The following is a 576,716-nucleotide window of genomic DNA, read 5'->3' on the forward strand; positions in this document are numbered from 1 at the left end:
AACCCACCTTTGAAGCACCTCAGGTCTAGAGGATGAACTTCCCACACTAACCACCCCCACCTTGTTTTAGAGAAATTCACTACATGAGAACAAGTAACTACAGTGCACAACTATGTTTAATTTCTCACATGAAACTCTGCCCTTTCTTGCTATAATTAGCCATACTGTTTTAGTGGAAAGCCTCTCACAGCTTGCGTAAGAATCTGAGAGCATTCCTAAAGAACAGTCACATTGCTCAATTCCCATTCAAGCTCTTATCTTTGAGCCACTGAGAAGTTGCTTTGAATTAATAGTTTGCTCTTAATACATTTATGGGGAATGCATTTTGCTGCCTACAACTCATTCATACCCTGAAATCACAGAATGACAATTACTTTTAGGGGTGGAAAGCTGTAAGGCAGGAAAAGAGAAGTTACACTCTCAGACCACACACATACACGCACAAACACTGCACATACACAAGAGAATTAAATGAGCAAAATACAGTCTCTGGAGAATAAACTATGGCAAACTAAAGCTGCCAGAAGGCATCTATAAACATTGCCACTGGTCTTCCATCTACAGGTGTATCCCAGAGGTGCTCTCCCACCCATAATCCTCATTACCAGAGCTACACTCTCACCATTGGCCTGGGCCTCCCTGGTGGCGCAAGGGGTTAAGCACAACACTAAGAAGCTGGTGGTGCAAGGGGTTAAGACGCAACCTATGAAGCTCACCACATCTACTATAGCACAAGCTCGATCCCTGGCCAGGGAGGTGACCCACATGGCTCAGCAGACCTCTCCTGACTCACCCACTGCTCCCCTCAGCAGTGTATTTCAGTTAATCTGCCTGTTCTGCTCCCCACTCTGTCTCTGGTGAATCCTCTCACTCCCTGTACCTCTGGCCTGTACCCTAGTTCTTGCATGCAAAAAATATATAAATCTTTAAAAAAAAATCTCTCTATTGGCTTCTAGGAAAAAGTAATCACTTAAGTTCCTTTCTGAAAGTGCTGACTGCCTCTCTCTCTCTCTCTCTCTCTCTCTCTCTCTCTCTAATTTTGCCGAATGCCCATTTGGTGCCAATAACTAGAGATTTCCTGGAACTTCAAAGCAACAAATCTGGAAGATGGAAGTGAAGAAGGAATACCCAAAAGGTTAAGAGCAAAATTTGAAGCACCTCCTGGGAAATAGGGACAGCCAAATGCTAAGGAAATTTGACTAGGGCAGAAGGTGAAATGACCTGAGGGGGGTGAATAATTATATCAGCAATTAAATTAAGTGAGGTACTGGCCTTGGGCTTCCCCTGCACTGAGATCAAGTGAGTAACAAATCATGCAGAAGCTATGAAAGAAATTCAGTTTGGCTCCTCCTGGTACTTATAGCATTTGCACTGGTGGGTGGTCTGGGGGGAGTTCAGTTGTTTCTGTGGTATTGGAGCCACACACTGTTCCTACTATGTTGGTAGCTTTGAGAGTTGGGAAGATATGGGTTCAGATTCTGCCTCTGCCACGGCATTGACTTTGAGCAAGTCCTCCTAGTCATTCATTCATCCATGAAATATTTATTGAGCATCTACTATGTGTCAAACATTCTCCCAAGTATACTGGGGATATAGCAAAAGGCAGAAGTGCTTATCTTTATGAAGAGTTTATCAAATTCATTGAGCTTCAGCTTCTTCTCAGTAAATATGGGGATATTATACTTTAGAGGTAGTATGAAATGAAGGATATAAATTACCTGGTACCTGGTTAGTGCTCAATAAATGGTACCTTTCATAGAGCAAACTTTTCCATGACCACCAACTAGAGTATAAACTCTAAATGAGGTACTATCTATATAGTTCTCTATACCACAAAACCCTATATATAGTAGGTGCTCAATAAATATTTCTCAAATCAATGAATGAGTACTCAATTAACAGTAACCATTATTATGGTAACTGATAATCATTATTCTCCCCCACACCACTGCGATTCTATTGCCTAAAAGGCACACAGCACACAGCATTAAAGACTTTCTGTAAGGGAAGTAAGGTGCGTTACGTAGTACATCTTCAGACATTTTCATATGAAAATAAATATTATTGAGCATAAGCAACCCAGTTCAAAGAATCTATTGGTACAGAGACCTACATGGACAGCTGATATAGATGCCTGCCTACTGCTTTTCCAAGCACAAAGTAAGGACAGGTTGGCCAGGCTTCCTTCATGTTATTCAGAAAACACAGTAAAAGTAAGTTAAGTTAAATAAAGCTTAGTAGCTCTGCTAAAAGATGATGTATCAGTAAGAATAAGCCTCTTGTTTAAAGTGCTGCACAAATCAACAATCACAAAATCTCAATGGCTTAAATCAGAGGTTTATTGCTCAATCACAAAATTTGCCAGTTGACCAGAAATGTTGCTCACTTAGCGACTCAGGAACCCAGGTATGGAAGCTCCATCTCGACATGTGCTTCTGTGATCATCACAGTAGAAGAGAGCCCTGTTTGGTACCACACTGGAAATTCAATATTCTAGCACAGAAGTGACACAAATCACTTTAGACCTACACCTAGAAAGAGAGAGAGCATGGCTAATTCTGCCATGAACAATTTCTACCATAGATACTAAGATATTCTGTGGAATAACAAAGGGATTTGTGAAAGAGGATGCTCCAGTACAACATCTGGACAGCTCTAAGGTATATAAGATCCTAACCTGGGAAGATGTGTAGAGATAATATTAGAGCAATGGCCTCAACATAAAGACATCTCAGACAACACAACAAGTTCTGTACTCTGAACTTTCAGAAAACTCTGCTGTTTTCTCAAAATACGTTAAGCGTTCCAGATAAGCTTTTATTTAGGAAACAAAAAAAAGCTCCTACAGCTGAAAAAAAAAATTGAAAATCACCAATGTAAACTAAATTCTTTATTTTACAGACTAAAAAAGTAGAGAAGGGAAAAAAAGGGGCAGCTCAGAAAGTTAGTGACCCCACCCAACCCCAAGAAAGCTCTGGAATGTTGAGCAGATGGAGAAATAAGTTCATGACAGTATTTGTTGTACAGTTGCACCACCCTCTGGCTTTACCCTTCATCTATGCTCCCTGTAACTGGCACAAAGGAGCCAGATCTAGAACAAAATCATGTCATATAAGTCACCCAGGGCTCAATAAATACTATGGACCATAAGTAGAAGTTCCTACCCTTTTGCACTAAACAAGGATTCACATCCCATTACAGTTCTCTACATTACTCATTCCTTACATCCTAGCAAACGTGAAACGATTAGTAGAAGTTAATACTAATCTTCAGGAGACTTTCATTTTATTCTTAGAAGATTACAGGTTAACAGTCAACTATGATTTGGGTTCACTCAACTCCATTCTCTTCTCATGCTCCAGCTCTGCTATATGCCTAGTTTTCCCTCCACCTTCATTAACACTAAAACAGTGGGTGTCTCATCCTTAAGCCTCAAAGGCCTCCCAACCTCCAGTCTCTTTTTCTAATTATCTTATACTCACACAGCCCCTGAAATAAAAATTCAAATTTTTCAAACTGGAATCCATTTGCCTCCTCAATCTTACCCCAAGCTACTTTTCCAGCATTCTCTCTACTATAGTACGGCCCGATCAAAAGCAGGACAATGGACTGGAAAGTCAAAATGACATAGTCCATAATCTGAGTTTCTATGTGTTTACCTATAAAGTATGAGAGCATCTACTTAGAGAAGCTCTTAAAAAGTTATTTATCAGTAAAGATTATGTTTGACTACAGAGAACAAATAGTGGCTTAAGAGTGAGAAGGTTATTTGTTATATGTAATAACAAGTACAGGGGAAGGCAGTCTAGGCTGGTACTATGGCTCAACAATGTCATCAAGACCAAGATCCTTCCAGACTCCAGCTTTGCCATTTTTAATACAGGGGTTTTTTTTCATTTATTTATTTTATATATGTGTGTGTGTATTTATACATATATATTTTAACATCAGTCTTCCTTTTTGTACAATGCATGCTTTCCCCTCTCAGGTACTGCCCATAAAATTCCCACCACCAATTTACCGGTGCACCATCACCATAGCGCCTAATACAAGGTTTTATTTTTAGTGTTATAGTTGATTGCTGCCTCTCCAGACATTGTACTCAAGTTTCCAGCAGCAAGAAGCAGAAAGGGGCCACACAGTATTGCAGTATACTAGTCATGTGTGTTCTCCTCAAGCTTTCAGGAAATCCCCATTCAACAAAATCCACACATATCATTAGATAAAAGTCCTGAGTCTCATTACCATCCAGGTTGCAAGAGAGTCTGGGAAAGTGAGAACAATATATTCCCATCCCAAACAAAACTGAGGTTCCTTTAGTTGGAGAGCTGAATATGCATAGGCAATCAGCAATGTCTATCATAATATTAAAATAGATATTTTATGTAAATAAAAGAAAATAAATAAAAATAGATAAAAGCACATAGTTGCCTGCTCAATAAAAATTAAGCTGTAAATATTACTGCTATTATCACAGTTTTCATTTTGTAATGACAAAATGATACTCACCTACCTTACCCTCTGGCCAAATGGAATAACTCATATCTATATGTGCTCCTCACATTTCTACTCTATCCCACTGCTCTATCTGTATCTTTCAAACTATCCAGGAAAATGCCATCCAAGAAGTCTCTCCTGAGACCCACTCTTAATAAGTTCTACGGTGGCAGGACCCACATCAAACAACAACACAAAAATCTCTGATGTGCAATCTACTGAGCATAGTACCTTGGTCTGGTAAATAGGGCCTTCATAATTTGAGTAATTCATGCACATTTTCATACCTGATACTTTAGAATCAAACATGGTATAGTTCTGAAATGCTAAAGTTAAATACTAGACTTTTGTATTTAAATAGTTAAATGCTGGCCTCCCAGGTGGCACAAGGGGTTGTGTCTCTGCATTCTGAAGCTATCAGCAGCCACTGCAGCACAAGTTCAATCCCTGGCCAGGGAGCTGACACACATGGCACAGCAGACCTCTCCTGTTTTGCCTGCTGCTCCCCTCAGCAGTGTATTTCAGTAGAGCTGCCTGTTCTGCTCCCCACTTTGTCTCTGGTGATTCTCTCACACCCCAACCCCCGCACCTCTGGCCTACACCCCAGCTCTTACATGCATAAATAAATAAATTTTTAAATAAATAAATAGTTAAATACTATGACATTTCATATCATAAAGACGGGGAGGGAGTGAAGGAATAAGGACTGCATTCTCCAAGAATGAGAAAAAATATATTAAATTATTTAGGCTCACCACACTATTTACACACTGCAAGAGTTCAGATTACAGCTCTTCAAATAGTCCCTCCCCTACTTTGGGCCAGTCTACTACTACCCATGGGTGGGCTTCTCCGTGTGACTTATTATGTCCAAAAAGACTGTTAACAGAAGTAACATCTGCCTGGGTAATTCGGCTTGGCTCTTGGCTCCAATGATCTTCCATGAGAAGAACATGCCCAGTCAGGATGGGCCCAGAAAACAAGTGGAACAGACCAGAAGCCAACCCACAGCCTAAAAGAGTCAGTCCATGAAGCCCAGCCCATGTCATCCAAATCACATTCAACCTGGAGACCTGTGAGTGGACGAAGAAACACCTTCCTGTTTCTGGAAACAACAAATATTGGTGAGGATGTGGAGAAAAAGGAGCTCTCCTCCACAGCTGGTGGGAATGCAAACTGGTCCAACCACTATGGAGAGCTGTGTGGAGTTCCCTCAAACTGCTAAAAATGGGGCTTCCATATGACCCAGCAATTTCATACCTAGGAATCTACCCAAAGGACACAAAAGCATTAATTCAAAAAGATACCTGCACCCCTATGTTTACTGCAGCACTATTTATAATAGGTAAGCTATGGAAACAACCCAAATGCCCAAAAGTTGATGACTGGATCAAGAAGATGTTGTATATATAGTCAATGGGATATTACACAGCAATCAAAAAAGATAAACTCATGCCATTCACAGCAACATGGATGGAGCTGGAAGTGATTATGCTCAGTGAAATAAACCAGAGAGAAAAAGGAAAATATTGGATGGTTTCACTCATAGGAGGAATAGAGGGGAAACAAATAAGGGATCAGGAAAACAAAATAATTAAAATAAATTAAAAAACAAAATTAAGAGGCAACTATAAATCAGAGAACTTCTAATGGGGAGGAGGAGGAAGAGGGGTCAAAACAGGAAAGGGAAGAGCACAGGGACTATGGTGATGGAGCAAGGGTGAATTGGTGGTGGGAATTTTATGGCAATTCCACCTGAGAGGAGAAAGCATATAGTGTACAAAAATGAATAATGATATAAAAAATACATATAAGAAAGAAAAGAAAAGAAATACCTTACTGTTTTGGTAAACTATGACCATTGAGATTTTAATTTTGTGACTTTTCCAATTTAATATAACAATAGGGCCATAATATTTTAGTAGGAGAATTTTAAATTTGATTTGCTTAATCACTGTTGGAAAAGAGTCACATTGTAAGGGAAAGAGAAAGTAAAATCCAAATGCCTTAGCAAAAACAAACAAAAAGATCCAATGGAATGATGTTACCAACCTGTATTCAACTAAGACCTATACGAAAATTTAACTGGACATTTTAGGTATGAGGAAACAAGAAAGAGTATGGATTTTGTTTTGTTTTACCTTCTTTTAAGTCATCATCATTAAGTTTAGATCAAATTTCCATTGGGCCAAAACTAATCTACTGAAAATATATAATATAGTCACAAGATTTGCCTATTGGTAGAAGCAAAAGTCTTCAAAAGGCAAGACAACTGTACATTGCAAAGACCACCAACATCATAGTGGATTCTAAACAGAATAGGCCCTATATATGCCGGGAGAGCCCAAACTTTAGCCCACACACATGAAGACCATACAACCAGTTTGAATTCAAGGCCATGGCCAAGGTCACGGGCTCTGGGTCAGATCAACCTGGACTCAAATTGTTACTCTCACAATAAGCTGTAGCAAAATACTTAATTCCTTTTAACTTTCTCATCTATAATTTGGGGATAATAATATTCTCATCCATAACCTACTGCATAAGGACTCTGCAAGGCTTAAAAAAGACAATAAAAAGTGTAAGCATATGCAATAATAACATATTAATAATAATAATAATAATAATAACAAAAGTAACAGCAATAGTAATAATACTACCTTGACAAACCTGGCTTCTAAATTAAGGCCATCTAATCATTGCACTCTGGCTTACAATCTATTCATGAAATGCTGAATTCACTGCTTTATATTCACATCCAGGTACGGGATCATAAGGTAACAACTCTCTGGACCAATTAGTAAATTTCTAATGAATTCAGGGAAAAAGGGCATTGAAAAATACACCTTTCACCAGTATAGAATCGAGAAGGACTTAGTCCTTCTTCCCACAATCCACCTACCCATGAAAGTCTTTCTGGTGAAAGCCACGCTCTGTCACCATCCAGGCACCACCCTCCTCAAACTGTACAAGGCTTTTATTAAAACACAGAAGCAGACTGACAAGATGGCTCAGCTTCCAAGCAAACTCACCTTAAAAGCAAACTGTTTTACCCTTCAGAAAGGCTCTCCCTTGACCTCACTGCCACCTCCAAATTGGTATGCCACATAAGAGAAAAAGACAGCCCCTCACTTCCAGAAGTTAGCTATATTGTCAAAACTAAAAGAATCCACTCATGCTTTAAAAAAAAAAAAAGTTTGTCTGCTTCAAAAATATCTTATAAATCCATCCAACAGAGCCAAGCAAGAAGTAGTGCATACTGAGAACCAATGTGACTTTACAAAACCTAAAGTGACTATAGGAGACAGTGCCACACCCATTTCCAAATAGCTCACAGCAAATGGTGTCTCTTAGAGGAGCTTGAAATTCTAGAGGAATAGATGGACAATTCTAAAACACAGCACCCTTCTAAACCCTGCCATTTCATTCTTCACACCGATTCATTTCATTTTCAAGTATACAGTCTCAGCATCCCCAAATACTACAACTAATAAGAGGAGGCGGGGAACACAGATCATGCATACTTGCTTCTAGGACCATTTTGAAGAGTTTTCTTTCCACTTGTCTGTCTCTCACAGCTGGAGCCTCATACCTGGTGGAAACCAATGGTTAAGGAAAACCACTGATTTAAAAAGCCAACCAGGAAACTAACCATGGCAAGTGGGAACTGCCCTCCTCTCGCGTGCATTGATTGGCTCTTGGGGTTCCACCGGTCTCCGTTCTGCCCACATAAGTGGCAGGTATGGCTGTCAATCACAGAGGGAACTGACAATTCACCGCTCCGGGAGTAAATTGCTTTTCATCCAGCAAAGGCAGGTAGCCGCCTAAAATCGATCCGCTCGTAACCGAGCGGACCCTCCCTCTTTGACAAGGAGAACAGAGACCCTTAAGTACAAAATAAATAAGGCAGGGCCTACCCGAGAGTTTACGAGCGCTGTTTCATTATCCCGCACCAAAGGCGCCCTTAATCTTCACTGTCCTAAGATGATCTTGCAAAGGCTCAGACAGTAATTTAAAAAAAAAAAAGAAAGAAAGAAAGAAAGAAAGAAAAATTAGGTACCACCCTCTAAGTATCCGTTTTCTTGTATAATTCAGAGATAAGGAGAGGGAGGGAAGCATTGTCGTTCAGTTTAATGTCACATCGTATTCATTTCATTTTCAGACACCACCACCCACCACCCCTCCCCAATAAATCCGGCTTCGTTTTTCCTGACACGGATTTTTTAAAAAACACTCCCCCTCGGAGCCCACCGAGGCGGCCAGGCATCCCACCCCCTGGGCTCGGGCTCCACCTTTCTCCACTTTGTTCTTGCTGGGGTTCCCCCAGACCCCGGCCCCCACGAACACCCCACCCCTCGAGGGAAGAGAGGGCAAGCCAGGCGAAAGAGGGGCCCTGGGGGGGATGAGAGGCGAGGGCAGTGAGGGTGGCTGCCGGGCAGGGACTGCGGGAGGTGGCCGGGGCCGCCGGAGAGAGCCGTGCACTTGTTCAAATCCGGGGGTTTCTACATCCAGGCAAATCCGCCCTTAGGCCGCCCCATCCTATACCCCGCCCCAGAGAGCCCCCGCGGAGGCGGATGGTGCACCCCTCGGCTCCCCCCGATAACGCATTGCAGCTCCCCACGAGCTAGGGGGACCCGGCACGAGGGGTGCCGAGACGCAGCACCCCGAGGGAGCCGGCGGCGCGTCTCACCTTTCCGATGCTCGCCCGGGGCCGTCCCACATGGATTTTTACAACCTCACGTCGCCTTGGCCCCGGGCAGCCGGGAAGAGCCGGAGCGGGAGCCCGAACGAGCAGAAGCGGGAGGAGGAGGAGCGGGCTGGGGAGGAGGGCGAGGAGGAGGGAGGGCAGCGCTCGCAGGGCCGGGGCCGGGCGCCGGGCCGGGCGGGGCTGGCGGCCGAGGGGGCGGCACCCGCCGCAGTCCGAGACGCGCGCTCGCGAGGCGCCGCCAGAGCTGCGCTCCCCGGGCCCCCCGCCCCGCCACTCGGCGGGCGCGCTCTCTCCACGGCCCTGACTCACATTCCCAGCATTCCCGAGGAGCCGCTGGGGGGGTCTGGGCCGGGGCCCCCCCACAGGCGCCTCCGCGGGGGGCAGCAGAGAGCGCCCAGCCCCGGCAGGGTGAGGAAGGCGGGGGGTCTCCAAAGCGCCTCCTCCCTGGAGGCCGCCGGGTTAAGCGCCCCGTTGTCATCTCCCGTAGCCGACGCCCCTACCCGGGTACCCCGCCTGCAGAAGCTGCCAGGCACTCCCGGGACCAGTCAGGTGGCTTCCGGGACAGTGGAGGGCATGCAACTATCTGTCAAGTTGAGCCCTGGAGTTGGGGTCAAGGTTCCCGTACCTTGACACCTTCCAGTAGCTTAATCTTCTTCAGGAGGATGAAGGGATGTCTTAAGGTTTTTGCTTTCTTGTTCATCCAAGGAAAGGAGAGAAGGGAGGTAGAGAAAACAATCATCATCATCATCATCATCATCATCATCATCACCATTATCACCATCATTCATTGACTGCCCCTCCTCTGGGCCCTTGCATGCCTCATCCCATTCAAGGTAGAAAGACGGTTTCTGAGTTCGTAGATACACCTCAGGGTGATGTGCAAAGGAATTTAGGCAAGTTCTTCTTTGGAAAACGCTTCTACCCAGCAAGTCTTGAAACCCCAGTTGCTCCTTTTTTATATTAGGGAGGGTACCTGGAAATGTCATGGGCATCTCCACATTTGGTGGCTCACTGAGTAGTCAGTTTGCAGGATAGAGTGGTGATTTTTTTTTTTTTCCTGGCCTGATGAGTTGGCTTCCAGACTCCTCCTGCTGGGAAGCTCAGACAAAAAAAAAAAAAAAAGCAAATCCAGTATGGTATGTCTGGGTGAGCAAAGTATGGAATCAGCACAGAGGCTAGATGACTCCTCCTTCCCTCCCTTGATGGGAATTCAAATATTATACGAAGGAGTGGACTCTGAAAGGGAAGGATGTCTTACTGTTCCAGTCCAAACACTGTTCTTAAGCCTTTCTTTTACACCTCTGTCTTGTATTTAAGGATTTTCAGACACGTGACGCCGGAGGCCTCTTTGCCCTCATCCTTTTCTTTCGTTCACTCACCAAGAAATCAGACTCATTCTGTTAACCTGGATATTCTAGGTACTGAAGCAAGCAACACTTGTGTAGTTTCCTATGCACACCCTTGACAGCATCCACTGAAAAGCCCTGTTTTCTATAAGAAACCCTTGTTGAGAGTCTTTTGAGAATTCTAAAATCCCATATCTTTTGAAATGTGACCAACATGTACTAAGTGCCACCTATGTGCAGCACTTACTGTTTCTCAACTACTCTCACAAAGACTCTTTAAGATGTTTACTATCTTCCAGCCAACTCAAGTAACATGCCCAGCTAACAAAGTGTTTAAATCTATGTCTACATTTCTCTATTCTTGGCCACCCATCTTCTTTTCCTTTGACCCATGAGTTTTTAGCAGAAATCCTTGGACTTCATGGGGACAATTTCTTGTTTCAATGCCTATGTACATTTACCTCCAGAGATAGAGTTTCAGCAGACTTCTTTCACATTGGATCCTTGACCCAGAAAAAGTTAAGAATAATCACTTTAAATAGAAAGCAACTTATAAGAACAAGTTGTAAGAAAGTTTTAGGGATCTTAAGAAAGTCATCTTTGCCTCCTCTGGGACTTAATCTTTCTAATCTGAGAAATTAAAAAGCAGAGCTAAAGGATCTAAGGATTTCCTCCAGAGCTAAAATTCTCTAACTTTATGTTTAAATATACATTATAGGATGGGGGGTGGAATGTGGATACAGAACCCAAAGTGCTTAGATATACACTACGGGATCGCACCCCGAGGACAGAAAATACAAAACATGGAATAGTTTATAAAACATGTTATGTGACTCCAGGTTTTTTTGTTTTGTTTTGTTTTGCTTTGCTTTGTTACCTTTTCACATCTTTTTCCATTGTGGTTACCTCTTTTCCAGCATGTCAGAGCACACTTTCATGGCAGATATTTTTCCTCATACATTCACTCATTTATTCATTCAGCAAATACTGAGCACCTACTCTTTACTAGTTCTTCTGGATTCAGAGCCCCTACCCTCAAGGACTATACAGCGTCTAAGGGAGACAGATAAGATAACAGGCAATTGCAATACAGCTTATAAAAGGATAAAGCTTTATGAAACCAGCCACACGAGACTGGATCTTTAGTGAACAGCTGCCCTTGGGTGGGGCCTCATAGGCTGTCTCCCCAGTATTTTATTTTATTATTTTTTTAAAAGATATATTTTATTTATTTGTGCATACAGGAACTGGAGTAGAGGCCTTAGGTACAAGGGTGGGGGGGTGAGAGGATTCACCAGAGACAGAGTGGGGAGCAGAACAGGCAGATCCACTGAAATACACTGCTGAGGGGAGCAGCGGATAAGACAGGAGAGGTCTGCTACATCGTATGGGTTAGCTCCCTGGCCTGGGAGCGAACTCATGCCACATTGGCCAGTGACAGCGATGAGACATTAACCCCTGTGCCACCAGGGAGGCCCATCTCCCCAGGATTTTAAATTGAGCCATGAGAATGAGTCAGCTAGCTGTACTGAATAATGAGCTTCTGGACCACGGCAGCCCAAGTCAGATCTACAGCACCCAAAACCATAAAGCAGAAGTCATCAGGAAATGAGGTGTAAGACCTACCAAGGGTCCTAGTCTGCATAGAGGACAATAGACAGTCATGTAGACAAACTAGGATTCCTGAAGGCCTGAAAGACTTAATATTTGTTTACTTTATATCTCCAATGTTGGCAACCCAAACTTGATTTGTCCCAGTCAGAACTGTGGATTTCATGTACCTAACATCTTCTGTCCCAAAGTTTCCTATAAAATTAATTACATCACCATTTATTCCAGTTGCTCCAGTCTAAAATTACAACGATCTCTGATCCCTCTCTTTTCTTTATACCACACATGTACCCCAATCAGCTAGTTCCATCAGCTTTACCCAGTGCCATATCAGAGCCCAGAGCAATAGGAAAACTATTCATACATACATGCATGTGTGTCAAATAGAAAGATTCATAAAAGAAAAATCTACAATGAAAAAATAACTATATGTAAAGCCCCAAGGTGCCAAATCAGTTCTCTCACCATTAATGACCACATAAACCTGCTCAGTAAGTAGATATCAGGGCCAAGTGGTCCTGGAACTGAAAACTGGCTGGAAATGACTGTTCTTGTTTCACAATGATACAAAGGTATAAAATTCTCTCTCTCTCATATACTCTCTCACACACATACACACACACACTTTTTTCATTATGATTTCTTGCATTCATTTCAAATCCAATGATAACAAAGAACAAATACTCATATAGTCCATGCTATGTGCCAGACTCTGTTCCAAGCAGTTTAAGTGCATTGCCTCACTTATTCCTGACTGTCGCCCTTTAGATACCATTATTGTGTCTATTTTACAGACTAAGACACTAAGGCACAAAGCAGTAAAGTAACTTAACAAGATCACACAGAAAGTGTCAGGCCTGAGAGTCAAACCCAGACAGTCTGGCTCCAGAATTAACAAGGTAAAATCAACTGGCCTTAGTGAATGGTTGGATATAATACATGGGAGGAGAGACAAGAATACTCCCACGAGTCTGGTTTGAGCAGCTGGATGGATAACATGCCATCCACTAAGACTGGAAATGAAGTTAGAAGTGGGAGGTAGAGGAGTGTGGAAATTTTAGGAATAATTTATGGGCCTTGTTTGGGGGAGTTTGAATTTAGCCATCCAGAAGGTATCACAGTGTGCTTTGTGGTCAGAGCAGAGATACATGATGAAGAGTGAGAGCATACAGGAAACATCGCCTTTGGTGATTCACCTTGAGTATGACTGAGTAGCTCAATAACAGTCAAAAGCCACAGAAGAATCTAGCTAGATGAGAAATCCCTAAACAACTAACAATTACCTGTCCTTTTTAGGCATGAGGTTATTTGTATACATCTCCTAGGAGGGTAGATTTTAGTTTAAGAGAAATATCATTGCACTGTCATTAAAGAAAAAAGGCCCATGGATGGACACTAGACTTTTGATAGGGAACATAATTAGTATATACATGTGAGACTATAAATACATATACCTGAAACTAAAAAAAAAAAAAAAAAAAAAAAAAAAAAAAACATGAAACAAAACAAATGAACAAAACAAACTTACAGATTATGAGAACAAAATTGTGATCACCAGAGGGGGCAAGGGGTGGAAGGGAGGTAAATCGGGTAAAGGGGTCAACTATACAGTGGTGGGTAGAAACTAGACTTTTGGTGGGGATAATAAACAGGATAAACAGACCTCAAATTATAATACTGTGCCTGAAACCTATATAATGTTATAAATTAATGTTACCTCAATGAAACAAAATTTTCTTACTGGCATGATTACCTACTAACAATTGACTTCAAATGGAATAAGATGTTTGTAAATATGAAAAACCTTTATTAATTCACCATTGACTGTTAATCTGTAACCTTGAGGAATGCAAGTCTTTCAGAGCTTGCAAAAATGTTTATTAAATGTTCATAAAAGGTAAAAATTACTTTAACTTCTTCATCGCCCTGGTTTCCATTAACTTTTCATTTCCATGATTCTGGACACTCATCAAGTCTGGTCTCCTTGCTGTCATTGGGTTTCATGAGGGGGCCCTGAGTCCTTCTGATAGAGACATACCTTTTCCCCCAACCTCAGCTAGCTTGAGTGAGTTTATCTCCCTGGCAGCCTCAAGTACTTTATGAATTGGAAAATCAGATTCATTACTCTTAGACAAAGTCCTTCACTCCAGTCCACTAGAAGCCAATGACTGAATCTGGCCCAGTGACCAGATTCACCAAAGAAAACAAACCCAGGAAAACATCCTAAGTAGTTATTATTACAGTCATTGGGGATCCCTCACCCATGCTTCTAGAAGGATGTGGCAGATGGCCATGCTGAGTCCTGAGTCTGGGCTATGTCTATTTCTTTATGATTATTTCCATGAACTGCTGCCCATCCCATAGGCTTCCTCTTCATACCACATTGCCTGACTTGGCTATTTAAAGATAGTTCATTAGCACATTTTAAATTATGCTAAAAGCTGTAAAATTGAAAAGACTTTTTAACATGCTCATTTTTCAAGAACAACTTCAAGGTGGAAAAGCCCCTTGGAAGTCCCCAAGGATAGATATAACCAAAGACATAGATTTTTAAACCTTCAAAATATTGGTTCATTTCCATGGAAAATGATACGGCAATTCCTTAAAAAACTAAAAATGGAAATGCCATATGATCCAGTAATACCACGCCTCTATATTTATCTGAAGAATATGAACACACTCATTCCAATAGATACAGGCACACCTATGTTCACACAGCATTATTCACAATAGCCAAGACATGGAATCAAGCTAAATGCCCACAGACAGATGACTAGATAAAGAATTTGTGGCACACTGGGACCTCCCTGCTGGCGTAGAGGTTAAATTCTCCTCGCTATCAAAGTTATCACCAGCTACTGTGGCTTGAGTTCAATCCCAGCCAGGGAGCTGATCCATGTGGCACAACAGACATCTCCTGACTCACCCGCTGCTCCCCTCAGCAGTGTATTTCAGTCAGTCTGCCTGTTCTGCTCCCCACTCAATCTCTGGGGAATCCTCTCACCCTCCACACCTCTGGCCTACACCCCAGTTCTTGCATACATAAATAAATAAAATCTTTTTTAAAAAATGATTTTGTGGTACATATACTCAATGGAGCACAACTATTATTTTAAAAGATGAGCTCTTACCTTTTGGGACAACATGGATGAAACTGGAGGTAATTATACTAAACAAAATAAGGCAGAAAGAGAAAGACAATGACTAGATGGTCTCACTCACATGAGGATTATAAATAACCAAAGCAAACACACTGACAAATCACAGCAAAAATAACCCTCAGTCTCAGTGAAAAATATCATAGTTACAGAAGGGGAAGCGGAGGCAATGGAGGTGGGAGGAATGGGTAGAGAGGATCAGTCCAGTCTGGCACTGGAACTTTGATGGTAGGCAAGTAAAGCACATACACATACCAAGGTTTGAAGCTGTAACCCTGAAATTATATAGTTTTGTAAATGAGTGGTAAACTGACAACTTGATTTTTAAAATGCTGCAGGCTCACATATTCTTATTAAACTCATACAAACCCTAGTTCCTATAGACTTGTGGGTTTTTTTTTTTTGTTGTTGTTGTTGTTTTGCTACAAAAGCAGTTATATATTCAACTATGACTATTTTCCATAGAAAAAGCTAAAGGCCTTATGGAGAGATAAGCTATTCTAGAAACCCATGAAATGTTCTTACCTTGAATCCTATCCGTATTTCAACTCAGGCAGATGCTGAAAGGAACCAGCAAAAAAATTAAGCAAGTTAATAATGGAACCTATTACATGAGAGAAAGATGCTAAAATTAGGAGGGTGTTGAAATATGAAAGAAGCTTTAAGTATCAATAACACAGCAGAGCCAAAATTTTCCTCTATAGGGGCAAAAGTTCAGTTTTTAATGGTTGTGTGTGTCTTCAGAGAAGTTATTCAGAGACTCAGATTTTTTAATCCATAAAGTGGGAGTGGTTTATAGTTCCTTCTTAACATGGTTGTCATCATGATAAAAAGAAAATCATGCAGGTAGAGTCCTTAAATTACTAAAAATGCCACCATAATGCTGATTGAGTTAAGGAAAGGAATAAAATTTACATATAACATTATCGAGAGTTTTAAATAAATCTGTGAAATTCCATGCTAAATGCCCAGGACTCAGATGAGACACTAGTCAAATTTAAGGAGACACCAAAATCTCAGTAACCCAGTAAATATAATATCTTTGAGAAAACAAATCAACAAACAATTTTGCATGGGCTGGGCACTTATTTTTGTAAATAAAGTTTTATTGGAACTTCTGAGGAACAAAGAATTAAAGAAGAGCTGGAGCTTCAATGACAGGGATTTTACACCCTGGGTTTCCAAATAAGAGTTTCTTAGACTAGGATTGTTAACTATATTTCACCTATTTAACTATCTTTAGCCTATTTCCTGAGGCAGGCATTCCTGTTGAGAATGCCTTCCTTCATCTATTATCTTTACAGCTGGGAGTTTCTCTGAGCAGGGGAAAAATACCCATTCAAATGGTGGGTTCTTGTGAGAGAAAGGGTACCAAGTCAAATATGAACTAACTTATCCAACTTAACCAGGAACCCAAGCACTACAAAATACTTGCTTCAGGCTACATTTTTGAAAAGTCACCAAGATAAATGTCTGAATAAACACTCAGAGAATGCAACAAATATGAACCATTTTTAAAGTAATAGGAGAATTGTTGATATAATTTAAGAGTGGAATCTGCAGTTGCACTGCAAAGACAGAAGTCATGGGCTTATTAATAAGACTGCCTTGGCACAGGGGTGAATGTTAGAAAGAGGTAGAAAGGGGAATAAACCCAGAAAACAGAAGAGGTGCTGGTGTTCCTCCTAAGCATTAAATAGATACCCCACACCTACAAAAGTAGCTCAAATTACTGAATGTTCTAGCACCAACTAATTCTTATAGACAGTACAAAGCATCATAACTTATGTTGCCAAAAATTCATCCATTTCTTGAAACAGGCTTTGGATCAGCTTTTGAGAAACAGACTTTTTCCCAAACAAAAGGCTTAACCATACAATTAAATGAAAGGGAACTAATTTGCTTGCAGGAGAATAATGAAGGAAAACAAGTTATTTTAAATGATAAAAATAAGTACCAAGTTGGCAATGGCTTTGGAATGATTGCTCCCGGGTTTGATTAATGAGATACATTATCAACTGAACAAATTGCTTACTGGTTTAGGACTTTTTTTTTTAAACTTAACCTTTTAATAACAAATCTTTTTAAAAGTTTTAACTTACAAAAGTAAGAGGAGATGGTGGCACAAGAAAACCCAGATTCTGCCCACCCCCCACAAGAGTAAAAATGTAACCTCAGAGGCTACCAACTACTTTTAACACCGCAGTGTTTGTTGGATGTATATTTTAACAAAAATTAGTCAGGACTTTCGTCTTTCAGTATCCCTTATCTCCTCTTTCTAGATTCAAACTGTACTTCTGGTTTTAAAAGTTATCACTCTCATAACAGGAATCTAGAAAACCTAAATAAGGGACCAGGAAAAAGAATAACTATAAGAAAGAAAAAAATCAAAATCAACAAACGATGAACCAAAGACACACTTGGGGGGGGGGTGGGAGGAGGGATTGTGGTCAAAATCAGGGGGTTGCAATTGTATGGGGAATATAAAAATAAAAAAATAAATTAAAATTAAAAAAAAAAAACAGATTAGAAGTGGGAAAGACAAAAAAAAAAAAAAAAAAAAGTTGTCACATCCCAGGCCACAGTGATTGCTCCAAGGGCTAGACACGTAACCACAGCCAGTCCAATCAGAATCCTTGCCTATGATTTTCCGCCAGGTGCTCTGCTCTCCAAAGGACTCTAAGGATATAATATCAGAGTTGGTGATCCATAGGTCAATTCTCATGGCAAAAAAAAATATAAATATCGGGCCTCCCTGGTGGTGCAAGGAGTTCAGTATCAGCACTAACAAGCTATCGCCAGCCACTGCAGCACAATTTCCATCCCCAGGCGGCCAGGGAGCAAATCCACATGGTGCAGCAGACCTCTCCTGTCTTGTCCGCTGCTCCCCTCAGCAATGTATTTCAGTCAGTCTGCCTGTTCTGTTCCCTGCTCTACCTCTGGTGAATCCTTTCACCACCCCGCTGCACCTCTGGCCTACCCCCAGCTCTTGTATGCATAAATAAATAAAATAAATCTTAAAAAAAAAAAAACTACAAATACCAAGAAGCAGAGACAAGAGGCATGGAGAGAACATTCAGATCCTTGATTTCACTGCTGAGAACCCTGAAGTTCACATCATTCCCAATGCTTTTGGGCAACATTGTCTTCAATTCTCTGAGATACCACATCCTTCTACTTTTTATGACAGCTAGATCCAGATCCATAGTATATTATGTTTACTATGGATATTCCCTGTGGTTGTCTGCCATTTGAAATCAACAGAGTCCTAATATATATATATATACTCTTTGGCAATTTGATTTTGTCCAGCTAAAATTGTGTATATCATGGATAATTTCCACATCTGTGCACATTTCTCTCTTCTTATTCAATAACTGAATAATGGTCCATTGTATGAATGAATATTTCTGACCTTTCTCTAGAGCCAGGAACCCAAGAAGCTTTTAAAAGTGATAAACACAGAAAATTATATCCAGATTAAACGCTGCAGTCACCTCCAGAGTAATGATGATTACTATGTAAATGAGAGATCAGCAATGATAAAGTTTAAGTAGCACTTATTCCCCAACCACCCCTCTAGTACTCATCAGTGTTCCCTTATGGAGAGTGATTTACAGCATTTATTATCATCTCTGTCAGATGACTAAAAACTATGCCTTGTATATCCCAATTTCTCCACCACAACTAGAAGTAAACTTCAGCTCATCCTTCCACTCCAAGGGTCCTCAAACCTCTGTTAGAGGAATGTTTCGAATGAAATTGAAAAGAGGCTACATTTGCATTGGTTGTTGAGACCAACCTGGAGCCATAACTACAATTACTATCAAATTTGACTCTTTCTGAAGATCCAATGCCTACTGCTCCCACCATAGTAATTTCTAAGACACATAGCTACTATCCTCAGCAGCTAAATGTGGGCTTTGTGGGCATACATTTCCAGGTGTGTGGTCTTGGGCAACTTACCTAGGTCTCCTGTACCTGTTTCCTCAACAACAAAAAAAAGGAGGAGTGTGATTAATAATACTATCTTCATAGATGATTTGACAGACTGAAGTAATAAAGTACATAGAAAGTTCCCATGATTGTTCTAGGCCCATAATACATGCTCAATTAATGGCAGCTGGCAACCTCTTCATGATATACAGTAAATTAAGTTGTCAGGCTGGATGCTGTGTCTACTTTCCAAGTTTCTCAACTGCCAGTGTGACTTTCAAAAACTCTTCTTTCTAAGGTTTCAGAATACACATAAAATGTTGGGTGTTCGCCAAGAAACATTTGGAAGCAAAACAGGCCTAAAAATAAGAAAGAGATGCATGACTTTTTAAATGTTGAGTTTCTCTTTAAGAGAAAAATTATACTGTGAGTAAAGATCAAAATTCATTCTTTCTTTGACCTTGTTCAAAAATGAAGCTTACTGGAGCATGATGCATGTCAGATGTTAGTTAGAATGGCATATGCCCTTCTCAGGACATTAGAACATACGCTGTGTGTCTCGGTTTTTTTCCTAGCAGGTGTTTCAGGGATAGAAAGAGGGAAAGGGTTTTATATTTGACTACAATAACCAAAGCTCTCAATCTCTTCCTGGATTATACAAACAGATACAAAGAGGACAATTTCTAGAGTCTTACGGCAAATAAATTGCATAATGGATTCAAGGCTTCAGGAATTCAGACTAATATTCATAGAAAATACACAGTGGGAATACTACAACCTGATTTGAGGTCCAATTTAATACCTTCCAAAAGAGGTTCCTTCTTGACCTTTCCACTGCTGAACATCCAACCATCCTCTCCCATTCTACCTAGTTAACTTCTACTTAGCCTTCAGCCTCAACTCAGATGGCATTTCCTCCAGAAACTCCCCTGGGTCCTCTACGACATCCTCATACTTTTGAGTCTCATTGCCCCCTACACTTCTTCGTTCTTATCATAATGATAATGGAATAGTTGTTTAGATCATGAATTCCATGGTGTCCACTCACCTATATGCTCTGGTTCCATCAGGTGTAGTCCACTTCCATTATGTTGACCCCAGTGTCAGGTCCAGTGTAGTGATCTAATAAATGTTTGCTGAATATTTGGAAAAGAAAATTCTGTTTTTCAGTTTATGAATTTTGACTGCAAGCTTTAGAAATTCAAAGAGTAGCTAATTTGCTATGAAGCTTTCCTTATAAAGGTCAGGAAAATGCCTTCATTTCATGTAACTAAAAAAAGACTTCACTATTTGATGTCATATCATCTATGTTCTAAAAAAAATTAATTGGTTATCAGTTTCAGTAAAGAAAGTGATAATTATAACAATTTGCACTAATTGAATGTGTAAATGGCATGAACCAAAAGGAACTGAAAGAGACTAAGATAAGAGGGGCTTGGAAGCCATGTCTTACCTCCCAGCATAGGTGTAGTTGAAAGTGAGGCTTTCAGGAAAAACCTGTCAAAGTGCCAGAGGATCTCTGATGCTGCTGCTCACCTTCTGGAATCACCTGCAGTATTGGGTGTTAGCACAATATCTGAACTAGCACAAATCTGAATTAGCACAAATTCTGAAACAGCTTCCCTATCCCAGGGTCAACGCTGCATGGAGCCTGTCTGTGAGGGAGTTCTCATTATACCACTAGGGAATCCATTCACCAGCAAATGGTCCAAAAGGTTAAGCAGTTTCTTTCTCTATTAAGACCAAAGTATGTCTGGTTCTAATTCTAAATGATCAAAACCAGAATTAATGAATGTATGAATAATTGTTATTTCCCAATTCTGAAACCAACATGCAGGTTACTGCTCTATTTTAAAATATAATAAACCTCTACAATGTATCCTTCTGTGTGTGAGTTGTGAGCAAACGTGTAGGTGCGAGAGTGTGTGTATATGTGTAAATGTAATGATATTTGTGTAATATAATGTAAATGTAATGTGTGTAAATGTAATGATATTTTGCCATTTCAATGTAAATGGTAAGGATTTTTTAAGACTCTTGAGGGTTATTCCAATTTAGTTACTTTTATTTTACTATTTGTTAATTCTAAAAGCCATTAAAAATCAAAACAAACTTAATTACAGACTAAACCCATAGATCTACCTTATTTCTAACATAAGAGAAGATGAAGAGTCAAATGTTTTGTCTACTTTGCCAAAGCCCAAAACCTTTCTTCTTTGGGCAAGGAAATACTCACACCATAAGGAGTAATTTTTTAATTGCTTCTAATTAAAACAAATGCCCAATGTGTCTTAGGTCTCCAAGAACATGACTAACACTTGCCTCACCTTGCAATGACTACAGATGAAGTGTGGGTGAGGGTGTGAAAATGGTGTGTATCGCCTCAACACCACCTCCTTGTCTAACCTTACATTTGGAATTAGGCATCCACTAATATCTGTGGGTCCAAAGGCTCTTTCCAACAAGTGTGTGAGAATAGTAGAGAAGTTAAGTATTGAGTAATTCTTGAAACAGGTTTTGAGGTCAAGTAGCTTAGTAATAATTAGGAGACTATGACTCTGGAGACCAAAAGATCCCTGAGTTCCACCCAGGCTCCACCTCTGAGTCAGCCAGGTGACCCTGGGCAGCTTACTTAACTACTCAGCAGAATGGCAAGAACACCTGGTATGACTACTATAAGGATTCCATGAACTAATTCATAGAAAGCTCTTGGTACAGTGCCAGGCATAAAGTAAATACTCAAAAGTGTTAGCTACACAGATATCCAGGATCACCTCCAAAGACAGATTTAGTCATCAACAGGGAAGCAATGAGAACCCCTAGTTCAGTTCTGATATAAACACTGACCAAGAATAAGAGAGGGACATCTGCTATTAGTGATTGCACTCCAGTGACAAGTCAAATATGTATTCAGAAGGAAGAATGAGTTTTACCTAAGGAACTTCAGGATTTGCATGATGGTTTAGGCATTTGACGGGACAAACTGAGAAGGAGAGAATGCGGGTACCAGTCTTGGGCAAAAACTGAGATGGGTGAGGACAACTGGGTGTCTGTCTCAGAACCAGTGCTGGTCTCCACATAGTGCCCTGGAAATCAGGTCTGAGTTCTATGCAGAGGGAGCCTCTTAGCTAGAAGTGATGGAGCCACTTCCATTCTGGAAGGGTCTGTGACACCAGGCAGCAGGAGGAGAGCTGATTAGAGGAGAAGGGAAAACACAATTATAATGATAACAGCAGCTACCCTTAATATAGATTTCTTGCATGAAGCACTTTATATACATATATACAAAAATAATAATATCTCTTGAGTGTTTACTACCTATTAGGCACTAGTTTAGGAGTTTTTACAGGCTCAATTTCATTTATCCTCAAAGCCAATTTTAGAGACAGCTATCATTCCAGCCATACCAAAAGAGAAAAAGAGAAACTGACAAAGGTGAGGTGACTTCCCCACATTCCTGCAGACAGTGAGGTCAGCTTCTAACTGGGTCCTGTGCCTCACAAGTCCAAGTTCATGACTAACCACTAGACCACTGAGTCTCCCACCATCTGATACATCTAGGAGAGTTTCAGAATGCCCATCCCAGGCTTCAAATATGCAACTGCCTTTTCAGAAGGTGCTGCCCATATAGCCGCAGGAAATAAATTTGTAGCAACCTCCTTGGAGTGGACTGTGGTTGGGTGTTCCAAGTTTAATTTCAACAGCAATACCCAAGTGTTCTGGCCATTCAATCCACTTTGTCTGAGGAAAGATACCTGGCAGTATGTCAAAGCAAGTGCTGCAACACACTTCAAGGCAGGGGGTGGGGAGCAGATGTAGTCTCGGTTGGGAATGAAGGTGAAAGAACACATTTCTTCCATGAAAGGAAGGACTTCTACAACAAAATGACAAATGAACCTCAGCTTTAGGCAGTGGATATTTTCCCCAAGTTATCAACAATAATTATGTGGGGCCTCCCCGGTGGCGCAGCGGTTGAGCGCTGGGTTGCGAAGCTGCCCGCGGCCTCTGCGGCCCCGGTTCGATCCCCGGCTGCTCCCCGGCCACCAGAGGAGGGTCCCACATGGCGCGCAGACCTCTCCTGCCGCCCGCTGCTCCCCTCAGCAGTGTACTTCGGTCCTTCTGCCTGTTCTGCTCCCCGCTCTGGCTCTGGTGAATTCTCTCACCCTCCCGCGCTTCTGACTGTACCCAGTGCATGTATAAACAAACAAACAAACAAACAAACAAATAAATAAATAAATAAAAACATGCCTCTATTAAAAAAAAAACAATAATTGTGATATATTTTATATGCTGTTGAGTATCTATATGAATCTTCCTAGTCTTGATTGATTTGATTTAAGAAAGTACATAATTAAAAGTAGCCATATGCACAGCACCTTTGCCTCAAGGGGCTGAAGCACTGTCAGGTCGTAAGAAAACCAGAGGGGCAACACTGTTTCTGGCTTTGCCTCTGCCTTTAAGACTTGCCTTTTGACTACAGGTGCTTGGATGGTGGGTGTGATGACATACATCTGACCAGGTGTGAATCTATTCCCCCTAAATCATATACAGTGTTGTAAATCAATGATATTTCAACAAAGGGGGAAAATATGAAGGAAAAAAAACTAAGAAAAAAATTTACCTTTTAACCATAGGTTAAAATTTACCTTTTAATCATAGTTAAGTAATAGTACCATAGGGAGTTCATTAAAGGAAGCCAAAGCAGGATGACTGACCCTTTCACATTGCTGTCCATAGGGAAAGACCCAAGCGTAAACAAAGAGGCTTTCTTTCTTCTGTCAAAGGGTTTCATCTCCATCCGAGGCTGCACCCTCTTGCATTACAAATCCTTTGTGGCATTTATAAACCCACTGGAAGTTGCCATTAATGACTGCTGGTAGCACATTTTACCTTTCCATTTGTCTGATTCATCATTCTCCTAACAACCTTTTGAAGAACAGAGTGTTGATTTTATCTCTACTTGCAAAATAAGGAAACTGAGGCATACAGCATGCCTAGATTTATTCAGACAGGACGAGAATTATCACCTTTGACCTGTCTAATAAATCCATGCAACCATGCTTGTACAGAGGTTGAGTTACCACTCCTATCTTGAACGCTCTTTGAAAGCAGGTGTGATAGGGCCTTAAAAACGTGAGTGTATGTGAAAGCAGCAGAGCAGGGGGCAGAGAAAGCTAAACATGGGAGGACTCATGAGCTGAACTTGAAGGACTCCTCTAATAACAGAAGGACCAGCCACCACTCATTGAACACTTGCTGTGCACCAGGCACTGGGCCAAAAGCTTGACATATATCATTTCCTCTTTTAGCACTCACCACAGTCCTGGGAGGTGGGATGTGGTATTTCCCATTTGCAAGATCCCACAAAGTAACTGTTCCCAAATCTGGGCATTTCTCAAATCTGAGCCATTACTGCTCATCAAAACACCATGCTGCCTCCTATAATTAATAGATTGGGGGAAGGAAAGATATTTCTTTAAAGCAATTCAATGATTTGATACATAACTGCATTACCTTAACATTTTGTGTGCCAAAAAGAAAGACAAAGGTTTTTAAGAGACATTTAAATTGTTTCTAAACTTCCCATTGCTGCATATAATTTGGCTATATATACCTGTGATTAAGTGAAGTGATCAAGCTGTCTGGCTGGCTAGAAGCAGGAGAGGCTTCCTATGGCTAGGTATCCTCATCTGTCAAAAGGAGATGACATTATACCACCTTATAGTGTTGTGAGAAGTCATGATGTAATGTGGAAAGTATTTAGCAGAGCTCTGGTTATATAGTGAGTACTCAATAAAAGATGGCTGCTATTACAATCACATCATAATGTAATGATATTACTAACAATAGAAGAGATCTAAGTGTAATATGCTTATTCTGATTTCAGATTATAAATTTTAATTTTCTTCTTTGCTAATAACCATTCCTCATTGATGGCTGTTTTGATGGTTTTTTTTTTTTGGAAGCTAAAATATATGACTTTCTTTGATGGGGAGAATAGAATGCCAAAACTGTACCAAGAATGAGGTAAAAAGGTGTGATTTATTGGCTCTTTTTAATTGCAAAACCAGCACTGCAGATGCAACAGATCAGAGTCATTGCAGGAGACTCCAGGTTTCCTTCATTTAAGATAATTACATTATAACATCCACCAACTGGCATCCAAGTGTGTATGGGGAGGACTTTTCTTGTTGAGGTGAGGAATAGCAGAATTAGCAGGACCAAGAGCAGCCCCAGTATCTGAGCACCTTCTGCTAAGAAACAGCAGACGCTCCCATTGATTACCTCCCTGTCAAAACTTTTGGAAATGTCCCGAATCTCCAGGACTTAACAGCTACTCTTCAAGAAGCCAAACAGAAAACTCCACTTGCCCAGAACATCAGTGTTTGGTCAAAGTTAAGTTGTATGTAGCCACATCTCTTGTACAAATTTGAAACGTTATTTTCACACCCACTATCTTCAAGATCATTTTGTTACATTAGTGTTTCAATGAATATACTTTGGGAAAATCATTCTCAAACATTTGCATTGATCAGGATCACCTGCAGAGCTTGATAAGGCTCAGATTTCTCAGCCAGGCTCCCAGAGTTTTTATCTAATAGACCTAGGGTGGAGTCTAAGAATCTGTATTTCTAACAAGTTTCTAGGAGATGCAGATGCTGCTGATCCAGGCACCTTCTTTTGAGAACCAATACTTTTTTGATATGTTCAATTAGAGTCTCTTTGCTGGTTTTGCTTGTTTTGTTTTGCTAACTTCCATATTGTTTCAGTAGTAACCCTGGGCTATCAAAATGCCTAACAAAGAACAGTAGATCTGAGACAAACAATGCAGGCATTTGTTCAACCAGTATTTACTGAGCACAACTGGGGAGACACTAAGCTAAGTAGTTGAAATAAGTGGAAAAATACTGGCCTATCCATCATCTTCTCACAATATAGTGGAGAACAAGTAAACCTGATTACTAATTGTGTGATGAAGAACTATGAAGGAAAAGCAGAGCAAGAATGGAGATTAGCATGGATACTTAGTTTAGATTGATGGAATATGGCCACAAAATCATTGTAGCTCTTCCCAAAATGGGGTACAGTCTATTTCCTGCCCTTCGAATCTGGGCTGCCCCTGTGACCCACTTTTAGCAATAGATTGAGACAGAAGTGGTATTATGCATGTTCCAGAACCAAGGCATCAAGTGACCTTCCACTTCCATTTTCACCCTTTTGGGACCCTGAAACCACCACGATATGAAAAAGCCACAATGAAAAACCATGTAAAGAAAGGGAGATTTGCCCTCTCAACTAAACACAGCCCTGAGTCAGCCTGCCAGCTGACTATGAGTAAGGCCAGGTAAGACCAGTAGAATCATTCAGCAAATCCACACAATCATGAGAAATGATAAATACTGGTTGTTTTAAGCCACTGTCTAACAGTGCTTTATATGAAGCAACGGAAGTTTCTGAGGATCATGTAAGAGCTCTGTGAGAAAGTTCATGTTGGCTAAAGAATGGGTAGGAGTTGGAAGGCAAAGTCATCTGCACTCACCTTTATACCAGTGGGAGAGAGAATTCCAGTTTAAGAAATGGTCAAGTCCTAGGCTCAAGTGGGCAGCTTTCAGGTTCTCAAATAGCCAAAGGGAGGTCCCTGAAGGAGGGTAGTTTGAACAGGTAGTAGATGCTAAGATAAGCCATCCTGATAATCCCTGCCCCAAGCCCAGCATCCCTTCAAGACTGAAGCACTAGATCTCCTTGGTTTTTGCTTGCTAGGGTGATTAACAGTGCTCAGCAGCTCCCTTTCTGGAAATTCATTTTTAAAAGAGTCCTGCCTAGCCTAAGGTCATGGCCATCTGCGGAGGGTGGGAGGAGGGTGAGGCAGCTTGTATCACATCTACTTGTGAATATGGAAGGGGACAGGTGCTGGTATAAAGGCCAGGTCTCTGGCCCCATCAATTCAGATCAACTTCAGAATTTCCCATGGGATTGGTCAAGGCCGTTGTTGTGACTATATCACAGTTCAACTTCTCCATTTGCCCAGTCCTGGTTTCGCCACACCCTCTCTGTATTAATCCATGCATTCCCCAGTAAACTCCTATGTGCAAATCTCTACCTCAGTCTGTATCCTGGGGAACCCAGAGCAGGTGGGAAGGACATGTTGGGGGACTATTTTGGTAGCACAAATGAAAGAAACTAGGTGGGATCTGCATAGTGATTTGGGAACAGATATAACAGATAAATTTGGAGACTAGGAAGAAGAGCCTGGAGAATATGTGGTTATTTGAAATATTAGAAAACTAAAAGTAAGACAGGATCACTAATAATGTTGTGGCAAGTCAAATTGGAGCCTGAGGCAAAAGGAAAAATTCTGATCCTGTCTTACTTAAAATGTTGGTATTTTGTTCATCATGTTTTTTTGTTTTTTTGGTGGTACCCTCGCCGGCAGCCGGGGAACAAACCGGCGCTGCAGAGGCTGCGGGCAGCCTCGCAGCCCAGCACTCAACCGCTGCGCCACCAGGGGAGGCCCTGTTCATCATGTATTTTTTTGTATTAAATTTTATTTTTAAAAATATTATTTATCGTTGTTGCTGAGTGTTTTTGGTACCCCATCCCCTTAACTTCTAACCAAAGGCCCATACCTTACTCACCTCCCATTAGTCTCAGCCCTAAAAAAGTTTACTGTTTTAGACACTGAGGTTTGGAATGATTTGTTACTTAGAAACAGTTGCCAAACATACTAGTTATTGGTTCTTAGAAATATACTTAATCCAAGTAGTAGTTTCTTAATCTGTGGGGATTTAGTAGGGTGATGTCATATTTTACAGTTATTTTGAAAGTTAAATATTTCCAGCCAAGCCATTAGCATAGTGGCTGTCACATACTATTTCAACGTATGCACAATTATCATCAACAGAATGCTGAGAGTTAGATATCGATTTTGAGACCCCGAATATTGTTCATTTTTTTCAGATTACTAATAAGAACTTCGTGTTGTTTCCTAAATAAGTTTTCCACTTTTCTCTATCCATTTTTTTTAATAGGCATACATCTAGAAGTTAAATATAAAGGGGAATGTCTAGTTGCATAAGAACAGTTGGTGATGCTTGCTAATCCAATGGGAAGATACCAGGAGGTATGATCTTAATTATGATTAGCATTTATGGAGGACTCATTAAGTGTTAGGGTGCTGGGACAAGCATGTCACATACAATATGTCATTGAATCCTCCAGGCCACCTATAGAGCATGTCCCATTCCTCCAATTTGTTTCCCATTTTACAGATAAGGAAACTGATAGAGGCAAAGAGAAGGTAAGTTTTTTCCCCAACAGGACAGCTAGAAGGCACTTGTCTCTAGCATCTGTGTGCTCAAAGGCGCCACAGCTTGTCTACAATTTGCAAGCGTAGGTATTTACCTCAATTCCAGATGCTCCCTTAATTGGGCAAATCACCTTTCCATTGCTCTCAGCAAAATCACACCAGTGCTCACCCAAAAATAATATAGGTGTTTGTCACTTAGGAGTTAATCCTTTCCAAAATGCCTCTATTCATAATGTGAATTGTGGGCTGGTGGTGAGTCAGCATATTGAGTCTTACTGGTATCCCCACTTCGGCATGAATAACAGTATGTGCTGAGTAAGAGGTCTGGAGTTGCTTTCATTGCCTCCCTGTGGCTTTTGACTGGAGAATTGGCTCACTCCACTGCTGTGGCCTGATATGCCAGCACAGACAGAAGCCTTCTAGAGTTGCAGGACTCTAATCTTTCAGTACCTTAAGGTCTCTTTTGTCCTTGAACTACAAATATTGACTTTTCACTTTAATGCATGTTACCTCAAGAAATTCAAGGCCAAAGAAAAAATTTCACAAGTCTACCTCTGTAAGAATTAGAAGTGAGAGGGAACTGGAAGAGATTGTGAGGGCCATATTTGTTCCCAGGAGTCCACACTGCCTGGGCCTTACTGAGCAACTCCTGAGCACAGCTGGAAGATGTTAGATCATCTTATCAACTTATCTCGGAGGGCCTCAACATATTTAGAAACATCTGGATTTTTTACTTAAAAAAAAAATCAGGGCCTCCCTGGTGGTGCAGGGATTAAAGACAGTGCATTCAAGCTATCACCAGCTACTGCAACACGAGTTTGATCCCCTGAAGCCAGGGTCCCCATCCCCAGAGGCCAGGGAGCAACACACATGGCACAACAGACCTCTCCTGCCTCGCCCACTGCTCCCCTCAGCAGTGTATTACAGTCAGTCTGCCTGTTCTGTTCCCCACTCTGTCTCTGGTGAATCTTCTCACACCCCCTGGCTTACACCCAAGTTCTTGTATGCATAAATAAATGAATCTTGAAAAAAATAATAATAAATAAAAAATAAAAATAAAAAAGTTTGAAAAATTGATGTTTGATATTCAGAAGGTATATTACACATTTTTATTTTTCATATTTACTAAAATATTACATATTTTGGGAAAAGTGATCATTGTTTTGGTGGAGGTTATTAAGTATTTGCTAAGCCTGTATTAGATTGCTAAGCACCTACCATTTGTGTTCTAAGTTTCAAGAAGTTTAAAATCAGATCCAACTGAAAATGGATGCACCTCTAAAGAAAGTATAAATATCCTAAGTCAAAAGAACAAAACCCTTGACCTTCTGGGTTGCAGAAATCCTAGAAAGTGATAGAAGCTTATGTACTACAGCCTCTGTATAAAAGAAGAAAAAGGAATTACTTATTAATGCACACTGAGGATCAATTTAGCTTCATCAGTTCATTCCACATTGCCAAGAGTGTTTATCTAGCACTCTTCCTGAAAGGTCTCTGCCAGCTGGAGAATTCTCTGACCTAATATTCACAAAATCTTATACTTGGATGGGCTTTTTGAGGTCACTTCATCAAATACTTCCCTTGTGCAGAACTTCCTCCCTGACATTCCTGGCAGATGGTTCACAAATGCAAGCACTACTGTAGCACTATTTCCTTTAGCAAGTTTCTCTGACCTCAGTCTGAATCCTCTGCCACCCCCACCAAGACTCTGTAGTAATTATGCATCACAAATGCTATCATTATTAAGATCATAATAATCATTACACCTTACCAAGCACCTTCTGAACACCAGACACTACAGTATCCAAAATTACTTAATACAATAACCCTACATTATAGGTGTGATCATCCCCACATTTCAGATAGAAAGTGGGATAAATTCGCTCTTCAGTAATTGATCTAACATCGCAAAGTAACAAGCAGACATGTCAAGTTGCCCTCACACTCCTACTTCCCTCTCCATACACAACACTGCCTCTTATGCAACAGTTCACATGTCACGTTAGAATTACTCTCTTAGGGCCTCCCTGGTGGCACAAGGGGTTAAGCACCGCACTATGAAGCAATCCGCAGCCTCTGCAGCACAAGTTCGATCCCTGGCTGGCCAGGGAGCAACACACTTGGCGAAGCAGACCTCTCTGTCTCGCCCGCTGCTCCCCTCAGCAGTGTATTTCAGTCAGTCTGCCTGTTTCATTCCCCACTCTGTCTCTGGTGAATCCTCTCACCCCCCGCATCTCTGGCCTGTACCCCAGCTCTTGTATGCATAAATAAATAAAATCTTTAAAAGAAATTACTCTCTGGTACCTTGGATTTACAAAGTGAGATATTTTCTCTCCTTTTGAAGTAAATTTCTTGAAGATCAATATGGTGTCACTTTGTTTTCAACTCTAGTCCCAACCACTGTGCCCAGCACACAGTAGGGTCTCAATAAGAATTACTTGTTGGGTAGCCACTTTCCTGTACCTCTGTTTCCCCTAAACCCTCAAATCCTGATTCTTGATCTCTTCTTTTGTCCCTCTTGAATCACACGAATGGGCAATAATAATCAGGAATGCATAGTATTGATGAGGTTTAAATTCGTCATCAAGTGATACTGATGAGAACTCAGATTTTTAAAAAGTTCTGCAGAAAGGTGTCATTAAGTGGCTATGTGTATTTAGAACTCTTTTTGCTTTTTACATTTGTTGGTAGAAATTCATTCAGTCAGAACTGTGAAATAATAGATTTCTGTTGTTAGAATTATCCAGTCTTTGGTGCTTTATTGTAACAGCCTTTAGCCTTCTACTTAGCCTGCCTCTTACTTAGGCAGTTTACACTGTCCTATTCTCTGTCTTTTTTTTTTAATATTTATTTATTTTTGCATACAAGATCCAGGGTCTAGGCCAGAGGTACAGGGGGGTGAGAGGATTCACCAGAGACAGAGTGGGGAGCAGAACGGAGCAGCAGACAAGACAGGAGAGATCTGCTGCGCCATGTGGGTCACCTCCCTGGCCAGGGATGGAACTCATGCTGCAGTAGCTGCAGATTGCTTCATATTGCTGACGCTTAACCCCTTGGACCACCAGAGAGGCCCCTTTTATGTCTTTATATCAATTCTATTTAATTTTCTCTTGTTCACATATTGTTTCATCAATACATGCCTTATCCTCAAACACACATTATTAACACATGGGGGCAAAAATCAGGTTATGCAAGCCTCTTTTATTCTAAAATGCCCCGAAGGAAGGTGTAGACCCCTGGCATTCAATAAATCCAAATTCCTTAAATTGAGCTACCCCACTCTTGGAATCTTGGATAAATTAATCCTCAGTTTTTACATCTGTAAAAGGGAAATAAATTCTAGCTAGTAAATAGAATTTATTTGATATTGCAATAAGGATTAAGATAAACCTGATGCATAGCAAGGGCTTCATTAAAAAATATCATTTTTATTTTGTTCTAAAAATATGTCTGAGAAAAAGAAAATTATCTCACCCAGAAGGCACAGATTCACTGCAGATTCAGTTCTCCAGTGAGTGAGGAATTATATGACATGAGCCAGGCAGAATTTTACTAATTGGAAGAGATAAACAAAATAGAACCCAGGTTCTCTTTCTCTCCACTGGCACTCCAGAATGAAGTGCTTTTAGCCTAAAAAATGTTGTGTATTTCCATTCGTTGTTATGTTTCAATTTAAATAACAATGTGGTGTGATGAAATCATCAACTACAATGTTTTATTTACTGAACAAATAAATGTTAGAATGAAGAAATGTTAAAAGGTAGACTTACCAGTCCATGAATGTGAAGCTACTAGTTTTTTGATTTAACTTCTCAAAAAAAATCCTCATGTCCAAAATATGATTTTGAACAGATTGTACAGAAAGGCTATTTAACTATATTAATAACTTATTAAAAAACACCTAATTACCCAAGTGTGGATGGGAGTATAATATGCTACATGATGTCAATCTCTGGTGATTCATTCCCTCCATCTCATTGACACAACTCAGAGGGAGTATCTGTGATCATACAATTTGCAAACAATGAAAAATCTGGTGCCTTAGGTCATTTTTGTGAAGAATCTGTTACAATGTTCATCTCTAATATAGCATCTTTACAAAGAATCCTTTTCTATGGCTGTTTCAGAAATCTTCCTATGCTAAGCAGACTTCCAATTCCCCAAGGTTTCACTGCCTCTTCCAAGATCAAAAATTTAATTAATATTGAACTGGGCATAAAGAAATTTTAAAATGACTAAGGAGTTAGCACAGACCCAAGCCATGTTGCCTCAGATGCCTTGATTCGGTAAAGCAGGACCTGAAACCTCATAGGCTAGGCCTTGGTAAGTAGTTTCATATACCCTTACTTGTCTGTTACCAAAACTCTTGTGGAATGGATATATTAATTGATTTATTGAGCTGCCAAGAGAATTTTGTGAACTTCTTAGTGTCTGCATTGTCACTTTTGCACCAAAATTTAACTTATTTCCTACCGATAACATTTAGGTTGTTTTCAACTTTTCACCATAACAAGCAATGGTATAATGTCTGCATGAATACAACGTAAAGATACTACATGCTTATTAACATTTCTCTAGATAAATTTCTGGTAAATTTATAAATTTCTAGATAAATTTCTAGCCAAAAGGAATACTCATTGAAATTCTGAAATTTTTGATATCATTGAAATTGTGTTAGGTTCTGTAAAACTATTCCCTTCCTCTGAAGGGATACAATAATTTTGACTCTCAGAGACAGTATTCATCCATGCTTATTTCCTCAGTCCTTCATCAACTTTGAGCACTGTGGACAGTTTTCATTTTTACAAAGTTCTTATTTCTACACTTGCATTTACAATCACTTATAAAACAGTAAAATTAAGGACATGACTATTCTTCACAAACTATGATAAAGGAAGTTAATGTTTGGGTTCTTTAAGTTAATTCAAATCAATAGATCTTTAATAAAAAAACTTATCTTCTTTTGTTAGTCCATATTCTCTTTCAATTATTTGAGAACTTGGTAGGGATTCCTGGTCACTGTTGCTAGATGAAGCTTCCATCTCAAGTTTCTGGACTTCCAATCACATCAGGATTCCTGATGAAAAAATGCCATCTCTTTTCTTGTATGAGGGGCATATTGAAATACTTACCTACCTTCATCTGACAAGATAAAGTTGATTCATTCTGGGAAGATAGAAAGGACTAAAGAAATCAGTGAAGTCCTGTACTTAATTTTAACTCCCAACACTAACTGATTCCTAGCCACAGAGCTTGGCTAGGAAGTTCCATGAGGTCTTCCTGGTCCCCCAGTGTCATACCAGGGAAGTAAACAGCCTACACGCTTCAGCACCTGGACAGCTCTCACAACACCTCTAGAGGGAGATCATGGTAAGGAGTTTGTTGAGACCTCTAGTGGTAGCTGTAGTTGTTGCACAACTGGTTTTTTAGTTACCGGAGTAATATGAAAATATTGTGATAAAAAGACAAACATCTTAAGAATTAAACATCTTAAGAATTTACAGTTTTCAATAGCCATTGTCAGTTTTATTCCTCTCCTCAGAGGTAAACATTAATAATACACAATACACACATGTTTATTTACCATTATCTTATTTTGTGAATGGATTCATTTTAGACATACTTGTTTTTATTTTCAGCTAATAGAATTTCTAGGAGATTTTATTTTAATCTCAGCACATATAAATCCTCATATTCCAGAAGACAGATGGAAGGGTGGTTGAAAATGTGTATGCTGGTTCGATCCCCTGCCACTGAGTGAGGGTCCCACATGGCGGCCACTGGGTGAGGGTCCCACATGGCGTGCTGCCCACTGCTCCCCTCAGCAGTGTACTTCGTCAGTCTGCCTGCTCTGCTCTCTACTCTGACTCTGGTGAATTCTCTCGCCCTCCCACGCTTCTGACTGTACCCAGTGCTTGTATAAATAAATAAATAAATAAATCTTTAAAAAAAAAAGCTAAGCATAGCAACTGGTTTACAACTATGTGGGAACAGGAAACAGTCCTGAATTTCTGGTCCTTTCCTCCCCTCTTCCAATGAAAACAAACCCTATACCCATAACCCACCTCTTCTACTTACCCACATTTATCTTGAGATTTTCCCACATCTGTCTTACCCTGGCTTCAGAATAATAATTTTGCCAATGGGGCTTAATACCTTATGCTTCATAGCCCAGTCCCCCAGTTTCTCACAAGAACAGGGTCCTGGGCTGTGCATTCCATGGGCACACTAATGTTGACTGGCTAGAATGTGGTTGCGGTCCCAATTAAATATCACTGGGATTGCTATGCAACATGCCCCGTGGCTACTTGTATTTACTCTATTCAGTGACACTGGAACATGAAAGAGGAGGCATTCAAATACATATTCCAAGGGTGTAAATTTCTGAACAAAAAATGGGTTCTTCAATAGGACCTTGGTCTTTAGCCAAAGGAAAGCTATTATACTGGTGCAGTTTATTAGATGCAGGAGTCCTGCTTTTAGGTATAGGCCTTAAGGCATCCAAGGCTTTATAGAACCTATTTTTCTCTAATGTTTCTTGTTCTGGGTTTCGGTTGTGCCAATTAGGATGTGTTTCGCTGCAAGTAAGAGGCAACCAAACTTCAACCAGCTTAAAAAAAAAAAAAAACTGCACACGCTCATTAAACAAGCCTGGAGGTGCCTACACCAGGGTGATTTATTTGGGAGGGGGTAGTTAAAAGACATTATCAATTATCCAGTTTCTATCTTTGTGCTTTTCTGTCCTCAGCAAGGCAGGGTGTCCCCTCAAGTTAGCTTCTCTCACAATCTCAAGCAGCCATGGTTCTAGGCATCACTACAGATATGACACTATCTTGCAAAAATATAAACCAAGCAGGGCCTCCCTGGTGGCACAAAGGGTTAAGACACAACCTATGAAGCTGTCTGCAGCCACTGTGACATGAGTTCGATCTCCGCTAGGTAGCTGCCCACATGGCACAGCAGACCTCTCCTGTCTGGCCCACTGCTCCCCTCAGCAGTGTGTTTCAGTCAGTCTGCCTGTTCTGTTCCCCACCCTGTCTCTGGTGAATCCTCTCACCCCTTACACCTCTGGCCTGTACCCCAGATCTTGTGTGCATAGATGAAAATAAATCTTAAAATATATATATATATATATATATGTATATCAAGTAGGGGACTTTGCCTTAAGGTGTGACTCACCATCTAAGAAAACCTAGAAACTCTCTAGAAACTTTTCACTTCTGATTGGCAAGAATTCAGTCAGATGTGCGTGTCTAAGTCCATAATTAACAAGACAATGGGCTTCTTACCAATGGCATAGGGATGGATAGAGCCCTTCCCCACAGGGAAGGTGGACACTTGAGCCAGGCTGGGATTCTGTGAGAGAGGAGAAAGTGGGTGAAGATCATGGGAAGTTAAGCACAATATTAGTTAGAACTGCCATAATGAAATACCACAGACAGGTGTTTAAATAACAGGAATTAATTTTCTCACAGTTCAGCTGTATCTGTTTCTTCTGAGGTCTCTCTCTTTTGCCATCTGTAGATAGTCATCTGCCTCCCATGCCTTCACGAAGTCTTCCTCTGTATATGTCTGTGTCCAAATATTCTCTTCCTGTAGGGAAGCCAGTGACACTGGATTAGCACCCACTCTAATGGTCTCATTTATAGCTTTAATTATAGCTTTAAAGACTTTATCTTCAAAAACAATCATATTCTGAGATATTGGGAATTAGGACTTCACCAAATGAATTTTGGCTGGGGCACAATTCAGCCTATAACAGTACCATCAGTGATTGCTATCGGTTATTTGTAGAGTTTACAGAAAACCAAAAGGACATCTACATTTCTGTATATCCTGGCAATCCTTTTATACATCAAACACAAAGATATTTTACGGACTTAACAAAGATGTTTTCCCTTCCCAAAAAGACATTTTATTGTGCCTACTATTTTGCAGTCTGTTGTTTGGCCTTTTTTTTTTTTTTTTTTTGGTCTTATCATATCTTGACTATCTTTCCCTGTCTATTCAATTTTATTTTTTTTTTAGAGGCACGTATTTTATTTATTTATTTATTTTGTTTATTTATTTGTTTGTTTGTTTATACATGCACTGGGTACAGTCAGAAGCGCGGGAGGGTGAGAGAATTCACCAGAGCCAAAGCGGGGAGCAGAGCAGGCAGAAGGACCGAAGTACACCACTGAGGGGAGCAGCAGGCGGCAGGAGAGGTCTGCGCGCCATGTGGGACCCTCCTCTGGTGGCCGGGGAGCAGCCAGGGATCAAACTGGTGCTGCAGAGGCTGCGGGCAGCTTCGCAACCCAGCGCTCAACCGCTGCGCCACCAGGGAGGCCCTCTATTCAATTTTAACAAATGTCTTATACCATATGGATTAACTATGCTTTGCTTATCTAATCTTGAGTTTTTGGGGTATGTAACAATTTCCAGTTTTTATTCTTTTTTTTTTATTCTAAACAATGCTGCAATAAATCTTTTTAACTAGGTCATCTGACATCACTACTATTTTTCTTTAAGATGAATTCCTAGAAGTGGAATTTCTCAGTTAATAGCCCCTAAGATGCTGAATCAGGAAACCCTGACCTTACCTTTTCATGTCATCACAGGTTAATTTCAACATGGAATGATGAGAGCCAACCCAGAGAAAGCAAAACAGCCCCCAGCAAACCACACCTCTGCTTTTCTGGATTCTTTTAGCACCCAAAGGATGAATTAACTGTCCCATCAATTATTTCACTCCATGTTTTGCTTTATAATCAACTTGAAGAGGGCCTCCCTGGTATCCTAAGGGTTAAGTCCCAGCTCCACCACTGAGAGGGCCCACCCACCAAATATCCTGCGTTCCATCCCCAGCCAGGGAACTGACCCACATGGCGCAGCAGACCTCTCCTATCTCGTCCACTACTCCCTTCAGCAGTATATTTCAGTAGATCCGCCTATACTATTCCCCCTTCTGTCTCTGGTGAATCCTCTCACCCCAGCACCTCTGGCCACACCCAGTTCTTGTATACATAAATAAACAAAGAATAATCTTTTTAAAAATGTATAAAGGTCTTAAGAATCTCCACCTACTGCACTGAAGTATAACTGAACAGTTGCAGAGAACGTGCCTTTTTATCAGACCACTTTATCATCATGCCTTTGCAAATTTGTTTCTAAGTCTAAAAAGAAAATTAAATACACACACTGCCTATGAAAAGCTCTTCAGGCCCAGGATATAATGTGAGCAGCAGAGCATCACAAAGTACATAGAGCAGAGCAAGGGGTAATATAAGTCCCTGCCTCTGTCTCTGGGGTTCTCTGTACAAGTTTTCTCATGTGTCTCTGTCAACCCCATCAAAAGTACTCATCTGAGACAACAACAAAAAATGATTCTTGATGAAGAGACTCTTTGGTAGGTTCATTCTGCATTCCCACCAGGCTTATTTCCAAGCATTAGAAATGACCATGGGGCCTCCCTGGTAGCACAAGATGCAGTCTGTGAAGCTGTCTGCAGCCTCTGTAGCATGAGTTGATCCCTGGCTGGCCAGGGAGCAACCCACATGGTGCAGCAGACCTCTCCTGTCTCACCCGCTGCTCCCCTCAGCAGTGTATTTCTGTTCCCCACTCTGTCTCTAGTTAATCCTCTCACCCTCCGTCCTTCTTAGAGTAATTTTTCTAATGGTACTTTTATCTCCAGAATCAATCCTTCATTTCAGCCCTACCAACAGCGCAACAACTGATAGCATACATTTATTTTGAAAATAATGAAATTTATAGCCTAATGCTTCTGAAACTTGTTTGAAAGAAATGTAAGGTAGAAGAAGCACATAATGTGATAAAGGTGGTAAGTGTATGGTAGCAATGTAGTAATAGTTATTCACAATAGATAGTAGAATTCTACTATCAGACATTTATTTACAAAGGATCAATCACTGATAAGGCAGATAAGTTTAACACATCATCCCCTTTTCTAAAGAAGGTTATTTTCTGTCTGGATGGCTAAGACAACCACATAGAAAACATTTCAAAAGTCAATAGTGTTACAGGGCAACCCCGATATAAAACGGGTTCCCTGACTGTGGGAAATGAAGAAATGAGTAACTCAGGGAGAAAGAGAGGGAGATAAATTCGTGAATGTGTCCTACCAGTTCTGCTAAGCTGGAACCCCAATAGCACGCTTAGAGCCAGCGAAAAACCAAGAGACCCCCAAGACCCACATGTCTGGTTGTATACAAAACCTGGCTGCTTAATGCCACTCTCAGTTCCCAGTGATCCTCTCTTCGGTGGTGATGACATTATGAGATTTTTAGTTCTTGGTGTCTTGGATGTCTTTGGTCTGGAGTGGGGGTGGAGTCCATAAAACCTATTTGTGTAGTTTGTTCAGGACATCCTTTCCCCCTAACAATAATAGTCTGTATATTCAGGTACCAAATGGGTTATACAAAATGTAATTTAATCTTTTCTTTTTTTTTAAGATTTATTTATGCATACAAGAGCTGGGGTGTAGGGCAGAGGTGCGGGGGATGAGAGGATTCACCAGAGACAGAGTGGGGAACAGAACAGGCAGACTGACTGAAATACACTGCTGAGGGGAGCAGTGGGCAAAATAGGAAAGGTCTGTTGCACCATGTGGGTCAGCTCCCTGGCTGGGGATCGAACTCATGCTGCAGTGGCTGCTGATAGCTTCATAGTGCTGACTTAACCCCTTATGCCACAAGGGAGGCCTCACAAAATGTAATTGAATCTTTTCAACTACCTTGTAAGGTAGGGATTGTTATCTGTTATACTAATGAAGAGATAAGGCAAAGAGACACTAAACTATTCACCCAAGTTATCCAATTTGTTTGTGGAACCACCAGGGATACCCATATTCACCTAATTCTGAATCCCATGCACTGAGCAATCAGACCTCAATGCCTCCAAAGAAGAACACAGGTAGAGGCCAAAGTATCAAGGAAATGTTAATGAAGAAATAAGACTTGATTCTGACCTTCAAGGGCAAACAGGAGTTGGATGGGCTGAAAGTAACAGATAAGAACCTTTAGATGCAGGAAAGCGCAAGCAAAAGGTCAAGTGAGAGGCCAGGGTAACAGGGACGTAGGTCTGACTGCTGCAAAGTGAAAAGCAAGTAGGAAGTGAGGGGAGATTATGACAGATCTTGAAATAAGGTGTGGGCTGTGGGAGCGGGGAGGGAACGGAATGTTTAAATGTGTTGTGTCTGCTTGAGGAAAGTTATCTGAGCTTGGGCACGATATGAAACACTAAGTTAGGACAGAAACACTAAGTTCTCAACCAGAATATTTTTCCCTCCAGGGGACATGGGACAATATCTGGAGACATTTTTCTTATCACTCCTGGGCATGGTGCTCCTGGCATCTAGTGGGTAAACCTCATACAATGCAAAGGACAGTCCTCATAACAAAGATTTATCCAGGGCCTCCCTGGTGGCGCAGGGATTAAAGACAACGCTATCAAGCTACTGCCAGCCACTGCAGCATGAGTTTGATCCCCTGGCCCGCCAGGGCGCAACCCACATGGCACAGCAGACCTCTCCTCACTTGCCTGCTGCTCCCCTCAGCAGTGTATTTCAGTAGATCTGCCTGTTCTGTTCCCCACTCTCTCTGGTGAATCCTCTCACTTCACGCACCTCTAGCTTAAAATAAATAAAGCTTTAAAAAAATATTGATCCAGCCCAAAACAGCAGAAGTGACAAAACTGAGAAACCTTGGTTTAGGAAGATAGTCTAGCAGTGATGTCAAGATGAACCAGAAGAGGATGGAAGCAAAGAGTCCAGGGAAGATGTTCATTCAGGGAGAGGGAGTCTAGACTAGTCTCAGGGAATGAGACTAGAGACTAGGGGGGGATACATGGTAAATGACAAACCTTGCAAATAATTTTTTTAAAAAAGAAAGATACAATTTGCAATTCCTCTTGTAGGAAACGTTCTACAAAATGTGGGAAAAGTAAGCTTGATTTTTAAAAATTTTTTCTTTTAGATCATCTAAGGGCACTTTATTTTATGATCCAAGAAGTTACAAATGATCACAACTTCAAGAAAATCACCACCTTGAGGGTGTGGGACACAGAGCTATAACTATAACAGCAACATTTTCTTTCTTTTTTGAAGAAAAGTCTGAAGCAAATTGGGCAAAATGTTAACATCTGTTAAATTTGGATGGTGGGTGTTTGAGTGTCTGTTATATTATTTTCTGTACTTTATGTATAGTTGAAAATTTTCATGAGTAACAAAAACCAGGGTGGAAAAAGAAAGAAAAAAAGGAAATCTGAGTGTTAGTTGATAGCTTTCATCAGAATTTTTATTAATGTTTACAATATTTGTAATTACAGAAGGTATATGTAAATATGTGGCTCATTATTTTTAAAAAATTGCCCAATAATATCCAAAACATTTAAATTCTTTTATTCTTCTTTAATCTTTTTTTTCTTTTCCTTAGTTAATAACTGCTAAATGTTAATGGATATAAATGCAGATCTTTTCTATGTATTTTTAGAAAGAAAAGGAGGGAGGAACAGAAAGGAAGGAAGAGGGATCTGTGGAATCTAGATCCAATTCTCTAAATCTATCCTCTCAATTTATATCATGTGGGTCCACTCATCTAACATACTTTTTTTATAAACACATCTTAGAGCTGCCTTTCCACATCAATACATAAATATCTGCTTTTTTCTTTTTACCTGTCTACAATATTTCACAGTATGAATTTATTATAATTTGTTTACTGAGATTGCTGTATATTTAGACTGATTCCATTTCTTTGCCATTTCAAATAATACTAAAATACGTAACTTTATGTTCTGTCTTTTAGATCTTTATGTATCCAAATGCATTTTTTTTCAAGACTGCTTTTATTTTTTGAGCTTGGCTGGGATTTTTTTTTTAATGGGCAAATAATAAACATTTTGCCTGCTGTCCAACTTTCTCCCCCTGTAGATCACAGGCCAATATTTAGAATACTTTCCTACAGTCAAGTAAATATGAATAAACACCTCTTTATAGACATACCAATTTGGTAATGATCATTTTCTATCTGAATTTTCATTTTCAAAATTCTAAAGGGAGCTAAAACACAGCTACATCCAATAAACTATGTTTGCAGAGTTTCCTCGTTAAGACTCCTCTGGAGATAAGTCAAAGACTAAGGTGGATTTAAAAAGCATCTTCCACCTAAAGAGATCTGTTTTTAAGAGGAACAAAATCACAGGAGTCATGTGAAAGAGTGCCAAAATCACCATCTTCCCCTGAACCCAGTTTGTCTATTTTCTGAGTTATGCATCTGTTCTGAATATTTTCTTCTGATCTGTGAACTCTACTATGGCAGTCAAGGAGGTGGTAAAATTGATTTGAAATAGGCAGTTCAAGCATCAGTGGCAGCTTGAATAAAATGAGTGGCTTCAGTTTCACCCCTAATCTAACTCCAGATTACCCACTTATTAGGGTTGTGGGATAAAAAGCACATCAATGATTGCATGTGAGATACGCTGCTTTGTTTAAATATTTGTTAAGTCATCATTAGCTGACACATTCATTGATCTTTTAGAATAGACATTCCCAAAAGCATGCTTGAAATAAATCTGCTAACACACTAGTTTAAAGGATCATAATCAAGGAATCTATCACATGTGATAGCCTTCCCTAAAGGGTTCAAGGTTGGCCTCAGAATCCTTCTCAACGTGACACCCCACTCAAATTAAAAGTGATAATAAAATTCTTTTGCCACCACTGACACAGGAAAACTTCTTTAAGCTTACTAGATGCAGAAAACCTTCTTAATTGATAGAATGTTTGAAATGCCAAAAATTATCTAAAAATAATAACTTCCCAGCACACACATTTGTAATTTAAATCATTTTGGGTAAATCAAACTATAACTCACAATCAAGAAGAATTTGCAATTAAATCAGAGTACTGGTTAATTAGGCATTGATGTTTACTTTCAATGTAATCTTAGAACCACCTAATATTAAGGTCCCTAGACACCCCAATTCCTTGTCTTTTATTAGGTCTTAGGTCTTTCGTTCATCAATTGCAATTCCAAATCAACCAATCAAAAGATCTAAAAAATCATCTGATTAGGCATTCAGAAGGATTAAATTTTCTCTTGCTCATGGAACCTTTTATTTATATTCATTCAAGTAACAAGTAAGTGTGCCAATTCTACCAGGCAGGGCTGAGTGGTGGGGATGCAAGACCAGGGCAGAGGGCATCTCTATCCTCCTGAAACTCTGCTCCCCTGGACAGCAGCCCCACCTGCTGGGCAGTTCCGACAGGGACAAAGAGAAAAGGAGGCCCACAAACCTCCAGCCTTACTTATTGTAGATGCTCCTCTAAATAGCTCCAAAAGCCTCCTGATACCTCTATTTGGACCAAGGGAGCCAACCGGTTATGACTCAACAACAAAAAAATACATTTAACAGTCAACCTTACATGTCACAAGAAAAAAATTCTAAGCATAAATGTAGTCTTTAAATTACTGGGATTTTCTACTAAGTCAAAATAACACAAGAATGTGATTTCCACTAGAGTGCAAGCTCTACCCAGCCAATGATTGACCCCAGCCCCAACATCCCACACAGCGCCTGGCACAGGTAAATAATTAAGGAATGAATAAATGGATGAACAGACAACTGATTGGGAGACCAGGAAATTATAATCACTAGATTCTACTTTCTATATTTATCACTTCCGGTTTATCTTTGCATCTGATTTAAAATTGTAATACTCCAGTGCTTTCTCTAACACACTATGTGCATAACCAGTTCTCTGGTCAAAACTGGGCTTAGGTGAGTTCCTTCCTAACATAGTCTAGGTCTCTAACCTGGAAAACAAAACAAAAACAAAACCTCGCTATAGCTTTGAAGTGTGCCATAACCCTCAGAATTAGTGTTAACATATTCATTTTACATTTCAGTATCTTTATTTTTTAAATTTACTTTTGTTTATTTATGCATACAAGAGCTGGGGTGTAGGTCAGAGGTGTCAGGGGTGAGAGGATTCACCAGAGACAGACTGGGGAGCAGAACAGGTGGAGCTACTGAAATACATCACCACTCAGAATTGGCACACTTACTTGTTACTAGAATGAATATACATGAAAGGTTCCATGAGCAAGAAAAATCAGATGATTTTTTAGATCTTTTGATTGGTTAATTTGGAATTGCAATTGATATACCAAAGACCTAAAGGGAGCAGAGGGTGAGACAGGAGAGGTCTACTGGGTCTTGTGGCTTAGCTCCCTGGCCGGGGCTTGAACTCAGGCTGCAGTGACTGGAAATAGCTTGATAACTCTGAGACTTAAACCCCTGCACCACTAGGAATGCCCCCTAGTTTTACATTTCAGGCCTACAATAGTAAGAGATTAAGTTTATAACAGGTACTCTAATCTACAAGAATGCAACAGAACAGGATATCTTTTTTTTCCCAAAGATTATTTATACATACAAGAGATGGGGTATAGGCCAGAGGTGCAGGGGGTGAGAGGATTCACCAGAGGCAGAGTGGGTAGCAGAATAGGAAGATTGACTGAAATACACTGCTGAGGGGAGTGGCAGCGGGCGAGACAGGAGAGGTCTGCTGTGCCATGTGGGTAGCTCCCTGGCCAGCTGGGGAATTCTTGCTGCAGTGGCTGGTGACAGCTTGACTGTGTCTTTAACACCTGTGCCACCAGGGAGGCCCCAAAACAGGATATCTTGACCAAACCCTGAGATCTAAGCTAAGAGGCAGGTGGATTCCAACCATCCTTTTCCCATCACAGTGGTCTTCAGATTAAAAGGTTACTGAAACAGAGATTGCATTTGAACACAAGAAAGTCTCTGGCGATCACACTGAGAGCAATTTCAAAGAAACAGTTGAGGATAGACACCAGACTAGTTGAATGTCCATCCAACAGAAAAATAGTAAAAGCAATTCAAGAGTTAAAAGGGTATTTTGTGGAGTCAGGTGACACTTCTAAGTTTCCTTCCAACATTGAGATTGTGTGATTCCGGGTGAACTCCAAAAAATCTCTGAGATTCCCTCAAGCCTTAATCTGCTGTTGGCTGACCACTTTGTTTATATTTAAAACCAACCATGTCTGTGTTTGCCCTACTCAAGTCACATGAAATCAAAATCCAAGAAATTACCAATTGCTATGTGGTCTGGACCCAATGCATGATGAAAACTAAAATATGGTTTTCTTTATGTCATCGTATAACCAACAGTTAGGCTATAAAATTCACCAGACTGTAAAAACTGTTGTGGTTAAGAGAGCGGCTGAATTCATAAGTGAATCTGAAGGTGTCAGGTGTAAGGTTGGTCTGAGGAGAAAGGAGTGGTATTGAAGCCCTGCTGGAAGCATTTGTGATTCATCCACCAAAATGGTCAACAAGCACATGAAAAAATGTTCATCACCATTTATTATCAGTGAGATGCAAATCAAAACGACAACAAGGGGCATCCCCTGGTGGCGCAAGCAGTTGAGCACAGCACTGTGAAGCTGTCTGCAGCCTCTGCAGCGCCAGTTCCATCCCGGCCAACTGGCGAGGGTCCCACATGGCACAGTAGACCTCTCTCGTCATGCCCGCTGCTCCCTTCAACAGTGTATTTCGTCAGTCTGCCTGCTCTGTCTCTGGTGAATCCTCTCACCCTCCCACGATTCTGGCCTGTACCCGGGTTCTTGTATAAGTAAATAAATAAAGCTTAAAAAAAAAAACCAACACAACAAAGATACCACCTCACATCCATGATAATGACCCATATCCAAAAAGACCAGAAACAACAAGTGTTAGTGAAAGTACGGAGAGAATGGAAACCTCTTACACTGTTGGTAGGAATTTCAGCAGGTCTGGTCACTGTGGAAAACAGTACAGTGGTATTACAAATTGTTAAGAATCTGGGCCTCCCTGGTGGAGCAGCGGGTTGAGTGACGCACTGTGAGGCTGTCTGTAGCCTCTGCAATGAGGGTTCGATTCCGGACAGCTGGCAAGAATCCTACATGGCGCAGCAGACCTCTCCTGTCTCGTCCACTGCTCCCCTCAGCAGTGTCTTTGGTGTGTCTGCTGTTCTGCTCCCCGCTCTGACTCTGGTGAATTCTGTCACCCTCCCACATCTCTGACTATACCCCAGTTCTTGTATAAATAAATAAATCTTTTAAAAAATGCTAAGAATCCAAAAAACACAAATTTGAAAATATATATATACACCCATATGTTCATTCCAGCAGTATTTATTTACAATAGCCAAGTCATGTGCTAAATGCCCAACAATAGATGAGTGGATCAAGATGCAGTACATGCAATGGAATGCTACTCAGCCATGAAAAAAGATGAAATCTTGATATTGTGACAACATGGATGGAACAAAAGGAAATTATGCTAAGCAAAATAAATCAGAAGAAACAAATACCAAAAGATTTCACTTACATGTAGAATATAAAGAATACAAAGGAACAAACAAAACTAAACCAAAACATATCCTAGAGGGCCTCCCTGGTGGTGCAAGGGGTTAAGACGCAATTATGAAGATATTCACAGCCACTGCAGCACAAGTTCGATCCCCAGCCAGGGAGCTATCCACATGGCGCAGCGGACCTCTCCTGACTTGCCCACCCGCTGCTCCCATCAGCAGTGTATTTCAGCCTGTTCTGCTCCCCACTCTGTCTCTGGTGAATCCTCTCACCCCCCACACCTCTGACCTGTACCCCTGTTCTTGTATACATAAATAAATAAATCTAAAAAAAAACCCATATCTTAGAAATCTGACTACAAAATTGAGGGGTGGGGGTGGTGGCAGGATGCATATGTAGGATATCAGGAACAAAGAGGGAGGGGAGCCCAGCGGACTATAGTGGAGGACTGTGGGTGCCATAGTGGTAGATGTGGTGTGATGTGGTAACATACACCTGAAGAGGTATTAATCTATAGCCCTAAATCATATGCATTGTTGTAAACCAACATTATCTCAATTGAAAAATCAACTTAAAAAGCAGTGATGTAAATTGAAATAAAAAATTAGTAAGCCAAGGGTCTCCCTAACGGCACAGGAGTTAAAGTCTCAGCGCTATCAAGCTATCACCTGCCCCTGCAACATGTTTTCAATCCCTGGCTAGGGAGCTAACCCACATGGCACACAGCAGACCTCTCATGTCTTGTTCACCTCTCCCCTCAGTATATTTCAGTAGATCCGCCTGTTCTGCTCCCCATTCCATCACTGGTGAAATCTCTCACCCCCACCCCAACCTCTGGCCTACACCCCAGTTCTAGTGTGCATAAATAAATAAAAATAAATCTTAAAAAATTGAGTAGACCAAGATCAGTACCTCCCACCTTATTTTGTTTCTATAAATTTTGCAAAAGCCCAATGAAGGTATTTAAAGATTTTATTTTTATTTCTGCATAGAAGAATTGGAGTGTGGGCCAGAGGTGCAGGGGTGAGAGGACCCACTGGAGAGAGACAGAGTGGGGAGCAGAGAAAATGTATCTATTGAAATACAATGCTGAGGGGAGCAGTGGGCAAGACAGGAGAGGTGTGCTGTTCCAGGTGTGCTGTTCTCAGGTGATAGCACTGAGACAACCATAGGCCACCAGGGAGGACCCCAATTATGGTATTTAATAAGTGGCAACATTCTAAATAACTTACCTCACCTCTGACATGGTTACACTACCATCTGTCTTATGACTTTCAGATAAACCCAAATTAAAAACTGCATCTCAGGCCAGCTATTTAAAAATAAAAATATCTAACACTACTAACCCTGTTTTTATAAGTTTCTTGCCTACCCCAAGGAGGTTAATTTGCCTTAGACAGGATGAACTCAGGAGTTCAGAAGAACAAAACATAAAATACCTTGAGTTAAAATATTTTGTTTGTGAATTTCTCTATAGATGGGTCACTAGAACTAAGAGCTCTAGATACTGGAATCTCCATGAGTTCCCAGGGTTACTCCCTCCCCCAAGGATTGCTTCTTAGCAGCCTCTAACAAATTTGCCCTAGTCTGATTTAGTAGCAAGAATAATCTCTAGAAGGTGGTAAACAGGAAAGACAGGAAGGGACTAGAGGAAAAAAAAAATCAAAGCCAATCAAATGTCAGTATTTATTAAAGAACCAAAAAAACAATGAATGCTCTACCTGATCCACATCCTCTCCCAAATCTGTCCCTTCGCTTGGCCTGGAAACAAGGATGGTAGAAATGAAATTGTAGAATGTTTAGATGGGAGAAATACTACACAGGGAGAATTAACAAGATGTGAGAAAACACATATTAGAGATGCCTGAGGGAGACTAACTTTAATTAAAGGCTACAGATGTTGGCTGAAAATCCCAGGTTGCCACTCACTGGCTCCTGACAAGCTACACAATAGCGCTGAGCCTCAGTTTACTTACCTACAGAACAGAGGTCATAACAAGTGACCTTATGGTAGAATTGTTAAGAAGATACATAGAATGAACTAAGCCCAGTGCCTGGTGGACAGCCAATGTCCAAATAAAGTTTCTTGATATCACTTTTATGATTCCAAAATCAAATCAAGCAATTATGAGATCCTACTGACAGACTCCGTGATAAAGGGAGAACTGTGGGAGTGTAACTAAGGTAAATAGTGAAATTGGTCTCAGACCCTGAAGAGCACAAAAGAAAAACAACTTACCTGAACTTTTCTCTCTGAGGTTGGTACCTAGAGACCAAGTAAAAGCAAACAATCTTGAGCTGAACCCCAAGGTCAGTTGGGAAGTGAGAATGCAAAGAATGGAAGGGGCTACCTAGTGGAAGAGGAGTGCATCAACAGAAACTCATAATTCCAGTCATTCTTCATGCATAAAGCGCTCCATGACTAGCCAATAAACTTCAGTCATATTTTGTGTCCATATGTCTTTGCCCCTTACCCACTGTTCAACTTCTTTTGATCTTTGGCACCTGTCTCCAAAATGCTGGAGACATTAAAATTCCAAATAATGTAACTCGAGGATATAAACAATTAGGGTTACAATCCTGTGCCAACAACTACTTTGTCATACTAAGGAAGCTCCCTTCTATTCCTAGTTTTCATCATGAAAGAGTGTTGGTTCTTGACAAGGGTGCCAAGTCCATTTTGTGGGGAAAGAAATGTCTCTTTAAATAATGATGCCAGGCCTCCCTGGTGGTACAAGGGCTTAAGACACAACCTAAGAAGCTATCCACAGCCGTTGCAGCATGAGTTCAATCCCCAGCCAGGGAGCTACCCACATGGCACAGCAGACCTCTCCTGTCTCACCTGCTGTTCCCCTCAGCAGTGTATTTCAGTCAATCTGCCTGTTCTACTACCCATTTGTCTCTGGTGAATCCTCTCACCCCACACACCTCTGGCCTGTACCCCACTTCTTTTTTTTTTTAAAGATTTATTTATTTCTTTATTTCTTTATTCATTTATTTATTTATTTATACAAGCACTGGGTACAGTCAGAAGTGCAGGAGGGTGAGAGGATTCACCAGAGCCAGAGTGGGGAACAGAACAGGCAGACTGACGAAATACACTGCTGAGGGGAGCAGTGGGCACAGCAGTAGAGGTCTTTCGCACCATGTGGGACCCTCGCTGGTGGCTGGGGATCGAACCAGTGCTTCAGAGGCTGTGGGTAGCTTCACAGCCCAGCGCTCAACCACTGCACTATCAGGGGAGGCCCTGTACCCCAGTTCTTGTATGCATAAATAATTAAATCTTTGAAAAAAAGTAAAGAATGAGTCATACTGACATATAGAAACAATAAATAAATAATGGTGCCAGGACAACTGTCTTTCCACATGCAAAACAGTGCAATTGGAGCTCTACATTACTCCATATACAAAACTAACTCAAATTGGATTAGTCACTTAAATGCGAGGGCTACACCCACAAATTTCTTAGAAGAAACATGGGAATAAAGCATCACAACCTTGAATTTAGCAATAGATTCTTTGGTATGACAATGAAAGCACAAAGAAGAAAAAAGAAAAACAGATAATTTGAATGTCATCAAAATTAAAAACTTTCGTTCATGAAAGGACAATATTTAAAAAGTGAAAAGACAATTATAGAAAAAATATTGGCAAATCGTATATCTCACAAGGGTTTAATATCCAGACTAAAAGGTAATCTTGCAAGCTCAAAAACAGTGGGACAACCAATTTTAAATTGGACAAAGGATTTGAATAAACATTTTTCCTAAGAAGACATCCAAGTGACCACTGAGCATATGAAAAGATATTCAACATCATCAGTCATTAGAGAAATGCAAATTAAAATCACAATGAGATGCATCTTCATACCCACTAGGATGCTATAACTTCTTTTAAAAGGAAAGTAGCAAGCCTTGGTTGAAGAGGAAATGGAGAAACTGGAATATTAATATATTGCTGGTGGAAATGTAAAAGGGTACTGCTGTTGTGAAAACAATGTGGCGGTTCCTCAAAAAGTTAAATATGGAATTACTATATGATACAGCAATTCCACTCCCAGATATATAAACAAAAGAATTAAAAACAGGGGCCTCCCCAGTGGCACAGCAGGTTGAGCGCAGTGCTGTGAAGCTGTCCGCAGCCTCTGCAGCATCGGTTCAATTCCTGGTCGGCCAGGGAGAACCCCACATGGCAAGGCAGGCCTCTCCTGTCTCACCCACTGCTCCCCTCAGCAGTGCTTTCGGTCCGTCTGACTGTTCTGCTCCCCACTCTGTCTCTGGTGAATCCTCTCACCCTCCCGCGACTCTGGCCTGTAACCCAGCTCTTGTATAAATAAAAAAATAAATCTTTAAAAAAAAAGAATTAAAAACAATTCTTCAACATTGTACAAATACATGTAAACATATGCTCATACAAACAAAGTTTGTGGGCCTCCCTGGTGATGCAAGGGGTTAAGACACAACCTATGAAGCTATCTGCAGCCACTGCAGCATAAGTTTGATCCCCAGCCAGGGAGCTACACACATGGTGCAGCAGACCTCTCCTGACTCACCCACTGCTCCCCTCAGCAGTGTATTTAAGTCAATCTGCCTGTTCTGCTCCCCACTCTGTCTCTGGTGAATCCTCTCACCCCTTATAATTCAGGCCTGAATCCCAGACCTTATATGCATAAATAAATAAATCTTAAAAAAAAAAATATTTGCAATAGTCAATAAGTGAAACAGTGCCTTGATAGCAAGCTATACTAAGTTTATAAAGTGATGTAAAACTCATTCTCCCTTCTTTTTGTTCTCTGTAAGAGTTTGTATACAAACCCATCAATAAATGAATGAATAAACCAAAAGTGGTATTTACTTACAATGGAATATTACTCAGTCATAAAAAGGGAATAAAGTACTGAAACAGGCTAAAACAAGGATGAACCTTCAAAAGGTTATGCTAGGACCTCCCTGGTGGCGCAAGGGGTTAAGCACAGCACTGTGAAGCTATCCACAGCCTTTGCAGCATGAGTTCAATCCCCAGCTGGCCAGGGAGCTACCCACATGGTACAGCAGACCTCTCCTGTCTTGCTCGATGCATCCCTCAGCAGTGTATTTCTGTTCCCCACTCTGTGTCTGGTTAATCCTCTCACCTCCCCCCATCCCATACCCCTGGCCTGTACTCCAGTTCTTGTATGCATAAACAAATAATTTTTTTAAAAAGTTATACTAGGTGAAAGAAGCAGACATAAAAGGACAAATGTTTGATTCCATTTATATGAAATATCCAGAATTGATCAATCCTTAGAGACAGAACACATCTGACTTTGGCAAAGAACTTGAGGACAATGGCAGTGTGGAGAAATTCCTTAATGTTTAAAGGGTTTCACTAAGGAATGATAGAAATGTCTTGTAACAAGGCAGAGGTGGTGGTTGCACATCATTGTGAATGTAATTAGTGCTGCTGAATTGTTTGCTTCAAACTGGTTAATTTTATTTTATGTGGATTTCACCTCAATAAATTTTATGTTTTAAAAGATAGCACCTAAGGGCCTCCCCTGGTGATGCAGGTGGTTATGCGCAGCACTGTGAAGCTGTCCGCAGCCTCTGCAGCGCTGGTTTGATTGTGGCCAGCCGGCCGGCAGGCGAGGGTCCCACATAGCACGGCAGACCTCTCCTGTCACACCCACTGCTCCCCTCAGCAGTGTATTTTGTCAGTCTGCCTGTTCTGTTCCCCACTCTGTCTCTGGTGAATCCTCTCACCCTCCCGCACATCTGGCCTGTACCCTGGTTCTTGTATAAATAAATAAATGAATCTTTTTAAAAAAAAAAAAAAACCTAAAATAAATTTTCCTGTGAACTTGTTGTGTTTTTTTTTAAAGCCACTTTATTAAACATTTATTTGACTACAAAAATTAATTCCAAATTAAATAATTCTTTCTGGAGAAAAGCCCAGAAAAATAATATAGAGCTGTTTATAACTCATTGTTAACTTGCAAATGCTGCTGAATCCTTGCCATGCTTTTGCATAATGTAGTTCAGTGAAGTGTTTGGTAATGAGCAGTTCATTTGGAGCCATTTTTCCAAAATAGAGGATATTATTCAGGAAATGATTCTTTGAGTATTTATAGTTATATGCCAATCTTTGTTTTTTAGCTTATGAGAAGAGTCCTTTTTGAAAGTCCCAATTTGTGACTTGAGAAACCAAAGGTGCCTAAGGACACTTCTCAATGAAGACTGATCCTGCTCCCTCCTCAGATTCACTATATTTAGGTCAATGTACTAGTTTGCTAGTGTTGCCATAACACAATACCACATACTGGGGGACTTAAACTATAGACATTCCTTTTCTCACAGTTCTGGAAGCTAGAAGACAAAAATCAAGGTGTCAGAGGTTTAATTTCCCCTGAAGCCTCCCTCCTTGGCTGTCAATGGTGTCTTCTCATTGTGTCCTCACATGGCCTTCTTCCTGTGCATGCACACCCCCTGGTGACTCAGTGTGTGTCCAAATTCCATCTTCTTAGAAGGACTCCAGTCACTTTGGATTAGGGCACACCCTAGCAGCCATATTCTAACTTATTCATCTCTGTAAAGAACTCATCTCCAAATAAAGGCACATTCTGAGTACAGGAGGCTAGGTCTTCAACACAGGAAAATGGGAGAAACACAGTTCACCCATAACAGCTGAAGTTTAAACCGACCTGAAAGATTACAAAAGTTTCAATTAGTCATGTAATATTAAATATTAAACTCAGTCTCACTATTGATAAAAGTTTCAAATAGTCATGTAATAATAAATATTAAACCCAATCTCACCATTGACAAAGACAGGCAGTTTCATAATGTTGTTCTCATTTAGCTTCTATAGCCAAGAGAAAAAAATAATTTCAAATAGCATAAAGATATATTTGCTTTCCAAAGGTCTAATTTTTCTTTTCCTAGGCAAGGCTTAGTTATCAATGAAGTAATCCTAATCAGGTTCTCAGTAATTTTAATGTCCTCTTTAAGTACATGATGCATTGCAGAATTAACTAGATCGAATATTAGAAAACCCAGAGATTTATTCCCAATGTGAAATAAGTGACTGCTCTGAACCTGCTTCCAACATTTATAAATGGGAATGAGATTCATCTTGTCTGTACGCTGGACAGTATTGGAAAGGCTTAGAATCATAATATAATAGCTTTCCATGAAATGCAACATTAATACAAAGAAAAGTTATTAATAATGCCATCCAGCACAAAAATGGAGTGTGATGCATTAGGTAAGAAAAATGTGGTAGATAACTTGCCAGTAATGGTGTCCTTTCCTTTTCCAGCTTATATTTCAAGAATTTTTGAATGTACTTAGAGAAAGTAATGTGCATGAGTTTATGAGTTTATGCATGAGTTATGTATATATATATATACACACACACATATATATGCCATTAAGGATGGTGCTCTTTCTAATAACATCCCAAAAAGAATCTGGAGGTGGCTTAAGATGGGAAGAAACTCAGATTCTAATTTTGTTTCTCCTGTGTATGCATTTTGGGGTGCATAAATTTGTTTGGACTCAATCAGCACTCCTTTTGTGAAGGAAATGTGTGAAATGAACAGGATTTGAGAAGTGGGCCAGTGTCTATGGCAACACAACATTCTAAGGAAAGGCAGTGCGCACCCATCGGTGCTATAGGATGGTAATAGAGAACAGCTAGATCTGTATCCGGAGAAAGGTAGCAATCAGCTTCAATTTGTCTTCAGTAAATAAGGCTTCTCTTTCTTCAATGGAAGTTCAAAGCTTTTCATTTTTGTCTTTCCTATCTACATAAACGCTCACCAAGGAAACATTAGACTTAGAGAAGATTCTTAAAATTCGTAATTGCTTTCTCTTTTCTCTCACGTTAGTTGCATGTTTGTTGAATGCTGTAGGAAGGCTGAGTTGTTAACTTTAATTGTTGCAATCCTGACTTATTTTTCATCTTTTCAAATGTCAGTACCCGTATGTCTCTATTTCAACACCTAACTTTGAAAGTAACAGGTAAGATAAAAATACATATATCAAAATTGTTAGTGAATAAATAATACCAATTATATACAAACTCTTACAGAGAACAAAAAGAAAGGAGAATGAGTCCTACATCACTTTATAAACTTAATATAACTTGCTATCAAGGCAAAATAAGGACTGTATCAGAAAAGTCCAGGCCAATTACATTCATGCACAGCAAAGCAAGAATCCTAAACAAAATATTGGTAAACTACATAGATCTGAGGCACAGAGCAAGGGAGTAGGGAGAGAGGGGTTAGAACAGGGGAGAGAAGAGCACAAGAGACTATAGAGATGGATCACAGGTGCTGTGGTAGTGGGAGAATTACAAGGACTTCACCTGATGAGAGAAATCAAATACTGTCCAAAAATGAGCAACAATGTAAGAAAATAAATTAATTAATTTAATTTTTAAAATATTGGTAAACTAAATTATATAGTATACAATATAACTGATTTGGGTTTATCAAAAAAATGTCAGATTGGTCTAACACTTAAAAAATGTGTTAGTGAATTTAATGATATTTATATGTTAGATAGGAAAATATATTATCAATCCAACAAGTTCAGAAAAGTATTTTATATAATTTAACATGAACAACAAAAATTCTCATCAACCTCAGATTGTAAGTGAGCTTACTGTACTTGCAAAAGGATAACTGCAAAATATCTAGCGCAAACATCCTTCATAATGATGGAATCTTGAATATTCTTATTAAAAACAGGAACAAGATAGCCTACCCACTATCACCACTTCTATCTATCATTATGCCAGAAATCCTAGAATAAGGATTTCTTATTCTAATGGTTGGATAAGAAAAAACAAGGTATTTTACATGAAAATGATATAATTATTTATGTAGATAAGCCAAAAGAATCTACAAATTACTGAAATTTAGTTATTAGATGACTTAAAAAATTGATATACATATCTGAGTAACAAATATTTATGTTTATTTTTAAAAGCATTATTTACAGAAACAAAAAGATTCCATTTGCAAAGTCCAAAGCTATGAGCTATGTTAAAATATATCTAGCAAAAGCATTTAAGACTTCCATAAAGAAGATTGCTGAATTTTTTAAATGCATATTTAAAAAAATCAAAGAGTTACATCCTGTTCACAGATAGAAAGTCTCTGTATCATAACTGTAGATTCAATACAATTGCAATCATGAAATTTTATAAGCCAATTTTACAATATTTATAGATGAGAAAATACTTTCTCAGATGAAAATCAAAGTGGGAAGACATAGTGAAAATCAAGATTGATTTTAAAGTTTATATCATTAAAACAAATATGGGATAAACAAGTATACTTTTGGAGAGGGAGGGGAATACCAAATAGACCTATATACATGGAAACTTTATGTGCAACAAAAGTGGGACTACAGGGCCTCTAGGGGTTAAGCTCAGTACTACCGCTGTGAAGACCCACCCCTGTTAAATTAAACAAGGCACATATTTACATATATTACTACATTATGATTACTACATTTCTGTTAACAAATATACCATAAAGAAAATGGAAAAGTAGAGGTGATAAACTGAAAGCAGATGCATGTAATGTATGTACAAAACAGACAATTAGTATTCAGAAGATATACAAGAATACGTCAGCAGGCAGATCTCCTGGCCACCTGTGACAATGCAGGCATCTCTTTTAGCAAACCTGTGCCTTTCAGGGGCAGCTTGTATCTGTGCAAGTATCCTTTAATATTCTTTCCCTTTTTATAATAAAACTGTCCTTTTGGATATAAAAAAGAAAAGAACATGTCAGTAAAAGACAACCCACTATAAAGATGAACAAACAGGGAAAAATACACTATCTAATATAAAAGGAGCAAAATATAAATGACTATTTATACATAGCATCAACTATCCAAATAATTAATATTTTAAAAGATGAAAAATCTCGTTCATAACCCAGAAAATGCAATTAAAGTCAATATGACATCATTACATGGTTTCTAGATTGGCAAAAATTGACACCTCTGAAATACCAAATGTTGGTGAGGATTTGGAAGAGCAGAAAGCTTGCACAATGCTGGTGGGGATTATAAACAGTTTGGGCCTCTCTTGGAGCAAAAATATATTATTGAGCAAATGAATATAATAAAGATTCCAGCAGAACTTCCAGCCCAAGTGCAATGAACACTCCAACGTAGGCATAATCAACAAGTTTGCTTGCTTACAGCTCCTTCCCTTTCAAGATTCATGGCCAGGGCCTCAGCAATCTTATCTACGAGGTCGGGCAGCTGGCCAAGCTGGTCTTTCTCTCCAAGGCCATCCCCGAATGCCTGCATCTTTCCCCCCTTGCCTTGCCCCACTTGTCTGGGAACTTTCTATCAAATGGTTGTGCCCACTGAAAAACGATGTTATCAATGTAACAGATATGGACACAGTTGTGTATAAAAGGAACTCTCAGTCTTTAAACAGGTGCTCAGACCTTATGGAGCTACCCAGGTCTGGGACCTCATGCATGAGTAGTAAAGCTTTTCCTGACCTCACCATTCCTGAAGCACCGCTAGTTCTTCCTCTGCCTGGGTAAAAAGTAGAATTTATTTCTACAGCACTCTGAAATAGAGGGTGAATTTACCCTGACCAGAAACAGGCCTGAAATTACACATAGCAGCATTGTTTATGAGAGAAAAAACAAAAACTAGCACAGAAAAAACAAAAACTAGAAAATCAGGAAATCAGTCGAATTGCACATTAATCAGTAGATTTTTTTTGGATGTGACATATTCAAATAAGTACTAGAGAACAGTGAAAGAGCAGGTGGACTAAATGTCATTTGTTTTTAAAATCAACAAGTTTGACAGATTTGTCTTATCAACAGCAAACATTTTATAGTCTAGTCATTTATACTTAATTACTCTTTCAGTTTATGGTTTTGCAAAAGAAAACCAAATATAATTTTTGATGGGAATGTATAAGGGTGGCAGTGTGTTCTAAAACCGGATGGTTTTCAAATGGTTTTCCCCCAATACTCTGAATTTAAAAAAAGACACAATATGATGTTGAAACTTTGTTCTAATATTCAAGATATTTATGTATACCACCTATTATGTGAAATAGATATTTGAACAAGAGAAACACTTCTAACGAACAATTACAAAATTCAATCTAGGGCCTCCCTGGTGGCGCAAGGGTAAGACACAACCAATTACGAGCTAGGCACAGCAACTGCAGCATGAGTTCAATCCCCAGCCAGGGAGCAACCCACATGACACAGCAGACCTCTCCTGTCTCGCCTGCTGCTCTCCTCAGCAGTGTGTTTCAGTCAATCCGTCTGTTCTGTTCCCCACTCTATCTCTGGTGAATCCTGTCACCCACACCATAACTCTGGCCTGTACCCCAGTTCCTGTATGTATTAAATAAATAAATCTTTAAAAAAAATTCAATCTAGGTTTTTATGACTATTTTACTTTACAGCTAATAATATATTACTAGAATTTTTAAAGCTTAAGCAAAATAATTATGTCTGTGATAAACATTTAATGCTATTTAGTAGACTAGTTTTAAGGTGTCATATTTAATTAATGATTACACACAGATATGAAAACAGCTATCGTTGCTCTTGCAGTTTATGCAAATTTCATATAATTATTCTCTCCAGATAATGCTCCCTTGAAAATAAACTTACTTAAACTTACTTTAAATTATGTTTTTCCTTATTGTGATTATCTAACATGATCCTCATTATCATACCATGAAAAGCTACAATTTGATCAAATTTAACTTCATTTTTACTGCAAAATTTATATTCAACCTTCAGATATTGTGGTTCAGTCTCTCCAGAGGGTGAGATAGATGACCTTTTCTCAGTTGGTCCAGAGTAAACCTCTTGTACCTTAGAATGGGAACTAGTGGTCAATCAAGGCCCTGTGAGTCTACTGCCATTGCTTAAAGAAGATAGAGAGTTTTGTCAGCCGGCAGACTGAGCAGCACCCCAGAGCCCCTAAACCTGCTCTGGGTTTTTCCATCTGCCACATGAAGATAAAACCTGCTCTTGGTGCATAAGACCTTCAATAGAAAATAACTTTAATACAATTAGTGTGCAATCGAGAGAAGAAAAAGAATATCTTTAAAATAGTTTGTCCATGAAATACCCAAAGTTACCCATCCCCTCATGGGTAAATGCCCAGCCAAACAGGGTTGGCCCAAAACAGGGCTAATGGGGCCCAAAACCTTGCCACAAGCCTAAGTCACCTTCTATGGGGCATAAAAGGGCAGGCATTCTGGAAGGAAAAGAACAAAGTCAAAATATAAATCAAGATAAAAGATGCCATTGTTAGCGTCCCCACAGGTCTCTCACCTATGTGTCTTTCAGGTGTTTCTTTCCATGTCCCCCAAGTCCCTGGTACAAGTCCAAAGCCAAGAATCAAATGTGGCATCTGCTTCACACATCTCTCCTCCAAGTCTTCTCTTACTCTTCTTTTTCCCAGCTTTCTCTCACAAGTCCTTCCTAGCATCCTCTAGCCACTCAGCTCCACCCTTCCTTCAGTGGGGCTTGGAACCTGAAACCTCCCCTTTCTATGAGGATTATACTGTTACAGCTTGGGGTTCAGATAAGTGAGGGTCCTGGAGTAGAGGACAAGCTTCTGTTCTGCCTAAACCCTTGGTCCTTCTCTAATTCTAATTGAAGAAACAATCATTGCTCCTCCTTTTATGACCTAGGATAATGTAGCTTGGGGGCCTCACCCAGTTTTAGGTTTACAAGAAAACATGTTCTAAGAATCTTATTTTTTTCTTTTAGAGAAACATGAGGTCACCCCCTCATTGTCATGTGAAATGTCCCCCCTTCTCTCCTTGATGCCCTAGATCCCAAAACGCAGGATAAATATTTCTGGCCCACTCCATTATTCTTTAGAGATTACAGCCATGTAAATTATCCACAGTTATGTAATTGATTGTTTTTCCTTTGTTTCTCATCTTATGCTGTTTTGATTACCTATCAGCAGAAATTCAAAAAGAATAAAATTGTAATCTTTTGTATCCTCAGAAAAATAGGCAACTTTCTTAGCCCATTTTTATATTTTTTTCATTAATTGAAGTATATTGATTATCACAAATAGGATATCACATTTGTCAGATGCAGGTTAGTTCACATTTGCCAGATGCAGCTAGAAAAATCTCATTTTAAGGATGAACCTCTATTAAGCTATAACCTAGGCCCCACAGAATCTTTCTGACTCTACAACTGCAGAATCTTTGCACATTCCGTTTGCACTCTTTACCAAGCTCTTCATTCATGCCTCAAATCTCAGCTCTGGCATCTCTTCCTGTAGGAAATCTTTCCCCAAGCCCCCAGTCAGATCAGACTCCATTGTCATACAATCTCCTGGAGGCATACAGTTCCTTCAGAGCATTTCTATTGCTTGGGGTCAAATTGAAGGTTAAACTAATAGAGGGAGTGGGAGGGGAGCAGTGTCAGTATCTACTTTTGCTTTGTATTGACTTTTCTTCATTCACATAAAGTATTCATTAAAGAAGAAGAAAAACCAACACACTGGAGTATTTTCCTGGAGCCATCCCTCCTCAGGAGGAATGAATGAAAAGGCCCAAGGCAAATGCTTGTCCAACTGCTCCTCTGGTGCATCTTTAGCATAGCTTCTCCAAATCCTCTTTCTTTTCCACAGACAGACTGTGATGTGTGGTTCCTTTTACATCCCAAGAATCTTAAAATTCAAACAGCTTTTTAAGCCCCATATCCTTAATATCTAAACCTCCAGCCCCCAAAATTCCCTCATTTTTAATTACCCCTACCCCTATCTCCCCTCCAGTTCCTCAGATAGAAAGCTCCTTTGCTAACCAGGTAATAATCCCCAGGGAAAGGGGAGATTCCAGGTTCCCTGCCCCACCCTAAGGAAGGGTAGAGCTGAGCAGGGAGGGAAAGCTAGAGAAGACCAGGATAAGGAAGGCGATCTAGAAGACCTGGAGGAGGCACGACATGTAAGAGAAGCAGCTCTTGATTCTTGGCCTTGGACTTGTACCAGGAACTTGGGAGACATTTGAAATAGATGTGGGTGAGAGACTGTTGGGGAGGCTGACTATGGCAGCCTTTATCTTGATTTTGATTTTACCCTTTTCCTTCGAGACTTGCCTGACTCTTTCTGCCCCTTTGTTATGGGTCCCCACCAGAAGTTTCCTTAGACATGTGGCAAGCTTTTGGGCCTTAGCGGTCTTGCTCTGGGCCAACCTGTTTAGCTGGGCATTTACCCATAGGGGATAGATAACTTTAGGTGCTTGATTTGCTAACTATATTCTCTCTTTCAAATTTTTATTGCATACTAATTGTATTATTTTCTCTTGAAGGTCTTATATACTAGAGTATGTTTTGTCTTTTTGCAGCAAATGGCAGAACCCATTTAGATCAGGCAGGTTTAGGGGTCCTGAGATCCCCTCACTCTCCCCTCTAACAGATCCTCATCAAAGCAACCTGGCAACCACACCCCCCGTCTGTCTCTCATGGTCACATCCTCTGGGTAGTCATGGCTAGCACCCATGGAGCCAGACACTGGTCATACCAACCTTTCCCTCTTTGAAATCTATGATGGTGTCTTAACTTCCACAAAGCTTTCTACACCTGTCCTCCCTCCCTCCCCACTCCTGTAACCATACTTTCACAATAAATTCCTCTTAGTATCAACCCTTTAAATGTTGGATTTCTCAGAGTTCTATTATTGAGCACCACATAATCAATTAGCTCAAAACTCCATTTTCCCGCCTTCCATAAACATCTTTCCATCTTCATGTCTTGCTCTTGTTAATGGCAGCATATTGTTACAGGGCAACCCCAATGTGTTTTGGGTTAGCTTGACTGTGGGTCCTCACCCATGCGTTTAAAAGGGACTTATAATGAGACTCAACCACAGTATACACAAAAAGGGTAATAAAGGGTTTATTTACAAAAAGGGGAAAGGAAGAAATTAGCTCAGGGAGAAAGGGAGATAAATTGGTGAATGTGTCTTACCAGTTCTGTTCATCTGAATCTGTTACAGGGCAGGGAGAGGGACAGCCCAGACCCCACAAACCTGCCTGCTCTAAATGGGTTCTGCCATCCGCCGCATCAACACAAAACAAATGAGACTTTAATGGGAAGGAACTTTAATACAATTAGGAAACAATACAGGAAAGGCAAAGAATATAGTTTCTAAATCAAGCACCCAAAGTTACCCGTCCCCTCGTGGGTAAAAGTCCACCCAAACGGGATTGGCCCAGAACAAGACCCCAAAGCCTGTCACAAGTCTAAAGCATCTTCCAGTGGGGACCTACAGAAAAGGATCAGAAACCACCAGACAAGTCTGGAGGGAAAAGAGCAAAATGAAAATCAAGACAAAAACCGCCATTGTCACCTCCCCACAGGTCTCTCTCCCACATCTGTGTCAACCAGTCCATGACCAAAAGGCAAGCACAGTTTTCTTCACGCGTCTTTGGCCCCATGTGCCTCCTCCAGGTCTCCTTCTGGCTCCATTATGCTTCCTTCTTCAGTCTCCTCTGCAGCTTCTTCTCTCCCTGCTCAGCTCCACTCCCTTGGGTGGGGCAGAAAACCTGGAACCTCCCCCTTTCCTGGGGACCACCCTGTTACAGAACCCCAATAGCATGTTGAAAGCCAGAGAAAAACCAAGGGCCCCCAAGACCCACGTGTCTGGTTATATACCAAACCTGGCTGCTTAACTCTACCCCCAGTTCCCAGCAATCCTCCCTTTGGAGGTGATGACATTATGGGGTTTGTTGTCCTTGGTGTCTTGGATCTCTTTGGTCTAGATTGGGGGTTGGGTCCATAAAACACATTTGTGAAGTTTGTTCGGGACATCCTTACCCCCAACAATGTGACCAATCTCCCTCTCCTTTTTGCCCCGTCCTCTCATCGAGCAGTCAGAAAATCCTCATAGTGTTTTTTATCTTTATAAGTTCACTTTGGGTCTGTTTTATATCTTCCATGTCTCTACTTAGCTTTTTAAATGTATGCAATACAGTTATAATAACTGTTTTCATGTCCTGCTTTGTTAATTCCAACATCTGTGTGAGTTCCCAGCCAGCCTCGATTTTATTCTTATTAATGTGGACCATGTTTTCCTGCTTCTTTGTATTCATGAGACCCTTTTACTGGATGCCAGACATTGTAAACTTTACCTTATTGAGTACTGAGTATTTTTGTATTCCTATAAATTTTTGTGAATTTTGTTTTGGGATGCAGTTAAGTAACTTGGAAACAATTTGATCCCTTCAGATGTAGCTTTTATGATTTTTGGGGCAGGCCTGGAACAGTGTTCAATGTATGAATAATTACTCCCCAAAACTGAAGCTAAAATATTCGTGATTAATATGTACAATGCCAGGCATTATTGGTTTTCCATTCTGGTGAGAATAGGTATTGCTCCCAACCCTTCATGAATGTCAGATACTGTTCTCTATCTTTAGAATGGTTCTTCCCCTCGCTGCACTTACCTGCTGCCCAGCATTCTGCTGAATCCTGGAGGGGGAGTCTTTGCCAATCTCCAGGCTCTCCCACTATTTGGTCTCTCCTCTCTGGTGCTCTGTTCTCTGAAAATAGCTGATTCCACTGATTTACACTCACACTTCTTCCATCAGGGATACCACTGGTCCTGGACAGGAATTCACTCCCACCCCCACACCCCTGCATTGCACTTTGGAAACTCTCCAAGGGCTCCTGTAGGCTAGGGCCATTGATCAATTTTAAGTTTCAGTGATTAGTATTTTGAAAATCAGTGTTCCACATAAATATCTCACTTATTGCTGCTTTTGTTGCTTCAGGTAAGTGGGTAATCCAGGTCTGTTCCTTCAGTTGACCACAAGAAGTAGTTTTGAAATAGAATCTTAAGAGATCATCCTGTTTTAAGCTTTTGTTATCCATTCTTTCACCAGAGTATTATTTTTTTCTAAAATATTTTCTCCTTCAAAAATTTTTATGACATCCCCATTATTTATAGAAAACAGTTTGAGTTGCTTAGCATGGCATATTCTGTGCTGTCATTGATCAAGCCTTCCCCACCCCTCTGCCTTCATGCCCTGACACCCCTACATGTATTTTAGGCTCTAGCCATTTCAAGACATTTATCATCATCACCCTTTCAAATCCACTAATCAGCACATAACATAGGCTATTTCTTTGACTTTGCACACACTGTTTCTTCTGCCTGGAATATTCTTTTTTTAAAAAAAAAAAGATTTATTCATTCATAGAAGAACTGGGGTACAGGTCAGATGCGCGGGAGGGTGAAAGGATTCACCAGAGACAGCAGGGAACAGAACAGGCAGACTGATGACATACATTGCTGAGGGGAGCAGCAGGCAAGACAGGAGAGGTCTGCTTGCCATGTTGCTCCAAGGCCGGCGGGGATCGAACAGGCACTGCAGAGGCTGCAGACAGCTTCACAGTGCTGCGCTCAACCACCTGCGCCACCAGGGAGGCCCATGGAACTTGCTTATGTGTGTGCTTCCACTAATAGACAGTAGCCCCCATGAGAGTAAAGAATGTATTTTCTTCATTTTTAAATGTCCAGTCCTAAATTCATCCAACCAATAAATATTTCCTGAGCATTTTGCCATGCCGCAGGCTCTGTTCTAAGTACTAAAGAAACAATATTGAACAAGGCAGAGTCCTTGACCTTATAAGCTTAGTAGGGGGTTGAAGAGGTGGTTAATACACATACAAGTACAACATACTTACAAAACAGAAGAAGAGACCACAGTTTGGAGGCTGTTACAGTGGTTCAGGGAGTAGGGGTGATATTAACTTGGAATAGGGTGAGGAATGAGAAAGGGGAGAGAACAGGATCCCCTTGAGACAATTTTGAGGTAAACAGAGTTTGTATATGGATTTCTTTTCTTTTCTTTTTTTTTAAGATTTATTTATTTATTTATACAAGCACTGGGTACAGTCAGAAGAGCGGGAGGGTGAGAGAATTCACCAGAGCCAGAGCGGGGAGCAGAACAGGATGACTGACGAAGTACACTGCTGAGGGGAGCAGCGGGTAGCAGAAGTCTGCGCGCCATGTGGGACCCTCGCCTGGCGGCCAGGGATCAAACCCACACTGCAGAGGCTGCGGGCAGCTTCGTAACTCAGCGCTCAACCGCTGCACCACTGGGGAGGCCCTGTATATGGATTTCTTGAGGGTGGGAAACGAAAAGGGGAAATTAATTATGACTTTTACATGATAGGTGCCTAATAAATTCATGTATGGATAAACTCTTTGACAACTGAAAACTAGTTTTGAAAAGATGAATCTGTGGGTTTGATTGGCATGTAAGTGGTCAATTTCACCACAAACATTTGCTTAGTACTGTACTGACTAGAACCATTGAATATTACCATAGAATAATAATATTAAGCTAAATGGGTAAAGAAGGCCAAAAGGTACAAACTGCCAGCTATAAATTGAACCAGTCCTAGGGGTGACTGAAAGTACACCATGGTGACTATTATCAATAATACTATATTGTACATTTGAAAGTTGCTAAAGAAAGTAAAATTTATTTTACTTTTTAAAAATTTATTTTTAATTCAGGTGATATTTGGATATCCCCATCAGATATCCCCATTAGGATACCCCCATCAGTCACTAGAACACCCATCACAATCACCCATAGTCCATTACATAAACAGAGTAGATCTTAAAAGTTCTCATCACAACAAAATATATCATAGCTGTGTGTGGTGATGGATGTTAACTAGATTATTTCATGATGCATACAAATAATGAATCATTGTGCTATGCACTTGAAACTAATATAATGTCATGTAAACTAAATCTCAATAAAAATATTGTTAGAAGAATAACACTTGAGGTTGACACCAGAGTCAGAATAATTTAGGTTTACCCATATTCACTGTCCAATGTTACTCAAATTATGTAATTCCTCTATGCCTCAGTTTCAGTATCTCTAATATGGAGATAATACTAGTAACAACAGTTCAGCTCTTTTAACAATAAATTGAGTTAATGCTCTAAAATTACTTAGTAGTAGGCTTAATATATATTAAGACGTCAGATATGGGAGCTTATTGGACCTCCCTGGTGGCTGGGAGCTAACCCACATGGTGCAGCAGACCTCTCCTGTCTTGCCAGCTGCTCCCCTCAGCAGCAGTCAATCTACCTGTTCTGCTCCCCACTCTGTCTCTGGTGAATCCTCTCTCTCACACACACACCTTTCACACCTCTGGCCTATACCCCAGCTCTTGTACTTATAAATAAATAAAAATAAAATCTTTTAAAAAAAAACTGAGTTAAAAAAATGGGAGTTTATTTCAGTATACCTCTAGGAAATAATCAATCAATTGGTTGTTTTGTGTTTGAGAAGAGTATCGTGATTAAAATATTTGTTCATCAGGGGCCTCCCCGGTGGCGCAGCGGTTGAGCGCTGGGTTGCGAAGCTGCCCGCAGCCTCTGTGGCACTGGTTCGATCCCCAGCTGCTCCCCGGCCACTGGAGGAGGGTCCCACATGGCGCGCGGACCTCTCCTGCCACCCGCTGCTCCCCTCAGCAGTGTATTTCGGTCCTTCTGCCTGCTCTGCTCCCCGCTCTGGCTCTGGTGAATTCTCTCACCCTCCCGCGCTTCTGACTGTACCCAGTGCATGTATAAACAAACAAACAAACAAATAAATAAATAAAATACATGCCTCTTTAAAAAAAAAATATTTGTTCATCAATCATAGCAGGAATTTAGAAAACCTAAATAAGGGACCAGGAAAAAGACTAATTATAATAAAGTAAAAATCAAAATCAACAAAGCTATAAACCAGAGACACACTACAGGGGGGGCAGAGTGAGGGAAGAAGGGAGTAGGATCAAAATAAGGGGGGGTGCAATTGTATGGGGAATATAACCAAGATGAAAATGCATACATTGTGCAAAAATGAAAAATGATGTAAAAGCTATATATAATAAAATTAAATATAAAATATAAATATTAAATATAAATATATAAAATAAAATTTTAAAAATACATTAAATGAAATAAATATACTAAATGAAAAGCAAAAAAAATTTGTTCATATCTGGTTAATCCCTGTAGAAATAAAGTTTGATAATTCTTCCTGTGACATATTGTGTGATCCAGAAAAATTAATAGATTGTTCAAAAATATATATGTTCAAAGAGTATAAAATAAATATAATATCAAATTATCACAAAAATCTCAACAGAGATTGTACAAATATCAACAGAAAAATGTACAGTGATTTAATACTTTCTAATATGGCCTATTTTCAAATATTTCTAACATTGGGGGGGGACAGCCCATCTGGCAAATCTTCTCCCAGAAGCAAGAAGTTCTCAGTTCTCTTGAGCCTTTCCCAGGGAAAGGTGGGTGGACCAGAAAAGAAGATGGCTATGTCCCCAGCAGGGAAGGAGTAAACAAGGTCTGTCATTAATTTCTTGGAAATTAGAGTGGATGAACACTGGTGAGCAAAGGGAGAGAAAATGAGAAGAAGAAAAATAACCCAAAGTCTAATGAAGAGCTGCATATTGAAAACATCACTGAAAGACTGGAAAGGAAAAATGGCAGGTGTTTCTGCACATTCTGTCGAAATGGAGACACTAGGGAGCTGGCGGGAGAGAGAAAGAGAACATATACCAGTGATGTCATTTAGAGTGGAATCTGGCAATGCTCAAGAACAGGCATCTGTTTATCACTGGGTCATATTGTGAACATATTATCACAACAACCCTAGATGCCAAGTTTCTGTTACCATCTATTTTATGGAAAAAAAAAAAAAAAAAACAACTGAGACTCAGGGGCCTCCCTGGTGGTGCAAGGGCTTAAGATGCAGCGCTATGAAGCTATCTGCAGCCACTGTAGCATGAGTTCGATCCCCAGCCAGGGAGGTGACCCACATGGTGCAGCAGACTTCTCCTGTCTTGCCCGCTGCTCCCCTCGGCAGTGTATTTCAGTCAATCTGCCTGTTCTGCTCCTCACTCTGTCTCTGGTGAATCATCTCACCGCCTGCACCTCTGGCCTGTACCCCAATTCTTATATGCATAAATAAATAAATCTTAAAAAAAAAAAACAGACTCAGAGAGGCTGAGTAACTTCCCATAATCACACAATTAGCTAAGCAGCAAAGTAGGGATTCGAATCCAGGTTTAATCAGCACTTGTGCTCACCTCCACCTTGCTGTCCAGCCCCTTGAGCTAAGGGTAAAAAGTAGTAGATTCCAAAGAATCTGGGAAACTGGGGTAAAAAAGCAAAGAAAATGTACTGACAAAGTCTCATATCTTCAGTTCTTACATTAAACCAATTTAAGTCTCTTCACGTATGATTCTTTTGCTAAGTCTCACAAAAATTGTAATCTAGCACACTAACAGATGAAATTATTAAGTAATTTTATATAAAGAGGTTAATTACCAAAGCCAAATTTGAAGTACCAGTTCAGACAAGCATTCAAATCTTTTTTTTTTTTAAATATTTATTTATTTATACAAGCACTGGGTACAGTCAGAAGCACAGGAGGGTGAGAGAATTCACCAGAGCCAGAGTGGGGAACAGAACAGGCAGACTGACAAAATGCACTGCTGAGGGGACCAGCGGGCATGTCAGGAGAGGTCTGTCACGCCATATGGGACTCTCGCGGTGGCCAGGGATCGAACCGCCACTGCAGAGGCTGTGGGCAGCTTCGCAGCCCAGCGCTCAACCACTGTGCCACCAGGGGAGGCCCATGCATTCAAATCTTATGAGTATGAGGGTTTTCAGTATCTCTTTGGAGGTGATGATTCCTATTTCTGCTGAAGAATTACTTTTTACTTTATTAACAAAGTATTTTTATAATGAGTTTAATAGAATTAGAAAAATGTCTCTAAATCCCCAGGAAGAACTTTCCACAAGTTTTCTTTTCTTAGGTTAACCATTTAAAGCAACAATTTTCAGCTAAAATAAGTTTCATCTGTGAACATGTCCCTACCTTATTTGTGTATAGGAAATGGACCTATACTGCCATCTGCTGTGTCAGGATTAGGTGAAAAATCACCCACATCACCACTTCACCCTTGAAGAACAAAAACTACACACAGACTTTGAAAAGACTTTGCTTTGTGGGAAATGAATACAAGAGAAAATATATACTTGCACTTATAATTTTTTAAAAGATTTATTTTTATTTATGCATACTAGAACTGGGGTATAGGCCAGAGGTGCAGGGGTGGGAGGGTGAAAGGATTCACCAGAGACTGAGTGGGGAGCAGAACAGGCAAATCTATTGAAATACACTGCCGAGGGGAGCAGCAGGCCAGGCAGGAGAGGTCTGCTGCACCATGTGGATTATCTTCGGGCGGGGAATTGAACTCATGCTGCAGTGGCTGGGGATAGCTTGATAGCGCTTACTTAACCCCTGCACCATCAGGCTGTCCCAGAATTATGTTTTAAATTGTGTTGGAAGCAAGTGAGAGGAGGAAGTAGTGTGTGTGTGTGTGTGTGTGTGTGTGTGTGTGTGTGTGGTGTATTTGATGTGACATAAAAAAAATAATATAGCAAAACCTGCATGACTACCACCTGCATCATAAACATTATCAATGACAGTGACACTCCCTTTTTGCCTCCCTGGTCCCATTTTCTACCACTCCTACACCCACCCCAAGGAAATCACTCTCCAATGCCATGTTTGTCACTGGAAAAGCTTTTAAAAGGCAAGTGCATAACACATGATTGGTAAATGTGTTTCCCTTTAAATTCCATGTGCTCCATCAAGGTTTACCCCTGAAGCTATCCACAGCCACTGCAGCAAGAGTTCAATCCTGGCCAGGGAGGTGACCCACATGGCGCAGCAGATCTCTCCTGCTTCACCCACTGCTCCCCTCAGCTGGTATTTCAGTCAGTCTGCCTGTTCTGTTCCCCACTCTCTCTGGTGAATCCTCTCACCTCCATACCTCTGGCCTGCACCCCAGTCCTGTTTGCATAAATAAATAAATCTTTAAAAAAAAAAAAAGAAAGGTGAGAGATAGAAGCAAGTGTGCCTACCTTGAGGGAAAGATCAGTTTAGGGGGCTTGGAGTTTACTTAAGAATAGTGGTGACAGGTGACATAAGATCAGGTTGGGCTTCTGAGCCTGTTTAGTCCTTTGAACTTAGTAGCTGGGGTAACAGAGTTTTTATGTTACTGAGAGACTTTAAGAAGCCTCTCCTGGTGGCGCAGGGGGTTGAGCACAGCACTGTGAAGTTGTCTGCAGCCTCTGCAGTGCCTGTTTGATCTCCACCAGCTGACCGGCGAGGGTCCCACATGGCGCACAGAACTCTCCTGACGTGCCCGCTTCTCCCCTCAGCAGTGTACTTGGTCAGTCTGCCTGATCTGTTCCCCGCTCTGGCTCTGGTGAATTTTCTCACCCTCTCGTGCTTCTGACTGTACCTAGTGCTTGAATAAATAAATAAATAAATCTTAAAAAAAAAAAAAGAAAGAAAGAAAGAAAAAGAAGCACAGAGACTTAAGCAGACTCGCATTTTAGAAACTATTCTGGCTATAAATAGAGGCAGGTTAGGAAGCTGCTGGAACATCTAGGGAGAGATGAGAGTGGCCCTTACTAGAGTAGAGGCAATGGGCATGAAGAGAAATTGAAGGTAATTTAGAATTATCTACTTACCAGCTGAGAGGGAGCTCAGACAACTCATCTAATATTTTGTACAGAGTCTGAGGTTACAGAGGGTTAATTGACTTACTCCCTTTCTGCTCTACTTTGCCTTCTTCCTTTGTTCTTTTGTAGTATCTTAAGACATTTTTCAGAATAGCCCAATTAAGACCTTTATCCCTTCACACCTGAACAATTTATTTAATTGAATTTTGCCTTTCTGCAATATATTAGTCCTTTGGTTTGTATCATCTGCTTCTGAAGACAGAGAAGGCTGCTAATTAACTTGCTCTGTAGTGTGCACCACGAATTACACAGCTGGCAGTCATGTGTATAAGGAAAAAAAGTGAGACCTAATGAATGGAGGATGTAAAAAGGCTTTTATGCAGTTATGCGTTTCTGAAAATCTTTTTGAATAGTTTTGAGCAAAGTTGCAGAAGTCAGCAAACTGCAGGACTAAAATGCAACATTCCAAGGCAGGATTTTTAATATTTTTGTATAATCTAAAAGTGAATCTGCTGAAGTCCTCCTAGAAAGAAAAAGCACTCCTAGACATCAACGATCAGAGTTCTTAGGCAATGACTGTGTAAAGGGGCTCTAGATAGTTCTGATAGCAGGCATCACAGTTTCACAGCTCTGAAGCCACTGGTTTGCACTGTTAATCAGTTGCCCTGGGCAACTGCAGATGTTTTAGATCCATAATTTTTTTTTTATTTTTTAAAGATTTATTTATTTATGCATACAGGAACTGGGATACAGGCCAGAGCTGTGGAGGGTGAAAGGACCCACCAGAGACAGAATGAGGAAATAGAAAAGGCAGACTGACCAAAACACACTGCTGAGGGGAGCAGCAATCGAGTCAGGAGAGGTCAGCTGCACCATGTGGGTAGCTCCCTGGCCAGGGATTGAACTCGTGCTGCAGTGGCTGTGGCTAGCTTCCTAAGTTGCATCTTAACCCCTTGCCCCATAAAAATATTTTAATATAAACTCAGTATTGGGCCTCCCTGGTGGTGCAGGAGTTTAAGTCTCAGCACTATGAAGCTATCGCCAGCCACTGCAGCATGAGTTCAATTCCCAGCTGGCCAGGGAGCAACCGACATGGCCCAGCAGACCTCTCCTGTCTTACCTGATCCTCCCCTCAGCAGTGTAATTCAGTAGATCTGCCTGTTCTGCTTCCCTCTCTATGTCTCATGAATCCTCTCACCACCACCACCACCCCACCTCTGGCTTAATACCCCAGTTTTTGTATGCATAAATAAAAATAAATCTTTAAAAATATATGTATAAATTAAATCCTAAATGGTGCACTGCCACACCTGTCCTAAATGCTCCCAAACAGATGAATGGATCAAGAAGATGTGGTATATATACACAATGGAACACAGCAGCAAAATGGATAAACTCATGTCATTTGCAGCAACATGGATGGAGCTGGAAGTGACATATTTTGCTTAGTAAAATATGTCAGAAGGAAAAAGAAAAATATTGGATGGTGTAGGGATAGAAAGGCATAGAGCAGGTTCTCCATGAACCTATGCAGACGGTAAAGGAGCTCTCGGTGGCTTTTTCAGGCTTTTAAATTGAGTTTACCAGGTACACAGAAGGCAGGGATGCTGGGGGGTCAGGAGGCTGGCAGGCCTCCTAGCCCCCTGCAAGTCTTCACTGTTTCTGGGCTCACTGGCGTTCTTGCGTGATTCATGTTCCACTCTTCTGTTTGTTCTCCTTCTGGGGTTCCCATGACAACAACCTTATAGGCCCAGTTCCATCCAGCCCAGGTGAACCTACCTATGTATGTCCACACCCTACTCCAGGTGCCCACCATCAGGTATGCGTTCAGGACCGCAGGGATCCATCATCAACGCTAACGGTGGGAGGGCAGAAAAGCCTGACAATCATTTACTCATTTAAGTGGAATATAAGGAAACCAAACAAAAGGTCAAAAAAAGGACAAAATTTGAAGACAAACCATAGATCTAAAGCATATCACAGTGGAGGGGGAGGGTGAAAACAGGGGAGGGAAAAGCCAAATGGACTAAGGTGATGATTCAAGAATGCTGTGGTAGTGGGAAAATTATGGGGACTACCCCTGAGGGGAGAAATAAAGTATTGTACAAATACGCACAACGATGTAAGAAAAAGGCTGAGGAAAAATCCAGATATACCCGAGTTCTACTCAGCCTGGAAACTCTCTTGTCAATTAATCTCTTTAAAATCAAAATACGGGCCTCCCTGGTGGCGCAAGGGGTTAAGCACCGCCCTATGAAGCAATCCACAGCCTCTGCAGCAGGAGTTCGATCCCCGGCCTGCCAGGGAGCAACCCACATGGAGCAGCAGACCTCTCCTGTCTCGCCCCCCTCAGCAGTGTATTTCAGTCAGTCTGCCTGTTCTGTTCCCCACTCTGTCTCTGGTGAGTCCTCTCACCCCCTGCATCTCTGGCCTGTACCCCAGCTCTTATATGCATAAATAAATAAATCTTTAAAAAAAAATACAATTCATGAAGCACCAAATTTAACAACAAAGCATCTTTCCACAGTAACTGCCCCAGCCCAACTTCTTTTGTACTGAAAGTTCCATTCCAAACAAAAGTAGACGTAGACAAAATGTTAATTTTCCAAAACGTTTATGCTCTTTTCTTCCTATTTTTGCCACACCACTTGCACTGAGGCACTGCGCTGAGGGATCCCTACGAACTCGGGAACTCCCTTACTACACAGACGGTCTCGGTCGCCCAGAGGTCAGATTAAAACCCTGAGCCAGCCGCGGCCGTAGCCCCGCCCCCACGGGGGGGGGGCGCACCCGCCGTCACGCCGAGCCGGGATTGGTCTACGCTTCCAGCTCGCCCGGATCACTCTGTCCAATCAGCGTAGCGCTTGTTGAGTGGCGCAGGCAACCGACGTACACAAGGGGCTTGCGGGGCTTGAGCCGGCTGTGGAGGGAGTGAGAGGTCGGGCCATGAACTTGGGGTGAGTTGGGGCGAGAAAGGTGGGCGTCAGTATTGAGGGAGTGGCTGGGTTAGCTCTTGGTGGAGAACTTTCCCTGCCTGGTCCGCCTGGAGCGGCCATGGCCGACTCCCTGAGGTGGAGAAGGGCACGGGGCCTGGGTCGGCCTTTGCTGCCCCTCAGCCCCGGCTGTTCCCGTCAGTGCCGCGCATTGCGGCTGCCGGCGGCTTGCTCTGCGCCGCCCCCTTTATCTCTCTGTGGGAGCGAAGGAGAGGAGGGAAGCTGTGAGGACGGATGGAGGGAGCAAGCTTAGAGACTTCACGGGGAGAAATTGTGGCCCAGACCTTGGTTCTCTGCCACCCTGCCTTTGGCGTCTCTGCAAGACGCGAGGAAGCCGGTTTCTCAGGGAATCCAGCGTTTAATTGGGCCTCAGTGGTTGAGTGAAAAGGACTGGTGCACCTTCATCCCCGGGAAGTTTAATGTTTTAAGATGAAAAGTCACCGCCGAACTCAGCCCATTGCACATCGTTTAGCAAATAAATTTGGTGTTCTAGAGGTTAGGGATAGAAAAATGAGACTTCGTAGTGCTGAGCACATACTTGGCGGTTTTATGGCATGTCTTGTTGTAGTTCAGTTTCACCAACGTGAACATGAAGTGTTCTTATTAATGCTGTAGCCTTGAGGCCGTGTTTCTACCGTTTTATCTTCAATAAGTAAGTCGAGGTAGTTGATTTTCCCTACTTGAGCAACACCGCAGATTTCGTGTCCTAATCAGACCCTTCCCAATCTCGCTGCCTCAACTGGCCAGCTGCATTTAATTTTGTCTCTTGGACTTCACTTTTTTCCCTGTTGATATGTATTGATCTACACCCTCTCCTGCCCTCACCCCTCCCCCTCGTAAAAGAATGGGTTTCAGCGTTGACTGCTGTTTTTATTTTAAGTGGGTTTTTTTTTTTTTTAGGACCATAATACATGTACATGTTTCATTCACTGAGTTCTGTTACTTTGCTTTTGCATTTGACATTCACAATAAAGTATAGCAGCCCTGTGTTTGTTACTGATTTATTGTTTTGATAGTAACAAGTTTCGCAAAATGTGACTGTGTTATTCACAATATTCAATATAGAGTGGAACTCAGTGCTCAAGTAGATAATAACCCTGGTGGCAAAGTTGAGCTCATTTTAAGGTGAACTTTCCCTAGAATATTAGCTTGGAGATCATTATGAAACTAGTAAATGTGTTTTGCACCGTTAACTTAGCTGAGGAGTTTTGGTAACAGCATTTATTTTTTTTGTTTTTTTTTTTTTTTTTTTCAGATAAACCTGAGTTTATTTTTTATTTTTTTTTTTTATAAATTTTATTGTTATATTCCCCATACAATTGCAGACCCCCATTCTGACCCCAATCCCTCCCCTCCCGCCCCCGCCCGCCTAAAAGTGTCTCTGGTTCATAGTTTTTTGTTGATTTTGATTTTCACTTTCTTATAGTTATTCATTTTCCTGGTCCCTTATTTAAGTTTTCTAGATTCCTGCTATGAGTGAGACCATCCGGTATTTTTCTTTTTCTTTTTGGCTTATTTCGCTGAGCATGATCCCTTCCAGCGCCATCCATGTTGCTGCAAATTGCATGTGTTTATCTTTTTTGAATGCTGAGTAATATTCCATGGTATATATGTACCACATCTTCTTGATCCAGTCATCTATTTTTGGGCATTTGGGTTGTTTCCAAAGCTTAGCTATTGTAAACAGTGCTGCTATAAACATAGGGGTGCAGGTGTTCTTTGGAATTGATGTTTCTGTGTCCTTTGGGTAAATAACTAGGAGTGGAATTGCTGGATCATATGGAAGCTCTATGTTTAGTAGGTCCAGAAATCTCCACACAGCTCTCCACAGTGGTTGGACCAGTTTGCACTCCCACCAACAGTGCAGAAGAGTTCCTTTTTCTCCACACCCTCGCCAGCATTTGTTGTTGCTAGTTTTTTTAATATGTGCCATTCTCACTGGTGTAAGATGGTATCTCATGGTAGTTTTGATTTGCATTTCCCTGATGGCAAGTGATGTTGAACATTTTTTCATATGCCTGTTGGCCATTTGCATTTCCTCTTCAGAGAAGTTTCTTTTTAGCTCTTCTGCCCATTTTTTGACTGGATTATTTTCTTTGTTGTTGCTGAGTCTCATCAGCTCTTTGCAGATTTTTGTGTACAGTCCTTTATCATTAGTGTTGGGTGCAAAAATGTTCTCCCAGTCAGTGGGGTTTCTCTTTGTTTTTGTTATTGTCTCTTTTGCTGTGCAGAAGCTCTTTAATTTGATGTAGTCCCAGCTGTTTATCTTTGCCTTCACTATCACTGCTTTGGGTGATGTGTCTGTAAAGATGTCTTTGATGTGCAGATCACGTAGTGTTTCGCCTATATTTCCTTCTATATATTTTATGGTTTCAGGTCTTATGTCTAGTTCTTTAATCCATTTTGAGTTGATTTTTGTGTATGGTGTGAGGTAGTGGTCAAGCTTCATTCTTTTGCATGTAGCGACCCAGTTTTCCCAGCACCATTTATTGAACAAACTTTCTTTGCTCCAATGCATAGTCTTTGCTCCTTTGTCAAAGATTAGTTGACCATAAATCTGTGGATTTATTTCTGGATTTTCTATTCGATTCCATTGGTCTGTATGTCTGTTCTTGTTCCAATACCATGCAGTTTTGATGATTATGGCTTTGTAGTATAGTTTGAAGTCTGGGAGTGTAATGCCTCCATTCCCTTCTTTTTTTTTCAGGAGAGCTTTGGCTATTCGGGGTTTTTGGTGATTCCATATGAATTTCATCAATAATTGTTCTATTTCTTTGAAGAATGACATTGAAATTTTGATTGGAATAGCATTGAATCTGTATATTGCTTTTGGGAGGATGGCCATTTTAATAATGTTTATTCTTCCAATCCACGAGCAGGGGATGTCTCTCCATTTCTTTGTGTCTTCTTCTATTTCTTTTAACAATGTTTTATAGTTTTCTTTGTATAGGTCCTTTATCTCTTTTGTTAGATTTATTCCCAAATATTTGATTTTTTTTGTTTCAATAACAAAAGGGATGGTTTTTTTGATTTCTTCTTCTTCAGATTTATTGTTTGTGTATAGGAAGGCTACTGACTTTTGCATGTTGATTTTGTATCCTGCCACTTTACTGAACTGATTGATGAGTTGAATTAGCTTTTCTGTGGAGTTTTTGGGGTTCTCTATGTATAATATCATATCGTCTGCAAATAGTGATAGTTTGACTTCTTCTTTTCCTATTTGGATTCCTTGGATGTCTTTCTCTTGTCTTATTGCCCTGGCTAGGACTTCCAGTATTATATTGAAAAGCAGTGGTGAGAGTGGACATCCTTGTCTTGTTCCAGATCTTAATGGAATTGCTTTCAGCTTTTCACCATTGAGAATGATGCTGGCTGTTGGCTTGTCATAGATGGCCTTTATGATGTTGAGGTATGTTCCTTGTATCCCAAGAATTTCAAGGGCTTTTATCATGAATGGGTGTTGCACTTTGTCGAAAGCTTTCTCAGCATCTATTGATATTATCATATGGTTTTTATATTTCTTTTTGTTGATGTGTTGGATAACGTTGATTGATTTTCGGATGTTAAACCATCCTTGTGCCCCTGGAATGAATCCAACTTGGTCGTGGTGAATTATCTTATGGATACATTGTTGGATTCTGATAGCTAAAATTTTATTGAGGATTTTTGCATCAGTGTTCATTAGGGAGATTGGCCTATAGTTTTCCTTTTTTGTGTTGTCCTTATTCGGTTTTGGTATTAGTGTAATATTGGCTTCATAGAACGTGTTTGGTATTGTCCCTTCCTTCTCAATTTTTTGGAAGAGTTTGTGAAGGATAGGCACTAATTCGTCTCTGAATGTTTGGTAGAATTCATTTGTAAATCCATCAGGTCCTGGGCTTTTGTTTTTGGGGAGGTTTTTGATTACCATTTCAATTTCGCTGCTTGTAATTGGTCTGTTTAGGTGTTCTATTTCTTCTTTATCTAGCTTTGGGTGATTGTAGAGTTGTAGGAATTTGTCCATCTCCTCTAGATTGTTGAACTTGTTTCCATATAACTGTTCATAGTAGTTACTGATTATTCTTTTGATTTCTGCTGTGTCCGTTGTGATTTCTCCTCTTTCATTTATGATCCTGTGTATTTGTGCTTTCTCCCTTTTTTCCTTTGTGAGCCTGGCTAGGGGTTTGTCTATTTTATTTATTTTTTCAAAGAACCAGCTCTTGGTTTCATTGATCTTTTGGATTGTTTTTTTAGTTTCAATTTCATTTATTTCTGCTTTGGTTTTTATTATTTCTTTTCTTCTACTGGATTTGGGGTTTTTTTGTTGTTCTTTTTCTAGATCTTTGAGCTTCGAGATTAGGTTGTTTCTTTGAGTTCTTTCTTGTTTTTTGATGTGAGCTTCTATTGCTATATATTTTCCTCTTATTACTGCTTTTGCTGCATCCCATACATTTAGGATATTGGTGTCCTCCTTGTCATTCAATTCAAAGAATTTTTTAATTTCTTCTTTGATCTCCTCATTAATCCAGTGGTCTTCCAGTAGTGTGGCTTTTAATCTCCATGAGGTAGGATAGTTCCTTGCCTTCTTTTTATGATTTATTTCTAGTTTGATGCCTTCGTGGTCAGAAAAGATGGTTGGTATGATTTCAATCTTGGTGTATCTGTTGATGTTTGTCTTGTGCCCCAGTATGTGATCGATCCTGGAGAATGATCCGTGTGCGCTTGAGAAAAATGTGTACTCCGTTTTTTTTGGGTTTAGTGTTCTATAGATGTCTGTTAAGCCCAAATGCTCTAGGTCCTTATTTAGAGCTTTAGTTTCTTTACTTATTTTTTGTCTTGTTGATCTATCCATTGTTGATAGTGGTGTGTTGAAGTCTCCCACTACGTATGTGTTTTCTCTGATGTCTGTTTTCAGAGAGGACAACAGTTGTCTGATATATTTTGGTGCTCTTTCGTTTGGTGAGTATATGTTAATGAGTGTTATTTCTTCTTGAAGTATTGTCCCCTTAATCATAATGTAGTGACCATTGGGGTCTCTTTTTATTTTTTTGAGTTTGAAGTCTGTTTTATCTGATATAAGTATAGCTGTTCCTGCTTTCTTTTTTGGCCCATTTGCTTGTAGGATTGTTTTCCATCCTTTGACTTTGAGCCTATTTTTATCTTTTGTAGCTAAATGTGTTTCCTGGAGACAGCAAAAGGTTGGGTTTTGTTTCTTAATCCAGGCTGCAACTCTGTGTCTTTTTATTGAAGAGTTTAGTCCATTTACATTTAGAGTTAATATTGATATGTTAACATCTGTATTTGCCATTGTGTTTGTCTTTCCTTTGATTTTATTTATTTATTCTTTTAATAACTTTTTTTTTTTTTGGCCTTCTTTCATTGTTATTCGTCCCTCTGAGGTTCTGGCTTTAGGACTCCTTGTAGTATTTTTTGGAGTGGGGGTTTAGTTGCAATGAAATTCCGGAGTTTCTGTTTGTCTGGGAAGGTCCATATTCTTTCTTCAAAGAGGAAGGAGAGCTTTGCGGGATAGAGTATTCTTGGTTGGCATCTGTTTTCTTGGAGTCTGTTGACTATGTCCCTCCACTCTCTCCTTGCCCGTAGTGTTTCTTCGGAGAAGTCTGATGTCAGCCTGATTGGCTTTCCTTTGAATGTTATCTGTTTCTTCCCTCTTGCCAGCTTCATTATTTTTTCCTTGTCCTGGATTCTTGGGAGCTTTACTATTATGTGTCTTGCTGTATTTTTTCTTTCGTCGTGGAAGTTTGGTGTTCTTCTTGCTTCTTGTATATCAATTTTCAGCTCCTTCTTCACATTTGGGAAGTTCTCTTCAATTATCTCTTTGAATATTTTCTCTGTTCCTACTTCTCTCTCCTCTCCTTCTGGTATTCCTATAACTCTTATATTTCCTTTCCTCATGGAGTCAGATAATTCCCGAAGTCTTTCTTCATTCTTTTTCCTTCGTACTTCTCTTTCCTTTTCTGTTTTGGTTCTTTTTATTTCTGTGTCTTCAAGAGCACTTATTCGTTCTTCCATTTCATCAATTCTACTTTCATTGCTTTTCCCAGAATTCTTTAGTTCTTCCACTAATTCTTTGATCTCCTGCATTTCTTTTACTTCCCTCTTTAGGGACTCAATTTCATTCTTCTGATCGTTGATTATTTTTCCCTTATCATTGTTTTCCTTTATGACTTCTGTCAGTTTTTTAATCACGGCAATTTTAAATTCTCTTTCTGGAAGGCTCAGAAGTTCTTCCAAGTTACTGTCGTTGCAATCTGGGGGCTGGTTTTCTTTTTGTGGTGTGCTTTTTCTCTGGAGAGTTGCTAGGTTGCGTGTGGTTCTTCTCCTCCCTACTGTCTGTTTTCTAATTTGCCGTATGCGTTGGACACTGTGTTGTTGGGACTGGCCGGCATCTTGGGTGGGCTTCTCTGCTCCCCTCTGGTTCCTCCAGGAGTCATCTGTCAGGTTCAAGCAGTCTTTATTGGAGAAAGGTCCCTGTCCTAAAATGTCGATGTGGGGACACACTCCCCTGTGCGCCTGGTCTGCCCCGGCGGTGGGTTCCTGCTCCCCCTCTGGGCTTGGACTGCAGGCCAGAGGGGGTCTGGCGTGGGCGAACTTCCCCCGCTCACCTCTGGCTCCTGAGGAAGCCTTCTGCAGGTAGTCTTTACTGAAGAAATGTCCCTGTTCTAAAATGGTGATGTGGGACACACTCCCTGCGCGTCCGGTGTCAGGCACACTCTTCTGCGTGCCTGGTCTGCCCTGGCTGTGGGTGCTCGCTCTCCCTGTGGGCTCAGACTACTTGTTCGGAAGGGGCTGGGTGTGGGCTAACTCCCCAGCTGGCCACTAGTTCCTTCAGGAGCCTGTGCTGTCTACAAGTCGCTAGGTGGCGCCAAAGATCTCTCCTAGAGCCCTTGGGGAGCTGATTTTCCACGCCGTGGGACAGGGAGCAAAGTGGGGATGGTAGGGTACACCTCAACGGCTTTGGGGTGCTGTGTCTGCCTTGTGCCCCACCGTCGTGGGGAACCCACGCCCCTAATTTCGTGCCCCGGGTCTCAGTTCCAAAGCCCTCAGTTCCAGGACGCGGGCTGTAGCCCAGTTCAGTGGCGCGGGAAGGGCGCCTTTTGCACCGCTCCCGTGTCTGGGCACCTGGTTCCTGCTCACTCAGGGAGGGACCTTCACCTCAGTGAGGACCTCTGCGCCTCCCCGCAAGCCTAGGTCGTCTCCCAAGCCTAGGTCGCAGGCGCGGGGACCTGGGCAGCCGAGATCCTGGTCTGCACTTGCTTTTCAAGCGCGCCGAGCGCGCCGCTATCCGCGCAAGCTTACCGGCAGCCCGGGCTGTGTGCGCGTCTCCCGGGGTCTTTGTTCTTCTCTAATGGCGCCCGGAGCCGTTCGCTCACCGCCGCGGCGAATCCTGCAGGGTTCTCCACAGCTCCCGTTCACGGGGTGTGGTGGCTGAAATAGTTCCTTTCCACTCACAGTCCCGCTTGCTGCGTCCGTTTTTCTTGTTGGCCGTTTTGGTTTGTTGTTTCCTCCCCTCTGCCGGTCGGAGAGTGCAGCCTCTGTGGGCGGGGGAGGGGAGCAGGGTTCTGTGCTTCCCTCCCTTCTCGTCCTCTTTTATGGCCACTTTCTTCTTCGGGCAGTTTGCTGGAGTCACCCGTTTATCTTCCGTGTCCCAGTTCTCACTGGGACCTGCCGCTTTTCCTCCCTATTCACTTTTTTTAATGGGAGATCTTACTCGCAGCGTCTCCTCGCCGCCATGTTGCTCCGCCCCCTTCTCAGCATTTATTTTTTTTAAATCTGGAGTTTCGTAAGAATTAAATGATGGTATGATAACTGAATTAGTTTATTGCTAACTGGTAATAAAAAGAAGTTTCTCTTTAAAAATAGCAAATTCTTGTATTAATGAAAAGTTTCAGGAACTTCATCCTAGTGGTTTTTAGTTTTATCTTATATTGAAAAATATTTTTAATTAAAACAATGCTTTCATATTTTTAAGATTACTGTGTAAATTCAAAAGAACAGATTTACTTTCAAGGTATATTTGCACATTTCTAGCTATTTAAAATGTTGCTCTTTCTTAAAAAATGACAGAAACTTTCTTTTATTTTGCAGTGATGGTTTAAAGCTTGAGACTGAATTGTTGGATGGAAAAACCAAGCTAATATTATCTCCATCTGGTATGCTCTGTTACTGGGAATCTAAAATGTTAACTTTTAAATTTCTACATAAAATTTGTGATAGTTCAACCAAAGACTTTTTGCTTGTGGTAGAGTGATATTTAAATAATATTTTGAAAAAAATCTGTTTTCCTTAACTTCCTCAAATTTATTTTTAGCCAGATTGCATCGCTGTTTACCACTACCACTGTCAGTATTTATAAATCTTCATAAAATGTAATGTTTAGCATATTTCATGTATAACATAGTCGTCATATTTGCATATGGCAAGTATATGTATTTGCATAATCTAGGTGAAATTTAATTTGTTGCATGTAAAGAATGTATTGTTAGAGAAAATTAAATTTATAGTAAGATCACAGTTGGTGAAATCATGTAAAAATCAGTGCATTTTGGTAATTTTTCATTTTTTTTTTCATTTGTTCTTATAATTTTACCTTGAAACTAAAACAAAAATGAAATAAGAACACTTGAACCACATTGTAAAAGTTAAAACACGTAGGCAGCACCTCAAGTCAATGCTTTGAGGATTGTATTTCTACTTAACATCTTAAAACAATGCTAATTAACTTTTTTTTTTGTGAGTACCTTAGCATGTTTTTGGTTGATAGTTTAGTAATTTTTTCTTTCTCTTGTAGAACGTAAATCAAAAATTTCTGTGAAGGTAAGCCAAATGCCTTTGATGTGACCTATTTTCAAATGTGAAATGCAATTTTTTTTACAGTTATTTGAAAAATAATTTCTGTCAAAATGTAATAAGGGGCCTCCCTGGTGTCGCAAGGGGTTAAGCACTGCATTATGAAGCAACCCACAGCCTCTGAAGCATGAGTTCGATCCCCCAGCCAGTCAGGGAGAAACCCACATGGTGAGGCAGACCTCTGCTGTCTAGCCTGCTGCTCCCCTCAGCAGTGTATTTCAATCAGTCTGCCTGTTCTGTTACCCACTCTGTCTCTGGTGGATCCTCTCACCCCCCACATCTCTGGCCTGTACTCCAGCTCTTGTATGCATGAATAAATCTGTAAAAGAAAACATGTAATAAGGAGTTTGGAATAATGGTGAGCAGTTACTATTCCTTTTTAGGCTGATCCTTTCACAGAAATGAAACCCTAATTTTCCAGTTTAAAAAACCTCCTAGAAGCTTTTCTCTAAATTAGTACTATCCAGAAAGCTTTCTGTTATGGTAGTAAATGTTCGAAAATTTGTAGCCAGTTACTAACCATGTGTGGTGCTAGTGTGACTAAGGAAGTGCACTTAAAATTTTTAGAATTTTTTAATTTAATAGCTACTGTACTGGATAGTGCAACTCCTGATATCTTTAAAAAAAGATGTTCAGGGGGCATCCCTGGTGTCCTGAGGGTTACATCTCAGTGCTGTCATGGCTTGGGCCTGATTTCAATCCCAGACAGGTAGCTAACCCACACAGTGCGCAACAGACCTCTCATCTTGCCTGTTGCTCCCCTTAGCAGTGTATTTCAGTAAATCCACCTGTTCTGCTCCCCACTCTGTTTCTGGTGAATGATCTCATCACCCCCCTATCCCCACCCCACCTATACCCCAATTCTTTGCAAAAAAAAAAAAAATATATATATATATATCAGACTTTAATACTTTTTTCTTACTCAAATTCCATTTTCCCACATCAATAGTAATTTTATTTGATTCATATATTCTTACATGCATTTAGCTTTCTCCTTTAAGATATCAAACTTGATGGTTTTCCTTTTAAATTATTTTTCTTTATCAGGAACCCATAGTGTCTTTCTCTGCAAAATACATTACCACTTCAAATGTTTATTTATTGATACCACTGCTTTTCTGATTTCCATTTTATGACATCAACAGAAATTTCTCTACCCTCGTCCATAACTTACAGTAGCCTCTTTTATCCCTTTATCTTTACAGCATCTTCCAGTCTTTTTTTACATGTCTGTAAATAGAGCCCACTTTGGATGATGTGGCGCTTTCCCTTCAACTCTCAGACCTTGATGGCTTTGCTGTTTGTTCCAGGTTTTATGAAGGTGGACAACTTGCTTGAGTACCCAGCATATCAACCTCTTAATAAATAATGATGAGAATAATTGTGTAAGCGTCCTAGTAAAATTATGTTCCTCTATATATAAATATATATTTATATACCTATATGTTCCCTTAATCACAGAATACAGATTTTATTTTCTGGCCCTATTAAAATACTACTGTTTCTGAGTCACACTAACAAATACAGTGACCATTTCAAGCTTCTAGATGACTACTTGTAATTGATGTCTCTGTTCTTTCATGTGTTCTTTCTTCCATTAATGACCTTAATGGATTTGTGGTCTCCACACTTGTGAAAACATTTGTCTTTTTAACCAACTTAGCAGATCTGGAGAGCCCCATTCATCCCCAAAATGATAGTCATTTTGGACTTTTTTTTAGAATCATTATAAAAGTCTATCGGGGGTTAGGAATATGTTATTCTAGGATTCTTTTTTTCCCAGAGTAATAGTGACTTTATTTACTGTCTTAGCGCAAATTGTTGGATTTATCCCTCTTGCTTTTGGGACTCCAAAATGCTGATACATAGTAACCAAGTGAGGTAATGGATTAATTTAGTTGTGATTATTTCATAATTTATGCCTGTACCTGATTATCGCCGTATACACCATGCACACTTTTTTTTTCTTCTATATAGTGTATTACAAATCAGTAAAACTGGGGAAAAATACTAATGCAACCTTCTACATTGATTTTATTTCAAGGTGTTTTTCTCTGCCCTTAGGAAATTGCTGAAATCTTCCTCATTCTATTCTTTGCTCTTCACAAAAGACAAAAACTAAAATCAGTGGCATTTGTCTTTTTTCTTTTAATCTATGTTTCAGTCTTTCAAATCTCATAATTTCATAGTAATTTTCTTTAAGTTAATCCTGAATTCTCTTCATAGTGTTTTTCTTCTTTCCTTCTATTGGGTTAAGCACCGGAAAACTACAACACTTACCTCAGATTCTTCCTTACAGGTTAAATTACTCTTATTTCCATAGTATGTACTTTAAAACACAGGTGAACTCTATCTCATCATCAGCGAGTTTAACACCTGTGTGGTCAGAGAACTTAATTCTCTCAATCTCTCCTGCATTTCTCTGTAATCTGTAGTAGTAAATATGAAGTAAAAATGGGTACCAACCTAATTTCTTAAGCTTATGGGAAGAGAAATGAAATATTAAATTGTTCAGTGTCATGGGTAATTTATACATTCTAAACTCTTGTATTTAAAATTGGCTTGCAATTAATTGAAATATAAAAAACATTTATTTTGTTTACAAGTATTAGAGTCAATAGGACACACCTAAGGATGTAGTTGCTAGGTAGTTGCTAAGTAGCACATTTTATTATTTTTAAATGTTAATTTTCCCTGATTCTTTCTGGTCTTGGGTTCCTAGCCCTATATTACAATGTGAAGTCAACCAGTATTAAGCATTTGCATCGAAAACTATCTTTATATCATGAAAATATCAGCAGAATTAATGATTGGAAATGGAAATCACTTGGGAAATTATTTGGGCTAGGTTGCTCTAATTTAAGTAACCTGAATATAATTGAATCTTTATTTGGTAATTCATGATATTTTGCTGCCTCCATTGATTGTTTTTCCTTGGGGTTAAGGCTACAAAAGGTATTCAGCATTGAGCTGATGTGTATTTTCAAGTCATTGTCCCCCCCCCCTTTTTATTAAATATTTTAGGAGATTTTTCTTGTATATTATTTCTGATGTAAGTAGAATGTGACCCAAAGATTATAAAGCTCCAGTTAGTTGGTTTCTGTTAACAAGAATTTACTGCAGCTATAAAAATATGTATGTAGAGCTCCATTCTGGCTTTATTTGTTCTGTAGCTGAGGGGAAAATATAAGTAAAACCTAGTTCCTGTTTCCTGGAAATGGGGTATTAGGTAAATAATGACAGCTATACAAGTAGAATAAAATGAAAGTGATCGTAGGGTTAGAAAAAAGGAGAAATCATTGAAAAGACCAGCTTTGTGGTTTGAAGACACCAGGAGATGCTTCACAAATGAGGTGACATTTTAATTAGAACTCAAGAGATGGGGGAGATATTTATAGTCAAAGAATTAGGGATGTGTATTATAAGCTTAATGAAAATAATGGGCAAAATACTGAGATAACATAATTTGTGTTTGCAGAATAGTGTGTACCTCTGGGGGAAGTATAGAACATAAAGCTTAAGGAGGGTTACATGAGAAGTTTAAATGTTTAGTCAGAGGGTTTCCCCGGTGGCACAGTGGGTTAAGACGCAACCTATGAGGCTGACCACAGCCACTGCAGCACAAGTTTGATCCCCTGGCTGTCCAGGGAGCAACCCACATGGTGCAGCAGACCTCTTTTGACTTGCCCGCTGCTCCCCTCAGTAGTGTATTTCAGTCATTCTGCCTGTTCTGTTCCCTACTCTGTCTCTGGTGAATCCTCTCACTACCATCCCCCACCCCCGCACCTCAGACCTGTACTCCAGCTCTTGTAAGCATAAAAATAAATCTTAAAAAAAAATTAAAAAAAAATAAATGTTTAGTCAGAGTGTAGATGTTGCATGTAGAGACCTTTAAGGAATTTTTGAAAAATGGAGTAGGTCTAATTCATGTTGTAGGAAAGGACTTTGGGCAGATCTGTGAAGAACAGATTATTATAACTGGGAGACCAGTTAAGGTACAATTATAATAGTCTAGGGATTATCTTAAGAGTTCCTGAACTTGAATGGTGGCTGACAGAGTGGAAAAGAAATGAGAGGCTTTCAAAATAGTTAAGGGAATGCAATACACTTAGCAGTTTGAGTGAGATAAACTGATTAGAGAATCTGAATGTTCAACTGTTACAGACCCAAGTAAAGGCCAGTATGACTGAGGGTGAGATTAGCAGGAACTGTAGTACTTGGAGACTCACTGGGGTGGGGCAATCTCAGATGTGTAAAGTACGTGCAGTCTGCTGATGATTTGCTTAACACACAATGGTTTTCAAAAGTAGAATGACTTGCCTTTGTCAAAAAAGTTTGCTGTAATTACTAGCATTTTTGGTTCTCTTGAAATACCAGATTATTTGGCAACTAGACTCAGATTCTTGGTTGGCAATGCATACTGGCTCTGATTGGTGGCTGCTCCTTTACTTTATAAATTTTTTTTGAAATTTATGCATATAAGAACTGAGGTGTAGGCCAGAGGTGTGGGTGGGGGATGGGATGGTGGAGAGAGGATTCACCAGAGACAGAGTGGGAAACAGAGCTGGCAGATTTCCTGAAATACATTGCTGAGGGGAGCAGTGGGCAAGACAGGAGAGGTCTGCTGTGCCATGTGGGTCAGCTCCCTGGCCGGAGCTGGCAACAGCTTTAGAGCGCTGTCTTTAGCCCCTGTGCCACCAGGAAGGCACCCTTATAGCTATTTTAATATAAATAATTCTTTAAATGTGGGGGTTGAAATACCTACTGTAAATTAGGCTCGGGGATGGGAGTGGGGGGAACTAAGATGTACTGCAAAGCACCTTTTCCATCTAAAAGACGCAGCCACCGGGGCCTCCCTGGTGGTGAAGAGGTTAAGCTATTGCCAGCCACTGCAGCATGAGTTCAATGCTGTCGCCCAATGCTCCCTTCAGCAGTGTATTTCAGTCAGTCTGCCTGTTCTGTACCCCACTCTCTCGGGTGAATCCTTTCACACCCCTGCACCTCTGGCCTACACCCCAGTTCTTGTATGCATAAAAAAATAAATCTTTAAAATAAAATAGCTATACAGTTTGGAGGGTAATAAGACATTTTAGATTTTGGTAATGATATTACCAAAGCCTAAAGCCAGGATCAAAGAGGGGATAGCTCTGGTGAAGAGGATAATAAAATCTTGTGGCTGATCAATCCTTCAGGTACATTTTGGGTTTTTTGTTTTGTTTTTTTTATAAATTTGTTTTCTCACAGTTGTTAATTCTTGTACAGTATTTTATTCCCACCATAGCAGCCGTGATCCTTCACCATAGTCCCTTGTGCCCCTGTTTTCACCCCTCTCGCTCCTCCTCCCCTACATTATGCCTCAGACATATGGTCGGCCTGTAAGGTTGTCTTTTTCCCGACTCTTGCTCAGTTTCTCTGTATTCCATATATAAGTGAAACTGTCTGATAGGCTTAATACGTTTCTTTTTCTGACTTCACTTAGCAGTATTGCTTCCTGCTCCACCCATAGTGCTGCAGATAGTATGTTTATCTGTTTTCACTGCTAAATAGTAGTCTATACACAGTACATCTTGATCCAGTAGTCTGTTTTGGGGCATTTAGGTTGTTTCCATATCTTAGCTATTGTAAATAGTCTTGCAGTAAACATAGGAGTGCAAGTTTCCTTTCGAATCAGTGTATTTGTGTCCTTTGGGTAGATTCCTAGGAGTAGAATCACTGAATTATATGGTAGCTCCATTTTCAGTGTTTTGAGGAACTTCCATACAGTTTTCTATAGTGGCTGGATCAGTTTACTTTCTCACCACCAGAGTAAGAGGGTTCCTTTTTTACCATATCCTTGCCAGCATTTGCTGTTTCTAGTTTTGTTTTTTTCCTTCGATATGGTCTGTTCTCATAGACATACGGTGGTATTGCATTGTGGTTTCCTAACTATTAGTGATATTGAACATTTTTTGTATGTATGTTGGCCATTTGCATTTCTTTAGGAGAAGTGTCTGTTGCTCTTCCATCCAGTTTTTCGTTGGGTTGTTTGCTTTGTTTTTGTTGAGTTGTGGAATCTTTGTAGATCTTTATATCAGTCCTTTATAAGTTGTATGGTATGCAACTATTCTTCCACTAGTAGGGTGTGTCATCACTTTGCTGACTATCTCTTTTGCTGTACAGAATCTTTGTAGTTTAATGTAGTCCCAACTGTTTATATTCTTCTGTTTTCTTTGCTTGTGGAGATGAGTTCTCAATGGCGCCTCTGAAATTTGTCATGGAGTGTTTTGCCCGTGCTTTCATCTACATATTTTATGGTTTCAGATCTTACATTCAGGTCTGTCCATTTTGAGTTGACTTTTGTGTTTGGTGTGAGATAGTAGTCTAGCTTCTTTCTTCATTCAGTTTTCCTAGCACCATTTATTGAAGAGTCTTTCCTTGTTCCATTGCATAGTCTTTGCTCCTTTGTCATAGAATAGTTGACCCTATATGTGTGCTTTTATTTCTGTTTTTTTTTTTTATTTTTTCAAGATTTATTTATTTATGCATACAAGTACTGGGTATAAACTAGAGGTGCAGGGGGGGGGGTGAGAGGAGTCACCAGAGATAGAGTGGGGAGCAGAACAGGCAGATCTACTGAAATACACTGTGGAGGGGAGACAGGAGATATCTACTGTGCCATGTGGATTAGCTCCCTGGCTGGTGATCGCTTGATGGTGCTATGTCTTTAACCCCTGTGCCACCAGGGAGGCCCTCTTTCTGGGTTTTCAATCCAGTTCCATTGGTCTGTGTGTGTGTTTTATTCCAGAACCATGCTGTTTCAATTATCATGGCTTTGTAGTATAAAGTCTGAGAGTGTTATGATTCTGTTCTCCCCCCTTTTAATCAGGAGAGCTTTGGTTTTTTGGGATTTTTGTAATTTTATATGAGTTTCAGCAATGCTTGTTCCATTTCTTTGAAGAATGCCATTATGATTTTTATTGGAATTGCATTGACTCTAAATTGCTTTGGGTAGGATGGCCCTTCTGATGATGTTAATTCTTCTGATCCATGAGCAGGGAATCTCTTTCTGTTTTTTTGTGTCGTCTTCTGTTTCTTTTAATTGTTCTGTAATTTCCCTTCTATAGGTCTTTCACCTCCTTTGTAAGGTTTATTCCCATGTATTTAATTTTTTTGGGGGGGGTACAATTGTAAATGGGATGGTTTCTTTCTCATCAGACTGATTTTATGTAGGAAGGCTACTGATTTTTGTGTGCTGATTTTGTAGCCTGCTACTTTGTTCAAGTGGCTTATTGTTTCAATTAGTTTTCCATGGAGTTTTTAGGGTTCTCTGTATTATATTATCTGCAAATAATAGTTTTACTTCTTTCCCTATTTGGATTCCTTGTATGTCTGTCTTTTGCCTAATTGCTCTAGCTGGGACTTCTAGCATAATCTAATGATATGATCTTATGGGTTTTTTGTTGTTAATGTGGTGAATTATGTTAATTGATTTTCAGATACTGAATTATCCTGTGTCCTTTGGTCATGGTGTATAATCTTTTTGATGCATCGTTGGATTCAGTTTGCTAAGATTTTATTGAGGATTTTAGCATCCATTTTCATTAGGGAGATTGGTCTGTAGTTTTCTTTTTGTGTGTTGTCTCTTTTTGGTTTTGATATTGTAATATTGGCTCTGTAAAATGTATTTGGTAGTATCACATCTTCAATTTTTTTTGAAAGTGGTTCGAGGGATAGGAATTAGTTCATCTTTGAACATTTGGTCAAACTCACTTATGAAACTATCTGGTCCTTGGCTTTTGTTTTTTGAGAGGGTTTTGATTACTGTTTCAATTTTGGTGCTTGTGATTGGTTTTGAGTTTTCTGTTTCTTCTTTGTTCAGCTTTGGGTGATTGTATAAGTCTAAGAATTTTTCCATCTCATCGAGATGAACTTGTTTGCATATAAATGTTCATAGTAATCTCTATTCTCTGGATTTCTGCTGTGTCTGTTGTAATTTCTTTTTTTTTTTTAATATTTATTTATTTATGCATACCAGAGCTGGGGTCTAGGCCAGAGGTGTGGAGAGTTGAGAGGATTCAGCAGAGATAAAGTGGGGAGCAGAACAGGCGGATTGCGCCGTGTGGGTCAGCTCCCTGGCCAGGGATGGAACTCATGGCCCAATTGCTGTGGGTAGCTTCATAGTGCTGAGACTTAACCCCTTGCACCACCAGGAAGGCCCATCTGTTGTAATTTCTCTTTCACTTGTGATCCTATTTGAGTGTCCTCTCTCTTTGTGAGACTAGCTAGAGGTTTGTCTATTTTGTTTATTTTTTAGAAGTATTGTTAGGGGGAAAAGGATGTCCTAAAGCTAATTCCATACCGGCTTTGTGGACTCCACCCCCACCCCAGGCCAAAGCCAGAGACACTGGGAACTCCAAATCCCATCACCACCAAAGGGAAGGTGGCTGGGACCTGAGGGTGGGGTTAAGCAGCCAAGTGAGTATAAAGACAGACACGTGGGCTTTGAGGGGGTCCCCCATTTTTGGCTCTCCACCAGCGAGCAGCGTCCGGCCAGCTCTGAGAGTGACTTTGGGTTTCCAGGTCGTCGGATCGGGTAGTACGCATTAAAGACTTTATTTCCCTATTTTCTCCCTGAGTTGTACATTTTCCTTATTTCCTTCTCCCTTGTAAATAAACCTTTTATTAACCTTTTATGTGTGCCTGTAGTGGAGTATTAATAAGTCCCTTGTAAGCGCGCGGGTGAGGACCCACAGCCAGGCAACCTGTTCAATATTGGGGCTGCTCTATAACAGATCAGCTTTGGTTTCATTGATCTTTTGGACTGTGTTTTTTGTTTCATTTATTTTTGCTTTAATTTTTATTTCCTTCTACTGGCTTTTGGGCTTTTTTTGTTGTCCTTTTTTGTAATTCCTCAATATTGGAGAATAGGTGATTTCTTTGGGTTATTTCTTTCTTGATGTGGGCCTGTATTGCCATATACTTTCCTCTTAATACTGCTTTTGCAGTGTTCTATAAGTTCAGGAAGATAGTGTACTCATTGTTATTTGTCTCAGGTATTTTTGAATTTTTTCTTTGATTTCCTCATTGATCCAGTCTCCATGTAATGGGGGAGCTCCTTGCTTTGTTTTAGTAGTTGATTTCTGGTTTCATGCCTTTTTGGTCAGAGAAAATACTTAGTATGATTTCAGTCTTCATGTACTTGTTGATGTTTGCCCTGTGACCTAATATGTTGTGTATCCTGGAGTATGATCTGTGTGCATTTGAAAAAAAAGTGTATATGGTTTTAGTGGGGTGCAGTAAATCTGTTAAGCCCATGTGGTCTAGGTCTTCTATACATATACATATCTGTTAAGCCCATACATATCTATACATTTTATACATACATATCTATTAAGCCCATATCTGTTCTATACATATCTGTTAAACCCATGTGGTCTTGGTCTTTTTTTTTTTTTAAAAAGAGATTTATTTATTTATGCATAGAGGAACTGGGGTCAGGAGTGGCGGGGGGGTGGGGGGCAGTGAGAGGATTTACCAGAGACAAAGTGGAGAGCAGAACCGGCGAATCTACTGAAATACACTGCTAAGGGAAGCAATGGGCAAGATAGGGGAGGTCTGCTGTGCCATGTGGGTCAGCTCCCCGGACCGGGATAGAACTCAAGCCATATTGGCTGGGATATCTTGATATCACTGAGACTTAAACCCCTGCACCAAAAGGGAGGCCCCCGGGTCTAGATCTTTATTTAGGGCTATCATGTTCTTGTTTATTTTCTGCTTCATTGATCTGTCTATTGGTGAGACTAGACGAGGGACATTTTCTCAAATGCCTGGTTTCAGAGATGATAGTGATTGTCTAATGTATTTTGATGCTTCCTCATTTGGTGAGTATGTTTTGATAATTGTTGTGTCTTCCTGGTGTATTTTCCTTTTGGTTGCTATATAGTGGCCATCTATGTCTCTAATTATCTTTTTTGCTTAAAGTCTATTTTATCTGATGTAAGTATGGCTGCCCCAGTCCACTTTTGGGGGCTATTTGCTTGTAGAATTGTTTTCCAACCCTTTCAGTCTGAGTTTATCTTTGGAACTAAATTGTGTTTCCTGTAGGCAGCAGAATGTTGGATTGTATTCTAATCCCGCATGCTACTCTGTTTCTTTTTATTAGTGAGTTTAGACCATTAAATTTTAGGGTGATTATTGTTGTTCACCATTGTATGGTTCTATTCAGTAGCTTGTTCAGGTCTTACTGTTCATTCCTCTGTTGGTTTAGATTTTTTTTTTTTTTTAAGATTAGTTATGCATACAAGAGCTGGGGTACAGGCCAGACATGTGGGGGGTGAGAGGATTCACCAGAGACAGAGTGGGGAACAAAACAGGCAGGCAGACCGTCCAAAGTACACTGCTGAGGAGAGCAGCAGGCGAGTCAGGAAAGGTCTACTGTGCCATGTGGGCTGCTCCCTGGCCGGCCGGGGGCCCAAACTCGCACTGCAGAGGCAGTGGACAGCTTCCTAGGTTGCGTCTTAACCCCTTGTGCCACCAGGGAGACCCTGTTGGTTTAGATTTTTTTGTTGTTGTTTTGGTTTTTTTTTAAGATTTATTTATTTATACAAGCACTGGGTACAGGCAGAAACGCGGGAGGGTGAGAGAATTTGCCAGAGCGGGGAGCAGAACAGGCAGACAGATGGAGGACACTGCTGAGGGGAGCAGCGGGCGCGGCAGGAGAGGTCTGCGCACCATGTGGGACCCTTGCCGGTGGATCGAACCGGCGCTGCAGAGGCTGCGGGCAGCTTCTCAGCCCAGCGCTCAACCGGGGAGGCCCTGTTGGTTTAGATTTTAAGGCTTCTTGTAGTCGTTCTTGGAGTGGGGGTTAGTAAAACCAAATTTCTGAAGATTTTGTTTGTCTGACAAGGTCCTTATTTTTTCCTCATATAGAAAGGATAACTTTGCTGAATTAAAGTATTCTTGGCTGGCATTTTTTGTCTTGGAGTTTTTTTTAATACATCATTCCATTCTCTTCTTGTCTGTAGTGTTTCCTTAGAGAAGTCTGATGTTAGCTTCATCGTTTTCCTTTATCAGCTGTCTATTTCTTCCCCCATGTCAGCATCATTATTTTTTCATTGTCCTGGGCTCTTGAAAACTTTACTATGTATCTGGATGTAATTTTCCTTTCATTATGATTGTTTGATGTCCTTCTAGCTTCCTATATGTCTATTTTCATTTTGTTCAAGTTTGGGACGTTTTCTTTAATCATTTCCTTGAATATATTTTCAGCGCTCTTGTCTCTCTCCTGGGATTCCTTTAACTCTTATATTTCCTTTCCTGCTGGCGTCAGCTAATTCTCACTGTTTCTTCATTATTTTTCCTTTGTATCTCTTTTTCTTTCTTTCTTCTTTTCATATCTGTTTCTGATATCATTCTTCCGTATTGTCTGTCTTCATGGATTTTTTTCCCAGAATTTTTTAGTTCAGTTGATTTTTTACATCTTGCATTCCTTTTTTTTTTTAAAAAGATTTATTTCTTTATGCATACAAGAACGGGGGTGTAAGCCAGAGGTGTAGGGGGGTGAGAGGATTCACCAGAGAGAATGAGGAGCAGAACAGGCAGATCTATTGAAACACACTGCTGAGGGGAGCAGTGGGCGAGACAGGAGAGGTCTGCTGTGCTGTGTGGGTTGCTCCCTGGCCCACTGGGAGCAAACTGGTACTTCAGTGGCTGGCAATACCTTGATAGCGCTGTCTTTAACCCCTGCACCACCAGGGAGGCCCCATTCCTTTATTTTCTTATTTAAAGTTTCAGTTTATTTTCTTTTAAAGATTTATTTATGTGTGTATCGAGCTGGGGTGCAGGCCAGAGGTGCAGGGGGTAAGAGGATTCACTAGAGATAGTGTGGGGAGCAGAATAGGCAGATTTTCTGAAATACACTGCTGAGGGGAGCAGCAGTCGAGACAGGAGAGGTCTGCTGTGCCATGTGGGTCAGATCCCTGGCCGGGGATCAAACTTGTGCTGCAGTGGCTGCTGATAGCTTCATAGTGCTGAGATTTAACTCCTTGCACCACCAGGGAGACCCCTAAAGTTTCAGTTCTGTTTGTTGATTGTTTCGCGTAGCATTTGTTTTCTGCATCTTCTCATACATCTCTGATTTGATTTTCAGAGTTTTAAGTTCTTAGACTTTCTTAATTATGCAATTTTGAATTCTTCATTTGACAGGGTATGGAATTATTATGTGTCAGTGTTGTTGGGTCCTGGAATTTGATTTTTATTTCTGATATATTTGTCCCCCTGAGGTTGTCCTTGGCCATTTGTAGTTTTCCTTCTCCCTGTTGTTTGCTTTGGGTATGGTATGTTGTAGTTGGGGCTTTTGTTGTGTATGGGTCCCCCCACCACCACCACCACTGTTATAGGTGTTTATTTGATGCTGCATACAGCAACTGGGGTCTTGAAGGGTCTAGAATGGTGCTAGAACTTCCACCAGTGCTCTTCAGGCCTTGTTCTGGTGGCTAGGGAGAGCAAGTGCTGAGTCTAGAGACTGAGTTGTTAGGACCTCTCCTCTCTGAGGAGCGGTGACTAGGGGCCCTACAGGTGCATTTTGAAAGGTTTGGTGAAATGCAGTTGGCTGACTGGTTCAAGTATGGTTGGATACGATAAGCCAGATGAAAACCATATGGTGTGTATTCTACTTCTTACTGGCAAGAATCTTGTCTTACTCATCTTTCTATCTTCAACACTTTTTCTTCATGTTGACCACATACAAAGCTACATTTTATATGGATTAAATGAATTGAAACTCTTAGTTGAGTTTACAGAAATGTACTCTGGGTTAAGTGGAGGATAGTTTTGAGATAGACTGCAGTCTTACAGTGTGGTAATAACAGGAATTAGGCTTCTTATTAGGTATATGATGAGAAAAAGATATTTGAAAGGGAAACATGACCTAATTGTTGATAAGGAAGCTAAGAAGACCAAGAAGAAAGGGGCAGAAGAGGCCAAGCAAGTCTGGTAGGAAAAGAGCAAAATCAAAATACAAGTCAAGGTAAAGGCTGTCATGTCAGCCTCCTCCCATGTCTCTCACTCACCTCTCTTAACTCTTTCGAGTATCTCCTTCCATGTCCCTGGTATAAGCCCATGGCCAAGGAGCAGTCATGGCTTCTTCACAAGTGTCTCTGCTCCAAGTGCCTCCCAGCCCTTCTGGGCTTCTCAGTCTTTACTTCTTCCTTCCTCTCCCAAGTCCTTCTCCCAGTCTGTTCTAGCTTCTCCTCAATGTTCGGCTTCATCTTTCACAAGTGGGGCAGGGAACCTGGAACACTGTTACAAGATTATAAGAGGTAAAATGAGAAAGTATATATTTTCTTTGCTACCTGAAGCCTTCAGCAATAATTTTTTAAGATGGTAAAATGATGGTAAGATCCAACAGAAAAGGGCCTCCCTGGTGGCGCTGGGGGTTAAGACGCAACCTATGAGGCAATCCGCAGCTACTGCAGCACGAGTTCCATCCCCGGCCAGGGAGCAATTCACATGGCACAGCAGACCTCTCCTGACTCGCCCGCTGCACCCCTCAGCAGTGTGTTTTGGTTGATCTGCCTGTTCTATTCTCCACTCTGTCTCTGGTGGATCTTCCCACCCCACCCCTGTGCCTGTGGCCTGTACCACAATTCTTGTATGCATAAATAAATCTGGGGCCTCCCTGGTGGCTCAAGGGGTTAAGACTCAATCTATGAAGCTATCCATAGCCACTGCGGCACAAGTTCAATCCCTGGCCAGGAAGCTACCCACATGGCGCAGCAGACCTCTCTCGCCTTGCCCGTTGCTCCCCTCAGTAGTGTTTTCAGTCAATCTGCCTGTTCTGTTCCCCACTTTTCTCTGGTGAATCCTCTCACCCTCCACATCTCTGGCCTCTATCCCAGTTCTTGTATGCATAAATAAATCTTTTTTAAAAAGAAAGGGAAAAAAATCTTTTTAAAAAATCCAACAGAAGAGAAATGATGCAGCAGAAAGCAGAGAATTGTCAGTGATAATCCTTTATGGGAATGTGTATAGAATAAGAGGAGGGCAAGAGTTTGTATGAGTACAGTTGCTGGTACAGATTTGGTGGTAGAAATTTGAAGTTTTTTTCTGAAGGTTTTAAAACCTCTAAGATTTTCAATGAAATATTAAGGTCTTCAGCTGAGAATAAGTTTGAGAAAGTGTTTGTGTTTTAGAAAAGAGGAAAAAACTGAAATTTTGTTGCTAAAAGAAATTATTTACTAATAGAGGGAGTAAATAAATGGACTTGGGAAATGTGTGACTGCCAGGTAGCATAAAGAGCCCATTTATTGCTAACTATGAATTTAAGATGAAACCAAATAGTGTGGGCTGTGTATTTTTCTTGTTGAGTGCAGCAAGCCAAGAATGGTGAAGATTTAGGTTTTTTTCAAGTTTGAAATTTTCTAAGCATACTTGACAAAGAGTGAGGAGTTGAGAATGGAAGACAGTGACCGTTTGGTTGATTGTGGAATTGAAAATTGGTAATGAGGGAAGTAAGGACAAGAGGAATCTGTGGTCAACAAATTGTAGATCTCAACAGAATTAACTGTTGGAATTGGATATGAGAGGAAGTGAACTGTAAAAAAAAATAGGTAGTGGTCATTGTGCAGGGACTGAAATTGAGATTATGAAGGGATTACAATTTTGTGTAATTACAAAGACAATATATAAGATAACATGGGAGACTATAGGAGTAGAATAATTGCCTGTGGTGGTGAAAAAATTATGTGAATATGAAAGCATCAATAATTAAGACAGAAGTTAGGTTAGAATGGTGATGGTCCATGACCTAAATTGTGCAAGGAATAATGACTAATAATTGTGCAAATCTGTATAGATAAATACAAAGATATAGTGTAGGTAGTATTTATATGACATGAAATTCAAAACAGGAGTAAAATAAAGATGTCCTGTCCTGTAACAACTAGAATAAAAGTTCTGTATTTTTTTAACTTTTTTTTTTTTTTTTTAAGATTTATTTATTTTTATACAAGCACTGGGTACAGTCAGAAGCGCAGGAGGGTGAGAGAATTCACCAGAGCCAGAGCGGGGAGCAGAGCAGGCAGAAGGACTGAAGTACACTGCGAAGGGGAGCAGTGGGCGGCAGGCGAGGTCTGCACCCCATGTGGGACCCTCGCCTGGTGGCCGGGGAGCAGCCGGGGATTGAACCGGCGCTGCAGAGGCTGCGGGCAGCTTTGCAACCCAGTGCTCAACTGCTGCGCCACCGGGGAGGCCCAAAAGTTCTGTATTCTGTATTCATTATCCTGAAGTAAAATAATAGTTTTTAATTGTTGATGAAGATTTCAGGTGAAGATTTGCAAAGTCTAATAAATACTAGCTTTTTATGGATACACCTAAAAAGAAATCTAGCAAAATGGAAAAATGTTTAGAAACTTATCACTCGATATGTAACTAAAGATAATTATTGTTTTTTCATGATCTGTTATAAAGAATAAATTTCTGATGTTTTAACAGATGGGAAATAAGACCAAGATTGCAAAATGTCCTTTGAGAACTAAACAAAATGGACACATTCTAAAGTCAACACAAAATACTTGTATCAAGAGTGAAAAACTTTTGCAAAAGAAGAGAATTGGTTCAGAAACATCACTGGCAAAAGGTGAAAAAGATAGTATGACTTTTTCACCCACTAAGGATTTATGCAAGCAGTATGCAGATAAAGACTGTCTTCATATCCATATTCAGAAAGAGACTTCACTTGCAGCCCCTAATATACAGAATTCTAGAAACGCCATAAATACAACAGTAGTAACTACACAGAAGCCTTGCAAAAAACATATAGCTGAAAATATGAAGAGCAATTTGGTATGTCTAACACAAGACCAACTACAACAGATTTTGATGACTGTAAACCAAGAAAATAGATCAAGTTCCCTGACTGAGAATGGAAAGAAGGAAGAAACAAGTAAGATTTTCTAAAGCTTTAGTCAATATTAATTTTACCAGTATGTTTTAGAATTATAGTTTCATTGAATTTTTTTTTTTTTTTTTTTTTAAAGATTTATTTATTTATTTATACAAGCAGTGGGTACAGTCAGAAGCGCGGGAGGGTGAGAGAATTCACCAGAGCCAGAGCGGGGAGCAGAGCAGGCAGAAGGACCGAAGTACACTGCTGAGGGGAGCAGCGGGCGGCAGGAGAGGTCTGCGCGCCATGTGGGACCCTCCTCCGGTGGCCGGGGAGCAGCCGGGGATCGAACCGGCGCTGCAAGGCTGCGGGCAGCTTGGCAACCCCGCGCTCAACCGCTGCGCCACCAGGGAGGCCCTCATTGAATTTTTATGTTGCTGTGCCTTTTAGTTTCTAGCATACAACAATCTTTGAAAATATTTTATTAAAGATCATGTTTTCATATTCAGAATTGCTTCTGTAATTATACCATATTTCAAACTTAATGCTCAGACTATTTCATGTAACATAGGCTTAAAAAATGTAGCTTAAGTGGATTCTAGAAAAGATGTTAATACTATAAGCTGTTATACCCATTTTAAAATGTAAAAGACTTTCATTTACAGTAATTATATAAAATGTTCTAAAAATCACTATAGTATTTCTAGTGAAAATTGAAGGAACCTTACTATGACAAATTGAGGTGCTGAAATAGTTGTTTTCCTTTCCCTCAATTTTTGCTCTTTCTGACACTGAGTTCATGTGAAAGATTAACACCACTATCTTTTTTTTTTTTTAAAGATTTATTTATGCATACAAGAACTGGGTACAAGCCAGAGGTGTGGGGGGATGAGAGGATTCACCAGAGACAGAGTGGGGAACAGAACAGGCAGACTGACTGAAATACACTGCTGAGGGGAGTAGCAGGCGAGTCAGGAGAGGTCTGCTGCGCCATGTGGGTTGCTCCCTGGCAGGCAGGGAATCGAACTTGTAATGCAGTGGCTGGTGATAACTTGGTAGCACTGTGTTTAACTCCTGTGCCACCAGGGAGGCCCAACAGCACTATCTTTTTAACAGCCAGGAAGAGGCCCCTCAACTGATTTGAGTACCAGCTTATGCCTATGTACTCTCAGAGAGGGAGCTCAAGATGGAGTCATTTACCTTTGCATAGTATAGATTATTCTTTGTAAAGTGAGTGAGTTAGATTTCATATTTAAAACTAGAATTATAGTACAAAGAAAAGCAACAAAAACGTTAGGCGTAATAACAAGGAAAGTTAATTAATCATGTACCAACATGCATATTAAATATGCTTTCTTTTCATTGGGAGATCTGGCACATAAAGGAGGATTCAAAACAATCTGAGAATGAGTCCTGTATAAAATGTCAAATACATATGGCTGTGACATGGTAAAGTTTTCCACTGGTGTCATAGCTAAATGAGAAAAATAAGAACAAGATAATGAATTTTTCATGAACCTATTTGCATCTACTTTTTTTAAAGTTGTGATTTGTGTTATTTATACTATTTGTAACAATATTGTTGGCATAGTACACAGAAGTTTATTTTTTACTTATTTTCTTATTTGATAGAAGTTAGGTTACTATGACGATAGCTCCGAGTCATTTAACCTGAGGTTAAGTTTCTTTTTTTCATGAAAGGGGAATCATAATACCCACCTCAAAGATTTTTGTGAGAGGTAATTAGTTAGGTAACATGTAAGACAGTGTTTAATCTGTAACAATATGTTGAGACAAGGTATTATGTGTAATTTAGTGTTAATTTAAAAACATTAATTCTTACCTCCTAGGTCAATACAGTCTACATTTGAACAATATTCCTGATCAATCAAAGGATGAAAATATCTTGGGACTACTCCAAAAAATTGAAGCTATTTCATCTGACCAGAGTGAAAATAAAGCTGTTTTAAATAAAAATGAAGAGATATGTAAGCACTATGAGCAGAAAATTGCCACGTATGTAACTTATGTATGTTATTGTGGGGTCATCTTGGGAGTATGGTTTACCTTGACTTGCATGTGAAGTACTTATATTGAAGATTAAGCTATTTAAAAGTTTATTAGTTGTTTATGAAATAAGTTGTGTAGACATGTATGATAAGCTTTCTGTTACATTTTGTGTTTTGTCTTAGAGAGAATGTATGGAAACCAGCGGACATATTCAGTACTCTTGGGGAAAGAGAACGTGATAGAAGTTTGTTGGAAGCAAAAAAAGCCCAGTGGAAGAAAGAGCTTGGTGGGTAATTATTTAATTTTAATTCTAATTTTGTTGACTTAAGAAAAATATATTGAGAATGAAGTATTTATTTCAATATATTATTAGTAATCTTGTTTTATAACATTTCCCTTCTAGTTCTCTGCAAATCCTTAAGAAGCTCTGTTATTTCACATTGCCTTAGGTTGTGTTGTTTTGTTTGAATACTCCTGTGCACCAAAAGGCAGAAAGGGGCATCGTCATCAATATCATTCTGGAACATTTATAGCTCAAAGATTCCTAAATTTTTCTCATTTCATGAGAATCCAGTTTCATAATTTTCCATTTTAGAAAGCTCTGTGTTAAAATATGGTTTTACTTAAAACTAATTGAGCTCAAATCGTTCTAATCAGGAATAGTCAATATTATGTCAGTCCACAATATTTTTTTTTTAAGATTTATTTATGCATACAAGAGCTAGGGTACAGGCCAGAGATGTGGGGGGTGAGAGGATTCACCAGAGACAGAATAGGGAACAGAACAGGCAGACTGACTGAAATATACCACTGAGGGGAGCAGCAGGTGAACAGGAGAGGTCTGCTTGCCATGTGGGTTAGCTCCCTGGCCGGCTAGGGATAGAACTTGTGCTGCAGAGGCTGTGGATTGCTTCATAGTGCGGTGCTTAACCCCTTGCACCACCAGGGAGGCCCGTTAGTCCATATATTTCATGCAAAAACAGTCTTACTGCTTTTTAGCAGCCTGTGGACCTTATAACAGAAAAATTGTAAGATTTTAAAACATGGATAATAAAGAAACTCCAGTTGCTTCTCAGACTATACAAGTATCAGAGTTTGGAAAATACATGAAGTAACAGTTATACTTCTTAGGAATGACTGTACTAATGACTTTCACCCTCTACTCAACTGAGCAGTCCTATAAGGCAATCATAACTCTAGGACAGGTTATCTGGAAAAAAGAGATTGCAGAAGTAGGAATAAATTGCTCTTGAAAGTAAAGGTGACAGAGCAATGAGGAAATTAAAGGTGTGGTAGCAGTTTCAAAAGGCTTGAAGTCTGATGGGTGTATCTATCACAATTTCAGCTTTAAATATATATATTTTTTATTAATAATAAATTTTATTTTTATATTCCCCATACAATTGCAACCCTCTTATTTTGACCCCAATCCCTCCCCTCCCGCCCTTTACCCCCCATAGAGTGTCTCTGGTTCATAGTTTTTTGTTGATTTTAATTTTCACTTTCTTATAGTTATTCATTTTCCTAGTCCCTTATTTAAGTTTTCTAGATTCCTGCTATGAGTGAGACCATCCGGTATTTTTCTTTTTCTTTCTGGCTTATTTCGCTGAGCATGATCCCTTCCAGTGCCATCCATGTTGCTGCAAATTGCATGTGTTTATCTTTTTTGAATGCTGAGTAATATTCCATGGTATATATGTACCACATCTTCTTGATCCAGTCATCCATTTTTGGGCATTTGGGTTGTTTCCAAAGCTTAGCTATTGTAAATAGTGCTGCTATAAACATAGGGGTGCAGGTGCTCTTTGGAATTGATGTTTCTGTGTCCTTTGGGTAAATACCTAGGAGTGGAATTGCTGGATCATATGGAAGCTCTGTGTTTAGTAGGTCCAGAAATCTCCACACAGCTCTCCATAGTGGTTGAACCAGTTTGCACTCCCAACAGTGCAGAAGAGTTCCTTTTTCTCCACACCCTCGCCAACATTTGTTGTTGCTAGTTTTTTTAATATGTGCCATTCTCACTGGTGTGAGATGGTATCTCATGGTAGTTTTGATTTGCATTTCCCTGATTACAAGTGATGTTGAACATTTTTTCATATGCCTGTTGGCCATTTGCATTTCTTCTTCAGAGAAGTTTCTTTTTAGCTCTTCTGCCCATTTTTTGACTGGATTATTTTCTTTGTTGTTGTTGAGTCTCATCAGCTCTTTGCAGATTTTTGTGATCAGTCCTTTATCATTAGTGTTGTGTGCAAAAATGTTCTCCCAGTTGGTGGGGTTTCTCTTTGTTTTTGTTATTGTCTCTTTTGTTGTGCAGAAGCTCTTTAATTTGATGTAGTCCCAGCTGTTTATCTTTGCCTTCACTATCACTGCTTTGGGTGATGTGTCTGTAAAGATGTCTTTGATGTGCATATCATGTAGTGTTTCGCCTATATTTCCTTCTGTGTATTTTATGGTTTCAGGTCTTATGTCTCGTTCTTTAATCCATTTTGAGTTGATTTTTGTGTATGGTGTGAGGTAGCGGTCAAGCTTCATTCTTTTGCATGTAGCGACCCAGTTTTCCCAGCACCATTTATTGAACAAACTCTCTTTGCTCCAATGCATAGTCTTTGCTCCTTTGTCAAAGATTAGTTGACCATAAATCTGTGGATTTATTTCTGGATTTTCTATTCAGTTCCATTGGTCTGTATGTCTGTTCTTGTTCCAATACCATGCAGTTTTGATGATTATGGCTTTGTAGTATAGCTTGAAGTCTGGGAGTGTGATGCCTCCATTCCCTTCTTTTTTTTTCAGGAGAGCTTTGGCTATTTGGGGTTTTTGGTGCTTCCATATGAATTTCATCAATAATTGTTCTATTTCTTTGAAGAATGACATTGAAATTTTGATTGGAATAGCATTGAATCTGTAGATTGCTTTTGGTAGGATGGCCATTTTAATGATGTTTATTCTTCCAATCCGTGAGCAGGGGATGTCTTTCCATTTCTTTGTGTCTTCTTCTATTTCTTTTAACAGTGTTTTATAGTTTTCTTTGTATAGGTCCTTTACCTCTTTTGTTAGATTTATTCCCAAATATTTGATTTTTTTTTTTTGTTTCGATAATAAAAGGGATGTTTTTTTTTATTTCTTCTTCAGATTTATTGTTTGTGTATAGGAAGGCTACTGACTTTTGCGTGTTGATTTTGTATCCTGCCACTTTACTGAACTGATTGATGAGTTGAATTAGTTTTTCTGTGGAGTTTTTGGGGTTCTCTATGTATATTATCATATCATCTGCAAATAGTGATAGTTTGACTTCTTCTTTTCCTATTTGGATTCCTTGGATGTCTTTCTCTTGTCTTATTGCTCTGGCTAGGACTTCCGGTATTATATTGAAGAGCAGTGGTGAAAGTGGACATCCTTGTCTTGTTCCCGATCTTAATGGAATTGCTTTCAGCTTTTCGCCACTGAGAATGATACTGGCTGTTGGCTTGTCATATATGGCCTTTATGATGTTGAGGTATGCTCCTTGTATCCCAAGAATTTCAAGGGCTTTTATCATGAATGGGTGTTGCACTTTGTCGAAAGCGTTCTCAGCATCTATTGATATTATCATATGGTTTTTATATTTTTTTTTGTTGATGTGTTGGATAACGTTGATTGATTTTCGGATGTTGAACCATCCTTGTGTCCCTGGAATGAATCCTACTTGGTTGTGGTGAATTATCTTATGGATACATCGTTGAATTCTGATAGCTAAAATTTTATTGAGGATTTTTGCATCAGTGTTCATTAGGGAACTTGGTCTGTAGTTTTCCTTTTTGTGTTGTCCTTGTTCGGTTTTTGGTATTAGTGTAATATTGGCTTCATAGAACGTGTTTGATATTGACCCTTCCTTCTCAATTTTTTGGAAGAGTTTGTGAAGGATAGGCACTAATTCATCTCTGAATGTTTGGTAGAATTCATTTGTAAATCCATCAGGTCCTGGGCTTTTGTTTTTGGGGAGGTTTTTGATTACCATTTCAATTTCGCTGCTTGTAATTGGTCTGTTTAGGTGTTCTATTTCTTCTTTATCTAGCTTTGGGTGATTGTAGAGTTGTAGGAATTTGTCCATCTCCTCTAGATTGTTGAACTTGTTTCCATATAACTGTTCATAGTAGTTTCTGATTATTCTTTTGATTTCTGCTATGTCCGTTGTGATTTCTCCTCTTTCATTAATGATCCTGTTTATTTGTGCTTTCTCCCTTTTTTCCTTTGTGAGCCTGGCTCGGGGTTTGTCTATTTTATTGATTTTTTCGAAGAACCAGCTCTTGGTTTCATCGATCTTTTGGATTGTTTTTTTAGTTTCAATTTCATTTATTTCTGCTTTGGTTTTTATTATTTCTTCTACTGGTTTTGGGGTTTTTTTGTTGTTCTTTTTCTAGATCTTTGAGCTTCGAGATTAGGTTGTTTCTTTGAGTTCTTTCTTGTTTCTTGATGTGAGCTTCTATTGCTATATATTTTCCCCTTATTACTGCTTTTGCTGCATCCCATACATTTAGGATATTGGTGTCCTCCTTGTTCAATTCAAAGAATTTTTTAATTTCTTCTTTGATCTCCTCATTAGTCCAGTGGTCTTCCAGTAGGGTGGTTTTTAATCTCCATGAGGTAGGAGAGTTCCTTGCCTTCTTTTTATGGTTTATTTCTAGTTTGATGCCTTCATGGTCCAAAAAGATGGTTGGTATGATTTCAATCTTGGTGTATCTGTTGATGTTTGTCTTGTGCCCCAGTATGTGATCGATCCTGGAGAATGATCCGTGTGCACTTGAGAAAAATGTGTACTCCGTTTTTTTGGGGTTTAGTGTTCTATAGATGTCTGTTAAGCCCAAATGCTCTAGGTCCTTATTTAGAGCTTTAGTTTCTCTGCTTATTTTTTGTCTTGTTGATCTATCCATTGTTGATAGTGGTGTGTTGAAGTCTCCCACTACGTATGTGTTTTCTCTGATGTCTGTTTTCAGAGAGGACAACAGTTGTCTGATATATTTTGGTGCTCCTTCGTTTGGTGAGTATATGTTAATGAGTGTTATTTCTTCTTGAAGTATTGTCCCCTTGATCATAATGTAGTGACCATTGGGGTCTCTTTTCATTTTTTTGAGTTTGAAGTCTGTTTTATCTGATATAAGTATAGCTGTTCCTGCTTTCTTTTTTGGCCCATTTGCTTGTAGGATTGTTTTCCATCCTTTAACTTTGAGCATGTTTTTATCTTTTGTAGCTAAATGTGTTTCCTGGAGACAGCAAAAGGTTGGGTTTTGTTTCTTAATCCAGGCTGCAACTCTGTGTCTTTTTATTGAAGAGTTTAGTCCATTTACATTTAGAGTTAATATTGATATGTTAGCATCTGTATTTGCCATTGTGTTTGTCTTTCCTTTGATTTTATTTTTATTCTTTTAATAACTTTTTTTTTGTTTGTTTGTTTGTTTTTTTTTTTCGGCCTTCTTTCGTTGTTATTCGTTCCTCTGAGGTTCTGGCTTTAGGATTCCTTGTAGTATTTTTTTGGAGTAGGGGTTTAGTTGTAATGAAATTCTGGAGTTTCTGTTTGTCTGGGAAGGTCCTTATTCTTCATAGAGGAAGGAGAGCTTTGCGGGATAGAGTATTCTTGGTTGGCATCTGTTTTCTTGGAGTCTGTTGACTATGTCCCTCCACTCTCTCCTTGCCCGTAGTGTTTCTTCGGAGAAGTCTGATGTCAGCCTGATTGGCTTTCCTTTGAATGTTATCTGTTTCTTCCCTCTTATCAGCTTCATTATTTTTTCCTTGTCCTGGATTCTTGGGAGCTTTACTATTGTGTGTCTTGCTGTATTTTTCCTTTCATCGTGGAAGTTTGGTGTTCTTGCTTCTTGTATATCAATTTTCAGCTCCTTCTTCACATTTGGGAAGTTCTCTTCAATTATCTCTTTGAATATTTTCTCTGTTCCTACATCTCTCTCCTCTCCTTCTGGTATTCCTATAACTCTTATATTTCCTTTCCTCATGGAGTCAGAAGTTCCCGAAGTCTTTCTTCGTTCCTTTTCCTTCGTACTTCTCTTTCCTTTTCTGTTTTGGTTCTTTTTATTTCTGTGTCTTCAAGAGTACTTATTTGTTCTTCCATTTCATCTATTCTGCTTTCATTGCTTTTCCCAGAATTCTTTAGTGCCTCCATTAATTCTTTAATCTCCTGCATTTCTTTTACTTCCCTCTTTAGGGACTCAATTTCATTCTTCTGATCGTTGATTATTTTTCCCTTATCATTGTTTTCCTTTATGACTTCTGTCAATTTTTTAATCATGGCAATTTTAAATTCTCTTTCTGGAAGGCTCAGAAGTTCTTCCAAGTTAGTGTTGTTGCAATCTGGGGGGTGGTTTTCTTTTTGTGGTGTGCTTTTTTTCCTGAGGAGTTGTTAGGTTGCGTGTGGTTCTTCTACTCCCTACTGTCTGTTTTCTAATTTGCCGTATGCATTGGGACACTGTGTTGCTGGGACTGGCCGGCATCTTGGGTGAGCTTCTCTGCTCCCCTCTGGGTCCTCCGGGAGCCATCTGTCAGTTTCAAGCAGTCTTTACTGAAGAAAGGTCCCTGTTCTAAAATGCCGATGTGGGGACACACTCCTCTGTGTGCCTGGTCTGCCCCGGCGGTGGGTTCCCGCTCCCCCTCTGGGCTTGGACTGCAGGCCAGAAGGGTCTGGCATGGGTGAACTTCCCCCGCTCACCTCTGGCTCCTGAGGGAGCCTTCTGCAGGCAGTTTTTACTGAAGAAATGTCCCTGTTCTAAAATGGCGATGCGGGACACACTCCCTGCGCGTCCGGTCTCAGGCACACTTTTCTGCGTGCCTGGTCTGCCCCGGCCGTGGGTGCCCGCTGCCCCTATGGGCTCAGACTACTGGTCGGAAGGGGCCTGGCGTGGGCTAACTTCCCAGCTGGCCACTGGCTCCTCCAGGAGCCTTCTGCTGGGTTCAAGTTGCTATGTGGCGCCAGAGATCTCTTCTAGAGCCCTTGGGGAGCGGTTTTTTTTTTTTTTTTTTTTTTCCACCCCGTGGGACAGGGAACAGAGCGGGAATGGTAGGGTAAACCTCAACAGCTTTGGGTTGCTATGTCTGCCTTCTGCCCCACTGTCGTGGAGAACCCACGCCCCGAAATTCATGGCCCGGGTCTCAGTTCCAAAGCCCTTAGGTCCAGGACGGGGGCTGTAGCCCAGTTCAGTGTCCGCAAAATGGCATCTTTTGCACCCCGCTCCCGTGCCTGGGTGCCTGGTTCCTGGTTACTCAGTGAGGGACTTTCACCTCAGTGAGGGTCCCCGCGCGTCTCCCCGCACGCCTAAGTCGCAGGCGCGGGGACCTGGGCAGCCGTGATCCCGATCCCCGTTTGCTTTTCAAGAGCACCGCTTTTCCGCACAAGCTTACCGGCCGGCCCGGGGCTGTGTGCAGGTCTCCTCCGGGGGTCTCTTTTGTTCTCTAATGGCGCCTGGAGCTCACCACCTTGGCGAATCCTGCAGGGTTCTCCACAGCTCCCGTTCACGGGGTGTAGTGGCTGAAATAGTTCCTTTCCACTCCTAAATATATTTTTTAAGATTTTTATAGAAGAACTGGGGTGCAGGCCAGAAGTACAGGGAGTGAGAGGATTCACCAGGGACAGAGTGGGAAGCAGAACAGGCGATCTACTGAAATACACTACTGAGGGGAGCAGATTGACTGAAATACACTGCTAAGGGGAGCAGCAGGCAAGACAGGAGAGGTCTGCTGCACTATATGTGGATTAGCTCCCTGGTCAAAGATCGAGGCAGTGATAGTGCTGAGACTTAACCCCTACACCACCAGGGAGGCTCTGAATATTTTTCAATACAGATTTAGTTTACCAAAATACACAACACCAAACTTCTGAAGTAAGTTGGATTACTTGGAAATGACTGAAGCATTTTTTTTTTTTTTTTAAGATTTTATTTATTTATACAAGCACTGGGTACAGTCAGAAGCACGGGAGGGTGAGAGAATTCACCAGAGCCAGAGCTGGGAACAGTACAGGCAAACTGATAAAATGCATTGCTGAGGGGACCAGCGGGCGCAACAGGAGAGGTCTGCGCGCCATGTAGGACCCTCGCCTGTGGCCGGGGATCGAACCAGCGCTGCAGAGGCTGTGGGTAACTTCACAGCCCAGCGCCAGGGGAGGCCCTGATTGAAGTGTTTTAATTACTATATTGAAAAGCAATTTCTTTTACCTGATTGTGTTAGAAAAGCACATCTCTTTTTGTTGAAGTTATGCTTTCATTAATCTTCTTGGAATTTAAATTCATATATATCTGAATTTTTAAGTTCTAGTGATGATTTAGGGCCTAGTTGCCTTTAAAAAAAAAAAAAAGATTTATTTATGCACACAAGAGCTGGAGTGTAGGCCAGAGATGCAGAGAGGTGGGAGGATTCACCAGAGACAAAGTGGGGAGAGAACAGGCAGACTGAATGAAATACACTGCCGAGGGGAGCAGTGGGCAACACAGGAAAGGTCTGCTGTGCCATGTGGGTCAGCTCCCTATCTGGGGATGGAACTCGTGCTTCAGTGGCTGCAGATTGCTTCATAGTGCTGAGACTTAACCCCTTGTGCCACCAGGGAGGCCCTAGGACCTAGTTGTTTTTTTATCAATCTATTAGACACACAAAGTACTGGTTTTTACTGTTCACCAGTTGTAAACAATAATGGTTGATAATTATTTGCTTTGTGGTGGGTCCTATACTGAAATAGGCACTATTATTATGTTATTTTACACAAGAAAAAACTGAGGTATAGAGAGGTGAATAGCAGTTTGCCCACAGTCACGTAGCTAGTAAGTGATGAACTTGGATTTGACCTCAGGGTTCTCTGATTCCATAGTTGTAGCTTTTTAAATCTCTTCTGGATAGCTGAGTGAACATTAGTGGAAAGTAGCACCTCAGAATAAACAGCATAACATAAAATAGATTATTTTGATAAAATTGCTTCTTATGGAATATTGAGGCAATAAAACAAACATTTTTATATCTTTTTTTGCCATACCTAAGTCTGATTCTAGTAAATCTTTTATTATACATTAAAATTCTTCCCTGTCCTATGACTCAATCTCCTTTCTAAAAAAAATAATTTTGAGTAGATCTGTGTTGGAATCTGCACTCCTTAAGGTCATTATTTGTTTACGTGATTTTTTTTTACAGTTTTTGTGCATTTTTTTAAAAAGGACATTATTTGCAGATGAACAGGTTGCTTTAAAGAAGAAAGAAAAAGAAGCTTCTGAAAAATGGAATAATGCCTGGAAAAAACCTGAAAGTGATAAAATAGTATGGGAAAAGCTACACATTTTTGACCAATCTAAGGTAAGAGTATCAAAATCAAACGTTTATGGAGTGTTAGACCTCTTAATTGTACTTTTGTAATGTATTGTAATGCTAAGTCATGTTCAAATCATAGAGTATTTTAAAAACTGAATTACTTTAAAAAAAAACCTTTTCATGTTATTTCAAAACAGTGTTATTTTGAATTTAAGTATGACTTCAACTAGTCTCTGTTTGCATTCTTTAAATTGTCTTACTCTGTTAATAGGTGAGTGCAGAAATCCCCTGACACTTTCTTTAGGCTTCCATAAAGTGTTCTGCAGTTTTTTGAATGAGCACAAAGCTCTACCACTAACCATGTCTACTACAAGGTTATCAAATCAAATATAAGTAACTGCTTGTCAAACATAAGTATGTACTAGGTATCTCTCAAGTAATGCTTCAGTGATCTTTAAATTTTGCCTTGGTTTAATCTTAGACAAAGTGCCATTGTTTTTCTGTTTTCAGACTTCTGCTAGCTCCTCCAGCATTCTGTCACAGTCTCCCCTTCAGGTAACACTGATCCAGGCTGATGGGCATTCGTTGCCTAGTGTTGGTCATATTTTAGAGGTAAGTCCATTTTAATTAAAAATAATTCAGTACTTTGAATATGTAAGCCCTTTAGTACTTGATTGCAATATAATCTATTTTGTTTGAAGGCACATATTCTTATTTTTAATCACCAGTTAACTTTTATTGAGTACATTGTGTTCCCTTAAACTTAATGTTATTAACAATTTCTCTTTTATATGTCTAGTTCTTTTTCCTAGTAAACATTTATGTCTTAACAAATGTATTCTGAAACCAGTGCAGTAATCTAAAAGGTATGATCCTGGTGGTAGAATTTTTCAATACTGTAGAGTTCTAATAGAACTCAAGAGTGTTTACATGGCTGCTTGTTCTGATGCATAAAAGGGTGACTTGCATACATTATTACTACGTTAGTTTTGTAGTCTGTTGATAAGTTTACATTAACAAAAAGAATAATATCCAGATTGTATTTTTCTATAGTCTCAAAAGCGCTTTTTCTTCTCTTTTTTTTTTTTTAGACATTTATTTATTTATGCATATAAAGACTGGGGCACAGGCCAGAGGTGGGGGGGGGGGCAGTGGGTGAGAAGTTTCACCAGAGACAGAGTGGGAAACAAAACAGGCAGACATTGAAATACACTGCTGAGGGGACCTCCCCGGTGGCTCAGTGGTTTGAGCACAGTGCTGTGAATTTGTCCGCAGACTCTGCAGTGCGGGTTCAATTCCCAGCCGGCCAGGGAGATTCCCACATGGCGTGTCAGACCTCTCCTGTGGTGCCTGCTGCTCCCCTCAGCAGTGTATTTCAGTCGTCTGCCTGTTCTGCTCCCGGCTCTGTCTCTGGTGAATCCTCTTACCCTCCCGCGCCTCTAGCCTGTGTACCCCGGGTCTTGTATAAAAAAATCTTTAAAAAAAAAAAAAAAAAAAAAAGACTGCTGAGGGGTGCAGCGGGCGAGACAGGAGAGGTCTGGTTTGCCATATGGGTAGCTCCCTGGCTGGCTGGGGATTGAACTTATGCTGCAGAGGCTGCGGATAGCCTCATAGCGCTGCTCTTAACCCTTTGCGCCACCAGGGAGGCCCAAAAGCACTTTTTAAAAAAAGATTTATTGTGTATATAAGAACTGGGGTCTAAGGCAGAAGTTCAGGGGGTGAAGAGGATTCACCAGAGACAGAATGGAAGCAGTAGAACAGGTGAAATATATTGAAATATATTGCTGAGGGGAGCAATGGGCAAAGCAGGAGAGGTCTGCTGCGCCTGGCCAGGGATCAAACTCATGCCGTAGTGGCTGGTGATAGCTTGACAGTGCAGAAACATAACCTTTGTGCCACCAGGGAGGCCCTAGTCTCTCAAAAGCACTTTTAACTGACTGAAAGGCAATATGAGGGCCTCTCCTGTGGCGCAGTAGCTGAGCGCTGGGCTGCGACGCTGCTCACAGCCTCTGCAGCACCGGTTCGATCCCCGGCTGCTGGCGAGGGTCCCACATGGCACAGAGACCTCTCCTGCTGCGCCCGCTGCTCCCCTCGGCAGTGTACTTCGTCAGTCTGCCTGTTCTGTTCCCCGCTCTTGGTCTGGTAAATTCTCTCACCCTCCCACACTTCTGACTGTACCCAGTGCTTGTATAAATAAATCTTTAAAAAAAAAAAAAATTTAAAAAAAAGCAATACGACCTTGATACAGGTCATATTGGGAAAATCTATAGTTATTAGATGATAATCTTAAGTGTGCAAAGTTTATAAATTGGTGCATACAGATACTACTAAAAATTACAACTAATAATGAAGTGGCTGAGAATCCATTTTTCACTTTTCAAAATTAGGATTAAAGAGTCTTTAATGCTAAAGATAGTATTTTCAGTTAGCAAAATTTAGGTTGACAGTATATCATAATTTGCCTGGGCCTTATGTCTTTTACTATTAGGGAGTATAATCTATACTATGATTTTTATTTTTTGCATAGAACTGTGGTGTAGGCCAGAGATGTGGGGCTTATGAGAGGATTCACTGGAGACAACAGTAGGGAGCAGAACAGGCAGATTTACTGATACACACTGCTAAGGGGAGTGGGCAAGATAGATGTCTGCAGTGCCATATGTATGAATATGGTCAAATACTGGAGAGATGCTATGGAGGGAAAATAAACTGTAACAAAAAAAATCCCTTTGTTATATGTGTGAAACATAGTTGGTTTTAAAAGTCTCAGCCATCGCCACAAATGTTTTATTGTTTTTAAATGTTAAACTCACATTAGGTATTAGGAGGGGAAATTTAGTTGAAACAGCACCTCCAAGGCCAGTTTTGTTAAAGCATGAGGTAATGTATAGGAAGTGCTTAGAAAAGTAGCCAAGATGTAGCAAGTACTTATTTGAGAGTTTATTCTTCTTACACAATAGATCCCCCCTATTTGAGATTTTGCTTTCTATGGTTTCACTTACCAGTGGTCAGCCATGGTTCAGAAACATGTACAGTAAGATATTTTGAGACAGACCATATTTACATAATTTTCATGACATCATATTGGAATAGTTGTTTTATTATTACTTATTGTTCATCTCTTACTGTGCTTAATATATATGAAATTCAGGCATCAACTGGCAGACTTGTTGTGTATCCCCTGAGGATAAGGGGAGATGCCACTGTAATTACATAACTGGTCCATTTCAATCCCTGCAGCTGTTTTAGGCCAGTCCTCTTCACCAGCATCCTTTTCTCCTCTTCTTGATTCTCAGTCTTACTCCCCCTTTTCACTTAAATACTCCTGACGTTCATCTCTGTATTGCATACTCCAAACATTCTTGTCCATTGTGCAGAGATTTATGTATGCCTCGGTCTTATTGAGAATGACTCAAAACCTTCACCTTAGTAAACATTTGGATTTCCTTAATAAGTATCCCTTCCTGAGTGCAAACTGGTCCAACCACTATGGAGAGCTGTGTGGAGATTTCTGGACCTACTAAACATAGAGCTTCCATATGATCCAGCAATTCCACTCCTAGGTATTTACCCAAAGGACACAGAAACATCAATTCCAAAGAACACCTGCACCCCTATGTTTATAGCAGCACTGTTTACAATAGCTAAGCTTTGGAAACAACCCAAATGCCCAAAAATAGATGACTGGATCAAGAAGATGTGGTACATATACACCATGGAATATTACTCAGCGTTCAAAAAAGATAAACACATGCAATTTGCAGCAACATGGATGGCGCTGGAAGGGATCATGCTCAGCAAAATATGCCAAAAAGAAAAAGAAAAATACCGGATGGTCTCACTCATAGCAGGAATCTAGAAAACTTAAATAAGGGACCAGGAAAATGAATAACTATAAGAAAGTGAAAATCAGAATCAACAAAAAACTATGAAACAGAGACACTTTTGGGGGGGTGGGGGGCGGGAGGGGAGGGATTGGGATCAGAGTGGGGGGGTTGCAATTGTATGGGGAATATAAAAATAAAATTTATTATTAAAAAAAAAAAAGTACCCCTTCCTGGGAAGCCTCTTAAGTGGAGGGATATACTCTAATGTGCGGTAGAGAGTGATGTCATTCTGCTAGCTTCTTTTGGGAGTGGGGGGTATTGTTTTAATCAGTTATTTTTTGGTGACCCTTTTTTTTTTTTTTTTTTTCCTGTGGTAGCATTGATCATTGGTTTACAATGTATGATTTAGGGGAGAGACGAGGTTCACACCTCTTCAGGTATATGTTAACACCACCACCACCCAAGCACTCATAATCCTCTACCATAGACTATTGAGCCTCCTCCCCTTTGTGTCTCATTTTTCACCCTCCAGGTCTAAGAGTCTCAGTTTTGTAGTAATATTTCTAGGGTTTGCTTGGGTTTCATTTTTTCCTCTTCATTTTTTTTCTCTTTATATTCCACATATAATTGCAATCATCCACTGTTTGTCTTCTTCCCTCTGACTTATTTCACATAGGATAACCCCTTCCAGTTCCATCCATGTTGCCATAAATAGCAAAATTTTATTACTTTTTATAGCTCAGTAGTGGTTTTTTACATATAGCACATCTTTATTCACTCATCTGTTGCTAGGCACTTAGGTTGTTTCTATAAACTGGCTATTTTAAATAGTGCTATAATGAATATGAGTACATGTATCCCTTTGAATCAGTGTGCTTTCATTCTTTGGATTAAAAACCTGGGAGTGTATTTGCTGGATCATATGCTAGATCTACTTTTAATATTTGAGAAAGCTCCATATTGTTATCCCTAGGGACTGGACCAGTCTACATTTCCGTCAACAGTATACAAGGGTTTCTTTTTCTCCACATCTTTCCAATATTCGTTGTTTTGGTCTTTTTCATATGAGCTGTTTTCACAGGTCTGATGTGGTATCTCACTGTAGTTTTGATTTCACTTTCCTGATGATATGTGATGAACATCTTTTCAAATACCTGTTGGCCATCTGTATGTCTTCTTTGGAAAAGTGTCTATTTAACCCTCTGCCCATTTTTTTATTTTTTTTGTTGTGTGAGTTCTTTGTAGATCATGAATATTAGTCCTACTGTCAGATGTATGATGTGCACATACCTTCTCTGATTTGGCAGGGGTTTTTTGGTTTGTTTTTAGTTTTGCTCTGCAGAAGCTTTTTAGTGTGATGTAGTCCCATTTGTTTATTTTTGCTTCTGTTTCCTTTGCTGCTGGAGTTGAATCCCAAAGACATCATTAAAATCACTGCTGTGGAATCTTTGGCTTATGTTTTCTTCAGTGTATTTTTATTGTATCAGGTCTCATGTCCAAGTCTTTTATCTATTTTTGTGTATAGTATAGGAGAGTAATCTAGTTTCATTTTTTTCCATATGACTGTCCAGTTTTCCCAATACCATTTTTTGAAGAGACTTTTTTTTCTCCATTGTATACCTTTAGCTCCTTTGTCATAGATTAACTGTCCGTATAAGTGTGTATTTATTCTGGGCTCTCAATTCTATATGTCTATATGTCTTTGTCAGAATTTTGAGTACTATAGCCTCGTAAAGTTTGAAGTTGGGGAATGTGATACTTATATTTCTCTTCTGTCTAAATTACTTTGGTGATTCAGCCTCCATTGTGGTTCCGTATAAATTTCAGTGATATTTGCTCTATTTCTTTGAAGAATTCATTGAAATTTTGATAGGGATTGCATTGGGTAAGATGTCCATTATAGCAATGTTAAAACTCTTCCAATCCATAAGCAGGGATATTTTTCCATTTTTGTCTTTTTATTTTATTTTAAATAATGTCTTAACAGTTTTCACCAAATAGGCCTTTCACTTCCTTTGTTAGGTTTATTTCTAGGTACTTAATTCTTTTTTATGCTACTGTAAATGGGTTGTTTTCTTGATATCATTCTCATTTAGTTTGTTGTTTGCATATAGAAATGCAAGAGATTATATGTTGGTTTTGTGGCCTGCCACTTTTCTGTGGGGATTTCTTTCTTTTTTTTAAACTGAAAGTTTTCAGTTTCTCACCATTGAATTTGATGCTTACTGTGGTTTTGGCATACACAGCCTTTATTATGTTGAGGTATGTTCCTTCTATCCCCATCTTTATCATAAATGGATGATGAATTTTATCAAATGCCTTTTCTGCATCTATTGGTATGATTATAAGATTTTTTTTTTTAATTTTAGCAGAGAACTAGGGTGTAGGCTGGAGGTATGGAGTGGGGGTGGTGAGTGGATTCACCAGAGACATTGGGGAACAGAATAGGCAGATTTACTGAAATACACTGCTAAGGGGAGCAGTGGGTGAGACAGGTGAGGTCTGCTGTGCCATGTGGATTAGCTCCTTGGCTGAGGATTGAACTCAGGTAGTAGTGGTGATAGTGCTGAGATTTAACTTCTAGGCCACCAGGGAGACCCTGATCATATGATTTTTGTCTTTCATTTGTTGATACAGTGTATTACATTGGTTGATTTGGGTATGTTGGTAAATCCCACTTGGTTGTGATGTATGATCCTTTTACTGTATTGTTGAATTCAATTTGCTTAGATTTTATTGAGGATTTTTACATGTATGTTTATTAGGGCCATTGGTCTATAGTTTTCTTTTTTTTTTTTTTTTTTTTATAGAGGCATGTTTTTATTTATTTATTTGTTTGTTTGATACATGCACTGGGTACAGTCAGAAGCACGGGAGGGTGAGAGAATTCACCACAGCCAGAGTGGGGAGCAGAGCAGGCAGAAGGACTGAAGTACACTGCTGAGGGGAGTAGCGAGCGGCAGGAGAGGTCTGCGCGCCATGTGGGACCCTCCTCTGGTGGCCGGGGAGCAGCCGGGGATCGAACCGGCGCTGCAGAGGTCGCCGGCAGCTTCGCAACCCAGCACTCAACCGCTGCGCCACCGGGGAGGCCCTATAGTTTTCTTTTTTTGTGTGATATCCTCATCTGCTTTTGCTATCACTGGTAAAACCATCAGGTTCTGGGCTTTGTTTTTTGGGTGACTTTTGTTTATGGTTTGTTTCCTTGCTTGTTGTTGGTCTGTTCAGGTTTCCTATTTCTTCCTGATGTCGTCTTGGGAAGTATATGCTTTTAAGAATTTGTCCATTTCTTTTTTTTTGTTTTTTTTTTTTTATATTTGAAAGAGCAGATTTTTTTTTTAAAAAACGATTATTTAAACAAGCACTGGGTACAGTCAGAAGCGCAGGAGGGTGAGAGAATTCGCCAGAGCCAGAGGGGAGAGCAGAGCAGGCTGACTGACGAAACACACTGTTGAGGGGAGCCGCGGGTGGCAGGAGAGGTCTGTGTGCCATGTGGGACCCTCACCCAGTGGCCGGGGATCGAACCGGCACTGCAGAGGCTGAGGGCAGCTTCGCAGCCCAGAGCTCAACCGCTGTGCCACCAGCGGAGGCCCTGAAAGAGCAGATTTATTAAGGAAAGGGACAGAAGAGTAAAAGACACTTGCATAGACACAAGCAGACAGAAAGAGCTGCCCCCAAAGGGGTAGCTTTGCTGAGAGAGGCCTGCGTCGTTGCAGGCAGGCAGCCTTGAGGAGAGCTGCTTCCACTAAGGGAGGTCAGTGAAGAGCTTGTACAGGTCACGGCTGCTGCCCTGTGGAGGGAGAAAGTTGGTGAAAGGAAGCACCTGCATAGTCACAGGTAGGCAGAAGGATTGCTGCCCATTCTGTATTTTCCAATTTGATGGCATAAAGATGATCATAGTGGTCTCTTTCAATTTTCTATAGTTCTGAGATGTCTATTGTAACTCATTTCTGAATCTGTTTTGTGTTTTCTCCCTTTTTTCCTTGGTGAGTCTAGGTAGAGATTTATCTATTTTGTAATTTTTCAAAGAACCTGCTTTAGGTTTCATTGATCTTTTGTATTTCATTTTGTTTCATTGATTTCTACTCATGTATATTATTTCTCTCCTATGGTCTTAAGGTTTCATTTGTTCTTTTTTTCTAGTTCTTTAAGGTATAATGTTAGATTATTTGAACTCTTTCTGGTTTCTTCATGTGTGTATTTATTGCTGTGTCCCATAATTTCTGGTAGCTTAACTTTTCATTTTTGTTTATCTCCAGGTTGTTTTTTGAAATTTCTCTCATTAATCCATTTCTCTCATTAATCCATTCTTTGATTTCTCCTCATTAATCCAATAGCATTCAGTAGTATGTTGTTCAGTCATATTAGAGGTTTTTCCTCCTTTTATTTTATGATTGATTTCTAGTTTGGTACCATTGTGATAATAGAAGACACTTGATATGATTTCAGTCTTCATGAATTTATAGACACTAGCTTTGTGACTCACATATGGTCTGTCCTGGAGAATGTTCCGTGTGCCCTTGAGAAGAATATATATGTTCAGCTTTTTGGGAGGGTCTAGTGCTCTACAAATATTTAGTAGGCCCATCTGGTCTGTTTTCCTTATTTAAGGCTATTGTTTCTTTGTTGATTTTCTGTCTGACTTATCTGTTCATTGATGTAAGGGGGTGTTGGAATCTCCCACTACTCTTGTGTTGCGGCTAATGTCTTTTTATGGGTTTGTTAATGGTTGTCTTAAATATTTTGGTGCTTTCATTTAGTGCATATATATTGATGAGAGTTATGTCTTCCTTTATCTTTTTTATTTTTTCAAAAGATTTATTTATGCATACAAGAACTGGGGTACAGGCCGGAGGTGCGGGGGGTGAGAGGATTTACCAGAGAGAGTAGGGAGCAGTAGAACAGGTGGGTCTACTGAAATATATTGCTGAGGGGAGCAGCGGATGAGAAAGAAGAGGTCTGCTGCACCATGTGGGTATCTCTCTGACTGGCTGGGGATCAACGTTGTGCTATAGTTCCTGTCAATAGCTTGATAGTGCTGTGTCTTTAACCCTTGTGCCACCAGGGAGGCCCCTGAAATGGTTATTTTAGGCTAAAATAAACATAATGAATTTTATCTGTTTAAAAGATACAGAAGCACTTGATGGAGACATTAAAATTTTTCCTTTTTGTATAATACTCCTTTGATCAAAGCATACGTTTACAAACTGAACTTTCCCATTCATTGTTTCTGATAACAGCAGAAAATAACATTGAGAGGTACTATATTTATTATGCATACAAGAACTGGGGTACAGGTCAGGGGTGTGGGGAGGCAGTGAGAGGATTCACCAGAGACACAGTGGGGAGCAGAACAGGCAGACTGACTGAAATACACTGAGGGGAGCAGCAGGCGAGTCAGGAGAGGTCTGCTGCGCCATGTGGGCAGCTCCTTGGTCGAAGACAGAACTTGTGCTGCAGTGGCTGCAGATAGCTTCTTAGGTTGCATCTTAACACCTTGCACAACCAGGGAGGACCCTGTCAAACTATTTTCTTAATTATGTTCTGCAGTTACTTCACACAACAAAATGTTACTTAACTATTTTGTGTTTCAGAATATATTCTTTCATTGTTTTTAGTGGATACTAAACAATCAAAATAAAGCAACAGAATTTTAATGTTACTCCTTTATTTTTCCCTCCCTAAAGATTCATAGAGTTAATCTGAACACACAGTATACTTTTCTTATTGAAATGTCAGAGATTATGATAGAGCCATAGCTGTAGAAACAGAAAAGGATGTCCTAGAGGCAGACGTTGTGGTTCAATAAGGAAAGTTTGGCACTCATATCCTCCCACTTCTTGGTCCAGCTGCAATATTTTTTGTATTCTGAAGCCAAATGTAATACAGTACTCAATCTATTTTAAATTATCAATAATACCTTTGAGTAAATGAGAGTATGTTAGAATAATATTTTGAAAGTCTTACTGTCTTGAAGAAAGAACTTTCTAATTTTCTTTAGAAAATTTCCTTATGTTCAGTAGTTATTTAAGAGGAATGTGTATTACAAATTATTCTGAAGATCAGGATGTTGACTTTTATATATGAATTATTCATGTTCTAGAGAGAAATTTCTAACTACATTAAATCTGTATAAGTTGTTTGGCAAGGTTTGTAAATACAAAGTGGTTAGGAAAAGAGACTGAATTTTAGATGATGTTGCTGCCTGTTGTATAGGAAGCAGCACCACTGGAGCACCCTTTCAGTGCTGTGAAACAAGAGCAGCAGAGAAAATGGATTGAAGAGTTAAACAAGCAAATAGAAGATGACCGGCAAAGAAAAGTAGAGGAAAAAATTATATTGTCTAAGGTAACTTAAAAAATTTTAAGGTCATAAAGGAAAAAATGAGTTTCACAGTGTTTAATTGTAAACTTGAAAGTATCTTGAAACTATTAGACTAAAACATTAGAGTATTCATATAAGCAAATGTGGAATAATTTGAACCTTTCATTGCATGCCATAAGTGATTTTGCATAGCTTCTTGTAAGTAACTTTTTAGAAATTTCATATTTTTTTGAATTTTTCATTCTTCAGTTGGTTATCTAAATTTATATGAAATCAGGATAGAATAGTTTTATTAATTTTTATGATGCTTATTTTACTGCTGTATAGTAACTTTTAGAAATCATATCTGTCATTGGATTTTATATGAGAACAGTTGGAAAAATTCTTAGTAATTCTTTTTTTGTCATGATTAGGGTGAGGAACATGACAGATGGGCAATGCATTTTGATTCATTAAAGAACTATCCTGATTCTCAGTCTCAAATGTCCTCTCGGTCAACACACAAACAACCAGAGTACTTCTGTGTCTCTCCAGACACTCAGGAGCTGGCTGATATTAGCAGTGTTTATACTCCTACAACGGCAAGCCAAGTTGAACCTTCAGAGGAGGAGTATATAGAAAAACCTGTTAGGGATGTGGTTATGACAAATAGTCAAAAAACAAGGTAAGTTCATTCTTCACTATTTATTGATGTTAAAGAAAATCTGTGTTTGGTTAGGATTGTTGTTATATATACACATCTTAATAAGACTTCAGGTTTATATATATATATATATTTTATAGAAATCAGTATACCCCAAACAAAAATTATTTAATACCTAGTTATATTCATCTTTTGGGGGTTTTAAATAGCCATGTATCTATCTTGTCAGCTTTCTCCGTTCTATGACTGCTCTCTTGGACCCAGCTCAGCTTGAGGAGAGAGACAGACGGCGGCAAAAACAGTTAGAACATCAGGTACTGCATTGTAAAAAATTGTTCTCTGCCTTAGTAATTCAATATTCATAGCTAACAGATAACCTAATAAATGGAGATTAAAATTCCAGTATAAAATTACTGGGATTTTGCTGTGATGAATCTAATCCTGACTCTAGCTGACATTATATTAAAAGTATGCTTATGCTGAGTACCAGATAGAATCACAAAGGACAGCCACCTGCCTTCCAAGAGAGGTGTTTATTTAATACATAGGTTGTGTATCTAAAATTGCACAAAATCTCAAGTTTTGGTATTGGAAATTTTATTAATTCAGTTTAGTTCTCCTAAATTCTGTTTAAGATGACAATTAGTTCTTTGAAAAAGAACTATATAGGGGTTTCAAGTAAAATTATGATTAAGAAATCTAGTAGAGATAAAAAGAAGAAATAGAACATCTAAACAGACCAATTACAAGCAGTGAAATTGAAACAGTAATCAAAGACCTCCCCCAGAATAAAAGCCCAGGACCAGGTGGATTTACAAATGAATTCTACCGAATGTTCAGAAACACACTAGTGCCTATCTTACACAAACTCTTTCAAAAAATTGAGAAGGAAGGGATAATACCAAACATGTTTTATGAAGCCAGCATTACACTAATACCAAAACTGAACAAGGACATCACAAAAAAAGAAAACGACAGGCCAATACCTAATGAACACTGATGCAAAAATCCTCTGTAAAATCTTAGACAACAGACATGCATCAATAAGATAATTCACCACAACCAAGTAGGATTTATTCCAGTAGGATTTCAACATCTGAAATCAACTGATGTAATCCAATACACGTCAACAAAAAGAAAAATAGCCATATGATCATATCAGTTGATGCTAAGGAAGCATTTGACAAAGTTCAACATCCATTTATGATAAAGGCCCTTGAAATTCTCGGGCAGAAGGAACATACCTTAACATTATAAAGGCCATATATGACAAACCCATAGCCAATATTATAGCCATAGGCAGGTGAAAAACTGAAGTCCTTTTCCTTAAGATGTGGAACAAGACAAGGATGTCCGCTCTCTCCACTGCTTTTTAATATAATACTGGAAGTCCTAGTCAGGCAATAAGATGAGAAAGACAGGCAAAGAATCCAAATAGGGAAAGAAGTAAAACTATCACTATTCACAGATGATATGATACTATACATAGAGAACCCCAAAAACTCCACAGAAAAACTAATCAAAATAACCACTTTATAGTAAAGTAATAGGATACAAAATCAGCACACAAAAATCAGTAGCTTTCCTATATGCAAACAATAAATCTGAAGAAGAAATAATCAAGAAAACCATCCCTTTTATAATTGAAACAACAACCAAATACTTGGGAATAGACCTAACCAAAGAGGTAAAGGATCTATACTAAGAAAAGTATAAAACATTGTTAAAAGAAATAAAATAAGACTGAAAGAATTAAAAGTCATCCCCTGCTCATGAATTGGAGGAATTAACATTATCAAAATGGCCATCCTACCAAGGGTAATTTACAGAATCAGTGCTATTCTAATAAAAATTTCAATGACATTCTTCAAAGAAATAGAACAAATATTTATGAAATTCATATGGAACCACAAAAAGCCCCTAATAGCCATAGTTCTCCTGACTAAAAAGGAAGGGAATGGAGGTATCACAATCCTGGACTTCAAACTATACTACAAAGCCATTATAATCACAACTGCATGGCACTGGAACAAGAACAGGCACACAGATCAATGGAATTGAATAGAAAAGCCAGAAATCCACAGATTTACGGACAACTAATCTTCAACAATGGAGCAAAAAATATGCAATGGAACAAAGAAAGTTGGTTCAGTAAATGGTGCTGAGAAAACTGGGCTGCTACATGCAAAAAAAAATGAAGCTTGTCAACTACCTCACACCGTGCACAAAAATCAACTCAAAATGGATTAAAGAACTAGACATAAAACCTGAAACCATAAAATACATAGAGAAAAATATAGGGGAAACACTACATGGCATACACCTTGGTAACATCTTTAAAGACACATCACCTAAAGCAAAGATAGTGAAAGACATTAACCAAAACAAAGAGACACCCCACTGATTGGGAGAAAATTTTTGCACACAATGCTAAAGGACTAATCAATCACAAAGATCTACAGGAGCTGACCAAACCTAATAAAAACAAAGTAAACAACCCAGTCAAAAAATGGGCAGAAGAGCTAAAAAGACTTTTCTCCAAAGCTGCAGTTGGCCCACAGGCATATGAAAAATTGTTCAACATCACTTGTAATCAGGGAAATGCAAATCAAAACCATAGTGAGATACCATCTCACACCAGTAAGAATGGCACATATTTAAAAAACTAGCAACAACAATTGTTGGTGAGGATGTGGAGAAATAGGAACTCTCCTACGCTGCTGGTGGGAGTGCAAATAGGTTCAAGCACTATGGAAAGCTGTTTGGAGGTTCCTCAAACTGCTAAAAATGGAGCTTCCATATGATCCAGCAGTTCCACCTTTAGGTATTTACCCAAAGGACACAAAAACATTAATTCAAAAGGGCTCCTGCACCCCTAATTTTATTGCAGCACTATTTACAATAGGAAAGCTTTGGAAACAACCCAAATGCCTGAAAATAGATGACTGGATCAAGAAGATGTATATATAGACAATGGGATATTACTCGGCAATCAAAAAAGATAAACTCATACAATTCACAGCAACGTGGATGGAGCTGGAAGGGATTATGCTCAGTGAAATAGCCAGAAAGAAAAAGGAAAATATTGGGTGGTTTCACTTTTAGGAGGAATGTAGAGGATCCAAATAAGGGATCAGGAAAAATAGTAATTATAAATAAAGTAAATACCAAAATCAACAGGCAGCTATAAACCAGAAATATTCTACATGGGGGTAGAGGGAACTAGGATCAAAACAGGAATGGGAAGAGCACTATGGTGTTGGCATATGGGTAAATTGGTGGTGGGAATTTCGCAGGGACTGTAACTGAGATGAGAACGCATTCATTGTACAAAAATGAAAAATGGTGTAAAAATACATAAAATAAGGACCTCCCTGGTGGCGCAAGGGATTAATACACAAGCTATGAAGTTATCTGCAGCCACTGCAGCACAAATTCAATCCCCCTGCCAGCCAGGGAGCTACCCACATGGCACAGCAGACCTCTCCTGACTCACCCGCTACTCCCCTCAGCAGTGAATTTCAGTCAATCTGCCTGTTCTGTTCTCCACTCTCTCTGGTGAATCATCTCACCCTCCACACCTCTGGCCTATACCCCAGTTCTTGTATGCATAAAATAAATGTTGGACCTCCCTAGTGGCGCAGGCGGTTGAGCGCAGCACCGTGAAGCTGTCCAGAGCCTCTGCAGTGCCAGTTCGATCCCTGCCGGCCACAGAGCAGCCCACATGGCGAACAGACCTCTCCTGTCTTGCCCGCTGTTCCCCTCAGCAGTGTATTTCGTCAGTCTGCCTGTTTTCTTCCCTACTCTGTCTCTGGTGAATCCTCTCACCCTCCCACGCATCTGGCCTGTACCCTGGCTCTTGTATAAATAAAATAAATGTTTAAAAAAATAAATGTTTAAAAAAAAGATGATTTAAAAATATATATATATAAAATTAAAAAATCTAGCAGTTTATATGAAGAGACTTACGGATAGGTTTTCCTTTTAATCTAATATTTAAGGGTTATAATTGCCGCAATAATTCTTTTTTTTAAAAAAGATTTATTTATTTTTGCATACAAGAACTGGGGTAGAGGCCAGAGATGTGGGGGGTGAGAGGATTCACCAGAGACAGAGTGGAAAGTAGAACAGGTGGATTGACCGAAGTACATGGCTGTGGGGTGCAGCAGGCAAGACAGGAGAGGTCTGCTGTGCCATGTGGGTCACCTCCCTGGCCAGGGATCAAATTTGTGCTGCATTGGCTGCAGATAGTTTCACAGTGTTGTGTCTTAACCCCTTGCACCACTAGGGATGCCCCCTGAATAATTCTTTAAAACTTTTAATGTGTGAAAAATTTGACTATCCTGATTCTCAGACTCATATAAACTGAATCTAAGATTGTCTCTTAAGTCTCTTATTATAACTAACCCTTTGCACTCCGCTGTCCCCTCTCAGGGGACATTGGAATTCTAGCATATCACTCGGATGTCCCCTCTCAGGGGACATTGCAATTTATTAGTGATTACGGGGAATTGAGGTTATTTCAACGCAGCTTTTTGAGACATGCATGTTTCCCTGAAGTTTTATCTTGAAATGGCACAAGAAATTAAATCAAAATATCGTAAAATGGTTCGGAGTGCAAAGGGCTAATATTACCCTTAATCAGTTCAGTGAGCATTTAGTTGTTTTTAACTACTTCTAATTTTAAGCCTTGAGGGCTTAAAGCAAAAGCATGTAAAATAATAGTGGAAGGTGGAATAAATACATTGGAAATTTGACATTTTAGCTTTACTCATACATGTGATACTTTTGTTTACAGATTAACTTATTTTAGAAAACACCATATAATTGCTTCGTGAATTTCTCTATTTGTGACAATGATTTATGTGATTATGACTAGAAAGCCATCACTGCTCAGGTAGAAGAGAAGCGCAGGAAGAAGCAGCTGGAAGAAGAACAAAGAAAGAAAGATGAGCAAGAAGAGGAACATCGCTTAGCACGGGAACGAGAAGAGATGCAGAAACAGTATGAAGAAGATATACTTAAGCAAAAACAAAAGGAAGTGGGTATTTATAACTATATCATTTAAGAGTAGAAAATACGTTTTAAAGGAAAAATTATTTCTTGGACCTTTTCTCTCTAAAGAGGAGATTAAGATTAGCTAATACACAAAGCAAAATATGCTTGATTTGAAATGATTATTAATAAATATTGTAGATATGTTAAAAGATTGGTCTTTCTATCCTTCTCTACTGGTGAGTAGGAGCATATATTTGCTGAGTGATTGACTGGAATACAGTTGGTTGCTGTGTTAGAGGTTTGCTCTGCACTAAATAAGGATCTTTTTAAAAAGAGTAGCTATCTGGTTGGCTAGGAGAACCCCCATGTTAAGTGATATGGATAATGTTTGGTGGTATCAAGACCCATGTTTGAGCTAACCTGACAGCAAATCATACAATGACCTTTGATTGCCATAGATTCATGAAGTTTGCAGAGTAGAGCATAGAGCATTTCCCCTGGTGTGGTGAGATTGGGCTGAGAGCCTGCATTTTCTTGACCTTTCCCACTTGTAACTTCACTCCAAAATTAGTTGATAAAAGGACACATGATCCTGGGTTCCAATTTTATTATGTTTACTAGATTAAGCCAATTGTGTATGTGAAATAATCAGGTGCATGGGGAAAAAAGCAAAATATCCTTTACTAAATTGCAAGAAATGACCATAAACTTTGTTTTACCTCTTAATAATCTTTTTAATGTGATAGAATTCTAATAGAATTGACCATAGTTTTAGAAACTTTGAAAATTTATTAGTGTAAACTTGGATGGATAAGAGTTCTTGTATTTGTGGTCTAATATGCCAGTGGAAAAAGATACTAAAATGTAAGGTTGAAAAGGGAAGGAGCTTTGCCCTATTGACTACTTGGGAGTATTTTGAATAGTTGCCTGGCATATAATTGGAGCTTAGAAAATACTGAGAGAGTAGTTCTGTATGTATTTAATAATTACATTTACACATTCTGTGCTGTAATATTGGTAGGAAATTATGACTCTCAAAACAAATGAGCTGTTCCAGACAATGCAGAAAGCGCAGGAGCTGGCACAGAGACTGAAACAGGAACAGAGAATTCGAGAACTCTCTCAAAAGGGACATGACACATCTAGATTGATGAAAAATCTTGGCGGTAAGCACTTGACTAGAATTTTACTTTCAATATTTTTTAAAGATGGGTTTAATTGTCACATGCAAGTGAAATCATACAGTATTTGTCTTTCGGACTTACTTCACTTAGTATAATGTCCTCAAGGTCCAGTCATGTTGTTGCAGATGGCAAAATTTTCTTTTTTATGAAACAAATATATTCCATTATGTATATACACACGTCCACTAATACACACACACACACACACACACACAACATTTTCCTTATCCATTCATCCACAGTGGACATTTAGTTTACTTCCATATCTTGGCTATTATGAATAAATGCTGAAGTGAACACATAGAGGTGCATATATTTTAAAGTTAGTGTTTGTTTTATTTTTTAAAGATTTATTTTTATCCATACATACAAAAACTTGGGTGTAGACTAAAGGTATGGGGGGAGGGTGGTGAGCAGATTCACCAGACAGTGGGGAGCAGAACAGGCAGATTGACTGAAATATACTGCTGAGGGGAGCAGCGGGCGAGACGGGAGAGGTCTGCGCCATGTGGGTAGCTCCCTGGCCCGTGATGAAACTTGGGCTGCAGTGGTTTCTGATAGCTTCATAGTACTGAGACTTAACCCCTTGTGCCACCAGGGAGGCACTGTTTTTGTTTTCTCAAGATAAATACCCACAGGTGGACTTGCTGGATCATGTAGTTTCTTAGGAACCTCCATATTTTCCATAGTGGCTGTACCAAGTTATATTCCCAGTAGTGCACAAGGGTTCCCTTTTCTCCCTATCTTGTCAACAGTTGTTATCTCTTTTTTATAATAGCCAGTATTAGGGGTTAGGGTGATGGCTTGTTGTGGTTTTGATTTACATTTCCCCAGTGATTAATGTTGTTGAGTACCTTTTTCATGTGGCTGTTGGCCATCTAGTTATCTTTGGAAAACAGGGAAACATGTCTGTTCAAATCCTCTGCCCATTTTTAACTCAATTTTTTTTTCCTATTAAGTTGTGTATAAGCTCTTCATATTTTGGGGTTATTAACCCCTTACCAGATTTGCAAATACTATCTATTAGTCCATGAGTTGACTTTTCATTTTGTTGGTTTCCTTTGCTGTGCAGAAACTTTTTATTTTGATATGGTCCCACTTGTTGATTTTTGCTTGTATTTCCTTTGCTATTGTTGACAAATCCAAAAATTCCAGTACCAATATCTAAGAGCTTCCTGTTTTAGTTTTATGGTTTAAAGTCCTAATTGTTCAAGTCTTTGATCCATTTTGAGTTAATTTTTTGTGGATGGTGTGTGGTAGTGGTCTTGTTTCACTCTTTTGCATATGGCTGTTCTTGTGATTGTTCTTAGCAGCACATACACATGTATACATATACTGTCCTCGTTGTATATTTCGGGGCTCTATTTTGTTCCATTGATCTATGTGTCTGATTTTATGCTAATACTGTATTGATTAGTGTAACTGTAATTTAGTTTGAAATCGGGATACATTATTGTTCTTTCTCAAGATTGCTTTGGCTATTTGGGATCTTTTGTAGTGTAATTCACCTTTTAGGATTGTTTGTTCTATTTTTGTGAAAATGGCAGTGGGATTTTGATAGGGGTTGCACTGAACCTGTAGATTGTTTTGGGTAGTAAGGGCATTTTAACAATATTCATCCAACCCATGATCACAGACTATCTTTCCTTTTATTTATGTCCTCTTTGATTCTTTTAAAATAACTTCCTTTGGGGGCCTCCCTGATGGTACAAGGGGTTAAAGTCTCAGCATTATCAAGTATCAGGCTATTGCAAGCCAATGAGACAAGAGTTCGATCCCCGGCCAAGGAGCTGACCTAAGGCATGGCAGACTTCTCCTGTCTTGCCCACTGCTCCCCTCAGCAGTATATTTCAGTGCAACTGCCTGTTGTGTTCCCCACTCACTCTGGTGAATCTGCTCACCCCCCACATCTCTAGCCTGCACCCCAGTTCTTGTATGCATAAATAAATCCTTTAAAAATTAATTTCCTGTTTTTAAATACCCTCAGCACATCTGTTAACTTTTTTTTTATAGACAGATCTGTACTAATGCATAAAGATACTTTATTTGAAAAATTGCTTTAAAACTAATGTTAAGGGCCTCCCCTGGTGGCGTAGTGGTTAAGTGCTGGGTTGCGAAGCTGCCCCGCAGCCTCTGCAGCGCCAGTTCAATCCCCGGCCGCTGGGCGAGGGTCCCACATGGCGCGCAGACCTTACCTGCCGCGCCCGCTGCTCCCCTCAGCAGTATATTTCGCCTGTCTGTCTGTTCTGCTCCCTGCTCTGGCTCTGGTGAATTCTCTCACCCTCCCGCACTTCTGACTGTACCCAGTGCTTGTATAAATAAATAAATCTTTAAAAAAATAAAAAAAATAAAACTAATGTTAAACTTTTCAGTATCCTCACGTAAATTTTCTTGCATTTTACTCACAATTGGTAAAATTTGTACTTTTATAACCATTTCTACAGAGAAATCTTAAGTGATCTCCTAAATTCAGTGAAATAATTGTGCAGATAACTTTTTGCAAAATGATTTAATTAGCCCTTGTAAACCTTCATTGCAATGTTCATAATGTTTGACTCAGAAGTCTTTACGTGTATTTTTTTGCGCTATACATAATTTCTATTAATGTTCCTGAACTGTCATTTTATCAGATATTTTACTAGTTGATACAAGTGGAGTATAATGTATCCATTAACAACATTTCAAATTCAAAACAGGCTTGGATGAAATCAGTGGTAAAATCAATTCTACGACCTCGCCCAAGAAGGATACTGGTGTGCAAACAGGTATTCATTTAGAAATTGTGATTTGATTTAAAATTTACTTAGTTACTGTTTAGTTCAATTTAAAATTAAAGTAATTATTGACTTGGTAAGAGTTAGAAAATAAAGGGATTTCTTGGTTTTGGTAAGGGGTTCCTCCCATTATAACTTTATCGAGAAATAATTCATACAGCAAAATTAAAATCCTTTTGAAGGATGCAATTCATTTTTTTATACAATTCAGTTTTTATTTCTCTGTATTTGTGTATTAGGGATAGTTCATATAATTAGAATACCGTATGTTCTCTTTCGTGTCTTGAATCTTGTGTGGTTTTTTTTTTTAAAGATTTGTGCATAATAAGAACTGGGGTGCAGGCCAGAGATGCGGGGGGCGGTGAGAGGGTTCAGCAGAGACAGTGGGGAACAGAACAGGCAGATCGACCGAAATCCACTGCTGAGGGGAGCAGCGGGTGAGTCAGGAGAGGTCTGCCATGCCATGTGGGTAGCTCCCTGGCTAGGGATCAAACTCGTGTTGCAGAGGCTGCGGATTGCTTCATAGTGCGGTGCTTAACCCATTGTGCCACCAGGGAGGCCCTTGAATCTTGTGTTTTAAGGTTCATTCATGTTATAGCATGTCAATACTTCATTCCTTTGTATCATGGATTATTTTATGGGTATATCCATATTTTGTTTATTCATCAGTAGACATTTGGGTTACTTCTGCTTTTGGCTATTATCATTATGCTGTCTGATCATTCAGGTACGTACAGGTTTTTGTGTGGACATGTTTTTCACGTCTCTAGGGAGAGAAGGGTAGCTTTATTGAGTCATGCAGTAACTCTGTATGTTTCGCATCTTCACAACTACAAAACTCTCTTCAAAACAACCACACCATTTGGCATTCCCACCAGCAAGGTATGAGGGTTCTTTTCTCTACATCCTCACCCATACTACTACTCATGGTGGTGTAGTATTGTGGTTTTGATTTGCATTTCCCCAGTGACTAATCATATTGAGCATCTTTTCATATACTCAAGTTTTACATAGATAGTATCCATGCTGAGTAACTTTAACATAGGTCTGCTTGCAATTAGTCCTTTCCGTCCTCCAAACCAGGCCAGAGGTGCAGGGTGGTGGTGAGAGGATTTACCAGAGACAGAGTGGGGAACAGAACAGGCGGATTGACTGAGGTACACTGCTGAGGGAAGCAGCAGGCAAATAAGGAGAGGTCTGCTGTGCCATGTGGGTTAGCTCCCTGGCCGGGATCGAACTCATGCTACTGTGGCTAGTGATTGCTTGATAGCACTGAGACTTTAACCCCTGAGCCACCAGGGAGGTGTTTTGGTTGTCTTTTTACTTTTAAAACTAATGGGACCCTCCGGTTGGTAATTTTTGGTCGTTGGGAATCCTCTGGTAACTTTAAGAGGCAAAAAGCAATTGAGTTAATAAGGAGTTAATACTCCTCTGAGTATTAGAGAAGCCATTGAATTTGGATAGTATAGATCTTCAACCCAAAATGTCTTAAATTAAGGCATCCATTCCTTAACATGTAGTCTGTTTTCTGCCAATTAATCTTAGACTGTCAGTGAAACACCAGATTACTCATATTAGAAAGAGACCTTGAAAAGGGAAGTGTGGGGTAAAGTAGCTTGCCAGTGCAACTGCTTACCTGAAATTACTCTTAAGCTTTAATAGTCTGGTTTAGTCCTTTTCCTATGTCTAGAAAATTAATCCTACACATCAGTTAAAGGGAAGTGAAATTAAATCTTTAAGATAGTCAAATTATGGTTATTACCATTGAATCACTAATTATGGAAATTTAATTAGAGTCTCAAAGGGGCCTTTTTTTTTTTTTTTTTAATTTATACAAGAACCAGGGTACAGGCCAGATGCTTGGGAGGGTGAGAGGATTCACCAGAGACAGAGTGGGGAGCAGAACAGGCAGACTAATGAAATACACTGCTGGAGGGGCATAGCGAGCCAGACAGGAGAGGTCTGCGGCGGCATGTTGGACCCTCTCGGGCCAGCCATGAATGAAGCAGCGCTTGCAGAGGCTGCAGACAGCTTCACAATGCTGCACTCAACAGCCTGCGCCACCAGGGAGGGAGGCCCTCAAACGGGACTCTAGTTTCTAAAGGAGTGGCTGTGAAAAAATCCCATAGCATGTGCATTTGCTTTGGTGGTAGCAGCAGTTGAACTGTTTGTTTGGTACTGAGACTAGAAGAATACGCATTGTGTAAAGGAAACCTTGAAAAGAACCCTTGTTAAAGGGACGGTCAGGGAATCAACCAGTAGAATGGAATATACATCCTGACTTAACTGTTATCCCTCCCTTTTAATCTGTGAATCCTATTGACAGAAACAGAAATCAGAGAATCCAGAAACCCCTTAACATGGTTCTTGCCAGGGCTGAGCGCTGGGTGGAGAAAGGTGTAAAATGGGTCTGAGTGGCAAAGGAAGAGATAGCCAGTATGACAATGACACAGGTTGGGCAGCCTTATTAATGTTTAGTGCAGCAGCAGCTTTAGCCTGAATAACACATCCAATTTGTAATTCGACTGTTAAAATATGCAACCTAGATCACCTTCTTTCATTAGGTAATGAATTTCAAATTGTAATATGTTAGTCTTTCCAAGGTTATTGCTCAGCTTTTTCACAACTGACAGCCAAGTGCATCAATGAACATTGAAAATCACATGAAACCTTTCATTGTTTTCTTAAAGATGGTCTGCAGGCACAGCATAATGGTATATGACATGACCTTAAAAGTATGTAATGCAGTATGATTTTACCACATTAGTAATGCTTCCCTAAAAACTTGATTCTACTCAGAGGGGAATTAGAGGCATTTTCCAGATCCTCTTGTTTATGTACTTTTGGTAATTTCAAAGAGCCAGAAAGCATCACGTGATTGTTTCAGTTGCTTGTGATGAAATTTTGTATCACTGTTGAGAAACTGAAACTTTCTCAGAAGAATTCTTATATATATATTAAGCTGACATTACATATGGGCTTTACATTTTCAGTGATAGCTAAGAGAGTCCTATGGAAAGCTTTGTTTTTTACAGGGGGTTATATTATGTGATGCTCAGAATGAACCATGGATGATCCTTGATGACATGCTGAGTGAAGTAAACTGAACATAGGAAGAGAGGGTTTGTGCAAGGAGACACAAAAATTGTTTAGTTCCTCTTGTGAGAAAATTCAGCTGTGGTTGGCAAATTCTTAGAGATGAAAAGTAGAGTGGAGCTTGACAGAGAAGTTGAAATAAGGAGTGGGCACAGGATTTCTGTAAGCTAAATGGAGGCTTAGAAAAAATTGGAACCCTTTTGGATTGCTGATGGGAACATAAATGGTGCAATCACTGTAGAAAACTGACAGATACTCAAAAAATTAAAAATAAGATTTTGACCCAGCAATCCCATCTCAGGGTAAATAGAACTAAAGTAAGGTCTTGAAAAGCTATTTGGATACCAGTGTTGATAGCAGCATGATTCACAGTAGCCAAAAGGTGGAAGCAACCCCAGTGTCCTTCTATAGTTACATAAAATGTAGCATACACACGCAGACACGGGGGTAATCAATAGTTCAACCTTAAAAAGGAATTTGTGGCAATAAGATGAATGAACTTTGAGGAAAGCAAAATAAGGAAGTCATAAATGGTAAATACTATATGACTCAACTTACAGAAAGTAAAATGGTAGTTTCCAGGGACTGGAGGAAGGAGAAAAGGAGTTGTTCGGTGGGTAGCAATGTCAAAATAAAACTAATGCCCCTGAAAAAAATGGCTTCAATGGCTAAGTTGTTATATTTTACCACAATTTAAAAAAAATCATCTAAACTTTTTTTTTTTCAAGATGATTTAAATATAGGAATATTCACCAATGCAGAATCACACTGTGGATCATTACTACAGAAGGACATTATATATTGTTCATCTCCAGAAATACCTGCAGATTTTAATGAACAGCTTAATGCAAAAAAAACCAAGCAAGAGCTAATAAGTCAAGATAAAGGAGCCAACTTAGAAAAAGAGAATAGTTGGTATAATGACCAGTATTATGATCCGTTCACAAGAACAGAGAAACAAATGAAACATATGAAGAAATGTTCTAAACGACCTGAATGGAATATAAACAAACCACTCAAAAGGTATATTCCAGCATCAGAAAAGTACCCCAAACAGCTGCAAAAGGAGAGAGAAGAAAAAAAAGTAAGGCGGCAAATGGAACTGCTTCATTTGTTAGAAAGAAACAATCCCGGACACCTCTCTCAAAATAGAGGCACTTCACCAGAAGTTCTTCACTTACCTCAAGACAGTGAGTCAAAGTTCAGGTGGCAACTAGTAAAAAAGGTAACATTCTATCTTTAAAAATGTATTTTAAAGCATTTGTCTCTAGATTAAAAACACAATTCCCTCTATGCATGCTTTTAATAAGACACTTCTGTGTGAATAACCATCCTCATTGTTTCATATACTATCTACTGCTGGCTTTGCAGTACAACAGCAGAGTTGTTCATAGTAGTTGGGTTAAAAACTGTATGGCCGGCCCACAAAGCGAAAACCATTCACCATCAGGTCCTTTGCAGAAAAAGTAATGCTTAAATCCTGTAATGATGACTGCTGCTTCCCAAATTCCCAGTCAAAACTCATTTATTATCTATATGGAGAATAACTTACAAGATTAGCAATTAGAGGGGTTCTCTCTGTGAAAATAAGTCTTTGTCCCATTACTCACTATACTCAAATATCCTTAGATATTTCAGTGTTGCCACTACAAATGTGGGGACATATGGAAATCATTATTCCTTTCCATATTTATCAATCTTTTAGGAAGAAGAGGCTGTGAATACCAATTCGTTCAGCAAGGAAAGGTATGTGGTACAAAGTATTTGTTCAAACACTAGGTGAGACCAAGCATATATGTATATGAAGAAGGTAACAATAACTTGCAGGTTTAAAGGCCCAAGTTGGACTGGACTTAAGCACCCTAGGCAGAAATGTGGTGTTTTGTTATATCCAGATGTAGCTCAACCGTTTTGATTTTTCCAGCTCCTTCAACGGTGGACTAGACATTTTACTTAGGCTGAAGGAGAAGAAATAGCTGGTAGGGGTTTGAGAGCCCTACCTCCTATGGGAGAATCGAATGTTTCAACTGTCTGCTTGAACAAGCTGGTATAGAGTTGTCTAGTTCAGTATTTTCTTTTTATATATAAAAAGAAACATTGGGATCCAGCATTTTGTTAGGAAAAGGAATTGTTACAGATGCATTTTAGCATAAGTTCAAATGTGATTAAAAACTAAATATGCTTAAAACCCTGTATTGAAGCTAATCCCTGATTGTTTTTTGGGAAAACTACAGGCCCCAGTCACCACCACTTCCAGCAGTGAAAAACAGAATACAACAAACTCAGAAAAACTGTTGTGAAGGAGAGAATCTAATTTCAGGAGACAGTCAAACAGAATTATCTGGGCTTTCTGAATCATCCCATTTTATTCCCTATGTCCGAACCAATGAGATCTATTACCTTGATCCAGATGCACCATTGTCTAGGCCTTCATCCCAGGATCTTCAGTACCAAAATCCACATGGTAAGTCAATATAAGTACCCCTCCATCCTGAATTCAGATTATTAGTATTCCTGTCCCCAATTCTAGAAAGCATCGCAACAAGGGTAAGTACAAAGATTACTCTCCCCAGGGAGGAAGTTTAATGAATTGTAGCACATAGGCTAGATAGGGGCCTCCCTGGTGGCGCAAGGGGTTAAGACACAACCTATGCAGCTATTATCCATAGCGAGCACGAGTTTGATCCCTGGCCAGGGAGTAGCAGACCTCTCCTGCCTTGCCTGCTCTGTCTCTGATGAATCCTCTTAGCCCCCCCCCCCACACCTCTGGTCTATACCCCAGTTCTTGTGTGCATAAATAAGTAAGTCTTTAAAAAAAAATCACATTAGACTTTTGTCATTTTCATTTCAGACTGTGACCACGAAAGACAGCTATTTGACCATGTCAGAGACCCGCTACTTAATCCCAACTTGGTGAAAAACAGAGATCGACAGCAAGCAATCCTTAGAGGGCTATCAGAATTGAGACAGGTATGAGATTTTCCACAAGTGTGGATGTGCTTATTCATGTATGGCTAGTAGAGGCTGAGTTAAGTGCCTTAAGTTCTTTACATGATTTATGTGATGCTTAAAAACTTGTATCTATTGAATAGAAATAAAACACGACTTTTCCAGTGTGAAAAGCATGACACAGATCAAATATTTAGACAATTTTATTGAACGAAAATCACATACATGATCAATAACGCCCTAAAAATGGGCAGAAAAATACACAATTATGCTTTAATAAGTTCTCACTAAAAGCAGTTCATGGTTTAAAAAAAAAAAATGGCAGTGTCTGAAACAAAACATTGACGCAAGTCCCAGAGAATAATTCACTGTAAATTTATAACCTTACCAGACCAATTATTGTGATTTGCTGAGGTAAACATTTCCTATTTTAAGGCTCTAACTTTTTTTTGCCAATTGCCTGGCTTGAGGAAAAAAAAAAATGGCTCGAAAATTGATCCTACAGGTATTTTTCTTTCACTGTGCTCTTATTTGCCAACTCCACTTTAGTTTTATCTAACTCAAAATCAAAGGTTTTTTTGTTTTGTTTTGTTTTTTTTTATACTTCTCGCTTAATGGAGATTACCCATGTTTGTCACAGCATTTAGGGTGCAGGGGGTTCTGAACCCCACATAGGGACTTGGCTTTAAGAAAAGTCATCCCAATTGGTGAATATGCAAAGTTGTGTGTGATTAAATTCAACAACATACATTTTAAGCTGTGAGCAAGTATCTGAGCTCTTAACATATCTTTAAAAAACAAGACAGGAATGTGAAAGGGGAATAATTTGCAAGTTTGTTGAAGATTACTAAACATATCAATATGATTTCAGGGCCTTCTCCAGAAGCAGAGAGAGTTGGAAACTAACCTCATGCCTTTAGCTGCAAATCAAGAGGAGAATTTTAGTCCTTCATTTTCAATGTAGAATATCAAATCGTTCACATTTGTCTTCCAAATTATAAAGTGTGCTTGTTGCTTAACTTTATATTTCAGACAGGCTAGATTTATTATTCAAAACTTGTACATTATGTAGTAAAACTTTTTTTTTTTTTTTTTGTATATTTATAATAAATCACTTTTGTAAAGGCTTAGTTGAAAAAACACATTCTACTTACTTACCTTTCAGTCTGGACTTTTTGCCCTGTTAACAGACAACATTCTTTCACTTTTTATGAAGCTTATAAATTAAAATACATAATGTTCTTTTGTTCCATAAAAACATTTGAAAGGGTAGAACTCTTCCAGGTCCCTTTTAAGCGCCACAAGTCTAACTTTATTTACACATCCCAACTTGTAACCCATAGGCTTATGTGAAAATTCCTATTCTCTAACTTTAGCACAGTTTTCGTTTACAAGTCAGTTATCTGAATGTTCTGTGAATTTTGTTTTAGTACATAACACATTGACATTTAAGTGCTTACGACCGTCACAAATACTTTGTCCCAAGTTGTCAAAAATCTCTTAAAATATCAAAGTGAATTTGGTTCAGTCAGAAATCATAATTATCAAATGCTTTCAAATAAAAGGTTGACCAAAATTTCAGCAACAGGTAATTTTTACATGGTTAATGCTAAGAGGATAAAAAATAATGCTGCTTGGCATTACGGTCTATATACATTTATCATCTAAATGAAACAGCACTGTTAGGTAACTCTTGAGGTACCAAACATTGCTGTCTTATACCTGTATAAAAACACTACAAAAGTGTAAATCAAAAATACAATAGTTGATAGTCATTTCAGCAAAAGTAGTTACTACCCAACATAGGAAAGAAAAAAGCCATTGCTATGTATTACCCTTTTGCAAATATCTAGACCTATATCTAAAAAACAGGCTTCCGTCTGCAGCCTAAGTGCAGGTGGCATATAAATGTAGAACTTCAAAGTGCCAACATGAGATAATTCAAGTACAATATATGTTAAAAATATATATATATTTATTTCAATTTTCAGATGCTTCAACTGTTACAGGCTATCATGATTTAAATAAAGAGGGAAAAAAACAAGGACAAGAAACCTTTTAAAGAATGAAATATAAATTGTTAATTCACGTTTAAGAAACAGAAAAAAGTCCATAACCTATTTCAAAAAAAAGTTATTTCTCTTTTGAATATGGCCTGGAAGAACCACTTTTCCAACTTAAGGGAGATGGAGATTTCTCTCTATCCAAGCTTTGAGTATAAGCAGATACAAAGTAATTTTCACTTTCTTGACACTGACTTGATGAAAGGGCATATGGTGTCCTCAGAAATGTCTGATGAGTGAGAACATTAAAATGACTAAACTGGTGGGACATATTTAATTGACTGTGATAAACCTGAAAGTTGCTATATGAATCTTGTTCAGATGAATTGCTGTTCTCTCCTCCAGAGCATACTTTATCGATAGAAGCTCTCTCTTCAAAATCAATTTGATAAGTCTTATCTTCTAATAAACTTTTTTGCACGTCAAGAGACGATTGCAATTCAATTTGAATATTCTTTTTTTGATCTGTTCCACGTGATCCTTTGGTCTCTTTCGCCAATATTTCTGAATGAAAATTGCTGCATACTTCTATATGTGAGATTTCATCCCCTGAATCCAGAGACATATCCTCTTCATCCTTTCCATCGTTTTCTAAAAGAGCTACATTTAAAAAACAAAAAGTCCTCCTCTATTGAAATACACAATTTGTTTAAGTTTTAAAATTATACACTACTCACACAATATAATGCGTCAGGGTCTGCAAGTCCACAATCCCTTAAAGCTTGGTCTTCTGCCACAAGTTCACTTAGTCACAACACTCACACTAGGTGTGAATGTCCAGATAATCCGATGCTAAAAGCTTCTGCGAAATGTGTTCACGTTTAATGTTGGGAAATCCCAACTCCCAGCTCCAAAGGGGTTAATGTCAATACAGCATCTAAAGTTATACGGTAATTCAGTATTTGACAAGACAAATATAAAATAAAAATTTTGACATCTGGCTTCACTGGATTACTACTTAACTATCAAATGTTTGGTCAGCTCTGCTTTACAAGAGAAACAAAAGTACATCCTTCACTTAGGCAAAACATGGAACCAAAGCAGAGGCCATCTTATACATGACTGAAGTTACGGCTCTCCCTGCTACTGTGTAATTAAAGTGCTTTATATTCCTGGGGAGATCTAGTAACCCAAAGTTATATCCCCATATCAGGTGTCATTCTTTTGAAAAACACAGTAACCCCTTTGCTAACAATAGAGTAATACACTTTTCATACTGAGGGAGAAGATGCCTACTCTATAATATGCAATATATTGTAACTTGTATTGATTATACAGTATAAAAATGAGTAATTTTGTGCAAGCTATGAACAATAAACACCATGACATACTTGCCCCTGAAGCTATTTTACACTGAGGTGAGTAGTTTCAAAATGACATTTATCTGGTAACAGATTAAAACCATTTCTTTTTCTCTCTGCCTTAAAGAAAGTAAGAACTACTGAAAAGTTACCTGACTGTGACTCAAGATTCTCATTAGCACCAAGCAGTGGAGGGTTTTCCTCTGTGAGTGAGTTGTGATAGCCCACAAGATTTTTAAAGTTTTGCATAAAGTCTTCTGCAGTTGCAACGACAATTCCATTATCTGTATAACTTGAAAGCGTCTTGATATTCTTTTCTAAATTATAAAAGTTGAGTATAAAATATTAAAAAAAATATATATGATGCCTTGCCTGGCCCTAACAAAAATACATTCCTCCATATTATCAGAATCAGGGCCTAACAGCCACACCACAGCCCCATAAAATCCCTTCATCCACATTCCTATAGTCAGAGTAGAAAGGTTAACAGTTCACTCTTTACCTGTTAAAAAGACTATGTGTCTCTGCTGTATGTTCTGAGCCTGCAGTCTGATAAGGCAGTCCAATTCTGGAGCATTTCTAGTTTGTGAGTCACAGTTGTGGTAGGACAGAATTTCAACTAGATGTTTCTTTTGATAGACATTCAAAAGCGTCAGCAGACTTAGTGCTTTAGCATTCAATCTGTGAAAATAAGTAGGTTGGTATGTAGATGTGCATTTCTGAAATTTAGTATGGAGATTTTTGCTTCAAATTAAAACCCTAATTTGTCAACTGGGACAAGTGAAGACAACTGCACTGCTTAGCTCACAGCCTGATGATGCAGGATTGCTTCTTGAGAGGGAGTATGGGGATTGTGCAGCTTACATATAAATGCAGGGTTTATATTTTCTGGATGCAACCCCTGATGATGGCCACCTACTATTCAGTTTAGTCTAACACCTCAACTACCCATTTTATTTAGTAAATAACAAAACCAGTTCTCTTTAAGCTATACTAACTCATGACTTTAGCGAAATGCATGAAAAGGGACCAAAAAAAAATACATGGCTATAAGCTATTTCTATACCTCAGGGCACAACAAAATTCAATAAATTACTGGCTACTGTAAGGAAGAAAAAAAGTGTCAAGATCTAACTGAAGAAATGCTGGTTGCTAGTGGGAAAGTAGACTGGTCCAAACCCTATGGAAAACAGTGTAGAGGTCTCGTAAATGACTAATGATAGATCTACCATATGAGCCAGCAATTCCATTCCTAAGTATCTACCTAAAAAACACAAAAACACTAATTTGAAAGGAAAATTGCACCCCTATGAGCTTGTGGCACTATATATATATATATATACACACACACACATATATATACACACACACAGAGACACAATGGCCAAGATATGAAAACAACCTAAAAGTCCCCAAACAGAAGAGTAGATAAATGTGGTGTGTATGTGTGTGTACATATATATATATGCAATGAAATATTAATTTGCAGCAACATGGATTGAGTCAGAAGAGACAATGCTGAAGTAAAATAAGTCAGAAAGAGAAATACTGGATGGTATTCTATATGTGGAATAAAGAGAAACCAATCTAAGAACCAGAGAAAGAAAACCTTAAAAACTAACTCTTGAAAACTGAATATAAAACTAAAGGATCCAAAAGGATTACGAGTAGGAAAAGAGGGAAGGAAAGCACAAAGGACTCAGTGATGGACTATGGTGATCTGGTGGCTGTACCCTGCAGTGGTAATAACATCAGGTTATCATGAGAAGAATTAAGCAATAAAAAACACTGGTTCACACAATTTAAAAAAAAAAAAAACAAACCAATTCCTAAACAGTATCTCAAACTCATCCAATTACGTTCTGTATATGGAGAATCAAGTGCCTAGTGTTCCAAGGATCACATCTTCGGAAGTGACTTCTGGGCACAACAGAAAAATCACCTAATGATATAAGCCTTAGTCACAAACCCCCTCACCATGTCGAGGTTATTCCTTGTCTTGGTAATGTGGTGTTAGTGGAGGAAACAGATTTTACCTAAATACATACAAAGAACTTCAAGTTTCTATCTGAACAAAAATACCACTTTTAAACAGGCTACAATAATTTACAATATACATTTCCTTCCAGATAGCTAAGGATACCTGTGAAAACTGGGCAGCATCCATAATCTATCAACAAAAAAATAGAAATTTTGGGAACATGTTAAAATCAACAAACATTGTATAATTATTTTTCCAATCTTACCTGCCCAGTTCCTTTAGTTTTTTTTGAAATTTACAATGGACTTTCCATTGCCATTTTCCTTCTGGAGTACTAAGTTCTTCAAGGAATGTCAAAAAATTTTTAAGGCTCTCTGTTATAAAAACAATAAATGTCATATAAAATTTAATAAATGCCACTCCACAACTGAATTATGGAACAAGTGTTTGTTGATATTTAGATCTAAGAACATAACATCCACACAAACAAATGAACATGTTGACAAAAACCAGATGTTGATCCAATCAAAACACAGGAAATAGAGCCTTGCTTTATATCAGACTAAGAGTATGGATGACAGAATGAGATAATAAAAGCTCAAGAAACTGATGGAACTATACTAGTTATTTTTGAGTGGCAGAATAGACAAAACAAGTATGAGTGAATCATTAGTGAGGAGACTTGTCCAAGAGTACAAAAATCTTACCAATTGTATAAACATCTGGATTTAGAATGGATTCATCAGACACAATAAAACCTCCAGATACAAACAATTCATTGTATGTATGATTTTTAACATCATCCAGGCTATCCACACCAGCAAAATTAACACAGGGGAGCTTCTTTAAAGTCACCAAGCCAGGTACCTATTTAAAAACCAAATAAAAACAGAAGGACATATGAAAGATTAAGCCAACAGACTCAAGTGTAAAGTAACTTAGATTAGAAATCTGACAACATACACTATGGTTCTACTGGCGTGTAGCTGCTGGAAAGCTAAACACAAAAATATTCCCAACATTATTTACAAATATATAAACCACTGTTAATACACCAGCACCTGTCATGAACAGAATACTATGGAAAAGATCTGGAAACACAGAACGGAGAAATCAGTCTGATCCTAAGTACAGTCAAATTCAGACGAGGGGAACAGCCTATGTATTGAAACAGTCAAGAAAGTCTTCAAAAGGTAAGAGAGCTTGAGATAGACTCTGTAAGATTGGATGGGGCACTTCCAAATCCAGGGGAAAAGGACAGCCTTCACATAGGGGTACACAAAGAGGTTGTGCCTATTTGGGACATACAAATGAATATGAGAAAAAAATAAATATTCAGCCAGACACACTGGCATTCAAGGAATCATTCTTGACTATTTGAGTGATATGATGTACTGCCATTTAAAAAAAAAAAAAAAAAAGACTTGGATGGGTCACATAAGACTTAAAACTCCCAACTTCAAAGTTTATTTTCTTTAAAATGAGGATATTTAAAATATCCCAAAGACAGTAAGATTTTAAAATAAGGGAGTGGGTTTGACTTAGTAGTCTACCTTGTGGATGAAACCTGCAATGTCTTCGTTTTGAATAATAATCAATAGTTTATCTAAGTTTGATCTTCTTTCCAAAAACTGTTCTGGATGACATTCTGTATTGCCTAATTTGATAAGATACTCCTGTGAAAGGGGAAAAAAAACATAAATCAACATTAAAAAGATTTTTTTGCAAACATCCATTTAACACTGGAAATGCAAGATAAGCTGACAGCTAACTACTAGAATACTAAGACCTCAGAGATCATCCAATCTTTGTATAGAACAATTTAAAGCTAGGTGCTTAAATGGCCATGATATTACAATGCTATGTAATCCAAGTCAAGTAAACGTCACCATGGGCTAACAAAGAATTTTAAGAATAAATTAGCCCAGGGCCTCCCCGGTGGCGCAGCGGTTGAGCGCTGGGTTGCGAAGCTGCCCGCGGCCTCTGTGGCGCCGGTTCGATCCCCGGCTGCTCCCCGGCCACCAGAGGAGGGTCCCACATGGCGCGCAGACCTCTCCTGCCGCCCGCTGCTCCCCTCAGCAGTGTACTTCGGTCCTTCTGCCTGCTCTGCTCCCCGCTCTGGCTCTGGTGAATTCTCTCACCCTCCCTCCCGCACTTCTGACTGTACCCAGTGCTTGTATAAACAAACAAACAAAACAAACCAGCAAACAAATAAATAAAGCATGCCTCTATAAAAAAAAAAAAAAAAAAAAAAAAAAGAATAAATTAGCCCAGGTTCTAAACACAGCTCCATTTCTTATTATGTGCAACTCAGAATCCAATTATTAACTACGACCTCACTCCCATTTACTTTCCACTAAGCTTGCCCAGGATTATCTGCAGCAATGTTACTTGCATACTACTTCCTCTACAGACCCCAAATCATTCATAGGGATCTTCAGTGTGTACAGATACACTCATGTTTGTCAAGTGTATACCTTCAGAAAAAATACTCTTCCATCTAACACGTCCCATACGGGTGACTTAGCATTACCTTTGAACGGACACGAGGAGTTCCCTTACTCTTTGCCTTCTGGTGGAACCCCCACTGAAGCAAACTACAGTATCCTAGAAATCACATTCCTCATTACAGGAGATTAATTTTCCAGATTGGCACTGCTAATGACAGCCATAAATCTAAACCCCGTTTGCTTAACCAGGAGTCTCCTGCTTTCAACAGCTGAATACAAATGTCACACCCCAAAAAGTGTTTTTCCACATAGCCCTGAACTAAAGCAGCATCTTCTACATTCTTTGGTTTTGCTCTAACTTCTGATGTTTCTGGGTAAATTTCAGGGCTGCTTGTAATTTCTCCTATGTCTTTTACATTAAGGAGCTTAACTAACTCATTCAAGAACAAATTAAATTGCAAAAATATTCAGGAAGCTTAAAATTTTTAGTTGTAGCATTTTATTCTACTGTAATAATTTTGCTGGAAATTTCCCAATGCATATTGATACAGTTCCAATCTGATTTCACATCAGATTTCTTATCCTATGTAATTAACAAATAATTTTATGCCAAAATGAGCTGAAGCATCATTTTTTCTGTTAACAAATGCATTTCCCGTGTGTTACAATCAGTTAATAAAAGGGGGAGGGGGACAGTGGAGTAATGCCCAACCTATTTTCTCACCTAGCTCCACACCAACCTGCATCTATAACCCAAGAGTGCTATGCTTGGAAAAATAATGTTGGGGGTAGAAAAAATCTGAGCAGCTCTACAATTTAATCATAAAGGGCAAAAAATGCAACCAAAGATACCCAGTAAGTCTTGTTTCATTCTTCCAAGGAACCACAGAGAATTTAGTGGAGAAGACACACTGAGGACTCTTTCGCTTCCTCCATTCTACTTTCTCATGGGAACATAACATGAAACACGCTGTCATCCGTAGTGCCCAAACTGACAAAAGGCTCAGGGTATGTCAGCAGCATTTGAGTTTCTGGGCCACACTGGTGTTAAGTCACTTATTTAATAGTCCCTTCTACTTCTAACGAAAGAAGTAGACTCTAGTCATGGTAAGTAAAGTCCATCAATGGGAGCGGCCAATTATTTTAAAACCTAAGGCCATTATAAAACCTATTCCATTATAGAATTAAAATTTCATAGTTTAAGGAACACTAATTGGTAATATTAAACTTTTAATTGCTCCAAATATAATTTTATCTCTTGTCCAAATGTTACCTATGTCTATACCTGTACACACACATAAAATATATTTGTTTTATAAAATCAAATACCTATACAGGGCTTTTCTGGTGGCACAAGGGGTTAAGCACCGCACTATGAAGCAATCCACAGCCTCTGCAGCACGAGTTCGATCCCTGGCCAGCCAGAGAGAAACCCACATGGCGAGGCAAACTTTGCCTGTCTCGCCTGCTGCTCCCCTCGGCAGTGTATTTCAGTCAATTCGCCTGTTCTGTTCCCCACTCTGTCTCTGGTGAATCCTCTCACCCCCTGCATGTCTGGCCTGTACCCCAGCTCTTGTATGCATACATAAATCTTTTAAAACAATAAAAAAATTTTAAAAGACAGTATAAAATAGATTCTAAATTCTAAAATATTTAGACCCTAGGTTCTGAACTTTGTTGAGTTTACTGATCTTTTAATTCTGCATTAAATTATTAAAAATATCTGATCATTTAAATACAAAACCTTCAGTGTTACAGACAGCGTACTCAAGATAATTTTATGTAGCATTACCATTACCTTTTCATTTTAGTTACCTTTATTTCTTTACAGAGCTCACTCTCCTCTTCTTCATGAATGTAAAATTTCACAGTATTTTTCTGGACATCTTTCATGATTTTAACCAAGCTGTTAAATACTTCAGGTTCTAGCTGGCTTATAAAATTTGAAAGAGCTGGTTGGGCAGAAATATTTACATCACTGGGCGATTTTGTTGTTTCCTTTTCTACTGGTTCCCGGGCAATATCACCAGGTACAGTGTGATCGGAAGTCACCATCAGCTCTGTGACATGCTGTGGCTGGTTCAATTCTTCTTCAGTTAAACCCAAAGTCGAAGAGGAATGTTGCTCATTAGAGATGGTGTCTTTCAAAGTATCGCTACAAAGTGGCTCAAGGAAGTGTTTATGGTTGAAGTCACTTGAAGACACCGGTAGGACATGCCTCGCCAGAGGAGTCAATGCTATCTTAGTTTCAGAATCATTAGGACTGACTGGTGGCAAATTCCCACCCTTAGTTGATGCTTTGATAATAATAGTATTTAGTTTCTCATGCAAGCCATCTACAAACTCCTGTACACCAGCTTTGGAAGTCTTAGAATATATGAACTCAGAGAGCCGTTTCATCTTCTCTTGTGTTGAAAATACAGGTGTAGAAATCTTACTGACATATGAAACATTCTTTTGCTTCAAAATCTCTTCTATCTTCCTAGAAAAGAGATTATACTCTCCTAAAACTGTCCTCTCTGTGGTTTCGCTCACTGCAGGCGGTTCTGATGCTGGCACACACTGCTCCTCCACTGCCACCACCTGACCTGTCAACACATCATCCTCAGTGGTGCCCTTTAGTGTGTCTGTAAATGGAGAGGATGGAAACTGGTAATCAGAACTTCTCTGCCTACTTATTACCCGGGGGTCGTTAGGAAAGGCCTCCTGTGGTGGCAGACACACCAGTTGTTCTTCTGGTGATTTCATACCTATATAGAAAGAGTGCATCATTATAAAGGCAATTGAAAAAGATAACATCTAAAAACACAAAACTTATTAAGAAAGCGTCAAATAATGCTGTGAACTTTATTTCCTATGTGCCCGACTTTTATGGCTGGTCACTGGATTTTAGTAGCCGGAGTAACAAGTTCGTTATTTCTTTTGAAATATTCAAAGCACCAATTTGGCATAAGTAGAGAGCAAATCAATTTGTTTATTTCTGCTTATCTACCTCTTTATAGCTGACTTTAACAGAAATGTTTTAATCAGGATGGTCAGTTGCAACACCTTGCTCAACTCATATTCTTTGCCAAGTCATGTCTACTATAAGACCCTCTAATTATTAAAACCTTCAGTGTAAGTCAACTGAAGGAACACCGAACTGAAATGCTAGAAGAATGATGCCAACTTAATATTTGTATTCAGGATCTAGCATAATTAACTTTATCTAATATCAGATTTTCATATGCTCTCCTATATGGGGGGAGGGGGGATTGCTCAGTGGATTTTTTTCTACAATGCTAGGGACTTTATCAAGGGAAAAAAGCTCACTAATACAGGAAAAAGACATTTCATAGCTGCATTAACAGTAAGTTTTGCTAGTGCTTTCCTATGTATTTTTGTTTTATTTAGAAATAATTCCAAGCGGAATCATGACAGCTATTACCCTACCCCCATCTGAGATGAAAAGGTCATTCAGCTAGATGATGCTAATGTAAGTGTTTAACTCTTGACAACTAGCTCAATCCATAAGATCATGCTTTATCCCCTCCCCACACAAATCCTAAATTCAATTCAAACACAATGTTTTTTTTTTAATGGAATGGTTTACATTTTTTTCAGTTTTTATTATTTTAAGTTTTTATTTTGTTAAGTTTTATTATTTTTTGTGTAGAACTGAGATAAGGGCCAGAGGTGTGGGGGTTGAAAGAATTCACCAGAGACAGAGTAGGGTGCAGAACAGGAGGTTGACTGAAATACACTGCAAGCTCCAGGATGTACACAGTATAGCAACATTTCCTCTCTATTCAAAATTAAGTTTTGATTTTTCCTTTCTAAAGGAAAAATACTCACACCTTTCTAAGGGTTTAAACAACCTCAGCAGAGTCAGCTTGTGATATGTCTCTACCAACCCCAGTGGTTACCATAAATCACTGCCCTTTTAACTACTGCATAGGCACCTGTCAGCAGGGTAAGACCATAGCAGGTCTGATAGTAGGAGAGAGAAGAAAGGCACAAAATAGACAATGTGCCAAGGTAAGAGTTACAACTGCATGAAACTGATAAACCAGAAAATTCATGCTCCAAAATGTTACTCAGAAATACTGAATGCCCTCCTTAAATCTACAACATGGGGTTTTTAGTACACACATTAAATGTCTGGAAATGTACATAAGAACTTTGTAACACAGGCTGATCACAGGAGAAAACTAAATGTCAGGATTAGGGGTGGAAAACACCTTTTCAAGTTATTTATGTACTTAATTGTGTACATTAATGTCTGATTTTAGTAAAAAATTTTAATTGTATCTTATAAAACAAATGATTGAGGAGGATACCCTATAATTTTGAAAGTTCTGAATTACGTATTTAAAAAAATACTTGCTCTCAAAACAATAACTATGGTTCAGACCAATAAGCTCATTTCTTAAGTGTTATGGATAACAGGAATTTTTGTAAGCTGAAATACAATTTGAACTATCCATAAGGGAAATTTGCTGTATGAAAAAACTCTAAACCTAATCTGTTTTAAAATATAAATGATCACCACCTAATCTTATATTGTACAAATTTCCACTATATGACTTTAGGACTGACAACTTTGTTAGTTAAAAAATGTACTTTACAACAAGTATATTAAAATAATGTACTTTTAAACATACAAGTACTTTTAAAATATATACATCAATGTCCATAATAGTGCCTGTTTTCAACTGATTCCACTCGAGCATAGCAGTACTTTGACTTCTAAGTGAAAAAGGAATGGTGAGTTCCCTAAAACTAGCATCATTCAGACATCTATACTTTCGGTCACAAGCTACATAGATGGTATCCTAAGTAAGAACTTCAGGTGCAAACGGGACATTTAGAAGCATAAAAAAGATACCTACTACTCCTAAGAATGAATTACTGACAGCAAAATATGATGAAACATAGTGTTGCGTGAAAGCCCAAAACATGTATAGGTTTCATTTAGGTTAAATTCAAGGACAGGTGAACTAATCTTTGGTGAAAGAAGTCAGCTTATTGGGTTACTTACTGGAGGCAGACAGAATACTGACTGGGAGGATATGGGATACTGGAAATAGTTTACATTTTGATTTCAGTGGTGATCATTTAAGTTGGATACATATATAAAAATTCACACAGACTTAAAGATTTCCTATGCCATGTATCTGCTGTTCCTGAGTGTGTGTGTTTTAAACAGCTTATCCCAGGAGGCATGAATATTTTCTTGAAGAAAATTATTATAACTCACATTCTCTTATTCTTTAAAGAAGGGAATAACTGTAAAGGTTTATTAGAGTCATTTAGCTTCCTTCCAAATTACAAAAAAAAAAAAAAAAACCTTCAAGATTTGTGAAAAAGATACAACAAAACTGAAATGAAAGACCCAGCATGCACCAAACTCTAACCAAGAAAATAATGCCTATGCCCATCTACAGAGATGTTGAATTCACTGTGGCTCAGACAAAAGAAATCGTCTCCACTGTAACTAACCAATCAGTAAGATCTATAAATATTTCTGGAATCTGAAATTATCTTAATCTTTTTATTCTCTGGAGGTCTGCTGGAAATGGGACTAGTAAAATATGGCTGGGTGAAGGCTGTGGTCCATGACCATTTTTGCTGGCTATAAGCCAGGTCTCTAAAACCAGAGGGAGTACACAACTTTTCTTAAAATTGAAGGTACTTATGCTTGAGATGAAAATGAATCCTGTCTATGCAAGAGATGTGCTCAAGTATACAAAGCGAAGTACAGTGACTTCTGGTGACAAACCAAATAAAATGAGTATTCTGGGGAACGTAATGTGTGCCCATGGAAACTGGCAATTTGCACCAAATTCTGAAGCAACCTTCCTGCTAAGACCATAGGACACAGACTCTACGTGATACTACACCCCTCAAGGATTTAAACTTACTGAAAAGCCAACGAATAAATGTAGATTTCTTAAAAATGAAGTATCTGCTGAATTTTGCTTTACAGTTAGAAGAACTGGGTCAAAAAATTCAAAATTAGGAATAATATACCTAAAGATAAATGGCCTCTCCCCTCACACCTTTTTAAATTTTTTTTACACCTTTCAAAATTTTTTTAAAGATTTATTTATGCATACAAGAACTGGGGTATAAGCCAGAGGTGTGGGGGGTGAGAGGATTCACCAGAGACAGAGCAGGTTGCCGAACAGGCGTACTGAAATACACTGCTGAGGGGAGCAGTGGGCGAGTCAGGAGAGGTTTGCTGCGCCATGTGGGCTAGCTCCCAGGCCGGGGATCGAACTTGTGCTGTAGTGGCTGGCAATAGCTTGACAGCGCAGTCTTTAACCCCTACCCCTGTGCCACTGGGGAGCCCTACATCTTTTTAATTTTAAAAGAAATCTGGAAGACTATTTCTGATGAGATAAATCTGCAGAAATAGATTATGAAAAATATTCTGGTATTCCAGGTGAAGAAAACAATCTATATGAATATTCAGTGACTTTTCTGAACAGTCTTTTGTATAAGAATAATTGATAAAAATCAATAATTTAAATACAATATATTGTCCAAATGCCCAGTAATTAACAGAGCTTAAAATGATGCCCTATTAACAAGGTCCAGAAATACAAAGTAGCAATTGTGAAGAAGGACACATTGGGAAGGAAAAGCAAAGCAAACCTTCTCACCTGGTGCTTGTTTCTCACCATGTTTCCCCAGCTGGTCTTCCGGGCTTCTTCCATTTCCTCCTGAGGGAAAGTATCTGTTAGACTTGTAGACTCTTCAGATATTGGTGATACCTATTAACCCCCTTTCCAATAACCCCAAATGTTAATGAATGCAAGCATATTCTTTCTGTTGCCTAAAATAATCCCAAAGTGTCATTTAGAAATGGGAGGTTGCTTTCCTTTCAAGTGATGCTGGAATGCCGACACCTAGATGTGCCTCCACATGGCTCTGAACATTAACAATGAAGGTGTTTAAATGAGACAGGTTAAGATAACCACCTGCTACTTCCTTATTCTCTTGCTCTCACTCAACCCCATGTCTCCAGATCATAGGTAACAGCTGCCTCTGTACCATCACCTCCAGACCTCTTGCCCTCTCTGGTAAGATACGAAGCAAAGAATGGTGCTGAAGCCCATGGGAACTCATCTTCTGAGATTCACTCAGTAGCTCTAAGTCATAAGCCAGTCTATCTTTTTTTTTTTTTTTTAGCAAAAATTTGTTTGTTCTTTGTCTAAGAAATGTAAAGATGTTTTCTGGAAATATTTTCAAAAATGCTTAGCCAATACAATAAAGATGACTAAGAACTTGGGGTCTTAAGATGTATGTGTGTAGACATGTTTTCATAGAAAAATCACAATACTATAAAATGACCTTTCAACATTTGCTCAACTATCCTTGTCCTATGGTTCAGTAAGCACTCTGAAGATATTTGATCATTTTAAGTCATTCTCCACAATGATTTAATTTCTCTAAGAAAATCCAATATTAGAAAAATGAACCTCAACATGACAACCTCAGATGACCACTGGTTTAGTCAAGTTTACTCTATTAATTTGAGATGACAGCATTTAATTGGCTGCCCGAAAGACCATTTCATCTGTATAGCTACCTTACCTTGTTAGAAAGTCAATTTCTGCGAGCCAACAATTTTCATTTGAAATCTGCATCCTATACTCCATAAGGAGAGTATGTACACTTTAAATTCCTGTTTCTATTAGACTCTTTTTCAAATATTTACTCATGCTGATCAAGAACAGCAAAAACCACTGAAGAACAGTTACATTGCTCAAAATAAGAGTTAAGATGTCAGAACCAAGTGAGATAAGGGTTCTTCAGGAAACTGACTGTTAGTAAACAAAGCAAACCTAACTTGCTCTTACCTGTAATTGGAATCAGTTTCCAGTGTATCTCAGTCTCTTCAACATCTGACTTAGATTGTCTATGGAATCCATAGTCAATGGGATTAATGGGACATAAACTGCAATCTTCAAAATTATTCATACTAATTAAATTTGGGTCCTAAAAATTAAAAGTTAATATTCAATAAATTGCGACTAATTTTAATGTCAAAAATAAACAACTATTTTTCCACAGCAAATTTACAAATTTCAATTTAAACATTGAAAGTACGTAAAACCAGAGTGGTAAAGTATGATAGTTACATCTCAAAATAAAACAATTTTCTTCCTCAAAACATAATTTGATGCTGATTTAGACTAAAGGTTGGTAAACAATTTTGGTGAAGAAGCAAATATTATTTCTATGCTTCCAGGCCAGGTACCAAGTTCTGCCACTGTAGCACCAAAGCAGCCAATAAGCAATACTTAAACTCACGGACATCATTGTGTTTCAGTAACACTTTAGTTACAACAGGCAGTGGGCTGGCTTGGCCCATGTTCCACTGATGTGATTTAAAACATTAATCACATAGGATGTATGAACAGTTGTTAACTTAGTAGTGCCTCCATTACAAATCTCCCCCTAAGTGAGCTTCCTGCCATCATCTTCACCATAAATACATATCTAAAAATTACTTGGAGAATGGCTGGGAATATGCATGACATTACTTTATTCAAATACAGGGAAGGGGGGCCTCCATGGTGGCGCAAGGGGTTAATATGCAACCTATGAAGCTATCCACAGCCACTGCAGCACAAGTTCAATCCCTGGCCAGGGAGCTACCCACATGGCGCAGCAGACCTCTCCTGACTCGCCCGCTGCTCCCCTCAGCAGTGTATTTCAGTCGATCTGCCTGTTCTGTTCCCCGCTCTGTCTCTGGTGAATTCAGCCCCCACACCTCTGGCCTGTACCCCAGTTTTTATATGCATAAATAATCTTTAAAAAAAAAAAGACAGGGAAGGAGGCCTCCCTGGTGGCGCAAGAGGTTAAGTCTCAGCATCGTGAAGCTATCCACAGCCACTGTAGCATGAGTTCGATCCCTGGCCAGGTAGTAACCACCCCTGCTACACCACTTAGCATTTATTTCAGTCAATCTGCCTGTTCTGCTCCCCACTCTATCTCTGGTGAATTTTCTCTATGCCCCAGACCCCCCACCTCTGGTCCACACCCCAGCTCTTATATGCATAAATAAATAAATCTTCAGAAAAAAGAGAAGGTAGGGGAGGAAAAAATGGAGAAAAGAATAAGTTAGAAATACACTTTTACAAATATGGTACCACACTGGTATTATTCCCCAGTTATATACACCACTTCCTAGGGGAGATAAAGATACTTCTCAGCTAGATATCAGTGCTCTAAACACATATCACAAATAAAGTGAATGTCCCTGTCAATCAAGGCTAACAATCTCAGATTTCCTCAGAGGAAATCTTAAAGATCATCCATTTCCATTCCTATTTGCATAAGAATAAAAAGTAGTTTAAACAATGGTAGAGTGACCTCAGTTACTGCATTTGCCTCATTTTTGGGTTCTTGTACTACCATCAGAAAGTCAATGTTTTGAGGATTCCATTTTATTATGAAATGATACACAGTCAACTCCAGAAAAGGACAATTCTGAACTTATCCAGCCTTAACTTAGGCATGTCTACTTTTATCTTTATTTTTTGCCCACAGAAGAGCTGGGGTGTAAGCCAGAGGTGCGGGTTGAGGTGAGAGGATTCCCCCAAAACAGAGAGAGTGTGGAGCAGGAGTCTGACTGACATACACTGCTAAGGGGAGCACTGGGAAAGACAGGAGGGTCTGCTCTGCCATATGTGGGTCAGCTCCCTGGACGGGGATCAAACTCAGGCCACAGCAGTGATAGCACCTAGACTTAATCTCTAGGCCACCAGGGAGGCCCTCTACCTCTGTAACAAGAAATCATTTAAAAATACTATACTAGACAGATACATTTACTGTATTTTATTTTTTCTTAAAAAAGGAAAAAGCTCACATAAGTACAACCACACCTCCCTTCCACACATTCACAAAAAAATAATCAGACTTGCTTACTTCTTTCAAATGTAGTTTGTGGTCACTGCCTACTTCACTGATAGAAACAGCAACAGGATACTTTAAAGATGATATAGCAACGTCTAACAATGGGCTCTGAGTACCCTTAAAATGTGTGTTTTCAATTTTTGCACAAGTAGACTGTTCATATTCTTTTTTGTCCAGGGTGGAGTTCAACTCAAAGTCATGCTTTTGTCTCAGTTCTTCATAGGCCTCATCAGAGGTCAATCCTAAGGCTTTGTTCACTGTGTCTGTCAGGGACGCATCAGAATGACGTGCATTTGCTAGTGTTTCTGACAGCCAATTAAACAGCCTGTGGATGTCAGTAGAGCCAGAATTAGAGGTATCCTGCTGCTGCTGTCTCAAATCAGCATCATGCCCAAGTGAGCCAACATGCTGCGGAGACTCTAAAGAAAAAAGAAAGAAAAGTCATCTCTAAGTTTTGATTATTATCCTAAAAATTAATTTTAAATTAATTATCCTAAGACATATTTAGGTACAGAAACTAAAACTACTGGCTTATCTTTTACTAGTACATCCATCTTTACTTTACAAATATAGCTGGACCTAAAATTTTGCAAAAATTCCCCTTACATAAGTTTACTTTCCTAATGTGAAACTGCTGTTAATGGAAAAATGAGCTCACATATGTTGGTAATACGGATGTATATTAATAATCATATTATTAAATTCTACTACTAAAATCCTTATTAACCAGGATCTTGACAACAAACATCTGCAATTGCTCTTTTGCAAAATGATAGGAGGAAATGCAGAATACACTAAAATGTACTAGAGCTACCCACATGGCTCAGCCGACCTCTCCCGACTCGCCTGATGCTCTCCTTAGCAGTGTATTTCAGTCGATCTGCCTGTTCTGTTCCCCACCATCTCTGGTGAATCCTCTCACCACCCACACCTCTGGCCTGTATCCCAGTTCTTCTATACATAAATAAATAAATCTTTAAAAAAAAAAGTTTAAAGAACTATTTAGTAAGGACAATGATCTGGCTAATCTAGTCAATTCTGAGACTTATTGAATTTGAAAACATACAACATGAGTTCGATTCCCGGCCGGCCAGGGAGAAACCCACATGGCGGGATAGACCTCTCCTGTCTCGCCCACTGCTCCCCTCAACAGTGGACTTCGGTCCGTCCGTCTGCCTGTTCTGTTCCCTGCTCTGTCTCTGGTGAATCCTCTCATCCTCCCGCAAATCTGGCCTGTACCCCAATTCTTGTATAAAAATAAATAAATCTTAAAAAAATAAAATAATAAAATAAAATAAAATCCCTGAATGCAATGGAACACATGTTTAGAGAATAGTGTAAAAATCTTTAAAATCTCGATGAAAAAATTACTTAAATTACTTGTGATAGTGAAACATACATGCAAGACAATAGTCTCCCATTTATGTCAACTAAAACAAAACAAATAAAAAGAGAAATATATTACTGGAGCCTTAGGGTGGAAAAAATTTTGTTGCAGGCTCTTAATGATCAGAAGATTCCTTTCACTGAGCAAAATCCTAAAATTCAACATTTTATGTTGTATTTTTCCAATTATAAAATTAAAGGACTAGAAAGGGACAGGAACTCTGATTAGTAGCATAACTTAAGTCACACAATTCAGAAATTTGATGTGCAGTAGTTGGTCATTATCTTCTGTAAAAGATCAGGTAGTCAATTACTTTATCTTTGTGGGCTATACAGTCAATCTGTCCCAACTGTGCTTTTGTAGCATGAAATCAGCCATGTACGCAAAAGTAAATAGGCACAGCAATACTCCAATAAAACTTTCTTTACAAAAACAGGGCAGACAGAATTGGCTCTCAGGCTGTAATTTGCAGCATGAAGGGAAAAGGACAGAAGTACTTTACTAAGTTTTTGGTTGTTATTTTAATAATATGTGAGGAGCAATCATATTTTACCTTCATAGAGATGGCAATTTTCAGAAAAACTACTGGTTTTCGCAAGTTTCCTCATATTTTCAGGTAGATCCTCAAGCTTCCTCTTCAAGACAGTTTTGCTTCTCATATCTTCGATGTCTGAGTCCCCACCCACATTTTTTTTCCTACACTGAATTAAATTAATCAATTCTTTGACTCTATCCTTATCATAATCCAAAGAGTGAGATGACTTCTGTTTTCCAGGTATAACAGTTTTAATCCTTGAGTTATTTCGTTTTCCAAATTTCCCTTTTGTGCCATTCATTTCTTCTTCTTGACCTTCATAATCTGAAAGTGGACTGAACTGCTGAAGTTTCCTATTTTCCTCAAATAGTTCTTTTAATTTACAAATAGGTAACTGATACATTTCAGGCCGAAAAATATAGGCATGCAAACAATTATCAATATGGGATTTATTTTTGGGAGCTGAGTATACAAATTTTCTGTCATCTAATCGTGAGTCATATGAAAACATGGTAAACTCTCGTTTACCTGAACCAAAACCTCGTTTAAAAAATTCACTTACATACTTCTCAACAACAGAATGAAAATTTATAGTATTTATATTTTTAAATTCCTTTCGACACTGAATCAAAGCATATTGTAAAAACTGAGTTATTTTTAATACATCTGGCATGTTCTCATGTCTTTCCTGTGGTGCTGCATTGGTTGAACCTCTTTGTGCTATAAACAAAAAAAGCAAATCATGTTAGCAATCAAGAAACTGAATACACATCTACATATTGTTAAGAAATATAACAACGTTCATACAGTATGAACCAAATTAATATGTACCCTAATACATGTATAATATAGAAATATATGAAAAGCAAGCTTCTAAGTCCAGGAGCCTAAAACAGGCCGATAAGAAACTAAAACAAATGCAACTGCTAGAATGTATTTTTCAAGGGAGAAATATCTACCCATTACAAATCTTCATTTCTTACTGCCACTAGGCAATTCAAGCATACTGTAAGAAATAAAGAGGTAGGGCAAGATCTGAGGCTTATAGCAAGATAGTTCTGCAGATGACAACAATGTTATTCTTTCCTATTATAACAACTTTTAACTTCACTAAGTAGATATGAAGGTGCCAAGTAGCCACAACTGAGACGCTCATTCTTAAATAACAATGAAACCAATTTGTATATTGAAAAATGAACTAAAAAATATAATAATCAAATAAAAATTGAAAAATAAGCCTTAGGTATTGTACCAATTGCAATCAATAATTATTTCTTAAAAGTACAATCCAAAAACATTCTCAGGACTTAAAAAAACATCATGAGTTTTATACTAATACCTCCTAATACTCCCAATATTTCTCAAAACATGATGTAAGAAAGATAAAATGCTTAGTGAGTCATCTGAAAAATTTCAATAAAATGTAGGTATCCATAAGTAAGTGGATTTAGTTATTCAAAGAACTTACGAGTAACTATGCCTCTAGATTCTTGAAATAGAAACAAAGCATGTAGGACTCGAGGCCTGGCAGTTTGATGGTCTAAAAAAAAAAAAAAGAAGCCACGTTCATTAGCACTGTGTTTTAAACTAAAAAGAAAAAATTACAGTAATTAAGGTATCACCTACCATATGGAGAAACCATTTGACAAAGAGGGAGAAGAAAAAGGTATCCTCGGTCTCCCAAAGGTTTAACAAGAACCTGCATTTTTGGAAGAGAGAGAAGAAGTTGAATCTGCTTTATTATTTCTCACCATATGGCAGACACATAGCACAGACAAAGATAAAAAACCGACAACCTTTTTATGATAAATACTGCTAATGAATTAGTTTAAAACTCTTTCTACCAGACCTCCCTGGTGATGCAAGGGGTTAAGACATAGCACTATGAAGCTATTCGCAGCCACTGCAGCACGAGTTCAATCCCAGGCCAGGGAGGAGACCCACATGGCACAGCAGACCTCTCCTGACTCCCCCACTGCTCCCCTCAGCAGTGTATTTCACTCAATCCGCCTATTCTGTTCCCCACTCTGTCTCTGGAGAATCCTCTCACCCTCCCCAATACCTCTGGTCTGTACCCCCGTTCTTGTATGCATAAATAAAATCTTAAAAAAAAAAAAAAAAAAAACCTCTACCAACTCTACCAAGGCACGGGATCCCAATCACATACATCCTTTAGTTTTTTTTTTTTTTAATTAAGGATTTATTTATTTATTTATACAAGCACTGGATACAGTCAGAAGCGTGGGAGGGTGAAAGAATTCACCAGAGCCAGAGCGGGGAACAGAACAGGCAGACTGATGAAGTACACTGCTGAGGGGAGCAGCAGGTGCGGCAGGAGAGGTCTGTCGCGCCATGTGGGACCCTCGCCGGCGGCCAGGGATCGAACCAGCACTGCAGAGGCTGTGGGCAGCTTCGCAGACCAGCGCTCAACAGCTGCGCCACCGGGGAGGCCCCATCCTTTAGTTTTCATGAGAGAATATTATTGAAAACCAACTTGCTGATTTTTCCATGAAGCTAAAATAAAAGAACCAAACTAAAGACTTGAGATAATTTCCTCAACAATTCAAAAGGCATGTTATATTCAGGATACTGAATATATAAAACTAGCATGACACAAACACTGCTCTGAACTAGAGTTCAGGTTAATCAGGCAAATGAAATGTGCTTCTATAATCTAATTCTGAACATACTTAGTGTGACCTATTTCACATGTAAGGCAATTTGCCTTGCCAGAGACAACTTCAGAGACAAGCAACACAAGATCCCTAATCAGAAGTCTGAAAGTGGGTGGACTGAAAAACAAAAGAAATATCACTTATTATATAAGACAGAAAGCTTGTCAAATAGATTTGCAAGGCAACAGGGGAAAAATACATTTGTTTATGGTTGGAAAATATACTGAGAGTATACTAAAGATGGATTTTGAAAGATGGAAACATCAAGAGCCCGAGATTATGAAGACATTTCAACAGAGGTGAGCTCATTAGCAAATCAGAATTATAATGATGGGCAGTTTGCAGACATCACAAACTTATGCTAGCAGGAGGGTGATGACAGATGACTGACAACATTTCAGAAATGTCAATATAAATATACAAATATGAAAGTCAGATATCAGGCTGGACAAAAAGAAATCTATACCTAAATATATTTAATATAACTGCAAAACACCAAAAACAAAGATTAAAAAAGCAACCAGAAAAAGCAAGATCACCTACAAAGGAATAATAGATTAAAGCAGACCTCTCAGACAAAAATGCAAGCCTGAAGATACTGAGTGTAATCAAAGGACTAAGAGAAAATAATTGTCAACTCAGATATGGGCACGCAGGATCCGATAATCAATGAACATACATTTTTCTCAAATATAGTGGGGACATGTAATGACAAGAAAATGGGTTTTAAACGAAGCCTCAATAAGTTTCAAATAATCACCCCCCCCTTTTTTTTTTTTTTGGTGGGACCCTCGCTGGTGGCCGGGGATCAAACTGGCGCTGCAGAGGCTGCAACCCAGCGCTCAACTGCTGCGCCACCAGGGGAGGCCCCATAATCACCACTTATTTTGATGGTGATTTTATTACAATGGAATTTCATTAGAAAAAAGGAACAAAGTTTTCTCATATAGTTAGAAATTAAAAACTCTAACTCTAGGGCCTCCCCTGGTGGCGCAGCAGTTGAGCGCTGGGTTGCGAGGCTGCCCGCAGCCTCTGCAGCGCCGGTTCGATCCCCGGCTGCTCCCCGGCCACCTGAGGAGGGTCCCACATGGCGCGCAGACCTCTTCCTGCCGCCCACTGCTCCCCTCAGCAGTGTACTTCGGTCCTTCTGCCTGCTCTGCTCCCCGCTCTGGCTCTGGTGAATTCTCTCACCCTCCCACGCTTCTGACTGTACCCAGTGCTTGTATAAATAAATAAATAAATAAATCTAAAAAAAAAAAAAAAACTCTAACTCTACATCATGTCTCAAAATGGAAATCATAATGGAAACTAAAAAATAGGGGTGCAAGGGGTTAAGCACAGCACTGTGAAGCTATCCACAGCCACTGCAGCATCAGTTCAATCCCAAATGTTGCAGCAGACCTCTCCTGCCACGCCAGCTGCTCCCCTCAGCAGTGTGTTTCGTCAGTCTGCCTGTTCTGTTCCCCACCCTGTCTCTGGTGAATCCTCTCACCCTCCGCACTTCTGACTGTGCCCAGTGCTTGTATAAATAAATAAATCTTTAAAAAATAAAAAAAATTAAAAATGTAAAGCTAACAATAATGAAGAAAAAAAAAAAAAAGACTATCCTAAACAAGCAAAGACAGGCAGCTCTCCTGCCCTCCTGTGACTATGCAGGTGCCTTCTTTTTATCTTTTTCCTAATAAACCTGTCCTTTTAAAATGTATGAAAAAGAACCACTAATACTCCCATTCAGAACACCTGGTGTATTCAGGATTAAATTATTAAGAAGCAACAGTAATCAATGCACCTGCCATTATCATGGGAACTATGAGGAAAAGTTTCAGTGTGGGTAACTCCTACTGTTTTTTTTTTTTTTTTTGTGGGACCCTCGCCGGTGGCCGGGGAACGAACTGGCGCTGCAGAGGCTACGGGCAGCCTCGCAGCCCAGCGCTCAACCGCTGCGCCACCAGAGAAGGCCCCTCCTACTCAGTTTTGCAGGAAAGGGGGAACCTAAACAAAATTCCTAAAAAAAGAATGAAAGAAAAAAAAAACCTAAGTTCATTAGATTCAAACAGTCTAGGATCATCTCTTACCTCTTAATTCTCCATTAATCTAGTATTAGTTCAGTGAAGAACAAAATGCCATTATCCTTCCTATCTTGATTCTCACCATTAGGAAGTGAACAGTGTAATTTCCTCACGAACACTTCACTGTCAAGACTCTCAATACTCACTGTCTCGGAAACACAAGAACCAGATTTGGATAACTCTGTAACTCTCCATATCCAAACTCCTAAATTTCACTTTCTCAACTTAGGAAATGAACAATTTTGATTATGAGAATACTAGTCTCACAGATAGGACTTCAGATGAAAACAAGAAATGTAAATGTGTTTAAAATATTAATAAATGTTCATATGAACTGAGATATGAAACTATTACATCAATTTGATCACTTCATTTAATTACCTTGAAACTAAGGTTCAACAAAATGAGGAAGAAAAACATCAACTACTAAAAACTTGTATTAAACAGTGTGCCTGTGGGGAAAAAAACCCTCTCTACTAGAACATCTCAGCAACATTTAAACTAGAGTTCATGTTAACAAAACCCTTGGAATGGCCACTCTCCTTCTCTAAAACCATCCCCTGCCCCCTCCTCCTTCAACTAAACTGTAAGTATCAGCATCAAAAATTCATTTTCCGAATGGATTAAAAAACTAGACATAACACCTGAAACCATAAAATACGTAGAAGGAAATAGAAGCGAAACACTACGTGATATGCACATCAAAGACATCTTACAGACACATCACCCAAAGCAGTGATAGTGAAGGCAAAGATGAACAGCTGGGACTACATCAAATTAAAGAGCTTCTGCACAGCAAGAGAGACAATAACAAAAACAAAGAGAAACCCCACCAACTGGGAGAACATTTTTGCACACAACACTAATGATAAAGGACTGATGACAAAAATCTGCAATGAGCTGATGAGACTCAACAACAAAGAAAATAATCCTGTCAAAAAATGGGCAGAAGAGCTAAAAAGAAACTTCTCTGAAGAGGAAATGCAAATGGCCAACAGGCATATGAAAAAATGTTCAACATCACTTGTCATCAGGGAAATGCAAATCAAAACTACCATGAGATACCATCTTACACCAGTGAGAATGGCACATGTTAAAAAAACTAGCAACAACAAATGTTGGCGAGGATGTGGAGAAAAAGGAACTCTCCTGCACTGTTGGTGGGAGTGCAAACTGGTCCAACCACTATGGAGAGCTGTGTGGAGATTTCTGGACCTACTAAACATAGAGCTTCCATATGATCCAGCAATTCCACTCCTAGGTATTTACCTAAAGGACACAGAAACATCAATTTCAAAGAGCACCTGCACCCCTATGTTTATAGCAGCACTGTTTACAATAGCTAAGCTTTGGAAACAACCCAAATGCCCAAAAATAGATGACTGGATCAAGAAGATGTGGTACATATATACCATGGAATATTACTCAGCATTCAAAAAAGATAAACACATGCAATTTGCAGCAACATGGATGGCGCTGGAAGGAATGATGCTCAGCGAAATAAGCCAGAAAGAAAAAGAAAAATACCGGATGGTCTCACTCATCGCAGGAATCTAGAAAACTTAAATAAGGGACCAGGAAAATGAATAACTATAAGTGAAAATCAAAATCAACAAAAATCTATGAACCAGAGACTCTATGGGGGGTGAGGAGGGGAGGGATCAGAGTCAAAATAAGGGGGTTGCAATTGTATGGGGAATATAAAAATAAAATTTATTTAAATAAATAAATAAATAAAATGTTATGTGAACTTTATGTTCATGTTATTATAGCTTATTCCTATGCAATTGCTGATAGTTAAATATTTTACCACATTGACATATTTTATTTAAACCATTCCTATTATTATTAAATCACTGTTTGTTCAAAAAAAAAAAAAAAAATTCATTTTCCGTTCAGTCCTGAACCCCTCATACAACCTGATGCATAACCTAATCTTTCCACCCAAATTGATACATTCAATATCTATTTAACTGAATACTGCCTAGTAAATTCTTGTAAATTTATCTCTTCTATTATCGTTGTTAATTTCTGATCTAATCTACCACCTCCTCAAACATAACTTCTTACCACATCTACAGTCTTCAATTCATCCTCTGCAGAGTAGCCAAGACAAACTTTCAAAACACAAGACTGATCATGCTGCATACACATTCAAAATCTCATACTATTCCCTCTCATGCCCACTGCTCTTGACATCAAGTTCAAACTTCCAAACATTTGAACACTGCCTGTGTTCAATTACAATGCCTGAATTACAATGCAGGACATTGCTCCCTACATACTTTTCCAGCACTTCTTTTATCTCTTCCGCCTCAGAGGGCCTTATTCTTATTGAATATTCAAATATTCCACTATGCCCACTGCAATATTATCTAAGTAACACCATTTATTGCTCTACATAATCCAGGAGAACAGTCTCTGTCTCAATCTTCACTGAACTACACAAATTGTACAAGAAAAGAATAAGTATTTTGTTGAATATCTGCCTCAGTCACAATTACAAACCACACTAAAAATACTTTATGGGGAAAACAGGGCTATTAAAAGTCTCCTGTCATTGCTAAGAAAAACAGAGTAGCAGGAATCAGTTGTTAAATAAATGGTAGCAACAAAACAGAGACCATGTGGTAATTTCAGAAGCAAAAATGAAACAATGTGAAATATGACCGATTAATATGCATATTTCTAAGGAAGGATGAGAAACATTTTAAAACCTTTCACTCACAAGTTTTTCTTTTTCTAGTTTTTGCAGTAAATTCTCCATGTTACTTCCAATTCTTGTCTTCTCTACGACTTCATAGAGACTGCAATACATTCCATTCTTCAAAACTGACCAAAAAAAAAAATATATATATAGTAAATATTCAAATTAGACCTGTTTCTTATAAATTTTAGTAAAACTAAATTACTTTACCTTCATATGGACCAAAATAGGTTTCCTTATAAAACAGCGCCGGAGGGATTTTCTGTTTCAGATGATCAATACTCATAACTGTTTCAACATCTAACTTCTCGGGTCTGAAAGAAAATTAAAAAATCCTTTTTTCTTACCTGTAGCTTTAACTCTAGCAGTGTTTTCACACACCCCTCCACACACACACACACACATCTTGGTGAAAACCAGAAGGGCATATTTATAATTTTCATTTTATTCTAAAGAGGACTTGATACAGGAAGTCCAGATATATATGCAAGTAGAAAGTCTGGCAATACTATCAATCTGCAAACTTTACTTCATAAATATCCTACATGCCAGTTTTACTAATCAAAAATGACAAAAGGTTTTCATTTTATTAAAAACAACTCAAGTATGAACTGTTAAAATAATCTCTGGACATTTCTGAAGGCCCATAATGTTACTATACTTTATATTCCAATATATGTTACACAGCACTGAAAAAGCCTATAAACTAACTTAACACACTACCTCAAAGTTCTTTTCAGTAAAGAACTGATGATTTTTAAGTCTATCATTTCCAAATTGCTAAATAAAGAATGTATCTAATTAGGATAAAATTTTGAAGAATCTTTTCTAACATTTAAAATCACTGAGAAAAAGTTTTATGCCACAAATGTGTATGACTATTTAGCTCATACTCAAAGCAAGAGCAAAAAGCAGGAGGCATATTTTGCCAATTAATTACAAAGTTATCAAAACAATTTAAAAAAAATTTTTTTTTGTATCAATCTGCAACCTTTACACCAGAAACATCTTACATGCCAGTTTTACTAACCACAAAGGACAAAAGGTTATCATTTTATTAAAGACAACTCAAGTATGAACTTAAAATAATCTGTTATAATAAAATAATAAAACAATTAGCAAGCACTTATTTCCATTTCTTTGTAATACAACATACTTACAGTTTGATAGGCAAAAAAGCACGAGTGGCTGACCTCAGAGAGATATAACACAAAAGCTTTCCTTTATTTAAAAGCTGTCCTTTCCACAAGGTATAGTTAAATTTATCTATATATAAAGAAGAATGACATAATTCAGCCTCTCGGAAGCCCAGAAGCAAACACATTTTCACTAGAAATAATGGGGAAAACATCTAGAATCAAGGTTTAACTAGAACAACAAAAAACAAAGAGACTTGGTATTGCTGTTTATAGAGTTTATAAGAACTTTCGTTTTAGTCCTCTTTTCCCTTATATATTCCAGTTGCAAAGACTAAAAATTTACTTGTCTAGGGGGCCTCACTGGTGGCCCAGGGGTTAAAGTCTCAGTGCTATCAAGCTATCACCAGCCACTGCGGAACGAGTTCAATCCCTGGTAAGGGAGCTAACCCATATGGCGCAGCAGACCTCGCCTATCTTGCCCACTGCTCCCCTGAACAGTGTATTTCAGAAGATCCTCTCTCTCTACTCCCCACTTTGTCTCTGATGAATACTCTCTCTCTCCACACCTCTGGCCCACACCCCCGTTTGTCTACACAAAAATAAATAAAAAAATAAATCTTTTTTAAAAATGTACTTGTCTAAATGCCCTCATACAAGAAAGTTGTGGTGCAAAGAAAACACATTTACTGCTTTCTTACTTCCCCCAAAGGAGACAATATTGCACTGTGTTACAAGAATTCCCACAAAGTCTCCTACTTTCTACTCACTCTCTTTGCATGAAGAAACTAAAAGAATACATTGATACTGCTTTTTATCGTCTCTCTCTCTTATAAAACTTTTTTTAACTAAGTACTAATAACACCTTAGGACTATAAACAATAGCAGCTTCCTAAAGGAAACTTTATGCTTGGACAACTAAATGATGATGTACATAACATGGTCTCCCCTTTTTCATACTTTGTATATTCTCATAAAGAGACCCAAGCACTTATCTTATTCTTTTCTATATATACTTATTCTTTTGATGTAGAATACTAAAGGAAATAAACAAAAAAAAAACTTACCTGTGTTTCTATCTGCATTAAAGCTATTAGATCTACAAATGAATTTTTCAAAAGAAAAGACAGACATTACTGATAAGAAACAACAAAAAGAAAAATATTACTAATTGATAACTTGGATATAGTGCCATTTTTAATAGCATTCTGTACAAGAGAATTAAATTCTTCCTCCATGTAGGGAAAACAAATGTATTACTTACTAAAACTTTATAAATCAAGTCTACTTAACAGGACACAATTACTCGACTCAATTTACCATCATTTACCCAAATTTAAGGGATCCGTTTTTCCCAGAAATAGCCATCAGGAGAGAATATATTACAATCTCTGTCAATTATATATTACAATCTCTGTCAATAATCTCTGTGATGAGATTTGAAGAAACAGCCTCAATCTCTATTTCAATATAGTCATTCACTACTCAAATACTAAACTCCTATTACATGTCAAGCAGTTATAAGAAAGAGGATTACAAAGATAAACAAAGTCCCTGCCTCCATTGCTCATAATCCCACGAGGAAGCCAGGTAACAATCAAAAAGAAAACATACCGTTTATACCAGGAAATGATGGTTTTTATGTTTTATGCAAAAAGAGGCTTTACGGATACAGGGGTTTAAAAAAATCATGAAAGACCTCATAATAAGGTCATCTTTAAGGAGACACCTAATGGAAATGCAGTTGTAAACCATGCAGCTAGCTAGGGAAAGAAGAACCACAAATACAAGGAGAAGTGTGCAAGGTGACATTCAAGACATAGGAAAAATGTTCATCATTCAGTGCTTACTTTAAGTGATATGGAGATCAACAGAATCAAAGAGGAGGCAAATAAAATTAACAGTGTCATTATTCCTGGCGGTATGACCTTATAATTAAGAGATGAAATGTCTTTTAAAGAACACCAGTGAAAGGGTCCTACAGTAAATGCACCATGGGGATTCATATATACAGTGCCACACTAACAAGAAAAATACATCTGTTTGAACTACGGGATTTGCACATCAAAGACATCTTTACAGACACATCACCCAAAGCAGTGATAGTGAAGAGAAAGATAAACAGCTGGGACTACATCAAATTAAAGAGCTTCTGCACAGCAAAAGAGACAATAACAAAAACAAAGAGAAACCCCACCAACTGGGAGAACATTTTTGCACCCAACACTAATGATAAAGGACTGATCACAAAAATCTGCAAAGAGCTGATGAGACTCAGCAACAACAAAGAAAATAATCCAGTCAAAAAATGGGCAGAAGAGCTAAAAAGAAACTTCTCTGAAGAGGAAATGCAAATGGCCAACAGACATATGAAAAAATGTTCAACATCACTTGTAATCAGGGAAATGCAAATCAAAACTACCATGAGATACCATCTCACACCAGTGAGAATGGCACATATTAAAAAAACTAGCAACAACAAATGTTGGCGAGGATGTGGAGAAAAAGGAACTCTCCTGCACTGTTGGTGGGAGTGCAAACTGGTCCAACCACTATGGAGAGCTGTGTGGAGATTTCTGGACCTACTAAACATAGAGCTTCCATATGATCCAGCAATTCCACTCCTAGGTATTTACCCAAAGGACACAGAAACATCAATTCCAAAGAGCACCTGCACTCCTATGTTTATAGCAGCACTGTTTACAATAGCTAAGCTTTGGAAACAACCCAAATGCCCAAAAATAGATGACTGGATCAAGAAGATGTGGTACATATATACCATGGAATATTACTCAGCATTCAAAAAAGATAAACACATGCAATTTGCAGCAACATGGATGGCACTGGAAGGGATCATGCTCAGCGAAATAAGCCAAAAAGAAAAAGAAAAATACCGGATGGTCTCACTCATAGCAGGAATCTAGAAAACTTAAATAAGGGACCAGGAAAATGAATATAAGAAAGTGAAAATCAAAATCAACAAAAAACTATGAACCAGAGACACTTTTTGGGGGGCGGGGGGGAAAGGATTGGGGTCAGAATTGGGCGTTTGCAATTGTATGGGGGAATATAAAAATAAAATTTAATATTTAAAAAAAAAAAAAAAAAAAGGATAAAATGTGGGTCAAAATAAATCACTTATAGGAAAAAAAAAAAAAAAAAAAAAAAAAAAACATCTGTTTGAATGCTATGTGATCAGTATTTATGGCTGTGAATGGTTTCCAGGGCTGTTCACTGACATGAATAAAGTGCTGAATCTCACTCAGACAACTTGGGTACTCAAAAATAAATAATCACATGACCACTTCACCTACATCCCTATAAATTTACTTATTCAAATTTGCCCAAGTATTTTCTGGAATCACCACTTGGAGGGAGAAAAAAGAGACACTGCTTATATTTGCCAGTTTATAAGAAATCACCAATAATACTCAACTGACTGAAAATTAAACAATTTAAGTTTTTTAAAACCATCAATGCCTTAATAAATATTTTATTTAACTGGTTTAGATAGGGCTGGGAGATCTTTTATAGAAGCTCCTCATTTTCAGAAGAGCTAATACACAAATTTTGCTTTTAAAAACTACATTTACTGGGCCTCCCCGGTGGCGCAGCGGGTGAGCGCTGGGTTGCGAAGCTGCCCGCGGCCTCTGCGGCGCCCGCCTGCCCGCCCTTTTGATCCCCGGCTGCTCCCCAGCCACGGGAGGAGGGTCCCACATGGTGTGCAGACCTCTCCTGCGCCTGCTGCTCCCCTCAGCAGTGTACTTCGGTCCTTCTGCCTGCTCTGCTCCCCGCTCTGGCTCTGGTGAATTCTCTCACCCTCCCTCGCTTCTGACTGTACCCAGTGCATGTATAAACAAAACAAACAAACAAATAAATAAATAAAACATGCCTCTTGAAAAAAAAATAAAAACTACATTTACTCAGCTATGCAAATCCACAATATCAAGGGGAAAAAAGCTTCCTAGTGAAGTTTAAATAAACTTTCGGTTTGTATTTCCACAAACTTTTAAGTATCTGTCCTTCACAATGACCTTTTAAAAGTCATTAACACTCATGTACCTAATTTCAAGGGAAGAAAAAAGGGAAAAACAAAGTACCTCATCTAACTCAGCAATGCAGGAAATTTAATATATATAATACCATTCTAGATAATGTCTAAAACTCGTAAGTCTTACCTTGATGAAGATGCAAACTTGGGAGTTTGTATATTATCTTTGTAAGTAAAAGACACAACTGCATATGGACACACATGTCTTGGTCTTCGCCTTAGCTCATCAAAGCCATACTCATAAAAATAATACTAAAAATAAGAAAACACAAAATTAACCTCTTTAAGAATGCAGAAAGTACTGAGTGGAACCTTCCATTTATCTGCCTGATTTCTGAGAAGTACAGTAACATTTAAGTGCCTGTAACAAAAGTATCCTTAAAAGCACTGCTTGTCAATCAAAAGTAAGAGACATTGGCAGGTATTTATTTTTTCTTTAAAAAAAAAGTACAAATTTCTAGACCTTACATTTTGCGATATAAAATATTCTGTGTGTGTATGTGTGTATATATAAAATCAGAATAGGTATTCTAAAAGCTTATTTTGGAAGAGTTGGTCAGTGACAATATTTGGCAAATTTCCTCATAAAAATGTTATAAATGGTGACTAAGCTCCCAGGTTAGTCCAGATAAGCCAATTTGATACTAAAAGTAAAACACTAAGGATACAGTATCAACCAGATTCACCATTTTGGTTATTATTTCAAAGGAAAAACACATTCTTGGCCTCAACTGCAGACAAAGTAACAAAAGACAGAAGAGATTATAAACATGAAGAGATTACAAATATGGGTGACACATCTGTCTCTCCCCCTCAGCTATTCACAACCATCCATTAGATTAGGCTTTTGTGACTTGCAGACCAGCAATTTTCATTTTAAAAAGTACAGAGTTAGCAAAACACTATCTTTCAAAGCCCATTCTCTTGAGAAACCACTGACTTCAATGAACTTGTTGTTCCTCTAAAAATGCCTGTAAATTATTTGGAAGCATCAAGCCAGTTTACAAGTCCTGCTAGAAAAACCAATTATTACTATTTACCAAAACTACTAGTGTCCAGAAGATAATCAAGAGAATAATCTTCCATCCAGCATTCTTTACAATAGCTAAGATATGGAAGCAACCTAAGTACATACCGATAGTTTATATAATAATGTGGTATTTATAAACATGGAATACTGTTCAGCTATTAGGAAAGTGAAATTTTTCCCATTTGTAGCAAAATGGAAAAAACTTAAAGTGACTATGCAAAATAAGCCAGAAAGACAAATGCTGGATGATTTTCACAGCACATTACATATCTAAGTAATATAACAAAACAAAGGTGGTGAACTTACAAAAGCAAAAAAATAAATAAATAAATAAACTCAACCAAAATGAGGCCAAAGAGCTTGACAGGTGAAGAGGGTGGAAAGTAAGAGAGAGGTTGAAGGGGCTGTAAGGGACACTGGTAGGTATTTTTGTTTTCTTTAAAAAAAAAAATAAATTGACCTTACAAATTTCTAGCAAGATAGTAGAATAGTAAAGACACCAGGATTAACCGCTCTCCGGAGTTAAAATAAAAAGAGCAACTGTCCTTGAAAAACACCAAAAGGAGACTGGAGGATTAGCGTTTCCAGAAAAGATATCAGAGACAGCAGGAAATTTAGAACACAACCCTGACTATAATACCCTCATTACCAGGGAACTGCAACTTAGAGGAAGAGAAATGACAGCAATAGTTCTGGGGATTGAAGAGTTCACTCCAACATCAGGGACCCTAGCTTCTGGGAACTGCATTAGAGAGGTATGGGAAATGGAGACTAGGGCTCTGGGGGAGCAGAGACGGAGACAGAACATTGGGGAGCAGACAGATGAACCATGATTGAGGGATTACATTTGGTGAATCTGAAACTCCAGGAGGAGTAAGAAAGAGAAATAGTGTCCCAGTGAACAGATGCTACTGGGCACCTTCTTCAGACTCTTTTTTGGTTGAGAGGGAAGGGTAGACATCCTACGAGTAGAAATCAACCAGGGGGCCAGGGTTTAAAGGCCAAGAATAAATTTTATGTAAATAAAAAATAAAAGAACATTTCTAGAGGGAGGTTAGCAGTACTACTTTTCACATACAATCTATCTGGATATACAACTGACCCTTGACCAACAAGGGTTTATACTGAGCATTCACCCATAAGGCAGATCATACAGAACTGGCCAATACCAAAGAACTTAAGCATCCTTAAGACTGTTAGTACTGCGGAGCACCCTGAAATCAAGACAACCCACCAAGGGACTTTTTGGGGGAGTCAACAGGTCTACCTGGGTTTCCCATTGGGGAAGGTAGATGTCAGTGCCCCTAAACACCCACCACTCCCATACTGCTCAACTACATTTTTTATATTTGTTAAAAAGAATATTACTTTAGAGTCAAACATCATATTAAAACCTATTAAAATCATCAAATACAGTATGTATAGTTTACTGTTTATTAATTATATCTGAATAAAGCATGAAAATTTAATTCTAAGTTTGCATCTTAGAAAAATGTTAAAATAGAAATTATCAGGCCTGGGCCTCCCTGGTGGCACAAAGGGTTATGAGCAGCACTATGAAGCTATCTGCAACCTCTGCAGCACGAGTTTGATCCCCTGGCCAGCCAGGAAGCTACCCACATGGTGCAGCAGACCTCTCCTGACTCACCCACTGCTCCCCTCAGCAGTGTATTTCAGTCAGCCTGCCTGTCCTGTTCCCCACTCTGTCTCTGGTGAATCCTCTCACTCCCCATCCACACCTCTGGCCTGTACCCCAGTTCTTGTATGCATAAATCAATCTCCTCAGTGGCACAGGGGTTAAAAACAGCGCTATTAAGCTATTGCCTGCCACTGCAGCATGAGTTCAATCCCCAGCTGGCCAGGGAGCAACACACATGGCACAGCAGACCTCTCCTGTCTCGCCCACTGCTCCCCTCAGCAATGTATTTCAGTAGATCCACCTGTTCTGCTCCCCACTCTCTCTGGTGAATCCTTTCACCCCTCACACCTCTGGCTCACATCCCAGTTCTTGTATGCATAAATAAATAAATCTTTTTAAAAAATAGCAAATCGTTACGACAAAGTGATGTGAATTAAAGTATTTAAGGGTTTAAACTTTACACAGAAGGAATGAATAGCATTAGGCAGATCTTCCAATGCCAGAGGTCAAGGTTTCAAAATGATATATGTTGAACACAGTGATCAAACAAAAAACCAGGCTGGAGGTCACAGTCTACAGACAGGAAGTTAGGGTATGGAATTTGAATATTATTCTCTCTGAGGAGCCACGTGTATTTCTGAGATGTGCTGGAAACAAGAGAGTGAGAGTCATGGCTGTCCAGCAGTCATATACAGGAATCAGAGTGTAGACTGGTATGGTGGCAGAGAGAACTGAAAAAAAAAAAACATTTTAAAGGGATTGGTGATCAACAGACACAAGGGCATAACAACACTAAAATGGATTCAGGCACATACCTGAGTAAGCTCATAAGCTCTATAAGCCAAAAGTGATGTAATCCTATTGGCATTCTTCGACATGTGGCATTCATGCTTTGGTGTTGGATCCAAAGCACTTTTACTTAATGTAGGTTCCAAACTTTTTGCACCCATGGAGTCATAAATGCTCTTTATTTTACCCTAAAAGAGAAAACTTTTTAAGTTCACCTAAACCTAATTTTGACTACATCAGATTTAATATTAGGGAATACTGCTTTGAATATAAATCACCTATAGATTTCCTTACCTTTAATTCCTGGTAATAAAGTAACCTAACATTTTTTATAATAAAGTAGTAAGAGGGGCCTCCCTGGTGGTGCAGGTAGTTAGGATGCAACCTATGAAGCTGTCCACAGCCACTGCAGCACAAGTTCGATCCCCGGCCAGGGAGCTACCCACATGGCGCAGCAGACCTCTCCTGACTCGCCCGCTGCTCCCCTCAGCAGTGTATTTCAGTGGATCTGCCTGTTCTGTTCCCCACTCTGTCTCTGGTGAATCCTCTCAGCCCTCCCACGCCCACCTCTGGCCTATACCCAAGTTCTTGTATGCAGTGGCGCAGCGGTTAAGCGCTGGGCTGCGAAGCTGCCCGCAGTCTCTGCAGCGCCGGCTCGATCCCCGGCCTCTGGCAAGGCCCACATGGCGTGCAGACCCCCACCCCCAGCCCCCACTGCTCCCCTCAGCAGTGTACTTCATCGGTCTGCCTGTCTGCTCCCCGGTCTGTGTCTGGTGAATTCTCTCACCCTCCCATGCTTCTGACTGTACCCAGTACTTGTATAAATAAATAAATAAATCTTAAAAAAAAAAAAAAAGCAGTAAGAAAAAAAGTTAACCATGAAAAAAATGTCTAAAATACAAATTTTATGTATAAGCCTTTAATTGTGCCATAAATCAGTCACAAAAGCATCCCCATATATCAAATATAAGAAATGATTTTTAATTTAATCAAACTCCCAAAGTCAAAGTTGGTACCAATTAAAATCCCAACCAAAGGTTGTCTCTGAAATAGAAAATGTAGGGGCCTCCCTGGTGGCGCAGGAGTTAAAATCTCAGAGCTATCAAGCTATCACCAGTCATTGCAGCATGAATTTGATCCCCAGGCAGGGAGCTAACCCACATGCCATAGCAGACCTCTCCTTTCTCACCTGCTATTCCCCTGAGCATTGTATTTCAGTAGATCTGCCTGTTTTGCTCCCCACTCTGTCTCTGGTGAATCCTCCCAACTCCTCACACCTCTGGCCTACACTCCAGTTCTTATATGCATAAATAATAAATGCTAAAAAAAATATGGAATTTAAAAGTTTGAAATTACCTTCATTATTTTAAAAATAACAACATCGCCCATGGCCCCAGCTTCCAAAGGATTGGCCTGTAATAAATCAGCATATCTAGAAAGATAGATACCTACATATAGAGGAAAAATTAAGGAATTAGAATAAGAACATGAATATCCCAAAAAAAATCCAAAAATTTAACCTAATGATAAGGAAAAAAAAGGTATGACATCTTTTTAAAAAAAATTAAGGACAGTAAAATAGCTAATATTTAACCAAGGCAAAAAATGAAACCAGAAGAAACATGTAACTAATCATTTTTTAAATCTCTAGGAATAAACCTAACATTTACAAAGGATACTTTGATCAATTTAAAGGCAAAATCAGAAAGAAAGGATGGAAATGGTTTAACACTGCAGACCCTGAAACTAGTCTCCTTTTCTAGCCACGACAAAGCATACATGAAATGAATGACAAGGACTGCAGCAAAATCAGATAATACACTTTTAAATGGCAACTTAATTTTAAGAAAATGAAAAAAGAAAAAGATTACCCAAGGAAGGACTGCCAAGAATTGTTATTTTGGACTGGCCCACCTGTAATCCTTTTTCACATAAGCTTTGAACCTAAAAAAAAAAAATTTCATCCTGCATTAATACATTAAAAACACAAGATAGGGGCCTCCCTGGTGGTGCAAAGGGTTAAGTCTCAGCACTACGAAGCTTGCACCAGTCACTGCAGCATCAATTTGCTCCCTGGTCAGGGAGCTAATCCACATGGCGCAGCAGACCTCTCCTGTCTTGCCTGCTGCTCCCCTCAGCAGTGTATTTCAGTCAGCCCACCTGTTCTGCTCCCCAACCTGCCTGTGGTGAATCCTCTTACCTCTCTGCATCTCTGGTCTACACCCCAGTTCTTGTATACATAAATAAATATTTTTTAAAAAAATCACAAGAAGATAACCGGTAATCTGTTAAGTCTAAGTTTTTAAACTACTTTATCTACTACATTACAGAAAGTCATTTTGTAACTAAATGTTAATATGAAACGGACTTATCCTTCCAATATAACCATAGTTAGAAATACATTTGTTCTTTATTCTACATGTAACAGATCTTTACAATCCATGCCACTCACATATACGAATATTCCTTTTTAGAACTAGACAGAGAAAAACATTTAAAAACATGGGAATTCCACCTAGACATCTGTTAAAGGAAAAAAAAAAGTTCCCAATATATGTCAGTAACAGAAGAAAATTATTTTACCAAAGGAAAGATTATTCATTATCAATATCAAGCACATTCTAAAGGAACAAAACTGAGGAAAAGATATACACACTAAAAATATTTACAAAATAAAGTAACTTACACTACCCTAAATCATTTCTCCACTTATACGTCAAGGAAATGTTAGTTTATAATTATCAAATATATTGTTGAATAGTTGCAAAATTAGGAACTAATGGAAACATAAATTATTTTTTTGTAAAATGGGTTTTATATAAGTTTAACTCACTTGGTATCGATCAACCATCAGAAATGCATAGGATTCTGAAAGTTCTTTGTCTAAACGACCGTCAGACTTCAGTTCTCTTCGCTTTTCTGTAAACTAAACGAAATTAAATCTGTAACAACTTCTCAGTGCGATTATATTTTTCAAGCTAAAAGTTCAAAGAATTTTATTTTCAAGAAGTCCTAAACCCACCAAAGTAGAAATTATTTTTCTCCCTATAGTCTCAGCACTTTGATTTTTTCCCCCGTTACAAATGGTTCTTAGCCCTTACCACATAATCAAATCAGCATCTGGTCTTTATGAATTTTAAATAAATTTCTACTAAAATTTTACCACTCCAACACGCCCACAGATTATAAATTCATGTTTTAGTTAACTGTCTCATTTTACTTAACATGGTATATTGTATAAAGTAGGCAGTTTAATAAATCTCTGTTGCATAACCAACTTTAGACTATAAAATCAATTGGACATGGAAAAATTTAACCTCTTTGTAAGTGTACTGTCAGTACCAAATACACAGACTGCTTCACAAATATTTCTAGGATAAGAGTTGGTCTAACTAAACTATGTCAACTTAAGTTACTGCTTTCACTTTTAGTCACAAGCAAGTATGTGTGTGTTCAAAATGTGGGGTCTATATCTAACACATTATATACATTATTCAGACTATTACTAATCTTCAGTAATTAATGAATCTTTAAATATTCATATTAAATTAACAAATCCTTATCACACCATGAAATCATATCAAACTATCATAGCTTTAATTTTTCTCTGGGAGGCAATAACATCCCTTTCCCATTCTGGGAGCCTCCCTGGTGGCGTAGGGATTAAAGCCTCAGCCCTATGAAGTTATCAGCCACTGGGGCATGAGTTTGATCCTCGGTCAGGAAGCTAACCCACATAGCATAGTAGACTCTTCTGTCTTGCCCACTGCTCCCCTCAACAGTATATCTCAGTAGAGCTGCATGTTCTGCTCCCCACTCTGTCTCTGGTGAATCCTCTCACACCCCACACCTCTGGCCTGAATCCCAGTTCTTGTATGCATATATAAAAAATACATCTTAAAAAAAAAAAAACCCACAAAATTAAATTCTGGTAGCACTGGGCAGACCAACTGATAAAAATACAAAATAGTATTTCATGTTCATTAGAAAGCAAGAGCACACCAATTTCTAAGCATTTCAAGTGCATTAATTCACAATTACACACACTGGCTTTTCCTAAATCAAAACTCAAAGAATATACTAATGTGTACATGAAACTTAAATTCACTAACACAATCAACCATTCCCCTTTTCTTGGTGCCTTTTCACTAAGAATTTCTAATGATATTAAAATAATTCAGTCACCAGGCAATAAATTAGAGTGGGAAAGAGAATTATGGATATCCTAAAGAAAAACACATTTGATCTCATTATCTTCCAATTTAGACATTAACAAACCCATTTAATTAGATACACATGTACTCGAAAGCAAAAAGCTTTATTATTTTGCAAGTAACTCATAAGCTATACTCATGCTAAAGAATCATTTTTAGTAAAAGTTTTATAATCACACAGTAATAGAGCAGTTAAATGTAGTGCTATACCAATGTTTAGGGAGAAAATGTTACCTAAAACTTGTTTTCCCTTCCAAAATTTCGCTTTCCTACAAACTTTAGCACTTTTAGAGGAAAGGAAGTAAAATAAATTACAAACTATTGATTCTGAAGAATCTTATAGCCACAAATTAAAACATACCTCCTTTTCCAAAAGTTCATTATGTATCAAGCAAGCTCGTTTGTAGTTAAAATTTCCTACTGAGGTTGGTTCAAGGTAAGATGAATGGAGAATATTCAAAACATCTTCAAATTCTCGAGAGCCTGGAGTTAATGGCTGGAAAAGTGCTAAAATAAAAAAAATCATTAATTTTAAGATTCCACTTCCTTTTTGTTTGCTAGCTTTTTTTTTTTTTTAAAGTTATTTATTTATACAGGCACTGGGTACAGTCAGAAGCGCGGGAGGGTGAGAGAATTCACCAGAGCTAGAACGGGGAGCAGAGCAGGCAGAAGGACCGAAGTACAATGCTGAGGGGAGCAGCAGGCAGCAGGAGAGGTCTGCGTGCCATGTGGGACCCTCCTACGGTGGCCGGGGAGCAGCTGGGGATCGAACAGGCACTGCAGAGGCTGCGGGCAGCTTCGCAACCCAGCGCTCAACCGCTACGCCACCGGGAAGGCCCCTGTTTGCTAACTTTTAAATAAAGTTTTTTAAAACAGCCTCAAGGCTATCTTATTTTATGATGTGCACAGAGATACTTAGTAACTGGCAGCAGAAAAATTAAAACCAGTTGCCTACAATGACCAGTTCCTTCAGCAGTGAGCATCTGGTAAATCACATGCAGTAAAGAGGTTACAATTTTGCAAATCTTAGGCTGCTACAGTAGGCATCCTAAAATGTTTATTAAAGATTCTGAGGGCCTCCCTGGTGGCACAAGGGGTTGTTAAGATGCAGCCTGTGAAGCTGTCCACAGCCTCTGCAGCAAAAGTTCGATCCCCGGCCAGGGAGCTACCCACATTGCGCAGCAGAGCTCTCCTGACTCGCCCGCCCGCTGCTCTCCTCAGCAGTGTACTTCAGTCCATCTGCCTGTTCTGTTCCCCTCTCTGTCTCTGGTAAATCCTCTCACCCCCCACACCTCTGGCCTGTACCCCAGCTCTTGTATGCACAAATAAATAAATCTTAAAAAAAATAAAGACCGATATCAAAGAACTTGTGCATATACTCAGCTTGTCTCAATTATGTTACACTGAAGTATTGCATCTAGTATTGAGATGCATAACTGCATCTCAGTTATGTTACACTGAAGTATTGCATTCTAGATGCAATACTAAATGCTAACCGTAAGAAAAAACAAAAATATTTAAGACACTTAGAACAATACAGTAATTCTCTTTGGTTTTCAGTATGAAAAGTAGAATAAAATATACTGCACCACCTTTACCAATATAAAGCACAGGACGCTTATGAAGTGAAGTGGAAAGTTGTGGGGCTTTGGAGTCTAACTTGGAAGAAATTACCACATCTAACATTACTGGCTTTGTGAGAGACCCTAAATGACTTAACAAGCTCAGTTCTCTCATCTGTAAGAACTTTAGCTATCCTAATAGCCTTATACCACATGCCACACATGAGACACCACCTGGAGAAAGCTCTAGATATACCACATGAGGCAAAGAAAATACAAATTTTTATTTCCCAGTCCTCTAGCTATTCCAATTGGTCATGGAGTCATGGACGAGTAGAATACCGGCCTAATAACCTCAAATTTCCACTTTACATGAAACAGTTTAACTCACTAATAAATTTCAAACATCAACTCTCTATATATATCCATTTTCCCAAACCCAAAAAGGAACCACTTATTTTTCACTGCAGATAGCATTCATAGAACTTAAATTCTAGGGCCTCCCTGGTGGCTCAAGGAGTTAAGACACAGATGCTGCAGCATGAGTTCAAGTTCAATCCTGGCTGACCCATATGGCGCAGCAGACCTCTCCTGCCTCGCCAGCTGCTCCCCTCAGCAGTGTATTTCAGTAGATCTGCCTGTTCTGTTCCCCGCTGTCTCCAGTGAATTCTCTCACCCCCACCACCTCTGGCCTGTACCCCAGTTCTTGTATGCATAAATAAATCTTTTTAAAAAAACCTAATACAGGCCTCCCCTGGTGGCACAGCGGTTGAGCGCTGGGCTGCCAAGCTGCCTACAGCCTCTGCAGCACCACTTCGATCCCCGGCAGAAGGCGAGGGTCCCACACGGCGTGACACACCTCTCCTGCTGCGCCCACTGCTCCCCTCAGCAGTGTATTTCGTCAGTCTGCCTGTTCTGTTCCCCGCTCTGGTGAATTCTCTCACCCTCCCGTGCTTCTGACTGTACCCAGTGCTTGTATAAAAAAATAAGTAAAATCTTTAAAAAAAAAAATCCTAATACCTTAACTTCTTTCAACATACTACTTAGTAGTCAGTAAGTAGCAGTCAAAATACTTGTAGGCCATTATTGAATATTCATATTATTGGATATTCCTATTTCCTAAGTGTTCCACTTGCCCTTAGTCTTAAGGCTACTAGATAAGTGCCAATAAACTGTTCTCTATTTTGATAGTGATTAAGTTTTAAAGGATATGATACCAAATGACAGATCTATTCAGTTGCCAGACCATGTCTGCATTACAAAAGTATCTGTAAAAATGTAGTTTTTCAATGACAATGTATATAGAAAAAGTGGTTGGGATCACACTATAAAAAACCAAAAAGGAAAAAGATCAAGTCAACATCTTCATAATGCAATAAAGACACTACTAGAGGTAAGATAACAAGTACTCAAGTATAAATTACTAAACACAAAGTGCCCTATAATCAAATTTGCAACAGATGAATACACTCAATTGATTGTAAGCTTCACGAGAGGATGAACAATATATGCCCTGTTCACTACTTTATTTTTACCATATGCCAGTAGCTAGAAAAGTGTAAGCATTAAGTTGAATCACAGGGTGAGCGAAAATGAGTATAAACTGTCTTAATATTTTTTATATTGAATACAAATTCTACCACCAAATTACTGTAATTTAAATTAGGTCTCATACTGTTACATGCAAAAGAATGAAACTAGACTTCTACCTCACACCATACAAAGACCAACTCAAAATGGATATAAGACCTGAATGTAAGACCTGAAATGATACAATACATAGAAAACATAGGCAAAACAGTCATGACATACAACTCAGAAACATTAAAGATCTTTAAAGACATCCCCTGAAGCAAAGAAAATGAAGGAAAGGTAAACAGCTGGGACTACATCAAACTGAAAAGCTTCAGTACATCAAAAGAGACAATAACCAAGATGAAAACACACCCTATTTGCACTCCACACAACTGGTAAGAGACTGATATCAAAGATCTACAAAGGGCTTACCCAATTCAACAAAAATGAAGAATCCAGTCAAAAAGTGGGCAGAAGAGCTAAAAGACACTTTTCCAAAGAAGAAATGCAGATGGCCAACTGACACGTGGAAAAATGCTCTACATCCCTCATAATCAGGGAAATGAAAATCAAAACCACAATTAAGTATCACCTCACACCATTAAGAATGGACCACATTAAAAGAACTAACAACAAAAGGCGAGGCTGTGGAGAAAAAGGAACCCTTTTTCATTGCTGATGAGAATGCAAACTGGTCCAACCACTATGGAAAACTGTGTGGAGAACCCTCAAATTACTAAAAATGGAGCTACCACATGACCCAGCAATTCCACTCGTAGGAATCTACCCAAAGGACACAGAAACATTAATTCTAAAGGAGACCTGCACCCCTATGTTTACTGCAGCACTATTTACAATAGCTAAGATATGAAACCATCTAAATACCCCAAAACAAATGACTGGATCAAGAAAATGTACATATACCCAATGTAGTACTACTCAGCAATCAAAAGATAAACTCATGCCATTCACAGAAACAAGGATGGAGCTGGGAGTATGCTAAGTGAAGAAAGTCAGAAGGAGAGAAAAATATCACATACTATCACTTATAGGAGGAATACATGGAAGCCAAACACGGGTTAAAAAAAGAATAGACAACTCATAGGCAAATATAGATGTGAGGCTTAAAGCAGTGGAGGGAGAGGAAAAGGGATCAAAACAGGGTGGGGGAAGAGCACAAGGGACTATGGTGATGGTTCATAGGTAATGTGGTGGTAGGATATTTACAGGGACTAAACTGAGGATAGAAATCAAATACTGTAAAAATATGAACAATGTCAAAAAATTTTAAAAAGGCAAAAAAAAAATTAGGTCTCATAAATTCAACAATTCAGTAATAAAAGCTAAAAAAAGTGAGAAAAATATACCCTCTAAATTCAAATCTATTTTATAGATACAGAAGGATAAAAACATTTTATCTTTGTGACTTGTACTCAACCCAACTGAGAAAAACTTGGTAAGAAAAACAGCACATGGAATAGTCTAAACAGGCTTTCACATCTAATATGGACAAAACATGAGTTTAAAAGTTTTCTCTGTATGACTGATTTTTATGCTTCTAAACTAAGTGACTTCAGTTATCTAAAATGTACCAAAAAGTATCACATGGCTTCAAATCTCTATTAAATTTTACAAGTCTAACAAACTATTTTCCTTGGTTAAGTTGCAAACTAATCATAATTGGAAAGTTAAAAGTTAAATCATATAAATTTTAAAATTATTCTCCAAAAAGTATTGAATGTACACTCCCTGGTAGTCCACTGTCCTTGATTCTTTTAACATTGGGAATATCCTGATCAACATATCCTTTCACTACTTTTATAGAAAACATACATCATAATCTTAATTATGGGCCCTTATGAGGCAGTAATAAACGTCACTATCCAATTGGGGAATAGAACCGTTTTATATGTTAAATCACCCATTTAACCTAGAAAGTCATTATCCAATATATTGTTCTCCAGATTCTGACAATTATTTAGTCTAACAACCACTAATGGGTTATTACTACTTTTCAGATACTATGCTAAGACATATATGTGCACTCTCATTTAAACATCAAAACCACTCTGAGCCTCATTCCTATTTCGCAAATGAAACCAAGAAAGCTAACAGTTGACTTGACTCTAGATTAATGAATGAATGAATGAATGAATGGGGCAGCTGAGATTCAAATCCCTGTCTTGTGGGTTTGGACCACAAATCTTGTATCCTGTAGTATAAATACATGTTTATAAAAGCTGGAAAAATTATTGTTTCCTTATTATGTATCAGGAAATCAAAGAACATCTATGATTATTTCTACTTTTATATCTTTTCTTCTTAAATATTTTTCTTATTGCAAAGGAGTTAACAAGGTCCAAAAGTTATAACACCCTTGTTTTATAACAGTTAACTTTAATAGCAATAGAAGTTCTTCACACATTAAGAAACATAATTTTGCTTATTTACAAAATTTCCATCAAATGCTTGGTAGAATGAGGGTTCTTAAGTTCATTTCAAAGACTTCATAAGATTTCCTTACTGATAAAAACTAATTATAGACACTTTATGGACCTTAACAGATTTTAAAAGGTACTTGAAAATTGTTAATTCAGAAAACTAATTACTTCACAGAACCAGAACTAGAATTCAGGTTTCATGACTCCCTGGTTTCTATTGTCATTAAATATTTTTTTATTACTGGAAGCATACAGGCTATATTTCAGAAATTCATGTTATATTTTAGCAGTTAAAAAATCAACATAAAGGGGCCTCCCTGGTGGCGCAAGGGGTTAAGCACCACACTATGAAGCAATCCCCAGCCAGGGAGCAACCCACATGGCACAGCAGACCTCTCCTGTCTCCCCACTGCTCCCCTCAGCAGTGAATTTTAGTCAGTCTGCCTGTTCTGCTTCCCATTCTGTCTCTGGTGAATCCTCTCACCCCCCACATCGCTGGCCTGTACCACAGCTCCTGTATGCATAAATAAATAAATCTTAATCAAAAAAATCAACATAAAATTTAGGTCATCAGTGCCAATTTTTGTTTGTATTCTGATTATGAAGACAAAGAAAAAATATACACACTTGTAAAATCAAGCTAAGCTTTTAAAAGATGGACCACTGTTATCAAAACATACAAATGGATAATATGAAATATACATTCCAATTTAAATTAACTAATTCATGGAAGAAAAGGATATAGAGTAGATTGGGGACCACATATGACCTGCAATTCTCTCTGATCCATCTCTGATTACTGCTGGTATGAAAAATTATAATACAAGGAAAATCCATTTGTTCCTTACAGCAATTTACTTAAGACATCTTAAACATCACTTCAACCTAATAAAATCATTAGATGTAATACTTCAGGAATGTGTGTTCCATCTCTAAACCAAGGTTGATCATAGTACAGAACAAGTAATGAAGATACTGGCAGATTTCTAGAAAGACAAGTACAAATACAAACCTTGACTATTTTTGGACTGGGGAGTGAGTCAAAGAAAATTTTATTTCCAGAATTTATGTGCACCTATCAAATGTTTTATATGGATGCCTGGGTTCTATGTACACATTCCTGACCAAATTTACTTCTATGTAGTAAATTTACTTCTATGTAGGTAAATCTATGGTACTTAGAACCCAGTCATTCATATACCACTACTGAAACACCATCCAAATGAGGAGATTGCTCCAAAGGCTTCTAAACAACTGTAAAATTTGTGGCAAAACTGCAAAAGTCAGGAAGAATTGGCCATTCGTTCTCTTGGACTAGATGAGTATGGAATTTGTAATGAGATTTCCTTATGTATTAACCATTAAACATTTTCCAGAAAGTGAATCATAACTATTTCATTCCCCATTAAGTTTGGAAGGAAAAAATTTATCAAATAGTTATCAATTTTAATTTATGTTTGATGACTTATGAGTAAAATAAGGCAATAATGAAATATTGCTGACAAAATACTATTCTACAGTTTGAGTAAATGTTAAGAACAGTGCTTTTTTTACACTATAGAAAATAGCCCGGCCAATGAATAACACAACATAGATAAAAGAGTAAAATTTTACTCTTCCAGTCAATAAAATGAGTTAACCTGTCAATAGTAACTGAATGTACTGATTTTTTATAATGAACTTAATTTCTGAATCAAAAAATTCTCCAGGGACAAAGACATGTTAAATATTTCTGAATTTTAACGGAGGTAAAAAGTCAAAAGCTAACTGACACCCGATTATTACAAAACAGAAAAGCCTTGCTATAGAGTACTCTATAAGTACTCTATAGAGTACTCTATAAGAAGTACTCTATAAACTTAGGTTCAAATTCCAACTCTATCATTTACTAGCTGTGTGACCTTGGGCAAGTTATTAAACCTCTCAGTTCTTCAGTTTCCTTATCTGTAAAATGGGAATAGCATCTGCTATGTAAGAATTTTGACATTTAGTTAATACATGTAAACTGTTTAGAAACAATGCCTACAGTTTATTAAATACTATGAAGTGTTTACTAACATCGTTAGAACAACAGTATTTTGAAAGTCATGGTATTAAGACCAAAAGAATGAATCATCATAGTCACATATTTAAAGTAAAACAAAAAAAGTCCTAATCTGAAATTTCACTGGAAAAGAATAGTCAAAAGTAAAGGTCTGCCCTATAATATGAATGCAACAGAACCTTTGAAACTAAAATGTTGACACATCTACTGAAAATGATGTAATTAATATTCATGACAAAAACCTCAATCAACCACAATATTCAGTCAAATCCTCTAATAGTGATTTTTTCAATTCTTCCAAGAGATATTGGGATGAAGTGTAAAACTAACATTGCCTAATGCAATGTTTCTGAGATAGCATCCACTAAACTCTCACCAAGTACTACCTACTCTCAGCTTGGACAGTTAAGTTCATGGTGGTAAAATAGTAGCTTTTCTAATTTTTAAAAGCCCTTTTTAAATTACTGCCCTACTTAACAGCTACTGCTCAATGTAGATTTAGACAAGTTAAAAATTACCCATTTTCAGTAAACAATAGTCAATTTTATTTTCTTATGACCTCCCTACTGGAGAAAGGCAACAACCTTTTTGCCTAGTAAGTAAAATTGGAAAACAAATTTTCCCCAAGGAGCATCAGACTCAGGGGAAAAAAAACTAGGTTTTGTATTTCCTAATTCCTCAATTATATTCACTTTTAGTATGTTCAACTTAAGTCTACTTTACAGCATCCCCTACTTAATCTAATTAAAAGGAAAAAAAAAAAAAACATACAACAGTCTCTTTCAACATTTTCTAGTGCCTTCCCTTTCAGACCTGAAGCTTTTGAGGTCAATCTTCTGGTCTCATCAAGAGTTAAAAGTCGGTACATTGTGACTTATGATGCACATAAACCTCGTTATTGCGTTTTGTTTTTTAAATGGACTTCAAAATTTTATGCTTAAAAAACTGTTATCTCCTGTGTCAAACCAATGCCCATCTGAATGCACTTCAATCTTATTGGTACAAAACTAGCGCCACAGGTTGGGCATCTAACTTCCCTATTAGATTATACCATATATCTCACTTAAATAAAGCAAAAGAATTGACAACCTTGTCCAAGTATCCTCTTGAACGCTAAAATACACTTTACACTAACTCAAAACGATTTTTCTAGAAACACTCTCATGCTTTTGGACAAAAAGGTAACTTCATTTTCATCAACACAGTTTCTCACATCCAGCATTTCCATGGCTTTTGTCATCCAAATAGAAATTAAGTTTGATTTTATTTGTATCTTACTGATTAAAAAGCTCTAACAATGTCACTTGTGCTAAAGGAGTCGATTATTCACAAGAGGAAGACCATGCTTCACTCAAGATTGTCTTTACTACAGATTCAAATCACAAGCAATAAAAAAGCTTTCGGCAAGTAAAACTTCCTATTATTTTCCAAAGTAAATCATGAGAACTTGGAATTATGCCAAAAATGAAAAGGCTTTAGGTTGACTGAATCTAGAGTATGCCAAAATTTGACTGGATAATCAAAAATAGTATAAAATGGCAGTTCTAATCTTGAGCTCCCTTAGTAATGTGTCACAATATAACATCCAATTTTAAAGAAGTTCCCATTAACTGTTCCAAATAATGGTTCCCAAAACTAGTCTAGATTCGACTTCTAAAATCTGAAGTTGCCTCATCTCCAAGATCAACTTGTTGAGTCTCGGGCACAAGCTAACCTCTCGCTATTTTCTTCATAGGGAAATTACTGCACCAAGAACCTACCTTCCCATTCTTCCCAAATACGAGAGGAAAAAAAAAAAAAAAACATACTAAGCTTGGATTGGAAGAGATAGACCTATTTACTCTAACGCTTCAAAAACAAGGAAAAAAAAAAATCTACATGGAAATGAAGTGTGATGGCAAAAAAGGCAGTGTGCAATGGATCACATCTAACGGAGATTTCTAAACAAGGGAAGACGCTGACATCAAGCCCATTTCAGGTAGACACATAGAGCTGAAGAATTTCCACAGGGAGAAGCACTCGTGGTCCTCTGAACGCAAAGGCCTTGGAGAAAGCCCCAGAATTCATGGCCCAGGGCTATTTCCACAGTGAGACTTCTCAGAAGCATCCTCAGGAGGACACACCAGCTTCTCTGCCTTCAGGGGCTGGAGGGGAGGGGCGCCGAGCACCATCTTTCCTCTCTGGGAGCTGCAGCCTTACGGACAAGCTTCCAACCTGAGCTACTTGCCACTTCCAACTTGCACGGGGAGAGGGGAGCAGGGGAGCGTGTGGTTCCACCGCCTTCCTCTCGCCCCGAGCGCAGCAGCTGGGCGGCCGTGGCCGCGCGGGGAGAGGCGGCCGGCGCTGCCTGCGTGTTTACGTGTCTCGGATGGGTGTGGGGCGCGGAGACAGAGAGGCTCTAATGAAAAGATGGAGGGGGGGAGAGAGAGAGGGGTTGGGGGGAGAGGGGAAGCACCACCTTTCTTTTCTCTGCTCTTCCTGGGGATCTGAAAACTCCTCCTAACGGGTCTTTCGGGCTCTTCCGGGCCTCGGGGCAGCGTGGCCGCGCCCGCCTCAGAGAGGTCCTGAGGCTGCTCGTGGCTGAGGCTTGGGGCGGCCTCGGCCGCTGCGGTCTCCTCAGGTCCGGGGCCGACGCCCGGCTCCGCGATGCTGAGGCGGCCGCCGCCGCCGCCGCCATTTTGTGGGGAGGACTCAAGCTCCGGAAGCGACTGCTTCATCTCGTCGTCGCCGCCGCCGCCACCGTCCCAGCTCGCGTCCGTCGGCTGAGAGGCCTCGGGCTCCGCGGCAGCCGCCATCGCGCCGGCGTGGGGAGCTCCGGGAAGCTTCTACAAGGTCGACGGGGGTGGGGGGAAGGGGCGGCGGGCCGGCCGCGCCACCGAGCTGTTCTCAGCCCACCCACCCCTTCCCCCCCGGGGCCGCGGGCCGCGCTCCCGACCCAGCAGCCTTTCGAGGGCCCCGAAGCGGGCGCCCCAACCCCGTGCCCAGCCCCAGGAGCCGCTCCTCGCTCGGGCAGTTCTTCGGCCGGCCCCCTGCCTCTCAACGTGCTCGCGTCGGGGCCGAGAAGGGGCGGGGCTATCTCGGGCCGCCGGGCCAATCGGAGCGCGGTTTCCGCCTTCGCGGATGCGGAGAGACTGCGCTTGTGGGCGGAGCCTCGGGGCGCCCGAGCCCGCCAAAAGGGGCGACCGCGGCGCGGGGCGAGTACCTCGACGCCACGAGCGGCTGCCAGGTGAAGGCACCTCCAGGCCGGGCGAGGTCCAGATCAGCGCTGCAGGCGAGCGGGGGCACGCTTGACCAAGGCCCGGAGCGCAGGTGTCGCCCGTTCAGGGCAAGATTCCTCCTCTCTGCTCGCGAGTTCAAGAGGCCAAAACAGGATTCCAGCTGTAGAGGGTGTGAGCCCTGTTTTCTGAAATAATTTGCATACGAAGACCCGGAGATTAGAGAACAGCTGCTGCGTGGTGAGCCTGAAAGCCTGGGGCAGGCTTCTGAGGCCTACCATTCCCACCGGATTTGCATCTTTAGATTACACCCACCCCCCACCCCGTGGACTTTTATCTTAAAGGCTTGGATTCAGTAACATGCCCCCAGCGAGCTGCCTGTATTGGATTCCCTTGATAAGGATTCATAGCCCAGTGTTAACAAGATTTGGTTCTGGCGAGTTCAAAGGGAGGCGGGCTGCTGACTTAACACACATTTTTCCATGGTGTTTTCAACTTTCCTATAGAAACGTTTGCAGCCACATTTGAAAAATACACGGCAAGTGGTCGTTCTCGCTTAAAAACCTTTAAGGTCAAATGGAAGGCCTTTCAAAGAGTTTTCAACCCATACTATCTTAGGTTATCGGGAGTACAAGAAATAATTACTGAGGATGGGGGGGCCTCCGCGGTGGTGCAGGAGTGAAAGTCTCAGTGTTACCAAGCTATCACCAGACACTGCTGCATGAATTAGAGCCCCAGCCAGGGAGCTAACCCACATGCGGCAGCAGGCCTCTCCTGTCTCCCCAGATGCTCCCCTCCCACCCCCAGCAGTAAATTTTTATACATATGCCTCTTCTGCTCCCCACTCTGTCTCTGGTGAATAGTACCCCCACACCACCACCTCTGGCCTACATCCCAGTTCTTATATGCATAAATTAAAAAAATAAATCTTTTAAAAAAAAACGATATTTACTGGGTGCTGCCTGTGCTCCCAGCAGTGGAGGAGGTGATTTACATACATTATCTCCATTTATTCCTCACAACAGATATCAAGGAAATACTGTTAATACACAATTTAAAACAGGCATTGGAAGATAATTAAATCCAGTTAACAGTCAGAATTTGAAGCCAAGCCTATTTAACTCTGACATAAAATACTTGCACCTGACCGCTCTTAAGACCTAATCTTCCAGCAATCCTGCACGATTACATATTTTATCAATTAAAAAATGAGGATTCACATTTTGCTCAGTCTCCAAGAAACAGGATCAGCCATGCGACCGAGACCACTCTTTTCAAACTAAACTCCAGCTGTTTCCCAAAAAGTTGACTGGTGAAATCTATTCTTATAACTATATAGACCTTACCACATGACTGCTACTTAAAGAGCATTAAGGACATCAAGAAATTTGGACTCCTATGTCCTGTGATAAACATCTGTTGATGCGTTGATAGCTCAGCCTATTTGAATCAGCTCAGTAAATTTGTAAGAAAGTGAGTATAAAACAATTACTCTTTTTAGTAAATAAGGTAAAAGTAAATATTAAGGTACTGATGAAAAACTGCAGGCTATCTTAGGACAAATGCTGTATATTTTTTAAGTTATAAGTAATTTTAAATTGGGGGGGATGAGGGCTTTACGTGACGTGAAAGCGACTATGGAAGATCAGAAACTCAGATATTATCACTTTATTTTTTGTTGGTTTATTATCAGTTTAAAAGAAATAGGGACTAATTGCATACTAAGCCTTTCCTCATTTGCTCATCAAAAGCCAATTGGGGGCCTCCCCGATGGCGCAGTGGCTGAGCGCTGGGTTGCGAAGCTGCCCGCGGCCTCTGCGGCGCCGGTTCGATCCCCGGCTGCTCCCCGGCCACCAGAGGAGGGTCCCACATGGCGCGCAGACCTCTCCTGCCGCCCGCTGCTCCCCTCAGCAGTGTACTTCGGTCCCTCTGCCTGCTCTGCTCCCCGCTCTGGCTCTGGTGAATTCTCTCACCCTCCCGCGCCTCTGTACCCAATGCATGTATAAACAAATAAATAAATACATAAATAAAAATACATGCCTCTTTAAAAAAAAAAAAAAAAGCCAATTGGGATAATAGAAGATTCAGGCTATGAATAAGGCAAACACACCAGTTGGTCATGGAGTATCTAAAATTAAGGCTAGAGACAACCATTAGTCCTCTGCAGACTGAATCTTAACTTTTGTGAGAAAAAACACTTTTTTCAATTCCAAGTCAACATTTTTTTAATTTTAATAAATTCAGTGTACTTTATAAGATATTAAAAACCAGAAAGTGATAAGATCATTTTATATATACAATTAGCGTAAGGGCAAAAAATTTAGATTCAGCTGGATAACATTACTAACATACAATGTCAGAAATAACTTTTCATTATTTATTGGGAACTAATCACTACAATGAGCTGAAGCTATAAATCTGAAGCAAACAGACATTATTACTTCAGGCTTACAGTTCTGTAGGGAATATATCTAAAACAAGGATCTATGCTGATGGTAGCAGAGACTTAAAGTTTAAGAAACAAGTCAGCTATGTGAGGGGGCATTAATTTTCTAAATCTCACCTATTTCAGGAAAACTAACAATCTAAGATCAAATACAGAGAACGTCCATGAGTGTCTATTTATGTATATGCTATATAGCTATATGAAAAAATATATATAAATGTGTGTGTGTATTATATGGGGGGAAGTGGGGAAATGCTACCATATATACACATAGTTCTGAACTTAGGACTACCAAAAGTTAAAAGCTTAAAATCTATGTTGCACCCCACTATTGGTAATGCACCAAATAGCAACATAAGGAACATTAGAGGATAGTATGAAATGGCATATAATTAAATATCCAGGGACCACAATCACCTTTTCAAACTTGGAAATATAAAAATAATCCAAACTTCTCATTTTTAAAATAGGAAAATACAGTGGCCCAAGATTGCTTAGCAAGCTAACAAGAAGAGTTAACATTTATTGCGCATCTTCTGTATATCAGGCATTGGTATAAAAGTGTTATACATACTGTCTCATTAACTCCCACAAAACATACTGTTATCCCCATTTTACAGGTAAGGAAACTGACACAAAATGGTTAACTTTCTTAAAATCATTTAGATAAAGTGGCAGAACTAAGAATCTAACCCAGATAGTTTGCCTCCAAAGCCCATGCTCTTAATAACCACTATGTGCTAACCTCTCTTATTAGGGCAAAACAAATTCCAGAACTCAGCATTTTCCACAACGCCATTTCATCTCCCTTCTTTCAAACAGTACTTTGAAATACAGGATTTAAATGGTATAACTTGGCAATAATTATCAATATTACTGATGCATAAACCTTTGACCTATCAATTTTACTTCTAAAAATTTATAGTATACTCATTCACATTCAAAATGTTTATTCGAGGATAGCGACTGTAAAAAAAGACAAGGATATTGATTGTTATTTATAATGGGATATTAGTGGTGTTTGTAATAGTGAAGGGTCGGAAACACCTCAATATCAGTGGAGTATATCCATACAATGGAATACTATGAAGCCATATAAAAAAATGAAGTACAGTCATGTGTCACTTAATGATGGGGATACTACTGAATGTGGAACCAAGAATAAGTATTCATAGCCATTGCTTTGTGTAACTGCCATTTTACAATTTAAGGTTTTGCTGGGTAAAGACTGCATTCCAGAGATAGTTTGGACCCTCACTCCACCCTTACTCTCTGGTCACCAATGAGGGCGAACTTGCTGTAATTGGAGCTGCAAGTTGGAGCTGCATCTTGGCCTGGCCAGTCAGCTTAGAATGATAGCAGGGCAAAGTTGGAGAACGCATCCTTGTAACCAATGAGTAACTGCCAGCATAATTTAACCTTATTAAAAGACCTCTGCTTCCTTTGTTCGGGGCTCTTGGTATCTGCCACTGTGTTGGTAGGTGCCATGAACCCGGACTCGAGTCTGAAATAAACTCCCTTTTGTGTTTGCATCAGCTGTCTTTGGGTTCTTGGAGGCTATGCTGGCCGAGCCTGCTGACCTTGGGCACAACACTGAAAAATGCATACTTAGGCAATTTTGTCATTGTACAAACATCATAGAATATAACTACACGAACCTAGAGGGAATGGCTTGCTGTATAACTAAACTATAGGACATAGTGTATTGGGATCACGATTGTATATTCAGTCCATTGTTGACCGAAATGTCATTAAGTGATACATGACTATACCGTGACATGCTACAACATGGATGCACCCTGAAAACATTATGCTAAGTCAAAGTAGCCAGTCACAAAAGGTCAGGTATTGTGTTATTCCATTTATATGAAAGTTCAAAATAGGTAAATCAATAAATGCGGAAAGAATTTTTGGGGCTGGGGAGAGAAAAGACTGAAGACAGACTACTAATAAGTAAGAAATTTCTGGGGGAGGGGTGATAAGAACATTCTCAAATATGATAGTTGCACAGCTTTGTAAATATACTGAAAGCACTGAATTATATACTTTAAAAGGATGCCTTTTATGGTTTATGGATATCTTAATTTAGAAAGAAAAAAAGGACCTACACATGTTTTGAGCACAGACTTCAACAGCAGAGACTGTCTTTTACCAATGCCTTTGAGGAAGCAAGCTGTCATGAATTCTGTAGCTGCCAACAACTTCAGAGCACTTGAAAGCCAGTTCTTTCCCTAGGGATTCTCCAGGTTAAGAATGTAGCTCAGCTGACATCATGAGTCCAGCCTTGTGAAATCTACACACAGAAGCATGGTAATCCATGCCCAGACTCTGACCTACAGAAACTGTGAGATAATACATGGATATTATTTTAAGCCACTAAGTTTATGGTATTTGTTGTGCAGGAGCAGAAAACTAATGTAAAGATTCCAATATGCCTGGCATTTTCTAAATGCTTTACATATGTTGAACTTTTTAAATTTTCACACCAACCCTATCAGGTAGGTACTCATATTATTCCCTTTTTTCCAATGAAGAAGCTGATTATGTGCTAAATTCTTTTAAAAAGCAAGGTACAGGGACCTCCATGGTGGCGCAAGGTGTTAAGCACTGCACTAGGAAGCATTCCGTCAGCCTCTGCAGCACGAGTTCCATCCCCCGGCCTGGCAGGGAGCAAGCCACATGGTGAAGCAGACCTCTCCTGTCTCGCCCACTGCTCCCCTCAGCAGTGTATTTTAGTCAGTCTGCCTGTTTTGTTCCCCACTCTGTCTCTGGTGAATCCTCTCACACACACCCTGCCCCGCCCCCCCCCAAGAATGTTAACATTTATGCAGAAAAAAGGTGGGGAGGGGCACAGACTTAAGTATCTATTTGCATCAAACTTTTGTGGAGGACTACATAATATCAGTTCACAGAGGAAATCTCCCCTTAGCAACTGGAATCTTCTAAGGCTGGATGGACAACAAATTAACATCAGAGAACAAATTAACATCAGATTAGTAGGAGAAAAGGTCAAATTTAATAGCATGTATAAAGAATTTACATAACTGGGCCTCCCTTGTGGCCTAGGGGTAAGGTGTGTGTCAGCACTACCACCAAGACACGGCCTGAGTTTGATCCTGGCCAGGGAGATAACCCATAGGGCACAGACCTCTCCTGTCTTGCCTGCTGCTCCCCTTACCAGTGTGTTTCAGTAGATCTGCCTGTTCTGCTCCCCACTCTGTCTCTGGTGAATGCTCTCTTGCGCACACATGCACACAAAATAAATTTTAAAACCTTAGGGAAAAAGAACTTACATAATTGTAAATTCTAAAGACTATTTGGAGCAGACCAGGGATATTTATCCTGTATTTGAAGACCTAAGGCATCAAAGAGGAGTAGTACTTCAAATGACAGTCAAGGAGGTAATTATCTTAAGCTTACTCTGAGAGTAAAGAGATTCTTAAAGAGGACATGTTCGCTGATAATCCTATGGCTGGAGAATAACCCCCAAAGTATGTTTGTTCTTCTAGGTCATTCAAAAAGGAAATGGTGATTGCCTCTCTGATTAAGAAAAAGGCAGAAATACACAAGCTAAAACAGTGCTTCTGGGCCTACCCTGGTGGCGCAGGTGGTTGAGCACAGTGCTGCGAAGCTGTCTGCAGCCTCTGCAGCGTCAGTTCCATCCTTGTCGGCCAGCGAGGGTCCCACATGGCGCAGCAGACCTCTCCTGTCACACCCGCTGCTCCCCTCAGCAAGAGTATTTCGTCAGTCTGCCTATTCTGTTCCCTGCTCTACTCTGGTGAATCCTCTCACCCTCCCGCACATCTGGCCCGTACCTGGGTTCTTGTATTAAATAAATAAATAAACAAACAAATAAATAAATAGATAGATCTTTAAAAAAAATTTACTCCTATTAAAATCTGAAATTTGACTTTGAAATCACTACCTAAGTAAAATCTTTAAAAACAAAACAAAACAAAACAAAAAAACAATGCTTCTCCTCACTCTCAAGGAATTTTATTGCTCTTAGCTCAAAATACTCCACATGCTACAGTGGGGCATCTTGAGTAGACTAGTTCGGAAAATTTTGGGGTGGTCTGATTGCGGTATCTTCAATAGTAACTAGCCACGCTGGTTGCCTGTATAAAGAGAACACAAGGACTGGAAGACAGAAGTGGGAGAGCCTTTTTTACTCTATATCCTTTTATGCTTAAAAGCTTTTGAATGCATCACTTACATTAAAAATTACATTTTAAGGGCCTCCCCTGGTGGCGCAGTGGTTGAGTGCTGGAGAAACTGCCCACAGCCTCTGCAGTGCCAGTTCCACCCCAGCCGCTGGCAAGGGTCCTACATGGCATGACAGACCTCTCTTGCCTCACCTGCTGCTCCCCTCAGCAATGTACTTCGTCAGTCTGCCTGTTCTGCTCCCCTCTCTGGCTCTGGTGAATTCTCTTACCCTCCTGTGCTTCTGACTGTACCCAGTGCTTGTATAAATAAATAAATCTTTTTTTAAAAAATCACATTTTAAAAAGAAAGGGAAAGTAGAGAAAAACATGAAAAAGTATCATTGTCATACAAGAGTAGTATCTTTAAAATCACCCAAAAAGTCAATACAGAGATTTTAGAAGAACCCCTATGTTTCAAAACAAGAGGAATTATAGACTTCCACATGTTTATCAAAGTAATTAGGTAAGTATATAGTCAGAATTACAGGATGCACACAGTAAAACACAAGCATTCATAATAGTTTCCTTTAAAGTGAATGAACTCACTAGTAAGATTTGATAGTAACAATGATGGGGTTTTTGGAGTCTGTGGGTTTGGAGTTGCAGGGGTCCTTGGGTTCACTCTGGGAAAACTGTTTCACCAAAGCTCCCTTTTCAGGGGCACACAGTGAGTTTCCCAGGCGAGTTTCTCCATGAGGCAGAGACACTAGTTATATTTAAAGAGCAGGCTTATTAGAGAAAGGGATAAGAGAGCAAAAGACAGTTGCATAAACACAAGCGGGCAGGAAGAGCTGCCTGGAAAGGGACAGGTTTGCTAAGAGAGACCTGCAGCGTTGCAAGTGGGCAGCCTTGAGGAGAGAGGCCTCCGCTGAGGGAGGTCAATGAGAAGTCCTGGCATGGTACAGGTCACGGGCAGGCTGGAAGGCTTCTGCCGGGCAGAGGGAGAAAGTTGGTGAAAAGAAGCACTTGCATTAGGCAAAGGTGGGCAGACAGAGTGCTTCCCCATTTGTGGGGGCAGCATTAGGTTTTTATCATCGTCAGGGAGGGGCTCATCTTTGTGGGTGGATGGTTTGTGCTCCTGACACTCCCTATGGCAGTTTGATAGTTTCTGGGTGTTGTACCTCCTGATCCGGGCATTGATGCCTAAGGGTCTTGTTTTCTATAACTGGGTTAATGGCTTACACTAATCCCCTCAACTCCTACCTCCTTGTGTGAGTTAGGTTCTTGACCTTGTATCTCCTTTCCAGTTTTTCTATTCTTATCCTCCATCAACAACATTCCTTAACATCTGCAAATCAATTTCATATGTCTTTTTCAGGTAAAAGATATTAATTGAACAAGATGCTCATATATACTTTGAAGCACAGAGCTAGAAGGGTTTTTTGCTTGTTTTGGTTTATTTTCCATTTTACCATTTCCACTGAAAAGCAGCAGGAGGGAAAGATAACAAAGGCCAGTTCACAAAACTACTACTAAAAGATCCAATTGCTAGAACTTTAAGGATATTAGAGATTAACTAGTCTAATCCATTCACATGAACATCACATAACCAGCATTACAAAACTACAACTCCATTGTCTATTCAGATGCATATGAAGTGTCAAAAACAAAACAAAACAGGCCATTCTTTCCATTTTGCTTGAGCTAAAACACTAATTTCACTTTCAAAGAGTCATCTTCCACCAGGGAGACCTGTTACTCACTGAAGAGATATTTCTTGGGTGTGTCCCAAGGAAGTATAAGACAGACCAGTTTGGCAGCAAACTGTTGAAGTTCACTATGGTTGATGTGCAGAAGGAGAAATTTTAAACAACAAAAGGAATCCTAAGTTGAAAGAAAGAATATAGTTAGGAATGAGTAAATCTGCTAGTATTGTTACAAAGCAGCCCCAATATAAAACGGGTTGCCTGACTGTGGGTCCTCACCGGTACTCTTAAAAAGGGACTTATTAATGCTAAACTGCAGACATGCACAAATAGTTGATAAAAGGTTTATTTACAAAGGAAGGTGAAATGAGGAAATGTACAACTCAGGGAGAAGAGAGGGAGATAAATTCTTAAATGTGTCCTACCCGTTCCGCTGACCTGGAATCCCAACTGGTACACTGAAAGCTGGCGAAGAGCCATGAGGCCAAGGGAGCACCCCAAGGACCACGTCTCATTTTATACCGAACCTGGCAGCTTAACTCCACCCTCAGGTCCCAGTAACCCTCCCTTTGGTGATAATGGGATTTGTAATTTCCAGTGTCTTGATAGCTTTGGTCTGGAGTGTGGGTGGAGTCCACAAAACCTGTATGGAGTTTGCTCAGGACATCCCTTCCCCCTAACCACAAATCCCAACTAACCCCAGGATAGAAAAGTTATTACTAAGGTTTCAGTTCTTATTTCATTTCTCAGTCAAGCCCTTCTAAGACTCCTTAAATAATAGGGATAAAGCTCACTGAGACAATGTTAAGTGTAATAAGTCAGACACAAAAGTGTATATACTGTATGATACTATTTATATGAAGTTTGAGGACATGCCAAAAAATCTGTGGCAATAAAAATGAGATGTATATGGGGGTATGGTAATAAGAATAAGATGTGTAGGGGGGGATATTTACTCAAAGGGACCTGAAGGAACCTTCTCGAATGGTGGAAATATTCTGTATCTTGATCTAGGTGACAAATATATCTTGCCTGAAAAAAACTGAATTTTTTTTTTAAGATTTATTTTCAGGGCCTTGCTGGTGGCATTTATTTTCAGGGCCTCGCTCAGCACTATGAAGCTATCACCGGCCATAGGGTATGAGTTCTATCCCTGGCCAGGGAACTAACCCACATGGCTCAGCAGACCTCTCCTGTCTCTCCCGCTGTCTCTTCAGCAGTGTATTTCAGTAGATTTGCCTATTCTGCTCCCCACTCTGTCTCTGGTGAATCTTCTCACCCTCCCCCCACACCTCTGGCCTACACCCCAGATCTTATATGCATAAATAAATAAATCTTTGATAGTGCTGAGACTTTAACCCCTGTGCCACCAGGGAGACCCCACACTGAATCTTTTATATAGAAAACTGGATTTTCCCCAAATATAATAATGCCCTTTATTAAAATATGCTATTCAAGTGCACTTTAAGTGATTCATACAAATTCAAAGTGCCTTTTACTGCATTTGCAAAGAATGATGAACTTCATTGCCAAATCCAAGAATTATGGAAGTCAAAATGATTTAACAATTGGGAGTGATGGTTATGTTATATCAGCTGTCTGACATGTACAGACCAAATTGTAAGGTCCTTTACACCACTGGCATTTTCACCTAAAGGACAACTTAGGTTTATACTAATTTCACAATGTGTGTGAAGGAAGATGTTGCCCAGGGCATGAGATACTCAAAGAGGAAAAGAAAAAAAACAAAACTCAAGGAAAGAGGAAGTGTTAAACTGTGAAAGTGCAGACAGTGGTAAAATGAGTGAATGCAATTCAAATTAAATGTGTCTAAAATTGATTTTAGACTTTTATAATAAAGTAGGGCAAAAAAAATTGTATAAAAATTCATATTTTCAGAACATATCTCACCACTCAATATGGAAGACAGAATACATTGGAGGAAAAGAAGCAGTAATACAGAAGAACATTTGAACAACTCTTTACTAAATACTACAAAAATTAATGCAGAATGGATTAAAGACTTGAATCTAAGACCTAAAGCCATGAAATTTATAGAAGAAAACATAGGCAATAAACTTATTGACATTGACCTTAGCGATATCTTTGGAGATTTGACCCCAATGGCAGGGGAAACAAGAGCAAAAATAAACAAATGGAACTACACCAAAGTAGACAGGTTTTGAATAGTGAAAGAAATCATCACAGCAACAAAAAAAAAAAAAGTCTAGTCAATGGGCAAAGATATTTGTAACTCACACATCTGACAAGGGATTAATATCCAATGTGCAACATGGAGAAAAGGGAATCCTCATACACTATTGGTGGGGATGGAAACTGGTGCAGCCATTATGTAAAACCTTATGGGGAGTCATGAAAAAATTAAGAATAGAAATACCATATGATCCAGCTGTCCTACTTCTGAGTATTTACATGAAGAATAGGAAAACACTAATTTGAAGAGATACATGCACACCTACATTCACGGCAGCATTTTCAACAATCAAGTTACAGAAACAACCAAAGCATCCATCAATAGATGAAAGGATAAAAGAAGATGTGGTTCTGCCTTGCTGAATGATAGGATATGTTCTGTGCAATGCATTAATAGAAGATTTCAGTACTGTGCATCACAGAGTGTTCTTACACAAACCTAGATGGTTCAGCCTACTACAGACACCTATGTTATAAATAGGGAACACAAGCACATACATGGCTTATCATTGATGAAATCATCATTGGGCAACACAAGACTATACAGTGACTTCACAATGGAATACTTCTGAGTTATAAAAAGAAGGTAACATTTTACTATTTGTTACAACATGGGTGAACCTGGAGAGAATTAAGCTAAGTGAAATAAGTCAGACAGAAAAGATACATATTGAATGATTTCACTTATATGTGGGAGATGAACCAAAACAAAACAAAAACAAACTCTTAGGTTGTAATAACAAAATGGAGGCTACCTGGTGGTGCAAGGAGTTAAGTCTCAGGACTATCAAGCTAGCAGCAGCCACTGCAGCACAACTTCAATCCCCGGCCAGGTTGCTGGCCCACATGGCGCAGCAGACCTCTCTTGTCTTGCCTAATGCTCCCCTCAGCAGTATATTTCAGTTAATCTGCCTGTTCTGTTCCCCACTCTGTCTCTGGTGAATCGTCTCATTTCCTGCCCCTCACATCATTGGGCTGCACCCCAGCTCTTGTATGCATAAATAAAAAAGATAAATCTTTTTAAAAATATAAATAAAAATAAAAACAAAATGGTGGTTACTAATGGAAAAAAGAACAGGAAAATGAGAAAATTGCTAAAGGGTATCAACTATATGGTGGTGCATGGAAAGTAGACTTTCTTTTTTTAAAAAAGATTTATTTATGCATACAAGAACGGGGGGTACAGGCCAGAGGTGTGAGGGGTGAGAGGATTCACCAGAGACAGTGGGGAACAGAACAGGCAGATTGACTGAAATACACCGCTGAGGGGAGCAGCGGGGGAGTCAGGAGATTTGCTGTGCCATGTGGGTTGCTCCCTGGCTGGGGATCAAACTCGTGCTGCAGTGGCCGCAGTAAGCTTCATAGGTTGCGTCTTAACCCCTTGCGCCACCAGGGAGGCCCGAAACTAGACTTTTTGATGTCAATCATAATTTAGTATATATAGATGTTGATTACAATGCTATGCACCTGAAACCTGTTGATTACAATGCTATGCACCTGAAACCTGTTGATTACAATGCTATGTACCTGAGACCTGTATGTTAAGCCAATTTTAATTCAGTATTTTTTTAAGTTAATATGTCTTAACTCCCTTAAAAAAACACATTAAACAGACAGTCTAGTGAATTATCAATACAAATATTCTATATTCTTCCCCCCCTCAAAATTCCATTTCAACTATTTAAAATAAAGCTTAGATCTTTGTTCACCTTTAAATATCTTATTTCAAGTGTCCTTTCCATAATATTACCTGGTTAAAAGATTTGCAAAAATAGATCTTTACCAAAAATGCAACCTAGCGTCTTAGTACCTCCCAGTGGCTCTGAAAAGATATGCAACTAATTATTTTAGTTTTTTTTTCTAAGATGTCTTTAGGGGAATTAGTCAAGTTTAAATAGGGTAATTGGTAGGTTTATGGTTGCAATTTACATGAATTATAGAAACATAACACCAGACATTTACCTAATTGAAGAAAATGTGGTGTTCAGTTACTTATGTAGAGATATTCTACTTGTGGTTTGTGCCATTTGGTGATTAGTCCATTCTCTCGAGACTTGAAGTGTGCGTCTCTGGGAACACATATGGTAATACATTCAAAAATTACTGTCAGAGCTAGTCATGCTAAGTCTCTCCCATGTACATAGGATGTACACATGCTATTATCAAACCTCTATATAGTTTTCTCTCTAAAAAAATTCACTTTCAAAAACTCAAAATATATATTAAATATAAAATACTATTCATTTTCTTTAATAAAATAGTATTAAAATGATATAACTCTATGAATCCTTTATATTTATCCACATCCCATTAGAGATGCTGATCGCTTACATTCACCATTATGTGCAGATTTTGTAAATGTTAACAAGTCCTTTCCCCCATTTTTTTTTTTTTTTGTGTATAGAAGAACTGGGTTGTACACCAGAGGTACGGGGAGCAGAGGATGGGAGCGGGGTTGGGGTTGGAGCAGATTTGACAGAGACAGAGTGGGGAGCAAAACAGGAGGGTCTACTGAAATTACAGGAGGATGAGGGGAGCAGCAGGCAAGACAGGAGAGGTCTGCTGTGCCATGTGAGTTAGCTTCCTGGCAGGGGATCTAACTCAGGCCACAGTGGTGATAAACCCGAGACTTAACCCCTAGGCCACTAGGCCCCCAATTTTCTTGATTTGTCAATCATTTACACAACTATATATTATTCAGATTATAACTTCCTACCTTCATATGTGCACTTGCTTCTCTCACCCGCCACCAAAGCTCTAGTATCAATAGCTAATCACCTCCTCTCCCCATCCCCTCTGGTAACGATTATATTTTTCACAGAGCATAATAATTATTTTTTATTGTGTTTTCCCAGTGTGTTTTCTTTGGTTGTTTATATTATGCAAGTGAATGAAAACATCTGGTAACTGTCTTTCGTTTTCTAACTTATTTCACTTAACAAAATCACTTCATGATCCACTCATTTTTTTATTGCATAAGTCACTTTTTCATCTTTTTTAATAGCTGAATAACATTCCATTAAGTATATATTCCACAATTTCTTTATCCAGTCATCTGTTGACGAACATTTAAGTTGGTTCCATGGCTTGGCTATTGTGAATAATGCTGTTATGGACATACGAGTATATAAATCTTTTCATATTAGTGTTTTCATATTCTTTGGGTAAATACCTAACAGTGGTACTGCTGGATCATATGGTATTCCCATTATTATTTTTTTTTGAGAAGTCTTCATACCATTTTCCATGGAGGCTACAACAATTCACATTCCCACCAACAATGGATGAGTCTCCACATCCTCGACACCTTTTGTGTTTCCAGTCTTTTTGATAGAGCGCATTTTGATAGGGGTGAGGTGAAAACTCATTGTGGTTTTGATTTGCTAAATACTAACAATGCTTCACACTTCCGTCAATCTGCTACCATTTGCCCTATGGTTCTCAGTTGAGTTTATTTTTCCCTATCAATATAATAAGCAAAGTAAACTAATACCATCAAATTTTTCCAAATATTTCTTACACCAAGTATGAAAATACTATTTTTTAAAAGTATATTAGCAGAACTTAGATTCTTAGAGAACTATACACAAGAGGTATTAGCCCAGATATTTAAGCTCCTTTAATTATTTAAGCACAATTCTATGTCCCTATTTCCTTTGCAGGATGTTTGGCAGTGGAGTCAGTGCAAGAACCTAATCTATGACTGTACAGTGGGGAAAGGGCAGTCTCTTTAATAAATGGTGGTGGGGGCCTCCCCGGTGGCGCAGCAGTTGAGTGCTGGGTTGCGAGGCTTCCTACAGGCTCTGCAGCACTGGTTCGATCCCCGGCTGCTCCCTGGCCACTGGAGGAGGGTCCCACATGGCACACAGACCTATCCTGCCAACCGCTGCTCCCCTCAGCAGTGTACTTCGGTTCCTCTGCCTGCTCTGCTCCCCGCTCTGGCTCTGGTGAATTCTCTCACCCTTCCCTGCTTCTGACTGTACCCAGTGCTTGTATGAATGAATGGATAAATCTTTTAAAAAAAATAAAATAAAATAAATGGTGGTGGGCTAATTGGAAAGTCAAACATAAAAGGATGAAGTTGGTTCACTCACTACCCCAAACATGAAAATAAATTCCAAATTGATTCAAGAATTAGATATACGACCTGCAACAATACACAGGGGGAAAAATGGTGATTCATTCCATGAGATCAACCATAAAGATATTTTTAGTTGCCTGATCAAGGGGATATATACAAATTGGATTACTTTAAGTTAAAAAGCTTCTATATAGTGGGGGGGAGGGAGATAATTAAAGAGAAATGGGAGAAAATATTTGCACAATATGTAACTAGTAAGGGATTATGATCTAAGACATATAAAGACAGAGAAAAAATATAAAATTCAACAATAAAAAATAAACAACCCAATTAATAGGTGGGCAGCAGATGTGAGTGGACAGTTCGCCAAGAGGATATCCAGAAGGCTATAAGACAAATGAAAAAATGTTCAGTGTTGCTTCCAATGAGAGATATACAGGTTAAAATGAGAAGACCACAGGATTTGAAATGAAATGAAGGATCACAAAAGAATAAAAGCAGATAAGAAGAATGAATGATTTAAGGTTTTTTTCCTTTCTATTCCAAGACTAGATTCAGGTAATCTGGTGTGCCAAAATTAGACAAGTAACATTTAAATACGCAATATTCTTTTTATTATAAAAATAACTGTTTAGAAAATAAAATCTTAATCAATTACTTGCAGAATGTCTGAAATCTCTTTAAAACTCTAGGTTCTGCAAAAAAAACTTAAATACTGGACTAGTGAATGTTAAATTTAACACACTTTACAATTCTTACCACTACTCTCTTTTCAGGAGTATGTATACAAACATTCCAGCAGAGGGCAGCAAAACTTTATTAAGTCGTTTTTTTAAACCCTACCAGTCCAGTTTTTCCATATTGCTTAACAATGTTTTTTATACGTTTAGCACATTTATGTGACCATATGATTCATATGTATGAAAATATAATAGATTTATCTTAAATATTTTAACTAGTGTATAGTAACCATGGGATTGCAGGATTTATGTTTAGTCAGGACAGAATTCTTTGCAGAGATCTGAGACTATCCAAGGCAATAAATAGCAAGAGACAACATAGGTGGATCACACTTTCTAATGGGGTCATCTGCTGGTAGTTTGCCAACTCTTTTACAAAGACTCATTGTTTATAAAGTACATGGAATTCTTTTAAAACAAACACACACACACACACACACAAACAACAATCATGTTCTAACTATGCACCTGAATTTCCTCTTTTGCAAAATGGAGATATTTGTACCTACTCCTCAAAGGACTGTTGTACAGATTAAATACAAAGTGAATGGAACATTAAGTGTCTTTTTTGTAATTATGGCAAGCTACATACAAAATTTACAATCTCAACTATTGTTAAGTGTATTGTTCAATAGAGCTAGTGCCTTCATATTACATGCAACCAATCCTCAGAATTCTTTTTTATCTTGCAAAACTGAAATTTATATTTTTTCTTTACAATTTAAAATTTTTTAAATTTTTTTATTTTGCATAGACCAAATAAAAATTTTAAAACAGCTACTAAATGTGAAAATATCAACATTTAAGGAAAGAAATGGGAGATTTTAAAAAAAGGAACAAAATAGACAATCCAGAAATGAAAAATGTAGTACAGGAAATGAAAGTTTCTCTAGATGGCATAAGATTATACACTGTTTAAAAAAAACAAAAACAAAAACAAAAAACAACAAATCAGTGAAATTTAAGAACTAGCAATAGAGTATAAAATATCATGCATGACTTTTTTAAGGATTGAAAAAAACTGAACAGAGCCTGCGTGATCTATTGAAGAATATATAGTGGTCTATGAACATGCATGTAACTGGAGTCCCAAAAGGTAAAGGGGGTTACAAAAAAAAAAAATGAAGAAATAATATTCTCTAAATTTTGTAAAAGTCATAAACTCAGAAATTCCAGAAACTCAGTGAACACCAAGAAAGATAATCACACTCACAGATAAAGCCACACCAAGTCACAGCAAAATCAAACTGTTGGTAAACAATGACTAACAGAAAATCCTAACAGGAGCAAAAACAAAACAAAAACCAACCAACCAAAAAAAAAAAAAAAAAAAAAACACCTTCTCTATAGAAGAAAGAATAACCACAAGCTTCTGATCAGAACTATCAAACCAGAAGAAAATGAATGAGTTTTTTAAAGATTTATTTATGCATACAAGAGCTGGGGTACAGGCTAGAGAATCGTGGGGTGAGAGGATCCACCAGAGACAGAATGAGGAGCAGAACAGGCAGACTGACTGAAATGCATTGCTGAGGGGAGCAGCGGGCAAGACAGGAGAGGTCTGCTTTGCCATGTGGGTTTCTCCCTGGCCAGCCTAGGATTGAACTCATGCTGCAGAGGCTGTAGATTGCTTCATAGTGTGGTACTTAACCCCTTGTACCACCAAGGAAGCCTTGATTGAGATTTTTAAAGAGCTGAAGAAAAAAAATTGTCATACTAGATTTCTATATCCAATGAAAATATTTTCTTTTTAAAGATTTATTTATTTATTTATTTATTTATACATACATACATACATACATACATACATACATACAAGCACTGGGCACAGTCAGAAGCGCAGGAGGGTGAGAGAATTCACCAGAGCCAGATTGGGGAACAGAACAGGCAGATGGACGAAACACACTGCTGAAGGGAGCAGCTGGTACGGCAGGAGAGGTCTGCGGGCCATGTGGGACCCTCGCTGGTGGCCGGGGATTGAGCCAGCCCTGCAGAGGCTGTAGGCAGCTTTGTAACCCAGCTCTCAACTGCTGGGCCACCAGGGGAGGCCCCAATGAAAATATTTTTTAGGAATTAAGACAGAAAAGAATTTTCTTAACAAAAACTGAGGGAATCTGGTGGCTTATAATGTACGGAAGCAATTATTTAACAACAGTAGCACAAAGAATGGGAAAAAGAATGGAAGTATACTTGTATCAGGGTCTTACATTACACACAAAAGAATACAAGGTTATTGAATATAGAGAATGATAAGACTGAAGATGAGACTGGGATAAAATCACTGAGGAGGTAAAGGAAAACTTGGAGCTATTGGTGAAAAAACTGTTGTAGTCGCACCTCAGCAGGGGGTGTAACCACTATGGGGGGAGATGCCACTGTGAAGACAGGCACTGGTTTTGGACTATGACTTATTTTCTCATTTACCTTTAAAGTAAGAATGTAGCCATCAGCTGTTTGTTCTGATGTGCACTGGGAGCGGCCTACCCAGCTGGTTGTCAATATGACATCCAGGCTCCATATGGAAAATAAGTCAAAGAACAGAAGCAGTGACTTATTTCGAAGAAGATCCCAGTGGGAGATGAGAAGTCTTTTTTCCTCAGGAGTAAGAAGTGCCCTGGACATTCTACTGTAGCAGTGTTGCCGGTAATGCTTTACACTGTGTTCATGTGTTTGAACCATGTCTGTTTCTTTTTTTATATTTTCTCTCTGGAAATGGCAAGGTAGTGATCTCAAAAACATAAACAAAAATAGGCAAAAGCACTAAGAAAATAAATAATAAACCAAAAGGGGAGATGAAATGGAATATTAAATTTACTAAATCCTGGGCCTCCCTGGTGGCACAAGGGTTTAAGCACCATACTATGAAGTGGTCCGCAGACTCTGTAGCACGAGTTCGATCCCCAGCCCACTAGGGAGCAACCCACATGGCACAGCAGATCTCTCCTGACTCACCCGCTGCTCCCCTCAGCTGTGTATTTCAGTCAGTCTGCCTATTCTGTTCCCCATTCTGTCTCTGGTGGATCCTCTCACCCCCGGCATCTCTGGCCTGTACCCCAGCTCTTTCTTGTATGCATAAATAATCTTTAAAAAAATAAAATAAAATATACTAAATCCAAAAGGAGGTAAAAAAACAAACCAGTAATAAATGGGACATAAAGCAAATAGCAAGATGGAAGACACTTAATGAATTATACTGTTAACTACATTAAATATAATCGATATAAAACCTGCAATGTAAAGACAAAGACTTTATTAAAATAAAGCAAGACCTATATATATGCTACCTGCAAAAAGCTTATTTAAATATAAAGACAGATAAAAAGATAATGATGACAATCAATAGTTAGCACTACTTATTAAAAGAAAGCTGCAGTGATTAAAAGAAAGCTGGAATGATTACATTAATATTAGAGACTTTAGAATGAAGACTAATACATCCATAATGATTAAAGGATACATTCATCAAAAAGATCTAATCTAAATGTGTTTGCACCTGAGAGTAAAGCTTCAAAAAGAATACACAAAACTGATAGAACTGAAAGGAGAATTAGACAAATCCAAAATTATACTTGGAAATTTTACTATTTCTCTTTAATTGATATAAAAGGTAGACACGAAATCAATGGTAATATAGAAGACTTAAACAGCACTCTAAACCAACTCCACTGAATTGACATCTTGCCCAAAAGAGAATACACATTCACTTAAAATTCAAATGAAATAAAAAAAAAAATTCAAATGAAATAGTCACCAAAATAGAACTATACTGGGATTTAAAGTAGGACTCGATAGATTTAAAATGATGTAAAAGGATACTCTAAGTTTAAATAGGGTACATCCTGGGAATGCAACGGTTTATATTAGAAAGGTAATATAATTAATCATATTAACAAAATAAAAAAGGACAGCCATATGATTATCTCAATAAAATCAAATTTTTCAGTAAATTCAACATTCATTCATGATTAAAAAAAACAACAGGGCCTCCCTGGTGGCTTAAGGGGTTAAGCACCACACTATGAAGCACCACCACACTGTGGTCCGCAGTCTCTGCAGCGCGAGTTCGATCCACAGCCGGCCAGGGAGCAACCCACATGGTGCAGCAGACCTCTCCTGACAAGCCTGCTGCTCCCCTCAGCAGTGTATTTCAGTGGATCTGCCTGTTCTGTTCCCCACTCTGTTTCTGGTGAATCCTCTCACCCCCGCATCTCTGGCCTGTACCTCAGCTCTTGTATGCATAAATAAATAAATCTTTTAAAAAATTGAAAAAAAAATCAACAAAAACCTCTCAGTAAATCAGGTGTAGTGATATAACTTACTTGACCTGACATAGGACATATTCAAAGAAATAAATGTGTGGGCAGAATGTACATTGATTGAAAGACATTATTCAAATGCCAATTCTCCACCACCTCAAATGATCTCTATAATCAACACCAGTCAATAATGCAATACCAGTCAAAGTCTCAACAGCCTTTTCTGTAAAGTACATTACTCTGAAATGTATTTGGATGTATTTGAAAAACAAGGAAAAAAATAGTATTTATATATACATAATTTCATGAAGTGCTATAAAGCTACAATAACCAAGACGGTGTGGAATTGGTGTAAAGACAGACATCTAGAGCAATAAAACAAACAGTTAGAAATAAATCTACATATGGGCCTCTCCTTGTGGCGCAGGTGGTTGAGCGCTGCACTGTGAAGCTGTCCGTAAGCCTCTGCAGTGCCTGTTAGATCCCAGCCAGTGGGCGAGGGTCCCACATGGTGCGGCAGACCTCTCCTGTCTCGCCCGCTGCTCCCCTCAGCAGTGTATTTCGTCATTCTGCCTGTTCTGCTCCCCGCTCTGTCTCTGGTGAATCCTCTCACCCTCCCGCGCATCTGGCCTGTACCCCAATTCTTGTATAAATAATCTTAAAAAAAAAAAAGAAATAGATCCATACAAACTGGTCACTGATTTTCAAGGTAATATATTGGTGGGAAAAAATAGAATCTTTTCTACAACTGGTCCCAGAAAAATTGCATATCTGTATGGAAAAAAAGAACCTTGACCCTTTCCACTAATCAATCACAAAAATTTTCATCACCTTGGGGTAGGCAAGGATTTCTTACATGGGATACACCAAATATACAGCATAAAAGAAAAAAAAAGATTAATTGGAATTCATCAAAATTAAAAACTTCTCTTTGAAAGGTACTGTTTTTGTGTTTTTGTTTTTTTTTTTAAAGATTTATTTATACAAGCACTGGGTACAGTCAGAAGCGCGGGAGGTGAGAAGATTCACCAGAGCCAGAGCGGGGAGCACAACAGGCAGACTTCTGAAATACACTGCTGAGGGGAGCAGTGGACACGCCATGTGGGACCCTTGCCAGCAGCTGGGGATCAAACCGGCGCTGCAGAGGCTGCGGGCAGCTTCGCAGCCCAGTGCTCAACCACTGCGCCACCAGGAAGGCCCTGAAAAGTACTGTTAAGTGAACCAAAAGACACATCACAGAATGGGAGAAAATATTTGCAAAGCAAAAACTGGATAAAGCACCTTCCGAACTCCATAATGAGAAGATAAACAACCCTACAAAAAGTGGTGAGAATGTGTGAATACCTCCCAAAAGTAGATACGGGGATGACTGATAAAATACATGAACAGAATCTCAACATTGTTACTTGTCAGCAAAACACAGTTAAAACTACTATACGATAGGGTTTTCATACACCTAGAATGATGAGAGGGAGACTAATAGCCAAATAACAAGCTTTTGGGAGAATGTAGAATACTAACTGGGACTTCCTGTTGGGAATGTAAAATGATACAATCATATGGAAAATAGTTTAGAAGTTTCATATATAGCTATGTAACCCATCAAATGCATTCCAAAGTATTTACCTAAGAGAAATGAAAACATAGGTCTGCATTAGACTTGTACATGAATGTTCACAGCAGCTTTAGTTATTAGTTCAACACATGAATGAGTAAACTGTAGAGAGTAGAATAACATTCACCATAAAGTGGACTGTAATACTTATATATACAAGCTGAATGATTATTAAATGTGACGAGAGAAAGAAACCAAACACAAAACCAAACACAGAGTTTCTATGAAACTCTAAAAGAGTGAAACAATCTATAGTAACAGAAAACAGAACTATCAATATAGTCTCCTGGAGCTGAGGGCTGCGTGGAGAGTAGGTGGAGGCAATACTGGGAAGGAGCATAAGAAAAATCTTTTGTGATAATGGAAAATTGTTGTCTATCTTGACTGTAGTTGTGGTTTCATGAGTATAAATATTTTTCTGAAGTCATTGAACAATATACTTAAAATGGGTTTCTTTGAGTGTATGTAAATTATATCTCAATATATATGGTATGGATCGAAAAATAAATCTTTGCATAATCCAGAGAGTACAAACCAAATATTGACAGACTGACTCATTCCTGACTTGGCCACCTGTACTGAGACTCAAGTTTTAGCACATTCAGGCCAGGACCCATAAGGTTCTCCTCAGACCTGTTCTCCAGCATTTACTATTCATTCTCCACACTGCAGCTGGGTGATCTTAGATCTAATCGTAGATTCATGTTATGCATCCTTTACCCAGTTATCCCCAATGGCAACATTTCACAAACTGTAGAATAACATCACATTGATAACATCTGTCAGTGCTAATCAGATTTCCCCAGCTTTATTTGCGTTCATTTGGGTGTTTCTGATACCAATCCTGGATTTATTTTTAGTCTTACTGGTTCCTAGGGCTCTGTTCATTTCTTCTCATTTTTTCCCTGTGGTTCAGATAAATTCTATTGATCTGTCCTCAAGTTCCTGATTCTATTGTCTATCATCATCATTTACTATTGTGCCTATTCAAGAACTTTTTGTTTTAATTTCTGTGATTCTGTTCTTAAGTATTATACTTTCCATTCAATACGTTTTAACATATGTTCTATTTTCTTACTGAGATTTTTTATTTTCAAAATTTCTTACATGAGAATTTGTAATTTATTTTTGAAACACTTTTAGTACAACTGCTTTGAAATCCTAGGCAGAAATGCCAGTATTTGATTTACTTTGGTGTTAGCAACAATTGATTTTTTTTTTCTCATTCAAGTTGTAATTTTTCTGTTTTTGGGAATGACAGGTGGCTTTTTAATTCTATTTGGGCACATTTCTATTATATTAAGATCCTATTTAAATGTATTATTTTAGGGCCTCCCTGGTGCACAAAGATGTTAAGTTTTGCCCGCTGCTCCCCTCAGCAGTGTGTTTCAGTAGATCTGCCTCTTCTGCTCCCCACTCTGTCTCTGGTAAATCCTCTCACCCTTCACCCCCTGACCCCATGCCTCTGGCCTACACCCCAGCTCTTATATGCATAAATAAATCTTTTTTTAAAAAGATTCACCAGACACAGAGTGGGGAGTAGAACAGGTGGACTGACTGAAATACACTGCTTAGGGGAGCAGTGGGAGAGACAGGAGAGGTCTGCTGCTCCCTGGCCATGGATTGAACTCGTGCTGCAGAGGATGTGGATTGTTTAATAGTGCTGAGACTTAACCCCTTGCACCACCAGGGAGGCCCCAATAAAATAAATCTTAACAAAAACAAAATAAAAATATTTAGCAGGCAATCACCCTGTTTAGGTCAAGCATACGGATCCTGGCCCAATTTGTGGCCAAAGACAATTTAATCCCAAAGACAGTTTAATTTTAAGAATACTGGAATTTCTGGTGTTGATGAGGGCCCTCTGGTTGTTGCTGATGCCGCCTCATTGGGCAGGTGAATCTCAGACCCTTGGGGACAAAGGCACTACTTGAGCTGCACCATGTGTTATAGCAGGGTCCCTCTTACCAGTACCACCTGGTTACTCAAGTCTCTTGGTAAGGAAGTGGCATCCCAGGTTGATGGGTTGATGGCATCCCATCAACTTAGGATGCGACGTGGTACTTACTGTTAGCAGGCCTCAAATGATCCCCAATGTCAGTGAAGTCAAACTCACCTGGTGTTGTCAGAGGGACATCTGTTTGTCTAGGGAAGGAATGAGTCTACCTGGGCTGCCTTTAGTTGCTCAGTCAGGATATTCAGGGCATGGTCACCTTTTTCTGCTGGGTGGGGAGCAAGACACCCTGTCACCATTATTCCTCCAGTCCCAGGATCCCAAGCCAATTCACCTTTTTATTACCACACATCAGAGTTCTCCTTTGGTTATCTCTTTTTTTTTTTTTTTTTTTTTTTTTTTTTTTTTTATAGAGGCATGCTTTATTTATTTGTTTGCTGGTTTGTTTGTTTGTTTTGTTTATACATGCACTGGGTACAGTCAGAAGCGCGGGAGGGTGAGAGAATTCACCAGAGCCAGAGCGGGGAGCAGAGCAGGCAGAAGGACCGAAGGACACTGCTGAGGGGAGCAGCGGGCGGCAGGAGAGGTCTGCGCGCCATGTGGGACCCTCCTCCGGTGGCCGGGGAGCAGCCGGGGATCGAACCGGCACCGCACCGCAGAGGCCGCGCGCAGCTTCGCAACCCAGCGCTCAACCGCTGCGCCACCGGGGAGGCCCCTCCTTTGGTTATCTCTTACATTATTTTCTGAGTTTATAGTTTTACTTAGTAGATAGTAATGGATCTATACCATTGTATCTGGACTAGAAATTTGGTTAATTTTTTATTTTAACCATGGTGGGGAACATTTTTTTACCTGTGGTAGATAACGCACAACATAAACTTTACTATCTTCACCAGTTTTAAATTTAGCCCTTTGCACTCCGCTGTCCCCTCTCAGGGGACATCGGAATTCTAGCATATCACTCGGATGTCCCCTCTCAGGGGACATTGCAATTTTTTAGTGATTACGGGGAATTGAGGTTATTTCAATGCAACTTTTTGAGACATGCATGTTTCCCTGAAGTTTTATCTTGAAATGGCACAAGAAATTAAATCAAAATATCGTAAAATGGTTCAGAGTGCAAAGGGTTAGTAGTGCTAAGTATATTTACGTTGTTATACAACTGATGTCTAGAACTTTATCTTGCAAAACTAAGTCTATACCCATTGAACAACATCCCATTTCCTCCTCCCCCCAGTTCCTAGTAACCACCACTCTAAGAAGCTGAACACTTTTAAATACATTATGTAAGTGGAATCATTCAGTATTTCTTTTTGTCACTGTTTTTTCACCTAGTACAATGTCCTTAAGTTTTGTTCAAGTTGTAGCACTTGATACGATTCCCTTCCTTTTGAAGGATGAATACTATTCCATTGTTTAAATGTACCATGTTTTGCTTATCCAATTACCCATCAATGAATATTTGGGTTGCTTCTACTTTTTAGCTACTGTGAATGATGCTGCTGTGCTATTTCTTCAAGAAAATGCTTTCAATTCTTTGCATTATATACAAATGGGATTGCTGGATTAAATGGTAGTTCTAAGTTTTGAGGAACCATCCTACTGCTTTCCATAGCAGCTACACTGTTCTACATTCATACCAACAGTGCACAAGACTTCCAACTTCTCTACATCCCTACCAACACTTAAAATTCTCTTTTACTAATAGCCATCCTAATAGATGTGAGGTGATATCATTGTGGCTTTGATTAGTGATGTTGATCATATTTTCATATGTTGCTGGCCATGGTTAGTGTAATTATAAATTTGTAATAGGTGAGTAGAGTATCTCAATGTGGTATTAGAATATACTTGTGTGCCATCTATATACCTTTTTGGTCAAGTGTCCAAATCTTTTTGCATATTTTTAAAATGTGGTTGTTTTCTTATTAAAATTTCAGATTTCTTTATAAATACTGGACTCAAGTTTCCTATCAGAGATGTGATTTACAAATATTTTCTTCCAATTTGTGACTTGTCTTTTTAGTCTTATAACTCTCCTTTGTAGAGAAGGAGAGTCTAATTTTATATTTTTCTTTTATAGAATGTGATTTGGGGGTATGTTTAAGAAATCTTTGCTTACCCAATATCTTAAAGATTTTTCTCCTGATTTTCTCTAAAGACTTTATACTTTTACGTTTATGTTGATGGTTCATTTAATTTTTATATGAGTTCAGAATTCTTATTTTGCTGAATATAGATATCCAGATGTTACAGCATCATTTATTGAAAAGACTATCCTTTTGCTACTGAATTACTTTGCACCTTGGTTGAAAATTGTGTCAATTTGTTTATATTTCTGGACTCTATTTGGGTCTATTGACTATTTTTATGCCAGTGCTGTAGTGTTTTAGTTATTGTAGCTTTATAGTAAGTCTTATAGCATTGTATTAAGTTCTTAGAATAAGTATTTCAAGTTAAATTTTTTTCAGAGTTGTTTTGGCTGTTCTTGGTCTCTTAGATTTCTATATGAATTTTAGAATCAGTTTGTTGATTTCCATAAACAGTTCTTTTAGATTTGGATTATGTTAAATCTAGGGATTAATTTTGGGAAGAGCTGGCATCTTAATATTGAATGTTCTAATCCATGAACATGATATTTTCCCCATTCATTTAGGTTTTTTTTCATTAAAAGAAATCCCCAACATCTCTGCTTTTCATATTTTTGTAATATAAATATTATTTTAAATTCAAATTCTTATGCTTCACTGCTATTATAGAGAACAATTTTTGTATTTTTATCTTGTACCCTGTGGTTTTGTTAAACTTAATAGTTTTAGTAGTTTTGTATATTCTATAAAATTTGCTACATAGATGATCAAGTTGTCTATGAATAAAGACAGTTTTACTTCTTCCTTTTCAATTGAGATGTTATTTATCATTAAAGTCATATTTCACTGGTGAGGACCTCTGATACAATGTTGAATAGAAGTTGTAGGAACGAATATCCTTTTCTTGTTCCTATGGCAGAGGGAAAACATTCAGTCTTTCAGCAATAGAATGTTAGTCACAATAATGTGACAGATATTTATCAGGCAGAGAACATTTTCTTATATTCCTAATTTCCTGAAAGTTTTTATCAGGAATGTATATTGGATTTTGTCAAATGCTTTTTTCTGCATCTGTTAAAATGATCATTTATCCTTTCCTTGCTCCCCCCTTTTTTGCTATTTTTAAATTTGGTCAATTACATTGACTGATTTTTTTGGCTATTAAGTCAAATATTTGGTATAATTTCCCGTCTGTCTTATGGACTTCTTTTAGTACTTCTTGTAGGGCTGATCTCTGGCAATGTATTTGTTCAGGTTTTTTTGTTTAAAAATAATGTTTTCTAACTTTGCTTTGGAAATAATTTTCTCTGGATATAGTATTCTAGGTTCAGTTATTTTTCTTTTAGTATTTAAAATTTTTCGCTCACTGTCTTCTTGCTTACCTTGTTTCCAATGAGAAATCTTAGCTATCCTTGTTACTTTGTTTGTAACATATGTAACATGTCTTTTCATTCTCAGCCTTTAAGGATTTTTCTCTTTATCACTGGTTTTGAACAAATTGGTAATCATATTATCTGTGTTTTGTTTTATTCTGTGTCCAGCTTCTTGAATCTATGAGTTTAGTGGGTTTTTTTTTTTTAAGATTTATTTTATTTAAAAGATTTATTTATTTATTTATTTATTTATTTATTTATTTATTTATTTATTTATTTATTTATACAAGCACTGGGTATAGTCAGAAGTGTGGGAGGGTGAGAGAATTCACCAGAGCCAGAGCGGGGAGCAGAGCAGGCAGAAGGACCAAAGTACACTGCTGAGGGGAGCAGCGGGCGGCAGGAGAGGTCTGCGCGCCATGTGGGACCCTCCTCCGGTGGCAGGGGAGCAGCCGGGGATCGAACCGGCGATGCAGAGGCCGTGGGCAGCTTCGCAACCCAGCGCTATGAGTTTAGTGTTTTCATGAAGCTTGAGAAAAATATTCATGAATCTATTTTCAAATATTTCTTTTGTCTTCTCTGCCTCCCATTCCTTTAGCAACTTCAGCTACATATATATCAGGGTGCTTAAAGTTGTTCCATGGCTCAAAGAATTTCACCTTTTAAAAATTCTCTTTTCTCCATATTTAATTTTGAATAGTTTATATTGCTTTATTATATTGCTATTCTTTTCTTCTGCAATGTCTAATCAGTCATTAATCCTACCCAGTGTGGTTTTTCATCTCACACATAGTAGTTTCTAACTCTAGAAGTTAGATTTGAGTTTTTGGGGCCTGTATCTTTCATTTCTCTACTTACCATTAAACACAGTTAGAATAACTTTTAACACGCTTGTCTGCTCATTCTAGTATCCGTGTCAGATCTTGGTTGGTTTCAATTATTTTTTTATATTTTCTCACTGTGAGCTGCATTTTCCTGCTTCTTTGTGTGCCTGGTTGTCTTTGATTGGATGACAGGCATTATGAATTTTACCTGCCAGGTTCTGGGCATTTTTGTATTCCCAAAATTCTTTTTTTTTTTTTAAAGATTTATTTATTTATGCACACAAGAGCTAGGGAACAGGTCAGAGATGCAGGGGGTGAGAGGATTCACCAGAGACAGAATGGGGAACAGAAAAGGCAGACTAACTGAAATACACTGCTGGGGGAGCAGAGGCCAGACAGGAGAGGTCTGCTTCACCATATGGGTTGCTCCCTGGCGGTCCGGGGATTGAACTTGTGCTGCAGAGGCTTCTGATTGCTTCATAGTGCGGTGCTTAATCCCTTGCGCCACCAGGGAGGCCCCCCAAATTATTCATGAGCCTCATTCTGGGATGCAGTTAAGTTACTTGGAAATAGTTTGGTACTTTTTGGTCTTTAAGACTTAACAGGTGAAACTGTAATTGTGTTTACTCTAAGGCTAAGTATTCCTCACTACAGAAATTCAACCTACCTTACTGAATACTCAATTATGATAATCTCCTAGGTTGCTTTGTGGGAAAAGGAGCTATTCCCAGCACTGCTTGAATTCCCTATAATCCTTTGGGGGCAGTTTTCCCCCCATTCTTTTTTTTTTTTTCTTTACTTGTTTGCACTGAGCTGCGTTCAGCTGAGTACCTGAGGGGGTTCATCTGAAGATTTTCAAGGTTTCTACTCCACACAATACTCTCCTCTCTGTCCTATAAATTGTAGCTGCCTTGATCTTCTTGAACTCTCAACAATATCTCCTTCATGCAGCAAGTTTATTGAACTCAGTCTGGGTTTCCTCTCTCTGCAGCACTGCCTGAAAATGCTTTCAAGGACATAAGCTGAAGCAATAACAGGTCTCATCTCATTTTTCCTTCTGTCACAGTCACTGTCCTTCATTGTCTGATGTCCAATGCCTTCACAAACATAGTTTCCTACATGTTGTCTATTTTTTCTTGATTGTTTCAGTTAGGAGGGTATGTCTAGGTCTTGTTACTCCATTATTTAATATTTAAGTAATAAATTTAAATATATTTAATAAAAAGGTATTTCCTATTTTTCTACATAATTGTATTAATAATGCTCTTCATTCTGTTGTGGCGATCTATATTGCCATCTGGTATCATCATAGTTCTTGCAGTATAAGCATTCTGATATGAATTCTTTCATCTTTTGCATACCTGAAAAAGTCTTCATTTTGTCTTTGTTTTTAGAAGATATTTCCATGTCTATTCTCAGAAAAAAATCCATCACAACAACAACAAGGAAATATAAACTCCATCTGTGATGATTCCAAGAGATCTTTCGGTTCTTGATCCATAATATATGAAAATAGAAAGCAGGTGGTGGAATGATATGATGATAATATTGCTGATGACAGCACATGTGTATAATGTGCATTACATCAGGCACCAGAATCTATCAGAGGCTCAATAGGCTCAGCAACATATTCTAATAAGATTATTTCAGAGAGGGCTTAGTAAGCGTCTTTATACAGAGTGGTGGGCAAGGGCAAGTATAAGACAAGGCAATAGCCTGACATTAGTAATAGTAGGGTTGTTAGCATAGTAGGCTAGAAGGGTTACCTGAACTCAGAGAGGATCTTCTTGGGAAGAGCTGTAACTTCATGTCAAGATAGGCAGCAAGCCCAAGGCAATTCTTTGAGGAGGAAGCTGAGGGATACACATTTCAATATTGCTCTTTTCCTTCTCACTGATCATATATGAAGATTCCCCTTTAGTCAAACACCAGCAGAAACTGCAACATGAGAGCCCATTAAGTACATACAAATCACTCAGGCACATAACTGGAAGGGGCAGGTAAAGAGTGGGTTTGGAGCGGTAACTGAAGCTATCTGGCACACCACCAGCAATAATGTTACTATTTTTCTCTCCAGATAAATGAACACCACAAGAAGAAAAATTCAACACATCTATGATACCCCAAGCTTAGAGAAGCTGTCCTCACTATCAAGGTAAGGAAATCTCTCCAGCAGGGAACAAATATAAGACTATTAAAAGCAGGGATAAAGAGATAAGAATATTTGAAAACCAATCTGGGAAGTAATGGTCCAAATCCAGAAGGTTCAAATTTTCTCTTCTGGAGTTCCTGAAAGATTAAAACAGAAAACTGTTGGAGAAAATGCCAAAGGGAAAAAATACAAGAAAAAACTCCAGATTCCTTGGATAGATAAAACCCCTTCATCCCGTGTGCTGTATGATGAAAAAGGACAAGGCCATAATTTTGAGAAATGTCATAACACCATGTACAAATTTGAAAGTGATTATGAAACAACAATCATTCTTAATAGTTCTTAATGGTTTTCAAAGTGATCTCACACGCACCAACTCACCTTTTAAGTGGCCTAAGGGTTCACAGTATCCTCGTTTCAGATAGATACACTGAACAGAACACCTGTAGGGAGACATTTTTCAAACTTTTCACAGATGAGAAAGCACAGTTCATTAATGTTTAGTGGTGTGTATATGAACATGTATTTGTAAGCAGATAATTTTAGAATGCATGTCCAGTTTCCTAGATGAAATGATCAGCTCTCAAATGCAGAGAGAACAGATCCTAATTCCGTGCTACTCTCCCAGGTCAGTTGGTGAATGCCTTCATCTGGGTAGATCTCTATAGCTGATTGATGTGCCAACTAAGCCTGCAAAGAGCAATGACTGTTTCGTAAATTCATTTGCACCAGTACCTTCTAGGTGCAGTGAAGACAGTCTCCTTTTCTCATTGTGTGTTCATGTGGGTAAGGTTTTTTAGATTTTCATGACCTTCTGATTACTTCCGGTGGGTGAGTTTGGGCTGGAGTCACCGTCTTCAAATTCTCTTCCAACATTGTAATTCTAGAACTATATCAATGAACAATGTAGCATGAATTAGGTGAATCAACAGCATAATGAGGGGTCCAGTGGCTTTTTCTAAAATGTTGAAGGGAGTCAGGGAGGAGAAACAATCCGAGTGAAATTGTGTGGTCAGTTCGTCTCTTCATCAAATCTCTCAGAATCCTCAGGCTTTTGGAGAATTAGTAAAAGCTACACATGAGCAGAATGCAAATGGAAAGTTGAACAGTTTGTTCATGAAGACAGTGGATTTCAGTTTTCTGTAACCAGAGACTTTGTTAGGACAGTACTGTTGTAAATAGTTTTGCATTCTTAGCTGCTGGAGGCTGTGCTAGGAATGGAAACTAAAGCAGTCAGCGGTGGTGACCACAACCCAGAAACTGAAACCACACTCTAATTTTGCACAAAATTGCTAGTTCTGGCTCTTTTCTTCACTTATGACTTTTCATCTAGATGTGTGGATTACACGCAGTTGTATGTAAAATAACATCTTGAAAACAGGCTGAAGAAAACCATTTAGCCCTCAGCCATTTGTACTAACCCACAAAATGTCAGTATATACATTATCTAATGGGTTAGTAGTAATATATCCTCTGTCAAACTTGTGCTATCAAAGTTAGCACAAGCATCAGAGTGAAAAATGAAGGGAATAACAGCAGAGGCATGGAGGAAATTAGAGGATGAAAGAAAGGGGCTAAAGGAGAACAAGGAGTGAATTTTCACTTGATTTGAAAACATTTGGACCTACATTTTTTTTTTTAAAGATTTATTTATTTATGCATACAAGAGCTGGGGCACAGGCCAGAGATGCGGGGGCTGAGAGGATTCACCAGAGACAGAGTGGGGAACAGAACAGGCAGACTGACTGCAATACACTGATGAGGGGAGCAGCGGGCAAGTCAGGAGAGGTCTGCTGCGCCATGTGGGTTTCTCCCTGGCCAGCCAAGGATCATCTCGTGCTGCAGACGCTGCAGATTGCTTCATAGTAGGGTGCTTAACCCCTTGCGCCTCCAGGGAGACCCTGGACCTACATTTGTTTATGTGAATATCGTCACTAATCTGGTAATTAAAACTATGCTAAAAATAACAGTAAAAGTTTATCATAAAAAAAAAAAGTTTATCATGAAGATGAGATGACAAACCTTGTTGGGCCAACAGGCTACTAAGAATTGGCCACTGATTACTTAAGCTACTTAACCTACTCTTTGGAAGAGTAAAACTAACCATTAATCAAAGAAAAGGAACTAAAATTCCACTAAAAATTCCAGAGTGAAATTTGCCTTTCAGCATTTAGCACAAGTTGACCAACAGTCACCTATACTGACAGTGGGATTCAATGCTTCTTTTCTATACAATTAAGACTTATCACTTGACTTCATATTTAGTATGGATCCAAGATATGATTGCTTAAAAATAACTGAATATGCAATGAGTAGTGTGCTTGATTAAAAAATAGATCTTAGAAATACGAGTTTTGCAAAAGATTTGATAGATCATAAAGCATTTATTTCAACCCTCACCCTATTTTAGAGTTTGTATTTGGGTACAACAAGCAAACATATGAAAGGGATCTTCCAGAAAGATAGCTGAAATTTGACATTTGTAGGGCAAAAACTGTACACAAAAAAGATAACATTTTAATGTAATTTATTTGAAATGCTTCCAGAAAAGTTTAAGGCCATTATACAAAAACATTCATTTCTTCAAAACATTCACTTTCTTCACAGAGGTCAACACTTAACAGACCTCTTTTCTTGACACACTGGCCAAAGTAGCAGATGATTCCAACAAAGAACTGTTCACTGTTTTCTTCACCATCAAAAAATGGTTCTTAGCTTTCTTCTGCTTTTATCTGTAGCATGTTCATTCACTCATTATATCAGCAACAACTTGAGAAACAAAGCAGTTTTAAATAAACTTGTAATAGAAAAAAAATTCACCATATTTAAAATCTATAAATACAGAAATATGTTTTACAGGGTAAAATTGACAATATTTTTTTGTTTTTGAAAAATAAGTAATATAACTTGTTTTTATATCGATAAATCTTGTCACACAGCTTCTTCGAATACACATAGTAGATGTACATAATAAAAGGAAAACATAGTATTTACTGCTTTTCTTTCTGTAAACTTGAAAGACACAAAAGATTAAAAAAAACTTTTTTGGCAATAATTTAGCATCATTACAACTAGTGCTGGTGTGGTATAATTTTGCACAGGTCATCTTATTATTTACACTCACAGGGATCTTTTCTGTGTATTCAGTTAATTTTTCTTCTAAGTTCTGCAATCCATCCTGCACTGTAAGTCAAGACTGGACAAAGAGGTTACTAACTTGGCTAACCGATCCTACCTAATCATAGGGTTAATTAAATTGGCCTCTGGAGAATTGTAATTATGATTCTGATCAGCAAGGAGTGAGAGACAGCAAACTGGTGACCCCAAACACAGAGCAGGAAAACCCAAGGCTCTGGCCTTTCCCAGAGGTACTGGGCCTTGCTTTTCTCTTTTAATCTTTCCCATATAAAGTCATGATAAAGCACTTCTTCCAAATTCTTCTTCTCACATGTTTCTGAAGATAGTCACTGACTCAGTCTCCTTTCCTCAGCTCTTCATTTATGCACTAGAAACGGAGTAGGCGCAGGTAGGTGAAACACTATGAACATGGGGCCCTCTTGTTATCCTGTGTAATTTTCCCAGCTCATGGAATTCTAGTCTGATGTTTTAGGCTAGTAAAACCTTTCAAAAGCAAGCCAGCAACTATGGCAGAGACCTTTTGGTGCGATGCACATTTAAATTCAAGATTCAGAGCTGGCAGCTGCTGTTGTGCTGGTCCTTTCATGTCCAAATAGACTATTGCATCAATTTGCACTGGATGAAGCTGCAAGGTCGAGAAAGGGCTTTCTTTGCAAAATTAAGCCTCCAGAATCCCCAAGATGTTTTCCGGCTTTCTAGTTGGATAACATTGAAATAAGTTTACTCCATGCATGGCTTTTTCCTGGTTCTCCTTCAAGTGCTATCAAATACCCACATGACTTCCTTCATGTCTTGTTTGCAAGGCTCTCTAATTTCCAAGCCTTCAGTTACCATGTCAAAGAGCTAGAAAAGCACTAAATAAGGACTCTTCCAGCAATCTACATGAAACAGTAGTTGAGAGAGACTTTTTTCTGTTATTTTTTTAAATCCAGCAGGACAATTGAAAGTAACTTGTTCAACTACCTCTCCATCCATTCAGACATTTGTGAATACAATACAGGTTAATGGTTGCCACAGATTCCAGCTCACACAGACATACTGGCAGTTACAGTACTAGGGACAAGGGCACAGATACAAGAGACTAGCTCAACACGGTCACAAAAGTATTAAAAAGTGCTTCTCCAAACCGTTCCATATGTGGAATGCAAAATACTGTACAGGTAAGACACAGGACTACTTCCAGGAAGTATGCATGCTTCTGTCAGACGTTGCTTTCAATGTGCCTGCTGTTCCCACAGGAAGAATCTGTCTGTTCCATGCGCTCACAGTCAAGGCTGACCTCACTTGTGTCCATACTACAGTCTGACTCACTGTCTGATTGGTCCATCTGCTCCAGTTTTGTTTCTCCCTGTGGTTCCCTGATCTCGGTGGTGGGATTTAGGAACGGTCCCTCGGAGTCAAGCACCCCAGCCTGCCCGGAAGCACAGAGAACTGTTTCTTTGGCTTGACGAATACAGTTGAGCCACTGCTGTTTGTTGAAGGTGTCATTGGCTTGTAGTGAGTGGGTCTGACTTTGGGATCCACTTTTGAAACTTACTCTGAAGAAGTTTTTAACTAGAAATGAAAAACACATGAGAAAAAGTCAGTAGACTGGTATTTTCCAGGCCAAAGATAGCATGTGTTGAGTACCTTTTGCAGACATCACTAATCAATTACAAAAGGTGTCCCACTGATCCAGGACACAGCTCAGCTTACCTATGATACTATTAACCAACCAGAGGAATCTAGCTCTAGCTGCCCTCAAAGCTAGCAGATGGGTACTAGTTTGGAAAAACTAAATGTTGTTTTTAAGGGACGTGGAACAGTGGTTACCAATCTTGGCTGGATATGAAAGTCCCCTGGGAAGCTTATTAAAAATGGGTCCTAGCTTTAGAGATTTGGATTCCACAGGCCTAAGGTGGGCCTGCTAATCTATACATTCAACAATTGCCCCAAGCTAGAGCTTCTTCAAGTTTAAGAAGATTTTTATAATATCAAAGCATGCCCATGCTCCTCCACATAATAGTACCTATGTATATTTAACATCAAATGATTGAAAAGTTATGTAAAGACACAGTTATTACAAGTTCAGTTTCATTTAAAAATGAAATTACATTTTAATGACCTCAACAAGCACCACATGCTACATGTTTAAAAAATGATAGTGCACAATGAGGGAGATGTTTTAATTAGTTTAATAACAACAACATTAACTGGCACTTAATGTGCCCTGCATGCCATGTGCAATGCTGTTCACAGAACATCTGTCTTTAATCCCCTTGCTCTAGTATCCCTATGACCAACAGCCTGGGAACCACTGCTTCTGATAAATTGATTCCACTCTTCTCCTGGGCAAGTGGCTTAACTCCTTATGTCTCAATTTCATTGTTTGTAAAATGGGAGAACCTTCCCTATACAGTAATTATGCGGGACAAATGTGATAATACAGGTAAGTGCTTATATAATACCTGGCATATAGTAAGTACTCAAGAATTGTGTTACTACTACTATTATTACTACTACTGCTACTACTATTACCACCACCACTAGGGTGGAGGGACTGATGAGTAGGTAAGAGGTGGGACATATTAATTACTTTGACAATAGGATGCCAATGTTAATCCAAGAGGCTCAAATGTCATTATTATCAAAGAAGATTTTCTTGACTGGTTTAAAACCGAATGCCTGTTGCTATCCCTAACTATCCCCTTGCTGGATTTCAGTTTTCTTAAGAGCACCCAGAATATTTGTTTATCACCTATCTCCATCACATTTTAAGCTCCACAGGGGCAAGGAATTTAAGTGTTCCATTAATCAGTGTGTACTAGTGTCTAGAACAGTGCCTGACACATAGAAGACACTGTTACTATAGTTTCTCTTGGTTAATTCCTTTAGAGAAGCTCATTTGAGAAATTACTAAGGGACACTCAAGTCAGTACCATTCTTATGTCTCTTTAGAGACAAGTCTGTTAATCACCATTATGCAGCTAGGCATATCTGATACTGAGCTTTCTTTTATGCAGTGGAAGGAGACAGAAAAAAAGGAAGCCCTCACCAGTTAGGTGCAATATCTTATTTAATTGTTAAAATAATCATATGAAAATATGCATGTATGCACCCCCATTTTGCAGATGGGTTAACTCGGGCTTAAAGAGATTGAACAAGGTTATGTAATCAGTAAGTGATGAGACAGCATTGAAATGCTGTTTAACTCCAAAATCACAATTCTTTTCTTTTCACCAGTCAGCATTCCCACCATGACCAACGACATTCAACAGGTCAGAATGGATTGCCATTCATACTTCTCTCATTGTTGCTGAATGCCCCACGGAGGGAGCCGCCCAGCCTCACTTCTCCATCCTGCAGGTCTTCCAGCAGGAGGTCCTTCACAGGGATCGGCTGCCGGTACAACTGGTAGCAGAGCTGCTCGTTGTGGGTGACAGCTCGTGTGATCACAAGCACTTCTTGGAACAGGAAAACATGTAGTTTCTGGAAGAGAAGAATCCATAGGATTTCCCTAAGCAACAATCTAACCAGTAGCTAATTAGCAATATCTGTGGATAAGAGGTCCTTGAGTCCAGGTTCATTCTGGATTATGAATTCCCAGGCTCAAATCTACCTCAAGGATAATAGAAATTGGGTAGAGTGAAGGCATTTCCAGATCCAACTTCATTCCTACAAGAGTGCCTTCCTAGGGTCCCACTACAGAAAGCCTTTCTGCAGACAGACATCTGCAAACAGGGTGCACTATTTAAATTGGAAGGGGCACTATTTAAATTGGAAGTCACAACTTGAGTCCAGACACACACAAACTCCAGCTCTGAAAAAAAAATGAGAAAGGGAAGGAAAATGAAGAGAATAATGAAACGGAGGGGGAAACTATTTGCCCATGCTTTGTTTTTTGTTACCTGATAAAATTCTGAGAGATCAAAATGAAAAATTATCTGAAAGGATGAGAGTGGTATATCAAGGTCTACCGTTAATCTTTGCTATCAAAACCCAGAACACTTGTTCCATCAACCACAGAGCTAGCTAATTATCAAATTCATCCAGGCACTCCTAACTCAGAATACTGCCCTTTCCAGAGGAAATCAGAGCATGCTGCTATAGACTCAAAGGCAGATGATCAAAGAAGTTGTCCTTCTCAATTAAGTTTATTGGAATTTCAGTTCTCTGAAGAGGTAGTGCTTAACTGATGTATGTGTCGTGCACAAAAAAAAAGTCTCAAAAACAAAGGCTTGCCTCAAATCACATCATGAAAGCAATGTTGCTGGTGAAGCTAGGATAAATTGGCTCTATTTAAATCCAAATGCCAGACTATCCTTGCAGTTTGGAAATGATTTGGGATTGAAGTGAAAAAAAAAAGTAAGAATTTTGTAGCTGGGTCCTGGTTTTCTCATGGATATATTTGAGTGTCAACCTAGGGGTCTCAAAAAAGGAGACCAGGAGAGCAGAGGTAGAAATTCACATAGTCATCTTGATTTGGGGCAAGGTAAGAACATTCAACGTTATCAGATAATTTTATGTTTGGGAGAAAGAACCTTCTGGGTCCCCTAACCCTCACCCTAAGACACATACACACAGACTCCTAGAAAAACTAAAGTTCAACCAAGTGTTGGCTGGCAGAAACACAAATTATGATTCTATATGGGGGAGGTAATTTAAGTACATTTTGTTTGTAAAAAGGTTTAAATGTGCCTTTAAAAAGATAAAGTGCTGAATAATCAGGTAAAGGGATTTTTTCAGGAGGGCGTCATCTTTTTAAAATCACCTTTAGAATTCTCCTACATTGCTGGTGGGAATGCAAACTGGTCCAATCACCATGGAAAGCAGTGTAGAGGTTCCTCAAACTACTAAAAATGGAGCTACCCGATGACCCAGCAATTCCACTCCTAGGTATCTATCTAAAGGACACAAAAACATTAATTCAAAAGGACACCTGCACCCCTATGTTTATTGCAACACTATTCATAATAGGTAAGATATGAAAATAACCCAAATGCCCAATGGAATACTATTCACAATCAAAAACAAACTCATGCCATTCGCAGCAACATGGATGGAGCTGGAAGGGATTATGCTCAGTGAAATAAGCCAGAGGAAAAAGAAAAATATCTGCTGTTTTCACTTATAGGAGGAATACAGGGGAACCAAATAAGGGATCAGGAAAAAACAACAGCAACAATAATAATTTTTAAAAAATTAGTAGGCAACCATAAATCAGAGATATTCTGCAAGGGAAGGGGAGGAGGAAGGATCAAAACAGGGGAGAGAAAAGCACAAGGGACTATGGAGATGGTTCACGGGTGAATCGGTGGTGGGGAATTTTACAGGGATTACACTTAAAAGGAGAAAGCATACAAGCATACATTGTATCAAAATGAGCAATGATATAAATATATGTGTGTGTGTGTGTGTGTGTGTATCTATATAGATAAACATATATAGATATATGTAGCTCCATTTTACATATATATATTCACACACACACACACACACACACACACTAAAATCACCTTTTATTTGCTGGTATAAAAGTGGAAGGAGATGTTAATCTATATTTGTCTCTAAAGGTCATGAGCAAATGAAATAAAAAGTTGGCACCCTTGGGCCTCCCTGGTGGCACAGGCGGTTGAGCGCCACACTGTGAAGCTGTCCACAGCCTCTGCAGCGCAGGCTCTATCCTGGCTGGCCTGCGAGAATCCCACATGATGGGGCAGACCTCTCCTGTCTCGCCCACTGCTCCCCTCAGCAGTGTATTTCAGTGGATCTGCCTGTTCTGTTCCCCACTCTGTCTCTGGTGAGTCCTCTCACCCTCCCGCGCATCTGGCTGTACCCCAGTTCTTGTATAAATAAATCTTAAAAAAAAAATTAATTCAAAAAAACCCTACACAAACCTAAAAAAAAAAAAAAAAAGTTGGCACCCTCTATTATTTTTCAAAATTATCTCTGATTATGTACTCTGAATTTAAGTTATATATAAATCAAAATAGATGTTTACTTTATTTGCTTTTTTAAAATACATGTTTTTAAAATTTTTATTTATTTATGCATACAAGAGCTGGGGTATAGGCCAGAGATGCGGGAGGGTGAAAAGATTCACCAGAGACAGAGTGGGGAGTAGAACAGGCAGACTGACTGAAATACTCTGCTGAGGGGAGCAGCGGGTGGGCGAAACAGGAGTGGTCTGCTGCGCCATGTGGGTTGCTTCCTGGAGGGCCAGGGATCAAACTCGTGCTGCAGAGGTTGCGAATTGCTTCATAGTGCAGTGCTTAACCCCTTGCTCCACCAGGGAAGCCCACTTTATTTGCTTTTGATTCTTTTTTGTTTTTCTGTTTTTTTTCTTTTTTATATTAACTTCCTTTGTGTTCTTTGTTTTATTTTTTCTTTTATGCTTTTGTTTTTTTCCTTTTTAATACTTTTACTTTATTTTTATAGATGTTTATTACATATACTTCATAATTAGTATAAAATGTATATAATTGTATATATCCTTATGGATATATTTATATATACATGGGCCATTATAACATGAGACACTAGGAAGGCAATTTTTCATCCTGGATAGGGAAGATAGGGTAACAGGAGACAGAATCAAATGGATTAAGTGTTAGGGGAGGCCCAGAATGAGACCCTTAAAGGAAAGTAACCACTTACCACACCCCGGTTGTTCTTCAGTTCACCATGACAACACAGTACTCTTGAGTTGTCAATCAGGGAGTCTTTCTGGCCTTCTTCCAAGTAAAGAAGTCGCTCTTTATAATAGCGGCATTCAGATTCTCCAGTCTTGGTGTTGATTTCTGCCACAATTCCCTGAATGATGTTTATCTATGGAAACAAAGACAAAGTACAGGGAAGTAAGCAAACTACCTACACCAAGTATCAGGGGCTCACCCTAGAAAGTTACCAAGATGCATTTGAATCTAATTCTAAGATACTATTATCTAAGTTTCTGCTTTGGAAAAGGGAAAAATTGCTTTTAGTATACTGTTTCTATTTGTACACATAATCAAATATATATAGTATATATAAAAGTCATGTTGAAACACAATTTTATATGAGAGGAAGAGATATTAACACATAGCCTTTGATGCGTAGGATTGAAAGCTACTGAGCTCCATGTTGTACTTTTTTTTTTTTTTTTTTTAAGATTTATTTATACAAGCACTGGGGTACAGGCCAGAGGCGCAGGAGGGTGAGAGAATTCACCAGAGACAGAGCAGGGAGCAGAACAGGCAGAAGGACTGAAATACTCTGCTGAGGGAAGCAGCAGGCGGGACAGAGGGGTCTGCCACACCATGTGGGAATCTCCCTGGCCGGCCGGGGGATCGAACTTGTGCTGTAGAGGTTGCAGACAGCTTCACAGTGCTGCACTCAACCCGCTGCGCCACTGGGGAGGCCCTCCATGTTGTACATTTCTTAAAACATGCTTACAGTGTTGAAAACATAGGCATATAAAAAATTTGGTCAAGGAGAGAAAACACAAAGCAGAAAGTGTCCAGAACAGGGATTTTAAACAAAGTCTAAGGTCTCTATATACTCACTCTAACCTACAAACAGTATTTTTTAATTGGGTGAGAATAAATGGTTTGGCTACCGCTTTAGTGACAAAACATAAATGGCTTTATAAAGGACAGAAAATTAGGAATGGAAAGAAAGGACACAGGAGTAATGATAGGACAGTTTATCTATGTACACTCATGCCCTTGCCTACAGCACATATAAATAAGTTAGGGGTAGAAGGGTTTCAAAGCAATGGTGGGTAGTGTTACTAATAGAAAATGAAGCAAAACAAAACAACAACAGAGATATGATCAGTGGGCATTTATTCTGATGGGTTGCTGTCTTATCACATAATAGGTCTAAAAACCAGAAAATACTGGAAAACAAAGGAATGAGAAATTCACTGAATAAAAATACAAAGACCCCAATCAAAGGCAAAGTGATAACTTCTTCAGCAGAATGTTCTTTCCTCCACTGTTGAAAAGATTAACAGTCCCATCTTTCTTGTGGCAATGTTAACTGAAAAGAACTCAACAGATGAGAAATGTTAATAAGGCCTCTTCTTGGTCACATTTGCTTAACAGAAAAGCCAATTTCTGAGAAGCAAGGTTTGAAAAGAGACCAACTCAACAGGAAACTACCAGATCGTGCAATATGTTAAAGTGATAGTGAATTCAAAATTGTGATTATTTTTCACATGCCAGTGAAATGATACTTTCTGCCCAAAGCAGCTGAATGAAAACTTCTACCCATTTATAACTTTGGCACTCCCATGCAAATTTGACAGAAGATCTTACAGCTCTGAGTAAAGTCTGGTAACTCTGTTCTATGGACAGATACATCATCTGTACACTTTTGTAGATATTAAGAGCTTCAAAGATCATTTACTAATGCTTTTACTATTCCCAAACATTGGTGATAGCACTACTTTGATAATTTAAGAAACCCCACATTATCTTTTTAAAAAATACAGGCTCTTTGTGTCAGAAAAGGGCTATTTTGAACTTTGATGTCAACCTAATATTGAATATAAATCTTGTGAAATTAAATTTTATGGACAAAAACCAAGTAATAAATAGAACATTTTAATATATTTGTTTTTCTCCCCTCTCAGTTTTTAAATATGAATATTCACTATTTTAAAACAAACAAAAATTTCACAAAATATACTACAGCTGTGGCTCATCCTTCAAATTAATTCAACTAATGCAGGCTGAGACTCTTCAGTGTCAGACTAGATGGTGGAATTCAAAGAAGTGAGACAGGGTCCCTGCCCTGAAGAAGCTGTAAAATATGGGAGAGGTATCTAAGTAACTGAGAAATTGTTTTATCTCTACTTGCCCTTTTAGCTTACTACACTTCTAATATGTAGTGGAATTTATACCTTTTCCTTGCTTTTAAAAACCTTAGCATTTGTTGTTGTGACTCAACTTATTAGTTAGTTATTACTAGGTGTGCCTCGGTAGCTGGAATGAACTAGCATTTGCGTCACTTTTCTGAATTTCCTGCAAGTATCCAGGAAACAGAAGGATGCATAATAGGCATAAAGATGTGTTCACTCCCTAATTTAACTCAGGAGCTGGATAGCAGAGATGGCATATCACATGAAGATTAATAAATCCAAATGCCACCCTGATCCCCTAGGTAGCTTTCAAAGGCTGTGCTTTCTCTGGTATTTGAAAAAATATATAAAGAGACAAAATAATGGAAACAACCATTGTTATTTCATAGCCTGCATGTACATTTCTACAGTAAGCCTTGGTCTGCTTTCATTTATTAAAAATACTGTTTTATATTTATGGCTGCCTGTAGAGTGAGTTTACTTTGTAGAATTTCAGCGAGAAAAAGTAACATGTAGCCGGTTACTATAGTTGTACATTTAAATTAAATTTATTGTTGCATCTCTCATCAGGGTTCAAACTAAAAGGAAACAACTAGTAAAAAGAGATGATGAGATACAGCTGGTAACAGAACAGGGCTTTAAGCCCACACATGCTAGAATCGTCATCCTCAAAGTGGCCGCTGAAAGCCCTGTCTGTCTAGTCCCTCGTGTGGTAATGTCATCTATTTGTTGGCTGCTGACATGAACCAAGAAGAGCAGCCTTCCCTGTTGTGGCATCAAAAGCATACCTATTCTTCCCATTGATTGCAGTGTTTTTTTTTAAAAGGAGTTGGGGGAGGGTGGTGGGCAGAGAGGAGAGATGGTCTAAAGAAACTTTTTCTGGCTGAAACAATCCTTGGAATTAAAAATACATCTCTGGAATATCTAAATATCCAAAGTCCTATTTTTTTTTAAAGATTTATTTATTTATGTATTTATGCATACAAGAACTGGGGCACAGGCCAGAGGTATGGGGGTGAGAGGATTCACCAGAGACAGAGTAGGGAGCAGAACAGGCAGACTGACTGAAATACACTGCTGAGGGGAGCAGTGGGTGAGCCAGGAGAGGTCTGCTGCACCACGTGGGTCAACCCACATGGCTGGGGATTGAACTCGTGCTGCAGTGACTGCGGACAGCTTCATAGTGCTGCGTCCTAAGCTCCTGTGTCACCAGGGAGGCCAAAGTCCTATTTTTTTTTTTTGTAGGACCCTCACCGTTGGCTGGGGAACGAACCGGCGCTGCAGAGGCTGCGGGCAGTCTCGTAGCCCAGCGCTCAACCTCTGAGCCACCAGGGGAGGCCCTCCAAAGTCCTATTTGAAGAAGTTTTCTTTTGCAGAAAATTTCTGTAAATCCTCCAAGATACTATGGAGAAATTCTAATAAAGATGTGATAGCTTAAGTATTGCTTTAAAAGCAAGACCGTTTTTTAGATCTAATCCTAGGATTGAATGCTTGGTGTACGGATAATTTACTTAAAGCTCTCTGTATTTTCCCTTTTTATAAGAAAACATTTTTCAAGGAATATGCAAATCAACTTCCATTGGTACTGTGATTTTATGTTTATGAAATATTTACGATGTACCCAGCAGATAAATATTTCTCCTCATCTGGGGTAATACTAAAAGGATTTTGAAAAGAAGAGGAAAAATTGCTTTGCTGACATTGTGTAAACGTGTGTTTAGAAGACTTCCTTTGCAGACAATTTTGAATGCAGGTATAACATAATTCACACACAAACTGCCTAAATACCTAGGTGGAAATGGACCTTTTGAAAATGGCATAATATCCTATGCACTGAGGGAAACTAGTACATCTTTTCATATTGTAATAATTTTCTTATCTATCTGTTTTTAAATTCAAGCTAGCTCTCTGGGCTTTTTAAACAAAGCAGTGTTTGTTCATGCTGCACATTAAAAAAAAGAAATCTTTACTATAAAACCCAGAGCAGGCTCATGTGCTTCAAAAAAGTGATTATTTAGACTAGCTAGAGCTCCCTGTTTTCATTCCTGCAGACCACACACTTGCTCAGATGAAATATGGAGAGGAGACAACCTATTGCAGTCTTCCCAGTAATAAAAACAGACGAAGTAAGATGGCCTCATCCCTAATGCCTGCATCCCGCCTGGTGCTGGATTGGGGGCCTGGTCTGTGTATGCCGACACATCGAAGACCTCTTGAATCAGGAGTCAGTCCTCATTCTTTTTGAGCCTTACAGGGGGCACCTGGCCCAGCTCTGCAACAGTGAGCCTCTCCACCAGCCCTGGTGGACAGACTGCAATAGGGGCTTAAATAAATGACCCACTTTTTAGCTCCATGTTATCACATCTTAAAGAAGTAGAAAAGGCACAGGATTCACAGTCTACACTGATAGGATTCAGACATCAATTCCATCACTTGCTGGCTCTGAATATGGGCAGATTATTTGGCACCTCTTAGCTTCATTTCGAAATCGGTCTCAACAAGAATTGTTATCTCCTAGCTATTGTGAGGATTAAATGAGATACATAACCTGCAAGGCAATCACATAAAGTTGATTTACTAGTTGAATTTAAATGTCAACCATTAATGTATTTTGCCGCTTATTATTAGAAAGCAAAACAAAACCTCTCTGGGAGATGATGCAAAGTTTGCTCAGAAGTTCAAGGCTTCTAATATTTAAAACACCTATGCACATGTTCCTCTGTCATTGTCCCAGTTACAGTCAGGGAATGAGCCCTTGAACTGGCCTCTTAGTCTCCATGTGCACTGCCACTTCCCTGGGCAGGTTTCCAGGGACCAGGCAGCACTGTCCTAACTTGCCTCCAGGCTTTAGTCTCTTTCTCTTCTGTCCCCTGTCCTTACAGACAAGGACAATAATAGGCCCAAGGTTACACAGCTTGTCAGTGATGCAATTGGGATATGAAACCCAAATCTCAGCTCAGAAAACAGATAACAAACAAAAACACAACAACAAAGAAAAAAAAAAAAGGTCTCACATTGATATTTAAAACCCTCTATAAGCAGATCTGAATTCCTATCCTCTGCTTTCTCTCCTGCTGCCTCTTCAGAGTATTCTCGGACCCAGGCAGACTGATCCAGGCCATTTCCCAGACCTGAGTGGTCCTGCATTTCATGCATCTCTTTGATCAGTTTATTCATTCCTCTTGACCTGCCAATCTTTCCTGTGTGCCTTGCTGAGCACCACAATTGGAACTGAGCTCTCTGGGCAGAAGGTTCATCATTTACAATGTTTGTGATAAGGATCCCATTTTCCCTGGTCTTCTAGTGCTGTCAGGGAAGAATCCATATTTCTTCACACTCAATAAACATTTGCTGGTGAGAAGATCAACTAGACCCCACACTGCAATCAGGAGCTTAGGGTAGATGTATCCTAAGTGGTTGCCAACTTCACAAAAGGGTTTTGCTTTTCACAAAGGCAACTCCCACTTGCTACTAAACAGAGATATTCAATTTAAAATCTTCACAGAGATCTTAGCCCTCACAGCAACTGTAACAATCAGACTACAGTGCCACCGACACAGAATCAAGATATTTTGGAATCAAATGGACCTTAGCGTACATTTCATGCAAACACTGTTTTACAGTTAGGAAACTAAGGCAGGGAGATAAATCACTTACAAAATCAAAATGCGACAGAGTCTAACCTGGAACCCAAGATTCCCAAGTCCCAGGAACCCATCATTCACCCATTTTCTTAATCCTTTAGCCATTATGGGGGGAATAGGTGGGAGAGTGAAATTTAAAGGGAAGAGAAAAAGAAACAAACTTACAGCTTCTTCCAGGTGCTGCTGATCTGGATTATCATTTGGTGTGTGCCTCAAAATTTCTCGAAGCAACAGAGGGTATTTTACTAAACGACTTCTTGGAATATCAAGGAAATTCCAGAGATCTAGTTTGCGGCTAAAGGGGGATTCTAAACATCGCTGTAGGAAATCTTGGACTCGGTGATCTTGTTTTTTGTGGTCCAGCAGAGCTTTGGCGGCTACTTGATTGCTGCAGTAGCTGTCGTAGGAGCTGAGACAAGGCAGCTATGAAAGGAACATGGAAAGAGAGTTGAAGTATTGAAATGACTCTGAAACTACAAGCTAACATCACTCACTGGGACCAAAAAACACCAAATGGTCATCTCTGGGCCTGGCCCACATTCCTTTATCTGCATGGCTGGAGGAGACAGACCAGAATCTTCAAAACGGCAGGCAATTTACAGATTTCTAGGCCTGGGCTTGCTTGCACAAATTACTTTTCTTAGCTCACATTTACTTCTTTTATTGTTATGGTCTCCATTATAACATGTTTACATTTTTTGCCAAACTCAACTTGAAAAATAAAAGAACTGGAATTACTGCAAACACATACAATTCAGAATTTTCCTGAACTTCCATAAATATCTGGTAAGGGAAAAGTCTCCTATTATTTAAAAAAAATTGACTTTCTTTTAAGATTATTTGTGAAAAACTCATCTAGAAGACTTAGTGCACAAAAAGAAAGTAAAGCATAGACTCTACTGTCTCGCCCATTTGCACAGCTTGATGTAAGCCCCTCTCTACAGTAATTTAAGATTAACTGATTCCAAGGAAGACCAATGATAAAGAACCCTAAGAAGTTAAAGCAAAAGTTTAATCAGTGAAAAAATTAGATGCAGGAAGCATTTAGAAAAATCTTTTAAATTCTTTCTGACAGGCCAGGAATGATTCTTGGTGGTAGCTAACATCACAATGCCACATAAATAACAATTCAGGTTAAAAACTTTGGAACACTTCAACTCCACTCTCTTCCTTTTAGCAAAACACCTACTTTTCTGACATATCCCATCAGTCACACTGTGCAAACACAGAGTCAGATATTCCGGAAAGGATAGCCCACCTTCCTTTCCCACTCTTCTCTCTCTCTCTATGGCATCCAGGACTTGGAATCCTAGTGCAATAATCTTTCAGCTTCCAGAATGTTACAAAGGCAACAAAGGACAGTCAATGGCCTCACTGGTTTGCTTCTTCATAACACCTGGTCTACAGAGGGACTCAGTGCAAGACAGTGGCAGAGGTCTTTCATTTCTGCATTCTCAGATATTCAAAGTTTGTATTCAAAAGGAGAAAATAAACAAATGTTTAATGGATTACCAGGTTAGGTAATATTTGCTGGTTTGGGAACATGGCTTAAAAATAATGTGGCAACAGCATCTGAATGATAACAGGTCAAAGTATAAAAGTTCTCCTGCTGCTTTTATAACTCTTATTGAAATTATTTTCTCAGTGACTTAAACAACAACAACAAAAATATTACAGAAATAAAATTTAAGAAGTTTATTGGTTAGTTTAACATTCTTTGGAAATGTTACCTTCTTTACATGTTATTAAAAAAACAACAACAAAAACAAACCCCTATTTGTGTTAAAAAGAGTTGCAGAAGTTCTTTCCTCAATCTTATATTTGAAAGTCATGATAATTGTTACCTCTGCACAACACTCCCCCAGAAGTAACACCGTGGCTTGTAATTTAGATTTTCAGAGTTAATTAAAAGGAGCCTCAGGCACTCGTAAGCTCATTTCCACTTCAACGTCTTTTAAAAAGACCTGGAAATGCTCAGTGTTTTCATCATGGAGTAACAAATCAGCAGTAACCACCGGATATAAACTATCAAGGAGCCCTGAGCACACTGCTCCTTGCTGTCCAATGGACCATTGCGCTCTCTGATCTTGCCACCTTCACTGCCATGGCAACCAAATCCGGTGGCCATCCTGTGTTCATACCTGATTGGATGCTCATTTCCTGGACATGACCCAAAAGCTACCTGGCTCAGCTCACTGGCTAGAAAGAAGCCACAAGTGATATATAACTAAATAGGGTATGAAGGATCTAGAGATCTGGGTTCCCAAATACTTACATACTCCCTTATATAAGGTGTTAGAGGTGTAACAATGCATTGGTTAAGAGGACAGATTCTGGAACGAGGAATAATTATATTCAAAGCCTAACTCAGTTGCTAGTGAGATGATCCTTTTGAGTCTGGTTTTCTCCACTTAGAAAATCATATATAAATGTCCTCTTATCCTTAAGTAAAATTAGGCAGATCAAAAGTGTAGCATAGAGCTTGACTTCTGGCTAACAATCAGTTAAGTACTGGCTATTATTACTGGTCTTTAGAATTTTTTATTGAGAAAAAACTTGGGAGAAACTTTATTGGAAAAAACTTTTATTGAGAAAAAAACTTTGTCTCAGCTGGAGACAAAAACAGTCTGAAGCAAGTTTCCCCTCCATAGCTCTAAACTACTCAACGTCTCCTTAAATAGACTATTAGGAATTCCCAAGGGAAAGCTTTCATTTTTTTTCCTCCCAAGAAATTCTTTTATCTTCCTAACATTGCGAAAAGCAACAGAACAAATCTATTGTTTTTTTGTTTGTTTGCATGCACCTAGATTCTTTATTTGGAATTAAAATTTAATTAAAACCCAAATTAACATGAGAATTTGCTGCCTTGGAGGGCTTATTTTTTTATGGAAAAAATTTTAGCCTTAAGATAAGTTACTAGGGATGTTTTGTTTCTTCATGACAAGGGTCCTTGACCCATTAGGAGGCTGATCCTCCATGATCATGGTGGTTCCCTAAAAAACAAAAACAAATAACCTACCACACTGTTTCAGGTCTTCAAAGTAAAAGTAATTGATTCATTCTAAGGTTAAAAGGCTGATCAGGGCTGTCCCACTTGGGAGGTTCACTTGTTTAAGAGGGTTTTTTTCATTTTTCACTTTTTTTGGGGGGGAGGTACAAATAAATCAATTTTTCATGGGTCAAATAGGCTTTAACTTTTCTCATTCAAAGCTCACTAAGATGTTTATTTTGTTCTGTTAAAAATACCAGAACTCAAACAGATGTACCCTTTGGTTTACAGTTCCCACTTGCAAGGACACATCTGCAGTTAAAAGAGGGAAAACATTTAACAGCTCATCAGGCCTGAGAAATAAGGGCCATTTCTCATGAGGTCTGCTCACAATGGGCCAGTTGTTTAATTTGAGGCTGCACTTCATGCTGCAGGTCCCCATTTGATGCCTGAAAGGTCCAGATAGCAATGGACCAGCACAGTCACACTTTACTTGGGTATGCACAGAAAAGGACTGCAAAAGCCACCCTCAGATCAAATTAATTTCTTAGTAAAAGTGACAAATTAAAAAAAAAATGAATAACAAGGCAAATGCCTACATATATTTGCTTCTGGAATGAACTGACAATCTCTATGTAGTGTCTGAGGAAACCATGTCGCTCCATGTTGCCATCTTGCTAAAAGCAGAGCAGACAGCATGCTAATTCTCCAGTATGACCTCACTGGATCTTTTACTCCCATCAAAGCAGTCCAATAGGCTCAGGACGTTTAGGAAATACCAAAGCAGACCCTCTCTCACACACCTTCTCTGTCTCTAGGTGGTTGACTCTAACTGAGAAATTTCTTTTTAGGCTAAGAAGTTAGAACATCTACCACCAGTTCGTAATAAAATTAAAGTCAAAATTATAAGATGAGTGATCTCTCCTGAAATATTAAGGCTCACTTTCTAAATTATTTATCTTAGAACATTACTTGCCTTCTAATACCCTTGGGATATTTCAGTCTCAGTGCTAAAAATTGACCCTGAACTAAAGCTATCTAAATCATGAAGTCTCTTGATGATCAAAGAAACTGAGAAGCAGAAGTTAAGAGGTAAACGTCAAAACTTAGGTACTGGAAGGCTTCAGGACAGTTAAAATACAAATATAACTGGACAAAGAGAACTCACAAGGTGATAATAGGATTTTATTTATAACCTTCATGACACCCTCCAGTGCGATGACTCTAGTACTTAGTGTTGTGGCACTCGTCTATTTTCTGGATCATTGTGTGGAACAGAGGAATGAGAGACCTAATTCTACTTGGAAGAAGTATTCAAAATAATCTGTTTGTATTAACTGCTTTATGACAAATGAAAACACTTGGATCTGGGGTGGAACATTCAGCACTCATAGAAGGAAACAGTGCACAAGTGGTCGTTGTGTGGACTGAGGCAAACAGAGAGTGCATGTCTTGTCTAAAGTAAACTGAACAGGAGACTATACCCCAGATGATAAGAATACATTGTATAAAAATGAAGAATGATGTAAAAAATATATAAAATAAGTAAAAAAAAATAGTAAATTGAACAAATGAACAATGCCTTATGCAACCCAGTAAGATACAAATTTAGCCCCAGGGTCATAAATTTAGAATGCTAACTCTAAGGCATTCTTTGTTTAATTAGGAAAGGGAATGAATGAGTCATATTGGGATAAAGCTCAGTATAATACCCAATGCTCCTAAAATGCAACCTTGTGTTAAATATATACTAAATGTAGTAATATTTAGTTGTTACTTTATGGAACTACATTTGACCATGAGAGACTCTTGGTAGTCTGAATATAAGTCTTTTTTTTTTTAATGGACAAAAATATGCCCCTGAATTTGTACTAGAATAGAGAGGGTAATAGCTACACTAGTAATTGGTCTCAATTGAATATTATTATTAATAGTTTTACCTTATTTGATGTGAAACTAGTAACAGTTCCATATGTACTTTTACTTATTTTATAGAGCAAAAAGGCCATGTTGTTATCTTTAAATGCAGTTAATCTTTAATAAGAATAAAACTTTTTCATGCTTTGAAGAGGTAAAGCCTAAAAATAATGAAACATTTTACTAGTAAATTTGTTATTTAAATGTTTTCTGATGTGAAACCAAAGTTTGTCAATCAAAAAAAGTCTAGCTAAACTGAAACTAGTTAAAAATAAAAAGGAGTCTAGTTAAAACGAAACTCCACCTAAATTATTAAATTTTATCATCAATCAAGACCAGAGAACTTTTCTTACCCAGCCAACAAGGATGGGACCAACATATTCAGTTGAGCCATCAGGCTTCCGAACATCTCGAAGCTGACTAAGGAGTTCTGGAAAACAAAAACAAAACCCAAAATGCTCATTCAGATATGAACAGGGCTGGAAGAAGTTCCTGGGTTACTCACATGATTACGTAATCATGACTTGTTATAAGACAACTCAATTAAGGTTTCAAGTCACAACTCATCTGGGAACAAAATTATACCTTCGTGTAGAGGAATTAGAGAGTCCAGTGTTCCAAAAATTTGATTCAACTCTTGTTCTGTCATTATGGAGAGTTTCAGCATGGGGTCATGATAGGCCTGCAGAAGAAGGGCAAGAGATGGGAAGTAAATATTTAAAATCAGAGGAAGTCAATGTAAATGGCTTCTGAGAGGTCCTACACAATAACAAAATTTTCAGTTCTCCCCAGCAACTTCTCTCATGCTCTGCAGAAACACCAGATGGGTGTGACTGGAGGAGATGAAGATCCAGCAGACTTGAGCCATCTGTGGTTGTTGAATAACCAAAGCAGTTTTTTTAAAGGCTTTTTAATACTAGTATAGCATACATCTAGGAAAGGGCACAAATCCTAAATTTAGACCAGATTTGATTTGTATAATATATTAAATTAACTTTATTGAAGATGCTGCAGTTTTAACAACTCCCACTTTATACAACAGTTACTAGTAATTCTTTTTCAATTGGTCTATTTTTAAACTAAGCAAAGAAAAAGTGATTAGCACCCTTTATAATAGATTTCAAGCAAGGAGAGGAAAATCTCTGCCCATCTTACCATTTTTTAATGAGAATAAACAACAAGAACACACAATAATACCCAGGGCACTGTAACACAACACAAACTCAGATAGCACAATCCCTGCTTTCAAGGAGTTTTATAAAGCTAACTGGGAAGATGAGAGAAACTCATGGAAATTTAAATCAATGTTTAAAAAAATAGCTCAAGGTTAAAAATAGGAGACATGTCATATGACAGCCAAATTTATCAAATCATTACTTCTCTAGAGGGTAAGAAAATTGAAGCTGCTGTGGTCAAGGGAGATTTAGAGAAGAGCTGCTAGGCAATAAATATCACTGAAGAACAAGCTGAGATTTCAGCTTGCTCCTTCAGGATGGATGGATAAGGATTGTTGAAAGAAAAGAATTTCCAGGAAGACAGGACCACTAAAAGCAAAAGGGTAGCAGTAAAACATCTTAAAATACTTAGGTTTGGGAAATCTTGAAGCAGGAAGGAGGAATTGGACATATGACTAGGAAGATGTTCTTTTCATTTTCCTCTTCCTTCATTCCTGCCTAAAAATCAGTATCTTGGGGGCCTCCCCTGGTGGCGCAGTGGTTGAGCACTGGGTTGTGAAGCTGCCCGCAGCCTCTGCAGCGCAGGTTCAATCCCCAGCCGCCAGCAAGGGTCCTGCTCCTCTCAGCAATTCTCTCACCCTCCTGCGCTTCTGACTGTACCCAGTCAGAATAAATAAATAAACAAACAAACAAACAAATCTTTAAAAAATAAATCAGTCTCTTGGATGTGTCTGAGTAAACCGTGGGAGGCCATATCTCACAAATGCTACAGAGGGGGCTTCATATTAGCAGAAAGTTGAACTAAGTACTCATAAAAGAAGGGAGGCATCTTTCTAACTCTGTGATTCTTGGAGGAGGCTGTGAATATCAAATGAGTCTCTATTTTAGCCTTGGAGGGGTCACTAAACTGGAAAGATTTTTGAGGAAGGTTTGCTGTCATGACTATATGGATACAAGACATGTGTTTCCTCTCCTTTCCCACAAATTATGTGATCAAAAAACCAAGTTTCCATAAAATTTTTTTAAGCTAGCATACCTCACTCAGCCACTTTACTTGTGAGATTTCAATGACTGTTTCTAAGACACCTTCCAGGTGCAGTTTCAGACATCCTTGCCTTCTCTCAGGGTTAAGGATAAGGCCCTGCATGTAAGACTTCTAGGACAAGAAAAGTACATAAAGCCAGGCCTTCACAAATACTTTCTGATTAAACTGAAGTATTCTTTGAGATGCATTAAAACATGCAGGGGAGAACCCCTCAATGTGCCCAGTTCAGGGAGACTTCTTGTTCTGAGCCATTTTCTCATTGGCTGGGTTTGTGCAGCTTCTCAATTTCTGATGATTTATCTGAGCCATAAAGCAAGTGTTCACACACATGCAATTTGCAGCAACATGGATGGCGCTGGAAGGGATCATGCTCAGCGAAATAAGCCAGAAAGAAAAAGAAAAATACCGGATGGTCTCACTCATAGCAGGAATCTAGAAAACTTAAATAAGGGACCAGGAAAATGAATAACTATAAGAAAGTGAAAATCAAAATCAACAAAAAACTATGAACCAGAGACACTTTTTGGGGGGTGGGGGGCGGGAGGGGAGGGATTGGGGTCAGAATGGGGGGGTTGCAATTGTATGGGGAATATAAAAATAAAATTTATTATTAAAAAAAAAAAAGAAAGTGTTCACAAAGCACAATCATACAGTTGTGAAATTACTCAGAGGAAAAAAAATATGAGATGACTCAAATGACCGCTGGATTTGGATTTACCTTTTTTGCCAATTTCAAGTCCTCTATCAAGTCTTCTTCTCCTTGGGAAAGTTCAAAGATTGCCTGCCAGGAAAAAAAAAAATACAGTCACTGTATTCTCCCCTTCATTTATGAAACCATGTTCAAAGGGTTCTGGTTATAGCTTTCAAAGCCCCAAATCTACTTATTTCTTAAATCTTTTGAAGGATTCTTAAAACATTAAATTAACCCGCAGCAAATATATCTAGCAGCTAAAATCTGCAAAGGAAAGGTTTCTGCAAGACTTCTATAAAACATGCTTATCTCTTTTTTTTTTTTTTTTTTTTTTAAATATTTATTTATTTATTTTATTATTTATACAAGCACTGGGTACAGTCAGAAGTGCGGGAAGGTGAGAGAATTCACCAGAGCCAGAGCGGGGAGCAGAGCAGGCAGAAGGACCGAAGTACACTGCTGAGGGGAGCAGCGGGCGGCAGGAGAGGTCTGCGCGCCATGTGGGACCCTCCTCTGGTGGCCGGGGAGCAGCCAGGGATCGAACCGGTGCTGCAGAGGCTGCGGGCAGCTTTGCAACCCAGCACTCAACCGCTGCGCCACTGGGGAGGCCCCATGCTTATCTCTTTGTGGGAGGAAGAGATTCCCACCTACATCACTAATACAAGTCACCTTTCATGGTACACAGCTTTCATGCAGCCAGATGAGAGGGAACTATTTTAGGTAAAATAATTACAGCTTGAGTCATGGATTCCACATCTCTTTTGTGAGTAGAAATCATAATAAATGACTCAGGGTCTGTTATCAGTAATGGACATGGCAGAATTATTAATTTGACCATCTCAATTTGTCTTCTTTCTGTTCAATAGAAGATGAAGCTCAACAGAAAGCCTTATTCCTATCAGCCACTATCTTGAGGTGGGAAGAATCCAGTATTTTATCACTGTATTTGGCAAAGTTCATTCATTCTAAATTACTTCTCCACCCTATACAGTACAATAAATAAAATTATAGGCGCTAACTGTGTGTAAGAGTGTATAAATAAACTGCTTCTAATTTGGCTGCATGAGCCCATCAAAATTTATGAGCTATGAAGGGCAGAGCAATCTCTCACTCTCATCTGGGAGTTAAATTGTCAGCAACATGACATTATTTCTTTTTATTAATTTCTTTTTTAAATTTACATCTTTATATCATTCTGTTTTCCCCCTAAAATTCCCACCACCAGTTCACCCGTGAACCATCACCACAGTCCCTTGTGCTCTTCTCTCCCCTGTTTTGATCCCTTTTCCTCCCCCTCTCTTGCATTTATGGTTGCCTACTAATTTTGTTGTTGTTGCTGTTATTACTGTTATATTTTCCCCTGATTCCTTATTTGGTTCCCCTATATTCTTACTATAAATGAATCCATTCAATATTTTTCTTTTTCCTTCTGGCTTATTTCACTGAGCATGATCCCTTCTAGCTCCATCCATGAGTAACGTGACATTATTAAAAGACTACATATTTGTGGGACTATTGCATTTCTTTCAGACTAGAGGGAAGAAGTGAGCAGGCTTGGAGAACACTCTCCATTCCTGGGGTGGGTAGAGTGCAGGGTGGTGAGTGTGCTCTCAGGCAAAGCGGGCCCAGGCGGAACACAGCGCTGGGGCCAGTTCACGGTGACCCCCCACCCCCTTCCCAGGCCCAATAAAACGAACACGTCATGCCCTTCTGGTACTGTACTACAGTTAACCTTTAATTTGAAATAATTATCGACTCACATGAGAAGTTACAAAAATAGTACAGAGAGGTCCTGTGTACCTATTTATTACCCTGCTCCCCCAAGGGTGGAATGTTACATAACTCTAGTGCAGTATCAAAACCAGGAAGTAGATTGGCACAATACATTCAACTAATAATCTTTACTTGGACTTTCCTCGGATTTCCTTGTATCTCTGTTTTATTAGTGCTCACTTACAGAAATATCTGGCTGTCTAACTGACCAAATGTGATCCCCTATTAGAGGAAAGTCATAGAACTCGACACTGGGAACGCTCCACGCTCATGTGTTTGCAGGGGCAGCACAATGCTACCCTGTGGGCTCAAATCCCAACTCTGTAGCTTTCTGGGTGGGTGATCTTTTGCTCATTGTAACTCAATAATCTTGTCATCTGCAGAGCCAGTCCTTTCCTCCTCCCTTCCTTTCTACTATCAGACTGGACAATTTACATATGGACACTTGATATTTGGGAAAACACAGAAAAGTATAAAGAAAAGAAATTTTTAACCATAGTGTCACCTTGTTATCCATTAAGGTTTTACTATACTTCTTCACCAGTTATTTTCAGTACATATGTTGTTTTTATTCATTTTTAGATAGATAGTACATTAGCATAGCTAAAAATTTACAGTACAGGAATAGGAATGTGATGAAAACTTTGCCTCTTATCTTATTCCAGCCACCCAGCTCCCCTCCCAGGAGGCAACAAGGTTAACAGTTCCTTAAATGTTCCTCCAGAAATATCTGATGGTACTATAAATAAATACATATTCACTTTTGCTTCTTCCATATAAATGGTAGCTCATACCCCATCTTGTGCTGTGCTTTGTCCACTACCAATACATACACCAGCACTTCTTATGTTTCTATAGTTACATAGTGTTCCATGTATGGACACATCTAACCACTCCCTGGTTATAGATCTCCAGGCTTTTTCCAGCACTTGCATACAGCTACACTGTGATGAATAACTGTGCATATACATCCTTTCCTATGTGGTCAAGTTGTCCTGGAAGACAAATTCCTATAAAAGAAATAAGTAAAAAATCTAAAGAGATTTCAAATACTCCTTTTGCCAATGTCAAGTTCTTCACAAAAAAAAAGATACCCCAAGGAGCTTACAAGATGATGCACATGTGAAGCTCTTTGCTCAACCTGGCACATCACAAGCTCTCTATAAAGGGCAATATCATTGTTGTGTAGAGCTGTTAATACAGTGTATGTAGAATACAGGGCGTGAAATTAACTGCATTCTGTAGAAAAGGAGCTTGCCATATGACTGAATCAATCAAAATTTCATAAATGGCATATTTTAGAATATTCTGTAAGTTGTTAATAAAACTGAAGTGATTATTTTTGTAAACTCCAGAATCCTACATAGACAATTCTTGATTCATCTTCTTTGTAAATTCCAATTTTCACATATTTCTTTTTAAGGTAGGGGCCAGACCTACCCAGCTGGAGGCTGGTTCCTCAAATCTTCCCACAAAGTCTGATTCCGTTTGTACTCCTTCTACAAATGCAATGAAGAACTGATTTGGAGGCTGTAGTCCAGACCCCAGCTTGGCTCTTGCCTGTAGCACCTTGTGGCAGACACATGCAGACTGCATGGGTCCCAAACTTACCTCCTGACGTTTGATTTCTTTGGATGTAAGCATCTGATTGACGCACACGTCAAAGGTCTCACTCCACAGCTTGCTATCTCTCCGCTTAGTGCTTGAGGAGGCTGCATTTCTGGACCAGGGTCGGGGGGTAAGGATGTCAGGCCGGCTCTCACTACGGAAGCTAATGGAGCGCTAAACAATGAGAAAAAATAAACCGTCATGGGGGCAACAGGAGGGCTGGGCGGATCACTGGAGCAGCTTCCTGTCACTGACAGCACATAAATCAGACATTCACCAAAAAAAAAAAAAAAGAGGACAATGCCACAAGATCTTTGGGCATTGTCCTGGGCCTATATACTATGGAAAACTGGGCAAGAGATCTCTTTCATGCACATTAGGGCAGTATCCATTCTGTAAGAACTAGATGACAAGGGTTCCACAGCATCATAACATTTCTACTAAAGTCATGTCCTAAGGTAGCTCCCAGAGGACTCCTCCCTGATTCAGAAGAATCAGGGCTATCAGTAATGGGATGTTTTTGTTTGTTTGATTTTGGTAAATCTGGCCAGTGTGCTGTCTTGCCTTCTCTTTCTAGGTACAGAATTCCACTCTCCTTGGGTATACTGTCACCTGGGTTTGAATTCAAGAGACTTTTGAGTCTCTTGAAAACCTCTGAGTTCAAGAGATAATGTAATGGGGAGTTTCTTACAACAACTCTCTCTGGTCACAAAGAAGAGTGTCTGCAACAGGAGAGAATAATGGCACACAGAGAATGGAGGATAGAGAATGAAGGGAGGGAACGAGTTTTACCAATATTGCTCAAGCCCTTGGATCCCGCTGTGCCTAAATCTAGGAAGAGCCATCTTATACTAAGGGATGTATACATTCCCATTTCTGTTTACATTAATCTCAGTTGAGGCTCTGTTAACTTGAAAAGTACTCATATATATACACTAAACACCATCTTAGTAGTAAATGATGCCTATCCCTGAGACATATTTTCTTATTTTCCAAAGAGGTCCCAGTAGTCTTCGGAGTGATCTAAACATGAGATAGCACTGTGGCTAAAACATGCTACCACAGTGTTTTCTCATGACAAGTGCAAATAATGAAGAAGGAACCTGAGTGTATTATCTTAGCCTTCACCCTTAAAGGATTCAACTCATTTACTTGAAACTTTGCCAAATCAATAAGGTGTTGCTGTGCTCAAAAATCACATTGTACCATGTCCATGGCCTTCAGTGTGAAATTCCCACTCCTCATACTGGCAAAGAAGATCTCTTGTAATCTGACCACATTCTATATATCTAGGATAACTTCCTGCCACTCACCCATAGCTTCCTATTTTCTAGCCCTGCTAGGCTATCAGTCATTCCTTAAATGCATCATGCTTTTCCATCCTTCTGTGCTTTCTTCACAGCAGTCTTCTCTTCCTAGAATGATTTTCTTTCATTTCCTAGCAGGATAACTCCTAGCTCTCCTCAGAATATAATTCAAACCTTCCTCTAGGAAGCTTTTACCAATGTTTTCCCACCTTCTCCCAGAGCAATTTGGACATATTTCTGATAAAGCAACGATGGTGTTTTAAAATTGCACTTATTGGTCACTTGTTCTGAACTATAAACTTTTTGAGGGCAGGAACTGATTTTACAAGTAACAGTATGAATCTTCATCATTTAGCTATTTGAAGGTAGCTTCCAAATATTTTGAGATTCAACAACACAATTTAAGAAAGTAAATTTTAAGAGAACATTGTTAAATAATGGCTTGGTGAAATATTATTGTCATTAAGACAATTCTGAGATAATTTAAACAGCTGAAAACCCCTTCTATGTAAGTCAAAATAAAATCAGGATTAAAATCTGTATATGAACAATGTTTACAATTATGGAAAAAATGTACATGAGCAAAGATATACAGGAAACACCACAAAATTCTATTGTTTTTGTCTGATGATGTTATAGGTCCTTCTTATCTTAGTTTTACACATTTTTACCATGCAAGAAAAATGAATAAATGAAAAAATGTAAGAAGAAAACAAAATGTACTTGCAAGAGGCTTCAGAGTATTATCTTAACCTCTGGAAGCAGGAAGAGAGCTCTGTTTGCAAGTAGCAACACGGCAGCTCAGGTTGGCACCGGCATCCCTGCATTCCCAGGCTCATAAATTAGCTCGTGATCATGGGACCAGCCATGTGCTGGTCAAGAAAGTACTTGCACTAAATACAGTTCATTAATGGTATCTCGCAAATCCTTGTGATCTTTCGAAAACAGGCCCTTATAAACAGTGACCAGACTAATGCTTGCACTCAGAATCAATTAGCCACAGGCAGAGAAAGGTCAAAACAAGCAAGTGAGTCATCAAGTAACTTGCTCATCTCAGTTTGCGGACAGCTACCAGCCAGTCATAGGAGTTAAAGAGCAGAAAAAGAGGAAAAGATGAAAAAGAATATTCAAAATGAAAAGCATTTACCACTTTCACTTGAGAGAATCAATCACCCATCTAGGTGCATTTTTAATCCCTGACCAATTCTGAAACACCACCCCCCACCAGCCCAGCTAGAAAGTAATTTACACCTAATTTTAAATTTTCATACATTGTCAAGTAAATAAAATTAAGTACAAATCTCATTTTCCCAAGTCCACTTCCCAGTAATTGTGACTAAGTTTGTTCAAGAGATTTCAAAATTTTATCCATGCACTTGCTAATAATGACAGAAAATGAAATTTTTTCATTCAATAATGTCTTTCCATGATAGTATATAAAACTCACTTTAAAAAAAAGTATATATTGAGGTGAAATTCATATGACAAATTGACCATTTTTAAAATAATTCAGTGACTTTAAGTACATTCACAATATTCTATGATCACTACCTCTGGCTAGTTCCCAGACATTTCCATCATCCCAAAGTCAGTTTTTTTTAAAGATTTATTTACTTATGCATACAAGAACTGGGGTACAGGCCAGAGTTGCAGGGGGTGAGAGGATTCACCAGAGACAGAGTAGGGAGCAGAACAGGCAGATCTACTGGAATACACTGCTGAGGGGAGCACTCTGCACCATGTGGGAGAGCTCCCTGGTCAGGGATCGAACTCATGCAGCATTGGCTGGTGATAACTTGATAGCACAGAGACTTAGCCTCTTGCACCACCAGGGAGGCCCCCAAAATCAATCTTTTTAACAGCTACAGGGTTAGTATCCCACAATTAGATGGACCACATTATTTAATTAGATCCATCTGAAGGGTGTAAAAATATTTCTTGTCTGGCTGTTATAAAAAGTGCCTCAGTAACATCCTTTATGTGTTCATGCTGGTATTTCTGTAAGGCAGGATCCTTAAGTAGAATTCCTTGGTCTAATAAGCTATCAACATTTTAATGTTTGATACATACTGCCAAATTGACTTTCAAACAGTCTGCTCACATTCCCCAGAAAGGTATATGACCGTACACTCTCATCAACAATCTATATTACCAATGTGGTAGGGGAAACAACTATACTTTCAGTTTCATGTGCTAAATGTAAGACTGAGTACATTTTTACATGTTTATTAAAAAATTTCCCAGAAAACTGGAGATATTTCACTGGCTGGGAAAAAAGACGTGAGTTATGCGAGGTGAGTTCTACCATTAAAACTTTGTCATTTGGTGTTTCCTTAGTGATTGCTGGGCTCTGGGTACTCAGGGGAAAAGCATGGGGTGGGCATGAAATTCACCTGGTATATTACAGGAGACGCTGTTATATCTGCCCGTTTAGCACTGTCAGTGAGTGTTCTCCATCCTCACGACTACAGTTTGGTCCACCCTGCCAAGTTTATTCCCACTCTACTGATGAGGAAACTGAGGCTCAGGCAGGGTAGGGCACTTGTCTTAGGCAGGATTCAAAACCAGATCCATTTGACTCGAAAACCTAAGCTCTCTCTGCTATGGGGGTTGTACCTCCTGCTTACATGAAATTTATGCATTGTGCAGGAGTTTTCAATGAGATGGGTTTCAGCTCCTGCTTTCTAGGAGTTCAAATCTAGCTAAGAGGAAAGGACGCATTTGCTTGCTTTTAGGCATAATGACCAGGTAGCTCTTTGAACAATGAAATTTCCAAACGTACACCTTTTGTTAGACTGGATTAAAACAAACATTCTGTTTTTTACAAAAATCCACTCAGAAGGGGGGAGGAGGTAGAAAGGAGAAATAAAGAATGCTGGTCAGTTGTGCTGTCAGCCATTAACTGGCTCATGGACAGCCAGGTCCAAGTCCTGGGCACATATTCACAGAGGCACTGGCCATACACCATGACCTCCGCCCCTGCCAGTCATCAGCACAAGTGGACACAATTAGATGAGAGGGTTGGAGTTAGGGGAGAACACGTGACTACTGCTAGAAGAAAAATACCCAAAGAAGAGGATGTCTCTTGAGAAAGGAGAACAGCTATGTCCCTTTCACTGCCCACACACCCTCGATTTAGTTTTCTCTATTTTTACCACTTGCCATATGATATAATTTACTGCTTTGTTTGTTTCTGACATGTGTTTCCTGCCACTAGAAGGTAAGCTCCTTGGGCTTCCCTGGTGGCACAAGGGGTTAAGTCCCAGCACTATCAAGCTATCTCTAGCCACTGCAACACAAGTTCGATCCCCGGCTAGGGAGCTAACCCACAGTGCAGCAGACCTCTCCTGTCTCGCCTGCTGCTCCCCTCAGCGGTGTATTTCAGTCAATCTGCCTGTTCTGCTTCTTACTCTGTCTCTGGTGAATCCTCTCACCCCCAGTACCTCTGGCCTACACCCCAGCTCTTGTATGCATAAATAAATAAAACAAATCTTAAAAAAAAGTAAGGTAAGCTCCTTGAAGGCAAGGATATCTTGATACTCAATTCACTGATGGTTTCATCAGCAACTGGCACACATTAGGACCTCAGCAACTTTGATGAATGAATGACATGCTTGTATGAGTGGGGCACCATGAATGGAGCTCTGCTCTATCCAACAGGTAAGGATTCCTACTCTGTTTTACAGACATGGAAACTTGAGGCCCAGAAAGGATGACATTTTGCTGAAGGCCATACAGCTGATGAAAGCTGCTGCAGAATTTAACCTCAGGCCAATGGTGAACTCAGAACCCACTCACCCCCATTTTACACCTAATAGCCAACACCATCTAAGGGTAAAATTCAAAGTGGGGTAGGGCACATGTGCCCTAATACAAAAGTTTCAGGCTACTTCTTAGTCTATGGCAGGGTTTTTTAACCTTGCCACCACTCATATTTTGGACTAGAAGTTCTTTGTTGTGAGGAGCTGTCCTTTGCATTAGGAGATTTAGTAATATCTTTTCCCTCTAACTAGATGCCAGGTGTGCCCCCCACCCCAGTTGTGACAAACAAAACAACTCCAGGCAACACCAAATGTCCCCTGTTGTGAAAAACTGGTCCATGGTGAGGAGGAGAGGCTCATTTCAAAGTGAGGGATCCCCCCACCCCCCGGGAATGCATAAAAACAGAAACATGTACATAGATTCTTCAGGTGTGGGAGTTTGGGGCCTGGAATGAAAAAAAATGTACCAGGGCAAGTGAGTTTCTAGGAGGGAATCCGGCCTAGGAAATGAGTCAAAAACTTAAAGCTCATAATTACTAGTAGCTACAATAACAAAGGCCCTAGCAGCTTCAGATAATGCAGATTTAGGAACAAGTTGCCTACATTTATGCCTGAGATGAGTATATGGAAAAAATGCTGCAAAAGGCACTGTCAGGTAGGAAAAAGAGCCCCCTTTACATGTGTCAGAGGAAATGCAAACCCAGCAGGCTAGGCACAATGGAACAGATTTGATTTGTTAGTGCCACCTGTTCAGCGGGGTGCTCCCTTATCCTTTCCCCAAAACAGAAGGTCTCTACAGCCAAAGACAACATGCTCCAATAAAATGAATTCGAGCCAGGGAAAATCTCTATACTTAGTACTGCTATTTTGTAGCAGATGGTTTATGATAAATAGACTGGAGGTTAGGGTGGGACTGTCGGAGGAAAAGTTCCATGTTGCTACTACACTGAATGTACAGTGGTTACTGCTGTGACTGTATCCTGGAGTCAAACAGCATCCTGGAGTCATCTCTCATGTAAGTCTTGATGAGAGCAAACTTAAACTGAGAAATAACACTTCCCAGCTGTGCAGCTTCCATCACATTTGACCCTCGCGCTAATCCTAGGAGGCACTGGTCAGGTTCTTATATTTTGCCTTCTTTTAATAAATGTGAAATCTGAGAACCATAGGATTAAGTGATGGAATCAAAGTCAGTGCTGGAACAGGAACTGAGTCTAGTCTTTTGACTACAAAACATGGAATTGTGTTAAGAACACAGGCTTGGGAGTAAAACAAACATCCTTCAAGTCAACCCAGTAGTGAAGGACCTTGAAAAGTTAATCTCCCTAGGTCTTAGTTCCTTATCAGGAAAATGCGCACAGTAATAAGTATTGACAAAATTGTGAGGATAGATAAGATAAAGTATGTCAAGGACTCAGTCAAGTACCTGGTACATGGTCAGTAGGCAATGGATGTTACCTAGCCTGTTATACCATAGGCTGCATCGCACCATTAGGAAATAGCAGACACATCTCTGAACAACTTGGATCAAACAGCTCCTTGTAGGACACCCATGAGCATAGCTTACAGCAAGAGAACACCCCTCAGCAGCAGAGTATTAAGGTTTTGAAACAGCCTAAAATGTCCCCAAATAGGGGTTAGATAAATTAGAGTATAACCATAAAGTGGAATATTATACAGTAGTTAAAAACATTCTTTTGTGCAGCACATATACTAAAACTGAAACCACTCAGAGGAGATTAGCATGGCTCCTGTGCAAAGATGGCATGCAAATTTGTGAAGGATTTTTTATAAGGAAAAGACATTTTTTCTTGTTATTTATCAAAAGATGGATGTCAACTAAATTTTGGGGGTAATCATTTTATGATACGCAAATAAAGTTATACTATACACTAAACTCAGTGCCAAATGTCAACAGATCTCAATACTACTGGGGAAAAAATTCTTTGTGAGAAAAGTTTAATGATAATAGAAAAATCACATGTAGAGTAAAGAGAAGGAAGATCTCTATTTAAAAATAAAAAGGTTAACCCTTGGATGATGGAACAATGAGTGATTTTTATTTTCATCTTCATCCTCCTCTACCTTAATTTCCAGATTTCCCATAATGAAGAGAGATTTAAAAAGAAAAAAAAATCAATAGGCAAATATGCAAGGTCATGACATCAAGTCAAAAATGGTGTTCTGCACATAAAATTATGTTTCTAGAATGTGGTTCTGATTGAAGCACATTAAAAACATGGCTTAAGAGGTACAAATCACAATCCATAAAAATGTCTAACCCCAAAGACAGTGCAAAGAGAAAGCTTTCTGTATCTGGGAGAGATTCTGAGTAGAATGAGCAAAAATATGAGGAAAATATTTGGTTCTAGTATGGAAAACAGTGTACAATTTGATCAATGTAAACTAAAAATTAGGAAACCTTCCAGAGGTTTGGGGCAACAGCCCAACCTCTTCATTGGGCCCTATAACATGGCTTTTGCACAATAATATTAACAGTAAAATATTCCATATGTTGAAATGGAAACCATGACTTTCCCCACCATAGCAGCCAGGTGGGATGCTAGAAACCCAATATCTGGCTGTTATTTTTAGATTCTGGCAAACTGCTGGCTTTATTATAACCAAACTGACTTTTTATGACAGCCTTCCATGGGATAGGTACTGTGAAAAACCCCACACAATCCCAACTCTAGCACTTAATCGCTGTGTGACCTTGTGCATATTTTTCAACTTTCAAGTTTCTCCCCTATAAACTGGTGAAGAATCCTCCTTGCAGAGTGTGGAGATGAACTGAGGGTACAAACATTAAAGTACACTGCATGGAAACTGGTTCCTTAAATACTCAGCTAATGGAAACTGTTAAAAATAATTAAAGCTTGAAATTTTAAGAGTCAACTATTATGATGGTGTATTATTATTCCAAGAGTGTACATACACACAAATAAAGCTTCTGTATCTGCTATTTAACTCACGATCAAGAACTTTTGTCATTGTATGCGGAATATAAAAATATAAAAATAAAATTAAAAAAAAAAAGAACTTTTGTCACGGTTGTAGGAAGTATATGGCAATGAACCAATGGGCTAAATTTGAGCTCCTTAAAGAAGAAAATCATGGTTGCCAACACATAGAATTAATCATATTAAGTGCTTCCATAATCCTCCTTCTTATTTTTACATGAGGCATCAATCTTTCCATAGTCTTTCCTCAGACTTGAAATTCTGGCCTCCCTCGTGGCTTAGGGGTTAAGTCTTAGCATTAGCACCTCTCTGGCCTGAGTTCTATCCCTGGCCAGGGCGCTCACCCACGTACGGCACAGCAGAACTCTTCTGTCTTGGCCACTGCTCCCCTCAGCAGTGTATTTCAGTAAATCTGCTTGTTCCAGTCCCCACTCTGTCTCTGTAGAATCCTCTCACCCCCTGAACCTCTGGCCTATACCCCAGTTATTCTATGCAAAACAAAACAAAACCTTGAAATTCTCTTTCTTCTCTTCATTTGAAGCATCTCTGAGCCATTCCAGGTCCAACACATTCTTCCACCTTTGCCAGGCAGCCTTCATTAACTTCCCAGGCTACTAATAAGCTCCCTCTCTAGGGTTAAACAAAATCATTTCTAGATCTAAGGGCCAGGGAATGAAACAATCAGAAACTGTGCTTAGCAAAAATTCTTCTTAGCCACAACACTCCTTCCTGGAAGGAATATAAGTATGACAGGGGACTTGTTTTCTATTGTGAAAGAGCCCAGTTATATCACATTACCAAGTGGGAACCCACTGTCAGCTTCTGGGAGAGGCTAGGGTAACCAGCAGCAAGTCATCTTGTGAAAATGTCACAGCAATAGGAAAAAGCTGACAAAAGTGAGGGAGAAATATGACTGAGTCTAGAATTAGAATATGAGAACACAGAAGCAATTCTGCTCAAGACAGATAAACATCACAAATAGAGGCTTAACTCCAACTCTATCAAAAATGTTCACACCCTTTGACCAGAATTCTACCTCTAGGAATATAATCTAAGGAAAGAAATGTATACACACACAAGATTTGTGATCAGGATTATTTAAAACAGGGTTATCTACAAATGGTGGAAAAGTGGAAACAATGTAAATGTTCAACAATAGAAAAATGATTTAATAAATTGGTATATCCTTTGGACAAAACATTATTGAACGCACTCAGAATTGGGCCCATGAAAAATATTCAATAACATAAAAATATATTCTCATATTATAAGGTTAGCATGTTAAGACAAAAACAAGTTAAAAATAGCATATATGGTGTGTAGACATACACAGTACGATTGTGATTTTTAAAAGATACATATCAAGCATATATACATACACACATATTAAAAGAAAAGATTGCTAAATACATATATATGCCAAAATGTTAACAGAAGTTTTTTGATGATGGGGAGCTAAGGTTATAAGTGACTTTCACTCACCTCCTTGTGATTCTCTATATTTTTCAATGGTATTATGTAATCAGAAAGGAAGCATAATAGGAGGTACTTAAAAAGCAGAACATTCAATAGAGTTATTTAATATAAAAATCTTCACAGCCTAAATATCCACTAATAGGAAACTAGTTATGTAAAACAAATCACATCGACACAGAATAATATATATTCAGTCCATTACCATCACATTTTCCAAGAATAGCTGTGTGGTATTACTTCCCCTTAGAACAAAATTCTCATCCAGCTAAATGACAAAGGGAGGCTGAAAATGAGAGATGGAACAAAGAACAGAAAAAGCACGCAGACATGAACACACACACAAATCCCAAGATAAAGTGCACGAAAAGAAACAGGAATTTTAACTTCGATAAAAGGTACAACCCCTCCAAGAGGCTGGCACAACAAGGAAGAGGAACCCTTTACGCACCTAAGTGCAAAGCTTGAAAACTGAGGCCAGAAACTGATAACCCCTGTCCCCACAGGAGCTTTAATCCAAAAAAGTGAAGAGTTCATACAAAAATAAGGCTGGAGGACCCCAAATTAGGCTGAGTGTGTATGTTCCATAGTTAGACCTATATGACCCTGGAGGGAAATTATTAAAATACCGGGGCTGTTTTACAGTGGAAGACCATATGTGTCCTTTTCTATTTCTCCCTTTCTGTGTTTTTCCATAATGAACATATATTTTTATAATGGAAAGGAAATAAGGTCACCATTCAAAGAGAAGGGAGTGTACAGAGTAAGGAGCAGAGTGCTCCACAGCATGCCCTGGACTCAGCTCAAACGAGCTACCCAGCCGTGTGCAGCCATGGGGGAGGCCGGGCTCAGTGTGTGCTGGCCCAAGGCGGGCTTGTCTTCCTCATGCCACATGAGGAGCAGAGCACGCAGACTCCTTTCAGAGCCAGATTTCCTCTCCGACAGGCCAGTGGGGGGATTTATAGGCCCAGAGGGACTCAGACATCTGTGCTCCAGTCTACCAGCAGCCCTAGCCTCCCCATCAGAAGCAGACGAAGCGCCATGCAGTCGGCAGTCCCTCCCCAACTTCCACAAATGCTGCCTTTGTGCTGGGACCCAAGTCCCCAGTCCATATGGGGCACAGGAGAGGAAAGAGAGAACAAGTTCTGCAGTGTTTGCCGAACCGTTGTTGCAAGGACCACTCTCACATTTGTGATTGGGCATTTAACCTTTCTGGCAGCCCCAAGCTCACCTGATATCCTCCTGGGTTAACTTGTGGTTTCCAAAGGAGCCACAGGAAGGACTGCTAAGTGTTCCATTATTGATTAAAACATCATGTTTGGGTTTAAGTCACCTTTTCTCCTATAATAAAAGGAACCCATTCTAAGAGAGACAACTGAATATTCAAAGGGGTATAGATGCCTCTCACGGGCCAGGAGTCACAGACATGAGATCCTGTGGTAGAAAACCAAGCTGCTCAATTGCAGGCCACAGTAGTAGGCAAGTAACACACAGGTATAGATAAAGAATGAATGACTGCTGAGAGGTTTGGGGTAGACCCTCCACTCCCTGTTCTCTGTTCTTCCTGTTTAGAATGGACATCGAGACCACAAAGGCAAAATGGGAAAGGGTGTGAGGTTGGCCCACTTTGTATTCCTTTGGGGCTTTGCCCTCACCCTCCCTGCTGCTCAGGTTACTTTATCATCTTACCCCTTCTAGCTGGAGAGGGAAGCAATAAAGTCATGAGGTAATTACTAGGATGCTAGGACTGGAAATAATTCTGCATGTGCCAAGGCAACTGACAGGGAGATATTTGGGGGTAAGATGCCAATCTCCAAGCACCGCAGACCAACCTGCAAACATGGCTAGCTCTGCGTATAAGCCTGGGGGAACATTTCCATCTTGTGAACCCCCAAGGACAGGCTCAACCCACAAGCTTAATTCTCAAGGTCTACTGTGTCTATGTACAGAAACATTATGGTCTATTTCTGCTGGGTTGAATCTGTCTAAGAAGTGGAGCCCTGAGTGGGTGATTTATCATGAGATTTTTATAAGCAAATTAAAATGATTATTTTTCCAAAAGAAAACAGATTTTTAGGAAACAGTCTCCACATATCAGATCCCGATCTTGGATCTGCCTTTCTCATCCCTCTTTAGGCTCAGTCTGTTGGTTTTCAGACATGGCATGATTTCTTTCTGTCCCAACTCCCTAGGTCAATGAAAATTTTCAAGGTGATCAAATATTTCCTGTAGGACTCCCTGTTTAGGGAAGAAACAGGAGAAAATAAATAAAGATTGCCTAGTAAGCCCAAGGAAAGGTTTTGCAGGTTTGACAATAGAGGATCTTAAAGTGATACAAGTCAGGGCTGGGCTGAGGTGGGAAGCAAGTTCAGTGCTCTCCCTTTACCTGGGACCACAAATATCAGGTCTGCAGGCCAGGCAAGGTGATGGCAGTGAGCAAAGGGACCAACTATGAGAGAACAGCTGGGAGACTGGGGATATTTGTAGCCGGCAGTGGCAGTGGACTGGCTATCCAAGTCCAGCTCATCACCACAGCATGGGAACACAGGTCCTGATCTGTTAGGACTTCCAATTCCTCAAAAGAAGCTAGAACTCCAGCTTCTTATATGATCATTTTGATTTTTGAATGCTAGCTAAAAAATTGTGCAAACAAAATACAACTTGAGGACCAAACGTGGTCACGAATCTGCCAGAAGGCAACTCTAGATGTAGCAACATGAAGGCAGGAAGTAGAGCCTGCTGCGTGATGAGGCACACTCAGTGCTTGTGGGAGAGGATGGAGCATGGACTGTCCAAGGAGACACAATGGGAAGAGATGGTTGGTTTTATAATCCAGATGTGGTTGTCTTTAATCAAGGAAGGGAATAACTACAGAGTGAACTTGAACCACAGCCACTGGGCTGGAAAGAAAAGGATGAAATGGCAGTAGACAGGCTAATGAATTTTAAAAAAAAGCAGAACTCAGCGAAAGACCAGATGTGCAAGACTAGGGTGGTGATGAATCTTCCAGGGGGAAGCCTGTGATGAACTTGGCCAGAGGGCTCAGGGACTGGTCACAGGGGAAGGAAGGTAAACACATTTTTCTTCACTAGCTTCAAAGCCCTCCATCTGGCTCCCCCAGACAACCTTATATTTTTCCTTTTCCTTTCTCCCACAAAGGCGATCAGGGGATTACCAGGGGCTCAGAGGTCCAAGCACTGAGAAAAATAGAGCCAAACCTATAGCTAATTAGGTAATGAGGTATTCATTCAGGAGAAACTTTAGCAGTTAACAGAAGTATGGCCAAGGCAGGGGACAAGCATTAGCAGGGGACAAAATGGCCAGAATAGCTTGAGAATGTGGAGTCACGGCATACTGATTGGATGGTGTAGACACAAAGACAGGAGGGGCTGAGGAAGACTCTCAAACATGTTTTTAAGTTATGGATTTTCATAGCATGGACATACAATACCTTGGATTCTGGTTCACAATTTTCTTAGTGACTCAGCAAGCTAAGTAAAAGTACTTGGGACAAGAAATGGCAGACTCAAGATTATTTCTCAGCTAAATAAGGTCTTTTCATGGCATGATTTTAGTGGGTATCATTCTACAAGAGGATTTTTATGACTTAAAGATGGTGCAAGTCCTTGGCAAATCTCAATTTTCACTTTAAAAGATAAACTTTATCAGGAATTTAAGAACCTGTACAAACACATGTTAACAAGACAATTATTATAATACCGAATATTTAGCTTACTAATTAGTAAATCAGTGACTGCTAACTAAGAACTAAAGTCCTATGCTGGGTCTTTTAAATGCTCTCACTCATCTCTACAATGATTCTGTAATGGCACTATGGGCCATCATCTCTAGTTTACATAGTAGTTATAAAAGCCAGACCATCAGATATTAAATCACCTGCCCAAGGTGACAAAGTCTTGAGTGACAGAGCTGAGGTCACAAGTGAGATATTTTACTCCAAGGCCCTTATTCTAGACAGGGGTCAGCAAACACTTTCCATGAAGGGTCAGATGGTAAGTAGTTCTGCCCTCGTCAGCAAGGTGGTCTCTATTGTAACTGCTCATCTCTGCCACTATAGAGCAAGAGCAGCCACAGTCAATACATTCAGGCATGGCCATGCGCCAACAAAACTTTATTAATGGACACTTTATTGATGGAAATCTGAATATAATTTGTATGTCATGAAATGTAATTCTTTTGATTTTTTTTCATAGTGATTTTAAAGAGGAGAAACTGTTCTTAGCTTGTAGGCCATGAGAAAACGGGGAGCGGGCTACATTTTTTTCCCACAGGCTGTATTTGCAGATCCTGGTCTAGGCATCCAGGCACTGCTGCTCTTGGGCTCAAGTTGTATGCTAGTTTCCTTAGGAGAATGGAAGATATTTTAAGGACAAAACCCATGAGATCAAGTATGGATGGAGTATACGACTCAAATACGATTGTAAGGAATCACCCAACGAAAGTGACTCCTGGAGTTATCCATAAAACGATTCCACCCGGCCCCAGTTTAAGATGTGTAACACCTATTTCTCCCTCTGAGTCCCTCATTTACTTTCACCTACTGAAATAAAAATCAATTCAGGTCATTCTGAAACCAGGGGAAGTTTAGAGTAGGACAGCGCTGCCTGTCCCGCACAACATGCTTTCTGCAAACACGGCTCTACCAGGTCCTTACCTGCAGGGTTTGGCTGAAGCGCTTTAATGGTGTGGTCTTCACGGGGGGGATGAGGTTTGCTAGTGATGTGACTCTGGAAAGGGGTTTGACCCGCTTATTACTAGGCTCCTGTAGGGTTAAAAAAAGGAAAGAAAAATGTCAAGGTCAATTACGAAGACAACATAACTCCACCACATAATCGTGCCCCACTCCACAAGCTGTTAGCTGCATGCCCATCTGCAGAATGTAAACAATGTCCAGTCTCACTCTAGCTGTGCAGAGAGAACCTGACTTGGGAGCAAGGGAAGTAGAAATGGCAGGGGGATGTCATCAGAAGTGGCCTCTGAGCAGACAGCAAACAGGCAGGGATCTGCTCCTAATCCCACGCCCGCTATATCTGCTATCTTTTAACTCAGAAGTGTCCACTTAGTAGATTCATTCTCCCCAACCCCTCCTGTAAAGAAAAGCTGCCTCAGATTTCCCTTCCAATGACCTTGTCAGGCAGTTGTCTTTTGATGCTTGATTTTATCTTTTGAAAAACCTTTTGCTCACCTTGCCTGAAGCAATTCAAATTTATTTCGTGCAATGGATTTTTGAAAGCACAAAGAATATTAGTTTTTTTTAATTCACTAAATTAAAAATCTTTTTTTAAAAGAAGTTTTTCTATAAACTGGGTTCTTAAGAAGGCATCTTTGTATCTATAGCATGTTTGAAATGCACATATGAATACTTATAAAGAGCAACCAGATAGCAAAGGAAAAATGTACAGAGAGAAAACCTAACCATGGGGGTTTATACCATCTGTAGCCACAGGTTTGAAAAGCTGGTCACAAAAACATTATTTGCAAATCTGCAAGTTACCCCAAACCAAGCTGATGAGTGAGAAGGAGTCTATCCATTCTAATGACTTTGCAGACGAGAATTACATAAATAAATACAGTTGACGGTGAGAAAGAGACAGATGACAGACAAAACATTTTACAAAGACAAAGAGAACAGTTACCCTTGTCTTCCTAAGCTCCATCTGACCTGCAGCAGATGCTGGACAGCACATGAAGACACCAAATTTTGATGGAGAAAGCCAAACTTGCCAATTGTGGTGAATCTCAATCATTTCCAGAGGGAGACTCAAGATGCTCATCTTTCTTTTTCAGCCATTGCTTTCAAAGTTTAGAGGGTTAAGGCAGAACTTCAGATTCTCCAGATTATCCCTACAGGATGTTTTGAACATAGTAGGTGCTTGGAAAAATCTTGCCTGGATCTGGAATTCTGCTGAGACAATCTCATGCCATTTTATGCCCTTGCCAGCCTCAGCAATTCAGAAATCTTCTTTGAAATAGACCCAGCCTTCCTAGCATTTAAATAGAAAAATATTACAAAAAATTCCATTCAAAGCAAGTCCACAATGTGGCCAGGAGTATCTTCAGAATTTCTCAAAGCAATGAAATACTTTTCCAAGACAGAGGATGAATCCAGACTGCTGGATACCTCTCTAGCTTCTTGGCATACTGAAATGAATAGACAGCAGGAAACTCCAAACACTGGGGAAGGCTCAGATCCAAAATGCAAAGGATGAATCTCTCATCACAAGAGACATGGCATCACAATTATTTAAGTACTGAAGAGAAAGCTTCCAATAGCCCTACTGCCAGGTGACAGAGCCTATCAGGATGCTCCCTGTCCAATGCCTAGCTCCTGAGCATCTGTGCCCAGAGGAGAATTTCTAAAAAAAATTTGTTTTACGTCATAGCTGCACCATCAGCATACTGAATACACACACACAGCCTCTTGAGAATCCACTGAATTTCTTTAAATGTCCCCTGCTTTGGGTTAGGAATGCCAGAGTTGTGATGTAACCCCCTTTGGTGACACAAACTGCACTGCAGCAAGTAAGATTTCCAAGGGGAGCAGGACTTGGTCTTAGATAATAGTGCATGTACTTCAGAGTCTGGAGACTTCTGGGTCTCTGTTTTGTATGGTTAAAGCGCTGGGTCACAGACTCTGTATCAGAAGGGGAGATTGAAGGGCAAATGCCAACTGGGCGCTCTTGTTTTAAAAGGAGGCAGGGAGTATTGCATGCTTGGCAGGATTGGGGAAGATTTAATTCTGTTGCACTTGCTGTGTCATCTTTTCTAAGGTTCTGCTGACTTTGCTGCCCATTTTATATGACCCAATTTGGCATTCTCTGCCCAGCTCTAAGACATATGTACAATGCAGATGCCTGCCCTTTCACAGGTTAAATGCAATGCTGCCACATGAGATTGTAATTAAAACGCCTTTCTTAAGGCATTGCCCTTTTGGAAGTAAACATCATACTGCTCTCTGGCAATCTGACATTCCCAAGTAATGAACAATCGATCCAGAAACAATTGCTGCATAATTCAGTGCTGTGATCCAGCAAAGCAGGCAGATGCAATTTCAGAACCAGAACATTTACAGGTTATTGGATCTATGGAGGCGGCTTTATGTCTTACCCATATGAGCAAAGTAGGAATTATAGTGTTCTCTGTGAGGGTTTCAGAGAGAATGGAAGATTAGAAAAATTCTTGGCCTAATTTGATTTTTCTTTTCTCTTTACTCGACATGTCTCCAGCTACATTTTACTGCTGTCTAAAAGGGCCCTCAGGGAAAATGTTTCCAGATTCTAGTTAAATAGCTCCACTGAGAACTAGCAAATGCAATACCAGGGATGTTCCTGAGCTTCACAGAGAGATGACAGAATACAGCCTGCAGAGGATTCCTAGGCCAACAATTCAGTTGCAGACTGAGCAGTGCAACATCAACACTAAACTCAGGAACAATGTCCTGTTTCAACTACAGACACTACCCTACTATGCAAGTTTAAGTCAAGGCAGCAGGACAGCTCACTAAAAAGGTTTTTGAAAAAAAAATTAAAAAAGAAAAGGCACTGAGTATTCCGTGTAGGGAGTATTTTCTGAATAACAGCAGGGTTTTTTTTTTTTTTTTCCTTTTTCTTATTGCACTGTTAGGCCCACCTATATATTATTGCTTACAAGCTGAAAGAGTAGATATACTGGTCTAATTTCTGAATCTCAAGTGATTATTATGAAGATTTCATCATTCAGTATTGTGTTTGCTGAGAGCCTAAAAGAGATCCCCTTCTTCAAGTAGAGAAATTTCCTTTCTACACTAAATTTGCTGTGAATTTTTATCGGGAATGAACATTGACTTTTATCAAATCTTTTCATCTTTACAGAGGATAACGAAGGGAGGGAAAGGAGAATGAAAGAAAAGAAGGGAGAGGTAGGAGGGAGGAAAGGAGAGAATGAAGAAAGCTAGGTGTGGAGGTCATGATTTTTCATAAAGGAATTGATTCAGCGACTTAACATATTATTTATGCTTGAATTACAAAGGGGGAGCGCTTCATGCAATTTTTTTAATGTGAGATTTTATTAAATAGATTTTAATATTCTTTCTCAAGGGAAAACAGCAACAGGTATGTCAAAGCAGATAGCATACAATGTAAGAAAATGCCTATCATATCAATATGATCTAGCATGATTTTTTATTCTTTCAAAATAGTTCCACTCTAATAGATACGAGAGAGGAAACCTGACTCATTCTTCCTGAACTTCACCTTTGCAGCCAGAGGTCTTCCACCTCATGTCTCTAGTTGCCCTGACACTACTTTCATTGATTCACAGACATAATCAAGAAGAGGCTAGGATGCAGCCATCAGCACAAGACTCAAACTGCTCCTGTGCAGGACAGCACAGCCCTGGGCTGCTCTGCACCTGGTTAGAAGCAAAGAAGAAGTAAGACTCAACTATGCCAGCAGAGGCTTTGCCCACAAGTTGACAATCATAAAAAAATCATTCAAATGTTTGGAAAGAGTGGAGGAGCCTTATGCAGTGCTCCATTTGTATGACAGGAAATATGCTGGGAACTGCACACCCAGGGGTTATGCTAATCCACCCAGTAACCCTCTTGAGACTTTCATCATCATTCTAAACAGAAAATCACAATCTCAATGATCGAGAAGTTCTAGCATTATTAAACAGTAATAATGAATTAGCATTTATTGCAGGGTCATTTCTCAGTGCTTTACATGTATTTACTAATTCATTCCTCCTACCATTCCTGCAAGGCAACTACTATTATGAACCTCATTTTAAAGAAGGGGTAACTGAGGCACAAAGTGAATAAGTCACTTAAAGTTACTCAGCTATAAAAGGTTGCCAGCTTTTAAACTTAGGTAGGCTGGCTCCAGAGCCCATGTCCTACACCAGGACGTGGCTAACTTTCTCTGTAAGGTCAAGATGGTAAATATTTTAGATTTTGCTGGCCATTCAGCCTCTATCATGAAATGATGACATTCCAATAAACCTTTATTTACCAACACTAAAATTTGAATATCATGTAATTTTCACACACCACCAAACAGTCTTTTTTTCCCCAGTCATTGAAACATACTGAAACCATCCTCAGCCTGAAGACCATAGGAAGGGGGCCATATTTGGCACAAGGGCCACCACTTGCTGACCATGGGTCTACACCATTGCTGACCTCGCAGGGGTCATGTCCCAGGTCAGCACCCCTCAGCCTCAGCTTTCTACTGTGACATTTCCAGAGATGACACTCTAGGCATGGCACCCTGTACAGTGCTCTTAGATTGTCTTCAGGCTCAGGAAGATGACACAGGCCAGTTTGCAATCTTCTCCGTGCCACTGGGCATGGAGAGTTCCTTCCTGGTGAGCAGGGGATACATTTGACTTACCCTTTTGTTAAGTAAACCCTAACCTACTGCACTGTATTTTCTCAACTTACCAAACAAATCAGCCTGAACGTGATACAAACTTTCTTTGACTATTAATGTATATGAATAAAGAGACACTAAAAAAAAGTTACACTGCCAAAGTAATATAGAGTTGGGAAAGGAGATGCAGTGGAACTGATCACAGATTGTTAACTGCCAAAGCTGGCTCAGGGTTAAAGTATGAGGTCAAAATTCTCCATAATAAAGATTTATTTTAATGGACAGAAAAAATTTTTTTTGTAAGTGGACCAGTAAATGCTGAAACTGGGGCAGAAATGCACCATCCAAGATTTTTACATCAGTTGTTAGTGAAGGTCTAATGAGAAACAATAGTGAAGAGAGAGGAATCATTTAGAATAACTAGAAGAAACCCAATAAAAGGAAAAAAAAATCCCACTACTGAATTTCCGTAATTCTAAAATAATATAGGGCAGAACAGAAAAAGTTCCATGTGACTGGGGAACGGAAAGCTGGGAGACCTACTTCAAAATATTTAAACTTGGTGATGGGCAACCCTATGGGGAGGCATCACCAGGTTGCCAGAATCCCTGAAGTCTGTTCCATTCCATTAACTAGCTTTTTTTTTTTTTTTTAACTTGCTCTAATTAAGAAACTTATCAACAGACTCCTGGTCACTGAATTCCATGACAAGACAATCTGTTTGAATTCAACATGAATTATCTTAGAAGCAATCTCAAAACCCATTAGATACCATCCCATACCAGTGAGAAAGGCCCATCTTAAAAAGATCAGAAGCAACAAGGGCTGGGTAGTTGTGGAGAGAAAGAAAATCTTGTACACCGTTGGGAGAATGTAGACTGGCCCATCCCATATGGACACCAATATGGAGGCCCCTCAAAATATTAAAAATAGATTTACCATAAGATCCAGCAATTCCACTCCTACGTGTCTACTTGAAGAATATAAAAACACTGACTCAAAAGGAATATAAACAGTCCTATGTTCATTGCAGCACTATTTCCAATAGCCAAGATATGAAAACAACCTAAATGCCCGGTAACAGATGTGTGGATATTTAAATATATATATAGAGAGAATAGAATACCACTTAGCTACCAAAAAAAAAAAAAAAAGGATGAACTCTTGCCACTTTTTGACAGCATAGATGGAAATGGAGGGGATAGTCTAAGTAAAATAAATTCTAAGTAAAATAAATCAGAAGGAGAAAGACAAATACCAGATAGATTCATTTGTACATGGAATATAGAGAAACAAAACAAAGGGTTAGTTACACAAAACCAAACCAAAAATAAACCCTAGAAATCTGACTGAAAAACTGAGGCTGCAAGAGAGGGTGAGTGGGTGTAGAAAGCCAATGCAAAGGGGCCCAATGGACTCTGGTGAACAACTATGGGTGCCATGGGGGTGGATGTGGTGTGACAACATACCTCTAAGAAGGTGTGAACCTCTATCTCTGAATCATGTACAGTGTTGTAAACCAATGTTACCTCAATTTAAAAAAGGAAGAAATAGACAGAAAAAATTGGGACCATTTAAGTCAAATTGCCCAAGGATAGCAATGCCCTACTCTGTTTTCCCCATGCCTGCCTCCCAAATGCATTTTTCTCCCCAGTCCTACAATAGTACCATTTTTAAGGAAGAAGGTTAAGACTTCTCACCCTCACCCACCAGATCCTCACTTCCTCTGCCTCTTCAGTCAAGTAAGCTCATTACAATTGCCTTAACTTTAACACCCCCATCCTTAGGGGCAAAGAAGGGTTCATAATGTTTTACAGTTTATCCCCAAGATTCTCACCCTTCAAGACTTTGGGTCACCACAAATGTGCTTAGATGCTCACTTCTTTGACACCTACTGCCAACATGTTCCCACCTTTCATGGTCTCTCAGTGCTAACCAGCCATTTTTTAACTCTGGTTTCTGCCTCCTTCCAAGTCATGGCTGTATTTCAAATATGCCCATACCTCCACTTTGGGGGGACCTAATATCTTCTTTGTATCTTGCACTTCAGTGAATTCCTCCCTATTTTCCTTTCTGGTTAATGTTTTTCTAACTAAATGGTTGAGGATGAGCCACCTTTAGAAGATAAATCTATTTTAGTGTGGTTATCAGTAAACCAGCTGGGGGATCTTGGGCAAAAAAATCTCTTCAACTGAAAAAAAGGGGAAAATAATCCTTTCATAATTAACAGTGAGAATTCTGTAGCATTACAATCTGAGTCAGGCACTGGGCTATGAGCTTTACATGCATTTGGTCCTTCAAAACATCCTATGAAAGCCCTAATGATCACTGTCCCCATTTACAGGTAAGTAAGCTATGGTTCAGTGTACTTGTCACGTAAGAACGCAGTTCACATATCTCAGGTGGCAAGGGCAAAACCTGGATCATCTACTACACCATGGAGCTCTCACATCACTGCCACCAATTCTACTTGAGCAGATGACAGTGAGCACACAGCATAGTACTTTGTGAAGAGCAAGGTCTCATCTCAGCTTACAGAGCCCAGAATAGGACTCACAAATTGGTATATTTTCACTAGATTATTTCTCCTACTCCTCTCTTTTGTCTCTAAGGAGAGGTGAGCTTTTCTTATCATTCAATTACACACTACCTTTTAAAAAAAATTGATTTTGTGATAATCTTAGATTCACAGAAGTATAAAAAATAGCACACTGTTCCTATGTACACTTTGCCTTACTTCCCCTACTATTATATCTTACATAACTATGACACATTTATCAAAACTAAGATATTAACATTGCTATAGCATTAACTAAAGTATAAAGGAGTTATTTGGATTTGACCAGCTTTCCCACTAATGTCTTTTTTCTATTTCAAAATCCAATCCAGAATGCCACATCATATTTTATTGTCAAATCATCAATTTCCTCCAATCTGTGATAGTTCCTCGGTTTTTCACATTCTTGACACAGTTGAAGAATACTGGTGGGTTCTTCTCTTAATCCAGATTTGCCTGATGTTTTCTCATGATTAGATTCAGATCATGCATTTTTGGCAAGAATACTAGAGAAGTGACGTGCACTTCCTGGTACATTGTATCGGGGGTACAAGATGTCACATTATCTTATTATTGGTGATGTTAACTTTGACCAGTTAACATCAGTTAAGGCAGTATAATAGGTTCTACTCTCAAACCTGTGAGTAGACTATCTGGTATTAGGATCTTTGTAGATGACTTTAAGATAAGTTCATACTAAATTAGAGTAGGTCCTAAATCCAGTCACTAGTGTCCTATAAGAAGGGAAATTTAGACAAACACAGGGAGAAAGCCATGTCTGACAGAGTCAGAAACTAGAGCAACACATTTATAAGCCAAAGAACACCCTAGCTAGGAAGAGACAAAGAAGGATTTTCCCTGCAGGTTTCAGTGGGAAGACAGCCCCGCTGACATCTTGAATTTGGCACTCTAGTCTCCAGAACAGTGAGAAGTAAATTTCTTTTGTTCTAAGCCATCCCAGCTATGGCACTTTATTACAACAGCCCTGGGAAACCAATACAGATGGGATCTGCTACATTTCTGCAGTGTAAAGTTACCCATATTTTGGAAGAGATATTCTGTGATACTTGTAAATCTGAATCTGAGAGTGTTTCCCCAACATCTACAAAGTGGTTGTACAGGTGTCACCTTTGGGGGAATGTCTCCTTGCTGAATAGGGAGAACTACAGAGCTGATTCAGGCGGAGTGGCCCCAGGGAGGCAGCTTTGGCTGGAGCAGGCAAGAAAGGGAACTGGTGCAGTGGTGGGCAGGCAAGGGGAAGCAGAGGACAGGGCATGCAGGACACAGGTAGCAAAGGGGAGGCTTTCATAGAGCTGTTTGAGTGAGAGGAGTGAGACTGAAAGACTAGAAAGTGGAGCTTCTTTGGAGCCTGAAAGTGATTCTTCATCTTATTTTTTGAAACAGAAAAAGATAATAGTGAAATGATGGTTTCTAAATCCAAAATTTCCATTATTTTTTTTTTCTGTTCTCTTTTCTCTGACACCGAGCAAAGTGACCTGGTATCATCTGTTACCAGAAGTTAAAAGGCAAATAATTGGAGACTCAAATTCCAACGGAAACCTGGTTCCATTGATTAAGTCAAACATGTTTCAGAATTACTTCTAACCCACAAGGTGAGCAAAAGGTCTTCAAACTCGGAACTATAATTTTCCTCTAGAGATGCTTACCAATGATTTCATTAAAGGGGCTACAGGTTTTGTGGACTTTGACAAACCACCAGGAGCAGCTCTGGAGGGACCTCTGATAGCTTTGTGTAGGGTAAACACAAAGATGGCGGCCACACCCTACTGTTTATTTTCTCCCGCTGTGAGCCTGGTGGCCTTGTGCTAGGCATCCAGAGGAGATTTGATTTCCTCTTTGATGAAATGGCCCAACTCTCTCCATATCAGATGCTATAAGGAAAACATTCCAATTTCCTTTTTAAAAAGAAAAAAACAAATGCTGTTTCTGGTGTTTTTTTTTTTTTTTTCCTTTTGGTAATGGGAAATAAGGAAAGCCCAGATAAATAAATACATAGAATATTCTGAGTTACTTCAGTCTATGGTCAAGCTGCAAATAGGGTGTTGGATTGCTGTGTTGAGGACCCAACAGTTTCTCCAGTCTTATGGCTGAAAATGCTGACCAGCAAATAATGGGAACTTCAGGAGATGGTCTGGGCAAATCCACAAATGAAGCCATGAAATCTCAGGGGTATAAAACAGAGCACATTAGGTTGAAGAGATATTTATTTCCTGTATATGGAGTCTATCTTTGCCTAAGCAAGTCAGCACCTCTAGCATCTGATCAAAAGTGGTCAGTGAAGTAGTTGCTCTGAGGGGAGCTTTAGTAAGGGAGAGGCCACATTTGACTGAGTTTAGACAATGCTGGCATGAGCACCTGGAAGTCTGTTATATTCCTGCCCCAAACACAATGTCCAAAAACAAATAAATACATTAAAAAAAACAAGATATAAATAAATCATACTTTATGACAATTTCTGTGGTCATCCCAGCTTCATTTCCTCCAGGCCTCCCCCGCTTTAAGTCCAAATCACATGCTGGCAAAATACTATAGCTCTCTAATGTTTATATAAAATGAAGGAAGGAAGGAAAAGTGGGTGTGGGGCAAGCAAGACAGATTTCATCCAGTGTACCCTTGAGAAGCAATTAATTTCACTACAGACTCCAAGAGGGCTAACGTTCATGTCCTATTGTTTTGTTTCTGAGGGAAGACCTAGAGCAAGTAATTACCTATATTCTTCTCATTATCTATGAAAGTTTACCCCCACATTGGAAAAGTAGCCTGTCCTACTTGTCTGCCATGGGGAAACTCATTTCTGTTGAATGGTTTATGGGATTGGGAAAAAAAAAAAGAAGCTTGGGAACTAATTCAGTAAACTGGGGGTCTCTCCAAGAGCTAAAGCAGACAGCAGCAGCAGCCTAGGTTACGAACATAATCTCTTAGTGGTGCCAATAAAATAAAACAGAACCACTGTTTCAGACACTGTATTTTTGGCTAAGGTTTCACTCTTCAATTACTTTCAAAGTTATTCGTTTCAGTCAACATTATAAGGCTAAGTCAACATTTGTCCTGGCAGCAAGCCCAAATTTGTTATTTTATTAGTCTGCTACTGGTTAAATTGGCCCAAGATTAAACACCTCTAATAAATAGCCCTAAAATATTGAAGTTTAGTAGAAAACCACATTCGAGTTCTGTTACACAGGATGTTACTATTACTTAACCTTGGGCTGAAGGTGAAATGCACACCCACACTCCAATAAGTTCCTTTTAGCAAACGCCAGCCCATCGCCTGAAACTCATTTTGGTCATGCCCAGACACGGCACTGCAGATCTTTAGAGAAAGAGGAAGCCAAATATTTAGCTCTCTCTGTGGTCCCTGGTTCTTCGTTGGCCTTCTGAATGTCAAGCAAAGCTCTCACTCTGAGCCATATGCTCAGAGTTGAAGCAGTTCAAGAGTCTGACCTGGTGACATAGCCTCTGTAGCCCTCACAGGAAAGGCCGCCTTGGGCCCAGAAGACGCTGTCTTATGATTAGATCAGGCTAAGCATTTTGGGCAAGACTGCCATAGAAATGATAAGCCTACCACATCACATCCATTCTCAGGTCTGGGCAATGAGGCCAAGGCTGCGTATCCTCCACTGAAGGATGCCAACAAGGTACAGGAAGTGGCAGTGATGGCCAAATCCAGATGCAGTCAGAGGGCCCTGAGGAAGGCCTCCAAGACTCTAGGGTTTCGCAGTCAATTATTTCCTGCTGACTTCTTGGAAACCCTTGGGCAGAATGTAAGTTCTGCATTTGTTTATCTCTGTCAATGGGATTCCCTGGCTTCTCCTTGGGCTGGTCTGGAGGGGACGGGGTAGAATGCCACCAGATTTACCCCTGCCTTATGGTTCAGAAATCGGTCTGTGGAGACCCCGAGGGTACTTTAAGAAGTTCTGCTGAGGCATTCCAAAGGAATGAGCTGAAAGCCTCTGCAGCAAGTGACAAAGTTTTTATTGCTCCAGCCCAAAAAGAATGTGTCCTCTCTGCAAAGGATCTAAAGATAAAATATAAGCCAACCTTTCAGGCCAGAGAAAAATACCCTATGAACCCAAGGTACTATGGTCATCAGGAGCTGTGGCTAATGATGTAACCTTTACTGCCTTGGCCTCCTCTCCTGTAAAGTAGGGCGGACTCTCCTACCCCCTCGCAGGGTTGTTGGGAGTAGGATCACCTGCATAATGTGCTTGGTACAAGTCTGCTCCAGAGGACACCCCCAGTAATTATGATATAATTGCCTTTATCTCTGCTGTCCAGGGAGAGGCATGGTGTTTCACCCAGCCTGTTCTCCTGCCCATTCCATTCTCTGAAGCACTGGATTTTGCCCTGGGTCTCCCAGAGACAAAGCTGGAGGTTCAGGTCACCTGCTACAATCTCACCAATGATGGGATCTGGCCAGAGGCCTTGGGCTGCTGCATATTTTGATTTCACATTCCTGCCTTCTCTTTCCCCACCTCCCATCCCTGCTGATTTATCATCTGTTTAGTCAAACTCTGGCTGAATAGAGCAAAACTGGGAGTGATTTGGCAGAATCCAAGGCTCTGTCAGAGAGGAAAATGTCAGTTAAATCTCAAGATAAGATGTGAGGGGGGAAGGGAACTCAAGTAGGTGGATCTCATGATCTTCATGAAAACCCTATTTGCTAAGTCATGGGCTAGAAGACCCAGTCTCCAAACTCACCAGATCCCAGTAACAGCTTAGATTAGTCAATGGTAGCAGCTCTGGGCATTCAACCCATGTCAGATGTGCAAGGTGGAATTTTCCCCCAAAGTAACCAGTAACTTTTGGCTTCCATACATAAGGACCACACAGAAACGCTGTCTTCTCTCTCATCCACCTGTCATGCTTTAAAGTTCAGCATTAACTGAGCTTTCCAGAAGAGGGAAAAGCAGTACAGAGATGAAAAAATTGTGCAGATTTTAATCTCAGTGTTCTAGAGGAAGGACAGACTGTTCCAGAATCTAGGATGATCAAACACGTCTCAGGCAAGCAAAGCTGCCAGACAGTCTGCTGTCTGACTGAAGTTGACACTGGGACCAAGGCATCCTACATTCAGATGCTGGGTAAAACCTACATGGACATGTAACTGAAGGCATGGGGTCTGCAGGAGAACACAGACCCCCTTCTCTTGCTGTCCATTGGGGTTTTGGCAAGAACAATGATTTTAAGCAGACAAGCCTTGCAGAGATGTGACTCTGTTGGGAATTATAAAATACATTTGCCATGATCTCCTGGTACCCCCCAGCAGCCCCTCCTTGCACAACTTATCCCTTCAAATCATCTGGTCCATCTGCACTTCCACACCATGTGCCTCATCTTGGAACTGGGGGACACAGCACTTGGGTATTTTAGAACAAACTGCTCTGAGAACAGAATACACTGAGATCTGATTATCCAAAATGGAAAGTGCTACCAGTTATGCAGCCACAGGCATGGACTATATGGGGAATACAATAAATCTAAATCTGGGGGAAAATATAAATCTAAAACTTTCTTGAGTTCAGCTTCAGCTGACATCTAACCAATCAGCGATGGTTTGTAGGAAAATAAGGCATAAAACATGCTATTCAGGAGACTGTGATTTGGATTGTCATGGCCTTTCTGTTGCCCACACACACACACCCCAAACTGAGCCGATAAAAAAACCTCAAAATGTTACTCCTTGGGTGTGTGTGTGTGTGTGTGTGTGTTTACATAAGAATACAAGACTGACCTTACTCGAGATAGTTTTTATTCTGTAGCACATTAATTAAAAACTGCCCAATGAAAATGGATTTTTCCAAAGGCTCATAACAAAACTGGTTCTTGTTGCTGCACACTTGCACCCTTGGAACACAGTGATTATGTGTGACTTTTAACTCTTAACAATTAATTTGCAACCAGATGTATCATTATCTACAGTCTATTAAAATTCAGAACCCTGTGAATTTGGAAAAGAATGGATCACAAGACAAAGCAGCCTAGCCTTGGAGACCAAGTTCTACTCCCCACACCACTTTCATTTCAATTACAAAGATACAAGGGGGAAAATGAATAGACAATGGCAGCTGACTTAAAATAAAATAAACACAAACCTGTGATTTGGCTGTTTGATATTATTTTAAAAATGTTGGTTTAGTCATTGGATATTCAGTGGTAAGGAGTGCCAATAAAAGTTTCCAGAAAAGACAAAGAGCAGTTTTGTGGTAAAAGAAAAATTATTTATTCCTGAGGTAAACTACTCCTGTGGCAAAAGGGGCCATCGTCCCCAGAGTTTTCCAGCATGGCCATATAAAGAGGGGGTAGTTCCTTTGGAAGACTACTGAGGGTCCAACCTGGCAAAGCAATTTTCCTGGAAAACATTCCCCAAGCACCCCCATGGGGCCATGCACTCCCTTCTGCCCAACCATTTAGGATTGAGGGCCTGGGCCACACCTCTATTTAAAAAGCAGGGCTGTGCAAAGGGGTGGCAGAGTGCCCGATCCTACAAATCTTCCTGAATTTCTGTTAAATAAATGACATGCTGCCAGATCCTCTACCTACTCACAAATCTAACAATTTTCTAGAAACAGAGAAATGGTCCTACATCTGACCCAGGTGTGATCTCTTGTGACTCTGTCAAGAAGGAAAGCACTAGGTGGACAATGAGAGTCTCCTGGGTGAGGAGGAAAAGTCACGGAGTGACCCTCAGCCAAGTACTGTTGCACGTACACACACACACACACACACACACACTCTCTCTCTCTCTCTCTCTCTCTCTCTCTCTCTCTCTGTCTCTCTCCTTACAGCAAACCCATCATCAAATTCAAATCTGTTTAAAAGCTCTCCGAACCACTCCCCCACTAGCTTCCCAGGACACACAACTTCCTTTTATAACACAATAGCAATAATACTGAGGATGACTCTGTGCCAGGCCCAAGTGCTTTCTGTGCAGGATTTCCTTGTTTTCTCTTAAGTTAGTACTGCTAATAGGCCCATTTCACAAAGCAGGCAACTAAGGCCCAGAGGGGTGGAGAACCTTGCCTGAGATCACACAGCAAGTTTATCAGTGAGGGAGCAAAGATTGAGCCCAAGCCCAAGGCCTACTCAGCAAGGTTCTCAAGCACAGCACTGCTCTTTTCCTAAACCAGGTGGGAGGGAGTCAAAGACTGAAAAGGAAGGGTAAAGGCAACTGAGACAGGGAGTGGAAAAGTAAAAGCAGTTCATTCAAGTCCCATCACTGTGAACTAGCCTTCCTTCTTGGCTCCTCCCCAAGCATCTTAGTTTGGCCCCAGAAGAGAAGGGCACAGCTGGGGACTGGAATGTTAGTGTCCAGCACTAGAGGACTCATTGGATAACCACCTCCCAAAACTGCCCCCCTCAAATTCCCCAATGAGTTTGCTTGCTTCTCCAGCCTCCTGCTGCTGAGAGACACTGCCAGTACATTAGGGTTGTGAATGACTTGGTCAAACTCAAGGAAAAGTTTCTTGAGGATAGAAAGCCTGCCTTTTTTTCTTTTTAAACCCCAGAAAAATTGATAAGTCTGGTCTCAAATATTTAATAACTGAGCATTGGGAGTTATTTTGACTTGTCCAACTCTTCAACTTGTATCCATGCTATGGACTTCCCCCACATTTTTAACATGGGCTCTATGTATAATTAAAATGTCCTGCTAATGAATGCAGAGGGCAAGAACAACTCCCAAAGCAGCCTAGTCCTCCTCAACAGCTTGGCCTGGAGTCTGAGGTCAGAGCTTGGTTAAAATTCCCAGATGATGATGCACATTAGGTGGGTGTCAGCCTTGGGAACGGCTGCATGCTCCACGCCTCCCAGGACAAAGGTGCCTGTCCCCAGGGCTCACCCACCACTCCATTTGAAAGTTATTATGGGATCATTAGAAAACCTGCACTGGGTTTTTTCATCCTACCTGGGAGAAATGCGTATGTATTACAGCTTGCCAGTGTACTTTGAATATCTTTTGTTTTTAAACAATAATGTCCAGTGCCAACTCAGATTCTTGGGAAACTGGGTGGATGTTTCCTAAAAGGAAAGAGTGACCTCCCAGGGAACCCCTTGATGGGAATGGCTGCAGATTCTAGTCAACAGATGGACATGAAAAATAATGCTGCTATCACAGTGATCTATTGAGCACTTGTTCCCTGAAAGGCCCCTGCATGCCCATTTCATTGTAACAATTCCTCTGGAAATTCTCATTTTACAGATGTGGAAACTGAGGCTTTAAGAATAAGTCAACCAGAGACTTAATCCCAGGTCTTATGGATTTGTTCTCCTCTCCTTCTTGTCCTAGGGCCTCTCCAGCAAGCATGCTCCACCAGATCCTCAGCCAGGCTACACAGCACCCCTGCTTGATCCCCCTGTGTGTTTGTGTGTATTGGAGCCGAAGGGGCTGGGGCAGTGCTGTGTGTTATGCATCTGGCTTTGTTCAATCCAGATGTCAGTAGGGACAGAAAATATAACCCTGAGCCCTGGAACAGATGGGGTCCCGATGATCAATACAAGTTCTGCTCGGTGAATGTAGATGACAGCAGACTGAAGAAAGAAGGTCCAGGCTTCTAGATGAGATATTTCACTCTAAAGCTGCTTAAAATTAAAGTCTTCTAGAAGCCATATGCACAGTTTTCCTCTTAACCAGGAAATCTTTCCCCTCTAAGCGTACAATTTCATGTTGATATATTGTGTTTATACTGATTAATAAATATATGAAACTTGGGAGAAAACAAAAGAATAAGTCACCTGTCCAGGGTTTCTTGATCGAATTTGATTTCAGCCCAGTCTGACCCCCTAATCCAAGTTCCTAGCTTCATATCCTATGGCTACCCCATAAGTAAAATGTAATCTGGCACAATCCTTCCCTCAGGGTGAAGGGGAAAAGGATGGGTAAAATTTCAGCAGGAACTTTGGAACTTTTCTTTGAAGCTCTGAAAATAAGATTTTTATTTTTAGAAGAGAAATCCAGATTTTATTTTCTAACAATTGGCTAACATCTAATCCAGAATAATTTTCCATGATACATTACAGCCAATTTTCATCTATTTAAAAATCCTGATGTCTGTAATCTGAGTCCTATGCTCAATGCCCAGATTTCAAGTTTAGTCTGGAAGTGGCTGTGCCCAAACTTGGGAACTTTCTGCTGCAGAGTTTAATCCTAGAAGAGCCCTCGGAATACACTGTTGCCAAGTTCTCAGTGCTATTGTGACTTTTTTTTTGCCAAATCACCTGTGTTATTAGGAACTTAGATGTTTTCATATTCAATTTTTTTACTTAAATAAGCTTACACAAATAAACATCATTATCTTAATGGAAAATCACTATCGCCTGTCACAAAAATTTAAAAATTGAATAAACCCTATTGTTAAATTCTTGTTAGATACTCTTGCTTGCCTGAAGCACCTATGCTGGAGACCTGTGATTTGTTAAAAGGGAAATTAGCAAGGATAGAGGTCCTAAAAAGTTGGGCCTACTTTTGCCCTGTCCCCCAGCTTGTGGGCAAACTCTTATAAGAAGTTGCTTAGAAATAAATGCTGCTAAAAACATTAGGATGAGCATTTAAGAGGCCTTCTAAACAACCTCCTATTCCTTGATGTTGAGTCAGAACAAATCTCACTCTCTTAGACTCTTAAAAGCCAGTGCACAAGTCATTCAGAGACTAACAAGAGAAAATAAAGGGACTTTCTGTTGCTCTCTCCTTCCAAGTTCTGATATGTCACCATCAAACAGCTGAGCCAAAAGGAGGTGACTCTTCGCCATGTGTCTGTGGCTGACACTTAAAGCACCATCAATATTTTCTTCTTTTAACATTCTGTTTCCTTTTTCATAGCAGTTTTACACCTCTCTTGCAAGACCACACCCAGAAGCACTCAAGGCAATCACTAATGGGCTAGGAGGATAGCTGACGGAAGAGTATGAAAATGAAACAAGACTGTCCAAACCTAATAGTATATTTTATGAAACTGCCCACTCCCCCCCCCCCACCAAAAATAGTCTTCATCAGTGACCTTTAATTATCTTCCCAGCGTTTGCCTGGAGTTTTTCTTGACATGCCTTGTATTATGAAATGTTAGCATTTCGATAAAGATAACACAGTTGAGAAAGGAACTTGCACTGGCCTTGTGTCAGGGCCAGAATGCACACAGAGGGAAGCCTGATCTTTTCCCCCTCGACCAGTAGTCCAGCTCCATCTTTCTACCCACTGACTGGTTCCCTTTTTCTTTCTGTGGTTCCTCCCTCCAGGAAGAATTCAGACTTCCTAAACTGACAACTGCTGGCATCTTCAAGGTCCTGACATAAGCTCTCAGTTTCATTTAACCAGGTTGCAGTTTCTAATGGAATCTACAGAAACCATAATCTTGGGAAATGCTCTATTCCTCCTTACCACTTCATTATCACCTATTCTGTAAACATGGGATCTAGATAGCTCAGAAAGACATTATTAAGGGATGTCATCTCCATGTAGAGAGCTTGTGTCCACCTATTTTCTATGTGTTTTCATTTATTCTACTAGCAATCCGAGATCAAATATAGAGGCCTTGCAGTTGGATCTGTGGAGGAGTAGGTGAAGGTAAGGCCCATATACCCACTTGCCACCAGGTGAAGTTACTGTGTGCTCAGTTCAATGGTATTCACTTTTAACAGCCCCACAATAGCTTAAAACAGACATCACTTAAGAACATGACTGGCTTTTGACACACTGGTGTGTCAAGAGGTCAAGGCTGGGAAGAAGGACTGACCTGTTAACCTTGCCCCCCAACCTTTCTGATTCTTTTTCCTCAATTGATAAAGAGGACAGTGCAGCTCCCTCAGCTGTGCAAGGTTCAAAGGAGATAATGCATGTGAAATAACTGACTGCTATTTGGATACTGGGTAAACTTGCCATGAATTTAGCGAGCACAGTGGAAAAGGGAGAGGGTACTCTGGCGGAAACATCCTTTCCCCACCACTTCTCTACATCTCACTTACACATATATGTATCTAAATTGGGTACATCATGCATGTAATTATGCTTAACTTTTTCCTCTATATTTTTCCCAGGAACACAAGGCATTTAACCCCTGCACCACCAGGGAGGCCCAGCATCCTCATCTTTAAAATGAGGATAAGGCCTCCCAGGTGGCACAGCAGGTTGAGCGCTGCGCTGTGAAGCCGTCCGCAGCCTCTGCAGTGTGGGTTCAATTCCCTGCCAGCCAGAGAGAAACCAACATGGTGCGGCAGGCCTCTCCTGCTGCTCCCCTCAGCAGTGTCTTCGGTCTGTCTGCCTGTTCTGCTCCCTGCTCTGTCTCTGGTGAATTCTTTCACCCTCCCGCGCTTCTGACCTGTACCCTAGTTCTTATATAAATAAATAAATCTTTAAAAATAAATTTAAAAAATGAGGATAATCACACCCAGAAGAGTGAGAGTATAAAGGGGCTTTGAAACCTACAAAATTCACAAACATAAAACCTAAGGAGTTATTGCCAATATTATCATTATGAGCAACTTTGGATACATTTTTCCCCCAAGAGCTATAATCGTGGGTCCAAAGATAAGAACCTTTTCTATCTTTCAATATGCACTGACAAGTCACCTCATTTTACATAGAAGTGCCTTATTTCCCTGGGTTTTATCATGTTTTAAAATATTTATGATGTCAATTAGGTATGAAATAGCACCTCATTATTTACTTTTTTCTTTTCTACACTACCTATCAGGTGAACATTTTAGATAATGTTTGCTTTCATAGTTCCTTGTGCATAAACTATATATCATTGTCATTTTGCACATTTGTTAATGGATATGGATTTTTTACATCTATATCATTTATATGACAAAAATATTAATCTTTAGTCTGTTTTATTTTAAAAATCTTTTCAATCATTAGTCTGCTTCTCTTGTCTAAGGCAGCATGTTAAACATGAAAGAAGCCTTGTGTGTTGATACAGCACCAAGCTGTGTCTTTGGGCTAATCAGTAGTCAAGATTTCCAGGCACAGTGACAATGTCAGTGAAACAAGCAAGGAAGAAAAAGAAACTGGGTAGAATATCACATTTGGAAAAGTTAGAGGAACCAGGAACATCTGCACAGGAAAAGACAAGTACCCTGGAGAAGCATGGGGAGAAGGAGTAAATGGGAGAAATAGAGCAGTTTTCATATATTTTTTTTGATTTTTTGAGCATTTTTATTTTATTTTATATATTTTTTACATCATTTTTCATTTCTGCACAATGTATGCATTTCATCTTGGTCATAGTCCCCATACAATTCCCACCCCCCTTGTTTTGATCCTACTCCCTTCTCCCCCCTTGTAGGGACCAGGAAAAAGACTAATTATACTAAAGTAAGAATCAAAATCAATAAGCAACTATAAACCAGTTTTCATATATTTAAGGGGATAACACCTGAGAAAGCATTACTGTACAATATTTAACCCCAGAGAGCAAAGCTACAATTCAGAAAGGATTTTTTTCTTGCTTCATACTGAACAATGCCCGAAGGTACAGCCCTACATGGTAGTGAGCTCTTTGTCCCTGGAGGTATTTAAGCAGCTATCTAAAGGATCCAGCAGCCTGGAGAACTGGACTGTCTGTGTTCCACAAGCCCTTCTCACTCTGAGGTTCTCTAATGCAATGACCTTGGGTTATTTCCTAGAGGTTAGTTTTGTTTGTTTCATAAATCCCCAGGAAAAAAGACTGTTTTGCTACTCCTTTCCTCCTCATGGTAGGAGTCAGAAAGGATAAGTTCAGTGAACTTACCATTAAGATTTCTGGTTCAGCTCCAGATAACTGACATTTACCAATAATCATGGCTGCCTTCTCACAAAAGGACACAATGGCCCAAAAACAGAAGGTCCAGGCACAAATGTTTGCAAGCTTGGAGGTTCAGAAATCTTTTTTGATTAAGTTGTGACATAGCGTTTCCTAAGCTAAAAAGTGGTGTCAATTCATAAAATATAGAAGTCATTAGAAACCACTGGCTTTCATTCAAGGTAGTCCATGAGCCAACATAAGAATAAACGGCAATGGAATCACAGTAATTCCTCATCTTTGTATGTGACCTGGACCTGTTATCAGCACTGACAAATTATAAAAGGCAACCACATGCATACATTGCAAATGAAGTAGCCCTGCCAGGTACATATCCACCATTAATAACAATTACATGTACCATAGCTTTGCAAAATTAAGGATATGATCAGTAATTTATTTTCATTCAGTTGTTATGAAAACAGTGGCACTGGTCCAGAATTTTACAGGCAATTGCAGAATGTCTTGAGAAAATGACACAATTTGCAAGTATCCAGATGGCAGTCAGGGCCTTCCAGTTACTGGTTTACGTGGAAGCCTGGTGGTAAATATAGATAAGCAAAATGACTAATTGCAGAACTAAGAGTGTCACCTCCAACAGCTGAGCATGCGGAATTCTGCCAAAGAGCAGTTTTTTGCTCTTGAGAAACACGCAACGGAAGTTACCAAAGCCTAGTTGGAGGCTTGCAAACCCCACTCCTGTGGGTCATGGCTATTCTTGAATTGGGCTGCCAAAAGTATTGACTAATGGTGGGATCTACCACCTAGTCACTCAGAAAAAAAAAAAAAAGGGCCTCTGACCATGAGGCAATTTGCTCTGGGAGACAGGTTCATCCTTCATGTGTTATGTGGTGATGAGACCAGTGATTAAGTCATTTAGTGGCAACGTGATGTGGTTGGGAACATACAGATTGCAGGGTCAGGCTGGGGTGTGAGCCTTGCTCCTCTCCCAAGCAGCTCAGCTACCTTAGAGAGGCCAATATCCAGCAATCAGGCTCAGTTCCTTTTTTTGCCACACACATTCATACACACACACACACACACACACACACACACACACACGAGGCAATGAAAGAAGTTACAGTAAGGCTTCTAATATATTGCTATGCATAAAACAGCATTCAGGAAACTAGGATAGTGATGATGTTTCTTAAAATTATTTGTGATGCAGAGGTTTTGATGATATTTATTGAAGACTTACTATATGCCAAGCACTGTGCTAAGCACTGTGCATGAATCATTTTGTGGACCCTCACTATAATCTTAGGAGGTATAACTATCCTCATTCACATTTTACCACTGAGGAAACTGCAACTTGGACAGACACAGTAGCTTGTACAGATGACTCTTCTAGCCGGCGATGGAAATCTTACTGAGACCCACAGTCTTAGTCCAGAGTTGATGCCCTGAGCAGCCTCAAGAGTGTCAAGTCAACATAAGTTCACTTAATAAACCCATTCCTAGTTAACTGCATCCTGGAGGCCCAAGATAATATTTCATTTAAACAAGGAATCATGGCTAGATGACAATAATCAGATCCTACCAGTAAGTGAAGACTTTTACCTAGGTAACTCCATGTGGCTCCCACCCAGTAAGATCTAAGGTCACATGATTCATGGAGTCTGTTTATTTAGTCATCTGAAGAAATCCCAGAAATCTAACGGCACAGTTTCTTGGAACTATTTGCATGCTCCATGCAGCTGGTTGTCTATGTTGTCAGTTCTATACTGTGTGATACAGATTCAAAGAAATGCATAAATTACTGGAAATCAGTTGACCCCTTTAGCTCTCCAGTTGGTATGCAAGGGCTACAGCCCCAGGTGCATGCAATTTTCAAATCCATGTGTGGACTTACCAAGGCATAAATCACAAGGGGGCATAGGGTTCACCTTGTCCTCTAGAGCTCAAGTTTGAAATGTAGCCCCTCAGTTACTCACCCCACACACCTCTTGCCTACACCCCAGCTCTTGTATGCATAAATAAATCTTTAAAATATATATTATATATTTAAAAGAAAATATTTTCAAGCATTTAAAGGTGTTATGTTTTGTATCCCTCCCTACCCTGCCCCTGCTTTGTCTTCACAGAGGTAAACACACTCAGATGCCATGAAGTACACCGGTATTAAAAGCTGGACTAAATCCATCAGGAAACCTGACAATGGATTTTGGCTCAGCTACTGATTTTCTTCAAGGCTTTCTGCAAGTCACCTTCCCTGTCTTTATTCATAGCGTGGGAGAATATATGCTTTATACTAACCTTACAACACGGTTTGGGTCTGAAGTGAGACACTAGATACTTATTTAGAAAAGGAATAGAACTACATTTCTAGGCAAGTGTCATTCCAAGGGCCATACGAGGTTACTGGCTGAGTCAAAATCAGAGATACACTTTTGAGAGACAAACGCAATGACCACTACCTAAATCTAGCCTAAAATGACCAACATCTGTCCATCAAATTGTCAGATATATTCTTGGAAAGTAACAGAAAAACCTCTTTATAATTTCATTAAAAATCAAATAGACCCCAAAATCTTAAAAACACCTCACCAGGTTCCAGCATCCTTAGTCAACATTTTCACTCAAACTCTCTTTCAAAAAGCAAACTTCACCATGGGGAAAACAGTGAATTTTTAACTTACAATCAGTGTAATTCTTCATTAGAGTGAATAGCTTTCTTTTTAGTGACTTGATCAGGGTTCAGAGAACCTAACATGCCTAAAAGGACCAGTCCCTCCTGGCATGGAAAGTAAGCCTGATAAATAAGACAACTGAGATAAATTAAGAAAAGCTGCCATTAATGATCAAAAGAAATCAGCTTAATGATGCTCATGTGATACCATTTTTCTTCGTGAAAGTTTAGAGACATGGACTAAGACAGACTAAGCTCTTTAGATTTCAAGGTTAATGATCAGAGACAGAAGGATCTGTTTATGGGTATTAAAATTAAACATTTGGAAGCCAACTTCTACACCCATGTCATTAGCAATACCAAATTAAGTAGCAGTACTCTGTTAATATCATAATCCATATAGAATATTTTTAATGTTTAAATATTTTTTTATTTCACTGGATACCATCATTGAAATAAAAAAATTAAAAAGCATTTAAATCTTGAGTAAAAATGTTATTATTTGCTTTTAAGAGAATGTTTACTGTTGCACATTTTTACTCAGTTGTACAGTGTCAAATATATAACAATGCAACCCCCTTCCCCACAAGCCTTTTCCTAAGTGGCCTTCCCCAGTTCACTTGCTGCAACAATAAAAACACTTGTTGCCCATGCATCCTGCTTACAACAAATTCCAAGGGAACAGCCTTTGTAAGTCTAAAGGGCACAGGTGCTTTGTTGCAACTACTTTTGAAGGTCAAAAAGGACTTCGTCTAAGCCATTTTTAAAAAATTATAACCACATTCATTCAGCAAAGAAACTAATCTGTCTTTAAAAAATTACTTTTGTGGGAATTAACAATTAATGCCTAGTTTATAAGCAAATATATAATGTTTTTCAATAGGTAAACTATTTTGTAAGCACTTTTGTAAGCACTTATAAATACTGATGACACCTGCTGGTGGAAAATATATTATTGGAGAAGTGAGACATAGAAGGGTTATCTTTTGCACTAATAATGAAACTAGAAAACTACCTAATTTCATTAAGGTTTCTTTTTCTAATTTTCCTATTGCCATCATCAGAAAGTGATATGCCAGATCAATGAAGCTAGGAGAGGTACTAACTGGACTCTGCCTCAAGCAATAATGCTAGATATATTCCCACTGTTTCAAATGTGTATACACTAATCCTCAGTGGTGATACCTTAAAAATATTTACCAAGGACTTCCGAAAAATATCCCTCCCCATCTTACTTACACACCATAACTTCCCATGAAAGGAAAATAAGTCATATTTTACAATTTGAATCCAGCTACCAAGTGAAGGAAATTAATCATTTACGTTTATGAAATACAGATATAGCTATAGTCTAAGAAAAGGTTAAGCAGATGAGTTCTACCTAAGTCTTTAGCCAAACTACTCAAAAACATAGGACTAAGTGGCAGCAAGAAGGGACTAAAGTCAGAGCTACTCTTACTTCTCTTTGACTCACTTCAATTTATTAAACTTGATTAAGCTTTGCTTCTTTCCAAAGGAGTTTGAAGGGGTTCTAGTTTCACTGCTCTTACATTCATCAAATTATGAAGCACCCATTGAAAAATCATTGTTACTATTCTTAGCCTCAACAACCTGAATTCTATGCAGGTGCTGTCCTGTCAAAACTTAAATAAGAGTCCAAACATCACTAGAGCCATCATACATTTACAGTTGCTGGGAACAAAAACAGTTTATGAAAACATACAACTGAGCTGGGATGTAAGGGCAGGGATAAGAAGTTCATGTGTGGTTGGCTTACAGAAAGCTGATTAAAACTGAAGAGTGGTCTCTTGTCAGCTTGGGGCAGCTCTTGTTAGAAGCAAAGAGTCTTTGGTGCTGTCCTCCCAAACATGGCTAATTCAGTAAGCCAAGTGCACACAGCTGAGCAGACTAAAGGGTGGCGGGTTGGTGGAACCCCCAAGAATGCTTCAACAAGGCTGGATACACACCTGCCAGAAAGCCCAGATACACACATGCTGTGTGGCAATGATACGGGTTCCACTATAGCTCGGCCACAGCAAACTGTGGTCTGATGAAAGCAATAGAGTTCCCTTAAACCCTCAGAGAGAAAGAGGGACACTTTCTCCTCCAGCAAAACCTAATCTTTAAGGCCCATGAGCTCTTGGCCAGAGATACAACACAAAGGAGGAAAAGTCAGACTAAACATGGCCAGGAAGACTCCCTCAAGGCACAGAAAACTTCCCAGAAAAAAATGTTTTCAATGTTCCAGGATAGCTTCCCACTGCCAGAAGAACTTTAATTCATTTTCAGGATCCACGTGGGAGATACTCAAATTATTTATTTAGTCGCAGAGCTCCCAGCTGAATGACCCCAACAGCCACATGTGACTAGCAAAGGTGGCATGTCCAGTCTGTGCTGCCAAACAGCTACAAGGCCAAACCTGACAGGTGAGATGTGCTGAGGGGTCACCAAGAACCTCCCTCTACTCCCACACCCAGGCAAGAGGAAAACTACACTTAAAGGGTAGCTCTTTCCTGACATCTAGGTCTGCCCATATAGATAAAGTCCCTCTGCCAGGTCTGGACAGCAGGGGGACAGTCTAAATGCCATTTCGGCGCAAAAGAGGCAGGAGCAAGGAGATAGCTGCTCCCTTGCCTGGAGAAAAAGGGACAGGGACAGTTAGGGCAGACTGTGCTTAATGCACAGAGAAAGGGTGAGAGGGAGGCAGAGAGGCAGAGACAAAGTGAGAGATGCAGACAGGAAGAGACACAAAGAGAGAGAAGCACACAGAGACAGAAACAGAGACAGTGACACAGGGAGGGAGGGAGAGTATGGGATGAAGGCAGACAGACCCGGGACCAGGGGGAGGTTCAGGTGAAGGCCCTACCTCGGCCTCCTTGGCCGGACTGCTGGCCGGGGGTACCTCCAGACTGCAGTTCGCCCTCTTGACGGTGAGGTAGAAGGGGTAATCCTTGGCCACCATGGCGGCTGCCGGGCCTGCCCTTTGGGATGTCACCGCTACCCCGAGACGACCACAAAACTCCCAGAAGAAAGGGGCCCCCAGCTCCTCGGTGCTGGGCAGCGACCGGAGACTGACAGCCGGCTCCAGCTTGGTAGGATCAGACTCCTGCGCTCAGACAGCGCGGGGGCGGGGCCGGCCCGGGCCCACCCACCTGGGCGGGGCGGGGGCGGGGCCAGCTCGCCCCGCCCCTACCCCTCCCGGAGCGCCCAGGTGAAGCCGAGCGGAATCTCCCCCGGGGCCCAGGGGCTAGGGGACAGGGGCGATCCCTCAGCTGAGCCCTTCTCCCGCGGGTTTTTGGCCGCCCGGCTCAGAGACGGCTTCACTGGGGCTCCCTGGCCCTCCCCGGGTGGAAGGGGCGGCGGGTAGAATCAAGGAGAGGGTTAGGGTTAGAGAAAGATCAGACTTGCGCAAACACCGGGCGGAGGGAGGAGCGGCTTGAGGGAAGAGCAAGCGTTTTTAAAGTCCACCTTCAGAAAGTATCATGTGTTTCCTTATCCCAGGCCAGTCTCCTCTCGCGCTTTTTAATGAACGCGGTAGGTCTGTCATCTACAAACAGTAAGACGGACCCATTTTAAGTGTATGTAGTTCAGTGACTGCGACTTTGCAAACACCTCTACAATCTGGACACGATATTATTTCCATCACTCCCAGAGAACTGCTTTCTGCCTTTCCCGCACAACCATCTGAAAGATGACAAGGGTGGTAAAGGCTGCCTGCCTGCCGCTCAGAAGGGCAACCTGAAGGGCTTGTAAAGTATCCATTTGTGCAGGCTTTCTGGACAACACATTTGCAAATGCCCAGCAGGCAGTTATAAGGTCATTCACAGCAACCGTGTCTTTGGCAGTAAAAAATAAAACAAAACTAGAAGCAGCTGTAAAATCCATCAATAGGGAGTGCTTAAATGAACTCTCCTCACTAAGGAACACCATTGAGCAGCACACACATGCAGTGGGTCTATGGATGTGGCAGGTTAAAAATAACTGCAGAGTAAACATGGTACAACATCTACAAAAGAATACCATATATTTTTTTTTTTTTAATAGAGGCATGTTTTATTTATTTATTTGTTTGTTTGTTTATACAAGCACTGGGTACAGTCAGAAGCGCGGGAGGGTGAGAGAATTCACCAGAGCCAGAGAAGGGAGCAGAGCAGGCAGAAGGACCGAAGTACACTGCTGAGGGGAGCAGCGGGCGGCAGGAGAGGTCTGCGCGCCATGTGGGACCCTCCTCCAGTGGCCGGGGAGCAGCCGGGGAATGAACCGGCGCTGCAGAGGCCGCGGGCAGCTTCGCAACCCAGCGCTCAACCGCTGCGCCACCGGGGAGGCCCAATACCATATATTTTTTATAAGGATATAATGTAGTTAAATAGCATTGAAAATCATCTGGAAGGATCCACAGCAAACTAATGAGTTTTCTTGGGACTGAATGGTGGCAATCAGTGCCAGAGAGTACCTGAGATTAAAGGATTAAAGATGGTGGGGAAAAAACACTTTAAATTTATAGCCAATGTTCTTACATTTTTTTGTTTTACAAGAAAGATATACTCATGTGTTACTTGGGAATTAAAAACTAATATTTTAAATATTAAGATTATCATCACCGTAAAAGTTATTTTGTAGATTGCACTATAAAATCCCTCGTCCTCCATAGCAAAATCATGGCCACAGGAAGGGCAGTGGTCTAGGGAGCCAATGTCTTCTGTTTTGACCTTTTAGGTGTGCAGGCGGTAGTAGGCATGGAAGGGAGGGAGCACAATAGACTCTAGTGGAAGACTATGGGTGTTTTGGTGATGGGTACATCTAAGGGGGAGATGCTATACTTACAAAACACTAACAAGGGTGTAAATCAATGGTACTCCAGCAAAAAAACAAAAAGTTAGAGAATGAGTCAAGATGCATACAAAAACAAAAAGAAGAAGACAAAGAAGAAAGGCAACATTGGACATTAAGTCAACTCACATTTTTCTTTGCTAAATTATTTGAACTGTGTTAAAAATAAGTGTTAATTACATGGGTAAAAAGAAGGAATATCTAGTCCTTGTCTCAGTGTTCTCTGCTTCCAGCTGGAGCCAGAACCTAACGTTCCCACTTTCCAAGCAGGAAATCACATTTTCCAAGCATTAATGCAATTCCATAGCACTAATGAAGTAATCATCAGTGTAGACAAACTGCCTTCAGAATCGGGGAGACCCAGGCTCAATTTTGTCAGTCTCAGTGTTGCCACACAAGTAAAGGACGCTCCTAAATGACCAGTTCCACCTGAAATTAAAGAGCCCATCTGGGTATTTCCCCCTTAAATATACACAGTAACACAATGGTAAGGAAGTGGTAGAAGAGATTTGGGATTGGAAAGTGTCTCAAGACCACTGATTTTTCCTGTCTGTACTGTGATTATGACTCTGTCCTTTTATCCTGAGCTGTGAGGATAGGAAGCCTACACAGATGCCTGACCCTACGGTTGGCCAAGTTTGGCGGGGGAGTGAGGACCCCATCTCCAAAAGCATCCAACCAAAGCAGCCCCTGATTATTCCACATGAAATCTGAGCCTCACTCAGAAATCTGGCTGAGGGGGTCTGAGTCTATGCACCTGTAACTGCTCCTCATTCTCTTCCTCCCCTGGCCCCCAGCAGCCTACCATCACAACTAGACATCTCTGCCCAATCACAGCCCCTGGGGGCACAGTTTTGATTGCCAGTGGAGCTTAACAAACCTTGTCCTCCAGTTGGAAAGTGTGGTTCCAGCACTTGGTGAGAGAAAGAAAAAAGTAACCCTGGCAAAATCCAAGAGGCCTGGCACTGGGCTACTCTCTCTGGGATCTTCAGGGCTGAGCAGTAAGTCTGACATAACATTAGTCCAGTGTAGACATAAATAAACCCTAAGCAAGGGAGGAGGCTTTAACCTCAAGTGTAAGTATAATTATAGAGCAAAACTTAGTCATATTCGTTGAAGAGAAATCTGCTCTATCCACTTTCTCCTAACAGTTCTTTTGCACCTCCTCAAAAGATTTGTAACTATAAAAATCAATCAATCTACATGATCACATAACATATGTGCAATTAACATGTCTTTCCACTATAAATCCAAGAGAAAGAGAGAGGGGGGTGGGTATTACTAAAGGCCAGTAACAATTTAAATACTGCTGAAAACAACAACATAAGCCCCAAAATCAGCATGAAAAGAAAGATGTGGATATGGGGTTCCTTTGGGTGGTCTGGTGCTTCCAAACTTCTCAGAGCATGAATGTCCTACCATCATGAATAGGATTCTGGTGTTTAAAGACATATATTTTTTGGTACAATAAAGTTTGTAAATGGAAGTCACCAGTTTTGGGTATACACAAGTCATGTATGTGGGCTTTGAGACATTTTAAAGCATTTTCATGGATATTTTTGGCTCCGTGCAATTTCCACCCTGTGCCTTGACATCAGGACCCAAACTTTTCTTCTCCTGCCTCCCCCCACCGTGTGGTGCTCCACCATTAGCAGACTTTGGGTTTGGGCAATCCGCCTAGACTCCAACCAGGGGTCCATGTGACCAAAGGCTTTGTCAGAGAACAGACTGCTCTACAAGAGGGTTCCCAAGCACACCCCTGAGGCTGCTGTAACAGTGGAAGAAGCCGTCCAACTGCAATGCCGCCCAGCTGAACGGCCCCGGGAGCCCATGTTCCCCATCCTGCTTGTGTGTGTGTTTATGGGCTTAGGAACACACTGCCTAACAGTCAGCCCTACTCAAAGCCACAGCACAAAGTGCCTTTCAGAACTTGCCTACGGCACAGCCTGCTATAACCCTATAAAATGCTTCATAGCCAGGCAGTGTTCCTCACAAGCCAGAAGCCTGGAGACTGGAATAAAGAAGCCTGTTCTGTGTTTCCAGGAATGGTGCCAAGTGCAGGGCCTGTGTTACCGCCTGGATGGAGGGGGCCTCATTTGTGCTGCTGGTGGAGTGGCGGGCCACCACACTCAAGCCCACCGCTCCTATGAGCTCCTTTTAGACTAGCAGACAGCCAGGCCCAGCAGGGAGACCATCAATCAGTTCCTCAAATCTGACTGCCCTGTCTATGAACAGAACAGGCCCAGCATGAGGCTAAGATTTCAGAAGTTAAAATGATTGTGACAGTCTTCTGACCAACAGGAAGATGCTTTGTCTTGTTAGCATTATGCGTAACATCAGCTAGTGGGTTCTTTTTCTTAGTTTCATTTGTTCCTTTATTCTTCAAATATGAGCACTTATTACAGATCAGGTGCTTAGTTAGCTACATTTTTCCTTTCTTCTCTACTTATCCCTGAATCTCTATGCCAGGAAGGTATGCAGTTCACACCTGCTCAAGGAATATGGTTGACCCGAAAGCATGACCTTTCAACTGTAACCTCTGCAGCAAAGGTCATGCAAAAGGAGCTCAAATGACAATAGCTGATCCTACAAAGTCTGGCCCTCGAATATGTGTACTCCTATCTGCTCCCTTGGCATCTGGAGACATCTCTTCAACTCATGCTAATCTGACATGGTCATGTAGGTACATGTTGGACACGTGTGTACTAATGCCTCTCCCCTCCCCTTCCATATGGGCAACATTCCCAGTTAATAACTGAGTCCCTTTCTTCTCTGCAACTTCAGTCTTGGTAGGAGAGAGGAGTTTAAGGCCTAAAGAAGTTCTGGCAGTGAATTCTGAGAGATCAGGACTGTGTTTTACTGCCAGACAGGTAAAAATGGCACAAAGAAGTGATAATATCTAAAATCATATCTAGTATTACTTTACCCCTGCCAGAGGATATATGAATTGACTCCAGACTAAACTTATGGAAATACATTCCTGAATATTCTAAAACTGGAAGTCTTAATTCTTGCATTTTCTTAAAGATCTCATTTTCTGTAACAAGTCTGAAAAATCAGTTAAGGGATAGAATCAGTCTCTTTTCTCCAGGATCAAGCTATTAGCTATAATGCAAAATTAATCAAGACTTTGTTTGTATTTTGTTAAAGAATGAATAAGTGTCTTGCCCTAAAGATCTCATATACAGGTGTATTCCCTAGCTCTGGTTCTTAGAGCAATAATTTTAAATGGGGGGAGGGCAATTTTGCCCCCAGGGGATATTTGGTAATTCTGAATACAATTTTGATTGTTGGAAGAGAGTAATACTAGCATCTAATGGGAGGCTGTTAAATATCCTCTCAGGCCCCATAACAAAGAATTAACTTCCAAAATGCCAATGGTGTGACTATTGAGTAATCCTGCATTACAGGAGAGAGTAAAACTGAAATATGACATCAGAACCAAGATAATCTGTTCAGTTTGATCTTAAGGATCTTTTCACTCTGAACCTTGAGCACTGATTCGTGTCAAATATCAGTTTACACTGGGTGGAACAAAGAAAAGCTGCTAGAGTGCCAAGAAGCCCCAGAATATTCACATGCCTAGATCTTCCCCTGATGACCAAACCTGACCATTAACTGAATTACAGATTCATAAAACATGAAAAGGATAAGATGGTAAAAGTATGGGAGTCTGGGGGTGGGGGTGGGAGACAACAGAAAATTGTTTTAAATTGCTGCAGATATGAACTTCAAAGACTAGTGAAAATTAAAGTTTCAATACTTTAAGAAGAAACTGGGGAAAGGGAAGAAATGTTTCAAATTTTGTTTTTTTCACAGGACACCATATATTTTTCCTTATTACCAAATTTATTATTTTAGGGGCAGAAATGTAACCTTGGTGGTAAGATAAAAACTCAATTTGCTGTCTTTTTTGATACATGGTATTTTTGGCTGCACAGGATGTATGGTTGGAAACCTGCCTGATTCAAGATTCTGCAATAAGAATCCTGACCTCTAATTTGAACTGATTACTATCAGCAGGCTTATTTTGCTTATATAATTTAAGTCAACCCTCAGAACATTTTCTGTACACTATTAATGGTCTCTGAACTTTAAGGATAGTCTGCATTTGTTTAAGAATAATTCATATTTTTAAATCAAGAATTCAATTAATTTGACAAGTTCCAAAACTATTCTACTCAATCTATAGTTAATGTAGTATGCACTGTGTGGGTTTTGTATACTAACTCTACTATGTGTGGAGAAATTCAAGAAAGGTTAAGATGTGGGGAAAGGGTCATAACAATTAAGTATGGCAGTATTCATATCATCTGGCATGAGTTGAAAACCTACACATTTATAGAAACTTGACTTTTGGATATTCAGGGACATTAATTCCAGAGACCACCTGCAATGAAATCAACCTAGCAGCTTTATTAAAATCACACCTCAGGCCCCACTTTGGGTCCACTGAATTGAGATCTCTAGCAGGGAACTCCAGAAATTTGAAGTGTTGATAAATTAGAATGATCTGCAAGCCCAATAATGAATCTAGACATCTACCATCCAGAAATACTCTGAATATAGACTTTCAGGTCAGAGGTGCTAGGGGCAGCTCGTCCAGTGTTTGTAGCAGTGAAGTTTAGAATGGGCACGGGGAACTGCTTCTTTGTTCCCCCAGCACCAAGGAACTATTACGTGGTAGACAGTCTGATATATATATATAAAACATATATGGGTGCATCAGTCATACAGTTAATAATAGGCAAATCCACACTCCCGGTAAACTATCAAGTAAAACACCCACCAGGAGTGGGACTTGATTTACAATCTAGTATCCAGAGTTCCAATTAAAAACACGATTATCTTCATAGCCAGGGGACATGACTGCATTTAAATTTTTAAAAAATTAGCTATAGGAATAGAGAACTGGAGGAGGGCAATTGGCTTAAGAAGTTTATTTGAAAAAGACCTTGGGCTTTGGTGGAGGTAGAGCAGCGGGGTCTCGTGTGTGGAAGACCTTAATTACACAATGAGTTCAACCAGCAGTAACAGGCTTGGGGACTCCTGGCAAGCATGGGTCTCACTATCTGGAGGGAATGGAAGCTGGCAGATGTATGCTAGACAGCAGCCCATTAGCTGAAAGTGTGCTGCATGCTGCGTACCGGGACCATCAGACAAAACTACAGAGGGTTAGAGGGCGCAGGTTCAATGCCTGTGTTGGTTAAGTGGGAGCTGAGTAAAAGAAGCTTCCGCTGTGTTTGAAGTTTTTCCATTTCGCATCTAAAACTAAGGTCAGCAAACACAGGTCTCACATGCTCACAAATCTTACAGAACCAAAAGCCTTGGCAACTGAGGGTTGATATGGTGATATGTTAATAAAAGCACCAATCTTTATTTAACCAAGTGTTATCACTGTATGCATGATCAGTAGGTCTTTGCTGTGATAAGGACAACCAGCAGATGATTTCCTGGTTAATTTCTCTCATCTACCCCCACCTCCCTCAGCACTGAGTATCTCTCTTTGCCACTAATAATGGCTGATTCAATGTGTCTTCATTGCCCAACAGCAAACTACAAGAGCACAGGGACCTAATCTATCTCAGTCACCACAGTGCTTCCCCATTAGCTGAAATAAAAATTAAATTGAAATGGGGCTAATCAAAGAATATATCATGGAGGAGATAAATTCAGAGAAGAATTTTTACAAGTAACAGTATGTTTAAATTTTCTGAGATGAGTACAAGAAGTCGTAGGCAGAATACCACAGCAGGCTGTTGAAAAAAATATTGAAAAGAACTAGGCCCCTGATGTTTAGCTTCTTGAGGCATCTGAAACTCACTAAAATCACTTTGAGAAGTAACTCTGGGCGTGTAAAAGCCCTCTAGAATGTTACTGAGAACTCAGAGTTCCTTCCAGCTTTTTGCATGCACCAGCAATTTACACTAATTTCTGAAAAAGGTGGATTTGCCAGGGAGATGGAAACTCTGGTGGTAAAAGAATATCAAACAATTTAAGAGATGCCTTGTAAATGCTCATCTGCTCCTTTCCTTCCCTCCGGAGGTACTTTCTTCCTTGTCCTTTTCTAGGTTTTTTAATTCTGGGTTACACTCCATAATTATTTCAATTTGCTATATTCATACCTAATATTATTTATCTAGAAACTGTTCTCTTGAGTTGGGCCCTAAGGAGCTGACTTTTAAGATGGAGAGAGATTTTTACCTAGAGTAACAAAGTTAAACATGCTAATCTGTAGTTCCCAAAAGGAAGCCAGTGGGGTCACATTCTCTGCATCTAGGTGTTCTCACCTAGAGTTCTATGGGAGCTGCTTCATGAATTCATTTTGGTTCAGACACAGTACGTGGTGAACAAACCCATCTGTCAGAGAGTGGGAGGAGGGGAGAGAAGAAGGTAAGAGAAAATTAAAATTGTAAAGCTAACATCACGTGGATTCCTCCTTGAACTTTAATAACCCAGGGTGCCTGCAGGCTCAGAAAACTGAAATGCATTGGGTAGGTACAACGATTGCTCTGGTGCCAGGAAAATGCAGTAAGACATAACTCTTACAAGGTAAGCAATGAGTAAGTGCCCTGCAGGAACAAAACAGTTTGAATATCTCTGGAGTTGGCAGGCAGATGCCTGAAACTTTGGCTTAGTGCATCCAAAATGCACAACAGACAGGACCACCTTCTTTAAGATGAAGTCATCTTCCAGGGAAAACAATAGCTGAGGAGGCAGGGTTTTTATGGTTCAAGGAAGGAGGGGAATTTGATCAGTATTTTCTTTGCCACAGCAAGAGCCATTTTAATACACATTAGAGGTTTTCCACATGTTGGGCAAATTTTCTAGAATGTTTTTAAAGGGAAAACATTTTGCAGACTAATTAGGAGACTAAAAGACCTTTTCTCTCCAGGTCAGGGAAAAATCTTATTTTGTCCCATGGCATTATCCAGAAGATCTGAAACTACAACTCTTCATTCGGATTCTGCTGTAACAATATGCATTTTAGGGTGTCTGGTTACACTGTAGCCCCAGAAGTGTTAAAGGAAGTGCCTGTCACCAACTCTCAAAAATAAAAATGAAAGTGATGCTGGCAGAACTCAAAAAAACCAAAGGGGTCAGCATTTTGCTTCAGTTTCCTGTTCATAAAACTATAAAAACAACCCACCCATTAAAGAAAAAAAGCCCACAACAATAGCTCATTATTCTTTTCTTAAATGCTTGTCTCATGCCACTCTGAAATTAGGTGCCATCACATTTCCTGAGTAACGGGCTCCAAACACCATATCCCTTTCCTCCTTCCCTCACCCCCACCCACCTGGCCTCACTCCTGACTTCTGATACTTCTCTTTGTTTATGAGCTCAGCAGACAGAGGCCAGCAGTCTCCCTCATACCTGCCCAGAGGAGGCTGAGCATTGGTGCCAACTGAGTAGGGATAATGGAGGCTTCCTTGCTTCAAATTAATTTTTGCTTCCTAGAGAAATTTTTTATTTAAAATGCACTGAACATTTTCGAGAGGTCTGCCGCGCCATGTGGGTCAGCTCCCTGTCTGGTGATTGACTCAGGTCTTCTCAGTGATAGTGCTGAGATTTAACCCCTAGGTCACCAGGGAGGCCTGTTTTAATATGGAAAGTACAAAGTTACAAAGAGAAAAAGTACCTGCAGACTGCTCCAGTGAACTGAAAATATTATATATGCATTGTCTCATGACATTAATTTTTGAAGAATAAGTTCTTTCCCTTCCACCTGCCTCTATAATAAAACTTAATGGAGCAGTCAACACCCTATCCTTCAATTCCTTGCAGAATTTAGGAGAACACAAGCTCAAGAATGAGGAGCCTGGATTCAAATACCAAGTTTTCTACTTGCTCACTATGTGACTTTGCACAATATATTTAAACCAAACCTCATTTATAAAGTGGGGAATGTGAGAAGTTCAAGGGTTTAATGAGATAAGACATGTGAAAAGTTTAATGTGAGAATACATACTTCAATATTCTAGGCACAAGATACACAAATCATCCTACTCCTCTTTTTCTCAATGAATTAGACAAAAAGATGGGTTTTGGGGATCTTTTCCTCTTCTTCTTCCTTCTCAAGTAGTTAATTCTTTAATTTTGTCTTATGATTTCAAATACTGATTTGACTATTGCACATACACAAAAGCAGCAGCACAGTACAGTGTGAACTGACTCAAATTACAAGACATAAGTGGGGTCCAATTCTGCCTCTACCACTAAATTTGCTGTGCGACCTTGGGCAAGTCAATTAAATTCTCTGATGTGCTGTTCCTGGAGCCTAAAATAGAGTATTTTAAATATAAGTGTTTATTTTCTATGAAATAGCAAAGACTGAAGTGTGTGGGGTGTATTTCTTTGATTTTATGCTACATTATTTCAGGAAAGAAAAGTGAAAATATCATTTACTGTAAAAGGCATCCTTCTTTAAAATCAGCATGTTTGGTGTAGACAGCCCACATTTTGGCTTAGTTCAGGGTGGTGATATTTTATTAGGGCTCATCAAAACATCCCGCTCAATGACCTTGCTTGTCAGAAAATGCCTATGCATGCAGACTCCCTTCATATCAAATGGTCAGGCAAATAAAGTTGAGAGAGAGGTAGGATCAGTTGTGAGCAAAGAAATCCTGGGCAGAAAAATGGAACTAGACTACAAATAGATGGAAATGGCTTAAAATATACCACCGTCACTTAGAAATTGGTACTTGGCGGCATGGAGCCCATGTTATCTGTACGACAGCAGTGGCTTCCTACCTTGTCTTCTTCCCACAGGCCTGTTATAACTATGAGGGCTGTCTGTTCCTTCAGTGACCAAGTCTTGCTGCCTTGTGTATCCTCCCCAGTCATAACTTCCTTTCTGTCCTTGGGGTAAGCTGCTTACATTCGAGTGGGGGGGATGGTGGCCAGGTCTGTTCTAGATGTGACAACAGATGGTTGCTGGCCCGTAACGCTGAGCAGCGGGACTTCTCAAGGCTGAGTGAGGGCTCTGTGCAACCCCATGCCAAACTTCTGACACCAAATACTTAAATACTGCACATTTATAAAAATCAGAACGAAGGATAAAAATACATTGCAGCAACTTCTAGTGTCCTATAAATAACTACTGGAACTAGAACACTCACCAAGTCATAACCATCATTATTCTTTAACATATATTTTTCTCCCTGGACTGTAAGCTCCACAGGGCGAGGGTCATGGCTCTCTTATTCAGGGTTGTACCCCAAGTACCAAAAGTTGATGGGCAAGTGACAGGAGCGCAACGAATGTCCATGCTGGGGCCTCCCTGGTGGTGCAAGGGGTTAAGCACTGCACTGTGAAGCAATCCACAGTCTCTGCAGCATGGGTTCAATCACCGGCCGGCCAGGAAACTAACCCACATGGTGAAGCAGACCTCTCCTGTCTCGCCCGCTGCTCCCCTCAGTAAGGTATTTCGGTCAGTCTGCCTGTTCTGTTCCCCGCTCTGTCTCTGGTGAATCCTCTCATACCCCACACCTCTGGCCTGTACCCCAGCTCTTGTATGACAAATAAATAAATCTTTAAAAAAAAAAAGTCCATGCTGATGGAGAGTTTTCTCTCTGTCAGACACTGTTCTTTGGCTTTACCTGGAGCATCTCAGGGACACCTCGCACCAACCAAGTGAGGTGGGTACTTTTATGGAAGGAGAAACTGAGGCTCAAGGAGCTCAAGCAACTTGCCCAAAGTCACAGAGGCGGTAAGTGGCAGAGCTGGGGTTCAATTATACAAGTATTTTGCTTCTAGAACTGGCACTTCCAAAGATAAAGAGGAAAACTAACTATTTGCTGGCCATTTGCAACTTAGCAGGTGTCCTGATGATGGAGTCTCAGGATCAAGGATTCAAGTCTATATGATTGAAAGAATATCAAATCAGAGTCAGGAGACCTGGGTCCATGCCTTAGCCCTGGATTTGTACACCAGCTTTGGTCAAGTCATGTGACTCTTTGCTCATCAGTTGCCTCTGTTGGTCAGTCACAGGTTGGATGGTCACTCAAGACCCTGAGAGTTGCAAATCCCAAGTGCTAGCATCACCCTGGACATCGTTGTTCATCCGTCTCCCATAAGGGAGAACCACCAAAATATCTTCAACAAACAAGCAAGTTACTCAATCTCTCAAAGACCCATTGCCCTCATCTGCAATTAGGACAAAAGAGCACCTACTTCAAAGGATGGAAGTAAAAATTAGAGAAGTCAGGTAAGGAGCTGCCACATAGTAGTAATTTTATAAATAGTAGCTAGGTTTATTATGATCCCAAAGAGAGCTGGGAGGTAAGCCTGCAGGAGGAAATAATCTCCTCCTCAAAGCTCAGGTACCAAGCAACCAATGGATAAGATGGCACTGAAACAAAGATGTTTACATTATTTCTAAGAACAGGACATACTTTTGCCACATCCTCAGAGCAAAAATTCTGTCATTAGATTCTCCTTAAAAAAAAAAAATAACAAAAAAAACCAAAACAACTGGAGTAAAGCAGAAACATTTCACTTAACTTTGGAAGAAATAAAAGGAACCATTGTGATTTGGGGGATTCAGTTGTGATGGCCACAAAATTGGAAAATAATGTTAGGTGCCTTGTGCTCATTCCCAGGCCTGTGACAAGCATGTGACATGTACTATCTGACCGAGTTCTCACAGTCTGCTGAAGAGCGTACTTTCCATGCTTTACAGAGGATGTTTACAAGCTCAGAAAGGTTAAGTCACTTGCCTAAGGTCACACAGTCACTAAATAGTCACACCACAACTCGGTCAGCCCAGGCAGCTGCAACCCCCACCCCACAGAATGTTGTTGGCCCCAGTGTGTCCCAGATCCACAGGACAGCAATCACTGCCCACAACAACGGCAGGTAGGGCATGTATGTGGGCTCAGGCAACCTTGGTTTTCAGTCTCTGTTTACCCACAGATTCACAGAAACTGCAGACAAGTCATTTACCCACAGATTCGCAGAAGCTATGGACAAGTCATTCAACTTTCTCAGATCCTGTTTTGGTTAAACAAAATATACTGCATTAGAGTTCTTCAATCCAAGTCTTGTGGATATCAGTCTCTCACATTTTAAACCCAGGAAGGTAGGAATAAAAGAGGAGCCAAGACATGAACTGCCCCTCCGCCCTGATATCCTGATTGGAGGAAGACATTGGTTGGCAAACAATTGGTTGGTAAACTGGGTGACTCCTCACTCAATTCCCTTTCATCTCAAAAATTCTGAAATCCTACTTAATTATGTCATAAGGAAAGGGGAAGAGAGAGACTTAAGAGAATAGTGGAGGAGGTGATTTTGAAACTGTGTTTCTACAGTCACCACATTGTATACACTTAGTTTATAAGCTTTTTGTAGGTGCATTGGGGTTAGGAGGAGCTGGTGGAGATAATGGGGGAGGGAAGCTAAATCCCTCCTCTTCGAATGACCACTCTTGCACACAGCAAGCACTCAATAAATACTGTTAGAATTGAATTAAAGGAAAAAGACCTGGATTGACAGATGTTAAGGTGCACAGAAGATGCAAGTTTAAAATGCTAGCATTTTTTTTTTCTTTTGTTTCCAGCCACCCACTCCACCATAAGCCATTTTCAATCTCAAGATCAATTGTTTTGCATGTGCACGCCTCTCCCAGTGGGATAACCACAGGTAAAGCTACCCCTTGCTTCCATCCCACGCTTGGAATCTGAACAAAGGTGAGCTGTCTGGGAGCTAAAGAATTTCTGTTTTCATTTGTGTCTTTGCCCAGGGTAGTGACAAATATTGTTTCATTAGTTTCCAATGTAGCTTTAGAGCTCAAAGGATAAACTGTTCCACAAGAAAGAAAAAGGATAGAGAAGGAAGAGAATACAGACATATAAGTCATATGTGTATGTATATTCCTCCCCCCATCCCTACATCCCTAGCCATCTTTTCTTTCCACGAAAGGTGAGAGTATCTACAACCTCAGTCAAATTAATACAAGTCTCCCTCTAGAGATACTAGGAATAACAATAACTTCATACCAGGAACAACAACTTGTACCTTTAGTCTAAAAACAGGATTTAAGAGTAATCTCAGGCCTTCTGACTCCCAGCTGGTGTCTCTTCCACAAAATCAGTTTGCTCTGGAGGCAGAGGGAGAGGGATGAGAGCCAGGTAGGGGGAAGAGCACAACGGGCTATGATGAAGGAACTGTGGGAGCTTTGGCTGTAGGAGAGCTACAGTGACCACACCTTAGGGGAGAAATCCTATACGGTCAAAATAGTAACAAGGATGAAAACAATAGTACTTCATTAATTAAAAAAAAATATACAAAATTTTTAAAAAATCAGGTTGCTCATGAGCCATGTCCTCATGCCACAAAAAAAAGACTGGCACATAATTGCTTCATAAATGTTTGTTGAATAGATTAAAGAACAAAAGAAAGAAAAAGCTCAAAGCTATGTATCAAGGGTTGTCAATATGAGTGGACCCATTGGCTGACAGTTTACAGGTTTTCTGGTCTTTGAATTCATGTCCAGGTTAGCCCCTCTCTCATCCTTCTCAGTCTTTTCAAATGTGAACCATTATTCAGATTCTAGACCATGTTTTTCGTCTGAGACGCCTTCTAAGAAGATCAATCAACCCAACCCACAGGGGATGGCTCCTTTTTTGAGTTCTAATAATTCTTATTGCTTATTACCACTCATTAACTGTTCTGTCAGTTGGCAACTTTTGAGAATACTTGAGTCTACAACCACATCACTTCTGATTAATCTTCCCACCTCAAACTCCTAGAAGGCAAGGCCTGGCCATACCTACTCTGGATCTGGACTTAGGGGAGTGGCACAAAGAAACAACTACCAGGGCAGTGACTAACAACACTGGAGTATTTTGAAGTTAATATCATCATTTATTCTCAGATATTCAACTTCTTCCAACCAGTTTAATGGTCAACAGAATCTTTGTGATGTTCTATTGCCAGGGGAGGCCAGTAACAACTGGTATCTGGTCAACTGCACAGGACTCTATAGTAGAGAAAGATGATAAGGATACATTATGCCCTCAAAGTAACCCATTGAAATTAAGGAAGATACTTATCAAAACTCCAGTTTACAGACAACAGGGGGATAGAGGGAATACTAAGCTACACGATGAGAAAGCAATTCCTGAGTCCAGGACAGAAAACAAGGCACAAGTCCATAACATGGGGGGAGGGAGAGGGAGGTTTTACAGAAAAACAACCAGAAGAAATAAATGGACCATGTTGGGATCCTGATTCAAAACAGGCCAACCATACTAGGACCTCTTGGAAACAAATTAACTAAATTCCTTCACATAAGCTGAGACACAGTCTAAAGGTAAATGTGAGGAAAATTCACCTTGGGGTAAATATTAGATGATATTAAAGATTTCTTGTTAGTCTCATTAAGTGTGAAAAGGCGTTGTAGTTATGTAAAAAAATAAAATGTCCTTATCAGGTAGAGATGTATACTGAAGTACTGATGAGTGAAATGATAATGATAATTAAGGTTTGCTTAAAATATTCCTAAAACACAGTGTGATTAGACTGGAAAAGTTGACCATGGTTGATTTCAGATACGGGGTGAGAGGAGGTGCTGATCACCCTATTCTCTCTACTTTTCCAATATGGGCTAGCATGGCTAACAGCTAGCATGGCTAACATTAGAAAAGTAGTTTCCAATGCTAATGAGAGTATAGTGAAAATGGCACACTTATAATTGTTGATGCTAGTAAAAACTACTGCAACATCAAGAGATATCAATATATACCCAAAGTAATATGCAAATATGCAATATGAAAATATGCTAGCCTAGTTTTCCTACATGTGTGAATTTACCAAAAGGAAATAACCCAAAAGAAAAAAAGATTTTTAGTGCATTGCCATTTAAATAGTGATGAATCTGAAATAATAACAGATTCATTACTCAAGAAGGAGAACACAGGGCCTCCCCGGTGGCGCAGCGGTTGAGCGCTGGGTTGCGAAGCTGCCCACAGCCTCTGCGACGCCGGTTTGATCCCCGGCTGCTCCCCGGCCACCGGAGGAGGGTCCCACATGGCGCGCAGACCTCTCCTGCCGCCCGCTGCTCCCCTCAGCAGTGTGCTTCGGTCCTTCTGCCTATTCTGCTCCCCACTCTGGCTCTGGTGAAGTCTCTCACTCTCCCGCGCTTCTGACTGTACCCAGTGCATGTATAAACAAACAAACAAATAAATAAATAAAACATGCCTCTATTAAAAAAAAAAGAAGGAGAACACACTATGTATTAGGAACTATGTTAAATGTTTTATATATTGCTTCTCAGCCTTTTGGTTAAGATCAAGGGTTAAATGTTTTATATACATTATCTGTATGATGTATATACAACCAATTGGAGAAAGTATTATTCTCTTGGCAAGACACCAAGGTGGCATAGCTAGGGAGTGGCAGAGCAGGAAATCCAGGACAGGTTTCCAGTCCTGCTCTAAGTGGCCTTGAATTTGCAAATATTGGACATTTGGGGATGTATAATTAAACTATAGGACATTCACTGAAGAACACTGTAAATATTAACAAGTATACTTATGAAGTTAAGCAGCATGAAAAATGTAAGTTTAGAAAGTCATAGTTGTATCAGAAGGGAGGCCTCACAAATATGGACCATTTGATTATGTTATTTTTATAATTAAAGATTTAAAATGAAGGGGGAATAATTGAAAGGAGGCATGTAACAATTGCTGCAGATGCTGAGTAAAATGTTACAGTATAAGATGAACATCTTAAATATGCTACAAGAGAAAGGCAACAGCTTATATGTGAATCTACAAAGGATTATTTTGTGATTGAGTTTCACTGAGTGCTATGAAATCCTCTCACAGGTCACTGGAGCACAATGGAGAAAAACAACATAAAGTAGGAGATCCAGTTCACCACTGTATCACCTTCCAGCCCAGGCAAGTCCCAACTGCGCCCACCAGAATGCTGATAACCTCAAAACCCCGCAGCCCAGCACCCACAACTCACTCTCCTCTCTCCTCCTGTCTCCTGGAAAGACACATCCTGGTCTGGGGACAAGTTCACAGTAAGATTATGTACATGGAGATGCTCTGGAATCTACCAAATGCTCTCCAGATGGGAGTTTATCCTGATTAAAAACCTGATACGTGTCCTTGTGAGTTTCTTTTACCATGAGTTTCAATGACATTCTTGGGGGGAGGAAAGGCACTTGGAATGAGATCCCAGGTTACCTTAACTGCCAGAATCAGGGATGGCATATATAATCAGCTTTATGACAAATCTTCTATAATTGCCAGGGGAATTGTTATCACTGAAAAAAGGCACTAATCAGTGAGCCAGGTCATGTGACCATTTCTAATTCTCTGAGGTATATGTCAGACAGCAGCTTAATGGAGGAGGTAAGAGTAAGAGAAAGTCCTGCAAAAGATTCCCCTTAAAAAAAAAAAAAGCCAAATAAAGCTAAAAGAAATTGGAGAAAGAAAGAAAACAGAAAGAGCCAGACAGCCAGCTGGAAGAGAAGGCTCAGCTAAAGTCACAAGGCCCTTCAGGGAGTTAGTTAGTGCAAATTTTGTTGAAGATTATGGAAAAGCTACTGTTTCAAAGCCCCTGGACATCAGAGAAAAAAACACAAAAGACAGTTTGCTGAACAGAACTTTAAACAATTCAAGTTCAAACAGAATTCCAGGAATTAGGGAAAGAGGAAATTGCAAGGTGCTTTGCAAACCATTGCAAAGAAAAGGATGTTTAACTATTAAATATCGGTGATTAAAAAAATAAAAGGCGATCTTGGGGAGCAGTTTAAGATGGGGGAGGGGAGGACAAGAAATAATAACAGTAATCATAATAATCAATGATTGTATTACTGGCAGCTGTTCTTGTTTGGTCACCTAGGAGGGGCAGCACTGTGCTGAGCATCTTGTAAGTGAAAGGTTCAGCGCAGTAAAGAAAAGGAGAGCCAAGGTAAATTTCTCAAAGGAAGGGAAAATTTATTGCGCCCCAGGTGGACCTCATGGATCCAAGGTGGGGGTCAGTGAAGGCGCGCACATTGTCAGGGGGAGGCAGGCTTTTAATCTCCAGAAAGCACTGAGAACTCAGACGTACCAGTGACCCCTTATACAGGTGAGGAACCTGAGGCTCAAACTTCACGACTGAGTTCAAAATGGTAGGACTATGATCCAAACCCAGACTTGCTTAAAATTCCAGCCTTTGAATCATTTATACACAGGCATATAATTAATCAGCTCTCACAGATCATATGCTTTTTGAAGATTGTAGACAATTGTAAAATTCCGATCAGATGCTAATTTAGTCAGCACCCTGGCTTCTGACTTTCAAGATAAAATGAAGAGAATGAAATGCCATTCATTCTATCAATTCTGGATGTTTTCTGGGAAAGGTGGAAATCAACTAAAAAACTCTTGGCAACTTTATTTGTGGTTCAACATTATTGAACACAAATTATACACCAGGATTCTCAGAGTAAAACACTTTAGTGGCATCACTGTTCAAGGAGTCGTCTAAAACCCAAGTGTTCACCTGTAAGCAGGAACAAAGAACCCCTGCGAGGTGACTAGGTCAGGCTTACGGAGTCTGAATTCTGACTCAATTGCTCCTTTGCTCTGGGGCCCTGCATGAGTGAATCTCTGAACTGTAGTACCCTCACCCATAAAATGGGGGTGAAACAGTAATGAGCACTTTTAGGAGAATTGATCGGCGATGGTTGGCAGGCAAGAGGCACGGTGCTAGCCACTACTCCTGGCATGGCTGACAAAATAACCAGCCTGTTTTATTCACAAAGACGAGTGCACTTCATGCCACATTCTTCACAATCTATAGACTATTCAGGTGGGAATGAATAAATGGCATTTCCTGTAACACCAAATTAAGACTCTTGCCCAACTCAAGACCTCATTCTTTTCCAAACCACAGTCAGTGCTTGAGGCAGGGGCGGGGGATGGGGGAACAGTATCTCTGTATATGTTCTTGTGCTGGGTTTTGGTATTCAACAAACACTGATCACACTGATGGTCACTTTTTCAACAAATTTCTTTAGAATCTCAGAAACCAATGCCAGTAATAGGCAGCAGTGTTTTCTGTTTGTTCAATTTTATTGACAATGATGGGGAGAACTGACAAAAGCTATTGCTCCTGCTTATCAACTGACAGCACTCAGGGATCCTTCATTTTTATGGGCTGAATCAAGTCAAACTGCTCCAACCAAGACATTTCTTGGTTGTGTTGTTGGCATCCAGAGTTGATTTTTTAAGAGCTTTGAGGACAAGAAGCTCATGCTGCAGGGTACTCTGGGGTTCTGACTCATTCAGCATAAGTTCTTCCCTCTTCTAACAATTCTTCCAGTTTTTGTTTGTTTGTTTTGGAAATTGCCCTTCTTTCCTTTCTTGTGGTTTCAATGAGCCTGATTTCATTATCAGGGATCATGTGACTCAGGGCTGACCAATCAGCAACCCTCTTCTTTGGTTCATGGTGACTGGTTCAGAAAGGGGCATGAGAAACAGGCCTGGGATTTTTGCAAATAGCATGGGCAAGAAAGCATTTCTAAGTTAGAAGGCTGAAGGCTGCTGGTGATGATCTCAGTTAGAGTTGCTGGTGATGATCTTTCCACCAGGAGTGGAAAACATTTGAGAATGGAGGCAATAAAGAAATAAAAGCCGAGAGGTGAAGAGAGCAATTCATGAGGAAAATGAGCACCTGGTTTCAGTCAATAAATGTTTGCTGTTAGTATTTCAGTAGAGATTTAAAAATTAAGAATATAAACTAACCTCAAGATCTTATAGACATTCAGAATGTAAGGTTCATCTAAAGTATAACTAAGCAAACATCAATCTTGTTATAATTTAATAAGGTCCTATTCTTTCCTAATTTACAAAGGAGGAAAGTGAGACTCAGGGGTTAAATGCCTTGCTTATAGTCACAGTTACGAAGGGTTAAAACCGAGATTTAATGCTCACTGACTAGCTCCCGCAGTGGGGTATTCATTATTCTATGTGTTCCCTCATTTCAAAGCTAAGAAACAAGCTGTTCAACTGGACAGTTGCAGGAAAAGATATTCACAGCCTCCAAACTTCTAAAAATTCTGGTTTTCAGGTATAAGAAAGGACTCAGGTCCAAGAATAAAAACTGCTACCTGTGGGAGCTTGTTTCTGAGTTTCAGCGGATATTTACCATGTGTTGCTCCCAATCTTCCTTTTTTTTTTTTTTTTTTTTTTGATTCAGAAGATTGAAAAGTTAAAGAGATCTCATCTGGGGTTGTGGGTAGACAGGAGCACACTGCTGTATTTTGGGGACAGAATTGTTGTATATGGTGCAGCTGCTGTCTGCCCAGGGCTTGAAAGGAGGAAAAGGGGGGAATTGTTAGGGGAAAAGGATGTCCTAAAGCTAATTCCATACAGGCTTTGTGGACTCCACCCCCACCCCAGGCCAAAGCCAGAGACACTGGGAACTCGAAATCCCATCATCACCAAAGGGAAGGTGGCTGGGACCTGAGGGTGGGGTCAAGCAGCCAGGTTGATATAAGGCAGACACGCGGGCTTTGGAGGGGTTCCCCCATTTTGGCTCTCCGCCAGCTCGCAACGTCCAGCCAGCTCTGAGAGTGCTTTTTGGGTTTCCAGGTAGGCGAATCGGGTAGGATGCATTAAAGACTTTATTTCCCTATTTTCTCCCTGAATTGTACATTTTCCTTATTTCCTTCTCCCTTGTAAATAAACCTTTTATTAACCTTTTGTGTGTGCCTGTAGTGGAGTATTAATAAGTCCCTTGTAAGCGCGCGGTGAGGACCCACAGCCAGGCAACCTGTTCAATATCGGGGCTGCCCTATAACAGCTTCTCATGTGAGTTTTGCTTACCTCCCAGAAGCTGGTCCCCAGCTTCCTGCAGCCTGCCTGCCCAAGGGTGACTGGGATAATAATATTTCCACATTTGGCTCAGGTTGTTAAAGCCTATAGCTGGAATGAATACTCAGGGGCTCTAGAGCTAAAACAAGGCCCTACAGCCAAAACAAGGGTCTGACTAAATGAGCGATGAGATGCCTTTACCCAGTCTCTGTTTTAGAGGTAATGCCTCCTGAATGACAACTCTGCCAAACTCCACACAGACATGGCTTTTTAAAACAGGCACAGAGCCCTGAGACCCACTGCTGTGGGAATCCTGGTGTATACTTTTGTTGCCTTTACATCTTTGGCATGCTGACTTAAAAGCCTAGAGTTAAAATGTTCTAACAAACAGTAGGCTGCCTTGTCTCTGAAACTACCATATTTCAGAGGTCAGGGAAAGAGTCTTTCCATCAGTCTCATCAATCAGTGGGTTACATAAAGAGGGATTTGTTTTGACTTCTAAGGAGGATATTCATACAATGCTAGGATTTGGGCAACAGCCATCAAACCTCTATCAAGTATAGGGTCATCTACTCGCCCCCAAATAACAGCAAGTATTTGGGTTTACTATCTGAGAAGCATGTTAGGGTATTTCACAGCATCCTATAAGGAAACATTTGAATCACACACACACACACCCATTTTACAGAGAAGGTGACTGAAACAGAGATGATGTATAATCTGCCCACAGTTCCAGTTTACTAGTGGCAGGGCTAGAGTTTGAAATTAAGTACTGAGGCTTGATTGTATGTGCTTAGTCATAATGCTACACTATCTCTCAAGAAGGTGATGATGGTAGTAGTGGCAGTGATGGTGCTTATGGTGGTGGTAGTGATGGAGATGAGTGTGCTGGTATGGAGGTAATGATAATAGGTAATGATACTAAGTCCCTAGTCCTAGGATAAGCATTTCTATTACAACATCACATTAAATCTAATCTCCTAGAAAGTCCCTTCAGTTTCACCTTATCCATTTACTTCTCTACTTCTGTCACTATCCCAGCCCAAGCTGCCATTGTTCCTCCCAGGATTACTGCAGTGGCACATTGTTCTTCCTGCTGCAATCCTTGTCTATATAATCTCACCACGTTGCCGCCACCAGAGGGATCATTTAAATATTTATTTCAGATCATAGCACTCACCATTTTGTCTAAATTCCAAAAACTAAGTGGTTTTCACCCATTCAGACTGAAATCCCAATACCCTGTCACACTGATGAGGCCCTATGAATCTGGCCCTTTCCACCTGTCACACCTCAGCTCCTGCTTCCTGCCTCCACACCCACTGACTCCAGCACTGCCTCCTTCCTTTCTGAGCACTGCAGCCTTGTCACCAGGCCAGATATTTGTAGTGGCTGTTCTCTCTGCCCCAAATCTCGGCAGACTGGCTCCTTTGTTCATTGAGGAATCAGCTTGGATGACTGCTCCTTAGAGGGGCCTTTCTTGAGCTCTAGCTAGAATAGACCACCAACCCCATCTCCCCCTGTCCCAGTCACATCAAGACTTGACAGCATGTGCTGACTTACTGCCGTTTACCATGTCCCCACCTAGGCTACTGCTGGTGAAGGCACAGATCTTGTCCCTCATGTTTGCTGCTTTATCACCAGAACCTCCAGCAGTACCCGGCACAGAGTGGAGCCCAATAAATATTTACTGATGAAATAACTGAGTTATCTCATTTACTATTCTCAAGAACACTGTTTTGTAAGTGAGGCAAAGGCTCTGTAACCTTCAACGAAACACTCAAGGCCATATGTCTAGTAAGTTCCATTTAACTCCAGAGTTCACACTCTTTACTCATACACAGTAATCAGCTCTGTGATGCTGACTCCCACCCAACTTCACTGCATTTCAGTGTCATCCTCATTCTAATATAAGAAGATCAGAAGATCTTCATTGTCTCTCACCTATCTTCCAAGAGTATCTGAAGTCTAGAGTCCATGTTCCTAACTACTGGATTCGCGGTTGGCAAACTTTCCTATAAAGGGCAGAAAATTATTTTAGGTTTTATGGACCTTTTGTCTCTGTTGTGGCCACTTCGTTCTGCTGATGCAATACAGAATGATATAGACAATAAGGAAATAGGAGGGTGAAATCGGCCAAATTTAGTCATGTTTGATGATACTAGGACTAGATTCCTGAGGAAGAACTAGGTAGTTTCCATGCATCCTTCAGTTATTATGAGGCCTGACAGTCAGACATGCAGAGCTCTTCCCCAGAAGGTCTGGTGTGTATGTTCTAAAAAAATAATCAGAGTTTTAAGAAAGATCAGTTCTTAGTGTAGTTCCCTATTAATCAGTTACATAGTCACAGAAACAGGTATTCTTCTGTTTTTCTTGACTTTATTTGTGTGATCTTTAGGAGTTCTCTAACAGGAAAGAGGATTTGTGTCCAGGCCCAGGAAAGCGTCAAGAGGACAAATGTCTGCTGTGGAGTCATGGGAAATGAGAACCTTGATGTTCCTACTAAACACACAGTGTGATGACGACTTTGGTCAAGAGGGCCAGTGGGCGCTGGAAGGAAGAGTACACCAATTATAGGACCTTCTGTTCCAGCAGAATCTTACTCTTAGGAGGCCGGCAGAGATCTGAGCTGGACAAGAAGGCAGTGCACCTGACCTTGAATCCACTCCCCTGAACCTAGTCTGGAACTAAGTAGAGGTAGTGGTTTCACAGCATCATGAATATATTTAATGCCACAGGATAGTACACTTTTAAATGGTTCATTTTATGCTATGTGAATTTTTTTTTTTTTTTTTTTTATAGAGGCATGCTTTTATTTTATTTATTTGTTTGCTGGTTTGTTTGTTTGTTTTGTTTATACATGCACTGGGTACAGTCAGAAGCGCGGGAGGGCGAGAGAATTCACCAGAGCCAGAGCGGGGAGCAGAGCAGGCAGAAGGACCGAAGTACACTGCTGAGGGGAGCAGCGGGCGGCAGGAGAGGTCTGCGCGCCATGTGGGACCCTCCTCCGGTGGCCGGGGAGCAGCCGGGGATCGAACCGGCGCCGCAGAGGCCGCGCGCAGCTTCGCAACCCAGCGCTCAACCGCTGCGCCACCGGGGAGGCCCGCTATGTGAATTTTTTCTGAATGAAATTAAAAGAGAGATATTACATGGAAAATGCTCCACGTAGCACTGGGTATGAAGTAGAAAGCAGCTCTCATTATTGTGAATAGTTGAAGTTTATAGGAAGAAAATCATAGCAGGCTCTATGTTCAACTATACTATATTAACTAAGTTATGTCCCAGTTGAATAATTTGATACTATACAAATATTAAGAATAATAAGGTCCAGGTGTGGGGATGACCAAGAATTAATAATGTTCACACATACCACAGACAAGCCTGAAAACAGTATATACCAAAATGTAGCTCTTTTCATATAATAAACCTATGATAAATTAATCTTTATTTTATTTATAATTCTCTACAACATTCATGCACTGTTAGTGTAATAAATAAAAATTTGAAAATGCAGAAAATAATGCATTAGGGTGCTTTTTAAAGTCTAACTGTGGTGAATCACAAAGTATTCTCAACATAAAAGTATTCTCAATATAAAATTCATTAAATTGGGCCTCCCCAGTGGCGCAGCGGTTGAGCGCTGGGTTGCGAGGCTGCCCGCAGCCTCTGCAGCGCTGGTTCGATCCCTGGCTGCTCCCTGGCCACCAGAGGAGGGTCCCACATGGCGCGCAGACCTCTCCTGCCACCCGCTGCTCCCCTCAGCAGTGTACTTTGGCCCTTCTGCCTGCTCTGCTCCCTGCTCTGGCTCTGGTGAATTCTCTCATCTTCCGCGCTTCTGACTGTACCCAGTGCTTGAATGAATGAATAAATAAATAAATAAATAAATAAATAAATAAATAAATAAATAAAATAAATCTTAAAAAAAATAAAAAATAAAAAAATAAAATTCATTAAATTATCTGTGGTTTTGTGTTCACTATTTCAACATTGGGCTTTCTTAAACCAGATGCACACCCATATTTTACGCATTGAAATGAAATAAGCTACTCTAAATGATAAATAGAAGCAATCATTCAGAGCAAGATTAAGTAAATTGTTTAATTAATTGACGCTTTCAGTTCCAAAGGTCCAAGCCGCATGGAAGGACCATATTGTTCTCTTGAAAGAAAATTTATTTAACTTTGGCAGAAGGGCTAAATACACAATTCCTCTCCCTTTTTTCAACACACACAGAAAATGACTTGTGTGGTCTAGCACACCCCAGGCCAGTTCACTAAGATGGAGCCTGATAAATAAAGTGTCCTAAGACGAGTCACCCACAGTGCACTCCTGATCTCTGGGAAAGAGAGAGAGAAACGGAATCATGCACCTCCACAAGAATGCCTGTGCAAAAAAAAAACTTTCTCAGAGAGTTAAGAAATGACATGTCTTTTCCTCAAATTCTCCAAAAGGAAGAAAAATCACCACTCTTAGGAAAACTGCTGGTGTTCAGCGTGAGATTTTTGCAGCAAAAATCACCTTCTTGACACAGTTCAACAGGCAAAGGTCTCATGTAACATCAGATGAATGAATGCAAGTCATCTTATCACTTTTCCTTATCCTCTTTCCCACCAGCCTGAAGAGAGAACTGAAGAGAGAACTCCTAGAGATTTGCATGAGGCCAAGCTACTAATTTTAGGAAGAAACAAGTTGACAAATAGATATTTCTTTTTGATTGATAGGTGATGAAAAACTTCTAAAGTAATAATGACTGTCGAAAATTGACCCTTGGACAACATGAATTTGAACCATGCAGGTCCACCTATAGGAGGATTTTTTCCTCTCTGTGGACTCATATTCATGGATTCAATCAAGCACAGATATCAGTTGTCTGAATCTGTGGGATGTGGAACCCACTAATACAGAGAACTGACTATAAGGGACTGAAGCAGCCAAGGATTTTGGTATCTGAAGGAATCTTGAAAGTAATCCCCCTGAAAGCAAGGGGCAGTTGTAGATAAATTTTGGCGGGGGAGTGACAAAGATTCTACCTGGATTTTTGAGTGGTCCAGGATGGGTACTCTAAATCCCTATATTGTTCAAGAGTCAACTGTATTCCCCTAGGGAAGAAAGCCTGATTTAGGATGGCTTTTTGAGGAGTCCTTCATACTTCTTTGAAGATAGAAATGTTCCACTACCTTCAGTCTATTACTGTTTTTTTGGGAAATGGCAGATAGTTTACATTTTAAATTAAAAGTTCTGAAACATAAATCCCACCATTGGGTTATTCTAATTCACTGTGTTATACTTTTATTTATTGGTTTAGTTCCTTCAGTGATTCCTTTATCAATGATTCATTCATTCACTAACCCAGAGTGTGATTTCAAGCCATTTTCTGCCCACCTGAATTTTTTTTCATGTTTTGTCATATTCTGAATAATCACCAGTTCTGAAGACTTTATCAGACAACCAGACAAGAAATCAATAGACATTGTGCAATGCCAATGATGATATGAAAGAATTAGTCTGCATTATGTAGTCTTTGCTTCATTATCTCCCACAAGGTCCATCTATCCTCCAAGTATGTGATGTGAATTCACGCTGGCAAAGATGCAAAGCCCACAGAAATTACGCTTTATTTGATAAACAAATGATTTCCTAAAGAAAGTGAAACATAACGATCAGAATTAGAAGACTCAAAACATTTATCTTTAGCTTTTGAAGGGACTGGTGGTGTTAACTTGTTGACTTAAAATGATGGTGATTCCTATAACCCAGAGAAAATTCTAAAGAAAAGAGATTTTATTTAAAGGGAAGGGAGTGAACTTGGAACCCAGACATTTACCACTCTACTACCATGCTTTGTACAGACCAGGCCTACTGAGTTCATGCAGAACAGAACAGACTGTTGCCTTCTGATCCAGCACTAGCATCGCCAGTCATGCTAACTGGAATGACTGCTTAGCAGAGTTACAATTTTCAATTGGCTAGAAAACTTGCCATGAAGGTTTGCCTGACAGTCCACCAGGCAAAAAACATGAGGAAAAACAATGGACTGATAATTACCAATGGAATTGGAGGGGATGACTATTCATTAAATATAAGATTATTTCATGAAGCTACTTGAAGCTGGAGGGCAAGGAAATGCCGTGGGGGCCTGTGGAAGCTTGCCTCTCATAAACCTCGGCTCCAAGGCCATCACCTCCAGGGATGAGGTCACAGCAAACTGTAACAGGTCTTGACAAACAATTTCCTCTTAGGAGTCAATAAGTCACCTGCAAAGGCTTAGTTCTGATGGTGTGAACACACAACCATCAGCTCTGGTCAAGGGATGACTGCTTCCTTTGCTGTTGTATGCACACAGCTGCTCAAACAACTCCATTCTGAGCTTTAGTATCACAAGGTTCCCTTCAATAGCCAAAAACTTGCTTAACTCTTCTAATTGTGGAAATGGCATCAAGAGCCATCAATGTGTTTTTCAGTCAATAATTTTACTTCTGAAAGACAGTCCCTTGGATGTTTGCCAAAGGGCAATTACAAGACAGTTCTTCACAGGATTTTTTATATTTAAAAAAACAGAATCAATTTAAATATCACTCTAAATGTGCTAAATGTGGCAACAAATGAAATATTATGCGGTCTTTTAAAATAATAACATTTTTAAAAAGTATGTAATTCCCAACTTTTCTGTAAGAAGTATTTGCATAAAGCATGCAAAAAACACCATGGGAGGGCATATTTTAAGATTCTATATAGATAAGTGTTTATAGAGTTAAATGATAATTTAACTACATTAAAGGAACATAATACTAAGATGATCTTTTTTGGTTAAAATTTCTACATAAGACAGTTACTCCTATATTTTTAGCTATTATAATCTTGATTCTACTGCTTAAATTATCTACTGAACTTTGCATTATTTATCAAAATCTGGGCAAAATTTGGGAAATAAGACTTTGAAAAATGTCATAAAATATATATACAAATAGTCCATATACCTAACTTACAGGTATTTCCTCTTCCATGATTCCAAGACACCCTAGCACATAGCTATAAAATCTTCACAGGTTGGGCCTCCCTGGTGGCGCTGCGGTTGAGCGCTGGGTTGCGAAGCTGCCCGCAGCCTCTGCATCGCCGGCTCAATTCCCGGCCACTGGGTGAGGGTCCCACATGGAGTGCAGACTTCTCTTGCCACACCTGCTGCTCCCTTCAGCAGTGAATTTCGTCGGTCTGTCTGTTCTGCTCCCTGCTCTGGCTCTGGTGAATTCTCTCACTCTCCCGTGCTTCTGACTGTACCCAGTGCTTGTATAAATAAATAAATAAATCTTAAAAAAAAAAAAACTTTAAAAATCTTCACAGGTTAACAGCTGAAGTGCAGATATAAGAAGGAGGTCTAGCACAGACTAAAATGCTGATGACTGAGAAAAGCCACAGCTGGCATCTTGGTAATGTGAGGGGTGTTGGGAAAACAGTGACAGGCTGACCTGAGTCCTCACAAGGCACAAATCCCTGGGGCCAAACAGCCCTGAAATGTCAAGAGGCCACTGTAATATAGCAAAGCATGACTGATGGTCCCCCCTGCCCAAACTGGCAAGTGAGAATTTGTATAACCTGTCTCAAAACGCAGGAGAAAATATCAGTATATCTATAACTAAATGTGTGAATTTGCACATATACATTTTATTTATTTTTTTTAAAAATGTATCTAAATCAGTCATAATCCCACTTTTCTTTTTTTTTTTTTAAGATTTATTTATTTATTTATACAAGCACTGGGTACAGTCAGAAGCGCGGGAGGGTGAGAGAATTCACCAGAGCCAGAGCGGGGAGGCAGAGCAGGCAGAAGGACCGAAGTACACTGCTGAGGGGAGCAGCGGGCGGCAGGAGAGGTCTGCGCACCATGTGGGACCCTCCTCTGGTGGCCGGGGAGCAGCCAGGGATGGAACCGGCGCTGCAGAGGCTGCGGGCAGCCTCGCAACCCAGAGCTCAACCACTGCGCCACCGGGGAGGCCCTGCACATATACATTTTAAAAGTGGGATATTGTGTGTGTGTGTGGGGGGGGCACATGTATACTGTGTGTGTGGCATAGTTTTATTTATTTATACTGGCTTTTTTTAAAGATTTATTTATTTTATTTATACAAGCACTGGGTACAGTCAGAAGCACGGGAGGGTGAGAGAATTCACCAGAGCCAGAGCGGGGAGCAGAGCAGGCAGACTGACAAAGTACACTGCTGAGGGGAGCAGCGGGCGGCAGGAAAGGTCTGCCCACCATGAGGGACCCTCACCCAGTGGCCGGGGATTAAACCAGTGCTGCAGAGGCTGCAGGCAGCTTCGCAACCACTGCACCACCGGGGAGGCCCTATTTATATTGGCTTTTAAAGAAGAATGGGATTGAAATCCAAATGGAGTATGCTGTTTCTTGGTAGAACTCTACCTGTTACTTTCTTGATTTTGACAAAGGGACCGCGATTATATGATACTAAAACTAAGTGGAGCTGAATGAAGGGTATATAGGAACCCTCTACAATACTTGCAACAATTTTGTAAATGTAAATTATTCCAAAATGAAATTTTATGAAAAATGTAAAACAACAGAAAAAGATGAAGAATGAAGCTTGGCTATTTACACATGTTTTCTATACCCTGGCCCTTCACTCCAACTCTCAATAGGTCTACAGCTGAGGTTTTACTGATTGGATTTACTTGCATTCAACTCAGCATTGTAAGGACCCATGTTCCCAGAAGGCTACCTTTCTTTATAATCTGACAGCTCATAGCAAAGAGCCACATTTATCCCTTTACCTTTCTGAGAAAGCGAGTGAAATCCCTTATCAGAGGGATGATCCCTTATCAGAGGGATGATCTGGGCCTGCTCCCTGTGTTTGCAAATTCTGGCAAAGAAAGTAAAACAAGCCCACAGGATCCCAGTGCTTTTATCATCTGACAGGAAGTCCCTCAAGGATGACTTCAACCTCCAGTGCAGGCATTACCTCATCTGGGCAGGATGTCATACCCCGCATTTTCCCCCAGGTTACTAAGAGGAAATCGGGCATGAGATGCAGCTCTCCCAGCCTACCTTGTTCTAAGGTGGATTTTTTTCCAGCACGTTAGTTTTCCAGGTTAGTTTTTAAGAACATACCATACATTTTGCAAATAGGTACAGAAGAACAGATTTGGATTTGCCAGAAGTGGCGGGTATGGGGAGTGGTTGAATTAGGTACATGGGATCAAAAGGTACAAACTTCCAGTTATAAAATAAATTAGTCATGATGATATAATGCACGATATGATGACTACAGTTAAAAACACTATATTTCACGTTTGAAAGTTGCTAAGAGAGCAGGTCTCAAAAGTTCTCATCACAAGAAAAAACTCTTGTAGCTACACTGGTTACAGATGTTAGCTCTACTTATTGTGGTTGACCATTTCTCAATACTTGTGTATACAAGTATCAACTCATGTTGTACACCTGCAGTTACTATCATGTCATAGGCCAATTTTGCCTCAATTTTTTAAAAATGAGAGGTCGGGACTTTCTCAGCTACACTCTAATGAAAAATCCATGCTGTGCAAAGGAGAGTCAGCCAACAATGGTCAGCAACAGGAAAAAACATTCTGCTTCAGGGGGCTGTAAATATTTACTGTGTCCCATGGTGTATTTACTGTTTAATGATCATGCAAAACAAATGTTCTAGGACAAGAGATGCTGTGTGTTTCTACAGGTACATAGAGTTTCAAAGCTGGAAAGGAGCAGAGATGTCAGTTCCCACATTTCACAGATAAGAAGGTTGAGACTCCAAGTGTGTGCCTATGAAACGTCTCCATTTTAAAATCTATTACAACACACATTCCCTGAGTCACAGTTCACTGTTTATACATTTATCTCTCACATGAGATTAGAAGTGTGTGTTTGCCAACGGACTTAACAAAGTGAGCAACAGAAGGGTGTGTGAGATACCAGGATGGGAATCCAGCTCTGCCCTGATTCATGTTTTAGGGACCTCTTCACTGCGTTTAAATTTTAAAACAGGGAAGACAAACCCTGTTCCTGAAAGGCACTGGGAATTCACTGATTCATTAGAAAACTAATACTGTGTACTCAAATTTTTTAAAATTATTTTTTCACTTATATCTTCAAATAAAGACAAAACCGCACTCCTTTTTTAAGATAAGAACTTCTACGATGTTGCTTTATTAAATTTCATGGGTGGGAAGCTTTACTGAGCTAGAAAGGGTTTTCAAAAAAGATACGATGGGAATAGAAAGATTCCTGTTATTAACACATACACACCTAAGCAATGCCAAAGAAGGTCTTTGACCCCAGAATATATCTACCCGATTTTCAGAATGCTTAAATTAATGCTCCGATACAAAAATGCTGAAAATTCCTCTGCCCCAAACACCTGAGTACACAGATCTCCTCATTTGTACTGATCAAGTTTGGGGTAAATCATTTGGCATATTAAGATAGTGAGAGCAAGAATCAATCTTGCTGGGTCTTTGTGTACAGAGGCAATGTTGGGAGAAGCTCAGACAACCCACTAACTAGTCAGGCAGGAGCTTCAAAGCAACAAAGAGGACACTTGAGGGATTTCTAATGGGTGGGCTTTCTATACAGGCTCTCTTCTCAGCCACAGCACACTCCTGTGTGTTCATGTTACCTGAGCTCTTTCATGGCCTCCGTAGAGGCCCAACTCACCCAGTCAGCTGCCATAGACTCAGCTCAGCACTCTTCCACTTTCTCTATCAACCAAGTTGAGCAAAGTAGTTAAGAAACCTTCACTTTTCTGAGTATAAAGTTAACTAACAAGCACTAGAGCTAGAGCAGATATACTTGATACAAATTTAAACATAAATACCCACACTCTGATGGATGTTTCTAAGGCTTTAGTTACATACTTTCATACTAGAGACCTCACCCCCACAAAGACCATTTAATTAGAAAAATTCTTGGGTGCGATTTTACACATTTCCAAGTAGTTATGTAATCACTTTGCTCCCGTGCTTTGTCTTATACAGCCATCAGATTGATTTGAAATAGGTAATTCCCTGGATTACAGCCCAAATGTTAAAAAGAGGACCAAAAGAAAATGGCTTAGGGGGAAAAACCCCACAACACACACACAAATTTGCTAAACAAGAAGTTGACCTCAGAACCATCACCAAAAGATGACAGCATCTATTGCAGATGTTTATTTACTCAAATCTTGGCATTTCTTTTATTATTTACAAAGATTTTTCTCTTTTGCTAACAATTGGTAGGCACTATACATTAAACTTTATAAACAGCTCAGGTATTCTCCATAGATGCCCTAGGAGATAGGAACTATCTCACCATACTTTGGAGTAAGAAACTGAGGTAAAGTTTAAGTCCCCAGGTTACCAAGCTAGTTATGGAGGCAAGATTTGAACCCAGTTCAGAGTCTAAGCTCATTAGATTTATGTCAATAGCAATGTTCTCCCAAGCACAGCCCATGCACCACCAACAGAACACGAGATTTTAAGATGCACATGGATAAACCTGCTTTTAACAGATAATATCAATATATGCTACATATGCCTATTGTATGGATTAGAAAAAAAAAAGTTTAACTAGCAGATGTAACCTAGATCTTATTGCTGAGGACTTGGATAATTTAGTATCCATTACATATTTTTTTGCAAGTGCTAGAAAAAGTCAATGTGTGCCATTTCTTTTAAGACTTAATTGATTTAGTCTACTAAGGATTGAAGTCCATACCAGGCCTCTTACACTGATACCCAACTGAGTCAATCAGACAGTGAGTCCCAGCAGATACCTAGAAATCAATGCTTTTACTTTCAAGGAGGAATTTATTTTCTTAACCCTCTATTTTCACTCCACCCTTCCTTACCTGCCCCTGGAAGATTGCCCAGCATAAGGCGAAGTGATGGAGAGCAGAAATGTCTGGAAGAGAGCAGACTTGTTCACTCATCCATCTGTCCCCACTGTGGCTCATCACAGAAATCTCCTGAGGGTGGCCATCCTAAGAAAGCTTCCTATTCAGACCATAGTCAGACATCAAAGCCCCAGCTGACTTAGAAATCTCTGGGGGAAAAGTCCAGTAGTTGATATGGTAAGTTGAGCTCATCCCCTTTATTATTGATGAATGATAATAATTCATCACAAATTTTGGCTGTGACTTGTCAATGAGAGGCTTGACTTCATCGCCCATATTTCACTTTTTAAAAATGTAACTTTGAATTACATGGGTAATGCATAAAAACTTTCTCTTTGTAAATACTTTAAACAGTAAAGGTTAGACTAAAGTTCCACCATATAGCTATAGGTTGATGCTAGGCCCCATCCTCAGAGGTGCTATTTAATGAATCTAGGGTGTTACTTCTTCAGTCTGCTTTTGATGCATTTGTATAACTGAAAAGTAAAAAGAACTTTATGTGATTTGGTTTGGCACACAAATGACATCATACTCAAATCTGTAACTTGCTGTTTGAAATCTAACAATATGTTTTGGCAATTCTTTCATCTTAGACCTACCTCATTTCTCTCTGTTCATTTCTTTTCTTTCTTTCTTCTATTCTTCTTTCTCTCTCCCCACTTTTCACTGCTGTATTATATTCCATAGTGTGTTATAGATTTATATTTTTAAATGTGAAATATCATGCAATTCAACCTTTGGTTTTTTTTAATAACACTTTTTTCTTAAACAGTGATCACACACATAAGAAGAAACTCTTCTCTAAGTTTTGCCTATTCTGGCTTCTTTAAAACTGCCACTGATTTCAGTAAAAATAATACTGAATAGCAATCTGGTGAGTGATCAACCTTAATTCCATAATTCCTGTTGCAATGGCATATTCACAGGCTATGGAATCAGGCAGAATCCTAATTCATCACTGTGTGAACCTGGACTTGTTAAACAACATCTCTGAATCTCACTCATCATTTGTACAATGAAGATAACAGCATCTACCATTCAAGGCCACTGTCAAGATTATATAAGAAAAACAAAGGAATATAATAAACAGAGTACCTGGTAGTAACTAGCACATGATAATTACTTAAAGCAGTGCAGAATCCAAACCAATTTCTATTGTGTAAAACTTCCAGTTTATGTTTAAAAATTATTCGTTCCCTTTGGAATATCTTGTTAGTATGGATACAGCATACTGCAGATTTATAGGTGGGGAAATTGAGACAGAAAGGTAGGCTCAAGGTGATCCATCATAGTGCCAGTATTGACTTTTCTAAGAGACATTTAGGCTCCTTTTCTCAAAATATATCATTAAATTAATTAACAGAATGCTTGAAATTGCCACCTGAAGCCTTTTAATCCTATCTGTTCTATTAATTTTCCTTGAAAGATTATCAAATTAAAAGGAAGAGTCTTTGAGGCAAAGAAGATATTATTTCATGAAATGAAACAAAACAAGAAGGAATAGGTAAGTAAGCCAATGACAACTGCTACTGCCACCAGGATTCCAGACACCAGATAATGAAATGGGTTTTGCCCTCAACCTTGCAGCAGGACTAGCATAATTGGCCTGAAAGATTTGGTGAGCACTGGATCAATTTCCCAAGATTCAATGGAGAAAAAAGAAAACAGAGGGTGGCTCTGTAACAACGTCAATATTTTTCAGGAATTCATGGGCTGTGATCTCTTCACCCTTTTATCTGCTTCAGCACCTCCACCAAATCACTGAACATCACAATGGTGAGGAGAGACTTTGAGGCTGACCCACACGACCCAGGCCTCCTTGTATTCACACCTTTGAAAGACCCCCTGCCCTCGAGTGTAGGCTAGTCTAGCAATTTGCTTCTTGCCATATAAAAATGGCAAAGTGACAGGACGCACTTGATTATGAACATGTGATTACATTACATTCAATTCAGATTTCAAGGTCTCTTTTGCTGGTACTGAAGAAGTAAGAGGTCATGTTGACAGCCCATGTGACAAAGAATGGAGGTTAGCCTCAGCCGGCAGCCAACAAAAAACTGAAACCTGGGGCCTCCCTGGCAGCACAAGGGGTTAAGCAACGCACTGTGAAACAATCTACAGCCCTGCAGCGCGAGTTGGATCCCCGACCGGCCAGAGAGAAACCCACATGGCGCAGCAGACCTCTCCAGTCTCACCCGCTGCTCCCCTCAGCAGTGTGTTTCAGTCATTCTGCCTGTTCTGTTCCCCACTCTGTCTCTGGTGAATCCTCTCATCCCCCACACCTCTGCCCAACACCCCAGCTCTTGTATGCATAAATAAATCTTAAAAAAAGAAGAAGAAGAAAGAAACTGAAAGCCTCAGTCCTACAAAACCAAAATGAATGGAATGCTACCAACAACCACTTGAGTCTGGAAGTGGATCCTTCCCCAGTCAAATCTTAGACGAGATCACAGCCCTCGGATCACACTGATGGCGGCCTGTGAAACCCAGAAGCGGAGGGCTCCACTAAGGCATCTCAGACAACTGACCCACAAGAACTGTGAGATTAACCAACACCAACCAAAAAATGTGTGTTTGTTTTCAGCTGTTAAACTTGCAGTAATAGTATAAATAACGATACATCACATTTTCTTCAATTTCCCCATCTGAATCAAGGGAAAAATTCATACACAGCCTCATCTTACCAATGAGGAGAGATCAAAAATCCACATCAGAATTGAGCTATAGCTTATTTGATGATGCCTGACTTGAAATTAGTCTTACTCCAAAGACTGGTGCTATGCTTTATATTTCTTTATTCATCAGTTGTCCATTGTTGTTCAGAGACAGAATAACATATATTTTAATATCTAATAGAACTCCGTGAGCAGATGATCTAAGAGAGTTTCCCGACTTCCTAATTGATTTACCAGCCACTGAGTCCTGACTTCACTCAGCTGCTCTCTCTGAAAAACAATTCTAATCAGATCATATCCTTCTTCCAAAACCTCCACTGTCTGGAAAAATCAAAGCCAAACACCCTAGCAAGTCCCCAAGGTCAGGTTTGCTGAGTGAATGAAGAAATGATAATGGCATGGGGCAGAGCACACATCCCGCTACACCACAGTTGTGGTTATTCAGTGGCAGAGGGAGTATCTCATTCATCTTCATTCCCCAGTGTCTAGTACAGTGCTTGCTACTGTGATGCCGAAATAAAAATGCAGCATCACTCTCCTTCCTTAAGGATTTCTGTATTACCTTAGAGGCTTCGGTTCTAATAACTTGCACTAGTGAAAATGAACCTAGCCTTCCCAAGGTCAGTAATCTATCCACTATATAATAATGTTCAACAACTAACAGTATAACACTCAATCTGTTCGACAGTCTAAAATTCCCACTTGGGTCCACAATAATTCCAGCCCAAGGAACTTATTTATGCCTTTCTTTTGATATATTTTACTCAACTTCATTCCTCAAAGGAGTGTAAGAACACAAACACAACTGTACAGAAACATAAAAATTAGGGCTGGAGAAAATAGGGTTGATTAAAAGACCAGGTAATGGTCATATAACTTAGGGAGATGTGCTGATGCTGAATGTGGGCCGACAGTTCAGGAACAATGAAAGCGAGTTAATTATTAGAAAGTGTAGAAATGACTGGAGACCTTCCAGGCCCAGGGTATCGTTTGTTCAAAAGGGACACATTTGCAGAATTTGCTGTGAATGGGCTCAAAGTTTGTGTGGGTTGATTTGCTTTTTTGCTGCTTTGAAGCTTGTCAGTGCACCAGAAATTATAGGGCACTATTTTAGAACAGGGTTTGCTCCTAGACTAACATCACAAACTTTCCCCATACAATACCCCCCTCTCAGATCCTGTCTCTGACCACAGGCATATTTAGTGAGTCCAGAGCCTTGCACCTTTTCTCCTTCAAAGCTCTAAAATGCTAAGAATCATTCTTAATGACAGATTGCTATTCAAAGTACATCCTTCCAAAGGCACTTATATTTTAACAAGGAGCATAACAATTATTATTACAGAATGTATTTAAAAATTGCTTTCATATATGCGACCCTATGTGACACTTAATGCCCTGAACACACTCATCACTCAGTTATATTTACCAAATGGATGGATTAATGAACAAAGGAAGTGACCTGCGTCCGATCACACAATGAACCAGAAGTAGAAGGGGATGGAGAGCATGGCTTTCAAATTCCATGTACTAAGCTTACTCTAAAGACAAAGATTCACAAGAAGAACTTCAGTTCCGGAGGAAACTGTTCTTTCAACTCCCCAGAACTTATTCCATGAAAGCAGTTTCTCCTGCTCTGAAGCCAATTATGGCCAAATTGATGCATAATTCTAAGAATCAAACTCACATACTCATCCCGGAAGTCAGCCTCATTTTAGGCTTCACTCCATTCCCCCAATCAGTTATTGACCAATTGTACTGTGCAGATAAGATGCCTTCAAGGTGGAAACAGAGAGCTTTGGTTTCTGAAGGAGCATTTTTCTCACCTCTTCAAAAACTTTCTTGTTTTCTAAGGATTGCCTGAAAATAGCAAATCTTTAACTTTTTTATTTTTTTTCAATGATTTATTTATTTATGCATACAAGAATGGGGTATAGGCCAGAGGTGCAGGGGGTGAAAAGATTCACCAGAGACAGAGTGGGAAGAACAGGCAGATTGACTGAAACTGAAGACTGTTGAGGGGAGCAGTGGGCGAGACGGAAGAGGTCTGCTGTGCCATGTGGGTATCTCTCTGGCCAGCTGGGGATCAAACTCAAGTTGTAGAGGCTGCAGATAGCTTCATAGCACTGTGCTTAACCCCATGAGCCACCAGGGAAGCCCCTTTAACTTTTTTTAAAGCTGAGAAGTCTTTGATAATTTTTCTCCTTCATATTATAAACAGTAAGTGGGCCCCACCAAACCAGCAGAGAGCTGGGGTGGCGGGGAGATCGAGAGTAGAGAGGATGACCACTTGCTGACGCCTTGGAGTTTATGAGATACAGGAAACATCGCATGAGCTGCTGATATCAAACCATGACAAGCACCTCCCACGAACCAGAGAACAGCTCATTGGGGAGCAAAGAGTAGGAAGACACTTTAAAGCAAAAATGCTAGTTTTATGATATTTAAACTACCTTTGGGCTTTATTATGAATTAAAATGATATGATGTCTAAAATTCACTTTATGATACAAAATAATAACAACAACAATAAAGTGTGTGTGCATGGGAAAATAAGTAAAAGAAAAATGGTCAACTGACTGTGAGAGCTGGGTTAACTGGTGTATGGGGGTTTCATTATAGCAATCTTTAGAATTTCACATGTGACAATTTCTGTAATAAACAAAAGTAAAATAGTAGTGGAGTCAGTTCTAAGCTGTGCCATTTGCTAGCTCTATAACTTTGGGCAATTCACTTACCTCTGCAGAGCCTGGGTCTCAAGTGGACAAGGGATATGATACCCCCTCCCTTAGATGGCTTTTTTGAGATTAAATAATAGGATCTGGTACTATTTCTGAGAAAATGCAGACACTCCACAAAAGATAGTTTGTTATTGTGATCATGTAATAAAAGTGGGGGAGGGCGATAGAGAACATCCTCCCACATATACATAATCTCCACTCAACACTCCCACTAAGCCATCTTAATGCACTTGATGTGTGGGAGGCTGTTTGAAAAGGCTGAAATGAATGAACACTAATTATTGTCAGCAGGTATCTTGTTCTTTATTTAGTAAAACCACTAGAAGAGCTTTATTTTTATCTTAATTGCAGAGAATCAGGTCTCATTCACCTCCTGCAGACATGAGAGCCCGCCCTTGTGAAGCTACTTCATTCAGAATGTTCCTGGGGATTATAAAATAGCACTTCTGTGTCCTGTACCTACAGAATCAGAAGGCCTTTTACCAGGGACTTACATAATTCTTCTTTCCAAGTTTGCCTAAGAGTGAGAACTCTGGTTTATTGAAAATAAAAATAACATGTGCTGGAGGGGTATTTTCTGTACACACACCAGATGTGGGTCAGTGGAGCCAGGAGTCACCCCAGCAGCAGAGAGCTACAGCCTTGAGCAAGTGGCTTCCCCTCCTTTGGTCTCACTTTTTTCATCTGTAAAATGGGGACAGTGACAGTGTAACTTCACAGTGTTGTTGAAAGAATTAAAGGAGTAAACTCATGTTAACTCACACCACAAAATAACTAGTGGTTGCTTGTGTTATTTATATACTATGATCTCAACAAAAAACTCTTACAGGGATGTCACATTTCCCTTCCACAAGGCCTGTGGTCTACTACCTTAAAGATGAGCTTTCACCAACTTTAGTAGCCAAAAAATAGACAATCCCACCCCATCTCTGGGTGAAACAAGGAATTTAATTACCAGACAAAGAAAACATACTTTGTTTTCTATTTCTAGATAACAATCCTGAAGTAGCACAGAGAGTGGAAAAGTGTCTGAAAACACATTTTCTTCAAAGTTGGCTACCTCTAGAGAACAATGAAATGTAAAAATATTGCGCCTGCATCTTTCCCTGTGTCGCCCTCAGAGGGTTGCCTTAGCACTCCAAGTGGGACATGACAGCTCAAAGGGCCTTTTGGAAAGCACACTTACAAAATGCAGGGCTGTGCCTCAGATCTTAACCAATTTTGGCTCAGGATCCAAAACTAAGTTGCTTTATACTGTATGTTTTCTGAGTTCTAGGCAATGTAAACCCCCTTCCCTCTAGTAATGCACTGCTAGACACTTATCAACAATGTTTTCACTCCTATTTGTTTAATTGAGGCTTTCCCACATCATCCATCAAAGGTAGGTATAAGGTGCTGCAATTATTGGAATTTTTGAAAATGCAGGTTGTCTCCATCAGATGAAATCATTTTGTACTGAAATTTCTTTGTGAACTTGGTTATTTGGAACTTCCAGTGAGCAGGGGTTTTCTTCCACGCACAGGGAACAGAGCCATCTGACATCGATTTAACTTATGGTATAGCCAAAAAATTATGCAAGACCTAATTGCCTCATGTTATTTATTTGCTTACTAATCTACCTGCATAGGGCTAGGTGTGAGACACATGGAGAGAGACAGAATAACCATTTCAAGCAACTCAAGAGGCTCAAATTCCAGTTTGTTTTTATTTAACAATCACTATATAGAGCTAACTCAAGCCAGGTGCTGTGCCTCTTACAAATACTAACTCATTTAATTTATAGAACAACCTTATGAGGCAGGTATTATTATTACCTCCATATACAGATGGATAAACAGACACAAGAGAGATGAAGTAGCTAGGCTAAGTTCTATTCAGTAAGTGATAGCGTAGAGATTCAAAGTCAGGTGATCCCAGATTCACCCATTTATTTGCTTGTTGCCACGGTGCTTTTCAGTGGGGAAATGCCCTCAGATTCCACCTGTGTACCGGAGTTGGTACCTATGTCCCCTAAGTCCCCAATTCCTCTGTGCCTGCCAGGCACTCTCTCTCCTCGGCTCTCCTTTAACCTTCTCATCCATCTCTGCTGTGATTACTGACACAAGTCTATTGAGTTCTTACTACAGCCTCCCCACTTCCCCCACCTTCTTCTGCTTGGCTGTAGCACTGGGGGTTCCACTTAAACATCTACTTCTCTCCTACCCTCCTTCTGTGCCCCTCCCACTCCTCACCTGGACTATTTCCATAACCTCCTAATAGGGTTTTCTCTATTTGGTCTTCCATAACTGTCACCTATTATTTTTAGTGTATAATTTTTACAGAAAATTACATTGCATGATTTTTACAGAAAAATTAGAACAAAGAAAATTAAAATCACTGAAAGCCAACTCTCAGCTTATCCACCATTTATCTACGAATTCTGTTTTCAACCATGATTCTATATTGTTAGGCAAGTCACATCACAGACAGGTTAGAAACTTTCAGTGGTTCTAGCTCTAGTGTCCCCTTGCTGATTTGGCTGCGGTGTCTGCTGTCACCTGACCCTTACTCTGCAAGCGTGCGGTCAGCCCTGAAGACCTGTAAGTCTCTCTACACCAAGTGACTCATTGTACTTCCACCCCAACCTTTTCCAACCCTGGGTCTTCCTGAGGGCCCCTCCTTGTGCAGGGGAAAGCCCACCACACAGCAGAGCAAGTGAATCACTGATACAAAAATGCCCTACTATAGAAACAAGAGGCTTCCTCCTGCACACCCTCCAGGATGAGGGTCCCCAGCCCCCTGCATGTTCTAACCTGGTTTAATTAGTCATCCCTCTCTTCTTATCTGCAGTGCTTTTATCTCATGGGGTGGGTGGGGGAGGGGGCGGGGAGATGCTAAGTCTTTCCTACTGGTCCTCCCTTTTGTAGTTTCTTTTCATTGAATCTCAGTCCAGATAAAAAGCATCTTGGGGCCCACCGTGCTAACCAACAGTGACCGAATCCTAGGAGGCACAGCTGGGGAGCTGCCTGACCCCCTGCGTGCCATACCAACCTCACCTTTGGAGGACACGGATACACACACACACACACACACACACACACACACACACGGACTCAAATTGCTGTTTTCTCAAATGCATCAGCAGAAAGCTACAGAACTGGGTCTTTCTCCTTCCTCCTCCAGCTGAAAATCACGGACTGTTCTCTTTTGCTTCATGGGATTAAATGGAAAAAATTCCTACAGGATTGTCACAAGCTGATTCACTTGCTGTAAGAAACACACTTGTATAATATGCCATTCTTAAATGGTCAACTTGGAGAAGAAAATGTGAAATATGCAGCTGGTAATCTTTCCAGCTTCAGGCTGGACTGGCTGATTCATCAAACCTCGATCTGACTTGTCTACGTTATCCTCTCAACCATTCCCTTGACTCATTAGAATTATTACTTCCCCAAGAGGAAGTCTGGTTGCTCAATGGATGTATAGATCATAGAGTGCATTTTTAAAATGGTGAAAGCGAGGGCTAAGCATAGCCTAGAGAGAGCTTCAGTTGAGTCTGTTTGAAGTTCAAGGGATTTTGTGTTTAAGAAAATGATACCTCCCAGAAATAGACTTTCAAACACTGAATTAGATCCAAAGATGGAAATCTGTGCCGACGATGGTCCTTGTTTATTTCATTCACTGCAGCCTCTTGCCTTTAGCACCTGAGCAGCAGCAGGGGCAGGCACAGTACAGGAGCAGGGGGATCAGAACAGGTGACACAGCATTATCAGAGGGGGATTTGGGGAAGATGACGAGTCAGAAGGCGACAGATAAAATGTTGTGGTGATTGTGTAGCAGAAAAGCTCCTGTCTTCCACACTCAGGGAAAAAAAATAATCGTGCCATTCAAGGTTTTCTTGCTAAATTTTTATGATAGAGTAGGCGCTAGAGACCTAAATTAATGAATGCTTTAAAATGTACAAAGCCTCTTTCACACCCACTGATCCTAATGTTTTCTTCCTAATTGAGCAGTTGTGAAGTGCCCCGGTGATGTCAGGCATGGCAGGCACATTGCAACACTTGGAAACACAGGTTCCAGCGAAATGTTCCAGAAGGGGCTCCTCATTCTGAGTCAGGAGAGGCTTCTCAGCAGAAGTTACAGAGAACTAAGCTGAGGTTACAGAGAACTGAGCTGAGGCCCGAAGGACAAGCAGGCAAGGGCAGGGGAGAGCAAAGCTTTCAGGCAGAAGGAGCAGCAGGTGGAAAAGACTATAGTGAAGAGGTCATGATGTGGTGATGGGAGAATTATGGGGACTCCACCTGAAGGGAGCAATCAAATGTTGTACAAAAATGAACAATAATGTAAGAAAATTTTAAAAAAGCGGAAATAAAAATAAAAGCATTTAAAAAAATTAAAGATCACCTAAAACAGAGCAATCATGAAGTTGCTCATATTGAAAGTTACTGGATACCTTGATAGCTGTCTTAATGGGAAATTTCTAGCATGGCAAGCTAACACTAAAAAAGAAAAGGTCTCAAAAAGAGCAAAAAAAGAAGTCCAGGCCACTGAGAGAGAGAAGAGGCAAGGAGGACCACTCAAAGGAAGGCAGGGACTAGATCTTGGAGGTTACACTCACAAGTAGACTTTTTTAAAAAATTAAGTAACATTGCTTTATAGCATTATATAAGTTTCAGGTGTACAGCATTATACTTGACATCTGTACAGACTATTATTATCACCATCCAATGTCTGGCTTCTGTCCACGAGCATACAATGATCTCCTTCACCTGTTATACCCTCCTCTCAACCCTCCTCCCCTCTGGCAACCACCGTTCTGTAGACAGAATCTAAGAGTTTCTTTTTTTTTTAATAGAGGCATGTTTTATTTATTTATTTGTTTGTTTGTTTGTTTATACAAGCACTGGGTACAGTCAGAAGTGCGGGAGGGCGAGAGAATTCACCAGAGCCAGAGCGGGGAGCAGAGCAGGCAGAAGGACCGAAGTACACTGCTGAGGGGAGCAGCGGGCAGCAGGAGAGGTCTGCGCGCCATGTGGGACCCTCCTCCGGTGGCCGGGGAGCAGCCGGGGATCGAACTGACACCGCAGAGGCTGCGGGCAGCCTCGCAACCCAGCACTCAACCGCTGTGCCACCGGGGAGGCCCTAAGAGTTTCTTTTACTTTGTTTGTTAGTTCATTTGCTTTGTTTCTTTACCTTCCACATACGGATGGAATCATTTGGTATTTGTCTTTCTCTGTCAAATTTATTTCATTTAGCATAATCCCCTCAAGGTCCAAAAAAGAAGGGGGAAAGAGATAAATATAATCAAAATTGTGACAACTATAAAATGTCAAGACTAAGCCTTCCCATCATTGCAGAAAAATGCAAGGTACTAGAGGGATAATTTTCAGGAAAAAGTAAAAGGTTGGCTTTATCTTTAGGCTTTATCTAAAGGGAACAGGAAGAGATAGCAAAGGTGTGAGGCAGCACAGCAACAATCCAAGCTGTGTCTTAGAAAGATCCCTCTGGCTTCGGGAAGGAAGGGGATGATGTGAGGAAGGCAGGAGATTCATCTAGCCTGCAGCTGGAATGCAGGCCAAGGATTGAGTGGTCTCAGCAGAGGACAATGCAATTGGCGCTGCTGAAAACTGAAGGTTTCCAGAAACATCAGGAGTCAGGGAGGTGGAGGCATGGTGAGGGATTCAGTGTAGGAAATAAAGAAAGGAAAGAAGCTGCAATACCACCCAGCTTTCTGATTTTGGCAACTGAGAGGTTCTATTCAGAGGGGCATGAAAATCTTGAGGGACAGTGGGGTGAACAGGGGGGTGAGGGGAGAGGAAGAAGAGCTGTGCTTTAGACATGTTAAGTGTGAAGTCTGGGGGACCCAGCATGGAGAGGATCCAGAAACGAATGGAGTGCTGGGAGGAGAGAGATGGGGGTGGGGGCAGGATGGAGAGGTACCTACAGTCACCAAAGCATTTCATTGCAATGTGACAGACTTGAGGGTGTCAAGCGGTATTTTTATCATGAGAATAAAATTACTTCCCCAAGAAAATAGAGTAACTGGAATCTAAACATATGTCTTCTGACTCTTCAAAACATCTCATCTTGGTATTAACGATGGATCCTTAAAGATAGAAAAACAAGCACTCTGGGCTGGCTGCCCGCCAAATGACAGCGGGATACATTACAGACACTTAGTGGAAAACTGTGATGCTGAACCCTCGTTCTCCCAAATGGGTTGCATGCATGGATGACTGTGGTCATCAGTAAAGGCATTCTAAATATTTACCCTTGAACCTAAAATAAAATTTAACTTCTAAAATTACACCCCCAAAAAGACAAGTGTTATTTTTCAATTCCACTACTTTGCTTATGGCCCCAGTCATGTCATTTCACTCAGTTTTATTCCCAAGGCAGAAGACCTGCAGTCTAGAGGGGAGAGGAAGGGAGGGAGGGAGGAAGAGGGAGAGAGGGGGAAGGGGAGAGGGGGAGGGAGAGAGAGAGAGAGAGAGAGAGAGAGAGAGAGAGAGAATGTGTCTGGCAGTGAGAGGGGAGATACAGGCTGAGGCCTGTCCTGATGTGCAGTGGAGACATCTACACCCGAAGGGGGCTGGGTTATCTGCTTCTATACCAGCCAATCCCAATGAAAAACAGTAAGTTAATGAAAGAAACATAACTTGGGGTACAGGGGGAGCATGGAAAAGTAAGAGGAGGAGGAAGATGAGGAAAAAGAAAATGGCCTATGTCTAATATCTGTCTTGAAGGACAGTGACTCGAGATATTTAGGAACATCAACCATTTTCTCTAGCTCTTTACCTCACAGCCTTCAAATACTGACATGGGGCTGAAGGATTCTTATGTCATCAAATTTTATACCGTAATTTCACTTGTCCATTAGTTGCTGATAGGCAGACTGTTTTTTATGAAAGTTTTATTACACTAGTAATTCATGAACATGCACCCTCCTCACAGATATGTCTTCAGTCAGTCCAGGTTCCTCCTCCTTCTTTCCCCACAACTACACTCTAGTCCTATCCCCACCCCCACCTCCATCCCTATGCATTTGCATGTATAAATCTATAGATATGCCCCCTCATTTACTTGTATCTCTCTTTGTAATTTTCCCAACAGTATACTTGGAGTATTTTAATTTTTATTTCATGATAGCAGCTGACACCTTTGCTGTAATAAAACTGGAATTAAGAAAAATCTAGAGGCTTGGTTAGACGCTTTGCTCTGCCTCCCAAGTCAGTGGATTTACTTCTTCATAATCTCAATAAGGTCTAAGCAATGTTATTTCTCTGAAAATTTATATTAGAGCTTTTCCAAATCCGTGGTGCCCACTCTCCTTTTAAAACTAACTGGAGACCAAAGCCTGTTGCAACAGCACCCAAGTCTGCAACAATGGACCATGGTTCTTCAGCTGCCAGATCGCATGACTGATCACAGGCCAAGATAATGGCAATAATTAAAATTTTAAGGTTTAAAAAACCCACAGTGGAGACTGTGAATTACCTTCCTAATATCTATTCCCTCCTTCTCTGTTCCTTTTTGTGTACATATTTAGTCCACCCCCACTGTATAACCTGAGACATTCTGCACAGCCATTTTCTGGGGGCTGTTATTAGTCCAGGGATGAACGTGAGACTTAACATGTCTAATCACACTGTAAGGAAAGGACTAATTTCCTTAAAAATGGAAGCACACTGTCTCAATGGCTGCTGGAAGCCATCTTGCAACCATAGGGAGGGGCAGCTGGAGAGACTGGGAGCTGGAAAGGACATGGGTGTTTGGTAGAAATTGAGAGCTGAGTCAACCCTGAACCCCTGTTCTGATTCTGGGAGCCAAAGTCTCCTTTCTGTCTAAAGCTCTCTGAGGCTGCTGTGGGCAGTTGACCAGCAAATCACACCTCTTCCCGTAGGCCAAGGAAAGTAGATCTGCATTTATGTGAAGTCAGAGATTTTTTTTTTTTTAAGATTTATTTATTTATGCATATAAGAGCTGGGGTACAGGTCAGCAGTGTGGGGGTGAAAGGATTCTTAATGGTATCTCTGCAACAGGCCTCTGGGGCAGCTGCCTTGCACTGCCGCCTTATCACTGACATTGTTTACAGCTGCCAGTGGACAGTGATGATAAAAATAAAAAAGCAGATAGGCTTCAGCTAGCTTTTCATTACTTTCAAATTCTCTGCCAATTCATCACCTTATTACCTTAAACCTAGCCATAATTCCCCTCCTCCAACTCAATCTTGATATAATTCTGATTAAGGAAACACATGATATTAAAATCTAGTTATTGACATCTTAATTGCTAATTTATCACATGGTAACTTATGGTTTCTTTGTTCATGCTTTTAGTAGCAAGATCTGCCATTTTGAATGATCATGAGCATACCTAATGTTACGAGATATATGCAACCAGAGTAACGTGAAAAGAAAATATCGGTGTACTTATAGTGACAAAGCCCAGGTATGGCTAGTTTGTTTTCCTGATTTATAAGGAAAGGGACTATAAATTGGAGTTTAGCAAAAAATATATGTGATTTTTTTCCAACCTAAATTTATAGACCCTATGAAAGTCACTGGAGACTTTAACAAGGGGTGTAACATGATCTGATATATATATTTTAAAATATCAGTCTAGTGAGTGTGGGATGAAGGACGGTGAAGCAAATAAAATGCACCAAGGTCACTTCCTGTTCAGAGCTGGCAATGGCCAGTTGGAAGGAGGGCAACACCACTGCCTCTTGCGCAGAGGCTGCTAAAGAACAGACATTTTCTCTTTATGAGTGGTCTCTGGGCCTGAGACTAACAAGCAATGCCACAGCAGTAAAGCACCTCCGACCCTCTGTTTAGGGAAAGGAGAGGAGGTTCAAGGCCAGAAGGGATCATTGTGAGGGTCAGTGAGGCTTGGAGGGAACAAACCTCACCCACCTCAGTTTCCTGTAAGGCTTGTTCTGTTCTATAGACCAGAGGAGCTGCTGCACTCTGCAGCCAGCACTGTGAACTCTCAGTAAATGGTGGTCAGTGCTAGGATGGGGTCTTCCCCTTCTGGTGCCTTTGATCTGGGATCCTGATAAGAGGAAGGGCAGAACATGGAAGAGTCTCAGGGGCCATCTTGCCTTGCAGAAATCAAGGGATGGCCCCCGATGATCTAAAAATCCAGGGGTTTAAGGTGATCAAAGCCCAATTATGTCACCTAGGGTTGGAACAAAACCAGTGCAAATTCTTCAAATATCAAATACAAGATCTATGTTGTCCAGATGAAAGCCTGCAATAGGAATCATTCTTCTAGCAGGGAAAACAAGGAAACCTGAGACTAGAAGAGGGACCAGCAATGGCTAAAGCAGGACTCCATGCAATTGTCTAGATCTGGGTGTCTTCTCTTGATTCATTTGCAAAAGTGGGCTCTGGATCACCCACTTCCTACCAGGAGCCTGTGTTTATAACACAGGGTGCTGGGGGGTGGGGAGCGGAAAGGCCTAGAACTGCTGGCCCTCAGGATAAGATCTGCTGGAGGCCTACAGGGAGCAAGAAGTAGAGTCCACCACTGCCAATTCCTGAACTGGGTTCCGAAGCTCCTGCCGGACAGCACTCAGTATTCCTCTCTCCCCAAAACCAGAGAGCGTCTCCTTTACACACTTACTCCTTTTTATTTTGAGAGAGGAACTTTTCTAATCTGGTTTTTGTTTACCATTTGTTTCCTTTTTTTTTTTTTTTTTAACCCCCTTGCTTCCAAATGTCTACAGTCCAAGAAGCAGCAGCTCCACTTCCACTGGTCTATACTTAGGATAGTTCTCAAGTGACCCCCAAAACCCATATGCAGTAAAAGAGGCCACACTAACAAATGTGGTTTCCTCTGGTCAATCTGATACAAAGTAAATGCTACAGATTCTCATCCACAGCTTGAGATGAGGGAGCAAAAGGATGTGTAAGCCCCTGAGTTCTTGGCCCATCCACCTGTTGGGAATCTATAAAGAACAGTCCAGAGGCAAAGGCCATGGAGGGAGCCAGGAGTGAGGAGCAGAAGCAGTTTGTTGCATGTAAGAAAGGCAACAAAAACCCTGGAAATTGACCTATGATCTACTCAGGATTCTCTCTACTCCACAAATCCCCTCGCCCCAAGCCCACCTTGAACCCAGATCCGCTTAACAGCTATTGTTGAGCCAGTATCAAACCACTTTTTAAGAGGGTGGGGCAATACTCTTTACCCAAGTCCCTGTTCTTATTCCAAGGGCTAAACAAAAAGCTTTTATCAAGATTATTTTACTAGGCGACATGGCACAAAGGCTGCAGTTCCTTTGGAGTCTGAAGGTCAACAGTGCTGCTCTTGTTTTAATTTGTGGCTCCTCTACAAGGCCAAGGCTGAATAGGGCTCACCCCTCTCCCCAGTCCAGGATCTCCTTGGCAATATGCACTCATTTAAAGACTCACAAAAAGGATGAGGCTTCTGTGGGCAGCTGACCAAGGCTGATCGGCAAATTGTAGCTCTTGCCTTTTCTTTGGCCCTGTCATTAATTTTTTTTTCAGGTCAATGAAAATGTTACTAACACTCCTCCATTGGAAAATGTTTGTGGTTGTGCTGAGAGTGCCTGTTACAACTGCTGACAAAGGATTCCAAAAACCAAAGGACACAAGAGTCAAATGAACCCCCTAGTTTTTTCCACTTCATTTAGGCTGAGACCTTGGACTGCTTCATTAACATCCTTGCTTTCACTCCTACTCACATGAAGGGGCTGTTGTTGTTTTCTCTAATGAGTCACATCTGGTATGTTTTAGAAGGCATGTGTTATGGACTGAATGTTTGTCCTCCCCAAATTCATTTGTTGAAACCTTAGCTGTTCCCGCCCCTCACAAGCTGATGGTATTTGGAGGTGGGGCCTTTGGGGAGTAATTAGATTTTGATGAAATCATGAGGGTGGGGTTCCCAGGATGCAACAAGTATCTTTATAAAGGAGGAAAAGAGACCCTGAGCTGTCTCCCTTTTTGCACCATGAGAAGACCCAGGGGGAAGAGGAGGAGGTGGTTGTCTGCAAGCCAGGAAGAAAGATCTCACTAAGAACTCAATCTTCTGGTTCTGTGATCTTGGAGTTTCCAGCTCCAGAACTCTAAGAAAGAAATGTGATAGCAGCCTGAGTTAAGACAGCATCCAAATTAAAGAATAGTATTGTATTTGCCACAATAAAAAAGGTAAGGTGTGCATTAGTATCCCTACCTGCTCATGTCTTCTTCCACCATCTCAGAGGTTGGAGCGAACAGCTTGAAGAAAACTTAGATAATGGTCTCCCTTCATTCACCAACATCTAACGTATTTACCTTCTAGGCTTCTAGCTGAGAAACCCATTGTACTCAACATATCATGGGCCCACGGAACTTTGGCACTGAAAAGGATGTAATCTGATTGCATTACTTTATAGATGTGGAAACTGAGGCCCAGAAAGGTGAAGCAACAGGGTCAAGGTCTGACAGCTCTACAATGACAAAAGTCCAAAGAAAACCTAAGTCTTCTAATCCATGCTGAGAAGTGCCCATCAACTCAAGGCAGTAAAGACACAAGGCTCTACACATGTTCCTTACACCTGTCTGCTCCACAGCCAGCCGAAACCTGGACACATTCAGGAAAAAGAGGCAGCCTCCTGTTGGTTGTCTGCATCTAGTCTTGGCCTCTTCTAAGTGATTCTTCCCTCAACAGTCAGAAGAATCTTTTCAAAACTCATGCCATACTCTTGCTTAACCTCATCCCTCTCCTCACTAACATGGTCTGCAGTTCTCAGGACAACCTCCCAAATCTTAAGCATGTTCTTTAAAGCTCTGCATGGCCTGGTTCCTTCTGACCACTCTAGTCTTACCATCCGCCGCCTACCAATCACACCAGCCTGTAAAGCAACAGCCATCATTTGCCACAGGATCCTTGCTGCAACTCTTTTGCTCTCCCCTTTAACGCAATGAACATCTCCATTTCTTTCAGATCTTACTTCCCCAAAGAAGTCTTTCTTTTTTTTTTTTTTTAATAGAGGCATGTTTTATTTATTTATTTATTTGTTTGTTTGTTTTTTGTTTATACATGCACTGAGTACAGTCAGAAGCGCAGGAGGGTGAGAGAATTCACCAGAGCCAGAGCAGGGAGCAGAGCAGGCAGAAGGACCGAAGTACACTGCTGAGGGGAGCAGTGGGCAGCAGGAGAGATCTGCGCGCCATGTGGGACCCTCCTCCGGATGTGGGACCCTCCTCCAGTGGCCGGGGAGCAGCCGGGGATCAGCCGGGGATCGAACCGGCACTGCAGAGGCCGCGGGCAGCTTCGCAACCCAGAGCTCAACCGCTGCGCTACCGGGGAGGCCCCCCAAAGAAGTCTTTCTTGACCTTTCATGATTAAGTCTAGATTCTTTAGATGACCTTAGAAGATGTGTCTCTTAATTTCAAAGTTTGTATTTTCACTTGTTAGGATATCCGAGTTACTATGATTGATTAATGTCTGCCTCCTCCATTGGACTGTAAGTCACCAGAACCTTGACTGTCTTGTTCATCATTCTATCCTCTCACAGTGCAAGGGTAGGAAATACTCCATTAACAGGAATATGAATGAAAGAATAAGTGATAAGTAAAACAATTTTAAAATATATGTGAGGTCCTACAGGAGCTGAGAGTCTAGAAATGTCTCCCAAGTCACCTGGACATCAGGAAGCTATTCAAGATCAATGCTCGTTAGCATCAACCTCTCCAGGAGAGGGGAATAACTCACTAGTTTTCCTCTGAGAGGCACACTTGCTTCTTCAAGACCACATCACATAAAATAACATTTCAAAGTCTACTCAGTAAAATGTCACTCTTCTGCCAATGATGTGAGACCTTCAGTCAAACATAACCTCCCAAATTAAACAAAACCTCCAGGGTCCCGGTGGCAATTTTGTTCCTTACTGTGGTTTCCTGAGACCCCATAAACCAAGCCCTTTCTTATATAACACACAGAGATAACTGTCCCTTCATACCATCCCTGTTTTCAGACACATTCTTCGTGACCGTTGCCAGCAGCCGGCTCATTTCTCAGACAGTCCTCCACTCCCTGTGGGGACAGTGAGCACATGGCAGGCTTATTTCAACAATCTGACAATAATTTAAATTAAATTTTAACCTCAATTGCTGGTTGTATTTTGGATAGAGACCATCGCAGAGGAACACAGCAACACTTAAAACAGCAATCTGGCAGAGACATGATGTGGCGGTGCATGGCCTGGCCAGACAGCAGACAGACTGCCATGGCAAAGCACAGGGAGCCGTCAGCAGCTACAAAAGAGGGCACTTTCAGAAACATAATTACACACAAACCCCATTTCTATGTGAAGGCAAAGCAACATGAAATATCGACCCTAAGGGGAGACAGTTTTTGTAAGGTCAACATTTTTAGCCAAACTTAATATTTAAATCTGTGTAATCTAAGCCTTGTTAAAAAGATGTATTCTCTATTGAATTTAGTGAACTTCTGTGACTTTTCACTGTAGACAAGTGGCTGATGAGATGTCATTCCTGAGCGTGGACCTCTTGTTCAAAGTGGATCAACTTCTGCTATTTTTAGGTCAATTATCAGCCTTGAGGGTTATTTGCAAACAAAAACTACCTCAACTTTCTTTTAAGTTATTAGCATTCTTAAGCTGAATTGATCAAGTCCATTCTGGGGTCTATTCCACCCTTATTTCATTTTCCACTGTCTTTGAAGCTTGTTGTCAATAAAAGACATTTTGAAACATGGCCCTATTTCTCTTCTCTAAAAAAGATAAACTAAACACACAGAGCAAAAAGGAAGCTAAAAGTAGGGTGAGCATGGCAGGTGTCCTGCATCACTTTCCCTGCAGAGGACAGCAAGAGCAAATGAATTCCACCCCAGGCCTGTTGGGAGAAGGGGGTATTCTAGCTCCTGGGTCTCTCCAAAACAGTTCCTTTACTCTCTTCACAGGATTTCTTCAAGATGCAAAGCACAGTGACATGTAAAAGCAATCACCAGAACACATTCTGGGGTGAGAGGCAAGTGATGTACTGGCAGTTCACTGTTTTTTAAGAGGCCTAGATAGCACTCCTCTCCATTAATTGGGATCAGCCAGGGATGAGTGGGTTTGACAGCTCCTTACCCGCCTCTCTCCTTCGAGGACTGCATGGTGGGCACCAAGAGCAGCGTGCCACACGCAATAAATACCGGCTAAGTGGAAAGGTATGGAGGCTTCAAGAGGAGACTGTTTTTCATCTGAACAGAAAATTTCCGTTCTGACCATTATCCTGAGAGATTCCTGCAGTTTCAAATGAGTTAGACGTGAAAGCACTGACTTGAACAATTCCACATCTGTAGAAATCATGTGTACATTCCACAGTGCTTCTATCCTCTTATCTTCAGACTGAGTCATTTTATTAGCTCGTAAAAGCCTGACATTATGTTCATTTATCTTGCTTTGTATACCACAAGGTCTTGTCAGGTAGGCCTCGGTTTGGCCTCTGGTTTTACTGATTTTTTTTTTTTTGAATGAGAAAATGCAAATATGTAGAGAGAAGAAGACAGACATTCTTAAAATGTTGCCAGGATACCAGTTTATGTTTACAGTAACCTTCCAAAGACAGCACGAAACACATGAATAATGAAGTGCTTGCTCGTTCATTTAGCCATCATGTTAATTGGATACACCCTGTGCCAGACAACATCCCAGATGCTGGGAATATGGCAGAAAACAAAACAACAGTTCTATTCTAGGGTAGACAGATACTCATACATTAACAGTACAAAATGTGGCAGTGATAACAAATACATGAAGAAACAAGTTGGGTAAGAAAAGTAAGGAGTACAAGGTGAGGGGTGTAGAATGGAAAGCCTATCTGAGAATATTTGAGCAGATACCTGAAGTAAAATAGGAAAGACAGTCACAAGGATGTCTGAGGGAGCTTTCCACATAGATAGGAATAGCAATTGCCAGACCCCCTGTGGCATGAGTGTGTAGAAGAATAAGAGGAGGGCCAGGGTGGTGGGCACCAGAGGAAAAGGGGGCAGGGCTAGGTGACAAAATCCAGAAAAGGCCACATGACTGAGAGTGCAGGGCCTTGAAGGCCACTAGGCAGGTGTAACTGCCACAGAGGGAGACAAGAGAGACAGTGTGATTCAGGCTTAACAGGAACCCCTAGCTGCTGTGTTGAAAGTAAGCAGCAGAGTAAAAGGCAGAAGACCAACTGGGAGGTCCCTGGACTCATATCCAGGCTGGAGATGAGGAGGCCTGATGAAAGTGGTCCAGCTGGTAAAGGTGATAATGGTGTGTTTCTGGCTCCATTTAAATGCCGAGCTAGGGGTTTCCCTGGTGGCACAGGGGTTAAGTCTCAGCACTATGAAGCTATCAGCAGCCACTGCAGCACAAGTCCCATCCCCAGCCAGGGAGCTGACCCACATGGTGCAGCAGACCTCTCCTGTGTCATCTATATTTCAGTCAATCCTCCTGTTCTGCTCTCCACTCTGTCTCTGATGAATCCTCTCACCCCCCGTACCTCTAGCCTACACCCCAGCTCTTGTGTTCATAAATAAAACTTGAAAAAAATAATAAAATAATAAAATAAAAATAATAAAACTTGAAAAAAAATAAATGCAGAGCTAGTGGAGGTGTTCATGACTATTCACCACTGATGGACACTCTTTGGATGTGAATAAAGCTTTGCAGAATGAAATCAACAGCTAAGGCATTGTTTTAAATGCTTCTATTAATTATTTACAGAAGTGGCTCATTTAAAAATAAACTTGTCTGTTCCAAAAATGACTTAGAACTTTACAACTTTCTAGTTTTAAGCAACACATATATATCATCTTTATTTCCCTCTTCCTGGAATCACTTATCTTTTATGACAGTTACCAAATTTACATTTGGAAACCATGCATTCAACAAATCTTGATTGAGGGCTGGATACCTATCAGGCACTTTCTTGGACCAAGGAGACAGAAGTGCCCACAATAGACAATATCCCTGTCTATGGCCAAGTCCATGCTCCTGGGTTACTCTACAATATCAACAATAAGTGCTCACTTGTGCCAGGCACTGTGCCACAGCCCTGCTTTCATTTCTTTAATCCTTCAGCAACCCTACAATCATCTGCGTTTTCCAGCCAAGGAAACCATAACACAGAGGAGTTGAACACATTGTCCAAGGTCACACAGCTAGAAAGTGAAGACAGAACTCTTAGCTTCATTTGGATTTAAGGGACAATTGACCCCCCGAGCAACATGGGCACTTACACATGGGTTTTTTCCAGCCATGGGTTCTACATTCATGGATTCAACCAACCGCATGGGTTGGTAGAATCCCCAGGTGCAGAACCTGAGTATATGAAAGGATGACTATAAATTATATGCAGATTTTCAACTGCAAGGTCAGTCCCCAACCCCCACACTGCTCAAGGGTCAACTGTACAATAGAGAACCTGGGGACCAATACTTCCATTCCCAGTTTCCTGGATCATGTTGGGCAGGATACTTGACTTGTTTCAGTTTCAATTTCCCATGTACAAAATGAAATGCACCCAACTAAATAATCTCTCAGGTCCTTCCAGGTCTAAACATTCTAGAGATCTCTGGACCCCACTGTCCCAGGGCCTAATACCGAAACTGTAAGGACAACACAGAGCTGAAGCTTTTGCACAAAGTAAAATGAAGCACTTTACTGACTAAAGCTTTGGATTTACCAACTAGAAGAAAATAAGTAAATTTTAAGGCTACTCTAAGGCAGAAAATTGCTAGCAGCAGAATCTGTAGCAAAAATTCTTTCTTTCAAAGCCAACCATCTAGAATTATCCCCTTACCAAAGGAGAAAACCAGCCCCGGGCACAGCTGAGACGTGTCATCTATGTGCTTCATTAACTTGTAACAAAATCAAAAGCAGGACCCACTTGTCTGCAGATGACTGATTCTTAAGTTTTCCTTCCTTCAGTGCCAGTCACAGAATATAGCTCAATAAATACCAGTTGATTGAATTAGTGAATGCCTCAATGAATTTCTAAAGAATGAACAAATGGACTCATTAATTCTACAGTAGTGAATATTTCCTTGTAAGGAATTTATATATAGACCTGGCCAGCAAAAGCATCACTTTCTTCTGCCATACAAAGGTGAAGAAAACCCTTTAGATGTATTGATTTTAATGTTCAGCAGAAAATTCCAATTTTAGAAAATTACAGTTTGAGGTGTGTGGGGAGTAAAAGAAATCTCATTTATAGCACTGTAAGAGGGGGGAAAAATGAGTCTGCTCAGGAAACAAATACAATAAACACCTGGGGTTCCCTGCAGGATTTCTAAGGAGTTAATCCAAAGCTGGCATTTTCGGTTGCTGAAGATAAACCCGTGATTCAGCTCAAGGGCTTCACTGTTGGTAGCAGCCATGACTGTTGCTTACAGAGAAATCACCTGCACATTCTGGATCGACTCTCTTCATCCTACACAGTAGGATGGAAGGAGCTATACAAGCCATGAAAATTCTCCTGGACCTATTATTGTTTTGACATTTTTCAGAAGTTACCCAAAAATTTAAGTATCAATCAAGTAATGTCAGATGTCTGTGTACACTAAATGTCAAGGAAAAAACCAACCTACTACTGTTTAAGAGAAAATGAGTATCAGGCACAACTAAGAAAAGCAAGGGAAAAAAAAAAAGAAAAACAGCTTCTATTATTAAAACCAGGAATATATAACCAGATCAAAGATGGGACTTGATGAAATTACTTAAGTCATTTGAGGGAAAACTCAATTAGTTGGGAACGGAAGCCTAGATGGAACTTCCTAACCAAGATCATTTATATAATTTTCAGGTGGACAGAGCCAGGCTACATTTCAGAAAAGAGCCATGAGCGAAAGTGTTTGTAAACAATGATTTTCTAGTGACTTTTATATTGCAAATAATTCCAGTTAAAATAGAGTTAATGATGAAATACATGTGGCTGTTAGCTCAATCCTATTTGATTTTGTAAATGATATGCAGTAATCATACCTGAGCAACTAATTTTTCCCTTTTAAATAGTCACTTTATATTTTATGCTAAAGTATTTAGCAGTAAATTACAGGCATCATGACATACTACCCCTAAATATTTCTGTATTCATCGGAAAAAAATAACATTTGTCTACCCTAAAATTATTTTTGAACAGCAAGAACAGCAGAGAAGATCTTTAACTAAAATACTAGGGTGATTCAAGTTGTCTATTTCAAAAAACCAAATTGGTCTCAAAGAAAAATCTTAATAGTGAGTGTCGAGAACTGATTTCACGTTCGTGGCAAAATCCTCCTAAGAAGAGATTTTCATCATTCTCCCCATGCCTGATTTTGTATGTTTTACATTTTCTCCTTTTAAACACAAATGATCGCACACACCAGTAGCTGCAAATTAAATTTATATTTGTTTATTTTTATGTCAGTCTCTAGAATTGCAAGAGAAATACAGTACTACAGTTTATCTAGTTGACGGAGCCATCAACTAGAATCCTAAGGCTCCCAGGCACTCCATGGATAAAATTCAAGACATCCATAGGCTTGGGTAGAAAAAAAAATGCATCTTCAGTTTCACTAACAACTGAAATTTAGCATTTTCTTCCAGCATGAATGTCACAGAAGCACTGTGTGACCACATGTCACAGAAGCACTGCAGACCTGTCACTTTGTCACCATAGAATTTGCTGTATTTTCAAATCATGGCGTGGTTGGTACAGGTATTTCAAAATATCATTTATCACATCGTCTCATGGAAGGTACAGTAATGGTCAGACTTGTTGCCAGATGAGTCTTGTTACTGCATTCACTAAGAACCACATATGTAACACTCACCACAAATTTGTTATTTAAATTATTTCATAACTGTATTTCAAATCATCTGGGTTTTGTTGCAATTGTATGCATTTTATTTTAAGCACATATAAATGGTCTTCTGGGGGAAGGAGGTGTTCGTAAGTTTCAGAAGATGCCAAAGGTTAAGAACTTTTGGAACTCAATCTCCCTGCCCCTGTAATTCCATCCTCTCAACATAATTAGTATCCACAATGCAATGAATATTCAATGTACCCTTATTTCTTTACATGGACAAATGCACATGCAAACAGGTAGAAGCCTAATTATTATATAATATGTTCTGTAACTGAGTTTTACACTTATATTTTCATGTCTCTATATAATTCAGGCATTCATGCTGTTTCTAGAGTTTGGTTATTACTTTAAAATGCTGCAGTAAAGCTCCTTGCATGTATGTTTCTTCATATATATGTATTAATTTCACAATCAATTCTATTTATGGAACACTTGCGCCAAAAACAAATATCCTCAAATTTAACCATAAAGTCAATTTTGTGTTATGAAATCAACAGTAACAATAACTAGTATTTTTTTGGTGCTAACTATGGGGTCAGGTCCTAAGTGTTTTATATGTATTAACTCATTTTAATTACTCCCACTTTAAGGCAGGAAACTCTTAATATTTCAGTTTAAAAGGTGAGGGAACAGAGGTACAAAGAAGTGTTCAGTCTCTGAACTACCACAGTTTGTAATTCTGATGGTAAATTCAAACAAATAGGTATTCTTAGGTAGAAGACCCCTCCCTTAACATGGGCTCTATCAATGTCCCTTTGAAGGGGAATAGCAAACAATGCTAGGCTTTGTGATAGCATTAACTTCTCAGGGTGCATCCTGAAGCTCTTTTGAATGACTTTGTCACTGGGTTTTTCAAGAGGGGGTCAAACAGAAAAGATCACAATGATTGTTACAATCCTACACCTAGTCAGTTGGCCCAAGGCAAGATGGAAAGAGTCTACGACAACAAAGAGCCAATTTTCCATCAGAGATGCAGTGCAGGAACAACCTTGGACTCGGCATAGGGCCTGCACTGCCTTTGCTCAAATGGTTTCACGAGCAGCAAGTACGAATCATTCATCCAAATTGGGAAAAATACTAACAGGTTAAATATAAGTATGTGCTAATAAAGAACCAATCTCAGGGGCAGGCCTGGTCTCCTTGGTGATAAGAGCTTTATTAAAATCTCCCATATAATTCATCAAGGCCTCACATTGACCAGGCAAGGCTAATCTCTCCAGTTAGCAAGTTCCAGAACAGACCAAGAGAAACAAAACCACAGTACTGGTATCTTTTTTCATTATCTGGACTCTGCTGAGCAGAGATAAAATAATCCTACTGCTATTCTGTGTCTGGTTTAACATATCCTAGCAATGAAACGTCATTTAGCTTAATGGAGCTCTCCCAGCTTCAATATCAATTCTTGTGCTTTGAGTATCTCTGTAACAGGGGTACGTAATCAGGAAATGTGGGCAGTAGAAATTTGGGGATGCATGCCAATGAGCCCCGCTGAGTGTCCTACACATCTAGCACCAGAAGCCATGGAGCCAAATGCTTGCTTCTCCTTTCTTTCCTGTCTGGAGGAAGTGTGGAATCCAACCCTCGTGGCCTTGAATGTACAATGAGCTGGGATTTTGAGTAAATTGCTTATATCTCTGAGCTTTAGTTTCTTCATCTGCAAAAAGAGGATATAAGACCCCCATGGTTATAGGCCAGTGTGAGGGTTAAATAGACCCCATCCCACACGGTCTAGGCACATGTTCCCATAGAAAAGCCCCACCAGCATGGAAAGGATAGCCTGCCCCCAGCTCCACCACCTGCAGCTCCATCTCACCATTTAAGACGGGGGACTGGCCCTGCCAGAGGCGGTGACAGGGCCTTCTCCTAAGGAAGACAAGTGAGCAAATGCCCCATACCAAGTCACAGACTTAAAAGAGACCAGAGACCTAAAGAGAGCAGGCCAAAGAAATCTGACAATCCCCTACTCTGTGAGTTTCCATATGAGTCACTCAATTGCTCTGAACTACTTTCCCACCTCTCACTACCATAAGTATAAACCTGCTCACGGGTTTAAAAATATTCGTACCATTCTAGTCAGGAATTTCATATTTTATTCTACCGATAAAAGAGATTACACAAAGATATTCTTGGATGTTCGTCAGTGTTATTTATAATAGTGAAGTGTTGGAACTTATCTAAATGTCTAATAAAGGATTGATTAAATAAATTTGGTGCCTCCATTTGACAAAGTACTTCAGTTATTAAAAGTAATGTTCTTGAATATTTCAGGATATGATGACATAATCTGAATATAGTAAATGAAAACTGAGGAGTAACTTAACATGTGGTATGATCCCAACTTTTATAGACTGTGTGCTTATATAAACTTTAAAAGACAGCTGCAAATGTATCATCTCTTTAGGGATACCTGTGCATTACAAGTTTATAGACAGGCAAGGTAGCAATGACATTAAACTCAGCAGAGCAAGGGGTTTGCAAGGGCATTTGGCTTTGCTGTTAAGGGTATATTTTTCAGATACATTCACAGCTACCTGTAGTTTTATATTATCCTTTATACCACTTTGTATGTCTTCAGTGTTTCATGATGAGACATTTTTTAAGTGAAAATATATACATAGCAGGAAGGAAATACACTAAAATATAACCACTACTTTCAAGTGGAATTATTAATAAATTCTATTGTTCATATTTTCCAGATTTTCTACACAAAACATGCATTCCTTTTCATCTTTTTTATATAGTTATTTTCATTGGAAATGATTTTTATGCCCACCCATACTCATTTGTTTTTGAGAAGGGATATTTGGTACTAAGCAGTGCCTTACAGAGGGGGGCCCACCTGGCCCTTCTGCCAATGATTTTTCTCGAGGCACCATGTACTCTGGCTGTTTGCAAGGGTATCCTTCATCTATTAGAATTTAAACTAGAAAAGTGATGTGGGGGAAGTGATGTCCCTGAAACCATCCCACTTGTATCCTCTGACGTGAGAAGAGATTTGTAGGCGGCTGCTGGGAGCATTCTCCACGCTGCAAATTGTTCTCCAAAGTATAGGTTGCTTTTTTTTCCTCCTGGAAGAGTTTGTATTCTATCCTGCCAGGAAGCTGGGAGCTCAGCCAGAAGATTGGGTGAAGTGGTGGGAAACAATAGAGACCAATTTTATCTTCAACTAGTATGGACTCTCCAGTCATAATTCATTTTGCACCAAGTGCTGGGGGTTGGTGGGAGGGAGAATAATTCTTTGGAGAGATGTCACAGTGCCTTAAAACCCTTCCAGTTTCCTTTCTAAGAAGAACTTTTAAAACGGGGTCTTGACGGGGCCTCCATGGGGCTCATGAAATCATACATCAATTTAGTAAAATTTTCTGGAGTCCAGTCTTATCACCAGATTCCCGACAGCTCAAGACTCCCCAAACAATTGAGGATCCCTGTTCTTTGAGAATAAGCTCTTTTCTTAGCTTACCCACTCCTATTTGATCTCTAAGCTGGGCCAAGTTCAATAAGAGGTTGGAGAGGAGTTTAGTAGGAAAACTGCTTCCCAGGCACCTATGAGATTCATCATTCAAAGCTCTAAAATCCAGCAAGCTATGAGTGGGAATGGTTGCTATTATCATCACTCAGATACCCTAAAAGTCTGTACATGTACTTTTTCATCAGAAGGGAAACACTGTTAACATTTCCCAGCTGTACATTACAGATATATTTCTTTCAAGGGGGTACATGTGTTGATCCCACATATACATTGGGAGGGCTTACTGTTCTGTTTTGTTTTTTTTTAACCCATGAGTAAGTACTTACCAAGAGTCCACTGCGTATGCAACATTGAATGGGGACCCAACAGAAACTTTACATGATCCCCTAAAGACTCCTACCCACCCCCCACCCCCCTATCTAGCAACTTCTTGTCCAAAGCACACATCTGGTGAATGTCTTTCTACTTATTAAATGAAATAAAAATTGAGAGTTACTAATATTACTTTCCCAAACCCTCGCATCCTCTGCGGTATGAGTCATTCATTGGAAGCCACATTTTTTCATATACTTTCCACTACACATAAAAACATGTTCAAAACAAGTCTTCAGAATTGCTAATTACTAGTTAAGGGAACTTTGACTCTACTGGATACCAGCAATTAATAGCACCATTGGGTAGCCTACAAAGGCCATTTATTTATTAGAACAGTTAATTTATTGGATTCAGATATTTATTTAGACATTACTACCTTTATAGCAAAACATCTCTACTTAATTCAACTTATCTTTACTGCTGTGGCCTCATCTGGATGTGTCAACCCCCCTGTTACATCTATATGACTCTGATTGTCCTTAAACCTGAAAGACACCAGTTTTCATATGTCATCTTTGCCGAAATTCAAGAAAAATGCCAGACAATCAGAAAGGATTTTGGCCATGGCTGAATTTCTCAGCATAAAGGTAGATTTGTTTTCTATAAAACTCTATTTACTGTGAAAAACATGATAGATGAGACTGTTTAAAGGGGGGGAGGGAGGAAGAAAGATTGAGAGAGGCGAGAGAGAGAGAGAGAAAGAAGTCTTATGCAACTGCATGAGGAGAAAATACATCAAATCATTCATTATCTGAGACTTAAGTGACCTTGATGAGAAGGCAAGGTCATTAATGCCAATCAGTAGAACTCATGAATAAGAGAGTTTAGTGCTTCTTTGATACAAAGTTTCTAGAGATTTTTTCCTGAAAAACATAGTTGAGAAAAAATGTACAATGAAGCATGATCTTAGAAATGACTTGGATTAAAGTCTTTCCTAAGACATTACACCTCCCTGGGTTTCTACTTCCTTATTTTCAAAGTGAGAAGAATGGAATATGTGGTAGCCAAGGGCTCTTTACATTCTGAAATTCAATGACCCTAATAATTTGTACAAAATTGAAAACGTTTACACACAAAAAAACTTGTCACTGATAAGGGAAGTTCTATAGATGCCACTTACTAATAATAAAACATTCAGTAAATAAAGTAAGTTCCAAAAGCAAAACCCAGAAGAACATCATCTTTTTTGTCACGTTACCATGGTAACTTAGTAAACTTACCCAACTCCATCAATCTGATGGCCTAAAGACTGGAACAAACACCATATGGTGAAATAAAGATGTGCAAGTACATTAATTAGGTGCCAGCTCAGGCTCACTCTACCATGGTTGTCTGCATCACAGGAAACTGTGATAATTAAAAATAACTAAATAAAAGAGCATTGTTTATATTGGCAAATAAATGCCATCAGATGAGAACCCAATAGTCTCTGTTCAATGGAGTTTCAAATTTTCACAATGGCTTCAGAAGACCTAATCTCACACCTTAAAAAAAAAAAAAAAGAGGAAATAGGTGCCAGAGAGAAATAATTTGTTTAAGGTCATATGGTTAGTTGCAGGCAGAGCCAGGGCCATGTCCCTCTTCCAAATTCTTGACATAGAAGCCTCGTTATCTCATCACAATGGTTTTTTTTTAGTTTTTACAGAGGAAAGAGAACTGGGAGTGACATTCAATGAATGATTAAACTCCAAGGAAGTGTGAAAGATGAGTAGACATGGGGAGCCCAGGAAGCCCTGAAGCCAAGTGCCCAGAAAATGGGGCCCAGGTAGGCTTCCAAATTGTGTCAGTGGGGAGACAAGAAGGCAAAGCAAAGAAAACTGCTGAAATTAAATTTCCAAGGGACATGGGTCTGATAAGTCCAAGACAGCTTTTCCCCTCTATCATCATCCACACTCAGCTGCCCTGTCACTTACACATCCTTTGCAAACTTCTGCTTTTACAGAAAAAACAAAATATCTAGGCAGCAATTCCTGCCCACTTGTGTCTGTGCAAGTGTCTTATACTCTTCTGGCCCCTTTTCTAATAAACTTGGTCTTTAAATAAAAACAAAACAAAACACCACTCTATTTAGTGGTTGTCTGGTATGTGCCAGGCAATGTCCTTGGTGTTCTCATTTCTGTTGTTTTATTTGACCCTCACAAAAACTGTTAGGGTAAGTCTTTCCATCCCTATTTTCCAAATGAGAAAACACAGATGAAGAAAGGGGTCACACAAATGGTCAGTGTAGAATTTTGATTCAAAATATGTGCCCCATCCAAGGCCACTCACTTGGTCATGCTGCTGGAGGTCCCTGGTCTTTGGGCCACCCAGCTGCCCGCACTGGACCAATTTGTTAACTTCCCCCAAAGGGGGACAAACATCTGGTCCACTGCCTTGAACCAGCTCTAAAACAGAGCAGCATTTACCTAGCTTCCACCCAGATGCACTGAGTTCATAATTCATTTTATGAGAGAAAAGATATGGGCAATAAACAATGTGGCTTGGAAGTTTAAGTTGGCCACACAGTTTCCTACAATTAAATGAAATGTCTTTTAAAATGAGTTTGCCCCCCAGGTTACAACCTCTATAGTTGGATGATGGATGCCCGCTTAAAGCACATGATATATTAACAAATCCAGATATAAAAGCTGTCCTTGTGGCAGGAAAGTAGGAAGAACTGTACTCACACTTATGTCGAGACTACAGAGGCTGACAGCATCCTCATCTTGGGTGCTCTGCTTCCGTTTTCGCTGCAAAAAAAAAAAGAGAGAGAGAAAACAAAGTTCAAATGTAAATAGGGATAATGGCTTTGATTAAGGGGGGGAAAGCAATTGAATCGCACAAGCCATGCTTATCATTTTTACCTTGTTACCCAAAACCATAAACCAAGTTATATAAATGAACAGTTCTCAGAAAGCCTAAGAAATTCTGGGAAACTATTAAGCTCTAAGATAATTGGAGACATTATATAGTTCTTATTCATTCTTCTACAGTGTATTTCTTTTTTTTTTTTTCCCTAAATGTCTCCATACATCAGGACTTAGAAATTTAGATACTAAGTTCCGGTTCTAACTTGAAAGAAGACACTAGACTGGAAAGGAAACCCAATTTGCTTAAAGATATTCCATTTTTAGAGCTTCTTTTTACTTACTTGGGTAATTTATAATTGTTCTGAACCTCATCCAGGGTCCAGGTTATCACACAAACCCATAATGTAATCATAAAGACATAATGCTGGAAAGAACCTTAGACATCCCCAGCGTTCCTCTGTTATAGCCATAAGCACTGAGGTTCAGAAAAGGCTTTACTTGAACTGAAATTATATTTAAAGTGAACTTATGGCAAAGGAAGTGTGCCAGGTTAAATGCAAAAAAAAAAAAAAAAAACATTTCTTCCTCTTTATAAAAAGAAGAAATTTCATCTGCAAACCACAAAGATATATCCACTTCTCTTCTTATCCCCAGCTCAAGCAACCAGGCAAGTATTTTTTGAGTCCCTAACTTGTGACTGGTGATGTCTCCTGGCCCATTGGCAAAAAGCCACCAAAGGGCCAGGATCATCAGCATGAGGTAACAGTGGAGTCTAGAGATACTTGGAGTCTTCGATCCTTAAAGAAGTCCAACCTCTTCCTCTTCTCTTATCAGACCGTAAGTGTGAACATGGGCAGATAGTAGAAAGCAATAAGAGCTGTCCTTGTTGGGCTTGTTACAATTGTTCTAGTATTTATTCAATTCAACAAAGATTTGTTGAGCATCTACTATATGCCAGGCCCTGTGTTTGCTCCCAGAACTACAAAAAGGTCAGTAACTCCCATGGTTAAGGAACTCACATTCATGTAGACAAGACAGATGCTGATATGACTAAAATAATACAGTAAGATCCAAACATCCTAGGGAAAGTCACTTCATTTCTATGTGTCGCCCTTTCTCAATTCTAACATGAGGATGATATTAACTCCAATTCTTGAAGGGGAAGAACAAACTTGGTAATGCAGCTTAGTGCCTAGCACGGTGCCTGATGCACAGTAGGTACTTAAAATGTGGGGCAGAATCCATTGGAAGTGAAGGAGTAATTAATTTGGTCTTGTGGGGATTGGGGAGGAGGAATTTAAACAAGCCTGAAGGATGAATTAGAGTTTTCCAAACAAAGATGAGGAGGGGGTTGGGCCTCTTTTCCCCACTACTATTCAAAGTAGTGGGATTCTAGATTCCATATGTTATTCCACCTGAGCAGTGGGATGATTTAGAGACCAAAGCCATGAACCATCTCTGGGGATGCTAAATCAGTCATTCCAGGATAATGTGCAGGAATCCACATTAACAAGCCCACCAAGTGATTTTCTAGGGAATCAAATACTCTCTACTCAGGGGCTTTGAGCAATAAGGCAAGGCACACAGCAGGAGCACAATAAATGGCAGCTGTGTCACATATTACTCAACTGTGAGCAACACAGATATGTGCTCTGATCTAGTATTGACAGTTTATGGCATTTTATGGCATTACAGTTCCATTCTTAGGATTCAATGATTTTGTCAACATGACACGTCAATAATAATTTGTTACTCTCAGAAGATCATACTGGTAAAGGAGAGGAAATAATAATAATCATAATAACAGTAATACTAGCAATAATAATAACAGTAATGTAAGTTCTTTTCCTTTTAGGTCAGCCTTCTCCAGATCAACACACTACCCAGTGCTTGAATCCAGCCTCCCTAACTCAACAAGCCTCAAGCATCAAACCCAGAAGAAAACATCCTCTCATGGTCCCAATTAAGACACAGCCACCTAATCTGGGATAGGATGATCTCCATAAGAAATTCACACATTTTACAAAATAAAAGCTGTGTGAATTACCAATGTGAATGTCCTTTTTGATTTCCATTACATAGGATGGTAGCTGACCTCTACTAGCAAAGACGGAGTCTGAAGTTTACACGCTGGGCTTGAAGCAAACATTTCACATAGCGCTTGTTCATTCACTGTGTGTTCACTGAGCCTTGTGGATGCACGAAGTCCTGCTCTGGGTCCCAAGACTCAACAATGAATTGGATAAGCATGCTCCCTGCTCATTAATTGGCAGAAAACAAAATAATTACAGATTGTGATCTCTGCCATGAATGAGTCAGGTAAGATGTGATTGAGACAGTGACTGTCAAGGAAGACCCGTTTTAGAAAGAGAATTTAATTTTGGTGGACCATGAAGGCCACATTCCCAGAACTTGGTGTAGTACCTGATGCATGGGTGACTCTCCTTGGAATGATATTTATTATTTTTGTGGATGCCCTTGGTCCTGCTCCCTTTAAGGAGTTTCTCCTCTTCACCAATTACCCAACTAATTCCAGGAGGGGCACAGGTAGAGTGGAGGGGACCAAACGGATACCACTTCCACCAGCCCAGCCAGCCTAATCAGCCCGGTCACCCCAGGTGATGAAGGGCATGCAGGTGAAAGAACCCCCAGCATGTGTTATACATCCCACCCAGGAATGACTAAATGTCACCCAAGAACTAAAATATTGGGGAGACAAGCTCAGGCCAGTGATCTAAAGAACATTTCATGAAAGAAATCACCGGGAAATTTAAACCCTGGAGACAAGGACCAGTGAGCATCCCAGAAAGCAGAGGGTTAGGCAGGCGCTACATCATTTTAAACTTCACCAAAGTGAATAATGACAATAATCAGACTGATAATAATGGCAACTTCAGCCTACTACACACTCACTAGATGTCAACTACAGAGCTACATTCTCACACACCTGATCTCATGTGATGGTGATCATGATGCCCCCGAGGTAACAGGGACCAGGATTTATCTCCATTTTAGGAGGAGGAGATGGAAGCTCACAGAGGAGCTGGGACCTAACCCAAAATTCTAAAAATGAGCAAGTGGCAGAGCCTAGATTGAAACCAGGGTCTGTCTGGTTCAAACTCTCTGCTTCCCTCTCATTCTCTCCTGTTCCAGAATGAGAAGGCACAGCATGCTTGCAAAGCAGTTCTTCAGAAGTATTGAACATGAAGAATTCAGGAGCAAAGCACCTTTATAATTTTTATTCTACTAGAGAATTGCTCTTGAAGACGGTACACCTGTCTATACTGGAGACATCCTGGGGGCCTTTCTGGTTTTAAAAGTCATCGCTGCCTGCTATCAGGTAGGTCAGGAACTGAGCCAAGTCACTGCCATTTTACTTCCTCTGCATGTCAGAAACCATGGACAGGTTGCCTGAGGGAGATCATCTGGAGGGATACTGGCTGTGCACTGTCTGCCTTTGCACACTTGATCTCACAGATTCTCAGTCAACTTGAGGAGCCCTGGACCCACCCTGTTAGTCTTGTCAAATTTACTGAAGTGAATGTACAGTCCATGTCCCCTTCATAAAGCACCTCGGTGAGCCCAGTAACTGTTCTGTAGTCTGAACTGCCTGATTTGAGCACATAACTTTAAACCCCAATGCCCTATGTTGAGGGCAATAAATAATTTCTGAATGAGTTCCTAAAAAAAAAAAGAATGCATAAAGGAGGCCATTGTTATTGAGGTGACACCCTTCCCTTCCGCTAACCACCTGGCTGCCAAAATTAAGTCCAAACCTCAACAGCAAAGATCACTGAAGGCTGAAATTCATCAACCTCAAATTTCCTTGGAGACTCAAAACCTGCAAGTTCAAGCTACAATTCTTGGTTTTCAATTAAAAGTATCAGCAGGGACATTTATTCCTCAAAATACATAGAAATGGAGAGCAGTCGTGACAGCTGAGGCACTGGCCCAAGGGGCATGGCAGTGACCTCCACTCCTACAAGAAGGAATGGAAGCTTCATTCAATGGTGAGCACACCCCTACCCAAGGCATGTCCCAGTGCACTGCCCTGAACAGCAGCATCTCTGGGCTTTAGGAGCAAGGAACTCAAGATTATAATATTTCAACTGAAAGGAAACAGCCAGCTGAATCCATCCATAACTGAGTTTAACGGACACCTAACCCTTGGTCAGAACCTGCAGGTGCCTGTCCAGGGCTGGGTGGAAAGGCAGTTACAGAGGAGCATTTGTGGGCACACAGGGCTTGGGTATACCATGTGATTGCTTAGCCCTGCTGGTCATATATTTGATGGAAATACGAGAACATGCTAGAAAGAAGTGCTTAGGTGCTGGGAAAAAAACCCTTAGGCTTCTTGAATCAAAAAATAACCAGGAGGCCCCTCTGTTAATTTGCAGAAGCCCTTTATATATTCGATTGTGAGTCCTCATGGAGGTCAGGGTAGCTCCCTCCGGACAGATCAGCCTTAAACCTTCACCTGTCTTCTTTCTGACCCATGTTCACAATGCATCATTGTTCCACAAACACTCTATGGTTCTCTCCTTTTAGGTTTGGCTACCTTCTGATAGCACAAGGCTAGCATCTAAATCTCATCAGTAAATGGTTTATGAACAACTGCTTTTTCTGTTGTTCTGGGTAAGGATCTTTGCAAAAAGCACTGACAAGTCTAAGCTTGAATATCTTATCCTTACTTCTATTTCTTCTAGACCAGGTCTTGGGATCTTATGAGACTCACCCTTGGCATCAAAGGCAAATCATTAGGTGCCTCTTCCAATACACAAGGGCGGGACATGGATGGCAAGACTGGGTACCTGCTCATGTGCCAAGCAAGCACTGTGCTCACAGTTTAAAGGACTGATCCTTTTAAGCGTCTCCTTACCCCAGTTTAGGTGCTGTGTTCATTTCACAGAGAGGGACACAGAAGTTCAGGAAGACTTTAGTGACTTGTTCAAGGTCACAAAATCAGAAAATGCTGAATGGGGGAATAGGGGATTTTTCTCCAGGCCAGTCTGACTCCCAAATCACTAGTTTTGCTGCCACACGATGCTATTTCTCTTGTTTACAAATAATGTGTGCTTTATTTAAATTAATATATTGAAATAAAATAAATTTAAATATTTAAAACACTGTTTTACAACAATATAAAAAGGCTCTCAGGATATTTATCTACATACCTCAAGGAAATAAGGAGCATTAATGAGCATAGTGCTCTCTGCACTATGCTATTTGGTGTGAACCTGGGAAAGCTACTTCATTCATGCAATAATTGTTTTCAGAGGATCTACAATGGACCAGGAAGATTCTAGATGTATGGTTACATAAATGCTATAAAATGCTTCTATATGCTTTGATTTCTCCAGCACAGGGCTATATCAAGGATTAAAGATGTTTGCAAAAGGGTCAGCTATATGGCAAGAGATAAAAAAAAATTGTGATTATTATTGTTACTATAGTTTTTACCATAATCACTGACTACTGTTGTTACTGCTGTTTTACTGTTATTTCACATTGACAGGTAGACAGGATGGGTTAGAGATGGCATTGCCCCTGAATGATGGACAGCAAAAAGCACACCTGGAATGCAGACTGACCCTCCTCTAACTTCCCATGTCACACCAGGTTATAAATGATACTCTCTGGATACCTTCAGTCACGTTTGCAGTATGTTGTTCCCATTTCTCTCACAGAAACAGGGAAAATTCAAGGTCTAAGTTAATTTTATATGACTGAGATTGAATTGATTAGTGTCAGAACAGCCCTGTTATTTAATCATGGGGCTTTTCTATTTAATAACCAAGAGACCAGAACAGCAAAAATGCTCTGATGGGGGGAGTGCAGCTCCCAATTTCACAGCAAATGGCCCCTGATTAGTCATTTATAATTATTAAATTCAAAGCAGATCTGGAACCTTTTGATTTATCTTTTTGCAGGCAAACAGCTTTACTGGTTTCAGAGGCTTTGATGCTTAGCCTTTCATCTGTACCTTCTTTGGGTAAGAGATTAGCAGAAGGATTTTGTGTTCTTGCGCTTGCCCTTAGCTGGAACTTGACTTACTGAAGTCACATTTGAGCAGGGAGAGGAGCCATGGATTGTTTCTCTCAAGTCTAAAGCTCCAGAGGTGATCAAGGGAGTTGAGAGGGGGATCCTGGCTCCATTTTTAATGCACTGCTGATTTTTTTTTTCTTTTCCTTGTTTTTAAACATACTCCCTTTTCAGGGCCCAAGAACCCTGGTCCTTTTTTTCCCCCATGACTCTTCAGTATATTCATCAGGTTGAGAACCTGGAAATCATGGTGCTTTCTGCACTATGCAAGTTTGTACTCAGATGCCATTAACTGAGGTTTGAAGATGCTAAGTTGGCTCTAAAGTTGGACCTAACAGGTTCCTCTGCTGGTTATGCCTTGAGCACATCACTTTGCCTCTCTGAACTTCAGTTTCTTCCCCTATTAAATAGGGATACTGGGGCTATTGTAACAATTAAATATATCAATGTGGTTTGTAAAGGCTCAGCCCAATGTCTACGGGCACACAGTAACTACTCCAGCATTCACTAGTGCTAGTAGTAAGAACAGCAGCATTAACAGTGAGCGATAACAAACACCAGAGGAGAAAATGCTTAAAATTCATGAAAGTCCACCATTTGTTTGATTTTTGCAAACCAGGAAAGAGTCCAATTATTGATCTAGCCATGGAACACCCAGACCTTTGCTTGTTTGAAAACAAAGATGAGATCATCTTGGTCAAGGAAAGGTCTTCCTCTCCCATGAAAGGAAAAGATGTCTCATCAGACAAGTGGGGTTGGGGGCCAGTCAGCCCACCAGGGCAACCAAAGCCACTGCCATGGCAGAAACACTTTCCTATCTGAGATACCGATGCCAGAGGAGAAGGCGAGAACACAGAAAAAGTGTCTGCCCAGAGCAGAGGGCTAGGAAAAATATTTTCCAGAAAGATTATTCCAGAAAAAATCCATTCTGGGCACCAATCTAAGGTGGTGGGGGTTGTTTCCTGTTCACAAAGATTCTCAACAGTGGGATGTGATAAGCACAGAATCTAATTAACCAGAATACTTTTCTAATCTAATAATTTCATTTTTTAAAAAGATTTTTATTTATTTATTTGTTTGTTTGTTTATTTATTTATTTATACAAGCACTGGGTACAGTCAGAAGTGCATGAGGGTGAGAGAATTCACCAGAGCCAGAGCGGGCAGCAGAGCAGGCAGAAGGACCGAAGTACACTGCTGAGGGGAGCAGCGGGCGGCAGGAGAGGTCTGCGCGCCATGAGGGACCCTCACCCGGTGGCCGGGGAGCAGCCGGGGATCGAACCGGCGCTGCAGAGGCTGCGGGCAGCTTTGCAACCAAGCACTCAACCGCTGTGCCACCAGGGAGGCCCTCTAATCTAATAATTAATCTTACTTTTTATTTTACCAGATCTCAGGAACAGTAAATTAGATTAATCACAATCCTTGGTTTACAGCACACTATTATCACTGGTGTCTCCCTGGCCCTCTTTTGTTTACTCATTTTTTTTTTAACAGCATAATGAACTCTGATGAAATCAAAATTCCTTCCACATGGAAAGGTCTGAAACCCTTCCCAACAAAAATATTACCCACAGTCAAAAAGTTGTGGTATGTACACACAATGGAATACTACTCAGTGATTAAGAAGACAAACTCATGCCACTTGAGGCAACAGAGCTAGAAGAGATTATGCTAAGTGAAATGAGCCAGAAGGAGAAAGATAAATACTGAATGGTTTCATTTATGTGTGAAATATAGAGAAGCCAAACAAAGGATCAGACAAAGACAGACTTTAAAACCAACCCTTGAAAGCTGATCATAATCTGAGGCATCCAGGATGGGAGCGGGAGGAGAGCAGGGTGAGAACAAGGGGGAAGAGCACAGTGGAGTATGGTGGAGGAGGATGGATGCTTTGGTGCTGGGAGAGCTAAGGGGAGAAATCCCATACTATCAAAAAAAAATTAACAAGGATGTAAAACTTCATTTTTCAAAAAATGCATATAAAAATAAATTTAAAAAATTTTAAATATTACCCACATGGTTTAGGGAAAGTCCAAATAATTACTTAATATCTAGTGAATTACTCCATATAACCAATCTACTAAGATGGCCCAGCTGCATAATTCAGATTCAAACATGCTTATTAGTCCACGATGGTATCAGGAATCTGTTTTACAAGGAGAGTTTTCCTTTCTAATTCATGGTAGGCTATGTCTTGGCTTTACTGATCTAGAAAGCCCCTACAGCTGGTAATATCTTATCAGCCACAGTACCCCAGGCATTCCTCAGGTTGGCATGTAACCATGGGGAGAACAAGTCTTCCCTTTGGCTACTGGTATCTGTACTGTCTGGAGCAACCTATAAGACAAAGCCTGCTGGAGAAATGGGCTACCCCTGCTAAAACATCCTGTAAATCCCAACAACTCATCAGGACAATCCCTGAAACAAAAAATGCAAATCAAAATTACAATGAGATACCATCTTACACCAGTGAGAATAGCAGATATTAAAAAAACTAGCAACAACAAATGTTGGCGAGGATGTGGAGAAAAAGGAACTCCCCTGCACTGCTGGTGGGAGTACAAACTGGTCCAACCACTATGGAGAGCTGTGTGGAGATTTCTGGACCTACTAAACATAGAGCTTCCATATGATCCAGCAATTCCACTACTAGGTATTTACCCAAAGGACATAGAAACATTAACTCAAAAGGGCACCTGCACCCCTATGTTTATAGCAGCACTATGTACAATAGCTAAGCTATGGAAACAGCCCAAATGCCCAAAAATAGATGACTGGATCAGGAAGATGTGGTACATATACACCATGGAATATTACTCAGCTATCAAAAAAGATAAACTCATGCAATTTGCAGCAACATGGATGGAGCTGGAAGGGATCATGCTCAATGAAATAAGCCAGAAAGAAAAGGAAAAATACTGGATGGTCTCAATCATAGCAGGAATTTAGAAAACTTAAATAAGGGACCAGGAGAAAGACAAATTATAATAAAGTAAAAATCAAAATCAACAAGTAACTATAAACCAGAGACACACTATGGGGGTGAGGGGAAGGAGGGAGTAGGATCAAAACAAGGGGCGGGGGGTGGGAATTGTATGGGGACTATGACCAAGATGAAAATGCATACATTGTACAATAATGAAAAATGATGTTAAAAATATATAAAATTAAAAAAAATGCTCAAAAAAAAAAAAAAGAGAAAAGTTTTCCTGCAAACCATTTGGCTTTGTCTACAAAATTAGAACCCACAACTGAGCTGCTAAAATGGCATTTCTTTATGGCATGTTCTGGCTGCTTCAGGTATCCCCCACCCTGACCCTTCTTCCTTCCCTTTGCTAGACTTATGACAACAGCTGTCTCTTTAGAATCCATCCAGCCCACATGCCCTTGGCAATCACCTCTGCAGTATATACTTCAGCTTTCTATATGCAGAAATGTTAGGTAGATAGTGCCACCAGGAGCAGCCCTCAACCTGTGTGTGTGTTTGGCAGGCGAGGAGGGTTGATGGGGGAGGCAACTTTTGTGGTCTCAGCTTTGATTATACATTAAATTCCTTGGAAGTTTTTTTTTTTTTTTTAAAAAAAAGGCAGCTCCAAGTACCTGGTTCCCATCATCCAGGAATTCTGAACATTGTTTTAAAGCTTTCCAGGTGATTCTACTGTTTAAGAATAACTGTACTATAGACTGCGAGAAGGTTCCGGCAGGACTGAGCTAACCCACAGAGCAAAGCTTTTCACGATCACATCAGTATTGCTTTCCTTTTCTTCCCTGTCTCTCTTCCCCCACTCCCTCACCAATGCTTCTGGGGATCACCTCCCTAATAAATTACTTGTGCGTGTATGGGGTCTGCTTCTGGGGGACTCAGCCTAAGACAAACTGTGCTTCTAAAACTAGAAATGTACCAGGAGGAAAGTGAAGTCACACAATAAACACGGCCCACCAACCTGATTTTGTGGGAAGTCATGCAAGCCATTACTTGTATATTTAAACAAGACTGGAATGTTACTTAATACGAGTTTTTTTTTTTTTTAAAGATTTATTTATTTATTTGTTTGTTTATTTATACAAGCACTGGGTACAGTCAGAAGCGCGGGAGGGTGAGAGAATCCACCAGAGCCACAGCGGGGAGCAGAGCAGGCAGAGGGACCAGGGTACACTGCTGAGGGGAGCAGCGGGCAGCAGGAGAGGTCTGCGCGCCATGTGGGACCCTCCTCCAGTGGCCGGGGAGCAGCCGGGGATCGAAGTGGCGCTGCAGAGGCTGCGGGCAGCTTCACAACCCAGCGCTCAACCGCTGCGCCACGGGGGAGCCCCCTAATATGAGTTTTTAAAGGTAAGCTTGGGAAGAAACTTAAATCAAATGACCTTTGTATTGATTGTCCATTGTACAAGATACACAAAGGACTGACTCTGCTTCAGAAGTGGCAAGTGTCCAGAAGCCAGAGTCGTACTCCCTACTCTCCTGGCTTCACAGTCCATCCTCAGCAAAAAGGAGTCTCAGTAAGACTCTAATGGGAAGTTTCCATCACTTGGTGACTAATCAGTCACCCAGTACCTTAAATACAAGCCCTCATGTCTAACAAGGGTAGCACCATTTTTATAATGCTACTTTTTTGGAGCTCTACTTACCACATGAGGTTCATTTGTACATGGAGATTAGACCTGCAGGTTTTAAATTAAGATAAGAAACAACAGCCCAAATAGGGATTTAATTTCTTTCTTAAAGTGGAAGGCTGGTTTGAGTCCTTCAGTATCCATGACTGGGTGGGAACACTGGTGAGTTTCCAGGAGTCTTGCAGTGTTGAGGAGGAATATCATTTCACCTATGCCTAGATGCCACAGGTAGGAGGATTATTATACAACTGAAGCAAACTTTCTGAAAGACACTGACAATATCTATCAATATTTAAAATAACTGCTAGGAATAACCTTGGGAAAATCCAAGGGTATACTTCCACCAGCATCCATGCACAAGGGATGTTTACTGTAGCACTATTTATAATAGCACAACACTGTTAACAAAATGTCCATCAAAAGTAACTGATTATCAGATGATACCACTTACAGGAGGCATAGAGGGAAACCGAACAAAGGGTCAAAAAAAAAAAAAAACTTGCAGGCAACTATAGATCTGAGATTTAAAGCAGGGGAGGAGAGGAAAAGGGATCAAAACAGGGGTGGTAATAAAACAAGGGACCGTGGTGATGGTTCACAGGTGATGTGGGAGAATATTTATGGGGACTACACCTGAGGAGAGAAATCAAACACTGGACAAAAATAAACAATGGAAAAAAATTTTTAAAAATTAATAAAAGAAAATAGAAATAGGGTAGAGCTACACAATATATTTAAGGACCTCTAACATTCATTGAGTAGTAATAAAAATAACAACATCAGTAATAGTAACCATAATGAATAGCAAGTACAGTATGTTTCCTGCTGTGTCAAATTCTTAAAATTAGAAGAGAGAAAAATATACACATACACATACAGACATGCATATCTACATCCTGGCATATGTATAAATTGGTTTCTGCAAGGAAGCACATGCAATTATTCACTGGGGACAGAGCCTAGGGTAAGAGGAAGGGGATTTACTTTTAACTGGGTACCCCGTGTACTTATTCCTAAGTATGTATGTATGTTACTTTATTAATGCCATTATAGTTTATCTGAGTACTGGGACAACTAACTGCCCTCATTTGGTGGCTGTTATTTCCTTCATGTCTCTGTATTAAAGAAAGAAGACAAACTAAAGAAAAAAATTTAACATAGGTACATACAAATATCACTCTCTCTATAAATCTATTTCTGTGTGTATATGGAGGCAAATGGGATGAAATTTAAATAATCTGTGAATCCAGGTAAAGGGCATTCAGGAGTATCTTATTCGAGACTTGCAACTTTTCTATAAGTATGAAATTATACAGAAGTAAGTTGCCAAAAGAAAGACAAAATAAATTCACAAATGTTATTTTGTCTCTCCTCAAGAGAAAGGTTTCAGACAGCTCTCCTCCATTTGTTCCTTTCTGGGGCATCTGATATCCACTCGCTGCCCAGCCCTGGGCACCTGCCCTCTGTGTGCGACTGAAGGCTCAAGGCCTACTGGTCCTGTGCCCCACAGGGCAATCTAGCTACCCAGGCCTTTCAGTGGAATTTGGTCAGGTATTAGCTGGGGCACAATTCGTTAGGCCCAAGAATTTAAGAATTATTTACTCAAAAATAACCACAGCTCTCTTCCAAACAAACTGGAAACTCTCAGAGGGGGTTGTTTATCTTCAGTGATGTTCCTGTCTCTCAGTAGGCAAGCGGCGAACAACAGTGCAGTAATTAATACCCCTCCCCTCAAAGCAATGTATGGGAAGACACCAACAGAGGCCCTTAATGTGGTTCCTCAGAATGTTGCCTCTGGAAGCAAGTGGAGCAGAGGGAACAGCCATGTGTTGTCCAAAGACAGATTCCTCTCCTCGCCCAGCTAGCGTTCATTAGCTCTGAGGAGGTCATAGTTTTCAGAGCAATCTTGACTAATTTGAGAATAACACTCCTGGCAATATTCTGCAAGAGGCCATAGAAACAATAATGTAAAAATCAGTAACCATATGTGATGCAACTATATGTAATCATATGTCAACTATGATTAGAGGGACATTCTCCTTCTGCAGCTGTCTTTGAAAGTAGAGGAGGGACTCACCACAACCCCAAATTACAGAGGCAAGGCAAAGGGCCCCCAACACCAGGGACATGCAAATATTCAGAAATCCCTCCTTTGGTGGTACTATCTTGTTCTGGGAAATTTTAAGTGAAAAGACAAAGTTGTGGTGAGCCACAGATGGGCTGCAGGGTGGGGAAACTACTTTGTACTACATTTTCTAATCCTGAATCTTTGCTTCAAAGTCTATTTGAATCACTTTTATCCTGAAGTCTATTTTGTTTTGCTTTGTTTTGTTTTTTTTTGTTTGTTTTCTTTTTTTTTGCTTTTTTAGTGATTTTTTAAAAATAAATTTTATTTTTATATTCTGCATACAATTGCAACCCCCTTATTTTGACCCCAATCCCTCCCCTCCCCGCCCCACACCCCCCATAGAGTGTCTCTGGTTCATAGTTTTTTGTTGATTTTGATTTTCACTTTCTTATAGTTATTCATTTTCCTGGTCCCTTATTTAAGTTTTCTAGATTCCTGCTATGCGTGAGACCATCCGGTATTTTTCTTTTTCTTTCTGGCTTATTTCGCTGAGCATGATCCCTTCCAGCGCCATCCATGTTGCTGCAAATTGCATGTGTTTATCTTTTTTGAATGCTGAGTAATATTCCATGGTGTATATGTACCACATCTTCTTGATCCAGTCATCTATTTTTGGGCATTTGGGTTGTTTCCAAAGCTTAGCTATTGTAAACAGTGCTGCTATAAACATAAGGGTGCAGGTGTTCTTTCTAAAACTAAGGTCTGGACTTTGCATAATCAAAGCACTTAATTCATTTCCCAGGAAATCAGTGCTTTAAGAAGAGTAGAATTCTTTCATATCCAGAACTATTCTGGGCATTTCTAAGTCCTGACCCAGCACCAAAAGAAACCTCAACAAGTGTTTGTTAACTGACACATGAACAATTGAACTCACTTGCCTACAAAATGGCAAATATAATGCTATAGAATTTCTTTTTAGTGAGACTAAAACATCAAGATGTGCCATCCATTAAATTTCATTTTTCACTCTGCAGCCCACGATATTCCTGAAATTTGGAAATAGAAACCCAGGACCAACAGCAGACTCAAACAAATGGATTTTACTACATAGGTTCATTTCTTTAATATTTTACTGAACAATTATTATGTGCCAAACACTGTGTAAGCTGCACATTGATTACAAAAGAGATACAGTCCCTGACCTTAGGAAGATTACAATTGGCTAGGGAACAGAGATTTGGGGACAGGAAATAAACAGCAAACAAATAAACAAGCTAGATTTAGAGTGTACTTAGATTTATGAAGAAAGTAAACCAGGATAATACGAAAGTCTATGAAAGGGGATTAGGGGCAAAGTCACTAGAAGAGTGGTTGGGAGCTAGCCAAGCAAAGATGGGGATGAGTAGGGAGGGAGAATTCCAGGGTCTCTTATAATTAGAGATACAAGTTCTCTTTTTCCACATGCTTCACACCCAGTATCGGATGCCTGTTCTGCTTGGCCAGTGCCCATTTATGTGATGATTTACATAGAAAAACATCAGTAACCATAAGATAAGAATTAGATTGGGGCAATTTTCCTTTTCAGCTTAAAGAGAAAATTGGGGTGAAGCATTTTACTACTCTTCCTGTGTTATTCTTAGTCATGAAAATAGTCCTGAATTTGTCAAATCTTGGTAGTTTTCTCTATGACCCTGTGCAAAGTCAGGTCTTCTCATCTCTGCCCTTATTTCCTTTACACAAATTGTTCCTCTACCTAGAACCCTTTTCTCCCAGTTAATGTCTCCTCATCCTTCAAATGTCAGCCCTGTGAAGCAAGTGTGCCAAGATGGCTCCAAACCAGATCATTCTCTTGTTTATCACCTCCCAGCATCACATGTGTCTTCTTAATCGCATTAAAATGTTACCACTTATTGTGTGTTTATTTGATTAATGTCTGTATCCTCCCTGGAACTCAGGCTGTGTCAGAAACCAAATCAAGGTTCACTCACTGTGGAATGGCTAGCACCTTCCACTATGTGGGCACATAGGGTGTAATGCTTTTCTGTCACCATCTTGAAATTCTTAATTTATCAACAAGGGATTTATATTTTCACTTTGTTCTGTGCACTGCAAATTACATAACCAGTCCCAGGAGAGAAAGAATGCACAGGGACTCTTCCATAATTGGTACTTATTCTGAGCCTATTCTCTGGTTCAGAGGCCACCATGAAAACCCAAAGCAAGTCTGACTGTTAATCACTTATCTCTTTAACAATATTTAGTAGGCCACTCCACATAGCCACGCAGTGGATGTCCTCTGAGCTTGGGTCCCCACCCCTGAAGCCAGCCCTATTCCTGTGTTCTCTCTGGAGGCCCTGATCCTGTACAATCTAAAGATGCTTCTCACTCTCCTGATCTCTCCTGGGGGTAGATCTCCCCCTGAACTTCACCACTCTCTGAGTAGTCCAGGTCTCACAGGACAGCACCTCCCTGTCACTGGTCCAACTCTGAAGATAGGAATCTTTTTCCCATTAGAACTTCAGTCCTGCTTTAACTGTCAATGGGACTCAGACCAAAACAGAAACTCCACCCTGAAGAAGCACTTTGAAGTCTCCCTAGTTTTGAAGTTCTGGCTCTCCAGTGCTCTTTGTGTTGGCAACACGGCCTGCTGTCTCAGCTAGAGTTCACTAGTAAACGTTCATTTTACATGACCTCAGGTTAACAGGTGCTATTCTAGTCACCGGGTGCCTCACAATGGCAAACAACTGATAAACTGTCACACAGTGAATGTCATACAGTGAAAAAATGTCACACAGTGAATAAAACGTATAGGCCAATTTGGGAACACCAAATTTGTTAGCAAGTTGAGACACTGGGTTGAAAAAGGAAAAGCAAACATGGAAATTTATGTTACTCATCAGAACAAAATATCAACATTGTGTCATGGAAAATGGCAGAGAGGACTGAACAGTGAGAGTTTCAATAACTTTAAAGATAAGTGATAAGTTGCTTAATATCACTTGGGCATATGCCATGGAATAGTATTTCCCAAAGTCTAGTTCTGGTACCTCCATGGACTATGAGCTCATTGTAGGCAGTAGGCCTACCAGCTGACTTGGTGTGGGCCCTGACGTAAACAGAGTCTAAGGTAAAAATTTAGTATAAGCTATATAATTGGGAGTTGATTTCTAGAAGGAACTGGTGGGAAGTAAGGAAGTGAGACAGAAAAAGGAAGATACTACTAGAGGGTATGAAGCAAGCAGGTGACCTCACTGGACAGCCAGCGTTCAAGCCCCGGGGACTCCCCGAGAGACTGTGTAGGACTCAGCTACATATACGGTGTGTCATTTGCCACTGAGGGATGAGGAGGCAGAAGTATTCAATCTACCTGCTCCTGCCTCCTACCTGCTCCTGCCTCTTATCTGTGGAGAGGAGCTCCTCAGAATATAACCCTCTTGGTTGTTAACCCCGTTAGGGAGAAGGGCACAGGAAGTCATAAATGGATGCAGGACACTCTGCAGGTAGCTTCTGCTGAGAGCCAGTCAATATGTGTTGGCCAGGGGGAGAGTCTGGTGCAGCAACATCAGCTCATGTGATAAGAAGTTACCTTTTCAGGGCCTCCCTGGTGGTGCAGGGATTAGGCGTCAGCACCATGAAGCTATCTGCAGCCACTGCAGCACGAGTTCAATCCCCAGCCAGGGAGCTACCCACATGGCACACAGACCTCCCCTCAGCTCCCCATTGCTCCCCTCAGCTGTGTATTTCAGTCAATCTGCCTGTTCTGCTCCCCACTCTGTCTCTGGTGAATCTTCTCACCCTCCACACCTCCAGTCTACACCCCAGCTCTTGTATGCATAAATAAATCAATCTTAAAAAAAAAAAGTTACCTCTCAACAGACTGTTCCTCCTGAATCCATTGAGGAGAAAGGCTCCGACTGGGGCTACCTCACCTTTAGCACCTGCCTAATGCACACCAACCTCAACCTTTCTCTTCCAAGTACACAGAGACTCAGGTGACCATCTAGTTAGAATTTAGTTCCATTGTTTTATGCATATTTATTTATCTTCATGATTATATCCTATTTATGGCAAGCATACCAGTTTTCTGTTTATCATCATAATATAAACTTTCCAGTAAAGATAAATACAAGGGAAAAAACTGTGTCATTTTGTAGAAGATTATTTGGTATTTTTCAACTCTTGGGGCTGTGGTAAGAGGTGATTCACAGATGAGTGGGATTTCAGTACTTTCTTTGTGGAAACTCTCCTAGCCGGCACACAACACAGCTGTCCCTTGCATTTTGCCACAGTGACAAGTGCAGAAAAAGCCATGCTGTGGCCCTCTCCTCTGGGAGGACTGAAAAGGGACTCCTCCTTTTTCCTGTCCTTTCTCGAGAGGATCTGTAGCCCTCTGTGTGCCCAGTCATGGATTAAAAATGAAATTCATATCTAATAGGTCTAACTTTAGCTACAGGAAATGGGAGTGCTTGGGAGATCCAAAGGGTTGGCTATGCTTTGTTTGAGGATGGGCACATTATCTGGACTAAGCCTTCTTCCTTCCCCTTTGTGGGAGGGGAGGGAGTAGAGACTAAGGTTTAGGAAGCGAGTGGGAAGGGAGGCCTGCCCTGTCTGTTTCCTTGTCCTCCTTGCAGGAGATTTCTCCCCTCTCTTGTTTTTTTCTTTTTTTTTTTTAAAGATTTATTATTTACACAAGCACTGGGGTACAGTCAGAAGTGTGGGAGGGTGAGAGGATTCACCAGAGCCAGAGCAGGGAACAGAACAGGCAGACTGACGAAATACACTGCTGAGGGGAGCAGCAGGCGCAGCAGGAGTTTTGCGTGGCCAGGAGAGGTCTGTGCAGCCGGGGATTGAACCAGGGCTGCAGAGGCTGCAGGCAGCTTCACAGCCCAGTGCTCAACTGCTGCACCACCAGGGGAGGCCCACTCTCCCTTCTCTTGTTAGCACAGTCCTGGCTCTCAAACGCAGGCTCCATATCAGGAACACGTGATGCCTACTCTAGGATGTATTATAAAAGATATCTGGATGAAGAAAACCACCCATATGAGGATTCTGTTTATTCTAACAGCGCTGACTACTTTTTTCTAAATCATACAACACTGTGTATGATTGAGACATACTGGGTCACCCCCTTCAGGTGTATGTCACTGTACCACACCCACCACCAAGGCACCCACAGTACAAATGAGGAATTTAAAAACTCTCTATGCTGAAAACATCTAGACATCTTGACTGCAGATATGAAATGCTTCTGTTTTTTGTTTTAAAAAGGTCTAAACTTGCATAGTTTTCTAAAACTTATTTGGATATTTCATCTAGTTTTATTATAACGTAGACAATGGGCAGAAATCTGCTTTATAAATGTTGTCAGTAGTTGTCAGGTGGTAATTGCTGTTTTTTTCTTACCTGATGCATAAGTAGTAAAACAGAGCAACAGGGCAACAATTACCACCCAGTTATGTACTGAGTTTTTTGTGTGTGTGTGCAGTGTTTTTTGTTTGTTTGTTTTTCTTTTTAAGGTCATGGAACAAGTATGTGACTTTCCCTCTCTGGAGCTGTTTTTTTTTTTTTATGATTTATTTATTTTTATAGAAGAACTGCGGTACAGGCCAGAGGCACGGGAGGGTGAGAGGATTCACCAGAGACAGAGCAGGGAGCAGAACAGGCAGACAGACCGAAATACACTGCTGAGGGGAGCAGCAGGCGAGACAGGAGAGGTCTGCTTTGCCATGCAGGATTCTCACTAGCCAGCCGGGATCGAACCTGCGCTGCAGAGGCTTCCAACAGCTTCACAGCACTGTGCTCAACCCACTGTACCACCGGGGAGGCCCTGGAGCTCAGTTTCACTAGAGAAACAGGAGATTGGACCAGGCAATCACTATGGTTTCCTCTAACTCTGTGTGCAGGTATGATATATGGCCAAGGAGACTGCTGAGCAGGGGAGGGAAGTAGGCAATGAGAATGGCAGAGATTAGGAAACACTTTTGAGAAATAAATATGAGCTCTTCAATTTGCCTAAAAATCTCAAATTACAATAACTCTTCTGGGAGTGAAATTTCTGGAGACACAAGTTCTGTGCTTAGGTCCTGGCAGAGCCAGTCCCTGCCCAAAGAAGTGACCCATAAATGTGTAGTGAATGAGTGGAAATGTGTACTGAAAGAGGCACTTTCCTGATATTTTTTGAGAGCCCTCAGTTATTGCCAGAAGGACTAATAATCAGAAAAAGAGAAGAAAATGTAAGGGGGTAGCAGAAAAAAATAAAGGGCAATCAGGAGAATGGACTCGGAGACAAAAGGCGGGGAAGAAAAGACACAGATACATGCACACAGTCAGTTCTTGCTCTTGGCAGTATCATGATCTATAAAATTTCTGCCAACTTAAGTTAGTAAAAACTGAACCACTTGTGAAAACTGGGGCCTCCCTGGTAGTACAAGGAGTTAAACAACGCACTATGAGGTAGTCCGCAGCCTCTGCAGCACAAGTTTGATCCCCGGCTGGCCCCAACCCACATGGCGTGGCAGACCTCTCCAGTCTAGCCCGCTGCTCCCCTCAGCAGTGTGCTTCAGTCAGTCTGCCTGTTATGTCCCCCATTCTGTCTCTGGTGAACACACACACACACACACACACACACACACACACACACACAGAGAGAGAGAGAGAGAGAGAGAGAGAGAGAGAACTCTGACCTGTACCCCAGCTCTTGTATGCATAAATAAATAAATCTTAAAAAAAAAAAAGTTAGTGAAAACTGAACCACAGCTCTTAGGGGAAATACAGTGTTATGTTCCTGTCAGTTTCTGGTCACAATATTTTTGTCAACCCAGCATAATCTTGTTTCATGTGTTTCAGCTTAAAGACAATTCTCTTCACATGTATTATTGATTCATTAATGATGAACTCAGGTGAAGCCAAGAGCACTGTAACTTGTGTCTGAAGGACGCCAAGGAGACATGGGTATTTTCTCTGCGAGGACAGGGCAGCCTTCTAATGCTTAGGAACACCACACAACTCTTAGCACTACACTTGGGGTCTCTCTCAACAGTGAAACCATTAACAAAAAGCACCAAAATGTGAACAACATGACACTAACTAGACCTCAAGAAAGATAGAGGTTTCTAGCATGGGAGTTGGAAGAGGAAGGCAGGGCACTGCTTGTTCAGGGGGATGTGCCATTGGGTGATAACAATTTTCTCCCCTCTATGCATGCCTGTGGATGGCCACAAACGTGCTGTGAGTATTGATTTTGCACTACAAATTAATTCTGGCAAGTAGACAAATACAGCATCTGTGGGTGATGAAGATTTACAGGGCTGCACATCCTCACTCTGCATTGTGGACAGGTTCTTGGAAAACATGACTTCAAGCAAAACAAAGTAAAAAGGGGGCCTCCCCTGGTGGTGCAGGCGGTTGAGCGCAGCGCTGTGAAGCTGTCCTCAGCCTCTGCAGCATCAGTTGGATCCCTGCAGGCCGGCGAGGGTCCCACATGGCAAGGCAGACCTCTCACGCCCGCTGCTCCCCCCAGCAGTGTATTTCATCAGTCTTCCTGTTCTGTTCCCCACTCTGTCTGGTGAATCCTCTCACCCTCCCGCGCATCTGGCCTGCACACCAGTTCTTGTATAAATAAATAAATAAATAAATAAATAAATAAATAAATAAATAAATCTTTAAAAAAAAAAAAGGAAGTAAAAGGGAAGGAGGCCCTTGAGTGAGATAACATGGATTGTTCTTTTCTCATCAATGTTATAAGAAAAGAGCACAGAAGGAAATGACATTATTCAGGAGCCTGCTGTATACATAGATATTTCTATGAACGGGTATGCATGTACACACATATACATGTGGGAGAGAGAAAAAGAAAGTAGAGCGAGAAAGTAAAAATTAAATGTGTGAAATGAGGGGAAAGCATTTCACGCAGAAGAGCTCGGAGCTCACAGTGGGTGGGGGAGCCTGGAGGTCAGTGCTGTCCATGGAGTTGCACCCTCTGCCCACATCCTTTTTATTTTTTTTAAGATTTATTTTTATTTATTTATGCATAGAAGAACTTGGGTGTAGGCCAAAGGTGGGGGGTGGTGAGAGGATTCACCATAGACAGAGTGGGGAGCAGAACAGGCAGATCTACTTTTTTTTTTAATTGGCGGAGGTATTTTTCTCCCCATACTATTTTTAAGCTTTTTAAATTAATTTTTAAAAAATTTTTACATCATTGTTCATTTTTAAACAATATTTTAAACAAGATGCCTCTTGTCACTGTTAAAATGGCAGAACCGGGCCTCCCCGGTGGTGCAGCAGGTTGAGCACAGCGCTGTGAAGCTGTCCGCAGCCTCTGCAGCGCAGGTTCAATTCCCGGCAGGTCAGGAGACTGCCACTTAGCGCGGCAGACTTCTACTGCCTCGCCTGCTGCTCCCCTCAGCACTGTATTTGGGCCCTTCTGCCTGTTCTGCTCCCTGCTCTGTCTCTGGTGACCTTTCTCACCCTCCTGTGCCTCTGGCCTGTACCCCAGTACTTGCATAAATAAATCTTTAAAAATAAAATAAAATAAAATGGCAGAACTGAAAAGTCTGACAATACGAAGGGTTGGAGAAATGGTGACTCTACTACAAAGCTAGAGGAAGAGTCACAGAGTGGAGAGCACCAGGCAAACTTCCAGTGAAGCTGAAGATGTGCAGGCCTTCTGCCCAGCATGCACCGCTAGGGTGATTCTTGCCTGTGGTGGACACTCAGAGACCAGCACTACATGGATATGAAGGATGTTTATAACAGCAAAGGACTGGAAATAATAGAAATCTCTAATAATGTGGAGGTAAAGTACAGGGCTTGCAGCAGCATTCTTGCCAGTCAAAACCAATCCGTCAATCAAGCATCCCCTTTTGTGTCACCTGCCCAGACCATGCGTGATTGCACTCAGATACATAAAATGCACATCAACACCAGCTCTGCGAGCGCCCACCTGCTGCCTGAGCCTCACTGGGTTGGCTGCATGTGTTTCTCTAGAGCCATCTTCATCCAACTAGTACCACAGGCACATGGGGCCTCCCTGCTTTCAGACCACTGGTTCTCAAGGTTTGGGGTCTCAGAATCCCTAAGTTTTAGAATGTATAGTGGGCCCCAAAGAGCTTTTGTTTTTGTGGGTTATGTCAATATTTACAGTATTAGAACATAAAATTGAGACCTTTTAGGGATGTTCATTCTTTTAAAAAGGAATTCATACCTTACTTTATCAACCTAATGACCATATTTTAATGAAAATGAACTATATTTTCAAAAAAAATCCACAGGGAGAAGAGCAGCATTGTTTTATACTCTCACAACTCTAATGTCCAGCAACATAGAAGACAGCTGGATTCACGTACCTGCTTCTGCCATCAGTCCCTTGTGATGTGTTGTTTTGGCTGACACAAAGAAAATCTGTTTTGCAGTTATGCAGTTAGTACTTTCCAGGTCTCTGGGAATCCCAGGATTTCCCAACTCACACTTAGAGAACCACCATTTAAAATCACCCTCTACTTTCCCAAAAGTTGTCCTGCACACAAACACAATCAAGTCATTTCCTGTTTCCTTCAACCCATCAATGGCTGCCTAATTAAGTCCAAACTCTGCTCACAGAACCCTTCCAAACACCACTACTGTCCTGATATCTGTCCAAACTCCACTACTACCCTGTTTATAGACTGAGTACTCTACCCGCCACTCGGTACACACTAACACCTGGACCTCCCTGCCTTTTCATGCCTCTGAGCCCAGCCTTTCTGCTACTAAAAGGAGCCCCGTGCATCTTTCACAAACTTCTCTGGCTCAGCCTGCCCTCAGTGTTTCCTCTTCTGTTTTACAGGCAACCACTGTGACCAGTTCCTTCTGTCTTATTCCAGAGCTGCTCTAGAAATAAATAAGCAAACCATTTCTCTTACCCAAACCAAAACTTACTCTATGTACATCTTCCACATTGCCTAACACTGTATCTTGAACAGCTTTCCAAGCCATGAAATAAAACCTGGCATCATTTTTTCAAGTTACAAATTACATATTTTATGTGCCCTTAAACATATTTACATGTCCCCACTGACCTCATATGTATGTGGTTTCCAATCTTTTGCTGTAGGACGTATCCTTCTATTAAACCACTCTATGTGAGTGAGAGACTCTGTATATCTAGGAATGGAACTGCCAAGTCCAAGGGAATGTATATTTGAGATATGGTAAATACTATCAAGTTGTTCTCCACAAAAATCCACTGGCCGTGAATGAAAAGTTCTGTTACCCTCACCAGAGTTATCCAACTTTTTAATTCTGTCAATGTGTAGGTTCACCTGTGCAGGTTCAAAGACCTAGGTTCACCAGAAATTTACATTTTTCTAACATGATCAAACCTCCAGAGTTGCACTGTCCATAGAGCTACATACACGTGGCTATTTAGATTTAATTTCAAGTTGAAGTAAAAATGTCTCTTCAATAATTTCTATATGGCTGATCTGTTGACCACTAATATTTGGATATATTGGGTTTAAAAATTATAAAATTGGGCCTCCCCGGTGGCGCAGCGGTTGAGCGCTGGGTTGCGAAGCTGCCTGCAGCCTCTGCAGCCGGTTCGATCCCCGGCTGCTCCCCGGCCACCGGAGGAGGGTCCCACATGGCACGCAGACCTCTCCTGCCGCCCGCTGCTCCCCTCAGCAGTGTACTTCGGTCCTTCTGCCTGCTCTGCTCCCCGCTCTGGCTCTGGTGAATTCTCTCACCCTCCCACGCTTCTGACTGTACCCAGTGCATGTATAAACCAAACAAACAAACAAATAATAAATAAATAAATAAATAAGACATGCCTCTAGAAAATTAAAAAAAAAAAAATTAAAAAAAAATAAATAAAAATTATAAAATTAATTTTGCCGTTGCTTTATATCTCTTCTAATGTGGCTACTGGAAAATTAAAAATTATACATGGCTCACATTTTATTTCTATTGGACACGCTGCTCTGCAGAGACCTGGATTTTGCATTTTTCTTTTCACACAGAAACAAGTATAGTTATTCTTGCCATAAAGAAAAAATAGACTCAAGGGCGTCTCTTCCCTCCTCATCCTTCCCTGCCCCACACAGACGGGGCGAGCAACAAAAGGAGAAAGAGTAGCAGTGATCCTTTGGCCAGCAACAGCCCATAAAACCAACCCAGGCATTTCCCACCTGGGCGGCCACAGGCAGGAACCAGTGGCATTGCTGGCCCCAAGTAGGGACTGATTTCCTGGTGGCTGTTAAAACAATGCACCAGAGAACAAAGTGCTTTCCAAACTAAGAATAGAAGAATGGCTCCAAATAAGATTTTTAGGACTCGGCAAGAACAAAGTCCTCCCCTACCCAGTGCCTAGGCTGCCTTCTACCCTTGGCGTGGCCCAGCCTCTTGGCAGCAAATGTCCCCAGCTCAGCCCCCACCCTCCTGCTTTCTCAGTGGTCTGCACACACAGCTCTGGGTGAGAACACGGGGTGGAGTGAAAGGGCAGACCCAGAGCAGGAGGTGCCTAGGACTCTGCCCTCAGCAGTTGTGCAGTTGAGACAGGGCATAGACGTTAATGGTACATGCCTTTGACTTTGGATATGAAGAACAAGAAACCTCAGTTTTTCAGCATGAGCCATTAAAACTGAGAGGTCAGAAGGGGCATTGTTTTCTCCTGAGAAAATGAGACCTAATTACAGCTGAGCACACATCATTGTGTTGGAGAAAACATTAAATAATAATAATTATTAGCATTAGTATTAATATAATTATCATTATCATCTGTATGTATTTGGTGAAGTGAATGAACTTCTTGAGGTCTTTTATCAACTGTAAAATAAAGGGCTTATATTATATAAGCTTACTCATTCCATCTGAAAGCTGTGACCCTATGCAAATGCAAATGAGGTAACACCAATACCCTCATCCTTATTCTGTTACTCATTTAAAAAACACCCTTTGGGCAGTTAATATGAGTCAGACCCTGAGCTTGACACTGGCAAACAAATGTAGAAAAAATGATTCTTCCATTGGATGAAGTTCTTAAGAGAGGAAAGGCAAGAGAAGGAAGTGGAATCGAATGAATTAGAACAGAGTTCTTGAGCTGTAGACTGTACAGAGGTTTTGACAACTAAGTACAATTTTCTGAAGAAAACATTCAAAGATGCATGTGGCCTCAAGCAAGGAGAAGGCTTAGTGACTTAGGGAAACTGTGAGAGACCAGGTACCAATTTTTAGTACTAGGTAGGCTCTGGAAGAGTTAGCACTCAACAAAGCGCCCAATGCATACTTGGGAATAAACACAGGAGGGTTTGCATCAGAGCCTCTTTGGCATAACGCCCAGCTCTACCATCAGGGATGATGCCTTTGTGCATGACTTCTCCCTGCTGCTGTGCCTTCACCAGCTCTCCCCTTGGTCACAGCAGAAGATGAGAAGCATTTAATAGACCAAGACAGCATCCCACTTGTCTGATCTGGCTGATTATATCAGCCAACAGGGAATGGAGAGGTTTAAGTGAGATAATCCATGTGAAATAACCATCCCTAATCAGCACGCCAGAGGTCCCAATAGGTATTCATACAGCACCGATTTATTTAGGACCTAATACATCTGAGGCCTGGGTCAGATGTCTTCATCGTCTTCATCATTCATCCCCCAACATGGCAGAGCGGACATCATGGCATACAGTAGGCACTTAATACATGTGGGTAGAGGGAGTAAATAGCAATTATCTTTGGTAGATTAATTCATTCTTCAGCAAATGTGCATGCCCTTGCCTGATCTCCATGGCCACGGGCAGAGAAATATGGCTGGAAGGGGCAGTATGCCAATTCAGAGCCGAGGACTTATGGAATAGCACGTGTCTCCACTTGCTTTTCTGGGAACTTCTGACCTCCATAGGAGGAGAACATACACATGGCTAATGAACTCAGGGGGGCAGACAGCCTCATCTATGAGCACAAGAATAAGTGCTTGCTACTGTGTACCACTGAGTCGGAGGTAGTTATTACTCAGCAACAGCTGACAGAAATACTCTCCTTTTCTTGTATCCAGAGATTTCAGGGAGAAAGCAGCCCTGGCTTCTCTCATGTCTCACTAAGCTGGGATTTCATAAATCATGTTGCTTTCCCATTTTTCCTGGCCTGGTACTGTTCTACTCAAAGAAGACTCATATTTTGGCCATCATGGCCATAGGCATAGAGGCAGGCAGAGCCTAAAGACAGGCTGACTATTCACTCTGGAGGGGCAAACACTGTCAAAATCACTTGCAGGCAGCAGCCTGGGTCTCGGATGTTCAGGGGGCACTCACTGGGGTCACCAGAGCATGAGAACTGAACCCCAGTGGTGAAAGTATCATTGCAGACCCTATGCAGCAGATGACCTGGATGCGTTTGTCCTAATATGTTTTAGGAAAACTACCTTCAACCTCTGATTTCAGGACTATCACTGCCTAGAATGAATCTAAATTTAAAAAAAAAAAAAGGCAGACAATTTAAAGAAATGCAGTAAGTAAAAAATAACAGAAGTGGTATGCTGCTACGGAAAACATGATTGAAGTTTAGAAAACACTAATCCATGTCAAGTCTTATTTTGCGACAGGTCACAATTATAATTGTGGCCAAGGGAGAGTATGCCAATTCAGAGCCTACAAGATGCACTCCTTAAAGAATTTCCCAGATATTATTTGATGAACTCCTCATACCCATGAAGCAACTATGAGCATCACCTCCATTTTGCAGGTGAGATAACTGAGGTCCAGAGAGGTAAGGAACATACCCAAGGTGAAGTGGCAGTGAGTCTCTGAAGCCAGAATATCAATCTCCAGGATCCAGGTTCTTTTTTTGGTTTTTAATATTTTTATTTATTTATACATACAAGAACTGGGGTGTGGGCCAGAGGTGCGGGGGATGTGAAGATTCACCAGAGAAAGAGTGGGGAACAGAACAGGCAGAATGACTGAAATATACTGCTGAGGGGAGCAGTGGCCAGGGATCAAACTCATGCTGCAGTGGCTGGTGATAGCTTGATAGCTCTGAGACTTTTACCCCTGCACCAGCAGGGAGGCCCCAAGATCCAGGTTCTTAACAGCACTGTCTCTACTGCCCCTGGACAGAGAACCCGGTACTTAGGTAGGTTTGCCTAAGATAAACTGCAAAACCCAGAACTTGAACTCCAAACTTTTGACTCCCAGCTGAGGGTATGCACATCCCTTTTCCCTGAGGACCTAAAGTGTATGGCAGGGGCAAGTGGGGTCTGTAGGTAATAAAGGAGAGAGGAGGCAGACACCACGATGAAGACCTCGGAGGGGAGACGTGGCAGTCTTGAAGCTGTGGCAGGTGCTTAAGGGAGATGGCACAGCTAGAAGATGGACAATGATACTCAGAAGAAGGAGTCTGACAGCACAAGACTGGTGCAGGGGCGCTTCCCAAGCTCCTCCCGAGACCCAGCCACTACAGCCCGCACTGGGAACCAGTTTTTCAAAGTGACATTCACCGATTATATTTAGGTTCTAAAGTCACCCATTGTTCCTGTCCCTGTGGACGCTCAGGGTCACCACCCTGACCTTGCCCTCTCCAAATCATACCTCTGAGTGTTCCATCCAGAGAAGTCTTTCTAGGGTCTGGTTTGAATCAACTTCCCCTTCTAAGACTCCCACTTGTCGCCCCAAGCAAGCTGTAAAAACATGGCTGGAATCTGGGCTTATAATGAAGTATGGGCCTTCTGTGGAACGTGCTGCTTCCTTCCCGCCACAAAATCTAACCAGGTCCATGTTTGTCTCAGGATATAAGATGTTTCACAGCCCACTTGTTGTTAAACTGTTGTGCACCAAGGATTCATTTCTAGGAGCCACTGACACATTCCAGAGTCAGTAAGACTTAGGACACAGATGGCATTTGCTCTGTGCTGACTGTGCCAGGCACTGGCATGAGCCATTTCATTTGTTCCTCATGATAACCACATAAGGTAGGCTTCATTAATATGCCCATTTAACAGGGCGGAACTCACATCCAGAGAGGTTTGGTAAAATGCCTAGGATTATAAGGTAGGTGGCAAAAGTTGAGACTCAAACCTAACCACTTTAACTACTATTTCTCCACAGATTAAAAAAAAAAAACTACAACAGCCTAAACCCAAGAGATGGATTTATGAGATCTCTAAAGATTTTTTCCCTCTCATGCGTGGGAATCTGTAAATATTGCAAAATAAACATTTTGATTTAAATGATAAAAAAAAGAAAGATTTCTCTCCCTCGCTCTCCACATTTAGTTACCAATTACCTTTCTTCACACAGCTCAAATTCCTCCAGATTCTTTCTCTGGAGGTTCTAAGAGGCAAAAAATAAAAATTCATTCAATAATATTTTAAATAAAGTAGCCAGACAACCGACTGCATTTTGAGTTCCATTGATATCCTAGGGAAGTGTAGTGTGCTTGAAAGCACTCATTACATTATTTGACTTTGAATTAGAGAAGACGTGAGAACTATTTTTGAATTTTTATGCAAGATAGCTACATACCTTAGATTTATAGCACAGTTAAAATGAGTTCAGCAATATTTTCATATTATATATGGGGAAGCTGAGTCCATACAAATCAGTGACTTGTCATAGATGCCTTTTACATGGGCACTAATTGGACCATGACAAACATCTGCTAAAACCAGCTGATTGGCCAAAGGCCCAGAAAGCAAAGCGTCATCAAAGATGCTGCAAGTGGCAGGAGATGTGGGAAAGCTCCCCTCATTAAAACCATCACACAATGCCCAATGGCTAAGAAAGGCTTTTCTGCAAGTCTGATACACTGCTATCCAGCTAGGTGACCATTGGCAAAGTATTTGTCTTCTCTAAACCTCCGTTTTGCCACCAGCAAAATGGCAGTAATAATAGTAGCCAAGCCTTACGGTGTAAGGATTTCAAGAGTTACATGCATTTGCAGCAACATAGATAGAGCTGGAAGGGATTATGCTCAGTGAAATAGAAGGGGAAAAAATATCAGGTGGTTTCACTAATAGGAGAAAGATAGGGGGACGAAATAAGGGATCAGGGAAAAAAATAATAACAAAAAACAAATTAGCAGGCAACTATAAATCAGAGACATTCTACAGGGGAGGGGGGGTGAGAAGAATCAAAACTGGAGAGATAAACACAAGGGACTATGGTGATGGTGCACAGGTGAATTGGTGGGGGGAATTTTACAGGGACTACACCTGAGAGGAGAAGGCAAACATTGTATAAAAATAAACGATGATGCAATATATACATATAAAAATATTTTAAAAAATAATTTCAGGAATAGTAGGGGTAGTGCTTAGGAACACAAAAAGTACCTGATAATTGTTATCTAATGGTGTATCAATTTTATTAATATTGTATTATTTCTTATTAATAGTGTATTAACTATCACTGAATTGCAATCAATTATTTAAATGTTGTGAATTTCCATATCCAGAAGCCTAAAAAATTCTTCATCAGGTGAGTAAACAGCAAGGTGAGTGAGATGGGAAAAAGAATGAAAGCACCTAAATGACACAAGATTCAAAGAGTATCTTGATATAAAAGTCATGAGTTGCAGTTAGCATTACAAAAGTCAGTCTGAGAACCAAACAAAAGGGATAGAAAGAATCTGGGCCCGGTCTCCAAACCACTCTACAACCCGTAGAAATTCATTTCCAGCAGCTGCTTCCAAAATAACTCAAACCAGGCACCAATGCTTTTTTTTTTTTTTTCTGCTTATGAGGGATGTATTTTACATTTAAATATACATATAGGTTATTTGTTTTTTCTTCTCAAATCTATTAATTTTTTCAGTGATTTACCTAACTATAACACCAACACTCTTAATTAGAATACCAGTGTCACTCTAAGAGAGCCTTTAAAAAGCTGTTCCAAGCAGAATGAAATTCCAAAACTGAATTTAGCTATCCTCCAATCCAAAAAAGAGAAGACTTCAGAAATCTACTTTGTAATAAAAACCAAAAACAAACTCCAATAAAAAAAAACAAAATCAGCAGATAGATGCATCTTTTTTCTTTCTTTTCCCTTCCATTAAATACATTTATCTTTCAGCAGAATCAGGTTATGTTGTGATACCCAAAGTTGCCATAAAATTTGTGTTCAAGTGATAATAATGTTTTCAAGGACCAAATTACATTTGATTAAATGTAATTTAATCAAAACACTTTTAAGTATTTTGTTATTAAAATATTAAAAAGGTAAATATTTAAAATTTATAAAATAATGTTTTCAAGCATTTAAAAAAATTAAATAAATACATTTATCTTATAAAAAGTAAAACACTAACACCATGGAGTCAAGAGTGAGAGGCGCCCTCCTTTTGCTTTCCTCCAATCACAGATGCTAAAGAAGGCACTGACAACGCAGCACGCCGCTTAACTCACCATCTCCACCCAGCACAACTGTTTGTGGTCTCAGACACAACCACACTGCTATTTTCTGATTCATACTAAAGTGAGGCAGATATCTTCCTCCCTCAACCCAGGTGTCTATAACTGCCACTCTCAGCTAAGTTTCACAGCTAAGACAGCTTGTGCACTCCCACACCTCAGCTCCCCTGCACAGGGAGTTGAGAGCGTGTCCATTCCTGGCCCATTAGCAGCACCCTCTCTCCTCTTCCTGTGGGGAGCTTACCTGAGCACGGACAAAGAAGCAACACCACACCATGGGGCACTCTGACCTCATCCACCCGGAGTCCCCTGCCCCTAACTGTGGCGGAGCCCTGTGGACAGGATTTTCTGAGCAGAGCAGAGCATGGTTTCCTTGAAGGAACTCCTCCCCGTCACTAGGGCTGCATGACAGGAAGTGACAGGGCCATCAGTTACAAGTGTCAGAGCTGAGGGCTGCACCACCACAGAGCTCCCCACCTCCAGCGGTTTCCTCGCCTGCTGCTGCTGCTGCCTTTTCAGAGCACTGTCTTTTGGCATTTAAAGACACACCAGAAACCCAATTTCTGATTGATGCTCCCCAGTCTGTAGGAAACAGACACAGTTCACTGGGTCCCGGGGGAGCATTTCTGTGTACCTCTAAAGGGTTGGCTGCTAGGACTTCATAGAGCTTTGCAAAACCAAACCCTGGGGTGAGGTGGAGAAAAAGGGAACACTAGGAAGGATCAATGGTTCATTTGAATGTCACCCGAGGATCAGCAGCCCTGCCCAGGATACAGAACCCACACAGAATCCCAATTTCATAGCAACCCAAGAAATGAGTGGTGGTAAATGCCACACCCATCCGTTTCTTCCCTTTTCTCTTAGGCAAATCTGGCATCTTCTCTGCAGAGCCCCTTCAAAATAGTTGTTTCTGGAAACCTCCCTTTCAGCTTTTGGCATGAATAACAAGAGGCCTCACTGCTCTTCTCAGAGTTATCAGGGAAATATTTCATGGCTGACATTCTCATTTATGAACTGGGTAGCTCACCAGAATGGACACCTTGCCCCAGTCCCTGCCTTTTACAAAACCCAGACTTCTTGGGTGAGACAGATGGTCTCACAGTAAAGTCTATAATTTCAGAGACAAAAGGAAGTCTCCTCCCATTCTCTTAGGTCAATGACCTGACCCCAAACAGTTTTAGGGAGTCCTTTGTCCTGCAGACAATACAGAGGTGTTCTACACCAGGCTCTGTTCGTATAAAGATGAGCCACTGATAAGTGCAGAATAAAATAGGTACTGCCAGGAATTTGCAAAAAATGTTGAGAGGCCAAAAGATAACTAAGGTTGGCAAATGCATTTTTTTATGGGGACAAGGTCTGGAAAGGCGTCCCAGAGCAAAAGACAACTGGGCAGAATTCTGAGGAGTATCTTAAGCAGAAGAACCAGAGAGGACAGTAGCAAAACAGGGTGCCCTGGAAAAAAAGTGTGTGATTTGAAAGGTCTTGGAGGGCCCCTCTGATGGGCCTGAGTCTTGCTTCAAGGAGCATGAAGGGGTCCCATCTGTTTGAAGAAAGGAGGAAGTGAAATCACTGTGAAAATGCTTTAAACCTTTCAGGAAAGCATCTGGATCACTTCAGGGTCCATATGGTACCTTCAAGTCTGGCACCCAGGAAATGTTCAGCAATGTGTGTCAAATCAAAGAGAAGTGCCTGCTAAACGTGGGCTTCAGCTCATCCTCAGGATTCCCAAAGCCTGACTCCTCACAAAGCAAGCTTGGGGTCAGTGCTGCCCAGGGAGAAAGGGGAAGCATTTCTAAAAAGGCCTCTGGCCTCAGGCTCCACCATAGAAAGGGTCCTGAATGTGTATAAACCCACACACCATTTAAGAGTAACCACCTTTGGTGGCAACTCAGCTAATGAATGTCAATCATCTAGGGACCAATGGAGGTCCCATAAGCTCAGCCGCTCCTCTTCTCCTGGAGGATTTTTGAACAAGTCACTTCACGGAGCCCCCCAGTCAGGATTCTGGGGTGAGGCTCCAGAGGAAATGTGAGATGATCACGGTACAGCTTATTTCACATGGGGGGAGGGAGCACATATTCACATGAACTAATCCTGGAATGATTAAGCCTGACTTCCTGCTGCTGACTGTGAACCAAAAAGAAGAACTGAAATCCGTGGGCTACAGCACTTCGTGGAAGAGGTGAAACTTGAGTAGGCTCCAAGGCAGGTAGCAGGGCAGGAGCAGAATCAGCACACACCCTGGCAGGGAGAGAGGGTGAAACCTACAAAAAGGAAGGAAAGAGCAGGGCCTGGCCATTTCCTTTGATGCCCCTGCTTTGAGCAGAAATAAGATCTCCAATGGTGAAATCTATTCAGCAGAAGGCAACTCTGAGGAAGTGCATTTCAGTAATAAGAGGCTCCTGTCCTGCAGGGGTCAAGGTCAAGTCATTTTAGAGCTTTATCACGGGGGCTTACAAAGGAACAGAAACGTTGCTTCTGTCTAGATAGCATCTAAGGTTCCACCAGTATTCAAATATGTTTTCCTACTATTTTTTAAAGTTTAAAAATAACATAGAGCCTTGATAATACATTCAGAGCATACAGAAGCATCTAGTGTAAAATGTGAGTCTGCCTATCTTCCTCCATCCAAATTCCACTGGCCAGAGGCACCCATGTCAAAGCCAGATGAAGACAGGGGGTCACAAACCCATTGTTTTCAGGGACAAAGGGTAAGACACCTGAAAGGAAAGACTGGGTGGACACCAGAGAGTTCTTGCCTTAGGTCAGTTCTAGCTTATTGGGTTCCCAAGGGCCTATTGGTTCAGAGCAACCAGACATTCCAATTTTTCAAGTAAAAAGCTAAAAATTCCAGGATTTCTATAAAAATCTGATTTTTATGTGCTGGCAACAAATTTATCCTTTTTTAAAATGCTGTACAGGTCACACAACAACATAGTTGTTGGCTTGATTTGCCCCAGAGCCACCAGCTTGCCAATTCCTATGGTGATCCTCCCAGACATTTTCTTTCTGTCTAAATACCCAGAAGCCGCTGTGTAACATCTTACTTTTTATTTTCAAAACTAGAAAGATAACATTATTCCATCCCTTGGGTTCTCCACTCAATATCTAGGGCATTTTTTCACATCCTACAAATTTCAGGTCCCTTTACTGCAGAGCAATGCCAATTCCTTTGTCCCCGCCCTGTGGACATCCAGCAGGCATGAAAGATGAACTGTCCCTTTCCAGATGTTCACTCCTGTTGCCTCTGCCAACCTCGAGAGTGCACCTGTGCACAGATATTAAAACATCATAAAGTCATAATTACTGAAACTATAAACAGTAACCGCAAACTTCTGATGTTTTAATATGACAACTTACCGCATGCTTTTCATTTGATTTCACAACTGTCCTGAGGTAGGCCTTATTATTATCTCTACAGTACAGATATTTTAAAAAATGAGCCTCGGCTATGTGGCATAGCCTGTCCATGGGGCCTGGAGGCTGGGAGTGGGGCTGGGTGGGCTGACTCCTGAGTCCCCGCTCCATGCACAGAGCCCCCAAACAGACTGCCAGAAACCTGCCCAAGATTGCTCAGGAGCCCGACATACGGCAAATGTTGGATGCAAACCACCGGAGAGGGATCACTGACAAATGAGACAATTTGTTTCTTGGAAAGAAAAGCCTCATTTTAAAGCCCAACTTTTCACTCCTCCGAAATAAGTTCTACATAGAGTGAAATGTTCAAAAGAAAAAGAAAACACTATGAAATTCTGGGGGTGTAAGTTCTCAGGGTATAACATTTTTCTTTAAGTGTGAGAAGCTGAATCATGACATATTTTATACATGGGAACAACCTCCATACATGGACTGCAAAAACTGGGTCCATTTGCACACACTGTTAAATGCCAAACTGGAGACAATCTCGAGCTGGGCACTAAAGACACCTACATGTGGGTATGTAAGCACCACATGCTTCCCTGTGTCACTGGGACTTAAAGTGATGTGTTTCCTGTGCTGTTATTCTAAATATCTAAGGGTATTTTCTGTTGAGACGGATCACAATCTTTCACTAAAGATATTATAAGAAACATTTGTCAGGGCTGTGGGAATTTTACCTACATAAAATAGAATGGTTCAATTTCAGTAGAATTAGTTCCTCATTAAAACTTGATTAATGGAGTTTATTCTGGTGTTTTAACGCCTTCCATATTTGTACCTAAGAAGTCTAAGTCATAAGTTTCATAAAAACTCAGAGCTGGATGGGAATTTTAGGGAATTTGACCATATTCTAGTGGATGTCTTTGGTTTTTAAATAATTTCACAAACTGAACTGAAACATAGAAATATCACTAAAATGGGATGGTAGCAGTGGCCAAATTAAAGTGGTCTATGCACATTGATTTAACTAAGGCTCTAACATCAGAAAGGCATTCTTTCACACACCTTAGATCTCTGAGGCTATTGTCAAATTCACATAAGACTGGGGGTTGTGGGGAATCAGGTTGTGGTTAAGGGGGGAGGTACAATAATGCTCTCCGGTGTACTGGGCTGGCAGGAAGGCACAGTACACGGGAAGTCAGTGGAAATGAAAAGAACTTCAAAGTAAAGCCTGGCGTTTACTTGCAGTCACACGACTTTTATTGAATGCCCGCGTCTCTATTTCTCAGTGCTGAAAGGGTGGTTGATCCAAGAAAAAGTTGAACAATCACTCTGCACCCTGAGCCGTGAACCGTGGACAAACGGGGGATCAGACGAGGGACGGCTGCACAAAAGGTGGCTTAACTTGAGAGACTACAACCATTTGAAAATGTTGATGTTCTTCTGGAGCCCTGCTTAATATCCCAGTTCAACAAGATTACAAAATGATGAGAAGAATGTGGGAGCAGACCTGGCTGCCCAAGGTCAAGAATGAATAAATAGAAAAGTCTTCATCTATGGTTTTAACACAGAACTAAAAATAAATAATGCTCAAACATGGGAGTCTCAACAGATTGCTAATCATGGCTAATCTCTAGTGCTTATCTGGCTGGTTGTATTACTAGTAATCACGCGAGCACTGTATTTTTTTCTTCCAAACAAATCTGAACTTTTATAACCAAATTCCTCACCGTATTTTGGCATTGGATACATAGGCAGCTATTTTAAAAAGCGAATGAAGGAAAAACAGGAAAGCTGATTTCTGAAATTCTCTGAAAGGCAGCCACCAGCCTGGCCTACACAGTAGTGCGGGCAGCCTGAAAAATTTCCCCACAGAGCCACAGAGTGCTTGCAAATAAGTTCATTCAATTTACTTCTTAGAAACACGAACACCCAGGCTATGGCTTTTTCAAGGGACTGACAAGTCCCTTTCCCTACACCCTCTGTTAAAAGTGAAACAAATTGCAGTGGGTTGCTGACCTCTGCCCAATTCTTAGGAAAAAGAAAGGTTTTAAAAACTGATTAGCTGATAATCTATCAGCCAAAGAGCTTCCTTACTTGGAAATGAGACTTACTATTCAGCATTATACTGTCAAAATTGATTAGAAGTGGAAAACCTGAGTATGAGGGGGGTAATATTCCTAACATTTTAATAAGTACTCAGGAGAATTACAAAAAGTAATTTGTTTATATCAAAAAGCAACTCTTGACAAACTGAATTTCTGAGTTAAAAGTATATAACAAAATCAGAAATCATTTTATTAAAAAGTTTCTTCTCTTCATTATTTTGATGCCAGATATCTCCTGAGGGATAATTTCTGGGAAACACTGGCTGGCTGGAATAATGAACAGTATTATGAGAGCACTGTGATTTTTGGCTCTGCCATTTATTAGTTGAATGACCTGGTAAGTCACTTCTTAATTTCCTTGACCCATAGTTTCCCTATCTATGAAACAGGAATAATGATACTATCATCCCTGGTGGAACTGTAGACTATAGGACACTAATTGATACATGATGGTCTTTTTCACTATCTTTTCTGTTTTCGCATAAGCTTTAAAATTTCCCATCTGGAAAAAAAATTACAAAAAAGTTAAAAGCATGGTGATAATTCCTCTATATTTTTCAAGCTAGAAAAGGAAGTTTTTGTGTAATTATGAAAACTGATTCATGTTTCCCTCTCAGCAAATTGAAAGGATAGCCCCAAGTCCAAAACAGATTGATTTTTACCCTGATTTGAATGAGAGCTGTCAACTGAGCATCTAATAAGAAAACAGCAATGGAAATTTGCAATTTCCTATTCCTTCCAATTGGAAGAAAAAATGTGAAGGTGTCTAAACTGAAGTCACATCCTTATTTTTTTAATGTTAAAATACTGACTTCCTTGAGATCCCTGTGTCCATAGAAAAATTTCAAAACTTCTAGAAATTATCCTCAAGAAAGCACCAAGAGATTAAGTTCATTCCCCCTATACAACAGTGAAAGCGGTTTTCTGTTGTTATTTTGCTTGGTGTGTGCCCATGTGTATACGAAGAACAAATATTGCCACTTTTCCTCTGCTTAAGTTGGATTCAGAAAGGAATCAGCTAAACACCAACAAACCAACTAGGGGAGACACAGAAAAGTCTTCCAGCTTCAACCACAGAGCTTCCTCCCTGTTGGGGCTCTGCCTTGAGGCTGTCCCTTTAAGTCAGACTTCCTGGCCAGGCTCAGAGATTTCCCATGCAGCTTCCTGGAGACGGTATAGGATAAACAATCAACTCTACAGCAAAATCACGCACAATAAGCCCCATATGGCCATAACAAGAAGCAATTATAAGCACTGACAATGACAAGGGCATTTCCAAGGGGAATGCAAATCGTGATAAACACTGCAGAAACATGCTACTCCACACACCTGCACAAACTGATTTTAAAAAATAAAAGTTCCTTTCATCAGACTGAGACTAGTTGCTTCCATATTCAGCACATTTTCTTTTAATCAACCTTCTTCTAATCATTTTCTTTTAATCACAGGTCTTTCTTAAAGTGTCACCACCTATTAGATGAATGCTGCTAAGGTGTGGGGTAAGTGATGGTCAGGTTTTTACACCGCTAGCCTCTGTGGCTATCACCTGCAGCCTTGAATGCAGGAGGCACTTGTGAGCATGGGCTCCGGGTATGCATGCCTGATGGTGGACACCTGGAGTATGGTGTGGGCATGCATAAGTGGGCACACCTGAGGCGGAGGCTATAAGGGAGGCTTGAGGATATACAGAGACGGCTACGGTGGCAGGACCGCTACAAGAGGATGAGTGACTACACAGAGGCAGGACCACGAGACAACGCCAGAAAAAGCCCAAAGAGAGAGTAAAGATTCCCAGCCTCCCAGCCCCCCTGGCCTCCCTGCCTTGCCAGCCTGCAATTTGCCCTACAACAATTGGTGTAGAAAGAGCATTAAAACCTGAAAAAATCCACTGAGGGCTCTGGACTCTCCTTTACCCACCTGCTTGAATTGATGGAGAAACTGCCCTGTGCATGCTGGCACAACAGGAGGCCAAATCACACCATGAGTCACCCCAGGTGTCTCTGTGATGGACATTTAGCACCCTCTGGATGCTCTGCAGTTCATTCCCCTTCCAAGGTTTGAGGAAACTCCCAAATCATGAATCAGAGCCCATATTCTAAAGGGATAAGGATGCCATCCATTTGCTTTCCCAACCTCCCTCACATCTAGGGTACAAGAGCAGGAGCTATATTCAGCCAATTGACAGTCCCATTCCAGAAATTGGCATCAAATATTGGGGATAAGGATGCCATCCTTATTCTAAAGGGATAAGGATGCCATCCATTTGCTTTCCCAACCTCTCTCACATCTAGGGTACAAGAGCAGGAGACAGATTCAGCCAATTGACAGTCCCATTCTAGAAATTGGCATCAAAAATTGGCTGCAAAGCATCAGGGATGATGCAGACTATTCTGGTGATGGTTGTGGCATCTCACAGAGGCAGCAGTGGGAGCAGACTGAGTAGTCATGTCTGTAACTGGTGCTGACAGAACACAACACCTACGCCAGGCAGTGGCAGCAGTGCATCCTTTTAGGATATGGTGGTGGTGCTGGTTCCTGATGCTTCCAAAATTCTCTGAGCTTCCTATATCCTTCAATTAATTCATTTCTGCTTAAGTCAGAACTGTTATTGCTAGGAGTTAGTTCATGCACACAGAACACAGAATGGGCTAAATTATAAGTAGCCCAGCAACCAGTCTCGAAAAATTATTCTGAGCACAAAAACTGAGTAACTAGGCCTCATTGGTGATGCAAGGGGTTAAGCACAGCACTGTGAAGCTATCCACAGCCTCTGCAGCACAAGTTCCATCCCCGGACAGCCAGGGAGCTACCCACATGGCGCAGCGGACCTCTCCTGTCTTACCCACCGCTCCCTTCAGCAGTGTATTTCAGTCAGTCTGCCTGTTCTGCTCCCCACTGTGTCTCTAGTGAATCCTCTCATACTCTCCCTGCACCTCTGGCCTGTACCCCAGTTCTTGTATGCATAAATACATCTTTTAAAAAAGAACTGAATAACTTCTTTTACACTTGAAATTCTACCCAAACACTGTCTCTTGGCTCATTAAGTCTTGCATCAATTGGCCCCTGTCACCCTCCTGACCCCGATTTCATTCTACTCTCCTCCCAAGCTCTTAGTCATATCTTCTGTTCCTCATGGGATTTTTTTCCTGCCTCAGGGACTTTGCACTTGCTCTCCAGAAAATTCTCTAAATTCCTCTAACTTCACATTGCAGCAGTTGGCTCTCAACTGATAGGACCCCTTCCCTGACCCATCTAAAGGACCACATCCTGCCCCCCACTATCATCACCATCTTCTCTATCACAACATTCTGCTGTTTTTCTGGATAGCACATATCCTGTCAGTAATTTATTTCATGATTATTTACTATAACAATCACCATGGACTTGGGGCTTGCTATATACCAGATGCTAGCCTAGTAACTCATTTAATTCTGTGACCACCCTATAAAAGAGGTCCTTCTGTTATCCCTAGTTTACAGATGAGAAGGGCTCAGAGGGATTAAGAACACCGTCCACTTGAGGCTTGGCCTGCAGCATGGGCTCTTTACCACAGTGCCATTCAGGCAAGTTGTCCATCAGCAACAGTATAGTCTGGGCCACAGGACAGGCCCAGCCCTCTTGGAACCTGCAGTCTGGTGCCTTAGATCTCCTACATCATTTTCTAGCTCTCATCCACAGACCCCCTTCAGGGAAGAAAAGTGCCCAACGTGACAGACATACAAAAATACCTGGAAGAGCCTACAGGCTAGAAGGGACACCAACCTCAAGCCGTGCTTGGTGCTCAAAGCCTCATTTCACAGCCTTGGAGCACTAGGAACACAGAGGAAGCAGCTAAGGACAATTCTCAGGTCTGCCTAGAGAAAGTGCCATTTGAGCAGGTCCTTAGAAGTATAGTCAGGGCCTCCCTGGTGGCATAGGTGGTTGAGCGCCGCACTGTGAAGCTGTCCGCAGCCTCTGCAGCGCGGGTTTGATCCCAGCTGGCCGGCAAGAATCCCACATGGCGCGGCAGACCTCCCCTGTCCCACCCGCTGCTCCCCTCAACAGTGTGTTTTATCAGTCTGCCTGTTCTGTTCCCTGCTTTGTCTCTGGTGAATCCTCTCACCCTCCCGTGCATCTGGCCTGCCCCCCAGCACTTGTATAAATAAAAAATAAATCTTAAAAAAAAAAAAAAGTATAGGCATTGCCAGGCTGAGGGGTGGGGGCCGGGGCAAAGGAGAGAAGTAGGGAACAGCCTGGCTCATGCAGGAAGTACAGAGATGGCCACGGGTCTGTGGAAGGGACAGGGTGGGACAGCCAGGAGATGAGAAGGTTGCGGTCAAGGCAGGAATTCCAGTTCTCTCCTATAGAACATGGGGAGCCAGTGCAAATTTTTCAGTGAGAACATATGCGTGAAAAGAACAGTGGCCATGGCTACAGAACACTGATGTGGTGTTTTGGTACCTAATTTCTCACATATTTTCGAGTACAAGTACATAAATACATCAGCTAAAAGCCAGTGATTGTACCAACAATAACAAAGAATTCCATTTCTATGCTTCCCAACTCCCTCTCCTTGCTAAATGAGAGGTGAGATAAATTTGCCCTTCCAAAAGGAGTTAAGCACAGCCATTCCCTCCTGCAATGTGAGATTACACAGAGCTCTCACATGGATAATTTATGGAGAAGAAAAGGAATTCCCCCGCTACTTGACTTTACAACTCCAATCACCTCTGCCCAGATTCTCCCAGGGTGATAACAAGAACCTCGCCTCTGGGTTGTGTCATCATTAAAATGAGAGTCTGATTTTTTTTTTTTTTCATAATATACAAGGGCCTCCTATGTTGAATGAGGACCTGGGGGCTGCAAGAGGGAGCCCCAAGAAAACCCTCTGAGGCAAGGTAAGACCAGCATATTGTGACAGGCCTAAGGAAATGGAATGCCAGGCTTACAGCTGAGGTCAGGGAGCAGCTGAGGCCAGTTAAGATTGATGTACAACATCAATCTACTGGAAAGTAGACCGCAAATTAATGAAAGCATTTTAGCACAGGGGTTAGGGATAGCAATTCTGGGTCTAACAGCCTGGATTCAAATTCCAGTGCAACTGCATACTGTGTGACCTCTGGCAATTTACCAAACTTCTCTGTGCCTCAGTTTCATCACCTATTAAATGGGAATAACAGGAGAACCCACCACACAAGGTCATTGTAAGAACCAAATAAGATACCTACAATAGTGCCTACCACATGATAAGAAATAACAGCAGCTTCCCGGAGATTGTAAGATAAACAATGAACTCTGCAGCAAAATCATGGAAAATAGGTTCCCATGTGAGAGACAACAAAAAGTAATCTGGAAGTGCTGACAATGGATAGATGCTGGCATTTCCAATAGGAGTGTATGCAAATAGTGGTGCTGCTATTGTCATTATTAGATGTAATATTATAATATATAACATAAACTTATATTTTAAAAAGTTTTATAACATATAATTTATAAAGATTGTACTGTGCTCTCCTTGAACCCAACTCAAGAAAGAATTTGTCAGGAAACTTGAGGGCTCTGCAGGGAGCCCCAGGAGCTGGTACCTGGGCAGTGCTTGGGACTTCTGACCACTGTTAGGGAGAGCGACTGACACAACACAAACATAAACTCTACAGCCAACTGGCTGGACCAGATTCCAGACTTGGGAAAGTCACTTATCCCTTAAAACCTTGCTTTCCTTATCACTACAAAGGCAATAATAGCAGGGCTCCTTCGTAGCTTATTCCAAGCACACGTACTCAACTTTAGACACATTTTTCACAAATAATCTTCCCAATAATGCTGTGGATCACCTACAATTAGGATGTCCATTCTGTAAATGAGAAAACCCAAAGCTCAGAGATGTTCATCAAACTGTCAAAGGCACACTACTCACTGCATGCAGGAAATCTGACAGGAGCCAGCAGTTCCAGTCAAGTCTGTGGATCTGTGAAGCCACAATCCAGGACCAGAGGGGTCAGTAATGTGTGCCTGGAAATTAGCCTTTCAGAAAGGTGTGCTTTTCCCTGCTTTTCCCATTGTAGATCCCTACTCTATGGCACCTGCTAGGCACTCAAACTCCCTCTTGCTGAGCTACCATGTGCTGGGCACTATGTTCAGTGTCCCATCACAGCCTTGCTATCTCATCACCTTGGCAAACCTCGAGGCCAGAACTGAAGGACACTGAGACTCAGAAAGGTTGAGTTCCTGGTCCACAGTCACAGAGCTTGTCAGAGGCATCACTGGGACACATATCTGAGTTTGTCCTACTCCCACTCTGGCTTGGAGATGGGCTCTGAAAACACCCCAGAATGTCCCTCTAGTGCCCCTCTCCTCTCATTACCTCCCACTCTGAAGGGCAAAGCTGCTCATTCCGCACCAGGATAATGATCACGGGGGCCCGAACAGGGCCCTGGTGCAAACTATAATTACCACAGACAACAATTTGCATTCCAAATCTGAAATGTGCTCTTGGCCCCACTTGAGCCCTGTAATCAGCTTAGCCTCTGCCCAAATCATGAAATGAAAACACACAAACTGAGCTGCCGCTGGGTTTGTGGAAAAATGTGCCACCCACCCCCACCCCCACCCCAACACACACGCAAACTGCCACCTGAGTAAAAATCACGCCAGAAGTGGCCAGGGTTGAGCAAGATTTAAATCCCAGAGAGGTCAAATTCCTCTGTTGCAGAACAAAGAAAACAGCAGTCAGGACGGTGGACTGGCAGGGCAAGACCGGTAAATAATTAAAGACAGGAAATGCATTACATAACCCAGGGGCCTCGGTGTAAGGTGGAACAGACACCCTTCCACCTTTATCACAAATTACTGTCTTGCCTGCAAATCACAGGTCAGGGTGCGGTGGCCTTGCTGCTGGCCTTGACACCACAGATTAGCAAAATGGAACAAAATACATTCTATACATTCAAGAAAAGACTCCAGGAGGACCTTTCAGTGGACAAAGAATGCTAGGGCTGGAGTACTCGCAGGTGTGGAGGGAGAGTGTAAAGTGGGGAGTAGTATGGGGATACCATTATTTTCAATCCTGCCTATAGCCTCTTTCACTCTATCTGAATCATAGAGGGAGTCCACGTAGCTAGAGTCACAGGTGCTGGTTAAGTGACAGTCACCGTAGCCCTACTTTCTCTTATGAGAGAAAGAAGACAAACCACACGTCAATTTCCATTGCCCCAGATTCTGACCAAGACATTCACATGAAATCTCTACTGAGCTGATGTTGCCTGCAAGCTGAATCCAGACTGCCCTAAAATTCAGTGTGTCTCAAACTTCAGTGTGCAAACAGATCACCTGGGCATCTTGATAAAACTCAGACTCTGATACAGGTGTGGGTCAGGGCTTGTGATTCTACATTTCTAACACACTTCCCAGATACTTGCACACCTTGAGGACCTTTGCTAGGAGACAAGCTAGTAGCTTACGTAGATTTTAAAAAGTCAAATTTTCTGTTTCTACTGTCATGATACTAAGTGATGAGTTTGCACTGTGTATCTTTAAAGTTCTTGTTGTCAGGCTCTTGCCAAGACTTCAGCACTTCCAAGTTACCTTCTGGTTAACAGGATGACTTCCTGAAGGAAAATTTTGTTTAGAAACACTCCACCACGTCTTCCCTTGGTCAGAGTTGCTGGAAGAGCCCTGGAGCTTCTGCGGGCCAAGGGACCTGAAGCCATGTTGTCAAAGGACATCAGAGCAGAGCATCTTGCCTTCGCCAGCTCCACTCCCTGTCTGCCGGGAAGCCAGCCTGCAGGTTCAGCCAACCTGCTAGTCCTGCTCCCAGCTGTGGCTGGGGGTGTTTTAGGGACCTGGGCATGTCAGTCACAGGTTGTCCTTCCCTACCAGATAAACACCTTAAGAAAAATCATTCAACTAACCCAACACAGTTTTGAAAAAACTGGAGCTGGCTGCCCTGACCCTTTCTGCAAAGAGCACACAATGAACTGCTGATAGCATCTCCTCACCATTGTCAACATAAACCCTGCCAGGACAGCAGAAAAGAGCCTGGGGACTGTAAGCAACAACAGTCACATGAGTTTGTTTAAATAAACACAATTACCAACAGGTAAAAAAAAATTTTTTTTTTTTAAATCTCCTTCTATTATTAAACCAGAAACTTATGAGATTGAGTTCTTCTAGAAATGAAACTAGAATCAAGTATAAGAAACAGAAGGTAGCTAAGGGGAGAATACCCAGAATACCAACTTTGTGTTTCCACCAATAACCCACACGTAAAAGTAAAATTTTGGGATAAATGATAGCACTACAAAAGCCAAGTTCATTGAGATACTCGCACTGCCTGCTTACGACCTGATAGTAAGAATTTTCTTTCCTGTTCTTGTCCAGTGTACTTTTTTTTATGACATTTACTACATTTGAGTAGTGGAAATATTTCTTAACATATTAAGGAAGTTGGATACCACTGAGTAACACAAAATTATACACAAGAGATATAAGAAGCAACATTAGTCTTTAAAAGAAAACCCTTACGCAGAAAAAAGAAAGCAAGTGGGCCAGTGAAGGGAAACGGGCATTTATAAAAGCAGCAAGATGATAATGTTCCCGCGGTGGGTGCACTCAGTGGAGGGGATCCGATGAACGGTGTCAGAATGACTAATGAACAAGATGGAGAAGTCACTTCCTGAGCAACGGATGCTGGAGAAGAGGAGGGAATCGAGGACAAGTATTTTAGTGGCACATATGCAGAGCTCTTAGTCACTCTGGATAACGAGATGAGTGTATTTTAAAAATAAAGGGAAAAGACATGATCAAGACTTTTATAAGAGTAGGCAGCCGGAGGCTTTATTATATTTCGAGACAGCAAATCTTGTTCATTTGTACCAATTTCTACAAACTGGAAAAGACTAGTCCAGTCTAAAATTCCATTTTTGACCTTCCTTGAGAAGTTTTAGAATTTGTGATAAACTTATTAAGAGCTGACAAAGGCTCCTCCAAGAAAATCACATTCAATTTTAGTTCCACAATGTAAAATATAACTGGGTTGCAGAGGAGGAGGGTGTTTTTAAAAACCCGGTGGTCTTTTTGACCGCCAAATTCCTAAGCTAAGTTTGCAAACTACAGTCTTCTGAACTTCAATAATAAATTAAACCCAAGAGGAGCAATACATGGACTACCTACATTAGATATTTTTCTCTAATTTTCCAAAAGTGATATTCTAACATATTGTGCGAAGCTGTCATCCCGAACCTATAAAAATAAATGTGCCCCAACTCAGTAAGATGCAACTGGGTTACCAATTAATTCTTTAGATTATTAACTGTTTCTGAGGAGGTTGTTTTAGAGCTGTGATTTCTCTCTTGCCTGAGGATACAGTATTCATTCTTATGAAGGGGCTTCCCTCCCCTCTCAAATACCCTTGTAGGTTTTATGGATTTTGTTGTTGTTATAAAAGGAAGATAAAATTTCTCCAAGTTCATCTTTATCAAGTTCTAACATTTGAAACTCCTCCACAAATAGCCATATTTTAAAATTCCATCTTAGGTAACCAAAGGATTTGGGCCAATTCATTGAATTTAGACTTATTCTTATTGCCTGTTTAGAATGATTTCTATTCTTAAACCTTAAAACCTAAAGCTCCACTTCAAAATGACAATTCAAATATTTGACCATTTTTCTTCCCCTCAAATATATAAATCATGTATGCAACCTGTAGAAACTTGGGAAAGTTCAAAAACAAAGAAAAAGTATTCCTTATGTGCTATAAAGCAATGTTACTCCAATAAAGGGGGAAAATCCCCTAAACCTCACTTACTAAGAGGAAACCATTAATAATTTTTGGTATATTTTCTTTCAGTCTTTTTCAGTGATTTTTTTTCCCTATAGCAGGTCATTATTATACATAAAATTTTGTTTCTTGACTTTAAAAACATAACAATGAACATTTTCTCTGAATTAATACATTTCTCCCATCACCCCTTCATGAGGGCACAATAAGTATCCCTATGGATAAAACACAGTTCACACCAACTGTTTCCAATTAATGAACATTGAGACTTTCCCCTTTTTTTTTCTATCATTATAGCAATTGCTACTCTAAACATTTTGTGCATAAATCTTAATCCATACCTCTGTGACATCTGTAGGAAAGATTCCTAGAAGTGAAGATGGCTTGTACAAGTATATTTACAGTTCTTGACAAAATTAACTTTCCAGAAAAAGGTCAAGTCACAATGCCACTGACTGCCCGTGAGAGCATCTATCCTTCAGCACCCTAATCAGCATTTAAAATTATCACTTTATGAAAATCAAAATCAACAAAAAACTATGAACCAGAATCACTTTTTGGGGGGTGGGGGCCGGGAGGGGAGGGATTGGGGTCAGAATGGGGCATGTGCAGTTGTATGGGGGAATATAAAAATAAAATTTATTATTTAAAAAAAAAAATTAATTAATTAAATTATCACTTTAAAAAATGCGGATTATGGGCCTCCCCGGTGGAGCAGCGGTTGAGCGCTGGGTTGCGAAGCTGCCCGCAGCCTCTGCAGCGCCGGTTCGATCCCCGGCTGCATCCTGGCCACCGGAGGAGGGTCCCACATGGCGCGCAGACCTCTCCTGCCGCCCGCTGCTCCCCTCAGCAGTGTACTTTGGTCCTTCTGCCTGCTCTGCTCCCCGCTCTGGCTCTGGTGAATTCTCTCGCCCTCCCACGCTTCTGACTGTACCCAGTGCTTAGATAAATAAATAAATAAATCTTTTTAAAAAATTAAAAAATAAATAAAAATAAAAATAAAAAATGCAGATTAGTGCCATAGGTGAAAAACAGCACTTGAAAAAAAAAAATTTTTATTCTAATTCTTAACACTGACCTGCTGAGGTCAGGGATATCAAATGGTCCCTCAATATCTAAATAATCTTTTATCCTTTAAAACATGGTGTTAATTTTTCCTACATACAAAAAATGCAATCAAATCCACAAACATGAGAAGAATGTAGTCATTTGTTGGAAGTTTTCACTGGGCATCTAAGTTGCTGGAATTAAGGAACCAGGAACAGCAAGTTCAACGTACCAGCCTGTGACAGGCAGGAAAGACGCCAGTGCAGAGTTGTGAGCTCAATAAATGCAGGACTGGATCCACCACCAAACTCCACAAGATAGAAAAGATTTGAATTACCATAAGTCAACACCTATCAGAAGGAATACAGAGGAGTGCTCAAGAATATATCCAGACTATATTTAAAATTCATTCAATAGCTTCTACACAGAAATTGCTTTCCTCCCTCGAAATCTGTCTATATTCCCATATACATCCAGTAAATCTCTTCTATTTAATAGAACGCATGCAAAGAGAAAGTGGTGTGGACTCAGTCTCCTGTAATCCAGGGCATGATCTCTGTAGCATGAGGAAAATATTGGATAAATGGAGAGTTTTCCATTATACTGGAAATGGTGTGGGTATCTTCCCCATACTCTTTTTCCAGGAAATGTGCCCACTTTCCCCAATGTTGCCCCTAATTCCTGCTGAGTGAATCTAACAGCAGCAGTAGTGGGAGAGGAGTCTTTATTGAGCACTTAGACCCAGTGCTAAACACTTGACCTGGATTATTTCACTAAATTCTCATAAGGACCCTGGAAGGAGACAGATTTTTCAGATGGGAAAACTGTATCTCAGACGGCTAGTTACTTGCCCAAACTGGTGCATGGCAGATCCATTTGACTCTGACTCTCTGGCCCCAGATGACTGCACAGGGGGAGAGAAGCACTTCTAGGAGTCAGCCAGCAGCCTGCCCGCTGTTCGGAAGCCCCAGCACAAGAAAGGAGATATGACGAAGGCTTTCATAGGGAATCAGTTAGGCCTATCCTATGACTAGACTGCCCTGTGAGGGCAGGAGAGAGCTGCTAACACATTGTGTCAGGCTGGGTCAGAGCTGCCACTCCTGCAAATCCAGCAATGCCACACAAAAGGGACGACACCAGAAACAGAACTTACATGGCAGAAGGAGAAAGCAGAGAGGAAGAAACCAACCCACGGAGAGAAATCTGGGTCCTGCAGCTGCCTATTCCCTTATTAAACAGCCCTTTCCTTGAGGTAATAGTAATAAATTCTTTTGGGGGGGGAGGGGCAAAAGTTCTACCTAACACGCCCATCAAGGAATTTATAGAGAAGTTACTCTGCACTCATAGATTAAGTTGTCATTAGCATCTGCCTGGTACAAATTAGCACCCACCCATAATAACAAATGGATACAAGTAGCTGACTCTCTTAGGAAGTTTTCCTGTCCCAAAGTGCTTAACCTGAAACAAACCTAGTCTTTAGACCTGAGTTACCAATGAAAATATATAGGATAGAGGGACAAGTTAAATGACATCACAGGGAAGCAATCAGATAAATTCAAAGGTGAGACACACTCCATAAGCAACTGGTCTAGTCTTTTTAAAAAATCAATGTCAGGGCCTCCCCGGTGGCGCAGCGGTTGAGCACTGGGTTGCGAAGCTGCCTGCAGCCACTGCGGCGCCGGTTCGATCCCCGGCTGCTCCCCAACCACCGGAGGATGGTCCCACATGGCTGCCTCCTGCTGCTCCCCTCAGCAGTGTAATTCGGTCCTTCTGCCTGCTCTGCTCCCCACTCTGGCTCTGGTGAATTCTCTCACCCTCCCGCACTTCTGACTGTACCCAGTGCATGTATGAATAAATAAAAAAAAAAAAAAATCTTTAAAAAAAAAATAAAAAAAATTAAAAATCAATGTCATTAAAAAAGAGAGAGAAAGAGGGAAGAGTGGCATATTCAAGAATAAAAAAACACTAAGAAGCATAATAACAAAATGGAATAGTGGCCTTCAATTGGACACAAGTGAACAAAATATCCAAATAGATGCAACACATGATTATTGAGTGGATATAAAAATATAAAAGAAAATTGGTGAAGTATGGATTTAATCAAATCTCAGGAAATGGGGAATTTTATCAGTAAATTTCTTAGATTTGATACTGATGCGATGTTACTGCAGGAAATCATCCTTATTCTTAAGGCACATTTATTGTAGAATTTAGAAAGGAAGGGTCCTCAGGTCTATAATCCTGTTACTTAGAAATGATTTAGAAAAGTCAAATTAAACTGTATAAACAGTCAAAGAGAGATACTTGGTAAAGCACAATGTTAGCAACTGCTAAGTATAGACAGTGGGTGTTTATTGTAATTATTTTTGACCTTTCCATTTCAAAATTCCTCATAATAAAAGTGGAAAATAATTGCACACAAAGTAAAACAAAACAATCAAGGAAATACACTAGAAAGACAGGAGATAAGTCCTGTCCCTTCTCTCAATAAACCACACTTAACAGCTCCTTCTCTACTAGCAGATCAAATATTACACATACACCTTCAGTTTAGCTGCAGATGAAGCCAAAACTTGTTTTCAGGGAGCATACTGCAAAAAAAAATTTTAAAAAAAAGCCCACATCAACCACCATGACCCACTGTGATCATCAAAACAGCAAGTTCTGAGTCACAACTGTCCTCCCCATTTTCTTTTCAAGGAGTAGATATAGTTGAACCTGCATAAATTAAAGGCATATCTGATAAAACTGCACTTTACTTTCCTCAAACCAGAGCGATGATGTGAAACAAATGGGCCTCATTCTCTCTTTTTCTAAAAGGGATGTTAGATCAAATCAGCCCTGGGGGTACACAAAATACACTATGTATTAACAGAGGTTGGTTGCTTGCAACCTCCCTCCCTCTGATTGTGTCAGCCAGGAGCTCAGGGCACCAGCAGTTCAGGCTGCTGATGCAGCCTCTAACCCAGCTGGTCTGGCTATCAGCATCACAGGACATATCAGCACTCAACGGCACAAAAAGGCTAGTCCAGGGATTGTGTTCTAAGAGACTTCCAGAGTTGGATGGCAAAAGGAAAGAGCTCCGGTTAAGAGAAGAATTTCCATTATCAGGCTTATATAGAGCAGCCCATTTAAAAATGGGTCCTGTGCAATTAATCAAGGAGCACTTACTTTGAAAGAACATTTATTTCGATAGCTGAAGATTAATAAGTCTGTAAGACTTACCTTTAATAACAGAAATTAACTCTAGATAAGCGGTGAGTAAGCAGAACATGTGTGTACTATATATATTTGGGAAATGATGAGGCATCCGGTTACTAAATGTTTTTATGCACTCGATATGCATGAGACTTAGAGGTACTAAATATACACAGGCACTAAGTATTTATGAGTACTTAGTATATCTCAGGCCTTAATTTAACTACCCATTGGAGAGGCCCATTCTGGCTTCATGTGTCCTCTGGCCAAAAACAAAAATAAAATTAAAATTACCCCAAGTATTCAACCAGTTCATTGGCAAACTGCAACTGTTGATTGAGTAACTTATCCCTGAGTCTTTTTAATAAAGCACCCGTATTAGGCCTACAGTCCATGTGCCTTGTGCTTGAACTTCAACCCTGGTCCTTGGACCACATCATCACAGTGGCCGACACAGACATGTGCTGTGAATCCCAGGATTCAGGTGAGATCCTTCCAAGCTGCCTGCATCCTCTCTGTATTGTTAATTTACTCCACTTTTTCCCCCTTGCTGCTGATTATGTTTTTCCAAATAGTTAAATGAACAGTGTGATTTGAGCACTTTAAAAAGCAGCGGGCAGGGGAGAGGGGCTTATTTTTAAAGAGTCACAATGAGCTAAACCCAGTTCAATCCATTAAATGGGCCATTTAATCGCCATTAATTGCAAAGAGGAAGAAACTGATGGGAGGGAACGAAAATCAGTGACAGGACCTTTACCAACTTCCTTACAATTCCCATCTCAACTTCTATCATGGGCAGAAAACAAATAAAATAAAATCCGTATGGAGGGGAAAAGGAAAATTGAGGATTGAAGGTTCAATTTCAGAAAAGGAGTTTTCTAAATAGATTTTTTTCCCTTGGTTCTCAACATCAGCAGCTTCTCTCATGCCTTCCAACAGTATAAGGGCCTTTTGGGGGTGACAAGATCACACCATGGTCTTGTTTGTAGAAGAAAGACTAAACTTGATTAAAATAAAAAATAAAATGCTCCATGAAAAATCATAAATGTGACAGACGACAAGCAATACTGATATGGATTCTTGGGCTGCCTTCTATTTAAAACCCTCAGCTAAGCTTTGATACTTCCCAACGTTATAGAAATGACTTTAGTCAACTCAGAATGCACTTTTCCAGGCTCTGTTATTATTCTGAGTAATCCAGAGAACTATTATGTTTTACAGCCTATGAGCAGGCCACTTTTGCTCCCAGATCAGATTTGAGTTGGAAAAAACCTGTAACTAAAAGGTCTGCTTCTAACCACACATAAAGGAAGAATTAGGACTAACGTCCATTAGAGATTCAGATCCTGGCAATCAGGGTACTACTCTTCACTATGGAGGAGAAATGAAGACTTTTGCAGACCTAGTGCTTCTCCCCTTCTTTTGGAAACTATGGCTTCTAAAACCATAGTTTTGTGCCCACGTTACTATGGTTAGCACAGGAGCCACCAAAGCGATACCAAAGGCCCCCACTTCATGGCCACCACTGACTGGTCCAGGAGTATCCACCTGACCCAAGCCGGACCAATCAAAATCCCTCCCTAGAAATTTTAGCTCTGAGAGAGAAAAGGCCATCTCTCTGCAGATGGCTGCATTACCATTACCACAGTATGGAGAAATGGAGGAAACCAGTTCTCAGAGAAAGTGCAATACATAACAGAGGAACAATTACGGGCTTCTGGTGCCTGGTTCTAGGGGATTCTGAGGTCCTGCTGCACTTTAGAATCATTGAGTTGAGTTTCTTGCAGCTAAGACTTTTAACCCTACATCAAAAGTATCTTTACCTTTCATAATTCTGGAACAAAATGGGGAAAATTGGACTGATAACTATGTCAATAAACAAAGGCATCTATAAATTCTGCCTCCACAGTGCAGAATTTCCATCACTGTCATACAAGCCACTATATCCCTACCGCCTCACATGTGACCAAAAAAAGAAAGATGCTTTTGAATCTAAAAATGAACTGCAAGTGCCTGGCATATTTTTGTGTCAGCAGAATAAAGATGAGATTTTTTTTCTTTTCGTCACAGGTGGCAGCATCTACCCTGAAGCTAGTGGGAAATAAGACTAGAGGACTAAATAGAAACCAGAGAAAGTCAGTTCTTCCTTTCCAGGAAGTATCTCACAGGGAAAGGCATCTATTAAATGCACACATTTAGAAAACAGTCATTTCAGGTGCAAGGGAACCTTGGTTAAAAGGAGTTAATATTTTCTCATACAGTTACATGAAGGTATTATTCAGATAACGTCACACACATTGTAACTCTCATATTTTGAGGAGATGGCATGACTTGCCCCATTCTGCAGATAAGGAGTCTGACACTCTGAAGTGTGTCTCACCTGAAGTCCCTGTTTGGGTAATCTGACCCAGAGCACATGTCTTTTCTCCACCTAAGCTTTTGTCATAACCGCCAAGGAACACCTACTCAATAGAGCTTGGGCTCTACTGTCCAGACACAGTGGACAGTAAAGCCCCTCAGTCTGAGTGTGCACAGAACAAGCTCTAGCCACTGCAGGGGTAGGTGTGGGGGTGAGGAGGAGAGAGAGATGGAGTGGGGGAAGAGGGCAAATTTCCTTAAGCCAGGCACAGCTTGTGCACCCAGATTTATCAGTTCCCATATGCTTAGCTACAACACAAGCTGAATGACTTGCATAAAATAAGTCTTGCTAAGAATCTCCTAGTTAGGAGGTAATACGTAAGAGTGTTACAGGGCAACTCCAATGTGACAAGGGTTGGCCTGACTGTGGGTCCTCACCTGTGCACTTAAAAGGGACTTGAAACTCAACTGCAGGCACACACGAACCAAAACCATGCTCTTGACTTCTCTCCACAAACATACCTGACCCGGGGGTGTAGTGGGAAGAACACAGTACTGCACACTGCCTGGCAGGGTGGGAGAGAACCAGAGGGTTGGTAATATGGGGCCTCTGTCTCCTCTGACGCGCATGAGAACAGAGGGGCCAAACACAAGCCACGGTTAACAGCAAGGACAACTCGTGAAAGGGCCAAAGAACTTGGTCAGTAGGAAGGATGTGACCTCCAAGTATCACCTTCCTGAACTTCTCTACAGTCAAAACCTCCAGCAGAAGAAGAAAACCACAAATGCAGATGTGCGGTGGAAGTTTCCAGGGAAGAGAGGAAGGGGTTACAACACAATTCATTCAGCAGGACTGAGTGACAACTAGTTGAAAGCCTCTTTTCCCAAAATGTCTACTCCTTAAGATGCCCACCGCACCCTCTCTCCCCTCATGCCATTTCCACTTTCTCCTGAGCCTCCATGTTTCCCCCTTCACTTCTCAACCAGAGCCCTTGGTTCCTTCTTTTGCTTTTCCCAATCATTTCTCACCACCTCCTCACCCAAATCACAGGATCCTTTTTCTTTACCAGCTAAAGAGGAATAGAAAGTGCAAATTTCTATAATGGTCTTGTGTGAATATAAATACCAGAGAATACAAATACACAGAGATTCTAAAGCCTTCTTTTCTAAATAAAAAAGAAATCTGAGTTCACAAAAAGCACATCCTACTGCCTGAGGGCAGCACTTTAGGCTCAGCCTACAGCCTGGGAGTCACATCTCACTACAGAAAATGTATCTGCTAGAATAGCCTCAAGTGTCTTCAACCTGGCATTCTGGGTCCTTCTTCTGTTTCAGTGACCATATGATGGTTACAAAGCTGGGAGTGAGGCTGTTCACACTTGGTGAGTTCTCTTTCACCCCGCCGTGCCAGAAAGGATTACAGTTCAAGCCGGGGAAGTCTGCCGACTGACCCTGGACTGTCTCCCTCTGGGACACCTCCATGTCAGGAGCCAGAAGAAATCAAAGCAAGGACAAGAGACCAAGATAAACACCATAACTGGCTTAACTACCTAACAGACTATTCACTCCAACAATTTTAAGTATTTGGGGAAGTTGTGTGAGTTGGCTAAGAATTGGAGGACAGACGGGAAGCTGAAGTCTACAATGCATTAGATTCTGATACCTATTTAGTTACAGTTACCCAGGCTGTCTACTTGCTTATTCTCCAGCAGTGAGTAACTTGTTTTAAATGTCACCTACAGAAGCGAGGATAACAAAAGGTCATTTAAACCAGGTATATATATATCTAACAGTTTCCTTTGAACAGCAGGTTCTGTGAACCAGTCATGCTCAAAAATGTGCAGAATATTTTTTTAAAGATTTATTTATACAAGAACCGGGGTACAGGCCAGATGTGCGGGAGGGTGAGAGGATTCACCAGAGCCAGAGCGTGGAACAGAATGGGCAGACTGACAAAATACACTGCTGAGGGGAGCAGCGGGCACGGCAGGAGAGGTCTGCTATGCCATGTGGGACCCTCGCTGGCCGGCTAGGATCGAACCAGCGCTGCAGAGGCTGTGGACAGCTTCACAGCGCAGCGCTCAACTGCCTATGCCACCAGGGGAGGCCCCAGAATATTTTTGAAGGGAATACAGCTGAAGAGGTCTCATGGCCATAGGCAGATGATCAATTATGTGAGTTTGTTAGAGACTGAAAGGTTTCCCAACATGCAGAACTTTGAGAGCTACAACTGGGACAGTCCTGGGCAAACTCAGGTACATGGTCATCCTAGATGTACCCCAATCCTTGGATAGTGACCACTTTTGAATCAAAAGGAGATCAACACTGAGGGGGGAGAGAGAGGAAAACTACTCTCTCCAAAAGGCTAACTTGTTCACCAGCAGTCCAATTTCTCTACTGCTCAAGACTGACTACAGATGTCAACTATTCCAATGTGTGTACAAATTATTTTGCCAACAAAAGCTTTATGGTTAATACCTTAGGGATATGCTATATGAGCTCTCCTTAATCTAATCCCCATGCACATCAACACACCAAAGGTTCTGAGAAGTCCTGCAGTCGTAGCTCTCAGCTGTGCCCCAAGTTGATTTGACCACACATGTCTTTTTTCATTTGAAGGTTATGATGATCCCACTGAACACACTTTTGAGAAATGGGGGGGGGGGTGTCTTATCCACAAAACCATAAACAACCTAGGAGGTACACAACTTGCATTTAGTAAGGCATGAACACCTACTAAAAAAAGGTCAAGACATTTCTCTTTGTACCTAGTAGAAAGCATATTTCACATTTAGCTAAAAGAGAACCATGATCTACATTTACTTTTAATTACACATTTTGGGAAAATAACTGCAACCTATGTATAGGTCTGTATATACAACATACAGTGTGTACATGACTTCGATATAGGGTATTGAAGAGTAAATAAAGTGCTGAAAAGACTAAAATCTTGAACTTGAAACACAATCCAAAGTAGATTTTTTGCCTGATGGATGTAAGACATTTATTTATCTATACATTACATTCATTCATTCATTCATTCCTTCATTCAACAAATGAATTAAGCACTGTGCTAGGCCCAGGGATATAGCAATGACCAAGAGAGACTATGACCTCGCTATACAACCAATGCTTAGGGCTTCCAATCTTAAATTTCAGTAAGTGCTAAGTAATAGTTTTAGCTTAACAGTGGTAAGAAAGTACAGGGGTACACAGGAGGGACTTTTGCTCAGTCTGGTGGGGGGTGGTCATGACAGTTTCCTGCTTAGACCCAGTGGATGAAGTTGGTGAGCCCATTGCAGTGTGTACAGGAATGCAGAGTAGGGAAGCAAGGAACAGTGTTCTGGGCAGAAGGAACAGTACATGTCAAGGTCTGGAGGTAAAAAAGAATTGAGAACATTCTCTATACACACATGGGACTTGCTCCCAAGGTCAGTGTTAGAACTCACTGTGGCATCCATTAGGCCCACCATACAATCTGACTATTACTATTATGTTAAGGAAGAGAATTTTGCATCCAGAAGAGGTGGGCTCTGACCCCTTCTACACCTGTAAGAGTCTACAGCTTTGTGATTGGGGGAATTTCATGATGCCCTTTAAAGCTTACAGACATCACCTTTTGGAAAGTAAAGCTCCTCACAGTCATAAATCTATGTGTTATCAGACTGGACATTTCCAATTTCTTTTTCCTTCACTGTGTACTGATCCCTCCAGGTTCCCAAGGAAACAGCCACAGTGCCAGCCTCACTGTCTCTTGCTTCATCACAAGAGGCTTCCAGCAGTCCAGGACCAGCAGGGCAAGCCATGTCATCACACATTCACCAGGCCACTTAGAGTTTCTAATTAAACCACAACCACTGATGCAAACATAGTCTCCTCAGTGGCAAAGTCAATGACTGTGACTCTAGCAAAGCCAACCCAACAGCGTCCTCCCTGGAGCATCTGGACTGGGACACATAACAGCGCAGGAAAAACTTACCCCTCTGAAATTCCAGGCTTTGGGGGAGGGAAACATGGGGAAGTTGTTTTGCCGCTGCCGTTTAGGCCTAAAAGAGGAGAAAAGAGAAAACAATGTGTTTGTTATTCATTGGTTAGATAATCAGAGCAGCTGCGACTGCCTAGAGCAGCCAACTCCTCCCCAGCCCCCCAGGAGGAAAGCCCCAGAGTCCCTCGAAACAGCTTTAAAAATAACGTCAAATCTAAAATTCAACCTGGAAGATTCAGTAAGTATGATAAAACTTCCATCCTCTATCTTCATGTCTCACATACAAACAAACCCCAGATGGACACCATCAGGTGATGTTTATGGCTTCAGCAGCCTGGGACATTCCCTCGTTGCCCTCATGCTGGGGAACCCCAGGGTCTCCATAGAGCCACACTTGAGCTCCTAACTTTTAAAGGGGCATCAATGGGATACTTAACAAGCCCAAACTGGCTTTGTCATCTACTAATTTCTCCACATGAATCTCTCCTCAGACAGATGGAGGAAGCTTCAATGCAGCAGCTCCAGAGACAGGCGCAGGGAAGGACCTGGGAGGCTCCAGCAGGCCAGGAACCTGATTTCTGTCTTGTAAAGTGAACCCACTATTGGCAACATACCTCCAGGGGCACCTTTTACAGTGATTTTAGAGAGTCATAATTATCCCCCTAAAAATGCTGTCTGTCAACACAAATTCCCCATGTACTTAAGTACCACCTCACGGAAAAGTATTTCTGAAAAGGGTCCACCTGGGACTTGCCCTGGAGTGTAATCATTGATTATCAAAAGGGGGTGTGGGTGGCGTTTTACTTTGACCTCTCTGCCGTATGACAGAAAATCTACAGAGACTGTGGCCAGGGCTTCACAGCAAGAGCGGTGCTCCACAATCCAAGAGAAATCAAGATCCTAAGAACAAGGGAATTATAATAGTAGCAGGAGCTAACAGGTATTGAGTATACACTAATAGTTCACAGAGTTCATCTCATTGCTGCTCACTGTGAGGTAGAGTTCAAGATTATACCCATGAATGCAGAAGAAAACAGAGACCTAAGGATATCAGTGACTTGACTGTCATCAGCAAGTGGAAGTGGCTTCTGAAATCCCAGCGTGTTTTGTTAGCTGTGTGACCTCTTGCATGAGGAGCACTCTCTTGAGCTCTTGTGCTCTTATGCTCCCCAAAACAGGGCAACTGATACCCACCATGGAGAGTCAAGACGAGATGCAAGCTGATTCCAGTCCTGCCACAGCTGAGTTCTCCATCCATGTCAGCATGAGACCTCCACCCTGAGTCTGGGCTCCAAGAACCAGAGGCACAGGACAGACCGAGAAGAGCCAGGACAACTTACCATCACAGATGGGAACCCCCACTCGAGGTGTCTTTATATCTATCTCCCCCTTCCCCCCCTCCTGCTCTTTACCCACACTACAACAACAACCACCCAGGCTAATAACATCTCAAGACACCCAGGGAACATGTGGGTGGTTCCTTAGATGTAATACTCTTCTTTATTAGTAACATGTTGGTCTAAGTTCTGAAAAGACATTGCTCCCTTAAAAAAACCAACAGCTTAGAATTCAACAATACTTCTCCCTAGATACCACTCCCTCCCCTCCCGGGTTATAATTGGGCTTTGCTTTCCTAATTATTTGATGAGCTTCACTGCTTCTAAAGCAACAACATACACCAGAACGTTTTGAATAGCGGTGTCCCTGTTTGTTGTGTTGTGGTCCACAGAATATGCTGATCACAATAATTAACAGGGATTCAGTGACATGATGTGCCAGGGACTGTGCTAAAAACTCACCAACATAGCTAAGTCTCACAGCAACAAAACGATACACTACTTTGTAAAGTTAGTACATGACTTGTAAGTAAATTAGTGTTACATATTCTATTTCCTAAAGCCAATGGTCTCACATGCTTTCATATAATGTACAATAAATGCCCTACTGTATGCTATATTCTATCATGCTATATTTTCATATATTATATACGATGACAGTTTAGTGGGGAAATTCTCATTAGTCCATCTTATAGACAAGATAAATGGAGGCTCGGAGATGCCAGAATCACAGCTGGTAGGTGGCCAAATCGGGACTCACCTCCAGATGTGTCTGGCTCCAGATTCAGAGGGTGTACCTCTCACAGGGAGAGAGGCCCCGCCAACAGGGCTGAGCATGCTTTTGAATGAACGCAGCCTGGGGGTTCCTGGTGGGAGGGCCCCGTATGCCGGGTCTCACAGGCAAATAAAAAGCATCAGAGCAAGTCTGTTCATCCAGGGCACTCTTGCAACTCACTGGGGAAACTGCCAGGAAACCTACCCAGAGAAGGGCTGTCCCTAATTGTTAGCTCCCACCCCCTTGCATTCCACCACCTGCCAGGCTTCCAGATCGCTGCCTCAGCTACAGTCCCCTTTAGCAATCTAATCAGGCATCTCAGTCTCCTGGTAGTCTCCTCCTCCTCCTCCCCAGCCCCATGCTACCACCCAGGTGGCTTTCATGACAGCTTCAGGGAATAAAATCTACTCTCCTGAGGAGGCTCGTTGTGAAGCCTGTGAGGGACTCTGGCAACATAAATCACAGCATCTCAGAAGCCTGCCGAGGCCAAGTCCTCATCGCAGGAGCGCCCACCTGTCCTGGGGATATTTCTTGCATTTTCGAAGCAAGTGCTTGGCACCATTAGCAAAAATCCAACCAGGCAGGAAATGGCACTTGATACTTCAAATTTCCCAGACACAAGGACATATGGCTGGGCCTCTTCATGGGGCTGGGAGTGGGGGAGGTAACTGCGTCCAGTCCTCGGACCCCTAACATGAGGTAGGCCTTGCATGGGGTGTGCACACATGTCACGGTCACACCGCAGACCTGGGGAGGAGGCTGCTGACCAGGAGCCGGCCACCTCCTCTCGGGACTGATGGGGCGTGGGATGGATGCTCCAGGCAGATGAGAACTGCTGCAGCTGGAGGGAACACGTCTCAACCCAGAAGGCTACAGACTGGGAAAAAGTGGGCAAGAAGTTATAAACCCTCCACTCTTGAGAGCTTATAGTAGAAATGGAGAAATACCCACAGGAGGAGGGTAACATCAGGATTCAAGGTGTATTTAGGGCATGAACTCAAATCCACATGTGTACGCCAGACTCAAACGGAACAAGCTCAGCAGTGACAGCCCTCAGGGCTGGCAAGAGGCCACATCTTCCCGCCACATGGGAACAAATGTGATGCTTCACCACCACCTTGAAAAGAGGGTGAGTTTCTATTTCCAGAATGACTCCTACGAGTGTGGGTTTCAGAAGTGAACAGTGAGGCTGTTTCTCTGCCCACTCCTCGTGGGACTCAGCCTGATGTTCAGGGTAGAACCCACCTGGGGCGCTAAGAGCAGCTTCCTCCCTCTCTTGCTGGAGACTTGAATCAAGCTGCCTACTCTCAAATTTCCCTGAGCTTCTATTTAAGTGGGGGTAACAATCCTTTTACACAAATTAGAAGCATTAAATTAACATACTATATATATAAGCTCTTAGTGATTGGTATACAAGGTGTGCATTAAGAGTTAGCCCCCTTGCTGGTGATGAGCTCTGGAAGGCCAGAGACTATGTTACTTGGATTCACTGTTATTTCTGAACTCCCTGCATTTAGTAGGCGCTTAATGATCTATTGGGGGAAGAAGGTATGATGCTTACCCTCAGTAAGCCCATGGTCAACAGCATCATAGTAGCCTTAGATACACATCGACAGAATATGAATCTACCACTTAAGAAAGAGAAAAAGTTCCATAGTGGAGACTATCTCAGGCCTCTGTGTGCCAGGCAGGGACCCTGAGGCAAGTCTGACAAGACACTATGGCCGTTTGCAGTTCTACTCCCTTGTGCCTCTCTCAGGCTGAGCTGACACCTAGCAAGGCAAACTCAAGCCAGTTTCTTTGTCCAGAGCTGTCCAAATGAACAGCACTGTGATGAAGGCAGGTCAGGTTCCAACATGGCCTCTTTGCACAGGCATTTAAGGATTTTATGTGGTTTTACACTTTACTAATCCTGCTGAGGTTCCTTTGTATTTCCTCATCCAGGAGAAAGTACCTGCAAAATGCTTTAACTGCCCCAGACATCCTGAGAGACACCATCCCATCAAGGCAAACCCAAGGCTCCTGTCCTCTTCCATATATCAAGTCCACAGTGGGCTGCTCATTCACATTTTCGTTTGTTGAGCAGCTACCATAAACCTTTCTAGAACAAAGTAAGGTGAACAACAAGAGACAGCGGTCACACAAGGGAATCAGAGCATGGGCTGGTCGGTCCCCAAGACCTAGGTTCAAGCCACATCCACCAAATGACCCAGGATAACTTACAGAAATTCCCCAAACCCCAGTTTCCAAGTTGAAAATGAACATGACTAGACTTCATTGAGTTGCCATGAGGCGTGAATAATTTCTGTAAGGTGCTTTGCATTATACCTGGCTCATGCTACTTAATAGATGTTAGCTCTAAATATTTGCTGAGTGTCTACTGTGTGTCAGGCATAAGGAATACACTACAGAGAGCAAAACATAGTCCCTGTTTTCTTGAAGCTACCTAGAAGGTGACAATTCCATGGAGCAAAACAAAGCCAGGTGGGAGAGTAGGGAGTCGTGGGGGAAGTTTCCATTTCTATGGAGAGTTCAGGGAAGACTTACCCCAACAAAGAAGCTCGAACCTGAAAGAAGGGAAAGAATGTTTTAGATGGATGGACAGCAGATGCAAAGCCCTGGGGCCTGGGTGCAGGGCAGCAAGGCTAGTAGAGCTTAGTGGATCAGCATGTGAGCAAAGAGCAGAGAAAGTGACAGAGGGAGCAGGAACCAGATGGTAAGGGGCTTAGAGAGTCCTACAAGGTCTTGGATTTTAAGCTGAGAGAAAGCCAAAGATGATTCTGAGCAGTGCAGAAATCTGACCTAAGTTTTAAAAGGACTCTTCTCAATGCTGTGTGAAGAAAAGAGCTGTAGGAGGGGTAAGACAAGGAGCAGGGATGGAGGTAAGTCCTCATGGTGGCTCGGTAAGCGACAACAGGGACTTAGACCAAGATGGGGGAGGTAGTGAGCAGGGGTAGAATTATTTGAAGTAGAGTCATGGAATTTGCTGGTAGATTAGATATGGAGGGTGAAATAAAAGAGCAGTAAGATGTGCTAAGAATTTTAGCCTGAGCAACTGAGAGGATAAGAAGACACATGGAAGGAGCATAGTGGGAACAAAAATCAAGAGTGGATTTATGACGTGTGAAAGGCCACACTAGAAATGGCATAGACGAAATGGAGTCAGCAGTTGGATTAGATAGAGAAGGAGACCCATGGAAGTGAGAAGAGAACCAAGAAGGGGGGCACACCCCAGGAGTCTAAGGAGGAGAATGTTCCAAGGCAGGAGTGCTCAACTATGGCACACAACAGGGCATGGAGAAACACCCACTGAATGCAGCAAAGCACAGGTTTCTGGGAAGTTGAGGGATGAAAACTGAGGGGGGCCAATCTGAAGATGTCTTAAAAACATCATCTGTTGACAGGTATTAGATATTATCCAGTCCAGTCCGCTGAAGTCACTAAAATGTGTGCTTCTTGAGGGCAAAATTTTGAATGACTTATTCCCACCCCCGGGCACCTGGAACATGGTAGTTGCTCAGTAAATATTTGTAAACTCTTTTGAAACTTCTTGTCTTCTCCAGCCAAATACTACAGGTCAACAGGAACTCCTGTCCCTAATAGACTAGTATGGAAGACAGTGAGAAAATTCAACCACAAATTATCCCATGATGGAATGTTTCATTCCCCTTCCTTGATGAAAGAAACTAGGATTAGTATTTATTGGCATTTATTCAGCATGAAAATAATGTGCTTCCCAGTTGCTACCTCAATGGCCTTCTCTGATCAGCCCATCTGTGGATGAACGGCTGCTCAGTGGCAGCACCAGACCTCAAGCATTTGAGCTAATTTGTAAGCTGGTCTAATTCACAGAAACTACAGAATATTTTTGAAAGGATGTTTTGTCACGAAGGTCTTTCAGAAATCCAATTAGGAAATTATTTTTTCATATTCTCAAAGTGCTGGCTTGCAAATGGTGTTTCTAAAGTGTTCAGAAGCAAGGGAATGGTTCTCTCTCTCCCCACCTGCATCCATCTGAATCATGGCACGTTTTCAATGGGAAAGGCTTCATTACATCCTAAGGAAATCCACATCCTGCACCTCCAGGTCACAGCCGGGCAGAGAGAGAAGCCTCATGTTCCCTCCGGAAAAGATCATTAGTTTTCTACCCTTTAATCAAGGGGCAGCAGATTGTTGTTTTTCTAAAGTTTTGCCTGGGGAGAGCCTGTTCTTTCCCGAACGAACGTGTGTTTTTCTAACCAGGGCTCCTTGTACATACCCCACCTTCTCATTGCGCCAACACTGAGAGGCCCCCTTTGTCTGAAACAGAAACTGAAGCTCTTCGCTAATGAGAACCATTGGCTCTTCAACTCCATGGCTGTGGGTTCAGGTCATGGACACCCCAATTCATCAGCACCACTGACCTTTGGAAGACCTGGAGAATCCTCAATATATCAGACAAGGAGATTAAGTTTTTCAGGATTTATTTTTTAAAAAACAAGCCCTTTGCCAGATACCCTTCTAAGTGCTTAATACATATTAACTCATTTAATCCTCAAAACAACTGTTTAAGGAAGTACTTTATAGAGGAGGCAACTGAAACTCAGACAGGTTAGTGACTTGCTGAAAATCACACAGCTACTAGGTAGCAGAGCCAGGATTCAAACCCAAGTCTGGCTCCAGAGAACATAGGCAGAGTAAACCACTGTAGAAGCAGCAACAACACAGGAAAAGAGATGGAAACTAAAATGTTTACTATGTACCAGGCCCAGAGCCAATGTCACTGGGTAGTAATAATGTTACAATTATTATTACAGTAATAATAATAGAGAGTAGCCGTATTTATTAGCTTTTCTAAATCTACAAATAAAAATCCATGCAGATTAACTGGTATGCTTTTACTATATGCATACTACATTTTGACAATAAGCCTAATTTTCATTTTCTTAATGTTTTAAAGGAATTTGGATCAAATAGATATCATTTAGAAAGCATTTTTTAAAATCAGCCTGAGCTGTCTTTCCAATTTTTGTCTTAAAAAGAAAAGGAAGAAAGTCTCTGGAATTGTAAAATCAAGTTATCTACAAATTAGATACAAAAAAGACATAAGTTGGTTTTTCAAATTCTGAAGTGTCTGATTCAAAAAATTCTATTTACAAACAGCACACTTTTCAAGAGGGCATTTTGCCCGGAAAGGAGAAGAATCTTCACACTTTATTCAATAATATATTGATCAGAACCAAGCAAATCAGCATGTAGGTGGGCCGACCCCTCCAAAATAAAAATTGCAACTCAGAAATGTGTCCTCTGCAATGGGCATCTCTAAGAAACATTCTGGTGATGCTTAGCTACACTAAAAACACCAAAAGTTTCTTAAATTAGCCAGAAAAGCTTAAAGCAATTTATTGACTCTCTGACACACGACCTACCACAGTCTACAAGGTAATTAGAAGCTCTGTAAATGCTGTTTTTGGCAGTGACTGAGGCCACACATAAAAACATGTTTATTCCCAAACTGTCAATGAAATCCATCTGACTAGCTGAAGCCCACGTGGACAGCAAGGAAAGGGAATGGGAGGGGCAGTGCTGGAACTAGGCCAAAGCAACAAGTCACCCCCAAAGCCTGGGTAAGGGGGCGTATTCTTAGTAAGAGAACGACTCAGAGTGAAAGAAATGCTGAGTAAAAGAGAGCGATATTACCAGTTTAATAGTAATAATAACGGTAAGAGTAGTAATAGTGCTCTGCCTTTTATGTGCACAAATTTCATCTTCACTGGGGCCCTGAGAAACAAGGGCTGTGTCAGAGAAGGCTGAGGCATTGAGAGCCATTATTAAGGTCCGGGCCATCCATTTTAGTCTCAGATTTCTGCTCTGAGTCGCACCAAATTGTTGAAGGATTTTTTCTGGTCCCCTAATCAACAAGAGTCACAAACTGGTGAGAGAGAAATTAGCTGTGTCGATCAATTGGATGCTATTTATTCAATATTTCTATCAAACGTGGTCCTTCGGAAGCACAGGGCAGAGCAAGCCCCCAGCCCACTCTCTCGCAGCTCTCCAGCTGGGCTCCACTGGGAACAGGCCAGCACTTGCATCAGCGTTGCCATAGTCGCCTCCATGGCAACCGCCTTTGTTGCCCAGGCAAAGATGTTCTCCCCTCTTGAGAGCCTGATTCAAGGATGCAGTCCCTGCAGAAACTCACTTTTTTACCTATTCCCCACTTGCTCAAATCTTTACAAGATTGGAGATTTATTGGGGAGCTTGTGTCCCTGGATGCATTTGGCACAGACAAATGTGGATTAAGATTGACATGGACAAGGGGCTCAGGGAGAGGCTGTGCAGAACTGCCATGTGGGTGGTTAACATCCCAAAGGTCCTCAGCACCTGACAGGGCTGAGTTCAGGTTCTGAGTCTAGCATTTGCTAGGTGGAGTCTCTAAGCAAATGGTTTGACCTCTAGGAACCCATGTTTTAAAATATTGAAAATAGAGGTAATATTAGATTTTATGCATCACATGGATTGTGAGGTTTAAGTAGACTCACACATATAAAGACAGAGTAAATGCTGACTCTTATTAATAACTGTATGAATTATTGTCACCAATGCAATGCTACTGATGCTACTGGTGTTAGCAGAACAGGAACCCTCGCCCTCTTACCACAGGTTTTATAGCTCAGCAGGCTGATTTTCAAAACAGAAAGCTCTTCTGTCAACAACACAGAAGCACTGACTTGTGGGCTGGATGAGGCAGATCACACAGTCCATACACAACCAGCTAAGTGCAGGGAAATGTGATCTCAATCAGTGGACCCTAAACTCAATCCTTGAAAAAGTCTATTTATCAAAATAAACCAACAACCTTCACTCGACAAAACACCACCAAACAAAACACATTTTGATACAAAAGACATGAAGGACCAAATGGTAGCATTCAAAATTTTTCTACAAAATTCTGAAAATACAATGTCCATGCAGTCAGCAATGGTGATTTCTTGCAGTTAGAATTAATCCAGGAACCTGAACTTACCAGGTTATATATTCCTACAGTGTCGGAACTTTTTTGATACATATATACTTATTTCATAATCAGAAAATAGCTTTATAAGAGATGAAAGTTGAAATGTTTTTCCCCAACATTGACAGTTTACAAAAGCAGCAGCTCAGTCATTAAAATGAAAAATGCTCACCATTCTCAGTTACTAGCAAAATGGAAGTTTAATGAGATGGCATGTTTTTCCACCTGGTAATACCCAAAGTAGGCAAGAATGCAGAGAGAGGGCCTCCCCGTTGGTGCAGCAGTTGAGCGCTGGGTTGCGAAGCTGCCCGCAGCCTCCGCAGCACCGGTTCGATCCCCAGCTGCTCCCCGGCCACCAGAGGAGGGTCCCACATGGCGCGCAGACCTCTCCTGCCGCCCGCTGCTCCCCTCAGCAGTGTACTTCATCAGTCTGCCTGTTCTACTCTCCGCTCTGGCTCTGGTGAATTCTCTCACCCTCCTGCGCTTCTGACTGTACCCAGTGCTTAAATAAGTAAATAAATCTTTAAAAAAAAAAAAAAAGAGAATAAATTTAAAAAAAAAACAATGCAGAGAGAAACAGGCACTTTGCTTCACAATTGTGAATGTATAAATTGGCATAATGTTTCTATAGGATAATATGGCAGCATTTTCTAAGAACATTGAAATGACCCAGAACTTCATCCTTACAAAATGAATACAAACTCAGGCTGAGTGATAAGGATGTGGTTCCCAGAGTTGACTCAGAGAGAGGAACTAGACTTGGCTCAAATAGCCAACAATAGAGGCTGATTATTAAGCAAGAGCCTTGTAAGTTTCACATAGTCAATATGTAAGGTAGTGGCAAGAAGACTTGCTTAGTCCACACTGTGAAATATGGAATTACCTGGATTTGGGCTTTTAATCATATGCTTTCATCCGGCACTCACTCCATTTTGCAGCTAAGCAAAACAAGACCCAGATTTATTAGACAGTGGATGATGGCCCCAGCTGGGCCTTATTTAAGATGTATTCCTCTTCCCGGGTGATAGAACTGTCACCTCCAAGGCCAGACACAGCATTTGTGGTGAGGCTACGCTACGCCCTGGCGCCACAAAAGGCCCAAGTTGAAGACATCTCTTCGAAGGCCTTGTCTCCTGGGAGGCTACACCTTCCCAAGAGCTCTCTCTCTGCCCAGGAGCAGCTTCAGACAAGGAATAAAGCTAAAATCCATAAGCAAGCCCCTCTCATTAAAAAAAAAAAAAGCAGCCACCCTCCGGAGGTGGTCTGCAGGCAGCACACTCATCAGTCACCTCTTACCCAGAGAGGTCAGCTTCCCTGTCAAGTATCACCCACCCAAGGAGAATGTGAATTCCATTCAGGTCTTACCCCTCTCTAGGTGCCCCGGTCTCCTCACCAGTAAAATGGGGAGAATAATAGCAACTACCTCAGAATTTATTGTTAGGTTTAAATGAGCCAATTTATAGAAAGTACTGAAGTAATGTCCTGACCTAAAGCTCTCTGTGTTGCTCTAGTTTTGGAGAGACTGTATAGAGCAGTGGTTAAGAACAAGGACTCTAGAGCCAGCTGCCTGGGTTCAAATCCCACATCCCCACTCAGTGTCTCTGTGACTTTAGACAAGTTACTCAATCACCTCAGTAATAGTGCTCACTGAGTGAATACGAAAGCCACATTACTGAGCTGAGTTAAGGAACTTAGAACTAAAACCAGTGCCTGTCACATAAGTATGGTGGGCCTGTCATGTAATAAGCACAATGTGTGTCTTAGCTATTATGAGACGACTCCGTCACAGCTGCATTGGAATAGCAGCACCAAGAGCAGTCTTCATTCTAGCTGACAAGAACCTAGCACGTGTTTTCTTATTTACTCCTGACAACACTCTATAAGCAGATCCTTTTATAATTCTGATTTACAGATGAGGAAACTGAAGCTCACAGAGCCCCAGGTCACACAATGAGGAAATGGCAAGGCTACCAGGTTTCAAGCCAATTCATTCAGGCCCCAGGGCTCTTGACTCCTGCACAGTATTTCTCAGTCCATCACTCACATGGCCCGCGGCTGCCTGCTTAAGACACTGTAATGCCTGCCAGTACTTCCTATAACAGGGGATGTGTGGCTTTCTAGCTTTGAGATGAGTCACCACCAAGCCCCCACCATGCAACATGAACGCTGGCCCTTGCAGACATCTGACGAAGATAAGAGGTGAGTCGCATTAGTACAGTCACCAAAGAGCAATCCCTGTGATCCTCCCCATCTGCCTGGGGAAACACACTGGTGTGCATCTAACTGCAGAAATGAGACATGGCCATTCAATCAGAATTCTGGACTGAGGCTTCTCATCAGTGTCTTGGAAACACATGCTGACATGCACGCAACTGATTTTCCCCAGCTGTTGACAGTCATGCTCACAAGTTCACACTGGGAGGTGAAGTCAGGCTAAATCTTCCTTAATGTGTCATTCCAGCTTTTGGAGCGCGAAATTCATGGCAGTGAACTCACTTCCCATTACCACCCAAAAATGTTCACATGGCATCTTGCATACCATGTGGCCAGAGCGGTAGGTGGGAGCCACCAAGAAACAGCATAGTTCAAGCACAGGCAAGTTCCCCACCCTGCACAGCATCCTCAGTAATTCACCCAGAGAGCTGGATGGTGAAGAAAAAAAAAAAAAGCCAGTGTGTTTCACCAGGATCCTCAATCCTGGTGAATTTAATTGTTTTAAATAATCCACAATTTAATTGTTTTAAACCTGGTAATTAAATAGTGTTTGTTTTCAGATAAAGTGCCCAAAATGCAAACAGATGTCTAAGGGTCCTCAGAGAACCAGCTGGTCTACCACCCTCACCTAGAGACAAAAACTAAGCTCTAGCTCAAGGTCACAAGGTCTGAGTTGACAGATGGGGATGCTTGAAGATCTCCCCATTAGCAGGTTCCTTTCAGTCCTTCTTACCTCTTGATGCAAGTGACCTGGCCTGGAGTAATAAGAGCAAAACCCCAAATTTTTGCTGGAATTAAAAAAAAAAAAAACTGCAGTCCTTGGATGCAATACCTGAACTATTGCTTGCAAAGTTCATGCAAAGCTGGAACTACACAGGGCATCTTGTACAGAAAGTTCCTGAGAAAGATGTTAGCCTGGGGAAAGTAGAGCAAGAGACTGAGAGAGATAGATTCCTAGTGACATGGATTAGCTACTTGGATCCAGTCGTGTCTGAAGCTGAAGAATTACTGCTGCATTTGCCACTTAAGTGGGTCTTTTAAAAAAAAAAAATAAGCAAACCTGTATGGTATGTCTGCCACCTGCCACCAAAAAAACCCTGTGGTTTGTTTCTTTGTGAACATGTGTAAAAGGAAGTCAATGACAAACTGGAAGCCCCTCCAGGGTGCCTAGCACAGTGCCTGGCACACTGTAAGCACAATGCATGTGTAATGGAATGAAACTCTTCCTTCAGGTGTCTCTCAGTAGGACTCTCCCAGACCACTCTGCTGGAAACCATAGCCTCCCAGTCCTGCTATCCCCACCTCTGCCTATTTTCGCTGGTGTTTATCGCCATCAGACCTATCCTATAACTTATGTATTACTACTCAACAATTATTGGTTTCCCCCAGCCACATTCCATGAAGGTGGGGATTTTGTCTGCTGTGTTCACTGCTGTACCTGCAGGGCCAGATGAGCACTCAGTGAGGGTAAGTGCTCATTCTTCTGGGAATGAGTGTATGAGGAAAGCCAGCAGCCCTGCTTTCATCCGGCACCTTTGGTATGTTGTCTTCTTCCTCCCTGAGATAAGATTCCATAAATCAAACCCACCACCCGGGCAAACTGAACGTGTCCCAACTTTGCAGGCAGCATCAAGAAAAATGAAACAACAAATAGCAATTTGGGTTATAAGGCTGTTTTCCCTTCTTTCTCTACTTAAAGAAATGTTGTATGCTCATTACAAAAGTGCACACACACAAATTTCAATGCAAAACTAAATAATGAAAAAAATTGTAATAATTTAAGCTCCAAGCTAAACTTTGGGTGCAAGTCATAAATAGGCAAACTGTTTATATAGTTTCTATGCTCCATCAGGTGTCCTTATTATTTTATTTTATTTTATTGAAATAGCTTCTAACATTTAAAAAGCTAGACTATTTCCTTTAGAATTCAGGTGTCTACTTTCAATTACATGACAGTGTCCGTGTTCTGATATGATGATGGCCAGCTGGTGTTGAGTGGAAACTGCTCCTTTCAAGTGGGGTGTAGGCTCTTAGGGTCTCTGCCTCTGCCCACTATGGCCCCTGCACTGTCCCTTTCACACTCAGAGTTGACCTGACATTTATCCTTGCAGACTTTGCTATGGTCATACCCTTTCTAGGAAGCCTATTTGAAAATGTCCCTCTGCCTCCAATAGTGGCCTAGAATGCTACAAAGTTCAACATCAGAGAAGCCTGCATTTGCAGCACAGTCCCCTTAGCAGGCTCATCAAGACAGGTCAGATTCAAAGTCTCCTCAGACTGGCCATCCCAGTTCAACAACTAAATTTTATGCACTTTACCTTATAGCCCCTCATGGGAGGTCCTGCAACCCTGAGTGCCCGCTGGTTGCCTGTACTGTAGGGCAACTCCAAATCTACGGTTCGAATCCAACCCCCAACATCACAGGCTTCTTTGCTTCAGGACAGAGCCAAGAGACTGGCCCACACCTGGTCTGCAGCCTGCCGTCCACAGGCACTGCCCCAGGACCTGCTGCCTTCCTCTGTGCTCCTTTGCACTGTGTCCACTTCATGGAGGTAACACCCTGAGGGCAGGATCCTGCCTGTCTCATTGGTTGTTTATTGTTTTCCGAGATCTTAACCTTGATCCTCAGAGAGGAAGTGCTTGCTTCATGAGGGCCTGATGGCTGCGGGTGCACAGGTGTCTGCCTATGTTACAGGGGGGAGGGGAGGACAAGCCACTTACACTGATTTCTCATTCTCCAATGTTATAAGGAAATAATTATATTAAAATATTACATGTAGGAAAACTGGGTCGCTACATGCAAAAGAATGAAGCTTGACCACTACCTCACACCATACACGAAAATCAACTCAAAATGGATTAAAGAACTAGACTTAAGACCTGAAACCATAAAATATATAGAAGGAAATACAGGCGAAACACTACGTGATTTGCACATCAAAGACATCTTTACAGACACATCACCCAAAGCAGTGATAGTGAAGGCAAAGATAAACAGCTGGGACTACATCAAATTAAAGAGCTTCTGCACAGCAAAAGAGACAATAACAAAAACAAAGAGAAACCCCACCAACTGGGAGAACATTTTTGCACCCAACACTAATGATAAAGGACTGATCACAAAAATCTGCAAAGAGCTGACGAGACTCAACAACAACAAAGAAAATAATCCAGTTAAAAAATGGGCAGAAGAGCTAAAAGGAAACTTCTCTGAAGAGGAAATGCAAATGGCCAACAGACATATGAAAAAATGTTCAACATCACTTGTCATCAGGGAAATGCAAATCAAAACTACCATGAGATACCATCTTACACCAGTGAGAATGGCACATATTAAAAAAACTAGCAACAACAAATGCTGGCGAGGGTGTGGAGAAAAAGGAACTCTCCTGCACTGTTGGTGGGAGTGCAAACTGGTCCAACCACTGTGGAAAGCTGTGTGGAGATTTCTGGACCTACTAAACATAGAGCTTCCATATGATCCAGCAATTCCACTCCTAGGTATCTACCCAAAGGACACAGAAACATCAATTCCAAAGAACACCTGCACCCCTATGTTTATAGCAGCACTGTTTACAATAGCTAAGCTTTGGAAACAACCCAAATGCCCAAAAATAGATGACTGGATCAAGAAGATGTGGTACATATACACCATAGAATATTACTCAGCATTCAAAAAAGATAAACACATGCAATTTGCAGCAACATGGATGGCGCTGGAAGGGATCTTGCTCAGTGAAATAAGCCAAAAAGAAAAAGAAAAATACCGGATGGTCTCACTCATAGCAGGAATCTAGAAAACTTAAATAAGGGACCAGGAAAATGAATAACTATAAGAAAGTGAAAATCAGAATCAACAAAAAACTATGAAACAGAGACACTTTTGGGGGGGTGGGGGCGGGAGGGGAGGGATTGGGATCAGAAAGGTGGGGTTGCAATTGTATGGGGAATATAAAAATAAAATTTATTATTTAAAAAAAATATTACATGTAAAAGGAGGGTAGAAGGTCACAGTGAATAAAAATAAGGAAAACACTCTAATATTGATAGTGGCTGAACTTTTTTAATCCTTTGTGCATTTTCCATTTTCTGTTTTATGATGTCCATTTTTAAATGCCAGCGCTGAGCTAGAAGCAACCGAATGTCTACCCCCAGGCTTTTACAGATTGAAACACCACAAGCCCACAAAATAAAGGATAATATTTTGCATTAGTTCAGCTCTTAGAGAGGACTTGAGGGCAGAGGAAAAGAAAACAGGCAAGCCTGGCCTTGCAGGACAGAAAGCAATCCTTCCAGACCCCACCACAGCCCCACAGTGACCCATACTCCTACCACCTATCAGCAAAAACAGTATTAGTCCACCTTCCAGACCAGATCCTGGAAATCCAAAATGTTGTGGAAAATTGTATATCTTTTGGAGCAAAGGAGGGTAATTTTTTTCAGCAGTGGCCCATGAATATTTCTAAAGAAAAACAATATATGGAAATCTCTGAATAAAAATACAGGGGTTTAAATTAAAATAGCAATGCACCTTTTGCAGCACCACTGATAGGTAAGGGCCTCGCTGACTCCTGGGGCGGCCAGAGCAGCACATCATGCCCAGAGTGTGGCCTTCTGATAACGAGAGTCCTGGTCTCTGCCTCCGCCACCCTGGCCCATCTTCAGGCCTGCCCACCAACATGCAAGGTAGGCAGAGAGCTGAGGTACAGCCATTTTGTAAAGACAGAGGAAGAAACAGGGCGCAAGAAGTGTCACCTACAATTATTAATGGCATCAACAGGATTAAAAAGTATGTTGGGGGAAAGAAAGAATCCACTGGAAGGAATATGAATATCCCAAGCACAGTTGCTAATTTGTTCCCTCCTAGACTAGCCAGGAGTGCTCAGGATTTTGTACATCTTTCACTTCTGTGCCAGTGGGAAATGAGCCTGGGTCACAGAGGTGTGAGAGTCATCAGTTTCACAGCCGGGGCCCATCTGGAGCTAAACATTTATTAATTGGTATTTATGTAGCACCAAGTACACAACAAGTCCATTGCTGTCTGAGCCTGTGCTCTAAGAAACTTGGAGAAGACACCTCCCTCTGATGACTGTTCTGGGGCTTTGGGGTGCTCAGACAACAGTAGATGTGATGCTAAAATAAGAGCATTTGCAGCCCTAAAGGGGAAGGTCTCCTGCTTGAGAACTCAGAGTTAAATTATCAACAGATATGGCTGGAAGTGAATCTTTTCCAAGCTTCAGGCAGGAGAGCGCTCAGCCAGCCTCCCAGAGCACGTCAAGGAAGACAGCACTGATGATGAGCCCATAGTGCCCTCTGCTGGCCGTCACAGAGAACCTCAGCTGACAAGCCGCTCTCCAAGGGCTCCCCTTGGGCTGCCTGGAGGCAAGTCTCAATTACCTTCTTCAGTCCTTTTTTTTTTTTTTTATTTTTTAATCTTTTAATTAATCAGAACTGCAAGCAAAAGGCTTCCTTTTCTAAAAGTTAGGATACTAACTTGAGAAAAAGGACATGGTCACAGTGCATTTCATTCCACTCCTCACTTAAGTTTTTCTGGTTGGAGCACTTGAATAACACCTAATAGTAGACAATGAATGCAGAGAACCTGCACAATTTGGGGAACCTGACTATATTCAAGGGATGCCAGAACTGTCCCAATTCCATTCTAAGAGTCTGTCCTCTTGCCCAGAGTCCAAGAGTCAAATACCTTGCCTTCACTGACAGACACCTAGAATCAAAGCGGCTGCTTCCGCCCAGGTGGTTTGTCAGCCACAGAGGACAGCCCCTCCACATGGATGTGGCCCTGGGATCTTGGAACCCGGAGACGCAACCCACCCGGGCAAGCTCAGGACACAGCCTTTCTGGCTTCCTGCAAGGCTGCTGTCCCACCCCCGACCCCACCACTGCAAACTCTGTGGCCTTAGTCTCCACCCCCACCCACTCCCGGGAACTATCTTCACCTCCCCAAGAAGTTCTAACTTTCCTGGCTTTGCGCTCATGCTGACTTTTCATGCCAGCTGAGTTTTCACTCCAGTTCATCATTTCACAGCAATGTCCCCACTGCCTCTGCAATACTTTTAGTGGGAGCTGCCACTTACTGATGGTCCACTCACTGCCAGGAACTTGAGGTACGCCACTTCAAATGAATTCTCATAGCCACACTAGGAGGCTGAGGTATTCTCTCAAAAATCGAAAGCAAAAGTTTTTTACTCGTCCACTGGCCAAGGAAGGCTGTTGGTCCCATCCACCATTTTCCCTCCATTTTAAGATCTGAGTAGATCAGTCTCCATTATGCAAACTGAGTTCATCAGAGCAGAGAAGCAGGGGTATGGAGTGAAAGAGAATACTAGGGATGGGTGCAAAGAGAAGAGTCAGGGCCAGGTGAATGGGAGGGCATTCAAATGGATTCTGGGGAAAGAGGCATTGAGGTACCTGCAAGGAATAGGTGATTTGGAGGTTGAAAGGAATGGAGAGGACCCTAGCTCTTAAGGGTTGCTCTTGGGTATTAAATTGATCCCCCCTCCTATCTTCTTTGCAAGACACAAAGAGTAGAGCTATCTTTATACCTGGCTAATGGACTCTGCACATCTGAATGCAGCAGAAGTCCAGAGGCTTTGGTATTTGCTTAGGTTATATCCCCGTGTTATAAATACGGAAACTGACACCAAGGGAAGGTCAATAACTGCTAAGGGTCACACCTCCTGAGCCAGAGAGCCTGAAAGCAAATCCAAGAGTGTCTGACTCCACTGCTTTTTCTGTGACACTCGGCACCCCTGTGGAGAGAAATAATCCTAATAGGTCTAATAGGTTGGGGTGGGAGGTGGGGGTTAGATGTGGGATAAACTGAGGGACTAAGGGTCTCCCATGAGGAATCACACATTGGCGTGATGCCAGAAGTACCAGTTCCTCATTTCCCATCCCACTTTGACTTAATCAGTGAAATGCCCCTGGTCCTATGACTCTGTTCTGACTGTTGGATTCTTGGCACACCCTTCATTGTCCTAGACCCTGCTTGACTGCCTGTCAGCCCAGGTAACTGAGTAACTAGACACCTCAGGTCTGCACAGAGCTGGCATTCTGACCCCTAACTCCTCCAGCAGGATGATGGAGTTTCAGCCTCTTAATGGACAGCATTCCCTATTTTTACACCCCCAGCCCCATGCATGCCTCAGGAGCCAACCTTATCCCACATGTTCATTCACTTAAGAAATAGTCACCAGTTTCGGTTCACGGGTGATACGGTGAGGGGAGATTTACGGGAACTATACCTCAGGGAAGAATCAAATATTGTAAAAAAAAAAAAAAATGAACAACAATATAAAAAAATTTTACAAGTTCAATCAAAAAAAAAAAGAAAGAAAGAAAGAAAGGAAAGAAATAGCCACCAGTTTCTACTTTGCACCAGGCACTGTGCTAGGCACTTGGAGACTATAACGCTATTTTAAAACCATCCAAAAATAGGAGATATAGTATGCCTTTTCAAAGTCAATTACAGCCCATGCCTGCCTACAGGGAAGGTAAATTTTGTTTGACTTACTATTTGCTTTTGACTGGGACCTAGACTGTATAAAGTTAGGATAGTAACTTGTAAAAGACTGATAAATTGCAAATAATTTCTGTTAGGTATAAAAGAAAATTCCAAACAATATCACTTTCCTGTAGGAACTTAACCTGTTTTATATCGAAGTTTTCAGTCATCCTATTTTTCTTTTCTCTATATTTTTCCATATATAAGGAAATATATATTGATATGTATACACACACACCCTATATATCTTCCTGGATACTTCTCAGAATGAGCTTTATCTTCTTTATCCTTCTGGTTCTGTCATTAATGAGTTAGTTATTTCACCCAGGCAAAGAATATATATTTCTATAAGAGTTAAGGAAGATTTTCAGAAAAAAGTGTATCTTTGTGTGTGTGAGATCTGAAGAACAATGGGGGAAAAGCACCCCTGGCAGAGGTGACAGCATGTGCCAAGGTCCTGCAGTAGGAGTATGGCCCACCAAAGAAAAAGTTGGTCGTGTGACCTCCAACATGTGACTGAGGCCTTCCAACAAACCTCTGCTGATTCAATGCCACAGCATGACTGTCAAGTTGAGTCTCTCCCATCGCCATAACCATACACAATGGCTGTATCCTAAGAACACAGGGTAGCAAAAGACTTGTATTCCCTGGATCATGTGGCTATAAATGCATGTGATCCTTTTCTAATAATCTGAAAGGAGCCAGGTAAAAGATAATCAACAAAATCACAGTTTTTGAGAGTAATAAGACACCACTGTATTGGACTGCACCCCTGATCCCAGCTCAGCAAGCAGCACAGAGAATCATGATCCCTGTGCATAAATAGCTCAGAACCTGGCCTTCTGTCCACCACAGTGCCTACTGTGGCTTGGTCCAGTTGCACAGCCTGCTCATTCACCAAGTCAGTGTGGCATAAACATTCTCAGGAAGGCTTGTTAAACACTACGTTAGGGTGACCATTTCTGCACACCAGCAACATCAAGCTACACTCAAGTCTGACATAGGCTTCCTGAGAATAGGGGTTTTCCCTTACATCGCTTAAATAGCACTAGCACTGGGGATTGGAGATCCTGGGCAGAGGCTGGTAACTGACTATCTGACGTTGGATCAGTTGCTTCCTGAGCCTCCGTGTCTTCATCTGAAAGGGGAAATACCCATATCTCTCTAAAAGGCCCACTGATGAGAGATAAAAACACATGTTAGATTATCAAACACAAAATAAACGTGTGGTTTTCATAACTGTATGATATCAAATGCTATTTTATAAAATGTCACAAGGCTTTGCTAACAGTTCAACTCTATATGAAACTCGGGCAAATTTTCCATATAAATATATAAAATCAAAGCAAGAACCAGATAAAAACATGGCAAGAAAACAAAGTATAAAGTCTCTAAGCACTGGGAGCAGAAGGCTGGCAGGTGCATTTCTGGAGTGATGCTGTGTCAGCCACACACCTGACTCAGCTCAGCCATTCAAACAATAACTTAGGAAGAATTTAAATCCACTTGTCGACAGGTTCAGTCTTTTCAAAAGAGCCTACTTTGTAGAGAATATGAGTATTTCTTCAAAATTATTTGCCAGGGAAGGAAAAGAGCTTAAACAGCCCTGTTCATTTCACCACCCCTTTACATAAGAGTTTGCATTTTCTATTATTATGTGAACTTAATTGTCTCAGGATACAATCACTCATATCAATAGGAAACATTTTAGTATTTTTCTTGTTAGGCTTGTAACAATATACAGTACATCTTAAATACTCCCCACAGCTCCTGAATTCAGGCTAATAGAAGAAGATATGCAGCAGGGGTGATGGCTGGGGGGTGTGGCATTGATGATCAGCCCTGGCTTTGAGGAGGTTCACTATATCAAGAATATGAAATGATAAAAATAAAACATTTTGGACATTAAATCATGTTACCATGCTTTATGTGCCTTGATGCTCCTTTAGGAACTGACTGAGTGACCATCATCAAATAATACAGTGAGGATCTTTGTGGCATCTAGTACATAGGAAACTTGCAATAATTATTTTTTGAATCATTGAACCCCAAAGATATTGAAATTGAAGAGAGGTGTTCCATGATCTGCCACAAGGGGGCAAGAGAGAGCAAAATGTCTCAGTTTTTTTTCCCCTCTCCCATATTTTTTTAAAAACCTGGTCTCAATTTGAGATTCCAATAAAGTGAAACAAAAAAATCTAAGTTGAAGTTAAAATTGGACATTTGAACATTTTCTGGTAAAATTCTGATGAAACTTTCAAGGCCGACCGAAGAGTTATGAGGGCGTAGTCCAGGCACTAGGAACTGCTTAAAATGGAAATAGGTTACCAGGACCGTAACACGGATTATTACCCACCAACCATTAACTCCCACACGTGATGAGAAGTAATCTATCAGTTGAGTTAGCAAAGCACAAGCCCTGGGGGCTGGACCCAGGCCACGTGGGACTCAGGAGCTAGCATCCTCTGTGCAGTTACCCTCTTTAACCTTCACATTGTTCTCAGGCCCGTCTGGTAGATCCAAGCCAGGATTTCCCATTAAGGAAGGGCACCCCTATCCATGAATGGCATCACCATCCTCCCCCCAACTACTCTGGACCCCTGGGAGTTCACAGAGAGCCCCTCCATCTCCCTCATATCTGCCTTCAATTGGCTTCAGATACTTCTGCCCCATCTAGTTCCTTATCTTAGCTCCCCTGCACACTGGAACCAGACAAAAGCTATAAAACCTCAAATACAGTCCATCCCTCCTCATTCCTGCATCCTATTTCAATTCTCCGAAAGGTTCCATATCTCACAGAATCAAATTCAAGATGAAGAGTCCAGTTAAATAAGCTCTCCAGGGCCTCCCTTAACCCCTGCCCAGTCCTTCTTGCTCAGACAAGCCTGCTGCTAAGTAGTCAGGGGGCAGAGTTTGTTTTTGGCATCTTTTCCCACCCACCATGAGCTGCTCTCCCTCTTGATAACAGCCCCTTCCACGAAGCCTGAAGCCCGGTCCCTATGCTCAATTCTCTTCCAGGCTGTGGATAGGGCAGAAATCACCAAACATGGATCCTGCCTTTACCCCTGGTCTCAGTGCTATCACTGCTGGGGCCTTAGTTTGATTCAGGCCAGGGAAGCAACCCACATGGTGCAGCAGACCTCTCCTGTCTCACCCACCGCTCCCCTCAGCAGTGTATTTCAGTACATCTGCCTGTTCTGCTCCCCACTCTCTCTGGCGAGTCCTCTCACCGACCCCCCCCCCCCGACACACACACACCTCTGGCTTACACCCCAGTTCTAGTATGCACAAATAAATAAAATCTCTTAAAAAAAAAAACTCTAGTCACTACACTAGCCCTTCCACCTACCCTGATCTATTTCCTGGCATGCCTACCCTCAGCACCCCTCCTCCCCCTAACAATACCCAGGCCTGTGATGCTTGCTTGTCTGAGCAGCTGGGCCTCCAAAGACCCAGCCCCCATACCATTCTTTCTGAGAAAACTTCCTGATCCAAAAACTTCCCTCAGACTAGATTTCACCCCCTTTAGCCCCATCTCTCAGATTAACTTCAGTCTGTCCACCTGTGTCCTTCGGGGCAGGATCCATGTTTGGTGATTTCTGCCCCATCCACAGCCTGGAAGAGAATTCAGCATAGGGACTGGGCTTCAGGCTTCGTGGAAGGGGCTGTTATCAAGAGGAAGAGCAGCTTATGGTGGGTGGGAAAAGATGCCAAAAACAAACTCTGCCCCCTGACTACTTAGCAGCAGGCTTGTCTGAGCAAGAAGGACTGGGCAAGAGTGGGGCCTGGCAGCCTCTCAATAAACAGGGCTCATTCCACACAGAGCAGACCCCGGGCAGGTTGTTACAAGACTCAGATTTGCTGCTTGCGGGGGCTTTCTCCGTGGCCATATTTGCCCTGTGCAAGACAAGGACAGCCTGGGAGTAAACAGGGGACCCAAAAAGAAGATGAAATGAGGGGTAAATGCTCGCAACCTCCCCTCTGCACCCCTCAGGCCACTGCCCTGGTTGCCATCCCCCTATCATTATGGAAACTTGGAGGATTTTACATTTTCTCTCCTCCTGGTGTTCCATGTTCCAACTTGGAATTCCTGGAGATACTTCAGCAGGGAAGTTGTAAAACTTTCACATTTCAAAAAACCATGATCCTCATGAACTTATCCACAGCATGCAGGCAGGCTCTGCAGGCCTGTTTCCTCATTTGCAAAGGCAGGTGAAACTATCCTACTTTTGATGTCCTGAGTCTGCAGAGTATGCGGACAGCTCAAGTTTTAAGGCTCGTAAGTTATTTATGCAAACGCCAAACTAGTAACACCACAAACTGCACTCACTATCCAGTGCCAAATTTTCAGTCAGCCAAGGCTGTCTGCACACAAACAATTGAAAACAACCACCTCTTAATTTAACTCAAAGCACCACACAAAAGAAAAGGGGCCAACACTCTGTGCACACAAAAACCCAAGCAGTGACATCAAACACAAGGAAGGCCTCCACTCAATCATTTGGTGAGGCTGTTACTTGGTAACAGATATTGTTCAATATTTACCAATAGTTAACAGTCATCAAGTGTGCTCAGGAAGGTGCTTTGGATCCTTCTCTTCCTGGTCATCCTGCCTGCCTTTTTTTTCCGTCCCCTCTCCACAGCCAAGAGCAACACTTCAACTTCCCTGCTTTACTTGGTGTGGGCTCCCTGGGGCAAAGACCATGTCCAGGGCTCTGAGGGTGCTTCCTTCAGGCCTGCATAGCTAGCTGGGGAGCCACAGGCAAGCCCCCAAGCCGGATCCTGCCCAGCAGGGAGCTTACAGACCTCGCCTTAGCCATCTTCCCCAAACACCAGGAGAAAGCTGGGAAGCCACCCAATTGGGTTTTCTTGGTTTGGCTTTTTTTTCTTTAATGTTTTATTTTATATAATTCTTACATCATTTTTCATTTTTGCACAGTGTATGCATTTTCATTATGGTTATATTCCCCATACAATTGCACCCCCCCTTATTTTGACCCTAATCCTTCCTCTCTCCACCCCCCGCCCCCGTAGTGTGTCTCTGGTTTATAGTTGCTTGTTGATTTTGATTTTTACTTTGTATTAGTGTTTTTCCTGGTCCCTTATTTAGGTTTTCTAGATTCCTGCTATGAGTGAGACCAGCTGGTATTTTTCTTTTTCTTTCTGACTTATTTCGCTGAGCATGATCCCTTCCAGCTCCATCCATGTTGCTGCAAACTGCATGTGTTTATCTTTTTTGAATGCTGAGTAATATTCCATGGTGTATATGTACCACATCTTCTTTATCCAGTCATCTATTTTTGGGCATTTGGGTTGTTTCCATAGCTTAACTATTGTAAATAGTGCTGCTATAAACATAGGGGTGCAGGTGCCCTTTGGAAATAACAGCTGGGACTACATCAAAATAAAGATCTTCTGCACAGCAAAAGAGACAATAACCAAAGCAAAGAGAAACCCCACTGACTGGGAAAAAATTTTTGCACACAACACTAATGATAAAGGACTGATCACAAAAATCTACAAAGAGCTGATGAGACTCAACAAAAACAAAGAAAATAATCCAGTCAAAAAATGGGCAGAAGAGCTTGGTTTGGTTCTTAACTCAAGCTTTCTAATGCAAGGAATGGCCAATTCAAACACAATTTGCCTTCATCTTTCCCTCATTGCAGAATTGGTCATATCAGGATGCAGAGAAGTTATGTCCACATGTCACATGGGCACACAGAGGGACCTGTCCTTGGCAGATACCACGAGACAGACCCAAGTGCGTATTTAAGCATGTTGTTCTGGACCTTGCAATGCTTAATGCATACGCATATGGGGACAGACTCCAGAAGCTTGTAACTACAAAGTCATCAGGGCTAATGTTATTACTTATGACTGGACTTTTTGCATTAGCTCAGCTGACAGAATAAGTACAACAAGGATTTTGAAGAGATTTTCTTTAATCAAAACTCTTTTAATCAAAGACATTTAACTTATCACCATTCATTCTTGCCAATTCATCAAGTCATTTATGTTGGAAATACTGCTAAAGAACACACTGCTTAATTTCAAAAATAACCTCCAAGTGATGAAGAAATATTTTCAAGTCCTATTGCCCTTCCTCCAGTTCATTAAAAATAATGAGTGTTTATTGACAAGAACATTGCGTACATGTAAACAGAAATGAAGAGATCACATTGTGGCATGCTTAATCCATTTAAAACACAGTAAACAAGTCCTGTTCTGCTCGATGAATTTGAATCCCACCTCTGCCATGCACTGCTATGTGTCCTTGGGCAAGTGACTTAACCTCTTTGAGCCTCTGCTTTCCTTGTCCATAGAAAGAGGTTAGTAAGCAGCATATGTATCATCAGCTGGTCATGAGAAGTCAATGAGAACATCTGGCCAGATGGTTGGCCCAATGCCTGGCTTATGGAAAGAGTGCAGTAATGTTAGCTATTATGACTGTGAATGTTATTATTGATCATCTACAAAAAGCATCCCACCTACCTTCAGAAATTATTTCTTTCACATCATATACACACTTGCAATGATTAAGTAGAGGTAGATTTACAGGAAAGTAATGGTAGGGCCATTTTTCTTAAAAAGGACCCTTCAAATTTCACGTGGCAGGCCCCACAAAACCTGAATTTTTCCTTCCTTGATTGCAGGTAATAACTGATGCTCTCTGTTCATCTTCCCTAATTACATTCCTTCCCACTTCCTCTCCCTTCTGAAGTGATGTGGCACACCCCACTCGTACACTTACCTTACTGTGTAATTATAAGTAATACTGTTTCTGCACATAAACTTTATATAAACGGAATTGTATTATTCTATACTTAACCTTCTACAAGTTTATATTTGATACTTTGTGATTTTCCCACATTGACACATGCAGGTCACAACTGCTGTACAGTCCTTGCTTGTATGGACATAATAGCAATCTGTCCATTATCCCATTCACAGGTATTTAGCTTTTTACAGGTTTTCATCACTACAAACAACACTGTAATAATCACGGGACCATTTGTGTTCAGATCTCCCAGGCTCCTGCTCCAGTCAGAGCTTCTCCAGGTAGCCAGGGCAGATGGCAACTGTTTGTCCTTACTAGGCTAATCCAGTGTGTTCCTAAGTTGCAATTAACCATTCTCACCTTCCCAGATCTCCTGAAGCTACAGGAAGAGACAGCTCAATTCTGCCCGGAAATGTAGATAGAAATCTGCTAAGGAATCCAGAAGGACTTTGCTTTCCTGATAGGCAGCCAGACCTTCCCTCTCCCTCCTCCTCTTCTGAAACATGGATGTGAGAGCAGACGGGCAGCCCTGGTACAAACACAGGGCAAAGTCTCACCAACAGGATAGCCAATTGCAAATAGACTAGAACTGTAGCCAATAGGATGATTTAGATGTCAGAATAACTTCTTCCTACCCTAAGTATTATCAAAGTATCATTCTACAAAGGAATAAAAAATATTTCCCCACAAAGGATGAGTTAGTCTTATTTCCTTAAAGCCAAAGTGAGACTTTTTAAAAAACATAAAGATATACATATTTATTATGTATTACTATACTTCCTATATGTTTACCACATTTACATAATATATGTTCCCTATAATGGTAAGACTGTTCTTTCTTAAGTGTCAATAGTCAGAACCACTAGTCAAACATGAAAACAACACATATCCAAATACTTTAGAGTGCTTACTAGGAATAAATATTGGTGGTAAGAACAGAAAACACTCAAAAAAAAAAAATAGAAATCACTCAAAATGCCAGGCACTATTCTAAACACTTCCATTTATTACTTCCACTGTGTCTCAGAAGAGGGGAAGTGGTATTATTATCATCCCCATGTTAGATGAGGAGGCTCTTTAAAGAGACATTCAGTAATTCGTTGACCTCACAGAACTGGTACGTGGCAGAGCCAGAATCTGTGAGCTTGGCACCGTGGGGAATGTGTCCATGTGGAAGGCTGAATAATGGCCTCCAAAATGGCCTAATTCCCTGAACCAGTGAAATATTACATGACATGACAAAAGACACTTTGCAGATATGATTAAGCTCTGAATTTTGAGAAAGAGTATCCTGGATTATCCACTGTGTCCAAAAGGGTCTCTATAGGAGGGGTTAGGAGGGCGAGAGCAGTGACAGAGATGTGACGACGGGTGGAAGTGGAATGCGAGGAAGTGGCTACAAGCCAAGGAATGGGGGTGGCCTCTTAGAAGCTGGAAAAGGCGAAGAAAAGGATTCTCCCCTAGAGCTCCAGAAGGAGCCAGGGCTACCAACATCTTGACTTTAACCCAGTGAGACTGATTTTAGACATTAGACCTCCAGAACTATAATATAATACATGTGTGTTTTCTAAACCACTGTTTGTTGTGATTGTTATAGCAGCCATAGGAAACTAGTACAATCACTAACACTTTCTCTCTCTCTCTTTCTCTCTCTCTCTCTCTCTCTCTCACACACACACACACACACACACATACACACAGAGGCAGTCCTTGCCCTTATGGAGCTCATTCATCCAGAGAGGGAAACAGACAAGTGACCACCTATTCCTAAACACTGATGAAATAAGGCCACAGAACTTCCACAACCAAGTGCTGTGAGGACCTGAGGGGAGTATTTGGTCCCCACAGCAGAAAGTCTTTGTCAGGTACAACAGATTACAAAACCCAGGGAAGTAATGTTGGTCTGGACTCGCTTCCTAGTGCACTTTTTCACTGGCTTTGTTTTCTAATGGATCCTCCCTGATAATGTTTCCGTATTTTAAGAGACAAAAACTTGGCAGGGGAAAAGGCAACACCCAGAGCTTCCTTCCTGGAATCTTTTGGTGGCTGGTCTGGATTTACCAGTTGGGTCTTCCTCCCATTCCCTTCAGGCACATAAACAGAATATTCGAATGTAATAGAGGCAACAGCATCTCCAGGCTATAGGTCCCCTTTCAAGTAACTGCCTCCTGCATCCACCAATCCCCCACCACATATCTTATCCAGGTCAGTATAAACAAACTGAGATTTCATCACATATCTACAGAATAGCGCAATCCATGCAAGCCCTGAAGTAAGTAGGGGTGCATAAGAGGAACGGGTATCCTTTTCTTCTTAAGATGTTTTCTTAAAATCCACAAATCCCTTCCTAAAATGTAGATTATATAAGATCAAACATTTTAAGCTATACCGTTAGGCAAAAAAAGACCCCACTTTTACTGGGCACATCAGGTGTGAAACAATTTGGGAGATGCGCACATCCAGAAATCACTAGGAAGAAACAACAGTGCGTACTTGAGTACTTAATCTTGGTTATCACAAAAATCCTGTGTCAAGGTGCTAATTTCAACTGTATTTGACAGAAGAGGAAACTGAGGAACAGTGTGTTAAGCAACTTTACCAGGGTGATAGTAAGCAGCAGATCAGAATGAGGGCCTCGGGAGGGAAACACTAACTTCAACAGTGGACATGCCTGCTGTAGCCCACCTCAGTGCCACGTTCTCTACCCTTACATGATCACATGGGATAATAAGGGTGACAGAAGCATAACCAATGAGTACTGTATTTATTGCACAACAGGGAAACCCCGACATGAATCACAGACTCATGGGGAAGTTCTCCAATTCCAACTGCTGGACATCCTGTCCCTCCTGCCCTGTCAGCTCTGCCTACAGGCCTTGGCCTGTCTCTACCTGGCAGCTGAAGGTAAAGATCTGGAGCTGTCATCTGATCCTTGAAGGAGCAATGGTATCCCCGCCACAAGTCTTATTCCCCAACATGTAAAAGGTAGGAAACAAGGTTTGCAGTGTACCCAGCACAGAGTTACCTCCCTATATTGTAACTGGGGTACATGAACAGCAGCCTATAGGCCCTGGCATAAAAATAACCCCTCAACTTACTTGCTAAACACTTTCCAGTGTACAAAGATGTTTACACATATCACGTTCTTTGGGATAAACCAATATTGTTTCTTGTTATGATGTGATAAACACCCATCAAGAGAGACAAATGCACAACATATATCTTCAAACCAATCATTAACATACCTAGAACACTGCACTGACATAAAGCCAGCTACCCCACTAACCAGAAAATCATCCCCAGTACCTGGAGCAAAGTTGGTGCTCAATAAACGCTGAATGAATATTGAATAAACAGAAACCATTTTAACAGGATCTGCCCCTTGCCTTGCTCTCTTGAGTCACTTAAAGCAAGTGTATATATAGAAACCATCCCAGCCACACATTTAAGAAATGTGAGAGCAAACCATTGAGAAGCCCAGTTATGCCCACACCTGCCAGTGTGTGTGTGTGAGGGGGGGCAGGGGCCTGGGGTGTTGGGGGGGAGGACCCAGCTGTTGGAACCAAGGACCAGGGTGAAGTACACATCGAACCTCCCTCCACACCAACAAGGCAGATTTCAGTTGTTTTCAACAAAGCATCAAAGTGGTTAATGGCTTCCCTCAAAGAAACCCCACACCTTGGCCCAGGAAACAAGGAGCTCATTAGGCGGAGCTGCATCCTCCTGTCTCCACTGAGCGCAGGCATCGTCCAGGCCATCAGCGTAGGAGCCCCCACGCTGACAGGCGGCATCCGGGGGGATCAGATTTCTATCAGTAACAACACATGGCATTTCTCTCTGGCTCCAATTCAGGACCCCTCTCCACCCTCAACAGGCAGCTTTCAGCTTGCAGTATTTCAGGAACAATTAGGCCTTTAAGAAAACGGTTGGGTATCAGCAGCACACACACCATCATCAACACAACCACAAGTTCAGTGTACAGCCTGCCCTTGACAGCTCCCCAAACATGGCTACGCTCTCTCAAGCCTATCTACTCTCCAAGAGGCTGCCACAAATCCATTTCCATCCAGCCAATGAACCAACGTCACCCTCGAACCCCAAAGGCCACAGCTATCTTCCTCCTGGCATTCAGTGAACAGCCCTGCCTGACTGGGTTTTCCCTTAGGTTGAAGGCACCACCCTGCCTAGTTATGACTCTCTAAGTGCAAAACCAAAGCTTTCTGGGGACTCTATTTACACAGAAGTCAGGAGAGTGGCTTCCCTGTGGGCACCTGTCATGTTCTTTCCTGATAGGGTGCTGACTGCAAAAGTTTGTGAAAACACAGAGCTGCAAGGTTACCGTAGCCTTTTCTGCGTGTATGATGTGCACAAAAAGTTAATGACTAAACTGCTGATTCACATGAATTCTGAGTTTGTTCTGGAACTTTAGGGGTTGGAAGTGGGGGTCAATTACACCATACTTGAGCCACATAAATCATAGGCTTTCTCAACAGCCTGAAAAACCAGTTGTTCTGCTGTTGAGACCCATAGATCATACTGGCTTCAGAAACACTTCCAACAGCCCCGAAGGAAGGGCAGCCACAAAAGAGCTGCCACTGTGCATGCCTCCAGTGGAGGCTGAGCTAGAACCAATTTTATTTATTCCAGGATCGGGCTTTGAGAGTGACCACTTGGTCTTCCAGAGGAAAACATGCCGCCAAAATGGTTTTCTGCAGAACCTCCTATTTTTAAAGTCTCCTGGCTGCTCAGAAGGTATTAATGCTTTGACTATAACACATATTGTTTTTCAAAAATAGAGACCATGCCTGCAGCACCCCACCCCACCGCTCCACATTTAACTCCTCACTCAGTCTTTTCCTTCTTGGCCGGGAAGGGTGTGTACGGGAACTCTGCTGTTTGTGAGTCACCCTCCCGGGGCCTGACGGCTGCTCCTGGATCCTGATCAATTTTCCTCAAGAGATTGGCTTTGGTGTTTGAGGTTCATGCTGCAATAACTTGCAAAAATAATAAAACGTCTCTCCCTTTCACGAGCAGACAAAGCAGCACATGAATATGAGAGGCCCCAGCCTCTCCTCTCCCCTGCTGTGGAACAGGAAACATTCATTTCAGAGTCCCTTGCTCAGTCTTTTGACCACAACAACCACTTAGCAAGGAGGACTTTCTCTCAGCTCATCCCAGCAGAGCTGCTCCGCCAGGCAGCTGGGGTTTGATGTCGTGGTCCTGGGGCAGCCTGATCCTTTCGAGCTAAAGGACAAGCCTGAAATGGCCTGACCTGGAGGGTATTATGCAAGTCTATTAAGAAGGCTCAGATCTCCAAAGTATTTTAGATTGTACAGATTCTAGGGAAGAAAATTCCTAGTTGAGCCACACAGGATCTACTTTCCTAGAACAGATCAAACTTCAGCAAAATTAAATCCGTGTGTTGTTCAGTAGGATGACTCCTAGGAGGTTGGTGGCTCTGCCAAGAACAGCCTCTTCTGGGAACAAGTGAACCTCCCCAAGTCAACCCAGAAGAGAGACCATGCTCACACTTCCTGGGGCTGCCACCTCCTGTGGCCACCCCACTATCTCCATAGCAGAGTTTGGATGACCCTGTCACATGCAATAAAACTCCACTTAATGGCCCTCTTGGAAGAATGACAAACACACTGTCCAGATGGAACTGGGGAAAAGGGCCCAAGATGGGAGGGGGCTCCAGAGACCTGGACTTAAATCCAGCTCTAGGACCATGGACAAGTCACTTCTCTCTGGACTCAGTTTCCTCATCTGCAAGCCCCAAAGGCACAAGCACAGTATCTCACAGGTCCTTCACAAGCTGGTAGCCCAGAGACATGTTTGATTAGTTGCCAATATTTCAAAACCTTGAGAATTTGGAGCTTTTTTTACATTAAGCTACTGATTTCTGGATTCTCTCGGGAAATGGGCAGCTACAGCCACAGTGGGCTGGCATTTCCAAGAGGAGGTGGGAACTAGGAAAGGGAGCGAGTTCCTGGGCAAGGGAATGAACTGCCCAAGCTGCTGCTTTCATAATCTTCACTGGCTAACCCTGTGAGCATTTAAGTTCCAGACTCCAGTTCAGAAGTCTGGATTTTTTTCTCCCCCCTTCAACATATTGCTTAATTTTTTCATTTTTTTACTTCAGCGGGAACACTCATGAAAAACTTTAAGGTCAAGATATTTCACAAAAACCATGCAAGTGATCCACTAAGTGGGCCAGTGCCACAGCCTGCCAGTAATTCTCACACTGACCATCCAAGGACCAGAGCTAGTTTAAAAGTTCCTCCTGAAATGCACTGACCCTGTGGGCTGTCTTGCCCAACCCTTCATCCCTCATCTGGGCCCCTCATGCAGGTCCCTCAGCCCCTTGGCCAGGGACACATGTTTGGGAGGTGGGACCATGGAGTCAGAGTCAAAAATGCCACATCTGCATTTTGTCACCCGCCCGCACAGGCCAGGGCATGCAGGACCGCTGTGGCCCTGCTGTCACTGCAGGAGATCAACAAGGGAGCCGTGTGCAGCAAGAAGCAGATGAGAAGGAGCGTGGCGCACAGCCTCTACCAGCACAAGTGTGCCCCTATGGAAGAGGGCTGGGGTACGGGACAAGGGACTCTGCGCTACATCTCTTTAAAGGAACCACCCAAGCCAAGAGTGCAGGAAGGGAAACTCAGTTCTCAAACCAGTCACATTTAATGGGTCATCATAATGATGATAATAATAATGGTAATGACAGCGATACTATCAACAGCAACATGACAGTTAACACTCGGTGAGCTCTAATTCCGGCCCAGGTGCTGGTATTACATTATCATCCCTATTTTAGAGATGATTAAACTGAGGACCAGTAAGGTATAAATTTGAATAAGATCACAGGACAGCAAGTGGCTAGGTGGCTTCTGAGCCCAGGCTTCTGACCATGGGCTCCAATACTTGGGCACCACAGTATTGAACCTTTGATCTTCGGTATTCAGCAACGTACCTCCTTCCTGTATCCTCCTATATTAGTAGAAACTACAGAGGGATTGATTTGCACATGCCCTCCTCCCCCTCCCTGCATAATACCTGCATACTGACATCTAAATATGTGTTCAGGGTCTTACACACAAAACTGTGCATGCTATCCTTTACACATAGTTTGGAGGCCTTCTGAGATTACAGTAATTCCTCACTTAATGTCACCAATAAGTTTTTGGAAACTGCAGCTTTAAGCAACGTGATATAAACAAAACCAATTTTATCATAGGCTAATTGATATAAATGAGGGTTAAGTTTCCATGGCAAGTATCTGGTCACAAAACAAACTTCTAAATAAAGCCCCCAAACACTTCTGATATTAAACAATAATTTGTATTCATTCATTCATTCATTTTCTAGTCTGCTTATTCCAGCTCATGGTAGCCTGAGTGTATCCCAACAGCTCAGGGAACTGACCCTGGACAGAACCCCTTGCACCCCAGGGCGAACACATGTACCCCCACGCTCACTCTGAGTGGGACAATTGAGACAGGACAGTGGTCCTCATATGTACATCCTTGGGATGTGGGAGGAAACTGGAGTCACCAGAGAAAATCCACGCACACATGGAGAGAACATGTAAAGGCCACACAGCCACAGAGGACCCTGCCAGGAACCATTTTTTTTCTCATTAACATTATAATGAAACAATAAACTGAACAAAATGATGTTATTTGAGGACCTGCTATCATTTTTGACCTCTGGCAATCTTCAAGGGCGCTCACCAGCTTTAGATGTATGAACAGCCCAACTTTCCTTTGGGCCCATCACAGTAAAGGCCTGCCCTCCCAGAGTCTGGGCTCCCAAGAAGCCCAACTATGGAGAATAAAGGACCCCAGTGTTTGTGAAAAGGCCTGAATAATGGGGAGAGTTCTCTCGTAGAACAGATATGGACTGATTTACAAAACACACTTAACTCCACGGAAGAGATGTTTGGGCACTCACTCGCTGTCTCTCACTCCTAATTTATACACACACTGTTAGATTTAGGAAGAACAGGATAGAAGTGAAATGATTTGAAAAAGGAAATGAGCTCACAATTCACACCATCCAGTGGCGACCCCTGATGGCACCACACCCTGAAAGGGGAAGAGGAACATCCCCTCTCACACATGCCATCCTGCAGCCTCAGCACCCCCACTGGAACCCCACAATGCTGTCTCTGTATTCCATCACACAGAGCCTCTGTGACCACTGCACTTTCAAGTAAGAGGCAGGTTGGTGCCTCCCTGGAGGCACAGGGGTTAAAGTCTCAGCACTATCAAGCTATCGTCAGCCACTGTGGCCTGAGTACGATCCCCAGCCAGGGAGCTGCCCACATGGCGCAGCAGACCTCTCCTGTCTTGCCCACTGCTACCCTCAGCAGTGTATTTCAGGAGATCTGCCTGTTCTGCTCCCCACTCTGTCTCAGGTGACTCCTCTCACCCCTGACACCTCTGGCCTACACCACAGTTCTTGCATGCATAAATAAAAAATAAATCTTTTTAAAAAATAAGAGGCAGGTTAACGCTCTAAAACTTATTTCTGTAAGTAATGCTGCTTGCAAGAACAATAAAAATGGGGGTTAAATCACATAATGTGCATGTACATATTTTATTGTCTAAATTTAAGACCTCTCTAAGCCGCAGCACATGGCTATGGTGGGGCATTTACATCAATAGAGAGCCTGCGGGGCCCAGTTGTCCAATCAAATGCCCACCCACACCTTAAAGGTCAGATGAAGAGTGTCCTTCACTCTCAAGCTCTTGGTCCCTCCCTGGCCTATTCTTATCTCCTCTTTCCCTGGATTGGGGGAGGGGTCATGTCTGTGGAGTGCAGCTGGCGGTTTTGATAAGCAGGTGTCAGGAGTTTGAAAATGATCTTGCTCATCAGCTGGTGGGAACTCAGCAGACAAGGGAGTCACTGTATCCCCAGGTCCCAGCCCCTGGAACAAGGCACAGAGAGGCTGGGGGAGGAGGCAGAGGGAAGATTACACTTACACTTACTTACACACACACACACACACACCACCACCACCACCACCCCCACCCCAGGGGGCAGTCACCAGATGAAAGGAAATCCACATAATTTCACCCGAGAGGAACTTTCACCCCAAAACTTCCACTGAAGAGGAAAACAGAAATCTAACAGTGAGGATGTGTTAAGATCCTTCCCCAACAGGGGCAGTAGGCAAAGATAAACAAAGAAGATTGATCCTTAGGAAAATCAAGGGGAAAGTCCACACTCTCTCGAGGACTGGCAAATTCAATTAGGAGAGAGCAGGCGGAGGCGGCAGGAGAGGGATATACATTCACCCAGATGACCGCACCGGCCAGCCAGCCAGGCCTGTATAAATGGCTGCTACTGTAACAGTCACTGGAAAGGGTCCAACACACAGGACGCGCTGTGGGGAGAGAGAACACCCACTAGCCCAGTTTCTAATTAAATGTGGGTTAACTGGCACTGCTCCCTGCAGCTCAAGGGACCATTCAGAGCTGAAAGGAGCGTTTTTCAAAATACAAAGGCTGAGCCGGCCGAGCTAGCACCTTTTATTTTCTCACATCCTTTCAGTTGCTCAACTTGACCCATCACGAGCTGAGACGACCCCTTGGTCCACTGAGAAATAAGCCCTCCCTGCCCCCACCGGCTCTGCTGCGCAAGGGCCGAGACACCCCCGCACCCCCCGGCACATGTGGGATTGAACTCCATTCCGCTTTTCCCATGGAGTGGTCACTTCTGCCCAAGGATGAGTCACCGTGAAAGCCACCTTTGTCCCCAACAGAGCAAAAGCTCAAGCCAGGAAAAGCAGCACCTTCCCGTTTCTCAAGAGTCCACCTCTCCCTGCGGCTTCTAGAGGATGCTGCTGCCCAGCTGTCAGTCCACTCGCCCTGTCACGAACACAAACGCGAGGAGAAACAGGCACGGGAGATGACTCTCAGTGACACGCCAGCACGAAGACAGTACAATGAACACCAAGAAGAACTTCAGCCATCATGCCTAAAGACCACAAAGAAATATAGACCAATTTGGGGGGTAACAATAATGTCACATGCATTGCCCGTCAGCTAAGGCACTGAGCCAAGGATGTTATATGCACTATCTCATTTAATCCTCAGAACTGTCCTAAAGGTAGGACCTATTGTTAGCTTCACTGAGCATTCAAGGAAACTCCAGCACAGAGAGGTGAAGCAATTTAGCCGAGGTTACACAGTGGCATAGTCAGGATTTGATCCAACACAGTCCACCTCTTTTCATGTTCTTAAATACCATGTTATCATCAATCATTTAACTATGGTAGAATTATAAAATAAAAGTTATGCTAAAGTGTTCACATTTGGGGGTGATAATAATTTTTTCAGCTGAATTTTATGTCACTTCTCACCCTCTCCCAAAGAAATGTTATAACTTGACTTTTCAATATAAAAATAGCCTTGCCAAACAGCATGCTGAGTCTATGATGAACATCACCTCACTTAATCCTCACAACTGCCCTATGAGGTCGGTATTACCATTACCCCATTTATAGCTAAAGACACTGGAGTTCAGAGAGGTTAACATTTTTGTCAGAGGTCATAAAACAGACCAGGGTTGAACCCAAAGAAGTTAGATTCCAGCATCTATCTTCCTTCCAATCCACACGCACACATACACACACACCCCTTGCAGAATTTCAACATTTTCCAGAAAAAAAAATCTGGACTATCATGAGGTGAGGGGTGAGTGACCAGACTCAATGACAGCCACCTCTGTGCTGTAGTTTCCTTGAATGCACAGTAAAGCTAATAGGCCCCACCTCGCAGGGTTGTTCTGAGGATTAAATGAGATAGTGCATACAACACATTCTTGGCTCAGTGCCTTAGTTGATGTGCACTACATGTGACATTATTCTTACCCAAAAAAAATTGGTCTATACTTATTTTAAACATGATGCCTGAAGTTCTTCTTGGTGTTCATTGTACCTGGGCTCAAAGAACAGGAAGGACGCACTGGATGGCTGGCGGGTGGCTAAGACCATCTGCCTGGCCTTGAGCCTGAGTCAACCAACGACTTTTGGCAAATCACTTCTCTCTTGGGGCCCTGGTCTCTGGTTTCATTGCTGGCAGAGAAGCAGAGAGCCAGGGCTTTCCAGCACTACTCTTGGCTGCCGTCTGGCACAAGGAGGGCTCGGCAGACGGCTGTTTCTCCTCCAGGGGTGGCAGCTCCCCAGCTCCATCACCAAACAAGAGTCCAGGAGCAGGTTTCTAACTTGGACCCTGGACTTAGGCCTATGCAGCCAAAAGAGAGTTCTTAAGCGCAGCCCAAGACCAGGCAGTGGTGAGGAAATCACAGTTCTCCTGGGAGGAGGTGGGGAAGGGAAGGAAAGAAGGGGGTCGGCCAGGAGAGAAGCTGGAGTGGGAGAGGGAAAGTGTTGGCACAAGTGCCCTCCCTGGGTCTGAGCAGTATGAACATATATGGAAACTCACTGAGCTCTACACTTAAGTTAACACGCACACTATATATATTTACAACTCAATAAAGGTTAAAAGGGGAAAAGAATGTTTTTAAAGCAATGACAAATCAGACCAAGCAAGATTTTGCCAAATTAAAGCTTTGCTGCTATGAAAGAGCCACATAAAATAGTTAACATCCCATCAAAGGCACCCTTTTTAAAGCGTCTGCTTTCTAGGTTCATTATGAAAAGGAAACTATCAGAATGGCCAAGATAAATCATGAAGTTCAGCTAGGGGGTGGGAATAAGGGTGAACCCAGGCAAATCCTTGAACAACCAAATCTCAAGGGGCCCGGCTAATGCTTTAACTCTCCACACGTGTGCATCATTCAGTGGCGAGAGTAAGGCCTAGACCCTCAGGTACAGACTTAGAATCCTGAATCTGTCACAGAGTTGCTGGGCCCTGGGGTTGTGTTAGGAATCATGGGTCCTGGCAAACTCCCCTCTCACCTGTGAAAAAGGACAGTGAAGACCACAGACGACAGGGTCATGAGCACTGCGTGTTTCTGCCACCCAGCATCTGATCCCTGTCTGCGGGTAACACTTGGTCTTCCCATTGGCCTTCCACCACTCTAAGCCCCCAGGTCCAGGTGAGGCTGACCTTATCCCCCTCCCCCAAGTTCCTGGAGAGAGCATGTGGCCCAAGCTGAACAAATAAGAGTCTACTTGGGAAGTCTTGCTGGAATGAGTGGGATTGATAAACTCTCACTCCACAGCTGTGGGGAATGTCAGCCTGGTGCTTCTGGGAGGTATCACGTGGAGGAAGTCTTCCTGGGAATGAAGCCAATACAGAAGAAAACAGAGCCAAAGAAGGAAAGAGTGAGACCAAGGCCTAATAACACTGAACCCCCGGGTCCAGCCATGCCTGAAGCAATCTACCATTAGGCCTCCCACTTAAATGAGCCATTACGTTCCCTATGGTGCCAAATCCAGACTGAACTGCTTCTATCACTTGCAACAATAACAACAACTTCTGATGAATGAAACCATGAATCACAAGCTCTCCAAGCTACTAGGGGCACCAGAAACCATCCACCCAATGTTTTGCACTTATCAAAAACTCAGTAATGGTGTTTTGGCCTAATGAACGGAGATGATTTTTTTCTCTAGCTCCAACTTCCCTAAGTGAAGCAAAGCTATTCTGTCGGCATTGCTATACGCCACAGGATAAACCAACTGCCCCTTCATGAGCATTAACTCAAACAATAGCAAGTAGCTTAAAAAGCAAGTAGCTTAAAAGAAACAGATAAAACCAAATGTGGCTCACTCCAGGCATGCAAGATGGGTCAATATTGGGCCTCCCCAGTGGCGCAGCTGTTGAGCGCTGGGTTGCGAAGCTGCCCGTGGCCTCTGCAGCGCCGGTTCGATCCCCGGCTGCACCCCGGCCACCAGAGGAGGGTCCCACATGGCGCGCAGACCTCTCCTGCCGCCCGCTGCTCCCCTCAGCAGTGTACTTCGGTCCTTCTGCCTGCTCTGCTCCCCGCTCTGGTGAATTCTCTCACCCTCCCGCGCTTCTGACTGTACCCAGTGCATGTATAAACAAAACAAACAAACAAACAAATAAATAAATAAAACATGCCTCTATAAAAAAAAATAAAAAAAAAAGATGGGTCAATATTAGGAAAAGTATGTATGTACAATCCAACTCATTAACAGAATCAGAAGGCGGGGCGGGGGGCAACAAGATTAGATGCCAATCTTGTTAAATGTCAACACTTATTGCTGACTTTATTAAAATAAGGCTTTTAGCAAAATAGGGATAGAAGGGACGCTCCTAAGAGCAAGCTAGCTAGCTCAACCAAAAGCCAGCATCACATTTCAGGGGACACAGCAGAGCATTCCTGGTGAAGTCAGTAAGAGGTAAGAATGGCCCGAGATATCACCATTGTTTAACATTATTCAGGAAGCAATTGCCATCCAACAAGACAATTAAAAAACAAAAACAAAAATATTTTACAATTGGAAAGGAAGAGGAAGCACAATTTTATTCATTTAGAGATGATGTAATTATGTCCGGAAAAATAAGACCTGAAAAATTATTAGAACCAGTATGACAATTTAATAATATTAACACAACTGAAAGAAGTTATTAATCAATGGTTTTCTTATATACAAAAAAAGAAAGAAAAGAGAAAAAAATATACAACCATCTGGCCAACACAATGATTATTTTAAAGACACTTTCCTTCTGGGGCTCTGTGACAATCCTCTGCTCTGCCTGAGTGAATTTTTGTGGGATGTTTGAACCACAGCACAGCTTTAACCAAACACAGACCCCACTTTACACCCTGACTTCTCTGTCAACATGTCTTCTCCAAATTGGCCCAGCATTCATTTTGTTGTCACACCTGACGCTACTTTTAGCACCTTGACTCACCATTCATACTCCCTTGAGACAACAACTACACACAGGGGCATGCTCACATTGCAGACACACACACAGCAGTTGGGGTCTCTGTCACTCTCCAATACTCCCCTCCCACCATGAAGCACTAACCTTGAGGACATCTTGTTTCCTGCCTTAATGCCATAAACAGGGAATGGGAGACTGCCACAGCAAGCACACTCTAGTCAAAACTGACCTGGGTACATTAAGAGAAAAAGGGAAGGAGATGCCCAAAAAGTTCAAAGGCTTTCTCTGAAACATCACCCTTGGTCACCATGCCTGTTAAGTATCAGAGTGGGGGCCACCCTGGTGGCACAAGTCTCAGTACTTCGAAGATATCCACAGCCACTACAGCATGAGTTTGATCCCTGGCCAGGGAAATAACCCACATCGGGCAGCAGACCTATCCTGTCTTGCCTGCTGCTGCCCTCAGCAGTGTATTTCAGTAGATCCACCTGTCTGCTCCCCACTCAATCTCTGGTGAACCCTCTCACCCCCTGCACCTCTAGCCTGCACCCCAGCTCTTGTATGCATAAATAAATCTTAAAAAGTATCAGAGTGAGTCTCATTTCAATGCCTTAAACAAGTAAACCCAAAAAAGTCAGAGCTGTACTTGTATATAACTAATCTCTGTAATTTAAAAAAAGCTGCAGTATGTTTAGGATAAAAGACTTAGTCTTCCCAGTAACTGTTAGCACTATGAGTACTATCACATCTCTGCCAGACGCAGGCTATGGTCTTAACCAAGAGGCCACCCAGCATCACCACCAGAGAATCCTGACCTTGGGGGAATAGCAGCAGCATCACTGAGGCCTGGACACAGCAAATGCTGCTCCTGGCCCTACTGCAGCCTCTAGGCATTCCTCGATATTCTCGGAAGGGAAGGGACAGAGGCACATGGTAAGTGATATCACAAGGACACACTCAAATCCACATGTGGATCTGACTCTTCAAAATGCCAGTGTCATGTGGACAGAAACAAGGGAAGGCCCTATGCTGGATGGAGGAAACCAAAGAAATGTAAGAAATGCAATCCTTGAGCCAGGACTGGATGGGGTGTCAGGGGGAAAGGGAAAGAACTGGAAAAGGCTGTTGTGAAGGAAGTGAGTAAATGTGAATAAGAACTAGATAACAGAAGATATTATAAAATTAATGTTAATTTGCAGAACTGGGTAACATAAGTGATCATGCAAGAGTACCAGGCCCTTATAGTAATAGGCCAAAGTATTCAGGGTGAAGGGTCAGGATGTGTCTGTTACTTATTTCCAAATGGCTGGGTGGGGATATGGGAGGGTATGTATCTGTGTGTACACACACAGAACAGAGGGGGGTAAATGTTCAAATAAATCCTAAATGAAGGAAATATCATTCTTTTAACTTTTCTGCAGGATGTAATTATTCCAAATGCATAGTTGGGCAGAAAAATACAAGGCAAAATCTAGTTCGTTTGATAACACATTATAATACAAAATTTAGGAACACAAAGTTCAGGGTTCTTAGGTTTTTAACACATGACTGGATCTGATTGTTGCAGAACATAAAAATATAATGACTATCCACAAGCACAACATTCTTTTTGCAATATGAGTGGTTTTCTCATACTTCTTTTTTTTTTTTTAAAGAACAGCTGGAGTTTTGTTTTTTTTTTTAATCTTTATTTATTTATGCATACAATAGCTGGGGCACAGGCCAGAGATGGGGGTGGGGGGTGGGAGAGGATCTACCAGAGACAGAGCAGGGAACTGAAAAGGCAGCAGACTGACTGAAATACACTGCTGAGGGGAGCAGAGGGCGAGGCAGGAGAGGTCTGCTGCTGCTCCCTGGCCGGCCAGGGATTGAACTCATGCTGCAGAGGCTGCGGATTGCTTCATACTGCGGTGCTTAACCCCTTACGCAACCAGGGAGGCCCAAGGTTTTCTCATACTTCTTTTATTTGCTTTCCACAACAGGGAAAGTGTGCCCTCTGCCTAGAAGGCTTGCCCCTTCCCCAAGGAAGTGTTCCCAGGTTTCACTGGAGAGGTGAAACCCCCTTATATTTGCCTTCGTAAGCAGAGAACAGTAACCCCACTGCTGGGACTTAACGGAACATTCTGTCCATGTGATTGTGAGGTGAAGGTCTGACTTTCCAACAAGCAGAGCCCCCATGTGGGTAGGGCTAAGATCCTGCTCACTCTTTCTTTCTATGATCCCAGCCAAACTTGACCCCGGGGCTCCCTCCTCCCTCTTATCATCCTTGATTCTGCTTTCTATTTGCTTCCCTGCTCTTGTAAAACCAAAACAAACAGACCTCAAGATTCTCCCCATCCACACCTAGTAGAACATCCTAGATAAAACCAGCACATCATAAATGTACCTTGATAATTCCGAACCTCTGGTGGGCCCTCAGCAAGCACGTCAACAATCAGGGTTCAATGTCCCCGCCCCCAACCCCTCCCAACCCAATTCTCAAGGCAGCAAGAAGGCCTTGGAATTGAAAAGGTTGACTTACCTCCAGGGAAAGAGCCATGCTCTTGCCTGGAAGGAATTTTCTATCTGATTCCCCAGAACATGGACTGAGTCACATAGTCTCCAGTGAGCAGGGCCAGTGCTGCCCTTCTCCTGCTGTCTGTCTGCAGGGGAAGGGCTGCATGAGCGTCCTTGGCCAGACGAGCAGGGGCCAGAGCAAACACCTCAGAGACACGCTTTTCCTGCTGCTGTGCTCCACAATTTACACGTGCTAATGCCACCTCAGGATGGCTGTGCCCATTGAGTCCCCTCCAGCCTGTGTTTTCAAATGTTTTCTGAGTACACATGGAGCACCAGCCTGCTCGGCCCTTCCTTAAACCCTCTTGCCTCCTGTTACAGAAATGGTTGGTGATTGGTGAAAGAAATGGTTGGTGATTGGTGAAAGAATGATTTACAGGATGGTAACCAACATGTATGGGGTACGGGCCAGGCACGCTGCACCATTCTGAACCTTCTCATCCACTCTATGAACTAAAGACCACTGTTCCCACCTTCACAGATGAGAAACTGAGACATAGAAAAGTTCAAAAGCTAGGGTGGGGGCCTCGCCACCTCCCCTCGCACCTCCCTAGCACTTCCCCTGATCCCTGGGCTATCCTGTGGGGAGACTGCCTGGAATTATGACAGGCTGATAGGCTCCCAATGAGACTAGAAGGCCCACCTCTGCACCCCAATGGGTTCTCTAGGTTGAAAGCCCTTGGGGCTGCCTTGGGGCAGCGTCAGCCCTCATTCCTCCCCATTCTGCAGAGGGGCTCAGAGCTCCCGTCTGCAGAGAGAAAGTCAAATGGGGCAGCGAGAAGGTGAGGAGCTTTCTCACTGGAAAGTATCAGAGACACAGGTCTGAGTCCTACAATTACCTGTGACACTGGAACAGGTACTAACACTCTGTTCCCCACCTGTGAGGTGGAGGTAAACAATGTGCGTTCTGCTCCGATGCTGTGATATTTAGAATCAGCGTATATGAAAAATCCCTTGGGAGAGTCCTAGATTGGTAGACGTCATTATCATCTGCTGTGACGAAGATTAACCTGGCTCACTGGAGAACTAAAGGGTATTTTTGATACTTCACAGCACACCTTTCAAGATCTGAGTACCAATTAATACCTGTGCCAAGTACAAGGACAGCTAAAGACTGGTTTTGGTGGGAGAAAAAAAAAAAAAACAACACAACAAAACAGATCTTGCGATTCAGGAGACTAGTCTGGGCCTTGGCCCTTTCATTTCTTGTCACAGTCCAGCCTGGGCCAATCAGAGTCTTGGTCCCTCATCTGTGAAATATCACCTTGCTCTAGGGGTCTTTGCATGTCTCACATAAGATCAAAGGAACTGATTAAATTACTTTAACACTAACTTAATAGTAACTTGTCTGTGGGGCTGTGCCAATGAGCCTAATAAAGAGCTTACTCGGTCTTTATATTCATTCACCAGTGTTAATTGAGTGACTGCTAGTGAAAAGATACACAGACCCTGATTTGCCTTCATGGGGCTCCCAGTGTTTTAAACAATATGCCTAATATTTTAGGATTAAAAGGAAACATATCAGTCAACTAATCCCTTTCTTTTAAGTCAATGAGGAATCTGAGGAAAAGTAAAGAGACATACCCAAGGTCACACAGCAGAAAGAGGGAAAAGCAGAATTTGCACAACTGTTTTTAATGTGAAGTCCAGTGGCTTTTACATGGGGAAATATCTACCTGAATAAAAACCTTTATGAAAGTACCTGACCCTCCACTTGTTCCCAGTTCAATCACCCACATGCTTATGGTAGGGGTGGAAAGGCCTCTTCCACTCTTTGTCTACAACAATTTTAAAGTTCCTAACCAAAAAAATAAATTAAACCATTCAAAACCCACTATTTGTGTCTTTGGTTACTTTGCTTTTCTGTCCTAGACACACTGTAGAAGAACTGTGAGGAGCCTTCAAAATCCCCCAGGTCAGTGTGTTCCCAGCGTGACCCGGGCAGTTACAGATGTGGGAGCCTCCAGCTTTACTCTCTCTTGAGAGACATCCATGAACCTTTTAATGTGCAGTATCCTACCAGACAGGCCCCACTTAACTGGGCTTAGAACAGCAATACCCAAACAAGCTGGCACTGGCCCCCATTTTTTCCCTGCAATGCCTTTCAGTGTTTGGAGAAAACCGTGTTCTAAACAGCAAGCTGCGGGAAACATGGGTGGGATCTCCAAGGTGACAAGCTGGCAAAGTGAAGTGCTTGTTCAAGGTCACAGAGCTGGCGACTTGAGAGTTAAGGCCAGAGCACCAGGTCAGGAGAGGCTGCACTCTCCCTTTTGTTGGGGTTTCCAGTTTCTCAAGGTCACAGCTGAACCTCTCAGTGTAGAAGAAGCAGAGCAGGCCCCACACAGTCCTTTGAGCAGTGAACAAAAAGGCAATAAAAATCAGTGACCAAAACCACACTGGCCAGAGGACAAGATGGAAGCTGATAAGCAGATCAAAAAGAGAACAACTAACAAACGGTGAAACTACCCGGTGTAAAGGAGGGGGCTCTGGAGCACCTACAAATCAGCCCACCCCAGAGGCCAAAATGGAACTGGACTGCAAGGCAAGTCTCACTATTGCATAAAACCCTCCAGGTCACTATCTACATTACTCTATTACATTAGTCCATCAAAGCCACGCATGAGCCTACTAGGTGCAGGGCCCTGGGCAGATGTAGTGTTGCTGCACCAGACAAGCCCTCACCCCCTCCCAAGAGAGTTAAGATTAGCAGAGCACAAGGAGGTGCTCAAAATGTACTGATATAAACAAGTAAGCAAGAGACAATCTTTACTTTGAAAAAAAAAAAATACATATTTCTACAATCTGGGAGTGAAAGGCCATGCAAGGAAAAGTCTAATTCCTTATTTGAGCATTTTGCCAAAGTGCTTTGAGCTGCTGATCCAAGTTAAGATGATGAATGAATGAACAAATGAGTGAAAAAATGAACTTGAACCTTTTTCATTTTCCAGTATGTACTAAGCTCTAACTTTCCACCCACTTGACCCCGAGTCCATCTGTAGGAAGGATTGATTTATAAGAAAGGCAAGGATTTCTCCCTTTAAAATTCTCCCCTTTGCACCTGACAGAATGTCAGAAATTCAGCTTACCTAACACCACTGAGGCAGAGTAAGAAAACTGAGCCAGAGAAATGCCATGTTATCTACCCGCGGCCTCTGAGGGCAACAGGGGGCTTTATCTTCTAGAAATCCTATGTTCTTATGAGTTAGCATCAGGAAATAGAAGGTGTGAAAGAGGGTTGCTATGGAAATAGGTATCCTCGCAATAAAATGCTTGCTTAAAAGAAAAAATGTCCACACATCACAGAAGCAAATGTGCGTTCTGAAGAGAGAAGTGTAAACTGTGGGCAGGGCTGTCAGGGAGTTTCCCCTGAAAGCTGTGGGGTTGGCCCCCAGTGAACTGAGGTCCTTCTTACTGGCTGGCTTTGTTACAGAATCTCACCTCAAGGATCCAGGGCTCCCCTTTGTCATGACTCCAACCCCTGCACTCACTGGTCCACAACCATTAGTAGTACCTACTCTGTGACAAGCTCCAGGTAAAAAACATATAAGATCTGGCCCCCAGGAATTCACAGCCCAATAGCTGAGGCAGAGGCTAAAAAGATAAATACATAGAGGACAAATCATTGTGTCAACTAATTACCATTTCTAAAACACAAGTCTCGTGCTATCAATCACCTGATAGAAAACCTCCCTAGGTTTCTCACTCTCTGAAGGAATAAAAATAAACAAAAATTAAAGCTGCTACCTTTATTGGGTGCTGATCACATACTAGGTGCTTTACCAGGAGACACCCTGATAACCCTTCACAGAAAATACTATCACTATCCCCACTGACCAAAGAAGAATTCAAGTTTTCCACTTACTCATTCTCATAGTGTTGCAACTGTCTTCCCACCACCCAAGTGCAAATTGCCCAAGAATTTAGACCTTACCCATTTTTTGGTCTCTGGAGCACAAAGTAGTAGTTAATAACTGCCCACTGAATGAATAACCAATTGATTGCGCAACTAGCCAGTTTCCTTCAAGGCACTATCTGCCAATAAACCCTATTTAGGAAAGAGAGCTGATAATCACAGGAGAGGTAGCTGTGAAGAGCAGAGCCAGAAGCCAGAGACCAGAGACCAAGGCTCATCTCTCAAGAACCCAATTATTTCATCACTCAAGGCCCAAGTGCTTAAACCTATTGATGAAGAAGCAAGAAAAGAAGTGACACAATATGGGTAAGGTTCCTTCTCACTCCACATTTTTATATCTCTGAAACATAAGGGGCAGGGAGTCTCAGGAAGACCTTTGAACTTGTACTCACCCACTTTATTTTATTTCTTTTTGTTTAGAGAGAAAAAAGTTTATTGAGGAGAAAAGTAACAGAAATAAAGTCTGTAGGGCCTCCCCTGGTGGCACAGCGGTTGAGCCCTGGGCTGCAAAACTGCCCGCAGCCTCTGCAGTGCCGGTTCAATCCCAGACCTCCGGCGAAGGTCCCACATGGCGTGCAGACCTCTCCTGCCGCACCCGCTGCTCCCCTCAGCAGTGTACTTCGGTCCTTCTGCCTGTTCTGTTCCCTGCTCTGGTGAATTCTCTCATCTTCCCGCGCTTCTGACTGTACCCAGTGCTTGTATAAATAAATAAATAAATCTTTTAAAAAAAAAAAAAAAAGAAAGAAAGTCTATACCAACTTTAGACAAGATCTACAGTTCAACATGTTAGGGTAGGGTGACTATCAACTGGTCTATCCCTCCCTCCATGGCTTGGTGGATCTAATTATCTTTTAAAAAGTAGGTTTACATCGCTGACAAATATGCTTAGTCTGGAAAACCCTTCTCCAGAGAAGTACTCTGGAGGAGCACAGGTAAGACTGCCACCTCTGACTGGACCCCAGAACTGAGGGGCTGGTGATGTGCAAAAGTCCACGTTCATGTGCTGGATGGAGACAAAACCCACGACCACCCCCTCTCAACTCTGACACTCACCCCTGGGAAGACCACAGGTGCAATCACAACTGTGGGTCAAGACCCTGAGGCTGTGTCCACGAGAGAACCTGTCACTCAGCACATGGGTCCATCTGTCACGCAAAGTGAGAGCCACGAGCAGGAGCTAAGATTCCATGGCAAGAGAGAGTCTTTGTTGTTCTTCTTTCTCTAGCTAGGATTGGTTTTGAATGAATTCCAGTCGTAATGTCACCTAAGGGCCATAATGAGGTAACAACACAATTCCCCATCTTATCAGGGAATTTTAAAAATTCAGCAAATCCAGAGACCCACACTGAGGCTGACAGAGTAAGGATTCAAGCTGTTGCAACTGATGATGGTAGAGGGATGAACCAGCTGAATGAAACAGGAAAGCCCTTCAGGGAGTAGGCAGCCTATGACAGGCTGTTCTGGAGTCATGACAACCCTGGGAAGAACCAGGGCTGCCCCATGCCCAGACCACTGTGAGGACAGAGACCCATCAGTGCCATTGAAAGGTGACACTAGGTCACAGAGATACCTGAGAAGATGAACTTCCCAGAGTAAAGCGAAAGGGAAGGAAATCACAACTGCAGAGAGACCACTGTTCACCCAACAGACTGGCAACAATTAAGAAGTCTGAAGATCCGAGGTGCAACAGGAGACAGGCAGACAGGACACCTGGCACCTGTTCACAAGTAGTGCTCCTTAGAGAATGATTTAGCAATATTTATTAAGATCCTAAATGTATGCACAGAATGGCCAAGTAAGTCCTCTCCTCAGCAACCATGAACTGTCTGCCCATGTGCTCAAAGGCTTCTACCAGTATGTGCACCTCAGCCCAGGACCCCAGGTAACTGCTACCACCAGGAAAACAGCTCCACATACATACGCTGGCCACACTGTTCACTGTGCAGCAATACAAAACAAGGTAGATTCACACATGGTCTGGATAACATTGCAAGCTATATGACTGAATTTTCTTAAAAGGTTACAAAAGAGACCAATAAACATAGCATTCTGGCCTCTATTTAAAGAAGAGAGAAGGAAGAAATGAATGGCTTTTTTCTGTATAAACAGGTACCCAAAAAAAGTTCTGGAAGGAAATACACAGAAGTAGTTCATGGTCGTTATTTCTGAAAAAGGCAGAAGTGGAGACCAGGCAGAAAACTGGGAAATCAATAGGGACATCATATTTTTAACTAGGAAAATGTACCATGTACTCTTCATGGGTATTGTAATTACATTACATCAATAAGTTTATTTTTAAGGGAAAAAAGGACAGAAGAAAAGCAATGATGACAACTTCAAGAGAAGATGAAGCTGCCATGAGGGGGGGGAGCTGCTTTTGCTTTCTCTTGGGGAACTGGACACCCACAAATGGAGAAGCAACAGAGTTTCTGGAGTGAATGTCCATAGTTTTAGAATCAAATATTTAATACTATACCACATCATTTCTACCTATACCAACTCTTCCTTCTAAGTCTTAGAAAAATTGGCTCCTATTTAACCTCCTTTGGCATCAGAAATGAAGAAATATCAAAAGGAAACATGAAATTTTGCCATCTCCACCTTCTGGAAAGCCTCTGCTGACATGTGCAGACCTAGACGAAGTCCTGCATAGCATTTAATTGTTGTACGCCAGAACTTTTACATCGGATTTTTCAAGCTATTTTTACCTTTCCTTGTTTTCTTCCATTCCTCTGAGGGCACACTGACTCATTACTGTGGAGCGGTCCATAGACAGCACGTGGCAGGCCCAGGTTGTCTTCTGGAAAACCGAAACAATCAGTATTATAACCTGGGTGCTTTCATATTATAAACAAAGTGCTACATTAAGTCTATAAAAGAGGACTGTGTCAAAGGCTGCCCAATGTCCACCAAAATCCATTCGCCTCTCTTCCGGTTACATCTCTGAGGCGCCGCTGCGGGGAGATGTAGCCAGGGACCCGCCTTCCCAATGGAATGTGAGGGCAAGTGAGCTGAGCCACTTCTCCATCTGAATCAGAAGACACGGACAGGCCTCGTCCACCCTTCCCCCAGCTCCTCCTGACTAGACCGCAGCTCTGACCATGCAGATGAGGACAACACCCTTAGAAATAACACACAACAAGATAAGGCACCGGGCCCCTGACCAACTTCAAGAAGCACAGCCACCCTCTGGCCTTTGTTATTTGTTGGGTTCTATTTTTATGACCAGCTAACTCTCATCTCAGTTGGCATTATCAGGAAATATTCTCTGTGGGTCCTTTGTGAGGTTGGATTTGGTTATTTGGAGCTTGGAACATGTCTGTGGAGACAGGTGAAGCCAACTGATTTTTAGTTACAATTTTGGTAAAGCCATATGCAATTTCAAGTAGGCACTCAATCTGCGTTCATACAGCCACAGTCATACATAGATAACATCACAGAGTATGAAGACTCAAGAGTAGCATGTCTGGCTCAGGCCTGAGGACACGGGCACCCACAAGTATGAGCTGTGAACTTCTCTTCACAAAATGGCTACTTGGAATGGCAAGACACCATCTGAATGTATGTGAACCTCATTTTCAAGGACTTACGTCTGTGCTTAGAAGTAACAGATGGAGAGACAGGCAGAGGAGCGTGGCAGATCCCACCCACGCTAGGAGTCTCTGAGTGTTTGCCCCAGAGGCTCCTGGGATCCGACTGAGATCCCCGCTACCATCTCGGGTACTGCATTCCTCACCACTTGGGATGTGGTTTTTGCATTAAGAGACAGATTCTCTTTGACCAATATGGCCCCAAAGACAAACCAGCTACTTCATTTGGTGCCAAAGACATAGTCATCAGCTTCAACACTGCAACAACTGGCTGTACAGACAATCCTGAGGGATGGTGTGTTGGTCTCCAGCCTGGAAGCTCCAGGCAAAAGGGGGCTCTGGGTTAAGTCTGACACCCATGATCTCTGGTGTTGGTGCTTTTTCCAGCCCAGCTCTGAGGCATCAGCTGTTTTGACTGTTGAGCATCACAGACCTGTGTGGCCACTTATCCTGACCATCCTCCTCTATCTGCCTTATTCCAGATCAAAGCACTATTTGGATAAACTCTCAGATCTAAGTTACCAGACACCAGGATCCCCTGTACCCCAAGGTATTGGACAGAGTTAGTGTTGGGGAGACTCCCCAGCCACAGCCTACAATGCTGCCCTTTTATATAAATTGCAAAGAGCCCCATGAGCTATTTTTAGCATCTTGATCCCTGTCTGAGGCCGCTGCTCTGGCTTCCATCAGCGCTAACTTCATCAGCTGAGACATGTGCATTATGGAAGGATCTGGGATAAGGCGAGAGAGAAGATGTGGATCCTGGAAGAAGGAGAGATAGAAGGGTAGTGGGACTTGAGGTGCCCCTGCATCCCCACTGTGAAGGGAGCAGGAAGCAAGCAGCTTACACCAGGATCACCATGAGCACCTCAGTCTCGAAGCCAAGTTTACTCAGGGTGCCAAGCTCTTCCATAGCACAGTAACTGCCGCAAGGGATATGACACCTATGGCCCCAAATGACGCCAACATCAGGACTCTGCTTGAAGCCACATTTCCCCAGCAGCTGGGAGAGGTCAGAGTCCACCCTTGAGAGGGCCACCGGCCAGTTCTGAGTCAGGGTCTTAGCATTTTCCCTCCCAGTATTGGAGAAGGTATTTTGTGAACAACCATCAATAAACCTCTGCCCTTTAGCTCAGGGCAGGGATTGGAGATGCCCCCATCTCTGTACCCCAACACTGAATGATGCACAAGAGCCAGGTAGAGATGCATTATCACATCGAAGTCCCAAATCATCCTAGGAGGAAGGTGCTACCCCACTTTACAAATCAGGAACTTAGGCGCAGACAGGGTGAGACTTGGCAGAGGCCACAGAGATGGCAAATAATAATGGTGAGACTGAATCAGGCATTTGTTCTGGGAGTGTGTGTCCTGAGTACTGTGCTATAATGTACATGGTAAAGCTCAGTAATGGATGAATGAATGAATAAGCAAATAACTTCAAAGGAAGTTTCAGAGATATGGGGAGACAGTGTTTATAGAAAAACCTACAGGGGTTGACCATGAGCCTGAACTACCAGCCTTGGATGCCAATCAAGTGGGTGAAATTCTTAGATCTCTCTCAAGGCAGCTACTTAGCCCCCCATGAGTGCTCTGAGCCTGGGGTTGCTGGCTTCTGTAAAAGGAATTTCTGTGCTTAATTCCAAAGTTGTAATGACCACAGCCCCCCTGATTCAGCACCTATTTGGGGCAGTAAACACAGAGCTGTAGCTCAAGATCCTCCCATCCACCCAAGCCCCAAGTGGATGGCAGGATCACACCTTTTTACAGGTGGCAAAACCAGAGTTCTGAATGGTTGTGGTGTGCTTAAGAGCACAGCACTTACATGAAGGCAGTTCTCAAACTCAGAGCAGCTGACTAAACAACCCAGGCTTCTCCCCCAGTGCACAATACTCACCACTCACCCTGGTTAACCAGAAAGTTAAAACAAATAAGTGCTGTTTTAACTCTTCATTTGGAAAGTTCTGTATTAATCTAAAGTTAATCAGCATTTCCCACTCCAGTTACTTCCGTGGAAGAAGGATTCTAATTCTCCTCAGTTGGTAAAGTTGGTGCCACTCTGTGGAGCAAGGAAAAACGTCAGGCTTTTCTGCCCTCCCGCCATCAGGACAGATGATAGATCCTTGCGGTCCTGAATGCAGGCCTGATGGCGGGCACCTGGAGTAGGGTGTGGGCATAGGTAGATGGGATTCACCTGGGCTGAGACTGGGCTTTTAAGGTCGGTGTCACGGGGATGCCAGAAGCAGCCAAGAAGCCGAGAAAGTAGCAAGAGAAGCCAAGAAGGTGAGAGAGAAGCAAGAGAAGCAGAAGCTGAGAGAACGCCGGAGAACCCAGATAGAGTGAAGACTTGCTGGGACCTGGGAGGACTGCCAGCCTCCCGGCCCCCCAGCACCCCTGCCTGCTGTGTACCTGGTAATCCCAATAAAAGACCTGCAAAAAACCCCTGAGGGCTCCAGAACTCCTCCTTCACCCAGTCTGCATGGGATCAGAAAACCCGCACTGTGGTATTCCTGACCTTTACACGCTCCTTCCCCATTCCTCTCCTCGGCCGACTGGGTCAGCTTTGAGCAGCATTTACTGAGCATCAACATCTTGCAAGGCAGAACCATATTCTCCAGACACCAAGTTCTGCTAATTCTTCACTGAAAAGCATCTATTTTCAGAAAGCACAAGTACTGGTGAGGATGTGAAGCAATCAGAACTCTCACATTCCGCTGCATAAACTGGTCCAACCACCCTTGAGGATATTCACTCAACTAGTATTTGCTCCTCAGCTCATAAATGCAGGAAGAGACATTTTCTAGACTGTTCTCAGAAGCACTATTCATAACAGCTCTGTATTAGTTTCCTGTTTTTCAAATTACACAAATGCTTTATACTTAGTGACTTAAAAATCATGTTTGTCACCTTAGAGTTCTGGGTGTAAGAAATGGGTCTACAGTGAGTCAGCAGGGCTGCATTCCTTCCCCAGGCTCTAGGGAGTAATTCACTGCCTGCTTGTTCCAGCTTCTAGAGGCCCCCTGCAGTCCTCTGCTCGTGGCCCCTCCCTCCATTTCAGAGTCAGCAATGTCCTAGCCTCAAATCTTTCTCCTCTCACCTCTGCTTCCATCATCATGTCACATTATCTGAACCAGACCCTCCTGCTTCCCTCTTATAAGCAAACTTATGACAATCTTGGTCCCACCCAAATAGTTCACAATCATGTCCCCTTGTCAAGATCCTTAACTTAATCACATCTGCAGCATTCCTTTCATCGATGTAAGGTAAAATAGTCACAGGTATTAACAGCTGAAGAGTATCCAGGGAATAAGGCACAGACACCTTCCATTTATCTTGGGCACATCAGAAGTTCAACAACAGTAGAACAAATGAAATAAATGGTGTTAATCCACAGCAATGAGAGCAGATGACCTGCAGCCACATGTAGCAACAAGGATGACTCTCTCAAGATGATACTGGGCCAAAGATACCAAACACGAGCAGCTTGCTGCATGTGTCTGTCTGCAAAAGGGCAGAAGCAGGTATAACTGCCTCAAGTCCAGGTGGTGGGGACAGTGGAACACAGGGGCACCTGGGTGCTGGCAAGAGTCTTTTCCTTAATCTGGATGCTGCTAAAACAGGGTCTGTTCAGTTTTTTGTGACTATGCATCACGCTGTACAGCTACGACCATGCCCTTTTCTGTGAGTATATTTTAATAAGAAGCCTAAGAATTTCTTAATAGTCCTTTTGTCTAGTCGATGGTTTTCCCCTACCCCAGTAATTCTTTCACAAAATAAAAATGCTGTCAGTGAATTTTCTATAAATCAACTTAGCAAGTTAAATTCCCCAACTTTGCATCCTATACCCAAGGGAGGGCAATGAAAACACAATAAATGCATTTATTGCTAAAAAGGAGGTTAATCACCATCCACCAGGCTGACCTGGAACATTCCCCTGATACCTGCCACATGGTCTTCCTCTCTGCTCCTTCCCTACTTACCCCCATCTGATACGCCCCTGGTGAATCCCAGCTTTTCCCAGGAGTTCCCCCAACCAACTGCGACAGTACTCTCTACACAAACCACTCCACTTGGATGTAATTGCTACCATCACATATTAATTGCTAACTGTCTCAGTGTTTGTCTAATCACTCCCAACAGACTGCAAATTTTCGAGAACAGAAATCAGGTCTTACACATTCAATGCTCTTCCTCCTGTTTCTTCTGGATATGGACTTCTAATGCTAATTAATAATAACTACCAGTAATAGTAACAGCCTTTGTTAAGCACTTACTATGCCTCAGGCTCAGTGCTCCTCATGCATTATCTTGTTTCCTCTTCACCCACCCAAGTAAATAGGTGCTATCATGATCATTCTCTTAAACAGGAGGAAGCTGAGGCACAGAAGGGCTAAATATGAACAACTTACCCATAGTTCCAAAGCTCACCACAGGAAGAGTGAGATTTGAACACAGGCTTTCTCGCCAAGATCCTGTGCCCTGACCCAGATCACGCTGCTTCCTTAAGGCCTCCACCTGAATATCTTTGGTGCTTAATCAACATTTGGACATGCTTGATCACAGAGACACAAAGATATGCTAAGATAAAACTCCCATAATTAAAAGACTTTTCACCAAAAAAGATCTTTCCACCCTCAGATCTCAAAAGAGGACACACCCTCTGGAGAGATTTACAAAAGCTCCACATGTTCCTTGCTCTGCATCATGCTTGGCAGGCAGGGAGCTTTATAAACATTTATCAGTAAACAACAGTGAGCGCTTGTTCTCTGGGCTTTTATCAGAAAAGGAAAAGAGATGGATTCATTCTTTTTTTTTCTGCTTATATCAGGGCCAAAGTCAGGTTGAAGGCTGATTGGACAACTGGGACTATGACCACAGGGTCCCAAGCCACCTGCCCCAGATGACCTCACCTCCTTGATGGCCAAGAAAAGTGACCCAGAGTCCTTGGCTAAAAATAAGGCCACCGCCCCTGAGGGCCGCTGCAGCTGCTAAACCAAACCAGAGATAACACTGGCTACAGCAGCCAGCCGTCTCAGGGACATCACTCGGTGGCCAGCGATGCTGGGGGTCAACTCCAACCCAAGCACTCCTTCCCCTGAGGCCCACCCTGCAGTCAGTTCCAAAGAGCGCTCTGGCCCCACAGACACGACAGTGCTTCTGAGTCTGTTTGGCCTTGCTGACAGCTTCGTCAGCTTCATTCGCCTAGATTGTTCCACGCCTATGTGGCTACAGATGCAATGCCTGTGCCTCTGAGCAGGGACAGGGGACCAGCTGGGGGGGCAAGCAGGCTTCAGTTTCATCTGTACTGCTAGCAGTTTTACAAGAACAAAAAATAAAAGTGTGTATTTGGGGTTACTAATATTGCCTCAAACTTTAAAAAGAAAAGCAAAACATTGTTACAGTGTAAAGTGATAAAGTAATAATGGAGGGATATACGGCTCCAGGAGGCTCAGTACCTACAACAACCCGAGGAAATCATGGAAGGCTTCTCAGAGGAGGTGATGACTGAGCTGACTTTTGAAGGCCAAATAAGAGCCTGCCAGTTAGGGCCTCCCCGGTGGCGCAGCGGTTGAGCGCTGGGTTGCGAAGCTGCCCGCAGCCTCTGCAGCGCCGGTTCGATCCCCGGCTGCTCCCCGGCCACCGGAGGAGGGTCCCACATGGCGTGCAGACCTCTCCTGCTGCCCGCTGCTCCCCTCAGCAGTGTACTTCGGTCCTTCTGCCTGCTCTGCTCCCCGCTCTGGCTCTGGTGAATTCTCTCACCCTCCCGCGCTTCTGACTGTACCCAGTGCATGTATAAACAAAACAAACAAACAAATAAATAAATAAAACATGGGAAAAAAAAAAAAAAAGAGCCTGCCAGTTAAAGCTGGGACTGCTCTGGATAAAAAATGCAGTGTATCCAGTGACAAGGTAAAGAGGGAAACCACAAAAGGAAAATCTGGTGAAGGGAGGTGTAAGGATGGCTAGGGGATCATAGGATCTCATTTCAGTGGGTAGTGTCGCTCCAGGTTAAATGAGATCACTGACATCAAGTGTTCAGCGAAGAAATGTCCTCAATTCCAGGTTATTATTATCTATTTTCACTGTGTTCTACTCTGTCCTTTCTGGAGGCCAGACACCATGGAGGTCATACGGAGTGGTTGAGATAAGAATTTGGAAACGAGGTCTCCACAACCACCCACGGAGAGGCATTTTGTAAGTGCAACTTGCTCTCATCCTCACAGTCTTTCCTGGAGCTCCTGCCACACTCCTCCTTCAGCCACACCCCACCAATGTGGGATGTTCTCAATTTCAGGGGGCTCTGTGGCACCCCAGATGTGAGCACACTGACAAGTACGATACTTGTCCCACAGCTGATGGCACATTTCCACTCTTATGAAAGAGGAGACAAACCTGCTCAGAATCAGGATACCACTAAGGCCTCCCCACACAGCTGCAGAACAGAGTAGTGCTCATAGGGAGGGGCCACCCCAGAATCACAGAAAAATAAGTTCCCAAAAGGCCAATCCACAAGTCCCCACCCAAACCTTCAAGTTGCTCCGGCCCTCAAAGGGTACCAAGGACTCGGGCACTGTATTTCAAGATTCCCCAGGATGAAATGGGTCATTAGCATAGTTGCTCCGAGTATTTTGAACTTGACTCTTGACAGGAAGGCTTTTTTGGGGTTTGGCAGCTGCCTCTCCATGTGGCTTAATCCATGGCAAGGTTGGGCTGAGCGCACCACAGCAAAGGGTAACAGTCCAGGTCCTCCGCATGAGTAAAAGCTGGCACTATGGGCATGGCCTACATGACATGCTCACTTGGGGACATGCAGGGAAGAAGGTGAGGTGAGTCTCTAGGAAGTCTCTAGTCTTCCCAGTGGAGATCAGATTTCAATTTCTAGAACAAGGGTTCACTTGGCAATACAGCCAATGGTCAAGTCCTGTTCATCTCTAGGCTGCCCATACTGAAGCCAAAGTAATTCTGATTTCAACCAGGGCATCCCCGCTGCTGTTTGGTTCTGTGCTGGAGTTCCTGAGAAAGTTCTGGTTCTATAAAATAGTTCCTTTGCAGCATAACAAAAATGTGTGTGAAACTTTATAGCAAACCACTACCCCCTGTCTACCGTTCTCTAGGGCTCTCCAATAATGTCTCCAGTGGGCCCTCAGTTCATTTTTGTTGATGGGTAGAGAGCATGCTCATCCATTCCCAGAAGACCCAAAGGAGGGAGTAAGGGACAGTGGTCAGAGCAAGCCTGGGATCTCCTGTCTGTTCTCCCTGCTGCAAGATGGACACTGCCCAAGCAGAGTCCACCAAAGGAGGGCATGCAGGTTCCCCTGGGGTCTGGGAATTAAGCCACCACTGTCATTTCTGTCTTCCTTACCACCACAGGCAATGGTGATGGCAGCTTCTATGTGCCAGGCACCCCACAGAGGGCTTTGAATGCTTGATCCCATTCGACCCTCTCAGCAACATAAGGTAGAGACTCTTAACTCCTTTTCATAGTTGAGGAAACTGAGGCACAGAGGACTTTAAGTAACTTTCCCAGGCCCACAGAGAAAATGAATGGAAGACCCAGGGCATAAGCAGAAAAAACAAGGATACTTGTCTCTACCCATCCCCAAACAGGAGTCCAAAAGGGAGATGCCAGTCACATAAAACGTCCCTAGAAAAGGTCATGCCAATTTTCCCAACTGGAGATAAAACTGAATCCCTTGGGCAGGGAAAGTCTTTCTGACCTGATCCTTCATCAACAGGAGCATTTGCCCAAATGAGCTTCACAGAACGACACACAGACATTCACTAACTCAGTGGAGGAAAGCAGTTGGTTTGCCTCAGTAGCATTCACTACCTGCGAGGACAAATGCTGAGCTACAGCACACTGCAGGCCCAAGAGCACTGCAAAATGCCTGCAGAAGAGGTGAGCTCCCTTAGCAGCTCAACTATAAATGTTTCATGGAATTGCAATTAGCCAGCCACTTGGAGACAATTAAATATTCACTGAAATCTACGGGGCTTTAGGTAAAGAGAGATGACAAGGCATATGAAGGACCTAGTCTGTATCCACATTAAGCCACACAAGATCCCCAGGAGATGTACGATGCTATCCACATTTTCCAGGAAAGGAAATAAACTCCAGTGTAAGCAGCTTGGGTGAACTCCAGCAGCTGGAACTGGACAGTGGGGTCTGAACAGCTGGTTCTGTCTGATCTCTGAGCCCAAGCCGCTGAACTTCCAATATCCCATAAGAATATACAGCCTGCTGACCTATGAAGGAAACTCTCTGGCTAAATCTTAGCTCATCACTGTGCTCTGACCCCCAAGAGTTGGCAGAGAAAGATCAGTCAAACAGAAGGGCCAATCGCAGCCTTCTGACAATGCCATGTAAATTTCATAGTTAGTGGGAAAACCCTGCCGAACCCAAAATTCCCCTGGAAAGCCCTTAGGAAGGTGTATCTTAGAGAGGGACCACACCTCCACCTGGCGTAACCCCTGCCCCCAAGAACAGCAGTACTGCCCAGTGCTGCACACCAGGTAAAGTTGGGCCGTGGGACAGTGGAGCATGTAGATCTGTGACCCTTAGACTCACCTCTGCTGTGTGCTGTGTCTGTGCTACTTCATGCTAGTTGGGGCACACCCCAGGTGGGGGGCCTGTTTGGGGAACCTGCCAATTCACCACCCCTCATCTTCCCCTCTCCAAAACTCACTTACATGGAAGAACAAGATGTAACAGTTGTTTCTTTTTTCTCAGAGCTTCTAGTTCTGTTTATAGAAGTTAAAAGCAAGAGAGGTGTGATGTTCATTATACCATAGCTTCACAATAACGTGAAGAAGCCCCTAAGCTACTAAACCATCTATACCACAAATTATAAAAGCATTTACAATAAAGAAAACCAATTGAGGTCTTGGGTCCTGAAGTTAAGACTACCGGGATTCTACTTTGACCTCTTTACTTAGCAGCTTTGAAATCTTAGAACATCTCTGAGCCTCAGTTTCCCCAGATGTAATCCAGGGAGTGATGGTGTCTCCCTATTGGGACTTTTCTGGGAAATCAGTGAAGTAGAGCCCAGCAAGGGACTTCAAAAAGTCAGCATGCCCTCCCCTTTACCAAAAAAAAAAAAAAAAAAAAAAAAAGGCCCAAAAAGCAGGGCCTCTCAGAGAGGCTAACAAATTGTCAAAGGCCCCAGAGGGAAAAAGTTCCAGAATCCACGTGGTAGTGGTGTTTGGTCTCACTGAAAGAGAGGAGACCTGTGCTGGAGTGAAGCCAGTCAGGGCAGTGGACAAAAGGGCCTGTGAAAGACAGAAACTGAAACTCCAGGAACTGGGATGCTGAGCAAAAAAGAAAGATGAAAAGAAGTGGGGAGAAGCACTTCCACAGAATACAAAAATAGCCAGTGAGGAGCCATTCCAGACCCACCCAGAAGGCAAGACTGTACAGGCACGGAGAATAGATCTCAGGAGGCAATAAATCGTCCACCTCAGCCAGTCACGAGGAAAGTGACTTGAATGACCGTCCCCCTAAGTGAGTCTTGGAGTGTGCCACACCCTCCGGCCAGCCCAGACACAAAGGGGCCTGAGCCCCCAGCCCCTCCTTTCATACTCCAGACACCCAGACTAGGATCTGCTTTGCAAAATCCCCTCTAGGATCCCAGATCCCCGCCCCCTGCCCCCTGGGAAGCACACACCCACAATGCACACAAGAAATGACAATGAGGAATGAGCAATCTGGAGTGGAGCCAGCCAAGTCACGTGCCCAGCACTGGCCTCCCTCTGCCAGCAGCTAAACCTTCCCCCACTGCTCGGACAGAGGAGAACCAACCAGGGAGGCGCCTCTGACACTGTAATGCAATCTCCATCACTTGGAAGGCTTACACAGATTAAGAGCAAGTCTGCACCATCCACTAAACCCATCAGGAAATTTGCAGGAGATAGGGAGCGTGAGTGAAGGAGGACCCTTCTATTTGGTTATAATCATTCCTCTGTATCCAGGGAGGGGTGGACAGAGGAAAGAGCCAGATGCTTCCGGAGGCAAAGCCTGCACTTGAGCCCTTGCTTTACTCCCGTGAGAGCAGCTATTGTCCTTGCCCCCCACCTCCAAGGGACTAGCAAGGAGAATGTAACCACAAACCAAAGTAAATTTGGAGGCACAAGCCCCCAAGTTACTGGGACATCAGCTGTGTTAAAGACTCTTGCCGTTGTGTAAGTTTGGGTGACAGCAGAGGGACACGCGAGTGCAAACAGCCAAGCATTCTAATTCCTGCTGAGCGTAGGAAGGGAAGAGCCGCTGCCACCACGCAGAAGCCCCACCTGGTGACCTACCTGGCGCCAAGAAAACCAGCCTCACCCAGCTGGTGGGGCGTGCCAGCGCCTGTGGCTGAGGACAAGAGCCTTGAATTTCCATGACAGAATCACAGATGTCAAAGTGAGGGCTCAAAGTGCTCAGAGCCCACATGTGTCCTGATGCAGCAGGACAGGGAATTATCCAGGCCCAGAACCGTGCTGAGGCTTTCTGAATCCCAAGGCCAGTTGTGGGGACCTGCACCTTAAACACCCCTCCCAGGTGACTCTGAGGTGGACTTCCCAGCACTGGGCTGCTCTGGACGTGGCCAGTACAGCTTTCTGAGCTTCTCAGTGGGAGATGAAGGCCATACAATGACAACGGTTCATTTACCCACATGTTCATTTATTCTAGGCGTGTTGACTGAGGCTCAGCCATGGGACTGCCTCTGGCAAGACATAGTTGGGCTCTGCAGGAAGCAATTGGTTCACCCGGGAAATTGCTGAAAAATCAGATGTCCAAGATCCATTGCCTGTGACTCAGATTCTGAGGGACTCGGAATTCAGTTGAAAAAAGAAAGCAAGACCTGGCAAGAGGAGGAATCTGCAGACTGAAAGCCAGAGAGGCAATTCCAACAGAGAAGTGTGGGGCGGTTAGAGATGTTTTTGTGGTACGCAGAGAGAAAGACTTGCATGTATACCCAGCACCCAGCACATGTCAGCCTCTTGGCCACTGTTGGCCCCACTGATGTCCAACAAGGCATCCAGAGGCCTAGCCCATCTTACTTATGAGAGCCTTAAGAGTCAGGGTGTGGGCAATGCCCTGTCTGAGGTTCCTGATGCAAGAGCTGGGGTTGGGAGCACTTGTTCATCCACTCATCCTCCCTATCCCAGGCTACCTGTCCACACTGTGAACCAGACACCTGGGAGGGATCTAGACCCTCCTCCTCACCCTTTACTTACAGTCAGTCACTAAGGCCTGACCCTTCTCCCTCCACCCCTTCTCTTCAACTCAAGTGCTATAACCTACAGTATTTAAAAGCCGAGTCAGTCAGGCCACTCCCTGGGCTTCCCACGGGCTGCAGATACAAAGCTTCCATTCAAGTTTGTCTGAGCCCTTCCTGCAGAATATCCCCTCCATTCCCTTTTGCCATCTAACTCCCTGAGCTCAGAGGGACTTCACAGGACTACAGGCACTAAGCTGGGTCCCCAACTTCCCCAGGAGTCCAAAGCACAGGGCAGGGCAGCTCTATCCTCCCGTGGCTGAGCCTAAGGGCATATAGCAGGGGTGGGGATGGGGTGGTCACTGACTGAACTCAGGACTCTGCAGTTGGTCTAGGGTCCAAGTATGGTGATAGAGGAAATATCAAGGAGTCAGAGACAGTGTAGACAGGCTTAGGCCAGACTGAGAAGGGAAGGATGTAAATACCCAGAAGTGAACTAGACATGAGCCTTTGGGCCGTGAGCATAACAGAGATGCTAAGAAGCCAGCATGACCAAATTCACATTTGCACACTAGTGGTGGAATTGTTCTTTCCTCTCATCTTTTTGAAATCTGCCAATAACTACCAAAATTTAAAATTTACCTATTCATCAAGGCAGCAATTCCAGGTCTATCAAGGCTACTCAAAGCAGCATCCTTTAATCAAAATCAACAAGCAACTATAAACCAGAGACACACTGGGGGAGTGGGGGGTGCGGGGAGAGGAAGGACTAGAGTCAAAATAAGGGGGGGGTGCAATTATATGGGGAATATAACCATAATGAAAATGCATATATTATGCAAAGATGAAAAATGATGTAAGAATTATATAAAATAAAATATTAAAAAAAGCAGCATCCTTTAATATTAGCAAAAAAGAGAGACGATGGTCTAACTGGAGAATAAATAACAGACAAATCCATGGTTCTTCTTCCTAACCTTTGAAATGGATGTGTTTCAGAATTCATGTTTGCATGTGAGAAATGTAACATGGCATATATATGCTATATATGTAAACCCCATAGGGTCAAGTTGTATCCCACAGTCAAGCATATAAACATTTCTGGAGCTCAATTTGTGACTCTTTCTGCTACACACATACTACAAACAACCTGTTTTCAGCTCAGGCTGGATTTGGTCATCAAATGAGCTTGTACCAATCTTTTTTAAGAAAAGCATGCAGTTTCTTGATTCTATTAAGGAATCAAGGCCCTTCGGTCAGATGGTGGAATAATAAAAGCAGTAAAGCCAGGGAAGGTGTGCAGAGCCCCGAGTGCAGGCAGGCCCCAGGTGATTCCCACACTCAGACTCACAGACCCACTGTGGGTGGGTCTGTGCTTGATTATTCTAGCATATCAAAAAGCTCCCAGCATTGCCACCACCATCACCACCATTGCTAACATCTACTGAGCATTGACTGTGTTTGTGATCTCACTTAACTCACATAATAAATCAACAAGAAAAAAAAAATAAAAATAAATCAACAAGTGGTACTGTCACAATGATCAGTTATCCCTAATTTATTCTCTATCATCCAATAAAGAAGTGCACAGAGGAGCAGAGTGACTCGCCCAAGGTTGCCAGCAGTGTTCCTCTCTCACGCCTCTCACCTTCCAGTGCTATGGGGCTCCAGCACCATCATGCCTATCCTGGTCAGTGTGACACCTGAGACCTTAGGCATCCTGGCTCTCACCTCCACCTTACCTCCTAACTTTAACCTCTTAATGCCTACATTTTTATGTCATGTGGCAAAATGGCTTCAAACATGATATGTCTCGACGATATAATTAAAAGTCAAATCACACTGACATTTCAGATTCACAAACAGGGTGCTTATCCTATGCCAAGCAATCACTCTGCACACTGGAAACGCAGCAGGCCCCTCTCCTGTCAGGAAGACACCAGCAAGAGCACCCAAGCACAGATCCAGAGACCATCTGGAGCACCAGCCACACCCTAGAGCTCCACCGTCCACTGAGGTTGGTGATCTGCCCCAGAAGCTGCCCCAGGCCATCGACATAACAAGCTTTAATTTGTTGTTGAGCATCAGCCCAGGGTGTGGGTGTTGAGTGCTGTGCCTGGGCAGACAGAGGCAGGTTCCACCTCTTCACTGGATTCCCTCCAACCTGTACAGTACCCACCACCACCACCATGTAATCCACAGCTTCACCTGAAGATAACCCACAGGCGGGTTCCCTCCTCTTCCAGGTTGGGACATCACAGGGAGACCAGGGAGAGCAAACTCTGGCAGCACTAGCTCAACACCCTCTCCTTGAGGCAGTGCAGAATTAGGAAAAGCTACTTTCCCTCCCAAGCACCGACTCATTCTTAAAGGCACCGTGCAGCTATTGTTGCAGGCCATGAGGGTGAGTGGGTGAGGAGGAAGCGGAGGAGGAAGAACAACACAAGAGACAACAGTGATTGCCTGCACAAGGCCAGGAGGAGCACCACGATGGGAAAATCCAGGCTTTTCACTGGCTCTGTCTTCCTCCCCTCCAGGCTGCCCTGCCTGCAGACCACGTCCGTCTCCCCAGATTTCCTCCAAGGACACTGTCCCAATGTACTCCTCAGTAAGATAGTTTGCAACACACATAAAGCACACCAACCTGAGGTGTACAACTCAACAATGTCTCTAGATGCTCACACCCATGTGACCATCAGCCCCATCAAAATACAAAATATTTTCATCCCCCTAAAAGGTTTCCTCACACCCCTCCAGGAGGATGCCCTAGCCAAAGGCTTTTTTTTTTTTTTCCCCCACAGCAGAGTATATTCCATTGTGTGGGCAGACCACAGTGTGTGATGAGACCTTGTAAGATTTACTCTCTCAGCAATTCTCAAGCACGCCATAGAGTATGAACTACACTCCCATACTGTACATTGCAGGCCCCATCAACTCAATTTATTTTTTGTATGGTAGGGGTGGCTGGGGTGTGCTTTTAGCGTAAAGTTCCATCAGCTGTGACCACAAACTAGATACACAAAGTGAAACAATCTCCGTCACCCCAGGAGGAAGATTAGCTTCCCAGATACCCCCGTCCTTTACCTGGATCCTGCAGAAACATCTAATTACATCTCACCTTCTGTAGTCCAACAGAATGCAAGGTAAGGTCTCTATGTTTTAAGATACTCTGCATACAAATCTTATATTAAGTACTCTCATCTCACAGGAAGCTTCCATAACTTCCCATAAGTCTATTTTGACAACTGCATGGTCAAAATCTTTTTAAAATGCAAGGTGATTAATTAGGAATACACACAGGTACAATGTAAGGTAGCATCTGGCTATCAGATCTGCAGGGTGCCTACTCTCTGCACCTACAGGCGGGGAGTCAGGGAGGCCACGGGATGTAACCATAATTCCCACTGTCTTCATGCTCACACAGCCTGAGGAGAGGCCAACAAAAAGTGGGGGGGGGGGAGAGAAAATAAAAAGGGATAAATGCTAGGGGAAGGCCTCCCTTCTAACATTTGATCCAATATTTGAATATGGGAAGGAGTCAGCCCTCAAAAGAGAGAAGGTAAGTGTGGAGATTCCTCAACCTGCTAAAGATGGAGCTTCCATATGATCCAGCAATTCCCCTCCTAGTTATTTACCTGAAGGACACAGAATCATTAATTCAAATGGGCACCTGTATCCCTATGTTCATAGCAGCACTATTTACAATAGCTAAGCTCTGGAAACAACTCAAATGCCCAAAAATAGATGACTGGATCAAGAAGACGTGGTACATATACACCATGGAATATTACTCAGCAGTCAAAAAAGATAAACTCAAGCCATTTGCAGCAACATGGATGGAGCTGGAAGGGATCATGCTCAGCGAAATAAGGCAGAAAGAAAAAGAAAAATACAGGATGGTCTCACTCATAGCAGGAGTCTAGAAAACCTAAATAAGGGACCAGGAAAAAGACTAATCATAATAAAGTAAAAATCAAAATCAACAAGCAACTATAAACCAGAGACACAGTATGGGGGGATGGAGGGGAGGAGGGTATAGGGTAAAAATAAGGGGGGGGGTGGGAATTGTATGGGGAGTATAACCAAGATGAAAATGCATACATTGTATAAAAATAAAAAGTGATGTATAAAATACAAAAAAAAAAAGAGAGAGAGAGAGAGCAGGTTAAGAGCAGTCTGGATAGAATAGGAGGCATGGCACGGCAGTCTGGGAAAGAATAGGGGTTGGGATTTTCTGGAACATCCACAAGACCAGTAGGCATGACAGGGAGTGCAGGTAGGAAAACAGAGTTTCTCTAAGCAGAATCAAAATCCATGGAAGATATCTCCGCTAGCTTCTTGGACATGCATCACAAAAGCTCTTTGTCAGGTTGAAGGGCACTCAGTCAACAGATCTTTGAAATCCTTCTATCACAAGATAGTTCAGGCAAGCAAAGAATCACAATGATGCCTCTCAGCCTTGACTATACAGGCGTGTGCTCTCACGCACACACACCGCTTTGGTGCTACCTCAAGCTAAGGATTCCTAGTTATTCCTCTAATTCTGGATGGAATGGGGTCTCTACAGCAGACTTTGCTCCAGTGCTTGTGGCTTCTCAGCACTTATCCCAGCTACAACTTTACTTGCATTCACATGACTATTTGATTAGTATCTGTTTCCTGAATAAGTCTTGTCTGTTGACTCCAGAAGGGCCGGCTGTCAGCTTATCTTGCCCACCACAACCTCTCTTGGACCTAGGACATGGGCTGGTACCTGGTAAGATAATACAATCAATATTATATATTTTAACTTTTTTGACTCTAAAAGTTCAAACACTCACAAAAGTAGAAAGAATGTGCCTCTGCCCATCCTATAGTTTCAAAGCCATTCCTAATCTTATTTCTTCTCTACACCTTCCAGCAAAGTAAATCCCAGCCACCACACTAATGCACACTGGAATGTTTCCTGCTCTAATGGACGAGAAGTAGATGCTTCATTCTTTCACTCACTTTTTTTTTTTGCTATCAATACTCAATGGAGAAGTTGAGGAGGGGCCACTTAAATGAGTCCATTTTGTCACCAAGTTAGCAACTCTGATAAAATTTCAGAAGACAAGATTGAAACTATTTGGCCAAAATGAATTTCCTTTTCCCTATAGTGATGGGACTTTAATTTTTCAGGCTGGTCCTTATCAATGAGTCACATTCATCAGAAAGTGACTATAAAGCAAGGAAAGGGTACACATTTCCCACAATCTCTTTTGAATAAAAATCTTGAAAGAGTGCTTCTGTAAAACATAACAATGTGGCCTTAAACACACAGGCAAACACAGGAGACTTGGACACGCGCATTACCCACTTATTTCCTTGGGGCCATTTACATTACACCTGTTTGATCTACTATAACATGTGTGGTACCTAGATCCAAATGAGCCTGGTCTTTCTGAAATGCCATTACAGTTTTATAAACCTGGGAGAGACTGACCATGACTGGGACCCGCCCATGTCCAGCGCAGTGAGAGTTACTCAGTACATTGACTTTATTCAATGTCACCTATTCAAGAGCCTCAAGGGACCAATGGGACTGGTGAAATGACTGCCAATGCCACAAAGCATTCATATCTAATAATGCCCTTTTTATTATAAAATATACCTATTATCTATATTTTCCAACTTCTTTCATATACATAAGAAAAAACTATTAAAATTCTCTTTAAATCTCTGACCTAGAGATAAGTCACGTTTGGAAATGGAAACTTCCATGAATGTGTGTGTGCATGGGCAGGTGGGCTGCATGGGTCCCAGTTAGTTACAAGTCCAGGTTTATGAATTAGCAACAGGTTCAATTCTGACCCTACCCTTTGCAGCCTGTGTGGCCTTCAGGCTAGTGAACCAAGTTGCCAATAAGCTCATTTCCTCTTCTGTAAAGAGGCACTGACAAGAGTGGCTGACCGGAGATGAAGCGTAGAGAGCCCTGGGCCAGTGCAGCACACAGTGATTGCTCAGTCACCACCAGATTCTCCTGGAGCACCTTCCTGATGGCCTGCACAGGAAGTGAGTACACCTGCCTCCGATGTCAGCGAATGGGGTGGGTGTGTGCCTGGAGGAAGCTGCAGCGGCAGCAGCTTCTGAGTCATAGTCCGCCCCTCCCTGCCACATCCCTTTGTTTGCTGGGGGTTGGTCATGACGTACACAGGCTGTTGTCCCAGCCTGGGCCCGTGTGACCAGGGATGGGACTGAGCAGCCACAGTCACTAAGAACACTCTCCTTCCCTGTGGCCTGCTCCTGCTGCACCAGATCCCAACCTGTAATATCAGGTCTTAGAGGGACTCCTGGGCTCTGGGCGGGAGTTCACCCCATGTCAGCACCACTTCTTTTTCGGGTCTGTGTCTTATTCTGTTTGCTGTTTGTTTTACTGTGTGCTCCACTTTGATTTAACTTCAATCCGTAAAGAAAAAGTCTGGGAGACTAAGGTATTCACACCCATCACACCCTCTAACTCCTCTTACACATTTTTTAAATTGCGGTAAAATAGACATTATCTAAAATTTGCCATTTTAACTATTTTAGGTATTAATTCACTTGCATCAAGCACACTCACAACATTGTATAGTCCCCACCACTCCCATGTCTAGAAAGTTTTCATCATCCCAAACAGAAGGCCTGTACCATTAAATAATAATTCCCTTTTGCTCTCATCCCTCTGCCCCTAGTAACTTCTAGTTTACTTTCTGCCTCTGTGAATTTGCTTATTCTAGGTACCTCCAATAAGTGGAATCATACAATACTTCTCCATATGTGTCTGGCTTCTTTCACTTAGCATAATTTTTCCCAGGTTCATCCATGCTGTAGCATGTGCCAGAAGTTCCTTCCTTCCTATGACTGAATACCAGCCCATTGTATGGATATACCACACTTGTCTATCCATTCATCTGCCAGTGAACACTTGGCTTATTCCCACATTTTGACTCTTGTAAATAATGCTGCTATAACTATGGCGTGCAAGTCCCTGTCTGAGTTCAAGCTTTCAATTCTTTCAGGCACATGCTAAGAGAGAGAAATTGCTGGGCTATGTGGCTTAACTGTTCAACTCCTCTTACACGTTTAAGAATCTGGTATAATTCAGCAGCCACCACAGCCGTGCTCAGGGCCACTTTCTCTCTGTTACCCACTGTCCTAAAGACATTCTGTGAGCTAACACATTCACCCTCAAAACAATTCCCTGAAATGGGGTACAATTATTTTCAGTGCCATTTTACAGACAAAGAAACAGAGGACTGCTACCTCAGGCTGCAGAGCCAGCATCAGAACTTGGGCAGAGGATGTTTTCACAATGTTTCTCCAATGATGACCAAATTATTGAGCTGCTCTGCGTATGTGCATTCTTTCCTGAATGTCTCACTCGATCTCTTAGTCAAGTCTTTAATATCTTTCCTTGCTCTGGACTAAAAACAACTAAAAAGAGGGAGTCAAGGAGATGTTCCTCCACAGGGCTGAGTTAGTTTACACACTGCTTGCAGCGCGAGATCCAGCCCCATCAATGTCGTTGAAAGGGGAACTTGTTGGAAGGATATCAGGGCAGTTTAGTCAAGTGACTGCATCAAAGAGGATGTGCTCAGCCCTCTCCTTGAGTTGTCACTCCACACTCTGAGGCCCTGCCCTTACTGCTCTGGGCCCAGGTGCCTCTGAGTATCTTCTCTGCAGCTTGAGTGAATTAGGATGACCTAAGTGGGAGGAGGCCACAGCCTGGCAAGGCGCTAGAGTCTGCTGCACTGGGCAGTTATCACAGCCCGAGGCTGGGAGCCAGGTTGGGTGCAGCCTGGGCCATGACCCCCACCAGGCTCAGAGAAATGGGGCTTCCTAGCAGAAGAGGAGAGGGAGGCAGGGCAATCACCAGCAAAAACAGGTAAAATGTGTAATCTAGAGTAATCAAAATCTGGAAGCTTCCCAAGAGTACTGAACAAGGTTAAATAAAGTTGCTACATCCATTCAATGAAATATTATGTAACTATATAACAAGCAATAATCATGGAGACTATGTAACACCTTTTTTTTTTTTTAAGATTCTCATTCAGGAATGTCTGGAAGGAAAAGATAAAACACACAAACATATGTTAACATTTTTTGTTTTAAGATTTATTTTTATACAAGAACTGGGGTACAAGCCAGAGGTGCAGGAGGGTGAGAGTACTCACCAGACACAGAGTGGGGAGAATAGGCTGACACATGCAAGACACTGCTGAGGGGAGCAGCGGGCGAGACAGGAGAGGTCTGCCATGTTAGGTGGGGTGCTCTCTGGCTGGCCGGGGATCGAACTCGTGCTGCAGAGGCTGCAGATTGCTTTATAGTGCAGTGCTTAACCCCTTGTGCCACCAGGGAGGCCCCACTAAAAAGCTTTTGTACCATGAAAAAAACCACCACCAAAATAAAAAGGCAACTTACAGTCTGGGATAAGACATTTACACATCACATGTCTGACAAGGAGTTAATTCCCAAAATACATAAAGAACTCATACAACCCAACAACAACAACAACAAAAACTCAGTCAAAAAGGGGCAAAAGACCAAAATAGGCACTTCTCCAAAGAAGACATTCAGATGGCCTACAGGCACATGAAAAAAATGTTCAACATCACTTATTATGAGGGAAATGCAAATCAAAACCACCATGAGGCACCACCTCACCCCTGTGAAAATGGCCCATATCAAAAAAGACTGGAAATGGGCTTCCCTGGTGGTGCAAGGGGTTAAGTCTCAGCAATATGAAGCTATCACCAGCCACTGCAGCTAGAGTTCCCCGGCCAGGAAGCTAACCCACATGGCTCTGTAGATCTCTCCTGCCTCCCTTCAGCAGTGTATTTCAGTCAATCTGCCTTTCTGCTCCCCACTCTGTCCCTGGTGAATCCTCTCACCCCCTGCACCTCTGGCCTACTCCCCAGCTCTTGTATGCATAAATAAATAAATCATTTAAAAAAAAAGACTAGAGAAAACAAATGTTGGCAAGGATATAGAGAAAAAGGAATATTCATCCGCTGTTGGTGGGCATGCAATTTGCTGCAGCCTCTGTGAAAAGATATGGGGATTCCTCAAACAAATAAAAATGAAGGGCCTCTCTGGTGGCACAGAGGGTTGAGCACAGCTCTCTGAAGCTGTCCACAGCCTCTGCAGTGCGGGTTGGATTCCTAGCTGGCCAGGGAGCAACCTACATGGCGCGGTAGACCTCTCCTGCCTCGCCCGCTGCTCCCCTCAGCAGTGTCTTCGGTATGGCTGCCTGTTCTGCTCCCCACTCTCTCTGGTGAATTTTCTCACCCTCCTGTGCCTCTGACCTGTACCCCAGTTCTTGTGTAAATAAATAAATCTTTAAAAAATTATTAGTGCTCTTCCTATTTAAAATAAATAAATAAATAAATAAATAAATAAAAATAAAAGATGAACTAGTGTCTTTGGGGACAAAAAGGATCATAAAGTGATTATGCTAAGTGAAATAAACAAGAATTCAAAAGACAGATACTGATGGTTTCACTTATTTGTGGAATATAAATAACCAAAGAAAACAAACTGACAAAATTTAGCAAAAATAATTCTTAGACTCTGAGAAAAATATACTGGTTACCAGAGGGGATGGAGAAAGAAGGTGGTGTTAGAGGAGGGAAGGTGGTAGGACGCTGGAGCTTTGCACATAATGCAGGTGTGAAGTGGCACTCCCCAAATTATACATTATGTAAATTATTGACACAATAAAATTTGAGGAAAAAATGGGTCACAACCAAAAACAAGTATGAAAAGCTAAATTCCACCCCATACTTAAGTGCTCAGTGAAATTTGGTAGCACCCTCATTACCTCACGTTAAAAGATAATGTTAAATTTTTTATTAGCATAATAAAATAGAACGAACATCGGTTGCCATTCTGCAACTCGTTGCTACAGTGCTGCTTGAGTCACTCCCTAAAGTCACTCGCCAACTCTCTTCTCAAAGGACTCAGGTGGTCATTTCAGTATTTTCTGAGTCACCATTCTGGTCAAGGATTAGTGAGGCCCTGCCCAGCCCAGAACGCACGAAATGTTAGTGATTTACTAAGAAAATCACTTGAGTTTGCAAGACTGTACAAGGCTTTTAAAATTAAAGCCATGCTGGAGCGAAACAGTCCCCCACCCCCTTGGGAAATGTGTCACACAAGGTTACACAAGGTCAGTCAGCCAAGCTGCACCTTCTGAATGGGACTGGGCGAAAACCACAGCCTGAGCCTCAGCCCTGTAACACGCTTCCTTGTTTGAGGGTTCAGTTACATCACTGTGTTTTCCCCCTAACTTTCCACACACACAGATTCCTCACTAAAGAATGGAAATAAAACTACAAATTGCCTGTTCTCACAGTTCAGGTAAAGAGAACCTGCCAAGCTGAAGGTATATCTCAAAATCATTTCTATTACATATAACTTCTCTCCGGAAACAAGCTAAAATCTTCGTCCCCAATTAATGCTTTCTTTTTCGGAAGCAGTGAGAAACGACTCCAACCATTCTCCCTCTCACACGCACACACGTTAGCAGTGTGTTTGTTGAAAATGGAGCTCTTTGCCCCACTGAGAATAAAGTGAGGTGTGAGGAGATTTGCAGTTTCCAAGGTAGTTTCTTTCCCACGTTGTTCCTTAAGTTTGGAAAGCCAGGTTCTTATTGAGATAAATGTAGGTGCTTCACTTTTTCTTTCTTCTTCCCTGCGAATACAATCCTAGGCTTGAGGCAAAGGATTACATCTGGAACGCATAAGTGCTTGCTGGGGTGTAAACCACACTTTTAATATGTGATATCATTTTTTTTTATTTTTTTGTTCCATTGTTCAAACTCTGCCAGTGACTTGGTGTGGGTGGAGGGCAAACATTGACTTAGCAGCACAACCCTTTCCTTAAATAAAACCCCGGCTCTGAGCCTAGTAGGTAAAACAAGTTAAAATGAAACCTCACTCCAATATCTGCTACCACCTGCTAAATGGGGTGCCTCCAGGGCTGTGCGCCTCCCCATTTCTCACCACACTTCTCAAGGCAGGAGGCAGAGAAGTGTGGGAGGACCTTAGGGGTCTCTGTGATGCCCTCAGAATACAGGGAAGTCAGGGCTGCCGAGGTTTCATCAGCGGCAGATACACTCCCATCTCACAACTTCAGGAACTGAGTATTTTATCCAAGGTCTCCAGTCTTAGATTAGACACCACACAACATGGTGTCACTTTCTTCAACAGGGAAAGCAGAAAAGCACTGACATCCTGCATCTTTATCTGTGCAGCCTGAAGGATGGCCCTGTGAGTCTGCTTGGCAGATTCAATGACTAGGAGTTGAGTGAGGCAAAAAGTCCTTCAGTATCTGGGCCTAATATTGTTAAGATGGCAAAACTGCCCACTGGCCTACAGATTCAACACAAATAATCCCTCTCAAAATCTTAGTTGTCTTTTTTGCAGAAATTGATAATCTGAACTAAAATTCACATGGGGACCCAGAATAGCCAAAAAGGTCATGAAAAAGGAGAGCGCACACTTCTCAATTTCATAGCTTACTACAAAACTATAGTACACAAGACAGATTAGACAGTAGTACCGGCATAAGAATATATAGAGAGCTCGGTAGGACAGAATTGAAGGTGCACAAATACACACATTTGTGGCCAAGTCATTTTGCACGAGGTTGTCAACACAACTCAACAGGAAAAATATAGTAATTTAAGTAAATGTTGCTAGGACAACAGGATACCCATATGCAAAAGAATGAAGATGGAACATCCCCTGCCTCACACCACCTACAAAAAATAACTCAAAATGGATCAAAGACCTCAATATAAGAGCTAAAACTATTAAGCTCTTAGGAGAAAACTTAAGCATAAATCTTCATAACCTTGGATTAGGCGAAAGATAGATATGACACCAAAAGCACAAGTTAACACAAGAAAAAAAAGATGAATTGGACTTCACCAAAATCAAAACCTTATGCTTCAAAAGATATCACCAAGAGAGGGAGAAGACACTTCATAGGATGGGAGAATATATTTGAAAATCATCTATCTAAGCAGAGGCTGAATCTAGAATATATAAAGACCATTCACAATGTAAAAAGACAACTCCTAGACAAACCTAGATGACTTTGAGTGCAGTGATGCTTACTTAGATACAACACCAAAGACACAATCTACAAAAGAAATAATTTATAGGGCCTCCCTGGTGGCACAAGGGGTTAAGACACAACCTATGAAGCTATCCGCAGCCACTGCAGCATGAGTTCGATCCCCGGCCAGGGTGCTGACCCACATAGTGCAGCAGACCCCTCCTGTCTGTCCTGCTGCTCCCCTCAGCTGTGTATTTCAGTCTGCCTGTTCTGTTCCTTACACTGTCTCTGGTGAATCCTCTCACCCCCCACATCTCTGGCCTGTACCCCAGTTCTTGTATGCATAAATAAATCTTTTTTAAAAAAAGAAATAATTGATAAACTGGACTTCATCAAAAACTTCTGCTCTGCAGTACACAATAGCAAAAGAATTAGAAGAAAAGCCACAGAGAAAATATTTCAAAAGACATAGATGATAAAGGATACTTAACCAAAACATGCAAAGAACCCTTCAAACCCAACAATAAGAAAACAATCTAAATTTTAAAATGGGCCATCTCCTAATTTATATGACTCACAAAAATTAATAGGAAATGGATTAAACACGTAAATGTAAGACCTGAAATCATGAAAGGTCTAGGAAAAAATAGGGAAAAAGCTCCTTTGCCTGGGTTATGGGAATGATTTTTTAGATATGACATCTAAGGTGAAAGCAATAAAATAAAAAAATTAACAAGTTGACTATGTCAACCTAAAAAGCTTCTGCACAGCAAAAGAAATAATCAACAAAGTAAAAAAAACCAGCCACAGAATGGGAAACATACATGCAAACTATATTTCTGATAGGGATTAATATTCAAAATGTATCCGGAATCACGCAATAATGAAAAAAAAAACCCCACAAATAAGTCCATTAAAAATGGGTAAAAGATCTGAATATTTTTCCAAAGAAGACATATGATTGGCCAACAGGTATGTGAAAAGATGCTCGGTATCACCAATCACTGTCAAAAGCAGAGTGAGGTGTCATTTTCCATCTAGAATGGTCACGTCTGAAAAAAGGAAAAAAAATTCTGGTGGGAACATGGAGAAAGAGAAACTCCTGTGCACTGTGAACTGTACAGTCACCATGCTATGGAAAACAACACTGAGGATGCTCCAAAAATTAAAAATAGAACTATATGATGCAACAGTTCCACTTCTGGAAATATACCCAAAGGAAATGAAAACAGTAACTTGAAAAGACATCTGCATCTCCATGTTCACAGCAGTACTATTCACAAGAGCAAGGACATGGAAACAACCTAGGTGTCCATCAGTAAATGAATGGATTTAAAAATTGTGGCAAACACACACATACACAGAGGAATACTATTCAGCCACACACCAAAAAAAAAAAAAAAAAAAAAAACCTTAGGCAATTCTGTCATTTTTAACAGTATAAATGGTCCTTGAGGATATTACGATAAGTGATGTAAGTCAGAGAGAGAAAAACAAATACTGTATGATCTTACTTATATATATGTGGAATCTAAAACAAGCAAAAAACCAAGATCATAGAAAAAAAGATCAGATTTGTGGTTACCAGAGGCAGGGATTGGGAGTGTGGGAACTGGATGGTGGTAATTAAAAGGTTCAAACTTCCAGTTACTTGATAAATGTGGGGGGTGATGGGTAGACGATGATGATTATAGTTAACACTACTGAATGATACACATGAGAGTAAAAATCCTAAGCGCTCTCATCACTAGGAAAGTTTTTTTCTTTTTCTTTGTATTATTATATGAAATGATGGATGCTAATTCAGTTTATTGTGATTATCATTTCACAATGTATATTTCAAACTATTATGCTATATACATTAAACTTACATGGTGATATTTTTCAGTTACATCTCAATAAAACTGAGAGGGAGGGGGTAAAATGGGCCTAAGACCTTTAACAGATACTTCACTGGGAAAACAGACACATGGAAAATAAGCACATATTATAAAGGTGTTCCACATCATATATCACCAGCCATAACAGGACGTGGAGAACCTTACATGCCTATTACAAAGGAAAAGAAAGCAACCTGAGAAGGCTACATATTGTAAGATTCCAACTGTATGACATTCTGGAAAAGACAAAAATATGGAAACAATAAAAGATTGGTGGTTGTGCTGGAGGTGGGGTAGGAGATGAACAGGTGGCATTCAGAGGATTTTTAGGGCAGTGAAAATATTCTGTATGATATTATGATGGATAGATGCCATTATACATTGGTCCACTTTGAAAGTACACCACCAAGGGCCTCCCCGGTGGCGCAGCGGTTGAGCGCTGGGTTGCGAAGCTGCCCGCGGCCTCTGCGGCGCCGGTTCGATCCCCGGCTGCTCCCCGGCCACCGGAGGAGGGTCCCACATGGCGCGCAGACCTCTCCTGCCGCCCGCTGCTCCCCTCAGCAGTGTACTTCGGTCCTTCTGCCTGCTCTGCTCCCCGCTCTGGCTCTGGTGAATTCTCTCGCCCTCCCGCGCTTCTGACTGTACCCAGTGCATGTATAAACAAAACAAACAAAGAAACCAGCAAACAAATAAATAAAGCATGCCTCTATAAAAAAAAAAAAAAAAAAAAAAAAAGAAAGTACACCACCAAGAGTACACCCCTGAGTAAACTATGAACTTTGGATGATTATGATGTGTCCATGGACGTTCATCCTTGGTTAAAAATGTAACGTTCTGTTGAGTGATGTTGATAATGGGGCAGGCTATGTATGTGTGGGCACAGGGGGTGTAGGAGAAATCCCTGTCCCTTTATCTCAGTTTTACTGTAAATCTAAAATTGCTCTGAAAAATAAAGTCATTTAAAAAAAGGTATTCATCACCATTAGTCATCGGGGAAATGAAAATCAAAACCACAACGAGATATCACTTCATATGCCTGAGGATAGCAATAATTAAAAAGATGGACAAAACAAGTCAAAGTGGGGAATACTGCTAGTGGGGTCACAAAAGGTTACACACAGCCCCTCTTGAAAAGAGTTTGGCAGTTCCTCAAGATGTTCAATTACAGTTACCATATGACCTGCAGTTCCACTACTAAATGTCTGCCCAAGAGAATGTTTCCATACAAACTTGTATGCTCTTCCCCGGGGAGAGGACTGAGCCAGGGCAGGTAAAAAGAGAGATGTGTGTGGACAAGGAAAGCTCTCTAGGACCAACAGCTAAATGGGAAAAAAATCAGTTGGCGGATAATTCATATAAAACATTATATGAGGTTTAAAAGATACTTGCAGGTACAAATACCTGTATATAAAAATATATGAGAAATGCAGTCACCTGATCATAAGTGCTGTCTCTGGAAGTAAGCCTGGGAGGGGGAGATGAAGTTTCATTTTTTATCCTAAAACTGCTGACTTGTTTGCATGTGTGCATTTTAAGAACACATGGGGGATTTCTTGTGCAAAGGAGCATTTCTTTTTTCAAATCAAAAGAGAAGGAAAGAAGGAAGAGGTCACTGGAGTTGGTCTAAAGGTCTAAAAGTAGACAAGAGCAAGAGAACATTCCAAGTTGTGGGAACAATTTGGGCAAAAGTGTGAAAGTGGAAAAGTCTCTGGGGATCTGGGGCACATGATGTTCAGCCCCGTTAGTGGGCCTGGCAGGTAACATGGGGGAGGATGAGGCTGAAGATGAATAAGAGCAGTCAGCTGAAGCAGCCAGGGTTGGGGGCCCAGGGGTCAATAAAGGTGACCCTGCAGGCCAGGGGCTGGGGGGGATTGGAATGAGAGGACAGTGGTGAGGATGGTGGGCTGTGGCTGAGCATGTCTTGGTAGTGTTTTAGACAAGGTCTTGTCTCACAATAAACTGACCTCCAACTAATTCCATTATTCCAATAATATGATCATCTTAATAAGATCATCTTCAAAAAGGATAGCTCCAGTCTTGGTGAAGTCTCCAAGTCAGAATGCTGAGCACACCTCAGCAGTGGAGTAACCTGGCCCAATCCTAAGTCACCAGGTAAAAACCACAGCCAGCCCTTCCTGCAGGTGAGTTGAGACAAGACAAGCACTGCAAAGTGCAGTATTTTTTCATTTAATCCCACAGCAAACCTAGGAGGCCGTGCCTGTCCCCATTCACAGACAAGGAAACTGAAGCTCAAAGAGCTTAGGCACCTTGTCCAAGGTCACAGCATTAGAAACACTGGAGTTGAAAGTAGAACATAGGGCCCCAACCACCACCTCTAGAGTTTTAAGATATCTCACTTTGTGTCAAAGCCAACCAGAGTGCTGGATACTGCAGCTTCCAGGAAAATATTAATAAGCACGGCATGGAAATGAATTCACAGCTTGGAACGGCAGGAACCGCAAATCTCCACACATAAAATTACCAATGTGGGCTGAAAGTGGAACCCCTTGTGGGGACAAGGAATGGAGTTGACCTGCTAAATAACTAACTTGGTCCTCAGCTCACGGAGACGGTCAAGGCACCAAAATGCCTCCTCCATTCTTTTCCAGCTCTGGCCAAGGGCCCCTCTCGTTCTGGAACATTCTGATTCTGGGTTTTGTTTTGGAACATTCTGGTTTTGACTTGGGCCCCATTCCAGTTCTGCCCTGACTTGTAAGTCTACCTTGGAAAAGTCAGGACGTACCTGGGAAAGGAAGGCAATGCTCTCCTTGGTCGAGGACTCCCAGAGACCTCGGGGCAGCTGCCTAACTTCCCAACAAACCCTTATCATGCCAGGGATTGAGCATTTGGTTGGAAGTAGCCTCTGCCCTCCAAGAGCTGATTTCTTGGGGTGTAAACTGAAGCAAAGCCTGGCAGAAATATTTAAAAGCTTCCATCTTTCTTGACATTGCTGAATAAATCTGCTGGGAAGATTGTATCATCTCTCCTGATACGATTTATCAGAGCCCCAGGAAGACACATAGCTCAAAAGCTCTTCATAAACCTCAATTTCCTGGTCTAGAAGAAAAGGGTACTAAGGGGGTCTGTGCCAAAGGATGGCTGCAGGGATTATATAAGGAAACGGGGGCAGAGTCTAAAAGTACAAGGCACTGCCATTCACATCAGTTGGCATTTACTGAGGGCTGCAATGTCAGTTCCTGTGCCACTGCATACTTCAACACATACACCAACATACACCAACACACACCAACATACACCATACAACATACACTAACACACACCATACAACATACAACACACACACCAACACATACACACTGCTAATACAATAAAAATCTTGGATCATTTGAGATCCAGTAACTCTTTATCTGGGTCTTTGCACATGCTCTTCTCTCCTTCCATCCCATCACACCCTCTAGCAAGGGTGACTTGAGGTCACCCATTCCACTCTCTTCTTAGACCTCACTTTCTTAGACTTCACTTAGAAACCTCACTGTCACACTTCCTTCATTACCATGTTAAGTAACATCAGCTGATCAGTGGATCAACCAATCAATGAATCATGTATAGGTCCACAATCCTATACATATTTATCTCTTCCTTTTTTCCATCAAAACTCTGCTTTAACTACTTTCCTTCTAGAAATGGTTCCCTCTAGGTGAGCAGGTAGATGTCACCAAATGACACCAAAAAGGAAGGAGTCCATGGCCAGGGCAAGTGGAGTGAGGGGAATTTTACCACGTGTAGGGCTGTAATTCCAGCAGTGTCCCCCAGGTTCATGATCAGTGCCCAGGTGCAATTTCAGAAAACATTAGCACCCCAGCTCCCTCCCCATCTGCAGGGGAACATATGAGCTTTCTGGTTGACCATGAAAGCACACAATGCCAAGATCTTTTTCCAGCCACCTGCTAGCAACTGGGGAGGAAGCAAAAAAAGCTCTGTCCACACTGCTTCTTTTCCCTACCTTTTCCCCAGTGAGACAGACTATGTCCAGGGCCCTAGAGCTGACTGACCACACTGGTTTCACAACTCAGTTCCATATGCATGGGATGGTCTTCCCTCAGATAGCTACATGGTGTTCCTTCGTTCATCCAGGTTTCCACTCAAATGCTATTTCCTCAGAGAGAACTACCATGACTTAAATCAGCTGTGCCTCCATCCCAATCTTTCTGGATCCCCTTCTCCAGTTCACCTTCATTACGCTAGTCATACTGCCAGCATATTAGAGATCTTATTGTCTATTGTCCATTTCCACCACTGGGACATAAACTCCACAAGGGAGAGATGCTGTTGGTTTTCTTGACTACTGGGTGGCCAGTGTCAGAGTCCCCCCTCCTAAAAGATTCTTGAATAAATAAAGCAAATAAGCTAAGCTGTTCAGGCACATGTGCCAATGTGGCTTCAACTATAATCTTCCTCATTCTTTTCTTTTTTAAGAAAAAAGTATATCCACTTTCATTATTGAATGGTTTTCCCTAAAGGAAGCAGAACTTATCTCCAAACCTCTCTACAGCAGACCCCGCTCCAGCCATCAAAATGGTGATCTCCCATGCAGAATCTTGAACTGACTCAATCAATCAGAAGCATACATAAAAACATTTCATTGTCACTTCAGTTTAACCTGTACATGCAAAGTAATATGAATCAGACAATATTTGTAAGACAATGGGTCAAGGATTAACTTTAAAATATAGCCAGGGTCACAATTAATAAATTGACTATAGAATGAATCAGAAAAACCTGGAGAAAGAACAAAAGAGTGGAAGAAACAGAGCCCCAACTCTCACACCCCCTCACCCCCACCCCATTCAACCCCGTGGCCCAATGTAGTTTACAGAGAATGGAACAATACAGAACTTGGCTTTAAGATCTCTGAACGACAGTCTTTTTTTTCTCTTGATGCCTTTGCCTCAGCACCCTCTGATGACATCAGCGACCCTGGTGATGGCGGAGAAGTAGAGGAGGCTCACTGGGTGGATAGTGACAGATGGCAGGTGACCAGCCACCTCACAGACCAGAAAGACTGGAGTGAGACATGCCAAAGCCTGGGGCCACACTTAGTCCTCATCAGAGGGATACAGGGCTACATCTGATTCTCTCGCCTCACATCTTTCCTCCTGTCACTGCAGAATTCAAGCTCAGGTTAAACAACAACTAGGAAGAGAGGTTGCAGAGGTGATTTAAACAGCAGATTGAAGTGTGTGAACTTTTTAAAGGTCACTTTCAACCCAGAGCTCCCGACCAACAGTCAGTCCCTTTGCATTTCACGAATCTTGAAAGTCCCCCAGCCTCACCTCACTGCACTCAATAGACACTTATTCATCCTGTCACTGAGGGACACTTACTAAGCATCTGCTGTGTGGCAGAGGCCAGAGCTCAGTGGTGCACAGGGCAGTGTCTACTACCTCTTGGATTCTACATTCCCCTGGGTGGGTACAGACAATAAACCCATAAAAAGATACATCAATGAGACCATTTCAGGTAAGGTCTGTGAATAAAATAGAGCAGAAGAATGTGACAGAAACTGATGATGGAATGGCTGCTTTAGACAGAGAGGTTTGGGAAGACTTCTCTACAAAAGAAATACCTGAGCTCACGGGCAAGTTAGTGCCAGGCATGAGAATGATGGATTAGTGCTCAGCAGAGGGAAGAGCATGGACAAAGGCCTGAGAATCCTCCTGATAACTTGCGCTCAAATGTTCATGAATTGCATCTCATCCTAAAGGCCAGCAGGCCTTTTCCCATGGCCTTTCCCCAATGGAACTTATCAGATTTTCTCCAGGGATCTCCCTGGTGTCTCAAGGGGTTAAGAACCGCACTATGAAGCAGTCAGCAGCTTCTGCAGCAGAAGTGCGATCCGCCGCCAGCCAGGGAGCAACCCATATAGGGCAGCAGATCTCTCCTGCCTCACCCGCTGCTTTCCTCAGGAGTGTATTTCGTCAGTCTGCCTGTTCTGTTCCCCGCTCTGTCTCTGGTGACTGTCTCTGGTGAATCCTCTCACCCTGCCACGCATCTGGCCTGTACTGGGTTCTTGTATAAATAAATAAATCTAAAAAAAAAAAAAAATTCCCAGGTGAGTCCTTGACAAAGGTCAAGGTCACCAAAGCTCATGTCTACTCTCATTCTGTGATACATTTTGCACATACCCGTGAACCATACCAAGTGTTACTGCAAAGCCCAAGTGTTTCAGAGCTGAAGGGGGCACTGTAGCAACTGTGTAAATAATTCAGGTGCTTAGAAGCTGAAGGAGCAGGCGCCTGCCCACCCACACTACCCGGTAGCTAAGAAAGGGGCCGCCCTGTCCACAGGTGGCAGCCATCGTAGCAATTACGAAAGCAGGAACACCTGTGCAACATACCTGCACCAGGCACTATTTTAAGAACTCTAACCCTACATGGCCAGGAAAGGCTTGTGCTACTATCATCCCCGTCTCACACCAGAAAACTGAGGAATTGAGAGGCGAAGAACTTGCCCGAGATCACACAGCTAAGACAAAGATGTAGCAGAGCTTCCAGCCCCAGGGAGGAAAGCGGTTCCACCGGGGTAGCATGAAATGCTTAAAAGTAGGATTCTGCCGGGACACCCAGGACAACGACAGTTTGGCAGATCTCACACCCCTGCACAGTGCTGCACGCAAGCACAGTGCTGCACTAAATGAAGCAAGAGTCCTCTAGGAACAAGTTGCTCGCATCAGCGATGGTCAAGCTCACGTGAGGCGGCCAGCCGTGCAAGCACAGCTCTTCCTCGCGCAAACCCCGAGGGAACCTGCTTGCACCCCGCTGGGTCGACTTCACCATCAGAAACGCTCGCCGAGCTCTCGCCCTCGGGTCTCTGGCTCCCGGGCACAGAGATTCACCTTAACCCTCCTTGCTCGGCGCCCTCGCCTCTATCTTGGGATCCTTGGCCGCAAAGTATAAAAGATGCAGCCGCCAGCACAAGGGCCCGGGAGGGCCCGAAACCCGGGCCGCAGCCCCGAACGATTAAACCGGGGTTCGCTGCCGAGAAGTGACCGGCGACGCGAGCCCCGACTAACAGCAGCCGACGCGACGCGCAGCGGCGGGCGCCCCCCACGGTGGGGAAGACCCTGGGGGGTGAGGGTAGTTGCAAGGGGCCCCGCTGCGGGACAGGTGGCGCCTCCTTCCCCGGAAGTGTCCCCAAGAACTTTGCCCCAAGAGTTACCGGGGGACCCGGGTGTCCAGTGGGAGCGGTGGCCACCCGCGGCCGGCGGTGCCCGGCCACCTGCGCCGCGCCCGGGACCCCGGAGCGCGCCCCCGAGCGCACAGAGCCCGCGGCGGCTCGGAGGCAGGGCTGGGGGTCCAGCTTGCGGATGGCGAGGTCAGGCAGGGGAGGGGACAGTCCGGGGTGTCTAAGTGGGGTGTGCGGCCCCGCAGGGTGGAGCGCAGGGGCGGGGTTCCCAGCCGGCGGGCGGCACTCACCTCCTAGCCCCGCGCTGATCCGCGGGACGGAGCCGGAGAGCGCCGGGCTCCGCGGCCGCGGCGGGTGCAGGGGCGGCTCCCTCGGGCTGGGCGGGGCCGGGGGCGGGGAGGCCGGGCGGGCCCGGCGGGCGGGAGGCGGGCCGGGACCCCCGCGCGCGCTCTAGCGGGTGGCCGGGTCCCGGGACGTGGTCGCGCCGGCCACTGCCAGGCCGTCCCGCCGCCCTCCGCCCTGCCGGGGTCCCGAGAAGGCGAGGACGGAAGGCGAGAGGAGGCGCCCGCTGGTCCCCGAGCATCCCCCGCCACCTAAACCGGACTCGGGGATCTTCTACCTGAACGCGCGCGGGGACCCGGGCCACACCCCGCTCCCGAGCCTGCGGCTTCCTCCGCGGAGACGGCGCCGCGGGCTCCCCGGGGTGCCTCGTGGAACAGGTATCCGAGCGCGAGGGGGTGTGGGGCCTTCGAGCCAGGGATGCCCGGGCTGCCCTGGCGGGCGGGGGTCAGGGCTGGGCGTGGAGCCCCGCCCGCACCGGGAGGTTTGACCTTGGACTTGTCGGCGCTTGCCCTAGCCTCGCGTTCCTCCACTTTGGGGGTGAGAATGAGCGCGAATTATAAACTGCACTAATCCCTGCACTTTTCTCTGGAATCGCGGGCTGTGAACAGACCCTAAGTCTGAAAGAAGGGAGTTTGGAAATCTAAAAACTTTCTCAGGGGAGAAAAAAGCGCAGGGTCTATGGGGATGGTCCACGGGTGAACTGGGGGTGGGAATTTTGCGGGGAATGCACAGTGATGGAGATGATATAAATAAAATATATATACTAAAACAGTAAAGCAATTTTCTGCTTTCATTCATTCACTCAACAACCTATTCTCAGGACCTCATAAAAAGGAATAAAGAATGGCCTGGACTGTAGGCTCTGATAAAAATTAATTCATGATTTGCTTTCATGCGCCAGGTGTGCATTTTAGGTGATTGATCCACCTAAACTTTCACAGCACGTTTAAGGTGTCGAGGCAGTGTGAGTCCACTTCTCAGGCGAAGCAATTGAAGCATAGAGGAAGGAACACAGCCCCAGGTCAGAGGAAGCCATCAGCCTAAGTAGGGCTTGGCTACTGCCAGGCTGACCTTGCAGTTAAGTGGCAGGTCCCGTGCTCTGGTTGTACTCCTCACTCTCTCCACCTGGGTGAGGGCTGACTGCCCTCCCCCATCCTCCCTCACACCCTTACCTATTAGAGGGTGTGAGGAGGCCATCCGGGTGCCGCCATGTTGGTGTTCCAGCCCAAGACCCCATAACCAATACCAGGTGTTCAGAACTTGCTCTGACTAAGCTGAGGTTCTTTTTGTCATTATTGCAAGCACATGGTCTCCTAGACTGGGTGGCCTCTTCCTGGCCCCCTGCCCACCTGGACCAGAAACGGAGCATCTTGAACCAAGCAACTTTCATTCCAACAGCTACAATTTCATTCCACTAATCTCATAGGGGTTTCCTTGGCCTCAAACCCAGTGCCTGGTGACCTATCGGTTTCCTGCTCAAGGAACATACACGCTCCAGGCCCCATTCCCAAGGCCAAGACCTATATTCAGACCCCAAGACCTCAACTTTTCCCCTCAAACCACTTTTGTTACTCTCCTCCATTCTATCGAAGGTATCTAGCACAGTCAGCCATGTTTATTAAGCAGCAATATTTTTACTTCCTCACTAACTGGCGCTTCAGACCCCAACCCAACACGTGGTATTCTACCCAGTCATCCTTGTCAAAAGTTTTATTTCCATTAGATTCAGTGTGACCATGATTTGAGAGTCTTCTACAAGATACTCTGTGGAAGGCTCTGGGGAACAGCAGTGACTGTCACCCAGACAGACACACTCCATATCACAGAGCTCACAGTGATCTGGGAACAGTCAGACATCAGGTGATCAGGGAGCAGGAGGTGGGGAGACATACTGGAGGAGCCCTGGCCTAGATTTGGGGCATAGGGAGGCTGAGCCCTGACCTCGCTGAGGAACAAGTGGCTGAAAGGTGCAGGGAACAGGAGGTGTGCAAGCCCATGGCACACTTCTGGAAGTCATTGGAGAGGGGCCAAGGTTAGGCACCAGACCTCGACCACTGTAAGGCAGGCCAAGGTGATGGGAGCCTCCTAACTGTGGATTGAGGAACCAGCGCAGTGGGTAAAAGTCCCACGGACACAGCAAAGGTAATGTGCATTTTTTATTACTAATGATGAACTCCTGAACTTCCTCTTTTGTAATGGAGGATTTCCAGAAGTCAGAACAGATGTGCAAATAGGATATGTGGATTAAAACATTTGTTTATTTATTTATTTATGTTAGTGAAAAGAAATTTCGACACCTTTTGGGTTTGGGTGTTTTTTTCTTTCCAAAGATTTATTTATTTATGCATACAAGAACTGGGGCACAGGCCAGAGGTGTGGAGGGTAAGAGGATTCACCAGAGACAGAGTGGGGAGCTGAACAGGCAGACTGACTGAAAATACTGCTGAGGGGAGCAGCAGGCAAGGCAGGAGAGGTCTGCTGCACCGTATGGGTATCTCCCTGGCCGACTGGAGATCAAACTCATGTTGCAGAGGTTGTGACAGCTTCATAGAGCTGTGACTAACCGCTTGGGCCACCAGGGAGGCCTAGGTTTGGGTGTTTTTTTTGGAGGGGTGGGGATTTGGCCTTTTTTTAAACATCCTTGTTTATTTTTTCACAGTATAGGATTTCTCCCCTCAGGTTCAATGACCATAGTAAAACAAATCAGTTTAATCTCGCAAGGGTTTATATGGAGCACTCAGCCTCTCCCATTTGTGCCGTATAACCATGCTTGGCCTTTCAGGAAGCAGGGAGGGGACTTGGTTCCTGGACTCAAGAGTCTGTTGGGGGAAGATGATACACTTAAAGGAAGCCCTTTGGGGCCTCCCTGGTGGCGCAGCGGTTGAGCGCTGGGTTGCGAAGCTGCCCGCGGCCTCTCGGCGCCGGTTCGATCCCCGGCTGCTCCCCGGCCACCGGAGGAGGGTCCCACATGGCGCGCAGACCTCTCCTGCCGCCCGCTGCTCCCCTCAGCAGTGTACTTCGGTCCTTCTGCCTGCTCTGCTCCCCGCTCTGGCTCTGGTGAATTCTCTCGCCCTCCCGCGCTTCTGACTGTACCCAGTGCTTGTATAAACAAACAAATAAATAAAAAAATAAAACATGCCTCCATTAAAAAAAAAAAAAGGAAGCACTTTGTTAGGAGTTAAGGGGATAAGCAGAAAACCTGGGTTTCTATCCTTGGAGTTTTTTTTTTTTTTTTTTTTTTTATTTATTTATTTATTTATACACGCACTGGGTACAGTCAGAAGCACGGGAGGGTGAGAGAATTCACCAGAGCCAGAGCGGGGAGCAGAGCAGGCAGAAGGACCGAAGCACACACACACTGCTGAGGGGAGCAACGGGCGGCAGGACAGGTCTGCGCGCCATGCGGGACCCTCCTCCGGTGGCCCGGGAGCAGCCGGGGATGGAACTGGCGCTGTAGAGGCTGCCGGCAGCTTCGCAACCCAGCGCTCAACCCCTGCGCCACCGGGGAGGCCCTCTATCCTTGGAGTTTAAATACTGGTGAAGTGGCTAGAAGACATTGACAACTGCCCTTTCTCTTTTAAACAGTTCATGAGGGCTGTCTTGAACTCAGCTCCAGTTCTTCTAACTCTGCAAGACAGGATGGAATGGAACAGGGCAGGCACCTCACTAAATTGTCACCTCACTAAAACTGAAAAAACTGAGGTGGATGCCCCACATGGCCTGGCACCAGGCAGGAAGCAACAGCAAAAGCCTGGGCTGGCACCCCAGTAGCATGCTAGGCAAAAGCAACCTGTATGAAGGTACTTCCAAGATCAAGGCCAAGGGTGAAGCACTGACTGCCAGCTCCAGCCAACAAATTACCCCCCATGGTCCTTGAACACTTACTGTCATGTGTGACTATACATTTAAAACTGTAGAAAATACTGAGGTATACAGACGAAGATAAAACCCACCCAAACCTCACCACCCAGCAATCATCACTGTTAATTTGTATTATTTTCCATTTAACACATTGTGAGTCTTCCTTTGTCATGAAATAGTCTATAATGTGGTTGTGAAGGGCCACTTGCTGGTCTGTTGTATGAACATACCCCCTTTTTATTATCAATCCCAAGTGGTTCTTGGGTTGTTCCTCATTGCTCAGTATCAGGGGTAACACTGAGTTATGACAACATTTGCACAATACACTTTGATGCCTATTTCTGGTTATTTTCTAAAGACAAAACTGTAAAAGGGGACTTACTGGAAGGGTCATCCAATGCTTCTGGCTGTCATAATTGGACACACATACAGACACCCCTCCCCACCTTCTTTTTTGCTTGTAAAGGTGTGGCACACCCAGTTCATAAAACACTAATCTGGTGCAGTCCTCACCCAGGAGACAATGGTGCCAGCACAAGGATTAAGGTATTGGCCTTATTGTTCAGACCCAAGCAATGCTCTGCAAATAGCCTTCTTTAAATAAGTCTTCTTTGAAAACAAGCACTTTGTGTGCTTATAATCTGGGTGAGAAGAAAGCATGAAAGGTGAAGCTGGGTGGTGGAGTGGACACACAGGGACTTTGGAGTAGGAAATATCTGAGCGCAAATCCAACCTGAGCCATGCCCAGAAGGTGGGACATTAGCTAAGCCCTGAAGCCCCACTGGGCGGATGTGATGAGCTCAGGCAAGGGTGTGGGGCTAGGCACAGTGGCAGGCATCCAACTCACGTGGGTGATTCTGATACATGTCAGTAACCACCCTGTCTATGGGAATCTATTAATCTACTCTGGAGACAGAACCCGCATGGGGGCCTGATCCCAATTTGCAAAGGAAGGAATAGATGCACTTTTCTCCTCCAGCAAGCCTTTTAGAGTTTACTTTAACTAGTACTGCTTACCTTGATGACAATTGAGATAAATATTAATGTTTTGAACACTTGGCCATGTACCAGGCACCCTTCCACCTTCTTATCCTCACAAGGGTCCCATAAGATAGGAACATTTTTAGCCCCTCTGACAGATGAGGAAACTGAGGACCAGGCGATGACATCTGCCCCCGTGACAGGTCAGTGAAAGCCTGGAGTCACAAACTGGTTAAAGTAGAACCTTTTCCTCCGAAAGGCACACAGCCTGCTCTCAAAAAATAACCACTCTAGTGGACAAGAGGGCCAGCCACATGTCACACAAGCTCAGCTAAGTGCTTCTGAGGGCATGCATCAGAGCATAGATCTTGGTGAACAGTGGCCCAGGAAAGTGACTGAAAAAGAGGGTGGAGATAGACTGTTTCAGGCAGAATGAAACAGCACATGCAAAAGCCCTGGGGCAGGAAAACAGGAATGAGGAATCTGAAAAGAAAATGAGTATGGCCACAAAGGAAAAAGGGACAGAGTGCTCTGTCGGAGGCTAGGTAAGAACTTTGGAGTCTACCTGAGGGCCAACAGCAGGGAGTGACATCTGCTCAAGTAGTCATCTCCCATAGAGACCACTGTCAGCAGCCCGGTGGAACTGAATCCTCCAGGAGAAAAGGATTCTACTTCAGTTAACTAGCCCATCTGCTACCCAGGCCAGGGCTGAGGGAGACATTTGGGCAGGGCTGTCTCACTTTATAAGTAACACCGCTTAACCTCCCATAGAGGACCACATCTCACAGAGAAGCTTAGCTCGTGCCAGGCTCTGTACCAGGAACTCTACCTGGTCTCACACTCAAGTCTCACATTGGTCCTGTCAGATATTGAACTATTATTTGCTTTTCAGATGGGACAACTAAATCCTAACCAGGTCAAGTCACATGTCCAGGGTCATACAGAAAGTGGCAGACAGATATCTAAGTTCTGGATGGCTGAGACAAAAGTCCTGCTTTAATCACAATGATTTTATAAAAAAAAGTCTTACCAATAATGATGTACAATTATACCCACATGTGCAGTTTCTTCAGCTACTCTTCAGGTACCCAAACAAGGAAGGGCCTGACTATGTGTTCTGTCCCCAGCCAGGTTCTAGCCTTCTTCACTGTGAGTTCTCCATCCTCTAGGCCTTCCCAGCCTACTGGGGAATCTCTGTGGCTTGTCTTAAACCTAACATCTGCCCACTCCCTGCAATGTTTCCAACCAGCGAGAGTGGCAAAGACCTGGCAGGCCAGTCTCGTCCTGGCAACCATTACTAGACTATTACACCAATGGTCTAATAGTATAGCATAGTAATTACTAGACTATTAGCCCCAATTTTTAAAAAGTAGAAAATTCTTGAACATGCTCTAGAGAAACAATCCCTGCCTTTGTTCTCATCTAGTGGGGCATGGTCCCTGACATAGGGATCTTGAAGCATCAAGCCCAGAAAAGTGTCTTAGGGCTAAACTGTCACCAGGAAAAAGAAACCTGGTGAATGTGTATGGCACCACAACTGGCACCACAGGCTGTAAGCTCAACCACTAAGAATCCCATAGTTAGTCTTAATTCTGCTGGGCACACGCCTCCCCACCCCAACTAACTCCCCGTCTTCCTAGACCACCACCAACTAGTCAGATGGGTGATAAAGAGGCTTCATCTTAGCATCTGACAAAGTCTTTGAGCTGAAGCTCCTATGAACTAGGGGCAGCGGCCAGACACCCCTCTCCTTACAGCTCCCAAAGAGCCGGAGACCTGCTCCTCCACAGAATAACAGTCACTATAGGCCAAGAGCCTAGCAATTTCTGAGAAAGCTACCTGCTTAGCTTATTATCTGTAGTCTGATTCAACAAAAGCAAAATTTTAAAAAATTTCCCATTAAAGCCAACAAAGGGAAGCTGGTCTTTGCTACCTCTTAAGTTTGCGTTTCTAAAACAACTAAGTAAAACCAGTGGTGAGGTCCCACAAGTGTCACAAAGAACCCTGCAAAAAGATTCTGCTTTCTAAAACCAGGGTAAAAATTAAAACTGCTCATGCTATCCACAGAGGATTTCTCTCTCCCTAACCCCCAAACTAACAAAGTACTATTGAAACTTTTTTTTCCTAAAGAAGCTATTCACAGCTTCCTCTTTTTTTTTTTTAAGATTTATTTTTTTATTTATGCATACAAGAGCTGGCGCACAGGCCAGAGGTGTGGGGGGCGAGAGGATTCACCAGAGACAGACCGGGGAAAAAACAGGCAGATTGATCAAAGTACACTGCTGAAGGGAGCAGCGGGCAAGTCAGGAGAGGTTTGCTGCACCATGTGGGTTGCTCCCTGGCTGGCCGGGGGATGGAACTCGTGCTGCAGAGGCTGCAGACAGCTCCACGGGCTGCATCTTAACCCCTTGTATCACCAGGGAGGCCCATAACTTTTATTTAATGAAAGGAAGTGAAAGAAGAATTCACTTCCTATAGTATCTGCCTAGTCAGATTCTTAAAATGAGTCCTTTTAGATTCATTTGCTGAAACTCTGAGTCAAATTTACTGTCAATATTTGAACTGAGAAGGGAACAAGTCACCATAATTGCTAGTCAAGGCTCTGTCTCCTGCCTTGTTGAGCTATGTTGAGAGATAATGTAGCCTAGTGATTAGGAGTGAGGATGCCTCCATTAGACACCTGAATCTCAGTGCTATCAAGTCTGTGTCCTCAGCAAAGCCTCCGAATCTCAAAAATGAGGATGCTAATATACCTTGCATTGGGTTGCAGTGCAAGACATAGAGCCTCTGCCAGAACTAGCCATGCCAACATTGAAAAGCTGCCTGTCATCACCTCCTCTCTGCCCCAACTAATGTTATAGGAAACTTCCCCATTGCCTTTGACCATGCAAGGACACTCACATGTCCACCTCTGCTTGGGTGGTTAGACTTTATCAAGTGGGTACATGAACTTGCAAGTAAGGTTTGCCTTAGCTCATGTCCCGGCTCTGTCACCAGCCAGCTGTGAGGTCAGACGTCAGTGACAGCCGGTTTCCTCACCTGCAATATGATGGTAAAAATTACCCAGTGTGTAACTATGAAGATGAGATAGTGTTACATATATATAAAGAACCTGGAAATCCAAGGTTGGCTTCCAGAAATTAGGAGAAATGGCAGAGGGTACAGGAGAGAACTCAACAGGCAAAACGACTAGCAGTATCCTGGGTGAACATGAACAGGGAGAAGGAAAGATATGCCAAGGGCAGGAGGCAAGGATTTAACAACTTTCCTCATTTGGGCAGTCAACAGTACTTCACTCTTCAAAAGAAACAAATGAGTAAACAAGGAAACCGCAATTTTTAAAATTATATGTCCCCAAGACCCAAGACCCTCACATAGCCTTTTTTTGTGAAATGGCCAGAATCCTGTGGCTTCTGTGTCCCTGCTATTTCTCACCCCTCATTCTTGTTTTCTCCTGCATTCCTGCCATTGTCTGCTCACTATCAACATGCCAGTGAGCACTTATATTCATCACCCTATTCCAATTCACCATGCAGTGAAGTAGGCTCTCTGATGGGTCCATTCCAGAGATAAGAAACCCAGGCCCAAAGGTGCCATTGCAGGGTCACAACTCACCCCGAAGTTGATGAGCAGCAAGATGTTAGCAGAAGAACAGGCACCTGTTTGAACGACAGGAAATTTGCTTGTGGCTCTCTAACATCATTGGTTCTTTTCAAATTTCTGCAAAGAAGGTCCAAATTTCTTCTTGATGGAGGTAACCTCTGTCCCCGCTGTAGACACCATGCAAAGGGTGAGGCAAATGGAGACCGGCAGCAGGCCCTCTTCTCAGAATGCAAGTGCTTCTGGCCACATTCACTTCCCAGTCCTTGATAATTTCTCCGTCTCTGAGGCGGAGCCTGCAGAAAACTGCAGTGGGAACCCCAGCTATTCGGGACACATGAGGTAGAATAATGAGCCACTACGCTCTTAGAACAAAACATTTTATTTGATGCAGAAACTCTAAGGTACAAAAACATTTTGCAAATGTCAGCTGTGATCTACTGTCACCTATTTACAGAATTATGTACACATCAAATATGACATTAACATTTTCAATTAAAAAAAGCTAGCACACTGCTACAGTCTGTCAGTGCTCACTATTCCACCAAACCCCACGAAGGACAAACTTAAAGATGAAACAAGCACAATGGCAATAACCACAAATTCCACAGGCTCCCCCTCCTAGAATTCAGTAATGGGGGCTTCTGCAGGGAAGAAAAAAATCTAACAGTGAAAGTAGAAGTTACACCTACTCTCTAAATGAACTCATTTGGTTTTTACAAAAGTTTTTGCTCTGTCCAGATTCATCACATTTTTTTCTTTAAAACAGACAATTACACATCAGTGTAACCCAAAGGTCTATTTTTTTGTCTAACAAACGGAGCAGCCAACCTTGCCTATATCATGTACAGTTTACCTGAAACTTTGCAACTGAAATCTTATTCAATAGTTATAAACATCAGATATGGATCACAATGGTTTGCTTTTGTCAAACTTTTGACCACAAAACACAGTGCTTGGTCAATTCAGAGCCATGGCTCCAGTCCTTTAGAATAAGGTAAAGTTCCTTGAGGAATGTGTGGGTCCTAGCTAAATTTGGGGATGAAGCCAAAGAGCAGGAAGGAAGACACCTAACTATAATTCCCAAGAGGTCCTCCACTGAACCTCTTTGCAAATTACCCCTTGTCTATCTGGCCAGCAATGAAACTGAAGTCTGCACCACTTAATATTGTACATTATGAATTTATAGCAATGTCTAGAAATAAGTAAAAATAGAATTCAAAATTGGGAGGGAGCCACCTAGAACACAAGAGCTGGTCTTGAAGCAGCTCAGGAATGACACAGGAACAAGCACCTAGTATTTGACCCAAGAAGGGGAAACAGCATGTGACCAAGGAAAAATCTGAATGTAGCAGTCCAATAATCCTCCAAGTGAAAAATAGGTGTTACACCATTTTTTAAAAAAGTGCTATTAAATGTGTAAGTACAAGAAGCCAGACACAAGCAATTCCCTGTAATCCCCATCCTGAGCTTGGTCTTGACAAGGCACTGATGTGAATAAAGCACCACATTCTGTTTGGGCAACTAAACTAAGCGTGAAGCTGAGAAACAAAATAGCAGTGAAAATTATTAGGCCCTTGGAAAACAAGAGCTATGAAGAATGGTTTAAGTAGGTGGGATTATCAGTGAAATAAAAACACCAGGGGGATGACTTCATTGCAGGGAAGGTGACCAGCTGTTCTTTCTCCACTACATGCCAAACAAAAGGCTGGTTTGAATTTCTGTAAGGAAGACTCACAAAGAACTATCTGATCAGCAGTGTAGGTTATAGAATCTCCTTTGCTGAAAATCCAGAATCCCATCCACAGCCATATGTCTACAATAATTCAGAGACAGCCCGGTCTGATGCCAGAGCAGAATATGCTAGATAATCCAAACTTTCTCCAAGGCCCCAAACTCTGAAATCACAATCAAAGCTATTGGCTTACAGTCATACTTCCTTTTGTTTATTTTTACCCTGAGCCTGAAGAGGAGATAATATAGCCAGGCTGACCCAACACCCCATAGGGAGTCCTAACTGATATCTCACTATCAGGAAAAACTTCCCTCCAGAAATGGTTTCATACCTCTGAAACAGTCAATTCACAGATCATTGGAAATGCAAAACATTGTAACTACCTGGCTGGGGCAAGCACTTGAGACATTCCTTGCCCTACACCTCACAATGCCTACTTTCCTTATGACTTGGGCTATGCTCAGAATTACACATCATCTAAAAAATTATTGAGCCAAAAGCTAAAACTATAAATAAGGTCTTCTAGATTCTGGAACTTAAGAGAAATCATTCCAAGTGTCATATTTTTTCATTGGGAAACAAATTGAGTTTGAAATGAATAATTGGCTTGCCTTTCTGTTGACACCCCAAAATGTAAAGAAATAATCAAAACAGTTAAAATATATTGACAATCATATTGATTTCCTTGGGGGAGCAGGCAGAAAGACACACTCCAGCTACTGGCTGCATTTAGTAAGAGCAATTTCTGGTGGCATCAAACTGTCTATAATTACTATGGATGACTTTCATTTCAAATCTTATAAAGGAGAGGTGGTAAATAGGCAGCTCATGGGTCAAATCAGGTCCACCCAAGGTTCCATAGGGCCTGCATTCACTTAAAAAATTTTTCATTTAGTTGCCGATATTTTAAAAATCAGAATTTTTCATAAGAATCAAGATTCTTAGTTTCTCTTGAAAAACATATCAATGCATGGCCACAACTGGCTGGAGCAGGAGAGCTTCAATTTGCTACAGTCCCCACTATTCCCTATAGTCTCTCGGACACTGAGAAGACAAATCATTGCCATGTATCATCCATCATACAGCTGTTTTACTTACACCTGGTCTGTGACATTGGTGCCCCCTATAGGCATAACATCTACCAAACAAGAGCAACAGTCTTTACATACATACCAACTGAAATAGGTTAACAACCTTCACATTGGAATTTTCCACCTCTCTCCAATAAAGACAGAGAGAGTAATTCCAGTCTCCTTAAGAGAGCCAAATTAAGTGGTTGAGGACTGTCGGGCTGTCTTTCTTTTGGAACGAGGATGTGTCGTTTCTTCTCCAGGAATAAAATCATTTCCCTTCCCCTCTGCCTTTGCTCCTTTTAAAGGAAAAGCTCAACTCTGAAAAAAGGAAAAGTTCTGAAAATTACACAATCCCACATTTCTGGAGGGATGGTCCTATTTATTGGCACTTAAGTCAGGGAGGCTGAGGTTAGGTGTTGATTTAAAAAAGAACACACATTTGCAACTGTGAAGTAGCAAGACTGATCTTTGCAAAACATCCATCGCTCACTATATATTAATTCCAAAGATGTCATCAATGTGAAAGACATTTTTCTAAACATCTGATCAGGGACTGTCCTCAGTTATTGCTAACAAGTCAGCCAAAAACCCTGCCTCATGACTTCATGGCCCCATCTCATTTTTGGTTCCAAATATTGTTACCTGCTTATGTCACCCACCTGTCACCCGAGCCTGAATGACTTCTGATTTCTTTCTAGAGATCAGTGTGCGTCAAGCCAGGAATCAACCTTCTGGAATCTCATCTGCCCGGTGTGGTTGGGCTAGGTCTATTGCTTCCAGTTATTCTCTGAGTGGAAATCACCCCTTCACGTGGGCTTTCACTTCTCTCATCAGTCTCCTGGCAGAATGTCAGCTGCTAAATCCCTCCTGCAGGGCACTGGTGAGTTAAGATGAACAAGTAGCTCTCCACTTTCAACTATCCAGGCCCTCCCTTGGCCCCCTGTCCAGAGGACATCATCTAACTTAGCCACAAATCATCTGGTCTACTCATGGAATCAAGGCCTTTCATTGTGTTTATCCCTATATTCTTCTTTCTCTAATGTCTAAAAGCCTGGGACTTGGCAGGTCCTTTATCTGAATTCCTTCTTATCATTTCCACTGTCCAGGAAACTGTGTGAGTCAAAATATGTAGCTCTGCCAGATGTTTGGCCTTAGTCTGCAATACACCCATTCCCATTTCCCATGATGAGATGGGAAGTAAAACAAACAGGCAAAACTAGGAAGGCAAAAGCAGGAAGTTGGATTTCTCAACTTATTCTGAGTTAGACACTCACACTGTGGCTTTATTACTTGGTATGTTGAAGAGTTTGATTTTGTTGAACATCAGAAACATCCGTATTTCAATATAAGTATCCAAACCCTAACTCCAGACTAAAACATCACCTGATCTTTGAACCAGGACATTTGTTCCCTTCCATGTTCATAACCAGTGAGTTCATTCAGCAAGCCTTCGCGCAAGCTCACAGAGCTGGTGGGTGCTCCCACTGCCCCCCCTCCTCCATGCCGTCCTGGAGCTACTTTGTCAGATGCCTTATTTTACATGAAAAGCTAAATAGCCATCCTAAAAATAGCTGCTACTGGTTTCTTTGAGACAAGGACCATTTCTTGGCCTCAAGAAGAAATCTCTGATGATGTTCCAAAGTGACTTTCCGTATGTCAGCAAGTCTGCACTGACCACTCTCCTTCACAGCACACATACCAAGGACGGAGCAGCAGCAGGTCGCGTGTGGGCAGTTCTGTGCTCGTTCTGGAGTCCATGGCGACAACATGGAACGTCTCTTCGACAAGTCGCCTGGGTTTCTGGGGGAGACCATTCTGCAGCTCATGTGTCCCCCAACCCCCCATGGCAGCTGCAGGAAACTTGATGCCAGAGAACAGACGAGCACGTTCTTTTCTCAAGAAGCTACCAGCTGCCTCTATGAACACGGAGTGTGGCATCTCCATCAAAAATACATACGAACCTCTTCCTTCCAACTAGGATGCAAAATGCCCCTTCCCCATTGCCCCAGCATGTGCTTAGAAGGAAAAATGCTGCCCCATCCCACCCTTTTCTCGGGATGTTTCTCAGGGTTTCCTGTCATGCTGGTCCTATTTTTGGTTATGAAAACCACAGTCCCCAGTGTGAGTGCTGGAAAAAGAGAGTGCCAAAATCCAACAGCACCCACAAGACAGGTGGAGGAAGATGCTTATACCCCCAGGGCCCAGGTGGGGGACAATTCCCCTGAACAAGGTCAGACAGCTTTACACACATACCAACTGACAGATGTGATCTGAGTGGTTTTCCTATTGGAAACAAATTCTGTAGAGAAGTCACTGGTAAAAACAAGACATTATTTCCTCCATTTTAAAGCAAATTCTCTCCTGTTAAAGTCTAAATGCCTATGTCGGTAGGATGGAGCACCAGAGACAACTCTTTCATTGGGTAAGGAATATAGAAACACAAAGTGAAACACGATTCACAGACTGGGGTGCGGGTAGAGTGCTTTGAGATTTAAGAATATACTGATTTCAGGTCCATGTCTTCTTTAAATAATATTCAAAGAGCACATTCATCCTTGCCCCTTCTTTTCAACTTCTTAAAATGAGGTCCACCATCAGTCGAACCAGTTCAGCAGGTTAACTGGCTATCACCTCCACACACTGCCATATTTCAGTGGATTCTGATCCCCAATATTTTGGATACAGCTTTAGACCAGTGACCAACTGAAGTATGAACTGCAACTTCCAGTAATACGGCCCAATTGGGCATCTGTCTCTTAATGAACTTCCGGGCACCAACATCTGAGGGTACAGTGCAGTAAACGTAACCTAGGGGAACCTGGCAGGCAGATCAGCTCCTCCTACACCCCCATGATACCTACTCAAATCAAGAGGAGGCCTTGGCTGCAGAGCTCTGGTGCTTCTACACACTGGCCAACCCATCTCAGCAAGAATGGTCACGATGGTCAGCTGGCTCTGAGGCCCCCACCTCAGCCAGCTCTGCCACCTACTATGACAGAGAGACTAGTTTTACAAAAGGCAATTACATCTTCAGTCACCCTCTTGATCTTTGACTCACAGCTTTTTTAACCATGGCATCGTAAGTCTTATGCCCCAAATGGACAGAACCATCACCTGTAATGATACGGATTACAGACAGACTGGCACTTGATTTCTGTGGCTGTTTTGGCATTGAAAGTGCTTTTTCTTCAAAGCATTTGAAATCAAAGTAGCCACCAGCAATCAGGCAAAGTTAGTAGAGATAAATTAAATTCTGAATGATCAGTGTAGGTATTTTTCTGCTTCATGTTACACAATTCTGCCCCATCTCCTAGAATTGGCTCTAATCCAAGGACTGACCTAACATGGCAAGATGTTATCAGACCTTATGGACAAGTCTTTCCGAACTCCATCTGGTTTAAGAAGATTGAAGGCTTTGCCAAGATACCTGGCAGAGGGTGGGCGCAAGGGGAGCAAGTACTGGCCCAAATTTCACTCTGAATATCCTTGTAGGAGACCTCAGCTCCAAGTGGGTCACACACCAGAGAGATGAGCTGAGAACCAGAGAGAGGCAGTAGCTAAAGTGGCAATGCTTAGTTGCTTCTGTTTTGTTACAAAGGGGCGACTGTGTGGAGTTCATCAGTGTAGCTGAGGCAACCAGGTTCTGCTTTGCAAGCCCCAGAGACGAGGAGCTTGGAAGGAAGGGCAGGAGGGTCCTCCTCACCTAGGGAAAGAAGAGAGGGTAGAGCCACATGTCAATGTACTTCACTAGGCCAGGTGCCAGGCCCACCTGTGGCTGGATCTGGATCTGAACTACCAGCTTGGCCGGGTGAGGCAGATATCCTAACCAGCTCAAGACAGAATACTCTCAGGCTGCTAACAGGTGCTAGTTCCCTTAGCTGAGAGTCAAGGGTATGCATGCATGGCTAACAAGAGGAGGCACCCTACTGAGCCCCCTGGGGAGGCAGGGCCCTCCTACAGAGCCCTCCTTCCAGGGCCTGTGCTGAATTATGACAGGAGAATACTGTGCCCTGTGAACCCCACATTCAATAAATGTGGCTTTAAAGGCACTGAGAGGGTGGAGGCCATACAAATCCCAACAGAGATTCAGGAACACAGAGCTTCATCCAATACCTGGGGCCTGATGTGTTGGAATTTGGGTTTTTATTAGCGTTTTGGTTGGGATGTTTACAGTTTAGAAATGTACCTATAATGCACATATTGTATGTTACATAATGTCCCAAATGGGGGCTGGGCAGCTCACCATAATCTGGCATTAGTATTTCTGCAGCTCACACAAATATTCCCACTACGTAGGATAAACCGAAACTCTCAAAGGAGCTGTGTTACGTCTCATAACGTTTTACTGCAATTTAAGGCTATACCAAAATCAGGAAAACACTTTCACAGATTTTGGAATTATGAACAAAGGCTCAGCCCATGCCAGGAACCCACCCCAATGGCACTCAGCTCCCCGGTGCCTTACCCAGGCCTGAAGAGGATGACACGCTTTCAGTCAGGGAAGACGTCTCTGTTTGGTCTGTAAAGAGTCCTTCCATCAGGGGTAGGGACAGCTCAGAAGAAGGCACAGAGGAGTCGTAGATGCCCGAGTCCCGCGGCATGTCTGAGGCACTGACGGCTTTCACCGTGTGCAGCAGAGGCTGCAGGACAGAGCTGCCTTCTGGGCTGGGTCGGGCTTCCGTGTCTTCGTCCAGACCTAACTGCCCACCCTCTGAGTACACGTCGGCCGAGGCCCTAGGGACAGCCACCTCGGTCTTTAGGCAGAAATCACTCTCAGTTCCTGGTTTGCACATGACATCGTTTAAAACCAAGCCTGAGTCAAACTTCTCCAGGACTGGCTCCCGGTAGCGAGGCGGGGTAGGATGAAAGGGAACAAACTGTTTCTCAAACCAGTCAGGTTCCTCGTCGATAAACTGGTGCATGTTACAAATGGCGACGTAAAGGGACCGGCCTGATTTGCTCCGGAAGTAGTTCCTCCTGCTGACATGGCCAGGGTACTGTCCCTGCTCCGGGAGGCCGGGGTCTCTGGAGTGTAGGTGGGAACAGAGCTGGGGAAGGTTGTCCATGAGCTTGTACTTGGTGCTCAGGTCCAGGATGCCGGGGATGTCTCCCTCACAGGAATAATCAAAGTAGACAGCGATGAACTTGCTGAGTGTCGCTGACGAGCTCTGCTTGGCTTGACGCAGCTTTTCGGCGATGGCAGCCACGGCCACCAGAAAGAGCTCCCCTTTCCCAGAGCCTTGGCTGCCACCTTTGTGCTTGGAGTTCTTCTTGTCCACAAAGTACTTCATGCCTTTGGAACACACCACAATGATGAATTGGGACTCATGGATCTTCTGGATGACCCATTCCCTCTGCCCTTCTCTGCAGAGACCAAAGTCTTCCCATAGGTCTAGAGTCACCTGAAAGAGAACATGGGACCTCACTCACCGCACAGCCTGGAGAGTCAAGTAACAAGAACGAGGATGTTTCAAAAAGGGGACGTCATCTGTGCAAAAATCATTATTAGCACTCCTGTGTGCAGACTCTGGGTACCTGGCCCTGAGGAACATCTAACATTCTGCAGGTGACAGTCACATACCAGGTCTCTGCAAAATATCCTCATTTTAGCATCAAAAGGGGTCTTGACACATACCCCCACTTATAAGTGAAGGGAGGAAAGCGCAGAGCTTGTAGCCACCTGCCAGAGTCATATGTCACATCGACCTCACATGCTCAGGGACCTGGAGTGTGGTGAGCGCCCGGAGAATGGAGGCACTGGAGTCGGTCTAGCTAATGAGTGAGGCTCCCTGGATTGGGGGGGGGGGAGGGTTGCTGGGGGAGGCAGATATTGGAGAGAAAGTTGGAAGGCAGTGATGGAGGTACCTGGGTGAGGGGCCCCCAAAGCAAACTCTAAAAATGGGGCTCAAACATTGATGCCAGAGAGACGCAGAATGCTGGATGACTTAAATCCAAGGAATGTGACTGACAAGGAGGTCCTCTGGGGAGACTCACATGGCCCTGGAGTCAGCCATGCTGCTTAGCAATTGGTCAATAGCTGCAGAGAAGGGCTGCGAACTGCAGTGACATGGTCATTACAGTTAACTCACTGGGGAGTGACCAGCACCTCCTGTCATGACTTCATAGTGGTCTTCTATATACATACAGCGCCTTTAACCCCAAGGGGGTGCAAGGGTGGAATTTGGGCAGCAGTGTGGGCACTGACCCAGGAAAGGAAAAGAGGACGTGTAGCCCCCTCAGAGGGCTTTACTTTCTTAGACCATTTTCATCTGCTTCTGCTGAAAATACCTCTTGGTGATTATGTCTTCTTTTCTTCTGTAATTCATAAGTATATCCCAAAGGTTATGTCCAAATGTGGCAGACACAGTCCCTAAGGGAAAGTGACTCTGAAATGACTTTGTTTTCCTCTTCTGCTCACCTGTGACCAAAGGGAACAAAGTCCCCAAGATCCATCCAGTTGCTGAGAATAACCCTTGGCTGTCCTACATTGTCTCCAATTCTTGATAACGTGTTACAATCTAAAAGCTAAGTGAAGGTATTATTTAAAAAAAAGTTTCTATCTTTGAATTAGCGATTCCATCTCCAGGCACCTATCTTTGGAAAGTCATCAGATCTTGAACTACTGAGATGTTTAACAATATGAAATGTCCTCAATTATGATGCATCAATATCATGGATCATGTGGTTATTTAAAATTGCAGTTTACAGCAAGCAAGCTATAAATCAGAGACATATGGTAGGGGAGGGGAGAGAGTGGGCTCAAAACAGGGGAGGGGAGAGCAAAAGAGACTATGGTGATGGTTCACGGGTGACTTGGTGTTGGGAACTTTATGGGGATTACACCTGAGAGGAGAAATCAAACATGGCACAAAAATGAACAATAATGTAAAATACATACATATAAATATATTAAATAAGTAAATAAAATAAATTGCAGTTTATACAGAGCTGACAGAGTAAAAAAATTATTAAAACAAGGAGACAGAAAAAATCAACTCCCCCAAAATGCAAAACCATAGTATGAGTTCATCTCTGCAGAAAAAGACTGGAAGGAAACACACCAAATATTAACTATGGTTGCCCTTTTCTCCAGGTTGGTATTATAGACCATTATCTACCATCCCTTTCTAGCTTCCGAATTTCCTACAGTACTCATATTTGGAAGATTTCTTCCCCCGAAGGCTAGTTATTTAGAAAGCAGAGCAAACTAGGTTGTGTTTATCTGAGACAGACTGTTCCCTGGCTACAGTCTGCAGGTGTTTTCCAGCACACTTGCTGATCTGCCTATCTCCACCTTCAAGTCCTAAGAAACCACATCATCCTTGTAAATGTGTCTTTTTTACTCTAGGGGGCAGTCTCACCATGTGGAGAGATTTTGAGAATCCTACTAACAGGCACAGACAAGTTGCCACTACACAATTCTTGAATTCTTGCATTTTGTAAGGAACAGTGTGTCTTCTGTGAGGACTTCAGGCTTCACTCTCAAGCTAACATTATGGTATTATAAAGAAGCTATCTATTAATAACAACAGAAAAGGAAAGAAACAAGAGCAAACCATTTAAGCACTATTATTTTCCCTTCTTAGCAAAGCTCCCCAAAGAATTGTTTAGACCCACAGTTTTGTCATTCTCTCCTTGGCCAACCCCAAGGCTCGCCAGGATGCCTTGAGTGACCACCCACCCCATCCCCATTCCATCCTCTGCACCATCCCAAGGTAGTATTTTTAATACTTATAAAACTGCCTGCTGCGTGGGTTTCAGTCAGGCGTTTAAGCAGCAGTGTGGCAGAGTTAGAACCGAGTGTTAGGACCTATCTGATGCTCACAATGGGTAGGACAGACTGAATGAAGAGTGAGGCTGAAGAAGGTGGTCAAGGTGCCCCCAAAGGCGGCCAGAGGAGAGCAGGCTAGGAGCTCATCTCAGGGTATGAGAGGAGCTGTTAGATCTCTCACCTCACAGCCACAGAAGTCCTGGAGGAAGTAGGCGAAACACTGAATGACATTCATGTGGTTCTGGCCATCTTTACTGGAGTAGCAGAGGAAGACCTTGGGCCGCGGCCGCAGTCGCTCTCTGGGGAGCGCCGCGGTGTACATGGAAGACTCGGAGCTCTCTTCATCTAAATGTGAATATATATTTTCTAAATTGGAAAAGAAGACAGGGTTGGTACCTGTGAGTAATGCTTCATTCTGCTCCCTAAGACTTGGGAGGACAGACATGAACTCCTCTATCACTCCCAGTTCCCCAGCCCTTGGGTCACCCTTGGGACATCCTTGGGACAGTGAGTTTCTCCAGTGGAGCAACAAATGGTCAAAATCTGCCTTCACCTGAAACTGACCTGGAGCAAGCCAAGAACACTGCACAGCCCACCCCCATCAGCAGAGAGCAACCAGAACCAGCTCTGGTGACCAAACACAACCATTAGATCAATTAACATGGGCAGAGCTGACCCTTTTGAGCTATAATTCAAAAAGGCAAAGTGCTATTAAGAATAGATTCTCAATAAATTTTAATCTAAGTATACACCTGTGTATCTGCCACCCACATGAAGATATGGAACATTTTCCTGTCCCCAGAAGGTCCCCTCCCCACATCTGACTTTCATAAGTTATCAAGTCCTACCTCTACCCTACTCATACCTTTAGATTTCCTTTCTGCTCTTGAATTCACTATCCCAAGTCTGGGACTAGAATGAAGCCTGTCCTTTTTATGGCTCTGGAGGTTAAAGTCAAGTATTTTAACTCTGGAAACTGCAGTAGCCAGGGGACTGACCGCAGGAGCCCAGGGGACTGACTGCAGCAGCCCAGGCTCCCTCTGTTGGCAGCAGCTCAACCCTGTGCCTTGGGGGGCCGGCTGGGGAACAACACACAAAGAGGCACCTTGTTGCTTCTTGCGGCACATCACAGTGAAGAGCGTTGCGAATGCGGATATGACGACCAGTGGCACCGTGATGGCGACAGCTCTGATGGGCCCAGCCCATGGGGAATGTACTGGGAAATTTCAAAGGGAAGGCTTTTAAACTTAAGCAGCATAACAGGTTCAAAGAGACATAATTTTATTTTCCTTCTTCAACCTAACCCACAGAACAGGTTCTAGGACCCCTTGACCACCTTTCCCTAGTACTGGCTTGGCAATTATAAAAGGATTCATTTTAAAGGATTGTAGGGAACAATTCCACAGTTAGAGTCTGCTGGGAAGGTAAATACCTTTGAGTGAGAATTTTGCCTAAGGAAACCTCCCCACCCACCACTTTTCTTCCGAGGACAATTGACTATTTATTTAGCCCCCTCCACACACACCACACACTGGCTTTGATCTTCCAGGCATCAACATTAGGGGGGAGGAAAGTCAGGTCTGCTGGAACATCATTTAAGGGAGAGGAGCTCAAGTTTTGCCGTGCTTTGTTTGCACAAACCATGAAGCACAGAAAGTATCAAATATCTTGGTTTGCTGTAGTCCAGAGCCAGCAATTCAAACAAAAAAATCCTTACCTGGCTTTAAGGCATAATGCATCACTTTTCTTGTTGTATTAGAATCATCCACTAGCTGCAAAACAGAGGATTCTGTGTTGTATTTTTTTTTTTTTAAGTGATAGCATCTCAACAGATTTTATTCATCTTCCCATCTGTGGGCAGTGGGGGCAGAAGGAAGGAGAGCTGCTGGTGCCTGTGACCCCAGACACATCCCTGTGGGTCACAGCTTGCTGCTACCACCTCACAACTTAGCTCTGACATGTTTCATGAATCTACAAGTGATTTTACTTACTGATTAATTCAACTAGTAAGTTTCACATTCTAACAATTTTCAATTATAATGGCATCCTACCACTGATTTTCCTGGGCCTCCATGGATGCTTTGAGAAGATACACCGGTTCAAAGCCATAGACTGCAATTGAGTAATGCAAGAACTAGGTGTTTCTACCAAATTAAGACATGTTGGTTCTCTATGAGTAGTAGGGGTTCTGGACAAATTTTTAATTTCCCCTTCTATTTTTCACTTTCTTTGATTTATTTGTAGTATTAATTTGATACTAGAAGAGTAAGACAAGAAAAATGTTCTTTTAAGAGGTATTTAAAACCAGGTATATTTATACAGGATATCAGCAGAAACCTAGAGGAGTATAAGCAGATGTAACAGGCACAACTTTTGCTTTGATATTTTATTAATAAAACAAAACTTTTTAATGCTAAACTTATATACTTAACATCTATCACTGAAGGGGTACTCCACAGAATTTTTTTTGTCAAGGTTATGTGGGTTATGTGGATACATAAGACAATTTGAAATACTTAATGAAAAAAAAACACTGAAGCTTAATTATATGTAAACTTTTAAAAAGCATGTTGAAAACCATGCAAAATTATAACTGTACACTCTTTCAATGGTTGAAATCTTAGTGCTAAGATTCCTAAACAGTAGGAATTCTACATGAACTGGAATCACACTGTAGAATTAATAATAGGTCATTCTTGAGTTATACACACCTCAATTATATAATCCCCCGGAGAAACATTTTGAAGGAGGCAGCTGGTTGTCTCTGTATTTTGTTCCTGCAAAGAAACAAAATGTTAACAATCTACTTCTTGGTTAATCATCATCAGAACCCCTCTTTCCTTGCCCCAGATTTAAAGGACACTTGCCACCAGTCTTGGTCAGTTTTTAGGAGATATCAAACAACCAGATCAGAAAGCTACTGTGTCTATCCGCCATGTTATCTAAACTTCGCTTTGATAAAAGGCACAGGACAGCCTATATATACCTATGCCTAACTGGTGGGTCCTCGGCAGGAATATCTGATATAAAGACAAAGAAATTAGTTAGCATTCCCTTTACCTTAAAAAATGATAGGGAAATTACCCCTCTGTGTTTGTGCATATTTTATTTACCATTATTGTAACATGAGCAGAAGATTAAAGGTCAGTGACAAGAGATGAGGGCAGTAGGAAAGCAAAACTATGAGAGACCCCATATCCAGGGCTGTGCTGGGTTCTGCTTTTATGGCAATTTTCCCAGAGAAATCAGGAGGCACTCAAAAAGGTGGAGAGAGAGATTTAATCATCACACCGGCGGGCCTAGTGGGATAGCTCCCAAAAGTCTGAGCTCTGAAGAGCAGAAATGGCAGGGTTTTTATACAGTTTATATGCAGAAGCTTGTCACCCCATCTATCACAGACTTTCTTTGTTGTTTGGGAAGGGGGTCAAGGTAGCCGAGGCTACTACTGTAGGCAAGCAGCACACCCACAACTTTCCACTCCAGCAAGCAGCAGAATCCAAGTAGCAGACTCCAAGCAGTAGACTTAGCAACTTGCTGCTTCACTGCCACAACCAAAAGCCTTTCTTGGTACTCATGTGGTGCAATCCTATGACCTCAATGTAATCTCTGCCACTCCTTCTCACTGAAGAACTCAATTTACTACGTTACCATCTAACCATGGTGTAGGTGTAGAATCAGCAGCCACTAGAATGCCAGACTTAGCTTCTCAATAGGGTTTTTCCACTTATTAACTATGTAACCTTGAGCAGGTGACTTCCCTGAGCCTCAAGCTCCATCTGTAAAGTGGTGGCGGTGGGGGGGGAATAGCAACCTGTCCCATAAAGTTATAGTAAGGATTCAATGAGCACAAAGCTTGATTATAGGTACACAGTAAGCACATGGTTAATGTTTTAAATACAGAAGAACAAACTAGAAATGCTGAATCTTTTGTTTTTTTGTAATACTTTTACTAGATGAGGTCACCACTGGGACAGCTGAGGTATAGATAATTGGGGAGTGAGAGATGATGGCAAAATGAGCCTAAGACATACCCAGTGGAAACATTCTGGAATATCTACCGAATGCTCAAAGTCCAATGTTCATGTTGAACTATCCAAATTCCAGGGCCCATGTTTCACTTTAAAAACTACAGTGTTCCTTTATGATGCCTGGCAGCTCACCTGTTTACAGGCCTTCCGTTTGAAGGGTCCTTCATGCTTGAGTTTGTAATGAACATAGAAGAAACGGAAGCCAAAGTTGTGTGGTGCGTGGTCGAAGGACACCTGCATATCTGGACCGTGCTGGGTGATGTTCAGGTTGCGAGGTTTCCAGACTAGGAGAAGGAAGGACCATGTTAGCTCCCAGAGGCTGCCCTGACACTTCAACAGCAGCAACACTCTGACACACGACAAGTAAGTACAGTTATACTTACAGGGTTTACAGGCCAGGTTGTCTGGCTGTAACAGCAGGTCACAGGCTATTAAGAGAGAGGCATACTTTTAGTGTTAGGCGAGTTTTCTTTGTCCATTGACTCAATAAAATATAAATATACTGTACTGGGTGCTGCTGGGGAGACTATAAAATACATCAAGACAACAATGGCTTCAGTACAGTGCACTTACATGTAAATCATATGGCATAAAAATATTAGTGCAGTTCACTTTATGCCAATAAATGGAAACTGTAAAGTCACCCAGATTTTAAAAGCTTGTCAAGCGCTACACAGTTTCACGGCCGGTTGCCAATGGCAGGAGGACCATGTTCAGGTGCTACTGCTGCAGGGAGGTTGTTTCGGCTGTAAACAGAAACAGCGCCAGCCCTGCCCCTTTGTGGGGATAAGTTTAGGCCCAAGAGAACATCAGATTGATCCTGGCAGCTGTCTCAGGATTGTTTTGCCTTCACCAGAATCCTGATTGGGAGTCCTCTGGATGGAGTCTAAAAAATGACATCCATGCATCTACTAAGTAGTAGCATCAGTGCTGAAAACCTGGCACCAAAGCCAGTAGCATTCAAACAGGATTTAAATGTGATAAAAACTTGAGAGAGGCCAAAGTGCTAATCCAGTTGCCATGCTGCTACCCAGGAAGAAGCCTCTGGAAAATGTCTCTAAGTGTCAAGGAAATCAAAGGCATCATGAAGGTCACAGTGTACAACTGATGATAAACGATTCTCCTGCCTCTGCCTTATCCCCAGATACACACATCAATCCTTGTGGGAAAAACTAATCTCAAATTACGCTAGATTGGATTTAGGTGAGCTTTTTATAAACACATTTTTCAAATCCTCTATCTGGTTGTTATGTGTAAGGTATCAGGAGATGTTGTAAAGTGCACATGATCTCTGCCTCATGGAATCATATTTTAATTGAGATAATGAGACTGATTATTATAAAGGAACTCTGCTGCATAGAAAACAACTACTGTTAAAAGAATAGAAAAAGAAAAAGAAAAATCAAGTCAAGAATTCTACAAACATTGATGTAGGCTGGAGTTGAGAACAAATACATGACAGAGGACGAGGACAGCAAGCAGACCACACCGGAGCTTATATCAACAGGACTGATGACTGACTGATTATCAGGACTGATGATCCAAGGCCCAGAATGCCAGACAGTAAAGACCTAACAGGAGGCAAAATGGACCTGCCGCAGATTTTAGGGTGCCTGGCTGAATTTGAAAGCAGTGATTCAGGTTAGTGAAAGACACTGCATACTGTGTGCAAAACATGGAAAAGGGAACCCAAAGGGTTGGGAGTTTGAGAGTGTAGACTTCTTTCTAGGGTTCAAATCCCAGCTCGCAGCAAGCCCTGGCACCTCTCTGTGTGTGATTCCACTTCTTATAAGTAGGGATGGTAAGAATAAATTCTTTGTAGGGGGTACAAAGTAAACTGAGTTACTATTTGGGAAGCATTGAGAACAAGATCTGGGACACAGATATTAAATAAGCTAAGCAATTATCTAGAAGGAGATGGTCTCAGGGACACTGCTTAATTTTCTTAATCAACTTCTAAACAAACACAGGCAATCAGTCACTCAGAGGTCACTCTCCTGATGATGGACCAAACATGGAAACACCTTCACACTCTATCCCTTATCCCCAAGCCAATTTATACCTTTCATTCCTGCCTTTGTTTTTTCCTTTTTAATCAAACTTTTAATACATGGCTGCCTTTCAGCACCTTAAAAAATAAATCAACAGCCATGTCTACTCTACTGTAGAGCAGGAATAGTGCTCTGGAAAGATGAATACTGGCTGGGCCAAATCTTAATTCAAAAATTGCATTTTTGCATACATTTTTCTGGATGCTTTTCTCCTCATCACGCATACTTCATAACAGTACTACTGTGCTCTTCAACACATCTGTCTAAAAGTGTCTACAAGCAGAAGTCTGGCTCTTTGTGGGAACCAGACAGGAAAGACCATACTTACTGCGGGTTCTGAAGAAAAAGGGGTGGTAATTGCTTTCATTTTTAATGGAAGGAAAAGGGACAATCTTAACAAAGTAATCCGTCTCAAATTTCATATTCAGGAAAGGTTGAGATTCCATTCCCTACAAGGCAATAAAAAAACGCATGTGACAACGTCATAGAGACGTGGCCCATCCCGCCACCCAACACAGGAGACCATCAGCCCTCCCTGACACGTTTCCAGAGCTGGGGCACGTGTCCCTGAGAAGGAGGAAGTCAGGCCTATTTTGTGGACCAAATTTGGGTTTGGATCCCTAACGAAAAATGAAGATCAATAATGCCGCCCATTCTTTGGCAAGGAAGCCGTGGCTTCAAAGCTGGTGGGAAGGAGCCCACTTACACTCCTGCAAGCACAAAGCCACCTTCCAGGATGCGTAACCCGAGAGGTGTGTTTACCGGCAAGAGGTGCCGGAGAGTTTGGGAGTGCGGAGCAGGCTGGTGGTGTTGCCTGCCGCTCTCGGCCCACCTTGGCAGGCAGGGTGGACCCCACAGCCCCTCCTTCTCCAGTTTCACAGGCTTTCAATAGACCATTCAGATGCCGGAACAATGGCGAGTCTTCAGGAGCACATTCCCCGCGTGTGACTTACAGTTCTTTTGAAGCTACTGTTGAGCTGCTTTGGGTCCTTTAGAATCAGTTGTTGGCACTGTCTTCCCTCCGACTTCAGCTCCTCCAGTATTACCCGAAATCCCTTTAGGAATTCGATGCCTAAGCAAAGCATAATGCTTTTATTAAAAGTGGACCTAATTACTTTTGAACACACTTTCCTTCCTCCAAGATTATCGTCCTCTTCACCTACACAACAGAGTTAAAAGCATTCTTACTCTGGCTGGAATATGAGTTTACAAAAAGGAAAACCCAGCATTCCTCTGGTACGGGCCAGGTGGTTTTTTGAACCATTATTACTTATTCATTAATCTCTAATCCAGCCAACCATTTCACAAATGCCTACTGGCGCTGTGACATTAGGTTCAAACACTGAGAGTCAAGTCACAACTGAGCATGAAAGTCTGCAGTGGAATATATAACCTCTGGGTCATTAAACAAGGTATACTCGCGTCAGTAATTACCAATGCTGACCAGGGACTCCTCCCAAATCATGTTTCCACTTTAAGTTTTAGTCCTGTATTTGTTGGCATGTTTCACTGAACAATGTATAAAATTCCCAACAAAGTGTATGTCTGCACCCAAGGGGTGCCTAGGCATGAGATTAAATAGCTTAGGAGAATGCCTATGTGATTTACAAAGCGGTTCTCGCCCTAATCACGCCTGAAAGGCAGACACCCAAGAGCTGCCCAGTGTGTGCTCTGCATACAGCGCTCAGAGCCCCAAGACGCCCACAGTGCCACTGAAAGGCGCCGGCCCAGCCTCCCGCCACCTGAGCTTCCCCCCTGCACGTCCGACTAGATGCTTTCAAAAGGATTAAGCTCTGATGGCCACTGAGCCAGTACTGGGGCTCTGTATCCCAGGGAGACTGAAGTGGTCCAGCTGCAGCTGGAGATCCCCAAAGCCGGCCTCAATTGGCGTGATATCGATTTCGCATTCTTTCTGAACTCTAGACAAGGAGACATTTTCAAACCTTCCCCTCCCAGGGCAAAAGTAATTACACAGGATGCAATTAACCAGGTGGGAAAATTATTGATGGCAAAGGCCAGGGAAATCTCTTTTCTCTTTCGAATAGGTTTTCCAATCCTATAATTATTTGAAGAGCACATATTTTCTGGTGGGTAGGGCAGACAAACTACAATTAGAGCTTCACGTTTTAGAGGGTCAGAAGATTAAGTGTACAGGTACTGACTCTGTCATGTTATGCTTCAAGTACCAAGCCTCTGTGGGGGAAAAGCCAGCTGACCCACAGTCTGAGATTCCAACATGCTGACAAAATCCAAGGCCTTTTGACTGCAAACTATTTAGTAACTATCACAGGAACTTGCCTTTGGAGATCCAAAAACAAACAAAAAGTGAACAAACATTTATTATTTATACTAAGATTTAATGCATGCAATGTTTGAGACCTTGTGTTTTAATGAGATTGGTAATAAGTATGATTTAAAGACTCTGCATCTCATAATTATATAAAAATTCATCATCAGGGCCTGTGGGACTGGGTGGCTCTAGTCCTATGGTTTTTTAAAGATCAACCTCAAAATCCACCACATGCCAAGCCTGGAGGAGGTGGCTGAGGCAGCAAATATAAGTATCATCACACTAACACCTTTATAATGGTATCATTAATGCGCAATAATTACTTTCCCATCATTCAATCTTCCTAACAACCATAGAAGGAAGGTATTATTCAGCCCACTTTACAGATGAGGAAACTTAGTTGTAGGGACACTGAATGTCTTATCCCAGGTCACACAGGAACTAAATGACAGAGGTGGGACTCAAACCCAGAAGCAACAATCTCTAAGCTTCTAACCCATATGCTCTTCTGTCTCCCAAGAAGCTGCCTTGACAGAATATGATAGAACTTCACAGAAACTGATAGAACCTGTCCAGCCACCCCCACCCAGGAAAAACACAACTTAGCCCACACTATTCCATGTTCGTTTTCCTACCAGCAGGTCATATTACTTACTTTCATTCTATAAAGAGGGAGCCAACAATTCATCAAGCCAAACCCTTACGCATTTAGCCCTAAATGGAATGACCACTTCCCTTTTATCTCAGAGTATTTCTTTATCTTTGAATGTTAAGATAATATTATTCTTGGAAAAACCACTGGGTTCAGACCCAGAAGTACTTATTCAGTGAGCCAGGCCCATGGGTCTGATCTGTCCTCCCTCTCGCTGCACTCACCTTGCCTGTACACTGGTTCTTCCAAGATTTTTAAAATCTTCTGAGCCTAGGTGTCAAAGGAGCAGGCCTGAGGCCCAGGTTCTGGTGGTAACAACAGGCATTACTTTAAGAGTGTTCTCTAGAAATAGAAGGTATGTGTGTGATTCTTATTACAAACCAGGAGGCAGTTATCTGTACTTTACACGTGGGGAAGCAGGGGCTCAGTGAGCTTTAAATGCCTCTTGTGAAAAGCAGATTCTGGGTTCAAATCCAGGCCCATCTGAATGAATGGGCCCTCCCCATGTGCCCAGCCACTCATGTGTATCACCAACTCATTTACACAGACAAGCCGACTGAACCCTCACCTGAATCTAGTCAGATAACGTGGGTTTGCTTGCCTCTGTTTTGGTTTGGTTTTTCTAGCCTGCATAGTTTAAATAAAAATTCAATTAATTACCAATATCTAAAAATTGTTGATGTCATAGTTTCTCATGAAAAGCAGGCTTTTCCTAAACTCTCACAAAATGTGCCAATGCTGTGCTTGCACATTCATGTGGCCAGAGGCCTTTGATGCTGTATGTGGAACCCATCACCAGCCTAGAGGGTCACCTGTCCCTCCACTACTGCTGAGATACAGAGGCCAAATTCTCAGTGCTGTTTATCACTCACATGCTGTTAATTTCCAAACCCAAATCTCTCTCAGTAACAGCCATGGGAACATAAGATGAGCCACAGGACACAGCACCCAGCAGTGTCAAGTCTAGCAGCAAGGCAGGAGGTGTGTCTATGTCCAAGGGAGCCTAAGGTGCACACACATCAAGGCCTGCGTGGGCCCCTGGAAGCCAAACACCTGCTTGGACCTTGCACTAGACAACGCCCACCCAGACCACCATGTGGACTCCATTTGTAGACACTTACCGAGGACCCCTGGGGACCAAAGAATGGTTACTGCTACTTGGTCGTGGCATGCATACTGACTGATGGTGATGTTCTGGGCATCAGCAATCACGTGCTTTCCCACTGGGTTCAAGTAAGTGGTGCAGTCTAGAGAGTTGGGAGAATGGGAAGAGCTGAATTTAAATTTTTATTTTTTATTTTGAAGGTCATCTTCTCAAATTACACAAAGTACACTTAGAGCTAGCCAAAACACATTCTGTTTAAAGACATGTAACATCAAAGGCTGACTAGGAAGCTGTAAGATGTTGCTGTGATTTATTTATAGCACCAGCGCCCATGGCTCCAGTTAAATACAGGTCCCTGTTAGGAGGATCATATAGTCTGGAGACTGTGTGTGTGAGTGTGTCTGGCATTAACTTTTTTACTACTATAACATTTTACCTAAATCAATCATTATTTACATCAATTCAGTTTTCACCATGAGAGAGTGATTTGAAACAAAACAAAGCTATAAATAACCTGGAGATGGTTGGTTTGTTTTTATTTTTATTTATGTATTTTTTAAGATTTCCATATATGCATACAAGAACTGGGGCACAGGCCAGAGTTTTGGGGGGTGAGAGGATTCACCAGAGACAAGAGTGGGGAACAGAACAAGCAGACTGAAATACACTGCTGAGGGGAGCAGCGGGCAAGTCAGGAGATGTCTGCTGCACCAAGCGGGTCACCTTCCTGGCTGGGAATTGAACCTGTGCTGTAGCAGCTGCGGTGAGCATAGGTTGCGTCTTAACCCCTTGAGCCACCAAGGAGGCCCCAGTTGGTTTGTTTTTGGAAGAAAGCTAGAGGGCACAGTGCCTATGGGAAAGGAACTAATAAGAGGATGTGAGCTGGAGGGGAATAATTTTCACACCAAGACTGTTAAACAATTCACTTAGAGTGCCTGCAAAAGGTACTAACCATCTTAGTGATAAAGCAAAGCACCTATACAGTTAACTGGCATCTCAAAGGTAAAATTTTTGTTCCCAAACACCATATGCTAACAAAGAGCCCCACATGGCTCAAGAAAAGATAACCACTGCTTCTTAGATTTCGTCTTAAGACAGTGCTCACTGCCACCTGTCACTGCAGCCACAACTATGTGCGCACCTGTGCCACCTGGTTCTGCTAAATACACCTTCAGAGGTCACAAGATCCTTAAAAAGGGCCAGGAGCATCCAGACATGCCTGGCAGACACCACCTCATAGTTCTCATGGTGTTTCATGTCCATATCATTCTCATTGATCAAACTTAAAACCTTTTTAGCAAGTGCTACACAAGATCTTCAGTTCCTTCAAACATCCAAACCTGCCGTGACTGCTCTGAAGTCAGTTCCTCTTTGAGGGGAAGGATTCAGGAGTTTGCCCTAAGAAGTTCAGTAAATCAGGCCTCCCCTGGTAGTGGAGCGGTTGAGAGCTGGGCTGCGAAGCTGCCTGCAGCCTCTGCAGAGCCGGTTCAATCCCAGGTCACCAGCGAGGGTGCCACATGGTGCGCAGACCTCTCCTGCCCCACCCGTTGCTCCCCTCAGCAGTGTATTTCAGCAGTCTGCCTGTTCTGCTCCCTGCTCTGGTGAATTCTCTCACCCTCCTGCGCTTCTGACTGTACCCAGTGCTTGTATAAAAAATAAATAAATAAATCTTTTAAAAAAAAGACAAACAGAAGTTCCGTAAATCTGTGACATTCCTCCCCATGTAAGTTACATTTTCCATTTTTATGACTAAGAATATCCGTTGGATATTTGAAAATCACCCAAAAATGTAAGAAAAATGTGCGTTACCCATAACCTTCCACCCTATAGAGGTAACTTTATTAACATCTAATGGCTATCTTTCCAAGTCTTTAACACATATATAATATTCCCTTCAAAATCAATTAAAGGACAGCACACATGGATTAAAATGCACCCCCCCCTTCATACTGCTTTGTGTCTAACCATGTTAGGCACGCTCCTTACTATAAACTCCATCTGCTTCAAAAATAGCTACCTCTACATTTCAATGTTACTTCTTTCAAAAAAGATGTTAATAATAAAACCAAATTCTACTTCTGATGAGAAGCCACTCTCAAAGCATTCAACATGTGTTCTCCAGGTACAGAACAGAAATTCAGAATTGGAAGGGAAAAAAATTCTTTTTAACATCTGGTTTAACACCCACACCGTACAAATGAGGAACACTGCTGCTCGAGAGACAGGCTGGGGGCTTAGGATTCTAAAGCTGCCCGGTCCATGTCCAGGGCCAGGACAGAGTGGCTCTAACCATTCTGTCCTCGCCACAGCTCATTATTAGTAACATGGTTCTGAAGTCGAGGTGTTCGGATGGCTAAAGTCTTGGTGGAGAGCATTGTCTTCCCAATACAAAAACAGACAAGAGCTCACCATGTCTATAACGCTAGAACATTTTCATGCATTGAGGTCTATAATGAGAGAAACTTTTGACTTAAACAGCTTTAGGAAAAGATGGAAGAGCAAATCATACTTTTTTCCCTTTGTTCAGAATGCCAGACTGAGCACTCTCTGGGTTTCTGTAAATGTAATTATGCAAATATAAAGTCTAAGAAATCTGAAAATGTATTACAACCTACTCAGGCATTACCCCTCAGAGCCTGAAAGAGAAATGAGACATGCGAGATGTGAAAGGAAACCAGGAAACCTATGAAATTTGGTTTTGAGTTAAAGACAAGACATTGATTTTTCTTTGCAACATTAAATGAGGAAAGAAAAAAAAATAAGACTGTACAGTCTGGTATGTTGGTGAAAACTTAGTAATTGGTTCTTAGCTATTTCTAATAGGCCCAGTGACCAATCAACTGAGCAGTAACAGAAAATTCCATGTGGAAGAGGAGTAAAGTATCTTTTTCAATGGAAAACAATGAATAAGTTTTTACAAAGCCTGGATCCAATTATTAGCGACTCTAAAGTTTTGGATTCTGGTTACAAAAAAATTACGCCCAAATGACATTTTGCCAAAATGCAACTGAGCTTCAGATGTCTCAGGAGTCAATGCGAGTTGTGAATTAAATTCTAATTAAATGTTGAAGAAACAGAAAGAAAATAATGGGTATCAATATGTGAGCCAAATATTTAGTCCCATGAAGAAAACTAAGATACTTTTAAGTTTTACAGGTATAGATCCCTTTTCAGAAAATCCCATATTAAATTAGAGATGCAAATACTTGTTTGCAGCTGACTGGAAAATTCTGAACTCTTGGAAGTAATATAAGATCAGCCAGGACCAAGAGCACATATTAGAAATTAACTTTCTAAAAAAAAAAAAAAAAGAAATTAACTTTCTAACTCAAATAAAGATCCCTTACACATGTCTCTACTTAGCTGAACCAAGTATCACGGACCTGCAAATCGTTCATTAGCATTACTGCATTTAGCCAGAACATGCACAGACAACTAACAAAATGTCTGAGTGTCACAATGTAAGCCCTCAATGGTTAACTAGAAATACCCAACTGTGAATCTAACACACATATTTGTATGTTAAAATTGTTAGATTGTACATATGACCTCAAATACCCTGCTTTAGCAGTTGTCATTCCAGAGACCTCAATGTGACCTATGCTCTTGGATTTGTAACCCTCTGCAGAAGATGAATTCAATGTCAGGAGTCACTATGAGTCCTGCCTCCTCTTGTCAACATTTTTACTTACAAATTATGCCTCATAAGGCTCAAATGATCACAGTTCAGTTTAGCCAGAAGAAGTTACACCTCCTTAAGACAAAAGGCCAAAAAGGCACTCGTATTTCAACTGTAGCTGAAATAACTTCTAATATTAACACCTATCAATTAATGAATGCACACCACAGAGTAGGCCATCAAGTTGAGCAGTCACAACCATCACCTCACTAAAGTCTCCAAATGATTCTGAGAAAGAAATTAATCTTTATTTTCTATAATGAGAAAACTGACACTGGGAAAAATTAAGCCCTCTTCCATGTTCCGACAACTGATAGGTGAAGGTTGGGGCTAAAACCCAGGCCTAAGTCAGGATAGCTAACTGGAGACCTTTAGGCCAATCTGGGACACAAATTCACATGGCCTACTTTGTATGCCTGAAAACTTGAAACTAAATGCCAATATTAAAAAATGCAAATCTCCTACTTTCTTGGAAATCACATCTGGCTATGCTCAGGGAACTCCTCGAAACCACAATGAGCTGGAACAGGGAAGCCAGCGTTCCCTTCTGAGCAGACATGGGCTCTCCAGTGTGCCACAGTCCCCACCACTCCCTAGCACCCTGCACATGAGTAGCTTTGCTGATCTGTTCACTGCTAGGCTCTATGGGCATCTGCATTTGTTCTTAAGGAAATGACTAGGCCCTGGGGAAATCAAAGGAGGTCTCTACACAGAACATCTCTGAATACTATGGCGGACACTTGACCTGTTCATACTCCCTGTCCATATTTGAATGGCTTAATTGAGATTAAGCCACTTTAGCTCTGTTGACAAAACTGAGGAGGTTCTGAAAATTCCACCTTCAGGACCTGCAGTGGCCCTGACTACGCATGACTGTTGTAGGTTTTGAACCACTAAAGGGCTCCATTCTTTGGCGGTCAGGCCAGTTACTTACTGTCATATCTGAAGGTGATGTTGTGCAGCCCGCTGTTTCTGCTGGCCGACCCCACTCCCTATGGGAAAACAAGAGAACACGATGAGGAGTGAAGCCAATTTGCTTTTCCAGCACACATCCCCATGCAGTAAAAACACACACATGACTGTAGAGACCCAGGGTCATGCCAGTCACTGAGCAACATCTATTGCTCTTTCCACGCCGCTATGTTCTCACCCACCACCCTGACACTCCACTTCCCCTCTGCTGCCAAACTCCCTCGAGCCCAGGAGATTCCTAACTGCCAGGCCATGGGAATCATGAGTACCCACTTCCCTTAAGACAAAAGGAGCAGGCTGTTCTGTGTTTGGGGGTTAAATAATAATTCATTAACAGTAAAATTGGGAGAGAGACCACAGCTGCCAGCTGGAGCACTTCCAGTTGGATCTGCTTTGAGGGCTGATTGGTTGTAAAACTCGCCTACCAGACACTCTTATCCAAAAGTACTATTAAGCCACGACAGATAGGCAATTCCTCAAGTCTAAGGAAACAGGTTTCTCCTTCCAAGACCAGGAATGAGTGTGGGAATAAGCCGTTACTTTTAATGAGAAAATTCCTCACTGCATCCGTACCTATGCTTGGAATATATAGGGTGGGTCATAAAAGATAGAGGAAAAAAAACTTTTAAAAGTCTAACGCTAAGTCGTGGTGATGTGGCTGTTAGCCATCTGCACTCTTAATAACAGGGATAACAACTCCACCAGACTTCCCACTTTAATTACAGCATCCACAAAGGGAGTCCCAGAATCCTCCCACTAACCCACCTTTTCCTAACCCACTACTTATCCAGCATGGGAACTAATTGCTACAGATCTACTGACTCTTACTTCACTGTTTCTGTAATAATCTGCAAATGTGCCAGTCAGTATTAATTGCAGAATTCTCCAAAATATGTCAATTCTGAAATGCTAAATGATGGGAAAATATTCTAACCACACAGCTAAAGTTTCCACTCAACAAGAGGGATGGTGGGGAAAACCATATGCTGCAGGCCTGGTATTTAATGGGTAATTGTTACACTGAGACACAATGTTGCAGAACACTTCTGATGGGGCCCACTGTCTCCCCCCACAACCCCAGCATATCCATATGCTACAGGCATGTTCACACTGCTTATTCTGGAGCCAGGCACGCCCACTGAAACTGGATCCTTGAGCTCAGATAAACACAGACCTTAGAAAAGCACAGCTGTGCAGATAAGTACACACACACACACACCATTCTGTGCTCGCTTCGGCAGCACATATACACACACACACCATTCTAATTAAAGTGAGGAATGAGCAGTAACAGGACATCTAAATCAACATGGTACACTAGCCCATGATCTACTGAGACTCCCCTTCTTCAGGGTTTCCTCCTTTCAGTCTCCCTTTCCCACATACACAAGATTCCAGAATGTTGCTATATTATTAAAATCCTCTTAAATTATTAAAAGCCTTCTTAAATCCTTAGGGATGAGGCCACAGTCTGTGCAACTGGAGGATGCCCAGCTTCTGGATGGCCAAGACCATAATAACACAAGCAGACATGAGACCAGGAGGAGACAGTGCAATGTCCCCACAAACCCACAGTCCAAGACATCTGCAACGTATACTCTCCTCCCCTACAAACCTCCAGGACATAAAACCGGGCCTCCCTGGTGGCACAAGGGGTTAAGTCTCAGCACTATGAAGCTATGAGGAGCCACTGCAGCACAAGTTCGATCCCTGGCCAGGGAGGTGACCCACATGGCGCAGCAGACCTCTCCTGTCTCGCCCACTGCTCCCCTCTGTAGTGTATTTCAGTAGATCTGCCTGTTCTGTTATCCACTCTGTCTCTGTTGAATCCTCTTACCCCTGCACCTCTGGCCTACACCCCAGTTCTTATATGCATAAGTAAATAAATCCTTGGGGGGGAAAAATGCACCATCTATTATGAGCCAGATGTTACATTAGTAATGGTGATGAGTAGATGAGTAAAACAGCCACTATCCTTGCCCTCAGGCAGGAAGCAGCATGAAGCTCCTTCTTTCAATGAATAGGGACTGGTTACAAGGATCACACCCTGGGCATACAGACCAATCTCAGATCATACCCTGGCCTTCCAAGAACCTTCAGTGTATAAGGCCAGGAAAAGTCTATGTAGGCAGAGTTAAAGAGCCAGCCATAAATAAGAATACAGTGTATTAAATGCATCAAGGCAGTACCTCGGTAAGGATGAACCATGGGCAGGGATAACACATGAACCTTACAAGAGTTAAGGATAATTAGCAGAGTGAAGAGGAAAGGGAAGTGTCATGAAGGGAAACAGAGGTGCAATTTAGAGTCCAAGACAAAGACCTTCCTCCTTCCATTCTCCAGCTGGTGACCAAAGGCAAATCAAGTCTAAGCTGTTTGAAAAAAATATCCCTCATGATTCTCACCTTGGAAGGGCACTTGAGAAAGATCCTGTGAAGCCATATAAAGGAAGCACTTTCCAAAAAGGAAACATTCTGAGACATGTTAAGATTGTGGGCCAATCACCTTACTAGCATGACTTTGACAACTTATTATTTTGTTCTTACTTCGCTTACATTTCTATTGTAACATGTTTTCTAGCAGGTATTTCTTGGATACTTACAATGCACAATGCATTGTGGAAAGGAAGTCAAGGCAGTGTGATGTGCTATATTCTGCATGCAAGAACCTAAATCCCTCTAATTAATCCCTACTTCTGCTGATGTAGATGCAAAGTGGGAATTCTAATTCCACAGAAAATCCAACACCAAGATTTTGTGGCCATCAACGCCTGACAATAGGAGTTAGAATTGAAAGACACCATCGCCAGGACCATCTCTTGTGTGCGCTGTAAAAACCTTTCACTCTGGAAGGGGCGGAAGCCCCCCAGAGCCATGGTGTGCCCAGGCCAGTTCACAGAGCACTGTTTTCTTTATACTTTCTAGCAGAATAACCTTGCCCCAGTCCCCTAAACATGTCCACATCATTACCCCCATGAATGCATTACTTTGTAAAGCAAAAGGAGCTATGTAGATGTGAAACGTTTTAAGAATTCTGAGATGAGGAATTATTCTGAATTATCTGGGTAGCCCAATGTAATCACAGGGTCCTTATAAGAGGACAGGAAGGTCAGAGTTAAGAGGGGATATGACAATGTAAGCAGAAAGCAGAGAAAGAGAGAGACAGACATTGCTTTAATTGATTTATGCTACTGGTTTTGAAGATGGAGGAAGGCAGAACTAGAGTCAAGAAATACAGGTGGCTTTTAGATGGTGAAAAAGGCAAGGAATGGACTTTCCCCTAGAACCTCCAGAAGGAGCCAGCCCTTGCCAACATCTTGATTTTAGCCCGTAGGACTAGTTTTGGAATTCTGACTTTATGATTACAAACGCATACTGTTTTAAGACACTAGGTTTGTGGCTAAGTTGTTAGAGCATCAATTAAAAGCTGATGCACTCTTAGATCATTTCAGTTGCAATATGATGAAATGTTTCTTGGTGTCACATACATGACACATGCTGCCACCCTCCCACTGCCACACCCAGGGCACACCAGTCATTTGTCCCTGGACTTTCCCACACCAACCTCTGGCAGCCCAGAACACTGACCCATCAAAGATAATGCATGAGATTTTTCCATCCTGGATACAGGCTTCCATGAGCAAGTCTGGGGGCTCATCTGGAGTTGAAATTAACAGAATGGGCTTTGAAGTTGAGCAGATGTGTGTTCAAATCCCCCACTTTCCAACTGGATGTGACCTTGGGCAAATTTCTAAACTTTTCTGAACCTCATTTCCTTGGGCTATATATAAAATACTTGAATACAATCTCCTGCAAACAAATGGTGTAAGGACTTTGTGAGATGTCATATATCAAGTGCAGCATCTGACATGTAATGAAAAGGTTACTTCATACTCAGAAGAGTAAAATTTCTGAGAAATCTCCTGCTTTAATAAACAAGATCAGAGTTATGCTAAAAAGGGGAGATGCAGAAGGCAGCAAACAAGCCAATTTCCTGAGGGGTCCTTGGGGATCTGTGCAATGTGAAGGCATGGACTTCCCTGAGCAACAGTTCAAATCCAGCTCCAAAATATCTCAACTGCAATTTTGCAAAAAAGTGCATCTTGAAAAAAGCTGATCACAGCTGATCACAGCACCCCCTCTGCCACTTGAAGGCAGCTACAGTAAGGCATAAACAAGACTATCTTTAAATCAATGAAGGAACTTTCAGAAAGCTGGCAATGTTTTAGTGCTCAGCACAAGGTAGCAAGGAGGCATTAACCAGCACATCATGGAACATGTCCTACTGATGGTCAGGTGGGAACCAGGCGGCTCAATGACTCCAGCTCTGATATGTGCTCTGATTGAGCTGGATGGGGGGACGCTGACAGAATAATGGCCAACGTAACCACCCCCTCAAATGCTTGCCCTCCCGTGCTGGACCTGACACAATTTTCTGCCTGAATGAATGAATAAGCCAGGTAGCATATAAAGTGAGTCCAGAGGACCTGACTTGGCATGACTAGGTGACTTAGAACCAGTGTCCACACTAAAAGAAGACAGATAAGGCAACTTACAAAGCTGGTCTTCAGGAAACAATTCCAAGTTGTAGCTACTACACTCATTTTAACATTTAATGAGCTGATAACTAAGAATACTTGTTTGCTGCCCATTATTTAAAAACTATAAATGCCAATGCTGTGGCCTCAGGGTGTCACAGTCTTAGTTAATTAGCCACCCCCATTTGCTGCACTAACTGGCGGTGTTTAATTTGTTTCACTGTGAGGTAAGAAGCAAGCCCCAGGTGCCTGGAGTTCTGCTATGGTGAGCAGGGCCGGAAGCAGAGAATGGGAGCATAATGGAGAAAACATCTTTTACTCAGGAAGAGGAGTGGGGGGGGGGGGAGAGAAGGGAAGAATAACCTTTAAGTGTGTTAAAGGAATAAAATTCAAAGGCCAAAGCCTACACCATGCTCCACCCACATGGCAAAGAAGCAAAGGCCTGACACAAAGACACCACAGGGCAGGACCCACACAGAGCTACCACATCAGCCAGAGCAGGCCAGAGGGGACATCAGACAGCCAATTTCCTGAGGGGTCCTTGGGGATCTGAGCCACATGAAGGCACCAGCTTTCCAGAGCAACAGTTCCAATCCAGCTCTAAAACATCTTAACTGCCATTTTGGAAAAATGCATTTTGAGAAAAACTGATCACAGCTGATCACAGCACCCCCCTCTGCCACTGGAAGGCGGGCCTACAGTAAGGCATAAACAAGACTGTCTTCAAATCAGTGATGGAAATTTCAGGAAGCTGGCAATGTTTTAGAGAACTGAATTTGGGTGAAAATTTATTTATTTATTTTTTAAGAGAGGCATGTTTTATTTATTTATTTATTTGTTTATGCATGCACTGGGTACAGTCAGAAGCATGGGAGGGTGACAGAATTCACCAGAGCCAGAGCGGGGAGCAGAGCAGGCAGAAGGACCGAAGTACACTGCTGAGGGGAGCAGCGGGTGGCAGGAGAGGTCTGCGCGCCATGTGGGACCCTCCTCCGGTGGCCGGGGAGCAGCCGGGGATCAAACCGGCACTGCAGAGGCCGCGGGCAGCTTCGCAACCCAGCGCTCAACCGCTGCGCCACCAGGGAGGCCCTGGGTGAAAATTTAAATAGGAGCATTCATCTGAGAGGATGGGTTTTTTTAAAGGTGAAATGAATATACAGTGCCAACCATATATTCTATTTTTCCACAGCCTTTCCTTCATCTTGGGTTGCCACTGTGTCAGTGAGGCTGCAATGATAGCAGACAGCTCCGTGAGGCTTAAAATGGACAACAGGACTGATGTCTTGCCTGTGACTAGTGGACAAGGTGAGGGCACGAGGCAGAGAATGGAGTCCATTTACCCCTTGCAGGCTTAGATGGTTTCATAAACAAAGGCAGATACCTCTTTCTTCAGTTCAAATCTTTAACTTTAAAAAAGAAGTCTGCAAAGGCAGAGGAGCCCCAGGTGATGTAAGCCAAGGAAAATGCTGGCAAACCCAAAACACAAGGAAAATAAATCAGAAAGCCAGCTTGGGCCTGGATCTATTCAAGATATTTGCTCTACATTCCCAGAAGCTGTTCTCTTTCACTCTCCATCTACATGCAACCTTCTTCAGAAATCAAAGGTGCCAGCCAGCTGTCTGATTTGGGGAGGTGAGGTCTTGGATGTCGAATGGGGAACACACAAGCTCTGGGGGAGTGCCGGTGGGTTCCCACCAGCAATTACCATGTCGGCCCAAAAAGACCCAGAGATCTTAAGCTAATTAGAGAGATTTGCTAGGAGGTAGGAAATCACTACTCCAAAGCATCGCCTGTGCACCAGACCAAAGCCGTAATCATGATTCATCTCTGACATGTTGCTAATCAGCACACACATGTTCCTAATTTCACGCTCCCCAAAGGAGAGCTGAAGGGACAATTGTTTGAGCTCTAACATGGAGTCGACCCATGCCAAGTTACCATGTGTCCTGCTTATCAAACTGAAAGCTCTAGTTTTCATATAAGCTTCTTTTCACTATCTACTGCTGTCCCAACCCAACCCTCATCCCCAAGGATATCCATTCACTAAAGATAAGGACATGTTACAGCATTTATGAGTTCCTCGGACAGCAACTTTTGTTTTTAATAGAAATATAACTGATATGTAACACTGTGTGTAACTCGAAGGTATACAACACTTTGATTCAATATATTTATACGCTGCAATATGATAGCAACCTCCTAAACAGTGGTGGCCTAAATGGAATTTAATATATTTTAAAATGTCCTTCTCTGCTCCAGACTTCATGATTTCCTTATTGCTCTGCCACTGGAACATGCACGTGCAGTTAAACCCCAGACAGAGCAAAACACACACACACAGAGTTGACTTTTCCCCTTGTGTTTAAAAACAAAACAAAACAAAGCCCTGCAGCCTCCCTAGTTTTCACAAAGCAAAAGACCAAGTACTTTTTCCAATTAGTTTATTAAGGTTCTGGGCTGCGTGCTCTCCTGTGGCTGATACTCACAAATAGACAGGATTGTTCCATTTTTCCAATTCTCAAAACATTAAAGGCAAGCTATAAAACATGCCTCTGAATGGAGAGCCAGACCTTTCCCCTCCCTACACACACCACTCCCATCCACTCAAATGAGAACCGCATGTTAGAGAACTGGCATCTTTAAGGTAACAGTCAACCCATCTGCAGTTTTAAAAGCACACAGACAACTTGCAGACACAGATTAACTGGTTTTCTGTAAATACTGGGTATGAAGAGGAAGCAAACAACCAACTAAACACCCACCCAGCAAATCAGCTACTGGCTGGCTCTTGCTGAACTGTTAAAGGTGGTTACAAAGATTTCATTCCAGAAGCCCTAGAAAGTACCTCTGTGAGAGGGCAAAATAGTGATTAGACAAGAAGAAAACTTAAAGCTATAAACATGATTGTTATGCCTAAGCTCAGAGGAAATGTTCGGATCAAAACAAAACTACTAATAAAAAGCCTTAGGACCACACAGCGAGTGTGCACTGAATTGTGCCGACTTCAAATACCGTTTCCAAGGCCTGGGGATGGAGTCTCCAAATACTATATCACATCTGGAATTCTGCTTTTACAGCACAAATGCCTGCAGATGTGGGGGATTGTGATGTTGCCATGGAGACCGGGCCTTCTCCCGCCAGGCAGGTCCCCAGCACACCCCACACATGTGCCTCCTTCAAGGTGGATTTCACATATTGGAAATTATGGAAGAATATGCCCTTTTAGGTTTTAGTGCTAATCGAAACATCACAGGCTATGCTAAGAAAGCAAGGTGACTTCTTCTGTCAGCCTATTATTTCTGTCCACATGGTGGTCTTGGACAGAAAAACCTCCTTAAAATAACATAGGGAAGTAGCAAGTCAACATTAGACCTCTTTTCAAAAGTTATTTGTGGCTTTCCCCTATTCCTCTAGAAGGGAAAAGGGCTTCAAGCATCCTTTCTAAGCGCTCCTGTTCGTTGGCTGCAAAAACCCAACTGAGTTGACCTGTGTTCGCTCTTGTCTCCCACTACCTGCAGGAGGGACAGGACACAGCCTCCCAGGTCACTTCAGATTATTGCAAAGGAGCCACAATTGCCATTCAGGCAGACAAGCCACAGCAGGGGCCCTTCACTTTGTTGATGATTTTGTCATTGTGAAAGGGAAAGGGTTTCTGGAACCTAAAGGAGAGTCCGGAGAGAAATATTCTGTACCCAATTTCCCACAGAAACATCTCTTACACAGTTTGAAGGTATTCCCAAAGTTCTCAGAGGCCAAGGAAGACTTCACAGGCCCAGGTCCAAAGCCATGGCTGCTCAGTCATTAGGAATCCAGACTCTACTTAGAAATGAGTGGGTGCATCTCAGCCTCCCTATTCCTGTACGATTCAATGTCTTCACCTGATCCCTGAAAGTGCCAATTAGGATATACACTCCATAATGTAAATCCCCCACCCCTTGGCTGTTGGCAAGGTGCCCCCCAGCCCTGGCAGTCCTCATCCCAGTGCAGTTCTACCTCCCTAGAAGTCCAATGGCCTCAACAGTGGCTAAGACCCTTATCCGGGCCTCCCTGGTGGTGCAAGGGTTAAGACGCAACCTATGAGGCTGTCCACGGCCACTGCAACACGAGTTCGATTCCAGGCCGGCCAGGGAGCAACCCACATGGCACAGCAGACCTCTCCTGACTCACCTGCTGCTCCCCTCAGCAGTGTACTTTGGTCAATCTGCCTGTTCTGTTCCCCACTCTGTCTCTGGTGAATCCTCTCACCACACCACAACCCCCCCCCCACTGCATCTCTGGCCTGTACCCCGGCCCGTGTATGCATAAATAAATAAATATTTTTTTAAAAAAGACCCTTATCTCTCTTTCCTCAAGAACATTATCCTTTCAGTTTTAACTAGAACATTCTAAGTCAAAGAAACAGTTAACATCTTCCCCTTCCCCTCAATGTATAGCTGCCTTTTTGCAAAGTATGGCATTTCCCAGAAGATTCCTGGGAAAAGGAGGGAATCCAGTGGCCTAGAGGTAATGAACAGTTACTAAGTCCCCTGGGCAGATGGGGGGCGGGAGGGGGGGGGGTGGAGAGAGGGGGCGGTGGTCAATGTGACCTACTGATTGAATCATTTCCATTTAGGTTCTTGGATACCACATCCCAAATCTACCCTTTTCCCCCACTACCCCCTTCCCAATGCAGCCAGGGTTTGTAAATGTGCACGAGCCTGCTTCTAGTCACACCAAAAAAGGGAGGAAAAAAAGGCACCAGGAAGTCAGCAGTGCTGGCTCCAGGTGTTAACACTTAGCGCATCCTGCCCAGCCCCCTCCAGCTTGAGGCTGGCGGCCTGGGAGCCGGACACAGCAATTAAAGGCCCTTCCCGAGCTGGAAGCCTTTGTCCCCTCACTAACATCATTAGTGTCTGACTTCCTGTGCACAACGGGGCCTCCCGGGGAGGGGGGCAATCCCCGGCTGACCGGGGCAGGGCATTAGACTTCCTTTGTCAAAGACCCTCAAATGTTAACAAGCATGTGAACAAGCTTCTCCTCCCTACCCCCTCCCGCCTCCCCCGCACCCCTCCACTTGCCCACGCCTCCAGTCTACCAAACACTGGGGGGTAATTCTCAACTGGCTTGGTTCTCCCTGGGACTTGTAGGAGTCTGAGTACTTGAAGGCAAAATCAAGTCTCCTAGAGCCAGTCCCCTAGCAGCATGCCACTCCCATTGACCCAGTGGCCCTGTCATAGAGGCTGTCACTTGTCCTGCATCCACTAGGGTTAAATGTACAAAGGTGAAGTTGCTGAAAGAAAGTCCAGGCTGTGCAACACCCAGCCCAGTGCCCCTGTGAAGAGAGGTGCATTGCAGCATGCTCATGGCCAGAGCAGGATGGTTTCTAGATGCAAGAATGTGCTGAAGATTTAAGTAATAGCTGTGAGACCTTCCAACACTGATCAGACCTGAAGATGGGAGGTGGGAGAGGGTATGTGAGTTGCTCTATAGCTGCAATCCTAGTGTCACTATCAGCAACGCTATCACCACCGGGTCCAAATCACTAAAATTCTTTCATTTACTCCTCCTACCACCGAAAAGAAGGTCTCAATTTTTTATTGGGGACACAGATGTCTTTGAGATTTTGGTGAGCGAGCATGGCAATGTGCATGCACTCAAGTTTGCAGACAGTATTTCAGGAAACTTCTGGACCCCTGAAATCCAACCAGGCCTGTCACCTGCCTGCCTTATCAATAGTTTGATAGAGTAATGTCAGATCTGTAGGAGGACACCAAGAATGGTTAATGACCCAAGGGGAATTTTGGCAACTAAAAGCAAAATTTAAAGGGAGAGGGAAGTGGTTGGAAGAAAGATGTCAGTTTTTAACAGGAGAACTCTGGATTAATGCCTTAAGGTAATTCTTCATAGGCAGTATTTGTTACAATGCAGTCACTGAACACTTGTCCAAGATATTGGTACTTTACAAAGTAGCAACATAAAAAGCAATGATTTCTGTTTTTACAACAAACGAGGCCATTAAGAGAGATGCTTCTATCACTTTTAAGATCACAGGTGACAGCAGTCAGTCAAGTTTCACTGAGACAAGTTAAAAAATATACTTGATGTGGCTAATATCTTTCCCTGATATTCATGGGGAGAAACAAGCTCATAACATCCAGAAGATGGAGAGAACAGCTGATTTTCCCACTCAGCTGCCTTTGCAGGCTGGTGTTTGTGGTCAACACACAAAATTGGGTTAGGTTTTGGATATATTTTAAAATATTTGCTCAAGAGCCACTAAGGACAATAATCTAAAACTACCAATTTTCCAAAATGAAGAATCTGTGGCTTTGACTTCTACTGCAGACAAACCTAAACTCATTCAAGCTTCATAAATAAAATGTTGATAGACAGCAGAAAAAGGACAGCATTGCCTCCATAATGCCTAGTCCCCCCACAAGTTTTGATGAACCTTACAAGTTTCAAAGGGTAAATCATTTCACTATGGGCTTTGCCTTTTACCTTCTGCCAAACTAGTTTTAAAATCGCAGGCACTAGGAAGGATATATTCAAACTCTCATGATCCCTGCAACTTTACTTCTCCCCATTTCTTGGATGGAAGCCAGCAGTCTGCCCTGAAACTATGAGCAATAAATCTAGAAGACTCTCTTCCCTAATTTCCCAATGATACCACATGGAATTCCCATTAAAGTAAATGCATGCAAACACACACACAAAATGACATACTAATTAAATCATTGTGTGATTTAGTCCAGGAAATAATTGTGTTTGCCAAGAAGTATTCTGTATTCAGTTTTGTTTTAATTTCCCTGAACAGCTGAAATGTCATTCTGAGAAGGAGGGCAAAGAATGATGTAAAAACGAAGTATCAATGTCTTGGTGAATTTCAGATTTCGTTAAATATTCCTTGTGGGTGAAGGAGCAGTGTGGCATTCTGAGAAATTAGTCTCCCTGTCTCCTTCTTAAAGGGCTGGCATGGATTGGTACAGAGAGGCAAACTCGCAAGCAAATTCACATGAAGCAGACAGGGCAAATGGACAGCAGGTAGGAGCACACCTCCCCCTGATGAAGTGGCCCTAGTGGTGAGTCCTACTCCTCTCCCTTGTGGCCTGACGCAAGCAAATGGCACCCTTGAGCAGGAAGAAACCAGTAAGTCTCCTTCTCTTCAGTAGGCTTCCCAGGAGGAATGTTTACAATAGCAAAACAACAGGGTGAAAATAACATTTTGTCATGAAATTAAGGAGAAACAGACTTATCACAAAAAAGATTAAAAGCAGTGATAAAATGTTTTTAAAAGGTAGGAGAGGCCTAAAAGTTCTGGCTAAAATGACTTTAAACTAAGGAAGAGGCGCTAGGTCATTGTGAGGCCAAGTTGTCTGGCCAGCAGCCCTGCTTTTGTGGAACACAGAGCCTGGTACATTCCCAGGAGTGCTGAGGAGGAAAAGCCCAGACAAGCAGCTGGCCCCAGACACCAGGGCTGAGGGGTAGGAGGCTGGGCAGAGGCCATGTCCGTCCACTATTTACTCCACTGCCCATAAGGGGTGGATCTTCAGTGATCCTCAAGTAGATTCCTTAAAACTGGAGTTTCAAGTTTCTAGGAAAATTGTAGGCTTTTCTTTTGAAGGGGGCTTTATTATTTTTATAAATATAACAAATTGAAAAAAAGAAAAATAAAGTACAGAAAAGAATATGATCATCCTCCCTGGTCAGCTATACTGTATTATATACTTCAAAATTGCTATACAGATCTTAAGGTTCCCACCACACACACACACACACACACACACACACAAATTATGTGACGTGATAGAGGTGTTACGATAAGACAGTGGTTATCATATTGTGATATGTTAAGTGTATAGTCTCAACATGCTTATACCTTAAAGGTACACAACATTATGTGACAATTATATCTCAATTAAAAAAAGACAATAAGGAAATGCTCCCCAAATCTCCTCTCTCCATCCCACTAAAGATTCTTCATGGCTATTTCTATTGCATGAAGCACACTGTGATTTGGCATAATTTAGATCTTAACATACAGAACATCTGCTGTGCTCTCTCTCCACCAGCTATTAGTAAGTGTAGTTCATTTTGGGAGAGCCATGTGGAACCAATGGGAGAAATAACAAAAAGAATACTAACAGGGTGAGAACTAGGATTACTGGGCCAACTTCTTTGTAAAGGCCCAGCCAGCTCTAACTATCCATCATTTCCTACAAAAGAAAGCAGTATTATTAAAAAGAGTAAAGCAGGCACTTTCACCTGTTCTAAAGCTGGCTGCATCCATGGAAAGGGAACCCCGGGGAGATGTGAGGGAGAAGGCTGCTCGGCGCACAGTGCGCGCGTGCTGATGCTTCTGTAGATTGCCCGCTGATGTGGTGATCCTGAGTGCTGTTCTTTAGGACAACCAAATCACTATCTATCTATATACATATATATATTTTTTAAAGATTTTATTTATTTATTTATTTATTTATACAAGCACTGGGTACAGTCAGAAGCGCAGGAGGGTGAGAGAATTCACCAGAGCCAGAGCGGGGAGCAGAACAGGCAGAAGGACCGAAGTACACTGCTGAGGGGAGCAGCGGGCGGCAGGAGAGGTCTGAAACGCCATGTGGGACCCTCCTCCAGTGGCCGGGGAGCAGCCGGGGATCGAACCGACACCACAGAGGCTGCGGGCAGCCTCGCAACCCAGCGCTCAACTGCTGCGCCACCGGGGAGGCCCATCTATATATTTTTTAAATTGCACCAGTATAGGGGATTTTGTGATTAGTTGACTGGTCTCGTTGTACATAACAGAACTGTGTAAAATTAAGAGGGAAACTATGGCATGTCCAGAAAGAGCTGGGCGCGTCCTGCCTGTAATCACATTACAGCCGGTAGAAGCTAGTGGCTTCAGCACTGAGGCAGGCAGCTGGAAGGACACCAGTGCAGAGCAAGTGAAGGAGAGAAAACAACTTGCTAATGAAAATGCTAACTTTCATTTTGTGATTAGAATCACAACATGGGCAAGGAGAAAGAAAGCTCTCTGCCTGAAAAACTTAGCCCGCTCTAAAAGCAATATTTATCTATACTCTGAGGTTCCCTCCTCTTGTTTATTCATGAAAAACCCTTAGTGAATGCTACAGAATTCATCAACAGATGTCTCAAGGGCTAGAAGCAGATTTTACACTGGAAGGCGATTTTGAGAAATTGAGGATAAGGCTCCTTCAGAAGGTTATGATTCATTTTGGAAAACAAAGCTAAAAGACATGACATTAGAATTTATAATGAAATGTGAGTTATGCGATTAAGTTCTCAGTGTAACTGGATTTCTGAGGAGGAGCTGAACAGGAGATTTCCCAGAGAAGTATCTTCAAAGCAGAGGCAGATCTTGAGAGGACCACAGTAGGGGGGTGGGGCAGGGCAGGGGCAGAAGAAGAATGACCATTTCAAATAGATGCAGACACTTGAGCACATGGAAGCAACCACACTGCCCCAAAGGTCGGTATTCAATAAATGGCTGCTACTGCAGTGGATGAGGCAAAACCTTCACAGCTTCCAGGAACCCTGGTGTGAATGACTAGCACCCTTACATGTTAAACACTTCCACAGGGTCTGAAAGGGTGGGCACCATCAGGTGGGGATGGGCGCATGGGCTTGATGCCACACATGGCACATCTGGGAGTCAGGCAAGACCTGAATGTGATGTGAAGCCAAGCCTAGATGTGGCAAACAGGAGCTCAGGGAAGGGTATCTGATGAAGGCCAAGGGGACAATGGACTAAGCTTGGGTGGAGAAGAAAGAAGCAATAAAACAGCAGCAATAAACCCTGGTGACGCAGGCGGTTGAGCAAAGCACTGTGAAGCTGTCCACAGCCTCTGCAGCGCCGGTTCGATCCCCGCCGGCCACAGAGATGCCCACATGGCGAGGCAGACCTCTCCCTGTCAGCAGTCAGTCTGGTGAGTCCTCTCACCCTCCTGTGCATCTGGCCTGTACCTTGGTTCTTAGATAAATAAATCTTTAAAAAAAAAAAAAAAAAAAAAAAGCAGCTTCAAAAGATGAACCAAAAGGACCAGAGTTCAATCAAGGTATGAGTCAGACCCAAGGACATGCAGATTAGAGGTGACACCAGCATAACAGAAAGGATGGGAAGTGTGGCCTCATTATACATATCCCCTTATTTTCAAGATGGGCCAGATTCCCTGCCTCTAATACAGATGGAAGTCACCAGAAGGTGAGGAAGCTGTAGTCACTATCCATTTCACCTCTCATCTTCCCTACCTGACCAAAAAGAGGTCACTAAGTTTTGCACTGGTGTCAAGGAGTCTCCATTGGCACCCCTCTAGGATTAGAGGGCCACTCCCCAGCCACTCCACTGATTTTCCTACCTACTTTTGGGGTTAATACCAGTGTGGTCTGGTGCTCTCAGACACAGCTCACTAAAAACTAAAGAAGATGGAAAATAGGGGGGCCTTCCTGGTAGCGTAGGCATTAAGTCTCAGCATTATCGCTGCCTGAGTTCCATCCCCAGCCAGGGAGCTAACCCATATATGGCACAGCAGACTTCTCCTGTCTCAGCCGCTGCTCCCCTCAGCAGTGTCTTTCAGCAGTTCCGCCTGTTCTGTTCCCCATTCTGTCTCTGGTGAATCCTCTCACACCCTGCCCCCGCACTTTTGGCATATACCCCAGTTCTTCTACGCAAAATAAAATTTTGAAAAGTTTATAAAAATTTTAAAAATTGAATTAAAAAAGACGGAAAATAAAGGCCCTCTGTCAGCTTTTACCAAACTCTACAAAATTTCTAAAGAGCAGAATCACTTAATAAAACCTTTAAAAAGCAGACACTGGCACAAAAAGACAATGTAAAGCTCCTTTATACCAGGTACCTAGAGTACTCAAGTTCACAGAAGGGAAGTGGAGTGAGGCCTTGGCCGGGGCAGTTTAAGGAGGACAGGGGTTACCTTTCAACCGCACAAAGTTTCAGTTTAGGAAGATAAAGGCTCTGGAGATGGATGTTGACCATGGCTGTCCAACCATGTCCATGTACTTAGTGCCACTGAATGAAATACTTAAAATGGTTACATTGTCACCTTTATGTCATATACATTTTATAATAATTTTTTAAATAGGGAAAACAACCCCCCCAAAAAAAAGAAACAGGAGGCTTGCGAGCAAGGAAGTTACATTAATAAATCATTTGGGGCCTCCCTGGTGGCACAGGGGGTTGAGATGCAACCCATGAAGCTGTCCGCAGCCTCTGTAGCACGAGTTCAATCCCCAGCCGGGGAGATACCCACATGGAGCAGCAGACCTCTCCTGTCTCCCACGCTGCTCCCCTCAGCAGTGTATTTCAGTCAGTCTGCCTGTTCTGTTCCCCATTCTGTCTCTGGTGAATCCTCTCACCTTCCCATGCATCTGGCCTATACCCTAGTTCTTGTATGCATGAATAAATAAATCTTAAAAAATAAATAAATCATTTGCAGGAAGAATTAGGGAAGCAAACAACTGGACCAGCAGACAGAAGACAGCAACTACAGGCCTCCAGATATAAGTGATCGGATGGCGACGGTGGAAAATGATGAAAGGACAGGTCCAAGAGGCATTTCTAAGAGGCAGAACATGGTGATAAATGTGATGGAGTATCAAAGGTAAGTTGAGTGCTCCTATTTTGGGAACCTGGAAGATTAGTGACTTTACAGCAATAACAAGAATACTGGGAAGGAGAACCTTTTCTAAGGTGGATGTGGAAGAAACTTAAGTGAAGGGGGAGTTGAACAGAAGACTACAGGTATCTTCTAACACTGTATATTTTAGGAGATACGGAATTAAAAGCCAGTAAGTCATGCATAAAGTCATGTTACAGAAACTTAAGGGGAGCTGGACTAGCTAATAGGAGGTATAAGAAAGAGCAAAGGACAGGAATTGAGCTTCATGTAGCTACCCACAGTTAGGGCACATGAGGAAAAGATAGAAAAAGTAAGGCTGGAAAAATAGGAGAAAGTCCATTAAGACCATTAAGAAAAGACCGTTAAGCAAGAGACTCAAACAGAATTTAAAGAATATCAAACATGTTACACGTAAAAGAATGTCAACATGGATGTTTCCAACATCAAAACCACCTTTTCAACTGTACAAATCTCTGAGCAAGGAAATACTATAATCTAGAATAGTTCCTCCCTATCTATTTCCAAACCTCATCCTCAGATTTCCTATAAAAGTAGAAAGCATGTTACAAGAATCATCTAAACATTTTTTCATATGTTTGAAAACTTAAAAACAAGTGACACTGGCATTAGAAAAAGGTACGAGAAAGCTGATTTGCAGTTGGCTTTTGTACGCAGGTAGCACGCCCAGCACTTTGGAGGCAAAGCTATACTCAGTTCAAGATCCTGCCAGCACAGTCAACCCCCCACATTTCAGTGAACATCACTAAGATCCTACGTTATGATCTTTCAAAGATCTGCTCAGTTTTACAGTTTGATGCCCTGTTAAAATAGCAAAACCTTTTTGTAGTTTTTGAAACAATGCTATCTGAAAAAGTACAGTGGCAAACACTAAACTAACCATTAGTTATAAATCAGGTCACTTCTCAAACCAAATAGCTTAGCTAGCATTTAGAATAACTGACAGTTTTCCAAAAGTAAGAAGAGAAATACAAGTTCCAAAGATAAGCTAGAACACTATCAGCAAGACTCAAGTTTAGAGTTAAATTTCAGTTCAGGAAAATCCCTTTTTGTCCAAAGCTCATGAAAATGGTGACTTTTTGCATGAAGGCACTAATATAAACATTAATTTTCAGACCATTTGTGACCATTTGACAGAGTTATCTGTAGCAATGGCAGGATCAGTGGGCCAATTTTGGGTCAATTCATAACTAACAACCTTCTTTTCCCTGAAAGTAGGGGAATAAAATCTAAATGTAGTCATCTCATAAATTTGATTCATCACCGAGAAGAGGGCTACAGGAACATTATACTTCTAGAGTTTATTTCCACAATCCCAGGATAGGTCCTGAGAAATCATATTTTTTAAGAAGCAGTAACTAACTACACTGGTTAAATGCATATCACTAACGAACATTCATTGGGTAGTAAGGTTAGCTATGACCATTTGGAATGTGGCAATAACTCAACCACACTAAAGTCATCTGTTCATGAAGGTACAACTCCAATTCATAAGCCCAATTTTTAAGGGCACTGCAATCACCCATGTAAAGAACAAGTTTCCCAATATGGCAGATGCCTTTACCTCATCTTCAAAAATTCAACACCATTTACAATCTTGGGAAATTCTCCCCATACTAGAAGAACCCTAGGCTAATATCCTAGTAGACTAGTATTAAAGAGTCACCTCAATTTCTTAGCAACCATAAGCTTCTAGAAGATTAGTCTAAGGAGGAAACAAATGCTATCTGATAAGGGGAAGACTTAGTCTACTGCAGACCTTCGGGTTCTCAGATCTGGAACATTATAATATGTCTATCAACAAGGCGGTCACCAAGAGGGCAGTGCGGGGAAGAGAGCACAGAACAGAGGAATCAGGAGCTGTGAGAATCCATGCACACTCCCACCCTGCTTTTATAGCCACAGAAAGCAGATAAAAACTCATGGAGTCCCTTCTCTTCCCTTCCTCACCCCCATCAAAAAAAAACCTACCATAAACTTTTAGCACCTCTCAAAGACTTCAAGAGAAGCATAAAGGAGAATCTGTTGGCCTAAAGGACCCTCAAATCAGTGCAATTTCTTCCCTTACACTTTTATTAAAATACATAAGCACAGTACTTATAAACAAAGGAGTCATTTCAGTTTTTGCCTGGAAAAATGGGAGCCAATACATTCCTTCTGGGAATTCAGGGTAAGAGCTTTACAAAAACAGTGTCCAGATGTGCTTTAAAAATTCAGTCTGTTCTTTCTTTTGGAGAAGAGTATAGGGATAGACAAAGGGTGGGGGAGACATTTTATTAAAAATTGAAAGATTATTGGTTTTTCTTGGCTCGCCAGCTAACCCACCCTCCACTGACAAGCCACACAGGAGCATCTGAGGCAGGATCATTATAGCCTCCCTCTCAAGAGGCTGCAGGGAAGCAGGGTCTGGCTGACCGCGGGGTGAGCCTCTAAATTTCCAGAATATCCTGGGTGGCAAATGGTTCCATCAGGTAGTGATGAAACAGGGGGAGAGATCCTGAAACCTAAAGATTCTCAAGTAAGAATCAAGCATCTTTCTCTTAAAACAACCACCCTTCATTATAAACTTTCATTTAAAAAGTTCTTTTGTAACTGAAATGTTTTGTCAACATCACATCCCAATTTTAAACTGGAAGCTTTGCTGTGAGATCTAAAGCTTCCTCAACCCGATGATTTTGTTCCCAGAGTCCTTTTTAACCACAGAGATTTAAATAGATAGTCTGTTATAAAGGGCTCCTTTGCTTTCAGAGGAGTTGATGCTGGCTCCGGGTACTGAAGGTAAATGGGTATTTCAAACAGACCATAAATAAGGGAGACAGAGAGTCAGGCATATATTATGAATAAAAAGATAATCCTAATAATAGTTTACATTATCAAGAACCAAAGTTTATACAAGCAGCTAAGCCCCTTTCAAAGTAGAGGGCAGCTGCTGGTACGGAGGAGGAAAATGGTATGTCAAAAATGTGACCTACCTTCAAGCTTGTTTAACTCTGCTGTCAGCCACTGCTTCCTTCCGCCACCTTACACCAGGATGGGGGTGGGGGCAGAGGCTTTTTTGAAGTGCTTTGTTTGCAAAAGCATGAAAGTGTCTCAGGGCCTCATCTCTACAGTTCCTGCCCAATCCTGACAAAGACCAAGTCACCCTCATCAGTACCCTGAGGTCACTGAAAAAGGTGACCCTATTATAGAGGCAGCCCTGGGGGGGCACCCTCCTACTGCATCCTGGAGTATGCAAGTCACTAAGATATCCCCAAAAGGGCTGATACCACACAAGTCCCATTAATCAAAATCTCTGAGGTGTATAAATTGGATTTCTGTGCTCAGCAGGATAATCCAACCCTTATTCACAGTGACATTCAGGTGAAGTAGACACACCTATGTTACGTGTGAAGACTGGAGGTTTGGGGCTGAGGCGCCTTCTGGAAGTGACCAGCTTCACAGTTCCAAATCAGAAGAGAGTTACATCTCAAGCTACTTATCTGGAGTTGAGTATTTCTATACCTACAGTGATGGGGGGCATATCAGAACAGGGGCAACAGAACCTGCCATTTATTTCCTTTTCAGTTTCCATAGATTTGAAACCCATTTCAAGAAGCTTTCAGTCACTCAAGAGCTCTCTGCAAAGGAGGCTGAAGCAAAGAGGAAAGAGCTTCTAGCAGTGAGCAGACTCCAATGAGGCTACCCCTGTCCCTCCTTTCTGGTCTCTATATAGCAGTCTGGGCCAGGCCACAGAAGCACATGAGTCGTCACTCATATGTGGCACTGGGGAGGCCCTCAAAGGCTGTTTGCATTGGAAAGCATGAAGGACTGGCCAATGTGTCGGCCTTCTGGGAGAGTACCACAAACCACAGGCCACAGAAGAGGGAGCACCAAATCATGGAGTGTCAGTAGAGGTTCCGGGAAGGTGTTCACAACCAAGCTTTATTTGGGGTGAGGCTAATCAGAGACAAGCTACACATACCAGGTACATCTCGGTACTTTCTGCGAAGGATTATGTCGCTGTTTGCTCTGCTACTGCTGCAGATAGATGGAGGCACTGGTTTAAAACTACACAGTGCCTTCCCAGGATGACTTGTCATCACTCCAAGGCTTAATGTTTCCAGAGTGCACGTCCCCTGGAGATAAGGCCCTTCATCAAGGCAGCCTTCTTGGAACCCTGGACCTCCCAGCCCTGCTATCACACAAGGTTGCCCTTTGGTGGCTGAACAGGTGACCCCTTCCCCAGCCTCTCACCCTCTCATCCTCCTTTAGTTGAAGTAATAGATCCCCTTTGGAGGTGACATCTTCCTGACAGTACACTGACCAATTTCTTCCTCTCCCCATCAGAGGATACCAAACATGCCTCCACCTTATCACCTTCCTAAAGCATGTCTCTGCCTTTATCTTCTCTCTACCCAGTTCCCTTAGGGCCACCCACCCATGTACTCTTAAGTCCTTCACTCTGTTGAGGGTGGCACCAGACTGATCTTTGTTGAGAGAAAGGGGTTGCTTTTATAGGACTCTTCCAGAAATGTTATCATATCCAAGGGACCCTCCCTGGGGAGCGGGGAGGGGGGCCACTAAAGCAACACCACTGCAATCAGGAAGGTGATGACTACTCAGGACAGCAGCTCCCGGACTCAGAGGGAACCCTAAGGGACAGCAACCTCTGGGTCAGGGGTGAGTGTTTGTCTCTGTGCATGCATGTATCACTGTTCTAACCTTTTCAGCTTTCCCAGTAAGACAACCTGATACCAAAGGAGGTGGGGAAGTAAACCAAAAATTAATCTCTCAGCTCTGCAATTATCCACATGCAGATTATCTACCAACAATTTATCGCTGATCAGTTTTTTCCTACAGCTGCCTTCTGCCCCCTGCCTTCTCCTGCCCTCTCCCCCCCCCCACCCGACTACCACCCAACACATAGCCCAAATCTTCTCCTCCCTGACAGTTGCTGACAGAGTGGTCCAGGCTTCCTTGACTGTCAACACCCCAATGTAATTCAGAGCTCACAGGGATTCTGACAGTACCCTTGTTTATGGATTCAGTGATTGATTGGGCCCTAAAAGCTCCTGGTCCAGCAGACTAAATGGATTGAAATCAATCATTAACAGTAGTGTAATGTCAAAAAAAAAAAAAAAAGTAAGCTATGTGAGGGGCCTTAGCCACATGGACAAGTGCACAGGAATCCAAAGGAAATCAAAATCAACAAACAACTATGAACCAGAGACACACTCTGGGGTGGGGGCGGAGAAAGGAGGGATTGGGGTCAAAATTGAAGGGCATGCAGGTACTTCCGGGAACACCAACATCAGTATCAACACCATCATCAATATCAACAGCTGAGCTGATGGGTGATGGGGCACACTTTGTAAAAATGAAGTAATCTGTGTACGAATTTTCCAAAATTGGAAACCTATTCAGGGGACACACAGCTTTACTTTAACTAGAGAAAGACTTGCAATCTTGGTCAGTGGTTGGGTGTCAAATTTTCTTTTTTATTTTTATATACCCCATACAATTGCAACCCCATGATTTTGACCCCAATCCCTCCTTTCTCTGCCCCCACCCCAAAGTGTGTCTCTGGTTCATAGTTGTTTGTTGATTTTGATTTTTTTCTTTCTTATAGTTATTCTTTTTCCTGGTCCCTTATTTAATTTTTCTAGATTCCTGTTATGAGTGGGTGTCCAATCTTGAGAGATCAGAAACAGACAAGCAGACGGGGCAAGAGTCTAGGTGGAAACACAGGTGACTCATTCAACAAGGTGATAGGGCAGGATAGAAAAATTTACACCCTTCGAATTAAAGATTCAAGCTATCTCAGTAAAAATAAAGATTAGGGTTTTTTTTAATTTTTTTATTTTATAGAGGCATGTTTTATTTATTTATTTATTTGTTTGTTTGTTTGTTTGTTTGTTTATACATGCACTGGGTACAGTCAGAAGCGCGGGAGGGTGAGAGAATTCACCAGAGCCAGAGCGGGGAGCAGAGCAGGCAGAAGGACCGAAGCACACTGCTGAGGGGAGCAGCGGGCGGCAGGAGAGGTCTGTGCACCATGTGGGACCCTCCTCTGGTGGCTGGGGAGCAGCCGGGGATCGAACCGGCTCCGCAGAGGCCGCGGGCAGCTTCGCAACCCAGCGCTCAACAGCTGCACCACCGGGGAGGCCCAATGATTAGGTCTTAAGAATAATTCTGGTCTTGACTATTTCATTTTACAGCTAGAGAAACTGACGACTGGTGGGGTCATCTTCCCTGTGCACAGTCTCGGTCAGCTGGCCTTGTGTGACATGCTGCACTGATATAAATGAGAACGCTCAGCAGAAGCATCTAGTCCAATATTAGAATTCATAAAAACTCCAGTGAAACATGATTAATTTACATTCTACTTATGGAAAATGTGTGATCCATCCAAAACTGGCCTTGGAAAATATACATATGACCAAAGGTGTGTTAGCCAAACTACTGGTACAGACAGAATATCCATGAAAATGCTCAGATCCAATTGCTTTCAGAATATGCTGCCTAAGTCTAAAATATTCACTCCATATTATATTCTTATTTTATTCACTTAAATATCCTCCCTAATACCCTCCACGAAGCATTCATTTTTCTATAGTTTATAAAGGTTTTAATATTATCAGACTTAACAGCAATCAAACTTACTCAGAAGGTAAATGACCAGTCCCTCTCTAAAAACCCAGAAGTATAAGGAACTACTTATAACAAAATGTAAATAAAAATTACAGGTGTCAGTATTTCTTTTTTTTTTTTAAAGATTTATTTATTTATTTATGCATACAAGAACTGGGGTGTAAGCCGGAGGTGCGGGGAATGAGAGGATTCACCTGAGACAGAGTGGGGAACAAAACAGGCAAATCTCCTAAAATATACTGCTGAGAGGTGCTGCGGGTGAGATAGGAGAGGTCAGCTGCGCCATGTGGCTAGCTCCCTGGCCAGCCGGGGATCTAACTCATGCTGCAGTGGTTGGCGATAGCTTGACAGTGCTGTCTTTAACCCCTGTGCCACCAGGGAGGTGTCAGTATTGTTTAGGATGTGAGGAAAAGAGCGCACACATAGTCCTCTGATAACAGACTGCCACCAATCACTAGGCAGTTACTATATGGCCAGGTGCAGAGCTCAATGTCTTAAACACAGTACCTTATTTAGATCACTAGACAACTAGACAATCCATGGAGATGAACTATTAACTAACCCATTTTACAGATGAAGAAATTTGCCCACGGTCACAGTAAATAGTAGCAAATGATAAAGCTGGGATTTGTAGACCAAATCTATTCTTTCCCCAAAATACAATTCTTCCCAGTAAATTGGCTCAGTTCTTATATGGGCAAGCTGGTAAACGTGTACCAATGTGACAAGATCTTTGCCCCAGTAATTCCACTTTGGAAACTGGCTGGCAAGGGGACAAACCAAAATGTCAAGGGGAAAAGCAGGAACCCAACTGGTACGAACACGTTCATAAGCACTTTATAGCCAATAACCTGTAAACACTCCAAACGTTTCATCAGTGGGGGAGAGGGCTGACAAAAGGAGGGCACACAACATGAAAATATCACAGTCACCAAAGGTCACATCTGTGACTATGTGAATGCATGGATGGATGCATCTTTGGAAAACAAATCTAAGTAAAAACTAGGCATAAAAAATCCTAAACAGTAGTTACAACTCTGTAGTAAGATGAATTTGTGTGATCAAGAGCAGAAGAATCAACATTTAATGCTCATGAAGCCTTTTTTTTTTTTCATGAAGCTTTTTTCCACATCAGATTGAAGTTACCAATTGAAAAGAGAACACAGGGAACCTTGCTTAAAGATGCTATGACTAAGGATGTTCTTTTCCTGATCCAAAGAAGTTTTCATATAAAAATAAAGGAAAAGTGGATTAAAAACACTAATTTTATTTTTTAAAGATTTATTTATTTATGCATACAAGAACTGGGGTACAGGCCAAAGATGCGGGGGGTGAGAGGACTCACCAGAGACAGAGTGGGGAACAGAACAGGCAGACTGACTGAAATACACTGCTGAGGGGAGCAGCAGGCGAGACAGGAGAGGTCTGCCACGCCATGTGGGTATCTCCCTGGCCAGCCGGGGATCGAACTCATGCTGCAGAAGCTGCAGATTGCTTCATAGTGCGGTGCTTAACCCCTTGTGCCACCAGGGAGGCCCCAAATACACTAATTTTAAAGCCCCTCCCCCACTTAAGCTTTTCAGTCAGTCCTATTTTTAAATCAAGGCCAAGTTATAGGCCCACAGCTCACGAAATTTGCTAGCCATTTCACAAATTTATTGAAGTATATGTTTACAAATTGAAACATTATTTCTGTCACCATTTGGTGTGCATTAATTATGAGGCTACACTCAGAATATCTCATTCTTTTCTAACACACTTGAGAAAGGACACTACTATCAATATCATAAGTCCCTGGGATTGCGAAGCAGATTTAAGAGTGAGAGTCTGAACACAAGCCAAGATGGAGGCCTTGTGCTCAAAGTAAAAGTTTTGTGTCCATTTTTCTAGGATCTTGTTCCCCAAAAAGGAGCAGGACATGCCCACAAAGGTTATTCATTACACTCTTGAAGGAGATAGGGTTGTCCTGCACACCCCCATCCAGGCCATAGACACCCTCTAATTCCAACTTTACATGCTCCCTAGAGTCCTCCAATGGCTTTCTGTATCTCCTGTCACTTCAGGGGAACAGAAGCGCAATTAAAAAACTCTGAATGGGGCCTCCCTGGTGGTGCAAGGGTTTGGCTCAGCACGATGAAGCTATCTGCAGCCACTGCATCAGGAGTTCAATCTCCAGCTGGGGAGATACCCACAGCAGACCTCTCCTGTCTCGCCTGCTGCTCCCCTCAGCAGTGTATTTCAGTAGATATGCCTGTTCTGCTCCCCACTCTGTCTCTGGTGAATCCTCTCACCCCCAGCACCTCTGGCCTGTACCCTAGCTCTTGCATGCATAAATAAAATAAATCTTAAAAAAATAAATAAATAAATAATAAAGAACTCTAAATGGAGTTGGTAGCTGGGAGAAGGCACTCAGCCAGAGTTGGCACTCTCTGACTTCTGCATGAGGGGAAGAAAAGCAAGATTCCTACACCTAGAAAAGACTACCCTTTAGGGTCCTGGGCAGACCCCAAGTTCCTTTTCTCTGTCCTTATCCACCCATGCATCCTGCCCAAGACCCCGCTTTCAGATGACTTATTATTGTCCCTCGAGATAAAGAACCACTGGGTTTGATGTGCACCTGGCTCAAAGCCCTTCATGTGGTAATGTCTGCCCCACAGGGCAAGCTGTCCAATATGGTGGCCTCTAGCCATGTGAGCTGTTTCAATTAATTTGAATAAGATTTAAAATTTAGTTCCTCAGTTGTTCTAACCACATTTCAGCACAGGTGGTTAACAGTTACTGACTTGAACAATGCAGGGACGAGCATGTCGACCATCACAGAAGTTCCACTGCAGACTGCTGACCTAGGAAAGTTTAGCACCTGCCCACCTGCCTCCGCAATTCCAGGTAACAGTCCTTCAACTGGGCAACTCTTCCCACCTGTCCCTAAGCACCACCTGCCACCTCAACTGACAATCTAGGTGATAACTCAGTTTCACTCAGGATGCATATGTTCTTTTTACACATAATGAAATGGATGTCTTTTTGGTACACAGTTCCATGAACATTAATAAATGTATAAATGTTTCCAATTGTATATCCATCACCACAATAGGCCTGCAGAACAGTTCCATCATCCTCCGACACTCCCTTGTATTGCCCCTTTGTAGTCAAATTCCTCCTCCACCCCCAATGGCAAAGCCTGGCAACCACTGATCTGGCAGCAGTTTTAAAAACCCAGATTCCTGGCCTTCCCCTGGAAATCCCACTTAAGCAGGTCTGGGGTGAGGCCCAGAATCTCCATCCTCCCCTCCCCAAGAATGTTCCTCAGGTGATTCTGGTATTCAGCCAGATCTGGGAACCTTGAGTAAATGTCGAATCCCAGTTTAATATAATTATCTGCAAAATGTTCTCTGGTATCTGGTCTTGCTCTCCTTCCACCCCCCATTTGTTGCTCTGCTGCACATGGCAGGCTTCCATCTTAGGCTAGGTGCTTGGAAGGCAGGGCAAGTTCAACTTCTGGGGGCATGGCAGGGTAAGAACTCTGGCTCTGGTTTCTGGCAGAGAGGTCTCAGAGTCATGTGGACTCACATCCTAATCCCTTCCTGGCTCTTTGTGCCAATCCTCATCGAGAAAAAAAAGGAACCACCAGAAATAATTGCCTACCTCCGAGGCTCACTGGGAAGCGATGATTTAGATAACACCGGTTCAAAGGCACTGGGCAACCAGGATGAAGGCTACACGGACCTGGAGACTTACCACACAGAGTTTTCTCTGGCTGGAACTCTCCTTACCCTGTTTACTTGATGGATGTAGGAGATCAGAACTCAAATTACAATAAAATTACAACCTTAAAAAAAAAAAAAAGTTTTCCTCCTATATTGGTGACCCCATGGGCAAGGTACCAAATTTCATTTTTAAAAGGGAAATTGTGAAGACTCAGCATCATCTCATAAAACCTTCTCTGGCCAGAAAGCAAACAATTACAAAGAGGGTCAACACTTGCGTTTAGCCTTCTCCCCCCCAGTTTGCTCCAACTCTGCTGAGGATTCCTGGAAAACACTCTGAAAAGTTTAAGATGATCAAAGGAAAAGTATGGCCAACACAAGAAATGCTATCATTTAACATCACATGTTTATTTAGCCCCACCAAGTCAAAGAGAGAAGATTGTTTGAAAGGGAGAGAATGCCTGCTTAATCAACTAAAAATGCATTCATTACTATGCTATTCAACGCGGCTTTCCTGAAATCAGACACTTTTGCCCCTAGACCATAAGATTGAAGCGATTTGAAATGAAAATATTTCCTGTCCACTGCTTGCCAGTTTCTAGCCCCAGAGTGATATAACAGATGACATCCAGTACAATAAATGCTTTTATTAACCATAAATTTGAGACTGCTTTAGGGATTTGAAGTGTTGGGTTTCATGCTGAAAAAATGTAATGTTATCCACAGACCATCAGTGAGTAACAAAAACAGAGGCACAGGTTATGCTACTTTGATCAAATTATGGCAAAAAAAAAAAGTCTTTTGCATTTAAAATAGTAGTTGCATTCAAAGCCTATCTTCAAGAAGCACCACAATAGTCTAATCATACATCTTGGAGAATTTAATGGAAATTCATCCTGAGTACAGATTTACAGAACAGCTTCTGTTAGAAAGGAAGTTGAAAAGTGTTATGAGGCTAAGTTAGCTGAGAAACTCAAATACTAAAATGGGACCATCTCAATCAAGGCTGCTTAGCCTCAGCACTATTGATATTTGGGGTCAGATAATTCTTTACTGAGGAGAGCTGACTTTGTGCATCGTAGGATGTTTAACGGCACCCCTGATATGTAAAATATTCACTAAATACTATACCCACTAAATGTTATAGCTCCCAGCTACAACAATGAGAATGTCTCCAGAGGTGCCCCAAATCACCTCCAATTGAGAACTACTGGTATAAATCAAATTCTAGGCCTATTTTGGCAAATGCTGCCTGATTTCTCTTTATAAAAAAAGAAAAAAATAAATGAAAGCCTGCGGAGTCCCGCCGTCCCATTCTGTTCCAGTGGCTCCCCCTCCACAGCAGTGGTTAGCGCAGGGTGATTTCTGAAATCCAAAGTACTTTGCCCTCCCTCTTCCACCAAAGCCAGTGGTAGCAAAGCCATGGAAACAAGAACTCTCTCTCCTGTGACCAGGGCAAAGCAGACTAAGCCAAGGCAACCCGACACCCCCTCCCAAGGCACACCCCAGCCTGGCCTTTGTGTCCAGAGCGCATTCCAGCACAGGAGTCCGGCCCCGCTGGGCTGGGCTGGGCTGCATCCATTCCTGCCAGCATCCAGAGTGCTGCTTTCTGGCCTTTCACTGTCAGACCACGAAGGGGACCATGGACTTGGTGCCAAAAAAGAAAATAAAAAGCAAAGTTGAACCTCTGCAGTTCATTCTCTGGATGTTGAATGTCCCACTATTACATCTCGGCATGACATTTCACGGCCAGCAGGGGAGGAGGCCCTGTCCTCAAAGCTGAACAAACGCTGGGGTGCACAGGCCCGCCTGCGCCCTTGCAGCCTCCCCAGACTTATGAATAAAAGATGGAGGTTTTGTCTCTGCCGTTTCCCTGGTACCCTGTAAGAATAACAACTTGTTGCTTTTTGACATTTTAACTTACTTTGAAAAATAATCAATATTAACTTTCCATGTCTTGGCCCTTAAATCTGGGGTAGGGACAAATAAAAGAAGAAAAGCCATGTAATTAGGTAGAAGATAGTAATTCAAGTTAAACTAATGAAACTGTCGGTAAGGGGCCCTAATAAAATAATTTGGGCAATCCGCACAGACCTAAAAGGCTGGAAACTGACTTTGAGGACATGTTTTGAGTGAAGTGGCCTTTAGTGGAAATAAAGTTCAATGTTTTCTTAGCACAAAGGAAAGAAATGGCTGGATTTTGGTGTGAGGAAGCACTCAACCGTAAACCTGCCCCAGCCAAATAGAGGTTTTAATAGGAACTCATTCCCAGTCGCTGAGGGCGACATGTACAACTGTTTGTAATAAGCCCGTGTGAATAGCCAAAGTCTTAAGCATTCCCGAGACACAGCACTCCTAATTTTGAGAGGGCACAGTGGATTTCAAAGTCTTCAAGGAAAGAGATTACTCTAGATAGCACAAGCAACACCCTGCACTTTCTTTAGGCCCTCAGGAAAAGGGAAGCCTCCTGTGAAACATCCCACTATTTTTTAACATTAAATAACACTAGAGAAAAGTGGGTTAAACCATTAGAAAGGTCTCTGTGCAACAACTTCAAGTAGGAAAACAAATTTTGCTCACTGCATCTATATTCATTACCCCCCCCCCATCTAAAACACAAGTGTCACAATGTATCACCTTTAGAGGGAATCTTGGCAAAATATTTAACTTGATCCTAATCATGAGGAAACAATCAGAAATCCAAATTGGGGGAATAGCTACATATGTGACCTTGAGTCTTCAAAATGTATATGTTATAAAGGGCAAAAAAATAAAAATAAAACCCATGTGGGGGGACTGTTCTAGATTAGAGGAGACTAAAGAGACAGGCTGTCTAAAAGCAATGAGTAATCCTTGTCTGAATCCTGGACTGTGACTCAGAAAGGAATCATGAAGGGCTGTAGGAGGATAACCGAGGTATGTGTGACAAAATGTTAACAACTGGTGACTCTAGCAGAGTGGAAATAGGTGTTCATTTGACTACGCGCTCAACTTTTCTACAGGCTTGGAAGCTTTCAGAGTACAACACATAGGAAAGAGTGAAGAGAAGCCCAGTCCAGGTACAGGTGACCAGTTGCCTGCTGGACTAAAAGGAGGGGGCTGAGCACAACTTCTTCTTGTTTAGTTTCAGAGCATGTATGACTCCAAATATTACTAATATTTTTAAAAGGGAAATTAAAGTCTTAATACAGAATAGATTCAGAATAAAGTTAATTGAAAAAACATAATAATGTGACTTATTATTCACTTAAAGTGGGCAGGCAGGGGGTGGATGTGTCCCCAACAAATGTTTAAGGCATACATGTTCTGCTTTCAAAAGGGCCGTAGGTCCCTTCAAAATCTCCTTTATACCTTTCCCTGAAATTTCTCTCTTGCAATTTATCATTCTCTTTCTCCTCTTACCAGAATTTCTACTAAAATAAAAATTTTAGAAGAACTCTTTAAAACTGCCCTTCCTTTCACCCAAACTCTTCCCCCATTATCTACCTCCTTTTTTGAATGAGATAAAAGCAATGATTACACTAACCTTGACCAACTCAAAAAAAAAGTAGTTTAAAAAAAAAGTGACCCTTTAAGTAGAAAGGAAGAAAACTCAGTAGATGGGAAATATGCTCAAGTTGAAAAGATGTGGGGGGTAGAATTCCATTTCCCATGGAGACAGAAGACTTCAGAACTCAGGTCCAACAATGAGAGAGGCAGTGTGCGCAGCACAGCTTTATGAGGGACCTGGGTGACGGTCACCTTGGGTGCATAAGACACTGGGAACCAACACTCCCTCCACCCTGCAGGAACATGTGGGCTGTACAACCAGATGTTACATTTTCTCTGCTTAATTTCAGTAAAACTCCATGACCTCTTTCTCAAATTAAAAAGGCAATGCTATTTTTTTAAACCACAGGAGCTATCTTTAGTGAAGCCTTCTAAGGATTTCATTAATTCATAGCCAGCCAACCAGGACTTTTCCCACAGTCTCCCACAAAAAAGCCCTGGAAGTCACTGATTGCTTGGCTGGATCTGAATATGAGCAGAGGTAAGATCAGAAATATCTAGTTCCTCCCACAGGGAGGCAAGGCATGAAAATCAAAGCTGGGCAGAGACTCATTACCACAGATGGCCAGCAAACCCACAGCCCCGGAAAGAAAGCAAAGAGCATCTTGGATTCTGGATGGACCATCAAGTGACTTCAGAAAATGAAACACATTCACAACCAGAGGGGAAAGAGACACAATGAGACCTGTACCTCCGTTTAAAAGCCAAAGTTTTCAAACTAACCGAGGGCTGCTGTCAGGGAGTAAGATCCATTTCATTCACATTATTTGATAATTGTCAAAACCAGCATGCTTGGGGAGTGCTAGGAAGTAATTTTTTACATTTTTCTCACCTGGAAAATCCAGTCATAATCTTCCAGTGCCTGATACCTCACAAAGTACGGTTTCCCTGCTTTACCAGCTCCAGTTGCCACCTCTTCCATTCCCTGGAACCCATGCTGCAGCCCAGCAGCTGCTTAGGATGTGGCCCTCAGCACCAATAATCTATGGCAAAAGTGGAGCATATTTTTATCCTACTCTCAGTACCCAGGGCCACATGATAAGACAATGGTAAAGAAACGTAAGTTACTACAGAACTTCAGGGGGAAATTTTTATTGCAATTGCTCGCCTTCCATGTCACCACTTCAGAGATCACCACAGGCTCAAAAACCCAAGTTCCAAAGGTGGGCACCAAGAAGCAGCTCAGGCACTTGCTTGTCACTACCTTGCTACTCACACTGGCAGCTGCCAAAGATGGGAATGTGCTAGGAAGAGTAGCAGCAGGAACCAGGGTTCGTGTTTTCTCTAGGAGGAGTGTAAGTATGGAGAAAAGACAAAGTTACTTAATTCTCTGGATTCACTGCTGCACCGCTGTCACCTGAGTCCTATACCTTTCGGTTGCAGCCCAGCCTTGGTGAGGAGCCACTGCAGACAGGGACCTGGTCCCACTTCTTTTATCTTTTCCCCACTGTGACTTAACAAAGTGCAGATGCTCAAAATATTGTCTCTTGTCTCCTCGCTCCAAATAAGTGTTTCTGAATTTCAGGTATTGAACAATTACAATAAAACCTAAAGACGTGAGTGTCTGTGCCCCTCCCAGAGTAAATGTGTCTGCTCCTGAAGAAAGGGATAAACTGCCATTCAACAGGCTGACTGGCCATGCATTTGGTCAGGAATGTGCTGCACCATCCTCAGACAAAAGGGGGGCTGTCTTAGGAGAGGAGAAACCAGAAATCACCTGCAATAGAATGAAATCACAGAGAAAGGTTCCTAAACCATATGGCCTGCCTCAAAGTGTGCCTCTTCTTTCCAAGGAAAACCTCCTTCTATTCCCATCAAGCCTCCCATTCTCAAGTATAACAGTCCATCTCAGAACAGAAGTCTGGGGGCACGGCCAGCATTTTTTAAAGGGTTACTATTCAATAGGAGGAAAGTCTACAAAAAGGACTAAACAGCACACTTGGAAAACCTCCTAGTTTTTAAGGGAATAAAATGCCTTTTCTTTTTTTTTTTTTTAGAGATCATTCAGGTTTTCTTTCTTTTTTTTTTTTTTTAAAGATTTTTTTATTTATTTATACAAGCACTGGGTACAGTCAGAAGCGCGGGAGGGTGAGAGAATTCACCAGAGCCAGAGCGGGGAGCAGAGCAGGCAGAAGGACCAAAGTACACTGCTGAGGGGAGCAGCGGGCAGCAGGAGAGGTCTGCGCGCCATGTGGGACCCTCCTCCGGTGGCCGGGGAGCAGCCGGGATCGAACCAGCGCTGCAGAGGCCGCGGGCAGCTTCGCAACCCAGCCCTCAACCACTGCGCCACCGGGGAGGCCCTAAAATGCCTTTTCAATCTAAAAAAGTGATAGTCTAATCCTCACGATTTCCAAAAGATTCATTTTAAGTACTCACTCAATGTGTAAAATATAAATATCCTTCTATACACTTTAATTAATGCCACCACACTTTTCATTCTCTATTCAAAATTCCTGCTTCAATTTTATACAATTTCTAATAAGTACAAGCAAGCTTCCCTCCAGTGTAGAAATTTTAATGAAAGGCCTCGCAATTAACGTCTTTTAGATCAGGTTGGGGATGAAGAAATGTACAATAAACTTAACATTAATTCCAACAATACTAACAATCCACTTCCCTTTCAACTCTTACGGTACCAGCCTAACACTAATAAGACATTTTATCACTGGTTTTACTATAAAACAAATGCTTCCTAAAAGTGCACAATAAAGGTAGTTTTCATTTATGCTATTAAATCAGACAATTTATAGGCTAACTTCCGTTTTAGAAGAGAATTACATGTGTGTTCACATATCTTTACTTTGTCATCCACCCAGTGATTTGTTGAGGACAGCTGGTACCTATTAAGTCCCCCCTTTAAATGTTGTAGCCTTAATTAGCTACATCCACCTTCCCCCAACATTTCCAAACAAGGAACCAAAGAAACGGGAAGCTGTTTTTGCCATGGATACTTTGAACAATGGAATTGTAAACGTTAAAATAATAGTCTCAGAGAGCTCGAGACCAACAACGAAATCCTTTTTTAGGCCCTTTTACAAAACCAGTATACAGACAAGAGTTTAAATTTTCAATCTTAATTCAATAATTTTTTAATTATTCAATTTTTGGTTTCCTGCCTGGTGTTATTAATTAAAAATTCAAGATACAGCTTGGGAAAGGATGAGGGACAGTCTCCCCAGAGATTTCATGGTATTATTTAAGCTGCGTAGCTGGACTCATGAGCACTTGAGACCAAACAGAGTCTGTGACAGAGGAATAAGACAAGTGTGGTTTTCTATGTACAGACACTGCTCTTCCCAGACACTGAAGAGTTTCCAACTGGCATTATAAGAAATTCAGTTGATCAAATCGTTTGGACCTGCCACGTGCAGATAAAATACACACGGATTAGTTATAATTTAGGCTATGCTTCTCCTTTAAAAGACAAAAACACATATTTACACATTTAAAACTTCAAGTGTGAATTATGTGAACACGCTAAATTTTTAGCAGGATAAGGAGTCATATCTCAATGTTCTCCCCTTGGATTAAGTTTCTTCTTAGAGACTTGCCCCCGCTTTAATCTGCATAAGACTATCTATTTCAATAGGATGTGATCACTGCTGGGTCTGTGTCTTTTCAATCAGCCGGGTGGCCCTGCCGGGTTTAGAGTGGCAGAGAGGAAGTGGCCTGTGGTTAAACAGAGGAAATACCAAGGCATTTTAATAGAGCAAATAGTCTCTTTACTTCCCACTGGGAAGAGCTTCAAAGGCCCCAGGCCCTGGAGGAGACAATGTGTTTCGGGGCCATCAGTCACCTAATCGTGTGTCAGGCCCATTCAGAAAATCCCAGCAGCCAAGACAAACACTGCCCAGGAGGACATTGCCTCCCACTGGCTGGACAAGCCTGGCCCCTGAGATGGGGCCCATGGCACCCACACAGGTAGCCCTGGTAGCCTGCTGATGGGAGGAGACCTCCCCCCCGAAATTTGGGGACGATGGGAAACCAAAGGTCTCAGCTGCCAGGGCAGGGTGGCAAGAGAGAGGCCTGCCTGCTCCAAGGGCCTTGCTCCCTCCACAGTCTGTCAAGCTTCTGAGAATGCATCAGGCTTTGTCCCCTACTCTTACAAATCAGGAGTGGGGAACCCAAACTTCCAGAAGCCTACTAAAACCCCATCTATCAGAGACAGATGCAGAAGGCAGTGAGGAATGAAAGGGACAATTAACTGTTGATGGGGTGGCCCCAGCAGCAGCAGACATCTGCTGGGGCCTGGTATGTTAAAAGTTCAGAGACCAATGAGGTAAAAGAGGGTTTGAAAGCAAAAAAAAAAATAAATAAATAAAAATATATTAAAAAAAAAAATTTTAGGCCAAATGAAGCATGAAAAATACTTAACTTAAAATAAAGACTTAAGATAGCATTAGCAGTTCTTTCCTTTGTAGGGAAGCTGTCTGCAAGGTTTGAGCCGCTAAGGATATGGTTTGGATCTTACCCTACTCTTTCCTGAGAGAGTTTTCCAGACAAGTCCAGCTGTTCTGGGGAGGAACCCAGTGGAAGCATCAAGTCTCTTTCACTCCCAATCTACTCTTCAACCCTAGGCCAGAAGCACCCACTCAAAGTGGGGTATTCTGCCCAGTTGGCTTTCCGGGTTCCCCGTCCCACCAGTCCCTGAACCCCACATGACCCCTCTCATTGGTCTGGCCTCTGACAGCCTCCACTCTCCCCTTCAAGTCCACTGAAGTAATTTAAAGTCAAACTCTAATTTTAAATATTTAGAATGTGGCTTCTTTCTCCCTTCTTGTAATTGTGGAAACCCTGTCTCCTAAAACAGCAGCTCTTCAGAGAGCATCAGAGAGGGGGCCTCCCTGATGGCACAAGGAATTAAGTCTCAGCACTATGAAGCTATCCACAGCCACTGCAGCACGAGTTCAATCCCCGGCCAGGGAGAAACCCACATGGCACAGCAGACCTCTCCAGTCTCACCCACTGCTCCCCTCAGTAGTGTATTTCAGTAGATTGGCCAGTTTTGCTCCCCTTTCTATCTCTGGTGAATCCCTTCACTACCCACACTTCTGGCCTACACCCCAGTTCTTGCATGCATAAATAAATAAAAATAAATCTTTAAAATAGAGAGCATCAGAGAACTGGCTAAAATGCCTGTTCTTAGGCCCCACATCACTCCCATCAGACCCCATTAGCCTTAAATTTGCATGTTAACAAGCTCTTGAGGCAATCAATACTGGAAGCCCCTGCACTTCACTTTGGAAATCATTTTTGGGAGGAAGTGGTGCCACAGCCAGTACTTAGTTTCTGGTCTCATTCTCCCGGTTGTACCCCAGAGTTAATAACTAGCACAATTCCCCAGGCTCCAGGTCGGAGATGGATGGGAGCGGGGAGAGAAGGGAGGGTTGCTCAAGAAACCGCCGTGGGCCAGGAGGATTCCCAATTAACAAGGCAAAACAGCCTGGAAGAGAGCGCTGCACATCTTACAAAAACAGGTCTCTGAAAAATGTGTCAACAAGGGCTGAGTCATTTTTAACCAAGGATTCTGTAAGGGACACAAGTGCCTGTATAACATGGCCACAGGACAGGCAGACCAGATGTGGGCTTGGGAGCCATGAGCTGCAAGTGAATGAAAACACATCCAATTCAGAATCAAATAAACATGCCTGGGCCCACAGCCAAGAGAGTTCTTGGATTGGACTTTTATCAGGGACCTAAATTTCAACCAGCTGGAACTTCTTCTTTTCCAAGCACCACCCTATTCCTTCCTACCTTTTGAGATGAAGTATTTGCCTTAAATGGGAAACTTGCACTTCATTGTAAAGATGATGCCAGCTTTCTGGCTTCCTGAATTCCTGAAGGCTTTGAGGGGGTAGAAAATGCATTTCAGGGATAACAGACCAGAGAAGGTGTACCCCATTTGGGTAGGAAGGCAAAAAATGTTCCCTCCTCTGCGGATCTGCCATTAAAGACCTGTGGGAATAGATTCCTAATTCCCTGTTCTATAAATAGGTCTCTCAAACAACCAGCAAGAGAAGTGACTGATACACAGTAACCCATCACCAACAAAACTACTCCACCATGCAGAAGCAAGAGTTAAGATCCAGTGCAAATGAGAATGCCCGGCCCCTCTAAAATTTTACAAATTGTTATTTCTTTGGGAAAACAGTATTTATTTCTCAAAGAGCAACTTCACCTGGCAAGGACCCTGAGAGATTTTTTTTAAGTAGTCGAGGAAGTGTGCCCACAACTGACTTCTAAAACACTGAGCTGTGTTCAAGATGGTTATCAGGCACTTAATTGCTGCTAATAATGGGAAGGTTGTGAAATCTGACCACTTAAACAGGCCGGCAGCCCGAAGGGTGTGTTAGCAGGGCTGTGGAGGGTTAGCTGGCTGCAGTCATCTTGCAAGCCCTGGGAAAATACACATTCCTGCAGGGGCAAGAGTTCCTGGAACAAATGCTCCTTGGAGATCAAGGGGAACATTTGCTCAGCTCCTCTCCAGTACCCAGATCCTGCCCCTCCTACCCAGCTCACTTCTCCACTCTGCTGTCCCCCTCTTAGGTTCTGTGTGACCGAGACCACCAGAAGTCTGTCCTGTTGCATCAACATAATCGACCCTTATTCATGTTTGCAGAGTCTCAATTAGACTGTAAACAACCTCAGAGCTGAGGCATCTACTGAGACATCCTCTACTATCTCGTTAGAGGACCCAGGTACGCATTAAATACCCAAGTCATTGTTCACCAGTACTTACTGGCAGTCCTCTGATAGAACTGCTAGAAGAATCTACCCAGTGGAAACAGGAAAGGCTTCTTGCAAGAAGTGATGGTGGAGATGAGAGGGGAAGTTGAGGTATAAAGAGAAGGAACACAGACAGGACACAGCATGTGCAAAGGACAGCTACAGAGGGACCACTGGAGCTTGGCGCTCTTTCCTTCAACTTCTTAAAATTTATTATTTAAAATATAGGATTTAGCAGAAAAACTGCAGGAACTAATTGGATTCGATCAAAATTTACAGGGCTCCAAGTTCTGACAAGAGGAGGTTAAGTACTTGGCTAACAAAACTAAAGACATAGTTGTGAGCAAACACTAAGGGTGCATTCTGGTGAGAACCAAGGTGCAAGGACCTGCCCAAGAGGGCAAAGCAAGAGCAATGGGATTCAAGAAGGGCTTCCCTGAGGAGGTATCACCTGAGCTGAGACTTAGGCTGAAGAGGAGTCTCAGGGGCAGAAAAGGCATCCCAGGGACAGGAAAAAGCAGCCTCAGTGGCATAAAGGACTCTGCTGTCAGGAGTCAGGGAACACGAAAGAAGGGGCCTTGGGTTTGAGGCTGGAAAGGTGGTTATATAAAGTAGGTGGACAAACTGATTTAGTGAGAGTCAGTAGCTCCATCAGATGCACCAAAAGGTAAGTCCAGGAGGGAAGGAGCCATTTTATCAGTTTGGGAAGAGCCTGGAACCTGGAAAATGGCCCAGTTGCCTCCATGCTCAGCCAGGAAGGGAATGAACAGGATTCAAGGAAAGGGCTGGGGGGGGGGGGGGGGGGGGGGGAGGCAAGGTAGGAGTTGCTGAAAAGTTCACCCCCAACTAGGAGGTGCGGTAGGAGAAAGGAGGTCAGCATGAGCGTGCGACCACTGGGGCAGAGGCCATCATTTATTCCTTGGGGGTGCAAGTTTAGAGGAAGAGACTACATTTCCAAAGGGAAAGAACAAAACTGCCAGTCTGGCTCCTTTAAATGCTACACTATGTCCACATTAAAGCTTCACAGGCTTTGTACACTGGCACATGAAGCTACCTAGACAACTGCAGAAAGACAGCAAACTGGACTGATGTCCCTATGCTGTCATGCGAAATCTCAAAATCAAATACCTGTCATGCCACTGCTCCTGATTATTCAAAATCCAACATACTAGTCTGAATCCAAAAAATATTAGGATTAATAAATAAACATGGCATTACCTTAAAATTAATTTTTTTAAATCTTAACGCTAAGGAAAACTTGGTATTCATTTTGGGGTTGGGGTGGAGGAGTATAGCCATCTTAGTGCACCTACTGGGTTTGAAGACTTCCCAGCTGCCTGGCTTATATCTGGTTTTCTTCACTGTGTTTCCCTGAATGTGGCTCAAGTCACTTAGAGGCACGGCCTGTGAACCTAAAGGGGAGTCAAGTCCTAGACCTTCACTACACTGAGGGTATTCAGAGCGCCCGGTAGAGGTGGGTCAACGTTGATCTAAAGAAAACTTCCAAATACATACCTCAGTGCGGCAGTATGGACAAAATAGGAAATACCCACTCACTCCCAATTTTCTAGTGAACAGGCTCATGGCTGCCCAGCAACAGACCCAAGGTCATGTCCGTGGTTGCCGGAGCGCAAAGCTGGCATTCCCAAGGCTGGAGACCATGAGTGCCTTGACACGGGGCTCACCAAGGCTTTGGTGGGAGATGCAGGACAGGTGGATGCAGTTTTCCCGATCCCGGTGCGGCCCGAGCCCAGGTCCCCTGGCGGGGGCGGGAAACACCATGCCCCACGGCCCCGAGAGCATCAAAGCGGCGCTTGGGGACCCGGAGAAGGCTCCAAGCCTACAGCGGAGGTCTGGGCACCTCTCCAATCTCATCTCCGGCACCTGACCGAGTTCACAAACTCTTGCACCCCCTAGGCCGCGAAAAGTCTTCGCAACTCAAACTGGGGAAGGGAGAGGGGGGAGCAGAGATCACCCGTGAGACCCTTCGCTAGAGGAAGGGTAGAACCGGGAGCAAAATTTCCCAGCGAGTGAGGAGTCAGGGGTGGGGTGAAAGTAGGGGAAGACCGCCCGGCCTAGAAGGAACAAAGCAGTCCCCCCCAAGAGGGGGGCGCATCCTCCCCTGCGCTCCGAGGCCCCTCCCGGCCAGTCCCCCGCCTTTGCAGGGCAGTGGACTAGAGGTCCCGGGCAGACACCCCACACCGCCGCCCCATCCAGACAGCTCGCAGGATGCGGGCCCCGGAGCTCGCAGCCGGGAGGCGGAGGAGGTCCCGGGCCGGGAACAAAGGGTGGGGCGTCCTCTCCCCACCCACCGCCGGGTGCCCCTCTCGCCGGCCTCAGGGAGTCGGACCCCAGGCGGGGACGCGCCTCATTAACAACACAAAGCCGGGGGTCGGGCAGCCCCTTTCATCCCGGCCAGGGCGGGCGGACGAGCGCCCGGAGAGAGAGGCAGGGCAGGCGCCCCCGGCTCCCGGCTCCGCGGCTGGCCCTGCCGAGAGCAGGCTCGTCGGGCGGGTCCGCGCCCCACGCGCCCCACGCGCACCTGTGCGCACCCGCCCGCCGCGCGCCGCGGACCGCGCGTCCTCGCCTTACCCTCCAGCCACAGGTGTCGGCGCCCCGCGCGCGGCCGGAGCCGCCCGCGGCCACGGCCAGCTGCGAGCCGTTGAGGCAGGCGTTGACTGTAAAGAAGACGGAGCAGAGCTGCAGCCACGGGGCCATGGCCGTGCGCTCGCCAGCCCGGCCCTACTCTGCGTCCCGGCGGCCCGCCGCTGGCCAGCCCCGAGTGGGCGGTGGCGCTGGCGGCGCTGGCCCGGACCGCACCACGGAGCATGCGCCGCCGGCGCACGCCCCGCCCAGACGCTAGGCCCCGCCCCACCCCGCCACTCGGCCCCGCCCCCGCCCTCGCCCCGCCCCGCCCCTCCAGGCCGGCCCTGCGGTCCCCACGCCTGTCGAGGCCACGCCCCCGTGTTACCGCTGGGACACCCGTTGCAGGTTTTTTCCCCAACCCGAAAACCCGAAGTCTGGTTTTTGTGTTTTGTTTTTTTTTTTTAATTTTTAATTCCAAGAATTTGTCCCAGGGATGCCTCTTACTGCAAAATTAGGGAAACGAAAGAATATAGTAATCGTGCTGATAATGGTTTAAAAGCACCTATTATTTGCCAGGCCTTTTCTGAACTCCTCCCAAGCCCACAGGGAAGCGTCAGTATTATTGTCATGCCAGCTCTCGGCTCAGAAAGTTAGGGTAATGTGGTGATTAAAGAAATCCTGGCCGGGACCTCAGACAAATGACTTGCTTTCTCCACAGTACTGTTCCCTGCCCTGTAGACTGAAATAATAAGCCTAAGTATTCTAGTCTGTGGTAGAGCCTATTGGTTAAGGCATAGCAAGTGCTCAGTAAATGTTAATAATAGTAAATATCTATTATTAACTGACTTACATAGAGTCACACAGCTCTCAACCACCAGACCTAAGATTTAAATGGAGGTCTGGCAAAACAATACACCACTACACTTGTCAAACTAAGCCTTGTGCAGTTGTTAGTATACAACCAAGGGGTCCTTGGGGATCCCAAACTGTTAAGGGGGCCATGTTAAAAGGGGTTCAGATTTCTGTGTGCATAAAAGCAAAGGAAGCATACTGTGAGAGTGATAGATTTTTAATAGAATTGATGTGGAGAGAGAGAGGGAGGGAGGGAAGTATTTCATATAATAGTTTCCCAATAAAACTCCCCAAATTACCCATCCCCACATAAGCAGATGCCCAGTCAAACAGGCTCAGCCCAAAGTGGGGCCACTGAGGCATAAAAGCACGCCACAAGTCTAAGGTACCCTTCTGCTGGGGAACCACCAAAAAGTGGTTGGGTAGGTGCCAGAGGGTTGGGACAAAAGAAGGGACACCCCCACGTCTCGTCTCCACGTACCAGGGAACAAGTCAAAGCTGGGAAAGCAAGAGAGAGCCAGAGCATTTATCTGTTCAGTTATGAAGCAAGCATGGCTGTTTAACTCTCCCTCTAGTTGCCAGCAGCCCCCAATTCAGGAAATCAGGCACATGGCTTGCTGGGAATTATAATGTTTGGCTCCTGAGATCTCATGGAAGCAAAGGTGAGGGTGAGGGTGGTAGGGTGGGGTCCATAAGTCATCAGGGGATGGAGTTCATTCAGGATGTCATTCACTGACTCAGAGCTTGCTCCTTAATGTTCCTAACCACCTCCAGAGTGGTTAGCATCTTTATTTGGAAGAGGAAGCTAAGACTCGGAAGTAGAGTGGCCAATGTCAGTATGGCTTTCACAATCCCCTTTGCCTAGTCTCTCTACATCTGAATCCCAACACTTCATCCTTCTGCACTGCCCCCTCCCTCATCCACTCACCACCTCCTCTTCCACAACCACTAAAGGTTTTTCCTGATTCTGCTTTTGTCCCAAATTACAAGGCATTTTCTCCACCTCTGCATCCAGAGCCATCTCTGAAGTCAGACCACTGACTTCTCTTGATTAAAAAATCTTCCTTGGTGATTTATTTATGTCCTCTTCTCCCACATTATCTCTTCCCACTCCATCTTAAGTACCTGGCTCCAGTTAATTCTAGTCTTCCAATTTGACCTCCATCTTGGTCTTCTTGTCTCAATAAACCTGGGACACACATCTCTGTCCGTCTGTCAAGGAAGGCTCCTCTATTTGACCCTCTTTTTCTGGGGCCCAGGAACCAGTCTGTCTCCTCATCTGGCCTGGCCTAAGTGTAGTGACAACTTAGTTATTAATTACTAACACTGGGCTTCTATACTTTCCCTTGTGGCGCTACACACCCTGCCTGTACCTTGTATTTAAACCCTCTGTGGAGGCAGAGAGGAGCTTTGCACGCGACCCTTGTGGAGAAAGTCGACTCTTCTCCATAATGCTAGCAGAAGTCCTATGGATTGGCTATGATGGATTTGCCTTTGGGACTACAGAGCAGAGCCAGTTTCATTTGAACCATGAAGGCTGGAAGTGGAAGGCTTACATATGACCGAGGAGCCAAAGGAAAATTGGCAATGTTGCCAGAGGAAGGGAGGATGAGGACTGGGTTCCCCAAACAACAGCATCCACCATGAGACCCAGGTGCCGGGCTTCCTCTTCCATCACCACCAGACAGTAATATTTATTTTTTATCTCATTATGAATTTAGCCAAACTCAGTGAGGGCAAGCACCACAACTTCTCTGGTTATCCAGAAGAACCAAGAGCCCCAGAAGGCTGCCTCTGTTACAGGGCAACAAACATCTTTTCCCCCCAACACCTGCAGCTTAGCCTACTAAGAACAGACCTCACACAGCACTGTTGAGAATCACAAATTTGCCACCCCAAAACATGTCTTTTGCCAAGAGGTTTTTTTCCATGGGAGGGACTCTAAAGGCTGGGTGGAGGCTGTTTTTGATATTTATGTCTAAACTTCTCTCTGTAAGAGTCTTTTCCAGGAAGACTCAATCCCCTTATCTCTTTTCAATGGAGATGAGAAGTATCTTTGTTTTCCTCTAATAAATGCCCTAATTAACTTCCCCTTTCTTCCTTCTAACCTCCCTCATCCTAGCTGGGCTATTTAAGGTCACATCTAAAGCCAAGTGGGTGAAAAACCCAGCCATGCTGGGGCCCTCTATGGGAGGCATACATATTATTATTTAACGTCTATATGTCTCTTTCTCCTATCAATCTGCCTGATGCTTGTTTCATTATTTGCCAGCTTAGAAGAACCCAGAGGGGTACAGGATGATTTCCTTTGCACCAGTTTGGTCTTTTGAAGGAGCTATTGGTTTAATGTTCCATGTCCTTCTAGGTCTTAGCATATATATCCTTCCTGATATAACTCCTCCTGGGTCATTCCCAACCCCCACAGAGGGGATGTCAGGAGTTTGGCCATTAATGTGGAGGGTTCCAAGGACTGAGACAATACCAGAACATCATGGGAATTGCTGAAACACCAAGGACAACACGAGGTTGCCTGCTTCTTGGGCTCCTTCATCTGTGTGACAATCCTCCATCATTTATTAATTAATCTCCTCCTGAAGTAAAAGCTATTATAATTAGTGATTTAAAAATATGCTCACACATTTATCTTGATACATTTATTCACCTATTTTCTTAGGATACATTCCTGGCGTCAGAACTGCTGCATTATGTGCATTTAAATGACCAAGATGCTTAATACCTTCTGCTGGCTTCACTGGCTTTTCTAGGTGACCATTTGCATTTCTTCCTTTGTTTCAGAGTTAGGCTCTAGGAACAGGGTCAGCATCTGGAACTTGTGACAGAAGGAAAAACTTACAGAGGGTGTTGGGAAGAGAATGATTCCTCTGGGTTTTAGCTTGTGTGACTAAGGAGAAGGCAGATCAAAACTCCCTTTCTAGTCTCCACACCCACCCAGTAGTGAGCTCTCTCCCTTCCACAACTCACTGCAGAGTCTGGCAACTAACAGCCTCTGAAACAGGCTGTGGAGTTCAGAGAGAGCCCCAGCTTCTCTAAAAGGATACAGAGGCCATAAGGAAAAAAGAAAGGCCTACACCTCCCCTGCAATAGGGCCTATTTACCCTCTAGGAAGGCCACAGACCTGTGTGTGGGAGGGAGGTTGGGGGAGGGGAAATCACATACATGAAAGGGTCAAATTTGGTCAGGAAATAAAGGTAATAAATTGGCATTTGGCAAGAGCCTTCCCATGCTGGTCCTCTCCAGTGATTCTTTCTCTCTCATCCTCTTTTTTTATTCAGATCCTTCAGAATATTTGTGAGGCTGCAGGAAGAAAACATCTGGACTGTAAGCTGAGATGAGAGACGCCAGGCATCCCACAAGGACTCAGCTGTGTAGGTGACCAGAGGATGACACCTCCTCCAAAGACTGGGTCTCAATTCTTTCACCATCCATGTCTGATTCACCTCTCTGCTGCCAGTGCCTGGCGCTCTATCTGATCCACACCCAAGGGCAAGAAACTGTCCACACCTCTCCTTGTTTGGAACAAAGCTGGGAATTAATTACACAGAAGAAATCACTTTACAATAAGCTGTTGATGAAATGCAAATATATTTCCCCAATTTACCTAGAACATAAGCAGATAAGAAAAATCCTTAACACAAGGCTTGGATTGTTAGCAGTCAAATGATCCCCTGAAACTGTTATAGGACAAGGAGAGGGGCAGCCCAAACCCCGCAAACCTGCCTATTTTAAATGGGTTCTGCCATCCGCCGCATCAACACAAAACATATAAGACTTTAATGGGAAGGAACTTTAATAAAACTAGGAAACAATACAGGTAGAGTCAGATGAAGCACCCAAAGTTACCCGTCCCCTCCATCCATATGGGATTGGCCCACAAGGGCTGCTACAAGTCTAAAGCATCTTCCAGTGTCACAAACAACTGGACAAGCCCGGAAGGAAAAGAGCAAAATCAACATCAAGAGCTGCCATTGTCACCTGTCTCACCCACATTTGTGCCACCTAGTCCACGACCAAAAGACAAGCACAGTTTCTTCACTAAAACACAAGCTCATGGAAAATAACGTCAGAACAGACAAAACACAATCATGGAAATAATTTGTCTCCTGAATCATTTTTAGTTGAGAGCAACTTAATGAACAGTGGTTAGAAGCAGAGGGCCAACATTCTAATTTATTTCTGGTATTGTGATCAAGTAGTGTATTGTTTTTTTACATTTAATTCAGTAGCACATGTTTTACCCACTAATCAAGACATTGAAAGTAAAGCATGTGTGCCCCTCCCCTTTCACTCCCCAGGCTCCCAACAGGCCAGGGATACAAGTTTGCCAGGGCTCTGCAGGATGCAGAGAATTGGCACCCTTCCGAGAGCTCCCAACCTCTGTCCAAGTCCTCCAAGGCTGCCTGGATGCCAGTCCGAGCCCCAGGCTGTTTTGGATCCAACGGAGTACTTGTCATCACCCCCATTTTTCAGATAGGAAAGAGAAACTCAGCGAGGGAACGTCTGCTCAAGACCGCGACGCCGGGCTTTAAATTTGACCCCAGGTTTCCCTGCAGCGGACCAGAGGGAGCTGACTCATCTGACACGCCCCTTCTCTATACCCCCCGGACCCCCGCGCGCCCCTACTTTGTCTCGGGTGCGCAGCAGCCTTCCCAAACTCGGCCTCGGTGCCTCCCAAACTGAGGTGAGGCTGGATGGATGGATGGATGGATGACTTGTGGATGACCTGAGCCAGCGCCCCGGAATCTCCGGACTTACCCTACGAAGTGGGCGGTGGGCGCCGAGGCCACAGTAAGGTCTCTTGCTGCAGGCGATGAAGCGCCGGGCGTCCCGTGTCCCTGGTAACCGCGAGGGGGCGCGCGTGGCCCAGGTGTAAGGCGTGCAACAACGCCAGACAGGCGGGGCGAGTCCCGCCTCATTTTAGCACAAACACCCTAGTGCAAACATTGTGTTACCCAGAGCCAGTGCTAAGTTTTCGAGAAAGGAGAGTTCAGGAGTCTATAAGAAAATCGGGTTAAATACGGACCCTCAAGTAACAATGTGCTTTGGGGGCAATTCACTTAATCTCTCAGGTCCGTTTTCTCAACAAGCACATACAAATAATATGGATGCAGATCTCAGTGGGTTTTTGCAAATCTGAAGTAATGAAGGCCATGCGGTGTGGCCATGATACTGTTGTAAGTGTTTAGACCAAAAGAGTTGATGGGCCAGACCCAGGGGCTGCTGGAAGTCTTGGCATATATACCCTCCCTGACATGACTCCTCTTGGGTCATTACCAACCCCCACAGAGGGGATGTCAGGAGTTTGGCCATCAATGTGGAGGGTTCCAAGGACTGAGACAATACCAGAACATCATGGGAATTGCTGAAACACCAAGGACAACACGAGGTTGCCTGCTTCTTGGGCTCCTTCATCTGTGTGACAATCCTCCATCATTTATTAATCTCCTCCTGAAGTAAAAGCTATTATAATTAGTGATTTTAAAATATGCTCACACATTTATCTTGATGCATTTATTCACCTATTTTCTTAGGATACATTCCTGGCATCAGAACTGTAGTAACTGTAGACTACAGTAACTGTAGACCATCATCTCTGTCTCCAGGAACTAACACCTCGGCATCTTGGTTTGGAGCTGCCGGAGACCAGAAGGCCATGGACCATGTTTGTTTACCATTCCTTACTTCCTTCCTTCAACAAATTCTCATGGAGTCCCTGCAACAAATCAAATGTTTTGCCTGAAGCTGAGGACCGGTGTAAACAGCACATTGTCCCTCACAGGATACTGTCCCTGTTGTCATAGAACATACCACGAAGCATTCCATGGGGAACACTAGCATTGCTCAAATAACCACATGACCAGGTGATAATTATAAGTAGGTAGTTTTCTCTAGATGTGATACCTAAGCTAAGATTCCAAGTATGAGTTATCTGGGCAGAGGGGAAGGGAACAGAAAGTGGAAGAGTATTCTGGGCAGAGGGAACAACATATGCAAAGGCCCTGAAGCAGGAGGGACCATGGTATCTTCAAGAAACCCAATGAGGTCTTTGTGGTTGGAGCAGAGAGGTAAGGAGGAAGGGTGCCAGGTGAGCTGGGCAGGCCGCAGGGGAAGGCAGGCGGGACTTTGTGCCCTGACTTGAACTTGTGAGTAGCTAACAGCTTCTTAGGGATTTAAGGGCAACAGAAGGTCTGTATTTTGAAAAGGTCCCTGATTCCCAAATGTTGAGCACAGGGTACTCTAGGCATGTAGTCAACATTTGATATGTGTTGAATGAATAAATAACTAGGATCATTGCTGAAATTCTGGGAATTAATGCCTTGAAGACAAAAATCCTTTAAAAAGCCTGAAAGAACATCCAATCTTTTTGGAGTTCCAAATAATGCAAATAAAATGCATAAGATTTGCTTATATTCTAAGGATATCTGTACTGTAAAGTACTTTATTATTTTTGATAATTTTATTTTTAGAATAATTTTTTAAAGATTTATTTTTATTTTTTATTTATGCATACAAGAACTGGGGTATAGGTGCAGGTGGTGAGAGGATTCACCAGAGACAGATTGGGGTGCAGAATAGGCGGATCTACTGAAATACACTGCTGAGAGGAGCTGTGGGCAACAGGAGAGGTCTGGAGACAGGAGAGGTCTCCTGTGCCATATGGGTTAGCTCCCTGGCTGGGGATTGAACTCGTGGGGCAGTGGCTGGTGATAGCTTGATAGTACTGAGACTTTAACCTCTGTGCCACCAGGGTGGCCCTACTTTTAGAATAATTTAGCTGTGGTATTTCAGGGTCCTCTGGGCTGTCAGTTTCTCAGTCTTCCCTTTTATTTGGTGGCCTTGACAATTCTGAAAAGCACCAACTGGTATTTTGTATGATGCCCCTCTATTGCAATTTTTCTGATATTTTTCTCATGATCGGATTGGATATTATTATTACTATTATTATTATTATTACTTTAATCAAAGTTATACGTGTGTGAAGTTCAAAAGCCATAATAGTAGTACTACTGGATGTCTCCTGAAAAATAAGTCCTCTGACTTGTCCTTTACCACTCTCTTTCCCCAGAGCACTCCACCTCAGATCACTCAGTGTTTGCTGCCATATTTCAGAATTCCATACTGATCTTGCTATTTCTGACTGACCAGTTTAGATACTGCCTCCTAACTTCCTGTTTTTTTATGACAGGAGAACTGTGTTCTCTTTAAATTCCCTCCCTCTGTCCCCTCAGTAAGGTTCATGATGGATTCTTCCCTTAGTTCTTTTAGAATCACACTGACGCAGATCATCCTTGGGCTCCTGGGTGGATTGGGTCAATGTGGGGCACAGGTGGGCAGTTGGGGGAAGAAGCATTGAGTGTTGATGCTGGTTACCCCACTGTTAGGTTTGCAGTGGGGGAGCTGCGTGTCTACTGTGTTGTCAGGCATCCTCCTCACTTAGTACTCTTCAGATTCTGATAACTGTCTCCTTGCCTGGGGGGTGGGGGGGTGAGGTGAGGGTAATGGACCCCTCGTACTGGTACCAAACCTCCCCTTGTGATTTCTCTTTTTTAAAAAAAGATTATTTATTTTTATATAAGAGCTGGGGTACAGGCCAGATGCGTGAGAGGGTGAGAGGATTCCCCAGAGACAGAGTGGGGAACAGAACAGGCAGACTGAAGAAATACACTGCTGAGGGGAGCAGAGGGCAAGACAGGAGAGGTCTGCTTCGCCATGTGGGATTCTCACCGGCCGGGATCAAACCGGCGCTGCAGAGGCTACAGACAGCTTTACAGTGCGGCGCTCAACCGCCTGCGCCACCAGGGAGGCCCCCCTTGTAATTTCTTTTCACTGTCCAAGCAATTTCTTTCATAAAATTCTCAAACAACCCAAGTTGAGAGTTTGCTGAGATCCTGACTAATATAATTTTAGTAAAATTCTTCTTGTTATTACATCAGGTCACTACTTACCTTCGAGGCAATGGGGATGTGTGTATGTGGTGTGAGTATTTATCTTTTTTTAAAAAAACACTTGCTTTGCTCTATGTATTTCCCTTGTTAACTCTGCCTATACCACTCTGCACAAGGACAAACACATGCGATTTTCTCTCAGTTCCATTTTTCCCCAGAGTTTCCCCCTGGAGTCCTCCTGCTCCTATGCCAGTCAGATTGGGATTCTCCAGGTTTGCTGCCCAGTTTCTTTCCCCTTCCTTCACCCCTGTGTTAGAATCTTGTTTTCTGTCTGGGTTTTCTCACTCATTTTCGTGGGCATGGAGGTAAATTTTGTGAGACCTGCATGTCTAAAAGATATCTTTGTTAAACGTCACATGACTGAGTATTAAATTTTGTGTTGAAATTAATTTTCTACTGGCATATTGAAAGACTTCTCTACTATTGCCATTCCAGAAGTTTTGGCTTAGAAGTCTGATGACATTTTTATTCTTGGTCCTTTGAAAGTCATATTCTCTCTCTCTCTCTCTCTCTCTCTCTCATTTCTCTTTGTCTCTGTTGCACTGAAGTTTCATAGGGATGTTTCTGCACTCATTTTGATTCTTTCCCTTGGAGAGAATGGGAAATTCTTTTGAGTATTCCTCCCCCCGAATCTACTTACTCTTTGTGGACACTTCAGTTGGATGATAGGTGCCCTCAGTTTATCCTCCAGTTTCCATATCATTATCAACTGTTTTCCATCTCCTAGTCACTTCATTCCAGGCTTTAGAACATTTCTTCAAAATCTAATGGATTTTACTTTTGATTATTATATTAATATCTGAGGGTAACTCACTCTTATTTAGTCATTCTTTTGCAGAACATTCTGTTCCTATTTGAAGAGATAATTCCTTTTCTAGCTCTCTGAAGAATGTTGACGCTGTTTTGTTTCCTCCAAATGCCTTATTTTAGTTTGTTTGAAATGTTTTTTTTTTGTTTTTTATTTATTTATTTATACATGCACTGGGTACAGTCAGAAGCGCGGGAGGGTGAGAGAACTCACCAGAGCCAGAGCAGGGAGCAGAGCAGGCAGAAGGACCGAAGTACACTGCTGAGGGGAGCAGCGGGCGGCAGGAGAGGTCTGCGCGCTATGTGGGACCCTCCTCCAGTGGCCGGGGAGCAGCCGGGGATCGAACAGGCACTGCAGAGGCCGCGGGCAGCTTTGCAACCCAGCGCTCAACCGCTGCGCCACTGGGGAGGCCCTGTTTGAAATGTTTAAGTGGAATTGGCTTTTCCTGCCTTCTTTAAAATCAGTCTTACGGAAATGGACACACTATGTTAGCAGGTTGGGATTTAAACTGGGTAATTAACATCCACAAAGATCCCAGACAGGTCACATATGTCAAGAGGAACAGGGCCCATTGGACCGTGGTCAGTAAACATCCTGAAGCATCCATGCCAGCTCTGAGCCACTTTGTTTCTCAAATCATTGTACCTATAATTTTTTAAAAGATTTTATTTTTATTTATACAAGAACTGGGGCAAGGCCAGAGGTGCAGGAGGGTGAGAGGATTCACCAGAAACAGAGCAGGGAGCAGAACAGGCAAACAAACTGAAAAACACTGCTGAGGGGCACAGCAGGCGAGACAGGAGAGGTCTGCTGTGCCATGTGTGTATCTCTCTGACCGGCCGGGAATCGCACCGGTGTCACAGAGGCTGTGGACAGCTTCACAGCACTGCACTCAACCCTCTGCGCCACCGGGGAGGCCCTGTACCTATAATTTTTAACACTCCATCTACCACTAGGTTTGTTGTTTTTGTGTTTTCTCCAGCACCATCTTGAATTTAAATATGGCTCATGACATACATGAATGCATTAAAATAACAGAATGACCAGTATTTTTATACCTATCTGTTTAGCAAGGATTTATTGAGTGCCTGCCGTATGCTGGGCACTATGGATGCAAGGCATTAGAAAAGAATATTCTCAAGGCCAGGAGGGGCCTTCTTGGTGGTGCAAGGGTTAAAGACACAGCACTATCAAACATCACCAGATGGAAGCATGAGTTCCATCCCCTGCCCGGGAGGTGACCTCTCCTGTCTTGCCTGCTGCTCCCCTTAGCAGTATGTTTTGGTAGATACACCTCTTCTGCTCCCCACGCTGTCTCTGGTGAATCTGCTCAACCCCCCGCCCCCCATGCCTCTGGCCTGCTCCCTAGTTCTTGTATGCATAAATAAATAAATCTTTAAAAAAAAATTCAAGGCCAGGAGATCCCTGTCCTTCAGGTACTTACTCTCCAGGGCCATACTGCACACTTAGCAGAGTCCACTAAGTGTATGAGGCAGCCACTGGGAGTTTCTTAACAGATGAAGGACCTGAAGTTCAGAGAGTCTCTGGTTTTCGCCCAAATGACAGGCAGTTGTTTGGAGACTATGCTGCATCATAACCCATTTCTTCCTCTTCCATATTCTGGGCTCCAAAGGTTGAGATATAAAGAGAAGTTGGCGAAAATTAACCAGTAAAAGAGGGACAGGAAGAGAAGCAAGAAGAAACTGCATTAGTCAGTGTTCTTCAGAAAAACCGACTAATAGCATACATAGAAATATATGGACTTAAGAGATTTATTATAGGAATTGGCTCATGTGGTTATTAAAAATGAGAAGTCCCACAATTTGCTGTCTGCAAGCTGGAGAATCAGGAAAACCAGTGGCATAATTTAATCCAAGTCCAAGGCCTGACAATTGAGAGCTGATGTCATAAGTACAAGTATAGGAAAAACTCAAGCAAAGAGAGAGAAAATTTGCCTTTCTTCATCTTTTTTTTTGTTCTGTTTGGGCCCTCAAGGACTGGATGGTGCTCACCCCCTGCCACCCCAGAAGAGTCTTCAGCTTTACACAGTTCACTAATTCAAACGCTACCTTCTTCCAGAAAGGAACTCAGAGGCACACCTAGCAATAATATCTTACCAGCTATCTGGGCATCCCTTAGTCCAGTCAAAACTGACACCTAAAATAAACAGATATAAGTCAAGGAGGATTCAAACTGTTTGCTCGGCCAGTCTACATTGTAGCTGGAACTAGCTCAGGGTAATTAGGGAATGGGGCTGCCTAGCACCTGTGGGAAATAGGACAGAAGAGGACATACAGACACACCATGCTCCTTTCACAGCCACAGGGAGCAACTGCTCCACTCCGGAGCTAATAGGGGGTGGGTGGGTAGTGGAGGATGGGGGGAATTGGTTTGAATCCTCACAGTTGAACAACTTGCATGCCTAGGTAGAGCAGGTTGCAACCCCCATGTGTCATAATCTTTTAGGCCACGCCCTCTCCTGCCAGAGGAAGTCTGACCAGTACCCCACAATTGTGAAAAAAAGCAATGCACTGTCACTCTGGTCTCTCTCCCAACCTAGGACCCATAAGTAGGGAATTCTGAAGCTAAATTCACTACAGGTGGAGCAAGGGAGTGACAGATTGAACAAACAGAAACAGCAAGGCACTGTGCCAAGTTCATGAGCAAGAGAAGTCAGCTTCAAGAGCAGCAACAAAAAAACACAGAGAGTTTCCCAAGAGACCATCCCCCCCCCACCAGTCCCCACCCCAACCTCTGAGGATTGGTTGATTCTGTGCAGGTCTGATTCTGTGCCTGACAGGTGGAATCCCTAGCCTATAGACCCAGGCTTGGGGTGGGGGTGGGGAACAGGTAGGGAATGTGGAGAATGATGGTTCACCCTCCCCTCACTGGAGAGGTCAGACAGTGACTTCCACTGGGCTTCCCAGTACATATATATATGTTTAAACTGGAAACCTAAAATAAGTTCTTCCTACCCTGCTGGCTGCCATTATGTAATGTCTCACAGTGTTTCCCTGGGACTCTCCAGGCAGTCTCATTTACTGCCTTGGTTGTGCTTCCAGCTTTGTTCGTGACTTCCAAACTGCTCTCTATAAAACTGAGCCATATGTACATTGGCTACTCTTAACATAGTTTGTACCTTTTAAAAGTATGTATCTTTGCAAGGCAAATGTTGAGTGTACTAGGCCATTGATGGAGTTCCTTACAAAAAAAAAAAAAAAAAAAAACTGGGAACATTTCAAGTTCACTAAAAAATGTTTTTGAAATCATTTTAAACTTACAGAAAAGTTGCAACAGTAGTTTATTTTATTTATTTTTTTAAAAGATTTATTTATTTATTTATACAAGCACTGGGTACAGTCAGAAGCACAGGAGGGTGAGAGAATTCACCAGAGCCAGAGCGGGGAGCAGAGCAGGCAGAAGGACCAAAGTACACTGCTGAGGGGAGCAGCGGGGCGGCAGTAGAGATCTGCACGCCATGTAGGACGCTCGCCGGCGGCCGGGGATTGAACCAGTGCTGCTGAGGCCGCGGGCAGCTTCACAACCCAGCCCTCAACCACTGTGCCACTAGGGAGACCCTGCAACAGTAGTTCAAAGAGCACGGACATACTCTCCACCCAGCTTCCTTAATGTTAACCTCTGATGTAACCATAGCACAATTATCAAAACCAGAAATAACATTAATATAATACTAGTGATATTTATAGATGTTATTGGAATTTTACCAGCTTTCTTAATAATGTCCCTTAAAAAATAAATTGATAAAAGCACAAAACTCGCAAGCTGACCTTAGATCAGAGGCATATAGCAAGGGGGGGGGGTAAGGGGTTAAGACAGGGGAGGGAAGAGCACAAAGGGCTATGGTGATAGTTCCCAGGTGATATGGTGGTGGGAGAACTATGGGGCCTTCACATGAGGGGAGACACCAAATACTTCACAAAAATGAAAAGAGATGTAAGAAAATAACTAAATTAACAAAAATATTAAAAAATAAATTGCTGGGGTCTCCTTGGTAGCACAAGGGGTTAAGTGCCAGCACTATGAAGCTATTGGCAGCTACTGCAGCACTCGTGAATTAGATCCCTGGCCAGGGAGCTACCCACATGGCACAGCAGACCTCTCCTGTCTCACCTGCTGCTCCCCTCAGCAGTGTTTTCAGTCAGTCTGCCTGTTTTGCTCCCCACTCTGTCTCTGGTGGATCCTCTCACCCCCCTGCATCTCTGGCCTGTACCCCAGCTCTTGTAAGCATAAATAAATAAATCTTAAAAAAAAAGTCATAGATATCAATGACAGCCTTAGAGCCAATTATAGAAACTTTGTTTTTGTTTGCTTACTTGTTTGATCACATATATGATCATTTGTACATGCTAACCATTGTCTATTTTAATTTATATACAAGTAGCTGCAATTAGCTTTGGGGTTTCATCTTTAGGTAACGTAATACTCAGTGGGACTATGACTAAATTTAAGGAGAAATGACCATAACTTGTGATGGATACTATACCTGCTGGAACTCTGTGTCTCCTCATTTTGGGGAGCGCACAACTCTTCATTTCCGAGATTAAAAACAACACAACAAAAAACTGTATCTCCTTAGATGGAATTACAGGGATGCTTTGTCGTTGAGAGTTTAAATGTGTGTAAAGGGGAGCATATGGATGCTGAACAAAGGGGTGGACTCTGCCAGTTACCAATGTAGTACCTTTCAAATGTAAATTCTTCCTTTATCACTTGATAAATAAACAGTTGGTCTAAATAGTTCCATGTTAAATGTTGTCAGTAGAGGGCGACAGAGAGACGCTGCAGGAGAGGGATGTGTTGCTCTGCAGTTCCTGAAAGTACAGGCTGTCTCCAGCGTCCAGCTCCAGCTGTGTTGCTTCAACACTGAAGTGCACAGTAACCAGTAAAGCCAGTTCCCAGCAGATTCCCCTGGTATCCTTTTGGGGAAGTTTCATATCAGAGTGCCTCCAGTGATAAGACCTCCCATCAACAGTTTTCCTGACCCTACAGGGTGGGTTCTGATAATGTGGCTTCTTCACCTTTCAGTGACCATGGCCAAGTCCTTGCCACCGGGGTGTGGATCTCAGCTGGGGTTGGAGGGGAGGTTCTTCCTTGTATTGTCTCTCAGTCCTAGGCAGTGGCTGCTCCTGCATTTATTATTCCCATTTTCTTTTCTTCTTTTTGTTAAATATTTAGTTTTATTTATTTATGTATACAAGAACTGGGGTACAGGCCAGAAGCACAGGGGGTGAGAGGATTCACCAGAGACTGAGTGTGGAGCAGAACAGGCAGACTGACTGAAATACTCTGCTAAGGGGAGCAGTGGGCAAGACAGGAGAGGTCTGCTGTGCCATGTGGGTAGCTCCCTGGCTGGGGATTGAACTCATGCTGCAGTGGCTGCCCATAGCTTGATAGTGTTGAGACTTAACCAGTAGAGCCACCAGGAAGGCCCCCATAACACTAAGATTTTAACCCCTGTGCCACCAGGGAAGCCTTAGTTAATAATTCCTTATATTAAACATTTCCTACTCAAATTATTGTGTTTTCTGTCTCCTAACGACCCAGACTAATCTGCACGTAAAATTGTGTCAGAATTGCTAACTCATTTCTCCTTTAGAACCATAAAGAGAAGCAGTTTATTAACTAATCTAAGATCTTTGTGTATAGTTCTTTTTATCTTTAATCTTATAATATCCAGTCAAAATACTGCTTTTCAGAGTTACCGAGATTAATTTTCTTCTCTAGGTCTTCCAGTGTGGTTTCATTATTTGTTTATAAGACACTTAGGTTGCTTTTCATTGGTGTTCCATTTTGAGCTCTCTTCTCATCGTGGCTAATTTGAATGACTTACATATTTGGGAGTATGTGAGCCATTATTCTGGTTATAAGAGTGCCAGCTACATAAGAGGGAATAGGTATGTTTGGAGAAGTGTGGTGGTCCTCTCCTTGCCATTACCCTGTCCCCATCCCCTCCTGCCATCCTATTCCTATCCACCCACCCTCTGCAAGCCTTTCTCAGCTACTGGTTTAGCCTTTCTGGATTTCTTTCACCAATTGATTGATAGATATGGGTAAAAAGGTGAGTCTTCAGTTTTCCTAGAGGATAAAGATGTAGGTTCATATTACTCCTGAGCCTGCTTGGTTTGGAGCCTAGCGTTAGCCCACACCAAAATTTAAATAAAAGAAATATTTGCTGGAGTTGCCCACTGAAATGCATGTTGGGGGGCAAATTTGGCATGTTTATTAAAATAAAACATGAATAATTTCTACTTTATACCTCAATTCTTGATACTTAACTTCAGGCGGGGGGAAGTCATGCTTGTGCACAGGTGGTTATGTATGAACTTATTTTTTGTAACAATATTCCTAATTGGGGATTGAACTCATGCTGCAGTGGCTGGTGGTAACTTGATAGTGCTGAGACTTAACCCCTAGAGCCACCAGAGAGGCCCCCATAATGCTAAGACTTTAACCCCTGTGCCACCAGGGAAGCCTTAGTTAATAATTCCTTATATTAAAGGTTTCCTATTCAAATTATTGTGTTAAGCACCTAAAAAAGGAAAAAACCAGAACCAACTTAATGTCTATTAATGGAGATATGGCTAAAAACATACTATGAAATAGCAGCCTGGCACACTACACAATGCAACAGGTTTGCTTGTTTTAATAAAGTAGAGTAGTCAGGATCTTAGTGCGTGTGGTTGGGGGTAAATGTGTAGGGGAGAAACTAATTATAGAATGAAAAATATGGTATAAAACTATTTATTAAAAACCAACAAATAAAAAATTATTATGTATTTTATACATTTACACATTCCAGTGTGTGTATGTATTGTATATTAATATCTATAAGGAAAAGGTTTGGAACCTTGTATATTGAACTGAAAAAGAAGTAATTTCATTTGGCAGGGATGGTGACAAAGGGGATGGAGATTTGGGGAAGAGGGTATCAAGAGGAACATTTATCTGTAATATGTTTATTTTTTCATGTGTTCATGTGTTATCTGGATAATTAAAAACAAAGTGTGCGGCCTCCCCTGGTGGTGCAGGGGTTGAGCGCTGGGCTGCGAAGCTGCCCGCAGCCTCTGCAACACCAGTTCGATCCCCGGCTGCCGGCGAGGGTCCCACATGGCACAACAGACCTCTCCTGCTGCACCCGCTGCTCCCCTCAGCAGTGTATTTCGTCAGTCTGCCTGTTCTGTTCCCCGCTCTGGCTCTGGTGAATTCTCTCACCCACCCGCGCTTCTGATTGTACCCAGTACTTGTATAAACAAACAAACAAACAAATAAATCTTTAATAAAATAAAAAAGTTAAAAATAAATAAAAACAAAGTGTGGATTATTTTAGCTAAATCTCAAAACTTTTTTTAAAGATTTATTTATTTATGCATACAAGAACTGGGGTGTAGGCCAGAGGTGAGGGGGGGAGGGTGAGAGGATTCACCAGAGACAGAGTAGGGAACAGAACAGGCAGATTGACTGAAATACACTGCTGAGGGGAGCAGTGGGAGCAGTGGGCAGGAGAGGTCCTGCTGTGTCATCTGGGTAGCTCCCTGGCTGGGGATCGAACTGGTACTGCAGTGGCTGTCTGCAGACAGCTTCATAGTGCTGTGACTTAATCCCTTGCACCACCAGGGAGGCCCTAAATCTCAAAACTTTTTAATAGGACTACAACCTATTGTGAAAGGTGACCTACTCCAACACTCAATATCTGCCCTTCCTATGGAAAATGAAAGGAGTTGCTACCTCTCCCTCTTCCATAAAATGTAAAAATATTTTCTAAAAGTTGCCTGCCATGAAGACTTGCTGTCTGCTAATTAAAAACTAGTAATGTGTGTAACACAACTGCCAAGTATCTAGATTTAAGGGAGCCCTATATACCTACTACCTGAATTTTTTTCTAGTTATTTCAATAGTCCTCCTCTATTACATTAGGTCATTAAAATGCAAAACCCAAATATATCTTATCTGCTTTGATTCTTTTCTTTAAAGAGCTATAGGATGGATATTCGACCTGAGCAAAGCACCTAATGGCTAAGGACAGAGTCCAGATATACCTTTGCTTTCTATTTCAACCATTTGATGACTGCGGTGAGAAAGGACACTCAACATTCCCACAACAAAGTTGCTAAATATTTTACTAAAGATAAAAAGCATACAAGATACCTCCAAGTTTGTGTTTAGTTTACTTTCCTTGGGGGAAAATTTAAAAATAAAGCTAGATTCTTTGCCTTCATAACATTAAAAACAAAACTTAAGATGATAATGACTCAAAAAACTGACTAAGCCACTAATCAAAGACAGAGACACAAATACAATTAGTGTTTTGAACAAGTTGTTCTGAGGATTTTTGGTTAATCCTGAGACATCCAAAGGCTTCAAGTTGGGAGTCCTGTCCCCACCAGGACACAGAAAGGCACTTCCTGCCACTGCTGTTTTTTGTGTAGCTTGGGCTAAGACCATGCAAAGTAAACAACAGAATTTTGCTAAGCATCTCATTCTCTTCAGGGAGGAAATTACTACACTTGCTTTTAGCTCCTCTGTTTGGAGTATATTTTCTGGTATTTTAATTTTTTAAATCCCTTAGCCCCTGTCTTGCTTTTTAGGAAAATTACTTGTGTTTTCTAACTTTATAGACTCAAAGCTATACCTTTTGAAAGTGTCTTTTTCGCTTAAGAAATTTGTACAAACAGCAAAAAATGTCTGTTGAGATTAAACTTCCCCTCAATGAAAGCAGATCACATCTATTCCTGGAATTGGTATCATTTATTATATAGTGATAAAAGCATGTTATAAAGTAGCATATGTGGTGTGCTACTTGTGCAATTGCACAAATTCTACTTGTGCAAAATGCAGACGTGCTCACGAAGACTGTGTCTGGAGAGATAGTTGTACCTCAGAATGGTGGAATTGCCAATGATTAATTTATTCCTTTTGTTTTCATGTATTGCTTAAATTTTACATACATTGAGATTGTTTTCATAATAAAAATATCACTTTCATTTTGAAAAAAAAAACAAAAAAAAAAAGGGGGTTGAGGATAAAATAACTGAAACAGAAGAAAATGCAAATAGGAACAATAAGATGCACTGGGACTAAGGTCAGCACTCAGAATCCTCAGCCTCAAATGTTGTCCCGCTTCACATGTATCCCCCTCCCAGCCACCCCTGCTGGCCTGCACCCTTAAAAAACCTCCTGTCTTGCCTTCCTGACTACCTTTTTGCCTTTCAATAATACATTTTCCACAGAAGAGACAGAGATTTTTTTTTTAAATGAAAACCTAATCTGTGGCTCCCCTGACTGCCAAATTTTGATAAAAACCCAAATTCCTTGTCCCAACCTCAAAGTCCTGTCTATTCTGACCTTGCTCATCCATCTACTTCATGCTCACTTTGCTGATAGTTCCTGGAGTATTCTTTCCTGCCTCAGGACCTTTGTGCTTGCTGTTCCCTCCACTCAGACAACTCTCTCTCAGCTCCTCACATGGTCAGCCCCTATTTCTCAAAGACTCCAGGTGTAGGACCAGGACTCTGCATTTGAAACATGTACTTCAGGGGACTCCCTGGTGGCACAAGGGGTTGGGTCGCAGCACTGTGAAGCTGTCCACAGCCAGGGCAGCACGAGTTCAATCCCCAGCCAGGGAGCTACCTACACAGCACAGCAGACCTCTCCTGTCTCGCCTGCTGCTCCTTGCAGCAGTGTATTTCAATCAGTCTGTCTGTTCTGCTCCCTACTCTGTCTCTGGTGAATCCTCTCACCCCAAACTCTGGCCTGTACCCCAGTTTTTCTATGCAAAAATAAATCTTTAAAAAAAAAAAAGTCAGACCTTTGCAAGGAGAATGTGCCAGGACAAGTAAGAGAGAGTCGAGTCATTACTTTTCTGTTGGCCTTTCCTCTCTCTGTGCTTCCTTTCAGAAAACCCTCCTTCCCTCTTTGTGGTTCTGGAGAGCTGCCAGTCATAGTGACCCCATGAGCTGGGCTAATTACTTTCACTCTGGAACCTCCTTGCCAGACTCTGCAGGCTTTCTTTCTGCTGTGTTTGCTAAACTGGCCACAGATGAGCCTTGGGCTGTCCGGTTCCAACGAAAAGAGAGCCCTAATGGCATTGCCCACACCTCCAGATTCAGGCAGACCTGAGGCTAGATCCACTGCTAGTCTTGCCAGGACAGGCACTAATATAGCCCCTTAGTGCTTCAATTGGTTTGAGCTCAGTTTCTTCTTTTGAAACAAAAAGAGAACTAAGTAATGTACAGGAATTATTATTTCCTTGGCTACAAGGCAGTGTCCAATTAAAATATGTGTTATTGGCAAATATTGTCTTTGTAGTTTAATGGGCCAATTTCAAAATCTAGAGGAGCAATGTTGCAATCCTACAGGGTATGAGGCTTCTATAATAGGGAGTCAGACACAACCCTACCATTCACAGTTCTTGGGAGAGGTTCTTGATTGGGAGTTTCACAGTCTCTCTCTCTTTTTTTTTTTAAGATTTATTTTTTTTTTTATGCATATAAGAGCTGGGGTATAGGCCAGAGGTGGGGAGCGGGTAAGAGGATTTACCAGAAACAGAGTGGGGAGCAGAACAGGCAGATCAACTGAAATACACAGCTGAGGGGAGCAGCAGGCGAGACAGGAGAGGTCTGCTGTGCCATGTGGGTAGCTCCCTGGCCAGGGATGGAACTGGTGCTGTGGGTGGCTGCCAATAGCTTCATAGTGCTAGGACTTAACCCCTTGTGCCACCAGGAAGGCCCAAGTGTCCCAGTCTCTTACCACCAAACTCTGCTTTCATACATCATGAGTCCACTCTGATAACCCCAACTCCAACCCAACAGCACAGGGTTCCTTTAAGCCGTCTCTTTTCCATACCTAGCACTCCCTTTCCTAACAGTGAGAAACAGGCCTCCCATCGTCTTCAATATATTTACTCATACAAACCTATAAGGCACCAAAAATAGTTTTAGGATTGCTAAACATGTCACTACAAAAAGCAAGCCTACAAATTAGTTCAATGATTCTTTATAGTTCTTTGTCATTAATCTGAGGGCATGCAGCATACAGAACAGCATACAGAAACTAACCCAACTATTTCATTGTGTTTATGTTCTT

General features: G+C 41.7%; 5 protein-coding genes and 1 pseudogene across 24 annotated transcripts in view; 2 read left to right on the forward strand and 4 right to left on the reverse strand.

The window, feature by feature from the left end:
* Positions 1-9,295, reverse strand: part of ERC2 (ELKS/RAB6-interacting/CAST family member 2) — an 847,094-nt gene extending 837,799 nt beyond the window's left edge. For all 4 annotated transcript variants that reach the window (XM_054694730.1, XM_037501575.2, XM_054694735.1 and 1 more), the window contains exon 1: positions 9,188-9,295. The gene's annotated coding sequence lies outside the window, so the exon portion shown is untranslated. The remainder of the gene's footprint in view (positions 1-9,187) is intronic.
* A 61,996-nt stretch (positions 9,296-71,291) lies between these two features.
* On the forward strand, positions 71,292-137,281 carry CCDC66 (coiled-coil domain containing 66). Of its 6 annotated transcripts, none has more exons than XM_054694756.1 (19): positions 71,292-71,354; positions 80,614-80,678; positions 81,317-81,342; positions 96,847-97,297; positions 99,088-99,253; positions 99,430-99,533; positions 108,441-108,562; positions 109,028-109,129; positions 118,558-118,689; positions 119,079-119,329; positions 119,538-119,622; positions 124,188-124,349; positions 125,328-125,472; positions 128,187-128,255; positions 132,089-132,585; positions 133,066-133,106; positions 133,595-133,824; positions 134,212-134,330; positions 136,301-137,281. In XM_054694756.1, exons 1-19 carry the CDS (start codon positions 71,317-71,319, stop codon positions 136,331-136,333), a joined length of 2,838 nt encoding a protein of 945 aa, XP_054550731.1. In that variant the 5' UTR covers positions 71,292-71,316; the 3' UTR covers positions 136,334-137,281. The 6 variants fall into 6 exon arrangements, with proteins under 6 accessions (XP_054550731.1, XP_054550729.1, XP_054550735.1 ...); XM_054694754.1 differs by having other exon boundaries at positions 135,181-136,341; XM_037530819.2 differs by lacking the exon at positions 71,292-71,354 and adding an exon at positions 72,403-72,492 and having other exon boundaries at positions 135,181-136,341.
* TASOR (transcription activation suppressor) lies at positions 134,492-184,881 on the reverse strand. 4 transcript variants are annotated; one of them, XM_054694746.1, is made up of 24 exons: positions 184,326-184,881; positions 174,607-174,752; positions 172,865-172,957; positions 171,903-171,975; positions 171,388-171,479; positions 170,058-170,219; positions 166,701-166,825; positions 163,590-163,621; positions 162,547-162,652; positions 161,597-161,700; positions 161,408-161,511; positions 155,562-155,634; positions 155,404-155,475; positions 153,954-154,655; positions 152,026-152,432; positions 149,952-150,090; positions 148,752-148,811; positions 143,920-144,731; positions 141,208-141,330; positions 140,362-140,521; positions 139,920-140,028; positions 138,176-138,354; positions 137,826-137,990; positions 134,492-136,972 (listed from the first exon to the last, which is right to left on the reverse strand). In XM_054694746.1, the coding sequence occupies exons 1-24, from the start codon at positions 184,660-184,662 to the stop codon at positions 136,443-136,445; spliced, it is 4,905 nt and encodes a 1,634-aa protein (XP_054550721.1). In that variant the 5' UTR covers positions 184,663-184,881; the 3' UTR covers positions 134,492-136,442. The 4 variants fall into 4 exon arrangements, with proteins under 4 accessions (XP_054550721.1, XP_054550726.1, XP_037386714.1 ...); XM_054694751.1 differs by having other exon boundaries at positions 134,492-137,249; XM_037530817.2 differs by having other exon boundaries at positions 143,920-144,854.
* Positions 184,882-216,972: 32,091 nt separating this feature from the next.
* On the reverse strand, positions 216,973-482,815 carry ARHGEF3 (Rho guanine nucleotide exchange factor 3). 8 transcript variants are annotated; one of them, XM_054694777.1, is made up of 13 exons: positions 482,757-482,815; positions 449,298-449,389; positions 400,660-400,726; positions 344,633-344,695; positions 255,662-255,769; positions 241,486-241,656; positions 238,129-238,191; positions 235,776-235,872; positions 235,544-235,620; positions 230,450-230,707; positions 224,453-224,623; positions 221,098-221,284; positions 216,973-219,370 (listed from the first exon to the last, which is right to left on the reverse strand). In XM_054694777.1, exons 2-13 carry the CDS (start codon positions 449,357-449,359, stop codon positions 219,018-219,020), a joined length of 1,677 nt encoding a protein of 558 aa, XP_054550752.1. In that variant the 5' UTR covers positions 449,360-449,389; positions 482,757-482,815; the 3' UTR covers positions 216,973-219,017. The 8 variants fall into 8 exon arrangements, with proteins under 8 accessions (XP_054550752.1, XP_054550765.1, XP_054550745.1 ...); XM_054694790.1 differs by lacking the exon at positions 482,757-482,815 and adding an exon at positions 482,500-482,522; XM_054694770.1 differs by lacking the exon at positions 482,757-482,815 and adding an exon at positions 463,586-463,648.
* On the forward strand, positions 248,242-248,340 carry LOC119237726 (U6 spliceosomal RNA; annotated as a pseudogene).
* Positions 482,816-491,020: 8,205 nt separating the features above from the next.
* On the reverse strand, positions 491,021-556,145 carry IL17RD (interleukin 17 receptor D). Of its 2 annotated transcripts, XM_037491351.2 has the most exons (13): positions 555,996-556,144; positions 516,569-516,626; positions 511,972-512,097; positions 508,862-508,980; positions 508,237-508,357; positions 506,241-506,285; positions 505,990-506,141; positions 504,541-504,606; positions 503,547-503,601; positions 502,935-503,045; positions 502,011-502,195; positions 498,524-499,460; positions 491,021-497,761 (listed from the first exon to the last, which is right to left on the reverse strand). In XM_037491351.2, the coding sequence occupies exons 1-13, from the start codon at positions 556,119-556,121 to the stop codon at positions 497,649-497,651; spliced, it is 2,214 nt and encodes a 737-aa protein (XP_037347248.1). In that variant the 5' UTR covers positions 556,122-556,144; the 3' UTR covers positions 491,021-497,648. The 2 variants fall into 2 exon arrangements, with proteins under 2 accessions (XP_037347248.1, XP_054550774.1); XM_054694799.1 differs by lacking the exon at positions 506,241-506,285 and having other exon boundaries at positions 555,996-556,145.
* Positions 556,146-576,716: the final 20,571 nt, after the last annotated feature.

The sequence above is a fragment of the Talpa occidentalis genome, unplaced genomic scaffold, assembly GCF_014898055.3.
Source record: "Talpa occidentalis isolate TD23 unplaced genomic scaffold, MPIMG_talOcc4v2.1 talOcc4.10, whole genome shotgun sequence".
NCBI classification, from domain to species: domain Eukaryota; kingdom Metazoa; phylum Chordata; class Mammalia; order Eulipotyphla; family Talpidae; genus Talpa; species Talpa occidentalis.

What these genes read in the sequence shown, in the direction of transcription:
- TASOR (XM_037530817.2), bottom strand. Translation starts at nt 184,662, where the DNA reads ATGGCGGCTGCCGCGGAGCCCGAGGCCTCTCAGCCGACGGACGCGAGC. An exon ending in GAAGAGCAGAGAAAAGAAAG is followed by an intron (nt 174,753 to 184,325) that starts GTGGTGCTTCCC and finishes TTTTTATTTTAG; the next exon opens with CACTTTTCCAGCCATTAACT. An exon ending in ACAAACTACATTTGAAAGAA is followed by an intron (nt 150,091 to 152,025) that starts GTAAGCAAGTCT and finishes TTTAATTTTTAG; the next exon opens with GACCCAAATTTAATTAGTAT.
- IL17RD (XM_037491351.2), bottom strand. Translation starts at nt 556,121, where the DNA reads ATGGCCCCGTGGCTGCAGCTCTGCTCCGTCTTCTTTACAGTCAACGCC. An exon ending in CATCACCTTCAGATATGACA is followed by an intron (nt 512,098 to 516,568) that starts GTAAGTAACTGG and finishes CCAACTCTCTAG; the next exon opens with ACTGCACCACTTACTTGAAC. An exon ending in TTGGTCCCCAGGGGTCCTCG is followed by an intron (nt 508,981 to 511,971) that starts GTAAGTGTCTAC and finishes TGCTTTGCTTAG; the next exon opens with GCATCGAATTCCTAAAGGGA.
- ARHGEF3 (XM_054694770.1), bottom strand. Translation starts at nt 463,633, where the DNA reads ATGTCCCAACCTGGAAGAGGAGGGAACCCGCCTGTGGGTTATCTTCAG. An exon ending in ACTTGAAATTGGCAAAAAAG is followed by an intron (nt 235,873 to 238,128) that starts GTAAATCCAAAT and finishes CTTCTTCTGCAG; the next exon opens with GCCTATCATGACCCCATGCT. An exon ending in ATTCAGCAACAATGAGAGAA is followed by an intron (nt 219,371 to 221,097) that starts GTATGAATGGCA and finishes TTTCATTTCTAG; the next exon opens with TTAAAAACTTCTTCAGAGTA.
- CCDC66 (XM_054694754.1), top strand. Translation starts at nt 71,317, where the DNA reads ATGTATGTCCACACCCTACTCCAGGTGCCCACCATCAG. An exon ending in GGATACTGGTGTGCAAACAG is followed by an intron (nt 128,256 to 132,088) that starts GTATTCATTTAG and finishes TTTTTTTTCAAG; the next exon opens with ATGATTTAAATATAGGAATA. An exon ending in GGTGGCAACTAGTAAAAAAG is followed by an intron (nt 132,586 to 133,065) that starts GTAACATTCTAT and finishes TCAATCTTTTAG; the next exon opens with GAAGAAGAGGCTGTGAATAC.